Here is a 474,624-nt window from a genome sequence, read left to right as displayed (position 1 = left end):
GATCCTTAGCTGTGGGGGAGTGAGGGGTAAAGCCTGGGATAAGCACAGAGGATCCTTAGCTGTGAGGCAGTGAGGGGTAAAGCCTGGGATAAGCACAGAGGATCCTTAGCTGTGGGGGAGTGAGGGGTAAAGCCTGGGATAAGCACAGAGGATCCTTAGCTGTGAGGGAGTGAGGGGTAAAGCCTGGGTTAAGCCCAGAGGATCCTTAGCTGTGGGGGAGTGAGGGGTAACACCTGGGATAAGCCCAGAGGATCCTTAGCTGTGAGGGGTAAAGCCTGGGATAAGCCCAGAGGATCCTTAGCTGTGGGGGAGTGAGGGGTAAAGCCTGGGATAAGCACAGAGGATCCTTAGCTGTGAGGGGTAAAGCCTGGGATAAGCACAGAGGATCCTTAGCTGTGAGGGGTAAAGCCTGGGATAAGCACAGAGGATCCTTAGCTGTGAGGGGTAAAGCCTGGGATAAGCACAGAGGATCCTTAGCTGTGAGGGAGTGAGAGGTAAAGCCTGGGATAAGCACAGAAGATCCTTAGCTGTGGGGGAGTGAGGGGTAAAGCCTGGGATAAGCACAGAGGATCCTTAGCTGTGGGGGAGTGAGGGGTAAAGCCTGGGATAAGCCCAGAGGATCCTTAGCTGTGAGGGGTAAAGCCTGGGATAAGCCCAGAGGATCCTTAGCTGTGGGGGAGTGAGAGGTAAAGCCTGGGATAAGCACAGAAGATCCTTAGCTGTGGGGGAGTGAGGGGTAAAGCCTGGGATAAGCACAGAGGATCCTTAGCTGTGGGGGAGTGAGAGGTAAAGCCTGGGATAAGCACAGAGGATCCTTAGCTGTGGGGGAGTGAGGGGTAAAGCCAGGGATAAGCACAGAGGATCCTTAGCTGTGGGGGAGTGAGGGGTAAAGCCTGGGATAAGCACAGAGGATCCTTAGCTGTGGGGGAGTGAGGGGTAAAGCCTGGGATAAGCACAGAGGATCCTTAGCTGTGGGGGGAGTGAGGGGTAAAGCCTGGGATAAGCACAGAGGATCCTTAGCTGTGGGGGAGTGAGGGGTAAAGCCTGGGATAAGCACAGAGGATCCTTAGCTGTGAGGGGTAAAGCCTGGGATAAGCACAGAGGATCCTTAGCTGTGAGGGGTAAAGCCTGGGATAAGCACAGAAGATCCTTAGCTGTGAGGGAGTGAGAGGTAAAGCCTGGGATAAGCACAGAAGATCCTTAGCTGTGGGGGAGTGAGGGGTAAAGCCTGGGATAAGCACAGAGGATCCTTAGCTGTGAGGGGTAAAGCCTGGGATAAGCACAGAAGATCCTTAGCTGTGAGGGAGTGAGAGGTAAAGCCTGGGATAAGCACAGAAGATCCTTAGCTGTGGGGGAGTGAGGGGTAAAGCCTGGGATAAGCACAGAGGATCCTTATCTGTGGGGGGAGTGAGAGGTAAAGCCTGGGATAAGCACAGAGGATCCTTAGCTGTGGGGGAGTGAGAGGTAAAGCCTGGGATAAGCACAGAGGATCCTTAGCTGTGGGGGAGTGAGGAGTAAAGCCAGGGATAAGCACAGAGGATCCTTAGCTGTGGGAGAGTGAGAGGTAAAGCCTGGGATAAGCACAGAGGATCCTTAGCTGTGAGGGAGTGAGGGGTAAAGCCTGGGATAAGCACAGAGGATCCTTAGCTGTGGGGGAGTGAGGGGTAAAGCCTGGGATAAGCACAGAGGATCCTTATCTGTGGGGGGAGTGAGAGGTAAAGCCAGGGATAAGCACAGAGCAGCCCTAGCTCTTTGAATGCCCAGTCTTCCAGTCTCACAAGGTCTTCCTGTAATTTCATAATCCACTAGAGATTTAACTACTCTGAATAATTTTGTATCATCTGCAAATTTGATAACCTCGTTCGTCATACCCCTTTTTGCAGATCATTTATAAATATATTGAAAAGCACAGGTCCAAGTACAGACCCCTGAGGCACTCCACTGTTTACCCTTTTCCACTGAGAATATTGACCATTTAATCCTACTCTCTGTTTCCTGTCTTTTAACCAGCTTGTAATCCATGAAAGGACATCGCCTTCTATCCCATGACTTTTTATTTTTTCTTTGAAGCCTCTCATGAGGGACTGAATCAAATGCCTTCTGAAAATCCAAATGCACCACATCTACCAGTTCACCTTTATCCACCCCTTCATAAAAATGTAGCAGATTTGTGAGGCAAGACCTCCCTCCCTTGCAGCACTTGCTCTTCCTCCCCTGGTGGGACAGTGTGAATTCACCAAAAAATCGTGCTCCAGTCCATAATATCTTTTGGTGTGCCTGGCCTTTTAAATGCTTGTGTCTGAGACATTGGGATACAGCAGACCCAAAAGAGGATTTTTTCTGTTTTATAGCACCTGTCAAGATCCTGAAAGGAGAGTAATTGACTGAGCCAGACTTGCATGGTCTGGCAGGCTGGGCCTTTGGGGACTGCATGTTGGATAAATGGGGCGTGCTGGCTCTCTGCATTGCAGCAGTTTCTAGCCTACCTCAGTGGAGACTGCAGTGCTACTTCTTGGTTAGCGCTCCCAGACCCCCTCTCCCAGCTGGGCTCAGATGTTCAGCACACTCCGTTCTGGGCCTCCCATAGACGAAAGCCCTTCATGCTGCCTGCTTTTTATTTATTCCTGCTCCTGCTGCTTCTCTTACTGCCATGCGCTGAGAGCCAGGCTGTTTCCTCTTGTTGGGGGTCTAGCTATCCTCGGGCTTCTCACCCCTGTAGGGGTCGGTCTTGGGCACATGCTGCTTTGACCTCCTCGCTGGTTGTTCCTTGCTCTGCTCCTCATCTCGCCTTCCCTTTCGTTTGTATTCCGGCACTGCCTCTTTCGGGCAACACAAGGTCAGCCAGGAAGCAGCCCGAGGGCCGTCTCTTGCCCACGGCCAGTGGGTTCGGGTGGTGCTGGTTTCTGTTTGGCAGTAGTGGGTGCATCTTCTGGTTCTTAATGAAAGGAACCCCATGTGAATTTGTTGCTGGGGAACACGAGTCCATTTAGGACTTCTGGATGAATAGGGGTTGCATAACCAAGCTTGGACCACAAACTACCTTATCTCCTGAAGCTGGACATATAGCAGCTGTTTCATATTAATGTATGCAGGGCATTGCTAGACAAGGCAGATTGCATGGGTCAGTGCATCGTCCTCCAGGGAGCAATGCACAGTACTGTAACTCGCTCTTCTAAGGGTTTTCTTTTTTACTTTTAATAAGCAAAACAAACGATTAATTCTGTCATCTTGTCCTTCTTGTCACATTGCCTTGCCACAGTATTAGTTAGTCAGTCAGTATATACAGCTGTTTGGAAAGAGTTTAAGCACATGCATCATCTTCCGTCCACTAACTGTGCAGACATAAACTTCTCTTAGGGGACAGGTTCCCTCTTCAGCGCCTAAAGTACAGTGCATGGCTGAGACCACCTCCTTACTAAGCCTGCCCTGGTCTCCATAACATTATTGCAGTGCAGGAGATGCAGGTTAGTGTCCTGGGAATGTCACAAGAGGGCTTCCCTTCCAGACCTCAGCCAGCAGGGGGCAGGCATGGCCCGGGAAACCCATCTGAAGATGGAAGGAGGATATTTCTCCGGTCTCCAGCTGCTGCCCTTTTTAAAAGTTTCTTCCCATTTAAGCGGCCAAGAAACAAAGCCTGGGAAGTGTAAAGTCTTTTTGTCTGCATAGATTGCAAGATGCTGCTTGGAATGTTTTCTCAGTCCTGTACCCATGCGGTGAATACAAACCATCAATCCCAGCATAGCCCCAGACACGCCCCTGAATTATTTGCCACCACCGTAGTAAACACCATGCGTCTTTTCACCTATATACTGAGACGTGTGGTCCAGGTTAGACAATAGTATAAGGGTGAATAAAGTTCATTAATGCACTTTAAGTTATGTGCAGTAAATTAAATCAGAAAAGAGATGTTCTTAATGCATAAACTAGGCCCACACCGCCAAGCTCAGGATTACTAAATAGGAACTTCAGTTCAGGTACTTCCTTCTATCTTAACTGCTTGACCCCACCGAGTATTTTATTTCTTAATACAATTAATGAAATAGAAAACTCCATTTCCTTTTTAACAGGAAAAAAAACAAACAGAGAAGATCCTCCCTCCGAGTTTTTCAGCCCTTCATACAAAGGGAAGAATAAAATGCAGAGCGAATCTATGAATAATGCTGAAACTCCTCCTCTGTGCTGGACTTTCCTGAGGATCGTGGCAGAAGAGGCTCTGAGCTCTTACACGCTGTTATCTCTCTGAACTGCATGCAGGTGGCATCCTTGCCCGGCACAGCGCCCTGCATTGTCCAGAGCTGAGAAGCTTTTGCACCATTCAGTCTTTTTTCATCCATGGAATGGAGAGCAGGGGTCAGCAGCAGCTTCTCCTTTCACTCAAGTTCCCTCAGGGTTTCTCTTCATTTTTTCCCCTTCGCTTGCTTTAGAAAGTTCTTCAGAATTTTCTTTTCCTTTAACAAAAATTGTTTTTCTAAATAGTTTTAAATTAATAGGAGTTTGTTTGTTTGTTTTTTTAAACCATGGCCCTAGAGCCAAGGCTTCAGGTTGCGACAGGTACGCGGTCTCTAATTTAAATGTCCCTCACAAGCCTAGAGGATGGGATTGCTCAGTGCGCTCTTGCAGGCCTCTCAGAACTGTTGGAACAGTGAAGGTTTGCCTGCAAAAACTTGTTCACGATCCTGGAGCTGTTCTCACGAACCTTGTTGAATCACAAGCCCTGCAAAGCATGGAGGCTGACCCGAGGGGCTGAGTAAAATAAAGCCGAGGAGTGCCAGCTCCCTAACCACGTCCTGTCCTCGGGAAGCGGGTAATAGCGAGGGAGAGCTGCAGCCTCTGTATAAGGCTCACTCATTTTCTCATCCCACTGGCTGTGTCTGCTGGTCCTGGGGATGAGGTTCAGGAGATTTGAGGATGTGAGGGAGCATGAGAAGCTGCAGACTGATCATGGCTCCTCCATCTCGGCTGTGCTGGACATTCCCAGCAATCGTTTCAAATGTCCCCCGAGGCACTTGCACGCCATTAACTCCGTGCATGGCAAGTCAGGGCAACATTATTTGCGGGAGTTACAGCTGCCGCCTTTCAGTCCAGGGGCAAGGGGGGAATCCTTTTCTCGTTCATCTGGGCTATGACTTGAGTAAGCGAGCAGTATGAAAATACCATCAGTTTTATTTTTGTTTCTTGCTAATTTAATTTTATTCTTTAAGGAGAACCACAAATAGTGCTTTGGACTGAACTAAACCAATGAGTGAGTCCACCTTGGGTAATAAAAGCAAAGGACAAAAGAGAATTTCCATTGAAACCTACCTACAGACCCTGCTGTTACCTCTCGGATTGGTTTTGCTGATGGGGTGGCGTCACTTGGAGAATATAGATTTCATCAGCTGGTCCGAGGACAAGTAGGATGTCCGTCCTCACCCATGGGTGACATCATCAGATGGAGCCCAGCCCGGAACTTTGATCTCAAAGGTTCTAGAACTCTCAAACATGCCCCACTGAGCGTGTGCAGCTGAGGTCATCACTCTGCCCCCTAAGCAGAGCCCCTCAGTCTCTCTTTTTCCACGGAGTTGTGTGATTGCGGGTGCTGTGTGTGTCGCGGTATTGAGCTTTCCTCTCTCCTCACAATTTTTGCAGAGTGATTTTTTTTCTAGAGCTGCAGCAGTTTTTTCATTTCCTTTACCTTATGATAATTTTATTTTCCCTTTTTCTTTTTCTCTCTTTTCCTCTGTCTGCCAGCCGCATGGTGGGCCTTTGTCATTGTGCAGCCTGGTAGAGTCTAATTCTAATCCTTTAAAAAATAATATTAATAATACTCTACCTGCAGTTTAGTTTCTGTGTCCTCTTCTTGTTCTATTTTTGTACCTTTGTCGGGCAGGACTGGCAGAGTGCAGTCCGTGTAGGCTGCTGAGCCTGGGGACTCACCTGAGCTCTACCTTTTAGTTAATATGTATTAGAACAACTCGGTAGATTTATATCAATCCCTGGTGGCTGATTTATAGTATGAATGTTACTTTTGTAAACCATTGTGATATTTATTTGGAATGTCGGTATATAAAATGTCTAAACAAAATACCTGGGCAGGAGTTTCACCAGTCGATCAGCAATCGAGCAGCATTGATGGAGGTTCAGATCAAGAACCACATCGTTCCTGTTTGGGTGGGAGAGCTCATCCTCCCCACATTCAAAGGAGCTAGTCTCCACGGTCAGGAGCCATGGATGACATAGCCTTCCTTCCTGCTTGACTTTGATGGCAGTGCATTCTCCTTGTGAGAGAGAGTGAGCAGGAGCCTGGGCAAGCAGCATTGCTGCTGCACCTTCAGTGCCATGCCCAGTATCAGTTGACCATGCACACTGGTGTCAGTGCACCGATGGCCTGGTCTGACAGGTTGATGTCAAGATGGTATCGGGGACCAGGACTGCCATTGAGCAACATGGTCACCCTTGACGCTATCGAGATGCTGGAGCACCATCAATGCCATTGAGGTGACTGCCCTCGACGCCATAAGGGCCATCAAGTGTAAGTGCCATCAAGCGCCATGCACGCTGTCAAGTGCACTGGCTGGGCATTTTGTGCCATAGGCATTGGCAGCAGGTGCCGTGGATGTATCAACCACCATGGGCTCTCAATGCACCGGAGGAATGGCATCAACCTTCGCATCATAAAGCGCCATGGACCTCGATGCAGCAGAGTAGCAGTACCGAACTCTAGTGAAGGCAGTCAGTACCATATCTGGAACCAAGACCACCACAGAGCACCATAGTCACTCTCAACGCCATTGACCCTGCTCTCGATGCCATTGAGGTTCATGGCCACCCCCTGCGTATGGTGGACCTCTGGGCTGCCATGGAGGCCACTGGGCGTGTTTGCCAGCAAAGCCATTCGCTGCTGCTCTTGACGATGTCAAGCATCATCAATGAGGCATCGGGATTGTTATTATGTGCCCTGTTCACCCTTGAGATCATCGATCACCAGGACTCTTGAGAGCCCTCGAGTACCACTGACGTCCTCGGGTGACTGGAGCTTCTGGTGTTAGATGATCTCTGTGCTTTCAAGCACTGGGGGGGGTCGCCATTAACCTGAGGCACCTTGGAGCAATGAGGCATCCAGGATGTCTTGTGCCCTCGAGGCTCCTTTTCGGTGTCCATATGGGGCACCAAGGTACATCGGGGTGTCCCATCACTGGTCTATGGCTGTCTGACACACAGATACTAATGATCTTGGGGGCCCTGAGCTGCTGGGATCATGGGGAATTGGAGGCCCTGCCAGGCTTCAAGCATCATCAGGACTGATGAGCGCTAGGATTGCTATTAAGGCTGCTATCAGCCATGGCTGCTGACAAGGGACGCCATCAAGGTCGCAGCATCAACGCCCTTAGGAGTATAGCTGAGCTGAGCTGAGCGGAGCCGTCAATGGCGCCGGTAGTCATCAGTTCCTTTGGGCACCAATCCAGCATGTCAGGGCCACAGAACCTTTGCCTTCAAAAGCCACTGGCATCATTGGTACCACCAGTTCGACACCTTTGGGCACCGGGGTCTCCATTCATGCTATTGGGCTGTCAACATCCGCAGGTGCCTGAGGTGCCGTTGATGGCACTGTATACTGACAAACTGCTCAAGCTGCAGCACAGTTAAACGCTGTCGAAGCCTTGGGTCTGGAATTGTTTGGCACTATTGATGCAAGCCATTGTTGAGCAGTACAGGCCCCAAGGGCGCAGTCACCATGGCACATATCAATGGATGTGGTCGGATACCGCAGGACACTGCCACAGAGCACCATGGGGGTACTGTCATTCACCATGGTCTTAGCTGCTCCGTTACATAACGGAAAGGGCAGTGAGCAATTCATGATACCATTTCGGATAGTAGAAAGACTAGGGGGCACTCCATGAAGTTAGCATGGGGCACATTTAAAACTAATCGGAGAAAGTTCTTTTTTACTCAACGCACAATTAAACTCTGGAATTTGTTGCCAGAGGATGTGGTTCGTGCAGTTAGTGTAGCTGTGTTTAAAAAAGGATTGGATAAGTTCTTGGAGGAGAAGTCCATTACCTGCTATTAAGTTCACTTAGAGAATAGCCACTGCCATTAGCAATGGTTACATGGAATAGACTTAGTTTTTGGGTACTTGCCAGGTTCTTATGGCCTGGATTGGCCACTGTTGGAAACAGGATGCTGGGCTTGATGGATCCTTGGTCTGACCCAGTATGGCATTTTCTTATGTTCTTAAGGGCTGTGTTCAGCCTCTTGGAGCGTTATCAGGTACTGGAGGTGCCATGGAGGCAATGCCACAGAGCGCCAACTATGACCACGTCATAATCTGAGCCCCAGTGGTACCGGGGACACTGCCATCACACTGTTCCTATTGCCTGCATAAGGCGTTAATGTCACAGTGGGGTGCAGCATGCGTAGTCGGTTACAGTAGGGGTCATCTACTTCTCTAAGCGCCTCAGGCAGAATTCTTTGTCGGCACAGTACACAACCATGCCAGGATTCTGCCATCGTGGCGTCAAGGTGTCGGCTTCCTCATCTGTTCTGCAGCATGAGAACATTGGTGAGGATAATGCCATCATGCACTCTGATTGCTTTTTGGAGCACAGCCACCAATTCTAGCATGTGGTGCTTTGTCTTTGCTGTGCCCTGGGATTCTACCCACAAGTACGACGAGTTGATTCGTAGGTGTGCTGCCATCCTTGGGTTTGTGATACCACTTTATGAGTATTGGTCATTGTGCTTTTAAAATGGAGGGCACTATTTCTCCAGTTTCCCTCAGGGCGAGCACAACAGGTTGAGCGCCATAGCAACTGAACTGACCTTCGACTACGTTCTGGTTGAACCCCTATGGGAGTGGTTACAAGGAGGGTACTGTCAAGACTCTTCTCCTCCCTCAGAAGAGGAGTTTGTCTTTCAACCCCTCCCATTTTAGGCATCCCCTTTGTGGGGAATCCCCTGGGGCTCTGTCCCTTGCAGGTCTGTCGCCAATATGGATCTGTGTATCTCCTGGTAGGCCAAGACCGGCAGACGGGGGACGGCAGCGGCAGTCGTTGGACTGTTTTTGCTGGGATCCCTCCATTGATTACTGTAGTGTCCTGTCCCATCTGAGAGTGGCTGCAGGTACAGGTGACAGATTTGGTTGCTTATGAACCTCAGTGGTCAATGACTGTAATCCAACTCTTACCTTGAGAGTTGGAAGGTTTTTTGGGATCAGGAGGCCCCAATTCCCATTGCTTTCCTGTCCTTTCAGGAAGGGGAGACAACCCTTATGGGTTCCCTCTCGGATGCTTGGTTGTCTACCCCTACAATGGGTGGCCCTCGTTCTCCGTTTCCTGGAAAAGGGATTTCACTGCTTCTGACTAGCAGTCGCTCTCTGTCCCCCATGGGATCTGATAGGAGGTTGGACGATAGTGCCCTTCTTGGGTCATCCTAAGGCACAGCAGGTCTATTTTGCAAGGGAGCTATTCCAGATTTGGTCTCCCTGTCATACTTGGGAGGTCTCCTCTTCCGGGTAACTCCCTGGTGAAGATTAGGGGTTTCTCCCGTCTGGGGGTCAACTTTAATACCTGCCGAGCTCAATGTGTGTTTTTCGTGAATGACCACTCTTGCCAGTCATTCTCACCTGCAAAACCCTAACTCGCTGAAGAGGGTTCTGGTCCATTTAAATGGCAAGTATGCCTTTCAGCCTCTCGCCATATCCATGGCTGAGAGAGCTGGGGGACGAGGGATGCCACAACAGTGGTGCTACTCTTTTGTTGTGGTGGCTTGCAAACTGTACTTCTCATTTTAGGGATAACCCTGTCTGCAGGCAGGAGAGTCCTGGCTCATGCAATAGTTGTGCTCTCTTGGGGGAAGTATATGTACTCATGGCTGAGGTATGGATACCTAGGCCAGGTTGGTGGGCAGTCTTTTCCAAGATCACACTGACCCTGACCTGGTACCCTTGGGTTTCCAGGCCGGTAAAGAAATCCTGGTTTGCAGAGGTTTGCGCTTAGAGCATTCCTGTTTCTTGGTGGAGTGTTTCTGGATTTCTTCCCTGGGGAGTTTGCTCTGTTTCCGCTGTTCCATGCAGTATGTTATTCAGTTGGGGTTCAGATATACAGCCCAGCAGCTTTTTCTTACCCTTGCAGCCCAGCAGTCTGTCTCCTTGTGCTCTTTGCTCCTCCCAACTTCCAGTTGGAATGTCAGGGAGAGGGGAAGAAAAGCTGGCGCGTTTGTGGTATATCTTAGTGTATAGCAACAGGGAACGCTATGCCACTTGTTTTTTCGCCAGTTTCTGGCCAGTACTGCCTTTAGCTTTTCATACTTCACTGAGTTGTCCAAAGTGCCTTCCTGCTCATCCTGTAGACAGGATGGATAGGCCTGCACCCTTGATTGGGTGCAGTGTGGGTGACCTTCAATCCTAGTTGAATTCCCTGCTCAAGGATTTGGGCTAGCAATGCCATTTCAGGGATTACTGTCATCCCCTGACACTCCTGATGCTGTCCTGCATGGTCAGCTGTGTCTGGTGCTTTGGCTCGTAGGTTCTGTCACAGACCCTGCCATTGTTGCTGATTCTTCTTCCAAGCGTTGCTTGGGTTTTTCTGCCCATGGTGCCTGTTAATCAAACATGGGGCACACTTCTGCAAATGCATTCTGTCCTTCAGGCGCCAGTGGACCGCAGCTTCTTTCTGGAGGGCTCTCAGGTCCCAGTTGGTTTTTCATTTGTCTTGTGATACTAAAGGAAACTGTGTGAGCTTCATCCAAAAGTACTTCTCTTGTTTGCTTCTCTAGACCTTATCCTGTATCCAGGAGGTTCTAGACCTACTGTGGTCAGGATTTACTGATCCGAAACCCTGCTTTTGTAATGTTTTCTGTGTTGCGGAGTATGTTTCGTGCTGGAACTCACATCACTCCCCTGCCTTAGGCACTTCTGGCTACCCATTGGGATTTTGTGTCTCTGTTCTGTGGTTTTCTTTTTGCAGAACCCACCTAAACCCCTTTGTGGGTCAGCTGCCTCACAGGCAAAAGGGAGAGAAGTGATGCTTTCAGCACGGTACACTTTCCCGTTTTGTCCTGTTCAGACAGTCTATGTGTGAGGACTGCTATCCTGCCTGTCCTCGGAGCAGGATGTTAGTCCTCACGAAACCCACCCACATCACCTGGGAGTTGGTTTCTCTATGTATTAGCTTTATCATGGAGTGGGGGACTCTGTCTAGGGGGCCAGGGTGATGACTACAGCTGCACATGCTCAATAGGGCATGTTTGAAGGTTCTAGAATCTTTGAGATCAAAGTTCCGGGCCGGGCTGCAGCTGATGATGTCACCCATGCGTGAGGACTGACATCCTGCTGTCCTCTAACACCTGTAACAGGTAAGCAATTCTGCTATCCTTACCTCTGACACAGTTCTAATTGAGGGAGGAAAGTGTTATGCAAGAAATAAATTGAAACAAGAGAGAGGCAAAAGAACAGTTTCTTCTCTAGATGAAAGTTCATCAGAAGCTGGCAAGGGAAAGGGTTTAGAATATTATTAAATAGAAAAGGGGGTCAACTGATGAGATGAGGAAGGAAGCAGGGTGGCTTTGTTGCTCTCGCTACTTCTTTATGAATCCTGTTTTAGCGCTTTTAAGCAAACTATTCAAAGAAGGTTAAAGCTATTACCAAGCATTTGATCTTTTCTTCCTTGTGAGTCGATCAGGCTTCTAAGCCAAGATGCATGATGAGTAACAAAGTGCCGACTTTGGATGATGAAATTTGTGGCAAAATCTCAGTGCCAGGTAATAAGGTGGTGACGATTCAAGCTTTAGTGGGCAAGCTAGCAGATAAAATCCCTGCTAGTTGGGCTTCCAGACTTGAAGATGTTTCTAAAAACATGGGGCAGCTTGTGCCACCTGCACGAGAGCAAGCTCGAGCCATGTGGGTGAGCTGGAAGACAAATAGATATACAACAACCAGAAAACTGAGCTCCTGCTCAATCAAGAAGAATACATTTCTTTATTACTTTTTTTAGAAGACCAGAATTGATGATATTGGGCCAGAGTGATTAGAGTCCCAGAGAAATCTGAAGGTCAGAATCTGCAGGGTTTACATTGCAACTGGAAGTGCGTCTAAAATCGATGCCATCAAGCTTGACCATGTTCATGGCCTGTGGAAGGCCTTGGGTTCTGTAATTAGAATCCACCATTTTCAAGAGCGAGGGTGGGTATGGAATACTGCCCGGAAAGTTCCCTCATGCACTACCTGAGAGTTATAGTAAGACCCAGAACCCTTTACGGTTTCTCTTTATATTTAATAATTTTGGATGGTTTCTCAGTTTGCTTGCACTTTCCTGCCATTGGCTTTGTTAATGTTTTGTGAGCAAGAAGGTGGCATGTAGATGGATTGGTTCCCAAAACACCAGCAGGCTCTGGGGAAAGGAAAACGAGGCATAAAAGCATGCATTTATCTTGTATAATGCAGCCATCAGGGGCCTTATTCAGAAAGGGCTTTTCATGCCTGTGGAAGCGATCTTTCTGAATAAGGGCTTTAATGCATCCCTCCTCTCTTCACCAGTATAAGATGCTGGTAAATTACTGCTTCAAAACTGGAGAGCCCAAAAGTTGCTTCCTCTGGCAGTCGGGACGACAGTAAGTGCATATTATTAAAGCTCCTCGTTCCTTGCATGTTCTTTGTGTGCAGCAGGGAGAGGGGGAGGACTGAGTATTCAGCGCGAGGCTTTTCATGCTCTGTTTAGGCTCCTCGCATGTGAAAGTGAGCAAATAACAGGTGTTCAAGCCGCTGTCATCCCCTTCTGACTCAGGAAGAGCCCTTATTTGCCTGAAGTGTGCTTTTATCCAGAACCAGTTTTACAGCTTTACGGTACTTCACGTTCAAGAGAATTTTCTCTGGTTAAGACACGTCCTGTCTGCATTAGCAGAATGCCAAGAATAACAATTCATTATAACATTTCAGTAAGAAGCTCTGCTTCAGCTTCCTTGTCCATTTAATAGCTAAGAAGCAGTTTTACTTTCTTAAACTTTGCAACTCTACCTGTGGCCAGATTCACTCGGAAACTTACTACTGAGGGGTTCCTTTATGAAAACCTAGTGCCGGCAGGGAGGGTCTAGCATCTGAAGAGATGAATAAACCACTATTGAACCTATAGCCTCTTGTATATTCACAAGCCAAGTTGAGTTTGCCGTGGATTGCTCTGTGACCTGATTTAAAATATTTTAAAGTCAAGGCAGGGCAACCACTAATAACATTCAAGTGAAGTATAATATTGACCGTGCGGAGCTGGCTACAGCCTACCATCCATTCAGCGTGATGCGTGCAATTAAACGCTTTCATAATTCTGAGAGCCGGGTTAGCCTGTGCCCTGCTGTTGGTCTTCTGTTTCCCAAGCCTGCCGGGGCTAGGGATGCAGGCGACCAGTCATTGCGCGATGGTGGCACCTGGTGGCCAGGCTTTTGGGCCTATGATTGTAGGATTCTAGAAAGAGCTACGTTAGTTGGGAGGATGAGCTAAAAATCCCTGGGTCGTTGTGAATAAAGGCTTAGCTTGCTGTCACCTAGCAGAAGCCACGTTCAATTAAGCTGGAAGCCTACAGGAGCAGACGGATGCTGAGTTAGAAAATTAAGTTATTAGAACCAATTTTAATGAGTCTTTGTTATTAGAAACATGATGGCAGAAAGGCCGCATGGCCCATCCAGACTGCCCAACCGTCCAATTAATTTGTGCACCCTCATCTCATGGCCCTCATTCTAGATCCTCCTTTCCATTGAAAGAGGCTCACCTCCTATGCATGGAAACCTTTGAGATATTTGAATGTCTCTATCATATCTCCCCTGTCTCGCCTTTCCTCTTGGGTCTATATGTTTAGATCTTTAAGTCCTTCCCCATATGCTTTAGAACGGAGACCACTGACCATTTTAGTAGCCTCCCTCTGGAGCGACTCCATCCTGTTTATATCCTTTTGAAGGTGCGGTCTTCAGAACTGTACACAGTATCTAAGTGAGGTCTCACCAGGGACCTATACAGGGGCAACATCACCTCCCTTTTTCTACTGACCCTTCCTCTCCTTATGCAGCCAAGCAGCTTTCTGACGTTTGTCATCACTTTATCCACCTATTTGGCCACCTTAAGCTCATCAGATGCAATTACCCCCAGATCCTGCTCTTTCTTAACACTGGGATGGCTGCCAGAGAGGGGATCACCAACCTGGGAAAGCCCAGCGGGCACTGGGAAAGCTCAGCCTCTGCTTCGCCTTCCTTCTCCCTTTCATCTTTCCAACCTTCTGCCTTCCATCAAACTTTTGATTTCTTTTGTTTTTTTGGGTCTGGCACTTTCCTCTTCCTCCTTGTCCTTCCAGCTCAATCTGAACCAGGCCTGGGCTCTAGCACCAGGACCCTTCATTTCCAAGCACCTGGAGATGGTTTTTTCCCCCCTATTTTATATCTTCCACTCCCCCCCAGCTTACCCAGTTTAGACATTTGCATAATGCTCCTGGGCCAAGGGCCATACACCAGGGCACCTTTCAGACCCCTGCAATTATAGGCCCTGAATCTGAACCTCCTGGTGTCTCCCCTCCCCCGAGGGCGTGAACACTTTCTCTTCACAGCACCCCCTGCCCCAACCACCATGAGGAGTGGAAGACCCTACTCGGAGATTGAGCCAGAGACCTTCCTCATAGTAGTGCGCAACGTTTGCTACCTGAGCCACCAGGCTCACCCACCTTTCATTTGTAACATAGCATCATAGTAGCGGTCGCACCCTTACGGTTTCCAGCACACTGGAGTGACATGCCCCCAATCTGCCAGAGTCAGGGGCAGGGGCAGATGAAATTCTTCCGAGACCGGGTTCCATCGGGAGAGCAACGCTGACTTTAAGGGCCGCATATGAGCGAACGCCCAAGGTACCAATTCCAGTGTTGACGTCATGGACCCCAACACCTGCAAATAGTCCCAGACAATGGGCATCTGCTTGGATAACAATCTGCGAATGCGTGCTTGCAATGTGAACATTCGGTCTTGTGTAAGAGAAACCGTTCCCTGACGCATGTCGAACAACGCTCCCAAAAACTCCAGGGACTGCGACGGCGTCAACTGACTCTTGGAGACATTGACTATCCAACCGAGCATGTCCAATAATTGGAGAACCCGCTGGATCGCTGCTCGGCAGAGCGTCTCCGACTTGGCACGGATTAGCCAATCGTCCAAATACGGGTGCACCAACAGACCTTCCCTCCGGAGGTGTGCTGCCACTACCACCATAATCTTGGTGAACGTTCGAGGCACTGTGGCCAGACCGAACGGGAGCGCCTGGAATTGAAAATGCTGCCCCAGCACTGCAAACCGAAGGAACTGTTGATGCTCTGCCCGAATGCAGATGTGGAGATACGCCTCCGTGAGGTCCAGGGAGGCCAGAAACTCCCCCGGACGCGATCACCGACCGTAAAGTTTCCATGCGAAACCGAGGAACCCGCAGACATTTGTTGACCCCCTTCAGGTCCAGGATGGGCTGAAACGTTCCTTCCTTCTTTGGCACTACGAAGTAAATGGAATACCGGCCCCTGCGAAGTTCATTGACCAGAACGGGAACAATCACGCCAAGCTCCCTGAGACGATCTAGTGTGGCCCGTATCGCCCGTTGCTTCGCTGAGAACCCGCAAGGGGATACCAGAAAAAACGGAAACGGCCGGTGTAGAAAATCTAACTTGTAACCGTGTCTTATCACATCTAGGACCCACTGGTCCGATGTGATCCTGGTCCATTCCTCGTAAAAACGGCCGAGACGCCCCCCAATTCTGGGAACGGAGGAATGGACCGGCCGCCCATCATTGTGCAGGTTTGCCCCCCTGCACAGGCTGACCGGCGCCCGAACGACCGAAACGGCGCCCGCGAAAGGACTGCGAATAAGATTGTTGACGCTGTGCACTGTGATGAAAAGAAGAAATGGATCCCCGGGAGCCTCGAGGCCGGCGACTACCGTGAAAACGCGACCTGGAAGGGCCAGCCCCCTGAAACCACGGCTTGTCCTTCGGTAAATGGTGGACCTTATTCTCCCCTAGGGATTCAATCAAATCTTCCAATTCTTTACCAAACAACAGTCTCCCCTTGAAGGGCAAGGAACCTAGCCGTGCTTTAGAAGTCACGTCCGCCGACCAATGTTGTAACCACAACAGCCTCCGCGCGGCCACTGCCGAAACCATCGTCCTTGCCGAAGTGCGAAGAAGATCATAGAAGGCATCCACACTATAAGCGATCACCGCCTCCAAGCGACTCGCTTGGCGTGCTTCTTCCGGCGACAGAGACTCATTGGCCAAGAGCTGCTGTGCCCAGCGGAGACCTGCCTGAAGGGAAAAATTACTACAAATCGCCGCACGAATTCCCAATGCAGAGACTTCGAAGATCTTTTTCAGCTGCACCTCCAGCTTCCTGTTTTGCAAATCCTTAAGAGCAGTACCTCCGGTGACCGGAATGGTGGTTTTCTTTGTGACCGTCACTACTGCCGAGTCTATCTTCGGCATGCGCAGCATGTCCAGGGCGTCCTCCGGTAAGGGATAGAGTTTATCCATCGCCTTCGCCACCTTCAGCCCCAAACCCGGAGTGTCCCATTCCTTAAACAGCAAATCCGAGGCAGAAAAATGCATAGGGAAGGCTGAAGGAGGCCCCAGGAGACCCAAAACGACCGGATCCGTTACTCCGAGCCGAGACTCCTTCTGTGGCACCTGGATCCCTAATTCCCCCCAGAATTTCGGGGATAAGAGGTCCCAGCTCCTCCTTCCGAAACAAACGGATCACCTTTGGGTCATCCCCCTCGGTAGCATGGGCCCCTCGGGAACCCGAGGCCCCTTGGTCTCCGTCTCTATCAACCCCCCTCGGGGGCTGGGACGGAAGCTCTGTATCCCCGGACGGGTCCTTGGCTCATCCGTGTCCGTGGTCGATTCCAGCTCCCCCCTGGGAACCGAGGACCGGAGTGTTCGAGCCCTACTCTGGCCCTCCGACCCCGGACCTGGCTTGGACCTTTTCTCCGCCCGAGGCCCCGAATCCGGAGTGGAGGTCTCCCATGCCCTCTTCTTGGCCTGTCTACGGGCCTTGAAGGCCTTATGCATAAGCAGAACAAACACGGACCCAAAGGACGAGTCCAAGGCCTCTTCTTCCTCCCCCTCAGAGGGATGTGGAGAGAAAGCCCCCATAGCAGAAGCTCGACTATCCCCCTTGGGACCCCCTCCGCTGCGGGGATGACCTCGGCGGAGGGTCGTCCTCCCCCTCACACGCCGGCAACGCACCTGCCGCGGCTTCCCTCGGACGTAAAATGGCCACCGTTCCCACCAAAAACGCCGGTGAAGAAAACAAAATGGCGCCCGGACCCGGCATCCCCGAAGCCAACCCCGCACTAATCGCCGGCCTGCCAACCTCGGGACCGGTGCGTACCTGCCTGCTGCCCCGGGACCCTGCCGGCGTCGCGGACCCCCCCCCTCCCCGCCGGAAACGCATGACGAACACAGGCTGTCCCTTGACAGCCGCGTGGCCGCGGACCCGCAGGCCTGAAATGCAGCTCTCCGAGGCATCGCGGCCCCGACGAGAAAAAAAGGGTAGGCACAGTACAAAAAAGAAAAGATCTCCCCGGCGATGGCGGTCCTCTACCTCCCCCCTCACAGGAACAGGACAGGAGAGACGAGGCACAGACAAAAGAAGAAACACGGGCAGTACTTTTTTTTTTTTTTTAACATACAGACACAGTTACCGGTAGATCAGGTCCAGGTCCAGCTGGGGGGAGGGAACCGGGCACCCCGATGTCACCCCCAGCCCTGATAGACGCTGACAGTGGAGCTCCCCCACGTAACAGCAGCCTCAACCAGAGGGGACGGTCCCCTCAGGACCTCACTACCCTCTGGGAGGCAGGCTCGGTGACCAGCAGGCAAGCCCCTGCGGTCCGAACCCCAATCCCTCGGCTTCCTACTCTCAAACTGCTTCCTTTTTTTTTTTTACACACTAACTAACTACCACCTAAATCTAGGCCTCAGCACAGACTGTAGGTGTTGCACCCTCTCCACCTGCTAGGAGACAGAAGACGACTGCCGGACTGCAGGTGGCACCAGCCTAGATATAGGCGGAGTTTTTGTTTGTAAACTTCTGTCTCCATCTGCTAGAGGAACGAAAATTATCAAAGGTAAGAACCTAATTTTCTTTTAATGCCTTTCTGACGCCGGTTATGCCATTTGCCTCTGTTGCATCCTGTGGCTCCGAGTTCCCACAGAATTAACTCTTGTGTCACGTGAGGCAAATACTTCCTTCTGTTTCCTTATGCCTAATTGTTCATTTCATCAGTGCCTCCTGGTTTTTGCATTAGGAGACTTTAAGGTCTGTGAATACCATTTCGTCCCACAGTCACTTTTCCAAACTGAAGAGCTAGGGTTCGAATCTCTTTCTCCGTGGAAGTTGTTCCATGCCCCTAATTACACTGGTATAGGAATTGTTAGAAGACGTCTGCTGCCACGATAAATGTGCCACTTATTATTGATGATGATGTGCTGAATTCAAATAGATCAATTAAACCAGCAGATTGGCTCGTTTCCATGATATTTAAGTGTTTACATTTTACATCTGTTTACTGCAGAGAGAGAGTTCGTAGATGGTAGAGGTTTAATCTTAAACTGTAAACTTAGGCCTTTTTGTATATTTATGATTGCATATTATTTCACCTTGTCCTGTTTAACACTTTCAAAATTAAATCATCAAAAGGATTATAGCAATAAAATGTACTAAGAAACCAAAGGCCCAAGCGATGTTCCATTTAATGAATACAAGAGGCAAGCCAAGAAGAGCCGAGCGTATACTATTCTGTATATGCAGGGTATGTTCGTGCAGTAGTTGTAGTCCTTATTCAGTGGCTGCTCGGCTCTTCTTGGCTTCCCTCTTGTATTTATTAAATGGAACATCGCTGTTCCCTGTCCAGCAATAGTCTGCAAGCATTGATGGGCTCCATTTGCCCTGATACTGTTTTTCCATTGCTGCCGTGCTCATCCATCACTGCTCCACGGTTTTTGGTGAGAAAAAAAATCTAGAGCGTGTAAAAAAAATGTATCTTTAGTGACGTTGCAGTCAAGGCCTTTTGTGCGCCTCAAGGAGGTTCTCCATCAACCTCCTTATAGGTGTCTGCCTTGTTGAGAACATTTGTTACCCTTAACTGGAAGGCTTTCCTCGCCGTCTTTTCCTTGCCACGCAAGCCCAGTCCTAGCTTTATACATAGAGTCAGTTTAAGATGTTTGTTAGTCATTTCTGGTTTAATTTGAGATCCTTTCCCTTCTTAACTCACTTATCTTCTGCAGTTTCCAAGCCAAAGGTCGTGTATTCTGACCCAGCAGCTGATCTCAAAAACTAAAGCCAATCAGCAATTTTAAGCATTATTTTCATTCTCAGCGACCCAGATTAGAACATAAGAACATAAGAAAATGCCATACTGGGTCAGACCAAGGGTCCATCAAGCCCATCATCCTGTTTCCAACAGTGGCCAATCCAGGCCATAAGAACCTGGCAAGTACCCAAAAACTAAGTCTATTCCATGTGACCATTGCTAATGGAAGTGGCTATTCTTTAAGTGAACTTAATAGCAGGTAATGGACTTCTCCTCCAAGAACTTATCCAATCCTTTTTTAAACACAGCTATACTAACTGCACTAACCACATCCTCTGGCAACAAATTCCAGAGTTTAATTGTGCGTTGAGTAAAAAAGAACTTTCTCTGATTAGTTTTAAATGTGCCCCATGCTAACTTCATGGAGTGCCCCCTAGTCTTTCTACTATCCGAAAGAGTAAATAACCGATTCACATCTACCCGTTCTAGACCTCTCATGATTTTAAACACCTCTATCATATCCCCCCTCAGTCGTCTCTTCTCCAAGCTGAAAAGTCCTAACCTCTTTAGTCTTTCCTCATAGGGGAGTTGTTCCATTCCCCTTATCATTTTGGTAGCCCTTCTCTGTACCTTCTCCATCGCAATTATATCTTTTTTGAGATGCGGCGACCAGAATTGTACACAGTATTCAAGGTGCGGTCTCACCATGGAGCGATACAGAGGCATTATGACATTTTCCGTTTTATTCATCATTCCTTTTCTAATAATTCCCAACATTCTGTTTGCTTTTTTGACTGCCGCAGCACACTGAACCGACGATTTCAATGTGTTATCCACTATGACACCTAGATCTCTTTCTTGGGTTGTAGCACCTAATGTGGAACCCAACATTGTGTAATTATAGCATGGGTTATTTTTCCCTATATGCATCACCTTGCACTTATCCACATTAAATTTCATCTGCCATTTGGATGCCCAATTTTCCAGTCTCACAAGGTCTTCCTGCAATTTATCACAATCTGCTTGTGATTTAACTACTCTGAACAATTTTGTGTCATCTGCAAATTTGATTATTTCACTCGTCGTATTTCTTTCCAGATGATTTATAAATATATTGAACAGTAAGGGTCCCAATACAGATCCCTGAGGCACTCCACTGTCCACTCCCTTCCATTGAGAAAATTGCCCATTTAATCCTACTCTCTGTTTCCTGTCTTTTAACCAGTTTGCAATCCACGAAAGGACATCGCCACCTATCCCATGACTTTTTACTTTTCCTAGAAGCCTCTCATGAGGAACTTTGTCAAACGCCTTCTGAAAATCCAAGTATACTATATCTACCGGTTCACCTTTATCCACATGTTTATTAACTCCTTCAAAAAAGTGAAGCAGATTTGTGAGGCAAGACTTGCCTTGGGTAAAGCCATGCTGACTTTGTTCCATTAAACCATGCCTTTATATATGTTCTGTGATTTTGATGTTTAGAACACTTTCCACTATTTTTCCTGGCACTGAAGTCAGGCTAACCGGTCTGTAGTTTCCCGGATCGCCCCTGGAGCCCGGGATTTAGTCAAGTTTGACTACGTTCATGTTGGAAGCATTTTGGCTGTAGACCAGTGTAGCCAGTGTTGTCCTCCTGCACACAATATTCACCATATGGTCACATTATGGAGCTCTTGGTATGATATTGGGTAATTTTAACAGAAAAAAAGGAAGTGAAATGTTATTGACAAGGAAATGTTGCATGGCCTATACTGCCTGTGAAAGCACACGAGTTTGCTGCCTGCCAAAAGTTGCGCAGGGCCATGCTAGTCCCACTTGGATATGTAAAAATAAGGGTGTCAACGAGCAAGCTGTAGGTGAGACCTTTCTATTGGACACGCTGGGGCACTTTTATAACTCTTTACAGCTTAGACAGAGAAATTACAAGGGTGGTTTCAATTTAGACAGCTGTAGTTTATTCTACACTGACCTGAAATAAGGCGCAGGACTCTCTAAAGCTCGTCGCAAATGAATCATGTTAGTCCCTAAAAGGGGGACTGCATACAATTTGTTTGTTTGATTTTTATTTCTAATATTGCTTGCCAAAAAGTTTAGCATCTCCTGGTGACTTTACCCTTAGCTCACTATGAGGCTTTTAAGTTGGAAAATAAGTGAGTGAGATAATCATACTTTTCTTCTAGATGAAGGAACGGAATTCCACGCTTCTGGAATATTTTTGGTTTGTTTGTTTGTGGGGTTTTTTAATTGTATGTTTGAGTTTAGTAGCAGGATGCAGATGCATTTAAGGCTCTTTGCCAAAGGCATGAAAGGGGAGGAAACCCTGTCCTGTGAGGCAGCTGCTTATTTCCCAGCCTACTGCTCCTGTCCAGCTGTTGGTCAAGTTGGAATAAGGCAGTAGAGGAGGACCGGAAGGCTCATCTGCATACTGCTCCCAGCATCCCCCGGGAGAGGAGTCCAGAGGTCACCGCAAGTAATCCAGGGATTGACTTCCACAGCCCCAGCTTCCAGAGGCCCTGCACAGTTTGCAGTAGAGGAGGACCGGAAGGCTCATCTGCATACTGCTCCCAGCATCCCCCGGGAGAGGAGTCCAGAGGTCACCGCAAGCGATCCAGGGATTGACTTCCACAGCCCCAGCTTCCAGAGGCCCTGCACAGTTTGCAGTAGAGGAGGACCGGAAGGCTCATCTCCCTACTGCTCCCAGCATCCCCCGGGAGAGGAGACCAGATGTCACCGCAAGCGACCCAGGGATTGACTTCCACAGCCCCAGCTTCCAGAGGCCCTGCACAGTTTGCAGTAGAGGAGGACCGGAAGGCTCATCTGCATACTGCTCCCAGCAACCCCCAGGAGAGGAGTCCAGAGGTCACCGCAAGCGATCCAGGGATTGACTTACACAGCCCCAGCTTCCAGAGGCCCCACACGGTTTGCAGTAGAGGAGGACCGGAAGGCTCATCTGCATACTGCTCCCAGCATCCCCCGGGAGAGGAGTCCAGAGGTCACCGCAATCGATCCAGGAATTGACTTCCACAGCCCCAGCTTCCAGAGGCCCTGCACCCTTTGCAGTAGAGGAGAACCGGAAGCACACGCCTAATAACACACGAATCTCAAACCCTTCAATTTACTGAGTGAAGATTAATTTAACGGTGGTTAAAAGGGATTGGGAAGTATAGCTTTCAGAAATTTTTGGACTTATAAAAGTTTGGTGAAAGGTGAAATTGAGGGATATATTCTTTAGAGTTTGTGTGTGTCTGAGGTAATAATCAAGCCAGAGATAGTTAATTCTAGTGTCTGTCTTTCCCACCCACTCAACCCTTGATTTTTAGGCACGAGACACTTTCTCATTAAAAATTAATCAGGGTCTTATCTAAATCATACTATTGTACCAGCCCTTATTGAAAGTTTAATCATCCCCTTGTAGGATACTAGCTGATTAATTAGTAAATTCACCTGTAAATTTAAAGTACTCTCATTCCAACTCCTTTAGTATCCTAAACTTAACTAAGAACTCAATAAAACTAAGATGAAGGCAGCAGTCCAGCAGCAAGAGGGGGACTTTCCAGTCTTTTACATTGAGTGTCACATGTATGATTTGTTACCCACCGGTGAGAGATTGTATGTGTGCACTCGGTGCAAAGAGCTCCTGGCTCTCAGGGAACAAGTCCGATCTCTGGAGGCTAGAGTAGCAGACTTGGAGGAGCTGAAGCAGACAGAGAGGTACATTGATGAGACCTTCAGGGACATAATAGCCAAATCCCAAATCCAGTCTGGCAGCTCCAGTGCTGCCTTGGATCAGAAAGGTCTCCCAGTAGGAGAACATCACCCTGGTATAGCAGGAAGTGATCCTGTAGCAAGGACCTGCTCTCCAAGTGATGTATTGTCCTCTCACACTGAGGACAATTCTCCAAGGGCTACTGCCCAGGAGGGAAGGGTTAGGCCGGCCATCATAGCTGGTGATTCGATTATTAGAAATGTAGATAGCAGGGTGGCTGGTAGACGTGAGGACCACCTGGTAACTTGCCTGCCTGGTGTGAAGGTGGCAGACCTCTCGCGTCACCTAGATAGGATTATAGACAGTGCTGGGGAGGAGCCGGCTGTCGTGGTACATGTGGGCACCAATGACATAGGTTCTGGAAGCCAAATTTAGGATTTTAGGTAGAAAGCTAAAATCCAGATCCTCCAGGGTGGCATTCTCTGAAATGCTTCCTGTTCCACGTGCAGGTCCCCAGAGGCAGGCAGAGCTCCAGAGTTTCAATGCGTGGATGAGATGATGGTGCAGGGAAGAGGGATTCAGCTTTGTAAGGAACTGGGGAAACGTTTGGGGAAAGGGGAGACTTTTCCGAAAGGATGTGCTCCACCTTAACCAGAATGGAACCAAGCTGCTGGCACTAACTTTCAAAAAGGAGATAGAGCAGCTTTTAAACTAGAACAAGGGGGAAAGCTGACAGTCACTCAGCAGTGCATGGTTCGGAGAAATGTATCCTTGAAGGATACTAATGAAACAGGAGAGTTAGGGCATCCCAACAGAGAGGTTCCATTAAGAGCAAACATAGTCCATATGCCTATATGTAAAAAATCACAGAAGCTAATGATTTCCAAATTATCCCTAACAACTGAAAAGCAGATTGTTAATACAAACAAAAAACTCACTTTGAAATGTCTGTATCCCAATGCCAGAAGTCTAAGAAGTAAGATAGGAGAGTTAGAGTGTATAGCAGCAAACGATGAGATTGACATAATTGGCATCACAGAGACTTGGTGGAAGGAGGATAACCAATGGGACAGTGCTATATCAGGGTACAAATTATATCGCAATCGGGCCGATACAGTACAGTGCGCTCCATCGGATATAGCCATTGGACGTGCATTTTCCCTTACCCCTTATTCAGTAAGGGGCCGAAAACGCGTGTCCAATCTGCCGAACCTAATAGGGCCCTCAACATGCAAATGCATGTTGAGGGCCCTATTAGGTATTCCCGCGTGATTCAGAAAACAAAATGTGCAGCCAAGCCGCACATTTTGCTTTCAGAAATTAGCGCCTACCCAAAGGTAGGCGCTAATTTCTTTGGGCACTGGGAAAGTGCACAGAAAAGCAGTAAAAACTGCTTTTCTGTGCACCCTCTGACTTAATATCATGGCGATATTAAGTCGGAGGTCCCAAAGGGTAAAAAATAAATAAATAAAATTTGAAGTCGGCCCACGGCTGTCGGGTCGAAAACTGGATGCTCAATTTTTCCGGCGTCCGGTTTCCGAGTCCGTGGCTGTCAGCGGGCTCGAGAACCGACGCTGGCAAAATTGAGCGTTGGCTGTCAAACCTGCTGACAGCCGCCGCTCTGGGCCAAAAGGAGGCGCTAGGGACGCGCTAGTGTCCCTAGTGCCTCCTTTTGCCTGTTTCTACCGCCGGGCCTCATTTAAATACTGAATCGCATGCACAGGCGAGTGGATTGTGTGCGCGCCAGGAGAGCCCGCTGTCCCGCGGACTTTACTGAATTGGCCTGAATGATAGGGAGGATCAACTAGTCCGGGAGGGTATAGAGTCCAACAGGATAAAGATCATACAAGAGACTAAATGCTCAGTAGAATCTATATGAGTAGAAATCCCATGTGTGTTGGGTAAGAGTATAGTGATAGGAGTATACTACCGTCCACCTGGGCAAAATGGTCAGACAGATGATGAAATGCTAAGAGAAATCAGGGAAGCAAACCAATTTGGCAGTGCAGTACTAATAGGAGATTTCAATTACCCCAATATTGACTGGGTAAATGTAACATCAGGACTTGCTAGAGACATAAAGTTCCTGGATGTAATAAATGATTGCTTCATAGAGCAATTGGTTCAGGAACCAACAAGAGAGGGAGCTATTTTAGATTTAATTCTTAGTGGAACGCAAGATTTGGTGAGAGAAGTAACGGTGGTGGGGCCACTTGGCAACAGTAATCATAACATGATCAGATTTAAACTAATAACTGGAAGGGGGACAATAAGTAAATCTGCAGCTCTAACACTAAACTTTCAAAAGGGAAACTTTGATAAAATGAGGAAAATAGTTAGAAAAAAACTGAAAGGTGCAGCTGCAAAGGTTAAAAGTGTTCAACAGGCATGGACATTGATTAAAAATACAATCCTAGAGGTGCAGTCCAAATGTATTCCACACATTAAGAAAGGTGGAAGAAAAGCAAAACAATTACTGTCATGGTTAAAAGGTGAGGTGAAAGAGGCTATTTTAGCCAAAAAAAATCCTTCAAAAATTGGAAGAAGGATCCATCTGAAGAAAATAGGATAAAACATAAGCATTGTCAAGTTAAGTGTAAAACACTGATAAGACAGGCGAAGAGAGAATTTGAAATGAAGTTGGCCATAGAGGCAAAAACTCATAATAAAATTTTTAAAAAATATATCCGAAGTAAGAAACCTGTGAGGGAGTCGGTTGGACCATTTAGATGACTGAGGGGTTAAAGGGGCTCTTAGGGAAGACAAGGCCATTGCAGAAAAACTAAATGAATTCTTTGCTTCCGTGTTTACTAATGAGGATGTTGGGGAGATACCAGTTCCGGAGATGGTTTTCAGGGGTGATGAGTCAGACGAACTGAATGAAATCACTGTGAACCTGGAAGATGTAGTAGGCCATATTGACAAACTAAAGAGTAGCAAATCATCTGGACCAGATGGTATGCATCCTAGGGTACTGAAGGAACTCAAAAATGAAATTTCTGATCTATTAGTTAGAATTTGTAACCTATAATTAAAATCATCCATTGTACCTGAAGACTGGAGGGTGGCCACTGTAATTCCAATATTTAAAAAAGGCTCCAGGGGCGATCCGGGTAACTATAGACCAGTGAGCCTGACTTCAGTGCCAGGAAAAATAGTAGAAACTATTCTCAAGATCAAAATCGTAGAGCATATAGAAAGACATGGTTTAATGGAACACAGTCAACATGGATTTACCCAAGGGAAGTCTTGCCTAACAAATCTGCTTCATTTTTTTGAAGGAGTTAATAAACATGTGGATAAAGGTGAACCGGTAGATGTAGTGTATTTGGATTTTCAGGAGGCGTTTGACTCAGTCCCTCATGAGAGGCTTCTAAGAAAACTAAAAAGTCATGGGATAGGAGGCGATGTCCTTTCGTGGATTGCAAACTGGTTAAAAGACAGGAAACAGAGAGTAGGATTAAATGGACAATTTTCTTAGTGGAAAAGGGTAAACAGTGGAGTGCCTCAAGGATCTGTACTTGGACCGGTGCTTTTCAATATATATATAAATAATCTGGAAAGGAATACGACGAGTGAGGTTATCAAATTTGCAGATGATACAAAATTATTAGTAGTTAAATCACAAGCGGATTGTGATACATTACAGGAAGACCTTGCAAGACTGGAAAATTGGGCATCCAAATGGCAGGTGAAATTTAATGTGGACAAGCGTAAGGTGTTGCATATAGGCAAAAATAACCCTTGCTGTAGTTTACGATGTTAGGTTCCATATTAGGAGCTACCAACCAGGAAAAAGATCTAGGCATCATAGTGGATAATACTTTAAAATCGTCGGCTCAGTGTGCTGCAGCAGTCAAAAAAGCAAATAGAATGTTAGGAATTATTAGGAAGGGAATGATTAATAGAACGGAAAATGTCATAATGCCTCTATATCGCTCCTGGTGAGCCTGCACCTTGAATACTGTGTACAATTCTGGTCGCCGCGTCTCAAAAAAGATATAGTTGCGATGGAGAAGGTACAGAGAAGGGCAACCAAAATGATAAAGAGGATGGAACAGCTCCCCTATGAGGAAAGGCTGAAGAGGTTAGGGCTGTTCATCTTGGAGAAGAGATGGCTGAGGGGGGATATGATAGAGGTCTTTAAGATCATGAGAGGTCTTGAACGAGTAGATGTGACTCGGTTATTTACACTTTCGAATAATAGAAGGACATGGGGGGCATTCCATGAAGTTAGCAAGTAGCACATTTAAGACTAATCGGAGAAAATTCTTTTTCACTCAACGCACAATAAAGCTCTGGAATCTGTTGCCAGAGGATGTGGTTAGTGCAGTTAGTGTAGCTGGGTTCAAAAAAGGATTGGATAAGTTCTTGGAGGAGAAGTCCATTAACTGCTATTAATCAAGTTTACTTAGGGAATAGCCACTGCTATTAATTGCATCAGTAGCATGGGATCTTCTTAGTGTTTGGGTAATTGCCAGGTTCTTGTGGCCTGATTTGACCTCTGTTGGAAGCAGGATGCTGGGCTTGATGGACCCTTGGTCTGACCCAGCATGGCAATTTCTTATGTTCTTTGGGAGGGCTACGGGGTTTCTCTTGTGACCGGGGGGGTAACACAATTGTTGTATCCTCAATGTATACTATGCACACTGCTTTGGTTAGGCCAGTTGGTTTATAAAGGCGATTTATAAATAAATACATAATTAAAATAAAAAAATGAAATTACTCCCACCACTAATCACACATAGCAGGGGTGGCATGATGATTATTGTGGCTCTCCGCTCTTCTTCTCTTGGCCCCTCAGGGTGAGTCAGGAACACCTCTCGCTGTCTAAGAACATTGAGCTGTGTTGTGTTTTCATGTGTGGCAGTACCTCAGTTCCCTGTGACCACAATCTCGTCCCAAATCATTTGCAGTAGATAAGGAATACTGTGCGGTTTAGCATATTTTAGGTGTAGTATGCTGGACTGGCCAGGATCCAGCACCACGGCAGTAGATAAGATGGAGGTTCATACCCCAACAGTGAGTCTGCTCTGCTTCATGTCATACAAGCGCCCTCCTCACTGCTACTAATGCTCTCCTCTCGCACATGACCTTTCAAAGACCGCCCAGCAGCGCGGGGCCTGTAATCTGGTTGGTGGTTAATAGCGTCTGTCATAGTTTAGTGCCTGCCAAAAGGAGTTCCTGACTCACCCTGAGGGGCCAAGAGAGGAAGAGCGGAGAGCCACAATAATCATCATGCCACCCCTGCCATTTTTGATTAGTGGTGGGAGTAATTTCATTTTTTTATTTTAATTAATGTATTTATTTATAAATTGCTTTTATAAACCAACTGGCCTAACCAAAGCAGTGTGCATAGTATACATTGAAGATAAAACAATTCTATGACCCCCCCGGTCACAAGGCAAACCCCATAGCCCTCCTTATTCCAAGCTGACCAACAGCTGGACAGTACGCTTGCTGGAGGAGTAGGCTGGGAAATAATAAACCACCTCCTAGGACAGGGTTTCCTCCCCTTTCACACCTTTGGCAAAGAGCCTTAAATGTATCTGCATCCTGTGGCTAAACTCAAACAAGCTCAATCTTTGGTTAATAAGAGTACGCCAAAAAACCAAACTGATTTTATCTGTAAAACTCATTAATTGATGCATCGGAAAGTGCACCTCATCTCTTCTCATTTCCTTCTGCAACAACCACTTCCGCCCTGGCAATATTTGTTGTTCAAGCCCTGTTCATTTCTAATTAAGGCAGAGAGTTTGTTTCAGAAAGGTATGAAAGGCCTCTTATTAGATGTGAAAACTCATTAGCATTGAGGAATGAGTGGTGCCAGTCTGGGAGGGGGTGCAGAGAGTTGTGACTCATATGAGGGTGCAGAGCCTGCAAACTCATTTACACCTGTGGGACTCCTGGTGATTAGGGATAGACAAATGACTCATCTTTGTTATCATCAGTTTGACAAATCTGAAGCTATATCTTACATTCAGAAGCAAAGGTTTGCTCCATGCATGACCTAGTTTAGATTGGGAATTCCTCTCTGCCTCTCTCTCTCACACCGCTTTTCTCTTCTTACTTTCCCTTCTTCTCTCATATTTAGGACGGCGAAACACTTTGATAAGACCTGAGTCGAGAGAGAGGGTTAACCTGTACCATTTTCATCATCTTTCTATCAAACGTCATCACCGCCCCTTTTCTTGACGCATCGAACAACATCCACGTCGGAAGAACGTCTTCCTCCATCAGCCCTACATAGGGATTCGGCTGAATTTTTCCGAGGAAAACAGTTTTGCTAAAAGAGTCTGAATTTTAAGCATTCACCTGTCCTGACTAATTCTGAAGGCTCAGGAGTGGCGGGGAGGTTCTGCAGCAGTCAGAAAAGTAGGAGGCTGCCGCATGGAACATTTAGGACGTCGCGTCCTTAAAGGCAGGCGCTCTCTTCATGCAAGCCTAACTTTAAAAAAAAAAAATGTGACTTCACTTTTAGAACAACTTCGTTCTAACTCTGGATTCGAAGACTGCGATGACAGAATGGGTTTGTCTGGCAGGCCACGTGCACAATATTTACTGAAAGTGCAGGTGCGCACACAGGCGCCCACATAGCCGGGTCTTTCTGGCAGGTTAGGCAGAGGAACTAGGAGGCCAGACGTTCGAGCTATGGTCATATTTGTCATGATCGTTTTTGAGATGATTACAAAGGGGAGGGATGCTGGGTGTGAACTTCATGGGGAATGTTATATTCTCATCCACTCAAAATGGTGGGGTATGGAGGAGGAAGATGACAAAAACTGCCCTGGATAAGGAGTGAGATCCTACAAGTGGCCACACTTCATGACAGGTGCGTAGGCTGTATGGACAGGAAATAAACAGGCAAGCTGGATTAGCGGAGTGGTCTCTCTGTCATCCTCACTAGGAGGCTATGTAAGCCTAATAGGCCTCTTGATTTGAGAGCCAATTAATATCCCTCACTTTGTTTTCCTACCACCTGCCTGCTTAATTTTGTGCGAAAAGGTCCTGATCCAACAGGGTACTGCAATGTTTCCCACCTGATCTTGCTCTTAAAGGACTGCAGCGTTCCATTTATTTGCGTTGCTTTTGCTATTAAAATGTTTCGCAGAGATGTGAATCGGATGCCGGAATCGTTTCCGGTTTCGTTTTCATGGAACCACGGGAAATTTCGTTTCCCATGCTTCTGACCGTTTGTTGTTTTTTTTTCGGCTGTCCCGATCCAGTGGGGGTCCCGGGAGCGATCTCCTGCTCTCGGGCCATCGGCTGCCAGGAAACAAAATGGCGCCAGTGGCCCTTTGCCCTTACCGTGTGACAGGGGCTATCGGTGCCATTGGCCGGCCCCTGTCATGTGGTAGGAGCAATGAGAGAGGACTACGGACAAGTGTAGGAGAAAAATGGTAAAACGGATTAATGCAGATTCTGTAAAACAGAACCGGGAAATGGTTACGCATTTTATGGCTGGGTGTGATGTGCTGATGGTAGAAGGCCTTTTGAAGAAAGGTATAATAAGGCTGCGGGGAGCTGCGTGAACACTATAATGTCACTGCAGCAGAAGAACACTGGGATTGCAACAAAAAGAATTATAAAGACTGAAGAAATTGTGATCCTATTGTGTATTCCTACTTCAGCTGATGATAAGCTTGATGCAAGAAAGCAGGATAGAGAAGTAAAAAAGCAGCACTGCTGATAGACGTGTCAATACCAAGCAACTATCCTGTGGGTCATATGAAGAGAGAGAAGATCCTCAAGTACCGAGAGATGCTGTCAGAGAACAAAAAATGATGGCCCCTTCGTACACCCCTGAGAAACAGTGGAACCAATTACAACAACACTACACATCTACCAACTTTCAACATGGACAAGCAAAATGAACTACCAGATGAATATCCAATTGCCATCTGCATAAACAAAGGTAAATATGAGAATAATTACTTAAAGAACAATACTAGAGAGAGAACAAAAAAGACAATAACATCCTCATGCAATAATTTGATACAGGTAAAAAAGAACCCTATTTCTATTTCCAAAACTTCTGCAATAAACAAACTGATCATGCTAACATTCATCTTAGTAAATGCACATTCAGTTGCAAAGAAATTCCCAATCATTACGGATTTACTGTATGACAAATAATGGAATCATGGTTAAAAAAAACAGACATAGTTCTAAAAAATCAAATGGCACACAAAAATTGTGAAGTATTTTCAGTCCCCAGAATAAATAATCGCAGAGGAGGTCTCCTACTAATTATTGAAAAAACCTTTAAATGCAAACCTATCCAAATAACACCCCCCCCCAAAATCATGAAATTGCCATTTTTGATACCAACAATTTACAAATATGCCTTATCTACTGCCCACCAAGCCTCCTAGAATTAAATATATCACCGCTAATTGAGTTCCTTACCACGCACTTAAACATCTCTAAACCAACCATAGTGCTAGGAGATTTTAATCTTCACATGGATGCTCACCCTTTATCCAACGCATGCCAAACACTATTAGACGCTATGACAGCATTAGGCTTCTCACTAATAACCAACAAACCAACACATAAAGCTGGACACTCACTGGATCTCACCTTTATTAACCACAGCTGCTTAGAACACTGTAAAACTGAATACACACAAATTCCATGGTCTGACCACTTCCTTATTCATTCCGATGTAAAATTCCTTAAACCTCAAATCAAACGAAATCATAAACCCATAGAATTTAAATACAGACCACCTTTTAATACCGAAAAACTAAACGACAAACTAGAAGAAAAACTAACTGATATTGACTACAATAACTGTAGTTCTGCCGCAGAAACATGGTTAGAAACAACCAAAAAAATAGCTGACGAAATAAACCCCATCAAATCAATACAGGAAAAAGAAGCAAGACAAAAAAACTCCTGGCACAATGTAAAAGTAAAAGATGCAAAAAGGATCCTCAGATCAATGGAAAAAAGATGGAGAAAACACAAAACTACCGATAACCTAACCAAATACAGAAAACAGCTAGCTCTTTACAAACATTTAATACTCAATGCTAAGAGAGAATATTTCAGCAATAAAATAGAAAAGTTTGCGAACAATCCAAGAACACTATTCTCAATAGTTTCGAACTAACCAGTGACAAGCAAGAATCACCACAAAACCTACCAGAAGCAAATTGTAATGAGATTGCCAAATTTTTCAGTGACAAAATTACTAAATTAAGAGACAAACTTTCAAACGCTGCCAACCAAGAAATCAAAATGCAAAAAAGAGATGTCAACCAATGGACATCATTCACTGAGATATCTGAAATGGAAGTGGAACAAATGCTAAAAAATTTAAACCCCGCCCCACACAAAATTGACGCAATACCAACTATTGAACTTAAGAAATCAGCTAACACAGTCACCGATACACTGACTAAAATCATAAACCTATCCCTTGAAGAAGGAACAATGCCAGATATACTGAAAGGAGCAATGATAAAACCAATCATTAAGAAAAAAAAAACAGTGATCCCCTTATCCTGAACAACTACAGGCCAGTATCAAACCTTCCCTTATTAGCCAAACTAATTGAGAAAACAGTACAGAAACAGCTAGCTGAACACCTAGATGACAATAACATACTGTATCCATCACAACACGGATTTCGAAAACACTACAGCACTGAGACATTGCTCCTCTCTCTAACCGATAACATTCTAAGAGGCTTTGATAGCGGTAAACACTATATTCTAATAATGCTCGACCTATCGGCAGCCTTCGACAGAGTTAACCACAAAATACTACTAAATAGACTAGAAGAAATCGGACTACAAGGCAAAACATTAAACTGGTTCAGCTCATATCTAAAAAACAGGTTTTTCCAAGTTCAGATCAATAACACATTATCAGAAAAAATCAACCTCAAAACAGGGGTTCCGCAGGGATCAGCACTGTCTGCGACCCTTTTTAACATATACATGCTGCCATTATGCCACTTACTGGCAGGACTAGGAATTATACATTACATTTTTGCTGATGATATCCAACTAATTCTACCTATAGATGACACAATAGAGAAAACATTAAATCTAGCTAACATGTACCTAAGCATTATAAAACAACTACTGACACAAATGGAACTTGTTATTAATATTGATAAAACAGAATTTCTACACCTAGAACGGAAAAATACTGAAATCAGCCAAACCTCAATAATCCTCAAAGACAACCAGAAAATTGAACTAGCTGGAAAAGTACGTAACCTTGGAATAATAATGGACCCTGAAATCAATCTAAAACAGCACATATCGGGAGGAAGTGACGTCATCCATGCAGATGGCAGCCTGAACCCGCGGCTCCTCCGCTCCGAAACGGCATCTAACAGCATCGAGCACTCCAACAGTCCTAACTCGGGGCCAAACAGCATACGGGGCACCCCAGCACTCAGCTAATGTCGAGTCGGAAGAAACCGCTCGATTTTAAGAAGTATTCATATTATAAATTAGCGCTGGCTGAAGAATCGCTGGGAGCCAACATGGCGGCCGGCAGCGTGGACGCGGCGGAATCGCCGGGGGAGATAGCGGAGGACCAGCTGGACACCTCGGACCTGCCTACCAGGGCGGACATGAAACGGTGGTTCGCGGATCTAAAACAAGAATTGGCTGCAAACACTGCTGACCTACGGGCCTCAATTGAAGATATTAAAGGGGACTTGGCCGAGAACGGGAGGCGCCTGTTCGAGGTGGAGACCAGGGCTGAGGCAAACAGCGAGGAAGTGAAGGTAAACCGCGAGAATCTTACCCTTATTCAATCTGAAGTGGACCGTTTGCAAGAAAAGGTTGAGGACCTAGAGAATAGGTCACGGCGGAACAACCTCCGTTTTTGGGGGGTGCCTGAAATCGCTGAGTATACCGACTGTGCGGCTGTGGTGCAACAAATATGTGCTATGCTCCTGACTGCTGGGGATACGGCCCAGTCCCTATCTGAGGCAGCAGAGGTCCAGCTTGTTCGGGTGCACCGGGTTATGGGCCCGAGGGTCAACAACCTCCCCAAGGATATTATTGCCTGCTTTCAGACTATGTGATAAAGGAGAAAATTGCAGGTATTGCCCGGCGACAGAACAAGTGGCAATGGCAAGGCCACGAGGTTATGATTTTCATAGACCTTTCACCGGTGACCATTAAGAAAAGGCGGGATTTTAAACCAGTTACAGAGCTTTTGAGAAGGGAAGAAATCCGCTACAGATGGCTGTTTCCCTTTGGACTGTCTTTCTCAGTGAAAGGGGAAGCGCACCGAGTGAAAACCCCGATGGAGGCTTCGCAGGTGCTACAGGCAGCTGGATACGGAGCGCTTGCGGAGCTGCCCGCGGCCCCTAAGCCGCCCACGCGCAAGGAAGATCCACCAAGGTGGCAAAGGGTCAACCGCGGAGATAAGAGGCTCCGGAGACAGCCGGACAAAGAACCACAGGGCTGAGTTCCTTTTCCTCTTGTTTTTTTCTGGGTCCTGGTTTATTGTTGCTCTGAGTTTGAACAGTGCAGCTAAACTTTCCTAGCGATGCGCTGGGAAGGCGCGGAGTATGCTGGGACTCACAAGCCCTGCTTGGTTGCAGGCCTTTTGGACTGTTCATTTTCAGTTACACTTTGTGCTGTCATACTCTATATATTTGACAGGTTGATATCTATTGGTTTGTTTGGTAATTGGATATTCTATTAGCGGGAGTGCTTGAATGTTTATTCTAGAACGCATATCAGGATTATAGCTGTCGGAGGGGGAAGGCTGTTGCTGGAATGATTGTGTCCTCCCATATTTACAGGGTATGGGCCTCTACGGAGGACCATACCGCTCGGGGGGTGGGGGCGCGGGGAGGGGGAATAGAGGTGGGTTTGTACTATGTTTCCTTAAAAGTCAGGGGGAATGCCAGATGTTTGTTTTGGGGACAGGCTGGGAGCTTGCTACTGTTTAGCTTTCGTATGACTCAATTAAGATAGCTAATATAATTTTGTCATGACGACCATACATATCCGAACATTAAATGTTAAGGGACTCAATACCCCCTTAAAACGCCAGTCCCTTTTTTCGGATTTGGCCCAGCATCACACGATGATAGCGTTCCTACAAGAAACGCATTTGAAAAAGCGATATGAACGCTTACTTCGTAATGGCGCTTATCCGGGACAATATTGGGCGGCACGACCGCTAGCCCACAAATACCTGGGGGTGGGTATCCTTATCCATAAAGATTTGCACTATGAACTTCTTGGGTGCTACCCAGACCCGGAGGGTCGCTATGTTTTAGTTAATGTGGCCATTGCTGGCGTCAAATATTCTTTACTCAGTGTTTACGCTCCAAATGAGGCTCAGGACATCTTCCTGGCTCGCCTGTCGCAGTTTATTGATCAGAGCGCAGAGGGCCACCTCCTTATAGGAGGGGATTTTAATTTAACCTCCAACCCCAGGCTAGATAATTCTAATAGCCGTACTGCCAATAAGCGAAGGGAGCGCAAGGGCTTCCATAGCTTTTTAAGGCGCTATAGTTTGATTGATGCATGGCGGGTCTGGCATCCCAAGCAGAGACAGTATACCTTTTACTCTAGGGCCCATAAAACGTATTCCAGAATTGATTACCTCCTAGTCGACAAGGGATGCTCTAACCAGGCTACTCAACCTGCCATTGGGGCTATCACCTGGTCAGACCATAGTCCGGTGTCTTTACAGCTAGCTGTTTCGGCCTCCGATTCCGGACAACGATATTGGAAGCTCAATGATAGCTTATTGGAGGATGAGGGCTTCTGCGCTCTTCTGTATTCTGATCTTCAGGAATATTTGCTAATTAATGATAGCCCAGATATTGCCCCGACCACGCTATGGGACTGTCTCAAGGCCGTGATAAGGGGTAAACTTATAGCTAGGGGAGCCTCCCTCAAGAGACAAAAGCAGAAGGATAAACTGGAGACTATACAACGGCTGCAGAGGCTGGGGCTTCAGCACGCCAAAACTGGGGAAGCTCGCATTCTGCTTCAGATGGACCAATTGCGTATGCATCTGGTGACCCTAGAGGCGGCGCAGATAGCCTATCAAATGGTCCAAGTAAAACAGCTTTTTTACGAAGGGGGGAATAAGGCGGGGAGACACCTGGCTCGTAAGCTGAAGGCTAGGCAAGTCCAGTGCAACATAGTAAAGGTAAAGGATGAAAGAGGGGATATTCTTAACTCTACTACAGCTATTAGGCAGCGATTTACACGTTTCTACTCTGAATTGTACGCCTCCAATTCTAACATTAGCCCGGAAGCGGTAGCGGAATATTTACAGTCTACTCCGCTTCCACAGGTATCCCCAGAGGACCAAAAGTTTTTAAACCGCGACATTACGGCAGCAGAGGTACTGTGGGCGATCCAATCCCTGAAAGCGGGCAAGTCCCCGGGCATGGACGGGTTCACTGCAGTCTTCTACAAAAAATTTGCTAATATCTTGGTAGCCCCCCTAGTAAAATTATTTAACTCGCTCCAAACCCAGGGCTCCTTGTCTAGGGCGGCTAACTTAGCTGGGGTGACATTGATAGGTAAGCCTGGGCGTGACCCTACGGTCTGTGGTTCTTATCGTCCCATCTCCTTAATAAACCTGGATTTGAAACTCTTAGCGAAAATCCTCGCTCAACGACTCAACACCTTCTTGCCTGCTTTGGTTCATTCCGAACAGGCTGGGTTTATTCCAGGACGGATGGCATCTGATAATGTCCTTAAGGCTATTGATGCTATGTGGTGGGCTAGAACTCAGAATATCCCCATGGCCTTGTTGGCCATTGATGCCAAAAAGGCCTTTGATTATGTGCACTGGCCTTTTTTATTCCAAACCCTGCAAAAGTATAATTTAGGGGACACATTTTTAAGGTGGATCCGCAAATTATATGAGGGGCCGACAGCCTGCTTAAAAATTAATGGAGGTTACTCTTCCCCATTCGCTGTTCAACGGGGCACCCGGCAAGGTTGTCCCTTATCCCCCCTACTTTTTGCCCTCTTTTTGGAGCCCTTTACCTATCGAATCCGGCATAATCATAACATAGTGGGGGTTCGGGCCGGAGAGTACTCCTCCAAACTGTCCCTCTTTGCGGACGATATACTGTTTACCATTACGGACCCCTTGCTCTCCTTACAGACTATCACGAGGGAACTACAGGCTTTTAGTGCGGTTTCCGGTTTCACCGTCAATTGGGAAAAGTCTGAACTTTTCAATGTCACCCTAGCCCCAGAGATGGTAACACAGATCACTCATCACTTCCCATTTCGATGGGCTCGGCATCAGTTAAAATATTTGGGAGTCAATCTGGGATTGGGATCCGACTTGTTTCAATTAAATTATCCACCATTACTGACTAAAATATATAAAGACTTGGAAGAATGGGACCGCTATCATATCTCCTGGCTGGGAAGACTGGCGGTTCTAAAAATGAACATTTTACCTCGCTTACTGTATTTGTTTCAAACTTTGCCACTGGTAATCCCTGCCAAACTTCTAGCTAAGTGGCAAAGAGGCTGAATAAATATCTCTGGAAGGGGAGGAAACCCAGGATAGCTAGGGAGACTCTGTATCTCCCGCGACGGCAGGGAGGTATGGGTATGCCCAATCTCGCCAAGTATCTAGGAGCTGCTCAGCTTAAAGCGGCGGTGGACTGGCATTGTGTTCAGCGTAGTAAGCCGTGGGCACAACTGGAACAGGCGATACTTGGGTCTTTGCCCATTGGGGCCCTGTTATGGCAGACGAGGTCTTCCTGGCGCCCAGTGGTGCAGTTGCCGGGCTCCATCGAGGCAACCCTAACTACCTGGTATCAGTGGAGGAAGGCACTGGTGGGAACGCAAACTGTTTTTCATAGTACCCACTTGTTCCACCACACCGCTTTTCGGCCGGCGGGGCACCCTCGGGTCTTTTCCCAGTGGATTAAGCAGGGTATTACTCAGTTTGCCCATATTTGGGAGCCAGGGGGGCTGATCCCATTTGCCTTACTCAGGGATCGGTACCAATTGCCCAGGGGGGATCAATTCAAATATTTGCAAGTCAGACATTATTTTCAAAGGCAACAGGTGGCAGGCGAACTGATAAAAGGCATACCCACATTTGAAAATATGTGCCGCCAGGCGGATCGGGTTGATAAACATATTTCTAACCTTTATAGTTTACTGTGTGGTAAATTTAACCTATTGTCGCCCCATATCAGAGCCTGGCAACGGGATCTGCAATGTGATTGGGGGGCGGAGGACTGGTTGAGGGTGTTCCAGGGGTTGCGGAAAGGCTTAATATCAGCTCTGCATGTTGAGAATGGTTACAAACTGTTCTTTAGGTGGTATATCACTCCTATCCATTTACAACACATTGCTCCGGCCTCTGACGGTCTAAAACAGCACATATCACTAAAAGTAAAGGAAGGCTATGCAAAACTCATGGTACTCAGAAAACTAAAACCACTACTAACTCAAAATGATTTCCGAACAATTCTACAGGCACTAATTTTCTCCAGCACGGATTACTGTAATGCCCTGCTGCTAGGACTACCAAATACTACGTTAAGACCACTTCAAATACTTCAGAACACAGCAGCTAGAATACTAACCGGAAAAAGGAGGAGGGACCACATAACCGAAACCCTAGCGGAACTACATTGGTTACCGATTGAACACAGAATTAAATACAAAACCCTATGTACCATCCATAAACTAATTCATGATGAGAAATCAGACTGGCTAAACACAGCATTACGGGTACACGTCCCACACAGAACATAAGAACATAAGAAAATGCCATACTGGGTCAGACCAAGGGTCCATCAAGCCCAGCATCCTGTTTCCAACAGTGGCCAATCCAGGCCATAAGAACCTGGCAAGTACCCAAAAACTAAGTCTATTCCATGTAACCATTGCTAATGGCAGTGGCTATTCTCTAAGTGAACTTAATAGCAGGTAATGGACTTCTCCTCCAAGAACTTATCCAATCCCTTTTTAAACACAGCTATACTAACTGCACGAACCACATTCTCTGGCAACAAATTCCAGAGTTTAATTGTGCGTTGAGTAAAAAAGAACTTTCTCCAATTAGTTTTAAATGTGCCCCATGCTAACTTCATGGAGTGTCCCCTAGTCTTTCTACTATCCGAAAGAGTAAATAACCGATTCACATCTACCCGTTCTAGACCTCTCATGATTTTAAACACCTCTATCATATCCCCCCTCAGCCGTCTCTTCTCCAAACTGAAAAGTCCTAACCTCTTTAGTCTTTCCTCATAGGGGAGCTGTTCCATTCCCCTTATCATTTTGGTTGCCCTTCTCTGTACCTTCTCCATCGCAATTATATCTTTTTTGAGATGCGGCGACCAGAATTGTACACAGTATTCAAGGTGCGGTCTCACCATGGAGCGATACAGAGGCATTATGACATTTTCCGTTTTATTCATCATTCCTTTTCTAATAATTCCCAACATTCTGTTTGCTTTTTTGACTGCCGCAGCACACTGAACCGACGATTTCAATGTGTTATCCACTATGACACCTAGATCTCTTTCTTGGGTTGTAGCACTCCTAACCATCCCTTCAGTTAAAACAGCAAGACTAACCCAAGTGAGGGAAAGGGTCTTATCTTTAGCAGGACCCACAATTTGGAACACAATGCCTCCAGAGATCAGATTACAAAGTGATCTCAAGGCATTTAAGAAAAGTTTAAAAACATGGCTTTTTAAACAGGCATTTTACAAGGAGACGGGAGAATAGAAATTATTCAGGAATAAGCAGATAAGCACCGACACACAGTACTTAGGACAATACAGTAGAGTAGTCTATGAACCCCACATCACAACTAGCATATTGATAACACTGGGGCGGATTTTCAGAGCCCTGCTCGCGTAAATCCGCCCAAAACCGGGCGGATTTACGCGAGCAGGGCCCTGCGCGCCGGGAAGCCTATTTTACATAGGCCTCCCGGCGCGCGCAGAGCCCCGGGACTCGCGTAAGTCCCGGGGTTCTCGGAGGGGGGCGTGTCGGGGGGCGGGGCCGGAGCGCGCGGCGTTGCAGGGGCGTGTCGGCAGCGTTTTGGGGGCGGGTACGGGGGCGTGGCTACGGCCCGGGGGCGTGGCCGCGCCCTCCATACCCGCCCCCAGGTCGCGGCCCGGCGCGCAGGAGGCCCGCTGGCGCGCGGGGATTTACGCCTCCTTCCGGGAGGCGTAAATCCCCCGACAAAGGTAGGATGGGGGTTTAGACAGGGCCGGGCGGGTGGGTTAGGTAGGGGAAGGGAGGGGAAGGTGAGGGGAGGGCAAAGGAAAGTTCCCTTCTAGGCCGCTCCGATTTCGGAGCGGCCTAGGAGGGAACGGGGGTAGGCAGCGCGGCTCGGCGCGCGCAGGCTATACGAAATCGATAGCCTTGCGCGCGCCGATCCAGGATTTTAGCCGATACGCGCGACTACGCGCGTATCTACTAAAATCCAGCGTACTTTTGTTTGCGCCTGGAGCGCAAACAAAAGTAGGCTGTTCGCGCTCGTCTGAAAATCTACCCCACTATGTATGATAAATTTACCCGTAAAAGTACTTTCAGTACACTCTGTCATGACCCACTTCTCTAAAAATTATTTTGTCTAATGATATATTGTTAACTGAACCTTTGATGGCACCTGTTAGAATGTACTATTTTTACCTTTTACCTACATTAAATATGTGCCTACATGTAAACCGTTGCGATGGTATATAACTTAGCGACGGTATAGAAAAGATTTTAAAATAAATAAATACAGAAATAGTCCCAATTTTATTGGATGCCACAGGCCTGATTAAAAAGGACTTCCAAGCACAGCTTGATATGTTGTCTATACCTATAACGCCATGTGAACTCCAGAAGGAAGTTCTCTTGGGCACAGTGTAAGTAAGACGGTAACTTTTAAACAGCCATGCTGGTGCACATGTATTGTGTGTAAGCCGGCTCATGCCAGTGGAGGTTAGCATTTTATAATATATGCGTGTATGTTATATAATCAGCTGTAACTAATAGATTATATGTCAGTTTCTCTTAAAATTACTTATAATAGTAGGATAGTCGGTACCGAATTGAAACTATGTAATATTCGTACAAGTGATTTGTTGTCTCTTTGGGCATCTCTGCTCTTTGTCAAGCCGCAGTTGGGATCATCTTTAATCATAGGTCATGAATTCACTTGTATGTAAGACACTTTTTGTTCATTTTTGTTTTACTAGTTTTTTCTTAATTTTCATTTAAATAAAATATTCCTTGAGTAAATTAACTCAAGCATACTTCCCTTTCGGGGATGAACGGAGCACAGTCCATGGAGGGCGCTACCCTTCCAACGATATCAGAGTGCAGTTCGACGCGCACGTTTCGCGTCCAATGCTGCTTCAGGAACTCCTCTGACTGTGTATTATTTCCGCATTTGCAAGCCAAAATATCTTCGGTTACGCTTTAATTTAACATCGCGAACGTATACATTGCATCGTCGGAGTCGTTTTTATAATTTATTCATATAATCAGCTGTACCATGTGGTCAGTTTTATATAGATGCACATACATGAACATAAATGCCACGTCTACCATGTAAGAGGGGGGAAATTTTACAAGGGGTGCACACTGCGACTACTTACCCTTTTCCCAGTTCACCCAGTGTAGGGATCACCCTAGTTTTTAAGGCTCCCTTCTCCCCTGTTATAGACCTGACTCTTAAAATCCCACTGCCTAGCCCTTATCTTTTTTTACTTACATGCCAGCTGTAGCAGAAGTAAAGATAGGCAGTAGGGACGCCTGGCGCGCATTTACGCATGCGTCTCTTGGTCTCCCCCCGCGACACGCCCAGACCATGCCCGCTCTCCTTTCTGTTAACTTTTTGATTTGTGGTCGTGTGTACTCTTAAAATCCGCATGGCGCGCACCCGCTGTGAGACATCTCCCAGCTTTGACGCACATAGGGATTTCAAAATGTACCCATAAGAAGGGCAATTGAGGTAAATTGGAGAGACTGAGATTATTTATTTCTCTATTTGAAAAATGTATATACCGAGCGGCTCAGAATAAATCGTAACGTTATTCCCACCATGCCCTGATTTACAAGTGAGTTTCATTCCTGCCATGATATGCATAACAGCTAACCCATTTGGAAACATTATTCCAAGTACAAAGTGCTTCTCACCCAGGCTGTGCTGCGGTGTTTAAACTTCATGTTTACCAGGTGCATTTAAGTGCTTCTGATGAATCACTCTTATGCTCAACATTATGCATTTCTTAGAAGATTTAAGCCACGGTTGGATGCGAGTGACTTTCGGTTGTTTTTCAAGTGCTTATTTTGACAAAGCATGGAATACTGTAATCCTGTATTTATGGGGGTCTTCCAGCATTAAGGGTATTGCAGGTGACTGAAAACACAGCAGCTAGGGTTCTGATGGGGGGAGCTTACTGTGCCACCCTCATCCGCTAATCGCAGCATTGGCTCACAGGGGGCGTGGCGCATCAAGTTTAAGATCGCAATGTTAATTCATAAATCGTTAGGCCAAGACTCCTACGCGTGCCTTGAGATGGGCCCACGCGGTTTCCCTTTTTCGTAGTCTCGAGATCGTGCTTTTTCAGTGGCTGGTTCACTATTCTGGAACACACTCTTCGAGCACCTCTAAACCATGACCTACACCCAAACTTTCAAAAGGTTGCTAAAGGCCGTTTTGTTTAAAGAGGCTTTTGGTTTATTACTGACCGACGTGTGCTGTTGAGGCGGTCCTGGTGCCATGCTCTTAAGACGGAAATGCTGGGTTTGCTGTTTCCATTGTATGGTCTTGAGGTTGCCTCTCCTCGTTTGGCTTGTATTAGGTCCATGTCCCGCTTCGTTACACAATCCAGACCCGCAGCCGTAGGTCACTAAAGGACATGGGGAAGCGATAGAAGATTTGTTAATTAAGAATTAAAACTATCAGTGGTGGAACCAAGCAGCTCATTCCAACATTCATGTATCTGTTAATTAACATTGGAAAACATAGCCAGTACTTCCCCTATTATAAGGTTGTGCAATTGTAGCTTTGCAGTCTAAGCCAGAGGGTGGGAAATGTTGCCAACGTTCTCAGTAGTGTGCGTCATGGTTTGAAACCCTCTTTAGGATGGAATTGTGCCACTCAGTAACTAAGGGATCTGCATTCTACGCATTCTTACCATAGACCCTCTAGCGCATCAGGCTCTTAAATGCACCCTTAATAAGAGCGATGCTGCATTTTCAAAATTCAGATTCATTGGTGTCCATCGCGGTAGTCATTTCAGGGCAGTGTAATAATGGTTAAATGTTCCAACCCAGGGCACCAAAGTCAGAGATCCTGACCACGTGCAGCTTCTGCCTGATGCTAAAGCTGGAAATGTTTCTTTCATTGCTTGGCATGTGGCACCTGGCAGCATGATGTGGCTATGTGAATTCAGTGCTGGTCTGAGTCACTATGACCCTTTCTAAAGTTTGCTTTGGCAGCGTTGACCGAGCGCTCGGGCTCCCTATAGCCTCCACCGCATTGCCCTCCTCCATCTTCTCTCATTCTCTTCCCTCCTTCCTCCCAGCTCAAGGTCCCTAGCATTATTTCTGAGCGCGCATAAATCACAAAGCTGAAGTTCCAGGTCCTGCAATAAAACCGCTTCTCCATAAAGAGCAGACATCTGTGAGCCAGTGCCAGTCTTAGCGGTGCAGATGAGCTGCACATAAAAATAAAACACAAAGCTGCCTGGAACTGCCGTCAGAACGCAGATGTGGAAAGGGCTGCTGCAGCCTTCTGTCAGCTGTTGCACGGCTCTGAGTCTGTCTTGCAGACAAAATGTGCCCTAGCTGGGCAGCAGCTGAGAAATATATCTTCTGAAGAACCTTTTGTGGCTTTTAATGTGCATTTTTCAGGCCTGCCTCTTGACCTGATGGCTTTCATACCGATGTCGCGGACATTTCCAAGTTTTGTTATCTGACCTGATATTAGACCCACTGAATACTCCATGCGTTCTTCGTCACCACCATTATGATGCTGAAAAATGTTGGGGTTTTTTTCTTTTTTAACAGCACACCTATATAAATCTGGGCTTCCCCCATGAAAATGTTGCTCTGGAAGTTAGCCTGGAGAACGATTATACAGAGCAATCCTAGAATCACAGAACACGGTGGCAGATGCACCCCAGAAGGATCCATCTACAGTGACGGACCAACACCGGTAGAGGGGACAGGACAAGTGGCAATGAGGGGAGGAAGGAAGCTAGATATTTATTTGTTTATGGATTTATTTAGAGCTGCATATAGTGCAATCCGAAAAATGTGTTCGGAGTGGATTACAATAAAACAATCACAAATTAACACAATGTAATGAAGGTAAAACACAAAAATAATTAAAAGTTTAAATAAGCATAACATTTTTACATTCTTACAGGAACAGTCAAACTTATGGAGACATCCAGAACTGAATCACTCTGCCTCCCAAACGCTCCTATAAAAAAACCCACTCTCTTCAGGGCCTCTCTGAACATCTTTAAGTCCTTGCTGCTGCCGAAGCTCAGCCGGAGGTTTATTCCATTCAGTGGCAGAAAGCTTTACCTCGGGTTTGCGCCCATCTGTACATGTTTACCGGAGGGATGGCCAATAAGCAAGAATTCTCTGACCTCAACGCTCGCCCTGGGATCTACAAATCAATGGAAGGTTGATGGCCATGACCGTGATAGTCTACACCTCTTCCACTTCCCAGACTTAGATTGTGAGCACTCTGGGGCCAGGGAAATACCAATGTGGCTTGAATGTAACCTGCTTTGAAGTGCCTGAAAAAGCAGAGTACAAATAAAATAAACAGAACACACTGAAGTCTATAAGCAGGGCACAAGCACTAGGGGGAATAAGGAGATCCAGGGGGAGCCCAAACAAGGCTGCAGTCCTTTTACAAGGAGGAAGAGAAGTGAGGCTAAATTGTAGGTCATGACTGAGGTCATTGATAGAAAGTTATGTACTATCTATATGGGATGCTCAAGTTGTGTGATTTCCTGGATCCAATCAAAGGAGAACAAGCAACAGTCTGAAAAGTTGAGTTGCTGGTCGGTCCAGGGCCCTTGGGGAAGCTGCAGTGGTGGACTCCCGCGTTCACCACCAACCCCCTGCCCTTGAGCTGCTGACAACTTGGGTTCCATCCAACCACTTGTCAGAAGCTGTGAGCCTACGCCTCATCTCACGGCAGTAGATTTTGGCTACCCTACACTACTTCCTGCTGCTAATCCTCCCCAGTATTATTCCTTACCACAATTAGCTATGAACATCAAGTCCAATGAGCCCATTCTCTCTACATTCTTCACCTCTCTGGCCATCCTGTCTTCTGCCCTGTCCACTGCTCTTCAACCTCAGCATTTCCTTCCTGCCATCCAGACTCTATCTCCTCCTCATCACTGTCATCACATCTCCCCTTCTCTATATCCTCCTCCTCCTCCTCCTTTCAGCTGGTGATCTCAATCCCAAACCTGGCCCTCCAAGGTTACTCTCTCCCCATTTGTGCACATTAAACAATTATCCCTATCCCTCTTCTATGCTCCCTGTGGAATGCCCACTCTATTTTCAACAAGTTTGACTATGTTCATGACCTCTTTATCTCTCTCTTTCATATTCTCCATCTTCTTGCTTTGACTGAGACTGCCTCAGTTGTTGACTTCTGTCATGGAATTTACCTTTTCTTCCATACTCCTCACTCAGTTGGCTATGGTGACGGTGTTGGGCTGCTAGTCTCCCCCTCCTGCAGGCTTCAACCTCTTCTTCTACGTCAGTCCTACTCCTTTTCTTCCTTCAAGGTCCACTCCATCCACATATTCATCCCACTGTCTCCCCAGATAGTTGTAATTTATTGGCCCCCACAATAAGTCCCTTCCTTCCTGTCTCACTGACTTTGACTCTTGCCTTTCCTTCTTCCTTGAGCGTATTCCCCTACTCTCTTTCTTGGAAACTTAAACCTCCACACTGATGACCCCTATGACTTGTATGCCTCAAAGCTCCTTGCTTTAATCTTATTTGACCAACTACCTCTACCACTCCTACTCATCAGCATGGCAAATAACTTGACCTAATCCAGTCCTCCAATTGCTCCCCCTCCCCCCTCCGGTCTTGTCCAATCACCACTAACACATAAAGGAATCTTTAAACTATTGACTCTTATTTATTTATTTATTATTATTTTTTTAACTTTTTCTATACCGACGTTCCTGTATAAAATACATATCACATCGGTTTACAATGTAACTGCAAAATTCGCTCAGGGGCGATACAAGGAACAGGGATACAATTAACTGTGACGAGGGGATAATAAAATCTTTACAAGTAACATCAGAAATTGACTCTTGCATCCTCTCCACCTCTGCCTCATCTCTCCTTTCCTTCACTGTAGTGTAAGGCTAGTGACGAGGCAGTTTCTTCTTATGACACCATTTTCTCCTCTGTTTTTGGACACTCTTGCTCCTCTACCTTCCTACCATGTAAGATGTACCAAACCGCAGCCTTGGTTTACCTACAGAATTTTCTCCCTCTTTTTCAGTGCTCACTCTGCAGAGAGTCTCTGGCTAAAATCCTGTGTCCATGAAGACGTCATACATTTCAGATTCATGCATACCCCCTTCCAGTCTGCTATTTCACTTGTCAAGCAAGATTTATATGTCCATCTTCTCTGGATTAGCTACCAGGATTATCTGGCAAATTACAGACCAATCTCTTTATCCTTTATGACAAAAATATTTGAGCATGTAGTGATATAGCAGCTGACCAACCTTCTTGATGATCACCAAGTGTTGGACTCTGCACAATGTGGTTTTGATACTGTTGATCAGCACCTGCTCCTTGATACTTTCTTCACTTGGATTGCAGGATTTTGTTCTGTCTTAATTCTTTTTTCAGAACTGTTCCATCCTGGTTCTTTTCTTACCTCTCTCATTGTACTTTTAGTGTGTCCTGTGGTGGATCCTCTTCCACCACTATCCCACCATCAATTGGTGTGCCTTAGGGCTCTGTCTTTAGACCTCTTCTAATCTCTCTCTATACTTGTTCCCTTGGTGCTCTGATCTCCTCCCATGGCTTTCAGAACCATCTTTATGCTGATGACTCCCAGATCTGCTCCTCTACACTAGAAATTTCACTATGGATTCAGTTCTAGATGTCAGCTGCCTTGTTTAACATTATCACCTGGATGTGGCACTTCCATCTTAGACTGAACATGACCATCCTATCCTCCCAAACTCACCTCCCTCCTCCCTCCTTTTTCTATTTATGTGGATAACAATTTCATCTTACCAGTCTCCTCACCTCATTCCTTGGTGTCATCTTTAACTCCTCTTTTTCTGTTTCTCTACACCATCTGAACTTTTGCTAAAACATATTGTTTCTTTTTTGGCAACATCACCAAAAACCATCCTGTCATTTAAAAAAAACCAAAAAAAAAACCCCAAAACTATCAAACCCCCCTATTCACACTCATCACCTTCTGCTTAGACTAAGGCTCCTCACAGGATTCTTAATGAAACATCTCTCTCCACTACAATCCTTCCAAAATCAGACGTGCAATTTCTCTTTCACCAATGTTGCTACAGCTTCTTCTCAAGCGACTACATTAGCTACCTATCTGCTTCTGGTTACAGTTCAAACTTCTCTTACGCTGTAGCTCCTCTCTCTCTCTACCCCTCCAGGTGAACTCTGCTATCAGGCAAGTCACTTTTATCTGTGCCCTTCTCCCAGACTCACTGCTTTCCCCCTGGCTGCACCACAGGCCTGCAATAGACTTCCTGCTCCCTCTCTGGCCTTATTCAAATGCGGTCTAAAATCTCTCTTTTCTGAGACTGCTTTTAAATCTTAACCCCTGATCCTCTTGCTCAGAGCCTTGCTGTTTTTAACCATTTTCTTAATAAATTAATTTCTTGATGTCTCTCCTGTCCTGTATGTTTGGCTTGACTGGATTGTAACCTCTATGGAGCAGGGCCTGTCTCGTAGGTGTGCCAGTACAGTGCTGTATATAAGTAGTAGTAGTAATAATAATACTAACACGTAGAGTGTTCATGTGCACTTACTTCTAGGACGTGTAGTTTGAGAGCCAGAGGGCACCGATTCCCAATTGCATTGCAAGTCCCAGAGTCCCTTGTCCATAGAGATGGGAGGGGAAGCATCATACAACCAGAGATGGTCAGTGGACGTTTGCAGTGTAGCTGGCAGGATTTGCACACCCAGACGTGACTAAGGAGTTAGGTGTGGTGGTCTTCACATGAGAAGAGCTGAAACAGGGATAGGGAGAAAGGACACCTCTCTCGCACACACACAGGCCACAATATCTTGCTCTAAATGCAAACTAAGCAGGGAGTAAAAGAAAGGGAACTAAAAGAAGTTAAGGGATACCAATCAATCCTCCGCCTTTTCAAAACAGACGAGACCTTTCTGCAGCCCTGAAGCAGGTGCACAAAAGCAAGAGGGGAATGATTTTTTTTTTTGTCAGAATAATTTTTATTGGCAAAACACATCCAACCAGCCAAGGAAAACCATAAGGTAATAACAATCAACCCCTCACAAGTAGGGAAATACAGCAAAGAAGCGAGACAAACCGTAAGCACAATAGCCGTCCAGGCCAGTAGATGCGCCCCAGCCTTTTCTTAAGTCTAAATATACCCCCTCACCCCCTCCCCCATCCACCCAACCCATGCACACTACATTCATACCGGGCCACCCTTCCCCCTTCCCAACCCCTTCCCCCCAGAGACCATATTAGCAATCCAATCAGTAGTGTACCCACTCTCCCGCAGGCCGACCTGGACTGAGGTCGGCAACAATGAAACACACTGAGTCCAACAGTCCCCATACAGTTTATCAGTCGTACGGTGGCCTTTCAAAAAATCCAAACGTTCCATCTGCAATACCAAGGCCATGCGCTGAAACCACTCTGCTGAAGTGGGGGCCATCACAGGTGTCGCCCATCCAGACAATATGGTGCGGCATGCCAGCATAGCCGCAATTCGTCCAAAGCGGTCCTTGGATCGGCTGACAATAGCAGTACAGGCCTGAGGACTGGAAAGAAGAAACCTCCCCGTTGTGGGCGGCGGTGCTCCAGTGCACTGGGAAATCACGCCCAGCACCGTGGCCCAGAAGGAGTGAAGAGTGGGGCACGAATACAGTCGATGTACCAAAGTGCCCTCCTCCTGGCCACATTTAATACAGAGAGGAGAGTCAATACTCCCCATCTTAAAGCGTCGCACATCATCACAGTAGATCCGCTGAAGGATACGAAACTGCACCTCCCGCAGTCCAATATCAGGTAGTTGGCGATGCACCGCTTCAAAACATTTCGCCAAGTATTGCTCAGTAATGGGTTCTCCAAAAGTAGCAGTCCATTTATCCGCCAACACAGCAAGACGCGGGTTTGAGCGCCATGATCTGCCAAGTTTAGCCCACTTCGCGATGGTATTAGTTAGGTAGGCCGTGTCAAAAACCTGGTTAGCATAGGAGCACTCCAGGCCCACCCGGTCTGACGTCCAGTGGAAAGAGTTTAAGTAGTGCCTGGTTTGCAGATACGCAAAAAATTGGTGAGTCTGTAATCGATAAGTGCGAGCCAAGGTAGCAAAGTCCAGCAGTATATGAGTATCTGTGTCATAAAAGTGAAATGCAAACATCACCCCCTTTGACACCCACTCATGAAACAAAGCCCCACAGTCCCGTCCCGGCAAAAAGCCCACATTACCAGTCAGGGGCACTAGGAGGGAAATCACCCCCTCCAATCCCCGCTGCCCCCGTAACCATCGCCATGCCGCAATGCATGGAGACAGCAAAACCCTAGGGTATGTAAGCCCACGCCGCTCCCCAGCACTGGATTGGATAAGACTCAGGGGCGACCAAGGGGCTGCCATGCCGGAGATCAGCCCCCTCACGCAGAATTTATAGTCCCCCGTAAGCCACTCCCCTATGAAGCGCAGCTGGCAGGCCGCATTGTACAAGCGGAAGTCAGGCAGGCCACATCCCCCTTGATCCCGAGAATAAGTCATAGCCTGATAACTAAGACGGGCTCTCCGTCCCTGCCATATAAAGTGCTGGAGGGCCGCGTACAACCGTTTTAAGTCCCTATCCCGTATCCAACAAGGAACCATGGACAAGACATACAAGATCTTGGGAGCAATGATCATTTTAATAAGAGCGCAGCGACCAAAATGAGACAGGGGAAGCGAGGCCCAAGCCTCCAGCTGTGAGCTGATCCGCTCCAATAGGCTAGTGACATTCAATTCGTATAAGTGCCGTAGGTCCCTCGGAATCCAAATACCTAAGTATTTCAGTTTAGCTGGCGCCCATCTAAGTGGAAAAGTGCCCACCCAAGAAGATTGCAGCTGAGGATTCAAGGCCAGCGCCTCCGACTTCCCAAAGTTAATACATAGACCCGCCACCTCTCGAAATTGGTCAAAAAGATTAATAATAACGGGAACGCTTGCTTGCGGTTTGCCAACAAAAAGCAAAATATCATCCGCAAAAAGAGCAGTACGAAGGGACTGTTGGCCCACCCGCAATCCCCGTATCTGTGGCTCCTCCCTCAACCTAATAGCCAGTGGTTCCAGCGCTAAAACAAAAAGTAAGGGAGAAAGGGGGCAACCCTGACGGACTCCACAGTGTAAGTCAAACGGCGGGGTCACTGTCCCATTCAATAAAATACTAGCACTAGGGTTACTATATAGCACCTCCGCCCACTTCACAAAAGCCCCCTCAAAGCCATACTGCCGTAACACCCAAAAAAGAAAATCCCAAGACAATGAATCGAAGGCCTTCTCTGCGTCAAGACTCAAAATAGCCGCGTCCGCACCAGCAGAATAACTAAGAGAGGCCAGCAGGCGGCGCACGTTCCGAACCCCATGTCTGCCCCGAACAAACCCAGTTTGATCGTCATGAACGAGTGTGGGAAGAAGACCACTAAGTCTAGCAGCCAAAATAGCCGCAAATAACTTAACATCCGTATTTATCAGAGAGATAGGTCTGTAAGCCCCCACCTCCTCCGGGTCCTTTCCCGGCTTGGGAAGAACCACAATAACCGAGTGATTAAGCGCAGGAGAGAGGCCCCCCTCCTCCAACAATGTATTATAGAATGCCCCCAGTGGGGAAAGCAAATGAAATTTTAAAATTTTATAGAACTCGGAGCCGAGTCCGTCCGACCCCGCAGCCTTGCCCAACCGGAGAGCATGAATGGCCCGATGCACCTCTTGATCAGTAATGGGAATGTTGAGAGCTGCCAACTGAGCTGGAGTCACCCTCGGCCATTCAATCGATTGGAATAAATCCTCCCGAACCAGCGGATCGCTACGTCGTTCCGCATACAGTTGGCGATAATATTCAAGAAACCGAGCCTCAATATCTCCAGGGGACGTTCGACGTTCGCCCCGACTATCTTTAATACTAACTATGACCTGCCGCTGACCCCGAGGGCGAACCAAGTGAGCCAAGAGTCGACCGGCCCTATTACCATATTTATAAAGTTGATATTGAAAATATTTAAGCGATTTGGACGCCCGTTGATGGAGCAAGGAATTCAGCGTAGCTCGCGCCTGGTCAACCTGTCCCTTACCTGCCGGGGTCATATCAACCACGTGTCTCTGTTGGGCACTTTTAAGAACCTGCGTGAGGCGGATTATTTCAGCATTCCGTTGACGATTCGTCTTAGCCACATACGCAATGATTTCCCCGCGCATCACCGCTTTCCCAGCCTCCCACAAGGTCGCCGCAGAAATATCTGGGGTAGAATTATGTTGTACATACTCCTTCCAGCACCCCTGTAAGTACTCACGAAACTGCTCATCGTGGTACAAGTCCGGGCGCATACGCCACGAAAACGGGGACCGCTCTCCCCGTACCACTCCGCAACAGGACGGACACCGGGGCATGATCGGAGACCGATCGAACGCCTATAGACGCCTCCTCCACCCTGGCAAACCACTTCTCAGACACCAGCAAATAGTCCAAACGGGAGTAGGCCTGATGGGGATGAGAATAGAATGTAAAATCAAGTTCACCAGGGTGAAGAACCCTCCACACATCTAGCAGTTGAAGTTCATCACATAAAAAGCGAACTCCCAAAGAACGGTCCCGAGCGGCGTCTGACCTGGGCGGTTTTCGATCCAAAAGATTGTCCGCTACTACATTAAGGTCTCCCCCAACCACCAACACATAATCCAGAAATTCTGTGAGCAAGCCCGCCAGGGATGAAAAGAAATCCTGAGAAAAAACATTGGGCCCGTACACATTACAAAAAACTATCTTTTGGTGACCTAGGACCCCAGCTGCAATCACATACCGACCCTCTGTATCATGACAAGTTCTAGTGAGGCGGAAGGGCAGGTTTTTATGAAAGAGGATAGCCACTCCCCTCTTGCGAGAGGTGTAAGAAGAATATAGGCATTGACCCACCCACTCCCGCTTAAGTTTACGATGTTCCGCATCGTCCAAGTGTGTCTCCTGGAGAAAAACAACTTGGGAATGCATGCGACTAAACATAGCTAATAGTTTTTTCCGCTTAACTGGGGAGTGTATCCCATCTACATTCATGGTAGTTACTCTAACCTTCGCCATGGCGCACGGTTCCCCGCACAAAGTGTATGGGAGCCCAACCAGTGGGCTCTAGAAGCGTACTCCACCTTCCCTCATGGCCCCCCAGCCTAGACCACAAGGGGATAGAAAAAACAACAGGAGAGTTGTAGCACCACGGTCCCTGGACCCAACCCCCCCATCCCCCAACTATCCCAGCCCTCCCAGCCTTCCCCCCACACATTACCTCCCCCTGGCCCCACAAGCACCCCCACACACACACCCCCACACATACCCAGAACCGCTCAAGGAGGTACAGAGGCATCTCACCCACCGATCGTTCCAGTAGGTCAAGCATACCCCCCTCCGTCCCGCTCCCACCCCGCGAACCCCCATCCAACATAATTAGTGAAACATGGTCCATACAACAGAACATACACCTTAACAGCAAACCAATATAACCAGAGACAGGAATCAAATAACATCCGTGGGCTCTCAAGCCTTATTAGCAAAAAGAAAGAAAAAAAAAAAAAAAAAAAAAATAAGATTGCTTTATGTCCTTCGTAAGAAACCACCAGACTGTCAACCGGCAAAGTGGAGCCAAGGATAAAAGTCACACCATCCTGACAAAGCAACCAACGAATCTTCACCCCCCCCCCCCTCCATGGAGGGGGGGGTCGGTCAGCTCACAAAACCACTATGGTGATAAGAGAGAAGAAATCTTGAGTCCTGTGGGCGTCTTAGCTTGTTTAGTCCCCAGCTGCCCCAGGTAGACTAGCAAGGAATCCATCAGCTTCCTCCTTGGTATTAAAGAAGAGGACTTTGTTGTTGTGATACACACGGAGCTTAGCAGGGTACAGCAAACCAAATTTGATACCCCTCCTGTAGAGCTCCGAGCAAGCTGGCGTCATCAGTTTCCTTTTAGCAGCAGTAGAGGCGGAAAAATCATTAAATACTAAAATCTTGTGATTGTTGTATTCCACAAGATCCTTTTGCTTAAAGGCTCGCAAGAGTTTAGTCTTGTGCTCCCAATTCAAGATCCGCGCCATCACCGGTCGGGGTCTGGGCGCCCCATCGCGCATGGGCCCAACCCGGTGGACCCTCTCACATTTTAGCTCCCCGGGGGACAAGGCCAAACCTATGCGGGCAGGGAGCCAATGCTCAATCCAGTCCAGAAGCTCAGTGTCCTTTACTGCCTCAGGTAGCCCCACTATCTTAAGGTTATTGCGGCGCCCACGATCCTCCAAATCCTCAACCTTGTCTAGCAGCTCTTTTTGCTGCGATCGTAGCTCAGCCACGTGGCGCTCGGCCGCCGCCATCCGATCCCCATGATCAGAAAGCACTTGTTCCGCCTCATCTAGGCGCTTAGACTGACCCTCCACAGCCGCCTTAAGATCCTCCATCGTGGATTGTATGCGGATAAGCCGGGCATCCAGAGCCGCAGTCACACTCTGGGAAATCTGCAACAACGCGTCCTCCGACACCGCTTCTAAAACTTTCGCGCCCGCTGGAGAAGATGGGGCCGCCGCCATTTTGGAGCAGCAAGGTCGTCGCACCGCAGTCTTGCGAAGGTTCCTCTGCCGCATCCCCCACACCTCCCACGCAGATCGGAACCGCCGTAGCCCGGCCCCCGAAAGTTGGCAAGTAAATTGGGGAGCGTTTTGCCGCGATTTTACGGGGGTTTGCCGCAGAGGCAGGGAGCGGGACTCCGGAGCTCGAAAGCCGTGCTGCCGGCGCTTCTACGTCATCGCCGGAAGTCCCAGGGGGGAATGATTTTAACATGGTGACCGTGTCTGTGGCAACTTTCAACAGATAATCGGGTAATGTCCCCATCTGCACCAATGAATTCAGAAAAAGGCTTACAAAAAGCCAGGCCAGAGCAGTACTGCTTTACTATTTGACTCATGCTTGTGGCCTAAGCTAATAAGAGAGTTTCTCCCTCTAAATTTGTTCTATCCAGTGTCCTGACTTTTGAAGAAATGTCCAAGTTCACAAAGTCAGTTCTTCATGCGAATCAGTTTCCTGAATTTTTTTTCTCAAATTTCAGGCTTGCAGTGTAGAACAGATCTCAAGAGACTGACTTCCTACCAAGCAAGGAAATAAAAACAGGTGCTGAATGCTAGCAAATAGGGAAGGGCATTCACCAAATGTGAAAAGGTAGTATAAACCATGAACTAAATTGTCCTGAATGCGAAAAGAGCACAAAACGTAAAAATAGCTACTACCAGAGGAAGGAAGTACAGGGCTTGAGGGACCCGGCAATTTCTTAGGTTCTTCTTCTCACTCTTGGGTCAACTTGGAGTGGGCAGCACGGGTCAAAAGCAATAACAGAAGGAAAAGGCTGGGAAGACGTACTGGAGGGCTTGCTGGATGCTGCTAAAGGTTTAGTATTCTAAGGAGATAATAATCTGACGGGTGAGCCACACACTGTCACGGACCAGGCTCCGCCAGACGGCAGCTGAGGGGTTACAGGCTGTGGTTGGGGCAGAGATAAGGAGTGGGCTGATGGCGAGAGCAACAAGTCGACAAGCTAAAGGCAAGGTAAGGGCAGGACTGGAGCTGATGCAGGAAACAGGCAAGAAGAGAACAGGGACAGGCATCAGGAGCAAAGCCACCACCTAGGCAGAGGCATCCAGAAGGGCCTGTTGCCAAGGCACTGGATCACTGCACTGCACTCTCTTATATTCAGGGATAGTGGTGATGCCATCAGCCGGCGCCCATCACTCTCCATCTCCCATTAGTGTGTGTGTGAGAGAGAGATGAAGCATGTCTGTGTGAGAGAGACAGAGGAAGTGTGAGTGTGTGTAAGAGACATGGAGGAAGCATGTCTGTGTGAGAGAGACAGGAAGTGTGTGTGTGTGTGAGAGAGACAGGAAGTGTGTGTGTGTGTGAGAGAGACAGAGGAAGTGTGTGTGTGAGAGAGAGAGACAGAGGAAGCATGTGTGTGAGAGAGAGACAGAGGAAGTGTGTGTGTGAAAGAGACAGATGGAGGAAGTATGTGTGTGTGAGAGAGACAGGAAGCATGTGTGTGAGAGAGAGACAGGAAGTGTGTGTGTGTGTGAGAGAGAGACAGGAAGTGTGTGTGTGTGAGAGAGACAGAGGAAGCGTGTGTGTGAGAGAGAGACAGGAAGTGTGTCTGTGTGAGAGAGATGGAGGAAGCATGTGTGTGTGAGAGACAGGAAGTGTGTGTGTGTGAGAGAAAGGGAGGAAGTATGTGTGTGAGAGAGACGGAGGAAGTATGTGTATGAGAGAGAGACAGAGGAAGTATGTGTGTGAGAGAGACGGAGGAAGTGTGTCTGTGTGAGAGATATGGAGGAAGTGTGTGTGTGTGAGAGATCTAGGAAGTGTGTGTGTGAGAGAGATGGTGGAAGCGTTTGTGTGAGAGACGGAGGAAGCGTGTTTCTGTGAGAGAGACAAAGGAAGCGTGTTTCTGTGAGAGACATGGAGAAAGCGTGTGAGAGAGAGAGATACAGGAAGCGTGTGTGAGAGAGATGGAGGAAGCATGTGTGAGAGAGACAGAGGAAGTGTGTGTGAGAGAGACAGAGGAAGTGTGTGTGAGAGAGAGAGATGGAGGAAGTATGTGTGAGAGAGATGGAGGAAGTGTGTCTGTGTGAGAGAGATGGAGGAAGTGTGTCTGTGAGAGAGACGGAGGAAGCGTGTTTCTGGAGAGGCAAAGGAAGCGTGTTTCTGTGAGAGAGAGAGACAGGAAGCGTGTGTGTGAGAGAGAGACAGGAAGCGTGTGTGTGAGAGACAGGAAGCGTGTGTGTGTGTGAGAGAGACAGAGGAAGTGTGTGTGTGAGAGAGAGACGGAGGAAGTATGTGTGTGAGAGAGAGGAAGCGTGTCTGTGTGAGAGAGACAGGAAGTGTGTGTGTGAGAGAGAGAGACAGAGGAAGCGTGTGTGAGAGAGATGGAAGCGTGTGTGTGAGAGACAGAGGTGTGTGAGAGAGAGAGATGGAGGAAGTATGTGTGTGAGACGGAGGAAGTGTGTCTGTGTGAGAGAGATGGAGGAAGCGTGTCTGTGTGAGAGAGACGGAGGAAGCGTGTTTCTGTGAGAGAGACATGGAGAAAGCGTGTGTGAGAGAGAGAGACAGGAAGCGAGTGTGTGAGAGAGAGACAGGAAGCGAGTGTGTGAGAGAGAGACAGGAAGTGTGTGTGAGAGAGATGGAGGAAGCATGTGTGAGAGAGACGGAGGAAGCATGTGTGAGAAAGACAGAGGAAGTGTGTGTGTGAGAAAGACAGAGGAAGTGTGTGTGTGTGAGAGAGATGGAGGAAGTGTGTCTGTGTGAGAGAGACGGAGGAAGCGTGTTTCTGTGAGAGAGACATGGAGAAAGCGTGTGTGAGAGAGAGAGACAGGAAGCGTGTGTGTGAGAGAGAGACAGGAAGCGTGTGTGTGTGTGAGAGAGACGGAGGAAGCGTGTGTGAGAGAGATGGAGGAAGCGTGTGTGTGAGAGAGACAGAGGAAGTGTGTGTGAGAGAGAGAGATGGAGGAAGTATGTGTGTGTGAGAGAGAGGAAGCGTGTCTGTGTGAGAGAGACAGGAAGTGTGTGTGTGAGAGAGACAGGAAGTGTGTGTGTGAGAGAGAGAGGAAGCGTGTGAGAGAGAGATGGAGGAAGCGTGTCTGTGTGAGAGAGACGGAGGAAGCGTGTTTCTGTGAGAGAGACAAAGGAAGCGTGTTTCTGTGAGAGAGACAGGAAGCGTGTGTGTGAGAGACAGAGGAAGCGTGTGTGTGAGAGAGAGAGACGGAGGAAGCATGTGTGTGAGAGAGAGGAAGCGTGTCTGTGTGAGAGAGACAGGAAGTGTGTGTGAGAGAGAGAGACAGAGGAAGCGTGTGTGAGTGAGAGACGGAGGAAGCGTGTGTGTGAGAGACAGAGGAAGTGTGTGTGAGAGAGAGAGATGGAGGAAGTGTCTGTGTGAGAGAGTCGGAGGAAGCGTGTCTGTGTGAGAGAGTCGGAGGAAGCGTTTCTGTGAGAGAGACGGAGGAAGTGTGTGTGTGTGTGAGAGAGAGACGGGGGAAGCGTGTCTGTGTGAGAGAGAACATAAGAACATAAGAAAATGCCAAACTGGGTCAGACCAAGGGTCCATCAAGCCCAGCATCCTGTTTCCAACAGTGGCCAATCCAGGCCATAAGAACCTGGCAATTACCCAAAAACTAAGTCTATTCCATGTAACCATTGCTAATGGCAGTGGCTATTCTCTAAGTGTACTTAATAGCAGGTAATGGTCTTCTCCTCCAAGAACTTATCCAATCCTTTTTTAAACACAGCTACACTAACTGCACTAACCACATCCTCTGGCAACAAATTCCAGAGTTTAATTGTGCGTTGAGTGAAAAAGAACTTTCTCCGATTAGTTTTAAATGTGCCCCATGCTAACTTCATGGAGTGCCCCCTAGTCTTTTACTATCCGAAAGAGTAAATAACCGATTCACATCTACCCGTTCTAGACCTCTCATGATTTTAAACACCTCTATCATATCCCCCCTCAGCTGTCTCTTCTCCAAGCTGAAAAGTCCTAACCTCTTTAGTCTTTCCTCATAGGGGAGTTGTTCCATTCCCCTTATCATTTTGGTAGCCCTTCTCTGTACCTTCTCCATCACAATTATATCTTTTTTGAGATGCGGCGACCAGAATTGTACACAGTATTCAAGGTGCGGTCTCACCTCAGATGGAGGGAAGCATTTGTGTGAGAGAGACGGAGGAAGCATGTTTCTGTGAGGGAGACGGAGAAAGCGTGTTTCTGTGAGAGAGACAGAGGAAGTGTGTGTATGAGAGAGAGACGGAGGAAGTGTGTATGTGTGAGAGAGAGACGGAGGAAGCATGCCTGTGTGAGAGAGACAGAGGAAGTGTGTGTGTGTGTGTGTGTGTGTGTGTGAGAGAGACGGAGGAAGCATGCCTGTGTGAGAGAGACAGAGGAAGTGTGTGTGTGTGTGTGTGTGTGTGTGAGAGAGACGGAGGAAGTGTTTGTGTGAAGGGACAGAGGAAGTGTGTCTGTGTGAGAGAGACAGAGGAAGCGTGTCTGTGAGTGAGAGACGGAGGAAGCGTGTCTGTGAGAGAGAGAGACGGAGGAAGCGTGTGGGTGAGAGATATGGGGGAAGCGTGTCTATGTGAGAGAGACGGAGGAAGTGTGTGAGATAGAGAGACGGAGGAAGCGAATCTGTGTGAGAGAGACGGAGGAAGCATGTCTGGGTGAGAGAGACGGAGGAAGCTTGTGTGTGTGAGAAAGACAGAGGAAGCATGTCTGTGTGAGAGAGACATAGAGGAAGTGTGTGTGTGTGTGAGAGAGAGAGACAAAGGAAGTGTGTGTGTGTGAGAGAGAGACGGAGGAAGCATGTCTGTGTGAGAGAGACAGAGGAAGTGGTTATGTGTGAGAAAGACAGAGGAAGCATGTCTGTGTGCGAGAGACATAGAGGAAGTGTGTGTGTGTGTGAGAGGTACAATCCTAAGATTGTTGTATACTGGGGGCATGCATGTACACACACACACACACACACACAATATGCTCCCCCTCTCTCATACACAAACATAAGTGCTTGGTGAGAGACAGAGGGTGCATGTGTGTGTATGAGAGACACACACACACTTTTCTCTGTACCTGTCTCACAATCAGACATGCTTCTTCCATCTCTCCCTCACACACACAAATGCTTCCTCTGTGCCTCTCTTACATGCTAACACACACACACTTCCTCTATTTCTCTCTCTCTCACATGCACGCATGCAGACAAAAACTGAACTGGAAACCACAAGTTAGATTCTGAATACAGTGCAACAATGGAAAAGCAGAAAATCATATTCCTCAAAAGAACAGAGCGGGAGATTTCTAAAATCCTTATTAGTTTTAATTATTGGGTGGTGTTTGCTGTGTCTGCTGTATTGAAATATTTTGTCGATGTTTAGGAAATTTTAAAATTATATATTGAGGGAGTGGGGTGCCAAAGACGTATCCGCTCCAGGTGCCAAATACTCTAGGTCCGCGCCTAGAGCAAAGCAAGGTTGAGCAGCCTGGCCTGGGCTCTGTCGCTTGAATGAAGACCCAGGCCCTGAGAATACAAAAGAAATCATTCGGTCTTAATGACTTTTATTTCAGAAGGGGACGTTCACTGGTCTCTTGTTACGCAAACCTTTTCTATGTGAAATATCTCCAGCAAACAAATGGAGGTTCTAGCACACAAGAATAACACCAACAGATAAAGAGCATCCGTAATTAATATTTAAGTTCCCCGCACACCTATGGCTCTGCAGCGTTAGGCTGGACGCTCACTTCCCTCCCTGTAAATTCGCATATACGAGGCAGTTTGATTTAGGAGGAGATTAGGCAGTGAGCTCGTTAAGTCGGATAGGGGGACAGGCCCTGCATGAGTTCTCGTTTCTCGTTTTGTTTTTAGAGGCAGCTAATGGTTCGGTGGCCCGTGCTCCTGAGATTCAGTTCCCCTGCCAAGATGCTGCTGAAGCAGTGCTCATGACCTCCGCAGAGCAGCCAACGTGAATGCTGCACTGGAAGTAGCTCTCAAGCGAGCTGCATCCTGCTCTCTGAGCGCAGGGGGTCCTAGGAGGCCAGGGCAGTTATGTGGTTGTAAGTCCCTCATTATCTACATTGCCTTAGCTTAAGCCCTAGGCTCAGATTAGGTAGGAAGTGGCAGTCTGTAGACCCCCTCCTGTGTGACCGTCTGGCTTGGTCAGCAGCCTGTACAAAAACAGGAAGACCGCAAGGAGCAGTGGAGTTTTCAGAAGCAGGAAAGTGGTGTAGTGGCCCCCACAAGCTTGCTCCAGGAGTTTCTGAGAAGAGCTTTCTTTTAGGAAGGTTTCCTGCCTCAGCCTGTAGAAGTTCAGGCTGAGGCGGGACAGCAGTAACGTGACAGAGAAGCGGTTTGGGACTTTGGAGAAGTGTTGTTCCTGTTGGTTTGGGAGGGATATTTTGCCACTACTCCCTGCCTTGAGAAGGAGAGAAGATTTTGGATTTGGGTTTTCTAACACCAGGGTTCCGGAGCTGACGTCAGAGGAAGAGGCCGGAGATCCCAGCTCCCATTAGCAGCCCACGTTCTACCACTGAAGGTGCTGCCCACTGCTTGCCCCCCTAAGGGACACTGACTCAGCCGGAGAAGAGACGCACTTTTGCACTCTTTAATTTATGTGAGAAGAGAATCTTTGTTGCTAACTGGACTTGAAGCATTTTTGGTTGCAGCAAGTCTATTTTGGAAAACCCTAACAGAGCGTCCAGCGTCTTCTCTAAGAGTCAGGACATCCCAAGAGAGAGGAAAAAGGCTGAGAGACCCTGTTTTTGGGCCCACCCCGGTGAATCTAGGGCCTGGGAGGTTAAATTCTTCTCACTGGAAAGAACCCTGGAATCCCAGGGCAAGTGGATGTTTCACCCCCAGGGGTAACCGTGTGCCCCTGCAATCAGGACGGCCACCGAAAAGGGGGTTATGTGGTCAATACGTAGGAAACAGTGGGAAATTACCTGTGGCTCCTGGGGAGGAGAGAGTGGCTATAACGGAGTCATTCAGTTACCACAGACGTATACATAATGCAGGAAAAGGTGAGGCTGGTTCAGTGAGAAGGAAGGCTTAGAGCAAGGGCTGACAGTTATGATGCTGAACGGAGGGGTAAATTCAGGAGTAAGATAAGAAACATTTCTTCACAGAAAGCATGGAACTGGGACAGAGGATCCCTAGCAATGGGGAAGTCAGGATAACACTGAAGACTGAGTGAGCAGGAAGGGGAAGTGAGAGGACTGGATGGGCCTCTCTGCTGCTGTGATTAGCGGAATGGAGTAAGGAGCAGCGAAAGACTGAAACGAATGGAATACATTTATTCCGCTATTGATGGGACATAGCCTTTGTTAGAGCTCCTATCATCTGTCAGAGCTCATTTCACCTCTGCATCAAAGCAATCGGCCTTTCTGACTGGCCAGTTTGGCTGATTTCAGTGCTTAACACTGAGACTTGCAGCTGAACAGAGAGTAGGAATCAGCTCCATGGAAGTTCATCAATCAAATTAGTTGTCATTCATCTTTTCCTGCTTTTCAAAGCTCTTCTGACCTCACTCTATCATCCTGGGCTTCACGTTTAGGTTAAAGCTAACTGGGACTGAGAAATGGTGCTGTGTGTGTCCACGCGGGGAGTGAAATATTTTGAAGAGACAGGGAAGAAAAGGTGCGTGCTCTTGTGTACTTTCAAAATGAATCAATGGGAAAATTGGCTTAGGTGCCTTTGGAACAAATGTAGCCAGAAATTGCATTAAGATCAGAGAGTGACCTTGGCCTGACCTCCTTCCTGCGGCAGGGCTGATGCACAAAGCTACCTGTCTGCATTCGCATCAATGTTTTCGGAGCTGTCCGATAATCGTGATGTGGCGTCTGAACTGCTGCCAGTCTCCATGTCCTGCACCCCTACCCTGCCCTTGTGCTGGGAACCTGTCCCACAGCTGCTGGCTGCCTCACGGCTCGGGTCCTTTCTTATTGATTTAAACTAAATCTCACCCTGATTTCAGGATGTCAGAGGATCGGTTCCAGAGCCGGCGATGCTGGTTTTTTCCAAGACCCTCCTGCCACGACTGGAAGGCAGAGAGAGCCAAAGCCTGAACCATCATCAAAGTCCTCACTGTCTGCTGCCGCCGATGCACGGTGCTACAGTCTCTTATCTTGAACCCTATGGATTACTGTAAGGCCCTCTAGCTTGGTCTCAGTGATAACGCTCTCCGTCCACTACAGTTAATTCAAAATAGCACCGCACGCAACTTACCTGGTGCTTCTCAGAACGACCACATTACCCCCAACATTACGTTCTTTACGCTGACTTCCTGTTTGCTGCAGAATACAAGGTAAAGTTCTTTCCTTCATACATAATGGGGGAGATTTTCAAAGGGTTGCGTGCGTAAGATACGCGCGCAACCTCCGAAAGCCTACCCCTGTGTGTGCCCGGGACGCGCGTATCTCCCGGGGCTTGCAAAAAGGGGCGGGGTGTGGGCGGACCGGGGGGCGGGGCCTGAGCTTCCAGGCACAGCGGCCATTTGCTGCTGTGCCCGGGATCGCGGGTCGGCCGGCACACGTAACTTCTTCAACAAAGGTAAAGGGGGGGGGGGTCTAGGAAGGGCTGGGGGGGCAGGTTAGGTAGGGGAAGGGAGGGGAAGATGCGGGGGGGGGGGAGGGGAGGCCGCTCCAATTTCAGAGCGGCCTCGGAGGGAACGGAGACGGGCTGTTCGGCGCGTGCAAGATGCACAATTGTGCAATCCCTTGCGCACGCCGACCCTGGATTTTAGAACATGCGCACGGCTGCTCGCGCATGTTATAAAATCGGGCGTAGATTTGTTCGCACCAGGTTGAGCGAACAAATCTGCGCCCGCGTGCAGGTTTTAAAATCTGCCGCAATGTTTATTCTACCTGCCAATGCCCACTACTTCTCATCTAGCAACCTAGCGGGCACTCACGCTCCTTACATAAAAACCTCTTAGCAGTACCCACTGCTTGTCTTGCCAGGCTCGAAATCACCAGAACACGCGCATTTTCAGTCGCTGGCCCCCTCACTCTGGAACTCCATCCCAGATTATTTAAGGCAGATAACATCCCACAAGGATTTCTAAAAGGATCTAAAGACATCAGATCAGTCTCCATCTCCCATTAGGTCTCCTTGTTAACCACAGTGTCCATCGGCACAGATTTATACTTTCATCACTGCCATCAGGTTCTTAAGGCACAAGACCACGATGGAACATCTCATCTCCTTTTATACTTGCTTATTGTTTTATAGTGTGTCAGAAGAACATAAGAAATTGCCATGCTGGGTCAGACCAAGGGTCCATCAAGCCCAGAATCCTGTGTCCAACAGTGGCCAAGCCAGGCCACAAGAACCTGGCAATTACCCGAACACCAAGAAGATCCCCTGCTACTGATGCAATTAATAGCAGTGGCTATTCCCTAACAGGCCGATACAGTACAGTGCGCTCCACCGGAGCACACTCTTAACCGGCATTTGGATGCGCGTTTTCGATGCGCTAGCTTTACCCCTTATTCAGTAAGGGGTAATAGCGCGTCGAAAACACGCATCCATCCCCCCCTGAGACTAATAGCGCCCGCAACATGCAAATGCATGTTGATGGCCCTATTAGTCATTCCCGCACGATACAGAAAGTAAAATGTGCAGCCAAGCTGGCGTCTGGTTTTGAACCCGTGGCTGTCAGCGGGTTTGAGAACCGATGCCGGCAAAATTGAGCATCGGCTGTCAAACTCGCTGACAGCCACCGCTCCTGTCAAAAAAGAGGCGCTAGGGACACTAGCGTGTCCCTAGCGCCTCTTTTTTCCGCAGGCCCTAATTTTAAATAAATTAACTTACTGAATCATGCGCACAGGAGAGTGGCCTGGGCGCTCGCCCACTCTCCCGCGATTTTTACTGTATCGGCCCTTAAGTTCACTTGTTAATAGCCGTTAATGGACTTCTCCTCCAAGAACTTATCCAAACCTTTTTTGAACCCAGCTACACTAACTGCACTAACCACATCCTCTGGCAACAAATTCCAGAGCTTTATTATGCGTTGAGTGAAAATGAATTTTCTTCGATTAGTCTTAAATGTGCTACTTGCTAACTTGTTACTTTAATTATGTATATTATCAGTTGTAAACCGTTCTGACCGACGTGCGTAATAAAGGTGGTATATAAACACGTTTAAATAAATAAATAAATAAACGTTTCAAGCTGGAAGGCAGAGCAGGCAGGAGCACTTCTCGGCGGGCTCCCCAGTCCCTGTGCCAATGGAGGGGTGCCGCAGAGTGCAAGGGTCACCGTAAGGACATGCGGGCATCCTGCTGAAGATGGGGAAAAAGAGGGAGGCTCCCAAGTCGGCGGGTGGGAGGAGAGCCTAGAGGGGAGGGAGGAAATGACAGTAAATTCTATTTATTTAAACATTAATCTGGCTTCCCTCCACCAAAATAAACTCTATTTACCCAGAAAAATAAAGTCACTTTTTCCCACTGATTTTTATCCATTTTTGTTCTTGTTGTAATGAACCCTATACTAACATGAACTCTTCACATTTATTAAAAAAATAAATAAATAAAAGAGTGTGAAACTCCCAATCAGAGAGCTGAGCTTGCCCTCATCCATACGCATTGACTGTGTATGCATTATACATAGTAACATAGTAATGATGGCAGAAAAAGAACATCTGGTACATCCAGTTTGCCCAGCAAATTTCTTGTGGTAGTAACTGCCGCTCCATGCAGGTTACCCCCATGTTTCTGTTAAGGGCAGTAACTGCCGCTCCATGCAGGTTACCCCCATGTTTCTGTTAAGGATAGTAACTGCCGCTCCCTGCAGGTTACCCCCATGTTTCTGTTAAGGGCAGTAACTGCCGCTCCATGCAGGTTACCCCCATGTTTCTGTTAAGGATAGTAATGCCGCTCCCTGCAGGTTACCCCATATTTTTGTTAAGGGTAGTAACTGTCGCTCCGTGCAGGTTACCCCCATGTTTCTGTTAAGGGTAGTAACTGCCGCTCCATGCAGGTTACCCCCATGTTTCTGTTAAGGATAGTGATGCCGCTCCCTGCAGGTTACCCCCATGTTTCTGTTAAGGGTAGTAACTGCCGCTCCATGCAGGTTACCCCCATGTTTCTGTTAAGGGTAGTGATGCCGCTCCCTGCAGGTTACCCCCATGTTTCTGTTAAGGGTAGTAACTGCCGCTCCATGCAGGTTACCCCCATGTTTCTGTTAAGGATAGTGATGCCGCTCCCTGCAGGTTACCCCCATGTTTCTGTTAAGGGTAGTAACTGCCGCTCCATGCAGGTTACCCCCATGTTTCTGCTAAGGGTAGTAACTGCTGCTCCCTGCAGGTTACCCCCATGTTTCTGTTAAGGGTAGTAACTGCTGCTCCGTGCAGGTTACCCCCATGTTTCTGTTAAGGATAGTGATGCCGCTCCCTGCAGGTTACCCCCATGTTTCTGTTAAGGGTAGTAACTGCTGCTCCCTGCAGGTTACCCCCATGTTTCTGTTAAGGGTAGTAACTGCCGCTCCATGCAGGTTACCCCCATGTTTCTGTTAAGGGTAGTGATGCCGCTCCCTGCAGGTTACCCCCATGTTTCTGTTAAGGGTAGTAACTGCCGCTCCATGCAGGTTACCCCCATGTTTCTGTTAAGGATAGTGATGCCGCTCCCTGCAGGTTACCCCCATGTTTCTGTTAAGGGTAGTAACTGCCGCTCCATGCAGGTTACCCCCATGTTTCTGTTAAGGGTAGTAACTGCTGCTCCCTGCAGGTTACCCCCATGTTTCTGTTAAGTGTAGTAACTGCCGCTCCATGCAGGTTACCCCCATGTTTCTGTTAAGGGTAGTGATGCCGCTCTCTGCAGGTTACCCCCATGTTTCTGTTAAGGGTAGTAACTGCCGCTCCATGCAGGTTACCCCCATGTTTCTGTTAAGGATAGTGATGCCGCTCCCTGCAGGTTACCCCCATGTTTCTGTTAAGGGTAGTAACTGCCGCTCCATGCAGGTTATCCCCATGTTTCTGTTAAGGGTAGTAACTGCTGCTCCCTGCAGGTTACCCCCATGTTTCTGTTAAGGGTAGTAACTGCCGCTCCATGCAGGTTACCCCCATGTTTCTGTTAAGGATAGTGATGCCGCTCCCTGCAGGTTACCCCCATGTTTCTGTTAAGGGTAGTAACTGCCGCTCCATGCAGGTTACCCCCATGTTTCTGTTAAGGGTAGTAACTGCTGCTCCCTGCAGGTTACCCCCATGTTTCTGTTAAGGGTAGTAACTGCTGCTCCGTGCAGGTTACCCCCATGTTTCTGTTAAGGATAGTGATGCCGCTCCCTGCAGGTTACCCCCATGTTTCTGTTAAGGGTAGTAACTGCTGCTCCCTGCAGGTTACCCCCATGTTTCTGTTAAGGGTAGTAACTGCCGCTCCATGCAGGTTACCCCCATGTTTCTGTTAAGGGTAGTGATGCCGCTCCCTGCAGGTTACCCCCATGTTTCTGTTAAGGGTAGTAACTGCCGCTCCATGCAGGTTACCCCCATGTTTCTGTTAAGGATAGTGATGCCGCTCCCTGCAGGTTACCCCCATGTTTCTGTTAAGGGTAGTAACTGCCGCTCCATGCAGGTTACCCCCATGTTTCTGTTAAGGGTAGTAACTGCTGCTCCCTGCAGGTTACCCCCCATGTTTCTGTTAAGTGTAGTAACTGCCGCTCCATGCAGGTTACCCCCATGTTTCTGTTAAGGGTAGTGATGCCGCTCTCTGCAGGTTACCCCCATGTTTCTGTTAAGGGTAGTAACTGCCGCTCTGTGCAGGTTACCCCCATGTTTCTGTTAAGGATAGTGATGCCGCTCCCTGCAGGTTATCCCCATGTTTCTGTTAAGGGTAGTAACTGCTGCTCCCTGCAGGTTACCCCCATGTTTCTGTTAAGGGTAGTAACTGCCGCTCCATGCAGGTTACCCCCATGTTTCTGTTAAGGATAGTGATGCCGCTCCCTGCAGGTTACCCCCATGTTTCTGTTAAGGGTAGTAACTGCCGCTCCGTGCAGGTTACCCCCATGTTTCTGTTAAGGGCAGTAACTACTGCTCTGTGCAGGTTACTCCCATGTTTCTGTTAAGGGCAGTAACTACTGCTCTGTGCAGGTTACCCCCATGTTTCTGTTAAGGGTAGTAACTGCCGCTCCGTGCAGGTTACCCCCATGTTTCTGTTAAGGGTAGTAACTGCCGCTCCGTGCAGGTTACCCCCATGTTTCTGTTAAGGGCAGTAACTACTGCTCTGTGCAGGTTACTCCCATATTTCTACTAATGGTAGTAACTGTCGATCTGTGCAGGTACTCCCATGTGTCTGTTAAGGGAGGTAACTGCTGCTCCATGCAGGTTACCCCCATGTGTCTGTTAAGGGTAGTAACTGCCGCTCCGTGCAGGTTACCCCCATGTTTCTGTTAAGGGTAGTAACTGCCGCTCCGTGCAGGTTACCCCCATGTTTCTGTTAAGGGAGGTAACTACTGCTCCGTGCAGGTTACCCCCATGTTTCTGTTAAGGGTAGTAACTGCCGCTCCGTGCAGGTTACCCCCATGTGTCTGTTAAGGGAGGTAACTACTGCTCCGTGCAGGTTACCCCCATGTTTCTGTTAAGGGTAGTAACTGCCGCTCCGTGCAGGTTACCCCCATGTTTCTGTTAAGGGCAGTAACTACTGCTCTGTGCAGGTTACTCCCATATTTCTACTAATGGTAGTAACTGTCGATCTGTGCAGGTTACTCCCATGTGTCTGTTAAGGGAGGTAACTGCTGCTCCATGCAGGTTACCCCCATGTGTCTGTTAAGGGTAGTAACTGCCGCTCCGTGCAGGTTACCCCCATGTTTCTGTTAAGGGTAGTAACTGCCGCTCCGTGCAGGTTACCCCCATGTTTCTGTTAAGGGAGGTAACTACTGCTCCGTGCAGGTTACCCCCATGTTTCTGTTAAGGGTAGTAACTGCCGCTCCGTGCAGGTTACCCCCATGTGTCTGTTAAGGGAGGTAACTACTGCTCCGTGCAGGTTACCCCCATGTTTCTGTTAAGGGTAGTAACTGCCGCTCCGTGCAGGTTACCCCCATGTTTCTGTTAAGGGCAGTAACTACTGCTCTGTGCAGGTTACTCCCATATTTCTACTAATGGTAGTAACTGTCGATCTGTGCAGGTTACTCCCATGTGTCTGTTAAGGGAGGTAACTGCTGCTCCATGCAGGTTACCCCATGTTTTTGTGGTCCCAATGCCTGGACCTCAGCCTGCCCAGGCCTGACACTGTGGTTTGGCCTAGACGCCGGTTCCTAATGCCAGGGCTTTGTCTCGTCTCAGGCCTGATGCCGGGGCCTGGCCTGGGACTGGGGCCCGATGCCTGGGCCTCGGCCTAAGTTAGCTCCTGACCCAGAGCCCAGGCCTCGGAGCAACTCCAAAGACGTCCTCTCGTTTCTGTTTTTCTTGTTCAACTGATGCTGTTTGCTGGGGTTACGCAATCCCAGTGGATGGCGTCGGTTGAAGAAGAAAAGTTGCAGAACACGCAGCTTAAAAATCCTGACCTGGTGGAGAAAGGATAAGCATCAATCACTTCAGATCCTAAACTCTTGATATGTTGATTGAACTCCGGTATATAAAAGTTATAAATAAATAAACGAGGTAGGATCAGTCTGAGGCGGCATTCTAACATGTTGTGTGTGTTGAATTTCTTGAAACTTGCAGATAAACCTCTAATAATTAAGCAACCACTCTCTTCATTCCTTACAAGTATAGACAACTGAACTGGTAGGAACAGTGCAAAAGCCCCCCCCCCCTTGTTAATGATTATTTGAGAGACCCTCATAATCCAAAAGGACCGCTGAACTTCATATGTTTTCAATCTGCGGTCAATATTGTTCTAATCATTGGTCTTACATTTTTTTTTTTTTTAATTTTCAGTGCAATAAAACTGCTTATCTCATAACTGTGATTCTATGGCTTCCCATTGGCCATGTAATAAATCGTGTTAAAGGTCAGCAGTCCTTTTGCATTACGAGGGTCTCTGAAATAATGATTATTGTGCATTAATCATTAATAAGAAGGGGCTACGGTCTATACCTGAAACCCAAGGAAGAACGTAGTTGCTTTGCATCTGTCGACTCCGGTGAAAATGTGCCATGAGGACAGCTGGTAAGGCCCCATGGTGTAGTAATGGGCCTCATTGATAGGGCAGTTGGAACGAGAGTGGTCAAAGGATAAATAAATGGCTAATAGCGCCCGGTGCAAAATTCAAGGGAAGATTTTATAAGGCGGCAAGAAAAGAGGCAGAAACATTTTTCTTTTTTTTAGCGAGAAAGGCGCACAATCACATAGTCGTGCAGGAGAACGTTTTATAATTGCTCAGGAGTTAACCTCGGCTCCTGGCAGCACAGGGTCCGGCTAATTTGAAATGTGAGGATTTTGCTTACATTTTGAATAGAAAATGCTAATAGTTTGCTGACCATTTCCCCCCATCGCTGCAATACATCGAGTCAATTACAGAAGGAGGGGGATGGGGTTATGTGTGTGTGTGGGGGGGGGGGGGGGGGCAGTTAGATGAATGTTGGCTTAGCCCCTGACTCAACCTCTGAGATTGGCTGCTTGTAAACCGACCGTAGGAGCGGAGATGGAGGAGATTCTGATGAATACTAAACCCAGTACAAGTCAGCATGACCCGATGGCATAAAAAAATTGCACCTGAACGGCAAGCAATTTGCCAAAGCATTTGAAAGAGGCTGTCTTGTACCATTGCCAGCTGGCGGTCAGCCTGCACATTCACAGTTTTTGTTTCATTCGGGGCAGCAGGGTCTAAAAGTGTTAACCTCTGACTGGGAAGCAGGACTACCGGGGAGTTTGTGCCTCGTGTTTTCAGCCAGCTTTGCTCAGTCTGTGGGCATCTGCAGCTAAACTGGCCAGACCTGCAGAATTATCCTAATTTTACCTGTCTTTATTTCTTTGGCCCAGTTCATGCACAGTGAGACTCTGTTTTATTTCTTTTACAATGTTAATAAAGTTTGGAGTTGAAAAAAGCAGCCTCCTCTGCCTGCAAGTTAAGACCGAGTTAAATTATCTGTTTAAAGCTGCGTATAGGAAACGCATAATGGAAACAGAACAGAAAAAAAAGTGGGTTACATCCTGCTATTATTCAGCATTACTGGCCTAGATCAAATCTCCCATTTTGGAGTAAATTGATTGAAAGAGTGCTTTATAATCAGCTGAGGCAGAGATCTTATGCTGTTGTCAGTCAGATTTGTGTCCGGGATATGTGTTAGAATCAGTCGATAGCGTCAAAGAGCATAAGACAGAGGTAACGATTCTCTGTCGTTCCCGCTCAGTCTCTCTGCTACTTTTGACATTCTCAACCATAAACTACTCCTGGGCTATTAATAGATGGTCAGCCTGGAAGGGACAGCACAGGGGTGGTTTTGACCATTCTTGGGAAGTTGGAAGCAACATGGTCTGGGATAGTCAATGTTCTTGCTATTGCCCTATGCACTGGGGGGGCGCTGCAGCGTTCGGTGTTTATCACCGGTCCTTGATAATCTACAATATAAATGGGCTCTGACCGACGGCCCGCAAATGCGCAGTAGAGCGCGGCTCTGCCCGACGTGCCGCGCGGGCGAGAGAGAGAGCACGTCGGGCGGAGCGGCGCGGCGCCGGGAGGAAATGGAGCCGTGTGAGGCGCGTGCACTAGAGAGAGAGAGACCCGCAGAGCACGTCGGTCAGAGCTCAAGGTGCAGTACAGAGCGGCTCTGACGGACGTGCCGCGGATGCGCGGGTGACAGAGCACGTCGGCCTCACCGTGAACGGAAACAAACACAAACATGGACTGACCAGCAGCAGAAGGGCTGTATCCCAGGCCCTACCAGCTGCACAAAGATGATGTCAGAGACCAAGGTCGGAAGGGACTAGAAGAAGGAGGAGAATAGTAAGAGGAAAGGGGAGGGCCACAGTAGGAGGAGGAGTGGGAGAATAAGGAAGAGAAGGGTGCTGGGCAGGTGAGGAGCAGTGAGGGAAAGGGGAGTGTAATGGAAGAATGAGGGGAGAGGGGACTGCAGGGGCAGACCAGTGGGTGATAGAATGGGAAGGGGCTGCAGGAGAGGAGCTGTGGAAGAAAGGAGGAACATTGGGAGAATGAGAGATGAGGAGGAGCAGTGGGAAGGTGGGAGCGGGTTGGGGAGATGGGGCAGCAGAAGAGTAAGAGGGGAGGGGAGCTGGAGGAGGGAGCATTGGGTGCAAGGGGAGGGCAATGGGAGAGAGGGTGGAGGGGGAAAGAGTACACATCCTGACACCTCCACACACAACGCTTCGCTGGCATTTGGAACAAACATCTCGTCCGTTTTAACGGGCTTAACGGCTTGAATCCTCTATTGCACCACTTGCAGCACTTATTCAGAGTCATGGGCTGAATTATCAGCTTTATGCAGGGGCTGTCCAGATTTTGCCACAGCTGGAGGGCAATCAAGGGCTTGGTCTATTAACATTGAATGACCGCTTGCAAACCGTAGGTAACTGACTTTTCTGGAATAGGCCAAAGTTAAACCCAGCAAAGTTGGAGGCCCTATAAGTAAGTTGGCATTATCGAGTATTGTCTGACCCTCTACCCATTATGAGAATTAGTAACCCTTTACAAGAGATGGTTACTGGCTGGCTTGGGGGTGAAACTGGACACTAAATGTCTATGCCAGGCCAAATATCTGCGGTAGTACAAGGGGCATTTATACCCTTACACAAATTAGGCATCTTGGGTGGGAGAAAGAGATGAAAGAACTATCGCCCGTGTGTTGAGTTGCATTATTGTAATGCATTGTATGAGGTATTGCCTGGCTGAAGTCTCTCCAATATTTCCAAATTTTGCAGAACACTGCAGCAGGGTTATAGGCTGGTAAAACCCAACGGGACCTTATCGAACCCCATCCTGCATGAACTGCCCTGGCACCCGATTGTCAGTAGGAACAGGTGTAAGGTTTTGATCCTGGTCTGTAGAGGACGACCTTTTCTGAGGCAGAGATACCTGGCTGATCGCCAACTAGGATGCTGAGATCTTCGCCGCAGGGGCTATTTGGATCTCCATTGCTGCAAACAAGATTAACTTGCTGTGCTCCATAAAATATAGAATTTGGTTTCACAGGACCTTCGGGAGAGGGGTGGGTGGGAGCAATTACTTGACATTTAGGAAAAGCTGAAAGCATCCATCTAAGTTAATAGAGCCAGGAGGTAGATTAGGTAATGTGGAGTGAAATTATGGATTGATCAGCAGAGGTGATGGAATTATTAAGTGGACTGATGATGGATGGGGTGTGGGATGATAGAGAATGGTGGATGTTTTTTATTTATATCAGGATGCTTCTACCTAATATTTCCATTGGGTTTGTATCTTTTTATGAATGTAAAATGTGTGTTTTGTCTGCTGCTTTAAGGCCTAAGGTTATCACTAGGATCCCCACAAGCTGTGGCCTTGTAGAAGGTCTAGGCATTTACCTAAGGAGAGAGGATTGCACTCCTGTGGAAGGCTGCAGCAATGGTTGGGTCTTGTGTCCATGTTAGAGAAGCCCCTAGAGGAATCGTGGATTTTTGCATTGAAATCTAAGGGCTTTTCCCAGTTCTCTTTCTCTGTAGAGAAACCTTAGGCCCACCTCAGTGGAATAAGGATTTATAGTGATTTGAAAGGTTATTTTTTTTCAGAAGAAGAGTCTTCATCTTGAAACCGTATTTGAAAGGAAATTGTTACGTTTGGCAGCTCGCAGGAGGGTCCCGCGAGATGCCACACTCACTCCAACGCCTTGTCACAGCCTGGACACCACCCACCATCGCCTGCCACCATGAGCGGCCTTCAGTGCTGTTGTACTGCACCACCTCCTTTTCTTCCTAGGTGCGCACACGTGCCTGACTTGCCGGCACTCAGAGGGCCCACGGCAGGACAAGCTCGCGGTGGAGATGACACCAGCAAGCTTGTTTTACTTAAGGACTTCCTGGACTTCCCTACCTTGCCTCAGCGAAAGGTCCTGCTACTTCTAGTAGTGCGAGTTGCACCCGTCATCATCTCTCCAACCTACCCTGCCTCGTCGTATCTACTCTCCTCGCCTGCCTGTCAGTCTTCCCTGTCTTCGCCTTGTCTTCCTTCAGACTTACCACTGGTTCTGATCCCAGGCCCGGACTCAGACTACTCTAATTGCCGCCTGCCTCTGACCCGTTGCCTGGCCCTGGACCTTTGCCTCAAGAGACCATCGCATAAGAGCTGCTGGCCTCTGGAAACCAAGGGCTCAACCTGTGGGGAAAAGGACTGGTATAGGTGAAATCCCAGACCAGCAGCCTCCGCTGAGGGCCTATGGGGTTCACCAACCTCATCTCAGCCACAAGGGTTCACAACACTTACAGAAGTGTTTCCTTCCTCCATTTTTTGTTTTGTTTCCAACTTGTTCTCTCTTGGAGAAAGAGAGAGAGAGTGTGTGCCCATGGCAGTACTGTTGATGAAGGAGAGAAGGAAGAGGAGGAGCCGTGGCACCCTCAAGGTCTTATTCGCAGCAGGTAAGTGTCCCATATACAGAGGATACAGAGAGAAATAGAAGAAAGGATCAGATCAGAGCATCAGGTACTGAACAGGGAGCGATTACCTATGTATCGTGTCCTGGGAATCCCTAATTTCAAGAGGGACCCTAGTAACAAAGAAGAGGGATTACACAGCTGATGTTTGAAGGATTTATTTATGGACCATGGATTTACCAAAACAGATTATCTGCACTGAACAAGTTCCTTAGTAACAACTGTTTGCTGGAACACCATTCCCGTGTCCTTCTGGTTCTTGTGCACTTGGAAATAGACACGCAGAATGCCCAGGGTCTTGGAGGGCTACCCCCCCCCCCCCCCCAATGGAGAATCCACTATATGGGTTATCTATTTTATCTAGAACATACCTGTAGAACATACTTCACTGTGCAGAACAAAATATACATTCATAATACAATACATTAATACATGTTCAAATAATAAACAAAACAATAATATAAAAATACAATACAAATAAAATGAAACATCTAATTCACATAAAATATTTAGTGCCTAAATGCTTCCTTAAAATACAGAGCCTTTACCTGTTTCCTAACAATTTTAATATCCTTTTCTGCTCAGAGTTCTGCTGGTAAACCATTCCACAAGGTTGGAGCAATACAGGCAAATGCTCTAGTTCTTGTAACAGTAAGATTAGAAGTTTGCAAAGAGGACAGAGACAAGAAATTAGCATTAAAAGACTCAATGGGCAACAGAAGAGTGGACATTTTTTGGGCAAACACTTAGCTCTGGTACTGAGTGTGACTGAGTCACCCGTGTCGTGATTTATATGAACAAGAAATAAAATAAATAAGTAATAATGAAGAGCATGCACCAGTGCTAGCTGGGGAGTCACAAAGTAGGTGGTGCGGCAAGCACTACACGCGCCCTCTCCCCTCATCGCCCTCGCTTTGAGTGGTACAATTTTGGAAAAACGAGCTATAAAGAAGTGGGAAATAAATCCCTCTCCAAGGCCCCCACTCTCCCTCCCTCGATTCCTCCCTCCCTCCCCTCCATTCCCTTTTTGAGTTTCTTCCCGTTGAAGTTACTTTGGTGGTGGCGCTCACACCATCGAGCCACCGGTGGAGTGTGCGGAGCGTGGATTTCGGAAGGGGGTGCTGCTGTGGCCTTGAAGGATCAATGCTCCTCCGATTTAGTGTCAGGGGGAGGCCGTCATCGTAGCTATGTTGCTCTCTCTGCTTTCACCACCCCTTTTCCTCCTCTGTCGCGCTGATGCTCATCATTAGGAGGAACGCTCCTTACTTCACATCCAAAGGTGCCTCTCTCCCATGCAGCTCTATTTTTGTATTCGTTTATTAATAGCTGAAATGCTGAGTCATGAAACTAATGATTCTTGGAAGACAGTTCTACAGAAATTATGTGCCATGTAATTTCAGCTTCCCCATCTCCTGCGTTATGTCTTTGGCTGTCCCCTGTTTTGATGACTCTCGTGTCACGGCTTTGGGCCGTGGCACGCTGAGAGCCACAGGCGAGAGGGACACAGGAGGAGCCACGGGAGACAGCGCAGAAGCCTCATCGGTAAGACACGATGTTGGGGACCCGCCTCGTCGATTTCACCACCCCCTGGATCAGAAATATGAGTCTGTGTGCAAGGAATAAATTTTAGGGGCGTTATGCAGTAAATGATGACAAAATGAACGAGACAGAGACATTTCCTTCCTGTGCACGTATAATTTTAGTTGAGGTGAAATGCTTGCTCTAGGGAATTTAGATAGATATTTTCTGATTTAAATCTAAGAACTATAGTGGGGGTGGCAAGCTCTGCTCTTCTATCTTCAGGACTCATTGTATATATGCACATCTGGAAGTTTAGCTCAAGAAGGCTTACAGAACAAAGGATATTCATGTACAAGAAGTTCCTGCCCCATAGAACTCACAGTCTAAATGGGAACGTGAGTAGGGATAGTGCTTCCATTAGGCAAACTAGGCGGTTACCTAGAACACCAAAATTTGGGGGGAAGCAAAATCCAGAGGGGTGCTCTGTGAAAGCCAATACTACCAAAGCAGAGAGCGCTTGCGCCGGAGCCACTGCTGCCAGTTGGAGGGAGCGCTGTGCTGGAGCTGCTGCTGCCAGTAGGAGGGAACGCTGTGCTGGAGCCACTGCCACTGGGAGGAGGGAGCGCTGTGCTGGAGCCACTGCTGCCAGTTGGAGGGAGCGCTGTGCTAGAGCCACTGCCGCTGGTAGGAGGGAGCGCTTGCGCCGGAGTCACTGCAACCAATAGGAGGGAGCGCTGTGCTGGAGCCACTGCCACTGGGAGGAGGGAGCACTGTGCTGGAGCCACTGCTGCCAGTTGGAGGGAGCGCTGTGCTGGAGCTGCTGCTGCCAGTAGGAGGGAACGCTGTGCTGGAGCCACTGCCACTGGGAGGAGGGAGCACTGTGCTGGAGCCACTGCTGCCAGTTGGAGGGAGCGCTGTGCTGGAGCCACTGCCGCTGGTAAGAGGGAGCGCTTGCGCCGGAGTCACTGCAACCAATAGGAGGGAGCACTGTGCTGGAGCCACCGCTGCCAGTTGGAGGGAGCGCTGTGCTGGAGCCACTGCCGCCAGTAAGAGGGAGTGCTTGTGCCGGAGTCACTGCAACCTATAGGAGGGAGCACTGTGCTGGAGCCACTGCTGCCGGTTGGAGGGAGCACTGTGCTGGAGCCACTGCAACCAGTAGGAGGGAGCACTGTTCTGGAGCCACTGCTGCCAATTGGAGGGAGCACTGTGCTGGAGCCGCTGCTGCCAGTAGGAGGGAGCATTGTGCTGGAGCCACTGCCACTGGGAGGAGGGAACACTATGCTGGAGCCACTGCTGCCAGTTGGAGGGAGCGTGTGCTGGAGCCACTGCTGCCGGTAAGAGGGAGCACTTGCGCTAGAGTCACTGCAACCAATAGGAGGGAGCACTGTTCTGGAGCCACTGCTGCCAGTTGGAGGGAGCGCTGTGCTGGAGCCACTGCCACTGGGAGGAGGGAGTGCTGTGCTGGGGGGTCACTGCCACTGGGAGGATCGAGCGCTGTGCTGGAGTCCCTGTCGCTGGTAGGAGGGAGCGCTGTGCTGGAGCCACTGCTGCCGGTAGGAGGGAGCGCTGTGCTGGAGCCACTGCCACTGGGAGGAGGGAGTGCTGTGCTGGGGGGTCACTGCCACTGGGAGGAGCGAGCGCTGTGCTGGAGTCCCTGTCGCTGGTAGGAGGGAGCGCTGTGCTGGTGTCACTGCCACTGGGAGGAGGGAGCGCTGTTCTGGTGTCACTGTCACTGGTAGGAGGGAGCGCTGTGCTGGTGTCACTAGGAGGAGGGAGCGCTGTGCTGGAGTCCCTGTCGCTGGGAGGAGGGAGCGCTGTGCTGGTGTCACTGGGAGGAGGGAGCGCTGTGCTGGAGTCTCTGGGAGGAGGGAGCACTGTGCTGGTGTCACTGGGAGGAGGGAGCGCTGTGCTGGAGTCTCTGGGAGGAGGGATCGCTGTGCTGGAGTCCCTGTCGCTGGGAGGAGGGAGCACTGTGCTGGAGTCTCTGGGAGGAGGGAGCGCTGTGCTGGAGTCCCTGTCGCTGGGAGGAGGGAGCGCTGTGCTGGTGTCACTGGGAGGAGGGAGCACTGTGCTGGAGTCTCTGGGAGGAGGGAGCGCTGTGCTGGAGTCCCTGTCGCTGGGAGGAGGGAGCGCTGTGCTGGTGTCACTGGGAGGAGGGAGCGCTGTGCTGGAGTCTCTGGGAGGAGGGAGCGCTGTGCTGGAGTCCCTGTCGCTGGGAGGAGGGAGCGCTGTGCTGGAGTCTCTGGGAGGAGGGAGCGCTGTGCTGGAGTCTCTGGGAGGAGGGAGCGCTGTGCTGGTGTCACTGGTAGGAGGGAGCACTGTGCTGGAGTCTCTGGGAGGAGGGAGCGCTGTGCTGGAGTCCCTGTCGCTGGGAGGAGGGAGCACTGTGCTGGAGTCTCTGGGAGGAGGGAGCGCTGTGCTGGTGTCACTAGGAGGAGGGAGCGCTGTGCTGGAGTCCCTGTCGCTGGGAGGAGGGAGCACTGTGCTGGTGTCACTGGGAGGAGGGAGCGCTGTGCTGGAGTCTCTGGGAGGAGGGAGCGCTGTGCTGGAGTCCCTGTCGCTGGGAGGAGGGAGCGCTGTGCTGGAGTCTCTGGGAGGAGGGAGCGCTGTGCTGGAGTCCCTGTCGCTGGGAGGAGGGAGCGCTGTGCTGGAGTCTCTGGGAGGAGGGAGCGCTGTGCTGGAGTCCCTGTCGCTGGGAGGAGGGAGCGCTGTGCTGGAGTCTCTGGGAGGAGGGAGCGCTGTGCTGGTGTCACTGGGAGGAGGGAGCGCTGTATGTAGTTGCCGCCAATAGGTTAGCCTGGGGAGAAGGGTGAATGACTGAAGGTTCCTCTATGGCACCAGATACTCTTACACCAGCCCTGTATCTGAGGCAAGAGTAGATAAATGAACTCAGGTCATAAGGAGGAGGTGAGACCTGCGCCCTGGCTGAGTCGCTTTAATCTCTAGGCCATGTCTCTCCGTAAGCTGCCTGCTTCTCTCTGCATTCACTGAATTACCTCTGACTTCACAGAGGGCTTTTTTGCAGTATTGTGTTTCTTAATAATTGTTTCTGCTTACAGAAGTGCTTCACAGCCTGGGCAGTTAGTTCTGGGTGGGTTTCTACCAACAAGAGGAGCCACACCCAAGGGCCTCTGGCTGCTGCCTTACCAGAGGACCTGAGGAGGGACAGAAACGAATGAGGGCACCAGCAGGGGAGGCACAAACTCGCTTTAGCTCTGGAATGAATTGTGCTCCTGGGGCTCCCTGGCGTGGTTACCTCGAGCTGAGTCTGGAAGGAGCCGCGGGTGTTTGGCTGAGGAGTTGGGATGGAGGGGTAGGGTGGGGAGTTGTTATATTACTAGCAGGCAGGATGTTTTGTGGGGTTTTAAACTGGTTACACTTTTCTTTCTTGCTGTGCTTCACATCGCTTCGGGTGGTTTCATAGAAGTGGCGGAATAAAGAGGGTTTCTCTCACTCCTGGTGCGTGCCTGGGGGTTGGCAATTCCTTTTAGCTTCTGTTGCACGACCTTGATAAGCCTCTGCCGCGGGCTCTTGTGAAACACGCTCACACTATTCCAGGGAGGGAGGGCCCTCTTACCGTGCCCTGCCCTGGGAGTCAGCAGAGGGGGGAAAGGTCGGCAGGGGCGTGAGCAGAGCTGCATTAAAAGGAGTTAGCTGCCCTGTCCAGGGGCAGACAGCCGCCTGGGGGTCAGCCTGTGCTGCTGGATCTGCTGTGATGCCCTGCCCATGCATCAGAAGTGCCCTCCATCCTGACTCTGAGGGCAGCCGCTCCATTCCTACGCTCACTGCCAGACGTCTGTAGGGCCAATAGTCCTTAACGGCCTCCAGAAACGTGGTCTGGCCTTCTCCAAATTCTCTGGCAACACACGTCATAGCTTAATTGTCAGCCGACTGAAAAAGAAACCCCACTTTCTTAAATTTGTTTTAAATCTGCTACTAGTTAGTTTCACTGAGTATCCTCTAGCCCTTGTACTATTTGAAAGAGGAAATATCCATTCTCTATTGAATAATTCTATAAACATCTCCTATCTCTTCCCCAGTCGTTTCTTCTCCCTAAGGGAGCTCTTCCATCTCCTTTCTCATTTTTTTTTTTTGCCCTTTACTTTTCCTTTTCTAGGTTTGCTATGGTCAATTTTTGTGATGAGGGACCAGAGCTGCACCCAATAGTCCAGATGCAGTTGCACCATAAGTCTGTACAGACGATGTTCTCAGCCTTATTTGCTATTTCCTTCCGAATAATTCCTAACATTCTATCAAATTTGATTGCATTATTACTTAGCGACCCCTTCCATCGTGTCGTGCGTTCCACTGGGAACCGGAACTAAAGTAGCTGCCCCTCTTGTTGGTTCTAGGACTATCTGTTCCATGAAGCATTCATTTAAGGCATCTAAAAACTTAACTTATTTAGCATGTAAACCGGCGTGATGTATCCCACGAATGTCGGTTATATAAAAGTTCATAAATAAATAAATAAAAATAAAATTAACCCAATCAATACTGGGGTAATTGAAATTTATTTGCCTTTCTGCTGGCATGTGGCAGTTTTTTCTTCATTCTGGCCAGGTGAACGTGAACGGTGATGGACCTTTTTGTCTGACCCAGTATGGCAAATCTTAAGTTCTTATGTACCATGGTAACTGCTAATGATGAGGTCACAGAAAAAGTTGTCCTCTCTCTCTCTCTCTCTCTCCTATTAGGAGGAGTAAAACCCATGTGTTTGGAGTTATGTAGTAGGATTCAAGGAAAGGAAATTATTGGAAAAGTTTAACATTTCTCCAAAAAAAAAATCCAAAGCTGAAAAAACTTTTTAGCTTTATAGTTTTGTTAAACAGAAAGTACTGGAGTCATAATATAAAATACAATGAACTCAGACTGAGAATTAAATCCAAAAATATCGTACTGTTGCTTTTGGCCATATGCTTGGCTGTGATTTCGAGAGATTCAGAAAACTAAGCTGTCTGGTCAGTCTTTGGATGGAAGTCCATTAATGGCTATTAATCAGGTTGACTTAGGGAATAGCCACTGCTATTAATTGCATCAGTAGCATGGGATCTTCTTAGTGTTTGGATAATTGCCAGGTTCTTATGGCCTGGATTGGCCACTGTTGGAAACAGGATGCTGGGCTTGATGGACCCTTGGTCTGACCCAGCATGGCAATTTCTTATGTTCTTACCCATCACACATGGAATTTCTATCCATAAAGATGCCACAGCACAGTTCATGTCCTGCAGGACTTTTATCATGCATGACTCTGTGCCTTCCATTATATAGTACCACCCTTCCACCAATTTGATTTGCCCTGTCCCATTGATATAACCTAGACCTTGGTATCAGAGTATCCCATTAGTTATCCGCCTTCCAGCATGTCTCTGAAATGCCTATAATGTTTATTTCCTTGTATACTGCCATACATTCAAACTCTCCAATCTAACTATTCAGACATCTAGCATTCATATATAGATATTTTATAGTATGTTTTTTTATTTGTACTTTTATTTCTCTTTGTATTCACAACCTGCTTATTAGCAGATGATACAGGAAGTAGAGTCATTCACACCTGTGTGCTCTTTATCTACATCCACTTGGGTTAGTTCAGCCTTAACCACAACCTCTCTACTGGGATATTCTAATTTCCCTGTTTTGTATCCATGAAGAAAACACCTCCCTCCGACCCATGCATTCAGTGCCTGTTGGCTTTCCTCCATGGTCTAGTTTTAAAGCTGCCTCTGTCTCCTTTTTTAATTGTTAGCACCAACGGCCTGCTTCCATTTTGGTTAAGGTGAAGCCTATCCTGCCAGAACAGGCTCCCCCTTCCCCAGAATGTTTCCCAGTTCCTAACAAATCTAAAAACCTCTTTCCTGCACCATCGTCTCATCCATGCTTTGAAACTCTGCAGCTCTGCCTGCCCCTGGGGTCCTGTGTGTGGAACATGAAGTATTTCTGAGATTGCAACCCTGAAGGTTCTGGATTTTAGTTTTCTACCTAAGATCCAAAATTAAGCCTCCAGAACCTCCCTCCTGCACCTTCCTGTGACATTGATACTCACATGCACCATCACAGCCGGCTCTTTCCCAACACTCTCTAAAACCTTATCTGGGGGGGATCAGGGATGACCAGAGAGGGAAGGAGGAGGAGGATCAAGAATGACCAGGGAGAAGGAAGAGTGGGAGTATGTTGGGAGAAGGATTAGGATGAGGGGGGAGGGAGGAGGAAGGAGAAAGATCATGGATGACCAGGGAGGAGAGGAACAAGGGGGCAATACCAGGAGGAGGATCGGGAGGGGGGGGGGGTAACCAGGAAGGAGGAGAAGGAAGGTCAAGACTGACAGGGAAGAGGAGGAGGAGAATCAGGGCTTGTGGTTAAGAAAGATTGGGAGTGATCAGAAAGGAGGAGGAAGAGGATGGAGGGATGTAGGGAGGAGGAGAAGAAGGTTTGGGGTTGCCAGGGAGGAGGATTGGGGTGACCAAGAAGGAAGAAAAGGTGGAGAGTCAAGGCTGACCAGGGAAAAGGATTAGGGTTGCGTGGTTGAGGAGGATCAGGGGTGAATGGGAGGGAGAAGATGAGGATCATTGGTGTGCAGGGAAGAGGACTGGGTGAGACTGAGGAGGGCGAGGAGGAGGATCAAGAGTGACAGGGAAGGAGAAGGAGTATCGGGTGTGCTGGAAAGAGGAGGAGAAGGAGGATCGGGGTGTAGGGAAGAGGTTTGGTAGTGACTGGGGTAGAGAAGGAGGAGGTTCAAGGATGTGCAGAGAGGAGAAGGAGGAGGATTGGGAGTGACCAGGAAGGAGGAGGATTAGGGGGAAAGGGGGGAAAGGGTACGCAGAGAAGGACTGGAGTGAACAGCGTATTGGGTGTGTACTGGGAGGAGGAGGAGAAGCAGGATTGGGATGTGCATGGAAAAGAATCAGGAAGGAGGAGGAAGAGGATCAGTGCAGGCAGGGGAGGAGAAGGAGGGTGGGAGAAGATATGGCTGAGGAGGACTGGGGTGATTGAAGAGGAAGATGTGGAGGTGCTGGGAGAAGGAGAAAGACAGGATGTGACTGAGGAGAAGAATCAGGACTGACCAAGAAAGGAGGGTTCGGTTTAGTGGGTGCCAGGAGAGGGATTGGCAATGCCTGAGGAGGAGGAGGAAAGCGAGGAGCCAGGGTGACAAAGAAAAAGGAAGAAGAGGTTAGGGTGTGCAGAGAGAAGGACTGGGGTGATCAGGAAGGAAGAGGAAGGATTGGGTGACTGGGGAGGAGGAGAATCAAATGTGTGCAGGGGATGGAGACGAGGAGGATCATCGGGGGTGAATCGGGATGTGTTGGGAGGGAAAGGATCGAGGGTGACCATGGAGGAGGGAAAGGATCAGGTATAACCGGGGAGGCAGATAGGAGGTGAGAGAGTAGGAGGATGGGGGTGACCGCGGAGGACGAGTTGAATCGGCGGTGTGCCAGGAGGAGGAGGAGGAGCGGGGGTGACCATGAAGGAGGAATAGGAGGAGGATCAGGGTTGTGTCGGGAGGAGAAAGATCGATGGTGACCATGGTGGAGGAGGTTCAGGGTGACCTAGAAGAAGACGTTCAGGGGTGACTGTGGAGGAAGAAGAGGAGGAGGCACGGGGTGACCATGGAGGAGAAGGAACTTTGGTGACATGGAGGAGGAGGATGGGTGAAAGTGGGGAGGATGGAGGATAAAAGAGTAGGAGGAACGGGGGGTGGGTGACCATAGAGGAGGATCAGGGGTTGCATGGAGAAGGAGGAGCAGGGATATACCAGATCGAGGATGAAGGAGGATGGTTGGGGATGACCGTGGAGGAGGAGGATTGGGAGTGTGCCGAATCGGAGTGGCTGTGGAGGAGGAGAATCAGGGATAACCGAGGAGGAGAATTGGAGGTTGCCGGGAGGAGGAGGAAAGGAAGTGTGCCGGATTGGGGGAGACCGTGGAGGAGGAGGATCGGGAGTAACCATGCAGGAGGAGAGAAAGGTCGGGGGTGTGCAGGGAGAGGAGGATTGGGGATGACCATGGAGGAGAAGGTTTGGTGGATGCCGTGGAGGAGGAGAAAGATCAAGGATGACCATGGAGGAGGAGGATCGGGGGTATGCTGGAAGGAGGAGAATTGGGGATGACTGTGGAAGAGGGGGAGCAGGGTTGTGCTGGGAGGAGGAGGATCGGGGATGACCGTGAAGGAGGAGGATCGGGGATGACCGTGGAAGAGGTGGATCGGAGGTGTGCCCGGAGAAGGAGGATCGGGGATGACCATGGAGGAGGAGCAGGATCGGGGATGTGCTGGGAGGAGAATGATTGGAGATGATTGTGAAGGAGTTTTCCGGGAGGAGAAGGATCGGGGATGTGCCGGGAGGAAGAGGATCGGGGATGACTGTGGAGGAGGAGCAGGATCGGGGGGGTGTGCCGGGAAGAGAAGGATCGGGGATGACTGTGGAGGAGGAGGAGGATCGGGGGTGTGCTGGGAGGAGAATGATCGGAGATGATTGTGGAGGAGTTTGCCGGGAGGAGGAGGATGATCGGGGGTGTGTCGGGAGGAGGAGGATCGGGGATGACCATGGAGGAGGAGGATCGGGGGTGTGCCGGGAGGATAACGATCAGAGATGATTGTGGAGGAGTTTGCCGGGAGGAGGAGGAGGATTGGGGATAAGCGTGGAGGAGAAGCAGGATCGGGGGGTGTGCCGGGAGGAGGAGGATCGGCGATGAGCGTAGAGGAGGAGGAGGATCGGGGGTGTGCCAGGAGAAAGAGGAAGATCGGAGATGATTGTGGAGGAGTTTGCCGGGAGGAGGAGGATCGGGGATGAGCGTGGAGGAGGAGCAGGATCGGGGGGTGTGCAGGGAGGAGGAGGATCGGCGATGAGCGTAGAGGAGGAGGAGGATCGGAGATGATTGTGGAGGAGTTTGCCGGGAGGGGGAGGATCGGCGATGAGCGTGGAGGAGGAGGATCGGGGGCGTGTCCGGAGGAGGAGCTGCGGCTCCGGGACAGGCGGCGCGGGGCGGGGGATCGCGGTGCTCCGGGGAGTGACGGTGCCCGCATCACTGCAGACTGCGGCGGGAGCGGGGGAAGGAGACGGTGCCGGGGGCATGCGGAGAGCCTGAGGGGCTGGGATCCGCCACGCGTGGCCATGGCGCGGGAGAACGGGCAGAGCGGCTCCTCCTGGAAGAAGCAGGCGGACGACATCAAGAAGATCTTCCAGTTCAAGGAGATCCTGGGCACGTAAGTGGAGCCGGCGCTGCCTCCCCCGCCCGCCTCCTGGCACTTTCTGAGGTTGAAGGGATGGGGTGGGGTGGGCTAGGGGGAGCAGACCGGCCGGATCCTCCGCTTCATTCTCTCGGTGACCTTTGCAGGGGGACTGAAGCCGCCGTTTAACCTTTGCGATCAAGTTCTGGAGCCCTTCCGAGCCCCTTGGCCGGAGCGCGGGTCACATGAGCAGCCTCACATGGCTCTTTGGGCAGAGGGCAGCGGGTCACTGAGACAGAGCCTCGCCCCCAGCCCTGGCTCCGCGTGCGGGCGCTGCGGGCCAGGTTCCGCAGTCTGCTGCTGCGCCGGGGAGCAGGCTCCGCGCCCTCCTACCTGAGCTCCGCCAGCAGGACAGGTTCTGCCAGCTTCTTCCCTTGTACTGCACCCTCCTGGGGACCACACGCGGGCACCCCATGCCCTCCCCTCCCACCACCACCCAGTGAGCCAAGCAGCTCCCATCACCAGCATAGCTGTCACCCAAACATCTGGCCTCCTGGGTCCCTGTCCACAGCAGGAGCGCAGAGCCCGGTGATTGCCACTAACCTTTCATCTCTCTCCACGTGTGCGCATTGCCCGCGCATCCTGCCTGCCTCTCCAGACAGGGCTTCCAGCTGCTGCTTATCCAGTGAAACCGATAAGAAGGGCAATGATTTGGAAGGCTTTTGCCATGAAGTTTGCTGTCCTGTGCCCGTGCGGCCCTTCCCCACCAGCGGCTGGGGCATGCCAGGGTGCCCCTGATGGGGAAGGAGGTCTCCTTCTGCCTCCTCCCCAGATTTCCCCTGTAAACTGCATCACTTACAATCCAAATCGGAGCAGCGCTTCATTGAGCTATTGTTGGATAAAACACAATTGTGCGGCAGTCAAGGGGTCATTTTGCATCCGAGTTAACTTTCACGGGCAAACATCTGTATGTGTTCCGAGCTGGGTGCTTTAATGAAGTGGACTGGAGCGCTGCCTTTCCATGCCAGAACCGGGCTAACAGTGCAAACCGGTGGCCTGGCGTGAAATGAGCTCGCCGCTGGGGGGCTGGGAGGCTCTGCCGGGGGCGCACATCTGTAGCAGCTCGGGATCCTGCCCCTGCCTGTGCTTCTCGGGAGGGGGGGGGGGTCTCACACGGGGGCCAGGCGCTTTCACCCCGCTCTCAGGGGCTGTTCCGAACAGCGTCCCGTTTGCCTCCCACCCTTCACACCTCGGTTCCCTAATCTAGACTTTCCATTTCCCATTAATGCCTCCTGAAGCTCCTTCTCTTTGAAACCCTGTTTGTTCTCTCGGTACAGCTTCCCGAGAAGATTAAGTGCCTCGGGCCACAAAGATAAAGCGTTTTCCTCTGGTAGGTAAAAAGGGAAGAAGTCTTTGTTGTTGTTGTTAAAGGAGAGTGGAGCAGCCTGGAGTTCAGCGGGTCCTACCAGGTTCCTAGCCAGCCCTCCCCTGCTTCCTGCGCCTCCAGCACGGGGCTGCTTAGTGCGCGCTCCGTGAATGCGCGGTGCTGAGGGCTCCTGGCGAGCAGAGCTGGCGCACTCTTATAAAGAGGCGTTGTTAAAACGGCACCGAGGGAGATTTAGCATCAGAGCTGCACTGGCTTGTCAGCAGCTAATAGTTTCTTGCTCGGTGAAAAGGCAAAGCAAAGGCGTTTATAGCGGTTAACATCAAGATTTTAAAGGAAGAGGCTGCGTTTGGAAGGGGGAGATGGCTCCCCGTCGCAGGATGTGACTGTAGGATTGCTTTACCTGTCGACTAGCACAGGATTACTTATTGGGGGGCTAATCGGAAACCAGTTTTCTTTAGCTGATGTGAATGTATGATATGGGCGCTGAAACTGGGCCCGGACCACCAGCTTTTCAGGATATCCCTACTGAATATGCATGAGATAGATTTGCACCCATGGAACTTAAGGACCTGATTTATTCATGTTGTCTTTTTTCTATTGTGCTGAACATCAGGGGGGTTTCACCTTGCATTAGACCCACATACAGGTCCCTTCACCAAAGAGCTTACGGTCTTCAGTGGGTATCTGAGGCAACGTCATAAAGTGAATTGCCCAAGGTCATTGGGGGAGGCAGGATTTGGACGCTGATCTTTTAGTGCATTTTAACAGGGGGATAGATGCCCCAAGAGCCCGAGCTGCCCAGCAGTGCCGGGAAAAGCCCTGGCCTCCAGTCCCTTCAGCCAGCGCTCCAGATGGCCTCAAGGCAGACGTTTAGAGTTTAAAGACCTCCAGAGCCAGCTCACCTCAGACAATGCTTTATACTTTCAATTTCCATGTATTTTAATGAGGAAGCTGAGCTCTGTTAACTTTCTCTGCTGCTGACTGATCTGGTTCCTTAGTTTAATCTTCCCATTCCTTATTAACTTTAACCAGTGCTGCACAAAACAAAGCTTCCATTGGCAGTTTAGGACAAAGCAAGATGACTTTTGTGTAATTCCTGGTGTGATATTAGTGCTTAACAATTTCAAATTCCTCCTTATCTGCTACTCACACCCTCAGAAATCTGAGTAAACCGTAGTGTTGATGAGCTGTCCCCTAAGAGACATGCGGAGTGTGAGCCCTCTGTGATAGGCAATTACCTACAGTACCTTCAAGTGCCTGAAAGAAAACCAGAATATAAATAATAATAAATGATGACAGTAAGGCATGAATACAGTACAGACATCTGAGAGCAAATATTCATAAGAGCCCCATGTGGTTCTGATACACATAAAGCATGAATACAGCACAGACAGCGCCCCATGCAGGTGTGACATCGACACACGTAAACCATGAATACAGCACAGACATCCGAGAGCAAATATTCATATGAGCCTCATGTGGGCATCACGCTGATACACATAAAGCATGAATACAGCACGGACAGCGCCCCATGCAGGTGTGACATCGACACACGTAAACCATGAATACAGCACAGACATCCAAGAGCAAATATTCATATGAGCCCCATGTGGGCATCACGCTGATACACATAAAGCATGAATACAGCACGGACAGCGCCCCATGCAGGTGTGACATCGACACACGTAAACCATGAATACAGCACAGACAGCTGAAGAGCAAATCTTTATCAGAGCCTCATGCATCGTGCAAGAATGCACCCGAGAGGGTCTGCGCTGCAGAATCTCCCCACATGCACCCCCCAGGCTCTTGTGCATCCTCTGGGAATCATTCTGCAGAAGCACTTGGTATTTGCATGGTAGCTTTCCTTTCCCATCAGCACTACACGTGCCACGCCTTCCTCTCTGGAAGACACATTTAGAAGGGGGGACAGATCACTGGTAAGAACTCTCAGGCCACACACTCCAGACTGAGGACACACACTCCAGACCGAGGACACACACTCCAGACTGAGGACACACACTCCAGACCGAGGACACACACTCCAGACTGAGGACACACACTCCAGACTGGACTGAGGACACACACTCCAGACTGAGGACACACAATCCAGACTGAGGACACACACTCCAGACCGAGGACACACACTCCAGACCGAGGACACACACTCCAGACCGAGGACAGCCGCTGGTGCAGCGCGGCTCCAGGAGAAACCCAGAATCCTTACAGCTTGCGAGGTAAAGAGTCCCAGCCCCGGAAAAATTCAAAAGAAGGCTGCCTGCATCTGTTCCATCCTGTGAGCTCCAGAAGGAGGCGCTCTAATGACCACTCTAGTGAGCGTATTAAGCCTGGCATGAGCAGTACATTTCAGCGGCTCACTCCTGCCATGATGCGCGCGAATCGAACCCCTTTAGGAGACGCTGCCCCGACAGAAATTGATTTCTGATGCTCCGCACTGCAGGGGGAGGCTGCTGAAGTCCTCCCTGCCAGCTGACACCCACCTCCCCCCCCCCTGACATCTGTGCTGGACAAAGTGAGGCTCTCTCCGCTGAGGGAGGGCCTGCAGGAGAAGCTGTACCCTTTTTTTCTTCCGATGTGGCTCCCCTCAGCCTGACTTTCAGGTGAGATTTGGTGAAACAGGAGAAACCCTTTTGGCTGGGTTTGTGGTGTACATGTGACAGCTGGGCCGGTCAGCTGGAACAGGCTCTTACAATCACTAACAGGAGGAGAGAATGAGGAGTGTGCAACTCTGGGTGCAGCTGCTGAGCAGTTCCTGCTCCAGGAACACAGCGTGGAAATCGTCTGTAGAGGTAGGGCAGGCCCACACAGCAGCTTTGTTCGGCACACCTAAACTTTTAAAACCATTAATAGGGAGCACGTCTTCACGGCTTCCTCTTCTATCACCACTGCCTGAAGACTCATGGGCCCTAGGCCTGTGCTGTGGGCCGGTCAGCACCCCAGGCGCCCGGTTCCTCTAGGTACTGCCAGTCCATGGCTGTGGATCACCGGGTTAGTCCCGGATCCCCATGCTGCCCCTTGGAAGGGAGCGCTAAAGAAGCTTGCATCGCGCTCGCCCTCCTTCTGCCACCTGAGAGCCGCGTCTTCGGGTCGAAACCTTCAGAGAGGGCTGTGTCTTGCCCTACCACCTTTCTCCGAATTCGGCACGACCCCCGGGGAATGGACAGGCGGGGGCGTGAGTTTCCGGATTATCCTGACCGACTTTTCTTGCAGCTTCAGGGAAAGCACCTTTTGGGGGGGGGGGGGGGGTGGAATTTCACAGGGGTCTGGAGGTGAACGAGTGGCCAGGGGAAGCAGAGGGAAAGTTAACAAGGTGAGGAAGAAGGGGGAAATAAATGTAAAAAGGTGACCCGGGACTTTCCCCATTCATGGTCTTTATCTGCGCTCGGGCTCTGAGTTTCTGCAGAAGGCTGTGGGCTCTGCCTGCCGCCACCAGTTCTGTGTGTGCAGAGGGTTGACTCATAAATTAGCCGGAACGTTTCAAAAAGTGAGATCAGTCGGGTGCTTGCACAGTACATGAAAGGCTACCCTTTTCTCTTTTAAGCAAATTGCCTTTTCTTTGTGATGTCCTGTCTTTTAAAAGACACCGTGTCCTTGTACTTATCGTAGTTGGGGGTATGCCACGGGAAACAGTGAAAAAAAAAAGAAAAATATGAACTGATTAATTGTGGCAGTAAGGACTGGGATTTCATCCATCAGGATACAATAGAGGGCATTGTACAAGTGCCAGGTGCCAGCCCCCTCCTTGCCCAGCTGTGCAGCTCTCTGCCCCAGCTACGGAAGTCCGCCTAGGCGAACGCACGCTCACGTCTGGCATGCACGGTAAATGTTAAGATTAGGAATGCCTCGTGGGCCAGGCAGAAGGGCTGCCCACGTGGGCTCCCCGGCTCCCCGAACGGAGCCTGCGGGAATAAGAGTGCGACTCCCAGTCGGCCCCGCTGAGTTCCACGGAGCCTGCGGGAATAAGAGTGTGACTCCCAGTCGGCCCCGCTGAGTTCCACGGAGCCTGCGGGAATAAGAGTGCGACTCCCAGTCGGCCCCGCTGAGTTCCACGGAGCCTGCGGGGAATAAGAGTGCGACTCCCAGTCGGCCCCGCTGAGTTCCACGGAGCCTGCGGGAATAAGAGTGCGACTCCCAGTCGGCCCCGCTGAGTTCCACGGAGCCTGCGGGAATAAGAGTGCGACTCCCAGTCGGCCCCGCTGAGTTCCACGGAGCCTGCGGGAATAAGAGTGCGACTCCCAGTCGGCCCCGCTGAGTTCCACGGAGCCTGCGGGAATAAGAGTGCGACTCCCAGTCGGCCCCGCTGAGTTCCACGGAGCCTGCGGGAATAAGAGTGCGACTCCCAGTCGGCCCCGCTGAGTTCCACGGAGCCTGCGGGAATAATAGTGCGACTCCCAGTCGGCCCCGCTGAGTTCCACGGAGCCCGTGGGCCCTTCCAACGATCCATGTGAGTTGCACTCCCCCTAGCCAGGAGGAGCGGGTGTGCCTGCCCTGACGTGGAAGGCTTGTCCACGCTTCAGTGGCTCGCCATTTAAAAACGTACAGGGGACTCACGTGCCAGCTGCTGAATCTTTTTAATGTTTCCCCTGCATGCTCCTCTTTCTTCTGAGCCCAGCGTTCATTGCTCAAACATATTACAGTTTGAAATCCATTTCTGGTGATACCTGGGCAAATTTTCACAAAGCACAGGAAACGGACGCCTCTAATGCATGGTTTCTATTGATGACTGCGGCGGTGGTTAATATGAATATTAATAAATACAGCGCTTTACACGTATGAGACAGTCCCTGCCCTTACAATCCAGTCAAGACTAACATACATGGCAGATGTAGGAATAGTGGACCTTGTGCCGTGGCGTGGTTGACGCAGCCTTTCTAGGTGAACCTGCTAGGCCCACGCTGTCAGCTGGCAAACGTCCCGTGAACAGGGACGGGCCTGGAGCTTCACTTATACCAGCCCTGTGTTCCCCGAAGGGTTGAGTCTTTGGGTTCCAGGGTCCAGCAGGACTCAGGCGAGAGTCCCACAGGGCATAGAGAGTAAGAGAATCCAGGGCCGGGCCAAGGTCAGGACGGGCAGCGACCCGGGCAATTACCAGGAGAGGACCAGGGTCAGGGCAGGCAGCGAGCAAGGCACAGACGAGATCCGTAGCAAAGGTCAGTGGCAGGTGGCAGGCAAGAGAGTAGTCTAGGTCCGTAGAGGAGAGGGACCGGGACAAAGGCAGGCTGGACGAGGCAAGGAAGGATCAGGGACAAAGGCAGGCTGGACGAGGCAAGGAAGGATCAGGGACAAAGGCAGGCTGGACGAGGCAAGGAAGGATCAGGGACAAAGGCAGGCTGGACGAGGCAAGGAAGGATCAGGGACAAAGGCAGGCTGGACGAGGCAAGGAAGGATCAGGGACAAAGGCAGGAGCGGCACGCACTGCAGTCAAGTAGTGGGGACCTGTTGCTGAGGCAGCCTGGCTTCCCACCGCCGGGTCTTCGTAAGGTGTCACGCTGCGCATGAGCCCGCACCTAGGGAAGCCCGGGATGGGCGACGCTAGCGGCGTTCCCGCTGCACCGGAGGCTGCTGGGTGAACGCCGCCGGCCGCGGAACGACCCCGCGACCGGCAAACGTTACAGCAAATAAGGAGTTTACAGGAAATGTGTGTATTATTGAGAAGTGCTTTAGATTTAAAATTGCCCCATCCCTCGGCCCTCGACTTGCTCTCTTGGGGCAATGAATGTGTTTTTTGCTCATGTGAACCTTCTGAAACGATCTGTTTGGAGCCAGGCGTTCCTGGGATTATCATAAAAGACTGTCAGGTGGGAACCCCATGCTAGAAAAGGCCATCCCTGTAATTCTGGGTTATTGGGCTAGGCGAAGGCTTGGAATGGATGAACGTCACTCATGCACCTTGGCTGGAGGTTGGCGTGTCGCCGCCAGCATTCGTGTCTGCATACAGTAAGAGCAGTGGGCAGGGGAGTGTACATGCTGGGCCATCCCTGTAATTCTGGGTTATTGGGCTAGGTGAAGGCTTGGAATGGATGAACGTCACTCACGCGCCTTGGCTGGAGGTTGGCGTGTCGCCGCCAGCACCCGTGTCTGGATACAGTAAGAGCAGCGGGCAGGGGAGTGTACATGCTGGGCCATCCCTGTAATTCTGGGTTATTGGGCTAGGTGAAGGCTTGGAATGGATGAACGTCACTCATGCACCTTGGCTGGAGGTTGGCGTGTCGCCGCCAGCATTCGTGTCTGCATACAGTAAGAGCAGTGGGCAGGGGAGTGTACATGCTGGGCCATCCCTGTAATTCTGGGTTATTGGGCTAGGTGAAGGCTTGGAATGGATGAACGTCACTCATGCACCTTGGCTGGAGGTTGGCGTGTCGCCGCCAGCACCCGTGTCTGGATACAGTAAGAGCAGCGGGCAGGGGAGTGTACATGCTGGGCCATCCCTGTAATTCTGGGTTATTGGGCTAGGCGAAGGCTTGGAATGGATGAACGTCACTCATGCACCTTGGCTGGAGGTTGGCGTGTCGCCGCCAGCATTCGTGTCTGCATACAGTAAGAGCAGTGGGCAGGGGAGTGTACATGCTGGGCCATCCCTGTAATTCTGGGTTATTGGGCTAGGTGAAGGCTTGGAATGGATGAACGTCACTCACGCGCCTTGGCTGGAGGTTGGCGTGTCGCCGCCAGCAACCCGTGTCTGGATACAGTAAGAGCAGCGGGCAGGGGAGTGTACATGCTGGGCCATCCCTGTAATTCTGTGTTATTGGACTTGGCGATGGTTTGGAACGGATGAAGGTCACTCACGCACCTTGGCTGGAGGTTGGCGTGTCGCCGCCAGCACCCGTGTCTGGATACAGTAAGAGCAGCGGGCAGGGGAGTGTACATGCTGGGCCATCCCTGTAATTCTGGGTTATTGGGCTAGGTGAAGGCTTGGAATGGATGAACGTCACTCATGCACCTTGGCTGGAGGTTGGCGTGTCGCCGCCAGCACCCATGTCTGGATACAGTAAGAGCAGCGGGCAGGGGAGTGTACATGCTGGGCCATCCCTGTAATTCTGGGTTATTGGGCTAGGTGAAGGCTTGGAATGGATGAACGTCACTCATGCACCTTGGCTGGAGGTTGGCGTGTCGCCGCCAGCATTCGTGTCTGCATACAGTAAGAGCAGTGGGCAGGGGAGTGTACATGCTGGGCCATCCCTGTAATTCTGGGTTATTGGGCTAGGTGAAGGCTTGGAATGGATGAACGTCACTCACGCGCCTTGGCTGGAGGTTGGCGTGTCGCCGCCAGCACCCGTGTCTGGATACAGTAAGAGCAGCGGGCAGGGGAGTGTACATGCTGGGCCATCCCTGTAATTCTGGGTTATTGGGCTAGGTGAAGGCTTGGAATGGATGAACGTCACTCATGCACCTTGGCTGGAGGTTGGCGTGTCGCCGCCAGCATTCGTGTCTGCATACAGTAAGAGCAGTGGGCAGGGGAGTGTACATGCTGGGCCATCCCTGTAATTCTGGGTTATTGGGCTAGGTGAAGGCTTGGAATGGATGAACGTCACTCATGCACCTTGGCTGGAGGTTGGCGTGTCGCCGCCAGCACCCGTGTCTGGATACAGTAAGAGCAGCGGGCAGGGGAGTGTACATGCTGGGCCATCCCTGTAATTCTGGGTTATTGGGCTAGGTGAAGGCTTGGAATGGATGAACGTCACTCATGCACCTTGGCTGGAGGTTGGCGTGTCGCCGCCAGCACCCATGTCTGGATACAGTAAGAGCAGCGGGCAGGGGAGTGTACATGCTGGGCCATCCCTGTAATTCTGGGTTATTGGGCTAGGCGAAGGCTTGGAATGGATGAACGTCACTCATGCACCTTGGCTGGAGGTTGGCGTGTCGCCGCCAGCATTCGTGTCTGCATACAGTAAGAGCAGTGGGCAGGGGAGTGTACATGCTGGGCCATCCCTGTAATTCTGGGTTATTGGGCTAGGTGAAGGCTTGGAATGGATGAACGTCACTCACGCGCCTTGGCTGGAGGTTGGCGTGTCGCCGCCAGCACCCGTGTCTGGATACAGTAAGAGCAGCGGGCAGGGGAGTGTACATGCTGGGCCATCCCTGTAATTCTGTGTTATTGGACTTGGCGATGGTTTGGAACGGATGAAGGTCACTCACGCACCTTGGCTGGAGGTTGGCGTGTCACTGTTGGAACGGATGAAGGTCACTCACGCACCTTGGCTGGAGGTTGGCGTGTCACCGCCAGCACCCGTGTCTGGATACAGTAAGAGCAGTGGGCAGGGGAGTGTACATGCTGGGCCATCCCTGTAATTCTGGGTTATTGGACTTGGCGATGGTTTGGAACGGATGAAGGTCACTCACGCACCTTGGCTGGAGGTTGGCGTGTCACCGCCAGCACCCGTGTCTGGATACAGTAAGAGCAGCGGGCAGGGGAGTGTACATGCAGGGAGCAGGTTTTAATTATTGCTACCCCGGGATACTCTTCCCAAGCAGGCGGGCCGGCTCTGTTCCCCGGTAGAAGCAAGATGGAAGAAAGACGCATTTCCAGTAAGGCTGGATAAAACCGGGTGGTGCTCCCTGAGTGGATGAAAGGAAGGACGGGGAGATTCTCTACCCCTAGTTCCAGGGAAATGCCAGGTCACTGATGGAAAAAAAAAAAAGACTTTGCCCTCTGTCTGTCCTCACAGAGCAAACAAATGCAGCGGGGCCTTATCATGGCCAGAGAGCTGTGGAAAGCAAACAGACAGTGAAGGCGAAAGCACGTTATTCCCACCCCATACGTCAATCTGTCGCACTTATCCGCTCAGGATGCTTTGTTACTGAGATGGACGGACTGTAAGAAACTATAAAGAAATGAATAAATCTGTCTGTAAATAAAGCAGGTTGAACTGAGAAATCAGGGACATAGCATCCTGCAGTTATACCTCGGTCTATCTGTAGGAACTGAGCGTGAGGTTTCTAATGGGGAAGCCTCTGGACCGAGTGAGGGATGGTGTTAGCTGGGATTACGGGTAATGGCTGATGGCACCGTTCCTTCCCGGGGGCTTCAAGATTTCTACTAAGGACCAAGGCATGGATGAAACGCTGAATATGAACTGTAAGGTCCATTTAGCTGCTCAGTTGACTTCCGCTTGTGGCATCACAGACCTGAGTTCATCTCTGGCTTTCCCTTGTCGTATCTTTGCAAGCCAAGGAGCCTCTGGGCTTCTCCCAGGCCTTATTGCATTCCTGCCACTCCGTCCATCCATTAGCCTTTACTGTGAGGAAGCGTTTTCCGTAGTTGCTCCCATCAGAGCCTCGTTCTATGACCTGTGCTTCTAGAACTTCCTGTAGAAAAGGGTTTCTCTCTTTTGCATTATTTACTGTATTTTTCAGTGGCCCTGACATACCCCCCCTCCATATTTAGGTCCGTTGGTCTCATCTCAGGAGGTTATTTTGGTTGCCATTCTCTGGCTTATCCACCTTTGTACATAAGCCTTCAGAACTGGACACCATGCGGTCCACGCTGAGTGTTGTGTCAAGCGGGACGTTACCTAGGTAAAATTTTCAAGTTATGTAGCTCTAGCCAGGATATTTAGCAGGACCTCAGCAGGGAAGTCTGCCACTGAGTATATCCGGCTAAAGTTACTCCAGTGATCCACACGACCAGACTTACCCGGCTAACTTTCCTCAGTATCTGAGCACTCCAGAGCATCCCCCCTGTCCTGCCTCTGGTTACCCAGCTACATTTTTCCCAGGTCATCACTATGCTGGTCGGAGGGATGGAAATTGTAAAACTCAGGGTTTGTTCAGGAAACTCCAAAAATGACCCAGACAAACCCTTCTGAATATGGACTTCAGTATTTTCAGTGAGGACTCACAGCTCAGCATCCCTCTGGCTCTGGCCACCTCCCTGTCACGGTCATCAGATATGATCCCCCTGAGGTCTTTCTCCTGCTTGGTGCACATCAGCATCTCCCGTCCCCTCCCATTGTGTACCACTCAACCTAAAGGAGGTGTACAGCCAGGTGCCTAGCACTCCTCACGGCTCTACCAGTTGGAAGGTCACCGTGTTCAGAAATGGAGTTCTGTGCTTTTTATTTTCGTTTTCTTTGGAAAGGGAAAGAAGACTTATGAGCTTGTTCTGTGTGATAAGTATGCTGTTAAAACAAACAAAAAACTCACTTTGAAATGTCTGTATGCCAATGCCAGAAGTCTAAGAAGTAAGATGGGAGAGTTAGAGTGTATAGCAGCAAATGATGAGATTGACATAATTGGCATCACAGAGACCTGGTGGAAGGAGGATAACCAATGGGACAGTGCTATATCAGGGTACAAATTATATCGCAATGATAGGGAGGAGCAACTTGGCGGGGGTTTGACACTTTATGTCCGGGAGGGTATAGAGTCCAACAGGATAAAGATCATACAAGAGACTAAATGCTCAGTAGAATCTATATTTAACAGTTTTTTTTGTTTTTTTTTGGGTAGAAATCCCATGTGTGTTGGGTAAGAGTATAGTGACAGGAGTATACTACCGTCCACCTGGACAAAATGGTCAGACAGATGATGAAATGCTAAGAGGAATCAGGGAAGCAAACCAATTTGCCAGTACAGTAATAATGGGAGACATCAATTACCCCAGTACTGACTGGGTAAATGTAACATCAAGACATGTTAGAGACATAAAATTCCTGGATGGAATAAATGACTGCTTTATTTATTTTATTTATTTATTTACAGTTTTTTTATATACCGACATTTGTTTAATTATTTATTTATTTATCATATTTTTCTATACCAGTGTATGGACCAAACCTTCATATCGGTTTACAACTTCGACATAAAAATACATTATATCATACAAAATTAAAAATGTACATACATCATTAATTAAAAATTACATCCCTTACTACAAAACTAAAGCATATATCCTAAAATTACTGTACTTGAAACCTGCTTCAAAATTATGCATTGCTGTATCTGTCAGTTGCTTTTTCTCAGCTGTCACTTTCGTTAAAGGCCTGTTTGAACAGCCATGTTTTAAGCAGTTTTATAAATTCTAGCTGCCTTGGAGCAATTGGTTCAGAAACCGATGAGAGAGGGAGATATTTTAGATCTAATTCTTAGTGGAGCACAGGATTTGGTGAGAGAGGTAACAGTGGTGGGGCCGCTTGGCAATAGTGACCATAACATGATCAAATTTGATATAATGACTGGAAGGGGAGACTAGAAAATTGGGCACCCAAATGGCAGATGAAATTTAATGTGGACAAGTGCAAGTGCATATAGGGAAAAATAACCATTGCTGTAGTTACACGATGTTAGGATCCATATTAGGAGCTACAACCCAGAAAAAAAATCTAGGCATCATAGCGGATAATACTTTAAAATCGTCGGCTCAGTGTGCTGCGGCAGTCAAAAAAGCAAACAATGTTAGGAATTATTAGGAAGGGAATGGTTAATAAAATGGAAAATGTCATAATGCCTCTGTATCGCTCCATGGTGAGACCGCACCTGGAATACTGTGTACAATTCTGGTCGCCGCATCTCAAAAAAGATATAGTTATATATATAGTTACTATATTTTATATATATATTTGGCATTGCTTATATTTTTATTTATTGATACGTTAAACAGTTAAACTGTCTTTATAAAATATTATATTGCTTTATTTATTTCCAGTTAAACTATTATTACTTTATTTAGCACTATGTTAAATTGTCAATCAGTTATACTGTTCCATATGTTCCTCGGTTCCATGTAAAGCTCCGCTCTCTGTTGAGCAGTTCTTCGTTTTATGTAAACCGGATTGATTTGTAGTCCATACAAGAACTTCGGTATATAAAAATTAAAATAAATAAAATAATAAATAAATAGTTGCGATGGAGAAGGTACAGAGAAGGGCAACCAAAATGATAAAGGGGATGGAACAGCTTCCCTATGAGGAAAGACTAAAGAGGTTAGGGCTGTTCAGCTTGGAGAAGAGACGGCTGAGGGGGGATATGATAGAGATGTTTAAAATCATGAGAGGTCTAGAATGGGTAAATGTGAATCAGTTATTTACTCTTTAGGATAATAGAAGGACTCGGGGGCACTCCATGAAGTTAGCAAGTGGCACATTTAAAACTAATTGGAGAAAATTCTTTTTCACTCAACACACAATTAAACTCTGGAATTTGTTGCCAGAGGATGTGGTTAGTGCAGTTGGTGTAGCTGGGTTTAAAAAAAAGGATTGGATAAGTTCTTGGAGGAGAAGTCCATTACCTGCTATTAATCAAGTTGACTTAGAAAATAGCCACTGCTATTACTAGCAACAGTAACATGGAATAGACTTAGTTTTTGGGTAATTGCCAGGTTCTTATGGCCTGGATTGGCCACTGTTGGAAACAGGATGCTGGGCTTGATGGACCCTTGGTCTGACCCAGTATGGCAACCTCTTATGTTCTTATGGTAAATCCATGGCTCTAGCACTAATGTTTACAAAGGGAAACTTTGATAAAATGATGGAAAATAGTAGAAAAAACGGAAAGGTGCAGCTGCAAAGGTTAAGAGTGTACAACAGGAGTGGACATTGTTTAAAAATACCATCTTAGAAGCGCAGTCCAGGTGTATTCCACACATAAAGAAAGATGGAAGGAAGGAAAACCGATTACCATCATGAAGCTAACAGTGTTCATAAGATCTCCGTGGTGCAGCTAGACACGGAGTCCTCCGGCGTTGCAATCACTCACACGCAATTGTATGAGCAACTGGAGTCTGGCCAGTGTAACCCCAATATATAAAAACGGTTTCAGGGGTGATCCGGGAAACTATAATCTGGTGAGCCCGCCGGGAAAATAGGGGAAACTGTTCTAAAGATCAAAATCACAGAGGAATATTCAAGTATCCCCCGATGAAGGATTTAAGGATTTGAAACGCGGCCACGTTGGGGATTTTTTACAGCGTTTTTCTTCCGTGACAGTGCAAGTATTTTTCCCAGTGGGGCTGTGCAAGTATTTTTAAAGAAATATATTTTGATTGCAGCAATCTGATTTTGTATGCTCTATGGTGTTTTTTTATATAAATAGATAAAGATATATATATATAATTTGTTTTTGAAATTTAATAAAACATTGACTGCTTGAATTTATGGGTGGTTGGTTGGGTTTTTATGATTACAACTAAATGCCACCTGGTACCTGGTTGGAACTGATGATTGGCTGAATATGAAATCCCACCTCCCACTTTCAAAATATAATTTTTCATGCAGTTAATATTGATAAAATTGTGTGAAGAATATTTTTTTTTTGGGAATGTTGTTTGGTTTGTTGTGATTTGTTTACATTCCATTTGTGGATTTTGTTTTGGTTTGTCAAGTTAAATGTAAGACATTGATAAGACAGGCTGAGAAAGAATTTGAAATAAAATTGGTCGTAGTGGCAAAAACTCATAAATAAAACTTTAAAAAATATATCTAAAGCAGGAAACCTGTGAGGGAATCTGTTGGCCCATTAGATGATTGAGGGGTTAAAGGGGCATTTAGGGAGATAAAGCCATCACGGAAAGCCTAAATGATTTCTTTGCTTCCGTGTTTACTAACGAGGATGCTGGAGACATACCTGTTCTGGAGACAGTTTTCAAGGATCATGATTTGGATGATCTGAATCAAACCATGGTGTACCTGGAAGATGTAGTAGGCCAGATTGACAAACTAAAGAGTAGCAAACCACCTGGATCAGATGGTATATACCCCAGAGTTCTGCTACATCTTAAAAATGAAATTTCAGCCCTATTAGAAAAAATGCGTAACCTATCATTAAAATCGTTCATTGTACCTGAAGATTTGGAGGGTGGCCAATGTAATCCCAATATATAAAAACAGTTCCAGTGGTGATCTAGGAAACTATAAACCAGTGCCAGGAAAAATAGTGGAAACTATTTTAAAGTTCAAAATCACAGAGCATATAGAAAGACATGGTTTAATGGAACAAAGTCAGCATGGATGTACCCAAGGGAAGTCTTGCCTCACAAATCTATTACATTTTTTTAAAAAGGTTAATAATCATGTGGATGTAGGTGAGCCAGTAGATGTAGTGTATTTGGATTTTCAGAAGGCGTTTGACAAATTTCCTCATGCGAGGCTTCTAAGAAAACTAAAAAATCATGGGATAGAAGGCGATGTCCTTTCATGGATTACAAACTGGTTAAAAGACAGGAAATAGAGAGTAGGATTAAATGGTCAATTTTCTCAGTGGAAAAGGGTAAACAGTGGAGTGCCTCAGGGATCTGTGCTTGGATCGGTGCTTTTCAAATATATTTATAAATGATCTGGAAAGGAATTTGAAGAGTGAGGTTATCAAATTTGCATATGATACAAAATTATTTGTAGTTAAATCACAAGTGGATTGTGTTAAATTGCAGGAGCTGGAAGATTAGGCTTCCAAATGGCAGATGAAATTTAATGTGGATAAGTGCAAGGTGTTGCATATAGGGAAAAATAACACTTGCTGTAGTTACACGATGTTAGGTTCCATATTAGGAGCTACCACCCAGAAAAGAGATCTAGGCATCATAGTGGATAAATACATTGATATTGTCGGCTCAGTGTGCTGCAGCAGTCAAAAAAGCAAACAGAATGTTGGGAATTATTAGGAAGGGAATGGTGAATAAAACGGAAAATGTCATAATGCCTCTGTATCACTCCATGGTGAGACCGCACCTTGAATACTGTGTGCAATTCTGGTCGCCGCATCTCAAAAAAGATATAGCTGCGATGGAGAAGGTACAGAGAAGGGCAACCAAAATGAAAAAGGGGATGGAACAGCTCCCCTATGAGGAAAGGCTGAAGAGATTAGGGCTGTTCAGCTTGGAGAAGAGACGGCTAAGGGGGGATATGATAAAATCATGAGAGGACTAGAACAGGTAAATGTGAATTTTTTATTTTCTCTTTAAGATAATAGAAGGACTAGGGGACAATGTATGAAGTTAGCAAGTAGCTCATTTAAAACAAATCGGAGAAAATTCTTTTTTACTCATTATTATTTTATTATTATTATTATTATTATTATTATTAATAATAAAAACTTTATATACTGCCTGTAAATTGTATTAACCAAGTGGGGGTTCAATAAAACATAAAAGGAGCTAAAATCAAACTATAATAAAACAAAGGGAGTACATTATAAATAATTAAAAGAAAATCATAACAATTCATAATACAGGAAAACAATTTAAAAAAATTAAATGTAAAGTTCAATTAATAATCATAATGATATACATAAACTAAAAAATAACTGAGGCCACTTAGTTGTTACAAAATATTATCAAATGCCTGGTTAAAAAACAGAGTTTTTACTGCCTTTCTAAACTTTATATAGCTTGCTCCTGAGTGAATATCAAATGGTAATGTATTCCACAACAAAGGAGCTTGGTAGCTAAAGGGCGAATCCCTAGCTGACTCAAGACAAATTACAGATGGCAGAGGAAGAGTGATAACAGACCCTGCTGAGAAGTACATAGGGAACATACCAAGGTATAAGGAACTGAGGGCCTCATTTTCCAATATCGCATTGGTATCACATGCAATACCAAAAAGGGGTGTAGCTTATGCTAATAAGCATGTGTATCACAAATTACACTATCAGCTATGCAAAAGGCTGTTATCACAAATTGCACTATTAGCCCAATTTGGGCTACATTGCCAGTATATTGCAGTTCACGATGTCTCCGACAGACCTGTTTCAGTATGAGAGAGAGAGCTACAGGAGGCCCACCTAGTAACTCGAGGTGAGGTTTAAGTATTAGTGTAGGGGGTTAGGGGCCACTTTCACATTCAACGTGAGACGTACAAACAGAACAGTGGTCTCTTGTGAAGATTTGATGACCTTCGGAGTGAGGAATCTCACCCAGAGATGAGATTTGTTCAATGTTCTCTCAAGCTAGCTTGATAGACTCTCTATCTGGGTAACAACAAGCTAGGTGGAGAGAACATTGCCCAAATCTCATCTTTGGGTGAGATTCCTCGCGCCGTAGGTCATCAAATCTTCACAAGAGACCACTGTTCTGCTCGTACGTCTCACGTTGAATGTGAAAGTGGCCCCTAACCCCCTACACTAATACCTAAACCTCACCTCCAGTTACTAGGCGGGCCTCCCTTAGGATACAAATACCTGTCTAGGGAGCAAGCCAGCCAGCGTCAAAGGCCTCTCAGCTTGTCCAGGCCAACCTCATGATCCTGGCCAAGCTGCTGGCCTTCTGCTGGGGGAGAACAGGCTGCACCCTTTTCACCTTGGCAGGACCCTGTGCAGCCGTGCTGGGTGCCAGGCCCTCAGCCTCTTAATGATGCAGGCAGTGCATGCGATACTTTTCTGCTTCGTGGCTGATTGTGAAGGAGGCGGTTCAGATGCGCCATTAATGGATTTCTTTGCCGGAGAGCCCTTCCCATCGGCAGCGTGGAAACAGATTCATGTGCATTTAATGCAGGGGATACAATCTGCTGCTCTCAGAACAGGCACCCACCGTGTAGGTGATTATCCGAGCAAGAAAATCCGAAAGTTCAAACTCAGCATTCCTGATGCAGCATTAATTCATTGCCTTCAGCTTTCATCCTTTATCTGCTGTAGATTAGTGATCAGAGGGATGAGAAACCAACCGAATCCTCCTTTCTCCAGGGGGACCCCCCCTTCCCCTGCTCCTCCCTTCAGAAGGGGCCTCCCTCCTCCCCAGCGCTCCCCTGGCTTGGAGCAGACAGAGCGGCCTGAACTCTCTTCACCCGACCCTCCGCTTTCTCTCCCGTGCACCCCTGACCCGGCATCTTCTGCTCAGGCTGCAGCCCTCGGTCACGTGGGGCAAACAGGCCTGAATCGGGGGGGACCCGCGGAGGGAGATGTCTGCAGCTGAGCAGCCAGGAAAGGTCTCCTTTCCGATTATTTATGCAAGTATTTCTTTTCCGTAGCAGTCGCCTCGCCAAGCGCAGCAGCCCTCGGCGATGCACCGAGTGAGCGTTCACAGGATGCCTCCGTTTCCGCAGCCAGCTCCTCGCTTCTCTGGGAGCACCGTGCACAGACCCTGCTGCATTCCCAGCTCAGATATGGGAACAGGTCCGAGCCTTCTCAGAAATTTGAGAAGTGGATTTAGCTGTTCTAAAGCCTTCCTGCTGGCACACTTTTGTCTGTCTCTCCGTTTTCCCCTCGCTGGTCTGCAGGGGTGCATTTCCTTAGTGAGCCAGAGCCTAAGCTGGAACCCTTCCCTGGTGCTCTGACACAAGGAAGGCCCGGTCCCCTCCTTCCCAGGGGCCTGAGCATGCCACCTCCGCGACTCGCTGGCCCTCTCCCTGGATGTGAACAGTGCATGGGCCCAGCTGGCCTTCCCTTCTTCCCTTCCTGGACAGTACAGACTTTCAGAGTCATGGTTACTCCTTCTGCCTGTTTTATAGGTTGTCGACTAATACCATCCCATTAATGGCTTCTTTAAATATCAGATCAAGTCATGTTGTTTCATTTGCCGTTTTGTTACAGTTGATATAGATTATTGATTAACGGGGGTGGAACAGCTCCCCTATGAGGAAAGGCTAAAGAGGTTAGGACTCTTCAGCTTGGAGAAGAGACGGCTGAGGGGGGATATGATAGAGGTCTATAAAATAATGTATAGTGTGGGATAGATAAACAGGGAACAATTATTTACCCTTTCAATTTTACTAGGATTAGAGCACAATCCATGAAGCTAACAGGTAGCACATTTAAAACAAATCGGAGATTTTATTTTTTTTACTCAGTGCATTTGTAATCTGTGAAATTGTTGCCAGAGGATGTGGTGCAAGCAGTTAGCATAGCTGGGTTTAAAACAGCTTTAAACAAGTTCTGGAAGAAGTGTCCATAAACCATTATTGGCCATGTAGACCTGGGAAAGCCACTTTTTACCTCTGATTATGAGCAGGAAGGTCCGGATCTATTCTTTGGGATCCTGCCAGGCATTTGTGACCTGGATTGGCCACCGTCGGAGCCAGGATGCTGGGCCCGATGGAGCTTAGGTCTGACCTAGTGTGGCATTTCTTATGTTCTTATCATTATTATTCCATTTATTTACCCAGAAGCTTTCCTCTGCTGACTGTTGGGCACCTGGGTTTTTTCCACTCCCCTCCCACTCCCCTCCCACTCCCCTCCCTTCGCAGCCAGGGTCCTCAGCTGATAGATAATCTCTCTTCTTTGCCCCGTATGGGTAGATTTTTTTCATGGAAAAGAACGTGTGTAGGTCTATGCCCGTTATCATCGAATCCACCCCAAACCTGCCCCTGGGAAATTCTCCCCTAGGTGTGGCTGGAAGTACCTCCTGCCTACCTGTAGGCAGACTGAGGGTGGGTAATCGTCAGTCAGCCGGATAAATTGCTGTTTACCAGCGTAAATGGCTTTGACCCTTCAGCTCTCGGCACGTTTGTCGGTAAAGGTGATCTCACCCTGTGCGCTCTGCAGAGATCCCCCAGCACGTGCAGTTACTAATGTTCCCAGCAGCAAGCACACGTTTTCCAAATGCAACCAGAGCGTGTTTGAGGAGGTAAGCTCTCGGTGGGGCTTCCCGGTGCCAGCGTGATGCTATCCTGCGGCGGGGGCATGCTGAGAGCGCCATATCAGTATTAGATTAGTATTGTACAATCCCGAAATGAATTGGTTTAATGACACCATCCGATTTCACCAATCTAATAAACCCACTAGACACATTCATCTCGCCACCATGCCCACCACCTCGCCTAAACTCTACAAATTAACCTCCACGAGAGCCCGTGCGTTATCGATCGCCGGGCCAATCCTCTGGAACACAATGCCAGTCGAACTTCGCCAAGAAGAATGCTCTAAAACATTCAAGCGTAAGCTTAAGACCTGGCTCTTTACCAAAGCATACACATAAATTCTCCTTGCTCTCATCTATGTTCCCTTCATCTCTGTTCCCCCTTCGACCTGGCTTACCATTAAAGCATACACCTACCTCCCCTCTCTCCCTTTTATGTCACCCTACCCCCTCTCCTACCCCTTTTCTCCCCTCCCTCCTCCTCACCTTCACCCCTTACCCTGCACATATGTTAAATTATGTTAATCCCTATTATTGTACATATTGTATATACTTGCAATTTTTGCCTACAATAATTTTCATCTACCTTTATTCTTCTGTCACTTTCCCCTTCAATAACTCCTCTGTCACTTTTCCCTACAATAATTTATTAATCTAACTTTATTCTGCTGTCACTTTCCCCCCCCTTTTTTTTTTTTTTTTTCTTCTTTTACCCATTTGTAAACATGTTATTTTAATTTTAGTTTAATTCTTTATTTCCCCCACCTTTCCCTTTACTTTCTAGTTATTAAGTTTCAATATGTTTTTAATTGTATTTTGTTAAACTTGTTCAATGTAAAGCGCCGTTACAGGCACTAGTTTTATGTTACGCTGTGAACCGATGTGATATCTTTGATGAATGTCGGTATATAAAACCTTTTAAATAAATAAATAAAATAAATAAATAAAATAAATAGATGTTGTTAAATCAGGGGCTGTAAAGGCAAAACAGTTACTTCTCCTGCAAGGTGAGCGGCATGGCTTAGTAACCTGCACTGTGGTCTTGAATTAGCATTCTGCAAAAGCGTGCAGATGTTATCTGTTCAGGAACTCAAGCTGCAGTGTATCAAACTTCAATGAAAATATATAAATCTGTTTCCCTTCGAGTGACTGAATGCAAGCATATCGATTTTCAGCTGATGCCCCTAAGCAGAACTCTGACAGGATACACATGACCTGGCTGAAGTAAGACTGGGATCTCCTCCCAGCTCAGCCAGGGGAGCCCACAAGGTTGCAGAGCTTCAAGTCCTGAGCTCGCCAGTTGGAAGCAGAGGCTCCGGCGCTGCAGGGTGCACCATCAGGGTGGAGCCCTGCCAGTGAGGTTCTGTGTGGGTGCGTTCCGGGTGCATCATCCCGTTCATCTCACCGGGACGCCACGACTCTGTAGGTTCTGAGAGCTTTAACTGGACCACGTCAAGAATTATTCAAAGATGATGTCGGTCATGAGTGTTTGAGAATAATTGGGCACCATCTGAAGAGGGTCCCGACGGGTCCCGGGAACTCGCAATATTGTCTTCTCGGAATAGTTCTACTGTTGGTTCAAAATAAAATATACAAAGGCCTGCAAAAAAAAAAAAAAAGTCCTGGGACTTTCCAGTGGGAACGAAGCTTTCACTGCATGTTCCTCAATACTGGGGCACGTATTCAAAAGTCATTTTGGGGGATAATGGAAAAGTTATCTGTCTAAATGACTTAGGCACATCTTGAAAAGGCTTATCCAGCTACATTCTAACTGCATAACGAATTATCTGCCTTGAGTTTAGCCGGGTAAGTCGGGGGCGTTCTTGAGACGGGAGGAGCGGAGTTAGGCTGAGTCCGATATTTGGAGTTATTCGTTATAACTCTAACTTGTGCAAGGTACATTCAGCAGCGGCTGTGCCGCTAAGTATCCCAGTGAAGGTAGCCGGATAACTTAAGAAGCCACTCAGTGGCTGAGTATTCACCGCACCGTGCAGAAAGCTTTGTTAGGGGATATAATAGATTTATTAACTTGATTTACAAACTGCTCCAGGCACAGCAAGAAAGAAATCGTTAGATAACGCTCGGTAATGCTTCATATCCTTTAAATGGCCACGTGATTTCCTAGTAGGATAAAAAGAAACCAGGGACTACGGGCATGCTCTCTGAGCACACGGGGGTCTCATTTAGTCAGGGCCTTAGAAGATCCAGATGTTGGGGTTTGCAGGGATCCCATCAGGGCGATGCCTGACTCCAGGCTGCAGCAACAGGGCTGGAAGGTAGCTGAGGGCAGGGTAACACTTTCTAAGCCTCACTGCTGCTTTTCTTGCTTCTTTTTTTTGGGGTGAGGGGGGGGGGATCGGGGGAGGAGGGGGTAGCCTGGCAGCTTCCTTCTGCTCCTTTGTACCTCCAGCTCAGTCGGAAACAGGACCGGGATCTGGTACCACGAGCCTTCCTTCACAGCGCCAGGGCTCCTTCTAAAAACGTTTCGGTCACGGGTCCTAAATCCGCAGTGACTCGGACGCCCTCCTGCCAGGGGGCTGTGAGCGCTGCCTCCGCGGCATCTTCAGCCCTGGCCGACCCGGGTGCATTTCTAAATTTAAAGCCGCCTCTTACCCCTGTCACTGCTTTAAGCGGCTCCTCCTACAGAACCACGGAAACGACCACGGCTACATTTTTTTCAGCCCTATCCGCCATCACTGATTGAAAGTAAAGAAACTGCCTTGCTGACCGTGTGGATAGGAATGAAGCCGGGCGTTCTGGGACCGGCCCCGGATTTGTCAGCGGGCAACGCGTTCTGCCTCTGCCTGGGGCGAGATCTGCTGCTGCCGACTCTCATTCAGCACAGAGGAGCTGGTGGTGGTGGTGGTGGTGGCAGGGGGTGGGGAGGGCTTACAATCATCAAAAGCCGCCTTGGGATGGCAGAATCCATCCCTGTAAGGGACACTGCCTACAAAATGGATTTTACCCCTCCAAGGTCATCAAAGGTCATCGAAATGTGCTCGGTGCTTTCCCTGTCTCCGAGGTGTCTCTGCCCCAGACTGGCTTCTCCTCTGTTTCCAGCACCGTTTGCACCCTGTTCAGCAGCTGCCACCAGTAGCCCCTTCCCCTCCCCCCCCTCATTCAGGCAGCTCGATGGAACTGAGCAGCGTTCTCCTTCCCTTTCGCACCCTGGCGAGAGCTCGGAGGACTCGGGCTGATCTGCGGTCAGCCAGCCCGGACGGGCTGCAGGTCAGAGGCACGGGTGAGGATGCCCCGGCACGCCTGCGAGCCATCTTATTCCTTTCAAAAAAAAAAAAAATAGAGGTTTTCTTAACGTAGGGGGAAGCCATTGAAATTGGCAGTTTTTTAATGTGGGAAGTAGTTTTCATCGGAGCTGCGAGGCGCTGGTTGGTTTGTGGTTCTGCTTCCCTTTTGAAATGTCCCTCTGTGTGAAGAATTGCGTAATAAAAAGCCTGAAGGTCAGGCCGCAGGCTCTCTTGTAGTTGTCTTCATGTTCCCCTTCTCCTTTCCCTGGGACAGAGGGTAGCTCTGTGTACACACGAACGTCGTTACTGGAAATGTTGGGTAATAATACAAGTTTCAATCCTGTCTGCACTGCACCCTGGACGTGCATGAGTCTGCACGCGGAGATTTATGCCACAATCTTGTAAACTGTGCGGTGGGAGCCTATTTCAGTAGATGCATTGCGATGAAGCAGGAGCTTCACACACATTAAAGCAGCCTGGGGATAGAAGACAAAGCCTCCAGAAGGAAGAGGGAGTTTTGAAGGGAGGTCCAAGGGAGAACAAGGGGGAAAGAAGAAGTAAAGCAGAGTTGACTAGGGGATTGGAAAGCCGGAGGAAAGAGGAAGCACAGGGCTGCTGGGAAATGTAGTTTTGAGATTCTTGGCAGAGAATTAATTAGGATCAAGCTAGCAGCTAGGGAAAGATGTGCTGCTAATTGCAAGACAGAGCTGAGACTAATTAGACACTGCAGATGATCAACTTGGCTCCTAAAGCCAGAGAACACTACCTTGCAGTCAGATAGGGAGGCGGAGAGGCAGGAGAAAGGGCTCAGCCAGCCCCAGATGCAGAGATGCCCACAGCCTGTGCTTAGGGATTTTTTTGGATCTGCAACAAGGTTCAGCTGGAAAGTAGATTTTATTTGGTCCTAGGAAATTGGGCTGGCTTACAGCTGTTTACCCAAAGTATCTTACTGAAGAAATCCTGGAGTCTTAGGAAAGGAAGTGAAAGTTACAAGTGTCAAGTGAACGGTGATGTCTGGAATAAGGTTGCTTTACTGCGAGTGACTGGATCTCCAGAGAACTGTCAGCGGGTCGTGCGGCACCTAAGCAGCGAATTTTGACATGCGTACGTGTGTAATGCAGGAACACAAATACTTTCGCGTATATTTTGCACACGCAATAATTGTAACAGTTCACACGTAATAACCCAGAATTAAACACGGAGGAAGATATTTCCATGAGTGTACTCCACTTTTGAAAATACTGGAATCACCAGTTCACCCAGACCCTCTAACACTGTACTGCAAGTCTCCACCAGTCCACCCGCCCAAAAGCTGCAGACAAAAGACAAGTGTGAATTCACTTGCCCGAGTCCGTTACCGGGTGTAAGAGAGTATGGGAATGTATGCGGGAATCCTGCTTACGGAATAGCAGTTTGCGCATGTAATTCTAAACTCTGCCCCAGGTCGCCCCCCCCCCCCTGCCACTCCCTTTGCCCTGTTAACATTTATGCGTGACACTGCAGGTATGCACGCCCTCTCAAGGTTTATAAAACACCATGCACATGCATGCTAAGCTTACAGAACTCCTATCTATGTTTGTAGCAATGTTGCTCTCAGGTGGCATGAGACAGGCTCTTCAGGATTCTTGTCCATGGTGGGGGGAGGGGGGATGGGGAGATGGGTTTCAGGATCCAGCTGACAGGAAGGCTGCACTTCAACTCTCAGCTTCCCCAAAGCAGTCAGCACGCAGGCTTGTCGTTCCCTGGGTCTTAGTCTTCACTTCAAGTAAAAAAGCAAAGGATCACAAACTTCAGGCAAGACAAAAATCATCAGACAATCCACCAAAATCAACAGACACAGTCTCCAGCCCGATTCACTTCTTAAATCTGTTCCCAGTCTGAGACCTGGCGAACTCTGCTGACTCAGAGCAGTGGTGCCGAGGTCTTCCAATCCCAGATGTCAAGCTGAAAGGAGAATTACCTGGCTAACCCTCTGATACTTGTGGGTCAGCTCCGGGATCCTGGTTGTGTACCACTACCGGATTATCACAACCTCTCTAGATGCATCCCCAAAGATCCTATACCCTGGAATCTGTCTCTGATAACCAGGCGAGAAACAGCAGTTACAGGAATCAGGTTAATCAATCTCTCCTGTGGGACAAGATTTTTCTGCTCTATATCATCACCATCATGGTTTATTTATGACACACTTTTCCTGCCAGGGAGTTCAAAGTGACTTACAGAAAGAATGCAGTTGTAATATAAAAGGGTAATCATGGAGCTGGATGCAAGCTAAGTATAGGCAGCATTTGGCAGAGTAGTTTTCAGGGGTGGGGTAACAGAGCCAAGGTCAAAGTAGTGCCCTGTCATGGTTGTTCCTAGGATAGGGGCCTTACTCCTTTCTATTCCAGAGGCCTCGTCATATCCCCTGAAAGGCATGGAGCGAACATAACGTCATCATCAGGGGTGCCCGAAGCTAGAGCGATAGCATCTCTGATTTAGAACTTGGACTTCCAGCCTGAGACCAGGAGGACCTTACAGCCATATAAAACGCAAGGTCTTTACTCAGAGACGCAACCATGTGTGCGCCATGGGGAAGGAGAGATAGGGGAGCTGTGATAGACATTCAGACTAAGGCTCCCTTCTCCCCCACTTGCGTTTTAGTTGCGGGGCTTGCCGCAGCCTGCCTCGGGTAGAATGGGGCTGGCGGGAGGGGGGGGACGACGACTCCAAGATGGCCGCTGACTGAGGAACGCCGCTTGAGAGCTCTCGGTTCGTTTGCCTCTTTGTTTTAAGATGCCCCACACAAAAAGGAAGGCAAAATTGAGAGGGGAGTTTGTCAAACTCCCCCTCTGTAGAGCTTTCCCAGCCACGCATCGAGGGTATTTTGCTACGAATCCAACAACGATGCCGGGTGCCTCGGTCGCTGGGGGGCCGGTGGAGGAGCGATCACTGTCCCCTCTGACCTCAAATATATCTTTGAGCCCTGGCATGCCAAGCAGGCCTGCACCACCATACCAGGACCCAATGGGCGCCTCGGCTGCTGCGACGGTCTTCCCGGGGGTTCAATGGGGAGACATGAAGGCGGCACAGGCTGGAGACACCCCCACAGAGACCGGTGGGGTGTGAACTAACAATGAGGTTTCACCCAGGAGGAAAGGATCCCTTGAGGGTCATAGGCTCGTTGAAGTGGTGGGCCCATCATCAGGAAAAGGTATGGAGAGTGGGGCAGGTACAGCTAAAGGAATAGGTGGTGTTTATCCAAAAGCTACTGCCATGTCTCTTGAAATCATTAGAGACTTCTATTGCCTCTTTATCTCAACTTACTCTGGATACAAAAAAATCAGGTATTAATAAATACTAACATGATGTCCTCTTACAATATTAAAGTTGGAAATATAGAACAGCGTTTTAAGCGCTTCTGAAAAAATGACAACATAATCTGGTTCAAGCTGATTTAGTTAACAGTAAAAAGTTGGAAAATATAGAAAATTCCTTAAGATCTCATCACCGAAGAATATTACATTTCCTCTGATAAACATGATATCGCCATTGGAATTCTTCAAAACATATGCTCTTCAAGCGTTGAAGATACCAGATACCGCGCTATGCCAGTGAATACAAAGGTTCACTATCTACCGCAAGCCCCTGCAAGAGCGGAGGACGCATCAAGACATCATTGGACATCTCGGAGACTTTGGAAATGTCTCAAGAGGCTGAGATCATTAGAAGAAGACCGCTCTGAATTTCCTTCGCTTTTCTTATGGATCGGAACATTATCCTGAGACTCTTTCTTTCGCAATAGACGGTCTCTATTTTACGGTCAAAAGATCTGGGTTTACCCTGATCTTACAAAAATCTGCTCATTCTCGAAGGAAGAATTTTCTTTCTATGCGCCCGGAAGTTTTTCATAAAGAGGTTCAATTTGTTCTTTGTTGCCCTTATAAGTGCTGTATTAAGTATCCAAATGTGAGTTAGACCTTTTCTGAGCCCTTGCAACTTAGAGCGTTCTTGGATCCAGACACCTAGTTTGTTGTGAACCTTGTTCAGCTCCCTTTAATTTCCTCATGGACGTTAGATTATAAATAATCGCTCAAATTTCGGAGTCCCCCCTCTCTTTTCTTTTATTCTTTCTCAGTGCAAGTTTTGTATACTGGTATGGTATTGAATATTTCATTACATTTGTAATAATTGCCATGCACTGATATTTCCCTACAAGATTTTCTTCTTGTCTTTATTTGAAACACTGAAAATAAAAGAAAAAATAGAAAAGAATGGGGCTGGCGGATAACCATTCAGCTGGGCGGGAACGTTGTTTCAAACACCTCAAAAGTGTAAATAACGCACAAGAAGAAAAGGTTTTCCGTGGAACTGGAGTTGTATTGCAAGGGGGTCACAGTATGGGGCTGAGGGGGGTGGCGATCTGTGGAAGGTTGTTGTTCATTCCTTTCATTTTTGTAGCCCACCTCCCCATAAAGTGTGAGAACAGCACAAACATAACCAATATAGTAACACAAAGCAGACTCTAATGAGCAGTAACAATGAGTAAAACAAATTGTAATGATATCATCAGGAGTTTTCCGGGGATGCAGGAGCTGAAGAAAGCTTGGGAGAAGCACGGAGGATTAGTGAGGACGTGGTGTGATGAGACCGGAGATTGGCTGGATTGGCGAGGGGATGGGCAGTCATTGACTGCTGTCATATTCCCTGTTTCCGGGTTAGTCAGAATAGTTGTAAGTCTCGTCCTCTGTTGGGCCTCTCAGTATCCTGTCAAGTTGAAGGCGCAAGGTCCGTGTTAACATCCTCGTCTAAATCTCCCTGTAGGGATGAATGCAGCGGAAGCAAGCCCACCCGCGATATATAATCAGGTAAGGAAGTAACGTGCAGAGAAAATTAGAGGAGTCCTTACAGATTTATAATTTTTATGTCTTTATTGACAAGAGACTCCTCAATCTCAGACTGATAATCTGGTACAATGGGCTGAGCAATAACAAAAATTTGTACCAGTTTATCAGTCTGAGATTGAGGAGTCTCTTTTGAATAAAGACATAAAAATTATAAATCTGTAAGGACTACTCTAATTTTCTCTGCACTCTACGTCCATACAGGAACAGATGCTGTCCCCTAGTGCAGAGTCTTACAGTTTGCCAGATCTCTTATTGGAGCAACCTAAGAATATTCTAAAGCTACGGTCGCCCATGAGCTCTCCAGGCCACAGGCCTTCCAGATGGCGAGAGAATAATTCAAAAGTATAAGAGCCTCCAGAGTCTGACAGTCGCTTGTTGTGAATTTTGGTGCTTCACCATGTCGTCGGCTGTTTATTAGAAATATCTGGAGAAATTACCGCAGGTTTCCATCCCATGCAGCGCATCAAAATGTTTCCCACAGGTCCCAGTAGTCAAGTTAAAGAAGAAAATTTCATGCTGATCTTCATGCATGCTTTATTTTACTTGTTTTTTGTCATCTTCATGTGAAATAGTTTAATCTGATTGACTTTAAAGAGGGCAAAGTCAACCTTTCTATTGAACTTTCCCTGAAGCTTTCACCCTATCTGAGTCTAAAAAGATATTTCGGCAGTCAAAACAGGAATCTAAAGTAGCATTAACTTCTTTTCCTCCCAAAATATGTGATCGCCTTGCATAATTTGGCCATGATTATACAAAAGTCTGGAAGCAGTAGACGAACACTAATAGGCAGCCAGTTTTAGGCAGCAGAGCTTGCTCATTATATTAAAGCTTTAGTGAAGAAAGGGATTGAAACAATGAGTTTATAGCATTTGTAGCAGATTAAATCTCTCATCCTTACAACCGGAGCCCTCAGACAAAGTGGAGCTATTGTAAAATAAAGAATACATCCATGATCTTGGCAATTTAAGAGTAACAGTTGGCAATGGCAGACTAGTATGGTTTTAAATACTGTTTTGTGCCTATAAAGGGCTGATAGTAAGATTTGTGCTTTGATGAATTGATGGCTGACGAGAATGTAGCAGGAAGACATATTGAAGGCATTCGGCATTAATTCCAGCAGAGGCACATGCGTGTTATGGGCTGTCTCTGACTCCAGCGGATAAGCTCATAGGATGCCTCTTCCAAGTTAATGTTTACACAGGAAAGTGATTCAACACTTGAACTTTCACTTAATGAAGGCAATTCACTTATAATTAAAGTTGTGGTACATTATTAGTAATAGATAAGAGATCAAAACATGATTATTTCGTAGAGGAAGCAAGTGTGTTAATAGCTATTTGGCAATTCTATTACATCCTATTCATTTGCATGCAGTTAATGGATTAGGACAGAGAGCCGTAACAGTGGCCTGTCTAGTGTTTATTAATGACACATACACTGCTCCTGCTAATATTGTGACATTCCAGTATTTTGTGCACATTTCGTGGATAGTCTGACCAGGCGAGATTCTTCTTGGAGGAGTTGAACACAATTTACATCAACTACTCCCACATCCCAATCTTCTCTTTTACCTGCCCTCTCAAACCTTTGCCCACCACTGCCATCCATATCTTTTCCATGCATGCCCAGAATCTGACAAATTACTGGTCACCATCTTAACTGGTAAGCCACTTCAGTGCTTGTCATCGCCCTTCCCAGGTCTTCTTTCCACGTTTTCTAATAATCCACGCAACCACCAAAACTAGCGATGCCATCGTCCAAAACATCTGGTCTCCCCATGCTCACTGAAGTTTGGGCTCTAACCCTGATGCCTCCGTGCAGGGTACCCCAGTGCTTTCATGGAAGTGCAGCCGTTAAGAGTCCTGCAGATTGTGAAAAGAATTATCCAAGGACATTGCTTGAAATGTGAGATGGCGAGGACAATATCCAAAGCCATTGCTCAGGTAAATAGTGATTTCTGTGCTTAAATGGACCATGAAAATTCTCTTCCTTCAATTTGGCTACTACAATTGTGTCCCTAGCGCCTCCTTATTAGCGCGGGCCCTAATTTAAATACTGAATCACGCACCCAGGAGAGGTGCCTGGGCGTGCGGCTAGAGAGCGTGCCCTCGCCTCAGAGCGCCGGCTCTCCCGCAGAGCTTATTGAATCGGCCTGTTTGTAATCACGTGTGTCCATTCTTCTCATGCCACAATCCAGGAAAATTCAAGAAATTGTCATTTGGAGATCCAAGATGGCGTCTTAGAGGAAAGACGCGTTGTGTGGAGCTTCGAACGCTGTATTTCTGGTTTTTTCTTGACAAATACCAAGTGGAAGTGAAGGTTAAGGGAAGGTTCTTCAGCTCCTTCTCTACCCGCTCCGATACAACAGCGTATCGATGGCTTCTTCACGCCAGCAGAAGTTAAATCACCGGGTGAAGTGTGCGCTGTAGTGGTAGGAGGAGAGCATTCTCCTGCGCTCATGGACAGTCTAATCCGCTTGAGCTCTGGTGCTCCAGTAACTCCTTCCCCTCCTCCTTACACTGCGAATTTGGGACCAGGCTACTTATCATGACGGTTGGGATCGCCATTGGATACTGCAGCAGCTGAGGCCAGCTCCATTTTGCACAGCGCGAACGCCGAAGAAGGACCTTCTGCAGGCGTTCTGCTACCGTCAATGTGTCAGCAGAGTCCGGCGGTGGGGGCGGGTCATCAGGATTTCCCTCCTTTTGCTTCCACACCTGCAGGAAGGGAAGAACCGGCTGGTTTTCATGGCGGCATGACTTCTAACAACCGGGAAGATTCGGTCAGCACCATCTCCACACCTGTTCTGCTTAAACCAGCAGAAATCACTTTGGATTGAGTTTGGAGTGCCATTGTGTCTTTAGAAAAACCGATTACCACCTTGGTTTCAGTTACTACGGATATATATTATCGTACACAGGCCTTAGACCCTCTGGTCTCCTCTCACAATTCAAAGTTAGAAGAGTTAGATCAAAAGACTAAACAGCTTCAACTGGTTCAGAGTAATTTAGTTCAAGGAGACATAGTTAAAACTAAAAAAAACCGGAGAATTTGGAAAATGCTCTGAAACATTTAAATCTGAGAGTTTTGAATTTCCCTAGAATAAATCTGATTTCCCCCAGAAGACCAGTTTAAGAAATATCTTACGGATGTTTTGAAAATTGCCCCTGAAACGTTGCCTGCTATTTCTAAGACGTATTTTACTTCTGTTGGGAAGAAAGAAGATGCTGGTCAGGTTAATCAAGCCCTCGCTGCAGGGCCTTCAGATATCTCCGCACGTTTGGAATCTTCCGGAGACGAGCAGGTCATGGAGCGTGGAACTTTATTTGTTAGTTTCATTTTTCCTTCTGACCGTGATACGATTCTTAGATTATTTCTTCGTGAAGGAGAGTTTGTGCCCTTCGGCCAAAAGATTTGGATGTACCCGGACAGTGCTAGATCTACTCAACAACGCAGAAAACATTTTTTTTAGCTTTGAGTCAAGAAGTTAGGCAAATAGGGGCACAGATGATAATTCGTTATCCCTGTAAATGCATCTTGAATTTTAATATTGTAAGATATGGTTTCTTTGAACCCTCTCAGCTGAAAGTATTTTTGGACTCTCATATGACTGTAGATGCTGCTTGCTGATGAAGTTACCAGACCATTGAGGAACAGTCTGTTGGTTTTTTCTTTCCTGTTATTTTTTGCTTTTTACCATTGCCTGTCAATTAATCTGCTCAATAGAGCATATTACCTGGTACTAACTTTGTTAGTTTTCTTTATTGATCTTGATAATGTAATTTTTGCTTTGTTACTTTTGACCCTTGTTTCAGTGACAAGTGTATTGCTGTCTAAATATTTTGGAAATTTAATAAAATACAAATAAAAAAAAAAAAAGAAATTGGTTTTTTTTTTTTTCTAGTTGAATGAGCATAAAAAAAAGGGTTGAAAAGGTTAAGGATTGCAGCTGCCCTGTCGATAATGCCTGCTTCATCACTGAGCAATACCTCTAACTCTAAAAGCACCTTAGCAAAAGAGGTTTTTTTTTTGTCCCTGCTTTTATTGTGACTGCACAAGTAAGACGTGAATCCTTGGGGCGTAAAAGCTGCACGCTTCAAGCCATGGCTCTGCTGTGAGTGCTTCCCGCTGCCCGGGCCTTCAGGCTAACCCAGCTCTTAAAAGCAATCAAACAGTTCCCCCTCTGCCACGGATCCGTGTCCCTCAGCAGTGAGGCCTCTCCTCGAGCCGTCCCTGCAAAGAAGCCACTACTAAGAGTTCTGAGGGGCAGGGATTGCCTCCGGGCGCTCTGGGTACATGCAGGCCCTCCTGTCACCAATTTAAGCTCCCAGCTCGCCCCACAGTGCTGAAGCACTTCTGCAGCAGATTTTCAAATACATTTAGGGAAATTTTCTTCCTGGCGGTACCTTCCAGCCCTTTCATTTTGGCGATGCACGAGGCATACAGCAGGGAAAGATAAAAAAAAAAATAAATTATTATTCATGGCAAATTTATCCATCGCGGATTTTCTTACAGCGCTGACTAATGGCGTTATGGAAAGGAATACGGTGCTGGGAAGTTCTCTCTGAGGACGGGTAAGGAAAAAAGTTAGCAAAAGACTTTAAGCTGAGACCTTTTTTTATTGATCTAGCTTAGTACGGTTCTTGATTAGCCTTTGGGCATTAAATGTCCATCATCAGGACCAAAGACAGAGGATAACTTTCAAATGTATTTGCGTTACTGGATTTGCGTGCGTAAGTGGCCGCACAGAGGTTTATCCTGGTGTTTTATAAAGCGTGCAGCGAGTTCGGCTTTGAAAGTACGCATGCATGTTGCAGAAGATGCGAATGTCTGAAGTGCACCGGAAGTGCTTACTTTATTTTATAAACACACGCACGTACATTTTATGCACAAAGCCCACTCCCCCGTGTACGTGTAAAAGCCTGATTTGTGCGTGGAGGCAGGAGTATATAGAAATATGGCTGCGCCCTTGGAATCACCAGCTTGCCAGTATCTCCACCAGTTCACCCCAGTCCTTCTCCAGTTCATCTTGGCCCTCTGGCACTTCCCCTCAGACCGCCCACCCCAAAACAGCAGACAACAGCGAAGTCCACTTTCACAAGCCCAAATCAGTTCGCAGATGTAAAAGTGCTCATGCATTCGCGTAGATCTCTTAGAAAATATTCATTACCGCACGCACCTCTCGGCCTCTCTCATAGACCCGCTCCTTGTTTTGCACAGGTAAATAAATGTCCCTGCTTTTGACGATTATAAAACAGCACAGACGCGAATGCCAGCTACTCACGTGCCAATGTCCCGTGTGCAGTCTCTTTGAGAATTTACTCAGAAATGAGCAGGTTGAGGCAAAGGATGATGCGACATACAGGCAGGTGAAAACAAATCCATCTTACCTTGTGGTCTCAGGCAACCTATGTCCTTAAGCCAGGGACCCCCACAGCCAGTCGGGTTTTCAGGTCGTCCGTGCAGACTCCATATATGTAGCAATGGGGTCCCCAGGGGGCAGGGTTAGAAAGCCTTTTCCTGAGATTCCCATTCTGTTATTATTATTTAAACATTTATATTCTGCCCTGTGCATTCATAGTTCTAAGATGGATGACAACAAAAAAAATAAGCATCCATTAAATCTAACATAATAAACAAATCATACAGGAAGTCTCTTAAAACAGGCCAGAGAGCCACCCCTTATCCATTTCTGGCAGAGTTTCTGACTTCAAACACTTTCATGTGAAGCGCTGGGGGTGACAGCATAGTAACAGTAATTTAAGGATGTTGCCTAATCTTCTATTCTTATGGTGTGATGGCACCTCTGTGTACTCTTGCTACAGCCGGGGATCCACGTCAGGACTCAGTGTGGGAAGGGAAGCAGACATGCACACTGAGGAACAGAGAGTGTGCAGCTCATGTGGTGCCACCACTGCAAAGTACCTGATGGCAGGTTCTCCCAGCACAGAATACAATGAGACGAGTTTGGCAAAATCAGAGAAGTGATGCACACCTCTGGTCTAGCTGGCGCTTATATAATTATCTCCTGTATGTATCCTGGAGCTTCTGCAGGAGATCTTTTGAGGCCTGGTACTTGGTATTGTTAGAATGAGGTTGAAATGCTGAGCTGAAGAGAGAATCATACAAGAGCTGAGAGCATCCTTTGTTTGGTTTGCAATATCCTGTGCAGTTTGAAGCTCCCAAGAGTGGTCCTGCTGTTTTAAGTATGAACAATACAAACAATGCGGGAACCCTCTTGGTGAATAATAATAACAAATTAAATATACAGTAAATTCACCTAATAGCAATGACTGAGACAACAAGAGTACTTCATAACAATGTGTGGTATGACCTCGTATTATTCAGGATGCCGACTGCACTCATGATTTGGAGTGACTGAAGTCCCATTTCCACACATCAGACTTATAAGTATTAAGCCAGAAGGACAGTGAGAAAGTGCCAGGCCTAGATCTTGACTCTGGGCCGTTCTCACCTTCTTTAAAGTTCTGCCGAGGATCCGGCTATTGTTTTGAAGTTACTGCTTCGGTTAAACTTAAGGAAGAGGAGAGGTTGTTGCTTAATGGCTGTCTCTGTAGGGAATCAAGGGGAAGGTGCAAAAACCCAGAGCCCATTCGTCAGTCCTTCCCGACCTGCAAACCCGGTTACCAGCTGAAGTCTCTGGGCCCACACATTTCCTCATGGTCCAGCCATGCTCTCATAAGCACCAGTAGCCACTTCCAGCCAAACGTTTTCCATTTTCTTCAGACATTGCTTAGTGTTGGAGCCCAGTCCCTCTCTGTGAGGCCTGCCGGCCGGGTCCAGGCTTTTAGGACAGGATGATTCCATCTCGGTTTTTATCTCTCTGCTTGCAGGGACTTGCAGTTCCTGCTTTTTTTCTTAGGGACTGCATCAACTAGTCCTGAAACCAGCTGGCAGCCCTAGTCCAGCTTCTGAAAATCTCCCAATAGTTCCCCAAGCCGAAGAAAGAATTTATTTATTTATTTATTTATTTATTTAGGCATTTTTATATACCGGGTTACGTTGGGAACATCACCCCGGTTTACAGGTAACTTAATACAGCAAGAGGCTTTACAATGAAAAGGTATCATAATGTAGCAACAGGATAAAATACAACTGTAATAATTAACTATGTAGAATGGGTATATATTACAGGCACGGGGGGATGGCGAAAAGTATTATAAAACATAACTGGGTTGCAATGGCCTGGAGGGGATATGTACAGGATGATAAAACATGTTCAGGAAAATTCAATGACCTGAAGGAGGGGATGTACAAACGGGGAGGAAGAGATTATGGGTTTTCGAGAAATTGCGAAGTGGTATTTACAGAGGGGCGGAGAGGAAAAAAGGGTGGATGTGGAGTGAGTCGGTTCAGGTGAACGCCTGTTTAAAGAGCCAGGTCTTGAGGTTCTGTTTGAATTTTTTTGGGCACAGTTCCTGGCGAAGACTGGGAGGCTTCCAGTCTTTAAGTCTACCAAAGAACTGGCCTCTCCATCGCTGGTTGGAGATTGGATGATAGTTGGCCTGAAGGTGTTCTCCTGAAGGTGATGAACTCTCTTGCTCTGAAACGTGGAAGGTTAACTCCTTTTTTGTTTTGGGTTTTTTTTGGAGGGGGGCGCATGGCTTAGGTAGAAGATGACTTGGGAGGATTATCCTTTGACGTCATTAAGCTTTTGAACCATTGGAATTACAGCAAGTCAATCAATTATAGCAAGTCATCAATCGGGATTAGATCCTCGTTATATCCGTGTACTATACATGGATTATTTCTGATATCAGTAAGCTTTTGAGCCATCAGAATTACAGCAAGCTATTTGACTATAGCAAGTCATCAAGTGGGATAAGATCCCGGTCATATTTGCTTACTGTATATGGATCATCTTTACAGGAGAAGTTTATATTTTTAAAATTGCTGACATTGAGTACCCCGAGGTTAGAAATCTCACAGAGACATTGATGACTGTTTGCCATTATATTATATAATTGGAAACTCAGAGCTCTAAATGATGAAACATTCTGTTTGGTTTTAGGACAGAAGTATTCCTCTTTGTGGTGGGATGGATACATGTATGAATGGTGGGCTGGGAGAGTTTAGGGAGTAGGATTCAGTGTTTTTTAGTGGATGTGTGTGCATGATGTAAGGTGTATATGGTTAAAGCTATGTATTCTAGCACAGGATGTGAAGGTTTATATTATATTTTAGAATGAAAATTTGTGTAAAGGCATATTAGGTTTTTTACCTTGTATTTTTCTTCTTATTAAGATTTTTTGCTATGTAATAAACTTTATTAAAGTGATAAGTTTTGAGCTACTGGGAGAGGCTGTTCTTTTGGGGTTTGTTGTCATTAGGTAGATGTCCTGCAAAATCCATGTGAGGACCTATCGATATTTTGGAACGGTGTAATTAAAAATGTTTTTCAAATGTGTAGCCCCCAGTTTGGACAATCTTTCAGTGGCCCCCTTTTTGTTATGAATATATATATATATATTTTTACAAAACGTGGAGTTCCTTTTTTGAGACTGGGTCTCAAAAACTGAGTCCTGTGCTCCAGATGTAGGCAAGGGCCTCGTACAGGAGGAGAAAGTAGGCACTGCCGCCACCTGTTCACTGCCTGCCAGCACACATCCAGCTTTTGACTGCATCCGGGCTGTCTGCACACCTCCCCAGGTTATTATTGACTAATTTGTCCAGGTCCTGGTTAGGATTTAGCATGTATTGACCCATTCAAAGGCTACCATGCTTGCCTTCTCTTGGAGCTGTGGCATCCTGCCTATTTGCCTTCCGTACGTGATATTCCTCTGCTGATGCAGTGAATCCTACGGCGAACGACCCATGTCACAGGATGCCATCGTTTGGGAAAAAAAAAAAACAACGGGCATGCTGGTTTTCATTCCTTCGAAAAAGAATTGGATAATCTACCAAAGATTCTGAAAGATAGCACTTAATGAAAAATTCTGCTGTGCACAAGGAGATCATCCCTCAGGTTGAGAAGCGGAATTGAGAACGCGGGAGCCTGCCTTAACCCCCCATTTCCTCAGCTTTAAAATCGGTGCTCTAAATCTTCGCACAGTCAAAAAGATGTGATGGGAAAATAAATTAAAAACAGCTTCACCGCAGGTCGGAGAGGAAATCCTGCGAGTTTTTGTTATCAGCGTTCTAATAATTGCTTACTTTTGTGTTCTGCTCATTTTTCATGTCTTCAAACGCTGTCCCCCTGTAGGGTGCCTTAGGGCTGTGTTGATAATCCTTAACACAGGAAGGCAGCTGAACTCGCCAGATCACAGGATATACTTCAGCTGCAGGGATCGAGGATTATACAACACAACAGGAAGAAAAGCAGGCGACCTGAAGCCAGTTTGAGGGACTATTTCTTGCGTCGAGGCCAGTGATAAATAATTTCCAGTGGCCAGGCATGCAGAAGATCTCACTAAAGTGAACATGTTTCCTCTAAGCACACCTGCACTTTCTTGGGGCCCACTTGGATGTAATGACAGATCTGCCAACATGGCCAACTTTCAGGATGCTGCGGCAATGGAGCGTTACTAACCGAAAAGTCTCTCAAAGATCAGACAGAGGTTCATAGATCATTTCCTTTATATGTGTGTGTAACTGAAGCAGACATAGGAGAGAGAGGCCAGGTATCAGGGTTCAGTATAAGGAGAGTGTGTGTAACTGAAGCAGACATAGGAGAGAGAGGCCAGGTATCAGGGTTCAGTATAAGGAGAGTGTGTGTAACTGAAGCAGACATAGGAGAGAGAGGCCAGGTATCAGGGTTCAGTATAAGGAGAGTGTGTGTAACTGAAGCAGACATAGGAGAGAGAGGCCAGGTATCAGGGTTCAGTATAAGGAGAGTGTGTGTAACTGAAGCAGACATTTTTTATTTATTTTTATTTAAGGTTTTTTTATACCGGCATTCATGAAAGCGTTCACATCATGTCGGTTTACATGAAAACAGGGGAGTGAAGAATACAACCAATAACATAAAAAAAAAACGTGATGAAGAGATGCAGTTACAATTAACAGGGGCTAATAAACTGGGAGGAGGAAGTGAAGAGAAAAGATAAGGTTAATTATAAATAATAGTACAGTATATATACACAGTCCGAATATACAGCTGCTGAGAGGAGTCTTTAATGGTGTGGCGTATTAAGTGGACATAGGAGAGAGAGGCCAGGTATCAGGGTTCAGTATAAGGAGAGTGTGTGTAACTGAAGCAGACATAAGTGAGAGAGGCAACGTATCAGGGTTCAGTATAAGGAGAGTGTGTGTAACTAAAACAGACATAAGAGAGAGAGGCCAGGTAACAGGGATCAGTACAGAGAGAGTGTGTGTAACGGAAGCAGACATAGGAGAGAGAGAGGACAGGCTCCAGGGTTCAGTACAGACAGAGTGTGTGTAACTGAAGCAGACATAGGAGAGAGAGAGGCCAGGCTCCAGGGATCAGTACAGAGAGAGTGTGTGTAACTGAAGCAGACATAGGAGAGAGAGAGGCCAGGCTCCAGGGATCAGTACAGAGAGCGAGTGTGTAACTGAAGCAGACATAGGAGAGAGAGGACAGGCTCCAGGGTTCAGTACAGAGAGAGTGTGAGTAACTGAAGCAGACATAGGAGAGAGAGGCCAGGCTCCAGAGATCAGTACAGAGAGAGAGTGTGTAACTGAAGCAGACATAGGAGAGAGAGGCCAGGCTCCAGAGATCAGTACAGAGAGAGTGTGTGTAACTGAAGCAGACATAGGAGAGAGAGGCCAGACTCCAGGGATCAGTACAGAGAGAGTGTGTGTAACTGAAGCAGACATAGGAGAGAGAGGCCAGGCTCCAGGGATCTGTACAGAGAGAGTGTGTGTAACTGAAGCAGACATAGGAGAGAGAGGCCAGGTTCCAGGGATCAGTACAGAGAGAGTGTGTGTAACTAAAGCAGTCATAGGAGAGAGAGAGGCCAGGCTCCAGAGATCAGTACAGAGAGAGTGTGTGTAACTGAAGCAGACATAGGAGAGAGAGGACAGGCTCCAGGGATCAGTACAGAGAGAGTGTGTAACTGAAGCAGACATAGGAGAGAGAGGACAGGCTCCAGGGTTCAGTACAGAGAGAGTGTGTGTAACTGAAGCAGACATAGGAGAGAGAGGCCAGGCTCCAGGGATCAGTACAGAGAGAGTGTGTGTGTAACTGAAGCAGACATAGGAGAGAGAGGCTTTTCTTTTGGACTTGGGGTTCTTGTTATACGTGGCTTGCTAGGTGAATATTTCATTTTCAAAGATTGTTTTTGGATTTATAAGACATTGTTCGGACTGAAGACATTATAGTAGCAGGACTCAGTATTTACTTGTTAGTTATTCTTGATTTCTTCTCATCGTTAAGTTTTCTCTGTAAATAAATGTTTGCAATATTAAGAAGTTGATCCTCCTGCATAACTGAAGTCCAGATTGGGTAAAAAAATACAGCCTGTGGTGCATGGAGATAAGATGGCAAACAGTTTTGGTTTTGTTTATGATTTGCAGTCAGTTATATATGTTGAATATGGCCAGTTAAGGGAAAGGTATCGGGTACACATTCCCGGGTACCTTTGGGCTTGCTCTGAGGGTGGATATATTTACTCGGCTAAGTTTAGGCCCTGCCCCTGAAATGCCAGTATTATCCAGATAAGTTTTAGTCAGATAATGACTTACCCTGCTAAAACTCATCTGGACAGTGGGGTGGGGATAAGTGGACATAGTTAAACCCCCAGGTTTGACCAGCTAAGTCCCAAACTTATCGGGGCAAACCATTGTAAATATTGTCCTCATAATATCATTTTCTTGTGAATATATATATATATATATATGTTGTGTATGTTCTGTGAATGTGTGCATACAGATATATAAAACTAGAGATTACACGATAATGTGTTACATGGGAACAGACAGCGGAACCTCTTCGTGGATATTAATACTCTAAAAATTCTCATAATTTAGTGGCCCTTAATGAAGAAAGCTAAAGCTGTATAAAATGTGTACACATATTACAGCCCGACTTATTTTTAAGATATTGTGTTTATAAAATATGTGGACCAGATAAACATCATATAAAAACATTTTTGTGAACAAATATCTCCGAACAGATATTCCATGGGGTCTGAAGGTACATTTTGCTCTCTCTATTTACCACCACAGAGCTTATTTCACTTTGTCATATGCAAGTGTAAAATGCTCTTCCCAGAGTTTCAGACAGCGTCAGCGGTGCAACCTTCTTTTATCTCTACTGCTGCTTATATCTGAAGAAGGGACTTTATGTGTCTTGCAAGCTCGTCTTTGGATAACTCTTGTTTGGCATTGTAGCCTGTAAAGAACTCAAACATATTTGCATAGATATAAAATAGAAACTACAGATGGAGTTAAAAGGAAAACACTTGAAACTGCATTTCAGAAAACTTAAATAAAGACAATACTGTATTTATATTGAACTCTTGACTAATCAACAGTATAAAGTTAGCCAAGTAGTAGTCAAAATGGAAGCATCCTCAAATTTCCTTTCCAAATGCTATCAAACTATAAAGTCATATTTGTTTCCTAGTGGAAGATTCTTGTTCCTGCAGTAGGAATGGCTGTATTGTCCTTAGTGTTAAATTCTGTTCAGTACAATCCAATGTCCATCACTAATCCCTCCCAATATTTTCCATTGATGACCTCCTGGGCATATTTGCCTTGCATGTTACGGTATTCCTTGTGGCAATTATTACACTGACCAGTAGTCAAAGAGTGCAAGATAGTTGGAACGCCGACTTTCCACAGGTGCCATGTCTCCTGGGCTAGGGATGGGAGAAGAGTTGGGTTTTGAGCTGAGTTGCACCAGGGACAAGATGGAAGATAATTGACGTTCTTTGGCATGGGATGTTTGAATTCAGTCAACTTTAGACATCACTGACTGTTCATATTTCATTTTTCAGCCACCTGCTGAATTTATTCAATAAACGTACAAAACAAATTTGAAAAAAATCCCCAAACAAAATTTTGGAAGTGCATTCCAAGGGCCATGAACAGATGATCACCTGCCTGCAATCTGAGTCACAGCCTCAGTTTTTAATATAAACTTTGAGTGTCCCCAGCCTCCATTACTCTTGGTAAATATGATTCTCAGTCGTTTTCATTTTGCAAGAGTCCAAGAAATGCAATTAGTATGCAAAAATGTTAGAATCCGAGCTTGAACATGACCTGAAGTTGAATTAATTAGCACATAAAAAAAAGCAGCACTGAAACGAAACTGAACCAAAGAGATCTTCAGCTGTTGTCATGTGTACCCTTTCTTGTCTTTGCCTCAGCTCTATCCCCCTTTCTCCATTCCTTTCTTTTTTTGTCTCATTGTCCTGTCTTCTCTTAGTTTTGTGTTCCTGCCCCCCTGTTGTGATTTTTCCAGCTCCCTGTACAGTTCTCCCAGCCCATCACACTTAAAAACTTGTGAATGGTTTCCAAAAGCGCTAGAAGTGATTGGTGCACTTGGCATTCCCTCAGAGGCACTGGATGAGATTGGTGACTCCTGCCAGTCCTCCTACATTTCTTTCTCACTACACCAGGCTGCTACATCTCTTATTTGTAATTGGGGGGGGGGGGTATAATTCTGTAACAGCCCACAGAAGAAAATCATCCAACATGACCAGTTTTCAAAGTGATCTCACATGCTTCTCAAAATCATCCAACATGACCAGTTCTCAAAATGATCTCACATGCATGTGTTTGCTTTGAAAATGATCCCATCAGAGCTACCCGCACACAGTAACCCCCTGCTGAACGTGTGTGTGCAGAACATTTCCAGGAGATTTTCCATGCATGCTTTATGAAAATCCCAGAGTGTACACCTGAGTCTGAACCCCTCCCTGGAGGTGCCCACAGAGCATCTGCAGTCAGTCTGGGGAACCTTACGCATTTACGGGACACCTGCATACGGGGGCTGACAATTTTATTATGAGCCATTCCTGTGGAAATATCTTTGAAAATATGCTAAAACCCTGCTGTACGTTTCAGATATTGTCCTGTGATTCATTGCCCCATTTTCCTCCGTCAGGAGAGATGCAGCGTGACAATCCCACAGCCACCTGTAAAGTGGTGGGGGTTTCCGTGAGAAGGGAAATCATTTTCTCTTGGTGACTCACCCCTGACTCAGCAGCTGAAATGCTGTCAGCAGCAGGAGCAGAAGGGCAGAGAGACCTCCCTGTGTCCTGAGCTGCCTTGGAAGTGGGGGGTGAAGATGCTTTAGGGGGGGCCACACGGTGGGTGCGGATTCGGAGTTTGCATTCATCCGGTGACCTGGGTGGAAAGTTAATGTGTTGGGTGACGATTTGACAGCGGTGGGCCTCTCTGTAGAAGCGCGCATTGGGTGACGCAGGAAGAGGAATGCATTAGCCCACCAGAAATAAAATCACTTAAAACCATGGAAGGGTCGTCTTGAAAGTTTGCAGCTCTCCTAGGTTTTCCTCTGAAGCATTTTATTGCTTCTGCTGGTTTAGGATCTTCCTTGAAGAGGGGATCTTACACCCTCTTTAAATATGTTGTAACCTAATAGAAGTAATATCTCCTCCAGCACTTTCATGCTTTGCCTGTAGTTTTGGCCTTTTGGACGTGTGAGCGGAAGGGCCGGTGGGATCCTCGAGGCTCTGGGCTGTGCCGTCTGAGCAGGAGGGAGTGGGGAAGGAGGGGATTCTCTGCCCCCATGGCTCTGGCTTTCTGCATGTCTGCATTGAATATTGTTCAGATGCACTGGCTAATTTGCATAGCTCAGTAACCCTGAAACCCAGACCTGTTTATGGCCGGCAAAGACCAGAGTTGAGCCACCCTCCTCTCAATTTATGTAATGCCTTGGGGTGCAGAGCCTTGTTTTTCTGCTGCTTTGGTGATCTCGGTCTTTCTCTTCTTAAAATAAAAGGTTGACTCGAGGACATTTCATGGAGAACTAAGAGGAGGTGTCTGTTAAGTGAGGTCACTGGAGCAGAGCCTCCTGTTGTGAAAGGTACAAGAAGTAATGCACCTGTGAGCTGCCTGAAAAGTCAAGCTCTGGGTTTGCAAGATTTTACAGGCTGCACTCATTAGCCCACATGCGATCTGCCTTACAAGAACTATCCCAGAATGGGAAGCACTGGTACAAAATAATGCATTATCTGTAGCACTTTCTTTACGGTGGACTCTTTCCTCTTATGGTTTCCTTTTTTAAAAACTTTGTTCTTATCTCAGCTTTTTGCTTTTTCTTATTTTGTCCTTCTCATGTTCTTGTCAGAGGTCGGCGGCGAGGCCTGCAGCAGAATTCCCAGATTTGCAGGATCCTGACAGGGGTCTGGGAACTGGGCTGAGGCCAGCAGCTCACGTCACGTGGGCCACCCTATCCTCCCCATGTTCATTTCACCTACAAAATGTGTCTAATCAGCCTGTTGGGGGACTTAGCATGGAGGGCGAGGAAAGCAGAGAGCAGTCTGGGGCGACGGCATTAAACGTGCTCAAGATCTGGAAATCTCGGGGAGCGCAATGAGCTCCTTGTTCAGTCACTTGCCGGATTGCAGACTTAGACCTAGATTTATTATTGTGCTGTAAATTTCGCATGAATAGCCCCCGCGATAAAAAAAAGGGGCATGATTAGGGTAATTTCTGAGATACCAAAACGCGCGTTACAGAGAGAGAGTGAGACTCTTTATAAGGCTCTCATATAAGTAAACTTTTTATACCACTGTAAGAGGGGCAACTAGTAACTAAAAAAATGTTAAAATTTGCATACGCATCTCGCAACGCGTTATTTATCGCCGGCGTTAGGGCCTTAACGCCCGCAATAAGGCGTTAACCCGATTTGATAAATGACCCTGTATGCCAGATAACCGTATTCAGTGATTTAGTGCTGCGGTTATACTATTGAATATAGGCAGCCATGTTAATAACAGAAACTTTAGATTGCTAACTTTGGCATAGCTCTACAGCATCCAGCTAACCTAACTCCTCCCAGAAATGCCTCTGGCACACCCCTACCTAATCCGGCTAAAGTTTAACTGGACAAGTGCCCACAATATTCAAAAGCCATGTGAGTTAACTGGCTAAATGCCTCTGAATAGGGAATGGGTGAACCTTTGTGAAGAAGACAGCATCTGCTGATGACCCACCTGTCGTTTTTATTCATTTGTATGTTTCTGATGTTTTTATGATTTTCTGATTGTGCGTTTTATGGTTTGAGTTTATTTTAGTGTACTTGTTTTATTAATTATGAATGTTTGTAACGTGATCCGTCATGACCATATGGAATGTGCGGATATATACAGAAATAACGACTCTATAGACAATTCCCTCGAGCAATCCCGTTCCCTTTATTTTGAAATATAAAAAAACTATGCCACAAAACACAAGGGATGATAATTACACCCCCTCCCTCACATAAACCATGAGCAGCAAAATGCAGCCTTGTCAGCAGGACCCCACTCAGTGCATAAACCAGAAAGAGTAGCAAGCGCTTTGCCCGCCGTGCCCATGAAGACGTTAATGTTGTAAAACCACAAACAAGAATGCCTGAATCCAATAACCTCCAGTTGGGAATGCTTCAAAGCTGGAACTGAAGGGCATTTATAGAGCTTAAACAGTCTCAGCTTTTGTGAGAAGTCCACCACAACGTCTGGGTTGGAAAAGGCACTTTGGCGAGAGTCTGCAAGCTCAAAGAAAGGCATCCATACAGCCTAATGAAGTTGGGATTTGTGTCTGAGGTCCAATGCTCCTTTTTCCCATAACTACAAAGTGCCATATTTTACTGGAGTATTGTGTGATCAGATAACTTCCAGAGACCAGTGAGCCACTATCTCCCTATCGACATGAAACGCTTGATCATGGACTTGAACATCCTTGGCTTGTTTATCATTTATAGAGATTCCTTAGAATTTTTGGTTTCGGTTTTCTGGCAGAGAAAGAAATGGAGGATGTTGGACCGTTTTTCCACTTTTGCCGACATGTCAGAACTTTTTCTCGAAGTCAGAATTTTGAATGGGGGAAGTAAGCTCGCACCTGCGAGGTAAGATAAACAGCCAGAAGCACCGCTCTGTTCACTGTGCACCAGGGCCGGTGCAACCCACTGTGCAAGTCATGGACTTGCACAGGATGGCGGCCTCAAGGGGGGCGGTGACCTGAGGGCCACAGTCAGCCCCAAGATGAAGACAATGTGGCTGACGCCACCACCACCGGGCCCTACCAGGAGGCCAAGAATAGGAAGAGGCTGCTGCCACTGCTGCGTGGTGGTTCCCAACCCGCCGCGCGGCTGAGTGGAAGAAGCTGCATTGCACCCAGTGCTCCCAACCTGCAGCACGGCTGAGAGCGAGGAACTGCAGGGCTGCCCCATCCTACCAAGCAGCCAGAAGAAAAAAAGGCTGCAAAGTGATTTCCAATCTTCCCTGTGGCAAGTGAAGAAGAGGAGGACCCATGGTTGCAATGAGAGTCCTTGGTGACCTGTGTGTGTGAGAGAGAGGGAGCTGATATGTCTGTGTATGAGCAGGAGGAGTCTGAGTATATTTGTGTGTGTGTCTGAGCATATGTGTGTGAAAGGAAGCATGCACGTGTGTGTGACAGGGAGCATGTGTGTGTGAAAGGGTGTGTGTGCATGTGTGTCTGAGCATGTGTTTGCATGTGTCTGAGTATATGTGTGTGAAAGGAAGCATGCACGTGTGTGTGACAGGGAGCATGTGTGTGTGAAAGGGTGTGTGTGTATGTGCATGTGTGTCTGAGCATGTGTTTGCATGTGTCTGAGTATATGTATGTGAAAGGAAGCATGCACGTGTGTGTGATAGGAAACATGTGTGTGTGTGTATGTGTGTCTGCGCATGTGTTTGCATGTGTCTGAGTATTTGTGTGTGAAAGGAAGCATGCACGTGTGTGTGATAGGAAACATGTGTGTGTGTGTATGTGTGTCTGCGCATGTGTTTGCATGTGTCTGAGTATTTGTGTGTGAAAGGAAGCATGCACGTGTGTGTGATAGAGAGCATGTGTTTGTGAAAGATAACATTGAGAACGGTGAAGAGACCAAGCTCAAGGATTGATGGAGTAAGAGGTCTAAATGGTTCTTTTTGAGCAATAAATTCTGCAGTTTATATCAGGAAAGGTTGTGGTATCCAAGCATAAGGTGTTCTCTGAATGGGTGGGAATCCAGGCTTGCCACTTCTCTTCGTGTGTATGTCTGAGCATGTGTGTGTGTGTGTGTGTGTGTGTATGTATGTCTGAGCATGCATGTGTCTGAGGATATGTACGTGAAAGAGAGATCATGTGTGTGTATGTAAGAGGGAGCATGTGCGTATGTGAAAGGGAGCGTGTGCATAAGAGAGAATGTATGTTTGTATGTTTGTGTGTGTGTATGTACAGATATATCTATATTTATGAGAGAGGGAAGAGAAAGCTTGTACATCCCTCTCCCACTAATCTGCGACGTTCCCAGGGTGACTGAAAATAAAAAATTCCCAGATATAGAGAGCATGAATCCTCATCCTTATTAGTTATTAGTTTTAATTTTTGGATATTATTTGATGTTTAGAAATATTTTATTGGTATTTGGGCAATTTAAAACAAATTTTATATGAGTTTTTAATTACTGGATCTTCCATTCATCCGCTGTTTTGAAAAACTCTTTTTATTAATATGTTTATACTATTATGATTTATGTACTTATTATATTTCTTGATTTTATTGTTTAATGGCTGAGGATTGGTGATGGTTCTGTTTTTCCATTGTTGCATTGCATACAGAGTCTGACTTCTTGTGGTTATTTATATCTTATGGTTTCTTTTTTCTGTATTTGCTGAGGGTCTGCCTGTGTTCTGCATGTGTGACCATGGTGAGGTATTCTGCTAGCATTTAGGGATCTACAGCAGCTTGGTTTGTTCTGTTTTCCTAATAGGAGGTGTATTGGTGTTTTAGGGTCTTGTGTAATATTTGCAGTGCTGCCTTCCCATTGATAGGGTTCTTATTTTTTAAGTGCTGGCAGTTGGCACTGTTTTGGTATGGGAGGCTTATTAGATTTAATTGTAATTGTAATTTAATTGCTTATTATATTTAATTGTAATTATATTTAATTGTTGAATCAGTCCTCAGAAAACTCAGACCCGCCTGTCACCCCTCAGACACTATACCCACCAAATCCCTACTCTCCATCCCAAACACTATTGCCAAACCTATTGCAGACATTATTAACTCCTCCCTCTCTTCAGGCTCCGTCCCAGATGTCCTCAAACAAGCAATTGTTAAACCTCTCCTCAAAAAACCCTCGCTAGACCCTAAAGACCCCTTCAACTTCCGCCCAATGTCTAACCTTCCCTTTATCTCTAAGATCATGGAAAAGATAGTGAATATCCAACTCACAGAGTACCTTGAACACAATAAAATACTGCATCCTGCCCAATTTGGTTTCCATAAATACCTCAACACCGAAACACTCCTACACTCCCTCTCGGATCACATACTCAGAGGCATGGATCAGGGTAACTGCTACCTTCTTGCACTACTCGACATCTCAGCTGCCTTTGACACCATCAATCACAATCACCTCCTCACCCGGCTGGCTGAAATAGGCATTTCAGGCCTAGCTCTGCTATGGTTTAAATCTTACCTATCCAATAGGAAGTTCGCCGTCAAAATAGGAAATGCCGAATCCACACTCTACTCTGTCCCAAGGCGTCCCACAAGGTTCCTCCCTCTCCTCCACCTTATTCAATATTTACCTCACCTCCCTCTGTCAGCTTCTAACAGACCTTGGCCTCAAATTCTTCCTCTATGCTGATGACGTTCAAATCATCATCCCCATTCATAACTCTTTAACTGATACCCTGGCATATTGGAACACATGTCTCGCTTCCATAAATGACTTCCTAACAAACATCCACCTTGCACTAAACACATCCAAAACGGAACTGCTCCTTTTGTCCCAACACCAACCCCCCAAACCCCTGATCTCCAATGACCCAGCCTTCAACACCATATCTTCCCAACCCTGTGTAAGAGACCTTGGGGTAGTACTAGACCAACAACTGAATCTAAAAAAATATATCAGTTCCATCCTCAAAGAGGGCTTTTTCAAGCTCAATGTCCTAAAGAAACTTAGACCCCTCCTCCACTATCACGACTTCCGGACTGTTATCCAAGCTACCCTATCCTATCGACTACTGTAATGCCCTCTTCCACCATTAAACCCTTACAAATGTTCCAAAATGCTGTTGCCAGGGTCATCACAAATACACGGAAATCCGATCACATTACTCCCATACTCAAAGACCTCCACTGGCTCCCCATAACATCCCGCATTCTCTTTAAAACTCTATCCATAATTCACAAATCCATCTACTCCTACAACTCCAACTGGCATGATGAGCCCTTTTGCCTCACATGCTCGGATCGACCCACCAGGTCTGTCAACAAAGGAACTCTAACAGTACTCCCCCTTAAAAGAGCCCACCTCTCCACCACAAGGGATCGCGCAATCTCCATCGCAGGCCCCAAACAATGGAACTCCCTCCCGACTGTACTTAGACTTGAACCATGCTACTCTAAATTCAGAAAGAAACTAAAGACCTGGCTCTTCCGACAAGCCTACCCAGAATAGTCCGCATTCATAGACCTCCCCACCTTAATACATGCCCACATACACTTCTAATAAAGTCCTCATCATTAAGATTAGAAATCACCCTGTAATCTTTATAGGACCCCTGTATTCAATTTCTTTCTTATGCCCTTGTATATAAGTTCACCTTTGCATATAGCTTTATTATTTAACGTTTACTGCTACTGTTTTTTGCACTTTCTGTACTACTGTATCTGTGTAATTATTTATACTCCCCTCCCCTGTTCATTGTACTTTCAATTGTAATGTAAACCGGTATGATGTTTGCATACTAATGCCGGCAAACAAAAACCATAAATAAATAAATAATTTACTCATGGCTTTCTGAGGGTCAAGCCCACACCCAACACCTGTTACAGTAGTTCTAAAATGCTTAATTTAAAGCTCTTCCTTGCTTTCATTCTTTTGATTAATCCCGTATAAAGATCCGTGAAGTTTCGAGCGCTATACCATCCGTAATTGCAGCTCCTCACCTCCACTTTCTATTTGCTGTTACAGTAGTCCTAACGCCATATGGGTTCTAAGTATCTTTTCTTGTAGGGTTTTCTGGTTGGCACCATAGCAGTGCATGTAAATATAACGTACATGTGATATTCTTTCTCTCTCAGAAGACTGTGCTTTGAATATTCTTTTTCATGTAAAATGTTATTATGAATGCATATTTTTAACTCTGTGTGTGTGGAGAGGGTGGGGGTGGGATGCAAGGGTATAAGGTTCACCTAGGGCACCTAATACTCTTGCCCTGGACATGGTTTCCAGGGGAGGGGGTGGAGATCCAGAGGTGGGGGGGGGGGGAAGTTTTAAAGTTTAGGTTACTGGTGGACGCAATAATTGTTCGCACAGTTAGCACTGGCCCTGCTGTGCATTTATCTCAGTCTCTTCTAAATTAGAAAAATCTCCACTTTCCTGGGGGAGAGGGGCTGGAAATTATGTTATTGGTTGCAGAATAATGTAGAACTGTGGGCTCTTTTGAAAGCAGGAACCTCAATGTTACTAAATTCTACAATTTTAAAACTCTCAAAGTAGTGCAAGGGATGAGAACCTGTTTAATGCTGCTTTGCACGCTGATGGCCTGTCTGGTCTTTCAGGTCAGGGTTTTATCTTGAATATGTGCAGTTTTGAGCCAGACCTGGTTCTCCATGGCTCTTCCTACTATTAATAGGTAATCTCTGTGTCTCCCTTGCAGCTTTGTTTGCCCTATACCCAACCAGGATACTAATGGATAGAGACAGTTGCTGTGAACGTTAATGGGCTGCCTGGTGAAATCTGTCATTCGCTTGCACGCTCGTTAAGAAATGTCCAGAGCTTTGAGCTTGTTCTACAATTTCTAGCATCTGTCTTGTACTTGTTGCTGTGGGATCTACGCCACTGATTATGTAATGGAGGTAACACCCAATCTCATTGGCCTCTCACAGCTACTTTTAATGTACCTAAATCCACACTGAGGTTAATTTGCAAAGAGTTCATATTTCAGTCACGCATGCCGTAAAGCTAGTAGCCAAGTTGGAACATGCTCGCTGGATTCTGATGGATGGGTTTTCCGACCGCAGGAGTTCATTTGGTTTCTGCCTGGGCTGTGGAGCGAAGCAGACAATTTGTCCTTCTCATGCGTGGAATAATTTTCCCACATTCTGACTGGTGGAGCTGATTGCGTAGGGTTTGGTCATGAATAGGAAGAAAGACGCAGGCGGTTTCTTAGGAAAGTGTTTGACCAAACCACAGCAGATGTGTGGGAGTTCAGAGCCGGCTTATGTCTGTTAAACGTGGGCGTCGTCCTGACGTCTGATAATGCCACGGAGCCATTGTTGGCCTTCCCTGTACTGGAGAACTGGTGCACTTTAATTCACCCCCATTTTCTCCTCTTCTTTCCGTGTCTTGAAAACTTTCATTCAGTTTTCTTTTTTTTTTTTTTCTGTCCTGTTGCACTTTTTTATTCTCTCTGGAATTCTCCCTTTCCTCGTGGAATTTCTTCCATCCACGTTTTCTGTTCTTTTTAGCATTTTCCTGTTTGGTTCCACGCCATGTTGTGCCTCGCCTCTGACCTCTTGCTGCAGTAGTTTCTGCTTTCTTCTGCTTCTTTTTTTTTTTTAGGGCCTATTTTTCTCTCTCCATACCTCTCTCATCCTACTCCAATCTCTTCTTTGTTCTTTCTTCTCCTTTCTCCCTCTCATGCCTTCTCTCAAATTTATCCCCATCTTCTGGTTTTTTTTTTTTCGTGTATCACTATTGGCGCCCATAGGATGGTCTTCATGCCTCTAACCGGGAATCCTTTCTCTGTGGCCCATTACAGTACTTCCTTCCTTGGCCCCTGCAGCATGGCACATCAGGGCAGAGGTAAGACCACTTCTGAGCATCGCTGCAGATTATTAATAGTATCCGTGTTTCCAGCTCTGCTCAGAAAAGGTCAGGAAGAACTCAGGGGGAAGATAAGAATCCTTACGGGATATCTTTACAAGGTGTTACAAAGTGAAGCAGAAGGGCAGGAAATTAAAACAGAATGTACAACTGTGGAGCTGGGAGTGTCAGTCAATAAAAAATAATTGCATTTGGGTTCGTTCTGATGTTCACCTTTAATGACCTGGGCTAGAACTTTGCCTCAGGTTCTCTGGCCCTGCCTAATAGTTGCTGCCTACACAGGAGATAGTGACCTCTTCACCTTATATGGATTTCAATTGGTTTGCAGTCTTTAAAGGTTGCCCCTTCAGTGTTTGGTTTACTACATACCTGATACATTTGAGCACTGTTTTTAAACTCTTTTAGATTTGCAGTGTTATGGTTCATTGAGCGTCAGTGGGTGTGACAAGCATTTCCCACAGTTGAGTTGTCATAGCTCACAGTGACAAAATGACTTTAGAACTCAGCTCCTCTTAGGAAGCAAAGGTTAAAAAAAACAAGCCTCGATTTAACAAATGACTAAAAAAAAACACAATTGGCACAGTCTCATCAATGGGTCTCTTTATAACCAGGAGGTAAAGGAGTTTGGAAAATCATCCCATGGTGCACCATAGCAGAATCTGTCCCAGTCGCTGTACTTCTATCAGCCTGCTAGAGGAATGGCACCAAGTTTTTAAAAATATATATACACAGTATGATCTAATTTAGTTAGAGCAGCACTCCTCTGGATATCATTTCCCTTCTCTTTTTCATAGTAAGAGAATGAGCTTCCTTTTTCTATAAGTCCCTGCATTCCTCCCTTCTCCTCCTCCAACCCCACTGCTTTCATGGCATTAGGAATCGGGTGAAATTCTAACCCGTGAGTCTTTCATCAGATTTATTGTTGCCAAAACATTTAGATCTTCTGTCAAAAGAAATATTGAAATCACTAGAGCATCGGTAATGAAATATTTTGATACAACATTTCTTCCTCAAAAGGCAAAGTCAGTCAGACTACTTTGATCACCTCATCTGAAGCGATGATCAGGGAAACTGACGGGGCCAAGCAGGAGGTGGATGTGAAATGTCGGAGATGGAGAGCCAACTGGGTAATTGGGAGAAGATGGAGCATTCGATGTAAAGCCACCAGATAGAATGGAGGAATATAATATTTGGTCTCCTGGGGATGACAATGTTGGTGGGAAGAAAGGTATATAGAGAGCAGAAAAGTTACCCACAATCCAATGAAATAAGATAAAACAAGAACTAACCCTTAACGTATTTAACGGAGTCATCAACTGGCAACTTGTTGACAAAAACCCAAAATGATGATCCTGTTTAATATAGAAATGAAACATAGAAACGACGGCAGAAGAAGACCAAACGGCCCATCCAGTCTGCCCAGCAAGCTTCACACTTTTTTTTTCTCATACTTATCTGTTTCTCTTGGCTCTTAGTAACCTTTTGGTTCTATTTCCCTTCCACCCCCACCATTAATGTAGAGAGCAGTGTTGGAACTGCATCTAAGTGAAATATCTAGCTTAATTAGTTAGGGGTAGTAACCGCCACAATAAGCAAGCTACACCCATGCTTATTTGTTTAACCAGACTATGTAATTCAGTCCTTGTTGGTTGTTGTCTGTATATAGATCCACTTTTCTTCATTCCCCCTGCCGTTGAAGCTTTAATAAGTGTCACAAAAGTGCTCAAGAAAACATTCAAAATATAAAACATTGAAATTAAAGTATTTGTCCTTTGATGCTGTACTGCATAGGAGGCTTGGAAATAAACTGAATCTAGGACCCAAAGTAGTGGACTGGATTAAAAACTGGTAGAAGGATAGACAACAGAGCATTGTAGCAAATGGAGTTCATTGTGAAGAAAGATGAGACAGCAATCTAAGAAAACTTAAAGAGAGGTCAAGGATTTGGCAACTGGGTTTCAATACGAAAACACGTCGGTTATGCCTCTGGGATGCAAAGTCCAAGGGAATGTTCCACGATGAGGGGTGAAATACTGATCTCCACTAAGCAGAAAGGAGAACATGGGGTGATTGCATCAGATGATATCAAGGTAATAAAATAGTGCAACAAGGTGGGAGCCAGAGCAGGAAGGAGGCCAGGATGCAGGGAGACCCAGTAAAAATTCACCTATTTACAATGACTGAGACATCAAAAACACTTCATGTAAATGTATAATATGACCTCAGACTGTGCGAGACGCTGACTGCACCCATAGATTGGAGTGACTGAAGTCTTGTTAAGTTACATCAAGTTTGTAATCATATAGTAGGTCATAATAGGTCATAGTACATAGTACATAGTAAGTCATAAATATGAAGTGTTTTCTCTATTTAATTTTCTTGAGATATGCAAATAAAAACTTATCTCAGAAGCAGCAGCTTCAGTTTCTCCTCTGCAACCCCCTGACACTGTATCAGTGTTTCGATATTTTGGTGCACCATATTTGACATTTCTCGGTATCCCGACAGGGAGAAGCATAACTAGTAGAAAGAGGAAGTGATAACGCTGTGGGTGAGATCTCGCCTAGCGTATCGTATCCAGGTTTGGAAGCCATACCTTTGGAAAGATATAGATTGTGGAGGTGATCCAGAGATAGGTTACCAAAACTGTGTGGGATCTGTACCAGAAGCCCCATGACTTAAGACTTAGAGATCTTAATATGTATACCCTAAAGGAGAAGCGAGACAAGGCAGATATGAGAGAGACATTCAAATACCTGAAAAGTATAAATAATGCACAAGAAGAAAGCTTGTTTCAGAACCAGTAAAGCTGCAGGAAATATTAAGATCTTTCAAATCCCCCTTTGCTCCATTCATACAGGATCCATTTGCTTGCTAAAAAAATGCAGAGGACCTGCTGGTAATATGACTGACAGTTCTGATTAATGTTTCTACGAGTGTGGCTTTCTTTCCATCTAACTTATCTCCACCCTCTTCAATATATACTTACTCCCTCTCTGCCACCTCCTCTCTAAACTTGGACTAAAATTCTTCCTGTACGCTGACGACGTACAAATACTTATTCCAATTCAAAAATCCATCAGCGAAACCCTACAATACTGGGAAACATGCTTGACATCCATTAATTCTCTCCTCTCCAATCTCCATCTCGCACTTAACACCTCGAAAACCGAAATCCTCATCCTAGCTAACCAACCCCTCAACTCAATCCACCAAATGATCCTCAACGCCTCACAATCTCACACACTATCGCCTAGTGTCAGAGACTTAGGAGTAACCCTTGACAATCAACTCTGCTTCAAATCTCACATTAAATCCCTTCTAAAAGGGGGCTTCTACAAACTACAAATCCTCAAAAAACTGAAGCCCCTTCTCCACGCCCATGACTTCCGCACGGTTATGCAAACCACCATACTTACCAAACTCGACTATTGCAACTCCCTCCTCTTAGGACTCCCATCCTCTACCATGAAACCACTCCAAATCCTCCAAAATGCCATGGCAAGAATTTTAACAAACACTAGAAAAACTGACCACATCACTCCCATACTCCAAGACCTCCATTGGCTCCCCATCACCTTCCGTTCCCAATATAAAACACTTACCATTCTCCACAACACGCTACACAACAACAATTCACCCTGGCTTGAAGACATGCCACAATTCGTCAAGCTAACCGTCCCACTAGAAACTCCCTTGCGGGTACTCTCCAAACCCCCTCACTTAAAATTGGGGCACCTCACCGCCACTAGGAATAGAGCCTTCTCCATTGCGGGCCCCACCCTCTGGAACTCCCTACCCGTCAATCTCCGCTTAGAACCGTCCCTGAGCCATTTCAAAAAAGGAATCAAGACATGGCTCTTTAAACAAGCATACCCTAATTCCACCCAATCCTAACAGATTTCTCCTTGATTCACCTCTATCCCACCCTACCCTATATCCTCTTACCTTATTCTCTTCAATCCTCCCCACCCCCCCTGCCCCCTCCCCCCCTCCCCCCCCACCCCGCAACCATCACTGTATATCAAGTACACATGCCATGTTGCACTGTAAATAAGTTCCATATGCTAAATGTATCAAATGCACATGCCATGTAACATTGTATATTAGTTCTTTTGCATATCTAATCCGAATCGAATGCAAATAGTTGTATCGCTGCCTTTTAACTTTACTCTCTTATACTTGTATATTCACCCAGTTACCCCCTACCCTGTTCTTTGTAATTTCCTTTCCTTCTCAGTTCTTTGTAAACCGACATGATGTGTCCTACGAATGCCGGTATAAAAAAGTTTTTAAATAAATAAATAAATAAATAAATTAGCAATTGATTTAGCCAGTGCCAAAGAGTTATCAAGCTATAGTCCAAGCTATCTTGCACTGGTAAAATAAATGAGACAGTTGTCGTAGCAGAACAGTTGAGGGATCATCTTGCATTCATCTCCTTGGTGAGAACCCCATCAGTCAGGATTACGTGTGGGACATGAACAGAAACCATCCTATTGACATTGACTGTTGAAATGTTGCATACCTTGAATAGAGGAGATTCATCGCTCCCGGTCCCGCTGGATTTCGCAAAAGCATTTAGTACCAGATGGTGTGAATCCTTTTTTTACAGGGGCAATACCAAAATTACTCTTTGGAAGACCCCTGTCCAAGCCTTAGCTTTTAAGATGTAAAATCTTTTACTGTTTATGTGCGATATTAAGTAAATAAAGTGAATAAAACAAGGATGTAGGGTCCTTCAGGGATTTGCGCTGTTGTCCATTTTGCTTAGGGCTTAGTTTGCTCCTTTAGATGAAAATGAGCCATAGATGCGGAATGAATTATTTAGCTTACGCAAATGATTTACAAATCTGCCTGCCACTGGGACAAAAGCCAGTTGAGTCTATTGAAAAATTAAATCCAGGCCTTTCTGCCATTTCATTATGGATTTATTTAATTTTAAAATATGTTAACAGTTCCCCGGTACAGGACCGGCGGGAAAGGCGGAGGAAGTGTGTGGAGCGGCGGAGTTGTACATGAGGGCGGAGGTTTTGAACGTAGTTAAGGACGGAGGCAGTGCGGGTGAGGAACGGAGCTGGGTAGGATTTTCTTGTGCGTTTCTGATGCATTCTGTGTGGGCGTAGCGGATGAGGCGGTGTTGATGGCAAGCGTGTGAAAGAGAGAGCGCGAGAACACATGTTGACGTCACGTGATCACCGCGTGGGGTGGCAGCAGATCCTTCCATTGGCAAAGTACAATATTAAAGCATTCATAAGCTCAAATCCTAGAAAACCTGAAGTCATTGGGTACGGAAGCCATCTCTTCTGCTCCCATCACAGGGCCTCGGTTTGCCCCCTCATCATAAAGAATGAAGTCTGTAATCTGGATTCCTCTCTAAGTTTCAAGGAACAGTAAAACTACAAATTATTAAATAAATAAACAGCCTTAGCTAAATTATAGCTTGTTGGCTGTCTCTGTCCATTCCTTGAGTGTGCTGAATTAAAAGTGATTATATGCTCCTTAGCTGCTGTGAAATTTAGATTATTGTAAGTCATTATACCTGGGCCTTCCCGATAAACCAAACAGCCACGATTTATGCAAAAGCGGGCAGCCAGGGTAGTCTCTGTAGATTTCTTGTAGATGCCAACGTATTTTTCCAATTCTCTGGAAACTGTATGCGCTCTCAATTCAATCTCGCCTACAGTTTAAGACTTTCTCACGCCTGTTTCAGGAGCTCAGAGGATTGGATTCTTCCTATTTTAGGAAAAATAGATTGCTCTATTCCCAGTCGTGTCCTGAGGTCTGCTCATCAAGCATTTCGGGTAAACCCCTCCCCCCACACTGAGAAATTTGAAAACACGCCCTCACATGGATAGGTTCAGGTTTGTAGGACACCCTTCCTAGAGAGCTACGTCTAGATTTGGAATATTTGTTCTTCAGATGTCATTTCAAAGCTTGGCTATTTAATTCTCATTTTCTGGTGGTGCGGAAGTTCAGTCTTGTGGAGGAATAGGAATCTAGCTGTGAACTATTCATTTGGTGGCAGGTTTTCACTGCTAGACAGAAATTATGGGCATGTGAAAAAAACAATTGTTTTAAATGTTGCTGAATGCTTAAAGTTTGCTCTTCTATACGTGGAGAGGGAGTTTATTCTTATTATAGGGATCGATTATTACAGGGCCTCAAGAGTCGCAAACAAGCCTGGTTTTCAGGATATCCACAATGAATTTGCATGAGATAGATTTGTATATAATAGAAGCAGTGCATGCATATTCATTGTGGTTATTCTGAAAACCTGGCCTGTTTGTGGCTCTTGAGGACCAAAGGTGGCCACCTCTGGATCATACTTAATTGATTTCAAACCCAATAAGTGTAAGAATGAGTATTACAAATATGTATAGATCTCACTCTTAAATGAATGTGAAAGAAATTGAAGGAACAAACAAGCAGTTTTAAACCAAGTATAAAATGACCATCATATCGTACTAGGGTAGCACACCACTTTCCCCAAATGTACTGAAGTTATAATCATCGGTCAGTTTGCCATGACTTGGATCCTTCTTGGCGAATATTTTTTAAGTGAAAAAAAATTTTTCTTTGCATATAAAAAATTGGTTGCACTTATCCTCTTATGAATTGCAACAAAATATTGAAGTTGCACTTATCGTTGAAACGTCCGGGAGAAAAACACCGCAGTGCATTATACCCTCTTGACTTGGCGTCAACTCAACATTTGCAATATTTCAGAACAGCTCCTTCTTCAGGGGTACTTCCTGAGACATCTATATATCCTGGGTTTTGGTTCTAAGTATACAGGAATTTTTATGTGACGACTGCCGTTAACTTCTTTAACTATGGCATAATCTGTTTATAATGTTCAATATATGCGCTCTAGCTCCCTTCTTGGTTAACTGGAGATGATTTTTCTGTCTCTAGTGGCTGCCTTGTGAGGGCAGGTATATTTTTGTTTTATTATACAAGTAATAGCGTATATTTAATTTCATTTTATTATACTGATGTATAATGTTTTAACAGTGTATACTGTTGGATGTGTTTATTTATTTATTTATACAGGCTGATTATCCACTCCTTCCCACAAATGGTTCAATGCGGATTTATCATGCTATCTTCTGTAATTTGAACGCTACAATACCTGCATTGTACTGTTGCAACAAGCTACCATGAAACTGCAGCTAATAAGAAAGGAACTGAGATTGAAAGAAAGGTCTGGAATAAGGGGTCATGACGTAATGTTTCTAGGAGTTGCATCTGGAAATGTTTTTTTTAAAGAAAAGCATGATGGATGCATGGAACACCCTCCTGGAGCAGGTGGTGGAGGATAAAACAATGATGCCCTTCAGGAGGGCAGGGCATAAGCACAGAGGATCCTTTTGTTGCAAAAAGTGAAGCAGGACCTAGCTGCATGTGTTTGGCTGTTTTAAAACTGCTCTAGTCCTGGGGTTGCCAGAAAGAATGGCAGCCTGGGTAATATGTCTTTTTTTAACATCTAGCTACTTCCTCTCGCTAAATTACTTACAACTTTCAGGATACTTTATCAGCTTTCTGCCAGCGATGTACAATTTATATTTTATTTTCATTCTACTGATTCGCTTGTCTTTTTTTTCTCTTTTGATCCAATGTATACAAGGATGGCCAAGAATAAACTGGCTCTTAATTCAAGCAATTCCAGCTCCTCCTGGCTTGACTAAAACTGGGAGTAGTCACTAATATTCTTGATTCCAGTCTGTCCATGAAGGCTCGTGTGAGAGCTAGGACTGCCCTTTACCGATTAGAACTGGTTCAAGTGGTTGAACCTATTTTGTTTCTACTGGGGCTCTTGGAAGAGTGGCTCGGTCCTTGCTGCGTTCTCCTACAGATTGTTGCAGCTCTGTCTGTCTGGGTCGTCCATCATCGGGTACTTCAGTGGGTTCAGCAGGGCTGCTGCTCGCTTGCAAACAGGAAGGCAAAGATTTGAGGTTATTATTCTTAGTCCCCAGGCTTTGCACTGGTGACACGTTTCATAGCGGGTCCATGTTAAGATCGTCTCGCTGACTGTTAAAGCATTACATCGGGGGGGGGGGGGGGTGTCGATGAGGGGGGCTCCTGTGCATTTAAAATCTGCAGTTCTCTCTCTGCGCTCTGGCCTTACTAGGCTCAATACCCAAAACAAGTCAGATAAGTAAATTAGCCAGATAAGACTTAGCTTGTTATATCTGATTTACTGCTTTTTGTTACATAAATCAAAGAGACTTATCCAGCTCACTTACAAGGGATATTCGGCTATGCTGCTGAATAATCCCGAAAAAAATCGATAGTTAGCTGGATAAGTTTTCTCTGGCTAACGTTAGACTTGCTATTGAGCAGCTCGAACTTATCCAGTCAGTATTTGGACTTGTCCATTTAAGCTGACCAAGTTTAACCGGAAACGTAACTGCTGCAGGAACTGCCCATTTGCATCCATCACTTAAGCCGATAACTGCTGAACGGAGCCGGATAGGACACCATTTACCTGGCTTAAGCGGCGCCGAATATCGGCCTGCCTGCTCCTTTACCAGAGTCAGAACTTTCTCTGCAATTTGCTCCCTTTTTCTTTGCGTTCTCAGGGTTGTTGTTTAAGCTTTGGAAAGAAAGAAAAAGCCCTAGTCACGTCGGCTGAGGGTTTATTGAGGTTGTAATTCTCTCCTTTCCAGTTGGTGGTGCTTTTTTTCTCTTTTTTTTTTTGCCTGCTTTTAATTGGGTTTTTTTTTTTTTATTGATTATTTTTGTGGTTATTGTATTATTTCTGTTGCCCTCCACCGAGAACTAATTGACGGAGCGGCAGGTTATGGATGTTTTTAAATAAATAAGTATGAAACACATTACAAGTCCGGGCAGAAATGCAGGCGGTCTGCAAGGGCAGCGACCTCTGGAAGTCCTGGTGGAAAAGCAAGTGCTGGGCACAGCCTGCAGGGCTCCCCCCTTGTACCCTGACCTCTCGCACAGGTTTGTGAGCAGCAATGCCCTTGTGAATGGCTTCATCGAGCTCTCGTGTGCCTGCCTTGCCGTGTAATTCTTCACAGATTCTCTTGCCTGTCGCTTTTGACTTTTAAATGCCTTGCGCTGTTGTTGGTGAAACTGAGTTCTCGGTTCGAGAAAGTGCCCCCGTGTATGGGGGCTAAGTAAATGCATCACCTTGCTTGGCACCGTACAGCTCTAGGGCTGAGCTAGCTGCAAAGCTTGCTGAAGATAATCTTGTTGGAGCAGATGGTTAGCGCTGCAGTTTGTAAGGAAATCGAACTTTCCTTCGTATTGTGACGTGGCTGGATTCATTCTGGTTTGAGTACGTTTTCGTAGGACACGTGCATGCACGTGCATTACCCATAGCCTGAAAGCAAACCCATTCGGTGCCGTTTCCTCTGTGCATTAAATGGAAGCTGTTCCAGCGCTGGTATTGCCAACTCCTGCTTCAGGTTCCCCTTTATGAAGAATCAGACCCGGTCCATGTGCTCTGCAGCTGACACACAGCAAGCCATGGCTTCCGCGGGCTGGGGGGAAAGGCCACTCCACTACTGTTCACTCCTTTTCAGTTCAATGTAAGCCGGCATGATGTGCCTTATGAATGTCGGCAAAGAAAAGCCTATAAATAAATAAATAAATACTGGAGTGAGCCCTGCTGGGCCAGGGGTGACACTGAGGGACTGTAGTCTCAATGGGCCAAACAGCCACAACAAAATGTAATCACAAACATTGCATTAAAGAAGCACATTTTCATGAACCCTCTATGGCACCTTGATCCAATGTGGCAGACAGCAAGTGTCACTCAGGGAGAAGAATAGAGGGCCATCAACAGCTCCTAGATGCCTGACTTTTAAGGCTTCTTGGTAATGAAATGCAGAAGTAATGAAACCTCACCTGTGTGTGTGTGAGAGAGAGAGAGAGTGTGTGTGTGTGTATATTTGGTGGTGGAAGGGAGAGGACCTCAAGGTGTAGCACCTCGCCTTTGTGTGTGTGTGTGTGAGAGAGTGTGTGTGTATGTGTGTGTCTATTTGGTGGTGGAGGGGAGAGGATCTCACTTTTGTGTGTGTGTGTGTGTATTTGGTAGGGGAGTGCAAGGTGTAGCACCTCACCTTTGTGTGTATGTATGTGTGTGTGTGAGAGAGAGTGTGTGTGTGTGTGTCTATTTGGTGGTGGAAGGGAGAGGACCTCAAGGTGTAGCACCTCGCCTTTGTGTGTGTGTGTGTGAGAGAGTGTGTGTGTATGTATGTGTGTGTCTATTTGGTGGTGGAGGGGAGAGGATCTCACTTTTGTGTGTGTGTATTTGGTAGGGGAGTGCAGGGTGTAGCACCTCGCCTTTGCACAGCCCTCCTCAGTGCTTTGTGACTGCAGATGCAGCTTGTCTGTGAGGTAGGTTGCTCAGATGGGAAAAAAAAGCTGCGTGCATCCTATTTTTAGGGCTGAAGCAATGTTAATAAATTGGCCCCGATGTGCTAAAGGGTTTTCCCCATGTTGTGATTATGAGAAAAATGCTTCACACATCTGGCCCAAAGTGTTAGAAATGTGAAGAGCACAATGCGTGGTTTCAGAGAGCACCAGAGGAGAAATCTATTGGTGATGTGTGAAACAGGAAGAAACAGTCTTGGAGATGTAAAATATAATTAATTGGTGTCCCTAGCTTCCTGCTCAGCAGGGTCGTTTTCTCTGCTAAATAAATTCTGTGAGAAATCTAAGGTTTCCTGATAACCCACGGGTCCCCCAGCTAGAGAGCCCGTGGGCGGGTAAGTGCAGGATCCGTGCCACACATCTCTGGCAGGCTTCTCTCAGCCCTTGCGCACAAGGCTCTGCGTTTAAGTGGAAATCCCATGCTAATGATGGCATTAGCTATTGCTCCCCGACGCAGAGAGGGACATTGGCTTAACTCGGGTTTTCTCAGCGCTGGAAACTTAACTCCTCGTCCGATGTTAGTCTACGGGTGGAAGCTGGAGCTCTGGTGCCGGGACGTGTAGCGAGTATTTTATGTGCGGAAAGCAGGGTTAATGCACTCAGAGCCCGTTTTCCATGCATAAAATATGATTTCGGTGCAGACAGCATTTTTGTGTGCATAACATATTTTATACGTGGAAAACATGACTTGTGAACATAAAGTACTGAGCAAGGCTACTAAGAGCCCTAATGCCCCTGTAACTGGGACATAGCCCTATGTGCCCCCAGATTATAGAATTGTGTCCCCGGTTGAAGATGATGTCAGTGAGGGTGGCGTTGTTGCTTGTGCTGGCCCTGAATGCGTTGGTACCGTTCTCCGGCATCATCCTGCGTGTTTTCCTGAGCTTCCTTACTGCTCATCAGAGGACCAGGCCAATGTAATATCGGCACACATTAAACAGGTGCTCCCGAGTGAGCGCCCGCTCTCCTAACACGCAGCGATCCACCTCTCCCGGGCGCCCGATTTAATATTTAAATTGGCTGCCACGGTAAAAGGGAGGTGCTAGGGAGAACTGTGCGTCCTTAGCGCCTCCTCAGCGACGGGCGCCCGGGAGAGCATTGCTTTTCCTAACCTGACTGCTGGCTCACTTATTATTTATTTTTTTTTAGGCTTCTCCTTTTTCGGTTCCTTCGACTTAATATCGCCACGATATTAAGCCAGAGGAAGTACAGAAAAAGCGGTATTTTCAGCTTTTCTGTAATGTTTTTGGGCTCCTGAAGAATTAATGCCTGCTCCAGGGGCAGGTGATAATTTTCAAGAGTAAAACTGTGCCTGTCAGTGCACATTTTTTTTTTTTTTGGCATCAGGGGGAAAGAGCTAATAGCCTCATGAACATGAATTTACATGTGATGAGTGCTAGTAGCTACGCGCTCAGTTGGACACATGTTTTGGATACACTGACCCCCGTTTTGCATCGGGGGTTATGGATGCGTATCTAATCATACGTTGAGCCGTGTGCTGTGGCCAGCGCTCGGTATTGCGTTGGCCTGAAGGGGAATAACCTTTGAAGGTGAGAGGGCAAATTGATGCCTTGGTGACCAAATAAGTGGGGGGCCTACCCTCCAAAAGCAAAAGAGTTGATAACCCCTGCAAAAACCAAAGAAAACATTGGGGAGATACATTTAGGATGAATCCCAAGCACGGAGGAAGTTGTGTCCAGTGGAGAACGTCTTTATGTGGCATCGGACGTGTCCCGTGCTCTTCGAGTAGCAAGATAGGTTTTGCATGTTCAGATTAAAACACCCGAGTGGTATCACTCTAGTGAGGCTCCCGGGAATCTCTAACATTGTAGCAACAATCCCTGACATGCTATGAATTCCTGTCGGTCCCAAAAGTTTCATACTTTTATAGAGGAAGCTGGAGCCCTTACTGGAGCAGTAGTAAATGGCTAGACTTCGTTTTTGCCTTGCAAAGAAGATGGGGTGGGGGAGATGTAAAAAAAACAAACAAATTTGAGGTTACTTCTGCCCACCCTAGGATTTCCCACTCTCCTCTGCCCCCTGACAAAAGAATATTGAAGGACATTTGCTCTGCTAGATGAGCCTGGCTGAAGATTGCTAATAACGTGCACAGTCCTCCACAGCATGACCTGGATGGTGAGGCTGTGTTCCCAGGAGGAGGGAGAGCAAACTGCATGCATAGATTTGATTTTCAGACCTACGTGGTGCCCTGCACTAAATGTTTGCCTTTTGTCCAAACAAAAAAAAACAGGTGAAGACTTCGGGGGTGTTTGATCCACGGACCTTGTAGGTGATTTTCCAATGGAAACGAGCTGCGTAGTCACAGGGTCTGCGGATAAAAAGGGGCTGTGGACCCTGCTGCGAGGTGGGCGTTAGCCGGGAAACTGCCGCGCCTCTCAGACCAAGCTGGGGCGATGAGTTCCCCGAAGCGCCACTGTTATCTACGGGAGACTGAGTGAAGAAAATCATCCCTCGGGTGCCCCCAATGGCTTACATCGTGTTGCGTTTTCTCAAGCCAAAATCTGTCAGGCCTTTGGTTAAGTGAGCTGTATTGTTGTCGAAGTCTCATAGGAAATCTTTATTTAATGAGGGAAGATCTGCAGTGCACCTTTGGAGGCAGGTCTCTGTGGACCTCTGTGTGCTTTGACGTTCTCCGACTCACTTTGGGCTTTCAGCACCTGGCAAATTTTAAAAATGCCTCTTGTAGTCAGTTCCCGTGTGCAATAGGTCTTGTTTCATAGGCGGTTTAAATCATGGTTCTGGTGTTGGGGTGCGTGCACGGATTGGGTCTCGGGTAGCTGGCTGAGGCTTTGGTGTGGTACAATCCCGCCCGCACTTTGAGGCTGTCTGGCTCTCTGTGGGGTGGGCATGGCTGACGGTCACTCGTAAAAACCGCGCTTAGTTGCTGCGCATCTGGAATCGGATACCCTGGGAGATTCGTCGTGAGGCTGGTTTTTTTAAGGTTTAGGAAACTGGTGAAGTCTTGGCTGTCGTCAGCTGCATTTGGTGAGTTGTGAACAGCATGAGGAGGCCTGTGCTTACGCTGGGCTGAAGCTGTTTTGTTTTTAATTAAATTGGGACGATGGGTGTATTAGGCATGTCAGAGTTTTGATGATTTACCCTGGAGGGGTTAATTATCTTTGACTGAACCAAGCTTTACATTATTAGATGGCTGTTACTATTTGATTGTCTGTACGTTTGATTGTAATCGGCAGTGATGCTTCTGGGAACAGCAGAGTAATAAATTCATAAACAGATAAGCACAGAAAAGGATGAAGATTTTTAAATAAATAGGGGCATGGAGTTTCTCTGAAAAATGCACTGACTGGCTCCAGAACACCTTAGAAACCTGGGCAGGTTCCTTTTTCGCTCGTGGTGTGGCGTGGTCCATTTTTAGAGACCCAGGAGGTCGCCGTGCCCGTCGAGTCCCAGAGCCTCGAACGCCCGCAGGACCAGACGTTTCAATCTTGCGCATGCATCAAGACACGCTGAAGGACAAACACTCAGCAAAGTGCCCCGCAGTCAACCGGTAATCTCCCCCTCCTCCGCCTGCGCAGCAGTGGATTAATGTCATGAAATGCACATCACTCTTCCAGGGCCTGCAGGTGGCTTCGGGTTTGCTGGGCCATCTGGGAATCTGATCGACGTTATAGAACATGACAAAGAAGGATGCCGGTTAAGCTCAGATGATTTACTGTAGAAAGTAAAGTAATATTAGAGAGGCAAAGGTGTAGGTGACACAAACTATTAAAACCGTGTGATCTGCCAGAGGCCATGGAATGGAAAGAAATGATTAGCCTGTGTCCAGTCAAACACCGATTGCCTGTCGATGAATCCGGGACTTGGGACTCAACTGGGGCCTCCCTGGGCCCTCTGACCCTCAAGCCTAGGGCCTGGACCTTCCCAGCTCTTCCCGCTCCCCCCATTAAAAGGGGAGCTCCCAACCTGGCCCCAACTTTCTCCCGTCCTGCGGCCCTCGTGAAATCTTTCTCAGTCCTGCCCCGGCTCTAGCGGCGTTAGAAATGGTGCCATCCACCTGAAATATGGCACCAACACTGTGCTCCAAGCGGGCAGCGCCGTTCCTCAAGCTGCATGACTCCTACCCGTCAGGATTTTACCAGGACCTGGGAAGGGAGTATCAGGGGGCTCCTCGGTGAGGGTGGGAGGAACCCAGGGGAGGTGCCAGCTGGGTTCCATTTGTGGCAAGAGTGGGGGTTGGAGGGGTCCGGGGCAGGCCCAGGTCCCAGGTTCAATTGTGGAAGGTGGGGGATGGGCCGCTTCCAGGGTCAGGGGAGGCCTTTTTTTTTTTGGTTCAATACAGAACTGAAAAAAACATTAAACAATTAGGAAAGGACCGGAGAATAAAACAGAGAATATCATAATGCCTCTGTATCATTCCATGGTGCGACCTCATCTTGAGTATTGGGTGCAGTTCTGGTCACCACATCTCAAGAAAGATATAGCAGAATTAGAAAAGGTAGAGAGAGGGGGCGACCAAGATGATAAAGGGGATGGAACAGCTCCCATATGAAGAAAGGCTAAAGAGGTTAGGACTCTTCAGCCTGGAGAAGAGACAGCTGAAGGGGGATATGATAGTGGACTATAAAATAATGAGTGGAGTGGAATGGGTAAATGTAAATCAGTTATTTAAGCTTTCAAAGAGTACAAAGACCAGGGGACCACAATGAAGTTACCAGGTGATACATTTAAAACTAATAAAAGAAAATATTTTTTTGTACTCAACACATAATTAAGCTCTGGAATATTTTGCCAGAGGATGTGATGAAAGCTGTTAGTGTAGCTGAGTTTAAAAAAGGTTTGGACAAGTTCCTGGAAGAAAAATCCATAAACAATTATTAAGGTGGACTTGGGGATCTTCACTGATTATCTCCGGCATAAGCAGCTTGGAATCTTATCTACCCCTTGGGATCTTCCCGGGTACTTGTGACCTGCATTGGCCACTGTTGGAAACAGGATACTGGGCTTGATGAGCCTTTGGTCTGACCCAGTATGGCACGTCTCATGTTCTTAAGTTGAAAAACAATAAAAATAAAAGCCCCTGAAACACAAAGACAAATTGAAGTGACATATTTGGGGTGCACATCCCTATCGGATATCAGCAAAAGCCGATAGCAAATGCTGGGTTTGCCATATATCAGCCAAAACAATAAACGCTTGTCCTGACTGCTTTTCCTGTGCCCCCCACGCTGCCCTCAGATCCTTCCCCCCCCCCGGCTGATGCAGGTCCAGTGGGACGTGGTGCCGGTTCTCAAGCGCTGCTGGCAGCGGGCCGTAAGCAGAATGGAAGTCGTTCCCATTTTTTGTGGCTCCCGGCAGCTCGAGCGCAATTCCCAGAGCTGTTTTGGTGAGAGGAAGCCGGGCCTCACTGTTTCTGCCGCCTTTCGGCGGGGCGCGTTCCGCATGGGATTGGAGGATGTCGTGCGCAGGTTGGGTTTTTTGTTGTTGTTTTTTTTTTTTTTAATCTGCGCGCGTCCTTTTGGAAGGAGAATTCACCCCCCAAGGGGCCCGACGGGGCAGCGCGAGCCATCGGGCCCAGACGCAAGGGCTCGCGGCTCTGAGGGGGGGGGGTAAGAGCAAGGAGGAGCCGGAAGAAAGTGACCCGCGAGCGCAGCCGCTCGCGCCCCCTGCTACTGATCCGCGGCCTTCTTCAGCATTTTTTTTTTTCAATTGGAAATTAGTTTTTCTTGTTTTTTTCCTGTACTAGAAATCTCTGTTAATCAGTAAGAAACCGTGAACGCCTGAGTGTTTTAGGCTCGTGTAGGCCTAGTGAGACAGCTGCATGCAGGTGAGTGGTGTTTATGACAGCGCCCCCTGCAGGAAATCCTTCAGTGTCTGTGTGAAATTATTTTTTTTCTCCCCGGGTCTCCGGTTGGATCAGAAACGGTTTCCCCTAGGCTCATGAGCCCGCTTTAACCTTACTTTGCCTAACCTCGGTCTCTTGTAGCCCCGCCGTGGCAGGCACAGCCCTTCGCTCTCCTCCTCCTGAACCCTGAGGTGGTCGCCATTGAGTGAATGCTGCGCCCCTCAGCTCGCCATGGGGCCGGGGGTGTAAACTCTGCCTCGGCGGCGTCCTCGGCTCCAGCCGGCCCAAGGAGCAGACGTCGGGCTCTGGGAAGTGGCTCTGCGGCTCGGGGTAGCACACGGCGGCGTCACTGGGCCGTTGGACCGAACCGACGTCAGTCACCGCTTCCCGCCCTGCGGATCTGGGCGCTCGCGCCTCACGTTTCCTGCTGATCCTTGAGGAGCTTGTTAACCAGATAAAATTATTATCTACTTTGCCATCCTAAATGTCCTGCTGCTATTCTTGGATAACAGGGGATGTTGTGTGGTGTGGTTTTGTTTTTTTTTTATTATTGAACATTGCTCTCTGTGAAGTTCAAGGAACTGACGGCTCCGGGAGTTGCATGGAGCCTGTCAAAATGCAAGCCAGCGCCGTTCACCCCCCCACGGCCTCCAAAGCCAGCCTGAGCTGCAGGAGCTCCTCGCCCGGCACTGCCCACTCATTCCCTGCCCAGGGACTGCAGCAGCGGATACATTTTTTCAAGGTTGCACCGACCAGAAGTGATGTGATTCGGTTGTCGGGCTTTATGGACCAGGAAGAGAGAGGTTTCTCAGCCCTCTCTAATGAATAAGCTTGTGCAGCACTGCGGGCATGCGTCTGGGAGGTCGCTCCCTTGCCGAGTTGCGTTTTGGACTTTTTCCCATGGGTGTTCAGTGGGTGAATCTGGACAGCATGATTTCATTAATCATAGAAACCTTTCCAGCTCTACTTTTTTTCAAAAAGAAAACCCACAAAAATCAACCCTTAAACATGAGAAAGAGAGAGAGGACTGATACATGGCTGCGTGAATATCATGACTGAGCCCCCAGTATGTGTGCGGGGAGGTCACTGGACAAAACAGGGCCCCTTTGCAGACTCAGACTGGCTCGCTGCTCCAAGCAGTCGCCTCATTTGTTCACCCCTTGCATCCCCCCCTTTGCCTGCGCTTCTACAGCTCACCCTGACTAAAAAAGAAAAGTCAGGCTACAGTGTTGTCTGAGGTGGGCTGTGCGTTGCTTGAAGGATATCAGTGGCAGAAGACATTAGGCTACATCAATGAAAGAGAAGGTGTTGTGCACCTCTTTCTACAGACAAGCATTACTGATAGCTCAGCCTTCCAGTTTATTAGAGTGTGTAACCTTTTATTTTTTTTTCCTATAGGGAAACTGACCTTATACAAATCTTTGAATCTATGCGTCTGTCCCCGCCATCCTAATATCTTTTCGACTGTTCCTCTAATTGCATTCAAATTTCCTCCACAGACAGCAGAGCACCCTTGATGCACACATTTCAAATGACCGGCACACATTTCCGAGGCTTAGAAACACATCTGCTTTTTATTTCATATAAGGAACAAGCAAGTTCAGGTCAGGTCAGCTGAAATATCAAGGAGGTCAAAGCACGTTGTGACATCCCTGAGCATTTCTAAAGCTCCACTACTACCGTATGCAGTAAGGCCTGCAGACACCAGCTGACACCATTTCTCACCTCTTACAGTAATGATGTCCTTATTACACAGAAATTCACATGATGAATGTGAACCATAAGCAAATGTCTATAGCAAAGAACATGCCATACTGGGTCAGACCAAGGGTCCATCAAGCCCAGCATCCTGTTTCCAACAGTGGCCAATCCAGGCCATAAGAACCTGGCAATTACCCAAAAACTAAGTCTATTCCATGTTACTGTTGCTAGTAATAGTACCCAAACATTAGATAGATCACAGGCTACTATTGCTTATTAATTACCGTCATAGCAGTTTAGGGATTTATCCTCCAGGAACTTATCCAAACCTTTTTTAAACCCAGTTACATTAATTGCTATAACCACATCCTCTGGCAATGAATCCCAGAGCTTGACTATGCGCTGAGTGGAAAAAAAACAGCTTTACTGCAATCGCCGCCTCACCCTGCCTCCAAAGTCAAACATCGGATCGGGCAGGGAGAAGCCAAACCCCTGCCTGATCCACTCATTGGCAACTCCGGGCAGCAGGAGTCGCGTTTATTCCGAGACTGGCCCTGCGGCAGCAGGAGATGATATCGGGATAAACACGTCTCTTCCTGCCACCCACCCCACAACCGGCGACCTAAGCGGAGGAGGACGCGGTGGCTGAGAAAAAGGCCTAGGCCCTATGGGTGTGAGTGGGTGACTGCCTATGTGTTGTGTGAATATATATATGCCTGTGTGTGGGTGGGTGACTGCTTGTGTGTGTTGGAGGGGGATGAGAGCCTGGGTGTGTTGGAGGGGGGGTTGTGTGAGAGCCTGGGTGTGGGTGTGTATGTGTAACTATTTGAGTGTGGGTGGGTGAATGAATGGTGCCTACCTGGGGTGTGTCTTTGTGAGAATGGGTGCCTGCGTGTGTGTGTGTGTGTGAATGAATGGGAGCTTGCTGGGGGGGGGGGGTGTATGTGAGGGAGCCAGTGAGAGTGAAAGTGTGTATGGGTGTGTGTATGATAGAATCCAGGGGAGTAAGAGCCTGTTTGGGGGGGGGGGGGGGGGGGGGGGGGGGGGGAGAGGGTCGTAGAGCCTGAGAGTGTCAGTGTCTGAGAGAGAGAGGTTGTGGGTGTGTATATGTGACAGTGTATGTGTGAGACAAAATGGACATGCAAGTATGTGTGAGAGAGAGAGGATACAGTTTGGTGTCCCTCCACAATCCACAACAATTTTAGGGTGACTGGAAATCAAAAGATATCAGGTATGGAGAGTGGGGAATTTTTTTATTCTTATTAGATTTAGCTGATGAATGTTATTTGATGTGTCTTGTTTCGAAATATTTTATTGGGGTTTTTTTTGTTTTTTAGAACATTTAAAAAGCATTTTTGATGTCCTATTCATCAGCCATTTTGAAACATTTATTCTTTCTATTAGTATAGTTTTACTGTTATGATTAATGTTATATTTCTTGATTTTATAATGGTTTTATAGGAATGATGGTGTTTCTATTTTTCCATTGTTGCACTGCATACAGATCTGGCTTCTTGCAGTTTCCATTTCAAGTTTTATCTGCACATTTCTGTATATTTTATTCTATATTTGGTGTCGATCCATCTGTGTTCTACATATGTAATCGAAGGGATGTATTCTGCTGGCACGTAGTTTCTGTGTAGGGATACAGCAGCCTGGCTTATTTTGTTTTCCTAATAGGGGGTGTATTGGTGTTTTAGAACCTGGTGTCATATTTGTAGTGTTGTCTTTTCAAAGGTAGGGTTGATACTGCTTGAGTGCTGGCATTTAATGCTGATTTGGTATGGGAGGTTTATTTATTTATTTAAAATATTTCTAGGCGTTTAAAAAAAAAAAAATGCGCGTGCATCCATGTGTGTACACTAGCCGGCGCGTGCACATGGATGCGCGGTGCACACATGTTATAAAATCGGGGGTGGCACGCGCAAGGGGGGGCACACTTTAGCAAAATTTGCGCGGTGACGCATCATCGGCCTTCCCCAGTTCCCTCCCAGTCCACTCCAATTAAGGAGTGGACTGGGAGGGAACTTCCCTGCCCCCTATCCTAGGCACCCCAATTTTTTAAAATTTATCTTTTGCTCCTCCAAAGGAGCAGTAGCAAGTTGCGCGTGCCGGCACCCTAGCGGCATGCGATCCCCTGGCACAGTGGCAAATTGCCGCTGTACCGGCCGCCTCCAACCCCGCCCCCCCGGACCTGCCCTTTGCCGAGGCCCAGGGGTTACACGTGTGGCCGGGCTCCTTTAAAAATGCGCACGGTGCGCGCAAGTCCCAGCCACATGCATAACCCCTGTTTTTTATGTGCGCGGGCCATTTAAAACCGGGCCGATATTGTACTAAGCATATTACAATGTAAACATAAAATACATCACAATAGGTTTTTTAAATTAATATTTTATTAGGATTTCATCAATTTTTACATCAATAAAATACATGAAATAAGGATTCCACAAGTATCAAGAAAAACAACCAACATAATTATGGATTGTCATTCCAAAACCTTTTCTCTAGCCCTCATTAAAAATGGAGAGTGCTACTAAGCAAAGAAAAAACAAATATCAGTTTCATACAGTTTCTATTCTTTTCCATCTATTCCTCAGCAATCCTCTAGATCACTCAGCTTTCAATTCTTTATCAAGAAGAAAGGTTTCTAAATGTGTAGGATCATAGAAGATAAACTTATTTCCATTTAAAGTAATGCAACACTTGCATGGAAATTTAAGTATAAACAATGCACCTAACGACAAAACCCTGTCTTTTAATGCTAGAAATTGTTTTCTTTTCATCTGGGTGGGTCCAGCCACATCTGGAAAAACCTGGATTTTAATTCCACAGAAGAGAAAATCCTTTTTTTAAAGTATTTTTGTAAAATTAAGTTTTTATCAATCTCATTATTGAAAGTTACTAAGAGGGTAGCTCTTGTACGAGTGTCATCCATTGAAGCCTCTAAAAAAGAAGTCAAATTCGGGCTACCTCCCTGTATCATATCTAGTCCAACCTCAGGACCCAAAGGACTAATTTTAGATCTAGGAACATAAAATATCTTATTTTTATTTAGAGCTTTTCTATACCGGCATTCATGATACAATCATAACATGCCGGTTTACAGGTAACGGGGTGTAATAACCATAAACATTTAACAAGTGGAAAGGAACAAAAGTTACAATAAAACAGGGTTGCTGAAACTGGGGGATGAAGGGAACAAGAGTAGGAGAAACATTACAGTAATTTTACAGTAACAAATTATTTACATAGTGCTGAAAGGTCTTTTAATAGTTTTCTTAGTAGTTGTTGTTGCGGTGAATCAGTTAGACTCGGGAAATGCTTGTTTAAATAACCAAGTCTTAAGCCTTTTTCTAAAAGTTAGTAAACATGGTTCCAGTCTGATATCAGGGGGTAAGGTATTCCATAGATATGGTCCCGCTGTAGAAAAGGCCCGATCTCTGAATGCTAGGTGGTGAGTGGATTTAGATGGGGGAACAAGCAGGGAACCTCTGTAGGCTTCTCTGATGGGTCTGGATGAAGTGTGAAGTCTGAGGGGGATTTGGAGGTAAAGAGGAGCTTGGGAGTGGATGGTTTTATGGATGAAGGTGAAGAACTTGGGTAGAATTCTGAAGTGAATTGTTAGCCAGTGTAGATTTTTGAGAATAGGGGAGATGTGGTCTCTTCTTCTGGAGTTTGTGAGGATTCTGGCTGCTGCGTTCTGGAGCATCTGAAGAGGTTTGGATGAGGAAGGGAGACCTAGCAAGATAGAGTTGCAATAATCTATCTTGGAGAATATTACGGCTTGTAGGACTGTTCTGAAATCTTGAAAGCGAAGGAGTGGTTTAATTCTTTTTAGAACCTGTAGCTTATAGAAGCAGTTCTTGATTGTGTTGTTAATGAACGTTTTTAAATGCAGGCAGTTGTCTATTACTACTCCTAGGTTTCTTGCTTGGGTAGCTATGGTGTTAGCTGGTGCACTTTGTTTTCCGGAGAGATGAGGAGGAATTCAGTCTTAGCTGGTTTAAGTCTGCGAGGAGTTGGTTGATCTCTTGGAGGCAGTTCTCCCAGTGTTTAAGTGTTTTAGTGATAGATTCTTTGATGGGGATCAAGATTTGCACGTCGTTGGCGTATAGGAAATGTTTTAGTTGAAGGTTAGTTAACAGCTGGCATAGAGTAAGGAGGTAGATGTTGAAAAGAGTTGGGGACAGGGAGGAGCCTCGAGGAACTAGTGAGGAATTGATGCGAGGGGATTCTTTATTGTTGATTTTGACTTTGTAACCTCTGTTACAAAGGAATGATTTGAACCATGTGAAGGCAGTGCCAGTTATTCCAATGTCCGATAGACGGTTGAGGAGGATAGAGTGATTAACGGTGTCGAAAGCCGCCGATAGGTCAAGGAGAATTAGTAAAAAAGATTGGCCTTTGTCCAAGCCCATGATGAGATGGTCTGTTAGCGATAGGAGTAAGGATTCAGTACTTAATGCCTTGCGGAACCCGTACTGGGTGGGGTACAGTATATTATGATCTTCGAGGTAATCCGAGATTTGTGAATTGACTAGTTTTTCCATAATCTTGGCTATGAATGGAAGGTTGGAGATAGGGCGGAAGTTGTTTAGATTGTTAGGGTCCAAATCCGGTTTCTTTAGGAGAGGTTTAAGAGAAGCAAGTTTTAGGGCGTCTGGGAAAATTCCCTTTGTTAAAGAACAGTTTATGATATCCGCCAGTGATTTGGAGATGGTTTCTGGTATTAGCAGGAGATGTTTTGATGGGATTTGGTCGCGGGGATGGGAGGAAGGTTTCATCTTCTTTAGAAGAGATTGAATCTCTAGGGCGGTGGTAGGTCAGAACGATTCCAGAGCGATTCTTTTGTTTAGGAGATGGTAGGAGCTAGTGGGAGAGGTGGGGCTGGGGAGCAAGAGGGTTAAGAGATTGGAGATTTTGTTTTGGAAGAACAGAGCCAGTTCATCGACTTTGGATTGTGCTTGGACGAAAGGGATAGAGGGTGTGTTAGGTAGAGTTAGTTCTGATACGAGGAGAAAAGGGCTTTTGCATCGTAGATGAGGTCATGAATCTTGTGGGCATAAAAATCCCTTTTCGACCTTAACGTAGAGTTCCTGTAGTGGTGGAGGGCGGATTTGTACGCGGATAGTGTGCTAGAGCAAGGTGTTTTGCGCCATTTGTTTTCTTTCTGTCTGAGGTTTTGGGTAATTGCCAGGTTCTTGTGGCCTGGTTTTGGCCTCTGTTGGAAACAGGATGCTGGGCTTGATGGACTCTTGGTCTGACCCAGCATGGCAATTTCTTATGTTCTTATGTTTGAGTTTTCGAAGGTCATTGGTGAACTATGGTTGACTCATTGGGGCTTTAGGGTTGAGTTTTTTTGTTGACAGAGGACATAATTTGTTTGCTATTTGCTCTGTGATATTGCTCCATGATGATATGGCTGAGTTGGGATCTGAAAGGTTTATGTCCATTATCCATAGGTTATCTGAAAGGTTTATGTCATTATCTGAAAGGTTTATGTCAATTATCCATAAAAATATTCACCATCAAACTCCATTAGATCTTTCACACCCTCTCAAATTGCATTTGACGACCAGACCCTTAAGAGATGCCTACAAGGGATCCTTACATGTTCCCCCAATAAAAACAGTTCACCACTCAAACATCAGAGACAGGACATTCTCTATCTCAGGACCTTCCATCTGGAATGCCATGCCTCCGGACCTCAGGCAGGAAACCTGTCTACTATCTTTCAAAAAGAAACTAAAGACATGGCTATTCTGCCGAGCCTTCCCAGATACTAGCTCTACAGTCTGATTTAGAATTCCTCATATCACTTATGTAAATAATCAAATGCTAATCTTGCTCACAACTTATCATGAGGTTTGGCCTCTGCCTCCATCCCATACTCCATTGTATATAGTAATTTATTGTATATAATAATTTATCTTTCGTTCTCCCCCTCTTTTTTTTTTTTTCCTTCTCCCAGTTAAGGCAACCTTGTTATAATGTAACTTTTATGCTCTTTCTAAATGTCTCTTGTTGAATTGTTGGTTATAGTTCTGCTTAGTTCGATGTAAACCCAGTTGATTTGATCTGTATAAAGAAAGTTGGTATATAAAAGCCTTAAATAAATAAATAAAATAAATGTGCGGGAGTTCTTTAGCCAAGTGGTTGCTGAGGTCGTCGGTGGAGCAGGCTCTTCTGTAGAGAAACGAAGATTGCAGGGGGTGTGTGTTGTAAGTTTCTGTTATTGAGAAGGTAGCAGAGATTACTGAGTGGTCTGACCAGGGGACCGGTGTGCATACAGGGGGGGATGAGTATGTGATGCCTGAGTTTATGAAAATGAGGTCCAGGGTGTGGCCAGCTTTATGGGTGGGCTTATTGATGATCTGCTGGAAGCCCATGGCTGAAAGTGTGGAGAGCAGGGCCTCGCAGTTGGTTGTGAGTGTGGTGTTGTCAACATGGAGGTTGAAATCTCCTAGGATCAAGGCAGGGGAGTCCAGATTCATGTGTTTTGCAATTATTTCTACAATGGGGGAGGCATCTGCGTCGAGAAGTCCTGGTGGAGCGTAAACTAAGAGGATTTGGAGTTGGTCTGTTTTGAAGAGGCCAATTTCTAGTTTTGAATCAGATTTAGCTGGGAGTTGGGTGACTCAGCTCTTTTCTGGCTGCTAGAAGGATGCCCCTGCCCCTTTTCTTTAGTCGAGGAAGGGAAAAGAAGTCGTAGAGCTGCGTGGGGAGTTGATTTATGAGTGCTGTGTCTGTTTTAAGCCATGTTTCTGTTATGGCACATATGTCCGGTTTAGCGTCTAGGAGATGGTCATTGAGGATTAGAGATTTCTTAGTGATGGATTGTGCGTAGAATAGTGCGAGACCTAGGAGTTGAGTAAGAGGTGAATTCATTATTGGAATGAGGGTTTTAGTGGTGCGTGGTCGGTATTGCATTGTTGCTTTTCCTGTGTTGAGGAAACTGTGGTGAAGAATGGGAATTGGGAATCCTGATAACATTATGATCTAGTTGTGCAGGAAAGGATGGTTTGAGGGCTGGATGAATGCTGGAAGAGGGTAGCGAGTGGCAGTGCTAGGGAGAGGCTGCCTACCGATGGGGGGCCTCTGATCTGAGTTCCGTGGCTCACAAAGGGGCGCACTAAGGGGCAGGCCCCTTAGGTCGGCTCCTTCGGGTGTGCGACGCCAGGCGCGCGGCGCCACTGAGGGAGCCCAAATTTAAAGGTCTGAATGGGCCGGCCTCCCAGGCGTCCGTGTGGACGCAGCTCCTGCCCCTTGATTGGAGGTTAGGGAGCTCAGAGAGGGTTCGTGGGCGGCTCTGCGCGTCAGTGCGTTCTTTCTCCTAGTTTTTTGGTGTCTTACTTTTGGAGGAGGAGGACCCCTCCCCTCGCGATCTCCCGGCGCCTCTCTCTCTCAGATCGGTGCAGGTGTTCTCCCGGCGTCTCTCTCCTCTGCTGTATCTTGGCTTCCTGTCTCTACTTGTAGAAATTTGTAAAACCTCACCCAGGAGTTAAGCGCGTGGCCGGGCTCCTTTAAAAAATGCGCATGGTGCTCGCAAGGCCCAGCCACACGCATAACCCCTGTTTTTTATGTGCGCGGGCCATTTAAAACCGGGCCGATTATTGTACTAAGCATATTACAATGTAAACATAAAATACATCACAATAGGTTTAATATTGTTCAGTTTGCTCATGGCATTCTGAGGGCCAAGCCCACATCAAATGTATTTTACAATTGACCTAACAACAAATGTCTTTTTCGCGGAGTTTTCTGGTTGGCACCAGTGCAGAGCATGTAAAAATAAGATACCTGTTGCTGTGATATTTTTACCATGGAAGACTGTGACTGTCTTTTTTTCATGTACAATCTATTGTTATAATTGTGTGTGGTGAGGATTAGTGTGTAAAGTTGGCCTAGTGCGCCCGATATCCTTGCACCGACCTGGAGAGAGTGCGCCACACACACACACACTATTCACCCATTTCCCACTTCTCCAGGGGGGCAAATGCTGCGGGAACATGGGAGGCAGGTTGTGGGGTTCCTGGGAGTGTAGTAGCAGGTTTGCCGGCTAACAAGAGATATCATCAGGGACGCACTGTCTGCCATTTCTGACCCTTCCCTTCCCCCTTCTGTAGCATTTCCAATCACCGGAAGGGACAGACTCCAAGGGGGGGGACACTCTGCCCTCCGTGACCCTCTCCCTGATTTGACCTGTGCTTTGCCTGTGGGGCAGGGGTGGGCAGAGGGAGCGCCGTCTCATCCCTCGCCTCAGGCGGCAGCTTGCCTTGAGCAGTGAGAAAGAGAGTGAGATGAGCTGTGAGAGACGGGCGGGGGGGGGGGGGAGAGGCAGGGAGATCCCAGCAGGAAGAAAACAAAAGTGGTGAGGGGAGAAATTGACCACAAATCGCTCCCCCCCCCCCGCCCCACTCTGTTGGCCGGCCTGCCAATACCTTACACGCTGATGTTGTGGTTTTCTTTGGCCCGCTGCCTAAAAGCACTGCTGACCCATGAGCTTTAAGCTTTTACCACAGAGGAGGAATTTAAACGAGCAGCAGTATTCCATGAGACATTGTGGCTCTTTTCTTAGTCTGCTGTAATGCAATGTGGCTAGAAATAAGGATTTTTGTCGGGTTGCCCCGTACGTTAATCAGGGTGGCACTGCTTGGTTTGGTTTGAAAGTGCTGCTGATTTTTCAAAATGTATAATGTACACACACGGCTGAAAAAAAATCCCCAGACCCCAGTTGCTCCAGCACCTGAAATGTGATGCCCGGTGCTGCAGACGACTGGAATAAGGGAAGGAAGTAACAAGTAATAAGAAACAAATAAAAGAGAACAGAATCGTCTGTGGGAGGCTCATGTTACCCAATCCCACGTTAACTGTTGGTTTCCAGGTCAGGTTTTACTAGGGTAACTGCGGCAGCTGGAGGTCCCGTTTTTTGGATCTCCGATCGTACCGCCCGCAGCCGGAATAATCACTGGACATTCCCTGCCTTCCTATTTCAAGAATCCACGTTTCGGGAGTATTTGGTTAAAAAATGGAGGAGGCGGGAATTCCCCAAAAAATAACCCAAGAACATACAAACAACCCTGCAGTGCTCTGGGAAATCGCCAAGGCAGTTATGTAAGGTGAAATTGTAGAGTTCATGGTTTCGTGGCGGAAGGATCTTGCTAGCAAAGTGCGTGAGTTCAAAGAGGCAGGAATGCTTCATGCTAAGTCTCCGACAGCATTAGCCAAGGCTAACTTATCTTATTATTTTATTTATTTATAAAATCTTATAATTCCGCAGTTTCCAAAATATCTTGTTCAGTGCGGATAACAACATTACAAACATAATATTTGGCAAATATAAAACTTTACATACATAAAACAATAAAAATATGAAACGATGATTATAATCAATCAGCCAAAGCTTCCTTAAATAATTTAGCCTTAATCTGCCATCTGAATGGTTTTGCAAGTAGCTCTTAATACTCAGCACATCAAAGCGCAACAAAATCTATATTTTGTTATAAGTACAATCTGTTAAAATTTGGAAATAAGTCTGGGAAGAGACTACCATTGTTGATAAAAAAAAAAAAAAAAGAAAAAAAAAAAAGGTAACGTTCTAAATTCAGTGCAGCAATGAAGGATGCATGAGGGAACTTGGTTAACTCTAAGGAACTCTGGAGAAGAGATGGCTGAGGGGGATATGATAGAGGTGTTTAAAATCATGAGAGGTCTAGAACGGGTAGATGTGAATCGGTTATTTACTCTTTCGGATAATAGAAAGACTAGGGGGGCACTCCATGAAGTTAGCATGGGGCACATTTAAAACCAATCTGAGAAAGTTCTTTTTTACTCAACGCACAATTAAACTCTGGAATTTGTTGCCAGAGGAAGTGGTTAGTGCAGTTAGTATAGCTGTGTTTAAAAAAGGATTGGATAAGTTCTTGGAGGAGAAGTCCATTACCTGCTATTAAGTTCACTTAGAGAATAGCCACTGCCATTAGCAATGGTTACATGGAATAGACTTAGTTTTTGGGTACTTGCCAGTCTTATGGCCTGGATTGGCCACTGTTGGAAACAGGATGCTGGCTTGATGGACCTTTGGTCTGACCCAATATGGCATGTTCTTAACATATTAATACATTTTCTAATGATTTTTTTCAAGAATCCTTATGCAAAAGGACCCAATAATCTTGATGCTAGAAATCAGTTCTTCCATAATTTTGAATTGCCTAAAATCAGTGAGGTTCAGCTGTGTACTTTAAATCCCCAATCACATTGCTGGAAATTCAAGCAGGAATACAGCAGGCTAAATTATGCAGAGCACCTGGTCCTGATGGGTATGGTACTGAATTTTATGAGTTGCTATAGGTCCATATTACCTTCATTGGGTGCTATGTTTGAATAGGCAAGTGAAAAGGAGGTTTCCAACATGAGACCCACAAAGCACTGATAACTTTTAATTCCTATGAAAGGGATAGATATCTTGCAACCAGAATGGTACAGAACGATCTCACTCCTAAATGTTGATCTTAAACTTCATTCAAATATCATGGCAGATATACTCCCTGATATGATTTCAGAAGCACAGGTTGGGGGTGGGAGACAAAGACGCACTCTCTCTCTCTAACTTGTGGAAGATTTTGGCTTCTCTTCTGCATGTTAAAGCTCCTAATTCTCCATCTTTCATGGCCAGCTGTGAGGCAGAAAAAGCCTTTGAGCATGTGGATTGGGACTCTCTTGTATTTAGTTTTGGACAATTTGGTTTTAAGGGTAATTATCCGAAGGTCGTGAGACTTTTATACTCAGATCCTAAAGCCATGGTGTTGCTCAACTGTTCTAAAACAGAGGAACCCCTCAGGGATGTCCCCTCTCTCTCGCCCTTATTATTGACCCATTCATTGGAATCATCTCAATCTCGTAAACGCAAGAAAGCCTTCCTGACAATTGCTTTCTCTAAGAGCTAGGAGTGAGAGGGTTAACTTTCCATAAGGCTGTTTCATATTAATAATACTTGGGCTTTTTTTTCTCTTGGTGATATCTTAATTAAGCCTTTCTATATGTTTTCTCGGAAGCTCTGAATTTGCTTATAATATTTTGCCATTTCCTCCCCTAGATGTTTTCTTTGAATTTTTTACCTTTGTCTAGTATTTGGAATACGGGAAAGAGGGTTAGGAGGAGGGTAAGTGTAATGGGGTTGCTTGGATCTTTTTTTTATGATGGGATAAAATTGAGAAATAATTGATTTATACAGTAGCATGTGGGTTACAAAGGAAAAATGTACACTGGATGTTCTTTCTTCATGTTTGCTTCATTTCAGTAAAAGGTTTAAACCTCGATGATGAAAGAAAAATAAAAAAAAAACCATGCAAGAAAAAAATAAATAAGGGAAAAGAAGAATTTTGCCCTGGATCCTAGAAATTACTTCAAAATGTTTTTCAGAGCCCTGAATGCAAGCACAGTGTGCAGAGTAAGTGAAAGCTGAGTGGGGACCTGCAGCATTGCCCACTGCAGTATTGTAAGGGTTAAGAGGAAAGCCGGGCATTGCACAGCAAGTCTATGACTTCTCCTGGGGACCTGGTGCTAACTCCAGGGTTTGAGACCTTGCACTAGGTCAGGTCAGGTTGTGCTTGTATCTGCAGGATTAGTGAATAATTGAAAAGGCAGAAGATTGGCTTTTCAGTCAACAAGGCCACGACTGACCCCGTGGGCTGGCACGGCTGTCGTGCAGCCATGGAAGAATTCAGATGAAATAGGTTGTTTAGCTTCTGAAGAGCTGCGGTGTGCGGAAAGCTCAGCTCGCATTAAACTTGCCGGCCTTGTTCTAGGTTTAGCTAAAGAGATGGGGGGAGGGTGTCAAACTTTGGAGAGGTAAAGAAGTGGAATGGATCGTGTTGGCTGAGTTTTTAAACAAAAGGATAAAAGAAGAGGAAATCGCCTTTGAGCAGAAACCACAACGAGGGAGGTTTCTGCCACTATACCACAGTGGGCACTGAACCTTTCCGTGCCACTGTCTTCCTCATGCCCGCCTCCCACTCACTTTCCTTCTGCCTGCCCGAGCCTTTCTCCTCTCACCTAGGCATACAGCTTTATTATGTGCTTGCTTCTTACATTCTTTTTTACAGGTCGGCCATGTCTTACAAATTGGTCCTTTTTAATGCATCGCCATTTACAGCATAAGGCAGAGAAGGAGCAGATTGATTTGCAGTAGCAGGATGTGCAAACGTTGCTCTGGCGCTCGGTCCATTAGCGCAGACTTTGCTTCCCTGCCTACCCCTGCTCTGAAGAAGCATTTTTGGTGGATGCTAAGGAGAAGCGGAAGCAGAAGGGGCAGCAGGGTAAGAGTTTCAGAAATGTATCTCATTTGGAATTTAAATGGCAAAAGGAACCTGGGGTAGGTACGAGTTAAATACGTGCACTGGGGGGGCTTGAGGTGACCCCGTGCCACCTGTGCTCCCGCCGCGAGGGCATGTCGCAGACGAACGCCGCCGGGTTTCGCTTCTTCCTCCACCTCTCCCTCCCTGCGCCGCGATCTCTGCTCTTTGCTGCATTCGGCTTTGCGCTTGGCCTGACCTTTGCAGCAGAGCGGGAGCCCGTCCGAGTGGAATTTAGCTGAGGCCAGCCAGATGGAGCTGGATTTCTGCTTCCAGGCAGACGGGAACCGGTCCAAGAACCACTGGCGCTCCTTGCGCTTGTGTTTAGCCCTCTGTGGATAGCAGATTCCTGAGGCTGAGCAAAATCGCAGGCTTTCTGCCGGCACCACTAAGGGAGGAAGAAGAATCTTGTACCTAAGCAGGTTTTATTGCTAGGACTTTTTATGTACTTATTTCATTGGTGCCAATTATGTAATAAGGAAGAAGTGATTCAGAAGTCAGAAGGCACAGTGACTCTGTTTATAGCAGAGCTGTGGGCTCGGTGGCAGTCCTAGAACAGTTTTCACATGAGTAACCATTCAGTAAAGTTACGCTTGGCGGGGGAAATTGGGATTCTGCGATTTGTCACAGTGGCCAGTGACCTTAAGAAGCAGTAGCAGCTCAGATAGCCAGAAACAGCTATGTTCCAGGTCAGCTGTAATCTTTTTAGAGAAAACAGCGCTGGTTTATGGCATTGAGATGGATATAAAGAGCCAACCAATGCTTTTCTCACTGATCGCTCCTGAGGGATGAGTTCCATAGCTATCTCGCGTCTCTCTCCACCTCTTCCTCCCTGTCCAGGTAGCCTCCTTCTTCTGAGCAGAATATTTGTTTTACGTTTGGGTCATGGAATTGCAGTTTTGCATATCCCCAGTTCTGGCCAGTTCTCCCTCATGTTACGTCCACCTAAATATTCTGACTGGTGCTTAGGTTTTCTAAATATTTTTCACAAGTTTCATGCTAGGAAGTCTTGGAGGAAGACAGGGAGGGGCTTTCTGATTTGCCTCAATGTTAATGCGTAGCATTTACCCCTGGAGTAACGAGACCTGACCCATGGGCTGATGTGAGATCAATAGTGGCAAGGGACCTAGACCTGTCGAAGAAGCTTTGGACACGAAGAGGTTCTCCCTTGGTCTTACAAGGGTTCGTATTGATGGCTGCAGCTGGAGTTTTACCGTGGGAAAGGCAATACGAGCTACGGCTGTTTCTGTTCTGTCACCGGTGCCTGACACTTCGGTTCTATCTCTTCTCGGGAAGATGCGTTCCATGCGTTCCATGCGTTCCATGCGTTCCATGCGTTCCACCCGGAAAATCGACGGCATCTGCACGCCACCTTTGGGGAGGAATGACCCTCCCTTTGGCCAGGGCCCGAAGGGATCGCTTATCCAATACCGTCCAGGTCGTCCCTCAGGCCTCTGCCTTTGTTTTCTAGTCCTGACTAGTTTCTCTACCTGCACGTTTTAACCCCAATCTTAATTACTTTGCGACTGCACCAGTCTGTATGAACCCTGGACCTTCCCTGGCAGCTGCGTGATAGAGAGCTTCCTTCCAGTTGCTTTCCCTCACTCTCTATCAGAATACAAGTTTTAGCTAACAGGTAGCCACTGAGTATTCCTTACATATTATTAAAGTTAGGGGCTCGCTTTCAAAAGGATTTGCATGCCTAAAACTGGATTTTACACGCGTAAGTGGGCTTTTGAAAATTGCTACGACATATGCCATTGAATTGTCGACATGTTTTACGGGCATAAGTGCACTTTAAGCACATAAATGGGATTCTGAAAATTGCTATTGATAGATGCTACGTCCATGGTGCAAATCCTATTGAAAATGGCCCCAGTGTTTATGATAATCATGTGAGTAGGTCGGACGTCCTGTCTAGGAAGAGCTCGCCAGAAAACTCTGTGCGCAGGGAGATCTCCTGGCTCATGGTGATTCCATGAATGCTGAGAGGAGAGGGGATTTTTTCACTCAAGTCTCCTTTCTGAGTGGCCCGGACACTGCAGGGGAGGGCCCGCCTGAGCGAGCACTGGGCTGGGAGGCCGTAGAACCCTTGGGAAACAGGAGCTCTACCCCTGAGCCTGAACTAGGCTGTGGTGGGACCATAGGAAAATCATTTTGTTTCCATTTGCCTGGGTTTGCCAGCCTGCGAGTCCGTGATAAGAAGAGTAAATATTATTCTGTCTGCCCCTGTGCAGTGTGCCAGGCAGCGCGCCTAGCTGGGTGCCAGATTGCGTCTACATCCTGCGGTTGCCAAAGCGTGTTCATTTCTGTGATGATGAATGGGAGTTTGTTACTCTATTTGAATATTACTTCAGAGGAAATTCAAATACGGTGCCTGATAGATAGTGCCTGGACAGGATGTGCAAATATGATCCTATAGAAAATCCAGTATGCAGAATCTTTTATTTTCTGAAAAACAAAACAGACTGCTCTTGTTTTCTTCTTCTCTCTTCTCCCCCCCCCCCCCCCACTGCCAAAATGTTATTATGGTTGAACTTCTCCTACATAGAAATGACTGCAGAAAGAGACCAATTGGCCCATCCAGGCTGCCCAGCAAGCTCCCACACTTATTTTCCCATACTTATGTTACACCAACCACCAGTTTCAGGGCCCTTGTTGGTGACTGTTTGATTCAAGTTTCCTGCCATCCCCTGCCATTGATGCAGAGAGTAATGTTGGAGTTGCATCAAAGGTGAGCATAAGGCTTAATGGTTAAGGGTAGTAACCACTGCATCAAGCAAGTTACCCCGATGCTTGTTTACCCAGACGGCACAGATCATTGCCTTGTTGGATGTTGTCTGAATGTAAATCCTGTTTTCCACATTTACCCCTGCCGTTAAAGCAGAGAGCAATGCTATATATATGCATTCAAAGTGATGTATCAGGCTTAATTGGTTTAGGGTAGTAACCGCCTTAATAAGAAAGCTACCCCCACACTTATGTGTTTACCCCGATTGTGAAGTTCAGTCGTTGTTGGTTGTTGTCTGAATGCAAATCCTCTTTTCCACATTTCCCCTTGCTGTTGGAAGCAGAGAGAAATGTTGGAATTACATTAACCTTGCGAAGGCTTATTGAGTAAGGGTAGTAATCACCAGATAGTAGCCTCCACTCCAGTAATCCACCCCCATGACTCTTCTCTTCATTCCCATCCTCTAGCCTTTATGGATCCACAGTGTTTATCCCATGCCCTTTTGAAATTCTTCACCACCTCCTCCGGAAGGGCATTCCAGGCATCCACCACCCTTTCCGTGAAGAAATACTTCCTGACATTGGTTCGGAGTCTTCCTCACTGGAGCTTCAAGTCGTGACCCCTAGTTCCACTGATTTTTTTCCAACAGAAAAGGTTTGTTGATGACCATGGATCATTAAAACCTTTCAAGTATCTGAAAGTCTGTATCATATCACCCTGCCCCTCCTCTCCTCCAAGGTATACATATCAACACGGCTTTAGAAAGCGCTTCAGTACTGAAACTCTACTACTCTCCATCACCAACCTTGTCATCAGAGGCTTTGACAAAGGTCACTCATTCATTCTAGCCCTATTAGACATCTTCGCAGCCTTCGACACTATTAACCACTCTATATTACTCAACAGGCTAGCTGACATTGGCATCTCTGGAACCCCATTTCGCTGGTTCAAATCATACATAAGTGACAGACAATTCAAGGTAAAAATAGAAAACCACGAATCGGAGCCAATCGATATCACAAGGGGTGTACCCCAAGGCTCCTCCTTATCATCCACTCTCTTTAACATATACCTCCTCCCCCTCTGCCAGCTACTCTCAAATCTCGACCTCCCACACTTTGTCTACGCAGATGACGTGCAGGTTCTTATACCTATCACCGACTCCATCTCCAACGCCCTAAAAAGATGGGATAGTGCCCTCTCATCCATCAACTGTCTACTCACACAACTCAACCTAGCCCTAAATCCCAACAAAACTGAACTTATGATCATTTCATCTCAACCCATCAATCCTTTACCCACCCCCTCAGCCAACTCTCCCCTTGCTCCCCCAGTCCTCTCGCAAACTGTAAGAGACCTAGGCGTCACACTTGACCCTCAATTCAGCCTACAGAAATTTATCTCCTCCACCATCAAAGACTGTTACTATAAATTACACACCCTCAAAAAAACTTAAACCTATCCTGCACCTCAACGACTTTAGAACAGCCCTACAAGCCCTAATATTATCTAAAATAGACTACTCAAACGCTCTACTCCTAGGTCTCCCAAAGAACAGCCTTGCCCCCCTGCAGCTGCTTCAAAATGCAGCTGCACGAGTATTAACAGGCACCCGCAGAAAAGAACATATCACACCCATTCTCAAACAACTTCACTGGCTCCCCATCACAGCCAGAATTCAATTCAAAACCCTTACCCTTGTCCACAAAGCCATCCACAATCCTGACATGCTCTGGTTCCCAGACAGTTTACACATCCGTTCCTCTTCCAGACCTACCAGAACGCCCTACACCGCAAATATTCACACACCCTCTCCCAAACTCTTCCATCTTACAGCCACCAAACAACGTGCAATATCCCTAGCTGGTCCCGCTCTATGGAACGCTATGCCCACCCACCTACGCCTTGAGACGTGCTCTAAGAAATTCAGACAGAACCTCAAGACTTGGTTGTTCACACGAGCCTACGCATGAGCCGCAATTCTTTTCACTCCTATTCTCCTGCACCCCTCCCCTCGCCCTCCAGGTCTTTGACTGAAATCCCCCCTTCTTAACTCACTCCCCCTAGTATATTATTGTACATAATCTATACTTGCATTTAACTATGTTTTTGCATTTAACTATTTGTACAGCATAACCTTGGTTTCCCTTATCCCTCTATCCCCCTTCCCCCCTCTCCCCCCCACTAGTTCTTTATCAGTTTCATTGTAAAGCCCTGTTGGCCACACTTTGTTCTATGGAAACCGATGTGATGTTTTCTTAACGAATGTCGGTATACAAAAAAACTTTAAATAAAAATAAATAAAATAAAAAATATTTAGGTTCTTCAATCTCTCCTCATAAGTCATTTGATGAAGACCTTCCACCTTTTTGGTCGCCCTTTTCTGGACTGCCTCCATCCTGTCTCTGTCCCTTCGGAGATACGGTCTCCAGAACTGAACACAGTACTCCAGGTGAGGCCTCACCAAGGACCTGTACAAGGGAATAATTACTTCCCTTTTCTTACTAGATATTCCTCTCTCTATGCAGCCCAGCATTCTTCTGGCTTTAGCTATCGCCTTGTCACATTGCTTCGCCAACTTTAGATCATTAGACACTATCACCCCAAGGTCTCTCTCCTGCTCTGTGCACATCAGCCCTTCACCCCCCATCAAATACAGTTCTTTCGGTTTTCCACACTCCATATGCATGACTCTGCACTTCTTGACATTGAATCTCAGCTGCCATATCTTCGACCACTCTTCCAGCTTCCTTAAATCCCGTCTCATTCTCTCCACTCCTTCCAAAGTGTCCACTCTGTTGCAGATCTTAGTATCATCCGCAAAAAGACAAACCTTACCTTCTATCTCATCCGCAATGTTGCTCACAAAGATATTGAACAGGACCGGTCCCAACACCGATCTTCGCGGCACTCCACTCAACATCGCTCTCTCTTCAGAGTAGGTTCCATTTACCATCATATATTGTCTTCTGTGCATCAACCAGTTTGCAATCCAGGCCACCACCTCGGCACTCATTCCTAAGCTTCTCATTTTATTCACCAGTCTCCTGTGCGGGACGTAACAAAAGCTTTGCTGAAATCCAAGTAGATGACATCGAGTGCTCTTCCTCTCTCTAATTCCTTAGTCACCCAATCAAAAAAGTCAATCAGATTTGTCTGACAGGACCTTCCCCTGGTGAATCCATGCTGCCTCTGGTCCAGCAGTTCTTCTGACTGTAGTACATTCCTGGTATTTTAGAGAAGGATTTTAGGAATAGGGTGCATCACCCTGAAGTTGGACTACAAAAGACAAAAAAATGCAATAGTGACTTCAGACTATAAGTAAAAGCTTTAAATTGTGACATGCAGGAAGGAAGATATTCGTTTGAATGTGATTTCATTATAGTGTGGATTACTGTGCTCCTGTCCAACAAGCCAGAAATAAAAAATGCTCCATCTATCCAAGGTGGGAATCTGAGCAGAGACCACCTTCGGCTCTGAACGTCATCCATGCAAATCCTTCCAAGTCTTGCTTAGGAAGCAGCCTCATTGTCTCAGCGCGGATCACCCTCATGTGGATTCTGAGTCTGTGCGGAGATGCCCTCCTGGCTAAAAAAAACATCCCCTGTATCCATTACTCTACTGCTGAGGATCTGGCAGAGGGAGCAGAGGTTAACAAGGCAGATCCATCCCCCTGTGCCCACCACTGACAGCCCCCATTCACCACATCCACTGAGTCAAAATCAGCTTTCTCAAAACTTATTTTTGTCTCTCGTAGAGCCAAAATATATTTTTTAACCTGGGGGGGGGGGAGTTACATTCAATTACTGTCTCTACCTTCGGTGCCTGTATAGAAGTTGCTTATTTACATTCTTCTTTGTGCATTAAAATGAGTTACCATGGGCTTTCCTCGGAGGTGGTGAACAGCTCTTCCATAAATAGGACTGCGGTACTAATCTTGCTCCGGATTCCACACCGCCACCCCTTAGGGGTACAAATGATTGTAAATGTGGCCATGGTTCAGTTTGTGGGTATGGGGTGTGCCTGCCTCTTAATTCTGCTCACTTATCTTCTCTCTGTCTTCCACGGTTTCCCTCCTCCGTCGTGTCTGAAATGAAGTCGTATTCGCCCTGCCCTCTGTGTGTTGCCCGAAGAAGGAGAGCTGGTAAAGGAGCTTTTCATGTGTTAGTGCACTGGGATAGAGCTCGTTGCGTTGAGAAGCTTCATCATCTAGAAGTCTGTATTACTGAGCTTTTGGGTCTCAAGTGTTCTTATAGAGTAGCACCAATTTTCTGTTTCTGGTTGTGAATTTTTATGAAAGAAAGGGTTTTCTAATATTTCTTTTTACCATTTTCTCAGTTTAAATTAATTTGTATTGTTTTGGGAGAGGCATAACCAGGAGAAAAACAAAAAGGTGACAATGCCTTTTTTTTTTTACAAGTTTTTGATGAGGTCTCTCACGGAGAGTACTCTTTCAGTTCTGGAGGCCGTACCCTAGGAAGGACCTAGAGGGGCTGAAAATGGTCCAGAGAAAGGCAGCCATGATGGGGCACGCTTTGTAGCAAAGGCCCTGAAGGAGCTCGATGTGTACATCCTAGAAGAGAGGCAGTGACGTGGGAACAGTATTCACATACCCGAAGGGGAGCCATGCACAGGAAGCAAAGCTTTTTCCGTGGAAAGGAAATTGTTAAAACTTGGGGTCACGGCATGAAGCTGCAAGGGGTTAGGGAGTGTGTTTTTCAGGGAGAGGGTGCTGGATGCCTGGGACGATGGTCCGGAAGGGGGATAAACGTGGGATGGGAAAGAGCACTGGGCAACCAGCAGAGAGCGGCAGGACGACTTGCTTTGTGCTTCCGGGAACGCTTGTGCTTATTGATTTAATGATTTAATTTGGGGTAACCCACACAGGGCGGCGGTCACAACCTGAAACACCTTGCTGAGCAGACAGGCTGCTGCCATTCTTTACTGTGCTCCATGTATTTGCTGTTTTTCTGAGATTTTACCATTATTGATTGTGTTATTGAGGGCATTTTGAGAGCAATTTTGAAAGCTGATGTAGGCGAGCAAAATGTTTTTTAAAAAAAAATCGCCCGTCCTCGGTGAGGGTAAAAGTGCAGGCGGCATTGCAGCACATGTGGACCTTCCCCCCAGCGCTGTCAGGAGCTGCCTGCGAGGGGGCATGTTTAGGTCGGGGGAGGGGAGTGACGCATGCAGTTTGCTTTTGCAAGACTGCATGCATTGTGAAACTTTAACCCTCACCCAAAGAAACCAGGCACAAATAGTGCGGGTCCTGTGCACCTGCGGCGATAACGTGACTGCTGAAGGAAACCGCATGAACATAAGAACATAAGAACATAAGAAAATGCCATACTGGGTCAGACCAAGGGTCCATCAAGCCCAGCATCCTGTTTCCAACAGTGGCCAATCCAGGCCATAAGAACCTGGCAAGTACCCAAAAACTAAGTCTATTCCATGTAACCATTGCTAATGGCAGTGGCTATTCTCTAAGTGAACTTAATAGCAGGTAATGGACTTCTCCTCCAAGAACTTATCCAATCCTTTTTTAAACACAGCTATACTAACTGCACGAACCACATTCTCTGGCAACAAATTCCAGAGTTTAATTGTGCGTTGAGTAAAAAAGAACTTTCTCCGATTAGTTTTAAATGTGCCCCATGCTAACTTCATGGAGTGTCCCCTAGTCCTTCTACTATCCGAAAGAGTAAATAACCGATTCACATCTACCCGTTCTAGACCTCTCATGATTTTAAACACCTCTATCATATCCCCCCTCAGTCGTCTCTTCTCCAAGCTGAAAAGTCCTAACCTCTTTAGTCTTTCCTCATAGGGGAGTTGTTCCATTCCCCTTATCATTTTGGTAGCCCTTCTCTGTACCTTCTCCATCGCAATTATATCTTTTTTGAGATGCGGCGACCAGAATTGTACACAGTATTCAAGGTGCGGTCTCACCATGGAGTGATACAGAGGCATTATGACATTTTCCGTTTTATTCATCATTCCTTTTCTAATAATTCCCAACATTCTGTTTGCTTTTTTGACTGCCGCAGCACACTGAACCGACGATTTCAATGTGTTATCCACTATGACACCTAGATCTCTTTCTTGGGTTGTAGCACCTAATATGGAACCCAACATCGTGTAATTATAGCATGGGTTATTTTTCCCTATATGCATCACCTTGCACTTATCCACATTAAATTTCATCTGCCATTTGGATGCCCAATTTTCCAGTCTCACAAGGTCTTCCTGCAATTTATCACAATCTGCTTGTGATTTAACTACTCTGCACAATTTTGTGTCATCTGCAAATTTGATTATCTCACTCGTCGTATTTCTTTCCAGATCATTTATAAATATATTGAACAGTAAGGGTCCCAACACAGAACCCTGAGGTACTCCACTGTCCACTCCCTTCCACTGAGAAAATTGCCCATTTAATCCTACTCTCTGTTTCCTGTCTTTTAGCCAGTTTGCAATCCACGAAAGGACATCGCCACCTATCCCATGACTTTTTACTTTTCCTAGAAGCCTCTCATGAGGAACTTTGTCAAACGCCTTCTGAAAATCCAAGTATACTATATCTACCGGTTCACCTTTATCCACATGTTTATTAACTCCTTCAAAAAAGTGAAGCAGATTTGTGAGGCAAGACTTGCCCTGGGTAAAGCCATGCTGACTTTGTTCCATTAAACCATGTCTTTCTATATGTTCTGTGATTTTGATGTTTATAACACTTTCCACTATTTTTCCTGGCACTGAAGTCAGGCTAACCGGTCTGTAGTTTCCCGGATCGCCCCTGGAGCCCTTTTTAAATATTGGGGTTACATTTGCTATCCTCCAGTCTTCAGGTACAATGGATGATTTTAATGATAAGTTACAAATTTTTACTAATAGGTCTGAAATTTCATTTTTTAGTTCCTTCAGAACTCTGGGGTGTATACCATCCGGTCCAGGTGATTTACTACTCTTCAGTTTGTCAATCAGGCCTACCACATCTTCTAGGTTCACCGTGATTTGATTCAGTCCATCTGAATCATTACCCATGAAAACCTTCTCCATTACGGGTACCTCCCCAACATCCTCTTCAGTAAACACCGAAGCAAAGAAATCATTTAATCTTTCCGCGATGGCCTTATCTTCTCTAAGTGCCCCTTTAACCCCTCGATCATCTAACGGTCCAACTGACTCCCTCACAGGCTTTCTGCTTCGGATATATTTAAAAAAGTTTTTACTGTGAGTTTTTGCCTCTACAGCCAACTTCTTTTCAAATTCTCTCTTAGCCTGTCTTATCAATGTCTTACATTTAACTTGCCAATGTTTATGCTTTATCCTATTTTCTTCTGTTGGATCCTTCTTCCAATTTTTGAATGAAGATCTTTTGGCTAAAATAGCTTCTTTCACCTCCCCTTTTAACCATGCCGGTAATCGTTTTGCCTTCTTTCCACCTTTCTTAATGTGTGGAATACATCTGGACTGTGCTTCTAGAATGGTATTTTTTAACAATGACCACGCCTCTTGGACATTTTTTACTTTTGTAGCTGCTCCTTTCAGTTTTTTTCTAACAATTTTTCTCATTTTATCAAAGTTTCCCTTTTGAAAGTTTAGCACGAGAGCCTTGGATTTGCACACTGTTCCTTTTCCAGTCATTAAATCAAATTTGATCATATTATGATCACTATTGCCAAGTGGCCCCACCACCGTTACCTCTCTCACCAAGTCCTGTGCTCCACTGAGAATTAGATCTAAAATTGCTCCCTCTCTTGTCGGTTCCTGAACCAATTGCTCCATAAAGCTATCATTTATTCCATCCAGGAACGTTATCTCTCTAGCGTGACCCGATGATACATTTACCCAGTCTATATTGGGGTAATTGAAGTCTCCCATTATTACTGCACTACCAATTTGGTTAGCTTCCCTAATTTCTCTTAGCATTTCACTGTCCATCTCACCATCTTGACCAGGTGGACGGTAGTATACCCCTATCACTGTAGTCTTCCCTGATACACAAGGGATTTCTACCCATAAAGATTCAATTTTGTATTTAGTCTCATGCAGGATGTTTATCCTGTTGGACTCTATGCCATCCCGGACATAAAGCGCCACACCTCCTCCCGACTGCTCCTCTCTGTCATTGCGATATAATTTGTACCCCGGTATAGCACTGTCCCATTGGTTGTCCTCTTTCCACCATGTCTCTGAGATGCCAATTAAGTCTATGTCATCATTTACTGCTATACATTCTAGTTCTCCCATCTTACTTCTTAGACTTCTGGCATTAGCATACAAACATTTCAAAGTTTGTTTTTTGATTGTATTTTTATTCTGCTTTTTAATTGATAGGGATAAGTTACAATTTTTTAGCTCAGGTGAGTTTTTAGTTACAGGCACTTGGACTACTTTTCTAATTATTGGAACCTCACTGTCGGGATGCCCTAATTCTAATGCATCATTAGTATCCTTTAAAGATACATCGCTCCGAACCATGCGCTGCTGAGCGACTGTCGGCTTTCCCCTTTGTTCTAGTTTAAAAGCTGCTCTATCTCCTTTTTAAAGGTTTGCGCCAGCAGTCTGGTTCCACCCTGGTTAAGGTGGAGCCCATCCCTTCGGAAGAGACTCCCCCTTCCCCAAAAGGTTCCCCAGTTCCTAACAAAACTGAATCCCTCTTCCTTGCACCATCGTCTCATCCACGCATTGAGACTCCGGAGCTCTGCCTGCCTCTGGTGACCTGCGCGTGGAACAGGGAGCATTTCAGAGAATGCTACCCTGGAGGTTCTGGATTTAATCTTTCTACCTAAGAGCCTAAATTTGGCTTCCAGAACCTCCCTCCCACATTTTCCTATGTCGTTGGTGCCCACGTGTACCACGACAGCCGGCTCCTCCCCAGCACTGTCTAAAATCCTATCTAGGTAAGTTCCTGCGGTATTTGCGCCGATGCAGGCATCTGGATTATTCCCCCCCCCCCCCCCCCCCCCCCCCCCCGTGTGCCGTGATAAACCGAGTTCTAAACTTTTGAATAAGTAGAGAGTGCCTGGGGTGAAAATAATCTGGGATTGCGCTGACCCCATGGCGCCACGACTGGCACGGGTTCTCTTGTGTTTCTGTATCACCGTAATAACTTGCTGTGCGTGGACGCCAACCTCCAAGTACCATGGGCTGGATCACGTCAGAATGGGATGCCCCCTCCCCGAATCTTGTAAAATCTGTGCCTCGTAACGCGCAGGTTATCTGGCTGAATGCCGACTTTTGAATATTAAAGGCCCTTATCTGGCTGAATTTTAACCGATAGGCCCTGCTGCCTTTATGCATTATTTGAGGGGCTTTGAGGGGGGGAGCTTGACTGCCAGGGCCTTTATGTATTTCACTGCGTTTGGAGGGTTGGGGGATCAGCACTTAACCAGCCGTATCCTTCGAATAAAGCTGGTTAAGGGAAAAATCACCCCATGCCGCGGTTTTCTGCTGACTCTTGGCTCTTATGAAGCAGTCTCCTGATAGGGTGAAGGCAGGAAAAAGCCCGTCCGGTCTGGCCAGTTATTCCGTTCATTCGTGCTGCTAAGGCCATGTCCCAGCTGTCAGCCGGGCCTCTCCCCTTACCTAGGATCGTTTTTCTCCGCCAGGAAAGTGGTGTCCACCAGAAAGCTCTGCAATTAGAGAGATAATAAACTATTATCTCCTCCTGCAGGTATTTATCATTCTTCACCATGGGGAGCATTATTAACTGAGCCAAATTTCAGTCCAACTCCGCTGAATTTATTTGTTTGAAAAATTTATAGGCTGCACAATCCATAGTCCTAGGTGGCTTACAATAATTTATTGCTTTAAGTGCCTTGAACTCTGCCTTGAGCATCCATCTCCCAGCCTTACCTCACTAATAATAATAATACTAATAACCTTTTATGTTGATCTTAGAGTTGCTCTGGGCTGTTGAGGTCCAGGGGCGCACGCCAGAGGTGGCTGCAATTGGGCCCGGGCAGGGAGTGAAGACGGTGAGCAGCATTCAGGGTGCAACCCTCGGGCAGGCCAGGGCTGCCTGCGTATTATGCACAGAGAGAGGGAATCCGTTTCCTTTCCTAGGAATAGTCAGACCATGAACGTATTTTCTTTCCCTGGTTACCAGGAGCGTCCTGACAAGAGAAATCAGCTGCGCCGAGACACCGTCAGCATCCTGGTAAATGTCCTTGCTACGGGATAGAAAGCTTCTTGCAGTGACTGGGAAGCTTTTCCCTGAGAGGCTTCAGGCCTCAGACTGCTTCCTAAAGCGATCCCTGGGAAAATATCCCGGCATCCACCCGTTGACCTCTAGTGTACAGCACTAAAAAAATATCCTAACCATTGGAGCTCGGTGCCTTATAACAAAGCAAAGCGACTTTTAACGAACTAAACATTTTTATGTGTAAGGCAGGTTTAGGACATTTCTTGCTTGCATTATTGGGGAACAAATGGCAAAGTGTTTATTCTTGTACCGCTCTTAATTAAGGAGCAGAACCTAATGTTTCTTGGCAAGACAAGGAGCAGCCTTGTGCAGCCTCTCTTTTTTTCATCCCTCTCTGTCCTTGGCCCCAAGCGGTTCAGAGCCCTCCAGTTCATCCCTGGGCGGGGGTTTTCCTGGATGTGCATGGGGGGATGGAGTAGGACCGAGCGTTCGGCAGAGCTGTGCTCCCCCTGCCTCAGCCTTAGCATTTGGGCATCTTATGAACTTTTATGTCATATTGTGTTCTGTACTTTTTCGGAAGAGTGAAGTAAGGGCTTTCATTTCAGCTCCCCGACGAGTGAGTCACCTGGAAAATACCTCGCGCCTCAGCCAGTCACCGCTTTAAAAGGCTACCTTGATATTCACCAGAACCACTTGCAAAGGGGGCCTCACTTAGGTCCCGTCACTGAGATCTCTGCCCCTCCCAGCAGAGGCCATATTGCGGCTGCCTGTGGCCCTCTCCTTCCCCAGGAGTGATAACAGGAGAGATAACCAAGAATATTCTAGTCAGAGGGTTTGGAGCTGAGAGAGAGAGAGCAGGAGTTTGGCCTGTGGGGAAGGGGGAAAAGCTAAGAGAAGGAATAGCGGCCTGAAGCACTGTGAAAGGGCCTTGGGGGAAGGACCCTCTTGCTATTTTTGGGAGTTGGGCAGACTCATTGGGCCCTGTGTTCCCTGTCCTCCAGCATCACAGTCTCTGTTTCTCTGCCGTGCTGCTCCTTTGCATGCTACAACCCTATCAATTACCATTTTTTTAATGACCCGGCAGGTTCCTCCTGCTGCTTTGGGCTTCTGGCTCCATCAGAACCAGGTCTGGGATCTGGCGCCATGAGGCTTCATTCACAACCCCCCTGTTTTTGTATTCCCTTCCCGCTCCCTGACAACGTACCCAGTCTGCTCATTGCAGTGACGGTCCCGGTCCGGGTACCGTGCACCAGGGCTCCTTCTGCAGCCCCGCAAACATGGCCCCTGAATCTGACCACTAGATGTCACCCTTGATCAATGACCATGACTCCTTCCCCCCCCCCCCAATTCCCAAGGCTCGTGACGTCCACACCAGCTGGCCTGGAGATTAAACCAGAGACTTGTTGTTTGTCACCAGCCCAGCCCTCAGCCCACCCAATTTCTAATTCGGTTGCCTCAGGCTTGCAGCTTTGTGCAGGGCACCCTAGGAAATGATACGAAATACCTTTGTCAAAAGCCAGAGAACTGCTCTGTCCCCCTGTGCCTCCACACCGCTCTCTCGCTCTCTTTGCAACGACCTCAAAGGTTGATTTGACACAATTTCTTTGTCTTAAAACCTCTTCATTTCAACATCATTCAGAGCTAATCTGTGTCACTTCCAGGCACCTTAACTTTCTCTTCATTTAAATCATTAGATTCGCAGGTTCTGCTGTACCAGCAGCTGCTTTCTAGATGTAAGTCTGCAGATTTATTAATATATTTTTTTGAAAGTGATACTGAAATTGCCTGCTGGATGAAGCAAATTATTTATTAGCGCACGTGTACTGACTAAATGAAATCTGTACTCATCATCCTTCCATCTAGAGATCAGAAGTCTGCTTTAAGTGATTGTCTTAATTGGTGAGCTTCATTGTGCCTGTCAGATTGTCCAGGAAGAACCTTCAGACATTGTCCATCATCGTTAATCTATAATTTAATTCTGTAACCTTCATTCCAGTGTGGTTTATGATCATAGTACCCCAGAGATACTGCTCTCTCTTTTCTCCCTATATCTGTATATACATATATATTATACACACACACATCCATCATTCTGGGCCCCTGCAGCAGGTCGGAAGATGACAACCCCTGCTAAGGAAATGGTGTGAAACAACACAAAGTTCCTCTGCAAGTTGGGGGAGCCAAATTCTCAGAGGCAACAATCTTAGTTTTACCCTTTCTTTTCCCCATAAAGAAAGAGCTGGGGCATATAAGAAATACATTTTCCCCTGGGCAGCAAAACGGCAATTGATGGAGCTCAGTGGATGTCAGCCATCTTGGATCCTCTCCCGTTCATTTGAAAGGTTAAGTTCTCCTTCCAGAGGAGCCGCCAGATCTTGGAGCGCCAGTCCCATAATTTGGGGGGGGGAAGACACACATTTCCACTTTTGGCAGCCAGCAACATGTAATAAGAAAACCCTCTTCTGGGAACCAATGACGATTCAGTCCTAGGGCTATAGTCCAACATCAGGAAAGTGAAGTCTTGGGGCAGACTGGAACCAGTTAAAAAAACCTGGGTAGACTGTCAGTCCCACCCTTATCCTCACATCTCCCACCAACAGGAGTTTCAGGCCAGATTCTGTGTAAAAGAGCTGGTCGAAGATAAGACTTCCAATGGCTTTCAAGGTGAGATGTACATACAGACAGCGGGCACTGCTGAAACCAATTGCTCAACCCCCCTTGGTCTCTTTGCCACTTAGCCTGCTGCCTGAACGTGGAAGGACACCCCTTAACTAATAACGTTTTACTTAACCCGGAGAACTTAGCCAACCAGCCCCCTGAATTCCTAAGGAAACTCCTCTTCACAAGTCCGCAGAGAGTGATCAAGCTGTGAATATAGAAACGAGGCAATGTTGCTCCCTGCAAATGGATGCAAAACTCCTCCTGAGATTTAAATTTATCATCTTCAGTCAAATCCACAACTCTAGGCACTCCCTTATGGAAGCCAATTAAAGGAACCGGGCACCTCCAGACCTGGTGTAAACAGCTCTTAATGGCATAATACCCAGTTGGAGTTGTGTTGATGCACGTTCTCTGACTGAGTCAGTTCACAGGAGAGGCCCTCTCTTTCTTCATTCCGCTCGCTCGTTCTTTTTGATCCACCTGAAATGAAACTTGCTCCCATCCCTCACTCTTATTATGACCTTCATGGCATCTCAGACAATCTGACTGGAGGACTTCCCCAGTGTCATCAATCCCCAAGTATTCCAGTCTAGGCTTTTCCATTTCTCTGCAGAAAGCCTCAGGCAATTATTGGGGAAAAAACAGAGCAAGGTCTTAATTTAGGCCTAGAAACCGATGCTTTAAGGAGGTGAATGTGACTAGGGGCTTGATCTGACCACACCACGGGATCAGTTGTACACGCCACAGCTGTCCAACGCAAAAACCTATTAGTCACAAAGAAATCAATCTGAGTAAGAATGATGTAGCCGTGAAAAGCAGCATTCTGGATAGAGTTCCTGCCAAATACCTACCAGAGAATAATCACCCGCAGCATCCACAGGACCCCCCAGTCCACATCCACTTCTCACAAACTCAAATAAGGGGTCAACCCCCCCAGCCAGCAAAGCAGCATCCGAAAAATCCCCCGGTGTTTGCCAGCGCTTCAGAGACATTTGTTAGGGACGTGAATATTTGCACTGCCGATCCTACATTCCCTGCAATTCTATTCCTGTGGCCGCTGAGCGAGGAGGCGAAATCCTCCAGTCCTCAGCCCTGACAGGATATGCGGGCCTGTTCCGTTCGGTGTCTGCTCGTCTTCGCTCGAGTTGCATGCTGATGATGAATGTAGTTTTACATTTCAGAAATAAATGGATTCCCTGCCCTCACTTCAGTTTCCATTTCATTCCTCTGTTACTTTTCTGAAGTAATGAGAACCTATCAATTGTGCCCATGAGAGGAAGCAGCAAGGCGTGGTGGGCCCGGTGCACTTCAGGCATCACAGCAAGCGATCAGAGTTCCTCTTTTGGCTGTAGCCCTAAAAACACATGAAGCAAAGGTTATGTAAAGTAATGGGCAAGTGAACATATGAACATTTTTGTTGTGCTATGAGCAGGGAAGGGTGTGATAGATCGAGCTAGGAGGGGGTATATGACCATGGGAGTGTCTCATCTCTCTGTTTTTATTCAGTGAGTTCACTTTCTTTGTGTGCAATATCTGCTCCAAATGCTGTGCTGGCAGGTGACGTAAGGGCTGCTGTTACTCACTTACAGTCACTCGATGTTTTTTTTTTAAGCAGTCTGCAGCCCCATAATTTTTGGTTCAGTTTATTTTTTTCATTTCTAACGGGTGAGGGATTCGTTTTTATTCAGTTTGTTTAATTTTATTTTTGGTTCAGTTTATTTGCCAACCCGCCCCCCCCCCCCCAAAAAAAAAAGAAAAAAAAAAAACTAAACAAGATAAAAACAGCAAAATTTAAAAAAAACCCCAAAACGATTTAAAAAAAAAAAAAAAAAAAAAAAGCCACCAGCAGCCCTGGCTGGGCCTTCCTGGGCCAAAAAAATTGCCCAGGCCTGGCGCTGAGGCCAAGACCCAGGCCAGGCTCAGTGCCAGGGCTCTCCCCCTCTGTAAAATCGCAGGAAGCAGGGAGCTCCCACTTGCCCCCTTCCCAAATACTCTGTAAATGGGCTAGTCGTTCCTACCCGAGCCCTGACGCTTTATAAAAGGTGGCCCTTCCTCCAGTGCGGCAGACGCCATGTAGATGACTGCCATTTTGACATAGGCTTCGGCGCCTGGGCCTTGTGCATTTTTGCAGGAAGCCGTGTTGCCTAAGCCTCAGGAATGTTCGTAGGAGGCTGTTTTCGATGGATTGAACCAAAAATGGCCTCATTCGTTCCATTTTTGGCGTTCTAATGCACATCTCTAGTTTTTTGTCTGCCTCAGAAGGCTAAAGTTTACCTTTAACAGAAGGCTTGGGGGTAGCCTGTATGGGGTGGCACTCGCTACTGCCAATATTCCCTCAAATTTCTGTACAACCTTTTATAAGCCAACTTCAGATATGTGCACTAAGAGCCAGTATAATGCAAAGAATTTTTAGATTTCTTGTGTGCGCTGTGTTTTGCTGCGTGCGCGGGGCTCATGACCTGTGTATGCGCATATGCGCGCAGCTTAGAGGGAACAGTGGCTACTACACTTAAAAATTAAAATTAAATTAAATAAAAAAACAAACAAACTCCAAACTTGCTGGCCTGAGTAGACCTTTTTGGTCTTTATCTGCTGTCATGCACTATGTTACTATGTTAAATCTCAAAGGCCCAGGCAAGGTAAGTGAAGATGTCACATGGTGCTAGCCAAGCCTTCAGGGACATTAAAGAGTGGGACCTGTGTCTGGGAAGGTCTTCATTTTCATGGTAGGGGCTGGAACACCTTCAGCATCCTAGAGGAATGGGTAGCCATTTTACGCCTGCTTTTCAAAGGAACATGCCTTTGTAGCACCATTAAGAGGCAAACTCTGATGAGTACGGTGGCTTACGATGGCAGGTTGGCACTGCTGTTTTTCCAGATCTTTCTGAAATGGGCTGAGTAATATTTTGTTTACAAGAAACATAGAAACATGATAGCAGAAAAGATTGTATGGCCCATCCAGTCTGTCCACCCGTCCATTTAATTTAGCATTATAATTCTCATCCCTTCCTTAGCTGAACACCCTACACTCCATACAGACTGCTGCCTTACCAGTCCCGAGACAGCAGGAGAAGCAAGCCCAACTTAGGGGCCACCAGAAAGGGCAGCGTAAGCAGAAGCAGCCACAGGGGCACAGCCAAAAGCCACAGTAGAATTTTTGAACATAGTCCAGCCACAGCTATCCTCAAATGTGGAGGGTAGGTTATCCCATTTCTACAGTGGCTGGGATTCCATCACATCGAACCATTCGGTATTGAATCTGGTTCGCAAGGGGTACAGAACAAACTTCAGAAGAAACCCTTCACTTCCCCACCTCATCCCATCATTTCGGGATCGTGCTCAGAATTTGCTTCTACAACAGGAGGTACATTTGCTGCTTCACCAACAAGCAATTCAGGTCTACTTCCACACCAGTGCAACAAAGGATTTTATTCCCAATACTTTATCCTGAAGAAGAGTGGAAGTCTCCGTCCCATACTGGACCTCCGTGCCCTCAACAAGTGCATTCAGAAGGAGAAATTCAAAATGACATCTCTCAAAACCATTCTTCCATTCCTCTAACCCAACAAATAAATGTGCTCCTTGGTTCTTAAAAATGCTTATTCTCACATCCCAATGCACAAATCTTCTAGGTGCTACCTGTGTTTTCACATTAATGCTGAACACTACCAATACAAGGTCCTCCCTTTTGGCCTTTCATCAGTCCCAGGAATGTTCACAAAATGCCTAGTAGTAGCTGTGGCCCACCTAAGAAGGAACGGTATAAAGGTCTTCCTGTATCTGGATGATTGGCTTCTCATTTCCTCCAAATCTAAAATTCTGCAGTCACATGTACTCCAGACAATAAACTGTCTGGAAAGCCTGGGGTTCATAATAAATACGAGGAATCCAACCTCCAGCTGACACAAGTGCTTCAGTTCATAGGAGCAAAGATAAATACAATACTCTGCAGAGCTTTCCTTCCCACCAAGAGGATCCAAACATTTTGCACGCTATCTCTCCAGTTATCGCAACGTCGTTCCGCACACTTGCCTTCATATGCTTCATCTGCAGTGGAGGCTCAAAGTCCAATGGTCCCAGTGCAGCCAATCAATGTCTGTAAAGATAACAATGAGTCAATCCATGAGGGTAGACATAAAATAGTGGCTGTCCCCATCGGTTTTAGAAATGGGACCATTTCGCACCCCAGTTCATCAACTCATTCTAACTGCAGATGTATCCAGAAGAGGGTAGGGAACTCATCTGTTAGATCTGAAAATGCAGGGCCTATGGTCTTCAATAGAGAGGACCTTCCAGATCAACCTTCTCGAGTTAACAGCAACAAAGAATGCAATTTACACCGTTTTTGCCTCCGCTTCAAGAAAAAAAAGAGTGACGATACACAAGGACAACCAAATAGCCATGTTTTATATAAACAAGGAAGGAGAGTCTGGTTCCAGGATACTGTGCAAAGAAGCGGTGCAGATTCTGGAGTGGGCAGAAAACATACTTTACACAGCTACGAGCAACTTACCTTCCTGCAGTAGTGAACACGGAAGCCGACAGACTCAGCAGGATTCTTCATGCTCATGAGTGGTCTCTTCATCAGGAGGTGGCGAACAATCTTTTCAGGACATGGGGCACTCCTTGCATGGACCTGTTTGCTTCAGAAAGCCACACAAAGCTGCCAAAGCTGTGCTCCGTGTACCTGAGTCCACACAGATTCTCACAGGATGCGTTCCTCGTTCCCTGGGTGGAAAACCTCTTTTATACGTGTCCCCCTATACCACTGATATGTCGAGCAATCCAGAAATGTATCACAGAAGAAGCAGATCTCATCTTCATAGCTCCAGCTTGGGCCAGGCAACCGTTGTACACCTATCTAGCCCAACTTTCTGTTCAACCAATTTCTCTGTGCAACGGTGCAGACCTACTGCCTCAGAAGGAGGGTCCTCTGCTACACCCCATGCAGTCCTCCCTACATCTGACAGCTTGGAGATTGAGAGGGACGTATTATACCTCTTCCCTTTCTCATCAGGTATACGGGACATTCTAGTGTCCACCGAGAAATCGTCCACAAGGAAGAGTTATACTTTCAAATGGCAATGATACCTTCATTGGTGCCAGTCATGGGAGATAGACCTGTCTCCTGTCCCCCTGAAATGCTATTAAAGTATCTACATTTGCTCTTTACAAAGGGACTGGCAATGTCATTTATCAGAGTAGACCTCAGCGTTATAGCTGCATATCATTTATCAAGGGATGGACTGTCCATTTCAAACCATCCGTTGATGTTACATTTCATGAAGGGAGTACTAAAACTTTGCCCACCAGACTCAAAACCTTCTATCCGTTGGGATATCATCTTGGTGTTGGAAATACTCATGCTTCCTGCCTTTTTAACCCTTAGAGACTGACTTTATGAAGTTTCTAACATGGAAAGTTCTATTCCTGGTTGCAATAACCTCGGCAAGACGAATCAGTGAACTCCAAGCACTAGTTCATTAGCCTCCTTATTTGCAATTTTACCATGACAAAGTCACCTTATGGACACATCCATCTTTCTTACCAAAAATCGTTTCACCCTTTCACCTGAACCAAACGATTACCTATGTTTTACCCACGATCTCATGAAAATGACAGGGAAAGATTACTTCATACATTAGATTGTAAAAGAGCTTGCAATATTACAAGAAAACCCAAATAAATAACAGGGCCTCCCAGCTTTTTGTTTCTTTCAATCCAAATATGCCAGGGGTACCGGTAGCAAAAAGAACATTAGCTAACTGGATAACTCAATGCATTCACTTCTGCTACTCATCCCGATCTTCGAGACTCTGATCCAGAGTCAACACTCGTCAGCTTCTATTGCACATCTTGGACATTTGCAAATGTCCTCTCTCCATATCTTCACATCTCATTATTGTCTAGACCAGCAAGTGGCTTCCGATGCCTCAGTGGGATCAGCAGTGTTGCATTATGCCACTAGGGCTGTTCACGGGATCTGTGGCTTGTGCACACAGAACATAAGAACTAACCACATCAAATGTTTGTGTCATTCCTCCAAATACTGAATCAGAGGTTTATGCATGATAACAACCCTAAGCTGGGGACTCCTAGACAGCATGACTAATTCAGCCTGCTTATCCATGGGGAAAAAAAACAAGTTTGCTAACCTTAAACTGTGTTTTCCTTAGAGATACCAGGGTAAATTAGCTATGCGATCCCACCCTCCTCCCTGGACAGCCTTTGTCTTTGCTGTACTTCGCTGACTATCTTATCAACTAAGGAGATGGAGCAATCATGCGGGAAGGGCCGTGGTGTATCTGCACAGAGCAAAACTCTACATTCCTTGAGAGAAGCTCCAGGCAGGTCCTCCCAGACAGCATGGCTAATTCATCCTGCTATCTACAGAAAACACCGTTTACAGTAAGCAAACTTACTTTTTCGGCTCCTGTTCAGTTCAAAATCTTGCTTTTTGAGAAAACATTACACTTCTCACCCACTGCCCATTTCCAAACATTCTGACAGTTTGTCAAATTATCTTTGCCTGGGACTGAAGTGTCTTCAGCTGTGCTTATTAAGTAGCAATGAAAGGAAATGAAGTGTCTGTCTTTTGTAATTCCATATCTATGTAAAGATTTTGGAGTCTGCTCATTCTGGCTGCCATCTCCTTCCTTTTCTGCTGGTTTTTTTCACACCCTCTGGGGCACAACAGCCCAAGTCTGTCTCAGCCTGTCCCATTTGACCTGTCCCTGTGTGGTCATTCTAATCTGGGGACAAAATATACAAAAGAGCACAAAATAAGATCCCTTGAAGAACCTGGTGCTGTTTGATGGTTTGACTGCTCTGAGTACAATGCTGCATGTCTACACAAGGGTGGCCCCAGTTTATAGCAAACAAGCTGAGAGCCAAACAAGCTCTATTAATACATAAGATTGGTCATGGCAGAATCTGTCTGCATGAGGTTTGCTTTGTGAGACCAGACTTTGGTGCATATCAGTTAGAGCTTCTTAGGGTAGGCCAGCTCTAAATATCCTGATGTCTTGTTTTCTAGGTTTGCTTGCCCACAGTGGCGCTTTATAGTGTGACCCACCAGCAAGTGCTATAGGACCAAGTAGTATGGTTGTTGGAGAGCCAGGGGTCTGCAGCAGAGACTGCAGACACTAAAGCAGTTGGTGGTCATCCTGGTAAGAGCCAGAAGCTGGGTCCACAGTTTAAGGTTAGTTCACTTAGAGCAGGGGTCAGGAACCTATGGTTCGGGAGCCAGATATGGCTCTTTTGATGGTTGCATCTGGCTCGCAGACAAATCTTTAATAAAAAAGTAAAAATCTAACAAAATCCCCCACCCTCCTGAGCCCCCCAAGACCTGCCAAAAGTTCCTGGTGGTCCAGCGGGGGTCCGGGAGCGATCTCCTGGACTTGGGCTGTCGGCTGCCAGTAGTCAAAATGGCGCCGACGGCCCTTTGCCCTCGCTATGTCACTGGGGTCGACCAATGGCGGCGGTAGCCCCTGTGACATAGTAAGGGCAAAGGGCCGTCGGCTGCCAGTAATCAAAATGGCGTCAACGGCGCTTTGCCCTTACTATGTCACAGGGGCTACCGCCGCCATTGGTCGACCCCAGTGACATAGCGAGGGCAAAGGGCCGTCGGCGCCATTTTGACTACTGGCAGCCGACAGCCCAAGTCCAGGAAATCGCTCCCGGACCCCTGCTGGACCACCAGGGACTTTTGGCAGGTCTTGGGGGGGGTCAGGAGGGTGGGGGTTGTTGAAAATTAATTTTGGAGGTCTTGGGGGGCGTCAGGAGGGTGGGGGGTTGTAGTAAATTAATTTTGGAGGTCTGGGGGGGGGGGCGTCAGGAGGGTGGGGGGTTTTGTTAGATTTTTACTTTTTATTAAAGATTTGTCTGTGAGCCCTGGACCCCCGCTGGATCACCAGGGACTTTTGGCAGGTCTTGGGGGGGGGGTTTAGGAGGATGGGGGGGTTTGTAGTAAATTAATTTGGCAGGTCTTGGGGATGTCAGAGTAGGGGGGTTGTAGTAAATTAATTTGGTAGGTCTTGGGGGGCGTCAGGAGGGTGGGGGTTGTAGTTAGTATGGCTCTCACGGAATTACATTTTAAAATATGTGGCGTTCATGGCTCTCTCAGCCAAAAAGGTTCCCGACCCCTGACTTAGAGAATAGCCACTGCCATTAGCAATGGTAACATGGAATAGACTTAGTTTTTGGGTACTTGCCAGGTTCTTATGGCCTGGATTGGCCACTGTTGGAAACAGGATGCTGGGCTTGATGGACCCTTGGTCTGACCCAGTATGGCATTTTCTTATGTGGCATTTGGAGCTTGGAGAGCAGTGTTCAGGTAGTCAAGCTCATGCAGCAGGTATCTGGGAGACGTCCTTGACTATGGCAGTGTAGGCAGGGGCAATGGGGCAGGCTGGCTGGGTCAGATGGGCCTTATTTGATGACATCTACTAGGTTACTAGATTACTATACAATGTTTTTCATGCTTACTGGTCTGAATTTCAGAACCATGGAGCAAACTTAGTGTCGGGGAAGTAAACCCTGCAGAACTACGTACAATCTGTTTCCTCCTGCTCCTCTGTGCTACTCCCAACTTTCTTTCATCCACTCACTGGAGCCATGCAGCACAGCAGGTGCTGTCATAACTGGGAGACCTGGCAGAATCACAGGTGCTCGCATAGCCGGGTTTGTCCGGTAGGCTACGCAGGGGACTTGGCAGGTCAGATGTTTGGGAGATAGCCACAGTGGTCTTGCTGGCTACTTAGATTATTACCTAGCCCTGTGCGAAGTCTGGGGGGAACTAAGCGGGGATCTTGTGTGTACATCTTCTCAACATGAGGGAGAATCAAGGTAGAAGACCAAAGGAAGATGTATCCTTAGCAGTGTGGACAGGATAAACGGGCAGACTGGATGGCTTGGATGGTCTTTATTTGCTGTGCGTTGGAGCCGTGCAGTCTCATGGTCCGTAAATGTGGCCAGTAGGTGTTGCCGTTGCACGATGACTGTCTCCCTCCTTTCCAGGGGGGGCCATAAACACTGCCTGTGCAGCATTACCTCCCCTGTCCGATGTGGGGAGTGGAAACCCCAAATCAGGAATCGAACCCAGGTCCCTCCACATGGCTTGTGCACTGCATGGCCACTGAGCCAGCCCAGTGGCATGTAAATTGACAATTTACCGCGGCATACTGCACAGCAGTCTGTGGTGTGCTATGTTAAACTGCATTAGCCAGGAGTTATCGCTCCTATATGGTTCAATAGTATCTGGTTGTGTTACATCCTGCTTTATAAATAGCATCCTACCATGGCAACCCTGACACAAAAATATCATGACAAGTTTGCCTGTAACTTGTTGCTATCTGTGTGTCTCTAAATCTTCTCTTCTCCCTGCGACCCCTTTCTTGCATCCCTCATCTCTTTCCGAGTCAGATTCAAGCTCCTCATGCTGCAGGTCAATGCCCTGAGCTCCACCGCCCTCCCACCCCCTCTGCGGCCTCCTGTTCCCTGTGCTCTGCCCACCCCTCAGGCCCTTCCTTGCTTCTCCGCCTCTGTTCCATCTCCGCTGCTGCACCTTAGCCCTGCAAGTGATGAGTCCTTTACCAATCCCACGTGTGTGTTTTATGTGCCACCGCTGTCGTTCCTTTAATCGGGGGGGGGGGGGGGGGGGGGGGGGCGGCCAATCGGACATTTGTCTTACAGGATCCAGAGGGAATATTCCGGAGATATATCTGCTTATGTTTGGGAGCCTGTGCACTGAAGCTTAGCACGCACACTAAGCCTGTTTAGCAGCCACGTTTAGTGTGTTTTAAACTCTAGCTCTAGTGTGCTTGCTAAATTGGTCTCATATGATGATAGCATGAATGCACTAAAATTAGCAAGTGTGCGCATGTAAATGAAGGAACATCTGATGCAAGTTAGGTTTTAGTGAGCTAAAGCCTAAAATGTAACACCCACTGCGGAGCAGGGGTTCACCTTTTAGCTCAGGCTCAGCTAACAGCATGCATAGTGGGTTACAGGTGTGGAGGCGATGGGGGCTGCTGGAGGAGAGTGGGCTGGGAAGAGGTGGAGAAGAAGGAGGAGAGAGATAGAGGAAGAGACCCGAGAGGGCTCCTGGACAAGAAGGCAAACAGGAAAAGCTAAGGAGAGAATAGGCAGCTGCAGCCTTACGTCTTTTCATCCAGTCTAGGGACGAGCTTCCGTTTTCACATGAGATGGCAACACCAGTGACACAACCTGTTTTGTTTTGCGTCATTTGAAAATGACATAAAAAGAGATGTTAAAACGAAATTAAAACTAAATGTCATTGTTTTCGTTTTTAATGCATGCACTAAATCCTAAACAAAACAAAATAAAAAAGAGAAGAAACCAAATTTTGGGGGCTGCACGCTCCTTCCCAGGATCCCCCTATAGGGTCTGACAGAAGAAGACATCCTCCCTATGTCCCCAGAACACTTCCTTACTGCTTCCTTCAACTCCACTCACAGATGAGAGATAGGACTCCCCTACTTTTACCCAAGAAAATACAGGCTGAGTGAAACTGAGGACAGGCGTTTACAGGCATCTGTGCGAAACGCCTCACTGGCTCGGGCATATGGCATGTCAGGGGACTGGAGCCAAGTGAAAAATGTACACTGCTTTTTTCTCTCTCTTTTCTTGAAACCTTTTTTGTGTGGCAGAGATCCCAGTTCAAAGCTCTCCTCATTAGGTTTCCCACTCTGTGCTGGAAGTTGCCGCACTCCTTCTTTGACAGGTGGACCCCATTTCTGCTCACCAATCCTAGAAGCATCATCATCCCATGGTACAGGAAGCTGAAACGCTCTTGTCGTCACATTCACTCATCTCCAGAATGTGAGCTTCCCTGCCTGGACCTTCATCCTTGACTTGCCCTGTTCACCTTATCTACTTTACTCCTCCACCCACAGCCATGAAGTTACTTTTGATATGAGTTTTAGTACCTAACAGTATTATTTGTGGCAACATGTATGAGCAGCATCAGATAGCAGTCGATATGCTTCAGGATTTTCAGCAATCTCTCTCTGTAATGTCTTGGATTTTGGCACCTGGCTGACAACACATTTCCCGGGACATCATGTCTGGCCACAGACGGATGCTTCCGGGCTCCTCATAAGCGAGTCACCAACCACCACTACCCTTTCACCTCCTAGTGCACTAGGTGCAGTGGTTATCCCCCCCCCCCAAATCCTGGGATGGTTTCTTTTCCTCCGCGTCCAGGGTTGCGTACTGGTTCTTCAGCTCCAGGGAAATTGGAGTCCTGGTGTAGGCTCTAGTAGCTTTAGTAATCTGGGTACACTTGTCATCTATTGGTCCAGTTTCACCTGCACCTCTGCTTGAGTTTTCCATCTTTTGACGCCTCGATAAGCATTTCATCAATATATAGTACTCATTCGCCTGGATGCTTCTCAGGCTCACCATCTTCTTTCTGAGCCATCCGCAGACATCTTTCACACTCGGCCAGTTCCTTACTGTGGATCAGGATATCTGTTTGGACAGAAGTGGTAACAGCGAGGGCAGCTGTGATGATACGATCTTTCTTGGCCATCCTTCAGCTGTAGCAAGCTTTTGGTACCCGTTGAAAGAAATGAGAGAGGCCCTCCGAAGTCCCTGCCATTTCCTCAGCTGTCCTGCAAGTAAAGTTAGCTAACTTCTGCTTCCCTGCTTGTGGTCCTGCTTGGAAGTATGAAGTATCAAATCTTATTCTTTCAAACTACAAAATATACTTATATGTCTATGAGGTATGTAGTTTTGTGTTACTCCCTTTGTAGACTCTTGTTGTTGAGGGAAAAAAAAGTAAACCGCAGCAAATATAATTACCATCGCGAAGACTAAATAGGATGCTATCAATCAAGTTCAAAAGAAATTTACTTAAATTGTTCTATTTGCAGAAGACACGAAATGACCTAAATCACTTGCTTTCCCTCCCTTTCCTGGTACAAAGCAGTACTGAGGACTAGTAATTTATCCTAATCTATGAGCTTAATCTGTTTACCTGATCCCTGAAATACCTACTATTTCCTATAATTTTGATTAGGGTTAATTTTCCACTTATTTATAAGGTCAGTAATAGGTACAGTTATTCACAATTTTCCAAAACCCTCTTTTAGTTTATAAACTATATTTTTGTATCTATTAATTGTGTATTCTGTACAGTCTCCGTTACCTGAGCTACTAAAGATCAGACCACCTGATTTTCAGAAGGATTTACCATGGGATTACTCCCCCTGAACTTTATGCGTTCTGATTTTGCATATGACTAATAAATTATTTCCTTGTGTTTCTAGTTATTCTGTTTAGTCCAACCCTCTAATTAGTGGGTTAGAAGGGAAGGTAGGAGTGGCTGGGAGGACAGAGGGAATCTTTTACTTTCTGAACCTAAGCAGTAATAATACCCAGAAACAAAAACGAAGCAAAATATCTCTCTTTTTCAAAAATAAAAGGAACAAATTCAATTAAGAACAAAATATCCCCTTTCAAAAGAAGATATCAGCAGTTGAATTAAAGCCAGAAAAATTACCTCTGTAAAATACGGGGGTTATGCGTGTGGCCAGGCCTTGTGCACGCTGTGCGCATTTTAGAAGGGGCCCGGCCACGCACGTAAGTAACCCTTGTTACGCGCGCAAGAGTTGGGCCGAAGAAAAGGGGCGGGGTGGGGGGGGGCAGGGCTGGAGGCACCAGTACAGTGACCAATTGCTGTTGTGCCGGGGAAGCGCGTACATGGACGTGCGCGCGTACGTTTAAAAATCCACCCCTATTTGCGTACATGGTCTTTGAAGATTGGCTTGTTAAATGGCTAAAAGTACACGCATATATTTAAGTGGTGTTTAAAAATGCCATAAAAGGCTCACTTTAGTGGCACACCTACTAAGCATGTACATTTGTTTTCAAATGAAATATATGCATCTAGTTTCCGACTACATCCCCCGAAACGCCTGGATGCCTTTGTCAGTATTGTGGTACCCCTGCAGTGTAATTCAGCAGGTCTGCTTGACATGACTAGGCCCAGTGCTTTTCTGGATAATATTGTATCACACTCATTATTATGAATATTTATTATTTCAGCCCTTGTTTCTGTGTGCTCTGGCAGTGTACCTGCGCTGTTAGGCTTCAGCCTTTCAGCCCGCTCAGCACTTCCCTCAGATGCCCAAATTGAGGGGGATATTCATCCAGAAACCTCAGGTTTTATCTGAAGATTTTCTAAAGTTTAGGACCCTAAAATTTAGGCCTGAAATATCTTTGCTTAGCTTTAGCCTCCTTAGTTAGATGCCTACTGCAGAAAACTAATACTTAAGTGTAACCCAGTGGTTCTCAACCCTATCCTGGGGACCCCCCCCCCCCCCCAGCCAGTCGGGTTTTCATGATACCCACAATGAATATGCATGAGAGAAAATTTGCATGTTATGGAGGCAGTGTATGCAAATTTTCTCTCATGCATATTCATTGTGGGTATCATGAAAACCCGACTGGCTGGGGGGGGGTCCCCAGGACAGGGTTGAGAACCACTGGTGTAACCGTTTCCCCCTTCCTGACCACCCCCAAAACCACCCACGTTTTAGGGCCTAAATTTGCCCCTGTAAGTTTTAAAAGGGGTTGATTTAAGTGCCTAACTCCTTACGTTAGTTAGACGCCTAAACCCTTTGAAACTTTGCATCGTAACTCAGAGGTGGTCAGCTCCAGTCCTCAAGAGGCAAAAAAAACCCAGGCCTGGTTTTCAGGATATCCACAATGCATATGCATGAGATAGACGCGAATGCTCTGCCTCCATTATATGCAGATCTGTCTCATGCATATGCATTGTGGATATCCTGAAAACCTAGTCGGTTTGTGGCTCCTGGGGGCTGGAGTTGGCCACCCCTGATATATTACGCACATATAGGTCCCTCCTAGAACTTTGAAAATGTATCACCTTTGCTCAACAAAACTTTGATTCTTGGATGAATGAAACCTCATCAGCATGGGATGAGCAGTGCTACTGGTTTAGTGCAGTGGTGAGGAAGCTCTGCTCCTCGTGGGCCGCAACCAGCTTTTCTGGATATCCCTAACGAGTAATCCCTACTTAATATGAATGAGATAGATCTGCATGCAGGTGGCCTCAACTGTACAGAAATCTATCTCATGCATATTAAACACTAGCCTAAACTTGCAATTTTTAAATTCTGCAGACTTCACTATGGATTTCTTTAAGGACGGTCTCTGGCATGTATATAAATGTCTTGTTTTGGGTTTGTTTTTTTTTGTTATATTTTACATTTTGTAGGCACAAGCATTTTAATGAGACTTAACTTGGTGGGCAAGCAGCAGAGCAAACCTGGTTTGTTTTTTTTTTAATCTTTCAGAAAAAAGTGTAATTTGCCAGGAGCTGGTAAACCGACAGATTATTTATTTCAGTCAAGCTTTCAGCCTGATTACGCTGCAGTGGGATGTGCATCATCATCATTTTACCATAAATGTTTAAAGCAGAATTATATTACTCTGAACACACTTCAGAAAAAACGTCCACAAAGACCTTGAGAATTGTTATTTCGTTACACCCCATAATAAAGCAAGGCGTGCTTATCTGCACACATGCAGCCCTGCTGCAACAATACATTTAGAGAATTCTGTTTCAAGACATTTATGTTTCACAGATCCCTAACCCGCGAGGTACACCTTGGGGGTCTCCTTAAACTTGATTTAGGGACCTCTTTGCAATAGATACGTACCTGTTTTTACCCCCAGGGACTGTCAGCAATGATGAAATTAAGGAGGGCATTTTTCCCCACAGTTATTTAGGACTCTCTGGCTGGATGTATATCTGGAGAACACCACTCACATTTCCTTTAGAGGAAACAAGTTAATTAGGTTCTCCCTAACTGGATTTCCAAAATGACAAATGCTTTCAAGAGCTAAAGTGAGAAAATTGAAGATGATTAACTTATGAAACAGTTTTTGCAAGATAAATGTTGTTTTTAAATACGACAAGGGGGTAAGAAAGTGCAGCTGGAAAACCAATGTGATTCATTACCGAACGGGTGGCCTGCAGACTCTGCCTGAATCAATCAGAGCTCAGCAGGGACCCAATGCATCTATTTGTCTCCGTCAGGGGAGGTAATTGCACAGAAATGCAGCAGCAGCGTTTCTGTAAAAGATTACAAAAAAGTGAGATGTTTGCTTGTAGCCAGAATTATGCCACTGCTTGTCAGCACCGTGAACCGAATGAGGGCAAAAGGTGCGAGATGTGGAAGACGAGGGCACTGACACCGCACAGATCCAGAGGAGTGGCAGAAAACTGAAAGGAGTAACTAGGGGGAGATGGAACCGCATAGACCCGAGCTGGCCCAAGTGACTCTTGTGCAGCATGGGGAGGAGCGTAGGGATGTGGGGGTCATTTCTAAAACATCATGAAAGCATCCCTGATATTTGGTTTACCGTTTTCGGTTTCCCATCCAAACCGACAGAAAAATAAAATAAATGAAATATCGTTTTCTGTTTTAGGTACAGCCTTGCAATGAGTACGCTAAAAAGCATTCCAGCGTGCCCTGTACACAAAACTAAGGAAGAACGCGCGTTTCAAAACTGAAACGAATGCTACGAAAACGCAAACGACACAAATACGAAAACAAAAACGAGATCAACAATGTGGAAACCGAAACAAAATGACATATTGACACAAAACAATATGTTTTCTCTTGCACACCCCCACGAAACAGTAAAACGGGAGAAATATATGCAGATCACCGACTGTTTGTGAAGCTCCAGTGTTTCGCAGGTCCCAGAGAGAAACCCATTAAGTATTGCACCTGAAATTCAGCTTATGGCTGCAATTTGTACAGCTCTCTTCTATTTTGGTGCTCACCTCCCGAACAGGGAGGGTGGCCCATAGGTACTTTTGTTGCTTTCACTCCCCCATCTCCTGTAAGAGGCTGTTGCAGGGTAGAAGAGGGCTGGGCTGTGCTGAATGAGATTCATACATTTTAGCCAATCTGCCGCCCTAGGCACAGACGTAATGGGTGCTTATTGACAAATCCAGGGCTACCCCGAACTAGAACCATTCCCAGAGAATCCACCACATAGATGCTTGTGGAGTTGTCATCATATTAATCAGGATTTAGGTGACATCTTTCAGGTTAACGTTTGGGCCACGGTAATCCACCGGCTCCGGTAAGCAGCCACTCCCTCACAGTGCCACTCCCTCTATCCTGAGGAGCAGGGCCGGCGCGTCCATTAGGCAAACTAGGCAGTCGCCTATGGCACCAACCCTTAAGAGGCACTGAAGAGCAGCCTTGTAGTGCCACGAGCGGAGCCTATCCTGCTCGCAGCAAAGAGGAGCAGAGATTTGTCGGGCTGCGAGCAGCAGCCCTGCTGAGGTGATGTTCCCCTCTCCTGACGTTACCCGGGGCCCAGCCTCCTGAGGATGCTGGAACAGAATAAGTGTGGCTTTTTTTTTTTTTCTTTTCACTTTTTCTAAACTTTCCAGAATTCGGAGACAGCGCTAATGATAACAAGCGAGCTGCAGCCTGCTGCCCACATGCACGCACAAACACACACACACACCCTTGGCCTATTCTTACCACAGTACAGGAGTGTCTGCCCCGTCCTCATCCATGTACCTCTAGCGCTGCACAGTTAAATCTATTCCTTCTCTGTCTCTTTGGTATCACATTCTCAGATCACCCGAGCCATTGCAGAATTTTCCCTTTGGCATGGCATGGAAATTAGTTAAACCTTGCTTACTAGCTTACTTTCCTTTCGGCTCTTACTGTACTGACAGATCCACACTACCTAAACCCTTTATTGTGTATAATCTTATACTCCAGGCATTGAGAAGGGAGTATCGGGGGACTCACATAATGGTGTCATGAGCCCGACACGCTAGGGCACACAGCAAATAAACTTCCTTTAAGGTCCAAAGCTTGCGGTATTTACACCTGTATGGTTTTATTTTTCTTGAGACTGTGATAAGATGTGATGTGATGTGGAGAGAGTACTGATGATGGATTCTGGGCAATTAGTTTAGTTTAATAAGATTGATATAGCGCTTTTCAAATATATCAGTTACAACATATAAAGATTAATAATAAACATATCACAAAATTGCAGCATGTGAAGATAAGAAAACATGAAATCAAATAATACATAATCAATTATAATTAAAAACAAGCAGCATAACTAAATCATGTAAAAATCAGCAGTGAGCAACCCCAGAGGAGTGAAAAGCCTGTTTAAAAAGCCACGCTTTTGTGATCATATGAAATGTAGGATAGTTAGTTTCTATCTGGCCTTTGGAATTGTTTAAATCATTTGTTTTATTGCTGTGTTATTGTAATTGCTGTTTTTTTTATGTTCATATGATTGCAATCTGCGCTGACCGGAATCGTTTTGGAAGAGGCAGAATCTAAAGCTCTGAAAATAAGTAATATATATATAAATAACGAATTCCACAATGAATGGTGCTGGATAGGGAAAACGCTGACCATCTTGTTGATTCCAATCTAATCTGAAATGGAATCGCCAGTAAATCCTGTTGAGATGAGGCAGCGAATGAACGAGTGGATGCAAAATATGGAGACTGCTCTCTGGGAAGAGGTTTTGAAACCATACGGAGCTGGACTGCACTATGAAGCTGTCCTCTGTCTATGAGCTCGGTATTTCTGTTTCTGTTTTTCCTTTGGCTTTATTCCTCTCGAAGAAGCCATCAGCTGAGACAAGGCCGTGTTTGTTAATTGACGCCTTCAATATACTGGGATTTCGTGGCTTTTATTTGTGGATTGCATTTGAAATAAGTCTGAAGCACCAGTTTCTGAATGAAAGAACTCTTGAGATTCAAAATATATATATATTTTTTTTGGGGGGGGGGGGGGGCCGTCCTTTTCCCACGCTCTGCGTCTCTGGATTTTGACTGTGTAGGTCCAAGCATGACTCTGTTGACCTGTACGCTTGCTGGCACGTGCTCCGAATGCGGGGAAAGGATCCCTGGCTGTAATCTGGGGTGGAGAGAATAACATCCACCAGCAGAGTCGGCCCGGGATTTAGGGGTGGAAGGCTGGGATTACCTCTTCCGCCTGCTAACTAGGAACGCAAGTACAAGGTTACCGAGCCCTGAGTAGAGTGAATGTAACTTACCACTCCCCGTTTCAGAACCAAGTTAGATTAAGGGGGCAGAAGAGAGCAAGGTCAGAGAGCACGCTAGTGGTGGTACTGGTGCGGCCCCATCACGGTCTTCCGAGCCTGCTTAAGTGTATAAATTTGGGCTGACGGTGTGGTTCACGTGAAACGAGACGGGGGCCGTGCACCTCGCTACCGACTTGTGACGGGGAAGGGAGAGGTCGGATTCTGCAACCACCCCCCGCGAGGAGCCCCCACTCTGAGACCCACCGGGATGCCAAGGATGTCGCGATCATAGCAAGACACACCCTACAGGATCCCACTGCGGCGTGCTTTGAGCGTCATAAATCAACGAGGAGAGGCTCTCCAGGAACTCAGAAGGGCTTTGTTTTGGCAGAAGTTGTTTTCTCGCACGTTTTCACTAATGGTGCGGCGTGGCCAGGCTCGAAGGTGGCAGAGCTGACTGGGCTGCCTTTTCCAGAAAGCCTCTCCTCCAGCTGCGCTCTGTTCGGTCCCACTTCAGGGCGGCTTGTGCCTGCCTTGGTGTAACCGTGGAAGATTATAAAAAGGAACCAGCTAACACAGGGCCGCCAGGCCGCAGATTACCGCGTTTCCTGATGCATCGATGCTCTAGGCCGGTCGAGTGACACGGTTACAGGCTAAACATAGAAAGTGATTAGTGTTGCTAAAGCATAGTTTGGACATTTAGAGGGTGTTCTTTGTGGGGTTGTTTTTTTTTTATTTTTTAAGTGACTCATTTTTGGATTTGGCAGATCTCTCTCAATGCCTCTGGCCTGTCTAATATAAAACCAGGGCAGACGAACAAGAGAAGAGCTTTAATTAGCAGCAGATGTGAAACAGCAGGGCAGAGAGGGGAGAGACAGTGTAGGAGGCCTGTACTACTGGAGAGTGGTCATAGATGGGGGGCAGGAGTGGGATGCCAGTTGGTAGCTCCTCTCCCGGGGTGGGGGGGGCCGTGATCGGGGTGAAAGTGCAAAAACCGGATGCAGCCGTGTGAGTGCAAGGGGTGAGCAGAGTGCGCGTGGGCTGAAACAGGAGAGGACACGCAGCTGTATGAACTCGACCAGACTGGGCAGAGTGGAAGAGGGAGGGGTGTCAGTAATACTGCTATAGAAAGGAGTGCTGTGATCAATGGAAAATGCATCTGCTGTTAGAGCCGTGGATTAGAGTCAAAGAGCCAAGAAATGAGAACAAGGAGGGTAAAGGAGAGGAGAAGCTGTGTCTGTGTCTGCCAGGTCGAGGCCCTGGTGAGCAGAGTTCCACTCCTGCCTCTGCTGTAGCCTTGGGAAAAGCGCGTTTCCCTCCTTTGAGCCTCAGGGCTCTGTTTAGATCCGAGGTGCATATAACCCTGGTCCCGAGGACCCTTTGGTGTTGTGGGTGGCCATCCTGTGCAAATGAACCTGGCTCTCAGACTGAATGTTTACAAATGCGCCCTGATCAAACAGAGACACCAGATCTGATGTTAGATAAAGAGCCCGCAAGACACACCTAGTCCTGTCCCACTGTAATACTGCACGGGCAGCCCAACCGGATACTCATTGTGCAGGTAACTAACATGCACTTACGGATCCATAGGAACTTAGTAATATTGTAAATGATGGCAGAAAAAGACACGCATAGCCCATCCAACCTGCCCAGTAAGGATTTCTAGAGTTGTAACTGCTGTTCCGAACGTTACCCCAAATCTTTCTTACCATTCTAGGGATCCTTTCTGCTTATCTCATGCCTTTTCTCCATCACCTTCGCTAGGGAGGCATTCTCAGGGAACCACCACCCTTTCAGAGGAACGTTGGTCCTGAGTCTATTCCCGTTGGAGCTTCGTATCATGTTCCCTAGGTCCAGAACTCACTTTCCATTGATATGACCTACAGATAATTGGAGATAACTATACAGTATAGATACCGCAGTCAGGTACATTAGGTATAGTAATGCATATATATATGCAGCCGGCCCCAGTCTTGTGCTGCGAACACCATTCAGGGGTGCTATGGGTCTGGGTCCGAATCTGGATGGGGAGGCAGAGAATTTTAACTTCTAGGCGCAGTCACTAAAATAAAGCGAGAACGCCAAAAGTGGTGTTCAAAATGAAAACGTTACTACAACTTCTAAAAACAGCATCCAGTCCAATATCCCCCCCCCCCCCAAAAAAAAACCCCCTCAAAATCAGCATCAACCCATAGTTACACTGAAAAAATGGCTTCATTGTCCATGTTCCTTGCACCATTATCCAGAGCAAAAATCCCAACCTGTGGGTCAAAAACTTTAATTTGTAATTTGTTCAAATGTCTCCAATACAAGAATCCAAAATACAAATCTCTTGACCCTTGCTTTTCTGGTCACTAGGGCAAAAGGACACCTGATCCAGGCCTTTGGGATACCCCGGGAGATGCCCTTCCCTCTGGATTGATCAATCTTTGTAAAAATCTTCTTCAAATCTCTGAGTCCTGCTCCCATGACCCCAAAAACCTCAAAATCCTCTCAAAGTCCAAAAACTCCCCAAATGAATGGTTTTAAGATCCTGAGGGGATCTCCAGCGCCTCTCCTCCAACTCTACTTCTCCAACCTTCTTGCTTGAGATGCTGAGGACTCTCTGTCTCCAACCCTCTGCAGGACTCTCCTTCCATCTGGCTCTTACAGCCACGCCTAAACCTCTAGAGAACTGAGCACGCTCCAAGGGATTATATACCTCCAGAAGACTATTCCCTAATGCCTAATGATAGAAAATTACCAGGGATAGTATTAGTGACAAGCAAAGCCCCTGACATATATAAAGGGATAAGAAGTATGGTAAGAAAAAATCCAGTAGTGGGTGAACCTTGGGGATCTCATGGTAGGTGGTGAAGCGACGAGTCTCTGCTGTGGAGTCTAGGGGAAGGCCGCCTAAACAGCTAAGCTTCAAAGTTTTTCTAAGAGATGAGTTAACAAATCTCCAGGTGTAGCACTTAGAGGTATTTTGTTCCTTATTCTAAGGGCAGAGGAGCTGAATGTGTGAAGCCTTGTGCATGTTATTCAGGCTGACACCAGTGGAGGGAAAGCTGTTGGGAAGATTGAAGTTCCCTCATGGGAATGTAGGAGAACAGCAGTTTGGGAAGGATATTCGGGGACAGCTGATTGCTTTATCTTTAAATAAATGAAAGTGTTTTAAATTTTACCCTGCTTTCACCCAGGATCTAGTGTGGCTCATGTAAAATTGGCTTCACATGGTCAGTTCTTTGCAGAAGCTGGAGGCACTTGAGATTCTGTTGTGAGATGCCGTGCAATCGGACGTTACAGTAGTGCATGCAGCTGGTGATCAGTGGGTGCATGATGGAGGCTAGGCCACACTTTTTCGAAGGAGTTGTGCAGTTGACAAATCTGGCACAGGTGGATAAGGAAGTCTTTACCATGGCTGAGATGTGGTTTTCTATTGTGAGAATGTGGTTGACTTGCGCCCCCAGGCTGTGTACGGAGTCTTTAGGATGTGGTGCGGTTCCTGACAAGTTGGTAAAGTAGATAGAGGACACTCTTGTCGGTTTAACCAAAGAGGTTCAGGCTTGCATTTGTGTTGATTAAGCCACTGCTGAGAGAAAAAGGTTGAAATTAGCAATGGCTGCGGCCTGGACTGACCCTGTTTTGACACAGAGATGGCTGGCGGCAAATAGGTGACATTTGATGTTCAAAATGAGGCCACAGATGGAACAGATATAGATGTGATTGAAGCTGGGGAAGGCCCAGATCCCTGGGGCACTCGACAGGTGAGATTCCTAGATGATTCGTTGGCCCATGAGACTGTGACTGGTTGGGCAGGAATGGTTTGACCCATTTGAGCACTGAGCCCTCCATATCGATGTCTCCCAAGCATTGTAGCAGGAGCAGGTGGTCAACAGTATCAAAAGACATGGCCAGATCTAGTAGGACCAGAAGGGAATCACCGCTGTGGTGGTCATGACGTTGTGTGTGCATCTTTCTAAGTTTCATACGTGCAAAATACTTCTCCATTATGTAACACGGGTTCTCTCAGTGACGTAAAACATAAATCCAACATGTTTTTCCTGCTGCTTGCTCTGCCACACCCCAGCTGCATTCTTCAGATTTGGTATCTGACGTTAAAGGAAACCACTTCATTTTTTACACTCCTTACTGAAGATGAAAACATCAGGTACTCAACTCGTCCACCCGAGCGACCATTATTTGAAATCCATGAAAAAAAAACATCTGTAACTGTTTGACCTGATAAATCTCTTATGTGCACGCTCAAGAAGCTTTGCAAATTGCGCCCTGCTTAAACATCCCAAACGGAGCTCTTTCTGTCTGTGATCCACTGGCCTAAGCTCAGAGGTGTAACAGAATGTTAAAACCTGTCCCGTAGGTAGTTTTCCCTTTACAATCATGCAGAACGTGGCTTCAGCTTGTCCGAATGCCCTCGGTATGACAGAGGTCTCACCAGACCCCCCTGCCCTTTGTGTGGTAAGAAGGAGCACCACTCCATGTTGGGAGGAGGAGTAGTGCTAGAAACCCCCCTGCTCCCACGTGAGTAGGGAGAGATTTAGAGGATATTATGCTAATTAATTAGCAATAGTAATTTGTGATTTATCTAATGTTTGGGTACTTGCCAGGTTCTTGTGGCCTGGTTTGGCCTCTGTTGCAGATAGGATGCTGGGCTTGATGGACCCTTGGTCTGACCCAGAATGGCAATTTCTTATGTTCTAGCCCTGGTGTCCTACAGCCCTCTCCCACTGAGAGGGTACTGAGAGGTTTAAGAGCAGAAGAAGACTTCCAGGAAGGGCGTGCCTGGAGAGAAAGAGAAAGAAGAAGGTCTTGCAGAGTTTGGGGGGCCAGTCTGTTGGCTTGGGAAGAGCCCCTCCCGCCTGGAGAAGTCACCAGAGTTAAAGACGAATCCATCCGTCATCAGTCTGAGACTCCCAAGTTGAGAGAGAAAGAGGAAAGGAATTTGGAATAAGGATTACAGTTATCAAACAGCTGTTGGGGAGGGTCTGGGAAGGAAGAGGGTGCCTCCCCTGAAGAGCTGACCTGTTTGAGGGAGAGTTGGAAAGAGATCATGTTTTTTGGGAGGGGAGGTTGTATTTTTTGGACTTTGTTATGGTACTGGTGCACTGCTCCAGTGCACTGGTTTTGGGTTCTGTGTTTTGCCGTCAGTTTTTCAGTAAAGACTTTATTTTGAATAGCACATTGAGAGAGAAGAGTGATTTTTTTTTTTTCCCCAGCCGTAAAAAGATTGACTGTTGTGCAGAGGAGACCCCGAGAATGAGTAAAAACCCTAAGGGCCTGGAAAACTTGAGTTTACCCCCCCCCCCCCCCCTTGTGCAGGAACCCCAAAACTGCCATGGGGCCATGCGTGATTCGTGCCCCCCCCCCCATCATGTACCCCCCTGCATTTTAGCCATAAAAATCCAGGCATGCACCGGAGTAAACTCTGATGAGACTGATGCGTGCGTGGCTCGTCGGCTTGGCAGACTCCCGTGGGCACCAGAGGGGCATTCCTTCGTGTTCCGGACACTCCCAGTCCTCGGGGATCTCGTCTCTCGCGCTCTCGCTTCTGCGCTCCCAACAATTTGCTGATCGCATCGACAGTCAGCTGTGTGTTTGAGTCTCTCCCCCAGCTTCTTGCCTTGTTGAAGGTTGCGTACAGGCTGGGAACTGTCAGGACATTTCTGGTGCCCTTGGTGGGTGTGGGTGTGTGTGTGTGCAATTAGTTAATGGCTGACCCAGCCCTGTGCTGGTGAAGTCTCTTGCTTACGGTGCCTCTCCTGACAGCGAGAGAGAATTTATTTGGCACGGGCTGTGCCAGCTCCATCTTCTTCTCAAGGTCAGGCTTGGTCTGCATTACACAGCACAGTTCTGAGCGTAGACTGGTAACCACCGGGCCTGCCGCTGCTGGTTTCTTCACCTAACTCTCCAAGCAGCTGGGACACGAGCCACCGAAGGCAGCAGAGTGTTGTTTTTACTGCATATGGAGTGTCACGCTGTAGCTCATTTACGTGGAGAACTTAGAAGCTGAGTTCAGGCCACGTTCTTTCCCCAGGCTTTATTGTAAGTGACAGTAAATCAGCAGTGTACACAACTCGGGCCTGGTTTTATGTTTTCTTTTGAAAAATCACATTATTATAGCAGGTGGTTTGCGCTTGAAAGAGTTTTTTGTCACGGCATATCATTCCTGCGACGCAGCGCAAGTTGTTGCATGCACCTGGCCAGCGTGCAGAACTGGTCTGTGACTTAACAATAATTGTCGTCGTGTATCAGATCCCATCAGTCTGGGCAGTGCAGAATCATTCATGCGGCTACAGCAAATGCCCGGCCAAAGATTTTACATGTTCAGAAACGCAGGGTGTGTGTGTGTGTGAATAACTTAGCCAGGGGTCGCCCGGCAGCGGTTGACGGGAAAAGGAATGTTGAAACAGGGCTGTCTGGTGTCCAGGCTGTGCGTCCCGTCCACTGCACAGCGCTGCCATGTGCGGCGTCGTCCCTCCTGTTTGCTGCTTCTGAGTAGTCTCTGCTTTAATCACCTGCCAGTGCAGGGAGTGTGATTATTTGCTGTTCAGCAGAGAAGGCGAGTTATCAGAGCTCTGCAGAGCTTTGAGACAAAGGGGGGACCCTGAGATAAGGGAGATGAAATACAGCCCTCCCTGTATTCTAGACCATACAGGATGACCTATTGATTTCTTCTTTTTTTTTCTTTTTAATATGTTTCTGAAAACTAATTTATTCCGGCCACCAGGTTTCTGAGCCTTCTTTGCTTTAAGGAGAGCCAGGCCTTAAAAATCGTGGCATGGTGATGGGGGAGGCCATTCCTCCTCTCTTTCCTGGACATAAGATGCACCGAGTGTGGGAACCGGGAAGCTCTCCTGCTTCCTCCTGACTGGATCAGGAGGCTTCTTCTGCCGCCGCGCTCTGGACCTGAAGGTCATCGGTGCCAAGACTCTCCCCTCCCCCCCTCCGTCCTATGCGCTTTTACACACTCGGCCTTTTTCCAGCGCTCGCTCTGCATTGTGCAGATCACCAGGATCCCACTCAATCCGCTGGGGGCAATTATCAGTAACCTGCAAAGAACGTGAGGACTTTTGCACCCGCAGACAGCCTTCCTCGCAGCTGATTTTCAGAAGGAGATAGCGCGAGCGACTTCCCTTTCAAAATTGCTACAAGGCAGGCAGGCACATTACTTTCCACTTGCTTTATCCGTGGGCAGCAGAGTCAGGGCAAAACATCGTGCGTGCAATGTTGGTTAGCCCCCACCAAATGAACACGCCCCAGGGAGTGTGGAGTGTGTGCAGTTTTAGCTGCTGTGATGGACACTTTTCAACCAGGGGAAATTAGTTGGGTAACGACGTAAGCACCTAAATTTGTCTGAAATTAGGGAGCTACCTTAGATATCTAAATTTAGGTGCTCAGCTTTTTTTGAATTTCAGTCTCTTGGTTACCTGGCTACGTCCCATTAAAAATTCTCCTCCTTTTATATAAACATGCAACCCGATGAGGTCCTGTTCCCAGGCACATAAACTCATGCGTTAACTGGCTTGGTATTGCAACACTATGGGGATAATTTTCAAAAGGATTTGCATGTGGAAATGTAACTACTATTGTAGCAATTTTCAAAAGCCATTTATGCTCGGAAAGTGCTTTTGAAAATCAGAATAATCTAATTGTATCTTTTTTTGTTTATTTGGATTTCTGTCTATTGCGTGTTATGCTTATTTTATTATGCCTGGTTTAATGTTAGTACATTTTATGTGTTGCAGTGATTTTTTTTGGTACTGTTTTCCGCTTTGGGCGAAAAGCAGAGTGGATTATCTTGCAAGCCACGGCATCAGCAGAGCCGCCAAGTGATCGGGTCTTTGCTGGGAAACTGGGGGGTCAGCCCTGGCTTTTTTTAAACCTCCCCCTCCCGATGCACTGTGGTGCCTGCGGTGCGGGATGGGACCTGGAGAACGGGCAAGAAACTCTCTCCTTCTCAGAGCTGGGCCGCTTGGTAACTTAGCTTTAAGGAGGGGACTAAGAACTTTGTTAATCCTGGTGCTGTTTTCGAAGCCTTCTTTTCTCGGCTCCTTAGGGCCCATTCCTCGGTGTGTAGCAGGTGTCAAGCGTCATAAGGTAAGAAAGGGAGGCAGGGTAATTATCTTTCCATTCTGAACAATAAATATTCTTATAAGCAGATTTAAAAGGTGTGGCTTCTGTACGTGCGCGACGCAGTTTCGTTTTCACGAGTTATGTGTTCCATCTCTTTTACCATTCTTTAATTCTTTTTGATTTCTAAAAACTGGAAAGTAAACGGTGATGTTATATCCAGAAACACGCTGAGCATCGTGGTGCAACAGGAGGGTGTTTTTAACGTGGTTAGTGGCAAAGTGGAACCCAGCTGAATGTATCCATTGCTACCCTCAGACTGGAGAACGGATCAGAGACGGACCCTCTCTGCGGCGTGCACCCTCATCTGATTAATGTGCGGTGGCTGCGACCAGTGCCGAAACCGTTAAACCAGAGAGATTAGAGTTCAACCTGTCCTATGGAATATTTATTTTTTATTTAAAACACTTGTTCCTTGTGAGGGACATATGTAAAACAAATAATATATACAGTACATGCACAGACACAGGTCATAACATACATAAAAGTATAGCAAATCCATAAAAATAAGAAGGAAGTAAAAGTCCTCGTTTCAGCATTTATTCAGATCCAAAAGCCTGAGGCAAAAAGAAAGCTTTTACCTTCTTTTTTAAAAGTTAAATAATCCTCCTTTCACAGCAGGGCATGGGGAAGTGAATTCCAATAAGTAGGACCCTAGTTCTACTCAATTGGGTGTAACTAACTGACGGTATTTGAAGCTTCGTCTGATTCTCGGGACGAAGGCTTCTGGAGGGAACAGAAATACGAATTAAACAGCCCCCAGTTTTGCACTGCATGAAAAACGTCGCATCACCAGTTTGAATGTGGCTCTCCTTAGAACAGAATAATCCAGGATTCGTGGCCGGGTGGTGCGTTGGGGGCTCCCTGGCTCTGCACCACAGGAAGGCTATGGAAGTCCATCCTTTATTTGCAGAGTTTTTTCCTCCCCGTGGCCCTTTCATATTGCATGTTGAGTGGCAGAATTTAAGCACATTGGGGAATAGACCCACAGGGGCCGATATAATAAGATGCGCTGAAGCTGCCGCGGGTCTGTGCACGCTGCACACTTGTACTCGCGCTTTCCCGTGCAAAGCCCTATACGGGGATGTAATAAGGGTTTTGTGCGCGTGAAAAAAAGCGAGTACGAGCGCACTTAGCCGACCCGTGGTTTTTTTTTTCTGCGTGAATGCATGCTAATAATATGCAAAGGAGGCGATGACCTAATCATGGGCAATGCAGGGAGCCACGCTAATGCCAGAGTGGGTTTTTTTTACCGCCACGGTCAGGATATGGGTTACATGGCAGCGCCGACTCGGGGGGGCCGTTTTATTCCATTGCTTGCATTGGTGCGGTGTGTTTGTGTGTCCGTGCAGCTCTGCTGTGATTTATGATGGAGGTTTCTGATTGTGTCCGGCTGTTCCTGATGATGTGGTGTATCCTGCGGCTTCAGAAGTGTTGGCCGGTGACAGAGGTCGTGGCATGTGGTTGTGATTATCACCCATGAATATATTTGTCATGTTTTCTGCAGCACAGTGTTATTCGAAATATTAAAAATACATTTCCGGGCCATACTTTCACTGAACAGGGAGACCCCTTTGCTCACTCACTTTTATACGCGGATTATCGGTGCGGCTTTTTGGTGCGGGTGCGGACGCTTATGACATAGAGCCTTACCGCGCTTAGGCGCGCCCGTTTCATCATGCGTGCACGGATTTCTACATGTAAATAATTTGCATGATTTTTTTTTTTTTTTTACACCCCGTGGAAGCACCGGCCTTAGCCGGGCGCAGCGATCAAAACCCAGGCTCATAACTAGCGCCTGTTTTGCTACAGGTCTTGTTACATCATTCCCCCCCCCCCCCCCCCCCGTAAGATACTTGGGTCACAGAGGGAGGGAGACCCTTGAGAGGGCAGCAGATAGGCACAGAAGGGCAGATCAGGCGGCCTTTGGTGAGCAGCTTTACTTTTGAATGCACCGTATCTTTAGCAGCTGGGCAGGAGCCGAGGGGTTAAAGCTTGTTGATTAATGGTGTTGTGCACTGCTGTGGGATATTGTTTAATTAGTAAGGAGAATGACAGGGCTGGTAAAAGTACTACACATTGCTTCATTCACTTAATTCCCCTGTTTTAATTGTGTTTGATTTTGTGAATGTTAAATTACTGTGCGGCAGCGGAGCAGCTGCATGGACAAAGCAGAGAGCGGCTCGGACATGGGCATGGGGGCCAGGAATTCTGCACGCACTATTCTGACCGGTCAGTAGCCTGCCTGGCTTTTTTTTTTTCTCTCTCTCCTGGTGGACTGGAAAGTAGGAATCTTGGGATGCAACCATTCATTTATTTACTGTTAGTTTTTTCTCTTTTCTGTGCCCAGAACCCAAGGGCTCAACCTGTGTGGGGGGAGGGGGCTGGCCGGGCAGCAGACGGACCCAGCCCCTGCCCCTGCCCCGTGGTCCTCCCCTGCTGCTGAGAGGGTATTTCCTGACCCCCACCCCTCGTGACAACAGGAAAACTCCTCTTTTCTCATACCTTTATATACAGCCATGAGAATAAATGTGCATTTTATAACAAAGCTATTTTTTCCCCCAGAATTAACACAGTGAAACTTTTATTTTATATTCATTTTATTTTTAATGAACTCTGCTTTATTAGAGGACTAAAATCCAGTTAAATGAATAATCCTTTTTATTTTTGTTTTGGGTTTTTTTGCAAGGCAAATAGCAGCAACCTCGCAGTTCATCCCAGGGCTCTGTGTCACGCCAAAGGCACCCGTTGATCATGTGTAGGTGGTTTGCTGCGAATAGCAGGGGAGTGGACAGAAGGTACACTTTGTTGATGGAAGCAGGCTTCTAAACGTTAGAGTTGTCATTTCGCTCTGTACCGCGACAGCTGCGTCTGAACAGTGAAGGAAAAAGAGTAGAGGGGAGGACGGCATGGTGCCCTATTTAAACCTTTCGGGTTGTCAAGTATCCCATGAGCAGCGGGGATTTATGTGCCGGATAAGGCAAAATTAGCGAGTCCGCCAATCTGAGTGATGGAGCACCGCTGACCCAAGACAGGAGACTATAAATTGAGCATTTTAAAAAGAGTAAGTAGAGGTTGTCAATGGTACCCAGGGCTTCGTCATTGGCTTCCTACTGACCATCTGGATAGGCAAAGAATAAGGGGGCAGAGCCAACGTGGAGTTAGCAAAGGGAAGTCTTGCCTTACAAATCTGTTAAGAGTCTTTTGAAGGGCTTAACAAATACGTTGAGGACAAGGGTGAATCAGTTGATATCTGGATTTAACAAAATCCCCTAGGAGAGACTCAACAAGAAATTAAAAACGTCTTGGGACAGGAGGTAATGTCCTGTTGCGGATTGATAACTGGCTAAAGGATAGGAAACAGAGTAGGACTGAATGGTCAGAGGAAAGTCAATAGCCTGGACCGGGTGCTTCTTTAGTCAGGAAAGTGGGATAGAAAGCGGTAATTATTATAATTATCATATAGCCACAGTTACGCCGGTTCTGTACAGGTGATTGTGCTGCACAGCAGGCAGGGAGGAAGAGAGCGATTCAATGCTCTGGTGCTGCTAAACCCTGCACCGGGGAACGTTAACCCTTGCTGTCTGTCTGGACCATAACCTTCTGCTGTCGGTCCTCCAACAGACAAGTGCCAAGAGATGCAAACAGGGAAGAATAATCCAAACATATGGTGCAGGACGCTGGTTTCCGTGTTAGGCACCACCACTCGGGAACAGGGGCTTGGAATCATCGTGGACAATGCTTTGAAATCCTTGGCCCAGTGCGTGGTGGTGGTAGTTAAAAAAAAAAAAAAAAAAAAAAGCAAATAGGCATTATTAGGAAAAGAACGGAGAATAAAACAGAGAATATCACAATGCCTCTGTATCACTCCATGGTGCAACCTCATCTTGAGTATTGTGTGCAGTTCTGGTCACCACATCTCAAGAAAGATATAGCAGAATTAGGAAAGGTACAGAAAAGGGCGACCAAGATGATAAAGGGGATGGAACAATTCCCCTATGAAGAAAGGCTAAAGAGGTTAGGACTCTTCAGCCTGGAGCAAGGATATGATACACAATGATGTCTTCAAAACCTTGAGTGGTGTCCAATGGGCAAACAGGGAACACTTACTTACCCTTTCAAATAGGACTAGGGGACGTGCCAGGAATTAGAGACGGGTGTTCTTTCACTCAGGACACAGTTTTAGTCTGTTGACTTTGTTGCCAGAGGGTGTGGTGTGAGTGGAGCAGTAGCCTGGTGCCAGAGCAGCAGGCGGCAAACCAAGGAAGCCTGGGATCAAATTCCCCCCCCCCCCCCCCCCCCACTACTGCCGCTCCTTGTGACCTTGGGCAAAGTCACTTCACTCTCCATCGCCCTCAGGTACAAACTTAGGGGGTGGATCATGAAAGATTTTCTCCCATTTCTGTCTACGGAAAAATGCTTGGTAAAAGAGAGCCTTTAAATTGCAAACACCTACAGTATCTCAGCCTGGACTACTGATGAGGAGGCGTGAGCTAAGCCTAAAAGATAAATAAATTCATTAGGATTCTGGCCAGGGTGTGCAGTTTATGACTGAAGAATACAGGAGCAGTGACCCGGGAACTTCCAGCGCACTGAGTGCATTCACCTCCTCGATGCAGGGGACGTGTGCCAGGTGAATGCGAGGAATCGGGCAGGCTTGGACCGGCCTCCGTTTGTTGGTCCCTGCTTACATTGGCCCTTTGCCTTCCTGTGCCCGGTTGAGTAGGGGCATTGTTTCCGGAGGGCAGAAGGCAGTGGGAAGAATGGGATGTGCCAGGAAACCTGGACCTGTTAGTGAGATCGTCCGCACCAGCAACCACTGCGTGTGTGCTTTGGAAGTGGTGATAGTGGAAAATGGAGGTCTCCGTGCCAGTCCTAGAGGAGCCTCAGCCAGTCTGTTTTTCAGGATTTCAACACTGAATATGCATGGGATAGCTAAGTTATTGGTACTATTTGTGGTGCTCTCCAAAACTAATTTTTGTCACTTCGTAAGAGTAGATATGCCAGGAATCTGGCTTCGTGGCAGTCCATTTGAACTCAGTCTGTGTGCTATAAACAGCTTTTTGGCCTGGATGCAGTAATTCCATCGTTTAAGTCGGTGGTTCCTAGACTCCACTCCTTGTATCCTTAATTAGATCTGGTTTTCAGAGTTACCAAAATGTGTAAATGACCCTAGTTCTCAGACCACATGTTTGCAAATATGTCTGATGAATATTCATTTCAGGTAATTTGAACATAAGAAGTTGCCATACTGGGTCAAACTGAGGGTCCATCAAGCCCAGCATCCTGTTTCCAACAATGGACAGTCCAGGTTACAAGTACCTGGCAAGTACCCAAACATTAAATAGATCCCATGCTACTGATGCTGATAATAAGCAGTGGCTATTCCCTGAGTCAACTTGATTAATAGCAGTTTATGGACTTCTCCTCCAGGAACTTATCCAAACCTTTCTTAATCCCATCTACACTGATTGCCTTAAGCACATCCTTTGGCAATGAATTCCAGAGCTTAATTGTACATTGAGTGAAAAATAATCTCCGATTTGTTTTAATTGTGCTACCTGCTAACCTCATGGAGTGCCCCCTATTCATTGTATTATCTGAAAGAGTAAATAACAGATTCACATTCATTTATTTATTTAAAACACTTTTATTCTGCCTATAGTGGCAGTGCCATACTAAGCAGATTACAGAAAACACATACAGCATTATTATAAAATAAACAAACAATTAACAATAAAAATTACATAAAAACCTCTCTGAATAAAATTCTCTTAACAGTTTTACGAAATAGTTTGAAATCCGTGAGCTCCCTTAACTCCAAGGTAAATTATTCCACAAAACAGCACTCCCAAAAGAGCGAGCCTGTGACCTTGTGTCATGTAAACGAACATCCTTAGCTGAAGGCAAATCTAAAAGTTTCTTATCCGCTGAATGCAGTGTTCTTTTTGGAACATTGTCCTTAAACAGATTTACTAAAATAGTTGGCGCCATATTGTGACTTGATTTAAACATAAGGTTTAATATCTTAAACTCGACCCGTTGTTCAACTGGCAACCAATGAAGTTAACGTAAGAATGGTGTCGCATGGACATATCTGGAGACATCTACCCGTTCTAGACCTCTCATGATCTTAAAGACCTCTATCATATCCCCCCTCAGCCGTCTCTTCTCCAAGCTGGAAAAGTCCTAACCTCTTTAGTCTTTCCTCATAGGGGAGCTGTTCCATTCCCCTTATCATTTTGGTAGCCCTTCTCTGTACCTTCTCCATCGCAATTATATCTTTTTTGAGATGCGGCGACCAGAATTGTACACAGTATTCAAGGTGTGGTCTCACCATGGAGTGATACAGAGGCATTAATTATGACATTTTCCGTTTTATTCACCATTCCCTTTCTAATAATTCCCAACATTCTGTTTGCTTTTTTGACTGCTGCAGCACACTGAGCCGACAATTTCAATGTGTTATCCACTGTGACACCTAGATCTCTTTCTTGGTTAGTAGTACCTAATATGGAACCTAACATTGAGTAACTATGGCATGGGTTATTTTTCCCTATATGCAACACCTTGCACTTATCCACATTAAATTTCATCTACCATTTGAAACCCACGCCTGGTTAGGATTCTCAAGGTCAGAGTCAGGGAAACACTGTTTGAAGCACATTTTTGCGCTGGCTGTTCTCTTCCCATGCTTCCTGAGTAATGCACTCCAGAGCAGACCTCCCCGCAGCAGGATACCACATGCATGGTAAGAGGAGAATCACTGCCACTTGCCTGCTTTAGAGTGCAGAATTACAGTGAGACTCCTCGCCTGTTGCTTTACTGGGGTGGGGGTGGGGGGTAGCGGGACCCAGAGTAAGCACCTCCAGCAGACTTTCTAAAAAGGGCTGGTTTATCAGAAAGGCCAGTCTCCAGTGCCAAAGGCAGACGCCGAACTGTTTGTGTTTAATCCATTCAGATCTGCACATTTAATGATTCCCCCTTGCAGTCACTCTTGGAAGAATTATGTTTTGGGTTTTAAGAGAAAGGAATATCTCCTCTGGCTCTTTTGGCTGAGCTTCATTTTTCTTCCGTGGCTCTGGACGAAGGCCACCCCCATCGAAGCTGTGCCATGCAAGCCCCGGGATGCAGCTACCATTTCCCATCACATACCTGTAACCAGTTAGATATCAGAGCTGTTTTCATTTGCCTGGGGGGCACCGTGCGCAAGAACACCTCGCACTTGTAGAAGGAAGCTTAATGCAGCATGGCAATCCATTAGTAGAAATTTCCTGTAGCACGTCACTTCTGCTCCTTCTCCTTAGCTTTTATTGTCTTGCTCCTTCATTTTTAGATTCTTTTTTCCCCCCCTGGCCAGGCAGAGCCTGCCAAAAACTCTTAACAGGAGACAACTCGCTGGTCCAAAATAGCAATGGAACTACAACCATGTAAGAACAATAAGCAGGATGTTCTGTAACTGGGAACACCGCAAAATAACAGAGGCAGACCTGCCAGTACTGCAAAATACTGAAAATCGCCGTGTGGCCCACCTCTCAGAACAAAGAGAGAATAACAAGAGTCCTTTCACGTCAGAACTCCATAAAAATCAGTAATTGTTGTCAAAAGTTACAATCCGTCAGCGACTGGAGATAGGACACTCTTACCGCTGCAGTGGCGGCTCTATAACGAGGCAGGGAGAGGCAGCTGCTTCAGGCGGCAGAATTATGGGACGGCAAAAAAAAAAACCGGTTACCAGCGCAGACATCCACATATTTAAGGGCCTATGTAATAAGCTGCATAAAGCCTGTCAGATTTTTCTGTGGGTAATTATGTTTGGTTTTCCACGCTAATTGTACACGTGTAAGGTAATAACACGTTTAGAGTGGAAAAACCCTATGCACATACCCGCACGAAAACCCGCATGTAAATAGCATATAAAAGAGGTAATTATCTATTCACGGGCTATGCAGGGAGCCGCCCTAGCAGGGAGATTAGTTAGTGCAGAGTTTTATTTTTTAAGTGGGGTTTTTTAGCACCTGGGTCAGGGCAGGGGTTAAGTGAAGGCGCTGCAACGCCATAAACACATCAGAAGTTGCCATATTGGGTCAGACCGAGGGTCATCAAGCCCAGCATCCTGTTTCCAACAATGGCCAAAACAGGTTACAAGTACCTGGCAAGTACCCAAACACCAAGAAGATCCCATGCTACTGATGCCAGTAATAGCAGCAGCTATTCTTTAAGTCAACTTAATTAATTGCAGTTTATGGACTTCTCCTTCAAGAACTTATCCAAACCTTTTTTGAACCCAGCTACGCTAACTGCACTAACCACATCCTCTGGCAACAAATTCCAGAGTTTAATTGTGCGTTGAGTGAAAAAGAACTTTCCAAGATTAGTCTTAAATGTGCTACTTGCTAACTTCATGGAATGCCCCCTAGTCCTTCTATTATTCGAAAGTGTAAATAACCGATTCACATCTACTCGCTCAAGACCTCTCATGATCTTAAACACCTCTATCATATCCCCCCTCAGCCGTCTCTTCTCCAAGCTGAACAGCCCTAACCTATTCAGCCTTTCCTCATAGGGGAGCTGTTCCATCCCCTTTATCATTTTGGTTGCCCTTCTCTATACCTTCACCATCGCAACTATATCTTTCTTGAGATGCGGCGACCAGAATTGTACATAGTATTCAAGGTGCGGTGTCACCATGGAGCGATACAGAGGCATTATGACATTTTCCGTTCTATTAACCATTCCCTTTCTAATAATTCCTTCCATTCTGTTTGCTTTTTTGACTGCTGCAGCACACTGAGCCAATGATTTTAAAGTATTATCCATTATGATGCCTAGATCTTTTTCCTGGGTGGTAGCTCCTAATATGGAACCTAACATCGTATAACTATGGCAAAGGTTATTTTTCCCTATATGCATCACCTTGCACTTGTCCACATTAAATTTCATCTCCCATTTGGATGCCCAATCTTCCAGTCTTGCAAGGTCCTCCTGTAATGTATCACAATCCGCTTGTGATTTAACTACTCTGAATAATTTTGTATCATCCGCAAATTTGATAACCTCACTCGTCGTATTCCTTTCCAGATCATTTATAAATATATTGAAAAGCACCGGTCCAAGTACAGACCCCTGAGGTACTCCACTGTTTACCCTTTTCCACTGAGAAAATTGACCATTTAATCCTACTCTCTGTTTCTTGTCTTTTAACCAGTTTGTAATCCATGAAAGGACATCGCCTCCTATCCCATTACCTTTTAGTTTCTTTAGAATCCTCTCATGAGGGACTTTGTCAAACACCTTCTGACAATCCAAATACACTATGGGATAGATTTTAAAAGGAGCACGCGTGGCATACATGTGTGCGTGCTACCCAGTACGCGCACATATACGCCCGATTTTATAACTTGCGTGAGCAAATTATAAAATCCAGGATTGGCGCGCAGTTGTTATTCCACAGTTAATGGCCGCTTTGTCAGAGGCCTCTGGCCCCGCCCTGCCCCTGGACAGCCCACACCCTGCCCCCCTCCCTACGCCTTTTTGCTAGCCCCAGGACTTACACATGTCCTAGGGCTTTTTGCGCGTCACCGGGCCCTTTTAAAATAGGCCCGGCGCACGTAACCTTTTGAAAATTCGGCCCTATATCTATCGGCTCACCTTTATCCACATGTTTATTAACCACTTCAAAAAAATGAAGCAGATTTGTTAGGCAAGACTTCCCTTGGGTAAATCCATGTTGACTGTGTTCCATTAAACCATGTCTTTCTATATGCTCTGTGATTTTGATCTTTAGCATAGTTTCTACTATTTTTCCCGGCACTGAAGTCAGGCTCACTGGTCTATAGTTTCCTGGATCACTCCTGGAGCCTTTTATAAATATTGGGATTACATTGGCCACTCTCCAGTCTTCAGGTACAATGGATGATTTTAATGATAGGTTACAAATTTTAACTGTTATGGTTTTGAGGTGTTGGAGTGGATTCTTGGGTACTGCTGAGATGTCCACTCCCACAGGGAGGAGCCCTGTGAGGAACCGCAGTACTAGGCAAGACTCTATACACGAAGACACAGAGAATTTGTATTTATTATACAGCTTGATGGTACTGTCCGGGGAGCGGACAGCAATGAGGTAACCCAGTAGAAGTAGTCCAGGGGTCCTCCGCAGAGATCAGTCCCACACTCGAGTAGATGATAGGCAACGCAGTGTAGCCGAGGAAGGTCCCGGATGAAGACTCCCAGTGCTGAAGGTAAGACAGACTGACAGGGTTAGTACTCACTGAAGTAGATAGCTGTGTTGATGGAGATCCTGGAAGGCAGAAGTAGTTCAGTAGTAGGCACCAGAGTAGGGAGAGCAGGCCCTCGAGGAGCGAGTACCCGATATCCCAGATACGTACCTGAAAGAGAGCATAAGGGCCCCGGAGGAGCAGGTACCCAGGTTAGCGATGAATTACCCCGCAGGGCAGAGAGAGAGAGCTTCCTGTGGTAGCTAAGAAGCGGCAGAGGAGCTTAGACCGGAGGCGAATCCAGTCCTTGCTAACTCAGTTTGTTAGCAAACGAAGGGCAGCTAAATACCAGGATGTGATGTTGTCACTCGGAGGGGATGCCCCTGAGGTTCCCGCCATGACGTGGATAAAGACGTGGGGGGCGTGTGTGCACGCACCCTAGGAGGCCCTCAGGAAAATCATGGCGAACACCGTCTCCCTTGCCGTTCCGGGGATGCCAGAGAGAAGCGGCATGAAGACGCGGCAGCAGCCATTTTCCCAAGGCTTGAGGAGAGAGAGGGAAGAAAGGTGAGGCACAGAGGTCAAAGCCATCTGAGACTGATGGACACAACATTAACGAATAAATCTGAAATTTAATTTTGAGTTCCTTCAGAACCCTGGAGTGCATACCTTCCCATCTAGGTGAATTGCTACTCTTTAGTTTGTCAATCTGGCCTTCTAAATCTTCCACGTTCTCAGTAATTTGGTTCAGTTTATCTGACTCATCACCCTTGAAAACCATTTCTGGAACCGGTATCTCCCCAACATCCTTATTAGTAAACACAGAAGCAAAGAATCAATTTAGTCTTTCTGCAATGATTTTATCTTCCCTGAGAGTCCCTTTAATCCCTCGGTCATCTAATGGTCCAACTGACTCTCTTACAGGATTCCTGCTTCGGATATATTTTAAAAAGTTGTTATTACGAGTTTTTGCCTCTATGGCCAACTTCATTTCAAATTCTCTCTTAGCCTGCCTTATCAGTGCTTTACACTTGACAATGCTTATGCTTTTTCCTGTTTTCTTCAGATGGATCCTTCTTCCAATTTTTGAAGGACCTTTTTTTGGCTAAATAGCCTCTTTCACCTCTCCTTTTAACCATGCCAGTAATCGTTTTGCCTTCCTCCCACCTTTCTTTATGCATGGAATACATTTGGACTGCGCTTCTAAGATGGTATTTTTAAACAATGTCCACACCTATTGTATACTTTTAACCTTTGCAGTTGCACCTTTCAGCTTCTTTCTAACTATTGGGTACTTGCCAGGTACTTGCAGCCTGGATTGGCCTCTGTTGGAAACAGGATGCTGGGCTTGATGGACCCTTGGTCTGACCCAGTATGGCATGTTGTTATGTTCTTATGTTCTCATTTTATCAAAGTTACCCTTTTGAAAATTTAGTATTAGAGCTGTAGATTTACATATTGTCCCCCTTCCAGCTCAAATTTGATCATGTGATCACTATAGCCAAGTGGCCCCACCACCGTTACCTCTACACTAAATCCTGCATTTCACTAAGAATTCAATCTAAAATAGCTCCCTCTCTCGTCTGTTCCATAAAGTTCCGTAAAGCTGTCATTTATTCCATCCAGGATCTTTACATCTCTAGCATGTCCTGATATTACATTTACCCAGTCAATATTGGGTGGTGTTAGCGCTTATCTGTAGCTCCCAGAGATTGCTGGTCCGTCCATCTCTGCTCCTGCTCTCTTTAGAATTATGGATTTATATTTCTTCAGGAATGTATAACTAGAAATGTGCAGATAAAAACTGAACTGGAAACAGCAAGAAGCCAAACTCTGTATGCAGTGCAACAATGGAAAAACAAAAACATTAACTTGAGGGTCACTTTATTCTGTATTTGGTGAGAGTCTGTCTGTTTTCTGCGTGTGTGACCCAGGTAAGGGTGTTCTGCAAGCTTGTAGTTTCTGTGTGGGGATCTAGAGCAGCTTGGCTTGTTCTGTTTTCTAATAGGAGGTGTATTGGTGTTTAGGGCCTGGTGTAACATTTGTAGTGTTGCCTTTTCATAGTTAGGGTTGTTACTATTTGAGTTTGTTCCATAATGCAGGTGTAACTTTTACGGATTAGTTTTTGTGCATTATTACAGATCCTGGGACTGTTAGGTGCTAAATTTCTCTTCCCATTTCTCCCGGTTCGCACTGCATGCAGAGTGGCTTTTTTTGGGTTTCCATTCCAATTTCTGTCTCCATATTTATAATTTGTAGTTTTTCTGTACTTGGTGAAGGTCAGTTCTGGGTGTGTGACCGAGGTGAGGTATTTAACTAGCATGCAGGCATTTGTATCAATCTTATCTGTTGTGCTTTCTCAGTAGGACATGCATTGGTGGTGAACTGCTGTCTTTTCATAAGGAGGGCTATTGTGCCTGGTAGTAAAGGGAGTTTGTTTTGCTTTTACTGGGATGTCATCAGAACCAGAATATCTTTTTTGTATGGCGAGTTGTGCAGGGTAATGCCCTAGATCTGCTCTGCACTCATTTCTGGGAGTTGAGGGGATTCCCGTGGATGCAGAGTGCATGTTTACATTTAGCCCCGTGACAGTCACGTGTTCAGTGTGTCACGCAGTGTGTCACGCAGTGTGTCGGGACACACCTGACAGTCTGTCAGGTGTGTCCCGACAGAAAAAAGGTAGAGAAGCACTGGACTAGGGAAAGCCATTACTATCTCTGGGGGCGAGAAACAAGAAATGGATCTACTTTTGGGGGTCTGCTGGGTACTTGTGACCCAGACTGGCCACTGTCGGAGACATTGCTGGGCTCAGTGCTGTGGCCCTTTTGTTCTGAGCCAGCCTGGCACATTTTATGTTCTTATCTGTAGCGTGACAGTGTTCAGAAACAGAGCATGCAGAAAGCTTTTACTGATTATGAGCTGAGCTATTTGTGTTTTCTCTGGTCTTAAGAAGTAAAGACAAGTGCTTATGGAAATCACTTCCTTTGTGTGGAAACAGGTGGAAAAGCCATGTATATTGAATCCCATTGTTTATTCTGTTCAGACCATGCCTGAATTGTATTTTGTTTAAAAAGATGTCGGAGGGACATTGGAGCTGCTGCAGGCTGTTCTAATCTGTGTGTGATTGTCAAAGTCCCTCTATGGTGTCATCGATTACGGTGACATCAGTCGTGTCGGATTGCCCAGAGACGTTGCGTCGCTGTATTCCAGTTCTGGAATTCTAAAAGTTGTACATATGGGCTCTGGAAGATTGATTTAAGGTTTTTATGATTAAGCGTGGACATATTTGATACAATGCAGTGATCTTATTAATTCAAAACCTTAAAAATGATGTATTATCACTCAGAATTCGGTGGGAATGTGTTTTTTTACTTCTTATGCCTTATTGGAAGATGTGCTATCGTTTAAAATAATATGCAGACCTGAGAGAGAGTTTCTGGAAGACTTAAAACAACCAGAAGCAGCTGCACAGAAAACCGCCTGACAACTAATTAGGAGAACCTAGCAACCAGGGGTCGGTAAGGAGAACACAAGATGGGAACCACACAAAGAGCCAGCAAGCTTATTAAAATCGGAGATTCTGTTTAACCTGTGAGAAGACAAGGCCAAATCCAGAAGTCTCTATGCCGCCTTGACTATAGTGGCTCAAAAGAAAACTAGCTTCGTAAGGATGTGTATTGACTATCTGACTCTAAACCAGAAGACTATGGTGAACCAGGATATTTTGTCTCGGACAAATGTTGCCTTCAACAGTTAGACTGAGAGCAAGCAGTTTTCTGTGTTTGTAAAGGGAAAAAAAGAGCCAGACCTGGCCTTGAACCAGCATCTGCTGGTTAAAGGATTTGTGCTCTTCCCAAGAGCCACAGGGTAGGTCTGGATACATGCAGCCCAGTAAGCTGAGAAGGCCTGCATGCCTGCTTTCAGCCCAGCCCTACAACCCTGCCTCTGACGACTTGGATTGGTTCTTGAAGGGCTCATACGATAACTTGAGGGCTATGAGCTGTGTTGTGGATCCAGAATGAGGAAGGTAGTTAATCATGAGTATCTGTGAATGAACCTTGAAGAACCTTGATGGAACAGCTCCCCTATGAGGAAAGGCTGAAGAGGTTAGGGCTGTTCAGCTTGGAGAAGAGACGGCTGAGGGGGGATATGATAGAGGTCTTTAAAATCATGAGAGGTCTAGAATGGGTAAATGTGAATCCGTTATTTACTCTTTCAGATAATAAAAGGACTAGGGGGCACTCCATGAAGTCAGCATGTAGCACATTTAAAACTAATTGGAGAAAGTTCTTTTTCACTCAACGCACAATTAAACTCTGGAATTTGTTGCCAGAGGATGTGGTTAGTGCAGTCAAGTCCAATTAAATCTAATGAAGAACCACTGCCACCAGTAATGCTGCATCTCATAATATTCTCATTTTGGCAGTCTTCCCCCTTTACAAACATGTGTTGTAAACACATGTTTGTAAAGGGGGAAGACACATGTCTTAACAAAAACGTGTTGTCAGAAAGTAAAGGGTTTGTAGCCACTGTCGTGAAGACCCAAATAGGATAGGGTGATGGATGGGGGCTGGGGGCTAACACAATGCCTCCCCCCCCCCCCCCCCCCCCCCCCCCCCCCCCCCCCCGACATTAACCTTGGGCTCCTCCATAACTCAGTTCTGTCTACACCCCTGGTGACAGGGAGTGCCACCTTAAATGTCCTGCTAAATATTCAGGTTGTATACTCTTAATTGCCTTAAATCCAAGGAGGAGGGCTTTAAAGACCAGCCACAATCTCACTGGAACCAGTGCAGTGCAAACAGCAAGGGAGTTTGCTGTGTCCCATCTATGGCAACCAAGACCCATCTCCCTGCTGCATTTTTTGTGATCCGGAGCCTCTGTAATGATCTCTTTGGGAGTCCAAGATAAACAACTGACTGCAACAGGGTTCTCGGCTTGTAAAAACAGGATGGCAGAAGATCCAACCACACCAACTAATTCAGTTTTACAGTCCCTACCAATCCCTCAGGGATCCCCTGTGCTTGTCCTGTACTTTTTAAAATTCAGATACTGTCCTTGTCTCAACCACCTTCATAAGGCAGCTATGCCATGCATTCACTACCCTCTTTGTAAAGAAATATTTCCTAAGATTACTCCTATCATATCTCCCTTTCCTCTAGGGTGTACATTAACTCGCCATTCTGAAGACAAGGTCCGAGTTATTTGCCCGTTTTTACATTAAGAAAAGCCTTTCTAGTAGCACCCGAACTCTGCGCTCCTGGGGGAAGTGAAGGGTCTAGAATAACTCCCAGACTTTTAACCTGCTGCACTGGCACTAGAGAGGCTCCTGCCACTTACCTACCACTGTTGCATAGATGTCAAATGTGGGCATAGCCAAAATTACCCACCCAAATCCAACCCCCTGTTACCTAATTTTAACTTTGCATTTTTCTGTACAATCAACATCGGAAAAGCACCTTTCGTCATTGTGAATAAGCCTCAACCATAGACGGTCCCGTTGGAAGCAGGACCTGAGTTAATCCCAATGAAGTCTTCATCTGACCTTCAAAATCTTGAATCATCTAATTATGCTCCTTAATAAAGACATCTTGTTCCACGACCTTGCTTTCCAAGCGTTGCAGGGAAGCTTGAGCACCTTCCAATTTCAGGACTGTTCTATGGATTCCCAAGGATAGATTTTCGTGGCAAAGATCCCCGAGCAGTGGTGTCGTGACAGATAGTCTCCACATTATTTATTTTATTTATTTATTTATTTATTTAATTTTATATACCGGCAACCGTTTGCACATCGTGCCGGTTTACAGATAACTTACAACAATGGATATATAGGCAAAGCCTTTACAAGGAACAGTGTCTAACATGCGCTCAGAAACAGAGCAAGTAACTAGCAAACTTGTGGAGGGAGGGGTAGGGGTGGTCGAGACGGGGGAGGGGGGCGGGGGGAGGGTGAGCACAAGTACAAAAGGAGTAATATGTACAAGGGTCGAGAGATTATTGATATATACATAGGTTATATTATTGACAAATACATAGGTTATATACAAAATTGTATAAGCATGTAGTAAATCAGTATTTGAGGTGAGAAGATGGGTACGGTAGAGCTATGTGTCGTATGTTATGTGCTAGAGGTTAGGTGTGGGGTTTGTAAGTCCTTATAGGGTGTGGGAGTAGGTCCAGTGGAGGGGGTGTTAGTACGGGAAGGTGGTAGGGTTAAGGTGTTAGTAGGTAAAGATGATGATTGGGGTAAGCATTAAAGAACAGCCCAGCCCTAGCTCGCTCACACTGAAAAATACTGTGGATGGACTCTTGCGATCCACAACCAATGCTGCTCCCGTGCTGCGGTCTCTCTGGGTCCAGCAGCTGTTGATTGCAGCTCCAGGAAGCCTGCTGGCAGTTGGGGCAAGGTCAGAGCATACAAAGGTCCTTCCGACCACTCTAGAACAAGGGTTTGCAACTCTGGTCCTTGATGGTTACCAATCAGTTGGATAACTCTAACGAAAATGCATGAAATATATTTACAAACAGCTGAGGCAGTGTGCATACAAATCTATCTCATACATATTCATTAGGGATATTCTGAAAACTTGACCAGATGGTGGCTGTCAAGGTCTGAGGTTACCCCCACCGTGCTCTAGAATCATGAGAAACTGTTGTCATCGTGGCATAGCTCTCTACAAGGGAGTCTAGTGTTGGCATCGCTGCCTTCACCATTGGAACCACAAATCTATCTGCAGGCCTAACTGGATCAGTGACCATAGGAACCAGTACAGCATGAACACTCTCTCTTTGTGCTTGGGCACTGAACGATATAACAAAGTCAGTTTTCACAAAAAATTAACAAGGGTGCCTCCTGATTGTGACTGCCATCTCGATGCCATCTTGCCTTGGTTGTCTTTGATGGCACGACTGGCTGCTTCTAATGAGCTAGCAGGCACAGGGGGACCACGTGTAGCTTGTTATCAGCTCCTCTCTTCCCCCTCCGGTTTCCGTGTGCTCTTGTGATGTGCCTATGACAGATCCCTGACTCGGTGAACTGCTTATCTTATGTGTTTCCAAATGAAGGGTTGCCGCACTGTAAGGAATGACATCCTGTATACATGATTAAGCAAAGAAAAAGTGCTTTTTATGCATTAAAAAATGTGGGATAGCTTTGGTTTGGCTGCTAAGTACAGCAGTGGTCATAAGTACAAGGCCAGGGGGTTACTGAACGCTGCAGGTAAGGTAAGAGCACCATCCCCTTCTGCATGGCACAGCCACTGAGAATTTGGAAGGAGCTCCGAGCTCAGGCAGCTGAGAACTTCCTGTGCCTATTCTCTCAGTCTCAGCTCAAAATATATTTATTTAAATAAATAAGATCAGCGTGCCTTTCAGATAATTGGCTTTGCTTCCTCTGGTTCGCAGTGACCGTAGCCTGAGCTCGTCACAGGGGCAGTCAGTACCAGAGCGGGCCATGACGTCATCAACAGGACTGCAGCACCACCAGTGGTGCCATCTAAAGGGTCTCACAAAAAAAAACGGTGGGACGCAGGCACGTGTGGTGTAGCAGACTCATAGGAGCTTGAACTGCACGAAGTGGAGGGAGAGCAAAGGGTGTGACTTGAGAAGAAGGGTTACCTCAGAGATCCCCCAACTATGGTCCTCTGAGCACCCCCAGGCTGCCACACAGGATGCACTGTGGAAGTGGTTGCTTCATCAGCCCGGGCTGGCAAAGGAGGAGGAGGAGAGCAGGACAGTGAGATCGTCCGGGAGAGAGAGAGAGGGGAGAGGCTGGAAGGACGTGGGGAAGGAGATGCTCCTGTGCAGTCTCTCTCATCAGCCAGGCCGTCCATCTCATTGGAGGATCCCCCTGCCCATCCCAGGCTCTTGCAACATCGGAGGTGCAGGCCGGAGACATCACTGTAGGAGGAAGGAGACAGGAGGGTAGTAAAGGTAATGTGATGGGGATCCGGCCGCAGAGACCCCCTACCCCCACTCAACAAACTCCAAGGGGGACCCGTCCTCCTCTCTGGGCATCCGGATGATATAAAATGCTCAGGCAAGCCCGGGGTCTCCTGAGTTAGTTACAAGGCTGTAGGAATCGCAGAGCTGAACTTTGACCAGACTGTAATGGAGATAATTTGGTTGGAGATTGTGGACATTCAACAGAATGGAGACGATGTATTTCTAAGAAGAATGAGGAGGGGTGCCCGTACCAATAATATCCTCCTCCTCCTCCCAACAAACCAGTAGTACAATCCTTTTACTGTTTGTGCAAACGCAGAACCTGCACGGGTTTCACCAAGATAACGAGTCTAGCACATAATAGCAGGCTTGACAGTCGGTATTATGCTGACTTTTGTGCCTGATTTTTTTTTTTCTCTGCTTCAGGGAAGAGCACACAGCTGACAGAAGACTCCAGAATAGCGTGTGCCGCGCAGTAATACCCTTAATGCAACATTTAAATCAGCCGAGGAAATGCCCGGCCATTTGTGTCACAAACTCGCAGCACTTGACACATCAGACATTTCCCCTCAGCTCCGGTTGCTTACTTATAATTTTAGATTTTTTTAAAAAGCATCCCGAGGGTATCCATGATATTTAACAAATCTGATCTGAGACTGATTCATTCATCGGAGGTGTTGGGTTTCCAACAAGCCTGGAATAGGCCAATCCCCCTCCAGACTCCTGGGGAGCAAGTAATACTGTGTGACTTCCCCTGGGAAAATAAATTGCAGGTATATATATATTTTTTTTGGTCTGTCTTTCCTGAGCCGCACAGTTGTTTCCATGGTGTTTCTAGCGAAGCGGTTGCTTAGATAGGAGGTCGTTACTGACAGTCTGTCTTGAGGAAGTTCTAGCTTTCTAACTCTCATGGAGCAATTAATCGAGTGCCTCTTGCAGTCCAGGCTTCTTTTATTGTATTTTGAAAGAAAGTTTATTGAAATTTAAATCAATAAAATAACCATGAAACATTTCAGCAAAACAATCGAGCAATAGATCAAAACATGACATAATAATGACCTTAACGCCTGCTTCCCACCTTCCCCAGCAGCATGCCGGAAGAAAAGTTGATTGATCTTCCGGAGCCGGTTAACATTGCTGGACTGTAACCAGGCCTTGATAAGTAGGGCTTGCTCTGCTGAGGAGTAGCTGCCGCCGCACTACATCAGCGTCGGGATCTGAAAGGCGCCGCACTGCTGCTCCTGATGGTAACGCAGATGGCACGTAGACAGAAAGTTCAGCCGCCTTCAGCTTTACTGCCCGGAAGGTCCTGGTGGGAAAATCACCTGCCTGACCCTATGATCTCCATATTAATTCCATGTTTTGCTTGACCTCCCTCATGGCATCCACTGTCTTGGATTTTGTCCCCAAAATCGCACCATCTCGATTTATTCATAGCGCTCTGAATGCATGAAGCACTGTACACGATAATTCACATGGTTACAGAGTGCGTCTGCCGATGAGCATATAATCACAATAATTTGATTATTTATATTCCGTCTTTTGTGGCCTTTCAGAGCAGATTACATTCAGATGCTGCAGGTTTTTCCCTGTCTCCAGAGGGATGAGTTTATAACCTGAGTTTGAGCATACGGAGATCAAACCTTGTTTCTTCCACTGCTGCTCCTTCTGATCTTGGGCAAGTCACTTCACCCTCAGGTACGGGTTTAGATTGTAAGCCCTCTGGGGAAGGAACCTACCTACTGGGCCTGACTGTAACTCGCCTTAAGCTTAAGATTTTTGGAAAGGTGGGCAATCCAGTTTGAGATCCAGATCCAAATGATTTTGCCCATGTTGAAAGGGGAGCGTACCGGGCCAGCAGAACTAGAGCGCTGCCGTCATGTTTGCAGTTCTTCTGAACTCCATCCACTATTGCACGCAGTCACCCTATGCAAAAGAGACAATTTTTAAACTTCCTATCTAGGTATAAAAATGCCTGTAGACCTTGCCCCGTATTTTCAAAGGGAAGGCACCTGTGTACTTTAGCTCTTAAAATTGCTGTGTGTATATAGTGCTGGAGGACTTTAAATCTACTTTCTTTGAGAGTAAAATTTCAGTGGAAAATGCCTCGTGAAGATTTGAAAATAAATCCATGGGTGTTGCTCCCCTGCCCCCCCCCCCCCCCAAGGGGGAATTCCTCTCCTGATTGTGGCTGCTTGTGGAGGGGCAGGTGTCAGAGGCTCACTTTACCTGGGTAAATCGATGTTTACCAGTGCACGGAGACATCCTCAAAACGCCTACAGAATGCGAGGAAAGCCCCAGAGCATTAACACATGGGATCGGCAGTGGGATTCAGTGAAATTCTCCAGCATCGCTCGATGCTGGGAGCTACGAGTTGGGTTAGTCTGACCCCCTGTGGTGGGTAAACTAGATTTATAAATAAATTGTGTGCTCTTGGTATGGATCCTAAAGTGACTGAGAGGGAGGTGACAAAGGGTCGTGGTAAACGGAGTTTTCTCTGACAAGGGGGGTGGCCAGGCCTGGGACTGGTTCTTTTCGACATCTGTGTGAGCGACATTGTCGGGAAAGGTTTATCTTTTTGCCGATGATACCAAAATCTACAACAGGGTAGACAGCCAGGAAGGTGTGGAAAACATGAGAATGATCCTGGTGAAGTCAGAGGAATAGTTTAGGGTCTCTGGCAGCTAAGATTTAATGCTAAAAAGTGCAGAGTACCGGCATTTCGGCTTCAGAGGTGCAGTATTGGAGGAGGAATTCTTCTAAGCACGAAAGAAGAGCAGGATCTGGGGGTGATTTGTATCTGATGATTTTAAGGTGGATAAGCATCGGCGTAAGCCAGAAAGATGTGATACGGGAATACGCCAGTCACTAACATTATCCCTATGTGACTTTCTATCTAGGGGCAGCGGGAGGGCTTTTGATATTTTTTATTCCTCCCATTGCATAACCCCACCTTTTGGGGGGACAGGTTTTTGGGGATATAAAGACCGATGGAGCATGCCCAGTTCTTCAGTAGGCAGAGGGCGATGAGCAAGGTCGGTGAGAGGAAGCGTGAGGAGCTGAAATCCTCCCCTTGGTTTCAAGAGAGAGAAACGGAGAGCTAGAGATTGTCACAAGATCTCAAGGCAAGGTGGTGGAGAGCTGGAGATTGTCACAAGATCTCAAAGCAAGGTGGTGGAGAGCTGGAGATTGTCACAAGATCTCAAAGGCAAGGTGGTGGAGAGATGGAGATTGTCACAAGCTCTCAAAGCAAGGTGGTGGAGAGCTGGAGATTGTCACAAGATCTCAAGGCAAGGTGGTGGAGAGCTGGAGATTGTCACAAGCTCTCAAAGCAAGGTGGTGGAGAGCTGGAGATTGTCACAAGATCTCAAGACAAGGTGGTGGAGAGCTGGAGATTGTCACAAGATCTCAAAGGCAAGGTGGTGGAGAGCTGGAGATTGTCACAAGATCTCAAAGGCAAGGTGGTGGAGAGATGGAGATTGTCACAAGCTCTCAAAGCAAGGTGGTGGAGAGCTGGAGATTGTCACAAGATCTCAAGGCAAGGTGGTGGAGAGCTGGAGATTGTCACAAGCTCTCAAAGCAAGGTGGTGGAGAGCTGGAGATTGTCACAAGATCTCAAGACAAGGTGGTGGAGAGCTGGAGATTGTCACAAGATCTCAAAGGCAAGGTGGTGGAGAGCTGGAGATTGTCACAAGATCTCAAGGCAAGGTGGTGGAGAGCTGGAGATTGTCACAAGATCTCAAAGGCAAGGTGGTGGAGAGCTGGAGATTGTCACAAGATCTCAAGGCAAGGCGGTGGAGAGCTGGAGATTGCCCTGTATCTCACGGAAGGCAATTCAAGCACTTGGCAAAGAGGTTTTCAGGACAAGATTTTTTGAGAAGACTTTTTGTGGGTTTGGATTGATGAGTGCCTGAAGGAAGGGCAAACCCCTGGTATCCCTAAGGGCTGGGACAGTGATCTTTTGATCCATTCGACCAGTTAACAGACTGGGTGAAGAGGAGGATGTCAACCTTTGGGTCACTAACTCAAAGGATTTGTATTTGATAGCTGAATTACAGCTGAAGAGTCTGACTTTTTTTGAAGCTGTTTTCTTGGATATTTCACTTGGGGATAATTTTTCCAGCCGAGTTCCTGCCAGAACTGGAACTGCACTCGAATTATCCCACTCTCAATCAGGATGAAGTTGCAAGAGTAGGAAGGGAAGCGACCAGAAAGATGGACAGAGAAGCCATTTGTTTTTTTATTGATCATTGGATGAATGCTGATTCTTATCTTTGTAGTCCTGACTTGGATCCTTTTCTTAAGATTACAGTAAAGACAATCTTTTATCTGAACACCAACTAAGGACCGCATGGTTTTCTTTGAGGGCTCCCTGTGTGGACTTACTAGGGGGATGGGTGGGCCCTTTTGTGATTCCTGATTTCTCCCTGTTTTGCCTCTTTTGGCTTCCCTGCTCTTATTTTTTCACTAATTTGGCACCTCCTGGAATAATTTGATGGAGAAGTGTGAAGTGGTCACGGAGATAGTGATCGACAGCGGCTCCAAAAGAGAAATCTTCTTCTCCATCCGGACCTGAACCCAGACCTACAGCGCCCCCAATTGGGAATAAAATACCAAAACTGGGGATCTGCTACAGATTTTATTTATTTATTTATTTATTTAAGGCTTTTATATACCGAGTTTCTTGATACAGATCAAATCAACTCGGTTTACATCGAACGAAGCAGAAACAATAACCAACCATATAACAAGACAATTTGAAGGAGCATAAAAGTTACATTCTAACAAGGTTGCCTTAACTGGGAGAAGGAAAAAAAGAAGGGGAGAACGAAGATAAATTACTATATACAATAAATTACTATTTACAATGGAGAATGGGAGGGAGGCATGATAATTTTAAATCAGACTGTTGAGCTATTAGTAGGGAAGGCTTGGCAGAATAGCCATGTCTTCAGTTTCTTTTTAAAAGTTAGTAGACAGGTTTTCTGTCTGAGGTCCGGGGGTATAGCGTTCCAGATGGAGGGTCCTGCGGTAGAAAATGTCCTGTCTCTGATGTTAGCGTGTTGTACAAATTTGAGTGGAGGAACATGTAATGATCCCTTGTAGGCATCTCTTAAGGGTCTGGTCCTTAAGAGATGCCTACTAGGCTGCATAGGGAGAGGAATGGGAGGTGATCCTGCCCCGGCATAGGTCCCTGGTGAGACCTCACTTGGATACTGTGTCCAGTTCTGGAGATTGCACCTTCATAAGGATGCAAACAGGATGTAGAACAAGGGCTCATGAGATGAGGGTGAAAGGGGGAGCACTCAGGAGTAATCTTAGGAAATATTTCTGTACAGAGCAGGTGGTGGATGCAGTGGAGGAGGTGGTGGCCGTGGCGACAAGGATAGGATCTGAATTCAAGAAAGCCTGGGATGAATACGGGGGATCTTGGAGGGAGTGGTAGGGACTGTAAAGCTGACTAGTTGACGTGGATGGGGTGGCTAGATAGGCCCTACTGGTCTTTTTCTGTGTTTAGTGATACATTGTTTAAGTATTATTTCTGTCTTTTTATCACAGAAAATACACTGTAAGTTCTTGGAAAGCCTATGTATTTATAGAAGGAATGTACGCTGCCTACTCCCCCTCACAAAAAATTTAAACAGTTCAACCATTCTCTTCTCGTTTTCCTGCCTGTCTGGCACATTTCTTTCAATCGCGTTATATGTGACAGGTAGCATTAGTCAGACAGATGGTTCCTGTTACTTCTCTGGCACTTAGTACCGCACCAAATTGGTGTAAATTTCACTTATTTTTGATGTTGCAAATTTTCTCTAAAGCTCATCTTCCGTGTAGGTCACTCTGGCCCTGGAGAGCCAGAAGCGGGCCAGGTTTTCGGGATATCCGCGATGAATATGCATGAGAGAGATTTGCATGCAGCAACACCTGGTGCTAGCCTGGAGAATTCTGGTTCTGTTTCGGATTTGCCTGCCCTTGCCATAGGTGTTAGAGAAACGGGCACTATCACAGCTTGAGCGGTGCTTGACAAAGGGCAATTTACTTGGAGCAGGGCAGTTAGGCTGAAGGTTTATTGGTTTTACTATTTGAGCGAGTTTTGCTCAGTCTGGACAAGGGTCTTTCGCTTTCGCTGGTTCTGTTAGACGTAGCCGCAGCTTTTGATTCAGCTGATCATCCAGTGTTGTTGAATCAGCTGCGTGCTATAGGTCTAAAAGATACGTTTTTTTTCCCTGGTTTGCCTTTTTCGTTGTCAGAACGGACTCAGCAGTTTGTAATGGATCGGAATTGCCCCTCCTGGCCAGTGGTCACGTCAGGAGCTGTCGAGCATGCTTTTCAATGTTTGTTTACAACCGATTGGGGCATTATTTCGTTCTCTAGTCTAGGGGTATCATATTGCATCTATGCAGATGATTTGCAATTCATTTTACCGTACTCTTCGGACCATGCATTAAAGCAATTTAGCTATAGTTGAATCAGCATAGATTAGTGTTAAATGTGAAAGGGACTTCAGTTTTTCACATTAGTTGCAAACATGTGGGTGAGTTCCATGAGATAAAATTTGGTGATATAATGATACCAATTGTCTCAGAGGCAAGACATTTGGGAATCCTTTATATTCGCATATGACCTTAAAACCGCACGTCAAGTCTGCTGCAAGGGCCGCATTTGCTAAATTGCAAATGATTCGCCCTTTGAGATACTTGTCATCATCTTTGGATTTCCACTCTGTGGTTCATGCCCTGGTGCTCTCAAAGACAGATTATTGGTCTGCCATAAAACTCTTCTGCAAAGTGGGGCAGCCCAGGGTTGTTTCAGGCGCCAGATATAATGATCATATTTCACCTGTACTGGGCGCATCAGAATTCAAGTTGTTAACGCTGGTCTTGAAGGCCCTTCACCAGGTTAACTTTCCAATCGCAGACTCCATTGAATGGTAGGTCCCAGCTAGTTCTCTGAGCTCTGATGGACTAAATTTAATTAATGTACCTCCTCTTAACGAGCTGCAAATTACAACAAACCAGGCTGAGCGCTTTCTCCCAAATAGGGCCTGTGCATTGGTAAAAATTACCTCCAACAGTTAGAGCTTTTGAGGATTATACATTTTTAGAAAGCTGCTTTTGTAAAAGTGTCTATGATACCGATTGTTGATTTTACGTTATGTTAAGAAGTGTGATAATTCTGCTTTGTTTTATTTATGACTGTTCACTTTATTATCCACATTGATCAAAATGTTATTGGGATTTGCAGAATATGAGTACTTTAAATAAATAAATAGAAATGTAATGGAAGCAGTACATGCAAATCTATCAAATGTGTATACATTGTGGATAACCTGAAAACCTGGCCTATTTGTGACTCTCAAGGACTGGAGTTGGCCACCCCTGGTAGTTATGCACAAAGGCTCATAGTGCTGCAGGAAGCAGAGATGACCACCTCCAGTCTTCCAGAGCCACAAACAGGCCTGCTTTTTCAGGATATTCACAATGAATATGCATGAGATCGATTTGCATGCACCGCCTCCTTAAATCTAGGAGCAGAGTTTTGGATTTACTCTCTCAATGTAAAATGTTTTTGCCTTTACTGGTTTCTGCTCTAGAGAGCAAAAAAAAAAAAAAAAAAGACAGAAAAGGTCAGGAGAACAGGCACAAGCAGGAAAGCATTCACTCCCTACAATTCTCACCCTTTGTACCACTGGATGTCACTGTTGACACCATCAAGACTTAAAGGTAAACCTTTATATATACACTCTACTGTTTAAGAACATAAGAACATAAGAAAATGCCATACTGGGTCAGTCCATCAAGCCCAGCATCCTGTTTCCAACAGTGGCCAATCCAGGCCATAAGAACCTGGCAAGTACCCAAAAACTAAGTCTATTCCATGTAACCATTGCTAATGGCAGTGGCTATTCTCTAAGTGAACTTAATAGCAGGTAATGGACTTCTCCTCCAAGAACTTATCCAATCCTTTTTTAAACACAGCTATACTAACTGCACGAACCACATTCTCTGGCAACAAATTCCAGAGTTTAATTGTGCGTTGAGTAAAAAAGAACTTTCTCCGATTAGTTTTAAATGTGCCCCATGCTAACTTCATGGAGTGTCCCCTAGTCCTTCTACTATCCGAAAGAATAAATAACCGATTCACATCTACCCGTTCTAGACCTCTCATGATTTTAAACACCTCTATCATATCCCCCCTCAGTCGTCTCTTCTCCAAGCTGAAAAGTCCTAACCTCTTTAGTCTTTCCTCATAGGGGAGTTGTTCCATTCCCCTTATCATTTTGGTAGCCCTTCTCTGTACCTTCTCCATCGCAATTATATCTTTTTTGAGATGCGGCGACCAGAATTGTACACAGTATTCAAGGTGCGGTCTCACCATGGAGCGATACAGAGGCATTATGACATTTTCCGTTTTATTCATCATTCCTTTTCTAATAATTCCCAACATTCTGTTTGCTTTTTTTGACTGCCGCAGCACACTGAACCGACGATTTCAATGTGTTATCCACTATGACACCTAGATCTCTTTCTTGGGTTGTAGCACCTAATATGGAACCCAACATCGTGTAATTATAGCATGGGTTATTTTTCCCTATATGCATCACCTTGCACTTATCCACATTAAATTTCATCTGCCATTTGGATGCCCAATTTTCCAGTCTCACAAGGTCTTCCTGCAATTTATCACAATCTGCTTGTGATTTAACTACTCTGCACAATTTTGTGTCATCTGCAAATTTGATTATCTCACTCGTCGTATTTCTTTCCAGATCATTTATAAATATATTGAACAGTAAGGGTCCCAACACAGAACCCTGAGGTACTCCACTGTCCACTCCCTTCCACTGAGAAAATTGCCCATTTAATCCTACTCTCTGTTTCCTGTCTTTTAGCCAGTTTGCAATCCACGAAAGGACATCGCCACCTATCCCATGACTTTTTACTTTTCCTAGAAGCCTCTCATGAGGAACTTTGTCAAACGCCTTCTGAAAATCCAAGTATACTATATCTACCGGTTCACCTTTATCCACATGTTTATTAACTCCTTCAAAAAAGTGAAGCAGATTTGTGAGGCAAGACTTGCCCTGGGTAAAGCCATGCTGACTTTGTTCCATTAAACCATGTCTTTCTATACAGAACAAAGAATCTTCACGAATGGACGCATCCATAGGTGTCCCCCAGGGCTCCTCACTGTCACCTACACTCTTTAACATTTATCTTTTACCTATCTGCCAACTCCTCTCCAACCTTAACCTCAAACATTTCCTCTACGCCGACGACATCCAGATCGTGATACCCATTAAAGAATCTTACACAAAAACATTGGTTCACTGGGAAAACTGTCTCTTCGAAATTAAACATCTCCTGGCTAACCTAAACCTAGTTTTAAACTCCTCTAAAACAGAACTGCTTCTCATCTCCCCAGATAATAATGCCATCTCTAATCCTCCAACTATCCCAACTACTACACAGGTGAGAGATCTAGGAGTATTAATTGATAACCGGATGAACCTTAAAGCTTACATCAACAGAACCACCAAGGACTGTTTCCACAAACTCCAAGTTCTGAAAAGAATTAGACCACTCTTCCACACCCAGGACTTCAGAACCATTCTACAAGCTATCATTTTTTCTAAGATCGATTACTGTAACTCTATCCTTCTGGGCCTACCTTCCTCCTATACTAGACCCCTCCAGATGTTACAAAACGCTGCGGCAAGATTACTGACAAACTCCAGGAGGAGGGACCATATATCTCCAATCCTAAAAGATCTCCACTGGTTGCCTGTTCACTTTAGAATCCTCTACAAATCTCTTTCCATAATATACAAAACCATCCATCAACACACCCCACTCGACTTACAAGTCCCATTCCAAATTTATAACTCATCCAGACCAACAAGAGACACACTCAGAGGATCTCTTCAAGTGCCCCCAGCCAAAACTACCAAACACATTACCTTGAGAGATCGGGCCTTTTCAACAGCCGGCCCCCTTCTATGGAACTCCATCCCACCGGACCTTAGACAGGAGCCCAGCCTCCCAACCTTCAGGAAGAGACTTAAGACCTGGCTGTTTAAAAAAGCTTTCCCGGACACCGATTAATTCTATTCAGCCAGATTCTACCACTTCCACATGTAAAAATGTTATTACTAATGTAAATACCTATACCTAATGTTATTCTCTTTCTTTTCTTCTCTCCTCCCAGTTCTATTACCTTGTTATTTGTAACTGCTTCCTTCTACACAAATAGGTTATTGAATTGTTTACTGTACACCCCTGTTATATGTAAACCGGCATGATGTGTTTGCAACATGAATGCCGGTATATAAAAATTTTAAATAAATAAAATAAATAAATATATGTTCTGTGATTTTGATGTTTAGAACACTTTCCACTATTTTTCCTGGCACTGAAGTCAGGCTAACCGGTCTGTAGTTTCCCGGATCGCCCCTGGAGCCCTTTTTAAATATTGGGGTTACATTTGCTACCCTCCAGTCTTCAGGTACAATGGATGATTTTAATGATAAGTTACAAATTTTTACTAATAGGTCTGAAATTTCATTTTTTAGTTCCTTCAGAACTCTGGGGTTTATACCATCCGGTCCAGGTGATTTACTACTCTTCAGTTTGTCAATCAGGCCTACCACATCTTCTAGGTTCACCGTGATTTGATTCAGTCCATCTGAATCATTACTCATGAAAACCTTCTCCATTACGGGTACCTCCCCAACATCCTCTTCAGTAAACACCGAAGCAAAGAAATCATTTAATCTTTCCGCGATGGCCTTATCTTCTCTAAGTGCCCCTTTAACCCCTCGATCATCTAACGGTCCAACTGACTCCCTCACAGGCTTTCTGCTTCGGATATATTTAAAAAAGTTTTTACTGTGAGTTTTTGCCTCTACAGCCAACTTCTTTTCAAATTCTCTCTTAGCCTGTCTTATCAATGTCTTACATTTAACTTGCCAATGTTTATGCTTTATCCTATTTTCTTCTGTTGGATCCTTCTTCCAATTTTTGAATGAAGATCTTTTGGCTAAAATAGCTTCTTTCACCTCCCCTTTTAACCATGCCGGTAATCGTTTTGCCTTCTTTCCACCTTTCTTAATGTGTGGAATACATCTGGACTGTGCTTCTAGAATGGTATTTTTTAACAATGACCACGCCTCTTGGACATTTTTTACTTTTGTAGCTGCTCCTTTCAGTTTTTTTCTAACAATTTTTCTCATTTTATCAAAGTTTCCCTTTTGAAAGTTTAGCACGAGAGCCTTGGATTTGCACACTGTTCCTTTTCCAGTCATTAAATCAAATTTGATCATATTATGATCACTATTGCCAAGTGGCCCCACCACCGTTAGCTCTCTCACCAAGTCCTGTGCTCCACTGAGAATTAGATCTAAAATTGCTCCCTCTCTCGTCGGTTCCTGAACCAATTGCTCCATAAAGCTATCATTTATTCCATCCAGGAACGTTATCTCTCTAGCGTGACCCGATGATACATTTACCCAGTCTATATTGGGGTAATTGAAGTCTCCCATTATTACTGCACTACCAATTTGGTTAGCTTCCCTAATTTCTCTTAGCATTTCACTGTCCATCTCACCATCTTGACCAGGTGGACGGTAGTATACCCCTATCACTGTAGTCTTCCCTGATACACAAGGGATTTCTACCCATAAAGATTCAATTTTGTATTTAGTCTCATGCAGGATGTTTATCCTGTTGGACTCTATGCCATCCCGGACATAAAGCGCCACACCTCCTTCTACCCATAGAGTCCGTTGTTCTCTATGGGTAGAAGCTAAGGAGAGGTGAAGTGATTCAAATAAAATTGGAAGATGGGGGGATGCCACCTTCCTTACTCCAAGCTGTTCAGCTTGGAGAAGAGACGGCTGAGGGGGGATATGATAGAGGTGTTTAAAATCATGAGAGGTCTAGAACGGGTAGATGTGAATCGGTTATTTACTCTTTCGGATAATAGAAAGACTAGGGGGCACTCCATGAAGTTAGCATGGGGCACATTTAAAACTAATCGGAGAAAGTTCTTTTTTACTAAATGCACAATTAAACTCTGGAATTTGTTGCCAGAGGATGTGGTTAGTGCAGTTAGTGTAGCTGGGTTCAAAAAAGGTTTGGATAAGTTCTTGGAGGAGAACTTATCCAAACCTTATGTTCTTATCCCTTCCTGGGACATAAGAGCATGCCATGCTGGGTCAGACCAAGGGTCTATCAAGCCCAGCATCCTGTTTCCAACAGTGGCCAATCCAGGCCACAAGAACCTGGCAATTACCCAAACACTAAGAAGATCCCATGCTACTGATGCCAGCAGTGGCTATTCCTAAGTAAACTTGATTAATACCAGTTAATGGACTTCTCTTCCAAGAACTTATCCAAACCTTTTTTAAACCCAGCTACACTAACTGCACTAACCACATCCTCTGGCAACAAATTCCAGAGTTTAATTGTGCGTTGAGTGAAAAAGAATTTTCTCCGATTAGTTTTAAATGTGCCCCATGCTAACTTCATGGAGTGCCCCCTAGTCTTTCTACTATCCGAAAGAGTAAATAACTGATTCACATCTACCCGTTCTAGACCTCTCATGATTTTAAACACCTCTATCATATCCCCCCTCAGCCGTCTCTTCTCCAAGCTGAACAGCCCTAACCTCTTCAGCCTTTCCTCATAGGGGAGCTGTTCCATCCTCTTTATCATTTTGGTTGCCCTTCTCTGTACCTTTTCCATCGCAACTATATTTTTTTTGAGATGCGGCGACCAGAATTGTACACAGTATTCCAAGATGCAGACTCACCATGGAGCGATACAGAGGCATTATGACATTTTCCGTTTTATTAACCATTCCCTTCCTAATAGTTCCTAACATTCTGTTTGCTTTTTTGACTTCTGCACACACTGAACCGACGATTTCAATGTGTTATCCCACTATGACACCTAGATCTCTTTCTTGGGTTGTAGCACCTAATATGGAACCCAACATTGTGTAACTACAGCAAGGGTTATTTTTCCCTATATGCATCACCTTGCACTTATCCACATTAAATTTCCTCTGCCATTTGGATGCCCAATTTTGCAGTCTCATAAGGTCCTCCTGCAATTTATCACAATCCGCTTGTGTTTTAACTACTCTGAATAATTTTGTATCATCCACAAATTTGATTATCTCACTCGTCGTAATTCTTTCCAGATCATTTATAAATATATTGAACAGTAAGGGTCCCAATACGGATCCCTGAGGCACTCCACTGCCCACCCCCCTCCACTGAGAAAATTGCCCATTTAATCCTACTCTCTGTTTCCTGTCTTTTAGCCAGTTTGCAATCCACGAAAGGACATCGCCACCTATCCCATGACTTTTTACTTTTCCTAGAAGCCTCTCATGAGGAACTTTGTCAAACGCCTTCTGAAAATCCAAGTACACTACATCTACCGGTTCACCTTTATCCACATGTTTATTAACTCCTTCAAAAAAGTGAAGCAGATTTGTGAGGCAAGACTTGCCTTGGGTAAAGCCATGCTGACTTTGTTCCATTAAACCATGTCTTTCTATATGTTCTGTGATTTTGATGTTTAGAACACTTTCCACTATTTTTCCCGGCACTGAAGTCAGGCTCACAGGTCTGTAGGTTCCCAGATTGCCCCTGGAGCCCTTTTTCAATATTGGGGTTACATTAGCCACCCTCCAGTCTTCAGGCTTCAAGGGGATCTGAGCCGCGGGCAGTTTGGAGGACACCTGTGCCCGATCTGTAGGACCTGGGACCTTTAAATTGAGACGTGTAGTGGTGCACCTAAGCCATGCCATAAGGGGCTGTGCCCCTTATGCTGTTTTTTTTTCCCAGCTAATAACACTATGGGGGAAAAAAGGAAAGGAAAGACATTGGCGATTGTTCCTCCTCCCACCTTAATCCATGCGTGTCAATAAAGCTAATTCACTACTGCAAGATCTGAGTACTGAATTAGCAGGGTTCCCTTGACCTCCTCCATCTGAACCCCAGGCTTCATCAGCTGTGTGGCTGGTTTGAACACTTCCCCTTAGGCCTCAGAGTGGTTTGGTTCCTCAGGATGTTCGGGGGGACTCGAGGGTGAGGGCTAATCCTGGTACTATACAAACTGTGAGGACTGGATATTTGGCTACATTAGGAGCTGAGCTTACGGGCTCTACGGTTAGTGGGAGCCATCCTATTCCGGATCCTCTTCAGTTCATTCTGCTTAAGGAGGGATCCATGTTAAGCACTCGGGATGAGCCAGCAGAGATGTCTCTCAGAGACGTGTGGATAATGGTATCTAGAACTGATAACTCTTTGTCACATAAACTTTGTCTTTAGACTGAAGGAGCAACCCTGAAGTTTACAGAACTGGAAAGGAGATCTTCTAGATTGCAATCCGATGTTAAGTTGCAGGCTGGAGTTATTGCTAACTTGCAATCTACTTCTATTGTAGGCATTAACGATAACTTAATTATTCATCAGAAATGGAAGATTATGGAGAACAGATTGCACTAAAAAAATGTACGTGTACTGAATTTTACTATAACTCGTCTCGTTTCGGGGGTCGAGTTATTTAAGAAATATGTAAATGAGGTTCTTCAATTTTCTGTCCATAAGAAACTTTTGTTATCTAATTCTTGCTATCTGCCTGCTAAGAAAAGGGGTGGAACTATGGAAGAAGAGTCAGTATCCGGTCCTAATGTATCATCTTTGCTTCAATCAGATGATATAAATACAAGAAGCTACTTTTGTAGTTACATTTGTACTAGATTCAGATAAAGATATTTTCTTCCCTCAGTATTTTAAGTATAAGGAGAGTTTTTTTTTTGTGGTCAAAAGATCCAGATTTTTCCAGATGAATCTAAGGAAACTCAGTTAAGAAGAAAGCAATTTTTACAATGAAACCTCAATATCAACCTTAGCAGCATCATTTTACCTAAAGTTCCCCTGCAAGTGAATTTATTTCCTTCCAGCAAGTTCATTTTCCTAGATCCTGCACATTCGGAAACTTTCCTAACTGATAAGACTTAAATTTAAATGTAAGTTAAAGAATGGGTATGGGTAATCCCAGGCTGGAATTTTATTTTAAATATAAATGCCTTTATAATGCATCCCCTCCTATAATGTAGGCTTGTTCATGAATATTTCTTCACTATTATATGGGTGATATTTAGTCGATGATTATGATTTTCTTGTTTTATATCATCTTATGTTATAAAATTTAATGAAATGTTTATAAAAAAAAAATTGGAAGATGGATCATTTGGGATCAGTGTCATATTTGGGGTCATTATCTCCTCAAATGCAAAATTTGTCTACCCAATTACCAATCTCAGTGGGATAGTTATCCATTTTGGAAATGAACATGGATGGTAATCAGAAGTGGCTTGCTGTGGAGGATACCAAGATTAATAAAATGGACGAGAGACAGGATTTTCTAATCATTAAGATAATTTCGGTCTCCGCAGTAAAACAGCGTGCCTGAAAGATGTTCTTAGATGCCACACAGTAAGGTTTATTCATTTTCACAAGTTGTCTCCAGCTATGCTGATTGGTTTATTTCAGAAATACTGTACCCCTGTGAGGTGTCATCCGTCGTTCCCCCCCCCCCCCCCCCCCGTCTCCAGATCTTATCTCTTTCCTCACATTAATAAACAATGAGGAGCACAGGTCCAGCGTCAGGGACCCCAGTTTTCCTTTGATTTTCTAAATTTGACTCAGGATTTGGAGGAAGAAGACAAGAGCCCCGTTCCTTCTTGATTCATTTTTAATTTCATCTTTGATCCAGAGTCGGACTACATTCTCCAACATTTTTTTTTAACTATCATGGGACCCAGTTTCTGAACTGTAAATCAGGCCTTTCCTGATGGAGCTAGGACTTCTCAAAAGTGTAAATAACTTTTGTTGTTAAGGTCTAGAGTCTTCCAAATTGGGGGCCTTCTTTGGCTTAATTTCTTCTGCACGTGCCTTATAATCAGTCGATTACATATTTTGTGAGCCTTCTTATTCGGCTTCCTTCATGAGGACTTGTGAGGCCCTGCTGGGCAGTTCTTGCCTCCCGCCAGCAGAGGGCCTCAGTGGACCTCTTGGACGATCTCTTGTCCCTCCAGCTCTGTGGCCCACACTTTTTTTTGCTGGCAGCCATCTTGTTTCGGTTTGCACACAGGTGTATTCCAGGCTTACAGTCTGTGCTTTGTCAGAGCTTGGACTTATGTTTGATCTTAGACCTGGTTCTGCGTTCTACATTCCCGTGTTTTCCTAGATTGCTTCATTTATCCTGCGCTCCTGATTGGTCCTAGTTGATTCATGTGTCCAGTCCTCCTGCAGAGGCCCTGCCCTGCTTCTGTGGACCCTTTTGATTTGGGTTCTTCCTTGCTTAGTGTGTGCCTTTTGTTCCTGTTCAAGTCCTGCCAGCTGTCAGCACCTGATGGATCAACCGGGAGGGAAGGTGGCTGTCGCAGGTAGCCCCTGCCCCATCTGTGCGCATTACCCACGCTTGGCTTTGAGATCACACTTCCACCAGATTGCACCATCACAGTCCCAAGACTGTATAGGGGTCAGTTGCTACTTCATCACCTGCTATGCCCTCTTCCCCCTCTATATGGTGGACTGATATGCATTGAGTAGTTTTACATTATTTTTTTATTTTATGTACTTCAGTGCTGTTACGCACAAGATGTATTTCTTGGTTGTAAATACTTTTAAAATACAGTAAATATCTCTGCATTTTGACTCCAGTTAGATTATAAATCATAGAGCATGCTTATGTAGTAATGCTTGTAAGTTAATGTCTTAATCTAAAAATTGTTTCCTTTTTCTTAGATCGCTCCATAGACATAGTCAGTTTTACTAGTTAATATTTCAGATAATTATTATTATTGCTTTATACCAGGATATTATCTTTTCAAGTATATCTCGGTGTATTTGCAAATATTCAACTCAAACTCAAATGCACAAAAAATACAATAAATAAAAATAAAAAAAAAATAATTAAACATGTGAATTTTCAGAAGATTGCATGAGAGCTGCCTGTCAGTTCTCCTTCCCTCTAGCTGTTGAAATGCACAAAGCTTGTCTTCCTTTTGTGTTTATAATGGCTGTGTACTCTCGTTAGCAGTTTCAAATATCATATCTCATTGCTGTTAATAAATAAAAAAGCAATAACAGATGCACGGGGCTGCTAAATTTATCATGAAGCAATTAGAAAGCTGGAAACAGAGACTCTGACGGCAGATAAGGACCCTGGGGTCCATCTAGTCTGCCCAAATCACTTCCTGTTGCATGTCATAGACCCTTTTATTGTTCTTTGTGCTTGTGAATCCCTGGGTCATAGTGAGAGTTGGCTCCACCCACAGGGAGGAGCCCTGTGGGGACTCACTACGATAGGCTCTAGCCTCAATAGACAGACAACAGTAATAGATTTTATTAAGCAGGAATGTTGGTATCCCACTGGTGGTCATATACTCAGCCTGGAGTGAAGTGGTGCGAAGCTGGTCCTCTTGGTAATGGTCCGCAGAGCGGGGTATGCCAGGGCAGCTCCTCTGGAGTGGAGATGTTTCTAGATGTGATCCGGTAGTGGCCCGCAGCGTGGGTTATGCTGTGAATCAGTTGGAGAAGAGAGAGAAGCACTCATAGCAGAGGAGCAGAGAAGAAAGACGAGGGCACTCAATTGGTAGAGATGAGGCAGGCAACAGAGAGCGCTCAGTAGTGGCCTGAGGAACAGGGTACACCGGAGGTCTTGTCACCAAGGTAGTAGATGAATGTACTCGCAGACAGAAGTAGTAGATACCTGCAGACTAGATGGCCTTCCGAGGAGCGGATAGCCAGCGCACAATAGGCCCCCTTAAGTCCAATATCAGTAGACAGAAATGAGTACTGTGAAGCGCAGAGAAGATCTCCATAGGAGTGGAATCAGGCAAGATGGAAGTCCTTGCTAACTTGCTGGATGTCTTGGCGGGTGACGTCACAGCTGGGAATGCCCCAGAGGTTCCCATCTTGATGGGAACAAGAAGCAGGCTGATACACGCGCCCTAGGTAACTCCATCATCAAGATGGTGTCCGGGATCACCGGGGAGAGCGGCGTTTGCAGGCTAAGGCCGAAAGACTCTTTGAAATCACTGGAGCAGACAAAAGAGAAGTGAGCAACAGAGGTCGCAGCCGTCTGCGACCGGGCGTAACAGACCCTTGTTGATTTTGGACTTTTCCTTCTCTTGTTCCCGGCCAATGATTAGATCGATTTTCAGAGAGGAAACTAAATGGCTGGTCCCAGGGCTTTGCCTGTGCAAGCTTGTGCTCTACTGCTCCAGGCCAGTGGAATTCATCGTGTTATTGGTTGGGTACCCTCTGTTCCTGAAGGGAAGGCTGGGGCATCCAAAATCTGCTAATATACTAGCCTCTAGCACCTCCTCCAGTAGGCCATTTTCCACTAGGATTCTTAGAAGACTGACATCGAATCCAACATACAGGGCCCCTTCTATGTCTTAGTACCACGTTTTTCTAAAACTTCACACAAATAACAAAGCCATCAAAGGCAATGTGAAAAACATCTGGCCTGCCCATGCTCATTGAGGTTTGGGTTTTTGTCTTAGTCACTCCATGCAGGTTGTCCCATTTCCTCCTTGGGAGCCTACAGCAGCCATAGCACTGCCGTTAGGGTCATAACCTCTGCTTCGTGCTTCATGCAGGTGACCCCCCCTAGGCTAGCCCCATGGCCAATGGTCGTGCTTCTGCTCTCTCTTCACTTTCTTTTTTAAGTGAGGATCCTCTGGGTGGGTTTCATCCCCATAACCTTTTGAAGTCCATCACTGCTGTAGCTTCCATCACCGGTGCTAGGAGAGTATTCCCTATATCCACCACTCTTTTCATGAAAAAATATTTCCTGATACTGTTCCTGAGTTTACCCCCTTAGAGCTTCATATAAGTTCAACAATAGATATTAGACAACATGCCAAGTACCTTTATACAGTACGGTAAGATCCTTCAGGTATTAAGTTCACTTTTTACTATTTCACGTCGGGTCATGCATGCCAGAGGAAAGTTTTACTGTGCTCTCCTTAGTTTATCCCTTCAATCCTTTATAAATTGTTTTTTTCCAGGAGAGTAATAATAGCGTCGTGTTTGCAGGGACTTCCTCGTGGACAGGAAATGGGGGTCTGAGGAGGTGAAAGGAAGGTGCTTTTACAGATTTTGGCACAACGGCGTTTTTTATTATCCAGGTTAGGGTTTTGTGCCAGGAATGCTTTTAATAAGAAAGTCACAGCTGAAAGTGAAGGAAAGTTAAATCCTGGTAAGTACAAATTTTGAAAGGTGCTGGACTTTGTCTGTGTTTTCGTGTGAACTCTACAAAGAAATGATGACATTACTCTTGAGGATGTACAGCACGGAAGCAGCATTGACTTACTGGGAAATGTTATTTCTGAGGATGGACCCAAAAAACAAAGCGGAAGCCGATACAGTTGGCTGTATTACAGTGAAGACAATGAGAATCGGACGGTCAAAAGAAGCCCTTTATTAAAATGCCCGACTCTGGCCGAGTTTCGCTCTTTACATAGAGCTGCCTCAGGGGCAACTAGAAATAAATAAATATATAAACATAAAAATTTGACACAACACGATTAAATAATTAAAAACAATGAAATTTATAAATTACATGTATAGGTGTACAAACTCAAGACTTATAATAAAATCAAACATATAAATGTGTTTAGACATCAAAAATGGTGTATGACACTATTATGCAAATAAAATAAAACGAACAGCATACATGTATGAGAATGCCTTTCACATTTCACATTTTTATGTATGCTGTTCGTTTTATTTTATTTGCATAATAGTGCCATTTGCATAATAGTGTCATTATTTAATTGTGTTGTGCCAAATTTTTATGTTTATATATTTATTGATTTCTGAGGATGTATAGCACGGAAGCAGCATTTACCTCCTGGGAAATGTTATTTCTGAGGATGTACAGCACGGAAGCAGCATTTACTTACTGGGAAATGTTATTTCTGAGGATGTACAGCACGGAAGCAGCATTTACTTACTGGGAAATGTTATTTCTGAGGATGTACAGCACGGAAGTAGCATTTACTTACTGGGAAATGTTATTTCTGAGGATGTACAGCACGGAAGCAGCATTTACCTCCTGGGAAATGTTATTTCTGAGGATGTACAGCACGGAAGCAGCATTTACCTCCTGGGAAATGTTATTTCTGAGGATGTACAGCACGGAAGCAGCATTTACCTCCTGGGAAATGTTATTTCTGAGGATGTACAGCACGGAAGCAACATTTACTTACTGGGAAATGTAATTTCTGAGGATGTACAGCACGGAAGCAGCATTTACTTACTGGGAAATGTAATTTCTGAGGATGTACAGCACGGAAGCAGCATTTACTTACTGGGAAATGTTATTTCTTTTCTTTGTTGACCAGCAGCTTCCTTCTGCTCCCTTTGAGTTTCCAGCCCAGCTGTAAGTGGCTTTAGCTGGGGCTCTGATGATTGTCCTTATCTTTAATCCTTTGCCCCAGGGCCAGTGCAAGGGCAGTTGGTGCCCTAAGCAACCTTTTGGGCTTGCACGTCCCCAGACTTAGCTGCTGGTGGCAGCCCTACATCCTTTGGATGCCGCCGGCAGCCAGGGGGCCTCTTCTGTCTCTTCTGCCGTCAGCAGGATTGGCTTCATCCAGCATTGGCAGGATTTTACCAGCCTCCTCCATTCTTGCACTCTAGGTAGACCCCTAATTTATCTAATGTAAGTGCCAGCCGTGTTTGGCCTTCCTTTTTAGCTCAGCCATTACAGTGACAGTCGTCTGGCTGAGAGGCCCAGACCCCAGTTCCCTCCCAGATGTGGTACAAATGCAGTCTTGGGCTCCCTAGTAGGCGTCACTGTTCTGCAATAGCGGCCTGGCTCCCCGAGGCTGTGAACACGGCTTCAGTGGCATCCCCAGCCCCCTGCTGGGCCGATGAGCACAAAGCGAGGCTCAGGAACTGGATCTGGGTCTCCTGTATTGCTGCTCAGGCATCGGATCACCGTTAAAGTAGGAAAATATGTGCTGTTTTCAGCTTTAGTGTTGTGAGAGAGCGAGATGCTGAGATGAAGGGGCGGCTTTGATTACTCTCCGAATTGGGACTAAGTCCACAGGTACTTTATAACGCACAAAGTTTGCACCAACCTTCATGGTGAAAGTACTTGCGTACACTTTAATCTTGAAACTGGCGCCTGCGGACATTGGCAGCTGCCTTATTCTGTGGGTGCTTTTTTTTTTCATGGAAAATAGCGCATGTAAATCTACGCAGGTAATTTCACTCCCCCGACCTAACTGCGCTGCTGAGAGTGCCTCCTCTCGGCACGGCTGGAGGAACGTGTGGTCTCTTATGCGCAGAGAAGGAGGGTCGTTTTCAGAAGTCCGATTAAGCCAAACCTTGTACATTTTTTGCCTGCTGCAGATGGGTGAGAGGGAAAACCTGCTTTGATTCCTGACTCGGGCATATGGTCGCCGGGAGTCACTTAGGACTGGGCACACGAAGGTGCCAGGAGCTCCAAATGCCCGTTGGTTAGCAAAGCAGCAGCACTGGCTGTGGCTCCAGAGAATTGGGGTAACGGGGAGCTGGAGGAATGCAGGTACGCACAGGAAGAGGCATAACCAGAAGAAAACGGGGAGGTAATGAGGCTGTACAGGTCAGCTGGGGACACCTCGCCTGGAGGCTGTACCTCCAAAAGGACAGAGGGGGAGAGCAGAGGTGCTCCAGAGAAGGGCTACAGTAATGGGGTAAGGTTCTGTGAGATGAGCCTTAATGATCTAACTATATCCTGATTATTTTTAAATCTATTCTGCTCTGTGTGACTGGTCAGCCACTTCAAAGCATTCATCTACTGTAGACATTTCTTTTTGCCTGCAGACAGTCTAAGGTCCCCGTTTTCCCATAGGCAAAATGTGGGAGAAGGCCTCTGAGTTTGTACCGGAGGCATTGCAGGGTGAAGTGACTTGCACAAGGTCACAAGGACTGTCGGCAAGGTTCAAACCCTGGTTGCCCTCATGCATTGACCACAAGGCAGCTCCTCCTCTCCTAGAGGCAAGGCAGAACAGGACTATTTATGTATTTATTTAGTACGGTTTCTCTACCGTCATTTGGAGCAATGCCTTCACAACGGTTCACAGGAGGCACATAATATAAAATAATAAAATGCAGTGCGGTGGGTGCTCGCACGAGGACTAATGAGGAGTGGTGCTAATTATCCCAAGTTTAATGACTGTGATATTTGCTCTTTGTCAGGGGTCTGATGTAAACAGCACAGGAACGACTTGCGCACTGGAAGGAAAACTTAAAAAGTGTTTGAGAGACAGAGAGCCGAAGTCCTGGCTGTTCATTCTCAGTAATTATGTTAAAAAGCTGTAATGTAATTACTGATTCTCTTTAATCAGATAAAACCAGAAGTCATTATTGGAACCCGGCTGTGATTCCCCCATAATATGGATCAAAGTAAATTGCAAGATTACCAGAGCTGTTGTTAATTAGTTATTGGTTGTTTTTTCTCTGGAAGGGCTACTCAGTGCCGCAATAATGAACTTGATACACTCAGGCATTGGCTGAATAACGGGTTGGCTCAGATCCCACCTGTAGCTCCATTATCGCTGTTAATATCACTTTTTTACAGCAGTGGCTAAATCCTGTTTGGCAAAACCCAGGTGCACGTGTTTGACATTTTGGCCCTGTGGTTGATTACCTCCTTCAGACAGAGCACTAACGCACTCCTCGCATCGAAGGCTAGCTTTCAGGGTTGCCAGATTTTCTGGTCCTGTGTTTAAAACAGTTGCACTAGTTAGCAATTTTATAGTGTACTACCAGACTCATGCAGCACGATGCAGTGATGCTAAGTCCCTACCCCAATGAGCTTACAATCTAAGGGAGTACTTGGGGCAATGGGGAGGGCGTGCCCAAAGACACAAGCAGCAGCCGTGGGACTGAACCCAGGTTTTTCTGGTTCCTAGCCAGCCCCTGGGCTGTAATCGCTAGGCCACGCCTTCTGCTTAATGCGTTGTGGGTCCTGCGGGCTAAAAGCGACACCTACATCCAAATGGTTTCCAGCCCTGTGAGCTCTCACAAACCGATTAGTGCAGTTCGTTATATTCAGGACTCCCTGAACCTCTTCTGAACAACTGGGATGGGACTGGACAATTTCCGCTTTCTAGTCTTCGATGGTTGCGATCTGCCGGCGAATCAGATTTAAGCAATCTCGTGTTGGTTTTTAGATGCCAGCACCAAACCGTCCCTCGTCGGTTTATATGCCAGCAGGAGCCCTGGGATCTGGAGGGGGGCCACCCGACCGCTCTCCGCGGCCCCCTCCCCGTGGGCAGTTGCTTGCTAGGCCCATACCTAAAGTTTAGGAAGGAAGCTGAAGCTTCTGTGTCCGAACGAGCTTTCCCCGTGGTCGTTGCTCAGTTCTGTCTCTCATTAGGAGCTCTGGTTTTCAAGTTTTGGATGTTTATGCTGGTACGGTCTTTTTTTTTTTTTCTTCTATCCGTGCTATCTGTTAGGCTCGCTCTCAGTGGGGCGCAGCCTTTCGGACCCCCCCACACCGTTCCCTGCTGCTGGAGTCGGGCGAGTAAGTCTCAAGGTGACGTCCATTGGAAACCTCGCTTGCATTTAGTGCATTTCTAAAATCTTGCAATCTATAAAAAGACCTTTTTGTGAGATGCTTTAAAGACGGCGACCTTTTATTTCTCTTAAAGCAATCGTAGTAGCTCCTACGCCCCCCCCCCCCCAGCTGTATTAACAAGTTTTGGAGAGTTTTTATCGGTTTCATTCTGCTCGCTGGAATAGTTCGGCTAAAATGAAGCTCTGGTTAACAATGGCCGTGCCTGATCAAAGCTCAGATTTTGAAGTCAGAATATGAAAAAGGAGAACGGCAGCTAGTTAAACGGGTGCGAACAGAATGCTGCCCAAAGCCAAATTAATATTTTCCAGCCGTGCCAAAATAAGAGAGGTGAACATTTCTCAACACGCCTGCTTGGATGGAAGTCAATTTGTAATTTCAGGGCACCCAGAACAAATCCATTAATTATTTTCTTGCATTACGGCTGTTGCACAGCTTAGCCTGGCAGTGCTGTTTTACTGTCTGAGGACTTTTTCTGCCTGTATAGATCAGAGCCAGTGATCTGTAGCTTTTTCTCCTGTAGAGCTGGCCAGAAGTGAAGGGCTCAGTTCATAAGAAGAGGTACTCTCTGCCTCAGCTAATCCTTCTGACGTACTTTACCCTTGGGATACATCAGCCTTAACTTCACCCTCCTACCCCTGCCAACTTTTCTATCCTTAAGATATGTCAGCCTTGACTTCATCTCTATCCCTGCCAGCTTCTCCACCCCTGGGATACATCAGCCTTGACTTCATCCACTGTGTACCCCTGCCAACTTCTCTATCCTTGGGATATGTCAGCCTCGACTTCATCTACTCTTAACCCCAGCTAACTTCCGCATCCTTGGGATACATCAGCCTTGACTTCACCTTCCTACCCTGCCAGCTTCTCTACCCTTGGGATATGTCTGCCTTGACTTCACCCACTCTCTATCCCTGCCAGCTTCTCCACCCCTGGGATACATCGGCCTTGACTTCATCCACTATGTACCCCAGCCAATTTCTCTATCCTTAGGATATGTCAGACTTAATTTCATCTACTCTTAACCCCAGCTAACTTCCACATCCTTGAGATACATCAGCCTTGACTTCACCCTCCTACCCCTGCCAGCTTCTCCACACCTTGGGATACATCAGCCTTGACAGTGGTGGCTCATGAGGCAAAAAACAGGTGGTACAACAAGCACTGTTGTCATTGTCCCCCCCCCCCCCCCCACCTTCCCCGTCATCTGGCTTGTCAACCCCCCTCTATCCACCCCCATCACCCAGAGCTGCTCTCCGCCCTTCCTCCTTCATAACCTCTCCTATAGATCCGGACCATGGCAAACAAGCTGCCACTGTATCCTACTCTCTTCTTCCTCCTTGGCTAAAAGTCTCAGTGTCCTTGTTAATCCCTCTTTATCTCTCATGTCACATGTATCTGCTCTCTGCTCATCCCTCAGCTTCCAGCTACTTAATATCAGGCAAATGGGCCCTTATCGCTCCTTTTGACTCTTATCATCTTCTCATGCGCACATTCCTTCTGCTGCTCCTCAGTTATCGCAGGGCACAGCTGGCTCTTCTCCAACATTTCTTCACCCCCCCTTTGTTTGCATTTCTCATGCTCCTGCTCCTCCCTGGATCCCTAGCAAGCGCCGCAGGTATCGATGGGCTATAACCCCCCCCTCTTATCCATCGTCCCTCATCCCACGCTACCTCCCTTCTCACTCGCTCTGCACCGTCCTCACCCCAGGAGGGCTCCTTCCCACTCCTCCCCCACCACGCCCAGGGTCCTTCCCATTCTCTCCACCAGTGGCTGAACCGCGGGGGAGACGGGGATGTCAGGGCAGTGTGGGGGAAAATAAAGCGCGCAGAGGTGAGACTGCGGCCTCCGCACGTGACTTTCCAGTCCTCCCAAAACGCCCCTCTGGGAACGTGCATTGTGCACCACCACACGTATTGTTAACCATGGGGAGGGAGGGCAGTTTTCTGATAGGGGTCTGCGTCTCTGTTCACCCACCTGCGTGGCTTTGGGAGTTGTTCTCAGAGAGTGCAGCGCTAGGCTATGTTTTGTCTAGTGCTCTCCATGCCCAGGCTCTGCTGATCTTTACAGCCGGCCAAACCGAAGACAGAGTACAAGCACTAAGTTATGACAGGGGGGCAATAACCGAAGCCACACCCACATAAATCGCAGGCTGATTGCCCTCCCCCTCATTACCCTCTGGGGTCATAGCGTTTGTACTTTTTCCGACGGGCGGAGGTCGGGGAAGGAAATTACGGGCAGAGATGACCTAATGAAGCGCCGTGGATGCTTTCTGCTTCCATAAATAATTAATAAACACTTCTGCTCATTATCAGCAGGATGTGTGCCTGCTCCTGCAGCAGTGCCGCCCTTGAGTGGCCTTGCAAAGCAAGAGCAGTGAGGTCTGTGGTCTCCTCTAGGTGCTCCAGGGCAGCTTTCTGCCTTTCAGCACTGCCTGTTTCATGGTATTTTGGTTCGAGTGCTGCCCTGCAGAAGGCTCCTGAAATTACTGTAAATGAATGCCTGACTAGGGAGCAAACAGGGGAAACCTTCCTTAAGGCCTGATGTAATGAGCTGTGCTCAGCAGAGTGCACGTTTGAACCCGCAGTTATGTGCACTATTTCTGTGTGCAGCCTTTACTGCCAATGCAACACGGAGTTTTGTGCACAATTGTGCATACAGCAGTGTGCGTACAGGTCAAGCCCTTGCCTGGAAACCCCCTTTCTAATGATGGATTAGCTATTACCTCCCCGTGCAGAGAGCTGCGCTGGCCTCATGTGTTCATAGCACAGGAAATGTAACTCCTCGTCTGGGATGCAGTAACGTTTCCAGAGCTTAACATTAGTCTACGGGCAGAAGCTGGGATTTTAGCAGGAACTTATGCACAGAAAACATGCCCTGAAGGCATCCTTTTAGTGTGCGGGAATCATATTGTATGTGCAGAAAGCATGCTTGGTGAGCCCAAATGTTTTCTGCGCATAAAAGACTCTTATTTGCACAAAAGTGCTTGTTTTCTGCACACATAAATCATGAACCCGAGAGACTCCTTTTCCCACCAGAGTTAAAGTATGCGTTCGGCCTATGCAAAACTCCGACCACACGTTTTTAACTCGTCTGCGTGCTTTTTGACTCCCAATGTATTAGCGAACCATTGGCTTACTGCTCTGGGAGGTTTTTTGGGTTTTTTTTTTTACCATGCGGGTTAAAAATCTGATTGCCCAATTTTACCACACTCCTCCTTTCACCAGGCCTGGGTGAATTTTAAATCTTTCTCTGCGTTAATAAGAGGGCGCCAGACAAAAGGAGCTGAAAACATTTGATTGGCTGATGCCCATAAAGAGAAATGCACTCGTGGTCTGCATCTTGGCAAAACACAGAAAAATGTTTGGAGCAAAAGATGCATTCCTTTCCTGTTGCTTTCGGTGTGGTGCAGGCTTCTGCGTGTGGCACTACTGGGGATCGTGCCCTTTTCTTGGACTGGGGATAATGCTGATTTGATTGCACTTTAAAAAAAAAAAATTATAGATACAAATGATGAGATGAGATGAGATTGAAGGACCTAAATATGTATTCCCTAGAGGAGAGGAGAGCCACGGTGTGGGGATCTGATACAGACAGGCCTTTAAATACCTGCACAAGGATCAAACCTTTTCCAATGGAAAGGAAGCTGTACAGCTAGGGTCATAATATGAAGCCTCAGCAAAGCATACTCGGGAACGACGCCAGGAAATACACTTTCACAGGGAAGGTGGGGGGATGCTTGGAAACGCCCTCCCGGAGGAGGAGGTGCAGATGGAAACAGAATTCAGAAGGGCATGGGACAAGGACGGAGGTTCTTTAGTGGCTGCAGCATGCAAATGAAAAAAAACTGGGGGAAACCTGCAAGGGGCGGCAGGTCCAACCCTGAGAACTGTGCCGGGCAGACCGGAGGGAGCTTTCTGGTCTCTACTTTCTGCTCAAACCTTGATCGAATGTGACCAGTACCTGGGCCAGATGTGCTGGCCCCATTTTGTCCATGTGCCTCTGGCCCTGTGTTTGGGGAAAGGCGCCCTTTTGTTTCTCAGTCTGATATCTGGTCGGGCTCCCCGCTGCCTCCCTGCTTTCCGAGCTGGCGGACCCAGTCCTGGCTCTAACCTGGCTGCGTGCACACTGGCGCAAAAGCGTCGGGACCAGCCGGGCGACGGGCTGGGTGGGGGCGCCGAGAGTCCCCTGTGGAGCTTCAAGCTGGGTACAATGAACTGGAGAAGGCGGTGAGGTCCGGCCTGCAGTTCTTGCCTGTGGTTTTTAGTTGTGAAAACTTAACTGAGCTCCTTATGATAATCAAGTACTGAAGCCAAAATATTAGAGGTGATTAAAGGGGGCAATCGTCAGAGCAAAGCTTTGTAAAATGTGGAAGAAAGAGATGTTCCCTGTTTGCCTGCCTCGACAAAGAGACTCCATTAATCTTTAACGCGGCGTGTTTGCTGAGCGTTTGATGGAAGCCCGACTCCCAGCATCAGAGAACAGGCAGATGAAAGGCAGGAGATTGTTCAGGCAGCCTGAAGTTATTGACCTTGATGGCGGGCGGTTTGGTATCCAGCGGGCGGCCCTGCAGAGGCTTCTGTGCCTCCGTCAGCAGCAGGAGATCCTGGCAGTGACGATCAGGGCCGTTTCAAGAGGCCCCTTCTGGACCAGATAAATCGCCCCCTGCGCCTCTGGAATGCTCTCACCCTGCGCTGGGTCTGATTGCAACCTCTGTCGGCAGAGGGAGCCCGTTCCTCGGAGATCTCCTGTCCAAACAGGGGGGGCACCCGTGCCAGACTTAACCCAGCGACTCCATCCGAGCCAGGGTCGCCTGCCCCTGGTCCTTAAGCGTTTCTCTAGCAGCACTGGTGCCGCGTTAGTCCAGCTGAAAACTGGACTTTTCCCGGGTGGAGGTGATTCCTTTTCACTGGGCCAGCTTGAGATGAATCCGAGGGTAAAGATGCGTGGGAACTCTGCAGGCCGTTCTCGGCCCATCTCCAGGTGCCAGTGTCGAAGAGATAACAGGTGCAGTGGGAAGAGCAGAATTAGCATCTGCCATGTTTATGAGAGGGGAGGGTTCTTGTATTATCTTTTTATCTCACTTTCAGCGTGCTTTCTTCTCCGCTCCCTCTCTGCCCTGCCATCCCGGCGGCCGGAAGGTTCAGTTCATTCCTCTCTGGGCCTGTGCTTTGTACCGGTGCAGAGAGGGCTGCAGATGGGAGCTCTGCAGTCCATGTAAGGGCAGTTATTCCTGTCCACACTGCTAAGGATGTATCCCAGCTGCCAGCCACAGTGCCACCATCTGCAAAATCCCCCTTATCCAGGGAGCATCTGCTAACTTGGATGGAAAAGCAACCGAGACCCCCAGTTCCTTGCCTCCAGCACCCACATTTCCCAGGCCAGGCCTCAAAGTGCTGTAGTAACCTTAAAGCAGCCACCAGGATCAGCGCAATCCTTAAGTGAACTACTGGACTCTGAGGCTGCCGGGCTGCTCTGCCAGACGGAGCTAGCTATCGGGCCAATACAGTAAAGTGTGCTCCAGTGGAGCGCACTGTTAGCCCGCGTTTGGCTGCGCGTTTTCAACTTGCTATTTTTACCCCTTATACAGTAAGGGGTAATAGCGCGTCGAAAACACGCGGCCAACCCCCCTGAAACTAATAGCGCCCGCAACATGCAAATGCATGTTGCGGGCGCTATTAGTTATTCCCGCGCGATTCAGTAAGTAAAATGTGCAGCCAAGCCGCACATTTTACTTTCAGAAATTAACGCCTGCCCAAAGGTAGGCGTTAATTTCTGCCGGCGCCGGGGAAGTGCACAGAAAAGCAGAAAAAACTGCTTTTCTCTACATCCTCTGACTTAATATCATGGTGATATTAAGTCAGAGGTCCCAAAAGTAAAAAAAAAATTAAAAATAAAAACTGCCCGCAGCCCACGGGTTGGAAGGCAGACGCTCAATTTTGCCGGCGTCCGTTTTCCGAACCCATGGCTGTCGATGGGTTCGAGAACCGACTCCAGTAAAATTAAGCATCGGATGTCAAACCCGCTGACAGCCGCCGCTTCTGTCAAAAAGGAGGCGCTAGGGACGCGCTATTCAGCTTGGAGAAGAGACGGCTGAGGGGGAATATGATAGAGGTCTTTAAGATCATGAGAGGTCTAGAATGGGTAGATGGGAATCGGTTATTTACTCTTTCGGATAGTAGAAAGACTAGGGGGCACTCCATGAAGTTAGCATGGGGAACATTTAAAACTAATTGGAGAAAGTTCTTTTTCACTTCACGCACAATTAAACTCTGGAATTTGTTGCCAGAGAATGTGGTTAGTGCAGTTAGTATAGCTGTGTTTAAAAAAGGATTGGATAAGTTCTTGGAGGAGAAGTCCATTACCTGCTATTAAGTTCACTTAGAGAATAGCCACTGCCATTAGCAATGGTAACATGGAGTAGACTTAGTTTTTGGGTACTTGCCAGGTTCTTATGGCCTGGATTGGCCTCTGTTGGAAACAGGATGCTGGGCTTGATGGACCCTTGGTCTGACCCAGTATGGCATTTTCTTATGTTCTTATGGACTTTCCTTCAGGAACTTGTCCGATCCTCTTGAATCCCAGTATGTTAGTGGCCTTGACCCCCATCCTCTGGCAACAGATTCCATAGCTCAATTGCGCATGGAGTGAAAAAATGACTTCTTATGATTTATTTTACATCTGCCGGTTGTTAGTTTCCCGGGGTGTCCCCTGGTCCTGGTGGTGTTTGAAAGGGTACATAACCGTTCTCTATTTACCCATTCCAGCCCACACATGATTCCGTAATTTTCAATCATCTTGGTCCTCTCTTTTCCAAGCTAAAGAGCCTTAATCTGTTTATCCTTTCTCCCTAGGGGAGTTCTTCCATCCCCTTCGTCATTTCTGTCACTCTTTTATGTCCATTTTTCTTGAGATGGGGAGACCAGAACTGCACACAGTGCTCCAGGTGAGGTCACACCATGCATCTAGACACGGGCACTATGGGATTCTCTGTTTGTCCTCTGTTCCTTCCCAAATAATTCCTGACATTGTATTTGCCTTTCTTTCAAGGTATTATCCACAAGGACTCGGAGGTCCTTTTCCTGGGTGGGGGCTCCTGACATGGAGCCCTGCATTGTGCACCTGTAATTGGGATTGTCGTTCCCTCCCTGCGTTACTCCGCAGTTGTCCACATTAAATCGCATCTGCCATTTAGAAGCCCGGTCTCCTAATCTCACAAACTCCTTCTGTGGTTCCTCGCAATCCACTGCTGATTTAATGACTCAAATCAATTCTGTGCGTCTGCAAATCTGCTCAACTCACTCGTCACTCCTTTCTCCAGATCATTTATGAATATGCTAAATAGCACAGGTCCCATCTAGTGCACTGCACCAACAACCTTTCTACCTTTGGAAAACTGCCCATTGAGTCCTACCCTCTGTGTCCTGTTTTTATCCAGTTACCAATCCACAATGGGACTGGGACACTGCCTCGGATCCCACGACTCTGTGATTCCCTGAGCAGTCTCTCGTGAGCGACTTTGTCACACGTCTTCTGAAAATCCAAATACAATATGTTCCCTGGCTCCCCTTTGCTGGCGTGTCCTCTACTAAACAGCTAAGGCAGGACTTCCCTTTGAGAAACTCAGGTCAGCTCCTCCCATTAAAGCAGGTCTATTGATGTGGGCAGCAATTTTGGTTTTAAGAAGAGCTTTGACCATTTTACAAGACATCAACTCACCAGTCTGTAGCTTCCTCGGATTGCCCTGCGAGCCACGCGCTGCTGAGCGACTGTCGGCTTTCCCCCATGTTCCAGTTTAAAATCTGCTCTGTCTCCTTTTTAAAGGTTAGCGCCAGCAGCGGTGTGGTTTGATATCGCAAATAGGATACAGAGAAGTTACACGAAGGCCTAGGTTTTGAATTTTAAAAATGTGGGCTTTTGTCGAAATGGGGACGTACCTGGAGGTAGAACTGGAAGACTGGGAGAGAATGGGAGAGGTGGAACAAGAGTGGGCCAAGTTAAAAGGAGCAATAACAAAGGCAACAAATCTGTGTGTTAGGAAAGTAAACAAAAGCAAGAGAAATAAAGAAGAGAGTACATGAGGGTAACTGGAGGTAACTTGCTGGAGTTGCAGTTGCGACCCATAATAAATACGCCTTGATACTGTTAATGCAGCACCATCATTGCTCTCTGCTTCAATGGCAGGGGGAAAAGGAGAAATGGATTCATTCAGCAACCAGCAAGGGCCCCGAATTTTATGGTTTGGGGAACAAATAAACACGGGGGTAACTTGCTGGGGCGGCTTTTACTACCCTTAATCACTAAGCCTGATACTTTTGATGCGGCTCCATCGTTGCTCTCTGCTTCCACGGCGGGGGTTGGGGAGGGTTGGATTCGGACAGCGTTCGAGGGCCCTGAGTCTTGTGGTCCGGGAGACTGGTGGGCATGGGGGTGGCCTGCGCAGTGCAGCGGATGCTGGCGTGGGCTTGCTGGGCAGACTGGGTGGATCATTTGGTCCTTTCCTGCCCTCATTTCTATGTTTCTGTGGTTCCACCCAGATTAAATTGGAGCCCAACCTGTCAAAACAGGCTCCCTCCTTCCCCATAATGTTCCCCGATTCTTCATAAACCTGAAACCCTCTTCCCTGCACCGTCGTCCCATCCACGCATTGAGACTCCGGAGCTCGGCCTGCTTTGCCGCTGGCGTCCTGCGCATGGAATGGGAAGCATTTCTGAGAATGCAGCCCTGCAGGTTCTGGATTTCAGTTTCCTATCAAAGAGCCTTAAACGTATCCTCCAGAACCTCCCTCCTGCACCTTCCAGTGTCACTGGTACCCACACATACAATGACAGCACCTTCTAAAATCTTATCTAGGTAGCGCGTGAGGTCCACCACCTTCGCACCAGGCAGGCAGGTTACCAAGCGGTCCTCACGTCCACCAGCCTCCCTGCTATTTCTAATAATTGAATCACCCACCACAACAGCCGTCCTAACCCTTCCTTCCTGTGCCACGGACCCCCTGGAGACCCATTCTTGGTGCGAGAGGAGAAAGCATCACCTGAAGGGCAGGTGACCTTGCCCCTGCAAAGCAATAATTGCACCCCACAGCTGTGCGCCTTTATAACTTATCTTCCTGTTATTGCAGCATAAAGCTTGTAGAATAAAAAAAACCTCCTAAATAATGCAGGGATTTTATTCCCATACAAGCTTTCATAAATATGGTAATATTGGATATCTGTGGCAGAGCGAAAAGAAAATGTTGGGCTGTATTCAGAAAGTACTTGTTGTGGAAGTCTCTGTTTAGTGGACCCTTGGGCCGACCTGCTGGAGACTGGGAAGGATGGTCAATGTCTTTAATGAAAAGCAGGCCGGGAGGCAGATGTTCAGGCAGGACGTAGATGCTCTTCACCCTGGAAGCTGGTACTCCCCCGGGAGGAGCCCGTAGGAGCCCAACCGCTGGGACTTAGGCGAGTAGTGGATCAGGACAGGTAACTGGAACCAGACTAGAACAGTAGAGACACTGTAACTGGGTTCGGGTTCTGGAACCAGGCAGGAACTGTAGCAAGAGTCGGGTACTGCAGGCAGGAACTGTAGCAGGACTCGGGTACTGGAACCAGGCAGGAACTGTAGCAGGACTCGGGTACTGGGACCAGGCGGGAACTGTAGCAGGACTCGGGTACTGGGACCAGGCGGGAACTGTAGCAGGACTCGGGTACTGGAACCAGGCAGGAACTGTAGCAGGACTCGGGTACTGGGACCAGGCAGGAACTGTAGCAGGACTCGGGTACTGGGACCAGGCGGGAACTGTAGCAGGCAGGCAAGAACGGAGCGATGAAACAGGGCGAGTCGCTCCGGGGCACAACGCAACAGGGAACCAGGAGGCTAACCCATGCAAGGCAAAGGCTGGATGGCCGCAGCCGGCTTATCAAGGCCGCGGCGTCTGACGTCAGGATTTGGGCAGAGTCAGCTCTGGCGGGAAACGGCCTAGAAAAGCGCCCAAGTGGCACACGCCTAGGAGCAGGGCGTCCATGGGAGAGCTTGCGGCGGCGCAGGCCCAGCGGGGATGCCGCCACACAGGCCGCAAACTAGCCCTCTGGAAGCGGGAGCCTGTGGAAGCGGGAGCAGGACCGGGAGCCTGTGGGAAAAGGTCTTTGTTGGGAAAAGGCTCCCGGAGAATGAACGTGCGTGCGTGGACCTTCAGACGGCCTGAAACGCTGCTGGAGGAATTTGATGTCTGTTGGTTGGTGTGAATGATCCCCGTGCTCTTTCCTTCTTTTTCTGTTTTCTTTCTTTCTTTTCTTTTGCTCGGTTTCAGATTCTCTCAGTGATCACACCGTGCAAAAAGTTATGCTCAGGATATTTTCATGCTAAAAAAAAATAAAAATGTCTGCAGTTTACTACTTTGTTTCATTGCAAAGAAACGCCAAGAAAGGAGAACCCGGACGCCTAGCCAAGTAACGCAGGTGTTCTCCCCTCCGGTTTTTTTTTTTGTAGCTGTAGTTGCGCTGTTTTGTTTTTTTTCAAACCCTTTGGGTCTTACCCGGGGTGCCAGTTGGGCAGCGCCCGTCCCGCCCCCTCGCAGGGCTGCATTCTGACGCCGCTGTGTTCTGCTTTCCGCAGGGGCGCCTTTTCAGAGGTGGTTCTGGCAGAGCAGAAGTCCAGCGGGAAACTCTTTGCGGTGAAGTGCGTCCCGAAGAAGGCGCTGAAGGGGAAGGAGAGCAGCATTGAAAACGAAATCGCCGTTCTGAGGAGGTGAGTGCTCGCTGCCGGGATGGCGGGGGAAAACCCCGTCTCCTGTTATCAGGGCGCGTCCGCATTGCCAAGGGGGGAAAGTGTATTTAATGAACTCGGAAGCCAGTGCTAGTCTTTGCTAAACAAACCTCGAGATGTTTATCCGGCTAAAAAGTTAAGCCGGCGAGCTTGGAGGCGGGGCGGGAGCACGCCGAGGCAGAGCCGGATAAACACGGAAGAGTCGCCGGATACTTTATCTGGATAACTTGGCCAGCCGTCACTAAACTTTACGCTTCCTGTTGAACTGACCCTTTGCGCACCTTGGCGGCAGGGAGCCTTTTAAGAAAGTGCTCCACGGTGGTAATCCTGAAATTTAGCTGGAAATTGCCCTGTGGAGCAGGGCCGCTGGGGTTCGGTTGCTGTTCGCCGTCGTCTCGTTTTCCTCTGGCACCGCAGGAAGCGGGCCGGCTGTAACCGTGACCGGCAAACAGGCAACCTACCCCGCAGCTGCACAATAACAATAAGGATTTCAGATCAGGTTTCCACCTTTCTTTATGCGATTGCTCAGTAATAACAATTTCTAAAAGGTTTGCTAAGATGCTCTTTGTTGTTGAGGTGGGGCATGGATACTGCCAGTATAAATGACTCTGGACCTTCTGCAGGTCACTTACACTCTGAAATAAAGTTATAAAATCAGCATTTCTTAAAGCACATAAGGCTGAGCTCTATATTTTCATATCCTTGGGCCTCATGGTATGAACCAGAGAACCCCTGTATGTCAAACCCAAAGTGGTAGTGGCCCAAGGAGGTTTCTGAGCATGCGCTAGAGCAGGGGTGGGGAAACTATGGCCTGCGGGCCAAATCAGGACCGACGTTCACTTTAATCCGGCCCGCCAAACATTTTAAAATTATTATTAGTTGCGGCCCATGATGTTTGCCAAGTCCCGATATCATCAGCAAAGGCTCATGCAGGCCCTTTGAATGACGTCCTGAATTGCGCGACGCCGGGTCCTGGCCATTGCTGATGACGTCGGCAACCAGAGGAGGGGGAGGAGGGAACCACGCGGCCAAACACTTTTCTCTCCATGAGGTTGGGTGCTTTAAGACTTACAGAAAGCCAGTCGTATCTTTATTCAGGATTCCTCATGGCGCAGGCGCTCACCTGCCTACCTACCTTCAATGGCAGGGGGGATGAAGAAAAGTGGATTTATATTCAGGCAACAATCAACAAGGATCTATATTCAGGCAACAATCAACAAGTCTGGATAAACAGATAAGCATGGGTGTAGCTTGCTTATTGCAGTGGTTAATACCCCTAACTAATTAAGCAATTTCACTTGGATGCAGTTCCAACACTGCTCTCTACATTAATGGCGGGGATGGAAGGGAAATAGAATAAAAAAGGTTACTAAGAGCCAAGAGTAACAGATAAGTTTGTGAGAGCAAAAAAAAAAAATGCGAAAGCTTGCTGGGCAGACTGGATGGGCCGTTTGGTTGTCTTCTGCCATCATTTCTATGTTTCTGTGTTTCTATATGTTTACCTTTTCCCCATGTAAGGGTTAGAATTGGCTCTTACATTTGCTAGAAGAGGCAATGGCAATACTTATAGGGGGAAAGGACAGGAGAGACCTGGTGCGTTGGCGGGGTTTCCACCACCCCCCGCCCCCCCCCCCCCTCGCCAGTGAGAGAGGCCCCGTTGTGGTGAGTAATAGGGCATTGAGGGAAGGAAAGAAAAGTGGTGAGGATGGTGGTGTGGCACTTTATGTCCGGGAGGGTATAGAGTCTAACAGGATAAAGATCATACAAGAGACTAAATGCTCAGTAGAATCTATATGGGTAGAAATCCCATGTGTGTTGGGTAAGAGTATAGTGATAGGAGTATACTACCGTCCGCCTGGACAAAATGGTCAGACAGATGATGAAATGCTAAGAGAAATCAGGGAAGCAAACCAATTTGGCAGTGCAGTACTAATAGGAGATTTCAATTACCCCAATATTGACTGGGTAAATGTAACATCAGGACTTGCTAGAGACATAAAGTTCCTGGATGTAATAAATGATTGCTTCATAGAGCAATTGGTTCAGGAACCAACAAAAGAGGGAGCTATTTTAGATTTAATTCTTAGTGGAACGCAGGATTTGGTGAGAGAGGTAACTGTGGTGGGGCCACTTGGCAACAGTGATCATAACATGATCAAATTTAAACTAATAACTGGAAGGGGGACAATAAGTAAATCTGCAGCTCTAACACTAAATTTTAAAAAGGGAAACTTTGATAAAATGAGGAAAATAGTTGGAAAAAAACTGAAAGGTGCAGCTGCAAAGGTTAAAAGTGTTCAACAGGCTTGGACATTGTTTAAAAATACAATCCTAGAAGCGCAGTCCAAATGTATTCCACACATTAAGAAAGGTGGAAAGAAGGCAAAACAATTACCGTCATGATTAAAAGGTGAGGTGAAAGAGGCTATTTTAGCCAAAAAAACATCCTTCAAAAATTGGAAGAAGGATCCATCTGAAGAAAATAGGATAAAATATAAGCATTGTCAAGTTAAGTGTAAAACATTGATAAGACAGGCGAAGAGAGAATTTGAAATGAAGTTGGCCATAGAGGCAAACATTCATAATAAAAACTTTTTAAAATATATCCGAAGAAAAAACCTGTGAGGGAGTCTGTTGGACCATTAGATGACCGAGGGGTTAAAGGGGCTCTTAGGGAAGATAAGGCCATTTCAGAAAGACTAAATGAATTCTTTGCTTCCGTGTTTACTAATGAGGATGTTGGGGAGATACCAGTTCCGGAGATGGTTTTCAGGGGTGATGAGTCAGAGGAACTGAACCAAATCACTGTGAACCTGGAAGATGTAGTAGGCCAGATTGACAAACTAAAGAGTAGCAAATTACCTGGACCGGATGAAATGCATCCTAGGGTACTGAAGGAACTAAAAAAATGAAATTTCTGATCTATTAGTTAAAATTTGTAACCTATCATTAAAATCATCCATTGTACCTGTAGACTGGAGGGTGGCCAATGTAACCCCAATATTTAAAAAAGGCTCCAGGGGCGATCCGGGTAACTATAGACCAGTGAGCCTGACTTCAGTGCCGGGAAAAATAGTGGAAACTATTCTCAAGATCAAAATCGTAGAGTATATAGAAAGACATGGTTTAATGGGACACAGTCAACATGGATTTACCCAAGGGAAGTCTTGCTTAACAAATCTGCTTCATTTTTTTGAAGGGGTTAATAAACGTGGATAAAGGTGAACCGGTAGATGTAGTGTATTTGGATTTTCAGAAAGCGTTTGACAAAGTCCCTCATGAGAGGCTTCTAAGAAAACTAAAAGTCATGGGATTGAAGGCACTGTCCTTTCGTGGATTACAAACTGGTTAAAAGACAGGAAATAGAGAGTAGGATTAAATGGTCAATTTTCAATATTTATAAATGATCTGGAAAGGAATACGACGAGTGAGGTTATCAAATCTGTAGATGATACAAAATTATTCAGAGTAGTTAAATCACAAGTGGATTGTGATAAATTGCAGGAGGACCTTGTGAGACTGGAAGATTGGGCATCCATAGGGCAAATGAAATATAATGTGGATAAGTGCCAAGGTGCCTGGTACTTGTAGCCTGGGTTGGCCACTGTTGGAAACAGGATGCTGGGCATGATGGACCCTTGGTCTGACCCAGCATGGCAAGTTCTTATGTTCTTATGGTGAGTGAGTGAAAAGGAAGGGGCATGAATGAGTGGAAAGAGGAGGTGAGTGACTGAGAGGAAGGTGGTGAGTGTCAGGGAAGGGGAATGAGTGATTGGGTGGGAGAGAGGGGCTAGTGACTGAGTGAGAAGAGGGTGAGATTGAGAAATACAAGAGTAGGAGTGGGGGTGAGTGACTGGGAGGGAGTGATTGCATAGGAGGGTGAGTGACAGAGAGGAATGAATGGGAGTGAGTGAATGGGAGGGAGTGACTGAGGGGTGAGTGGGAATGAGAGGTCAGTGACAGAGGGAAGGGTAATGAAGCAAGGGGGGAAGGTGTGAATAGAACTAAGTGGGAGGGTGAGTGTCAGAGGGAAGGGAAGAGGGCGAGAAGTACAGTGACTAAGAGAGAAGGAGGGTGAATGACTGAAGGGGAGTGAGAGGGAAAGGAAAGGGAGGGAGGAAGTAGAGGAGGGGAGTGAGAAGAGAGGGTAGAAGGGTGTGTGAGTGTGCGTGACTGAACGTGTCCCCTCCTCTCCTTCCCCCTACAATCTCAGGGTGACTGGAAATGGAGGGGGGGGGGGTTATTTTATGCTTATTAGTTTTAATTAGCGGCTGTTTGATATCTCTGCTGTTTTTAAATGTTTGTTTGATTTTGGGGAAATGTATAAAGGGCTTTTTATCTTTATTCTTAATTATTAGGTGGAGATCTATGTGTCCTCTGTTCTGAAATATCTTTGTGTCAGTCTGCTTTCCTCACTGTTAGGACTGATTTATATTTCTGGGTTTTATGAGGAAGGGGGATATTTCTGTTTTTGCATTATTGCTCTGCATATGACTCGGGCTTTTAGGGGTTTGCACTCCACTTTTGTGCCTGCACCTGACTATTTATACTTTATGGGCTGCAGGTGAGGTCTGCTAGCTGGGAAGACGCCTCTTACCTGTAGGGTTGGAGGTTTCTCTGATTTTGGTAGATTGAAGGGGCTCCTTGGGTGCTACAAATGATGGTGCTTAGGCCCTACCGGATACTGAAAAGCCTGCAGCTAGTGTTGGGGCTTAGATTGCTGTGTCGAGGCCCCACTCCGCCCTTCAGCCCTCGTTGCGCTGGATAACTTGTAATGTGCTCCCCACTCCTGCGCTAGAGAGAGAGGCGCTGGGTGTCGGTGCATCAGTAGCTGCAGAGAGGAGAGGTGAGAGCCAGAGAGACGGGTGGGAGGAGGAAACGCCAGCCTCCTGGAGAGGAGGAGCAGGAATCTCCCCCCCCCCCCCCCCATCCGCGAGGAGCGGTCACAGAGAGGATCCTCCCCTAGTGCCCACCAGAGGGAAGGATCCTAGGGTGCAGGTCGGAGGAGGCCTGCCTTTTACATTCCCTGGTGTCCTTTGCCCGAGAAGAAATATGGTGACGGATGAAGCAAAGCCTGGGATCTCTGCTGAACAGGCTGGAGCCGGGGAAGCCAGGGCTCAAATCCACGCACGCTCCTTGTGGCCTTGGGCAGGTCACTCCGTTGCCCCAGGCACAAACTTGGGGGGCCATTTACAAAGCTGCGATATTTTCTCCAGAGAGGAAAACACCACCAGGGTTGACTAAACTGCAGTATTTGTCACTGCCGCCAAAAAAAAAAAAATGGCAGCTTTGCTGACCCCAAAATAATATGAGATACCGACCCTTTTGTCCCGGGCCACCATCATGCTAAAGGGCCCGAGTATCCCGGAAGAAGCCCCCCCCAACATGTGCAAGCCCCCACAGAGATCTTGTGAGACCCCCCCTCATCCCAACCCACCCTCCACCTTTAGAGGCAGCCGCGAGGTATAAAGAAAAGTCAAAGCCACATAATGATGGCCGCTTCCTTCCCTACCCTACCCTACCCGTTTAAAAAATGACACCTCCCTGGCCCCCAAAACCCTTCTGGCCTCCAGAACGCCTGTGACCCATACCTGGCAATCCATGGTGGCCAGTGGGGCTCGGGGCACCTCTAGGCTCCGAGCCATTGGTCGTCTGAAGCAAAATGGCGCCTGCTGGCCACTTATCTACTTGTGGCCCAAACCTCTACAGATGCTCCAGAACGCAGCGGCTAGAATCTTAACCAACACCAACCGGGGAGCTCACATCGCTCCCGTCCTCCGGAACCTGCAATGGCTGCCAATAAAATACAGAATCTTGCACAAGTCCCTCACCACAATCCACAAAATCAGCTACAACTAGACCTTGAAATCCCACTCAAACTATACTCCTCCTCATGACCCATCAGAGAAGCGTATGAGGGAACCCTTCAAGTCCCCCCCAACTAAAGCCACGCGTCTATCAGCTACCAAAGAACGAGCATTCTCCACAGCGGGTCCGGCCATTTGGAATAACCTGCCCACGGACCTCAGACTGGAACCCTGCCCTCTAACCTTTCGAAAAAAAACGTAAGACTTGGCTTTTCCTTCAAGCCTTCCCTTAACCGTCAATATACTACCTATTCGGACTCCGCTTACCTGACTAGAATCCCCGCCTAATTTCGGCGCTGTGTTTCTTATTTAGTTCCGCTGTCCTTTGTTTCTGGCTACCCTAGCCCCCAAGTTCTATTTCCTTGTTCTTTGTAACTTTGCCTCCTTGTTAAATGGTTTATTAAGTTAATCCCCACGTTCCATGTAAACCGATCTGATATGAATCTATTCATGAAGGTCGGGATAGAAAAGTATTAAATAAATAAATCTTGAGATATTTTGGCGCCCTTCTACCTGAACTATAACCGGCTGTAATGAGGGCTTATTCCCCCCAATTATATAACCAGGAACAATGCAAGAATGCCAGCAGTCGTAGGGAGCTTTATCCATCTTATTTTACAGAAGCATCATTCTAGGAGTCCTCTCAGTCCCTGTCAGCTGTAATAGTGGGGTGCAGTAAATTTAGGGGGTCACACAGCTCCCCAGGCATCACAGGAGCCACCAGAGACCCCGGGGGGGGGGGGCCCCCTGGTTCAGTCACGGACACGCACCCCGCTCTTCCTGGTCTCACCGGTCAGTGGGATCCTCCGTGGAGTCCGAGAATGGTGGTCAAAGAAAAAAAATGTAATTAAAAGTTTAAAAATTAGAAACCAGACCAGTGTGGAAAAGATTAAAAATATCATCAGAAAAATCATGATAAAAAAATCCATCGTCTCTGTGTCCATCTCCTATTGTTCTTCTCCCAACTAAACCAGTGTCCAACTCTAGAATTCCTTCCCCTTAGAGGGTGGGATAAACCTCTCCAGTTCCAGCATGAAACAAGGGCTGGAAAGTGCGGCTGCCGTGCTTATCCACATAACAAATAAAAACAAAAGCTACCTATCAGGTGATCTCCTTTCATTGGACTAACTTCATACATTTCTTGAACGTAAACGCTCTTTGCAATTTCTGAACTAGTCAAGAAATGAATGAAGTTAATCCAACCAAAAGCTGTCAACTGATTATATATACATTTTTGTTTTTGCTCACCTTTATTTCTGTGCAGAGTAGAACCTGATTTTTTTTTTTTACATTTAGAGAGAGAGAATTAAAGCTTTCTTTTGTCCTTTGAACTACATTTTGTCATCTAGAATGTGCTTTATCGCATTATGTGTGGCTGACTGACCTTGTTTTGCTGTAGGGTCTGTGTTTCACATCGTCATGTTTTATGGTCTCATCTCGATTTGTTTTGTAGTTGACGGAACCGCAGCATTTTAACTACATGAAGGGGCCATCACAGGCTGATGCAATATCAGCGCGTGGAAAACGGGTGCTTATCATGAATGGCCCGCTCTCCTAACGCGCGACGATGCCCCCCCGATTTAATACTTAAATGGGCTGCCGCGGTAAAAAAGGAGGCGCTAGGGGAAATTGTGCACTCCTAGAGCCTCTTCGGCAGCGGCGCCCGAGAGAGGTGGCTGTCAGCGCGGGTTAGGAAAACGGGTGCTCGTTAATTGAGCGTCCCTTTACCTAACCTGAGCACGGCACACTTTTTTTTTTTTTTTTTTTTTAAGCTTTTTCCTTTTTCGGTTCCTCCGTCTTAATCTCGCCATGATATTAAGTCGAAGGAACCACAGAAAAACAGCACTTTCTGCTTTTCTGTAAACTTTTTTTTGGGCTCGTCAAGAATTATCACCTGCTCCGGTAACTTTCAGTTACTGAGCACCCCCCCCCCGGACCTGCGATCTGGGCAAACTCTCTCACGGGTCTCCACTTCCGAGTGGGCGCTCGCCCTTCACGCGTCGCAGCAGCTGGAGGGGGCCACGCGCTGAGCGATGGTGGGAGGGGCGCAGGCTCGGTGAGCCCCCAGGCCGTGAGCCGCGGGAGCCCCATCCAGTGCTGCGGTGAGAGGCGCACGTTAGCGTGGCAGAGCCCGGCAGCCTGCCGCCTCCGGTGAAGTTACGGCGCCAGGTCTGCCCGCTCCCCGCCCCGCGCGCCTCCTGCGGCCGGCCTCTCCGTACTTCCATCCCACACGTTCCCCTTCTTCACGGTATTTCACCGGCAGGGCCCGGGGGCCACGGTCACACCCCTTTCCTCCATACGGCGGGGGAGGGGGTCATGCCGTCCCCCGACTCCGCCAGCAAAGCCCTCGGCTCAGAAGCCCATTTCTGCTTCCCCTTGCCGTGACGCCGTTTTGCTTTTTTTGTGTCCTGCCTCTTGGGTTGCGTCTCTCGGTTGGGTGACAGCCTCGTCTAGAAACGCAGGTTAACAATAACATGGTGACAGCCGGGAAACGCGGAAACCCGGCAGAGTGGCCTCTGAGCCGTTCAACCAGAAATACAAACACTGAGGTTGCACAGAGCAAGAAATATGCTCCTTGGTTGGGCCCATCAGGCATTATTATCACTAAATGATGTTTACCCTGTAGACAAAAGCGGCTTTTTTGACGTCTGAGTAATAGTACCTACGCATGATAATTTAGCAATTGATAGAAAGTGCCATCTGCTGCAGGTTAGCCTGTTACGTAATTGCATGCACAGAAACCTTTTGATGTGGCTTTACCTGCTGGAAAGCTCCTTCTGTTTTCATGCATTGACAGACCAGCCTTCCTCCGTTTCCCTAGGTCCAGTCCTGGCCAGCTGTGGGCCTCCTTTCCATTCTTGCACAAGTGACCTCTTCCCGGTCTCCAGGGTAAATTAATTTTACTCATACTGCTTGGGAAAATCTACGGCCAAAAGATATTTGTCTGGCTTGTCCCATAAAAATAATTGTAATCTTCTGTTTAAAAAAGAAAAAAAGTGTCCATGTCAAACGCTGCCGCATTAACCTGCTGCGAGGCATAGTTAGCAGACTATAATAAACATCGCTTTGCCCCCTGGTGAAGCGCTTTATGTCTGCCGCTGGATTTTGGCAGCCCTCGCATTTTAAATAATTAAAATACCAAATGTTTCTGAAAGCCAGGCACACCTCTGTCTCTGTCTGTGCTTGCTACTGAGGGCAGGCAGGGTGAACGCGATGTCTCGGGCAGGTGCTTTACATGTTTTTCTGTCAACGCTGCCAGGCCTCGTACTGGTTACTGGTGCCACCCACTGCTCATGGACGCACGGAGAGCCAGTCACAGCTCCCGCGGCAGTGCTTAGTCTTGGATTCCTGCCCGGTTTCTTGTACAGCAGCATTTCCTGACCTGTGGGCCGGTACGTGAGAGGGCGTCACATTGTGTTCCTAGGTGGAGATCTATTTTGAAAAACGGGGAGGATGGCTTCCGAGCCTGCGTGCACGCCCACACACACGATATGCGCAGGTTATAATATGCGGGCGCACACAGGCGCGCGCGTGTACAAAACGCTCGCTGCACAAGTTCAGAGATTACCGGATAAGCAGTGGCACTTCTCTGGATTAAGTTCCAATTTATCTGGCAAAGCCCCTAAAAAGTGCTACTTACAGGGACGAGTCAGAACGTGTACGGATAAGTGCTGCTACTTATCGGGAGAAGTCGGAATTTGTCCATGTAAATAGTGGCAAAGACGCTACTTATCCGGATAAGTTGGAATTTAGCCGGATAAGTGTCTGCAAATGATAGACAAGAGAGATGTGAGTAGATTTTACATACGTTAGTTAGACGCGTTTAGCCCCGTAAGTCGGCTTTAACACGTGCAAGTCGAGCGATTTTATAACCTGCGTGCAGCAATGAACTAGCCAGTTTTACCAATTAGTCTACCAGTTCGCCCAGTCCATCTGCAGCTCCTGGAGACCCTCCTGGCTCTTCAGCCTCAAGTCCCTCCATTTCACCCAGACTCCTCACCCTGTCATTTTTTCACTTTTAAGATGTTAACGATCACGTGCGCCTGATATCGAGCAGGAATAAATATATGCAAGTAAGGTGCCACATTTGCAAGCGTAAACTCATAAAATAGCAACTTCCTCACGTAAACGTTGGCCCCTCCCCAGAACGCCCCTGGCCCGTCGCTTTTTCAGTCGCGGAACCTGATTTACGTGCGTGTTTTCGAAGTTTCTAAAGTAGCACGTACTTGCATATTTGCTATATTTTACCCGCGACGCTTTTGAAAATTCACTTTCAGTATAAAAGTAGAGAGTTGAAGGTGTTTTACACCCATTGGAGTATAACAGATGTAAAAATCATAGCTTTGTGGTGTGGAGCTATCTGACGTCCCACAAGTCTTTGACTGGATTCCAGGAGCTGATCGCTTTTTCTGAGTGGGTTTCAAGCAGGAGAGGTTTGCTAGCCGCTGTTAAACTCGGTAACATAAATCAAAGGTGGCAGACAGCGAGCAAAGTGATCCATCCAGTCTGCTCAGAAGAGAGTCATCTAATTTATGTGTTTATTCATACAGTGTGCACATGCTGTCAGATCATCCTGGCAAGAAACTTAAAACCTGGCTTTTTCCAACAGCTTCTTCTGAAGATTGACTAATTTAATGGCAGCCATTAACTTAATGAGCTTTTGTTCTCTCTTCCAACGAGGTAGCAAAGATCTGTGACGGGAGTTTTTAAAATGTGGATGTATATTTTATACTTGATGTATTTGCTTATTATTCGCGTTGGTTGGAATGGGATTGTGATGCGCTGTGCGCTGGGGTGGTAGGCGTATGATAAAATGACTCTGAATATGTAAATAAACTATTAGGCAGGTGTCACTGGTATCTAAACCTCCTTCCTGTGGAGCTGAATGGGCACCCCTGAGCTGCCTTGATGCTGTTAGAAACCATCCGGGGATCCCCAAGGAAGAGATTTAGGGTTGTGTGGCTTACCTTCAGATCCTGAAAAGACTCGCATAAAGGGTGCCCCCATCAAAGCAACGCACCCCCTGGCAGAACGGGTGCAGCACATGGGGGAGCCCCCTGAGCCGACGGCACCGGCAGCAGCAGGGCCTGGGTGGGCCGCCTGCACGATAGGAGCCTGCAGGCCTGTCCCACCCAGGGCCGACATGAGTTGCTGGAGCCCTTGCGTCCGGTCACCCCATGGCTCAGATGAGCAGAAGCACATCCAAACGGCCCTAAACTCTGCTAACAGGAAGAAACACGGGAGCTTGTAGAAGAATTAGTGCCTTTAAGTGGGACTGTTTTACATGCACATTTCAAGTTAAGAACATAGGAAGCGCCGTAAGATGCTGGGTCAGACCAGAGGCCCATCGAGCCCAGCTTCCTGTCTCCAGCGGTGTCCAGGCCGGGTCGCAAGTATCCAGAAGATCCCAAAGAGAAGGTCACTCCCAGGGATGTGCAGTGGGTCCACATCACTTAATGGGAATCGGTAGAGTTTTCATCCAGGACCTTGCCCAAGCCCCTTCTAAAATCCAGCTGTGCTAGATACCTTGAGCACATCCCCTCCGGCAATAAACTCCACAGCTTGATTGCGTCTTGAGTGAAAAAATACTTTCTCTGATTTGCTTTAGATGTGCCTCCCCCTAATCGAAGCACTATGGGAACAGCTAAATAACCAGCCCCCTGTTTACCGGTTCCAGCCCCCTCTCTCCTACCCCCTCTCCGTCTTCTGCCCTCCAAGCTGTGTGACCTTTCTGTGTAAGGGGAGGCCGTTCCGTTCTCATCGTCATGTTTGTGGCCCCTCTCTGCACCTTTGCGAGCTCCACGTTTATCTTTTTTTGAAATGGGACAGTGCTGAAGGTGCGATCGCACCCTGGGGTGACACAGAGGCGTTATGATAGTCTCTGCTTTATTTCCCACTCCTTTACTGATCATTCCCAGCATTCTCTGTTATTGTTTTATGTCTGGTGCTTGTGGTGAATTTCGGTTGTGAATGTTCGCGTGGGATCTGCTCCAAACGACTGGTGCAATAAACAGAGAAATACAATATTGGCTTTTTTTGACCGTCGTCACACACTGAACCAAGGATCTTGATGCATTGTCCTAGAAAAACTTTCCTCAGTGGTGACAACGAATTCAGAACCCAGCATTGCGTCCCTCGTATTTGGGATTAATTTTCCATGTGCTCATCACTTTGCACTTGTCCACATTTAATTTTCATCTTCCACTTAGCTGCCCAGTTCCCCAGTCTCACAAGGTCCTCCTGCAGTTCTTCACAGTCCGCTTGGAAACAGGATGCTGGGCTTGATGGACCCTTGGTCTGACCCAGTATGGCTTGTTCTTATGTTCTTAAGTAACAACTCTGAATAACTTTGTGTGATCTGCGTATTTGATCTCTTCACTTTTCAGATCATTTATGTTAAAGAGCACTGCTTCCCGGTACAGATCCCACTATTTATTTTTCTCTATGTGGAAAACTATTTATTCTACTCTCTGTTTCCTGTCTTTTAACTAGTTACTATTCCATAACAGGAAAATGTCTCCTATCTCATGAGGGGTCTCTCATGTGAAAATCACCCTTATTTATAACACTTTGATACGGTATATGGAGAGGCTAGAGGTGATCCCGAGAAAGCCCTGTGATATGAGACTGAAGGAACTTGATCTGTGTACCCTAGAAGAGAGGGATAAGATGCAGACATTTAAACACCTGACAGGCATTAATGCTCAGGAATCCAGGCTTTTTCAGTGGAAAGGAAGCTGTAGAACTAGGGTGACGCACTATGAAGCTCCAAGGAGGTGCAGTCAGGAACAGTGTCTTCCTAGAGGGGGTGATGGGTGCCTGGAACGTCTCCTAGAGGAGGTGGTGGTGGTAAACAAAGACAGTGACGGACTTTGACAGGTATCACAGCTGTGCTAAGGTATCTGTTTAAAATCTTTTCTATTCTGCTCATATTGAAAAATTCAAGCTGAGCAGATTACAGAAATAAAAACACACGGAATTAAAATCCTAAATAATAAAGCTAAATATAAAACACACACAAGCTCTCTTTAAAAACAGCAAAACATATCAAATAGCAAATTATGCAGGCTGACATAGGCCCAAAGTTTACTGACTCACGAGGAAGCGCTGCTTGTGGGGAAAAATACCAGATCATTAGAGGTCCTTAAGAAATCGGGCAATGCCTTCCACCAATCGGGGCCCTTAGGAAAAAACGCTCCATTTCTTGTGACCATAAGTTTGGAAGAATTAGCGGATGGGATTTTTAAAACCTTCTTAGCTTGGGAGCGCAATGTGCACCTGGCATTGTGCAATGTTATCAGGCCCGCAAAATGAGAAGGCCCATTCATACATAAAACTTTAAAAACCAACACTTACATTTTAAATGTCACTCTCTGCTTTACTGGTAACCAATGACGCTCATGCAGTAACGGAGCTACATGGTCACATCTACGTCCGTCCACGACAAGGCGGGCTGCTGAGTTTAATAAAATCTGTGAAGCCCTGGATGAAGTGCAGGAGAAGGGTCTCTTTCGGAGACGGACAACAGAGGGACAATTAGCAGGCACAGCTGAGGGAGAGGGAAACAGAAGCAGATAGTCCCCGGAGCCATGCCCAGCCGGCCAGCTTCTCAGGAGATCCTCAATGAATATGCACGGGATCCATCTGCATGCCTACCTATTGCGGGCAACCCGAAAGCCTGACCAGGTCAGTGAGCCTGTGCCTACTGGGGGTAAACTTGATGGAGACGTTCCCTTAAAAAAAAAGTCTGAAGTCCAAGCAAGAGCCATCAACGGCAGCTTTTCTTGCATGACGAGCAGAATGCATGAGGGAGAGCGTATGCTGGCGTTATTAAGGGGCGCACATAATCGTTGGCTCTCTGCTGCTGACTCGGCATGCGATGACTCGTTCTTGGAATTGTTTGTGTAAGGAAATCGTTGCGGAGCTGTGACTTTTCCAGGGCATCCAGGTGGAAGCCTGCCACCCAAGGAAGCCGCCCCGAATGCTTTCCTCACAGCTTTGCTTCCCAGAATTATAGTTCATGGACGCGGACCTCTTGGTTTTCCTCCTTCTGCTTCTAGTCTTCCTGATGTGTTTCACGTGAACTTGGTAGACTTTCTGTTGCATCTCTTGCCTCTCGGGGTCCCAGCTGAGAGCCACCTGCTCGTTCATCACGGGCCTGTTTTCTAACGTTGTCTATATAATTAATAATTATGTTTTCCCGAGTGCTGTCTAGATGGCTTGTAATTTGTAATTTATGACTTGATGCACAGAATTTGGCCATGCCAACTGTTGGCAAGAAACGTTGCAGGGGATTGCCTTGTACTGCAGTTGTGAAAGTTACTAGACAATTTTGGCAGGGGAGCTTATCATTTTAATGCCAGTTAATTGCCTTCAGGATTACACTTCTAATGATTTTAAAACAACATAGCCGTAATCTCTAAATAAAACTCAGAAGACGGCGTATTGGAATGTGTTAGGTCTCACCAGCTGAACCCTCTGGAAATCTACCTCCCCCAAAACATACATGGGCTGACCAGTGAAAAACTGTGCTCTTTAAGCAGCCCATGACAACAGTTTTAATTATATTTCTTGTCACATTAAGTTGGTTCCGGGACAGTTTTTGGTGCTACAATTAGAACGAACCCTAGGGAAACAAAAGTCATCCTCAAATGTGCTAAAAGGTCAGTTCAGTGACACACACACACACACACACACATATATATACACACACACACACACATATATACACACCCACAAACACATACATATATATATATATATATATATATATATACACACACAATATATATATATATATATATACACACACACACATATATATACATACACACATACATTTATTTATTTATTTATTTATTTATTTTGAATTCTTATATACCGACATTCCTGTAAAGTATACAGATCATACCGGTTTACAGTGTAACATAACTGTTGCGAGTGGTGATTACATAGAACATAAAGCGTTAGAACAACGAACATTTTTTACATAAAATATTAGAGCATCAGAACAAAGGGAATATTGGGAGAATGCAAGGAACAGATGGAAACCATATAAACTGAATGCGAGGTAACTATAAGATGTTAATGCCGTAATATTGTACAAGACTTAGGCCTTGAGGCTAGGATTCAGGGGAGTAAGGGGGGAGTAAAAGGGAGGTAGAATTGAAGGGCGGGGTAGGTCGGGCGGAAAGGATCAAAAAGGTGGGATTGAGTGGGAGTAAGAAACAGAGGAAAAAGGGGCTCCCCGATGAGGCCTCGGGGGCTGTGTCATGGAGTGTGAACAGTTTATCCTCATGCCTTAGTCCATGTCCTTCGAGAAGTGTCGGAGTGAGCTTGAGTTTCTGGGAAGGCTTGCATGAAGAGCCACGTCTTTAGATCTTTCTTGAAGGTTTGGTGACTAGGTTCTTGTCTGGTGGAAGAGTATTCCATAGAGTAGGCCCTGCTGTAGAACATGCTCGTTTTCTTAGCAAAGATTTGGCCGGGGGGGGGGGGGGGGGGGGGGGGGGCATGCATACAGGGAGCCTTTATATGCTCTCCTGACTGGTCTGTCTGACGTGTGTGGACGGAATTGAATACTGAGCTTGAGAGGGGCGATGTTGTGGATGTCCTTGTGGATCTTCATGAGGACTTTGAAGGAAATCCTAAATTTGACGGGTAGCCAGTGAAGTGACTGAAGTATGGGAGAGAGATGGTCTCTTTTATTTGAGTTTGTGAGTATCCTGGCAGCTGCATTTTGGACCATCTGTAGGGGTTTGATAGTTATTGCAGGGAGACCTAGCAAGAGGGAATTGCAGTAGTCTAATTTAGAAAGGATAATAGATTGAAGCACTAGACGGAAGTCTCGAAAATGCAGGAGAAGTTTTAGTTTTTTGAGAACTTGTAATTTAAAAAAGCATTCTTTGGTGGTATTATGGACAAAAGATTTAAAATTGAATTTGTTGTCGAGCCGAACCCCTAAATCTCTGACAGAAGGGGAGAGGTTGATAGCTGTTTTAGCGAATTGAGAAGCGCTTGGGGAGTTGAGGAGAACTTGGTTTTCATCTGGTGAAATGATGAGTAACTTGGTCTTGTTTGTATTGAGGATCAGGTTGAGGCTAGCAAGGAGATTAAGGATCGATTGCAAACAGCTATTCCAGTAAGACCAAGTTTTTTGCAGGGAGTCTGTGATTGGGAGAAGAATTTGGACGTCCTCAGCATTTAGGTAATACGTTAATTTTAGATTGGAAAGTAGTTGGCAGAGTGGGAGCATGTAAATATTAAAGAGGGTGGGAGAAAGAGATGATCCTTGTGGGACTCCCAGGTTTGATTTGATGGGGTGTGATTCCTTGTTGTTGATCTTGACCTTGTAGAATCTATTGTCTAGGAACGATTTAAACCAGCTGAATGCCACTCCTTGAATACCAATGTCTGATAGACACTCTAGAAGAATGGAATGATTCACGGTGTCAAACGCCGCGGATAGGTCGAGTAGTGCAAGGAGGTAAGACTGTTTGGTTTTCTTTCCAAGTTTAGGAGGATGGAGTCCGATAGCGAGGTTAGAAGGGCTTCAGTACTTTGATTTTTTCGGAATCCAAATTGATATGGGGAAAGAATATTGTTCTCCTTCAGGTATTCTGAAAGTTGTTTGTTTATATACACACACACACATATACACATATACACATACACACATATATACACATACACACATATATACATATAAGTCCATTAATTCCCTATTACTAGGACTCCCCGCCACCACCATCAAACCCCTCCAAATTCTACAAAACTCCATGGCTAGAATCATAACAGGCACACAAAAAAGGGAACACATCACCCCCATACTAAAAGACCTACATTGGTTACCCATCTCCTTCCGCTCACAATACAAAACCCTCACCATCCTTCACAATTCCCTACACAAACATAATCACACCTGGCTAGACGAAATGCCTCGGTACCGTTCCTCCGACCGACCCACAAGAACAACCCATGCAGGTACTCTGCACACCCCATCTCTAAAGACAGCACATTCCACGCACACCAGAGAGAGAGCCTTCTCCGTCGCTGGCCCCACCCTCTGGAACTCCCTCCCCACCCTCCCCACCCTCCTACGCCAAGAGACATCCCTGCAAATTTTCAAGAAAGGAGTCAAAACATGGCTATTCCGACAGGCCTATCCCGACACAAACCAAATTTAATTTCTCCCCAGCCCCCTCTGTTCGAACTCTCCACCCCTTCCTTTGTTTCCCTCGCTTCCCCCCGCACCACCCATGGATACCCTAGAAGAAACAATATCCCCCCCTACTGCTTAATTTATCCCTTTTTGATCATGATCGGTTAATGTGTCCTTTTGTAAGAAATAGTATTTGGTTCTAAGGTTACATTGTTATGGTTTTACTTTTATTTTATTCTTTGTACATTGTTTTACTGTTTTATTGTATCGCCCACCTGAGTTATTTGTAAACCGGCATGATGTGCTGCACGAATGTCGGTAAATAAAAGTTAATAAATAAATAAATAAATAAATACACATACACACATACATATATATACACATACACACAATTCTACAGAGAGAGATTCCAAGATAAAGCTTAGCTAGCATGTTAGCAAGGGAACGAGGCACCGTGAGGACAGCTTCAGTGCACCTTTCACTTCACTTCCTGTCTGCTGTTTCAGTGTGGCCCTCAGAACATTCAAGCCAGACTAAAGCGGGGCCCTCTCTCGGTAACAAGGGAGAAAAGGATCTAAATTTCTCTAAATCATGAGAAAACGAATATTATGGCAGGGTATGATAGAGAGGCTCAACTGTGTTCTACTGATTTTTTACCTTTTTAATATTAGGGCTGTTCAGCTTGGAGAAGAGACGGCTGAGGAGGGATATGATAGAGGTCTTTAAGATCATGAGAGGTCTTGAACGAGTAGATGTGACTCGGTTATTTACACTTTCGAATAATAGAAGGACTAGGGGGCATTCTATGAAGATAACAAGTAGCACATTTAAGACTAATCGGAGAAAATTCTTTTTCACTCAACGCACAATAAAGCTCTGGAATTTGTTGCCAGAGGATGTGGTTAGTGCAGTTAGTGTAGCTGGGTTCAAAAAAGGTTTGGATAAGTTCTTGAAGGAGAAGTCCATTAACTGCTATTAATCAAGTTTACTTAGGGAATGGCCACTGCTATTAATTGCATCAGTAGCATGGGATCTTCTTAGTGTTTGGGTAATTGCCAGGTTCTTATGGCCTGGATTGGCCACTGTTGGAAGCAGGATGCTGGGCTTGATGGACCCTTGGTCTGACCCAGCATGGCAATTTCTTATGTTCTTAATACAATAATACAAATTTTACTTGATTTGTAGATTTTCTCTCACTGCCCCCTCAGCTAAATCCTCTGTGCTTATCCCAGGCTTTACCCCTCACTCTCCCACAGCTAAGGATCCTCTGTGCTTAACCCAGGCTTTACCCCTCACTCTCCCACAGCTAAGGATCCTCTGTGCTTATCCCAGGCTTTACCCCTCACTCCCCCACAGCTAAGGATCCTCTGTGCTTATCCCAGGCTTTACCCCTCACTCCCTCACAGCTAAGGATCCTCTGTGCTTATCTCAGGCTTTACCCCTCACTCCCTCACAGCTAAGGATCCCCTGTGCTTATCCCAGGCTTTACCCCTCACTCCCCCACAGCTAAGGATCCTCTGTGCTTATCTCAGGCTTTACCCCTCACTCCCTCACAGCTAAGGATCCTCTGTGCTTATCCCAGGCTTTACCCCTCACTCCCCCACAGCTAAGGATCCTCTGTGCTTATCTCAGGCTTTACCCCTCACTCCCTCACAGCTAAGGATCCTCTGTGCTTATCCCAGGCCTTACCTCTCACTCCCTCACAGCTAAGGATCCTCTGTGCTTATCCCAGGCTTTACCCCACACTCCCTCACAGCTAAGGATCCTCTGTGCTTATCCCAAGCTTTACCTCTCACTCCCTCACAGCTAAGGATCCTCTGTGCTTATCCCAGGCTTTACCTCTCATTCCCCCACAGCTAAGGATCCTCTGTGCATATCCCAAGCTTTATCCCTCACAGCTAAGGATCCTCTGTGCTTATCCCAGGCTTTACCTCTCACTCCCCCACAGCTAAGGATCCTCTGTGCTTATCCCAGGCTTTACCTCTCATTCCCCCTCAGCTAAGGATCCTATGTGCTTATCCCAGGCCTTACCTCTCACTCCCTCACAGCTAAGGATCCTCTGTGCTTATCCCAGGCTTTACCTCTCATTCCCCCACAGCTAAGGATCCTCTGTGCTTATCCCAGGCCTTACCTCTCACAACCTCACAGCTAAGGATCCTCTGTACTTATCCCAGGCTTTATCCCTCACTCTCCCACAGCTAAGGATCCTCAGTGCTTATCCCAGGCTTTACCCCTCACTCCCCTACAGCTAAGGATCCTCTGTGCTTATCCCATGCTTTACCCCTCACTCCCTCACAGCTAAGGATCCTCTGTGCTTATCCCAGGCTTTACCTCTCACTCCCTCACAGCTAAGGATCCTCTGTGCTTATCCCAGGCTTTACCCCTCACTCCCCCACAGCTAAGGATACTCTGTGCTTATCCCAGGCTTTACCCCTCACTCCCCCACAGCTAAGGATCCTCTGTGCTTATCCCAGGCTTTACCTCTCACTCCCCCACAGCTAAGGATCCTCTGTGCTTATCCCAGGCTTTACCCCTCACTCCCCCACAGCTAAGGATCCTCTGTGCTTATCCCAGGCTTTACCCCTCACTCCCTCACAGCTAAGGATCCTCTGTGCTTATCCCAGGCTTTACCCCTCACTCCCCCACAGCTAAGGATTCTCTGTGCTTATCCCAGGCTTTACCCCTCACTCCCCCACAGCTAAGGATCCTCTGTGCGTATTTCAGGCTTTACCCCTCACTCCCCCACAGCTAAGGATCCTCTGTGCTTATCCCAGGCTTTACCCCTCACTCCCTCACAGCTAAGGATCCTCTGTGCTTATCCCAGGCTTTACCTCTCACTCCCTCACAGCTAAGGATCCTCTGTGCTTATCCCAGGCTTTACCCCTCACTCCCTCACAGCTAAGGATCCTCTGTGCTTATCCCAGGCTTTACCCCTCACTCCCTCACAGCTAAGGATCCTCTGTGCTTATCCCAGGCTTTCCCCCTCACTCCCCCACAGCTAAGGATCCTCTGTGCTTATCCCAGGCTTTACCTCTCACTCCCCCACAGCTAAGGATCCTCTGTGCTTATCCCAGGCTTTACCCCTCACTCCCCCACAGCTAAGGATCCTCTGTGCTTATCCCAGGCTTTACCTCTCACTCCCCCACAGCTAAGGATCCTCTGTGCTTATCCCAGGCTTTCCCCCTCACTCCCCCACAGCTAAGGATTCTCTGTGCTTATCCCAGGCTTTACCCCTCACTCCCCCACAGCTAAGGATCCTCTGTGCGTATCTCAGGCTTTTTTTAATTCGGTTTTGGGTTTTGTCTCCACAGTCTTTTTCATGCACTCACCACTTTTTTATAGGGAAAAAAAATCTTGCTTGTGAAATCTATGCTGCTGTGAGTGTAGTGTGTGCACAGTTTCATGTCACCTCTGTCTTACTCTTTTGGGATCCAGCTGTGAGCTAAATTCATTATACATTTGTAATTAAGGTGATAATGCAGCATAAATGAATTTGTTCCTGCAAGAGAAATTTCACTCTATAGGCTGTTGGGTTTGACACTGAAATGTACTGGTCGGGAACTGGATAAGGAGAAACGGACTGGTCCGTGGATGTTTTGGGGCAGTAACAGAAGGTTTTATAACTCCAGGCTCCAGGGCCAAGGTTGTGTTCAGGTGCTGGTAGGAGGCCGTCTGACATCTTGAAGGCTTCTGTCCCCTCCAAGTGTGATGGGATAAAGTGGAGGATACTGGTGCTGGTACAGAAGGGACCGGCTGCTTGAGACCCCGTCCGTGGTTCATGTTGCAGATGGAAAGAAAAACTCGCCCATCACTTTGAGCTCGGAGGATTTCCAATGTCCTTAAAATCTAAAATAATCCATTACAACTCCCCCTGCCCAGAAAAGAAGCCGTGCATGACTACACAGGAAAGAACAGTTCCAGATTTGGCTTGGCGGCCGCAGGATCCCTCTGTTTGTAGCTCAGAATCTGTTCTTTTCGGCTTATTATTTTTGAGCTGTTTTGGCAGCTCCCGGGCAGCAGACGGGCTGCAGCAGGAGGTCCGATTTATTGACGTCATCCCCATGATGTGTTCCGCAGGAAGGCATCCCTTGAGGAATTACATTGTCAACGTATCAAGGCTGACGCTGGATCCGATTGGTCGGCGAGGGAGCTCGCGGTCTGCTTTGTCCGTGGCGCCGTCTGCAGACTGCTTAGGCCCAGTGTGTGAGATGGCAACTGGGACTTTTTTTTTTTTTTGCAAAACTCTTCGACCCCCCCCCCCCCTCCCCGCCGCTGGGAACCTGCAGGGGAATCACTTATTGAGTTAGAGAAAGCAATATTAAATTGTTTGTAGCCTGCAGGATGGATCTGTGAATTGCCTGGGTTATGAGTCGGGTGGTAGCAGAAAGCTTTGTCAGTAGGCACGCGAGCACGAGCCCTCCTGTTCCTCACAACAGGACCTGCTGGCGCTTACCCACTCCCAGGGATATTAGCTTGGAAAGTACACGTGAGATAAGTTTCCACTTGCTTGGCTCCATTGTTTATGGAACTCATTATCGCTTTAGTGCGACTGGAGAAAGATTATCAAAAATTTAGAAAAGCATTAAAGGCTCATCTTGTCCTGAAAGCTTATGATTAATTGTCTCTGCTCTTCTTACTGGCACCGGTTATACAGTTTTATTAATAATATGGATGGATATTGTTTTGTTTTATTGCCTTATTTATCTTCTTTTATTACTGGCTTTTATTGCTGTTCTTTTTTTTTTTGTTCTAATGTTTCATTTTGATTAGAATAACTCTGTTAGTTTTAAAAGTTTTATTGTACATCACTCCAATTTACTCGAGTAATAAGTTGCGACTAATCAAGAGAGAAACTAAACTAGTTATAGTTGAGGGTGACGTGGCCTGTCTGTGGTCTCAGACACATACACAGACTGTGGCGCCGGGCGCCAGGCCCAGCTGGTTTCTTGACCCTCGTAGCCTGGCTCAGACTTGCTAGCTTCCACCTCCTCTCCTCCCAGATTCGTTGTTTTCAGTGAGAGCTGAGCAGAGTTTATTTCTCCATGTGAGGATGCTTTGGGATCGATACCGCTTGGCTCTAGTTCTTACCCTTGTTTCCATGGGATAGGGGAGGTAGCAGTAGGGAAAGGGGAGGCACCGTTCTGAACAGCTCCTCCCTAGAGGTTGCAGGAATGGACGGCCCCTAGAATAATAATGTCACGTTTGGTGGTTCGTGGGACAGCCCTGCGAGCCACTGCACCCTCCCCCCCCCCCTCCGACACTGAGAAACTTTGCAGCAGGACACTGCCGAGCCGCGTGGCAGGACAACGCCATCACCCGCCACTCCCGGCTGTTCTCCTGTGTGCGTGACGCCTACACTTTTAAAGGGCCCACAGCAGGAAGAGCTGCTGCGCCCACTGATGACCTCAGCTAGCCTCAGCCCTATTTAAGGCTCCTGGGACATTTCCACCTTGTCTCAGCAACAGGTTCCCTGGTGTGCCATTGAGTTCCAGTGCGTATTGCTATTTGTGTGATGTATTTTGCACGTTTCCGTGCCTCCATTGCGTCCTGTCTTGTCTTGTCTGTTTGGTTCTCTGTTCCCTTGGCTTAACTTCCTGGATTCTGAGCCTGGCCTGGGCCCAGACCTCCCTTGATTGTTGCCTGGACCTGACCCCTTGCTTTGGATCTGACCTTGCTCGGTCTGCTGTCTGCCCCAACCTCTGGCCTGCTCTCCGTTACTGCTGTCCGCTGCCTGCCCTGACCTCTGGCCTTTTCTCCGTTACTGCTGTCTGCCGCCTGCCCCAGCCTACGCTCAGCCTTGTTCTTTCGCTTTTGGACTGCCCTAAGGACCCACCTAAGACCTGCCGGCCGCCAGAACCCAAGGGCTCGACCCGTGGGGAAGGTGTCTGGTATAGACAAAGCTCCAATCAGTCCCGTCAAAGGGCACCTCTGCCGGCTGTCAGTGTGGGCCTAGTGGGCTTGCTCACTAGGCAGCACCAACCGCACCATAGCATTCAGGGTCCATTCTTGCAACGAGCGACACAGATTAAAAGCAGGTTACGGCACCATAAGTGTGGGCAGTGTAGCTTTGCATCTGAAGTTAGTGGAAGCAGGAATTCTTTTTTCCTTGGTTGTTTTTGGGCCGATTTGGGGACCAGGCATCTCAGTCTGGAATTCCTGAAGGGGTTGGAGAGCTTTCACCTTTCCATTCACTCCCTGTCTGGCCTGGTTTGGCCTCTGTTGGACACAGGATGCTGGGCTTGATGGACCCTTGGTCTGACCCAGCATGGCAATTTCTTATGTTCTTAAAGTATTTAAGGTTTTGGAGGTTTTTGTGAGATCCCTGATTTTGGGTCTGAGAGAAGATTAAGGGGAAGTCTTTTTCCTGGGGGGGGAGGGGGGAGGGAAGGATAGGGAAGGCTCTGCCCCTCCCTCCATTCCTCAGATTTGAGGGTGGTGACCCGCTGCAATCAATTCCTGGGTTTGGACGCAGTGAAAGCAGAGTTTGGTTTTGAGAGGATCTGGGAGGAAGGTTTTTGCTGCCACCCTTCCTGCCCCCAAGGTGGGGACGTCTGGAGAGTTGTGGGGTTCCACGCTGCCCTTCTCCTAATGAAAATCCTGTTGATACGTTTGAAGAGGAGAACGGTGAGTAAGATCTGATGACACATTCTGAGGGACCCCCATCTTGGGATTGTTGGGACACTGTGCAAAGACTTTTGAGTTTCACATTTTTTCCAGCAACATTTGGAAAGGGTTTTTCTGCCTAAACAGGGATCCTTACTCTTCCAAGGGCTGGAAGATGAGCGTTTCCATTGCCCCTGTCAGTGAGAGACCCTTGCACAGACAGAGAAAAGAGCGAGACCTGTGAATTCCCTCTCCTGCTAAGGACTGCCCTGAGGAGCACCAGCTACCCATGCAGTACCTTGGACGGTAAAGATGACTTTTTCACTCTCGGTTTGAGCCTCCAGAGTTGTTCGTTGGTACTCGCATCCCTGGACAGACGGCTCTGCCGGGTCTGAGATACAGGTTTCACCCCAGGGCCTCGGAGGAGAGATTCCTCCCCTCCCCCCCCCCCCCCCCCCATCCCGGAAAAGAACCCTGCCCTGGGGTCCAGGAGAGCTGCCTGAGAGTTTGTGGCTCCCAGGACCCCCTCGTGCCCCTGCCCTCGCGCCAGCCGCAAGCAAGGGGGTTAGTTACACCCATCGTTGATCACTGATAAAAGAAAAAAGTTCTGCTCGTGTCCTGTTAATCTTGAAGGGGTCCCAAAATAAGATTCTTCTCCCTGTGTGACTTGGATCACACGTGCGGTGCGATGCCGGGCATCCGTGTGTTACGTGAAAAGGCAAAGCCTTCTGGGGAAAGTTATTTACTGTTTGGAAATGATCAATCGGTGTCTCTGCCACTGCGTGGCTTTCCCTGCAAGTTCATCATTCCCAGCTAGAGGTTATAATTCTGGGTTTAAAGAGAAGGCGATCACCTTATCGTTTTTCCAAACCGTGCGTCGGAACACGAGAGCCTTGGCGTAGGCGAGACGACGGCCCGTGTTTACTCTCTAGGGTTATCAGATTTTTCCCTTTCAAGTTGGATTATTTAAGAAATTGCAGACCTTCTTCACCTTGCGGTTGTCCTAGCTGCAAGGAGGCGGACGAGGCTCATTTGTCATCTTCCCAGACCCTGCCGTTCTGGTTTTTTTTAATTAGAAACTTTTGCTGCTGAAATGAGAAATGCTTGATGGTGTTGTCAATAAAAAAAAAAAAAAGCTGTTAGATGTGACTATGGATGCAGCTCTCAGGCCTGCTGGGTTGTTGGGTCGGATTTTCAAGGTGGGTCAGAGCCGCTGAGAGGCTTGGCAGGGTCCCTGATATATTTTCAGAGACAGACGTTGTGAGACAGAGAACATCGCCTGTGCTAGGCAGGTTCATCTGGAAGCGTTGCAGTGAAGCTTTTGAGAGCCTTTTGCTCATTCTGCTTTTGGCCTTCAGAGCTTAAGGTTTCTGTCTGAGGCATCTTTAGTGGCTTTGGGCCAGCAAATCCTTCCACTCCAGCCAGGGAAATAGCAGCAGGATTGGTGCTATTGGGTTCCCCCCTCCAGCTCTCGCTGCCTGAACGCTCACTCTTTGTTACGTGTAGCAGGTTCCCCGTTTTGGTGCTTTATCCTCGACATAGGGGGTACTCTGGGCCCAGGTCCAAGTCTAGACAGGGAGGAAAAAAAAAAATCTTTCCAGGACCCTGGCGCTTAAAATCTCAGCCTCCGCTACAACTCACACGCTTGGTAAAATAAAAAATCTCCAGGAGGTGCCAAACTATCCAGAGAAGGAGCAAGGAATCCAAAACCAACAAGAGGGGTGAATGGGTAATCACTCAAACCACTGTCCACCCGTTCAGTCTTTGCACTGGGATCAGTAGGAAAAAGACAATTAAAAGTCCAGAAGTGGTATTCAAACCAAAGTCTTTACTGCAACTTAAAGAAAAGTATCCAGGCCAAAATTACAGATGGTTTCCTCGACCATTGTAGATGTTCTCACTGCTTGCATCTTCATCCCATGGAAAATATATCAGCACCAGTGAGGGTGGCATAACTAAACTGTAGTTCCAGTTCAGGCCTAAACTGGGCAGATTTATTTCTTTAAAATATTTGTTACCCACCTTCCTTTGTTCAGAGCAGGGTTCAAGGAAAACGTTCATCGTGTCAGGGCATGCACATCACTAAAACATTCCCGTTCTCAACGCAGATGAACAGGACAATGTAAAAAGAGCAGTGCAGCTCATAAAGCCTTTAAACAAAGTCCGGAAAAGCGAGATGCGTAGGCTCTTTGATGGAACACAGCTCCGCAGGCAGAGAGTTCCACAGGTGAGAAAGTCCTCTCACGTATCTCGTCGAGGCGGGCGTGTTTATAAGATGGGATGTCGATGACCGGAGAGATCTGGTAGGTGCATAAAGTTTTATGGTGCCAGTAATCCAGGGGGAGGCTGTGTTGTTAAGAGGTTATGGATGCCGGTGGCTGATTGGAAGCCAATGAAGAGAGAATAGTCCAGGCGTGATAGGTTCACAGATGGGAGTGTTAAGTGAGTAGGCATGCTGCCGAATTCTGGATTATCTGGAGTGGATGTATAACGGAAAAAGTATCCCCATGCACAAGAGTACCCCCCACCCGTCTGAAAATGTGCTTACCACGTACACAGGCTGCTGATGCACGTATGTGCCGATGCTATATGCACGACCCCCATGAAACTCTTTGACATTTCACTCCTTCACGTGCAAACTGAGTGGTCTTCAGCCACCACTGAAAGCGTTTAAGACTGGTTTTGAAACCACTTCCGAAGTGCTATGGGAATGCTAAACGAGGGCTGTACTGTAATTCGGTTGGCAGAATATTCCAAAGCCTTCTCATCCAGCCTCTAATCATAATGGTTCCCCTGATTTCAAAGATCACGTCATGAATAATTTCATCTTCCACCATTGCCCTTTGGTTCTTTCTGATCCAGTTACTTGTGTAGTCCCTAACACGAGTATCTGTGAGGCCTTATTAAATGCCGAATGTATGAAGTGAGTTTTATAATTTGTGTGTGTGTGTTGGCTGTAAGTACACCGTTTTGGATGATCTATTTGACTGAGAAATCAATAACGAAGAATTTAAAATAAAATAAATAAAATGCCTAACTCTCCCCCTTAACCTTCTCACTCCCATCCACTTACGGCTTCCCTAACCCATATCATTTGCAAGAATAAGGAGCTCTGAATTTAAAACCACGGTGCCTCTCAAAATGGTTGCTTAATTCACATTGCAGCGACTGCTCTTCACCAGCGTCTCACATTTTGACAGTCTTGATAGATCAGCAGATCGCTTTTGGTAGTTTCTGATTTTCTTGTCTTGCTTCCAATCTAGATCTCATTTAGGAAGCCACCGTGCCCAAACGCCAGTGTTTTCCTTCCATTAGGTGCTACCTCGCCGGGCCATTTCAAATCCTGGCAGGAGCACTGCAGGGCTCTGCTCTTCAATTCGGGCCTTCGTTTGGTCGCTTCATTTAAGGTGTCGAAATTCGAGGGCGTGGTGGTACATGATGGGGGGTGAGATACTGATATGCGCTGACCAGGAGAGACACCTTGGGGCAATTGTGTCTGAGGGTCTCGAGGCAGCGAAACAGTGTGATAAGGTGATGGCCAGATCCAGAGCCAGAGAGATGCTGGGGTGCATGGGGAGGAGCATTAAAACGGAAGTGAGAATGCCTCTTTTCAGGTTGCTGCGAGACTTCATCTAGAATGTCCCAGTCTGGAGACCCTACCTTTTAGATGGATACGGAAAGGATAAATGCGGTCCAGAGAAAGGTGACGTGTCCACACCAAACGCCCTGTGAAACGAGACCTACGGAGCTAAACACGTGTACCCCAGAGGAAAGGAGATTCAGGAAGGATTTAATGCAGACATTGAAATACCCCAGAGGCATAAGTGAGGCACAAGAGGTCGCAGTATGAAGCCCCAAGAGGGTAGAATCAGGAGCAACGTCAGAAAATGTTTCTTCATGGATGGGGGGTGGTGGATGACTGGAACGGGCTTTCCAGTGGATGTGGTGGAGACAAAACCCATAATGGAATTCAAGCAAGCCTGGGATAAGCACAAGTGTGAAGACGTAGTGGAAAGCCAGAGATGAATGGGAGCCTATGGCTTTGCACCCAGAAGGAAATCTGAGAGTGGATGGTCCTTACGGTCTTTATCTTTTGCTATGGACCATGTTTCTCTAACACTCCCAGCTCCGATGGTTTGTGGAACAAGCACCTGTGCCAGGAATCAAGCCCAAATTTTGCACATGGCAGAGCAGAGCAGGACTGGCCTCGCCCGTAGCATTTTGATGCATTTGGTGTCACATTACCAGAGTTATATATCTTCTTGCGTTTCTGTTGTGCACGGCTGTGTTTAAATATGAGCGGCACTGTCCAAGTCTTCTTGCTTTCATGCTTCCTTACCCTTCCCCCACCACCGCTTCAGAAAACAGATATTAATTTTGCAATTGGCCTGTGGGACTCCTTCTGTGGATTTAACCCTCGGCTTCCAGACGTCAGCCAGTGCCCAGAGAAAGAAAGCATAAAATCATCTAGGAAAAATATTTCTTTTGTTTTTATTTTGTAAATCTCCTTTCATCCAGCAGAAAAGATGAAATAGGTAATGATATAGATTGTAAACAGGAAGTAGTAAGGATTTTACTGTCAAGGTAATAGGGCTGTCTGCAGTGTCTGAGGTGACAAGAGGGTTTCCTGTTATAAACTCTTTGCTACGGTCGCTGACAGCATTCATCAAATTGGACTGAAGGGCCCAGAAGCGCACTTAGCCTGCCCTTGCTTCCTGGTTGCGGCTGTAACGCTGTTCGGTCTTGGTCTAGGTTGACGGGCTGAGCACTTAGGCTGACGGGCCTGTGACTTCTCGCCTTGGGGTTTATCTCAAGAGAGAGTGGCGTGGGCTCGCTCTGTAATCTCAGCGGCTGTGAAACCCGTTAGCAACGCACTTGCCCAATCAGACTAAACATTTGCCGATTTCATGACTGAATGCAGCACATTAATAACGCACAGTCCAGCTGAAGCGGATCTGCTGTAAAACCCAGTCCCTGAGGGCAGGTAAGGGCCCACTGGCCCATCCAGTCTTCTTCTCTGCTTTCCTACCAGTTTTAGATAGGTGAGATTATAGGGCCAGCTAATGAGGTATAAGAAACATCTCCTAGTCAGGGATGCCGCTGAAGATCGCCTAACAAGTTTTAACCCCATCACCCCCAAAACGACTGGAAGTTGTGAGAGCTGCGAACTTTTTACACTCCTGCACCCCAAGCTTTGACGGTAGCCATGGAAGAGTGCTGCGAGCCCCTCAGAAATCCGTGGTAGGAGCGTGTGTGCGTGTGTGCGTGTGTGTGAGAGACATGAAGAGAATAAATAGCAGCGGGAGAACGTCCCCCCTCTCCCTCAGGGTCTCCTACACTCGTTGGCAGAGTGGAAACGTCGGTGGCGGCCTCACATGCTGCTGGAGAAGGCTGTGCATGGCTCAGGTTACTGGCACCCGTAAGCCACACTGGCAGATGTGGTATTTATACGCTCAGCTGGGCCGCTGTTTTCATGAAAGTGATTTGCAGATAAATCCACGTTTCATCCTTGCTTCATAGCTGTTGTAATTTTCGTTATTTATAAATTGTATTGAGATGTACTGTTATTGTATATGTTCAGATTGCAGTACGGGCTGAATTCTGAGCTGTTGAAAGCTGCTGTGGGTATTCATTTTGACTAGAAAGGCCGGGTGGATTGATAGATGCTGTTGTTTTTTTAATCAGAAAAAAAGGCCATTGGCAAGCAAAAAACGATGGGGCTGTGTCAGCTGCTGAAGCCCCCTCTCTCCGTGATCTGGCTCGCGAGCTGGAGCATCCGCAGCGACGCACAGGCAGATGCAAGACGAGGACAGAGGAAAGAGAGAGAGAGCCACTCGACAAAGCTCACAGCTTTGAGCAGGATGCATCCGTGCAGGGCCAGGCGCCCTAGGCGAATCTTCAGTCTTGCACCCTGGCTCTCACGCAGCAGCTCTGGCACGGCATCACTCTCTCTCTCTCTCACCTCACTCAGCATCCGCCTCTCCTCCCTTTGCCCCCCTGTTCACAGTGCCCAGCATCAGTACGCTCTGTCCCCCTGTCCTCTACACCCCTTACCATCCTCCCCTTCACTCCCCGCTCAGCAGCAACATCCCAATCTCTTTGCCCCCCCTCTCCTCTCTACCCCTTCTTCTATCCAACACCCTCTCACTCTCTCCGTCTGCTCAGCATCCACTCTCCACAGCTCCCCACCCACCCAGCTTCCTCTCTTTCTCTCTCCACCTCGCATATCTACCCAGCATTCATGACCTTCCCTCTGGTGGATATAGGCGGCGCCGGGAGGTTCCTGGGATTTTTGGCTCCCTAGATGACTGTCTCGTTTGTCTAATAGAAGAACTGGCCCTGCATCCATGCGCCCTCTCGCCTGCTTCCCTTCCCGCTTCCTGGTGGCAGCTTCTGACCCCATCACTTCACGCTCCAGCATCCCACCCTGTTGATGGCCACTGCTCATTTTGCTGCTGTGGCTTGTCCGTGGCACATACTGGGCTTCTCTGCTCTGCTGTACTCGTGCTCCTTCCCCTGCCTTCCCTCCTGTGACCCTGATGCACGTGTCGCCTTGTTGCCGTGGCCCAGCTGTGCACGCCTCTGCTTGTTGCCAGGACTCGATCGTATCTGTGGCTCCGTGCCTCCTGCTTGTTGCCGTCTCCTGAGCGGGCTCACCTCTCCTTGTTTTTGCAGTTGTGGTCCGGTGGCACGCAGCGCTCGCCGTGTTTCTGTGGTCTTGGCACAGTTGTTGGAAGCCAAGTCCCTCACTTGCTCCACTGCAGAAAAGCAGAAGCTCGGTGCCCTCTGCAGGAGATTCCCGAGAGAGATGGGGGATGTGCCATTTTTAGTTCTAAAATACTCCTCTTCCTCAAATTGTCTTAATTTCAGCACTCGCTGTGCCCATTATTTTAAAATCTGTAAATATTAAACCGGCACCATAAATTAGGAGACGCTTTCGGAGAGCAAGAAGTAGAGAGATAGTGGATGCCCTTGGAGGGGCTCTGCTCACACATATGGTAACAGAACCCACGAGGGAGGGTGAAATACCCTACCTAGTGATCACTAATGGGGATAATGTCTCTAATGTTCGAGTGGGTGCCCATCTGAGCACCAGTGAGCATCAGACGGTAGGGTTTGATATCACAAATAAGATTCAGAGAAGTTTATTTATTTATTTATTAGCTTTTATATATCGACATTCGTGGGTACATCATGCCGGTTTACAATATAACTGAAAGGAGGAAAATACAAAAAACCAGGGTGGGGGGAGGAGAGCAGCTAGGAAGAGAGAAGGGGTGAGAGAAGAGTGGGAAAAAAGAGGAAGAGGAGAATAGGAACAGTACTTGATGGAAAAACAGCCAAAGAACATAATATGTAACATTGCAAATTATACACTCAAAAAGGGACTGTGGATAACCTTATACACTGTGGATAACCTTATACACTCCAAAAAGGGACTGTGGATAACCTTATACACTATATATAAATTATACACTCCAAAAAGCACTATATACAACAATATACATTATCTTTAACTAGTACATACAGAAGACACTATATATGACATTACAAATCATACGTTCAGAAAGGCAACTATATATAGTCTAACAGGATTGCTATAGGGAAAGGTAGGGTTTAAGGACAGGGGAAGGGGGGTATAAAAGGGGGTATATAAGGAGATAAGAGAGACAAATCAGAGTACAATTAAAGGAATAAAGGAGAAGGCAATAAGTAGGGCAATGACAGGGCTCTTTCTCTGAAGGAGTAGAGGGAGCAGGGAGACTACGTAGGATCCGGATCAGGGGAGGCCATTTTAAAGAGCCATGTTTTAACCCCTGTTTTGAATTTCCGAATGCATGTTCTAATCGGAGCTCAAGTGGCAGAGGGAGGGGCCTGCAATGGATAGGGCTCTTCCTCTGGTGGAAGTGTGGTGAGCACATTTAAGGGAAGGGGGGTGGAGGGTTCCTGAGAGAGCGGTTCTAGTAGGGCAACTGGAGGAGCGGAAGTTGATCAAATGCCCCAGTTTTGAATTTCACAAATACGGACTTTGTCAAAATGAGGATGTTCGTGGAGGAAGACCTGTAAGCCTGGGAGAAAACGGTGAGGTGGAACAACAGTGGCCAAACTAAAGGAAGACATTACAAAGCCAAGAAATCTAAAGTAAGAGGAATAAGAAACCGATCTGGTTCTCAAAGGAGGTGACTGAAAAAATAAAGGCAAAAAGAACAGCGTTCAGGAAGTATAAAGATCCCCAAAAAAGGAAGAATATCTGGTGAAACCGAGGGAGATGAAGAAAGAAATCAGGAAAGTAAAACATCAAGTGGAAGAAAGGACGGCCAAAGAGGTAAAGTGAGGAGACAAAACCTTTTTCAGATACATCAGAGAAAGAAGTGAGGCCCGAAGTGGTAAAGGGAAATTGAAAGGTGTTGGAGAGCAATGTGTGGGGAAAGATGACAAAATAGCAGAAATAGTAAACAAACACTTCAGTTCAATATTCACCAAAGAAGACCCTGCAGAAGGATTGTTCTTAATTAGCAAGATCATGGATGGAAGTGGAGTAGGTGCAAGCTTGTTTACAGAAGAGAATGTATGGGAAGAGACAAAGCCATGGGGCCTGATGAGGTTCATCCCAGGATACTGAGGGAGCTCAGAGATGTGCTGGCAGGTCCACTGTGTGACCTGTTCAATAGATCCCTAGAAAAAGGAGTGGTGCCGAGTGATTGGAGAAGAGCGGTGGTGGTCCCGCTTCACAAGAGTGGGAGCAGAGAGGAGGCTGGAAACTACAGGCAGGTTAGCCTCACCTCGGTGGTGGGAAAAGTAATGGAGACTCTGCTGAAGGAAAGGAGAGGGAACTATCTACAGTCAGGAGGATTGCTGGACCCCAGGCAGCATGGATTCACCAGGGGAAGATCCTGTCAGATAAATCTGATTGACTTTTTTGATTGGGTGACTAGAAAACTGGATTGAGGAAGAGCACTCGATGTGATTTACTTGGATTTCAGCAAAGCTTTTGATACGGGCCCGCATAGGAGGCTCAAGAATAACATGAGAAGCTTCAGAATGGGCGCCAAACTGGTGGAGTGGATTACTAACTGTTTGACTGATAGGAGCCAGTGTATAAAGGTAAATGGAACCTGATCTGATGAGAGAACATTGCTAAGTAGAATACCACAAGGATCGGTTTTGGGCGACATTGCAGAGGAGTTAGAAGGTAAGGTTTGCCTTTTTGCGGATGATGCTAAGATCTGCAACAGAATGGACAAGCCAGAAGGAGTAGAGGAAATCAAAATTGATTTAAGAAAACTTGAAGAGTGGTCAAAGATTTGGCAGCTGGGATTCAAAGCTAAGAAGTGAAGAGTCATGGCAGTAGAGGAGGACCGGAAGGCTCATCTGCATACTGCTCCCAGCATCCCCCGGGAGAGGAGTCCAGAAGTCACCGCAAGTGATCCAGGGATTGGCGTCCATAGCCCAGCTTCCAGAGGCCCAGCATTCCTTTGCAGTAGAGAAGGACCGGAAGGCTCATCTGCATACTGCTCCCAGCATCCCCCGGGAGAGGAGTCCAGAAGTCACCGCAAGTGATCCAGGGATTGGTGTCCATAGCCCAGCTTCCAGAGGCCCAGCATTCCTTTGCAGTAGAGGAGGACCGGAAGGCTCATCTGCATACTGCTCCCAGCATCCCCCGGGAGAGGAGTCCAGAAGTCACCGCAAGTGATCCAGGGATTGGCGTCCATAGCCCAGCTTCCAGAGGCCCAGCATTCCTTTGCAGTAGAGGAGGACCGGAAGGCTCATCTGCATACTGCTCCCAGCATCCCCCGGGAGAGGAGTCCAGAAGTCACCGCAAGTGATCCAGGGATTGGCGTCCATAGCCCAGCTTCCAGAGGCCCAGCATTCCTTTGCAGTAGAGGAGGACCGGAAGCGCGCATTAACTGAGTGAAGATTAACTGTGGTTAAAGAGGATTGGTGAGTATAGCTTTCAGAAATTTTTGGGCTTATAAAAGTTGGTGAAAGGTGAAATTAAGGGATATATTCTTTAGAGTTTGTGTGTGTCTGAGGTAATAAGCAAGCCAGAGATAGTTAATTCCAGTATCTGTCTTTCCCACCCACTCAACCCTTGATTTTTAGGCACGAGACAGTTTTTCATCAAAAATCAATCAGGGTCTTATCTAGATCATACTATTGTACCAGCCCTTACTGAAAGTTTAATCATCCCCTTGTAGGAAACTAGCTGATTAATTAGTAAATTCACCTGTAAATTTAAACTACTCTCATTCCAACTCCCTTAGTATCTTAAACTTAACTAGGAACTCAATAAAACTAAGATGAAGGCAGCAGTCCAGCAACAAGAGGGAGGCTTTCCAGTCTTTTGCATTGAGTGTCACATGTATGATTTTTTACCTGCCGGTGAGAGATTGTATGTGTGCACCCGGTGCAAAGAGCTCCTGGCTCTCAGGGAACGAGTCCGATCTCTGGAGGCTAGAGTAGCAGACTTGGAGGAGCTGAGGGAGACAGAGAGGTACATTGACGAGACCTTCAGGGACATAGAGGTCAAGTCCCAAATCCAGTCTGGCAGCCCTAGTGCTGCCTTGGATCAGAAAGGTCTCCCAGTAGGAGAACATCACCCTGGTGTAGCAGGAAGTGATCCTGTAGCAAGGACCTGCTCTCCAGGTGATGTATTGTCCTCTCGCACCGAGGACAAGTCTCCCAGGGCTACTGCCCAGGAGGGAAGGGTTAGGCCTGCCATCATAGTTGGCGATTCAATTATTAGAAATGTAGATAGCAGGGTGGCTGGTGGACGTGAGGACCGCCTGGTAACTTGCCTGCCTGGTGCGAAGGTGGCAGACCTCACGCGCTACCTAGATAGGATTATAGACAGTGCTGGGGAGGAGCCGGCTGTCGTGGTACATGTGGGCACCAACGACATAGGAAAGTGTGGGAGAGAGGTTCTGGAAGCCAAATTTAGGATATTAGGTAGGAAGCTAAAATCCAGAACCTCCAGGGTGGCATTCTCTGAAATGCTTCCTGTTCCACGTGCAGGACCCCAGAGGCAGGCAGAGCTCCAGAGTTTCAATGCGTGGATGAGACGATGGTGTAGGGAAGAGGGATTCAGCTTTGTAAGGAACTGGGGAAACTTTTGGGGAAAGGGGAGACTTTTCCAAAAGGATGGGCTCCACCTTAACCAGAGTGGAACCAAGCTGCTGGCACTAACTTTCAAAAAGGAGATAGAGCAGCTTTTAAACTAGAACAAAGGGGAAAGCCGACAGTCACTCAGCAGTGCATGGTTCGGAGAAATGTATCCTTGAAGGATACTAATGAAACAGGAGAGTTAGGGCATCCCAACAGAGAGGTTCCATTAAAAGCAAATATAGTCCATATGCCTATATGTAAAAAATCACCAAAACTAATGATTTCCGAATTATCCCAAACAACTGAAAAGCAGGTTGTTAAAACAAAAAAAAAACACACTTTGAAATGTCTATATGCCAATGCCAGAAGTCTAAGAAGTAAGATGGGAGAGTTAGAGTGTATAGCAGCAAATGATGAGATTGACATAATTGGCATCACAGAAACTTGGTGGAAGGAGGATAACCAATGGGACAGTGCTATATCAGGGTACAAATTATATCGCAATGATAGGGAGGATCAACTTGGTGGGGGTGTGGCACTTTATGTCCGGGAGGGTATAGAGTCCAACAGGCTAAAGATCATACAAGAGACTAAATGCTCAGTAGAATCTATATGGGTAGAAATCCCATGTGTGTTGGGTAAGAGTATAGTGATAGGAGTATACTACCGTCCACCTGGACAAAATGGTCAGACAGATGATGAAATGCTAAGAGAAATCAGGGAAGCAAACCAATTTGGCAGTGCAATAATAATGGGAGATTTCAATTACCCCAATATTGACTGGGTAAATGTAACATCAGGACTTGCTAGAGATATAAAGTTCCTGGATGTAATAGATGATTGTTTCATGGAGCAATTGGTTCAGGAACCAACAAGAGAGGGAGCTATTTTAGATTTAATTCTTAGTGGAACACAGGATTTGGTGAGAGAGGTAACGGTGGTGGGGCCACTTGGCAACAGTGATCATAACATGATCAAATTTAAACTAATAACTGGTAGGGGGACAATAAGTAAATCTGCAGCTCTAACACTAAACTTTCAAAAGGGAAACTTTGATAAAATGAGGAAAATAGTCAGAAAAAAACTGAAAGGTGCAGCTGCAAAGGTTAAAAGTGTTCAACAGGCTTGGACATTGTTTAAAAATACAATCCTAGAGGCGCAGTCCATATGTATTCCACGCATTAAGAAAGGTGGAAGGAAGGCAAAACGATTACCGTCATGGTTAAAAGGTGAGGTGAAAGAGGCTATTTTAGCCAAAAAATCATCCTTCAAAAATTGGAAGAAAGATCCATCTGAAGAAAATAGGATAAAACATAAGCATTGTCAAGTTAAGTGTAAAACATTGATAAAACAAGCGAAGAGAGAATTTGAAATGAAGTTGGCCATAGAGGCAAAAACTCATAATAAAAACTTTTTTAAATATATCCAAAGCAAGAAACCTGTGAGGGAGTCGGTTGGACCATTAGATGACCGAGGGGTTAAAGGGGCTCTTAGGGAAGATAAGGCCATTGCAGAAAGACTAAATGAATTCTTTGCTTCCGTGTTTACTAGTGAGGATGTTGGGGAGATACCAGTTCCGGAGTTGGTTTTCAGGGGTGATGAGTCAGTCGAACTGAACGAAATCACTGTCAACCTGGAAGATGTAGTAGGCCAGATTGACAAACTAAAGAGTAGCAAGTCACCTGGACCGGATGGTATGCATCCCAGGGTACTAAAGGAACTCAAAAATGAAATTTCTGACCTATTAGTTAAAATTTGTAACCTATCATTAAAATCATCCATTGTACCTGAAGACTGGAGGGTGGCCAATGTAACCCCAATATTTAAAAAAGGCTCCAGGGGTGATCCGGGTAACTATAGACCAGTGAGCCTAACTTCAGTGCCGGGAAAAATAGTGGAAACTATCCTCAAGATCAAAATTGTAGAGCATATAGAAAGACATGATTTAATGGGACACAGTCAACATGGATTTACCCAAGGGAAGTCTTGCCTAACAAACCTGCTTCATTTTTTTGAAGGGGTTAATAAACATGTGGATAAAGGTGAACCGGTAGATGTAGTGTATTTGGATTTTCAGAAGGCGTTTGACAAAGTCCCTCATGAGAGGCTTCTACGAAAACTAAAAAGTCATGGGATAGGAGGCGATGTCCTTTCGTGGATTACAAACTGGTTAAAAGACAGGAAACAGAGAGTAGGACTAAATGGTCAATTTTCTCAGTGGAAAAGGGTAAACAGTGGAGTGCCTCAGGGATCTGTACTTGGACCGGTGCTTTTCAATATATATATCAATGATCTGGAAAGGAATACGATGAGTGACGTTATCAAATTTGCAGATGATACAAAATTATTCAGAGTAGTTAAATCACAAGCAGACTGTGATACATTACAGGAGGACCTTGCAAGACTGGAAGATTGGGCATCCAAATGGCAGATGAAATTTAATGTGGACAAGTGCAAGGTGTTGCATATAGGGAAAAATAACCCTAGCTGTAGTTACACGATGTTAGGTTCCATATTAGGAGCTACCACCCAAGAAAGAGATCTAGGCGTCATAGTAGATAATACATTGAAATCGTCAGCTCAGTGTGCTGCAGCAGTCAAAAAAGCAAATAAAATGTTAGGAATTATTAGGAAGGGAATGGTTAATAAAACGGAAAATGTCATAATGCCTCTATATCGCTCCATGGTGAGACCACACCTTGAATACTGTGTACAATTCTGGTCGCCGTATCTCAAAAAAGATATAGTTGCAATGGAGAAGGTACAGAGAAGGGCAACCAAAATGATAAAGGGGATGGAACAGCTCCCCTATGAGGAAAGGCTGAAGAGGTTAGGGCTGTTCAGCTTGGAGAAGAGACGGCTGAGGGGGGATATCATAGAGGTCTTTAAGATCATGAGAGGTCTTGAACGAGTAGATGTGACTCGGTTATTTACACTTTCGAATAATAGAAGGACTAGGGGGCATTCCATGAAGTTAGCAAGTAGCACATTTAAGACTAATCGGAGAAAATTCTTTTTCACTCAACGCACAATAAATCTCTGGAATTTGTTGCCAGAGGATGTGGTTAGTGCAGTTAGTGTAGCTGGGTTCAAAAAAGGTTTGGATAAGTTCTTGGAAGAGAAGTCCATTAACTGCTATTAATCAAGTTTACTTAGGGAATAGTCACTGCTATTAATTGCATCAGTAGCATGGGATCTTCTAGGTGTTTGGGTAATTGCCAGGTTCTTGTGGCCTGGTTTGGCCTCTGTTGGAAACAGGATGCTGGGCTTGATGGACCCTTGGTCTGACCCAGCATGGCAATTTCTTATGTTCTTATGTTCTTATGTTCTTATGCATTTGGGGTGCAGTAATCTAAAAGAGCTTTATGTGATGGGTGGTGAAAGACTAAATCACATGGACTGGGAGAGGGACCTTGGAGTGAAAGTGTCTGATGATCTGAAGGCGGTGAAGCAATGTGACAAGGCGATAGCTAAAGCCACAAAAATGCTGGGCTGCATAAGGCATGGGGTAACCTGCACTGAGCGGCAGTTACTACCCTTAACAGTAACATGGGAGTAACCTGCACTGAACGGCAGTTACTACCCTTAACAGAAGGCATGGGGGTAACCTGCACTGAGCGGCAGTTACTACCCTTAACAGAAGGCATGGGGGTAACCTGCACAGAGCGGTAGTTACTACCCTTAACAGAAGGCATGGGGGTAACCTGTACTGAGCGGCAGTTACTACCCTTAACAGAAGGCATGGGGGTAACCTGCATGGAGCGGCAGTTACTACCCTTAACAGAAACATGGGGGTAACCTGCATGGAGCGGCAGTTACTACCCTTAACAGAAGGCATGGGGGTAACTTGCACGGAGCGGCAGTTACTACCCTTAACAGAAACATGGGGGTAACCTGCATGGAGTGGCAGTTACTATTAACAGAACACATGGGGTAACCGGCAGGGAGTGGCAGTTATTACCCTTAACAGAAACATGGGAGTAACAGGCAGGGAGCAGCAGTTACTATCATAAGCAAATTGCTGAGCAGATTAGATGGACCATCTGGCCTTTATCTGCCATCATTACTATGTTACTATGTTAAGGACATATTTCTAGTTTCTCTTGAAATTAAGTAGATAGGATTAATAAATCTGTAAAGGCTTTGCTCTAATTAGGCTATTCCAGAAAAAAAAAAACTGCAATAGGCAGCAAGACCCATTAGTGGTGTGTAAGAATCAGAGATTGCGTGAGTCATGCATGACACGTGGTTAGGCAGCTGTCAGGTCACACAGGCTGTCAGTGGTGCAGGAGCCTGAAACCTGGGGGTTCTGGAAACATCCATCCTCTGGCCTCCGTGTCCAACACTGATTAACCAGGACTGATTGGGTCACGCAAACAAATATTTGGACAAGCTGCTGGGTTTAAAGGTCTCCCTGTGCCCGGGCAATCTTTGGCTGTGCTGCTGACACTGTCAGCCATGGTGACAATTAGTGGCCAGTCGTGGCGGTGTTTCTGATGGGAGTCCAGGGAGGGACAGCTTGCTTTTACCGTATCACATCGGGGTTCGGGGGGTGGAGTGGGAGGGAGGGAGGGAGTGCTGCTGGTATCAGATTAATATTCAGGAGGTGGAAGGGAGAGGAGTCCAGTTTCCAAGGGTGGGGGGTGGGATGGGTTGCTGCTTGTGGCCTGTACTAGACCATTGCAGACAGCAAGCCACAGGGCTTCTTTCCGTGCAACACCAGGGCCTTCCAGACAGCACCGCCAGGCATCTCGTGCACTGATGACTGACACCTTATGCGGCAACAAACACCTTTTCTACTATATCTTGTCCAGCTGCAGCCTTATTAAGCCTGCTTACACAGATAGTCCCCAGGCACATCGCAGCCCTCGGCTAATCTTGCACCTGCACAATCAGGCCACTGCTTCTCCTGGCCCTCTACCAGCTTGACAGACTTTGCCTGCCTGTGACCTGTGCAAGAGAGAAATTATTCTCTCTAAGGAGCTCCTTGATCAGCCTCTCTTATATTCCACTGTCAGTGTCCTCTGTGCTGAGCATCTCCCTGCTGATTGGCTTCCTGGAACTACAATTCCCAGAATGCTGGTTCTTAAAGTAACCTCGCTTTACACTGTCCTCTGTATCTGCAGTGAGCTACTCCCTGCACAGCTCTGAACTCCCCCTGCATGTTTCAGATACCATCATTATGGGAGAGGGGGAAGGACAAGCGTAGCCATGCACCCCCTTGATGCGTGATCAAGAGGCCAATATTTAGCTGGGCCCGGATCAACGTATGCTGCTGCAGGTGCACCACTGAATTTACCCAGCTGTGGCTAACCTCAGGACTGTTTCCACGAGACCCTCTGAACACTGCCGGATCATCCCGCTAATTACATAAATGGATAAACCGGAGATGTTCAGCACGTGGGAACTTTCTAATGCCGTCCTTTGATTGGCTAAGTCCTGAACTTATTGATTATTGGCGTCCCAATTGATGAGCCTGGTTTCCCCCCGGACCTGTTCCCCCACGCCTTCCCCATCAGAACGGCCACCCAGCAGGGGAATCGTGTTCTCCTCCTCAGCTAGCTGGCCGCATACCTTGCAAAGGTGTCCTGCTCTTCACGATACGCAAGGGCAATGCGCTTTTCCCCCCTCTTTACGTGGGATGAGCGCAATGGTCCTGGGATTCCCCTCAGGGAGAGCGGCGCTCACGGCGGGCAGAGCAGATAGAGTCTGAACGTTTTACCTGCGCTTGGAGCTGGCCATTTCCAAAAGCACTGACCCGGCTGGATTGGCCTGATTGGCCGTTCTCCTTTTCCGGTGTGGCTGAATGGATGCGCATATTGCAAAGTGCGCACAGCTTTTGGGCTTGTTCGGGTCGGAATGGGGGGAAACCACCACCGCGCAGTTTTGGCCTTCTCGGCCGCTTGCATAAAAGAGAAGGGGGAAACGCCTTGCGTGGTTTAACGTGTGGAATTCAAGCCAGTGTTCAAAGGCAGTGTCCACGTGGTTTTTGTTGAAAGTTTGGGGTAAAGTGCATGCATTAAACCGCTGATCCACTTTGCAGCTACGCAGTCTGTTTGGTGCTGGACCCCTCATTGTCCTCCTGTAGTGAGGAGTCTGCGGCTTGCTTTCTTCACCCTTCCTTGCGCTTACCTGCAATCTGGAAAAACGGGAATGCAGGGAAGCCGTTGTCATAAGCACGCTTGGAAAGAGCAATGGCCATGCTCTCTGCAGAAGGTGGGGATGACTGACTGCCTCCTCCTCATCTTGCATCAGCTCTGTCCAGATAATGGCGCGCTGCCCTGTGGCTTGCTCAGACGTGTCCCGGCCTGAGGTCCCGGCTGCAGTGAATCTCCAGGTCCCTGCCTGTGGAGCCAGAGCGGCCTTGTAGGAAACTGTGTTTATGGCAGGGGACTGAACGCACTGTAGGCATTCGACTCGCCGGCAGTCTTTTGCCCTTACTCCTTCCCTGCCCTCAGGGAAAGGATTCTATCTACTGTGGCAGGGCTTCCCAAACCTGTCCCGCAGCCAGTCGGGTTTTCAGGACATCCAGGATGAATACACATGAGATACATTTGCGTATACCGAGCCGCCAAAGCATGCAAATGTATCGCCTGTGTGTTCATTGTGGATACTCTAAAAATCTGACTGGTGCAAGCCCTGGTCGGTGGCAGCTTTGCAGTTGTACAAGGCTCTCTCACAGTCAAATAGATGTCCCCAGGCAAAAACAGTGAAATTCGCTGTCGTGGATGGGGTTAGATGCAGGAATAGGGATCTGAGAAGGGGGATTACATCCGATCCCTTGACTGCATTGTAGCTGGGTTAAAAAAAAAGTTTGGATAAGTTCTTGGAGGAGAAGTCCGTTAACGGCTATTAATCAAGTTTACTTAGGGAATAGCCACTGCTATTAATTGCATCAGTAGCATGGGATCTTCTTGGTGTTTGGGTACTTGCCAGGTTCTTATGGCCTGGATTGGCCTCTGTTGGAAACAGGATGCTGGGCTTGATGGACCCTTGGTCTGACCCAGCATGGCAATTTCTTATGTTCTTTTGTCCGTTTGTTTTTCCTGCAGCAGAGTGGACTGACCTCCGCTAACTTTCACCAGCACTGATAAATGCCGATGGAAAGGGAAATAAAACTCAGAATGACCGGAATAAATTTGGCTTCCTGGAATAAGGCCAGCCTGGCTGTTCTGGTGTGTTTGGGAGCAGATAAAGATAGCTGTGGGTAACTGCATGGTTTGAGTTAAGCGGCTGGGAGAAGGGTGGAAGGTGGATGTTGTACTTGGTGGGAGACTGATAAATTCATTTTGGGAATAAGAGAGCTTATTATCGCCGTGCTGCTGGTGACACAGCTGGTGTTTAATGTTTGCTATCTCCGGTACACACACTCATGTCTAGCAGATTGCCTCCTTCCTGCGTTATACAATTCTTTATAAATATTGAAAAATTTCAGAAGAAGGCAATACTAAAGGGCTTCAGTTTTGAAGAACAGCTAGCTAAAATTCGACATCTGCGACAGAAGGAGATACTGCAAGACTCGTGTCACAGGGCGCATCTATTGCAGAGCAGAACTCAGGATTGCTTTAACTGCATGATGGCAATCCTTGTGCTCTTTAGGACCTGTGACCTTACGATTCTGGCATCTCCTGTCATTGAACTGATCAGCAAACAGATTCGTTTCAATGCCTTCTACGAATGCAGTGTATAACAGTGAGATCCTGCAAGTGAATTCTTACATGAAGTTGTACTGCCCTGTGTCTCCTCTAAGATGCATTCAAATATCGAAGAAAAACTAGTGCTAAACTCTCCAAAAAGCCAGACAAAGCTTGCAAAACACATGCAAATCTCAATCACGCCTGATCGTCTGGAAGGTGTGCGTGAAAGTGTTAGAAACTGACAACATAGATTTTAAGTGGAATTGCATGAGATATCTAAGACTTGATTTGACCTAGATACATAAACTGTATTAACATATGTTTGCTTGTACATGGTACAGGGAAGTACAGGAACAGGGATTGAGTTTTGTAAGGAATTGGGGAGCCTTTTGGGGAAGGGGGAGTCTCTTCCGAAGGGATGGGCTCCACCTTAACCAGGGTGGAACCAGACTGCTGGCGCTAACCTTTAAAAAGGAGATAGAGCAGCTTTTAAACTAGAACAAAGGGGAAAGCCGACAGTCGCTCAGCAGCGCATGGTTCGGAGAGAGGTATCTTCAAAGGATACTAATGATGCATTAGAATTAGGGCATCCCGACAGTGAGGGTCCAATAATTAGAAAAGTAGTCCAAGTACCTGTAACTAAAAACTCAGCTGAGCTAAAAGATTCCAATTTATCCCTGTCAACGGAAAAGCAGGCTGTTAATACAAATAAAAACCATATTTTGAAATGTCTGTATGCCAATGCCAGAAGTTTAAGGAGTAATAGGAGAGAGACTGTACAGCAGGTAGATATAATTGGCATCTCAGAGACATGTTGGAAGGAGGATAACCAATGGGACAGTGCTATACCGGGGTACAAATTATATCGCAATGATAGGGAGGATCAACTTGGTGGTGGGGTAGCGCTTTATCTCCGGGATGGCAGAGCTTTTAGCATGCTTATGGCCAATATGGCCTAGACCATAGGCACAGCTGCCTGAAAGGCGCCATAGTGCTGTTGGTGATGTCACCCTAAGGAGGAGCAACACTGCAGCCCTGCCTGAATCGCCGACGGGGCCTGGGGAAGAGGAGCAATGCCGTGGCCCTGCCGGAATCACTGGTGGGGCCTTAGGAGGAGGAGGATTGGCACGACCCACTCTGCAGGAAGGAGCTCAAAACAGAGCTGGGTTGACCCCCAAGAAGAAGTCCTGCTGGCTGCAAGGAATGAAGAAGTAGACTGCTGCTGCTATTTCAGTAGGGGTAGGGGGGAAGTTAAGAGTGTATGTGTGTGTGTGAGAGAGAGCATGTGTGTGCATGTCTGACAGTGTAGGAGAATGAGAGCATGTGTGTGCGTGCGTATGTGTGAAAGAGTGTGAGTGAGAGAGAGCATATGTGTGTGAGAGAACAGAAAACTTGTGTGCGACAAACCTCCTGCTAAGCCATGACAATCTCAGGGCATCTGGAAATCAAAGGTTCCCAGGTATGGAAAGCAGGGGATTTTTAAAAATCCTTATGTGTTTTAATTATTGGGTGTTATTTGATGTATCTGTTTTGAAATATTTTATTGGTGTTCGGAAAATTATATGAGTTTTTAATTATTGGTTGTTACTCTATTTGTTAGCTGTTTTGAATTATACTCTTTATTCATGTGGTTTTACTATTATTGATGAAATTTATATTTCTTGATTTTATTGTTTTATGAGGAATGTTTTGTTTTGTTTTCCAGTGTTGCACTGCATACAGAGTCTAGCTTCTTGCGATTTCCAGTTCAGTTTTTGTCTGCACGTTTGCATTTATATTTTATGGTCTCTTTATTCTGTATTTGGAGAAGGTTTGCCTGTGTTCTGCATGTGCGACCGAGGTGATGATTTCTGCTAGTGTATAGTTTCTGTGTAGAGATCTGTAGCAGCTTGGCTTGTTATGTTTTCTTAATAGGAGGTGTATTGGTGTTTTAGGGCCTATTGTGATGTCTGCATTATTACCTTTTCATAGGTAGGGTTGTTGCTGTTTGAGGGCTAGCAGTTAGTGCTGTTTTGATATATATAAATTTTATTGTATTGTAATTCTGTTTTCTTGTGACTTTCAGAGGGCCAATCCCATGCCCATGGTGTGTTACAGGTGACCTAATACCATATGGATTCCAAGTGTCTGTTTTGCTTTTTTGCAGGGTTTTCTGGTTGGCACTACAGCAGTGCATGTAAATATAATATACATATTATAAGTGATTTTTTAACTCAGAAGACTGTACTTTAAATCTCCTTTTTCATGTAAAATATTTTATTATAAATGTACAATTTTTAATTGTGTGAGGGAGGATATGACAAGGTAGTATGGGGGTGCAAGGCTGTTTGCCTAGGATGCCTAACTCCTTTGTACCATCCTTGGGCATTGCTGTACAAACGTTTGACAGAGTCTCCTAATTCATAGTGTCATGTTTTGTGTAATGGGTGAGGGTGCAGCTTTTTACTTGGCCATAGGTGCCAAATTTCTTGGCTACGGCTCTGTGGGAGCCCAAGAGGATAAAGGATCCTGCAAGAGACTAAATGCAAAGAAGAATCTTTGTGGGTAGAAATCCCTTGTGTGTTGTGGAAGAGTATAGTGATGGGAGTATACTACCGTCCACCTGGCCATGATGGTGAGATGGACAGTTAAATGCTAAGAGAAATTAGGGAAGCTATCCAAACTGGAAGTGCAGTAATAATGGGAGATTTCAACTACCACAATACACTGGTGCAGGATAAGTATTTAACCACCATTAAATTCTGTGGTGTGTTTTAATTGAAGTTTCAAACGTCAAGAATATCAGTATTCATACAGGCAACTCCATGGATTCAGAAGCAGAATTTTAAACCGGTCCCCCGACACGGTCCCGTGTTTCGCTAGGCTGCGTCGGGGGGGACCATGGGTACATTTAAATCTAAGGTGTAAAGACAAATAGAAGGTAAATCAGTAAAATGGTGAAATAGGCTACAATAGTAACATCCATTTAACAACTGTACATACCTCTGAAATAATACCCGGAGCGCGCAGGCCCTCACAGGTGTAAGCCATTTAAACATAGGAAAAGGCGCGAACGTGGCAACTCTCGCGAGAGCTGTCAAAACCAGCAGGTCTCGATGGATCCATCCCTAATAAAACAAGTGCCACTCAATTTCTCTGTTGAGGCCCTGAGGGACAACTGTATTAAGCGTAAAGATCCATCTCTGCTCCCTCCGACCCAGAATCTCGGGGAAGTCACCACCCCGAAGGGGGCGACGTACCACCTCGATAACTGTGAAGGAGAGATCAGAGACGGTGTGACCACATTCAATCCAGTGCGAAACCAAAGGCTCATCTACTCTATGGAGGCGAATATTCGAACAGTGTTCAATCATACGAGTCTTCAGCATGCGCGTCGTTTTGCCCACATAGAGTAGAGAGCAAGGGCATTTTACAATGTATATTACACCTCTAGTGAGGCAGTCTGATGCCGAGCGGAATTTAAAGACACGCCCAGTACTGGGATGTGCAAACACAGAGGTTGATGTCGTGTGGCTGCACATGGTGCAGTGACCACACGGACCATGTATTCCAAAACTGTCAGGCATGTCATCAGAGGAGGCTGTGTGAACCAGACGATCCCGCAAATTTGTACCGCGCCTAAAAGTGAAGCGTAGCGAGCTGTCTAAGAGGTCAGTGAGGGCCAATGCTGACCAGTGTCGCCTAATCATCATGGCAATGGCTCTCCCCTTGATAGAAAACGGTAAAATGCAATTGTTAGTCTCATCTTCTGTACGGGTGGCCTGTAGAAACAACCAGTCCCGGTTGGAGTATAGAGCCCTTTTAAAAGCTTTTTTATTTATTATTTATTTATTTATTTAAGGGTTTTTATATACCACAGTACGTAAAGAAATACATCACCGCGGTTTACATTTAACAATAACTTAGCAACAAGCTTTACAATTGACATTATTAATAGGTATTAAATAAAATAACATAAATTCCATATAACAGTATTGACGGAAAACAGGCTGTACAGACTGTTTTGACAACTCTCTGGGGATAGCCCCGCTCCAAAAACCGATCAATCATCATATGTGCTTGTGCTAGAAATTCTGAACGGGTGGAGCAAAGGCGGCGTAGGCGTAAAAACTGTCCAGAAGGGATATTGTCACGTAAAGCACGGGGATGGCAGCTCTGATACTGTAACAGGGTATTACGATCAGTCTCTTTACGGTATAAGGTGGTGTCAAACCCATCTGCCCCCGCTGTAATGGTGATGTCCAGAAACGCTATTGCCGGGGATGAATACAAAAATTAAATTGAATGTGTAAACTGACAGAATTAAGCCAATCCAAAAAGCAGTAAAATTGAATATCCGTACCCGTCCAAATAAGCAGAACATCGTCTATGTAGCGACGCCAAACATAAATGAACTGAGACCATTCTGAAGGGTAAACAAACTGACACTCGAAATGGTCCATAAACAAACAGGCCAGACTGGGGGCCATGGTGGCCCCCATAGCTGTGCCCTTAATTTTCTGAAAATAAACATTCTGAAACTGAAAAAAATTGTTTGTAAGTGCTATTTCTGCCAACTGAGTCAAAAATGTGGTAGTCACGCGATGAGGACGGGGTCGTTTATCTAAAGTGTGTGAGATAACCTGTAAAGCCTCATTTTGGGGTATATTGGAGTACAGGGAGACCACATCCAGCATGACAAGAAAAAATGAATCAGAAGGAAAAATCAACTCAGACAGAAAAGAAATCAAATGTGTGGAGTCCCTCACATAGGATTGAATCTGTGGCACAAAAGGCTTCAAAAAACAATCCACAAACTGGGACAGCGGTTCTAGGAGAGAGCCAATGCCCGAGACGATGGGGCGACCTGGAGGATGTATGAGAGTTTTATGTATTTTGGGTAATGTATAAAACTGTGGCATAACGGGAGAGGGTGTGGTCAAAAACTTTTGCTCCTTAGTCGTAATCATATGGCGATCAGCTGCGTCCTGAACAATTTGTTTAATATTATTCTTCAATGTCTCTGTAGGGTCAGTCAGTAGCGGTTTATAGAAAGTTTGGTCACTCAGTTGCCGAAGTGCCTCATAATCGTAGTCAGTACGGTCTTGAACAACAATTCCGCCCCCTTTGTCCGCGGGTTTAATCGTGATGGAACGGTCCCTCGATAGAGTCGCTAGTGCGAGTGACTCAGCTCTAGTCAAGTTGAAGCGGACAAATTGTGTATGTGAAAAGATGTTATGCACATCCATACTAACTAAGCGTTCAAATGCCCCCAGCGTGACATCAATGGGGCCAGGGGGGATCCATCGAGACCTGGGCCGAACCACTGACATATCTGCGGAAGGGGCAGTGTCCTTAAAGAATAGTTTAAGCCTCAATAAACGAAAAAAGCGATGAAGGTGTATGAACACATCAGAAATATCACCCTTAATCGTGGGGACAAAAGAGAGCCCCTTCCGTAAAACACTCAATTCGCTATCAGAAAGTACTCGGGAAGATAGGTTGAAGACCGTTTCTTCAGTCACTGCCACGGATCCGCTTGCGCACGCGTTGTACGTGCCGGTCTCTGTATGCGCTGCGTTGACCCGGTGCCCCTCTGCCGCGTGCTGCGGGTGTTCCGCTGATTGTGGCCTGAATCTAAAAAAGATGCAGCGATTGACGAATAACGAGAAGAAGCAAATTGTCCAGAAGAAGATGTATCCACAGCTGACGCCACTGCTTGTTCCTGGGCGGGAAAAATAGGTGCAAGGGTACCTTCTTGAGGTGGTGGTCCCCGATTCCGACGGGGGCCACCCCGATGCCGTTGTGCCATGGAATCCTCTGCTGAGGAATCGCCAGAGGAGGAAGAGTCTTCGGCGAAAGTAACCTTCTTGGATGGTTTTTGATTCATCCATTTATAGACATAGCCTGTCTGATAGTCGTGTCTCTCTGAAATTTGCCGAATTTCACCGCCTTTAAATCTGTGCGAAACTTTGACAGATTGTCTTGAAACTCGGTCAGTTGCTGCTCAAATGATTCCACTGCAGTAGAGGTTTTAATAGTGTCCAGTTTCTGTGTTACCTCTGTCTTAAGTTGGTCAATAAGCTCTTTATTGGTTTCGATAATCAGAACCATCAAATCCAAAGAGCATTTGTTTAGTATTTTGTTCCAGTAAAATAAATTTAAAGGAACCGGCTCAGGAATCGGTAATATAGCACTTGGTAAAAGAGACACATCTTCAGAAAATGATTTATCCATCTCTACTGCTCTCCCATTCATTATTTATTTATTTATTTTATTTATTTGAGGTTCTTTATATACCGACATTCGTTTAGTAACATCATGTCGGTGTACATTCAACAAAACTTTAGCAGCAGCGCTGGAACAGATAGAAAATAGCGGCAGTGCTTTACAATTAATATTCAACTTAGAAAGGACATTAGGAGATTATAACAAGGAAAGATTGGATCAGGGAATGCAAACAGGGAAGGGGAGGGAGAGGGAAAATAAAGGAAGAATTAAGAAGAATATATTAACGTTAATACATATGATAAATACATTAAATACATTAGTTATAATAGATTACTAGGCATCAACTTTATAGAGATATTAGAGAGGAGTAAATTATGTAACTCGAAGGATAATGCATAATTACAAATTTACATAAGTTTGGTCTCAGGGAGAAGCAAGGGGGGAGTAGCTGGAAGTGAAGGTGGTTGCTTTATGTGAAGGCTTTTAAGAATAACCATGTTTTAAGTTTCTGCTTGAATTTTTTTTGGGCATAGTTCCTGACGAAGGTCAGGTGGCAAACTGTTCCAGCAGGAGGGGCCAGCTAAGGCAAAGGCACGTTTTCTGGTTGTGTCGAGTCTGGTAGTTTTGTGAGGGGGTAATTGGAGTGTAGCTGCGTGTTGCGGTCTGGGGGTTCTGGAGTGTTTACGGAACTGTATTGCGTTATTGAGCCAGTTCATGTTCTCAGTGTATAGGGTCTTATGTATTAGAGATAGGACTTTGAAGGTGATTCTTTGAGCAACTGGTAGCCAATGCAATTCCTTAAGTATGGGAGTGATATGATCTGACCTTCTAGTATTGGTGAGGATACGGGCCGCAGCATTTTGTAACATTTGCAGCGGTAGGATGGTGGAATTGGGGAGGCCTAACAGAAGGGCGTTACAGTAGTCGAGTTTAGCAAATAGAAGGGATTGCAGCACTGTGCGGAAATCACATTGGTATAGGAGGGGTTTAAGTTTCTTAAGGGTATGCAGTTTGAAGTATCCATCTTTTATAGTATTATTGATATGTTTTTTAAAATTAAGATGGCTGTCAATAGTGACGCCTAGGTTTTTGACATGTTCAGTAGAGATGGCTAAAGGGAGAGGTGAGAGTGTGGAGGATTCTTTGTTGTTGCCTTTGTTGGGGGAGATTATCATGAGTTCGGTTTTGTCAGGATTGATGGCTAAGTTGATGCTGGTGAGGAGTGCGCTTATATCTGATAGGGCAGTTTCCCATTTTCTGAGGGCATTGGTCAGGGAGTCAGTAATTGGGATGACAATTTGTACATCATCAGCATAGATGAAGTACAAGAGCCCAAGTTCAGAAAGGAGGTGACAGAGGGGGAGGATGTATATATTAAAAAGGGTAGAAGATAGGGTAGAACCCTGGGGTACTCCATGGTTTATGTTGTATAGTTGAGATTCTTTGTCCCCGAAGAAGACTTTGTATTGTCTATCTTGAAGGTAGGATTCAAACCAGCGCAGTGGGGTGTTAGCTATACCTATTTCACTGAGACGGGAAATGAGGATATTGTGGTTTATGGTGTCAAATGCTGCCGATATGTCAAGCATGGCTATGAGGTAGGAGTGCCCTTTGTCAAGCCCAGTGAGGATGGCGTTGGTGAGTGAGATAAGAAGGGTTTCGGTGCTAAGATGCTTACGAAAGCCAAATTGAGTGGGAGCGAGAAAATTATGCTTTTCCAGGTAATCTGTGAGTTGTGTGTTTACAATTTTTTCAAGGATTTTTGCTAGGAAGGGTAGATTGGAAATGGGCCGGTAATTAGAGAGGTCAGAGGGCTCAGCTTTGGGTTTCTTTAGTATGGGTTTAATGATGGCTTGTTTCATTGGTGTGGGAACTTCTCCATGGGTAAGGGAGCAATTGATAATATTAGCAATGTGTGGAGCAATTATTTCAGGGATAGATATGAGGAGCTTTGTAGGAATAGTGTCACTAGGATGTGTGGCTGGCTTCATTTTTTTTATGGTGTTTTCAATTTCTAATGAGCCGGTGAGATCAAAGGAATTGAAAGTGGCATGCCGTATATTGGGGATGGGTTTGGCAGGAAGATTGTTGTTAGGAAATCGGGTCATGATTTTCGCGATTTTCTCATGAAAGAATTTGGCAAGTTCTTCACTTCTCTTTTCAGCGTCTTTGTCTATGTGGTGTGTAGTATTGGGTTTTGTCAATTGGGCTACATATGTAAATAGCGCATTTGCGTTAAATTGCAAATCATGAATTCTTTTGGCATAGTATTCCTTTTTTGCATTGTGAGTTTGTTCACGGTATTTGTTTAAGATTGTTTTGTAAGCATTACGTCGTGAGAGAGAGGGGTCATTACGCCAATCTCTTTCTAGTTTCCTAAGGGTGCATTATATATATTCCTAAGGGTGCATTATATCACAAGGGGCCGGATTTTTAAACTTACACGCGCAGGGTACATTTGTGAGTGCTACCCGGCGCGCACAAATGTGCGCCCGATTTTATAACATACGCGCGCAGCCGCACACATGTTATAAAATCCGGGGTCGGCGCACACAAAGGGGGTGCACACTAGTGCACCTTGCGCGCGCCAAGCCCTAGGGGAGCCCCGATGGCTTTCCCCGTTCCCTCCAGCCCCCCCTCAACTTCCCATCGCTTCCCATAAGTATCCCGCCCCCCAGTCCTACCTAAATCCCCCCTACCTTTATTTTGTAAGTTACACCTGCCTCTGGCAGGCTAAATTGCGTGCGCCAGCTCGCTGCCGGTGCGCGATCCCCCAGCACAGCCACTGTACCAGAGGCCACGTTCCCACCCCCGCTCCGCCCCCTTCCCGCCCCTTTCACAAAGCCCCAGGACATATGTGCGTCCCGGGGCTTTGCGCGCATCGCCGAGCTTATGCAAAATAGGCTCGGCACACGTAACCCTTTTAAAATCCGCCCAAAGGTGTAGATCTAGAGTCCAAGTCCCCTTGAGCTTCCAAAGTGGTCATATTATTAAAATGCGAAGAAAAATTTAAAGAAATATTGAGATTTGTAACATACCAGGTGAGGATTGGGGTTTAGGAGGAGGAGAACGCGCTTCTGAGGATAAAGATATCCCTGCTAATTCAGTACTCGAGGCCTGCAGTGGTGAATTAGCCTTAATTATGTGCTCATCCATTGGCCCATGGAGCAAAACAGGGGTAGAAACTGATGTTGAAGTTTTCCTTTTCCTTTTTCTTCTCATAACTAGTTCAAAGGTTAGGGAGAAAAAACAGCATAAGGGGCGCATGCCTTTGGCGTGTGGCTTCAGCACGCCGAGATTTCGAGTCCTCGGGGGTCCTCAGTCGGGCAAGGTGTCCAAGAGAATGCCCACAGATGGTATCGGAAGCCTCCAGTCCCAGCAGGGACGGCAGGAAGGCAAGGTCCCCCATGGAAACTATTCTAAAGAACAAATTCATGGAACATATAGAAAGACATGGTTTAATGGGACACAGCCAACATGGATTTACCCAAGGAAAGTCTTGCCTTACAAATCTGCTACATTTTTTTGAAGGGTGTTAATAACTTTGTGGATAAAGGTGAATCGGTAGATGTGGTGTATTTGGATTTTCAGAAGGCGTTCAACAAAGTCCTGCAGGAGAGGCTTCTAAGAAAGCTAAAAAGTCATGTGAGAGGAAGCTATGACCTTTTGTGGATTACAAACTGGTTAAACGACAGGAAACAGAGAGTGAAATTAAATGGACAATTTTCTCAGTGGAAAAGGGTAAACAGTGGAGTGCCTCAGGGATCTGTACTTGGACCGGTGCTTTTCAATATATTTATAAATGATCTGGAAAGAAATATGACGAGTGAGGTTATCAAATTTGCAGATGACACAAAATTATTCAGAGTAGTTAAATCACAAGCGAATTGTGATAAATTGCAGGAGGACCTTGTGAGACTGGAAGATTGGGCATCCAAATGGCAGATACAATTTAACATGGACAAGTGCAAGGTAATGTATATAGGGAAAAATAACCCTTGCTGTAGTTACACAATGTTAGATTCCATGTTTGGAGCTATCACCCAGAAAAAAGATCTAGGCATCAAGGTGGATAACACATTGAAATCGTTGGCTCAGTGTGCTGCAGCAGTCAAAAAAGCAAACAGAATGTTGAGAATTATTAGAAAGGGACTGGTGAATAAAACAGAAAATGTCATAATGCCTCTGTATCGCTCCATGGTGAGACCGCACCTTGAATACTGTGTACAATTCTGATTGCCGCATCTCAAAAAAGATATAATTGCGATGGAAAAGGTACAGAGAAGGGCGACCAAAATGATAAAGAGGATGGAACAGCTCCCCTATGAGGAAAGACTAAAGAGGTTAGGACTCTTCAGCCTGGAGAAGAGACGACTGAGGGGGGATATGATAGAGGTGTTTAAAATCATGAGAGGACTAGAACAGGTAAATGTGAATCAGATGAGTGAATCACAAGAGTGGGAACAGAGAGGAGGCTGGTAACTACAGACTGGTTAGCCTCACTTCGGTGGTGGGAAAAGTAATGGAGTCACTGTTGAAAGAGAGAATAGTGAACTATCTACAGTCGGGAGAATTGCTGGACCAGAGGCAGCATGGATTCACCAGGGGAAGATCCTGTCAGACAAATCTGTTTGACATTTTTGACTGGGTAACCAAGGAATTGGATCAAGGAAGAGCGCTCGATGTCATCTACTTGGATTTCAGCAAAGCTTTTGATACGGTCCCACACAGGAGACTGGTGAATAAAATGAGAAGCTTAGGAGTGAGTGCCGAGGTGGTGACCTGGATTGCAAACTGGTTGACAGACAGAAGACAATGTGTGATGGTAAATGGAGCTCTCTCTGAAGAGAGGGAGGTTTTAAGTGGTGTACCACAAGGATCGGTGTTGGGACCGGTCCTGTTCAATATATTTGTGAGCGACATTGCGGACGGGATAGAAGGTAAGGTTTGTCTTTTTGCAACAGAGTGGACACGCCGGAAGGAGTGGAGAGAATGAGACGGGATTTAAGGAAGCTGGAAGAGTGGTCGAAGATATGGCAGCTGAGATTCAATGCCAAGAAGTGCAGAGTCATGCATATGGGGAGTGGAAATCCGAATGAACTGTATTCGATGGGGGAGAAGGGCTGATGTGCACGGAGCAGGAGAGAGACCTTGGGGTGATAGTGTCTAACGATATGAAGTCTGCGAAACAATGCAACAAGGCGATAGCAAAAGCCAGAAGAATGCTGGGCTGCATAGAGAGAGGAATATCGAGTAAGAAAAGGGAAGTGATTATCCCCTTGTACAGGTCCTTGGTGAGGCCTCACCTGGAGTACTGTATTCAGTTCTGGAAACCGTATCTACAAAGAGACAAGGACAAGATGGAGGCGGTACAGAGAAGGGCGACCAGGAAGGTGGAGGGTCTTCATCGGATGACATACGAGGAGAGATTGAACAATCTAAATATGTACTCCCTGGAGGAAAGGAGGAGCAGGGGTGATATGATTCAGACTTTCAGATACTTGAAAAACTTTAATGATCCAAAGACAACGACAAACCTTTTCCGTCAGAAAAAAATCAGCAGGACCAGAGGTCACGAGCTGAGGCTCCAGGGAGGAAGACTAAGAACCAATGTCGGGAAGTATTTCTTCACGGAAAGGGTGGTGGATACCTGGAATGCCCTTCCGGAGGAAGTGGTAAAGTCTAAAACTGTGAACGACTTCAAAGGGGCGTGGGATAAACACTGTGGATCCATCTAGTCTAGAGGGCGTGAATAAAGAGGAGGCATTCAAACACTGCACGGAGCGGCAGTAGCCACAGAGGCTTTCAAACACTGCACGGAGCGGCAGTAGCCACAGAGGCATTCACGGAGCGGGATGCCAGTGGCCAGTAGTTGGTGTTCCACCTTCACGGAGCGGAAGGATGGAGGGCTGCTATCTCCAAAAAAAACCCAAAAAACAAAAAAAACAAACAAAAAAATAAAAACAGGGGTGGGTAAGAGTATGGGGTAAGGGGGTGGCCTGCTTGTTACAGCAGTTGCTACCCCTAATTGAACTGGACGTCCCCTAATTGAGCTGGACGTTCACTTGGATGCAGATACGGCGCTGCTCTCTAAATTGGTGGTGGGGTGGAGGGGAATTAGGGCTGGAGGGTACTGGAAGCCAATAGTAACAGGTGGGAGAGAAGAAAAGGGGAAAAAATGGATAAAGTGCGTAGCTTGCTGGGCAAACTAGATGGGCCGTTTGGTCTTCTTCTGCCGTCATTTCTATGTTTCTATGTTTTACTCTTTCAGATAATAGAAGGACTAGGGGACACTCCATGACGTTAGCGTGTGGCACATTTAAAACAAACTGTAGAAAATTCTTTTTCACACAACGCACAATTAAGTCCTGGAATTCTTTGCCAGAGGATGTGGTTATGGCAGTTAGTATCTGGGTTTAAAAAAGGTTTGGACAAGTTCCAGGAGGAGAATACCATACATTGCTATTAGTCAAGCGGACTTAGGGAATAGCCACTGCTTGTTGCTGGCATTATGGGATCTATTTAATTTTTGGGTACTTGCCAGGTACTTGTAACCTGTTGGAAACAGGCTGCTGGGCTTGATGGACCTTCTGTCTGATCCAGTATGGCAGCTTCTTATGTTCTTATATACTATGCTAGACCTTAGCTATGGAAACGGTCTCTGTTAGGCTTGCAATCTAATTACCAGGCAGAGAGAATGCTAATGTAGGAATTAATGAAAATGCTAGGAGTGTGGCCAGATGTCCGGATGCTTCCTCAGAATTATGGCTTGCAGATTCTTTTATTTTGTGTCCGCCCGAAGCTTATTCTTGTAGCAGCAGATCTGGCAAACATTGTATTCAGCAACTGAAAGGGTTGAATTCAGAAATAGATCCATGGAGAGAGAGAAGTAGGCTAATGTGTCTGTAACTACCGTTGATGCATGGCACTGCCAAGCAGTGTGCTCCTGATTACCCTGGGCCCAGACTGTGATTTCAGCATTTACCCTTCCCTTCCAGTGAAAAGACTTCTTGTTGACAGTAAGCTAGTGGGCTTACTCGCACTGGTAGAGTTTAATTGCCCTGGCAGCAAAAACCCTTGGAATATTTACTAAACCTGTTTCCATTAACATTGATTTATTGCATTTTACCTTGCACAATCATGTTTACTGTACAGTGACTTACCGTGTGCCAAGCGCAGTCACAACGCCAGTTTGCGGTGATATTTGATTGGAAAACTTGTGAAAATGTTCTTGTGGTATTTTCGGTAGCCTAGAAACTTGAATCATTCCTGGTGCAGTGCCAGAGACCCCGGCTGATCTCTGGGTTTTCCTTCACTTCTTGGTGCCTAAGGATCCTCTGCACTTATCCCAGGCGTCCCTCAGTTCCAGGGATGTGCTGGAATTTGTTTTCATTTTGGTTAACTGTTTTCATATATTTATTTATTTCATTGCTTTTTTTTTTTTTCTTTGTTATTTTGTTTTTATTAATTTCAGAAAAATGCACCTGGAAAATCGTTTTAATCAGGCCGGTGGCACCCAGTGCTGTTGGGTCTGTCCCTGTAGTTTTCTGCCACATTTTCGTGGTCTCTGATTGCATCATTTGGTACCTGAGGTTCTTCTCCGCGCAGGAGTCGCTTGGTACCCACCCTTGCACTTTTCCGCTTTACCACGATATCCGGTTTTCCTGCATCAGGTTTCCTTGTCTGAGCTCGCTGCAGTGATTCTGCCGTGGCCACCAGACGTTAAAAAGAAGAGCGCAGGAATATTACTGAGAGCCACCCAGGTACCCCAGTGATCTTCATCAGCAAGCAAAGAGGGGGGGGGGCCAGAGGGAAGATAAAAACATTTGACTTTGGTGCTGATAATATGGGAATAAGGAAAAATCAGAATCTGGAAAGTGAATAACACGCCCCAAAATATCTCAGAGCAGACAGAGGCTGCAGGAGGGAGAGAAACTATTTGATCTTTGTTTTATCAACCCCAGAATGGGTTGCAGACAAAGGAGTAGATTTTCAAAGGGTTGCACGCGTAAGATACGCGCGCAACCCCCGAAAACCTACCCCTGCCTCTCACTGCGCGCGCCGAGCCTATCTTGCATAGGCTCGGCAGCACGCGCAAGCCCCGGGACGTGCGTAAGTCCCGGGGCTTGAAAAAAATGGACGTTCCGGGGGCGGGACTGAGGCCTCCGGAACAGCCACCGGGCCGGGGGATGGAGAGTCGGCGCGCGCAAGTTACATCTGCTCGGAGGCAGGCGTAACTTCATCGATAAAGGTTAGGAGGGGGATTTAGGTAGGGCTGGGGGGGTGGGTTAGATAGGGGAAGGTGGGGTGAGGCGGAGGGAACTGAGGCAAGCTGCTCGGCGCGCGCAGGCACAATTGTGCATCCCCCTGTGTGCGCCGACCCTGGATTTTATAACATTCGCACGCGGAAGCGCGCGCGAATGTTATAAAATTGGGCATAGATTTGTTTGCGCCGGGTTGCGCGCACAAATCTGCGCCCACGCGTACCTTTAAAGATTTGCCCCTGAGGTTATAGCGTGCTCCCAAGGCGCGTCCACCTAGCCGGTTCACCTGTCCTGGCGCACGTTTTCACTCTTTTGCCCAGCGAACACTAATCTGACTGTGCCGTTGTGTTTCTGAGCCCAGCTGTGGAAGATGTGCTGAATCTGATCTCAGTATTAAAGGGCGCCATGTAAGAGAAGCCAGAGGTAACCGTGTTCACGGTGCTTGGGTGGATTACGGCTTTGCGCTGGGCCTCTTCCATCAGCGTGGCAGAGCGTGGGCAGGTTGGACTGGAAACTCAAGGAAGGATGATGCCATTAATCGCTGTAACTTTACAGCGCAGCACGTGATGTAAGCCGTCCCTTCATGGCTGATGATGGGGTGCCGTCACCAGGCTTGATTTTCCTCCATGTTTTGAGAGCAGCGTGCTAGGACAGGCCCCCGCCCAGGCTGAGAGGCAGTATTTGCTCAGGTTGTGCTCACAGGCAGTAGAAGCCTCTCTCTCTCCCGCAGGGTCAGCGTTTTCCACTGGGCATCGGCACTCCCTGTCTGCCATGGGTAGGTTCACTGTAAACCGAGGTGATGTTTGAAACGTGCCGCGGTATATAAAAAACCTTTAAATAAATAAATAAATAAATAAATATCCCTGGCAGTTCCGTAAGAGGCATTCAGACTGCGAGCTGTGTGAAATAAGTGTTACAGAGAGAGATCTGCTCTAGGCTGATAACCTTCACGGCATGTTTCAGGCTGACTTCTTGAGAGAGAGGTTTGCTATCCTGTTTCAAGCCATTTACATTTCATAACACTGACCTTTAAAAAAAAAATAAAATTGTATTACATTTACAAAAGCAAAGCTAATCCCAGCCAGCACGGCATTTGCAGATTCTGTGAATCCTGGAGATTCTGTCATCAAGACTTCCCCATTCTTGATCTGTTGGAAAAATTAAAAGGACTATCATATGATTCCAGTTATTCACTGGTTTTCTGCTGCATTCAGACACATGAAGTCGGATTTTTACTTTTGCTACTGAAAATGAAGTGAGAACAGATTACAAAATTCTTTTGTTAAATGAAAAAAAAAATCTGTCTTGTCAATGAAAGCTTCAGGAACCTTTTACGATGCTATCTGGAAGCGTTCTTGTGATCTGGATCACTACAGCACCTTCTCTGTCGGTTCTGTAAAACATAGGTTTCTATATTTCTCTGTTTCTTTGTCAGTTCTGTTCATTCCAGGTCCAGCATGGCTCCTGGAACTCATCCCTAATGATGGTTTAAGTAATTGTAATATGGTTCCGTGATTTCATTGTTCGAAAAGCACCCTCGAGTAGGTTTTATCGATGCCGGCTTCAGCTGCTCAGATTTCTCTTACTCTGTAGCTAAATATCAGATGTTTTCCAAGATGTTTCTTTTATATTCCAGTACCTGTTTGGCAAATGAGTGAGGCAAAAGCAACCCACCTCTTTGCATATTATGCATATATTTAGCGTGTTTGCATGACAGAATGCTATGTGTCTGTCTGTTGAGACAGGGCTTTAATGCAAACATATACAGAGACCACGTTTAAAGGCATAGTCCCCTTTCAGGTCCTCTTTATTCTGCCAAATAGGCTCTCAGTCAAGTACTAAGTGGTCCCATCTGGGCTTTCTGCCGGCACTTAAGCTTTTGCTCATGTGCCACAAGCCTTAGGTTCTCATGGCCTCAAGGGCGTCATCGTCATGAGAAGACGCCACCAATGGCGATCTACCTGATAAGGACAATGGTGCCCCGCAAGGCTTGAGGCCTCTGAGTTTCCTCCTTCAGACAGCACAGATCTGCTGGTGGGTCACTCACTGGGTCAGCACCAGTGCTTCAGGGCTTCATGCAAATTCATTGTTTGTTGCAGTAATTATTTAGCATTGCTGAAGCAATAATTACAAAGAAAGCATTTATTATGAGCAGTTAATTAGCTTGCTGTTTAATGAGATGGATCTCCTCTTCAAAATTAACACTTTAACAAACATGACGCCTCAGCCCTCAATAGCTATGGAAACGGTCTCTGTTAGGCTTGTAATCTAATTACCAGGCAGAGAGAATGCAAATGTAGGAATTAATGGAAATGCTAGGAGTGTGGCCAGATGTCCGGATGCTTCCTCAGAATTATGGCTTGCAGATTCTTTTATTTTGTGTCCGCCCGAAGCTTACTCTTGTAGCAGCAGATCTGGCAAACATTGTATTCAGCAACTGAAAGGGTTCTTAATTAAAAAAGCTTTTTCAATCACAGTTTAGTGGAAATAAATCCATCCTTATTTAAATTAGCACGCAAGGTCTTCACCCCTCTGCAGAGTGATTTTCCAAAGCTTTTAGAAATAATTTGCACATTTCGAGCTGTGCAGACATAAAAGATGGGTTTCATGGTTACAGGCATTTTTGCTCCCATCGCGTGGATTCGTCAGCGTACCTTACCCTTCAGACTGAGTCTGGAAGGCACTCAAACCATAAGCTGGTCTAACCGCCTTGACCAATTTGTTAATTAAAACTAAAAAAAAAAACCAGGTTATTTAAGGTGCAAAAGAAAAGTTTTGACTCGCTGCAAAAGCCTGGAGTTTGAAGCAGGTTTCGGTTCTGAATGCCTTCTTATTATTGCATTCATTGTTTACCCAGTGGTTTAATCAGACATGCGGCAAGCCCGGACTTGGTGCAGTGTGAAAATATCACAAACAGAAGCTCGGATCAGAGGGACCCAGACACCTCCAGAAGGGCCAGAAGCTGTGACTTCACCCAAATAAAATGCGGGGAACCCCCTCCCCCTGTTGTTTTATTTCTCTATTCCCACATCTCATTTTTAGGTGGAACTGTGGTCATTTGGACCAATAGGAATTTTCTTCCCCAGATGCAGAAACCAGAAGGGGTACGGGTGCCAAATCTAGCTGAGACCATGGGTGCTTAAAAGATTTCTAGGCATTTGCCAATAAGTTGTCTCAACCGATTGGAAAGCTCTTTCTGTCTTGTCCTTTTATAATTTCTAATGAATATTGCAGGCTGACAGTTCTGACAGGTTACTAACGCCTCTAGCTGCACGACTTCCCGGTCAGGATCTCATTTGGCTGTCGGTTATGGTCAAACATTCAGGAGTGCTCTGACCGTTCTCCTGCTCAAGCATAGGAGGAAGACAGAGTAAGCCTTAAAGGGATGAAAATACAAACTCAACCAGCATTAACGCTGTCTGGGAGATGACAAGTAGGAGTGGAGGATTGTCAATAAAAGAAAAGGGATGCGAGCGGGAGATGGCCTGGATGTATCTTAGAAAGCTCAAAGTCTCCGGCGCGGAGGCCACCATACCAGTGGTTGCACTCACAGTCTAGATGGAACGGACCAGAATGTACTTTTTGGCAGTGACCCACAGGGTTAAAAGGTCTGAACAGGACCCTCCATCGCCACAGAAAAGAAACTGAACTGAAACCTTCCTTGGAGGAGCTGAAATCCCCAAAGGCATTAATGAGAGAGGATCAAGATGCGTCTAAAGATCTGAAACTGGAGGTGGCTTCCCTTAGAGCACAATTCTCTTCATTTCTAGGGAGAGTACAGGAAATGGAAGAGAGAACTTCCCTGCAGAAAGAAACCCTAACACTGCTCCAGGACAAAATCAAAATTATCGCTGAAACCAAGAGGGACTTTGAAGATGCACAGAACAGCAATGGGAGAAACAATCTGAGAATTTGGGGGATTTCAGAGACAATGGAAGCTGAAATATTCGGAGGCAGTTTTTTTTCCAAAGCAGTCTCTGAGATCATGGAGTGCCTTCCCAAAGCACAGGTATCAAAAAATACTTGAGATCAACTGTGGTAATTTGTAGCTCCGGATACCCTAACAGTCAAAGTAAAGGCATGAAAAATGTGATTCCCTTGGGTCTAAAAGTCCTCGCACAGACCAGGAAGAAGTTGCTGGTGGTGTGAGAGCAAAGCCCAGGTAGTTCCAATCAGCGAGGATGAAAGTCACTGTGAATAAGACCAAATATTGGAGGATCCTAAAGGATTGCAACGTTATATTGATTCTTTTTCAGTAAATGAAATGGAGACTCAGTCAGGCCGATGCAATCCCAAACACGCGATTGGATGCGTGTTTCGGACAGGGGTCCATAACCCCCGATGCAAAACGGGGATTAGCACGTCCAAAACGTGTATCCAACCAAGCTAATAGCGCTCATCACCTGTAAATTCATGCTGATGAGCGCTATAGCTATTTCCGCCTGATGGCAAAAAAAAAAAAAAAAGTGCGCCTGACACACACATTTTTACCCTCAACAATTAATGCCTGCACCGGAGGAGCCCAGTCTACAGAAAAGCAGAAAATACCGCTTTTCTGTAGTTCCTCCGACTTAATATATTAAGTCGGAGGAACCAAAAAAGGAGAACCCTTAAAAACGACTCACTAAATAAAAAAAAAGCGTGCTGGTGGTCAGGATAGGAAAATGGACGTTTAATTAACGAGCGTTCATTTTCCTAACCCACTGACAGCCACCTCTCCTGGGCGCCCGCTGCGGAGGAGGCAGTGCTAGGGGCACACAATGTCCCCCCTATGCATCCTATTTACCGCGGCAGCCCATTTTAATATCGGGTGCCCGGGAGAGGTGCGTCGGTGCGCGTTAGGAGAGCGGGCGCGGCCTGAGGGACTTGTAGGTGAGACAGTAAATTTTACGCACTGTGCTCCTGGCTAGGAGACCGCGTGCTGATTTTTTTTTGATGTGTACGATTCTGGCAGCGAAGAACTGAGAGATTTAGGCAGAGTCACTATGAGCTGGCTCGTGTTAAGTTTGTAAAATTGGAGAATTTCAGGACTGCACTGCAGCAGTGGCACCCGGGACCCCCATTACAGCCCTTCTCCTTGTCCCACAGCTTTGACTTCTCTTCCCCACTTTGCTTGCCCCCCCCCCCGGCACCTTCAGACTGGAGAAAGGCCCTGGCTTAGCTCTCGCCACTGGCTCGGCTCTTCCTCTTTCCCCCTCCAGGACCACACGATACTCGCCGCAGTGGTGGTCTCTGCTGCTAATCACGACTCTGATTTAGGCCAGGTTTGCCGGCTCTTCAGTCCCTGCAGAGGGCCAGTCCGTATCTTTCTCCTTTGATGCAGCTCCGTGGCAGGTGTAGCCACGGATCCAGGGAAGGCGTTCTGATTTCTCCGTTACCTCCTCCTCTGTAACCACAGGCCAGATCCACAACGCTGGGCCAGTTCCCTCCCCCTTTCAGTCCTGGCACCGCTAAATCTCCTTCCAAGTGTTAGTTTTTCCCCTATGAATTGTGAATAAACTGTAGGATTATTGAAGGCGGCTGACGAGCTGAAATGCTAACATGCAGGTCAAAGGTCGCATGATTTACAAGCACCCTAGCTTCATTAGAATATGCATGAGAGAGAATTATAATGCTGTCCTATTAAGCGAATGTTGTGTTAATGCTACCGGTTGGGAAACTGTTGTGACAGCAAATAAACGTTGTCCTTGGTTTAGAAATTAGAGGTGTGAACCCTTTACAATGTCTGGTATTATTACGTCACCTCTGAGAGAACTGTATGGGAACTTGTTCTCTCCATAAGATATATCTTATTATATTACAGGTTTGTGGTCAATAAAAGGACTTTTCTCCTCATGCTGCTGGCCTTAAGTGTTTATTAAATCACGACACAAGCTCAACAGCTTGTTTTTGAGAGTATATGCCATCTTCACTCCAGAAATGCTCACTCGTGCGCTTAGCATCAACCCGAGGTGCTACAGGTCTGGTTCCGGGTCCAATTCCAGATAGGGGGAAGATATCATCCTGGGCCGCTAGCATGCTCAGTCACTACGATAGTCAAAGGCTCACACGCCAGGTCAGTGATCGCCACCACATGCAAGAGTCTCCAAATTAAGAACAAGGAAGCCAAAATTAGTAGAATGGGTAAAAAGAAAAACATCACACCCATGGCCATCCATTCAACCAGTGCTCTGGCAAAAGAAAAGGAAAACTCAACAGAATCCAAAGTGGCATTCAAGGAATCCAGTTCACTCCGACTTAAATAGAAGTATCCAGGCCAAAATCACAAAGAAATAAAACAACAGTAAAAAAAATATTAGTACAATGAAAACAACGGTCATGTCCATCTTAGATCTCCTCACCACTCTCTCCCTTCTCTTGCACCTTCATCCATAGCAAAAATACCCTCCCTGATGAAGGTAGGATAGCAAGAGCGCAGCTCCAGCATACGCTGGTCAAGTGGAGAAAAGCATAAAAGTTCTCAACAGGGTTTCAGCAAGTCAAAGACGTCAACTGTAATCCAAAAGCCTCAGAAGTCTCCTCAAGTCTCTTGATTCTCTTCTTAAACCAAATTTTCATCTCACCCAGGTGGTCAACAGTGTTGCGGTCTCGGTCGCCACGGTGGCGCCCGAGCCCTTACCTCCTCTCCGGGTCCCGGGGCCTTGCCGCGATCCGCGGACTTGGGACCCCGGGCGCAGCTCCCTCCTTGTGCTCCGACCCCGCGCGGGCCTGCAGGGCCTTCAGGCGCCGGCTCTCTCTTCGCCGCCGGCGTCCTCCCGCGGCTAGCCCCGCCCCCTAGGCACGCGCGCGCGGCTGAGCCCTGTTCTTAAAGGGCCCAGCGCGGGAAAGCACGGCTCCTCCTTTCCTGACGTCAGACGCTGCAGGGCTATTTAAGCCCTGCAGTTACTAGCCTTCCTTGCCTTGCAACGAGGTTCCTTCACCCGAAGAGCTAGTTGCCGTCGTTCCTGTTCCTCCTGTTTGTCTTCAGCCTGCCTTGACTCCGGTCCGTGACTTCGACTCCTGTTTGTCTTCAGCCTGCCTTGACTCCGGTCCGTGACTTCGACTCCTGTTTGTCTTCAGCCTGCCTTGACTCCGGTCCGTGACTTCGACTCCTGTTTGTCTTCAGCCTGCCTTGACTCCGGTCCGTGACTCCAACGCCTGCTTGCCTTCAGCCTGCCTCGACTCCGGTTCGTGACCCCGACTCCTGCTTGCTCGCCGCCTGCCAAGACTCCGGGTCGTATTCCACTCCTTCGGTTTCTTCGTCCTCGCCTAAGTCCCAGCGGTCGGGGTCCCTATGGGCTCCTCCTGGGGGGACCTCGGACTTCCAGGGCGAAGACTCCTAAGTCCTAGCGACCCGGGCTCCTACAGCTCCTCTGGAGGAGTCACGGGTTTCCAGGTGAAGCTCCAATTGCCCAGTGGGAGTTCTGCCTACCGACTGTTCCCTTGGGTCGGTCGGCCTAAGGATCCACTTCCGGATTTCCTCCATCACAACAAACAGGTAGCCTTTGGCGCAGCCTTTTGGGATACTGGGGGGTACCTTTCCCTCTGGACTGCTTTTCTGTACACCCTCCGACTTAATATTTTTTTAAAGTGCTGGCAGGTCAGGGTAGGAAAATGGACACTCGGTTTTATGAGCGGTCGTTTTCCTAACCCATGGCTGACGGTGGTTTGGAAAACGGACACTCGTAAAATTGAGTGTCGGTTTGCCGAACCCACTGACAGCCAACGTCTCCTGGGCTTCTGCTGCTAAGGAGGAGCCAGGGATGCGCTCGAGTCCCTAGTGTCTCCCTTTTAGTGCAACCCCTCATTTAAATGCAGGATCGCGCGCCCAGGAGCGGTGTCTGGGCATGCGTTGGGAGAGCGGACGCTCAACATGGGGGCTGGCTTTTCCTGAAGCAGAAAGGCACCGAGGGAGCACGGGTTCATCCCCTCGAATGCTTGTCGAGCTGCCGAGACTTGTAGCTAGCATCAAGCATCTGCTACGTGCACCTGCTTCCAGATGCAAATCACCGATTTCCCCACTACATGTAGAAACTTAGTCAGTAAAACTTTGTTGGCATTTTGTGTAACACCTTTTAGTGCCAAAATGAAATGGCAAACTGCTGCTACTTTTAAATTGTGGACCCTATCTCTTGTAAAGCCGCAGGTGAGCCGTTTGCTCCTCTGCTGCTATCCTAATGTACTGTAAACCGCCTTGAGTGAATTTCATAGTAAAATAAGGCAGGTAATAAAGGACTGGATATTCCTCCCCTGGGCTTTCGTAGCAGGCTGAATCCGTGGGAGCTGGAAAAGAGGCGGCTGGCGCGTTCGCTCACGATACCAGGGTCTTCCCACTTCCCGTGCCAGGGGCCCCCCAGGAGTGCAGAGCAAGGTTTGGATTGCAGAGGAGCACCAGCGCTGCATGGAGAAACGGGGTGCAGTCGTTCGGGGGGCAGAGGCTTGGGAAACGGACAGTTTCATGGGTACAGCGTGCTGGTTAAAATGAGAGAATGGGATACACTGAAGGATGGATGTTTACCTGGAGGAGCAGGAACAGTGTGCAAATAGCTGACACAGGGGAGGTGATGAACGGGAAGCAGTAGTGGCAGAGGATTCCATTCAATAATCGGCGGTAGATCACTGCTTTTTCGCCTGTGGGACCTGATGTTCCAAAGGGAAAAAGCTTCGCACAAAGGCCTTAACGCCAGGAGGAAGCAGGACCTTGCATGAGACATGCAGGACATGGGAAGAAAAGATTGGCCTTCTGAATGCCATCCCTGGGGCCAAATGTTAATTCCAGGGTCATTTTACAGACTTTAGCTTGTTCGGGAAAGGATCAGCTGACGAACTTGCAAAGGATTAGCTGTGTTGGTCGTTGATACAAAAGCAGTGTTGAATGGACTTTCTTCTCAATCATTTGGGCTAAAATCTGATTTAAATATGGGTGCATGGACATCAAGATCTTTGAGGTCGATATTCAAAAGCTTTTGTGCGCATAGCTTTGTAGTTACGCGCACAAAAGCTGATTTTTGAATATTCCTCCTCGCCAGCTGCATTATAAAGTTACACACGTAGGTCTGGCTGAAAATACAGCAGTCCTAAATTTACCTGGATAAAGTTAGGCGTATAATTTTTATCTGAGTCTGTTCAGCAGAATTCTCCATGTAAGGGTCCTGCTGAAGGTCCCAGACAAGCTTAATGCTTCCAGCGCTGTCTGCCCGCTGTGATGCTGAGCATTGATCTTTGGACATCTGTGGGACAGTGACGCCTGTGTCTGAATGTCAACGGGATTCAGGAAGATTTTGAATTGTGTTAAGAAGAAGAAGCCTGGTGTTGTGGTATTCTCTCTTAGAAGGAATCTGAAAGTTGAGGGCTGGATGGGGGGGCATATGCCTCGTCTCCGGCAGTGGGGAATAACAATGGAGTTTTGTACAAAAAAAAAGTCCTCGGCCCTTACACTGATTTCTCAAACCGCAGGTACTGAAGGGAAGGGAGATCACAGGCATCACATCTCTGGATGCAGAAAAAAAATACTTGTTCTAGTTACATACACTTTGTTAATGGATTCCCCGGGTTTCTTTCAAGTTTTGCAAATCCTATATCCTTATTAGGGGATGTATTTATTATTACGGGAGGGTCTTCAACTCATCACCACATCTGGTATTAGATTGGCAGTGTTAATGTAAAGGAGATGAACTCAGTGCTGAGAGAGGGCTTTTAGACTCATGGAGAATCTTGCATCCTATAGACAGAGACTGCAGGGTTTCCGGGGGGATATTTATTCACGTTTTTCTCCTTTCTTTATCAAAGATATGCTAGAATGAACTTTTTCCTGATATCCAGATTGCTTGTGCCGTCAGTAGTTCAGGCAGAAGTGTATAATCCAAGATCTGATCATGCTGGGATCTCTTCAACTTTAAACTGGGAGGATAGTTCCTTCCCAGAAACACAGATTCGGTTACAAACACGAAGCCACTGCGGCTGAAAAGTATAATAGAGATGATTTCAGAAGCTCTTGATACTTGCACATCATTACATATCTCAGGTGCTAAATTGCAGTCTTTTGTTGTATCCTGTAGATAGAATAGGTTGTGCAACACAGTAACAGTAACCTCCCAGGTGAACAAATGTTTTATGGAAATAGTATAAAAAATTCTTATGAATTCAGTAAAAATATTTGGAGAGCTGAAAAGGAAGTGCCACCTATCACCAAACACAATGCTGACTAAATTTGTTTAATTTGTACTGAGGCGACCCACTCTGGAACAAATCGCGTTTTTCTGTTCGTAAAAGCCATTCGTTGCAGTTAACCATTTTTATTTTTGTGTTTTTCATTTTTTAGGATCAAACACGAAAACATCGTGGCCCTGGAAGATATCTACGAGAGTCCCAACCATCTGTATCTCGTCATGCAGCTGTGAGTAGTTCATTCTGCGCATTGTAAACTTGTAATAAGCGGTGACTTGACCGCCAGAATGTGATCCAGCTGATACCAGACTTTTTTGTCCTGTGGGCTATGTTTCCGGTGGGGAAGTTGTGAAAAACCTGTCTTAGTGCATGGTGTAGACTTGATATCCATTGCTTCATTGAGTATAAAATGGTAGATATTTTAATATGAAGCAATCCACCTTAACTTGCTTCCTGCTGTACAGTCATTTTAACAAGAATAAATCATTGCCTGGCAGCTCTGTATACGTAGCGGCAAAGTTCGTAAGAAAGTCCACGCTGCGATTTATTTATTTATTTGTTTGACGAGTTTTATACACCATCATTCAGTTTCGCCATCACAACGGTTTTACAAAGTTTCGATGATTAACAGAGTTTTCAAAAGGTACATATGGTTGCTAGTATAAAAAGATATCAATTTATAAACTCTTTACACATTTCAGTTCATTGTTATAATATCATCTTGTGTTGAGTTCACTAGGTTTTTAGCGTAGGAGTTCATCGAGTCATTGGGTGATTTAGTAGCTTTGGTAAACATCCATGTTTTTAGCTCTTTTTCAAAAAGTTTTTAAGTTTTCTTGTGTTCTGAGTTCGATTGGGAGGGTGTTCCAGAGTTTAGGGCTTCCTAGAGAAATTGCTCTATTTTGCGTTGAAGTGAGTTGTTTATAGCGAGTAGGTGGAATCTTTATAAGACCTTTATTTGCTGATCTGAGGTTTCTGTTTGGAGTACGCAGTTTTGATGAACTGGGGCTTCGGTTAGTGAGGGCTCATCTTGGTTTACTGCCAGCTTAGTGGCCGTTAATTGGACAAAGGATCAGCTCCTGCTTAGCGAATCAGCTGAATCCAGAACAGTACGTAAGGCATCTTCCTGGTGCCACGGAGCAGCATCCATTCCTATGCGAGGCGGTCCGAAGGAACGAGAGGGCACCGGGGAGAAAGAGTGGCACAAGGAGCTCTGCTCCCTTCACCCTTGGGAAGGGGCGTCCATTCCATGGCTTCATTGCGCAGCGGGCCTGCACGTTACAAACAGTACAGGAGACCAGTACAGCAAATAACCCTGTCCCGGGGCCTATTTCAGGTAGGCAGCACTGCAGCAGGTAACCCAGCAGTGAGACAATAGGTTGTGCTATCCTACAAATACCGATGCAGATAAACATCTGGGGATGGAAGAAAGGGGGAAGTGACAGGAGGTATACAAAAACACCCCCGAGGGAGATTGAACCTTCTCCTCTCTCATGCGCTACTATAAATCTCATGGTCCCAACCCTTCCCAGCATCTTGTTGATAAAAGAATAGAATATCAAAAGGCGTTTAATCTGACATTCTGCTCAGCTGCACAGATTTCACGGCACGAATGATCAGTTTAATGACTGCATCTCCAGAAATGCCTGGGATTTTGTTGTTTAGCATTGGAGTAATGAGCTGAATTGATGGGATAACTTTTAAATGCAGATTTTTGAAGCTTTCAGAACTATTGAAGTGTGCAGTGATTGTGTTTAATTACTCTCTGTTCTTTAGATTACATAATGAGGGTTATGTAACACTGGGCACTGTTCTAAACTCTGCTTTAACAAAGGCCCTTATCTACAAGGCAGGATTTCAAGTTTAAATTGATAAACTTTCGTGAATCATCCATAATAAGTCAGAATACCAGAAACAAAATATATTTTAAAACATAAACCTAAGATGCTACCTTTGCTCCTTTTTCTGTTTTCTGGATCATTTTTTCAATTCTGGAGTTTTTGATATAATTTTGTTTGCTAATGCAGATGTAATAAGTTATGAATCTGTAGTAAAATACCTAGAAAGATACCCGTGTTTATACTGGACTCATGGAGGTACTGCCACTGGAACTAAGGCGTTAGCTGCCTCAGTCCGTCAGCATGAATATTTCCTCCCACACAACTGCTAACTGTAGTCACCTAGTGAAGCCAGGCAGCTATAACTAGCCCCTCAAAAAGTGGGCCCGGCCGCGTGGCAGGCCCACGGCCGGGCCCACTTACCCCCGATTGCTAGCTCCAGCTCCCAGTTCCTCCTCCCTCGCGGCTGTGGGCAGCCCACCTGTGCACCTGAGCCACCTCCATTGTCCCCGGCTCTTCTGAGGACTCTTCAGCTCGGCGGCGGGTCTCCCCCCTCATGACGCCGCCGCTGCTCCGGAAACGCCTCCCGAAACCAAGGCCCTCCGCTCTCTCAAGCAAGTCACCGACGGTACAGGATGGAAACGCGCTGCAGGGCAATTTAGCACTGATTTCACTAACATCATTGCAATTTTGTGCCTTGTGCAGAACCCTGTGGAATACAAATGATCTGCTTTTTTTTTTTTTTTTAACTAAGAAACCCACTGCTGAATTTCCAGTGTTGGCGTCATCGCATTAGACCACAAAGCTCTTGGTAACGAGCGGGCTGCGGAGCGGGAAGCCAACACGAAACGCAGGCATTTCATCTTTCTTTTAACTGAATCCTTTTTTTGGGCGGGAATGCGGCATTGAATTTCAGAGAAGGAACGCGTTGGTGTACCTTGAGAAAAGTAGCTTCAGTGTTATTTCTTCTTTTCCTCGAGAAACCTTGCTATCCGTATGCATGCGGGCAGGCACATTAAGGATTCAGACCACTTTTACAAGGGAAACTTTGCAAGGTATTTATTTATATGGCTCATTTAGAAGGAGACGTCCAGCATAGAGCTTTTATTATGCTACTAATAATAAATACCTAATTAGCAACTGTTTATAGCGCGCTGGCCATCGTTCAACAATTTATTTATTTAAAAATTCTAATCGACTGAAAGCGGCTTACAAAATCAGTTCAAATCACACATAATTACAACATAAAAATGCAGGCATAGTATAAAAAAATAATGACAAAAATAACATACACAAAAACAGAAACATTGACAGCAAACAGGAGCCGGGTCTTCGGGACAGCGAACAATGGTTGAAAATAGGCTCGGCGCGCGCACAGGGTCCCGGCCGTGCGTGAAAAAGGCCGGATTTTACACGCGCAGCCTTTTTAAAATCTACCCTTAAGTTAAAAACGTAACTAAATTCTCATGAAGCCTCTCATCAGATCATAATTGCTCCAGTCGAAGTGGAACCGAAATACAAGCCTTCAGATTGAAAAAGTGAGCCGTAACCTGTAATCCCGTAGGTTCCTCACCCGAGGCAGCAAAGCATTCCACAGAGTTGGTCCCATCACAGAAGAATACGATCGTGAGTTTCTTGTAACTGGACCAATTTAAAGGCAGATGTCCTGTCTCCACAGGTGATTTTCTATTTCTTCACTGTTGCCCTGCTTTCACAGTGACCTTTTTCTACAGCAGCCTTTTTTGTTTCTGTTTATTAATCCCGAGTTGGTGCTTTTTGTTCTGCGAAGTTTCCCTGTTCGCTGTTATGCTGCCAGCTGGTGCTGAGCCTGCATGTCGATCACCATTTCAGCTATGTTCAGTGCAGCGGGTTCTAAAGGGTTAACCTCTGACCTGGCAGCAGGGGTTTCTGCGTGTTTTATTTTCCCTCCTGTTTTTCAGTCACCTTTTTGTCAGTTCCGGTCGGCACCTGTCCGATTCAGCTGGGGATCTAGCCAGCCCTGCAAAATTATCTTCTTTTTACCTGTCTTTTATTTCTGTGGCCCAGACTACGCTGGTCGCGCGTTATCTCCAGTTTACGCACAATAAGACTCTGTTTTGCCTGTTATTAAAGTTTTGGAGTAGAAGAAGCAGCCTCCGCGTAAAGCTAACTGTTTAAGCTGGGCGTAGGAAATGGATAGCAGAGTCAGAATACAAGGAACAAGAAGGAAAATAACTTATCACCTGAACAGAGACATCTAGCAGGAGAATGCCGATGCAAAAGATTAGCCAACTACCCGGGTTCACCATTGTGAGCAGCCTTTAACTACGATTGTTACAATCTTAAATTGAATTCTCCGAGCAGCAGGCAGCCAATGCAGTTTTTTGAGAAGAGGAGTAATAAGATCACAGACTTGATTTGCAAGACCACCGAAAACGTACAGTCAGTAAACGTCCCTAAATCTTGTACTGTTTCAAGAACAGGGCAGATCCGGCCATCAGTTCCAACTGATGTAGAACTGGGAGAAAACCAGCCCGCGATTAAACCAACAAACCTGAGTCTTGTTGAGGTTTGACTGCATCCATACACACGAGGTTAACCTAGCAGCTGCTCTCTGGGCTGTCCCAGTCCCCCAGGGCACTCCACCCTCCAGCCAGCCTGGTAGGGTGGCCCTCGCTGGCAGCCCGCTCCTTGCTATGTCTGGGGGAGTGTCAGAGGCCTGAGCCGGAAGCCACCTGCAGGCCACTAGCGAAACACAGAGGCCAGTGACCCCAATCAAAAGGAAAGAGCAGGAGACAAATATGAGAAAGGTATAATGAACACTACTGTAAAAGAAATTAGCATCAATAAACCAAAATAAGTCTCCATCAAACGAAATAAATAGAAAGATGCCTGAAGAGCCGAGGAAGCTCCTTTGAAATTTCCACTTGGTGCCCTCTTACTGAAAGAGATTTGCCTGTTGGGGCCCTCGTCCTTTCAGCTAGCAGAGGGGTCGCGCAGCTTTTCACCCCTGTGCCCGAGGCTGAATACTGACATCCCCTTACTGCAGGCGTGGTCAGAGCAGGATCACGTCAGGATTTTTATTTGTAAGGTTTATTGACTGTTGTATTTATTGCTACGCATTTATTTAATGCATATAATTTTATTAACATTTATTTTACTACATGTTAACGTTGTATTTATTAAATTTTATGGATGGTTATTTTAGTTTATTGGTGCCCATTTCTTTTACAGTAGTGTTCATTATTCCTTTTTTGTATTTGTCTCTGTAGTGTGCCACTCTCCTGCTCTTTTTCTGCCCTCGCCTGCTACGTTGCTGGGCCCAGCAGGAGGAGGGCAGAACTGGGACGCTCTGCGATTTATTGGTTTCATTTTCACAGTCCAAACACACAAAGGCTCATGCAGGCTTTAGAAGTGGGGAGGGTTTGTTCTGAAAGGGCCTCCGGCGGGGAAAGCAGTGCGTTACCCATAGAAAGTAGGGTGACAGATTTGTGTGTAAAATTACGCGCCCACGTCTTGTATGCGCATAGGAGAGCCGTGTTCCTGGGGATGGAGTCTGGGTGCAGACTTTTCGTGTCAAATTTTTTTAATTTTAAAAAGTGTGCATGTAAGTTTCCCAAAACCTTGGTGTGGACGTTTTAGCAGGGGAGACTTCTGCCAGAGTCGTTTTCAAAGTGGATTTGTGTGCGCGAGTCTGCTTTGCAAATTGATGTTTAACAGGTGCAATGTTACAAAATGACCCCCCTAGGACACACAGCTGATGTGGGAAGCTCAGGGAAGTTCCATGGCTCTGGGTCTGATTTTATTTCTGATAGCATGTCCGTCCTTTCTCAATGCGTTTGCATCCTTTTATTTATTTAAGTATTCCCCTGCTATCACATGACACATCATGTGTAGTTCCTATGGAGTATTTCTGTACACATGCATTAACCACGAAGAAGCCTGGAGCGGCCCCGCACTTCTGTCGCGGGGCAGTGTCTCCAAACGGGTTTCCTTTGTGCATGCCCATCCGTAAGTCAGGGTGTGCTGGGAACGATCCGCCTCTCAGATTTACTGCTGGGGCTCACCTAAATACTTACACTGTGCCAAAGAGAGCCTCCTTCTACAGTTCACTCAATGCACAGTTAAACTCTGGAATTCATTGCTGGAGGATGTGGTGAAGGCAGTTAGCATAGCTGACTTTAGAGAGGTTTGGACAAGTTCCTGGAGGAGAAGTCCATAAACAGTTATTAACCAAGTTAGGCTTGGGGAAAGCCACTGCTTGTCCCTGGGTGTTAGCAGCATGGGATCTATTTACTATGGGATTCTACGAGGTACTTGTGGCTTGCATTGGCCACTGTTTGAAACAGGTTGCGGTACTTGATGGACCCTTAGTCTGACCCGGTATGGAAGTTCTTAATGTTCGTATGTTTAGAGAGTGTAATATGTACAGGCAACACATCAAGGTATGCATGGAAGTTCTTTTTATTCAGGACAATGCAGTTAGGACTATTTCTGTATCTTTCAGCCACGTTTATTCATAGAAACATAGAAATGACGGCAAAAGAAGACCAACGGCCCATCCAGTCTGCCCAGCAAGCTTTCGCACTTTTTTTTCCCTCATACTTATCTGTTACTCTTGGCCCTTAATAACCTTTTGGTTCTGTTTCCGTTCCACCCCCACCATTAATGTAGAGAGCAGTGTTGGAACTGCATCTAAGTGAAATATCTAGCTTAATTAGGTAGGGATAGTAACCGCTGCTATAAGCAAGCTACACCCATGCTTGTTGGTTGTTGTCTGTATATAGATCCACTTTTCTTCATCCCCCCTGCCATAGAAGCAAAGAGCTATGCTGGATATGCATTGAAAGTGAAGTATATGGTAAAGGTTACTGAATGATCAGGCAGAAGTTTGGAGAAGCATATCAAAGCAAGACATTTCAAGTGACCTTCTTACCCTGAGCGAGCCCATGGCACAGATGGTTATCAGCAGCCTAGCAGGAGCCATCTTATTCTGCTGAGTATCATCTATATATGACACACCATGAGTGAGTCAAGGATTTTAAAGAGAGGGTGCAGATGGTGTGGCGATTTATTTATTTATTTGCATTTCTGATATACTGTCAAATTCCAGAAATAAATCATTGCAATTTGCAAAATAACATTCATAAACAAAACTAGATAACATTGATAAAACAAACATACACCACATAATAAAATCAATAAAGTAAAATAAAACAAAATCAGTTAAAGATTCCCTTCCTATTCCTTCTCCCTCTCATCTTCAAGGATAGACGACCTCCAGTGCCTGTGGACACCAAGTCTCTTGGGTTTTCAGGAGACCTCTAATGAATATGCATAAGATAAATCTGAATATAATTGAAGGGGGGGGTGCATGCAAAGCTACAGGCCCTGGAGTTTGCCTGCTCATTTTCCCTTCTGCTCTTTGTCTCTCCCTTCTCCTCTGTCCAATTTCCTCTCCACCTACTCTCTCTCATGTCTCTTTATCTGGCCCATGTTCTTCTTCATCTTTCTGTCTTATCTCCTAGCCCCTTATATTCATCTCTTATCTCTCCTCTTAAATTCCTTTATATCTGCTCCTCCTTTCCCTCCCCCCACCAAGCTTCCTCTTCAGCCATATGCACAGGTTCCTCTCCATCTCTTCCTCCTTCACCAGAGTCCTCTTCATCTCCCACTGCCCGTGGATTCCTCTCTCTCCTTTCTCCTCTCCACCTTTGCCTGCCTTTTTCTTCATCACTCCCCGCCTCTCACTTTCTTGCGGTGGTAGATCAGCAGGGCGGGGACACGGTAAGTGCGTATGCCCTCTCCTCTCGGAGTTCCCTTTAGCCGTGGCGCGTGCTCCCTTCGTATTCAGGTAAGCGTGGGAGGGCGGAGGGGGGAGGGAGCAGACACAGCGACTGGCAGTGCGCGCTGTGTCCCCCAGTCCCGCCCTCACTGATGCTGATCTTGACTGCCTGGTAAACCTGCTAACGTTTTGGTATGGCCTTTACCGTGGCTTGTCCTGCTCTGCAGGGATGCGTCGGTGACCATCCTGGTCGATGCGTGAGCTGCACACAGGGAAAAGATGAGAGCTGCTGTTTTATCACGCGCGCTCTCTCACAACACAGGTGGGATGGGGGGGGGTCTTATCTTGTGTGCCTATGGGAGGAGCCCAGTGATTCACCAGTCCCGCTAACACAACCACTCGAAACATTTTTGCTTTTACAAATTCAGAACTAAAACTTTTGGGTTTTTTTTTTGCTCTGCTTGCTTACATAACAAATAGAGACAAAAGGCGCTGTTAGCAGAAGGCGAAATGAGATGGAATGGTTATGGAATAAAATCTTAATTGACATCCAGACTGAAAAGGCTCCCGGTGCGTCTTTACAGCTAAAATGGCAAAACTTCCCTGGTGTGAGCGTGACAGACTGCTTAAGATGTGAAATCCAAAACAATGTCTTTCCTTCTTTCTGCAGTATTGAGCGGCTGGCACCTAAATCAGTGGTTGTCACTTCTGGCTCTCTGGATCACATGCCGTGCTGCATATGTTGTACTTTCCCTGGCGCGCTCTCTCGAAATCAGGCTGACAGAATCCTCAAACTGTTCCTGGCCAAAGCAGTGACACAAGCTTGTATCAGGCGTCCGACTGATTTCCAGCCCCTTAAACAATGGCTTTAATCCGGACTCGAAGGCGACGTCCGCAGTTCTGTGCGGGGCAGCGCACAGGGGAGTTGGGATTTCTTTTAAAGCAAGCACCGAAACTGAAGGTCAGCACGTGAAGGTGAAAGTCTCTTATTGCACTAACCCAGGACATTCACGGCCGGCTTTCAAGAGTTATCCTCCCTTCCTCAGGTTTTCCATTTCACCGAAGACGGTGTCCCGTGAAGACCACTGTGAGAATACAGCAATCCATGCTATTTCAGAAAGCTGAAAATAAAAACAAAACGAAGGAAATCTTTACAGAGAAAAATCTGTTTCTTGCAAATACATCCTCCCTATGTATAGCGCTATTTTTCATGGCTCTCCAGGTGGGAAATAGATAATCAGATGACTTACTCTGGTCTTGTATATGAATTATGAAGACTCTAGGGCAAGGTTATTTCACAAAAAATCTTTTTATTAGAGGACTTGGGTTTCTGTCAAGTGACTTGAGGATTTCCATTCAGGGAGGACAAGGATAGGGTCAGGAGGAGTGCACTTGATGGTCCAACAAATACTTGCAGGTGAAGGCAGGTCAGGACTTCTGGCCTAGGCACGGATCAGGAGTCAAGGCTAGTCAAGCAGCATTTCCACAGGCAAGGCCTCAAAAGACTGCACCAGCAAGGGTGCACTAAGCAAGGTCTCCTTCGATACAGCTTCCAGTCTGGGGACACACCCAAAGATGGTCCAATCGAGAGCTTCCAGGGGCATGGACCACCCCTGCCACGTAGAGCAGGTAAATACTACCAAGGTGTTCTTGTGCCTAATCCTGAAGACCTGTGTCCGAAGCGCTAAGGACTGCTGATATGATATGAGACGTACCATTCTTTTGGTGATATTTCTGGGCTATTCTGAGTTGGCATGCAAGGTTGATTTAGAGTGACAGCAATATATTGTCCTCATATGTTCAATTATAACTACAATTAGTCTCAAATTTCAACATAAGAACATAAGAAATTGCCATGCTGGGTCAGCCCAAGGGTCCATCAAGCCCAGCATCCTGTTTCCAAAAGAGGCCAAACCAAGCCACAAGAACCTGGAAATTACCCAAATACTAAGAAGATCCCATGCTAGTGATGTAATTAATAATTAACAATCCACCATTAAGGGAACTCCTTGATGTGTGATGATGTGTGGTGGCTACATTTCACTTGAATCGTTTGAACCTACTATCGCCTGGAGATTCAAATTCTAATAAAGAAAATGAAACCCTCTACCCATCCCTACGACCAAATCCCAACAAAACTACTCCTACTGGTACCTGACACCATCTCCAAACCTCTGGCCGATATCATAAACTGCTCTCTTATCACAAGGAATCTTCCCAGACACCTTAAAACTCGCCTCTCTTAAACCTCTACTCAAAATACCAAACTTAGATCCAAAGGAACCCAACAATTTCCGCCCTATCTCCAACCTACCTTTTGTAGCCAAGATCATGGAAAAATTAGTCAACTCTCAACTTTTAGATTATCTAGAAGAACACAAAATACTGCACCCTTCCCAATACGGATTCCGTAAGGCACTAAGCACAGAAACCCTCCTCATCTCTCTAACAGACCACATCATCATGGGATTGGACAAAGGACAATCCTTCTTACTAATTCTTCTTGACCTCTCGGCGGCTTTCGACACCGTAAACCATTCCATCCTCCTCGACAGACTATCTGACATCAGAATAACAGGAACTGCCTTCAGATGGTTCAAATCATTCCTCAGCAACAGAGGCTATAAAGTCAGAATCAACAATAAAGAGTCCCATCGCATCAATTCCTCACTAGGAGTTCCTCGGGGTTCCTCCTTGTCCCCCACTCTCTTCAATATATACCTCCTTCCCCTGTGCCAGCTGCTAACTAACCTAAAATTAAAACACTTCCTTTACGCCGACGATGTGCAAATCCTGATCCCCATAACAGAATCTATCACAAAAACACTCAAGTACTGGGAAAATTGCCTCCGAGAGATCAACCTCGTACTTACTAACCTAAACTTGATACTCAATTCAGCTGAGACTGAACTCATTTCCCCGGACGACAGCAATACCCTTCAAAGGTCACTCACTAACACCTTTGTCACCCAAGCTAGAGACCTGGGAGTATTAATCAACAACCGTCTGAATTTAAAAACATTCATCAACCACACAACCAAGGACTGTTTCTATAAATTACAGGTACTAAAAAGAATTAAACCACTTCTACACTTTCAAGATTTCCAAGCCATTTATTCTCCAAGATAGACTATTGCAATTCCATTTTGCTAGGTCTCCCCGCCTCTTCCATCAAACCTCTTCAGATGCTTCAAAATGCGGCGGCCAGAATCCTAACACACGCTTGCAGAAGAGACCACATCACACCCATCCTCAGAAATCTACACTGGCTACCAATAAGCTTCCGAATTCTACACAAGTCCCTCACCATCATCCACAACCAAGCCCCTCTTAACCTTCAATTCCCACTCAGACTACACACCTCATCTAGACCTATCAGAGAAGCCTACAGAGGATCCCTGCACGCCCCATCAACCAAATCCACCCATCATCTAACCACCAGAGAACGGGCTTTCTCTACAGCCAGACCAACCATATGGAATGCTATTCCCCCCTGAACTCAGACAAGAACCTTGCCTGCTGACATTTAGAAAAAGGCTTAAAGACTTGGTTATTTAAACAAGCCTTTCCCTAAATTCACCGATCAGCCATAGCTATCATTACTGAACATTCAGTGCACTGTAAATAATTATGGTCATTGAGTTACCTTCTGCTTTGTCTTCTTCTTCCACCAGTTCCATTACCCCTGTTTCAATGTAACTATTATTTTGCTTCGCTATGTTAATGTTTAAGGTTGTTATAGCCTGGTTCCCTGTAAACCGGCATATGATATGATTGTATCATGAATGCCGGTATAAAAAAAATCACTAAATAAATACATTTAAAAAATACATTTAAGGCAACCACTTTGTAATTGTCTCAATAGGTAGCTCCCGTGTTTATTCTTCACTTTATTAATGCAAATTTTTTAACTTTTTTTCTATTTTCTTGCTTGTGCTTAGTGAATATCCTCACCCTGGCGGATAACCCGACCCTCTCTAAGCTTTGTCGCTTTTTTGTGGGTACTTAATCGGTTTCCTTTGCTCCAAACGGGTTCCTGCCGCTTCTGTGGGGTCAGGCGGCTCTGAAAATCCAAATACACATCTACCTGTTCAGTAAAATCTAGGGTATAGCTAAGGAAAATGAGCTAGGTTTTTCATTGTGAAATTAATAGTATCTGTTCAAAGTATTACAGGTACAAGGCTGAAAAGCTGATGAAAAGAACATTCTGCATCCTCTTCTGCGGCAGAATGACAATTTTGCAGATCTTTTTACACCTTTTAAAGGTTTTCTGAATAGCAGCAAAGGCAAATAATCAGGCAGACGAGGTGTATTTGTTAAATATGAGGCCATGGAGAGGGCAGCTGAGTTTAGAATCTAGGCAGAGCTGAAACTGAGGTAGATCCAAGCAGACTGAAGGGAAAATAAGTGATCGTGCTGGGTGGAAAATCTCCAGCGCCGGGTGGCTGGACAGCTCGCTGTGCAGGTCCTTCGGCTGCCCGAGTCGAAGATCCTCGTCCAACTTTTTTTTCCAAGTAATGACTGCAAGGTTCCTTAAAACAGGTTTATCTGAGCATGCCTGGTGGATGGGCTGCATATTTCCTGTTGGTTCCCACAGGCTGTCTCATGCGCAGCAAACGCATATTTTGCCCAGCAGAAAGTGTTGCTTCAGATCTGAGCCCAGCACTGGGAGCCCTCTTGGTAAGATGGCCTGACAGAAGGCCAAGAAGCTTCCAGTAAGTTAGTTTGTTTTAACTGCAATTCCAGTTCCTTCCAGTCCGTTGGCGGGAGGGGAGTTCTGAGATGCATTGTTCATAACTATGCCAAGCGTTTATGGTCTGTAAACCCTTGCATTGGAAAACAAGCGCTTTCCAGGAAATAGCAGTATTCCTTAAAATCTCCCAATCGCCAGCAGTTCCTTGTATCAAAATGTCATAATTATGTTTGGGCAGGGAGCGTTTTCAGGAGTTTCTAAGCACAGGAATGAGGTGGATTCTGATATTCGTGCTGTTTGGCAAGATTTTACCAGCTGCAGTACTGGTGGCGCCTGTGTATGACGGGCAGAAGGCTCCCGCCGGGGAGTCAAACTCTGCCATTCAGAGGACGGGAGATCCTCTCAGTCACAGGGGAGGAAAGAGAGAGGTTCAGTAGGAAAGACAAGACCAGGAACAGGCTAAGATGTAATCTGAAGGCAGGACAAAGCAGGGACCTGAGCATGTTGGCTGGGCGAGGTTAACATCAGCTCCGAGCCAAGCCCCGTGGAGCTCCTTATCCTTCGATGCTTCTCGGTCGAAAGCTTCGGTACTGGCATCAGGAAGCTCCCCTGAAGAATTTCCTAACTGCGGAAAACGGTGGACCCGTGCCGAAGAACCAGAGGCCACGCAGGAGGACGTGCGGAGGCGGGACGCAATGCGATTTTGCCATCAAAAGCTTGGTTTCTAGCTGGGGAGTTCATCAAACTAAGACAGGAATGTGAGCTTCCTCTTCTAGATGTACCGTTTCATAGTGATGTACTGCCACAGTTACTCACATATTTTATTTACTCACTCTGCTACTCTATTACATTACATTAATAGGCTGAAATGTAAATATTGCTCTATTCAATCTCTCCCTTCTTCCAGCTCCAAGTTATTTTCCCTGTTTTATTGTAACTTTCTCACATCCTTTATCTGATTCACTGTATCTAAAGTTCAAGGTTCTTGTTGAGAACATTGTTTACGTTACGTTATGCTTTACACACTCTGTTAATTGTAAACCGGGTTGATGTGATGCATGTCATGAAACTCGGTATAACAAAAACAATAAATAAATAAATAAATAAAATAAATAGATCCGTTTGCTGTAAGACGCTCCCCCAGAGAATGCTGGGCTTAATGAACCTGACACTAACGAGCACGTGGCACTTACACTGCATCTGTATCCGGGGTGCCTGATAAATATCTCAGTATTAGCAAAGGTTAGCGAAGCAATTTAATGGGTTCTGGCTATGTGTTTGGGAAATTCTGCTCTATTTGTACTGGAACCTATTATTAATAAGCTTGTTTTGGAAAATGATTACTATTTCTTTTATACTCTGTTACGGACGGATTTTGTGCAGACCTCAAGAATCACTTAACTCCTGTAATGTCCTTAGGTGAGGGCCAGTATCAGCGGTGACATCATTATGAAGTAAAACAGCTCGTCGCCAACATTCGAGCAGCTTGGCAATGCCAGGAAGGTGCCGCCCTGACCTCCTCCCACCAGGGGGCGTATTTTCCAGTGGAGTGCAGAAAACCTGGCCCCGGGCAAGTCTGTCCTGCTCAGCCCTGGCGCGCCAGTGGGGAAAATGGCGGCAGCACATTCCGTCCACGCACCTGCTCCTTAAAAGTTAAAAAGTAGCCTCCAGAAAAGTAACATCCATCTTCCTCCACAAATATTCAGAAAGCATCCCCGAGTCTCACCGAGCACAGCTTCTCCACAACAGCGTCAACTAGTGCGGGAACTGGAAACCTTCACTAACCAAAGCTTTCATCAGCAAAACACATCTCCCCCCCCCCCCCCCCCGCTCCCGTATATATATCTAAAATGCCTTTTAAATACTGCACCTTTGGTCACAGCGCCTTTCTATGCAGAATTTTATTTTCTTGGCGTCCTGCCTAATTGAGTTTTTTTTCATTAGGTGTTAACACATGCTCCCTTGTTAATGTAATTAAAAATTCAGAGCGCAAGTCGGCATTGCATTGGCTTAATTACAGCCTGAATTTGCTCCAGTGAACTGCAACAAAACAAGCCACTGCACTGGAATGCATGCAACATGCCTGCCACTCATGTACGCGGCCTGCGGATGAGGTTTGGGCTACAGGGTTCACAGCAGAAGTCCCTGGGGCCGCTGTCGTCCGGATCACTCTTCTCCTTCGCTCGCACCATCCGCAGCACTGCGGTAAAGCCACCAAGGGGGATAAAGTTCAGCCGGTGGGGAGGAGGACAAGCCTCTGGGGGCCCTAAGCTCTTGGGGATAGGTACCTTCTACAGTCTCTTACAGCCAAACAGTCTCTCTCCCGCGATCTCTTCAGCTCAGCAGGAAAAAAGTAGTTAAGGACCTGGAGTGCTGTTCAAGAAAAAAAATAGTTTACTGCAACTTATAACCAGGTGAAATCATGAGCAGGAAACCTCCAGGTTGGTAGCCGCAAGCACTGCAGTCCCTCCCCACAGGCTCAGCCTCAGTGTCCACGGCTCCGAAGCTCTCCTCTCACAGTTAGAGGCAGAGAGATGGTGGCAGAAAAACAAACGCCCTCTTTCAAACAAGAAGACACGAAACTCAGTTCTTACTTCTTCTCCGTCGAGGTCACCACGGCTCCCCCACTCTTACTGGATGGAGAGCAAAGTAGCAGCCCAGGCAACTGCAGACCCCACCTGGACTGGCAGCAGGGCAAACCGCGCCCGATCCTTTACCCTCAGGCATGGGGGGGGGGGGTCAGAAACGAACCAGCTCTCTCTCAAGTCAAAAACTCCTCTCCTTGTTTACCCCACTGGTGCAGGCAGGGGGGGGCCTTATCCATTTCCAAACTCCCCCGTGCTCAACCCCTGACGCAGAGGGAGGATCCAAAAACGCAAAAAACTCTCCCAGCAGATGGAAAAAGGCAGAAATATTTAGTAAGGAGCGAAGCCTTCCTTACAGCAGGATAGTCCTCAGCCTCTTCCAGGATCTATGAAATGAATTTGCCAAAATGAAATAAACATTAAATTAGAAAAACCAAAACACCTCCTAACCAGCGAAAGTGGCTTCCACTCACTGGGTCATTTTCAAAAGCGGCTCCAGTCAAACTTGTTTTATCGCTGCGTTGCTTTACAACTATCAAAAAGAGAAAACCTCAAATGTGGAAAATAAGAAATATCAATGAAAAGAATCCCACAAAACTGTGATCACTAAAAGGCAGAAATGTATCTCTGTAATGACCCTCATATCCCGGCTAACCTTTCAGTCACCTTTATAGCCAGCAGTTAGGTATAATCATTGGTCAATATGGACGATTACTTGTTGTTTTTTTACGCCATACTGGGTCAGACCAAGGGTCCATCAAGCCCAGCATCCTGTTTCCAGCAGTGGCCAATCCAAGTCACAAGTATCTGGCAAGTACCAAACATTAGATAGATCACAAGCTCCTATTGCTTATTAATTACCGTCACAGCAATTTATGGATTTTTCCTCTAAGAACTTATCTCCAAACCTTTTTTAAACCCAATTACACTAACTGCTGAAACCACATCTTCTGGCAATGAATTCCAGAGCTTAACTATGAGCTGAATGAAAAAGAATTTTCTCCGATTTGTTTTAAATGAGCTACTTGCTAACTTCATGGAGTGCCCCCCCCCCCCCCCCCGGGTCCTTCTGTTATCTGAGACAGTACATTTACATCAACCTGCTCAAGTCCTTTCATGATTTTCTAGGCCTCTAGTTTGCAGACCTTTTAGTTTTACATTTGCAAATAAAAGTCTCAATTTTTGAAAGATACATCATAAAAAAAAACATTTCAATAAGAATACAAACCCCCGACACTTTCAGGGTTTCAAAATCTACTCCAGGATCTGCATCAGAGGCTGTGGGATAATGTAGACGTAGCGTTTCATTTCAGAAGCGCTGAACGCATGCAGTTCCTCAGGATCAGTGCAGGAGCAGAGTGCTGTACTGCTTGGGCTAGGAACAACTGGGGGAGCTGCAGAAGGGGGAAGGGCTTAGCAGAGAGGGAATGGGTTTTGTTGCATGCTGTTTGCTGCAACAAAATATTCCAAATTTTTGTTGTGGTTTTTTTTTTGTTTGGATTAGAAATTTGTTTTAAACAAATGCACAACCCTAGCTGTGAGCATGAATGAAAATCCTTCTGCTGTAAGGTAACTCTGGAAGTAAACAGATTAACTGGGCAGTACCTGATAAGAGGGGGAAGTATGTAACAGAAATGAAAGAACAGGATCCATTCCTTGGGAAAAGCCACAAGCTTTAGAATCGTCGTCTGCCTGGCGTATCTGAGGTGTGAGTAAGATGTACAGGTGATTTTTCTGTTGGATTGAGAGCTCTGATCCCAAAGCTCTCCGATTTCAGAAAGGCTGGGAGAAGCAGCCTGCTTTAAAACCCTTCATGAGAGAGCTTATCCTTATGCGAATTGTGAAATGCAATCCACCGGTTCAGCACAGAGAAGTAGGAACTGTGCCTGTCGAGCAATTTGTAAATAAGTTCTCTCGTGAATGACGACCAGGTTGCTTGCAGTCATTTCATCTCTGGACTAATACAAATCAGAGCTGTCACAGGGAGGGCTTTATTTATTTAGACATTTTCTATACCGTCGTTCCATGTATAGATCGCAGCGGTTTACAAGGTGACGTTCATAGTTATACATTCAGCAGACAAACAAAAACAAAGCTGTTGGTTACAGTGTTGGTGTACATATGTAGGTATTAGTTTCCATCTATCTAATGATGATTTCAGTGCCATAGGGGACTAAGCTAGTACATAATATGGCCAGGAGAATGGGTAATTACAAATAATATGATAGTTTTACATCTTAGTCTGTGGGCTCTTTGAGAATCCTTCATGGTACAGGTGTTACTTTTGGCCTCCTTGTCTCCGTACATTCTTGAGTTTTTAAGTTAAATGATATGCGTTAAGGAACAGCTCGCTCACTCTTGCTTCTGGATGCTTTCACGCGGGATCCAATACTCTTTTCCGATTGACGTCTTACTTAAAGCACCCCTAACACCATTCAGGACTTTCCCCCTGATCTCCAGCTGCATAACTTCACGGTGCAGTCCTGGGGCCCTTTTGGAATTCAGAGGACCTGACTACAGAAGAGGAAGATTTCGTGGTACAACAGAAGCCATCTAGAGTGGGCTGAACAAGGGCTAATAAAATCACACAACCTTGTGACTACAAGCTAAACAAAGACAAGACCTGGAGCTGTGTGCTCAGGCTGAATCTTGAATTATTGGCTTGTTATCTTATTCCCAGGGGTGACGGGGCTTCAGGTCTTGCACACTAGTTAGGGTTTGCTATGGAAACCTATCATGGAAGCAAGTTGTAATTGCGCTTTTTCAGGTACAAGGCTTAGGGCTGTGTTACTGAGATTAAACCCAATGTTTGGGACCGCACAATAATATCTTAGGCCTCTTCCACTGTATCTTTCAAAAAAATCACGTCAAAATTGAGGTGTGGGGAGAGTGCATGCATGCGTGTGTATGTGCCGGGGTGAGGAGGAAAGATAACATAAGAACATGCCATACTGGTCAGACCAAGGGTCCATCAAGCCCAGTATCCTGTTTCCAACAGTAGCCAATCCAGATCACAAGTACCTGGCAGGATCCCAAGGGATAGATATATTCTAAGCTGCTTATCCCAAGAATAAGCAGGGGATTTCTGCAATTCTACCTTAATAATTGTTAATGGACCTTTCCTCCCGAAACTTGTCAAACATTTTTAAACACAGCTATACTGATAGCTTTCACCACATCCTCTGGAACTTCTCCTGCCCAGCTATAGATCCTTCTCTGAAGCAATCCATGTCCAATGGCTTCACTCCTAAAATGTTTCTTAACCCTCTGTTGCTGTCCTTGGTCATTTTGTCTGAGCTCAAGTCTTTTGCAGAATATGGGAGGATGCAAACGGGCAGACTGAGTGTGAGTGTCCGAGTATAGCGGTATGGATTCAACATGATTATCCCTAAGCCCAGTGGTACCCTCTGAGCGTGACCATCTCTGCTCATTTGAATTTTGACCTGAAGAAGAGAATATTAGCTCCTGAAAGCTACTCAAGAAATGGATTAAGTTAGTCCAGTAAAAAGGGTTCACTTTATAGTTATGTTTTTTTTGTTTTATTTATGAAACCTGTTATTTCTGTGCATTCCTGAGTATAGCAGTATCCTTTGAGCTCAAGTATCCCTGACTATAGCAGCATTCTTTCAGTCAGGTATCCCTGCATATTGAGCTTGATTATCCTTGAGTATAGTAGTATCCTTTGAGGTCGGGTATCCCTGAGTATAGCAGTATCCATTGAGCTCAAGCATCTCTGATTATAGCAGTATCCTCTGAGCTTGAGTATCCTTGGGTATAGCAGTATCCTTTGAAATCGAGTATCCTTGGGTATAGCAGTGTCCTTTGAGCTCAAGCATCCCTGAGTATAGCAGTATCCTTTGAGTCTGAGTATCCTGCTTATAGCAGTCTCTTTGCATGTGTGTCATCCCTGAGTATAGCAGTATCCTTTGAAATCAAGTATCCCTGAGTATAGCAGAATCCTTTGAGTCTGAGTATCCTGCGTATAGCAGTCTCCTTGCATGTGTGTCATCCGTGAGAATAGCAGTATCCTTTGAAATCGAGTATCCTTGGGTATAGCAGTATCCTTTGAGCTCAAGCATCCCTGAGTATAGCAGTATCCTTTGAGTCTGAGTATCCTGCGTATAGCAGTCTCCTTGCATGTGTGTCATCCCTGAGTATAGCAGTATCCTTTGAAATCAAGTATCCCTGAGTATAGCAGTATCCTTTGAGTCTGAGTATCCTGCGTATAGCAGTCTCCTTGCATGTGTGTCATCCCTGAGAATAGCAGTATGCTTTGAAATCAAGTATCCCTGAGTATAGCAGTATCCTTTGAGCCTGAGTATCCTGCGTATAGCAGTCTCCTTGCATGTGTGTCATCCCTGAGTATAGCAGTATCCTTTGAAATCAAGTATCCCTGAGTATAGCAGTATCCTTTGAGTCTGAGTATCCTGCGTATAGCAGTCTCCTTGCATGTGTGTCATCCCTGAGTATAGCAGTATCCTTTGAAATCAAGTATCCCTGAGTATAGCAGTATCCTTTGAGTCTGAGTATCCTGCGTATAGCACTATCCTTTGAGCTTGAGTATCCTGAGTATAGCAGTCTCCTTGCATGTGTGTCATCCCTGAGTATAGCAGTATCCTTTGAAATCAAGTATCCCTGAGTATAGCAGTATCCTTTGAGTCTGAGTATCCTGCGTATAGCAGTCTCCTTGCATGTGTGTCATCCCTGAGTATAGCAGTATCCTTTGAAATCAAGTATCCCTGAGTATAGCAGTATCCTTTGAGTCTGAGTATCCTGCGTATAGCAGTCTCCTTGCATGTGTGTCATCCCTGAGAATAGCAGTATGCTTTGAAATCAAGTATCCCTGAGTATAGCAGTATCCTTTGAGCCTGAGTATCCTGAGTATAGCAGTCTCCTTGCATGTGTGTCATCCCTGAGTATAGCAGTATGCTTTGAAATCAAGTATCCCTGAGTATAGCAGTATCCTTTGAGCCTGAGTATCCTGAGTATAGCAGTCTCCTTGCATGTGTGTCATCCCTGAGTATAGCAGTATGCTTTGAAATCAAGTATCCCTGAGTATAGCAGTATCCTTTGAGCCTGAGTATCCTGCGTATAGCACTATCCTTTGAGCTTGAGTATCCTGAGTATAGCAGTCTCCTTGCATGTGTGTCATCCCTGAGTATAGCAATATTCTTTGAAATCAAGTATCCTTGGGTATAGCAGTATCCTTTGAGCCTGAGTATACCTGAGTATAGCAGTCTCCTTGCACATAAGGACAGTGTCATCCCTGAGAGCAGCAGTCTGCTAAGCAAACACACTTGACATGTGGTAGGGTGGAGAGATGAACTTGACAAAGTAAGAAACTGGAGCCTGGATGCTCCGTAGCATGATCTCCGTCATCTTTATTCTTTCTCAGATCTTCCATAGGATGCCATGCCTCGTAGCCGGGCATGGTTGCACGTGTTGTACCGTCGCTTGATACACCAGGGGATGACTAGCAGCAGTTCCCATTGTGGCTAACATTTGTGTTTGAGCCTGAAAGAAAGGGGGTGAACTGTAAATAATGTGATCAGAATGTGGACGTAAATCAGTTGTGATAGATTGAGATTTGTTTTTTTTCATTTTGTTAATGTGCGTATGAATGACTCGTCTTTCATGCATAACAGCTGAGTTTTTGGGAAGTGACCCCAAAGAATTCTGGAGGCTGCGAGAGGGCTTCAATGTGGCTGAAAATATCTTAGGGAGCCCGGAACGCCACTGCTTTAAAATTCCCAGGTCGCACCCACTCGGCATTTTTAGTTGGAATCCTTTTTTTTTTGCTTCCATCGCAGCGGCCGTTCCTGGGAGATGGATTTGAATGCTCGGGCAGTGTTCTCCTCGGACAGCGCCCTCAGCAGGGAGAGGCGGTACGTTTTATCTATTTATTTACTCAAAAGCTGACCTTTGCACCTCGGCGGGTAACGATGCAACATTCACAATTTGAAATCATAAGACAACAAAGTGAAAACAAAAAGTCAGACAACAAACGTAGAAATGTTCAGCATGGACTCCACACCCGTACTGCCCTGTCAAGTTCCTCGGGTTATTGGAACAATACTTCCGCTCTCGCTCAGTGACCTGTGTGCGGCGGGAAACAAATCGCTCTTCCGAGTTTCCCTTGTTTTTTAGAAATTCTGGAAGTTTGTTCCAAAGAGCAGGACCGATGACCCCGGAACCTCCGTCCCCATGAATGCTTCCGACGGAAGGGTCTGTGCGAAGGCACAGGAAGAAGATGTCTGGCGGAGGATCGTACAGAACGAGCCGGGTGATCTCCAGTTGGTTCAGGGAGGCTTTGAGGCAGCTTTAAAGTCCAGTGGAATGATTTTAAATTTAATACGCCAGCAGACCGGGAGCCAGTGGAGCATCTTCAATGCTGGTGTAATATGAAAATGTAAAAAATATCCTGTATTCAGCTATAGGGCCTTTAAGGTTGATTTAGACAAACCCACGTACAGTGAATTACATGCGTCTAGTGATGCAAGGATTAAAGCTTGCACATCTACCCGTAAATCCAGAGTACTTAGCAAAGACTGGATTTGAGTCTATCTGGATTTCCCCCCCCATCTGGGCCTGCTGCCTCTCATCTGCAGAGAGCATGGCATGATGCAACTGACGAGCACAGGGACAGGAAGCACCTGCAGTAGCTGGGGCTCTCTCCTGGGCAGAGTTTTGGGAGGTTGCATGTACCCAGGGTGGGTAGCCAGCATGAACGTCTGCTTGGCCTGGGAAACGCCTCGGTTTGGATGGATTCTGAGCAGGTGGAGATGGTATCGGAGAACTGCGTGTCTAGTGCGTGGCTGACACGTGGTTCCATGCCCAGTAAACGTGGCTCCACAACTGCTTATTATATTGAGTCTTTTTTTCTCTTTCTTCTTAATTAACTTCAGATCTAAATCTGTGCCAACATTCAAGTGTATTTAACGCTTTTTTTTTTTTTTTTGCGAGCGATGTGAAATTGATATTCCCTTATTTTTACAGCACTTCTCTTTACAAAACTGAGAAGACTATGAAAACCTCTGTACATTAATTAACGCAGCGTGGCTTTTTTTTTAATCTCTTCTAGGTGGTTTCTCGACCAACCTGGGAAGCATGCGTTGTGCTGTGCTGTCCTGGGGTGGGGGGTGGTGACAGGAGAAAAATCACTTGGGGGTGTTTTTTTTTTTTAGTGATATTATCCCGGTGCCTGCGCTGAACAGGTGAGATCGCCATTCGCCGCTGGCCATAAACGTTACAGCTTCAGGGAGTTTCTCACTAGTCTTTCGGAAAGCTTTTGGGTTCTAAAAGAGGACTGCATGAAGATTCGCTCTCTCCCCCCCCCCCCCCTCAAAGAGTTTGATTGAAGATTCGCCGCTCCCTGCCAGATTACTCCACCTGAGGATCGACCACCCCGATGCTAACTGCGGGGTGCGCACAGTCTTCATGTGATCCCTAAGACATGCCCCAAAGCCCAGAGAGGCCTCATTTACCTGTGCATGCTAGTTTATAAATATTGAAATTATGCGCATATTTTCGGTTTCATGTGCGTATTTATCTGCACAGAAAAGGGATGGCATAGGGCAGGGGTCGGGAACTTTTTTGGCTGAGAGAGCCATGAACGCCACATATTTTAAAATGTAATTCCGTGAGAGCCATACTAACTACAACCCCCACCCTCCTGACTCCCCTAAGACCTACCAAATTAATTTACTACAACCCCCTACTCTCCTGATGCCCCCCAAGACCTGCCAAATTAATTTACTACAACCCCCCAAGACCTGCCAAAAGTCCCTGGTGGTCCAGCGGGGGTCCAGGGCTCGCAGACAAATCTTTAATAAAAAAGTAAAAATCTAACAAAACCCCCACCCTCCTGACGCCCCCAAGACCTCCAAAATTAATTTACTACAACCCCCCACCCTCCTGACCCCCCAAGACCTGCAAAATGTCCCTGGTGGTCCAACGGGGGTCCAGGAGCGATCTCCTGGACTTGGGCTGTCGGCTGCCAGTAGTCAAAATGGCGCCGACAGCCCTTTGCCCTCACTATGTCACTGGGGTCGACCAATGGCGGCGGTAGCCCCTGTGACATAGTAAGGGCAAAGGGCCTTCGGCTGCCAGTAATCAAAATGGTGTCGACGGCCCTTTGCCCTTACTATGTCACAGGGGCTACCGCCGCCATTGGTCGACCCCAGTGACATAGTGAGGGCAAAGGGCTGTCGGCGCCATTTTGACTACTGGCAGCCGACAGCCCAAGTCCAGGAGATCGCTCCCGGACCGCTCCTAGACCTCCGCTGGACCACCAGGGACTTTTGGCAGGTCTTGGGTGGGGGGGGGGGTGTTTGTAGTAAATTAATTTTGGAGGTCTTGGGGGGCGTCAGGAGGGTGGGTGGTTTTGTTAGATTTTTACTGTTTTATTAAAGATTTGTCTGCGAGCCAGATGCAGCCATCAAAAGAGCCACAGGTTCCTGACCCCTGGTCTAGGGGCATTCTGGGCTGGCGACAAGAGTTACACATGGAACTTGCTCTTTTATAAGAGATATTCGCATCTCGGTTACCTAATGTATGGCACAGTTTTATACTGTGCCATACGTTAGGTAACCATACGTTATACAGTTCAACTGCGCTAGTTAATGAGCAGGTATAAAACCTGCTCATTAACTAGCGCAGTTGAGATGAAGACTTCTCTATGTCTGCAGTTTTTGAGTGAGAGGTCAGTGGTGGGGGTGCTAGAGGACCTAGGTGAACTGGAGATGGACTGGGGGTGACTTCAGAATCGCACGCGTGCGTTGTAAAGTACCCGGTTCTACTCGCACGTGTTCTATTGTTTTACACGCCTGAAACGTACGGGATATATAGAATAGGAAGAATAAGTGATTTCATTGCAGTGTAACTATGTGCACGCTCTGAAACATACAGCGTATTTTAAAAACTGCGCACCTCCCGCTACGCTAGGATAAATCTCCACACGTCCACTTACGGGCGCAATATGCAGTTAACGAGAATAAGATGGAAAGTTATCCTCCCCGTGCAGTGATTTGCCCAGCTCTGGGAAATGTGAGAGGAGAACGTGCATAGCATCTGAGGACGTCTCTGAGAATAACAGGAGCCGACTGGTCATAGATATATCTGAGCGTAGCATAGTCCAATGAGCGTGAGTATCCCCGAGTACGGCAGCATCCCTGAGAGAAGGGGTACCCTGTGAACAGATCTCTGGGTAACAGTATCACTGTATCTCAGAATAGCATTAGCCACTGAATGTGAGGAACACCACCGTTTGGCATTTATCTAGCATCTTAAACCAGGGCACCGTACAACAAATTGCGCACAGATTTAAGTGCCAGCCCTAGAAGACCTTGCAATAGTGAGTGTGTACCCGAGGCAACGGGAACTGAAACAACCTACCCAAATTCACAAGGAATGTAAGTGCAAGAAGCAGGGATCTCTGGGGGTTTTAAAGTACTTCTCTAACCTCCTAGACCCCGTCCCTCTCAGAGTAGCAGGGTCTGTAAAGGAGAAGAGTATTTATTAGCAGTCAGTAGGGCAGTGTTTTTCAAAATATTTAAATTCTAGCTGTTATGGGAAATTCATAAGGAATGCAAAAGGAGGATATTAAGTGTAAATAGAAATGTATTATCCATCGGCTGAGCAGTGTTTCTCTCAGAGTAGCAGCTTACAGTATGGAAGAAGAGTATTTATTACTCACCGGGTGGGGCAGTAATTCTTATAGGAGAAGAGTATTTATTACCTATCAGGTGGGGCAGTGTTTTCTCTCAGGCTTGCATGGCACTGTACCGGAAAAAAGTATTACGCATTGGGTGAGCAGTGTTTGTCTCAGAGTAGGAGGGTATTGTATGGGAGAAGAGTATTTCTTACCCATCGGCTGGGCAGTGTTTCTCTGAGTAGGAAGGTATTGTATGGGAGAAGAGTATTTCTTACCCATCGGCTGGGCAGTGTTTCTCTCAGAGTAAGAAGTTATTGTATGGGAGAAGAGTATTTCTTACCCATTGGATGGGCAGTCTTTCTCTCAGAGTAGGAGGGTATTGTATGGGAGAAGAGTATTTCTTACCCATTGGGTGGGCAGTCTTTCTCTCAGAGTAGGAGGGTATTGTATGGGAGAAGAATATTTCTTACCCATCGGCTGGGCAGTGTTTCTCTCAGAGTAAGAAGTTATTGTATGGGAGAAGAGTATTTCTTACCCATCGGCTGGGCAGTCTTTCTCTCAGAGTAGGAGGATATTGTATGGGAGAAGAGTATTTCTTACCCATTGGGTGGGCAGTGTTTCTTTCAGAGTATGAGGGTATTGTATGGGAGAAGAGTATTTCTTACCCATTGGGTGGGCAGTGTTTCTCTCACAGTAGGAGGGTACTGCATGGGAGAAGAGTATTTCTTACCCATTGGGTGGGCAGTGTTTCTCTCAGAGTAGGAGGGTATTGCATGGGAGAAGAGTATTTCTTACCCATCGGCTGGGCAGTGTTTCTCTCAGAGTAGGAGGGTATTGCATGGGAGAAGAGTATTTCTTACCCATTGGATGGGCAGTCTTTCTCTCAGAGTAGGAGGGTATTGTATGGGAGAAGAGTATTTCTTACCCATTGGGTGGGCAGTCTTTCTCTCAGAGTAGGAGGGTATTGCATGGGAGAAGAGTATTTCTTACCCATCGGCTGGGCAGTGTTTCTCTCAGAGTAGGAGGGTATTGCATGGGAGAAGAGTATTTCTTACCCATTGGATGGGCAGTCTTTCTCTCAGAGTAGGAGGGTATTGTATGGGAGAAGAGTATTTCTTACCCATCGGCTGGGCAGTCTTTCTCTCAGAGTAGGAGGGTATTGTATGGGAGAAGAGTATTTCTTACCCATTGGTGGGCAGTGTTTCTCTTAGGGTAGCAGGTTATTGCACGGGAGAAGAGTATTTATTACTCTTTGGTGGGCAGTGTTTCTCTCAGGGTGGCAGGTTATTGCACAGGAGAAGAGTATTTATTCCTCTTTGGTGGGTAGTTTCAGGTTAGCAGTACACACTGTGGTGCTTTCCCTACTGCATATTATGCACCAGACCCAAGTCTCTTGTTGGAGATTGTTTCTGTGAAAAGCCGCTATTAGACCTGATGTGATGTATGCGTTTCTTTAAGTAATTGGGCACATAAATGGCTGGGCACACAATTGTCATTTTCTGCAGGATTGTACAATGAGGTACAATTTCTTAAACAGTTCCACATTGCTTGTGTATAGTTATGTACTTAATTACCCGTGACTGCAAGCAATGAGACTCATTCTGCGCTCATGTGTTTCTCATAATGTCATATCCTCTTGCAGGTCAGATGCTACGTGACTTGCATCCCTAACCTCTGAGAAATCCTGGTGAATTGGGTCGTTGAAGATGAAGGTGTTTTAGTGATGTAGGGGACCCTCCACACCGTCTTTTGTTTAATGTTGCTTGCTGAATCTGCTTAGCAGTAGTCTTGAAACGATAAAAGTAAAACTGCTGATTGCCCTCATTCTGAGGAAGAGGCATGCTTATCCCTTGCATTAGCTGGTTTTGGACTGAACCAGCACCTTCCTGAGGAGTTCCCTTGCCCTGCAGCCTGAGGCTGTGGATGGTCTCGAGGTTCGTCGCTGTCCTGATTGGATAGTTTGGCCCTGCAGTGCTTGCTGCTGACTCTGGGTCTAGCTGCAGGTTTTGGTCATTTCACATCCTTATCCCCATCTCAAGGTCCTATGCTGCTTGAGGTGGCAGAATTTAGCAGTTTTCTAGATCATTCTGTTGGCAGTCGAAAGAAAATTATCAAGATTGAAGAAAAAGGCAAAGTGGAAATCTGCAGTTTCCTAATGCACGTGCCCAAACATTTCTACCTCCCGATGCAGTAATTTTAGGGCATACTAATTCATCAGGAGTTAAAAATGCGCACAAACCAAAAGCATGCGTAGAGGAAGCACTTAGTGCGCATAAAAACAGGATTTACTGTATGAACATAAATCCCCAGTACCAGAGCTCCTGTTTCTGGCTGTAGCGCTGGAGATGTTACTGCACCTCGGACCAGGTTCTCAGAAAACCCCAGGTAAACCAGCGCACCTGTCTCCATTGGGAGGAGATTAGCTAATTCCTTCCTCAACATTAAATTTACATTTGAGGGTGCTAACCCATGCACACATTGCTGCTATTTTATGCATAAAACTCCTTGCTTCATTGGGAGTGAAGTTTGTGCATTTATCTACGGGTTAAACTGTGCACTCCGCCTGGACCATGTGGTTACAGCAGCCTCCAAATCAGTGAAGAGTTGTAACTTGCACTCGGCTGCAGCTGGACCCACTGCAGACTGGTGCAAAGGCTCCCCCTATTGGTATTAAACAGAACTGCGGCTGTTTAACATCTGAAAATTAAATGCACGGAGGCATTGGTTAGAGCCAACCACTGATTTATCAGCCTGGCTAGGACTCCCAGCTAGTTCCAGGCTATCAGGGGCAGGTTGAGCTGCTCCTGCTTTCACAGTTTCTCTCAGGCTTGGCGCAGCACATCCTGCGTGAAATGGGGAGCCATACCAGTGTGGCGTCCTTCCTCTGAAGATGGGGGAGGGGGGGGATTCTCTTCCTGACCTGCGTTCACCGCCCTCGCTGGGTGTCCAGGCCTCGATTTGAACCTTTTCCCAAGCTGCACACTTCTGGCACTGTGTGGAGCTCCCGTGCATGCAGAAGAGCCAGAATCCAGCCCAGGCCGAGCTCTGTGATCCTCGGCAGCCCCCCCCTCCCCCCCTCTCATACTTGACCCGGGGATAGAGACGTAGAATCTGACAAGGGGTAGGGACCGTAAGAGCCAGGACAGGGCTCTGCCTGATTCCTTCCTGCTGAGCTACCACAGACCTCAGTTGCTTTCTGACTTTTCCTTGGCTTCTTTGCACCTCTAGGGATCTTCTGTGCTTAGCCCAGGCTCTCTTACTGGTTTTTCTCCCCACAACCACCACCACATTTCCTTCTGTTACGCCTGAGCCTATCCACTTTTGAATTGAAGTATTTGTAGTTAGGTTGCGTTTCCTCTGAATGCCACAGCAATGTCCAGCAGCAGATGGCAGATCAGCTTCTCATCCCTTGAGACAATCCTACTATTACTACTACTTAACATTTCTATAGCGCTACAGGACATGCGCAAGGCCGTGCAAACACTCAGAAAAGGCAGTCCCTGCGCCATAGAGCTTACAGTCTAATAAGACAAACATACAGGACGAGAGACTTGGTTAAAAGAAAGTTAGTCAAGACTAAAAGCAGACAATCGGGCCTAAGATTTAAAAGGCGGGTCTTCAGATGGGATTTAAACATGGTGAGGGAGGGGGCAGGACGCACCAGCTCAGGAAGACTCTTCCCAAGCACACGACGCAGCCAGGAGGAAAGCACGGAGGCGGGAGCCTGAAGTCCCCTCCCCAGTCTCCGGCCCATTCCCCTGATCCCGGTACTGGAACCGCTTCACCGGCATCATGATCAGGGGCGGTTCCAATGGAGATTTCGGATCCTGATGGATTTCGGCAGCGTGCACCCGGGTGCTTCTGGGTGCACGCTGCCAGCACCTGCAGCCAGCACCTGCAGCATTGGGAAAAAGAAGACCACCACGTACTTGCAGTTGGTTGAAATTACAACCTCTCCTTCGTGGTTATCGTGGCAATTTCCATGCTCGCTCCTGCTTTGCTGGAAGATTATAAAAATGACACCGGGCAGAGAGACAAATTTGCTAACTATAGCTTTGCAAAAATCAAAGGGTAAAAGAAAATGTCATTACAGCAGCAAAAAAAAAATAAAATTGGGAAGCCTGTTCTGCAGCCAAGACAGAGAGCAGAGCTGGGGGTGTCTCACTTTTAGAAGGTTTTGCTTTGCATTAAAAACGGAGAACTCTTGTGAGGTCAGGTCTCAGCCTCTCCCCAGCGCTCGGACAGAAGCGTTTCCCCTCTGCTCCCAGAATAAAGCCCTGCAGTGTGGTGCGTCCAGCAGGGCCAAGGGAAAATCACCATCCATAGTTATTGAACTTCTGAAATCCGCAGGAAAACATCGTTGCCAAGTCACGTTTTGGGTTTTTTTTCCCATTCATTAAGAAGCTGCCTGGTATAGAACCGAGTGCGGTCTGATCGATCACTAGTGCAGGTTAAACCCTGGCGCCAGCACGGCAGATAGAGCGCTATGGGGGCGGGGCCGACCAAGAAGGCCGTCCCCTCGAGCACCAACCATTGGGGGGCGCCAAAGAGCAGCCACGTGGATGCCCCACCTTGACCCCCTGCAAAGGTGCCCTCCGGCCCTCACCGAGAGTCTCGACACGCACCGGGCCAGCTCACGCTCCGTGGGCTCTCCGCCACGGACGCCCCTGCACTGAAGGACAACGAGAGCCGTGCACGCCCTTCTCCCCCCCCCGCAAGCACTGACAGCTCGCCAGCCATGCGGTAACCTGGTTCCTCACCTGCGGTGGCTTCCTCAGGCCGGCTCGCGGCTTTCTCTGCGCGGGGGGGAGCGCGCGAGCCCGTCTCGTGGGAGGCATAGGAGGCGCCGTGTGCGGTCCCAGGACCCTACGTCATGCCCCCGAGACCGGGGAACAGCGGAGCGAGGGGGGAGGGGGCTGGCGCAAGGCAGACCTTTCACCCAGGGCGCCGAATCCCCTTGCCGCCAGCCCCGCATGGGGGTCTGTGTTGAGCGGACAAGTCCACGTTGTCCAAACTCTCGCCTAGGACGGTGAAGGGAGCCCTCTCGTGCGTGCTTACGTTCTGGCAGTGGGAGTGCATCGTGGCCTAGGAAAGCCGGTTACCTGCCGGTCTGGCGCTCGCTCCCTCACTTTACTCGGGGTCCTGGCTTCTCGGACCCGTGCCGGATGCATGGGACGGCCTCGCGGGGCACGTGCTGCGGTAAGCACGGAGGATGCCCCGGCTGCACCAGAAATGGAGCTGGGCAGAACTGGACGGGCCTCACGGGCCGTATCCACCCGCATGGTTTGTGTGGCTATGTTAGGGTGCACGGGCTTCCGAGGCCACCTGCAGACGGGACACAAGTGGCATCAGATGCTGGGATCTGCGCGGTCTCTCCAGTAAGCGGTATCGCAGGCCACGCAGCGCTCGTTTTCTCTAGAGACTCGGAGGAGGCAGATTTAGGAACCAGGGCGCTCCCCCTGAGCTGGCAGGAGCGGGCGTGGGACACAGAAACCAGTTCATCCAGTCACTCCTGACCGGCCCAAAGCCGGTGAGGAAAGCCTTGGAAATAATTATCCACCCCTGCCTCCTGCAGAATGAGAGACGGTGGTGGTCGTGAAATACTTGGCCCTGTCCTGAGCACTTTCTATCCCTTTGCTCGTGAATTCCACCCTTTCCTTCGCTGTTCTGCGTTGTTTGCCCTTCCCCGCGACCTCCCATGCAGTCCCTGGTGGCGCCGCACAGCCCTGCAGCCCAGCGCATGCAGTAAGACTCGGGCACCCTGCAGGCGGATATTAATCACAAGACGATCGAGCCACCAGATGGCTCTCCGGTGTTTTAGAAACCTCCGCTTGGGGGAAATGGATTGGTTTTCCTTGAACAGTTATGTTCCCTGAAGCTGAGCCCCTTCTGCTGAAGGCCAAGCAAAATCTGTGGATTCTGAGGTGTAAGTGGAAGGTCTAATTGTATCTGCCCGGAGCAGGCACTTATTTGGGTAAATTGCTAGATAGAATCTTGCACTCTGCTTCTTTATCTGGGTTGTAGTATTTTCAGTATTTGCTGCTGCTTTCAGCCAGGCAGGCAACCACTGATCTCCTTGACAGTCCCAGAGCAATTGCAGGGAAACTTATCAGCTAGGGCCACCCTTGGGTGCTCCCCTGATCATGACATCAATCTATGAAACCAGATGTCTGGGTGTCAGGGGTTGCACTTGTGGATTTCTCTTCTGGGGACACACTGGGAGGTACTTCTGCGGATACCATGTCAGTCACAGATCAACTTGGGATTTGGATTGTAGCAAAATGACCAGATATATTCACAGGAAAGGTAAAACTCTAGTTTACTGAGAAACCATTGCAAACTCACAGAGGGAAATAAACTGTATACTACAGTCACTGATTGCAAATAAATATCTTCATTATTCATTGTGGATATCTCGATGATCAGACCTGTTTCCATTCTTTCTGCACCACCTTCTTGGCAGGAATGTACCTGAAGCGTCATCTAAGCCAAAGCCTTGAATAGAAGGAGAGAGGTTGAAGGAGCTGGTAAATACCATGCAGAGAGGGGAGAATTCCTAAAATCAGGAACAGACAATCCGCAGGAGATTCCATAGAGATCATTCTGGATCCAGTGCCAGATTTAGGAATACATTTTCCTAAACTATATCCACACAGCCTCAGATTATGAAGAGCCTGTAAAATACAAAAAAAAAAAAAAAGACTACATTTCAAGGTTTACAGTTTTTAGGTTCTGCTATAGGGCTTCTCGTGATTAGCTTGGGGGTCTCGATCCAACCCTGCCTGGATCCAGAGCTTTTGAACACCGGTAGCAAGTTTAGGACAACAGACTAGAGAAGGCAGACAGAAAATCTGCAGATGATGGCAAGTCGGGAGGACTTTCAAGCTCCTTGGAGGAGAGGATGAAAATTCAAAATGATCTTGACATCTTTTTTGTTTCTTTAAACTTTGTTCAGAGAATTGAGAGGTAACCCAGACGTTACACGGAGGATGGAAAGAGCTAGAAAACGCGTATAGGAAACTCAATCCGGCAGCAAAAGTAACCCCAGCAAAATGGAACATATTTCACACATTTTTATCTGTACCTTTGAAATGGGGACCTAAGCTATTTCGGGTATCAAAAAGCTTTTTAGCGGTGGCGTTTATGAGTTCTCTGAATTGCAGAACTTGCTGGCAACTTTGAAATCTGAAGAAAGGAAGGTCACGGGGATGCAGCTCCTTCTCACAGTCGCTAATTACCTGCCGGAAGGAAACATTTAATTCATAGGTGTCAGAGTGGGGTGGGCCACGGGAGCCACGTCCCAACCAAAATCTGGCCCTGCCCGTAGAATCGCTCTGGGCCGCACCGGCAGCGTCCTTTACCTCCGCAGCTCTGGGCTTGACTCGCAGAGGACTCTGCACAGCCCCGGGATTCAAAGCAGCAGTCAGTCCAGGGCAGCAGAGGAGGAGGAGGAGGATGCAGCCCCAGGCACCACTCTCCTCTTCCTGCCACTGATCAGCACGAGAGGGGGGGCATAGGACAGGCGAGGAGGGAGGGCGAGAGAGGCCTTCTGTCAATCGGCAGTAATTTCTCAGACATGAAGTACAGCTGCATTGTCCTATACTAAAACCCAGTTTTCGTCTGTCACGCTCCCAGAAATGGAGCATAGTGCCCCCACCCCTCGAGTCACTGCTCGGTGGCGTGGTTTGTTAGCGTCGACCGCAGACAGCCCCTGAGAAACATGATGGAGGTGGCCCGAGGAGCCTGGCGGCAGATCCTCTTCAGTCCTCTCGCCTGCTGTCTCCCTCTGCCAGGATGGGGGGATACTGAAGACACCAGTCGCTCGGTGATGGCAGCAGGAGGTTGCAGGGGGGGGAGTGAGCAGCCCAGAGGCAGCGTCAGCCCCCCCGAGGCTGTCAAGGTGTGTTTGAACTCTTCAGTCCGGTCGGTCGTTGTTGGTAGGTGAGAAGAATTTTTCTTGCTGGCCCGGAGTGACGAGGTGAACCTTTTACCTTTCCTGTCCTCACCGTGTGTGCTATGCCTGCCAAAGAACTACCCTGGAGCCACTGACCGAGTGTCCAGAAATTAAAGTCTTTACTGAAGGTCAGGCAGGTGCAATAGGGCACCATAAACCCAACCCACTTTAATTACACTGCACGGGTCTCTGGTACCAGGGACACGGAAACATCCACCCTCCAGAATTTGGCTAAGAGCAGGTCCCAGGTGGGCAAGGTGTCCTTGGTTGGGCAGGAAAACCCCTTCCAAAATTGGGAAAAGTCCTCAAAAAAAAAAAAAAAGGGGGTGGCCATTCCAGCAGCCTCTTAAAGGGGCCGATGCAATACAGTGCGCTCAGCCGAGAGCACCGTATAACCCACGCTCAGACGTGGGTTAAATAGGCACTGATCCACCCCCTAATGCAATAGGGGGATCAGCACCTATTTAACTCGCACCCGACGCTATTATAACTCGTTCACTCCGCATTCCAAAAAAAAAATGCATCTGATACGCACATTTAGCTCTCGGTTATTAACGCCTGCCTGGAGCGCTAATAGCTGAGCGCATGTAAAAGAAGTACAGAAAATACAGAAGTACAGAAAAGTACAGAAAATTGTAAAATTTAAAAAAAAAAAAAAAAGACCTCGGCAGAGGTTACCGGCGTCGGTTCTCCGTAACCGGCAGCCGCCACGGGTTCATGTTAGCGAGGAGGCGCTGGGGGGCGTGCAAGCGACCCTAGCGCCTCCTTGCTAATGCGACCCCCTAATTACAATATAGGATGGCGCCCCCCCCCCCGCGGACGCCATGCGCACGTTAAGAAAGCGGGCGCTGACTTTTCGGCGCCCGCTTTCCGTGCTTTTTTTTTTTTTGCATCGGCCCCCAAGGAAGGTCTGAACAGAATGGAGCCGCCCCCTCCTTACTAACCCATATCTCGCTAAAGCAAGGGGTAAGCAGGGCCACACACTGGCAGTGAGCCCGGGGCGGCCATCCCATAATCATTTTATATTGACGTTATGCATAGAATTACGGCAGTGGTCTTCCTCGGACAGGGGAGGGAAGATCCTACTTTTGAGTGTAATGTTCTGAGGTTTATTCATCCCATTGTGGTGTTGGGTACTTGTAATAGTCCCAGTTCGGCAGATCCCTGGGCCACACACACAGATGATTGTTTGGAAATAGTCAGGCCGGTCTTCTTTTTTTAATGTTCAAACTTTAGAGAAAAAGATTTTCAGGCTGGCTCGGGGGATTTTCACAGCCTCCATCCTGAAGAAGTTTAGTTCTGTGCAGGATTTTTTTTTTTTTTTTTTTGCACCCTTCCAAATTTCACAAAATTGAGGCCTGTACAAATTAGGAAACAAAAGCAGTAAGGTCTGTACATTGCGTGACTCGGAGCTGGACCTGAGACATGAAGCAGGCCGTTGCGGAGCCTGGGGGATTACATGAAGCTGTGATCTGGGGGGTACGCTGGAAATGCCAGGCTCTCTTTGGTATCCTATGCGTTGTTTCGCTGAGTTAAGCTGCAGGGAGCCAGCTGTTCAGCCCCTAACCTCAGTGCTATGACTCCTCTGTGCTTCCAGGAATGCACTCCCTGGAGTGGCGGTAACAAACCTAAGCAGAGGTGGTAGCCCTGCCTTGAGGTGCTGGCTTGGGCTGAAGGTGGAGGGGCCTGAAATGGCCCCCTTACTGAGAAACGTTGGCAGGTTCTGGGCATGCTGGGCACGCTGGTGGGAGAAGGTTTGAGAGATGGGTAGATAACTTCGGTGGGGGGGGGGGGGGAGTTGGAATTGCGTTGCATAAGGGATTTTGTGTGTGCATTTGCCTAAACTGAGTGAGAATCTCTGCTGGGCAGACCGGCTGGGTCATCATTTACCGTTTCCTGTGCTCCTGCGTCGTTTCCGCTGCTGTGCGGGTCTGAGTGGGAAGGAGCAGATGGAGCTGTAACTTTTGCTTGGAAAATAAACGGCAGGAGCCAGGCTGGTCCTAGAGAAAACTGCATACTGAGCGGGCTGAGATACCCTTTATCGGACCAGTCTGTGTGTGAGCTTTCAGGACCACCTGGGGTCCCATCTTCTGATGCAGTAAACAAACCCTTACAGTAAATTTGTTAATATTATTCTGTTTTCACTCCTGCGGGTCCTCTATTTTCACCTTTCAATGTATTTCATCTTGGTGTAGAGGGCTTTCCGTGGAAACAGTTTAACCACGCACCGTGTCAGTCATGTGACAGCGTCTGAGCCAATCTTTTTCAGCGGTGCGCCTAACCGTGAATTCCTGCACAAGACGTCTGATTTTTCACCCACGAGGCGCCCATGCAAACTGTGTTTGTATATCGGGTTGTTATATGATTAAATCAGTTTACCTTTTCCAAAACCGTGGCACAAAATTCTGCGCGTAGCATTTGAAAATTAAAGTCAGGAGCGTGCGTAGCGGAACGCTTCCTTTTTTTATTTTTATGCGCTGTGTCTTCCAGCACTGCACATCCTCTTCCGGGCACTCAGCCTCGCTGCGCACCCAGGTCCCAGCTGAGCTTTTGAACATTTATCCCGGCGCGCGTAGAAAACCTTTTTTTTTTTTTTTTTTAATCAGAAGGTCTGTGTTGGAGATAATGAAAAACTAATAACAGCTGAGCCTGGAAAAGATGTAATCCACTGAAGAATGAAAGTTCCCACCTGCACCCGGCAGCCGAGGTGCAGGGAGCGGAAGGTGTTCCCGCCGCATTACCAAGACGAGTCCGTGAAATCTGCTTTCTGAGACGTGGGCGCGCATGTTATCATTCACACCTGTTCTGCTGTGCGTGGAAGAGGGTGATGAAATGAAACGCTCAGACTGGGTGCGTATGCTGGTGTGTTTCGTCAGATGGCGGCACGTGCGCAATAGTAAACCATGCGTTAGCGAGTGCAGCCTCTGCCCGGTTGTGGCGGGCTCAGCCAGCTAATTCTTGTTTCACAACGCAACACTTTAATCTGCTAATGCACAGCACCACCAACCGTGCTGTCGAGGATCAATATTTTCCTCCTCGAGACGGAAGACTGTTAAGAGTCTGAAAGGTCATTGGGTAGTGATGGGAGTAGGTGTTTAGAAGCCAAGCATTTCCCTGCTTATTTTTTTATGCACTTTAGAATATTTGGTAGATATTTCCCTTCCATTATCACCCCCCCACCTCTCTCTCATATCCATGTCCATTACGTCCTCTTCCCCTCTTCTCCTGTGCTCCCCTGCCAGGGTAGAGGAGGAAAGCAGAGCAGGAAATCCAGGGCAGGCACAGGGAGTCGGGTGAATGCTGGGGGCAGCGGTGTTTTTCTGATATTTATCCAATAAATACTATGCTTTTATTTTTTTGGCCATGGCAGTGTTTTATCGGTATTTTTTAAAATCTAAGGACAGAAGTCCTAGATAATGAGCTAGTGACTCAGGTCCTTGCTTCGGGAACCCTATAATAATCATTCCTCTTGACACTAGTTGCCAGTCTCTGGAAAGTGGATGAATTTTATGAGGAAGGAAACTAAAATTATCCCCTAGAGCTGGTTTCACTATAGTATGGGGTGTCAAAGATTTCCTTTTCTAAGCTTTGTCAACTGAAACTTTAAGATAGAAAAGAATCTGTAGGCTTTGTTTATTGAAGAACGAATGATGCAGTTACGGAAAGGCATTACTGGAAGACTGTATAGTAAATCTAAATATATAAAGAAATAAATGTAGGGTCTTCCTTATTTGGGGGTTCAGTGATATGGAGGCTGATATTCAACACTAATTAACCGGATAAGAAGGGACTTATCCACCTAAGTGGCAGCGGCTGAAAATCAGGTCCCTTTCAGTGGCCGCCACTTAGCCAGATAAGTACTTATCTGGTTATCTGGTTAACATAGCCGGATAAGTACTGATATTCAGACTTATCTAGTTGTGTTAGCCAGATAAGTTAGACCTGCTCAATAGGACATCTAAAGTTAGCAGGACAAGACTTATCCAGCAAACTAGCGATTTCATCGGGTATATTCAGACATATAGCCATTCTGCTGAATATGGTTTGTAATTTAGTTGGGTAAGCCTTATCTGGCTAACTCTGAGCCCATGAGTGTTAAAGATGCATAATACTGTACTAAAGAGAATTATACAAATCGTTCATTGGATTCACTAATGTGAAGCACAAAATGGGAGAACCCTTCATGGGGCCCACACCATATGGCACCACTAGGACTCCAAATCCTGACTCACCTTTACAAAGTTTGAGTTTGGGGTGTGGACTGGACTTGCTGCTCTAATTCATCTCATCATAGTAACATAGTAGGTGATGATAGTTAAGGACCAGTTGACCCATCCAGTCTGCCCAGTTGCTACCCTTCTGCTTTTCTACCATTTTGGACAGACGAACACATAAATTCTCAAACTTAAACTAACATCAATTCCTCCCCCCGATATGCCTGCTACCCAAACCTCTCAACCCTGCTTCTACCAACGGCCTCTATATCCATCCCTCGCATTTTAAATTCTGTTACCGTGATGGCCTCCTCCACCTCTACTGGTTGACTGCTGGTAAGAGATGTTACCATTGGTTACTTCAGGTTGAGTTTGGGTTGAGGTACTGATCTCAAGGCTACCTCTGACAGTGTGACTGAATCAAGCAAACAGCATTGGTTGTTGGGTTTGGGCACACTAAATTGAGGCCTGGGGAACTTTTATAGGGTCCCTTGTGGTTTTTATAGCATAGTTGTAGGTTTTGTGCTTCAGGAGTTACAGGGGTTGCTGGGTTTAAAGGTGGGTGGGGATTAAAGGTTTTTAATGATGATCATCCGTAGGGTTGGAGCGGCTGGTTGGTTTGGGAGCTGGGGGGGGGTTTATGATTGTGCTGATTTTTTTATGTTTGATGTTATGAAAGGCAGAGTATTAAATAGCAAAATGCTTAAATAATGACCAGGACTGTATAATTGCATTTTTCTCATGCGGTTTATCGTAAAGATTATGGTACATGTGTTTTCATTTGTCTAATTAACTTCCTGGAAATTGCCTTCATGGTGAAGCAATGGTTTCCTCTACAGACTTCTTAGGGGCTCTGATTCAGCTCAGCTGGTACTAGGTCAATCACTAAAGACACACAAGATATGTCTTTTGAAAGTTTTTCCTCTGTGGTGCATGGCTAGCCCTTGGTTACAGGCATGTTTTGATTAAGAGCTGCACAGCTCTTTACAGAGCATTATTCATAATGAATGAACAAAGCATGTATGGATAGTACGGTAACTCCTTTTGAAATGAATGAAGAATTACTTGCTTTCACCCTGTGTGGAGGGTACTAAATCAGGTGGATAGGGCCTGATGACAGATTGTACGCACAAGGCCAGGAGCACTGCTGCCCAACGTCCGTGCTCCAGACCCTCAACCAGGCCTGTGTGTCAAGGGGGACCAAATTATGCAAAGTAACCCTGCTCACCATGGACCAAATTCGTGCAGATGAAGCTGGCCAATATTCACTGCAGATAGTCTGAAAATCAGAGGGGTTAGTGGCTCTCGCAGATCGGGGTAGTGACTTCCTGCATTAAAAATGCCTCAGTGGGCTGAGAATGCTAAAGGTTTAAAAATATAAGCAAGAACCTGCCAGATGGAAATCACTGCCAGCGTTACATCATATTGCTCAAATTAATATCGAGCTGGCTCTGTCCATCGATAATGTGATTAAAATCTGCAGTGTTACGCCAGAACGTAGGGAAGATGTCGCGAGGGCTGATGTACTAAGGCTTTTTCCTGCATTCTGTTTGTGTAGTAAATCAGTCCCTCTATCTGAGAGAAAAATGGGTGCTTAGAATAGCTATCACTTGACTGGGGAGCCAACGAGACGCACCGCTGCCTTTACGCCTGTCGTACGGCTCCTGCATGTGCTGCACAGTCGCTGCTCCGTACAGTCCTTGCGCTGGCTGACGGAGGGCGGCTTTCGTTTTTTCCTATAGGGGAAAGCCAAGCTTGAACGCGCGTGTGTCTAAAGTGATAAATGGTATCTAGGAGATCTCGAATGGTCGCTGTCTGCAGCGTCTCTGAAAGTAAAAGGTCATTTTTGCAGACTTTAATCCAACTGAGAGCACCTAGAACCTGCTGTTGGGTGGGTTACAGGTTAAACTTTTTTCCTTGCTTGGGTCTCGCCCTCCACTGGCCTTTTACGTAGAGAGCTCATATGGGTGCCACTTAAATATCACGTTTTGTTATGGTAGCAGCAGTACTATTATTGCTAGTCGGAGAAGTGTAACTCAGTCTAATACTTGTATACTTACCATTTTTATGGCACCGTTGGCGTATGCAGCACAATACAGAGCTGATACATATTCGGAAATGATAAATCCTTGCCAGAGGTGAAGCCAGAACTGAATTCTTTATTTTTTTTTGAGTGGGGAAGCACTGGAGAGGCACTGTGGGCAGTCCCCCATGCCACTCCTCCCCCCCCAAATTATGCATGTGCAGAGGGGAAGCACGCAGTCAACAAACGCAAACAATCCAATCAAAATGGCTTTTATATAGAAAGAGAAGACAAGACTATTATGGATTTTTTTCATTAGATAGAAATGGCCTACTTTGGAGGCTGTGACAATTTTTATTGGGCCAACGACAAAAAAAAAAATGTTCCCAGACATTTTTGTACAGGAATGGATCCGTTCCTCATGTATCTCACTGGGCTTGAAGAAGAAACCCCGGTCTCTGAAATCTCATATAAAACATCTGTGTGCACCATTTTTGTCTTTCCAGCAGATGAGACTGCAACCTATGAAATGTCCACCAGTGCGTCGGCAAACGTTCCTCAGCGCTGCATACGACGTGTGGTGCTATAGAAATGTTAAGTAGTAGTCATCTCATTACGATGACATAATACTGTCCTGTAATTTCTGAATTCCACATTCCTGAGAGGGTTACATATAGCAGCAATGAAGCATGGATTGGCTTAGCCACTGACTAATAATTACTCAGAATATGGCAAAACCAAAGGAAGGATCACCGATTTCCCACTCGGCTCTTCGTCTTCTCGCAAGAAACGGGAAGATCAAAGATGACGTTCTTATCGTTGTTCACCAGTTTGTAGGACTTCAGTAATAAACCCACATGCGACATGGCCGGCATGAAACTGAAGCACCCAGGGCTCCTTCTTTTTCTTAACCTCGGCGAGTCACCGCCATGTAAGTCCATGGCTAACCAGCCACGCCAGCGAACATAATATCTAAGCGCTGTGCATAAATGTGAAAATAGAAGTGTTCAAACTCTCTCACTGGGATTTTACACTCACAAGCTTGGCACCAGTCTTCAAAGCACTGAGAGGAGAGGATCATCTTGCTGGTGGCTGAAAAGGATCAGTAAGTACTGCTTGGGGAGATTTTCAAAACGTTAAAGTATTGGGGAGAAGTAAACTATTAGGGTATATTATATAGTGTGTTAGTGTGTCTGTACTGAATAGCTAGTCAGAGGGCAGGCTAAAAACAGAAGTTTGAGTGTTTGTATAAATTGGTAGTCAGAAAGGCAGGCAAAAAACCAGGAGTTTGTGTGTTTGTATTTTTTAACCCTCCCACCCACCTCTAGCTCATCCTTTAATTTATAGGCAGGTGACACTTTCATACTAAAAAATAAATAAATAAAAAGTATTCAGCCTTTTAACTTAGATTCTGAAATTCCCCACACCTTATCAAAAGTTTAAACATTCTCTTGTAGGTTACTACCAGATATATAGTGAATACGCTAATACATTTAAAGGACACTAATTGTACACTCCTATAACAACTTAAAATTTAAATAGGACGTGAACAAATTTAAGATGAAGGGAGCAGTCCAGCAGCAAGAATGGGGGCCTCCTAATCTTTTGCATTGAGTGTCACATGTATGATTTTTTACATGATGTTCATGCGATGCAAAGAGCTCCTGTCTCTCAGAGAACGAGTCTGATCTCTGGAGGCTAGAGTGGCAGACCTGGAGGAGCTGAGGCAGACAGAGAGGTATATAGATGAGACCTTCAGGGACATAGTAGTCCAGTCCCAACTTCAGACTGGCAGCCCTGGTGCTGCCTTGGAGGAAGAAGGTCTCATGATGGGAGAGCACCAACTTCGTGCAGCAGGAAATGATCTTGTAGCAAGGACCTGCTCTCCAGGTGATGCATTGTCCTCTCACACTGAGGATATCTCCCCAAGGCCTACTGCCCAGGAGGGAAGGGTTAGGTCGGCCGTCATAGTTGGTGATTCGATTATTAGGAATGTAGACTTCTGGGTGGCTGGTGGGAGTGAGGATCGCCTGGTAACATGCCTACCTGGTGCGAAGATGGCGGACCTCATGCGTCACCTAGATAGGGTTTTAGACAGTGCTGGGGAGGAGCCGGCTGTCGTGGTACATGTGGGCACCAATGACAGGAAAATGTGGGCAAGAGGTTCTGGAAGCCAAATTTAGGCTTTTAGGTGGAAAACTTTAAATCCAGAACCTCCAGGGTGGCATTCTCTGAAATGCTCCCTGTTCCACGCGCAGGTCCCCAGAGGCAGGCAGAGCTCCGGAGTCTCAGTGCGTGGATGAGACGATGGTGCAAGGAAGAGGGATTCAGTTTTGTTGGGAAGGGGGGAGTCTCTTCGGAAGGGATGGACTCCTCCTTAACCAGGGTAGAACCAGACTGCTGGCGCTAACCTTTAAAAAGGAGAGAGAGCAGCTTTTAAACTAGAACAAAGGGGAAAGCCGACAGTCACTCAGCAGCACATGGTTCGGAGGGAGGTATCTTTAAAGGATACTAATGATGCATTAGAATTAGGGCATCCCGACAGTGAGGTTCCAGTAATAATAAAAGTAGTCCAAGTGCCTGTAACTAAAAACTCACCTGAGCTAAAAGATTCCAGTTTATCCCTGTCAACTGAAAAGCAGGCTGTTAATACAAACAAAAACACACTTTGAAATGTCTGTATGCCAATGCCAGAAGTCTAAGAAGTAAGATGGGAGAATTAGAATGTATAACAGTGAATGATGACATAGACTTAATTGGCATCTCAGAGACATGGTGGAAGGAGGATAACCAATGGGATAGTGCTATACCAGGGTACAAATTATATCGCAATGACAGAGGGTGGCGCTTTATGTCAGGGATGGCATAGAGTCCAACAGGATAAACATCCTGCATGAGCCTAAATGCACAATCGAATCTTTAGGGGTAGAAATCCCATGTGTGTTGGGTAAGAGTGTAACAATGGGAGTATACTATCGCCCACCTAGCCAAAATGATGAGACAGACAGTGAAATGCTAAGAGAAATTAGGGAAGCTAACCAAATTGGTAGTGCAGTAATAATGGGAGATTTCAATTACCTCATTAATACAAAAGGGCAAGTATATAATCAATTTCAAACAAAACCAAATACGTACATTCAGAAGAATTTTTTAATTTGAACAACTTAGAAATGATTTTATTTGAACATCTAATTTTATGCTAACAATCAAAAGACAAAAATATATTTTTTATGAATACAGAATTCTTATAACAAAATGTAAAAAATACCACACAGATATAAACATACAAAATAGAACATAAAGATAGAGAATATTCTACCATATCACACATCCACATCCATACAAAAATAATAAAATCAAAGAATAAAATCTGAATAAGTACAATTCTATATTAGTCACTAAAGTATCTTAAGTTCATGAACCCTTCTCAAAAACAGCAATCGGGACTTCAATCAAACTTCTTAATGCATAAGGCAATCAGGTCTTTGATCCAAACCATAGAACTTTATACAGGAAATAAACCCCAAATTTCTGTTCTAAGCATAGATCTTCAGAGAATAATTACCTCAATATTGGCTGGGTAAATGTAACATCAGGACATGCTAGAGAGAGATAAAGTTCCTGGATGTAATAAATGACAGTTTTATGGAGCAATTGGTTCAGAAACTGACAAGAGAGGGAGCAATTTTAGATCTAATTCTCAGCGGAGTGCAGAATTTGGTGAGAGAGGTAATGGTGGTGAGACTGCTTATCAATAGTGATCATAATATGATCAAATTTGAAATAATGACTGGCAGGAGGAAAGTAAATCCATGGCTCTAGCACTAAATTTTCAAAAGGGAAACTTTGATAAAATGAGAAAAATAGAAAAAATACCTGAAAGATGCAACAACAAAGGTAAAAAATGTGCAACAGATGTGGACATTGTTAAAAAGGTGGAAGGAAGGTCAACGATTGCCAGCATGGCTAAAAAGTGAGGTGAAAGAGGCTATTTTAGCTAAAAGATCTTCATTCAAAAATTGGAAGAAGGATCCGTCAGAAGAAAATAGGATAAAGCATAAGCATTGGCAAATTAAATGTAAGACATTGATAAGACAGGCTAAGCGAGAATTTGAAAAGAAGTTGACTATAGAGGCAAAAACTCACAATAAAAACTTTAAAAAATGTATCCGAAGCAGAAAGCCTGCGAGGGAATCAGTTGGACCATTAGATGATCAAGGGATTAAAGGGGCACTTAGGGAAGATAAGGCCACGCGGCGTTTACTGACAAGGATGTTGGGGAGAAACCTGTTCTGGAGACAGTTTTCAAGGGTAATGTTTCAGATGAACTGAACCAAATCAAGGTGAACCTGGAAGATGTGGTAGGCCAGATTGACAAACTGAAGAGTAGTAAATTACCTGGACCTGATGGTATACACCGTAGGGTTCTGAAAGAACTAAAAAATGAAATTTCAGACCTATTTCAATTAATTTGTATCCTATCATTAAAATCATCCGTTGTACCCGAAGATTGGAAGATGGCCAATGTAACTGCAATTTTTAAAAAGGCTCCAGGGGTGATCCGGGAAACTATAGACCAGTGAGCTTTACTTCAGTGCTGGGAAAAATCATGGAAACTATTATAATAAAATCACAAAACATTTAGATAGACATGGTTTAATGGGACACAGCCAGCACAGATTTACCCAAGGGAAGTCTTGCCTCAAAAATCTACATTTTTTTTTGAAGGGGTGAATAAACATGTGGACAAAGGTGAACTGGTAGATATGGTGTATTTGGATTTTCAGAAGGTGTTCAACAAAGTCGCGCATGAGAGACTTCTAAGAAAACTAAAAAGTCATGGGATAGGAGACGATGTCCTTTTGTGGTTAAAAGACAGGAAACAGAGAGTAGGATTCAATGGTCAGTTTTCACAGTGGAAAAAGGTAAACAGTGGAGTGCCTCAGGGATCTGTACTTGGACTGGTGCTTTTTAATATATTTATAAATGATCTGGAAAGGAATACAATGAGTGAGGTGATCAAATTTGTGGATGACACAAAATTATGCAGACTAGTTAAATCTCAAGCAGATTGTGATAAATTGCAGGAGGACCTTGCAAGACTGGAAGATTGGGCATCCAAATGGCAGATGAAATTTAATGTGGACAAGTGCATATAGGGAAAAATAATCCTTGCTGTAGTTACACGATGTTAGGTTCCATATTAGGTGCTACCACCCAAGAAAAAGATCTAGGCATCATAGTGGATAACACATTGAAATCGTCTATTCAGTGTGCTGTGGCAGTCAAAAAAGCAATGTCGTAATGCCTCTGATCGCTCCGTGGTGAGACCGCATCCTAGAGGAAAAATTCATAAACTGCTATGATGGTAATTAATGAGCAATAGTAGCTTGTGATCTATCTAATGTTTGGGTACTTGCCAGGTACTTGTGACTTGGCTTGGTCACTGTTGGCTTGATGGACCCTTGGTCTGACCCAGTATGGCATATCTTATGTTCTTAAATGTCGGCGTCCAGAATAAACTCGGTCGCTTGTTCCAGCTTTTTCTGTGGGTAGACTTTTGCTGGAAACGTATTCACAGAGAGTGGGAAATGCAACATGCGTTAGGGAATCTCTGAATGTGGCAGATGCACCGAGCGTGAGCAGTTTTCAGATGGCCGATTTTACCCACCTAAATTGCCTTGAAAGTTGCCCTGAAAAGAGGGGGCTAAGCTTACTCTGCTCATCCTCAGCGCACAGCGTCGAGGCGCACTCCTGTGTCAGTTAGCTCCACAATTCTTCAATGTCCTTTTTGTTGTAAGAGTATAAGGGGCACCAAAGGTCCATCGAACCCAGCATCCTGTCTCTGATCATGGCCAGTCCGGGTCACAAGTACCCAGCAACTCCCGAGGAAGAGATCGATTTCTTGCTGCTCATTCCCTAGGGATAAGCGCCAGCTTCCCCAAGTCTACCTGGCTAATGACTGTTTATGGACTTTTCCTTCACAAACCTGTCCAGTCCTCTTTTGAACCCCACTGTTGTTAGCTGCCTTGACTATGTCTTGATTGTGCATTGAGCAGAAAAATACTTTCTCTGATTTGTTTAAAATGTGCTGCCTGCTAGCTTCACTGTCTACCCCATAGTCTTGGTACTATTTGAAAAGATAATAGTTCCCTATTTACCTTTCCACTCCATCCATGATTTTATAGACCTCTGTCATGTTCCCTCTCACTTGTCTCTTCTCAAGCAGAAGAGTCCTAACCTGTTTAGCCTTGCCATTAAATTGCATTTCAGAAAGCCGAATTTTGCTTTGCTCTACAAGCTGCAGGTGGCATTCATCTGCGTGTACTGCAAAGCCCCTTGTCATGCATGGATTTGGCAGATGAGGCAGGGCCGTTCCACACTTTGTTAGCTGATCAACAGCTGGGAGGACTGAAATATGGATGAGTGTGATATCATAAAAGGGTTACAAAGCTTCTGCTCCGATGCGTCATATGTAACAGTAATCCTGAGAAAACAAATGGTCGTCCCATTAGTGCCCCTGACTGGTTCTAAGCGTTTGTCAGATTGGTCTATAATTCATTGTACTGGGTGATGATGCAATAAGATGCAAATAAAATTTCAATTTAAAGATAAAGCTTATACATTTTTTAATACAGTTAACCAGTTCTCGAGTGGCCAAGATAGATAGGTCATGGATGTCAGTTTTGCCTCCATCTGGATCAGTTTATAACATGAAAAGAGCCAAGCAGGGGAGACCCTTTGCACACGCATAGCTCTCAGCATGCATAGGTTATAAAGTAAAGATCTTCGGCCATCCTGTTGCTGCCAGTCTGTTCTTTAATTGTCTCCGTAGTCTTGTTTTTAGTTAAGAAAAAAAGCCAACTTTGTGTATCACCTTGGAATGCCATGGGATGAGATTTAAACACCCCCCCCCCCCCCCCCCCCCCGGTTTGGGTTCAGGTCTTTACTCATTAACTGGATGGCTATGTAGTTCTGGTAGCTGTAGGGCTCCTGATGAAGGCTCACGTACTGAACGGTTTTGATTCGTAAAGGCACAAATAAAATGATCATAAGCCTACCGAGATTTCAGCCTTTGATAAATTGGATAATTTGTGAGCCAGGAATATTATCCAGACTGGTTTCATTCTGTGCACTGGAACAGTTCTTTCCTCTGCCGTTCCCATGAAAAGAATGTGCCATGGAATGTTTAGACAGATGGCAGAGGAGAACGTGGGCCCAACATGCTGCCCCTCTCCTCGTCCTCTTCCTGCCACCATCTTGTTCTTTACTTAAGATTCCGCTGTTCAGGCACTTCAAAGCGGATTACATTCAGGTACTTAGCGCAGAAGGAGGGGAGGAATTGGTTGGGAGAGGGTGAGAGAGATTTACTGCCGCTGGTCAGCCTCAGTATCCACAATCCCCGCTCGGCCTCCCTGGTCTCCGGCGATTTGATGGGCACCAGGCTGGTTTTCACGGCCCTTTCTGCGGTCGCGTTATTGGGGGAGACCAGGGGCCCTGTCTGTTGGCGACATTAGTCACAGGAGGGTGTGTTTCAGAAAACCGCTAATACCTTGGATGTTGAAGCATGAGATACAGTCGTTTATTAATAGACAGCAGTACATTATACTGTAAAACAAACTGCATTCATAAGAGAGCAAAGAAATAACTCACATATCTGTTGAGTGATTGAGCTTTTCCCCTGCATATATCCCATCCAGCCGAACGATATGAACCTTTTTAGAAGAGAAGAGCTGGAATGATGTTTGATTTGTAGTATATCTCATATCCCAAAGGACACCCAACCAGCAGTGAGAAAATGAGAAGTAAGGATCCAGAGCAGAAGGCTGATGCTACACCAAGAGAGAAATGAGCAAAAGCAATGAAGAATCTGCTCCAAGGTCAAGCCTCTGGTTTGGAGACTGCAAGTCTAAGCGCCAGCAATGCTCAGGACTCCAGAACAGTGCTCCAACAGCAATCTTGACTGAATCATGGCTTCCTCGGTAATTGTGTGGCTCCGTGGTACATCCTTATCTTGTCCCATTTCATTTCACGGTCCCTCTAATTCTTCCCTGGGAACCCCTTTTTCTTCCCTGCGGGACCTTTAAGGCTGATTCTGGTTACTGGACTTAGGTTCTTCCTAATCTTCTGCTTGATCTTGGTGTTTCCTCCGCTCTCCTCTCAGGTTAGTACCGCCACTCTTGTCTCTTCCCCTTCAGTTATCCATCCCAGTACGGTACTGGATGGGGATCCATTTCTTCTTCCAGAGTTGTACGTGTTGGGCTACTGAGTGTTTCTGCCCGAGTGAGACAGGGGTGATTGTCAAGGCTCCAAAACCTCAGAAACCTCCAGTTACAACAATAAAACTCCTGACTTCCAAAAATAAAATACTGCCATTTACATTTATTAAAATTTGTTACTCACTTAACACTAGGAAGGGCTAAGTGATATATCATAAAACAAGCATACTTAAAATATTCAAGGCTAAAATTACGTAATTAAAATGCATAAAATAACGATTCAACTCTTAATATAAAACAAATGTTCTGGTGCAAGAAACTCCTGGATTATAAGACACCTATGGATGTGGATCGTTTCTAGATGAAGAACATAATAAAAGGTATTACACATAGGCCAGCTTAAATAAGAAGGTTTTTAATAATCCTCTGAATGTTTTCAGACAGTCTCGTACGAGAAAGCGTTCCAGAGAGCCGGGGCTGCAATGGAGAAAGCGCGCTCTCGGGTCACATGAAGACCTGCTGATATCTAAAAGACCTCTCCGTGAGGATCGCAGATGTCTGGGAGGTTGGCACATCTGGGTCTGTCTCGCAAGGGGCAAGGCCCTAGAGGAACTGATATTAGATGCTCTCTCTCCCGATGAGAAGAGTGGAGCAAAACTTCCCTCCGCCAACCAAAAATCACAACAAGAGAAAATATACTTCCCCAGCCACAGTGGGTGAACTGGTAGCAATTATTTCAGCCAAGGCTTTGGCTCCTCATCAAGGCTCTAGGCCTGCAGATTGTCTGCGGTGGGCATAGGAGGTAAAAGACTCCTGCACTCTCAGTCCACACAGACACTAGAGGCCGCTCTGTGATATAGAAATAGGAATAAACCATTGCAACAGCCTTTACCAGTATCTGACATATTCCGCTCGACATTAGTATCGTATACCTACTGATTGTACATCATTTTAAGGCGATTATTGTAATATCCCTTAACACCCCCTATGTATTTACAGCTTATCCCCCCTCCATCCTCTCATAGTTTCGACCTTTCCCTCTCCCTTCATACTCCCCCTTTATCTCCCCCTTCCTACCTCATAACTTCTTTCATTTAGTATCTCCCCTCCCCGGTTCAAAATCAATTTTATTGTAAAGCCTTTATGCTGCATTTTTGTTCTATGGAAACCCATGCGATGTTGTTAACATATGTCGGTATAAAAAAAATGTTAAATAAAATAAAAATTGATGGGTGTGCTGTAGCAAAGATAGTACATTCAATCTACACTACACTATGGGGCCCTGCTCGCGTAAATCCGCCCAAAACCGGGCGGATTTACGCGAGCAGGGCCCTGCGCGCCGGGAAGCCTATTTTACATAGGCCTCCCGGCGCGCGCAGAGCCCCGGGACTCGCGTAAGTCCCGGGGTTCTCGGAGGGGGGCGTGTCGGGGGGCGGGCCCGGTCGTCGCGGCGTTCCGGGGGCGTGTCGGCAGCGTTTTGGGGGCGGGTACGGGGGCGTGGCGACGGCCCGGGGGCGTGGCCGCGCCCTCCGTACCCGCCCCCAGGTCGCGGCCCGGCGCGCAGGAGTCCCGCTCGCGCGCGGGGATTTACGCCTCCCGAAGGGAGGCGTAAATCCCCCGACAAAGGTAGGATGGGGGTTTAGACAGGGCCGGGCGGGTGGGTTAGGTAGGGGAAGGGAGGGGAAGGTGAGGGGAGGGCAAAGGAAAGTTCCCTTCTAGGCCGCTCCGATTTCGGAGCGGCCTAGGAGGGAACGGGGGTAGGCTGCGCGGCTCGGCGCGCGCAGGCTATACGAAATCGATAGCCTTGCGCGCGCCGATCCAGGATTTTAGCCGATACGCGCGACTACGCGCGTATCTACTAAAATCCAGCGTACTTTTGTTTGCGCCTGGAGCGCAAACAAAAGTAGGCTATTCGCGCTCGTCTGAAAATCTACCCCTACGTGACTCTGCTACTAGGCTACACTCCTCAGTAAGATATCCCCTTATGTCCGGGAGGGTATAGAGTCCAACAAGATAAAGATCATACAAGAGACTAAATGCTCAGTGTGTGTTGGGTAAGAGTATAGTGATAGGAGTATACTACCGTCCACCTGGACAAAATGGTCAGACAGATGATGAAATGCTAAGAGGAATCAGGGAAGCAAACCAATTTGGCAGTGCAATAATAATGGGAGATTTCAGTTACCCCAATATTGAATGGATAAATGTAACATCAGGACTTATTTATTTATTTATTTATTTTATTTGCTAGAGATATAAAGTTCCTGGATGTAATAAATGACTGTTTCATGGAGCAATTGGTTCAGGAACCAACAAGAGAGGGAGCTATTATAGATTTAATTCTTGGTGGGACGCAGGATTTGGTGAGAGAGGTAATGGTGGTGGGGCCACTTGGCAACAGTGATCATAACATGATCAAATTTAAACTAATAACTGGAAGGGGGACAATAAGTAAATCTACAGCTCTAACACTAAACTTTCAAAAGAGAAACTTTGATAAAATGAGGAAAATAGTTAGAAAAAAACTGAAAGGTGCAGCTGCAAAGGTTAAAAGGCCAAATTTTTATTCCCCCACACGCGTAAAATACGGGGGTTATGCGCGTGGCTGGGTCTGGTGCGTGCAGCGCACATTTTAGACAAGACCCAGTCGCGCGCTAAACCCCTGTTACGCGCACAAGAGCAGCCGTTGAACCTCCGCGCGTTCCTGCGCGGCCCAGCCTCTGCCAAGCGCTGCCCGCTCCCCCCGCTCTGCCCTCTGTGAATCCAGGTGCAGGATCAATTGCTTCTGCCTGGACTGGACGCTGCCGCTCTCCTTCCAGGTTCCGGCTGAGGCAGGCACCAATTCTGCGCGCGGGGGGGGGGGGGTAGGTGGAGGAATTCCCCAGGACTATCCATCGGAGGCCCGCGGGTCCTTTGTCGTTTTGGCGGCAGGGTGAGGCGGCTGCTAGAGGAGTTTGGGGGGGGGGGGGGGCAGTTTTTGCTGCTTCCAAATTTTGCCGCCTGAAGCCTCACCCTGCCTCGTTATAGAAGCTCCCCTGGCTTCCTCCTGCAGCTCGGTGCATACAGCACAGGCCATTCCCCTTCATTCGCCCCTGCATTTTAATAACACAACCATTTTAATAATATAAAGTTCGTATGCTGTGGAGTATCTCCCTTTTACATGGGTAACAATGGAATTACTTGCCTAAGTCAGTCATATCCGGGTGAGGGGATTTCGACTTTTGGCCACATGGAAAAGAGGTGAGTAGTGGAAGGCATTGTGGATGCAAGTTTGAAACTGCACAGGTACCAAGGGCTGCATTAACTTCCAGGTGCATCCTTCCCACTACTCCTTGCTCATTCACTGGAATGGGTTAAGTCCCCTTTGGCAGGGTCAGTACATGCCAGGATCCAAAAGGTTCAACGGCGCTAGTGTTAGACTCCGGGATTTCAGGAATGGGCCAAACAGAGATAGGTTCCCCTTCAACAGATTCTCCGCTACTCGCCACAGGGTATAGAGCCTCAGTGTCCACAAGAGATCGCAGGCTTCCATGGCAGTAACAGAGACCTCAGTCTGATACAAAAGGCCTTTACAAGCTGCACTGCAGCAGATGACAATGCGGGCAAAGTCTTCTAACCTTGCAGTATGGTACAAGTTTGATGAAACTTGGAGCAGTAAGGGCATCAGGGGTTAGTAGAGTGCTCCACCTGTTTCCTGCCCTCCAGCATAAATCACTGCAGTAGTGCAGTGAAAGAGCACTTGGTTTTAACCAGGCCTTTGCTCATTTTATTCTGGCAAACTCCAATCACGCTCTTGACCGGCCTGCATGAGTTTTTCATGTTCAGCGGTGACATCATGACGAAAGCTGATGCATGATCACGATGGCTCCAGTTTGCACCCCCTCGCACCAGGTGCCTCTCCGGCAGGAAAGTTTCACGGGTTTCACTTCTGCTTGGAGAAGACGGCTCTTGAACTCTACGGTTGCAATTTTCAGTCAACGAACATGTTGACATGCACTCCAAAACACCTTCAGGCCCCACATTGGGTACCATTTTAGTGTAAGCCCTGTTCCGCCAGCTGGTGGGGCGTAGGGGCTCAATTGGGACTGTTGGCGCCAAGTTGTGACCCATTGCTTCTTGGTTCTTTCCTGACGGAGGGGATGTTAAGAACATAAGAAATTGCCATGCTGGGTCAGACCAGCTGATGCAATTAATAGCAGTGGCTATTCCCTAAGTAAACTTGATTAATAGCAGTTAATGGACTTCTCCTCCAAGAACTTATCCAATCCTTTTTTGAACCCAGCTACACTAATTGCACTAAACACATCCAGAGCTTTATTGTGCGTTGAGTGAAAAAGAATTTTCTCCGATTAGTCTTAAATGTGCTACTTGCTAACTTCATGGAGTGCCCCCTAGTCCTTCTATTATTCGAAAGTGAAAATAACCGATTCACATCTACTCGTTCCAGACCTCTCATGATCTTAAAGACCTCTATCATATCCCCCCTCAGCCGTCTCTTCTCCAAGCTGAACAGCCCTAACCTCTTCAGCCTTTCCTCATAGGGAAACTGTTCCATCCCCTTTATCATTTTGGTTACCCTTCTCTGTACCTTCTCCATCGCAACTATATCTTTTTTATTCAAATGTGACACGCGTTCTTGTCTTTCCTTTTTTCGCTGCTGTAAACCAACCATGAATTTCTTGCCCAAATTTTCAGCAATGAGGACGATTAGCTCACTGCTCTGTTATGCCCGAATGCGTGTCACAAGACGATAAGATAAGTAAAGTTTATCCAAGATATTATGGAATTATAAAGAAAATATAAAGAAAATTATAAAGCAATGGTGAGAGATGCACATAATAATTGAAAAATTTGAATAATGGACTGACCAATGATTAAACATAAGGCAGAGTGATAATGGCTGTATAACACCACACAATGATGCCTAGTATGATGGTCAAACAGCTAATAACAGCAGCATCTTAAAAAAAAAGGTGTTAAACAGGAATTGGGGTCACAATTAAGTTATTGTATATGGTTTGACCTGACCATTCTAATTTGGTCGCTCTAAGTTTAGATATAGTGACCTGTAGAGCGCTGCCATTTCAGGCACTTGTGACCCCAGCTGAAGGTTTTGTCACCCCCATTTGGGTTCCCAACAGTAAGCTGGGGAAGTCTTTAAGATTTCCTGGAGGTCTTCTGCATTAGTCCTATAAAAAAAGGAAAAACCAGACAGGTGCACCACTGTTGAAAAATTAAATCTTTTTACTGAAAACTTGATTGCAGATGTAAAATGACAATGTAGTGCACATCAATACAGACAGGCCCGGCGCAACTGGGTGTGCAATTGCACAGGGCGGCACACCCGGGGGTGCAGCATCAGGAGCAAGGAGAGGCCCTTGCTATCGCCAGTGGACCCAAACCCACCGCAATGCACAAAATGAGATTACAGGAAGTTCTAGCACCGTGAATGTGTTGAATTACCACGGGGCCAGTATGCAGGAGGAGGTGCAGAATGTCTGCTCTCCACAACGAAGAAGATTCAAGCTAGCAGCAGTAGCAGAGGAGGAAGAATGACCTGTGGACCATGCCTGCCTGGTCTGCATATGTGTGTTGAGTGAATGGGAGGCTGCCTGAGATGGGTGTGTGTGTGTGTGTGAATGGGAGCTTGCCTGGGGTGTGTGGATGTGAATGAGAGCTTGTCTGGGTTGTGTGTGTGTGTGAGTGAATGGGAGGCTGCCTGGGATGTGTGTGAGTGTCTATGTGTATGAATGGGAAGCTGCCTGGGATGAGTGGGTGTGTATGAATGGGAGGCTGCCTGGCATGGGTGTGTGTGTGTGAATGAGAGGCTGCCTGTATGTGTGTGTGTGTGTGTGTGCGCATGCATGCATGAGAGCTTTCCTAGAATAGGCAGGGTATGTGTGTGTGAGAATAAGAGCCTGCCTGGGATGTGTATATGTGTGTGTGCGTGCATGCATGCATGGGAGCTTTCCTGGGATAGGCAGGGTATGTGTGTGTGAGAATGAGAGCCTGCCTGGGATGTGTATATGTGTGTGTGCACATGCATGCATGGGAGCTTTCCTGGGATAGGCAGGGCATGTGTGTGTGAGAATGAGAGCCTGCCTGGGATGTGTATATGTGTGTGTGTGCGCATGCATGCATGGGAGCTTTCCTAGAGTAGGCAGGGTATGTGTGTGTGAGAATGAGAGCCTGCCTGGGATGTGTATATGTGTGTGTGCACATGCATGCATGGGAGCTTTCCTGGGATAGGCAGGGCATGTGTGTGTGAGAATGAGAGCCTGCCTGGGATGTGTATATGTGTGTGTGCGCGCATGCATGCATGAGAGCTTTCCTAGAATAGGCAGGGCATGTGTGTGTGAGAATAAGAGCCTGCCTGGGATGTGTATATGTGTGTGTGCGCATGCATGCATGAGAGCTTTCCTGGGATAGGCAGGGTATGTGTGTGTGAGAATGAGAGCCTGCCTGGGATGTGTATATGTGTGTGTGCACATGCATGCATGGGAGCTTTCCTGGGATAGGCAGGGCATGTGTGTGTGAGAATGAGAGCCTGCCTGGGATGTGTATATGTGTGTGTGTGCGCATGCATGCATGAGAGCTTTCCTAGAATAGGCAGGGCATGTGTGTGTGAGAATAAGAGCCTGCCTGGGATGTGTATATGTGTGTGTGCGCATGCATGCATGAGAGCTTTCCTGGGATAGGCAGGGTATGTGTGTGTGAGAATGAGAGCCTGCCTGGGATGTGTATATGTGTGTGTGCACATGCATGCATGGGAGCTTTCCTGGGATAGGCAGGGCATGTGTGTGTGAGAATGAGAGCCTGCCTGGGATGTGTATATGTGTGTGTGTGCGCATGCATGCATGAGAGCTTTCCTAGAATAGGCAGGGTATGTGTGTGTGAGAATAAGAGCCTGCCTGGGATGTGTATATGTGTGTGTGCGCATGCATGCATGGGAGCTTTCCTGGGATAGGCAGGGCATGTGTGTGTGAGAATGAGAGCCTGCCTGGGATGTGTATATGTGTGTGTGCGCATGCATGCATGGGAGCTTTCCTGGGATAGGCAGGGTATGTGTGTGTGAGAATGAGAGCCTGCCTGGGATGTGTATGTATGTGTATGTGCGCATGCATGCATGGGAGCTTTCCTGGGATAGGCAGGGTATGTGTGTGTGAGAATGAGAGCCTGCCTGGGATGTGTATATGTGTGTGTGCGCATGCATGCATGAGAGCTTTCCTAGAATAGGCAGGGTATGTGTGTGTGAGAATAAGAGCCTGCCTGGGATGTGTATATGTGTGTGTGCGCATGCATGCATGAGAGCTTTCCTGGGATAGGCAGGGTATGTGTGTGTGAGAATGGGAGCCTGCCTGGTATTTAGGTGGATATGAATGGGAGCTTGCCTGGGGTGTGTGGATATGAATGGGAGATTGTCTGAGTTGGGAGTGTGAGAAAGAATGGGGGCTGCTGGCAGATCCCAACCAAAGAAGAGCTGGAGATGCCTGTGGTTTTGTCTAAGAGGAAGTGTGTGTGTGTGTGTGTGTGTGTAGGTAAAAATATAAGAAAGGGAGGAGAAAGTTTGTGCACCCCATTCCCACTACTCCATCACAATCCCAGGGTGACTGGAAATCAAAAGTTCCCAGGTATGGAGAGCATGAATTTTTAAAATCCTTTTTATTTTTCAGGTGTTATTTGCTGGGTCTGCTGTTTTGAAATATTTTATTGGTGTTTGGGGCATTTAAAAAAAATTCTATGTGAGTTTTTAATTTGGATGTTTGGTCATCTGTTTGGATTATTATTATTAGCATGTCTTTACTATTTTGATTATGTATTTATTTTGATTTTTAATTTTATTGTTTGATGTTTGAGGAATGGTGATGGTTCTGGTTTTTATTGTTCCACTGCACAGAGTGTCTGGCTTCTTGCGGTTTCCATTTCAGGTTTTGTCACGTTTGTATTTCTGCTTTATGATTGCTCTATTCTGCGTTTGGTGACAGTAGGTTTATGTCCTGCATGTGTGACTGAGGTGAGATATTCTCCTAATAGGAAGTGTATTAATGTTTTAGACCCAACACATGATGCAATAAGCCTAAAGCAATACGGGTTCCAAGTGTCCTTTTTGCAGGGATTTCTGGTTGGCTCACAGCAGTGCATGTAAATATAATGTAAATGGCACTTTTACCTCAGAATATGGTACTTTGATATTTTTCATGTACAATTTTATTTTAAATGCATAACTCTTATCTGTGTGTGTGGGACGGGCCGAAGGGGGGCTTCATGGATGACTATAAGGTTCACCGGGGGAGGGGGCGGTGGTGTCGGCCCTGAATACGGAAAATAAATCAAAGAAACAGTCATGGGAAGCTCCTCGTCACAGGGGGCCCCCCTGGGCACCACACCTGTGCATCCCCCGGTGCCACCTGCAGACTGGACGCGACCCCTCAGCAGGACACTGGCATCAGGCCTGACGCCTTCTTCTAGGCAGCCGCTCACTGGGGCCTTCTCCCTCAGGGCAGACTCCCCTCTCACTCCCCACAAAGAAAATCCTCTTTCTCCAAAACACCGAATAAATCCCTTTCAGACACACGAGCAGTACAAGACTGGGACACCCCCTCCCCCGGATCCTCTCAGGAGAGGAGACAGCAGGGCAGCCCAAGAGCCCACACGAAACATTTTTATCTCTGTAACCACAACACAGTGACACAGTAATGAGGGCATAAAAAGAACAAATAGTTCATTAATTCTGCCCAGCAAGTTCCTCGTGGTAGTAACTGCCGCTCCATGCAGGTTATCCCCATGTTTCGGTTAAGGGTAGTAACTGCCGCTCCGTGCAGGTTACCCCCATGTTTCGGTTAAGGGTAGTAACTGCTGCTCCATGCAGGTTATCCCCATGTTTCTGTTAAGGGTAGTAACTGCCACTCTGTGCAGGTTACCCCCATGTTTCTGTTAAGGGTAGTAACTGCCGCTCCGTGCAGGTTACCCCCCTGTTTCTGTTAAGGGTAGTAACTGCCGCTCCGTGCAGCTTACCCCCATGTTTCGGTTAAGGGTAGTAACTGCTGCTCCATGCAGGTTATCCCCATGTTTCTGTTAAGGGTAGTAACTGCCACTCTGTGCAGGTTACCCCCATGTTTCTGTTAAGGGTAGTAACTGCCGCTCCGTGCAGGTTACCCCCATGTTTCTTTTAAGGGTAGTAACTGCCACTCTGTGCAGGTTACCCCCATGTTTCTGTTAAGGGTAGTAACTACTACTCTGTGCAGGTTACCCCCATGTTTCTGTTAAGGGTAGTAACTGCTGCTCCGTGCAGGTTACCCCCATGTTTCTGTTAAGGGTAGTAACTACTACTCTGTGCAGGTTACCCCCATGTTTCTGTTAAGGGTAGTAACTACTACTCTGTGCAGGTTGCCCCCATGTTTCTGTTAAGGGTAGTAACTGCTGCTCCGTGCAGGTTACCCCCATGTTTCTGTTAAGGGTAGTAACTGCTGCTCCGTGCAGGTTACCCCCATGTTTCTGTTAAGGGTAGTTTTTGTCTTATCTCCTCTGGAAGGTTATTCCAGGCATCCACCACGCTCTCCGTGAAGAAATATTTCCTGACGTTGGTTCTGAGTCATTCCCCCATGGAGTTTCATTTCGTAACCCCTAGTTCTACTTATTTCATTCCAATGGAAAAGGTTTAAATTTTCTGCATCATTAAAACCTTTCCATTATCTGAAGGTCTGAATCACATCTCCTGTGCACCTCCTCTCCTCCAGGCTATGCATATTCAGATCCTTCAGCCTCTTCTCTTAGGACTTCCGATACAGACCCCCACCACCACCACCACCTTTTTGGTCGCCCTTCTCTGGACCGCCTCCATCTTGCCTCTGTCTTTTTTGAGATTCGGTCTCCAGAACTGAACGCAGTACTCCAGGTGAGGCCTCATCAAGGACCTGTACAAGGGCATTATCACCTCCTTTTTCTTCCTGGTTATTCCTCTCTCTATGCAGCCCAGCATTCGTCTGGCTTTAGCTATCACCTTCACCATCTTCAGATCCCCAGACACTCTCACCCCAAGGTCCCTCTCCCAGTCCATGCACAACAGCCTTTCACCCTCATCACATGCAGCTCTTTTGCATTACTACACCCCAGATCCTGACTCTGCACTTCTTGGCATTGAATCCCAGCTGCCAAGTGTTCAGCCACTCTTCAAGCTTTCTTAAATCTCTTTTCATTCTCTCTACTCCTTCAGGCGTGTCCACTCTGTTGCAGATCTTAGTATCATCTGCAAATAGACGAACTTTACCTTCTATCCCTTCCGCCAGGTCGCTCACATAGATATTGAACAGAACCGGTCCCAAAACCGATCCCTGTAGCTCTCCACTTAACACCATTTTCTTCAGAGCAGGCTCCATTTACCATCACACACCATCTTCTATCCATCAACCAGGCCATCACCTTGGCACTCACTCCCAAGCTTCTCATTTTATTCTCAAGTCTCCTATGTGGGACCGTATCAAAAGCTTTGCTGAAATCCAAGTAAATCACATCGAGTGCTCTTCCTTGATCCAATTCTCTAATCACCCAATCAAAAAAAGTCAATCAGATTTGTCTGACAGGACCGTCCCCTGGTGAATCCATGCTGCCTGGGGTCCAGCAATCCTCCTGACTGTAGAGTCTCCATTACTTTTCCTTCAGCAGAGTCTCCATTACTTTTCCCACCACCGAGGTGAGGCTAACCTGCCTGTAGTTTCCAGCCTCCTCTCTGCTCCCACTCTTGTGAAGCGGGACCACCACCGCTCTTCTCCAATCACTCGGCACCGCTCCCATTTCCAGGGATATATTGAACCCACCAGCACATCTCTGAGCTCCCTCAGTATCCTGGGATGTACCTCATCCGGCCCCATGGTCTTCTCCACTTTCAGTTTTCCTAGCTCTTCCCATACATCCTGTTTTGTAAACAGAGTTTCTTCTACCCCATTCCCATCTACAATCTTGGCAAGCAGCAACGCTCCTGCTGTGCTTTTTAATTTAAAAAACAAAAAAGTTAAGGGCTGATATCGCCTGGGTCTGGTGACTCACAGGTGCCTCTTCAGTGGCACATACACTTCTCCTGGGCCTTGTGGCCAAATAAGTTGAATTTTATTTTAAGTTAGCTATAATATAGATTTATGCTTCTGCATTATCCGTGTTCTGCATGGTTTGAAATCTCTCTATTTTAGAATCCAAACTAGTCTGTATTTAAGTGACTGTGTTTGTTAAATAAAGAAGGGCTGGTATCTCAAATCAGTCATCTGAAAGAAAAGCAGAAAGAGCAGCCCAGCAATGGAGAAAAGGTGGAAAGCTCTGACCACAAATGCTTGCAGCCTGGGCAACAAAATCCCGGAGCTAACAGTGGAAGCGGACGGTGAACATCGTCTGCAATAAAAAAGTTTACCAAGGACACAGAGGACAACATAGACAGTGTATTTCTTATGAATAATAGCCTTTATTTCTTACTTCTTATTTATTATATATATATATCTCTTATGCATAAGGAAGTCGGGTCTCGTAGGCCTGATAGCGTCGCTGTCACAGAGACCTGGTTCACCGACTCTCAGGATCGGGGTTACGGCCATCCCGGGCCACGACTTGTCCAGGAAGGACAGAGAGAACAGGAAACGGGGAAGGAGGTGCTCTTTATGTCAAAAGCAAAATCCAAGCAACTGAAATGCAAGGGACATGGGGTAGGGAGGAAGCATTATGGGCCGTCCTAAAAAAAAAAAAGAAGATGGTGCTTCCATTTACATGGGTGTGATGTACAGGCCTCCGGCTCAGGAGCTGCACAGAGGTCTAGTCGAAGACATCCAAAAAGGTGGGAAAGAAGGGAGACGCGTTGCTGGTCGGAGATTTTAATCTGCCGGTTGTGGCTTGAAGGACCCCCTGCAAGACGTAGAGAGAGAGAGTGGGTGCCTTCAAGGGCTGCTGTAGTATTGTACGATTTGTCTCGTTTCTATCTGTGCTTTTATGTACGTTTCGATGTTACCCACTCAGAATTGTGGATGGAGCAAAATATACATATTTCAAATAAACAAATAACGGCGTCCATCTGACCAGCAGGCTAATCATTTCTCCTGTACAACTGACAATTGTTTTTTCACTTCTGCTGCAATGGGTAATGTTTTCCTTCTGCCGTCTCTTTCAGAGTATCCGGAGGAGAACTTTTCGACCGGATAGTTGAGAAGGGATTTTACACAGAGAAGGATGCCAGCACACTGATCCGGCAGGTCTTGGATGCTGTGTACTACTTGCACAAGATGGGTATTGTGCACAGAGATTTGAAGGTGAGCTCCTCGCAGCCAATCTTGTGGTATCCAACTGCTCCTTTCTGAAAAACACACTACCAAGGACATTAAAAAGTTCAACAAAAGCAGGAGGATGTTATTCCCATCTCTCATCGGGTTCTCTAATATAATAATTGCTCACAAGGCCAATGCTGGAGAGAGCGGTTGTGAAGATTCCCTACTGATATACTGTTTCAATATCTTCCTGGCAAACTAATGTACACTATAAATTGTGTGACTTGATTATAGTCCCTGAGGAACTTGGCAATTTATTCTTTTCAGCTACTTCATCCTGGCTGCAATATAGAGTGACTGAGTCCCATAGCAGAGCCTCTTAATTCAGATAATAAAATAACAGCATTCTTTATAGATACAAGAAAGGGCTTGAATTAGCACAAGTCTGAAACTTGTGAGCAGTAGCGCCAATAGTCAAAGCTTCATCCCTGGCTGCTGTCCATCCGCGCATCTTTCGTATACATTCCTAATTCATCCTTGGCTGCTGTCCATCCGCGCATCTTTCGTATACATTCCTAATTCATCCCTGGCTGCTGTCCATCCGCGCATCTTTCGTATACATTCCTAATTCATCCCTGGCTGCTGTCCATCCGCGCATCTTTCGTATACATTCCTAATTCATCCCTGGCTGCTGTCCATCCGCGCATCTTTCGCATACATTCCTAATTCATCCCTGCTGCTGTCCATCCGCGCATCTTTCGTATACATTCCTAATTCATCCCTGGCTGCTGTCCATTCGCGCATCTTTCGTATACATTCCTAATTCATCCCTGGCTGCTGTCCATCCGCGCATCTTTCGCATACATTCCTAATTCATCCCTGGCTGCTGTCCATCCGCGCATCTTTCGCATACATTCCTAATTCATCCCTGGCTGCTGTCCATTCGCGCATCTTTCGTATACATTCCTAATTCATCCCTGGCTGCTGTCCATTCGCGCATCTTTCGTATACATTCCTAATTCATCCCTGGCTGCTGTCCATCCGCGCATCTTTCGTATACATTCCTAATTCATCCCTGGCTGCTGTCCATCCGCGCATCTTTCGTATACATTCCTAATTCATCCCTGGCTGCTGTCCATTTGCGCATCTTTCGTATACATTCCTAATTCATCCCTGGCTGCTGTCCATTTGCGCATCTTTCGTATACATTCCTAATTCAGTCATCTTAAAAACATCTCTCTCAAGTGGAGAGTATATCTCACATTTACATAGCTCATGCTTGGATCAGAAGGAGCTGGGAATTCGAGTTTCAAACTGATTTTATTTGTGAAATGTAAATATCCGTGAGGGGAACAAGTTTGTAGGTGTACATGATTTGCCAGAGAAGGGGAGGGAGGGGGGTGGGAGAGAGGAACAATTTTGTTAACAAATAGTTGGGATGCTGTTCTTAAGAGTTTGCAGTGTTAGTGCCCATCCATTTCTTCATTTCCGTTTAAGACTGATCTTTCTAAAAGAATCGTTTACATATCATAAATGTTTCACTCTTACTGGATGTCTTGTCCTCCCATGTGAAATAACATCTCTTGCTGATGTTTTTTTTTCTTTCCAGCCTGAGAATCTGTTGTATTACAGCCAGGAGGAAGAATCGAAAATAATGATTAGTGACTTTGGATTATCGAAAATGGAAGGGAAAGGGGATGTGATGTCCACGGCGTGTGGAACCCCAGGATATGTGGGTGAGTGGTTTGGAGCCACAGAGAACGTCCTGCAGAAGTTCCAGCCTGCAGGCATATCCATTCTTCTTTTTCTCTCTCTCTTAACTTGCATGTTATGTTTCCTGAGCTGTGGTATTCGCAAGCAGGCCCGAGCACCTCACAGTTCAGAAGGTTACCCATGTTGCAGAGAAGTGTGCATGAAGCGCCACCAATAGACCCAGGACTTGGTGTGCTTGCATTTCATTAGGTTACCCTCCCAGTGTAGAACAGCGAACACTGTAGCATGGACAGCCTCACACAGAAACGTCTTCCTATGCCAGCTGAGCACTCTGAAAATAAAGATTATCTGACATTTCCCTCTAGCTCTGGCCGGGCGCAGGATACCCCTTTGGTAGTCTTTGATCATCTGTCTTCTTTCTTGTCTTCTGACAATTGCTCTTTGTTTAGCTGGCAAGTTGTATCCTCTGTAGGAACGGGAAGGAGAGTTTACTGCACAACACCCTAATGCTCATGACTCTTCGTAGCACTGGGACGTAGCGCACAGACGTGGGGGTGCACCTACCTTTGTATGCTGTTTCCTTTCTTTTCTTACTGCCCTTATTGTATTTTCCTCATGGTTCCATCTGCAAAATCTCGTAGAAGTCTGGTGCAAGCTTAACTTGTTGTTATCAAGGCCTTCAACAGCATGGCATGACGGTCTCTCCTGGTAGAAGGGGGGGCACAGAGCATGAAAAAAATCCAATTCTGCCATCCTAGTTATGCTTTTGCAATGCAAAACTAATAACATCCACTTTTGAAGGCTGTAATAACCCACCAGCGCTCATTGTGAGAAAGAGTTTGAAGCCAGGATTCAGGAGGTGGCTTGCAGTGTTGGCAGTGAGATTCATCTTGTCTTCAAGCCACTGCTAAAACTTGGAAATTTGCAAGGAAGGATATCATTGCAGCAAATGAAACGTCAGGGGACAGCAGTTAGAAAGGGTCACACTGGGGGGGTCACACATGGGGGTCGTGACCCTTGGGTAAAATTAAAGTTGTTTGAAAGTGGAAATAACTGAATCGTATTAGAAAATGACATCAGATAAAGACCAGATTGGCCGATCCAGTCTGCTCTTGGATAGATGAACATAAAAATCCCCTTATGCAACCCAGCACCAGTTCCCCACCCCCCCACTGTCTTTTTCCTGACCTCTTAACCCCTTTCCTGTCACTGCCCTCCGGGTCTGTCCCGAGCGTGCCTGGAACCTGTTTAAAGGTGCAGGCCTTCACCGTCTCTGCATGGCGATGTATTCCTGTCACTGCCCTCCGGGTCTGTCCCGAGCGTGCCTGGAACCTGTTTAAAGGTGCAGGCCTTCACCGTCTCTGCATGGCGATGTATTCCTGGCACTGCCCTCCGGGTCTGTCCCGAGCGTGCCTGGAACCTGTTTAAAGGTGCAGGCCTTCACCGTCTCTGCATGGCGATGTATTCCTGTCACTGCCCTCTGGGTCTGTCCCGAGCGTGCCTGGAACCTGTTTAAAGGTGCAGGCCTTCACCGTCTCTGCATGGCGATGTATTCCTGTCACTGCCCTCCGGGTCTGTCCCGAGCGTGCCCGGAACCTGTTTAAAGGTGCAGGCCTTCACTGTCTCTGCATGGCGATGTATTCCTGGCACTGCCCTCCGGGTCTGTCCCGAGCGTGCCTGGAACCTGTTTAAAGGTGCAGGCCTTCACTGTCTCTGCATGGCGATGTATTCCTGGCACTTCCCTCTCCTCTCCTCTCCTCTCCTGTTTCCCAGCAGCCACGTCCTTTCCATTGGGCCAGGCTGTATTTCCAGCAAAAGTCTGATATGGCTTGCAGGATTGGGAGTTGATTGTTGCTCTGTTTATTCATTTGTTTGTTTAGACATTTCATATACCGTGGTTCCATGTATAGATCACAGCGGTTTGCAAAGTGGGCATTCATAGTTATAACAATTATTGGTTAGAGATGTAGTATTCCTATACAGGCATTAATATCGCTCTAGAGAGTTTTCTATTACATATCAATAACTGGCCTAGTACGTAAGGCAAGGAGTGCGGGGATTTCAAATGATAAGATCATTTTCCACTTCATTTATTTGTCCCCCCCCTCCCTCCTGTCAAAATGCTGATCATGATAACATTAACTGCAGTCCATGGGGGGAGACTGAAGTGATGAACGAGTGCCCGGGGTTAATTGGAAGCGACTAAGGGACCCTTCTCCTGTTTAATAGGTAACCTGAGTATTATTGCTGTGAGTGGCCTTGTTTGACTCCCTGGGCATTCAAGCGCATCAAATTCTAATCTGATCCAAAATCTATTAGTTTCAGTCAGCCCGGCGCCGGCCTGTATGCGTTTCTTCCAGCCTGGTTCACTGACAGTGATAGCTGTGCTACTTTTCAGGAAGAAAGATGAAATCACATCGGTATGGTGCAGTAATTCAGGAATTGATAATATAATATGATCATGCTTTGATTGAAGTCGATGGTATTAAAGAGAATAGGGAAAGCACTACCTGGGAACGAGGTCCGCACTAGGGTTTCAGTTAGAATTTAACCACTGGAGGTTAAATTCTAATTGAAGAACAGAGGGCAGTAACGATTGACCCAACAATTCTAATGATGACCAAGAAAATGTCGAGCTGTCAATATCACAGATCTTACATACCGTATTTTTTGCTCTATATGACGCACCTGACCATAAGACGCACCTAGGATTCAGAGGGGGAAAATAAAAAAAAAAAAAATTTGTGCTAAACCGGCTCTGCGTCTGGGCGTCTTATGGAGCAAATTAGGGGAGTGCATAGCTTTTTTTTTTTCTCCCCATTTTGTTTTCGGGTCTGGGAAGGGCCATTTCGGTCCACTCCCCAGATCAGAAAACTTTTCTTTCTCTGGGAACCCCTCCCCCCCCAAAAAAAACCCCCATCCCAACCCTTTAAATTAACAACCCCCACCTTCCTGACCCACCTCCAAAACCTGCCGACTTAATTTACTACAACCCCCCACCCTCCTGACCCCCCCCAAGACCTGCCGACTTAATTTACTACAACCCCCCCACCCTCCTGACCCCCCCCAAGACCTGCCAAATGTCCCTGGTGGTCCAGCGGGGGTCCAGGAGCGGTCCGGGAACGATCTCCTCGGCTTCGGCTGTCAGCTGCCAGTAAACAAAATGGCGCCGACGGCCCTTTGCCCTCTCCATGTCACTGAGACCGACCAATAGCAGCGGTCGGTCCCAGTGACATAGTGAGGGCAAAGGGCCGTCGGCGCCATTTTGATTACTGGCAGCCAACGGCCCTTTGCCCTTACTATCTCACAGGGACTACCGCTGCCATTGGTCGGTCCCAGTGACATAGTGAGGGCAAAGGACCATCGGTGCCATTTTGATTACTGACAGCCGAAGCCGAGGAGATTGCTCCCGGACCGCTCCTGGACCCCCGCTGGACCACCAGGGACGTTTGTCAGGTCTTGGGGGAGTCAGGAGGGGGGGGGGGGTTGTTAGATTTTTAGTTTTTTTTTTTTATTCGCTCCATAAGACGCACATACATTTTCCCCCCCACTTTTGGGGGAAAAAAAGTGCGTCTTATGGAGCGAAAAATATGGTATGTAGAAACATCTGTGCTTAAGGAGGGCCATTTCCAAACTGTGCACAGAAGTGCAAAATCCATGGGCACATTTTCTTTGGAAATTGCCTAAGAACGAATATGCCCACAAACATGCAGCGGCCATTCGTGCAAGTTGTTTTTTCTGGGTCAATTCGTATGTAACTGCCATTCGTGCAGGTACTGTTTTTGGGTCAATTCGAGTGCATATATTTGCAAATACAAACTCCTCCCCCCACTCCAAATGCCTCCCCTCTCCACCCGCAGGTAAAATGACATGTGTAGTGGCACAAGACGTGTAACCTTAACCCACTTATAGGATGGATACATTTCAGAGGCCCCCGTTTACACGCAGAAATGGTTTCTGAAAAAAAAACAAACCCTGAGTGATACATGACTGGAAGTTGTTCCTTCTTAAATGGGATCTTGAATTCTAATTCGGTGATGGAACAGGGCTTCTTGGTGGCTATAAAACCCCCCCCCACAAAAACCAAACCTGAAAGTAGATGTACCCAGTCACAAACCTTCTCCACTACTCTATAAAAACACAGCTCTTTTGGGCCACCAGCTTTGCCTTATCCCTTCGCGAAGTCGGAGGCCCTGATGAATGCTCCCGTTGGACCTTTAGTCTGAGGAAGGCATAACGAGCGACAGTAATGCGTCCATCCATACTCCTGTCCTGGGAGATGTTCGTCTCCAAAGCCTCATCCAGGCCAGTGATTACACTTAATGTGTTTAGGGTGATGGAGCTGCTGCTGCGGCTTCGTCCTCGAACGTGCAGTGGAGAATACGAGTTTCTGTGGGGATCTGCAATTATAATTTTGCCGACGCTTCAATATTTGTTGCTCCCAAGAGAAGGCTGTAGAGAGTTCAACGTGGAGTAGATTAAAAAAAAAAAAAATGTTGCTCCGAGTCATGAGCACAGCTAAATAAATTGTTTGTTTTAAAATTCATACAGAGAATGAAGTCTCCCCTGAATGCTTATTATGAAAGGAAACGCATTTGCTCTTCCCTCAGGAAATACATAATCCGGTTTTAGAAATGCTGGGAAGATAGCGTTAATATCCATATGCTAGGTTACTGTGCGGTAATAACAGGATACATTACTGTACAGGAGGGCCTCACAACCTTCAAATGTTCAAACCTTTCTGCTTACCTTCAATTATTTACCTTCATAACTGAACCATCATCTGCTTTCCAAAACAGCAGCGCAGCAGAAAAAAAAAAAAAAAAAAAGCCCAGGGAATATTAGTGAGCGATCCATCCAGTTTAATGTTGTACATTGACTGTCAACCAGAATCCTTCTATTGGATTAAACTCAGAGAGGTCAATATTTAAAGCCATTTAGCAGGATAACTCATAGGTTATCCTGCTGTGAAGGAGTATACAGGAGAAAACCCCAAAACACCTTAAAGGACCAGATCCAGATCCTTAAGCCTAAGACAGCAGGGAAGGAGTATAGCCAGCTAGGCCCAGGCGGGAACAGGAGGCCCAGAGGAAGCCTGGAGAAAGAAAGCACAGCTGACCTGTAAGCTGTAATACTATCTTTGTGTTGTTGGATTGCGAAGAATAGCAGAGATGCTTTTGTTTGTTTTCTTGTCGCTATTAAAGAAGCTTATTCAAGATTTCCGCCAGAGTCCAGCCTGAATCTGTCCTCTTGTTACTCTAAGTCCACTCACGGTGCCACGTATGGGGTCAGTTGGGAGTTTTCTGCCCTAAAGCCTTGCACACGCAGAGAAACTTTGCAGATAAAAAGGGAATTTTTTTTTCCCTCCCAGTCAAACAAAAGTTTAAAATGAAGACCTGGATGTGTTCTTGAGGAATTTTGAAAGAACTGACTGTTAGTGTTCGTGGTAGTTGTGGGTGGATCCTTGGGCCGGTGGCAGATGACCACGCCCCCAGGGGAAGATCCCGAGAGGGACCACCGGTCAGGCTCAGAGTATGGAGACAGACACACACTAGTTCTTTTATTAAACAGTATCCTGAACCACCAGAGGTGGCAGTAGTGAGCTGGAAGTGCCCGGCTGGGCTCTAGTCCCTCAGATACTGGAACAGCGATCCCTGGAGGCAGAGCTGTAGAGAAACTGAATAGAGTGAGTAGGCAGGGTATGCAGAGTTCATGTACCGAACCTGATGGTAACACTCACACAATAGTCTCTTAGAAGCTGCCCAGGAGCTGGAATGAAGTAGGCCCTCGAGGAGCGAGTACCTGGTTCCAGGGAACGCTCTGAGAGAGAGATGGTAACTCACTGGTGTTGTAGGCAGCGATAACTTCCTGGCAGAAGTGGTATTCAGTAGCAAGTCAGGGAACGTGGGCCCTCGAGGAACGAGTACCGGTTCCAGACTGCGATCTGAAAAGCTAAGAGAAAGCAAGGCCCCCAAGGAGCGGGTACCCCTGGTAAGTCCGAGGAGGCAGAGTAGCAAGGTGTGCGGAGAGCAAATCCCATCTGCTGATTCCTGGAGGAAAGCTCTTGCTAACTCGATTCGTTAGCGATTTCAGAGACCTTAAATATCCGGTGAGGATGATGTCACCTCAGGGGGACGCCCCTGAGGTTCGCGCCACTTCTGGTACTTGAGTCGGGGCCACGCCGCACGCGCGCCCTTAGGCTGCTGGCAAACATTGCAGAATGCAGCATCCAGCCGGTCCGGGGATGCCGGAGGGGAACAGCAAGATGACGCCGCGACAGCCAAACTTCCAACAGGCAAAGAGGGAGTTGCCAAAGAGGTAAGGTGGGCGTATTGGAGATGTCGGGCAGTGATGGTCGCAACAGAGCCCCCCTCCAAAGGGCGATTTCCTCTTCGGGTACCAGGCTTGAGTTTTGAGGGATGCGCGAGGTGGAACTGACGAAGCATCTCCTTGTCCAGAATATTGGTCTGAGGCTCCCAAGAGTATTCTTCGGGGCCGAAACCTTCCCACTTTAGAAGGTATTCAAAAGTATTGCCTCTTTTACGAACATCCAGGACCTCTTCGACTTTGAATTCTAAGTCGCCTTCTGCATTGATGACAGGTGGATCTTGAGGTTTGGAAGAAAATTCACTGAGTATGAGTGGTTTCAGAAGTGAAACGTGGAAAGCGTTATGAATATCAGCAGCAGTGGATTGAGCTGCTGGGACGTCACTGAGCTTCAGTGGAAGTGGCGGTGTTGGATAGCCCACTTCAAATGATGACACAGTAGTGGATCTTTCAGCTTGATGAGGGGACTCCTCCAGTCTTCCACTAGACGTCTGAGAATGAAATTGCCTCCTGCCCCTGAGTCCACCAGGGCAAGAGTCTGAACTGTGACCGGTCCGTAGGTCAAGGAGACTGGAAGAGAAGGTGGAGGAGAGGGCGCAGTATGGCCTAAGGACAGTCCTCCTGCAGGACTTAGGCCCGTCCGTTTTCCGGACGAATGGAGCATGTAGAGACATTATGGCCAGGCTGACCATAGTACATGCAAAGGCCATGCTTTTTCAGAGGTCTTCTTTCTTTGGAAGTTAAACGTCCATGACCAAGTTGCATCGGTTCATCTTTATCAGCAGCAGTGATTACTGGAACCAAACGAGGTGCAGATGCAGTACTAGCCTGTTTCAACCCAGGTAACGCCCTAGGCCGGAGTTCCTTCACCTTGTCCCGGAGTCGTTGATCAATCCGGGTAGCTAAGACTAATAATTCGTCCAGCGAGTCAGGTGTTTGGCGAGCGGCCAGCTCGTCCTTCAAATGGTTATCCAGGCCTCTGCAGAAGAGGGTCTTGAGACATCTGGGGTCCCAGTGGAGTTCTGCCGCAAGAGTTATGAACTCGATGGCAAATTCAGCCAATGATCCGTTGCCTTATTTCAATTCCACCAAAGCAGAACCAGCTACAGCAGTTCAAGCAGGGTCAGTGAAAACGGATTTAAACAAGTCCATAAATCCTTCTATGTCCTGCAAAATGGAGTCCTTGTGCTCCTTGTGGCCCTACCATCCAGGTATGAAAGGATGTAGGTAGTCTTGGAAAGAGCTGTAGGAAATAAAGATGGCTGTAAGGCAAATTGCATGCAGCACTGGTTTAAGAAGCCCCGGGTCTTCTGAATTTCACCGGAAAAGCGGATAGGAGCCGCCAGTGATACAGCAGTTTTTAAAGTTACCTCCTGTAACTGACCTTCATGTTTGGAAGCTGTGCCTTGAACCTTCTGTGTGTGTGTAGCTGATGAAACGCTGAAGTAAGTTTCTCCAAGGTGTCTTGCTGCTCCAAAATGCGCTGGGTCAGGCCCGGTATGGCCTGCAAGGCATTGAGTTGTGCTGGATCCATGGAGTTACCAATCTGTTAGTGTTCATGGTAGTTGTGGGTGGGCCGGTGGGCAGAGAACCACGCCCCGGGGAAAGATCCCGAGAGGGACCACTGGTCAGGCTCAGAGTATTTTATTTATTTATTTATTTTTAATTTTTATATACCGGAATTCCTGTATACAATACAAATCAGTCCGGTTTACATGGAACGAAAAGATAGCCCTGGTCTGGGAAGTCAGATCAGGGTTTTTTTTTACAAAGAACAAAGAACATTGAACAATAACATATAATACATTCATAATACAAAGAACATTGAACAATAACAATAAATCCTTAAATATTTTTGTAATTTAATTAAAATTAGGCCAATGGCATGTTGAACTTAAATTAAATGTAAGGTAAATTGAAATTTAATTTTGCATAAAATTGCATATTATTAACTGTAACACAGAATATTCCCAAGTTCAATCAGGATGCGGCGCTTAGTTACATTCTGGAGATTGGAACGCTTGCCTGAAGAGCCAGGTTTTTAACTTTTTTTTGAACTCTGGTAGACTGGGTTCGAGGCGTAGGTCAGGGGGGGAGAGCGTTCCAATGGTGTGGTCCTGCAGTTGAGAGTGCTCTTTTTCTTAGTAATGATGTTGCTGGAGGGGCGAATAATGTGCCTCTGTAAGCGCTTCTGATGGGTCTGGAGGATAGGTGTGGACGAAGTTGAGTTTGGAGTGATATAGGTGCGATGTTGTGTATTGATTTATGAATAATGGTGAGGGTTTTAAAAAGGATTCTCTGTTTGATGGGTAGCCAGTGGAGGTTGCTCAGAATGGGGGAAATATGTTCTCTTTTATTGGTGTTTGTTAGGATTCTGGCAGCGGCGTTTTGTACCATCTGTAGAGGCTTGATACTGTTAGCGGGGAGACCAAGTAGAATTGCGTTACAGTAGTCGAGTTTTGAAAAAATAATGAATTGAAGGACGAGGCGAAAGTCATTGAAGTGAAGGAGTGGTTTTAACTTTTTGAGGACTTGTAGTTTATAGAAACAGTCCTTGGTGGTGGTGTTTATAAAATTTTTTAAGTTAAGTTGATTGTCAAGCCATGCTCCTAGATCCCTGACTTTTGAGGAGAGATAAATGTTTAATGAGGAGGGTTGCGAAAGGCTGGGTGAGTAGATACGTGGGTCTTGTGAGATAAGTATCATCTCTGTTTTGCTGGAGTTTAAAATCAAGTTTAGGTTGGAGAGGAGTTGTTTAATTGGTTGTAAACAATCCTCCCAGAAGGAGAAGGTTTTTTGAATAGATTCTGTGATGGGTATGAGGATCTGGATATCGTCTGCATAGAGGTAGTGCGTAAGCTTGAGATTTGATAGCAAATGGCAGAGGGGGAGGAGGTAAATGTTGAACAGGGTGGGTGAGAGAGATGAACCTTGTGGTACACCTTGGTCTGATAGGATGGGTTCAGATTCCTTATTGTTTATTCTGACCTTGTAGAACCTGTTTGATAGAAACGATTTAAACCAACTGTGGGCAGTGCCTTTAATTCCTATGTTTGATAGTTGGTCTAAGAGTTGTGAGTGGTTACCGTGTCGAAAGCTGAGGATAAATCTAGAAGAACCAGTAGGTATGATTGTTTTTTCTCCAGATTCAGAAGTAAGGTATCCGTGAGAGAAAGCAGTAGGGATTCTGTGCTTAATGATTTCCGAAAACCATATTGTGCAGGAGAGAGAATGTTGTGCTCCTCGAGATATTCGGAAAGTTGTTTATTGACTGCTTTTTCCATCAGTTTGGAAATCAATGGTAAGTTCGCAATGGGTCTGAAGTTTGCTGGGTCAGTGGGAGATGCGTTAGGTTTTTTTCAGTAGTGGTTTAAGAATTGCTAGTTTTAACTGATTGGGTACCGTACCTTGGGCTAAGGAGGTATTAATAATTTCAGCAATGGGTTTTGCTACGGTGTTTGGGATGGAGGTGAGCATGTTGGTAGGTAGAGGGTCTGAGGGATGTGCAGCTGGTTTGATTTTTTTGAGTATGTTTTCGATCTCCGTGGCGGATGTAGGTTCGAATGCCTCTAGACTGGCATTCTGAGAGATTTGGTATGTACTCAGAGGTGTTAGTGGAGCATTGTGGGTTGTAAGAGGTAGAGTTAGGTTGGAGATTTTTGTCTTAAAATAGGTGGCCAATTCATTGGCCTTGTTGAGTGCTTGTTGGTCTGGAATGGAAGGGGGGGTTGGTTTGGTAAGAGATGAGACGTAAGAAAATAGAGCTTTTGAGTCGAAGATGAAATTGTGAATTCTTTTTGCGTAGAAGTCCTTCTTTGTTTTGTGTATGGCATTTCTGTAGGTGTTGAGGGTGTTTTTGTAGTCCAGTCTTGCTGTATGTGAGGGGTTGTTTCTCCAGCTTTGTTCTTTATTTCGTAGTTTTTGTTTCAGGGATTTGAGTTCCGGAGTGAACCACGGTTTTCTGTTGTCTCGTGCTGGTTGTATTATTTTGGAGGAGATTGGACAGAGTTGATCTGCTATTTTGTTCGTGAGTTTGATCCATGAGGTAGTGGCTGTGTTGGCGTCTGAGAGGTCTAGTTGGCTGAGTTCTTTGGAGCATTGTTCGTTAAGTAGTTCAAGTGAGCATGGTTTCCTAAACTGTATAGTGGTATTGTTGATGTTTGGAGGTGGTGTGTTTTTCATTTTGAGGGTTTGTGTTGATGATCTGGTGATCTGACCAGGGGACTGGTGTACAGGAGGGATTAGAATAGGTGGATAAGCTGTCGTTGATAAAGATGAGGTCTAATGTGTGACTTGCCTTGTGTGTGGGACCGCTGATTATTTGTGTGAATCCTAGGTGACTGAGGGAGGTTAGAAATGTTTCGCAGTTTGAGGATTATGGGGTGGAGTCAACGTGTAAGTTGAAGTCTCCTAGGATGATGGTCGGTTTGTCTGAGTTGAGGTGTTTGGCTATCAGCTCTATTAGAGGAGAGGATGGAGACAGACACACACTAGTTCTGTTATTAGACAGTATATGGAACCACCAGAGGTGGCAGTAGTGAGCTGGAAGTGCCCGGCTGGGCTGTAGTCCCTCAGATACTGGAACAGCGATCCTGGATAACTGAGCTGTAGAGAAACTGAAGATAGTGAGTAGGCAGGGTATGCAGAGTTCAGGAACAGAACCTTGATGGTAACTCTCACACAATAGTCTCTTGAGGCAGCCCAGGAGCTGGAATGAAGTAGGCCCTGGAGGAGCAAGTACCTGGTTCCAGGGAAAGCTCTGAGAGAGAGATGGTAACTCACTGGTGTTGTAGGCAGCGATGATTTCCTGGCAGAAGTTATATTCAGTAGCAAGTCAGGGAACGTGGGCCCTCGAGGAGCGAGTACCGGTTCCAGACTGCGATCTGAAAAGCAAAAGAGAAAGCGAGACCCCCGAGGAGCAGGTACCCCTGGTAAGTCCGAGGAGGCAGAGTAGCAAGGTATGCGGAGAGCGAATCCCATCTGCTGATTCCTGGAGGAAAGCCTTTGCTAACTTGATTCGTTAGCAATTTCAGAGACCTTAAATATCAAGTGAGGATGACGTCACCTCAGGGGGACGCCCCTGAGGTTTGCGCCACTGCTGGTACTTGAGTCGGAGCCACGCCATGTGCGCCCTTAGGCTGCTGGGAAACATGGCAGAGTGCAGCGTCCAGCCGGTCCTGGGACGCTGGAGGGGAACGGCACGATGACGCCGCAGCAGCCAAACTTCCAACAGGCAAAGAGGGAGTCGCCAAAGAGGTAAGGAGGGCGTAGTGGAGACGTCGGGCAGCGACGGTCGCAACACTGACCACCTGGTGCTTGGCCAGAAGTGAGCTGGACCGTGTACCTAGCAAATCTACTCGCTAGCTGGAATCAAGCGGCCAATTCCGATGGGAGAGTCAACTATTCCACAGTCAAATCCGCAATCCTGGAAAGAATGGGTTATACAGGAGACCAAGTGGCAGCAGTTCAGTAGTGGTAATTTGCAGCCTGGAGTAACCCCCAATTAGCCTCTTTCACCATCTAAATGATGCTGGATGGAAATGGTTACAACCAGAGGTTAAGACAGGCCTCGAGGTAGGCAATCAGGTCCTTCTGGAGCTGCTCTTGGATGGACTAGACCAACCTATGTGGAACTGGGTGTGTCGACACCCAGGGTTCACCATGGAAAAAGCCTGAGAAGTAGCAGACACCTTCCATCAGGCTCAGCTGAGGCCAGACCTTGTGCGGAGCCTGGAAAGACAAACCCGCACAGCTTTCCTATCACGGCGCAAACAAGTAGCGAGACTATGGATGTCTTCCCTTTCTGCTGGCTTTGTGCCCGAATGGTAAGGAGGAGAACTAGGAACCCTTTGTAGGAAGCGAGGAAGTAAAAGGAGAACGGAGCCTACAGGCTTCCTCCTACTGTAAGACAGAAGACCCTGCTGGCCAGGACTGTCTATGGCCGGAGGACATAGAATGGGAGCACAAGGAAGAGTGCCGTCAACTGAAGGAGACGAGGGACTGTTGGTCTCGAAGCAGAGCATTGGTGTTCCTATGGTAGAGGGATACAGTGCCCTGGGATTGCAATGCTGCCGTTCCCGTAGCGGAGGGATGCAGCTCTCTTGCAGGCAGTGTTAATGTTCCCCTGCTGTAGTGGAGGGATGCAGCTCTCTGGCAGGCAGTGTTAATGTTCCCCTGCTGCAGTGGAGGGATGCAGCTCTCTGGCAGGCAGTGTTAATGTTCCCCTGCTGCAGTGGAGGGATGCAGCTCTCTGGCAGGCAGTGTTAATGTTCCCCTGCTGCAGTGGAGGGATGCAGCTCTCTGGCAGGCAGTGTTAATGTTCCCCTGGCTGTAGCGGAGGGATGCAGCTCTCTTGCAGGCAGTGTTAATGTTCCCCTGCTGTAGTGGAGGGATGCAGCTCTCTGGCAGGCAGTGTTAATGTTCCCCTGCTGTAGTGGAGGGATGCAGCTCTCTGGCAGGCAGTGTTAATGTTCCCCTGCTGCAGTGGAGGGATGCAGCTCTCTGGCAGGCAGTGTTAATGTTCCCCTGCTGCAGTGGAGGGATGCAGCTCTCTGGCAGGCAGTGTTAATGTTCCCTGCTGCAGTGGAGGGATGCAGCTCTCTGGCAGGCAGTATGTTCCCCTGCTGCAGTGGAGGGATGCAGCTCTCTGGCAGGCAGTGTTAATGTTCCCCTGCTGTAGTGGAGGGATGCAGCTCTCTGGCAGGCAGTGTTAATGTTCCCCTGGCTGTAGCGGAGGGATGCAGCTCTCTTGCAGGCAGTGTTAATGTTCCCCTGGCTGTAGCGGAGGGATGCAGCTCTCTGGCAGGCAGTGTTAATGTTCCCCTGCTGTAGTGGAGGGACGCAGCTCTCTGGCAGGCAGTGTTAATGTTCCCCTGGCTGTAGTGGAGGGATGCAGCTCTCTGGCAGGCAGTGTTAATGTTCCCCTGCTGCAGTGGAGGGATGCAGCTCTGTGACACTGCAGCGCTGGCATTCCCAGGCTGGGGGGGGATTCTGTTTCTTCACGTTGCAGCACCAGTTTTCTCCAAGTGGAGCTGGTCCAGGACTGGGAATTCTGGGGAAGCAGCACTCACAGCCTTTGATTCTGGGAACTGGGTTGCCAGTTAGTGCCAGTTGTGGTGGGCACTTGGAACTGAGCTGGCATGACCAGTGTTTTCCATGTGGACCAGTGGACGGTAATGTCGTTTAATCTAACTTGTGTGGAGAGATTTGTAGAGATCCTGTTCCTGTGCTGAGCCCATGAGCCGTCCTCTCTCTCACCTTCATGCTCAGGAAAGTATACCTCACTATTCATCCCTAAAGGTAGTTTGGCAAATTCCCCCCACAGGGGAGAAGGGAAGTTAATTTTTTTGTTATCATTCAACAGCAAACACACCCTTTATTTCCTTATTATTTTGTGAAATATGAGGCAGCATTTGCAGGATTACGTTTTGAACCCTAATTGATTTAATCAAGCTGTCTTGCAGACCTGGTTTCCAAACTGGAAAGCTCAGTAGAGAAATCGAATAAGAGCTAAGATAACAGATTTGATCATTTCCCATGATGTCTGCTGGCCTGCCTTAATTAAATTATTTTACTGAGTTCATCCTGGGTCAGTAACCCCAAACAATCATTCTTGGAGCAGTGCTAATCTTCCAGCTGTGTTATTGCAGCAGGACAGAAGATTAGAAAGTCTGTGTCCTGTTTGGCAGGGAATCTCATGTTACCCTCTCAGAGAAAGGGGTGTGTGTGTGTGTGTGTGTAAGGGTAACAGTGCATCTGCAAGCTAAGCAGACAGCAGGGAACGCAGCAGGGAGGTGAGTGCCGGCTCCGCACCTGGGAGAGGTAGTGATAGCCTTGATACCTGGCGCTGGTCCGCTCGCAGTCACAGCCCATCTCATTTCTATCCCAAGCCCTGGTGGCGAGTAAATGCGAGCCCAAGCTCCATTCGTTTGAAACTCAGATTAAAAAGGGCACCGCCGTGGGCCAGTGCAGTGGCTCAGAGGCTGTGGCTTTCTTTCCCAGCTCAGGTTTTCCGATTCCCGGATTGGCATGGTCTGGGGGGTGCAGTGGAGGAGGCATTCACAAACTCTGAGGGGGGTGGCTGGATTTAGGGCTGAGGACTGTTGATTCGGTGACAGAACTAATGCAAATTAGGAGGGCAATAGAACTGGGGAAGTAATCCCTGGGTGGTTACGAATGAAGGCTCAAGGCGCCAGATCCACCGCCCCACAACATATTCTAGTGGCTCAAATGCACCAGCATGCGAAATTTGGTAAACGCCACTTCCTCAGGAGAAAAATCTAGTTTCAACTCAATCGGTTATGAGAAATTTTTCATAGAATTGCCAAGCTGCTTTTCTGATTTACTTTTTCTTAATGAAGAGGTTTGAGCCTTGGAGCTAAGAGGAGGGAATACTCCAGGGACTTGTCCTACAGCCTTGAGCGAGTTATTCATCTCTCAGTGTCTAAAGTTATCCAAATCCAGAACAAAGAATCTTCACGCCATGGCTCAACCGTAGGAGTCCCACAAGGCTCCTCTCTATCCCCGACACTCTTTAACATCTACCTTCTACCACTTTGCCAACTCCTCACCAACCTCAACCTAAAACACTTTCTCTACACAGACGATATCCAGATCCTGATCCCCATCAAAGGCTCATACTCGAAAATCCCCATCAAAGGCTCATACTCGAAAACCCTTGACTACTGGGAATCCTGCCACCAAGAAATCAAACGTCTCCTCAATAGCTTAAATCTAGTACTAAACTCCTCCAAGACCGAAATACTACTCATTTCTCCAGAGAACAGCAATCTCACCGCTTCTCATCCAACCAACCCACCAACCACTCAAGTGAGAGATTTAGGAGTGATAATTGACAACAGGCTGAACTTCAAAGCCTCCATCAACAGAACGACCAAAGACTGTTTCCACAAACTCCAAGTTTTAAAAAGGATAAGACCTCTCTTCCATGCCCAAGATTTCAGAACGATCCTCCAAGCAATTATTTTCTCAAAGTTAGATTACTGTAACGCTATCCTACTTGGTCTCCCTTCCTCCTACACCAAACCGCTCCAAATGGTACAAAACACAGCAGCCCGTTTACTAACAAACACCAGGAAAAGAGACCATATCTCCCCAACTCTAAAAGACCTTCATTGGTTACCAATTCACTTCAGAATCATCTACAAATCCATCTCCTTGATATACAAAATCATCCATCAACACACCACAATTGACCTACAATTTCCTCTCCGCTTACACAACTCCACAAGACCTACCAGAGATGCATACAGAGGATCCCTCCATGTACCCCCTACTAAAACCACTCGTCACATTACCTTAAGAGATCGAGCCCTCTCCACAGCTGGCCCACCGTTATGGAACTCCATCCCTCCCGATCTCAGACAGGAGCCTTGCCTCCTAACCTTTAGAAAAAGACTCAAGACTTGGCTGTTTATGCAAGCTTTCCCGGACTTAAATTAATGCATCTCGCCATCAACATATTCAACAAAGCAGCTGTACCTCATCTCCTTGTATATAATTTAGTCTCTGCTAAACTATCTTTATTTCCTCTGATCCCAGTTCAATAGTCCTTGTTAATTGTAACTGCTTTCTTCGACACGTTATTTCTGTTTTGATGTATTTATTGCACCCCTTTTTATTTGTAAACCAGCATGATGTGATCGCTTCATGAATGCCGGTATATAAAAACCTTAAATAAATAAATAAATAAATAAAATAAACTAGACCCACTCACAGTTTCCTTTCTACCTGAAACTTAAAAAAAAAATTTTCTTCATTGCAGCTTCTGAGTCACACCCTTTCACAAGCTACCATGCTCTGTGCACCCCTACACTCTATACTTTGTTTTAGAGCCATAAGCCCCCTATGTTCTATACTACATTTAGAACCAAGGGCCTCTTCACAAATCTTTGTACTCCACACAGACACTTGTGTCTCTCTTCTGCAAATGATTAGCTTCTAAATTGCTTCTGGCAGGCCACACATACACCAAACCTTTCCTTGGAGGCTATGTTTTCCTCTTTACTAGGTTTAAAGAATAAATCCCACTTCTACCACCATATTTGGGAACGAGCAGTGATTCCCACATGCCTGGAGACAAACTAGCCTGATTTCAGCCTTGCTTAAAACAGTATATCTTTATAACAGCTTCACACCTGCACAACAGTAGACTGTCTCCCTTCAGAACAGTGTACTCTCTTTATTTATAGTTCAGTATTGCTTCCTTCAGTACTCATAGTTCAGCTTCATCTCAGCTCATTGTTTGGATAGTGTTACATTACAAGAGCTGCCTTCCTCCTGGAGACCTGAGCCTGGTCTGGTTATCCCCACCTGGATCCAAGCACTTATTCCCCTATCCCCTTAGTCCCCTTATGCCCTCTGAGCCCCATCTGCCCCGCAGGATGCCACCCATAGAGCAAACTCTCCTTAAGGGATTTAAGATGGACCAGGCATTTAGTCTGGTCCTGCACAGGTATAGATAGGGGATTACTGGGGCATTGCCTCATACACCCTTGGTAAGTTTCAAAGAAAAAGAAAGTGTCTACTTCTTGCTTTCAAAACAGGGGCAAAGTCTGTGGGTAAAATGTTCCCACGGATTTTATCCCAAAATGCACAGTTTGAAAATTGCCCCACGAGAGACCAGTTATGAAACTCTCTGCAGTGTCTCCATGTTTGCAGAGCTTCCCTTTGAAAATCTGGTAGCGGACTGGCTCAAGGGGTGAAGCAGGGGATGCATTTCAAAATGAAACCTCTGAACTTACTTTGCCCTTCTCCCATGCCCTGGCACCAATCCTTTTCTCCATGAACTATTTTCAAATGGGTTTTCCCTGTAGATAAACATCAGTTTACTCATGGAGATTCCCTTTGAAAATTCCTCGTTTAGGAATAATCTTTCACTTTAAAAATCATCCCAGCAAAATTGCACAGATACAATTGAATCTGCAAACATATCTTTCAAATATAAAGAGAATAAGGTGGTTACTGTAAACTGGCTATGTATAAACAAAAATGCTCATAGAGACCTGTAGACACCTGTTTTAGTCCACTGTTTGGTCTGTCTCAGGGGAAACTTATCAACCAGCAGATACAGACAAATGAGAAACCCTTAGTCATGAATAACTGCAGTCCCCTGTATCTTCCTGTTAAGAGCTGCAGGTGTTGATCATATAGTGGCAGGCCTCATCAGTCTTCCTTCTTAGTAAATCTTGAAGTGTAAGATTTTGCCAAGCAAACTTGATTAATTTCTTTGGTGAGGTGATCAGGGCATGCAGTTTATTCTGTCTGCCTGCATTTTAGTAAAATTTCTGACACTGTTCCACATAGAAGACTGGTGAGCAAGCTACCCAGTCTGGGTGATGGAAGAAAAAGAATAAACTAGGAAAGAAGCTAGTTGAGCAACAAGACTCGTAGAATGGGTAGTCAATAAGGTCTACTCTGCTGAAGGGCAAGTGACCAGTGGAGTGCCACAGAGATCGGTGATAGGCCCAGTGCTCTTCACTGTCTTTATAAGTGACATTCTGGAAGTGTGCCTGTTTGCAGATGATATGAAAATCTGCAACAGAGTAGACATGCTGAGGAGAAGGGGAATAGATAAGATGAAAGATGTCTTTAAAAACTTGGAACAATAGTCAAGGATTTGGCAATTATGCTTTAATTTAACAAAAAGCAAAATCATGCATTCGGGATACAGAAATCCAAGAGTCAAAATACATTGTGGAGGTGAAGAAAAAGCACTCGTAAAACAGGAAAAGTCCTGGGAGTCATCATCTCTGATGATCTCAATGTAGCCAGTCAGTGTGACAAAGCAGTTGGGAGAACTAATAGTATATGTGGATGCTCTCTCGGCTGAAAGGTCCTCTAGTGATAGCTCACCTTGAGCACTGAAGGACACATCTACGAAAGGACATTGATAAGGTGGAGGCAGTTCTAAGGAAGGCCAGCATATAGAGAGACCAAAGGAGCTACAGATGTACTCTAGAAGAAAGAAGGAACATTCAGATGTCTATCATGCTTCAGTAGAGAACCAGTAGTTAGCATTTTGCACAGAACAAAAAATTCAAGGATTAGGGGTCATCAGATAAAACCGAAAGGAGGAAGGCTCAGAAGAAATGTGTGAAAATAGGTTTCAGTTGAGAAGGGTGGTGGACACTTGGAACTCCCAAGCAGAGGCGGTGGGAGCAAACACAATTCAAGCACATAGGAGGCACAGAAAAAGGGATCTTAGTGGTAGGGGAAGGGAGAGAGCGCGAGAGAAGAGCCATAGATTAAGACCTGTGGGAGCACAGTAGACGGGTACAAATAAGTAAGTGGTTCTTATCTTCTGACCAAGGCCGGTGGAAGCACTAGGCCTGGGCCTAGGGCGCCGAGCATTAGGGGGTGCCGAGCAGTGGTATACCGAGGGGAGGTCAGGGGGAGCCAATGTGGCCGCCGGTGGAACTCATCCCACTGGCAGCTGAGCAGTGAACTACCACTGTGCTGTGCTGTGCTGTGTGCCGGACACACACAGCAGGAAGATCGGCAGGGCCGTGGTGGAGCTCATGTCACCACAGCCCGAAGAAAAAGGTCGCGTCCAAACCTGCAGGTGCTCTTCCTCCTTCCTGCCCGCGCAGCCACGGAAGAAAGGTTGCCGGAGCCGTGCGGGCAGGAAGGAGGAGGAGCATCAGCTGCGTGCAGAAGAGGAGCAGCATTTATAGTCATTCGTGAATCTCAAGTCACAGCGGGCTGAGAAAAGGAGGAGGCCCGGTAGCAGGACCGCCGCCGCGGATCCCACATTGCAGGCGGCCCGAGAAGATTAGGGCCACTGCAGAGCCCATCCTGTGGCGACCCGTGAAGAGGAGGCCCAGAGGCAAGAGAGAGGCTGAGGGCCTGTAGATTGTGTGTATGAGATGAGTTGAGAGATTGTGTGTGTGTATGAGATTAGTTGAGAGATTGTGTGTGGGAGTAAGGACCTGAATGTTTGCAGAGACAGCATGTGAGAGCCTCTGTGTGTGAGAGAGAGACAGCATGTGACAGTGAGAGCCTGTGCTTGAGCAAGACAGCATGTGGGAGTGAGAGAGAGCCTGTGTGTGTGTGAGATTCAGACAGCATGTGCCAGTGAGAGACTGTGTGTATGAGAGAGAGCATGTGAGAGTGAGAGCCTGTGTGTGTGTGTGTGAGAGAGAGAAAGCATGTGAGAATGAGAACCTGACTTTGTGTTTGAGGGAAGAAGATAGATGGAGAGAAAAGAAATAGAAAAAAAAGACAATATAAAAGGAATTGGCAAAAAAAATAAGAAAGGGAAGGTGGAAAAAAAAAAAAGCTGCAACTAACCAATTAGAAAACTAAGATCAGACAGCAAAGGTAAAAAAACAAAATAATAATTTTTACTGATTGGCACATGTAATCTTTGGGAATGTGCAAGAATAGCACTTTCTCTATGTGGATCTCACAATGTACGAGATCAGCATAGAGGAACTGGAAGCCCACGGGGCCTGCACAGAGGAGGCAGCAGAATGGGCTTCAGTGTCAGTAGCAGCAATCAGCGCTTCCCCAATAGCCATGCGGCAGCAGTGACAGTGGCAGCAGAGGAATGAGAGAGGCTCTGAGGTTGCTGGCAAAAGAAAGAGGGGGTCTCTGCCTTTAGTGTGTGCATGTGTATGAATGGGAGTCTGCCTGGGGGTGTATGTGTGTGAATGCGTGGGGTGCCTGCCTGAGGGTGTGTCTGTGTATGAGAATGAATGGGTGTCTTCCTGGGGTTTGTATGTGTGAGAATAGGTGCCTGCCTGTGTGTGTGAATGAATTGGTGCCTGCCTGGGGGTCTGTGTGTGTGAGAATGAATGTGTGCATGCCTGGGGTATGGGGAGGGAGTGGTGTGAAAATGCATATGAGCCTGCCTGGGGATCAGTGTGTGTGTGTGTGAGAGAATGACTGGGAGCTTGCCTGGGTGTGTGTGTTTGTGTGAGAATGATTGAAAGCTTGCCTGGGTGTGTGTGTTTGTGTATATGTGAGGGAGCCAGTGAGAGTGAGAGCATGAGTGTGTATGAGAAAATCCAGGGGAGTAAGAGTTTGTGTGTGGAGGGGATAGAGAGTGTCTTAGAGCCTGAGAGTGAGTCAGTGTCAGTGAGAGCGAGAGGTTATGGTGGGTATAAGAGCATGAATGTATATGTATGTGACAGTGTATGTGTGAGAGAGAGAGGATAATCTCCTAATCCTCGACAATATTTATTTATTTATTTAACATTTTTTATATACCGAGGTTCTAGAGATAAAATCACTAAGCACTTCGGTTTACAGACAACAGATGAAATGACTGAAGAGAGTCTTACAAAGAACAGGAGATAAGAACTGGGATATAAATAATAAATTCGTAATGACTTAAAATCCTTGAGTAACAGAGTTAGTATAAATTGGTAGTCAATACATGTAACAGGCGATTAAATGAGACAAGAATATTATGAGTTTAAGTCTATGGTTGTGCAACAGGTATGTAGGAATGATTACGTCTGTATTAGGCATAGGCTAGGGTGAAGAGCCAAGTCTTGAGTCTTTTTTTGAAAGTAATTGGACAATGCTCAAGTCTAAGTTCTGAAGGGAGAGAGTTCCAATGATTCGGGCCGACTGTGGAGAAGGCTCTTTTATTTGAGAATGCTTTGATTGGAGGTGTTTTAAGAGAGCCTTTTTGGGCAGCTCTCATTGGACGGGAAGATGAAAATAATTGTAAAGGGAATCTGAGGTCGAGGGGGGAGGATTTATAGATGGATTTGTGTATGATAGAACAAGATTTATAGAGAATTATATATTTTATAGGGAGCCAGTGGAGATACTTTAAAATTGGCGTGATGTGGTCCCTTTTTTTTGCTTTTGTAAGAATCCTGGCTGTGGCATTTTGTAGAATTTGTAGAGGTTTAAGGGAAATCGATGGGAGACCAATTAAAAGGGCATTGCAATAGTCAATTTTAGAAAATATGATCGCTTGCAGAACTGATCTGAAATCATGGGGGTGAAGAAGGGGTCTGAGACGTTTTAAAACTTGAAGTTTGAAAAAGCAATCCTTCACTGTGTTATTGATGAAGTTTTTGAAATTGAGTTGGTTATCCATGATCACTCCTAAGTTTCTAACCATGGGAGAAAATGTAGGTGATTGAATTGGGTGAGATATAGAATGTTGATAGTTGCCATCTTAGGTGATGAGTAGAAATTCTGTTTTGTTGGAATTGAGAATTAGGCAGAGGTCCTTAAGGAGATTGGAGATGGAAGTAAAACATGTATTCCAAAAATGAAGAGTTTCTTGCAGGGATTTGGTAATTGGAATGAGTATTTGGACATCATCCGCGTAAAGGTAGTAGGTTAGCTTCAGATTAGATAATAAGTGACAAAGGGGGAGCAGGTAAATGTTAAATAAGGTTGGCGATAAGGAGGATCCTTGAGGGACTCCTAGAGTGGAGCGGATGGGCTGTGATTCATTATTGTTAATTTTGACTTTATAAAACCTGTCTTGGAGGAAGGATTTAAACCAATTCAAAGCGGTGTGTTTGATTCCAATCTCTGTTAGTCGGTCGAGGAGAATTTCATGGTTTAAAGTGTCGAATGCAGCTGATAAATCAAGGAGGATAAGAAGGCATGGATGTCTTTTTTCCCTATTAAAAAGAATGTTATCAGTTAAGGAGATTAATAATGATTCAGTGCTTCGGTTTTTACGGAATCCAAATTGTGAAGGGGCGAGGATGTTGTTGTCATTTAAGAATTCAGAAAGTTGAAAATTTACAATTCTTTCCAGGATTTTGGCAATAAAAGGGAGATTTGCTATTGGACGGAAGTTTGCTAAATTTTCTGGAGATAAATTTGGTTTTTTTAAGAGAGGTTTCAGAATGGCGAGTTTGAGTGGGGTAGGCACTAGACCCTGCATTAAGGAGGTGTTGATGATTTGAGCTATTGGTTTAGCGATAACTTTGGAGCATGCTATGAGAAGGTTAACAGGTATTGAGACAATATCAGGGTGACTGGAAATCAAGAGCTCCCACAGAAGGAGACAGCAGGGGCTTTTTAAAATCCTTATTAGTTTTAATTATTGGGTGTTATTTGATATATGTGCTGTTTTGAAATATTTTATTGGTGTTTGGGAAATTGTAAAAGTATATGATTTTAATTAATAGAAATTCTATTTATCAGTAGTTTTAAAATATTCTTTTATTAGTATGGTTTTACTATTATAACTGATGCTTTATGTTTCTTGATTTTATTTGTTTTATGAGGAATGGTGGTTCTGTTTTTCCATTGTTAATACACAGAGTCTGGCTTCTTGGGGTTTCCATTTCAGTTTTTTCTAATTTGTGCTCCTTTATTCTGTATTTGGTGAGGGTCTGTCTCTGCTCTGTGTGTGTGACCATGATGAGAAATTCGCTAGCATAGGGATCTATAGCAATCGGGTTTGTTTTGTTTCCTCAGTAGGTGGTGTATTGGTATTCTAGGACCCAGTATAATATTTACCCTTGCTTTTTCACAGGTAGGGTTATTGTTGTTTGAGTCCTTGGTGTTATTACTGTTATGTTATGATGGGATTGCAGTATAGATTTTGAGTGGTTTTTTTTTGCGGGGTTTTGTGTTAGTTCACAATGTGCCTGGCAGTGGAAGGTGTTTGTGCTGCTGTTACTGTGAGGTGACACCAGAATTTGAAAATATCTTTTAGTATGATGAGCTGTAAGGGAAACATCCAAGCTCCATTGTTTGGGGGAATTTCAGTGGATGCACAGAGTTACAGAACTGGAGGTGCAGGATTTATGTTGACATTCTGTCCCTTCCTATAAATTCCAGACTTCACTCTCATAGCCATATAGAATTAGTTGAATGAGGCTATCAAATAATTATATAGTGTGAAACTGGCCAGCTTTTTAAAATTACGCAGAAGACCCTTTGGACTTTTTTATTAACACTTTTTTTTATAACCAATTTTAAAGCAGGATCCAAGCTATAGAGGTGGGTGAGATGAAGAAATGTCATTTTGGATCCCCCCCCCCCCCAAAAAAAAAAATTCTTCTGTCTAGAGACGCCACTGATTTTCTGTGACCTTAAGCAATAGTACAAGAAGGATTACGGGGGGATGCTGGAGAGGTACACACATGCATTGGCCCCCAGGCGCCGGAGACCCTTGGTGCTCCACTGGGCGCAAGCGGTGGCAAAGAGGAGTGGAGATTTGGCAGGCCGCGAGCAGTGCCCAACCTGCTCGCGACCCAAAAAACAACACAGTTGGCGGGCGTGATCGAGAATGAGGTAGGGGTCAGGGCCGAGACCGGGGGGGGGGGGGTGAGAGGTGCAAGGGAGAAGGCTCGCCTAGGGCGCCAAATCCCCTTGCACCGGCCCTGCTTCTGTGTTGCTGTGTACGCACACATCCTCCGCAGGACGGGGCAGAGGGGATCCACAGAAGCAGCTCCTAAATCTTTCTGAGCTTCCAAGGTCACACAAGAGGCAGATCAGAGCCCGGATTATTTTACACTGACAAACCAGTTGACCTGTAGGTGGTCTTCTTTCCTGCTCCCTCGTGCTGTCCTTCTGTTCTTTTTATTCCCTTTTGATTGTGTTTTATGCAGAAGATGAGTCAGAGGGAAAACAACTGAGGCTCCTTATATATTATATATAGCCTCATAATTTGGAACTCGACTCTTGCATATATTCACATCCTTTGACCATAACTAACCCAACTCGTGGCACAAATGTAAAGTCAGAGACAGTGCAGGAAGCAGAGCCCTCAAACAAATCCATTATAAGTAGCACAGCATGCAGAAAGCAAGGAAAAGCCCTGAAAAAAAATCTGACTAGAGTGTGTTTTTCCAGATGTGACCGTTAATCTGATCATTTGAACGTACACGGTCGGAGTCTGCCGAAGCTCACAGAGGGTTGGTCAGCTGCTTTTCCTTGTGCACTCTGAAAACATTTGTGGCATAACTATTAGAGCCCTCTCCTTATACTAAGGAGATATTCAATGTAAATTGTAAATTGTTAATTATTATTCTCTTGTTATGACTTACTTGTTCTCTATCCTTCTTACTGCTTATTGGTTACCCCCTCGCCCAGTTACTCTCCCTGTTGAAATGTACTTTCCAAGCTTGCAGTTATTATGTGAACCGGTATGATATCCCCACAAATACCGGTTTATAAAAGTTTCTAAATAATAATAATAATTAGAGCATAAATCAGCGTGCCCATTAGCAGTGCCGGCAGCTGAGAGACTTCCCAGTCCCTGCTGCCCGTGGTTCGTCTCCTGCTGAGGCCTTCTCTTTGCAAGCATCCAGCTGCCACGTTGGCACGACCCCGTTACACATAGGTGGTCATGTGGTCATGCAGTCGTGCAGTAAAGGTCAGGCACCTCGTTTTATTTCAAGGGTGCCAAACGTTGCCTGGCTTGACAGAGTTTGTTGTGTTTATTGCATGGATGTCACCTCTTCTGGCACACGAAACTCAGTCAGTCCTTCGTGATACCGAGTCCCTTGCTGTTCGAACCGGGCAGCTGTGTCTCGGTGGTCTTCTTTACCACGTGTTAATCAATACAAGATACTCTCACAAGAGCGTTTTGTTGTGGTTGAACCTGCTCTTCCTGGCGTGGTTAAAGAGTTTCATGTGTCCGGGAAACCAATATAATTTCTGGTCTTATCACGGAGTTACAATATCTCATTTTTTTGCTTTTACAGCTCCTGAAGTGCTGGCTCAGAAGCCCTACAGCAAAGCTGTGGACTGCTGGTCCATAGGTGTCATCGCATACATTTTGTAAGTATTTTTTTCTAATGATGGACCTTTCTCCACAGTCAAAGATGTGATATAAAGTGCAAACAAATCCAGGCTTCATAGTTAATGTGACTTAATACCTTCCTGTAGCATTGATTATCCACTGTGCAAATGATGCATTACATTCCCTGTGTTATTAATGTTGTTTCATTTGTGTAAAATGCTCAGAGGATGGCAGAATTAATAGAAGAGAGCACACTTGCATTCAAGCTTAAACATTTACATTAACAGTACAGGAGGACACCACCCCAGTGGAAGACAAGCTTATGGCGGATCCCCCGTGCACATGAAAAGGGGAAGGTGCAGGGCCAGCTCTAGGATCTACCCACCTCCTCCAACTGCTCCCCACCCCTGGTCCTTGGTGTGGATTTGGAAGAGGAGGTGGATGCAAGTTCTCTCTACAAGTGCATGGTGGGGACAGGGATCCCCTGTCCTCCAGCATCTTCTCTCCTGCCTCTTAACCCCCTCCATCCCAAGCATCCACTCCCCTGACTTTTAACCACCCCCAACCCCAGCCACCTCTCTCCCTCCTCCCAGCCCCCCCCGCTAGCATTTTCCTCTCATCTCCCACCACTGCTGCCTCTGCCCCCATCTCCCCTGTTCCCCTTGCCTCCTCCTGTTTAGCAGCTTCCACCGCTGCTCTCCATCACTGCCAGCCCCTCTTGCACGCCAATCTCGTGCATCTTGAGATCGGCGTAGAGAAAGGCCTAGTCAGCGAGCGCTGAACATGCTCGCAGGACTAGCAGTGACGGGGAGGAGCGGCATGGGCTGCTGCTGCTCCTCCCAGCTGGGGATGGCCCTGGGTCTCGGTGACTTAGGTGCGCCATGCATCTGCTTCAGGAACCCTCCTCAGCTGCACCCGTGTGCCGATTCTGTGCCCCAGCCGACCGCCCTGCTTCACCCTACCCTAAAGCCAGCTCTGGCAGGGTGCCATGTAATTAAAAAGGCGTGCGTAGATCAGAAACGGATCCATAAGTTATGACTGTAATGCCAAACCCAGTTATACTGCATGTCGCACGACTGAAAGTAACCTTGACGCCACCCTCAGGAAGTAGAAACGGCAAACAGCATGTGCATATACCCACATTTGTTTAAGGCTTTATATGTGAAGGCCGTGTTAAGTAGGACATGCACTCTTACGCAGAGAGACTTCCTTATCTATTACCAGGGCTACGCAGGCCAATTGGCCAACCCTTAGAAAATGCCAGAAGGTTACTGAAGTGGTGCACAACTCTTTTCTGAAGAGATGGTGCCGTCATTAAGCGGCACAGTTGATCTGTGCAAATCCATCTACAGATCTACCCAAATTCTGTGCCAGATCGGTGAATCTATTGCAGATCTCTGTGGGCTTTTCTGACATCAAACATTTCTGACAGAGGAAATCTGTGGATTTCCTCACACTTGAGCCAAGTTCGGTTTCAGATCGATCTGCGTTGTGCATCCCGACCAGTAACGCATCATGAAATGACACCCAGAGGAAGCAAACAGAAAACATGCATGACGGGTAATATTTAGCTGGCAATCCTTTCAGTGGTTTGGAACATTATTACAGTAGCAGTCAAGAATATTTCACAAGGAAAACAGTTTAACTAAATACTTCTAACACTTGCCAAGTGTCTGGTTTTGGATTTCTGTGGGATGTGAAAGTCGTTTAGAAGTACGTTCTGTCAAAAATCCATGGATTTTCCTTAAAATCTGAAAAAGATTCCCAGAACTGGCATCAGGTATGCTGAGGACACCTTCCACCAATTACCTCCCCCTTATATATAAAGGAGAACAGCAGCTTCGAGCACTCTTATTGGTGAGAGGTTGTGGAAGGGAGCACAGGTAGCTTGGAGCACTTTTATTGGTCAGAGGTTGTGGAAGGGAGCACAGGTAGCTTGGAGCACTTTTATTGGTCAGAGGTTGTGGAAGGGAGCACAGGTAGCTTAGAGCACTTTTATTGGTCAGAGGTTGTGGAAGGGAGCACAGGTAACCTGGAGCACTTTTATTGGTCAGAGGTTGTGGAAGGGAGCACAGGTAGCTTGTAGCACTTTTATTGGTGAGAGGTTGTGGAAGGGAGCACAGGGAGCTTGTAGCACTTTTATTGGTCAGAGGTTGTGGAAGGGAGCACAGGTAGCTTGGAGCACTTTTATGGTCAGAGGTTGTGGAAGGGAGCACAGGTAGCTTGGAGCACTTTTATTGGTCAGAGGTTGTGGAAGGGAGCACAGGTAACCTGGAGCACTTTTATTGGTCAGAGGTTGTGGAAGGGAGCACAGGTAACCTAGAGCACTTTTATTGGTCAGAGGTTGTGGAAGGGAGCACAGGGAGCTTGGATCACTTTTATTGGTCAGAGGTTGTGGAAGGGAGCACAGACAGCTGGGAATGTTCTATTGCTCAGAAGTTATAAAAGAGAATGTAGGAAGTTTGGAGAGTTATTTTTATTGGACAGAGGTTATGGGATGGAAAGATCTGGAACTTTAGAGTCTGTGTAAGAGGAGCATTGATAGCATGAAGAATTTTTTTTTGTATTGTCTGGATTTGTGGAAGGGAGAATAAGTAGATGAGAGGGCTTTTCTGTTGGTCAGAGGAAGGGAGGATAGGTAGATGTGAGGGTCTTCTGTTCGTCAGAGGAAGGGAGGATAGGTAGGTGAGAGGGTCTACTGTTGGTCAGAGGAAGGGAGGATAGGTAGATGAGAGGGTCTACTGTTGGTCAGAGGAAGGGAGGATAGGTAGATGAGAGGGTCTTCTGTTGGTCAGAGGAAGGGAGGATAGGTAGATGAGAGGGTCTTTTGTTGGTCAGAGGTTGTGGAAGGGAGCACAGACAGTTTTGTTTAGCTTATTTTCTTAATCATTTTTCTGGCATAGCCCTTCTCAAGACAAACTGAAAATGGGAGGGGGTCGTATAAGGTGGGTGATAAATTTGAAAAGCTAATCTCATCTCCTTTGGGATGGGCAATCTTTGCAGCTCCTCTCTTGAGGAGTGCAAGGTATGCAAAAGTAGATTAGACAAATAGAGGAAATACTCCAGTGTAATGCTTTAAAGATTAAACATAAAATCTTGAAGCGAATCTGACAAATGATTGGTGACCATTGTGAAGATCTTGTAATAATGGGGTCACATTGTCAAACTTCCTCTTACCAAAGAGAAGTTTTGCCGCCATTATTGTGTACCATTTGGATTTTTCTAATGAGATATGTATGTTATCCTTGGTATAATACATTACAGTAATCGAGCTGACTCAAAACGAGTTAGTTAGTCTTGCTTTTTAAGTCATGCAAATCTAAGAAAGGCCAAAGATGCCGAATAAAACACAAGAAGAAATAAGAGCGTTGTACTAGGTTGGAGATTCGCTGGGAAAGATTTGGTTCTGAATCAATCATTATTCCGGGGATCAGTACTATGTCTTGAAGCCAGTTGTAGAAGGAGGAGAGAGACTGGGGTTATCACTCTTCCGAGTAACCCACATTGCTTTAGATTTTGTTTTGGGTTTAGCTTGGAATGGAGAAGGCAGATGGCCACTTCTGTTAGGCAGTCATTGAGTTTTCTAGTTGTTCTGGACACTCTGAGTCTAGGTGTCTAGGTAAGCAAAGATTATCATTGGCATAGAAATAACAACTAAAATCTAGACTTTGCATTAGGGTAGGTAAAGGTAGCAAGTCCAAGTTAGTAGGGGATAATCTTGCTCGTATATGTGAGAGAATGGATCCCCAGCTTCTGTTACTAAGGATAGAATCCAGGCAGCTGGCAGCTCTTGCAATGAATGAACACATTTCTGCTTTCCCAGTCACCATCTACAGAGGAAACAGAACTCAAACACCAGATTTTCCTTTTTGGATCTGACTCTTTCCTCCTGCTCCTTTGGGATTCCAGCTCGATCAGAACCAGGCTGGGATTTGGTGCCGGGAGCCTTCATTCACATCTGCCTGGGATTTTTTTCTTCTCTCTCATATCTCTTCCCAGTCACTGCACTGACGGTCCTTGTCCAGAGGCCATGCACCGGGTGTCCTCCTAGACCCGGGACCCTAAATCAGGCCACTAGGTGTCGCCATTGTATGATGATGGGGCCTCCCTCCTGGCTGACCCAGTTAGTAAACACAGCCAGAGCCAGGAATTGGATCCAAGTACCCAAAATACTGTTGCGTATCCCCGCTGCAGTAGGTCCACGACCGGCTCAACTCACCCCCAATGCCCGGGTCCCGGACCTGGCCCTTCCTCTCTTGCATCGGTAGCCAGTCGCCTACGCACTCGCACTCCTGCTACGCTCCCAGGTTCTGTGGCCTCTTCAGGTCCCACGTACGTCGAGGGGAGAAGCCTCCACCACGTAGTTCCAGTTTGTCTTTGTCTGCCTTAGGCGCATACGCGTGCGCCTTCCCTGACTTTAAAGGGGCCGCGGTGGGAAACCTTCCCGCGACCCCGGATGATGACGTCTCCAGGCCCTGCTACTTAAGGCAGGCTCCGCCATCTGGTCTTTGCTTTGGCAACAGGTCTCCACGCTTCCTGTTGTGTGCTTAGTTGTTGCTCGTTCCTGTTCCTGTTCCTGACCTCATTTCAGTCCTGCGTTCCTGTTCCAGTCTTTGTACTTCAGTTCCATCTTCCCGTTTCCTGATTACCCTTTGGACGGATTCTCTGGCTTTGACCCTTGCTTATTCCTGACCATGCCATGTCCTGGCTCTGACTTCAGCTCGTACCTGACCTTGTCTCCAGCCGCCTGCCCTGACTCCAGCTTGAACCTGACTTTGCCTCCAGCTGACTACTTGGACTTGGCCTTTATTAGGCTTTCGCCTACTTACAAGCCCAGACTTAACGTGTTCCTGACTCCTAGCCTGCTTCAGCCTGTCCAGGCTTCTGGATCCAGGCCCTGTCTTGATCCCAGCTCCATTGGACCCTATGTCCCCGCTGCTTCCTGGCTCCCTGCCTTGAGCACCCTCCACGGGATCAGCCACACTGAGGCCTGCCTAAGACCAGCCGGCCCCAGTACCCAAGGGCTCAACCTGCGGGGAATGAGGGCTGGGATTGGCGAAGCTCCAGTTGTCCTCCGCTTCCTGTTCGGCTCCGCCTCCCGATGGTGGGGACCTGTGGGGGCTCCCCCACGGGTAGCGTCAACTCCACCTCAGGCTAAGGGTCCACCTCCGCAATGAGTTCTGTTTAGCCAAAATGTGAACCCCTCAGAGTTTAAATGGGCTCTAAAAATACCAAAAGAAAATTCATCCAGGCCTTACAATATTGTAGACAATTTACATCAAGAAATGCTGCGGCAGCTTTCATAGCATTGAAAATAATCTCTGCTAGTCTTTCCCCTCTCCCCAAGTGACTGCAGAGGGGCTACAGACACAACAGCTGTTGTGCTCTTGTTTTATGAGTGGCTGCCTTTGCTGGGACCTCTGGCAGATTTATCTTTCAGTTGTCAGTTTCCACTGACTAGCACAGTCCTCCTAATGCGACCTCTGCAGTATTTATTGCCGCGTACGGTAAATACTCAGAAGGCCTCGATGGCCTTAATCTACTCTGAGCACGAGGCAGTGTGCCGCGGTCTTAAACTGAAGCAGAACACTCATCTCTTAATTAATAATTAATTAATTAATAATTAATTAATTAATCTCTTAATTAATAGCCTGTTGCTATTAATTGTTTTACTGTTTATTTTATACTGTTACATGTAAAGCCTGTTGCTAAATTAATGTTTCACTGTAAACCGAGGTGATGTATTGCTATACGTACCGCGGTATAGAAGAACCTATAAATAAACAAATAAATAAATAAATCTCCTCTTGCGTTTCGGGCAGCTCCCATTATGAAGACACCTGGTTTATAGGCGTGTGCTGTATGTTCTGCCAAAGCTCTCCTGGGACTTATAAATGGATTTCTGGGTTAATAGATTTCTATGCCTTGGTGAACAGACGCCGGCTGCTCTGGGTTCTGGCTTGATGAGCGTTCCCTGCTTTTTTTTTTTTTTTACCGTGCTGAATACGTTTCATTGCATTGACAGTGACCTTTAGGATAGGAGGGTCATGGGCTGGTGCATTAGAACGGGTTTCTCTTCAGATTCCTAAGCCCAGTGCTGATTTTGCCGCCTCGGCATTATTGCACCCTGTATGTCATTGGCCCATCTTGTGTGACCGTGAAGACCAGCTGCTGGCCTTTTTGACCTTGTGATCCGCTCCCGTCCTGCAGGAGTGGAGTGACTTTGTTCTTGGATCCCTTCCCATCTTTGCTCAGGGTTGCTGTAAGCTGGCCCCTTGCCAGTAGGCTGCGGTTTCACACATCTGCACTGATATTTTCAAATGTCCCTTGTCGTATAATTATCCTGCGTGCCGCTGTGCCACTTTCGATTTTGCCTGCGGGACAATACCATGTGTGGGACCCGCTTCCAGTGCAGAGTTGCTCCTCCCCTCTCCCCCTTTCTGCTTTATTTCAATGCCTTAATTCAGGCAGTGCTCAGGACTTGTGCCACCAGCAAAGAGGTCGGCCTTTTAGTTCACAGAGTACAAACCTTTCCAGCTCGTTTGGGCCTAATTCAGCATGTGCTTAGTTGTGAAACTGAGATTATCCCCCACGTGCCGAGGTCCTCAGAACAGTGCAGGAAATGGACGTGGACATTAACCTCTTTGAATTCCTTACACTAGCACGGCCAGTAGGTGTCGCTGGTGCAGGATGGCTGAGACTCCCTCTTTCCCGGAGGGTTGTGAACGCATCCCTGGCTCCAGCCAGCCTGAGCAGCGGATGCTGATCTCAGAAAGCAAGTCTGTGCCTCCTGCTAGCACCGCACTTCGTGACTGGATTAAGGGTGATATTTTAGTCATAGGACTAGCGTTTCCCCTGACCTGCGTTCTGAGTCACTGCTGGTTTGAAGAAGGCACCCTCTCATCTCTGTCCTCTTGCTGTGCTCTTCAAACATCTGCAGATTCCTGACTCTGAAGCAGCCTGGGGGGGGGGGGGGGGAGGGAGATTTTAAAAGCAGGAATCACATTATACACGGAAGGCATCATACAGGAAGCAGAGCCTGAAAGCTGTGCATAAGATTGTTAGTGATTCAAGGGCCGTACTCTGATATTTTCTTACAGAAACTAGCTTTGCAGAATACAAGTGTATTGCATGCATGCACAGGGATTTCACTGTTTATTTATTTTCAAATACTTGTAACGTGCACATCCAAGAATCTTGCTGTCAGCGGGGTACAACACACAAATGATACAAAAATCAATTCCTAATAAATAATACATAAAATATACAACTTTCAGTAATCCAAGCCACCTGTCAGATTGAAGCTGTAAGAGATTCTGTCTGTATAAACCTGTTCAAACGCAGTCGTTTTTATTTCTTTGGAAAAGTCGGGGAGCAGTCTAAAAGGCGGACGTCCGCAGGAAGAGTGCCCCACAAATCGGGTGCAGCTGCCGAAACAATCCTCAGCTGGGTCTCCATTAACAGCTGGAGTCCCCACTATTCCGGTCCCCTGGGGAGGGCAGAATAGATGGGTAGAGGGGGCAGAGTTAGGGGAAAACTTCAAAGCCCAGCCTCAGATCTCACCGGAGGAATGGGGGCTTGCGGTAATAACCTGGGCTGCTGCGTCCTGCGCCGGGTGCAGGACAATCTGTACGTCTTTAGGGAGGCAAAACCAGAGAGAAGTGCAGAAGTCCAGTAGGGCTATCACACACCTGAAATCGGAGGCATGCTGCATTGGTTGAAGCGCTGTTAAGTTTTCTAACTTAAAAAAATGCAATCTTGATAGAAGCTTTCCTTTGTGCCTTCACAAACAGATGAGCAGCCTTTTTTCTTTAAAGATACTCTAATTTCCCTGACCAGTTCTCACCTTTCCTAGACATCCCCTTAACAATAGGTCGCCTTAGAAATCAACCTCATCTGCATTCGAGAACAAACCTACAGCCCCCCTGCACTGCATGATTTCTCAAGTATAGGAAGACATCCCCTTCTACTGTGTTCTGAGTGCCACGGGAGCCAGAGTGCCCACAAAGTACAGAGACGAAGAATGCACCAAGAAAACTGACTCAATATTAAACATTGAATATAATAAGGGACCAACACCACAAGACGAGACCATTCTACCAGCTTTACCCCTCCCTGTCCCACAGCTAAGTATCCTCTGTGCTTATCCCAGGCTTTACCCCTCACTTCTCCACAGCTAAGGATCCTCTGTGCTTATCCCAGGCTTTACCTCTCACTCCCTCACAGCTAAGGATCCTCTGTGCTTATCCCAGGCTTTTACCCCTCACTTCTCCACAGCTAAGGATCCTCTGTGCTTATCCCAGGCTTTACCTCTCACTCCCTCACAGCTAAGGTTCCTCTGTGCTTATCCCAGGCTTTACCCCTCACTCCCCCACAGCTAAGGATCCTCTGTGCTTATCCCAGGCTTTACCCCTCACTCCCCCACAGCTAAGGATCCTCTGTGCTTATCCCAGGCTTTACCCCTCACTCCCTCACAGCTAAGGATCCTCTGTGCTTATCCCAGGCTTTACCTCTCACTCCCCTCACAGATAAGGATCCTCTGTGCTTATCCCAGGCTTTACCCCTCACTCCCCTCACAGCTAAGGATCCTCTGTGCTTATCCCAGGCTTTACCCCTCACTCCCCTCACAGCTAAGGATCCTCTGTGCTTATCCCAGGCTTTATCCCTCACTCCCTCACAGATAAGGATCCTCTGTGTTATCCCAGGCTTTACCCCTCACTCCCTCCCACAGCTAAGGATCCTCTGTGTTTATCCCAGGCTTTACCCCTCACTCCCTCACAGCTAAGGATCCTCTGTGCTTATCCCAGGCTTTACCTCTCACTCCCTCACAGCTAAGGATCCTCTGTGCTTATCCCAGGCTTTTACCCCTCACTTCTCCACAGCTAAGGATCCTCTGTGCTTATCCCAGGCTTTACCTCTCACTCCCTCACAGCTAAGGTTCCTCTGTGCTTATCCCAGGCTTTACCCCTCACTCCCCCACAGCTAAGGATCCTCTGTGCTTATCCCAGGCTTTACCCCTCACTCCCCCACAGCTAAGGATCCCCTGTGCTTATCCCAGGCTTTCCCCCCTCACTCCCTCACAGCTAAGGATCCTCTGTGCTTATCCCAGGCTTTACCTCTCACTCCCCTCACAGATAAGGATCCTCTGTGCTTATCCCAGGCTTTACCCCTCACTCCCCTCACAGCTAAGGATCCTCTGTGCTTATCCCAGGCTTTACCCCTCACTCCCCTCACAGCTAAGGATCCTCTGTGCTTATCCCAGGCTTTATCCCTCACTCCCTCACAGATAAGGATCCTCTGTGTTATCCCAGGCTTTACCCCTCACTCCCTCCCACAGCTAAGGATCCTCTGTGTTTATCCCAGGCTTTACCCCTCACTCCCCCACAGCTAAGGATCCTCTGTGCTTATCCCAGGCTTTACCCCTCACTCCCCCACAGCTAAGGATCCTCTGTGCTTATCCCAGGCTTTACCCCTCACTCCCTCCCACAGCTAAGGATCCTCTGTGCTTATCCCAGGGCTTTACCCCTCACTCCCCCACAGCTAAGGATCCTCTGTGCTTATCCCAGGCTTTACCTCTCACTCCCCCACAGCTAAGGATCCTCTGTGCTTATCCAGGCTTTATGCCTCACTCTCCCATAGCTAAGGATCCTCTGCGCTTATCCCAGGCTTTACCCCTCACTCCCCCACAGCTAAGGATCCTCTGTGCTTATCCCAGGCTTTACCCCTCACTCCCTCCCACAGCTAAGGATCCTCTGTGCTTATCCCAGGCTTTACCCCTCACTCCCCCACAGCTAAGGATCCTCTGTGCTTATCCCAGGCTTTACCTCTCACTCCCTCACAGCTAAGGATCCTCTGTGCTTATCCCAGGCTTTACCTCTCACTCCCTCACAGCTAAGGATCCTCTGTGCTTATCCCAGGCTTTACCCCTCACTCCCCCACAGCTAAGGATCCTCTGTGCTTATCCCAGGCTTTACCTTTCACTCCCTCACAGCTAAGGATCTTCAGTGTCTGTCCCAGGCTTTCTTGAACTCTGTTACTGTTTTTGTCTCAACCACCTCCCCTGGTTTACTGTTCCACGAATCCATCATCCTTTCTGTAAACCCAAACCCCCAGGTATAATTTGGATAATTCAAATCTGCTCATGATGAATATTCTAATTATTGAAAAACCTTCGTAATTATTTTTAGCTGTTTACATAATTATGGTGTGATGATTCCATTGTTTTATTTTAAATCTGTTCCATGCTCCTTGCTGTCCCTTGGGATCCACTTGAAAACAAGACATTTACTTTAATTTGACTTCCCCACTCTAGTAATTAAAATGCATTTAACTAACCAACAAAATAAATAAATAAATATCCATGCTTCCCGTCTAGTGTGGCTTAGGGAATTGCAATCCAAGAATAAAGTAATTAAGGGCGCGATACGATCTTGAAAAGAAAGCCGAGTACAGTGCGGGGCTTCATGTGTGTTGTATTAAAAGAGAGAGCTGATCAGTCGGACCACAAGTCTCTGCTAGCGCGGGCCTGCTGTGTAAGGTGCGGACACGAACAGCTTGGAGGTCCTTTAGAGGAACCTGCGTAAGGGCAAGGTCCTGGAAACATGGCTGTTCACCAAAGCCTACCAAGACACCCTAGGTAGGGAATAGCCACTGCTATTAATTGCATCAGTAGCATGGGATCTTCTTGGTGATTGGGTAATTGCCAGGTTCTTGTGGCCTGGTTTGGCCTCTGTTGGAAACAGGATCCTGGGCTTGATGGACCCTTGGTCTGACCCAGCATGGCAATTTCTTATGTCCTTTTTGTCTCTTTGGGATCCGTACATGGAACGTGGTCTATATGAGTAGAGTGGCTGCTTTACGCAAAGGCTCACTCGCCTCCTTGTTGTCTCTTTGGGATCCGTACATGGAACGTGGTCTATATGAGTAGAGTGGCTGCTTTACGCAAAGCCTCACTAGCCTCCTTGTTGTCTCTTTGGGATCCGTACATGGAACGTGGTCTATATGAGTAGAGTGGCTGCTTTACGCAAAGCCTCACTATCCTCCTTGTTGTCTCTTTGGGATCCGTACATGGAACGTGGTCTATATGAGTAGAGTGGCTGCTTTATGCAAAAGTTCACTAGCTTCCTTTTTGTCTCTTTGGGAGCCGTACATGGAACGTGGTCTATATGAGTAGAGTGGCTGCTTTACGCAAAGCCTCACTATCCTCCTTGTTGTCTCTTTGGGATCCGTACATGGAACGTGGTCTATATGAGTAGAGTGGCTGCTTTACGCAAAGCCTCACTAGCTTCCTTTTTGTCTCTTTGGGATCCTTACATGGAACGTGGTCTCTATGAGTAGAGTGGCGCTTTATGCCGTACATTGAATGTCGTCTATATGAGTAGAGTGGCTGCTTTACGCAAAGCCTCACTAGCTTCCTTTTTGTCTCTTTGGGAGCCATACATGGAACATGGTCTATATGAGTAGAGTGGCTGCTTTATGCAAAGGCTCACTAGCTTCTTTTTTGTCTCTTTGGGAGCTGTACATGGAACTTGGTCTATATGAGTAGAGTGGCTGCTTTATGCAAAGGCTCACTAGCTTCCTTTTTGTCTCTTTGGGAGCCGTAAATGGAACGTGGTCTATATGAGTAGAGTGGCTGCTTTACGCAAAGCCTCACTAGCTTCCTTTTTGTCTCTTTGGGAGCCATACATGGATTGATATAGAAATACTAATTGAATATTGTGCTCTGTGCATTGACTTTTTGGTCTCCAAACTGCATAATGTTGCGTTCCTAATCATAAGGGGAAGGCTTGGGTGGTGTGGAGGGGATGGGCGGGGGTGGAGGGGTGAGATGTTGTGGGAGAAAAAGGAAAGCCGGTGAGCTGTACTTTGTGCTGTACTTGACTCTGTATTGCTGAGGATGTTAACAGTGGGTTCAATAAAATGTAACTTGAAGAAGACGTCTTGGAGAATACGGAAGCTGAGCATCGTTTTACTCACTTCCAGATCAAAAGCACAAAAGGTTTAATGTTATCTGTTGTGGATCGTTTGTGTTGTGACAGAAAACAAAGAGGTAGGCGATCTATAATGGCTGTTAGGTAAACAAAAAAAAATAGATGCCTTGATCTTTTCCAAATTTTTATTAAAGTAGAGACGTGTTCAAAAGAATGTCCGACTCAGGCCGAGTTTCGCAGCTCAACAGCCGCTGCCTCAGGGGCTTAGACAATCAAAATCTCAGCTGAATTATAGTGGTGACTGTAAACCACCGCTGCAAGATAACTTACACACCGCTGTCATGTGTTCAGTCTCCACTCGGCCTGAGTCGGGCATTCTTTTGAACACGTCTCTACTTTAATAAATATTTGGAAAAGATCAAGACATCTATTTTTTTTTGTTTACCTCATTTGTGTTGATACAGATAACTCCCCCCCCCCCCCTCGGTGTCCCCCTCTTTCTCCTCTTCCCCACTCTCCCACTTTCTTTCCTTTTCCTCTTCCTCTCTCTTGCTCTTTCCCTCTTTCTCTGTTTTCTTTTTCATTCTTATTCTTCTTCCTTTCTCTCCTTTTCCTCTTTCTTTCTGTTCTCTCTTCTTTCACCTGCTCTTTCAGTCTTTTCCTTTTCTTTCTCTATTTCTTACTCCTCTTCCTCTCTTTACTACTCTATCACTCTTTCCTTTTCCTCTTCCTATTTCTCTCACTCTTTCCTTTTCTTTTTCCTTTTCCCCTCTCTCCTTCTGCTCTCTATTTGTTTCCTTTTCCTCTTCCTCTCTCTTTCCTTTCCCTCTCTCCTGCTCTCTCCTTCTGTCTCTCTCTTTGCTTTCCTTTCCTTTCCCCCCTCTCTCTATCTCCTTCTGTCTCTCTTTGTTTCCCTTTCCTTTTCCTCTCTCTCTTTTCCCTCTTGCCCCTCTCTCTCTCTCTCTCCTTTTCCTCTCTCTCTTTCCTTTCCCTCTCTCCTGCTCTCTCCTTCCTTTCCTCTCCCTCTCTCTTCCCAGTACATTTTCTTTCCTTGTCCAATTATGGTATTCAGAAAGTTTCTGCCAGATTCCAGTCGCATTGTCTTGAGACCCACATGGACGAGTTCATGAGTTCCAGGTGGCTAAGCTTCTAATGCCTGAGATTCCTATATAAGGAGAGAATTAGGTTAGTGAAAGCCAATTACATTGTTGAATTGGACGAGAGCCCCGGACTATGGCATGTTACTCTGGTGGGAGTGATGTCACTTGGAATGGTCTTTGCTAGAGTTTTACAACACATTGCCCAAAAATTTGCTTTCTTTTCTAACTGTTGCCTGGTTAGCACCATCTTTTGTTTCTGATGGGGAGTGCAACAAAAAATCGGCGTCAACACATTGCCTTTCACCGAGGCATCTGCTCAGGCAGGGCAGCATGGCAGAAGAGTGACCAGACAACTTGTACTTTCTCAAGAAAAGTAGGGCTACAAGTTTGGGGCCAGAGCTGTACCAGCTCAGCCAGTCCCCGATAACCTGGAGCTCGCTGGTAACTCAGGAAGGCCCAGAGGAGGACTGCTGCCCATGGGCACTCACCGACAGTCTCCCGAAGAGGCAGAGAATGACGTAAACGTTGCTCCCTAAAGAAGACACTTTCCAAAACCTTTGCACTGGGACAAAGTCCCCGGGCACTATTAATCCACGGGATTTGCATTGTTTTTCCAAGAGAAGGTTTGCTCGCATGTTATCCCTTAAAAACACGCCACAGGTGAAAAGTGTCCAGGAAAATTCGTGATTGTTCAGCCTACAGGTGCATTTTTTTTCACGGAAAATAAGACATGCAATCCATGTGCGATATTTTCCTCCCACTATCCTAGATGTGCTCCCCCCCCCCCCCCCCAGGAACACATCCGCTCAACGGCAGTACTAAAAAAAAGTCTGCCCTTTGTGGAAGAACAAAGATTTCCAGACACGTGGTGGGAAGCCGCTTATCTCAGCTAAAATACTTTTCACTCACATAAATCACTTTGAATGTCGCCTTCCCCAAAAACTTTCAGAAAAGTGAGTGGCAGAAATGGAAGCGAGTTCACGAGGGCTACAGAGCCGGGGATTAAATCCAGGAGTCCTTCCTGGCTCGCCGCCTCCTTGCTGCTCTGGAGCACATCCTGTAGCACCACTACCCTCCAAACAAACACACATGGATCTGCATTTCATTACGGCTTTGTATTGCAGTTTAGCGTATTAGAGACTTCGAGCTATGCTTTGAGGTATAACGTCACGCTTTTTCTGATGCCGCATTTCCAGAAATAAATACATGATACTACATTCTACTATCAATCTCAAAGGATTTCCCAAAATAAAATACAATTCCTACTGTTCTCCTCATTTCTTTTCATTTGCAAATGTCCTTCCCTTATACACAAGGATGACGGTTTCATACCATTTGAATCTGTTAAGGCAATTACAACTGCACTGCTGAAAGAAAATTCTATAGAAGCAGGAAAACAAGACACCCACCACCCGGCACCCCACCAAAATTATAGCAAAGTCCTATCTGGCTTACTGAGTGGGCAAAAGATACTTATCCCAGCTCTTCTGAAGAGAGAATTTCATCATAAACAATTGTAGAAAAGGCATATCGGAGTTCCATCTCCAAACCTGAACATGTCTTGTGATATTGACAATGCCTAGAATGTAACTCGGGGGTCAACCTGGTAATTATATGTATATATGATATTGACAATGCCTAGAATGTAACTCAGGGGTCAACCTGGTAATTATATGTATATATATGGAATGAGACATGGATATCATTATGAAATTGATTAAAAAAAGGAACGTTGAGTTTTGGTGGTGTTATGTTTGCCAGCTCACGGGACGACCCTGCGAGCCAGCACGCTCACCAGACCCTACCAGGATCTTCTTCAAGGCTGAAATCACAATCATGGTCTGCGTGGCAGAACGTCAATGGACTCTTAAAGTGCCTGAGCGCTGATGCCTGGACACTTAAAGGGCCCATGGCAGGAAAACCCCCACAGTGCCCTTAGATGAAGTCATCAGCCTCCTACTATTTAAAGCCGCCTCAGATGCCCTTATGATGCCTCAGGTCCCTTGCTCTAGCTTTGCCTCGTCTTCAACTCAATCTTGCCTTGTCTTCAGTATCAGCATTGTCTCGCCTCCAGCTTCAGCCTTGCCTTGCCTTCAGCCGCGTCCCCAGCCTCAGCCTCATCCTCAGCCGCGTCCCCAGCCTTGTCTTCAGCCTCAGCCTGGTCCTCGCATCTGACCTTAGTTACAGACTCCAACTTTTCCTTGCCAGTCACCTGCCCTGACTCCTGGACCATTCTGGACTTTGCTTTAGCCTGGCTCATGCAGAGATTAGTTCGCCTGCTGTCAACAGAGACCTTGGGGTTCTGCCCACGAGGTTGCGTCAAAAATGCCACGGCAAAAGGGGCTCACGGTCACACCATTTGCAACAGGTGGGCATCAAGTACACATCCTCCATGATTTAGCTCAAGCAGCACAAGTCAAGCATAAATAGTTTGCCTTACTAAGAAAAGATTTTCTATTCAGCCAAGCTTGAAGTAGCTCTAGATCTTACATCGAAACATAGAATATGTCATCAGGTAAAAGCCACTTAGTCCACCATGTCCAACCTATGTTTTCTTTGATTACAGTCAGGCCAAGAATTTGTGAGTCAATAATAACATAGTAATAAAGTAAATGACAGTGTCGCGCAGTGCGAGTCCTTGGGCTGTGGTGTAGTTGGTGCTACCCAGCACATGAGCATTGCTGAGTTCATACCAACAGCAGGCCGACATGCTGCTGGCTGGGACTGGGGAGAGGCTTCACCTATACCAGCCTCTTTCCCTGCAGGTTGAGCCCTTGGGTTTGAAAGCTGGCAGGACTTAGGCGAAAGTCCACAGCAAGGAGAGGGGTCTAAGGGTCAAGGCAAGCGGTGGTCGGGCAGAGTCCGTAACCAAGCTGAGGGTCAAGGCAGTCCAAGGCAAAGTCGGTATCAAGGCAATGGTCAAGACAATGAGAGATCAGTCTGAGGAGGCAAAGAGAAGAGAAGACAAGACAGGGAAGGGCAGGAGCAAGACAAGGAACTGGAACAATGCAAGAAAATTCAACAAGGCAGGAATAAGGCAAGGAACTGGAACAAGGCTGGAGCAAGACAGGGAAATGGAACAAGACTGGAGTGAGGAAAGGAAGGATATAGAGCAGTACAGCGGCTCCTCCTATGAGCCGCTGTACTTACCTCCACTGCTGGAACCCCCTGGAGCTGCCCCGACGTGGGCCTCCTTCACCCAGTGTGGCAGCAGGCTGCACCACGCCGCCACCGCATGCCACTCGGCACCTGCAGCAGGATGCCGCCAACTCTGGGCACTGGCCTCATTAGGACATGTGCACGCCAATCATGCAGTATTTAAACAGCCATTGACAGGAATCAGGGAGAGACACCTCTTGATGACATCAGCCCCTCTGCACTATAAAAGGCTGCATCAGATGCCCATCCAATGCTTCAGCAATAGGTCAACTTCCTTGAAGTAGTACATTGCCTCAGCGTATTCCTGTTCCTGGTCTGTGTTCCTGAGTTCCTGGTTCCTGTGCTGGCAGTCTGGTCTGTGTCCCTAAGTTCTCATCTTCGTGGTCAGTCTTCATTTCCTGGTTGTCTTCGTGGTCAGCCCTCAGCGTCTCCGCTCCTGCTTGTGCTGTTCCTCGCCTCCCTTTCCTCAGTGTCTCTGCTTCTCATTACCCTTCGGATGGATTTCTGGTGTTGACCTTGGCCTGAACTCCGACTCTGATTGCTCTCTGCCTGCCATTGACCACTGCCTAGACCCAGACTCTGATTGTACTCCGCCCACCACTGATCACTACCAGACTCTGACTTCGCCTATATTTCCTGTGCTAGACCCTGGCCTGCCATTCTATCAACTCAGCGGATCCTCACCTCATCAGCAGAGGCCCATGCCTAAGACCTGCTGGCCCCGGCACTCAAGGGCTCAACCTAAGGGGAATGAGGGCTGGAATAGGTGAAGCTCCAGTTGGGCCTCTGGCACCACCAGCTGATAATGGGGATCTGCGGGGCTCCTCCCTGCAGGTGGTACCAAATCTACCTCAGTCCAAGGGTCCACACTCGTAACACTGTAGAAGCTCTTTGACATTGTTGGCAGGTTCCCACGTATTCTCCTCCGGACCATAACCTTTCCACAAGATTGAGAGTGGAGTCTTCCCTATATCTTTTTAACGGCCAGAGTTTCTTGTACTTCATATTCTCTGTCTGGGTCAATAGGTACGACAGTTCGGGGGTGCCTGCCGTGTTTTCCATGAGAGAACCAGGGGCTTCAATAGGAACACATGGAAAGAGATGTGTGTCTGTAATGTTGTAAGTTACTGAAGCTAGTATGTGTTGGAACCCATTTGGTGGAGTTTTGGGAAGGATCCAATGAAGCAGGGGGCAACTTCACAGCGGAAATCCTTAAGTGAAGATTCCGGATGCTTAACCAAACCTTACCCCCTAGTTTTAACTGAAGTGCTGGATGGTGCTGTTGCTATGCAAACTTTTTCTCTCCTGTTGGCAAACCACAGAGGCTGAAGGGCCTGCATAAGCACTCCTCACTGAAAGGCCTACATTAACACTGTTCGCTGAGTTTGCATAAACATTCTCAGCATTTTGCCTATCTCGTTCTGAACAGACACAAAGTCTGCATGTCTTAAGCACAGCATAAACAACTTTTACTTTTGACACAGATAGCTTGACATAGAAACCGGCACAGCATGAGAGATTGTAGCCATAGCTACGTAGGCATGCACGCAGGCAACATGTTGTATTAGCACGTAGGATGTATTAGCCAATCATATACTGTATAGTAGTTGCTGTGGAATTCTGTAACTCGATATAATAAAAACAACATCCTCAGTCTGGGATCATCAGAGAATCATCAGAGGATGCTTGCTTCCCTAAGACTCCTATCTGGCGTGACTCTTCTTTCCCTGCGCCGCTACATGGTGCTTCTTGTCAGCCACCTTCTTGTATCACTTTGCAGTTTGGAGAAGGAGCTGGCAAGTCCTTTTCCAAAGTTCCTTGAAACTATGGACAGTATTTTCCGCCTTTGGGCAAGAGGCAGCTACTGGTATCAGAACCAAGATTTTAGGATGTTGCCCATACACAACGGAGGAAGACGAAGATCCAGCTGCTTCTCCCATGTGGTTGTTGTGGCAAAATTATACCCAAGGTAACACTGATACCCAATCATCTTGTTTGTCTCTGATATAGGCTCTTAGAAAAGCCTTCAGGATTTGGCTGATGTGCTCCATTTGTCCATTTCATTGGGGATAATAAACGGAGGAAACGTCAAGGATATTGTGAAATTTCCGGCACAGATTATTTCAAAATTTGGATATGTTTTGAGTTTCTCGGTCACTGACAATGTGCTGGGGCAATCTGTGCTGGGAAAACACATAGTGGAAGAAGCGTTGTCCCAATTCAGAAGCCATAGGTAGGCTTGGAAGAGGAGACAAAGTGTGCCATCTATGAAAAACAGTCCATGGTGCCCCAGACCACTACACACTGTTTGGAGGGCAGGAGGTTCATTATAAAAACCATAGATATGTGTGTCCATGGTTTTTCCAGGATGGTTAGCGGTTGTAGGAGGCCTCATGGGCGTGTCTGAAAAGGTTTATTGGCAGCACAGATGGGACAGCATTCGACATAGAACCGAACATCCCATGAAAGTTGAGGCCATTAATAGTGGCTGGGAAAGGAACTCCAATGACTTGCGGAAGCCAGGATGCCTGATTATCTGGAGTCGTGTGTCCAATGGAGGGCTTTCTCCCGAAGGCAGTTGGGCACCACGTTTTTCCCAGGTAGTTAGTACTTGGATGGAGGTGATAGGATTTTGGACAGATCAACTGTGTGCTGTGGAATCTCTTGAGCATCTAGAGGCTTGAAAGAGCAGGAGTGTGTGTCAGCACATTGATTTTTCTTGGCTGGGTGGTAGGTCAGCTGGAAATCCAAACAATTGAAAACAAGCAAGCACCTCACCTGCTGGGGATGTATCTTTTGTTCCTGTTGTAGACACAGAATTTCTTATGGTTTGTATAGATGGTGATGGGATGAACAACCCCCTCCAAGAGGTGCCTCTATTCTTCCAGGGTGAGTTGTATTGCTAAGAGCTCTCAATCTCCAATCGTATAATTCTTCTCTGTGAAAATATACTATTTTGAGAAGAAAAAACATAGGGTCATTTTATCCTTGTCACTGTGTTGAGAAAGTACGTGCTGACCCCAATGGATGAGGTGTCTACATCCATGAAGAAGGGTTTCCAGAGTTCTAGATGTTGAAGCCAAGAAGCCATAAGGAAGGCCAACATGAGCTTGTGGAACGCTTGGACTGCATCTTCTGGTGAGTTTCGGGTGTCAGAGCCCTTCTTAGTTAGAGCGGTGAGTGGTGCCACTAGGGCAGAGTAATTATTGATGGACTGACTGTAGTAGCTAGCGAAACCCAAAAATCACTGGAGGGCCTTGAGACCCAATGGTTGAGGCCAATTCTGAATTTCCGCTAGCTTATTGAGATCCATGCTGAGTCCTTGGCTAGAAACAATGGAGCCCAATTATGGTAACTCCATGTGCTCGAAGGAGCATTTCTCCAGTTTGGCATACAGTTTGTTCTGCCTTAGTTATTGCAGAACAGTCTTGACGTGTTCTCTGTGCTGGGCAAGAGAGTGGGAATAAATAAGTATCCTGGGACTGTAATGCCATTCTGGCGCACCGCCAGGATTTTCACGCCCATGGCCCTTTAAGAGTCTGAGAAGCAGATGCACCAGTGAGGCCTATCATGCGTTGGCCACAGGACAGATGCCATGGCTAGCGCAGCGTTACATACAGCATCACAAGACCAAATTCTTTCACTTTGGATAGATGAGCAGACAAATTCCCACATGCAGCACAACACCAACTCCCCAAGCACCATGACCTTTTCTTGAACTTGCCCATAGCTCAGAATCGTTAAAGTAGTGGCCTCCACCCTCTCCACTGGTAGCCCCTTTCAGCCTTTGCCTTCTTCCTCTACGACTAGCAGAGCATGGAGAAGCAGTTTTGGATTTGGGATTGGAGGACTCATCCTTAGGATTGGTGTGTTGAACTTGTAGATTTTGTTTTTATGTATTTTATGTGTTGTGGGTTTTTTTTTAAACAATTGTTTACCACTTTGATTGGTTTTTAGACCAGAAGGCAGCATATAACAATTTTGGAATAAATAGAAGAAAATCTGTTCTCTTTGCTCCCAGTGTTTCTCATTGCATAGTCTCGCTTTTTCTGGTGGAATAATTTTACTGTGATGCTTGTATTTATTTATAATATTATGAAGTGAAGAGCTTATTGTTATGATATTGGACCAGATATTCTTGTTGGAGTCTATGATTGATATAGAATTAGATTTTATTGTCTGCTGTAATATCATTATTAATTTGTCCAGTGTTCCTTTTTAGTAATTGTAACTCCCACCCTAGGGCAGTGGTTCCCAATTTTTTTATATTGGGATACACCTGGCCCAGGGCTCATTTCCATGTGCTCTCTACCCCTACCTCACTGACATCATCATCATCACCTTCCCTCTCCCCCTCAACCACCACCACCATCACCGTCTCCTCCCTTCCCTCTCCCCCAATTTCCAGCATCATAATCTCCTTCTCTTCTATCTCCCCTGGAATCATCACCTTCCCCCCTCTGCCTCATCATCATCCCCTTTCCTCTCCCTCCACCTCCACCCCCACCCACTCCCCTGGCACCATCACAATCACCCCTGCCACTTCCCCTGACATCATTAACATCTTCCCTTTCTCTCCGTCCCCTGGTATCATCATCATCCCCTTTCCTCTCCCTCTTCCCCTTTCCCCCACCATCATCATCTTCCATCTTCCATCTTCCTCCACCTCTCACCCACATCCCCCTGGCATCATCATCCCAGATAAGTAGCCAGCTAAGTAGGGGGGGGGGGCCATTAAACATGGCCTAATATTCAGACAGCACCACTTAGCCAGCTGTGTCGGAAGTGAATATCAAGCTCTGAATGTTGGATGCTTTTTGCTGTATATTGATAGCTTCCCCCTGTATTTCGGGCTCACATACTTTTATGTTTTTCAGGCTCTGTGGATATCCTCCTTTTTATGATGAGAATGACTCCAAACTTTTTGAGCAGATTCTCAAGGCAGAATATGAATTTGACTCTCCGTACTGGGACGATATATCTGACTCAGGTACGTTATGTTCAGTTTTCAGCGGTTTTGATATTCTTGCTCCGTGTTATGTACCGGAGCCCTGTCTGTCACATTAGGACTTCCTTGGATTGTGCCTTTGAAGCAGTAGTTCAGACTTTGCTCACAAGAAGTGAACCCGGCTGATTGTTCGACACCACCGCTCGTGCACCGGCAGGATAGAGGAGCTGTAACCGGCCTACAGAGCTTTAAATCTGAAAGCAGAGTTAGCAAGGCTAACCTGGCGAGGCTTCCACCGTTCCTGAATCCTTTCCTCAAGCCTCTTAGAAACCCGTCTGCTACTGAAAGTAAAACCCAGGACCAGCCTTTGGATAATTCATTCACTGAATAACCTGCACCATCCTAGAGTCGATCTTCAGTGACTGCATCTCTAGGTTCTTAGCTTTTGTTTGCCTCCTCTAATATTAACAAATTAGAACCCTACTGGTGTATTATATATTATATATGCACGCACAGATGTAGTTTTATACAGTATGGGGCGGATTTTCAAAGCCCTAGGCGCGCCGGGCCTATTTTCAAAAGGACCAGTGACGCACATAAAGCCCCGGGCCGTGCGTATGCCCCGCCCCTGTCCCGCGAATGGGCGGGGCACACGGTCCATGGCGGGGCGGTCTGGAGGCATGGCTGGGAGGCGTGGCCAAGGACTCTGGCACAGCAGCCCTTTGCCGCTATGCCAGGAGATCGCGCTCCAGCACTTGGCCGGCGCGCGCAAGTTACGTCTGCCTCTGGCAGGCATAACTTCCACAACAAAGGTACGGGGGGGGGGGGTTTGAGCTGGGGGGTGGGACAGCTAGGGGAAGGTGGGGGGGGAGGGAACGGGGAAAGACAGCTGGTGTCCCTGAGGGCTCGGCCCGCGCAATAGTGTGTACCCCCTTGCGCGCGCCGACCCCTGATTTTATAACATGCGCGCGGCTGCACGCGCATGTTATAAAATGGGGCGAACATTTGTGCGCGTAACTTTTAAAATCTGCCCCTATATGTAGTAGCATAATACATGATGACAGATAAAGACCAGCTGACCCAGTTAGTCCTGTCCGCCCTGCTAAGGATATAGCCCAGCTGCCAGCCGTACGGCATGACCACTTGTAGGATATCTCTCCTTGTCCAGGGCGGTTCTTTGTATATTGACCCACACAGGAGTGTGCATTCAGCGCCGTGCGCTGGGGTAAACTGGCAGTTACTTGGGCAAATCGGCTTGGAAGATTTCTTCTGGGCCTTCCTTGCATTGCTTAAGATGTTGCTATGGGGTTCTGTGATAACGACAGCGTGCTTACCAGTGAAAATTCATGGTTCCCCTTAGCTGGCACTGTGGGTAACACAAGCCACGGGGAGGACACGGTTCTCTTTAGCTGGCACAGTGACAGCACCTGAGCTACCGGATCAATCTTCTTCCCAGGGCAAATCATGGGGAAGAGATGTCAGCGTCTCGGTTCCTGCGCACCACTGGGGGCAGAGATCCACATTCAGGCCGTTCACTGAGGTTAAGTCGATACCGCGCTGCTCTGCTGCTGATGGGAAGCCGAGCCTTCGAGTGTTATACACGTAGAGCTGAAAGGGGGCGAGAGGCCTTCGTAGAGCAAAAGTGGGGAGCAGAATTTATTTACAGTGAGGATAAGTCCATATCGTAATCAAGATTTCACTTCTGAGATTGGAACCATTCCCAGATCCTTCCACAGGAAGCCGGGGCGCTAAACTAACCAAATTGCCTTTTAGTCAAATGATTGCCGATGAAGCATATTCCACAGGCTTTCTCTTCTGTTTTTTTTTTTTCTCTTTAACAGCTAAAGATTTTATTCAGCATTTGATGGAGAAGGATCCGAATAAAAGATACACGTGTGAGCAGGCTTCCCGGCACCCATGGTGAGCAGGGGGACCTGGGATTGGGAAGCCCGCGGCGTTTCGATCCCTGTGCCGCCAGCTCGTGGGGTTTTCGGGCTCTCTCCGTCCCTTCTCCTGCTTCAGAACAGGGCTGGGTCTTGTCCTTGGCTCTGCCTGGTCCTGGAGAGCTGGGGTAGGGCTCAAAGATGAGGCCGCTCGTCGTCAGTCCACTGACCGCACGCCTAACGAAGGCTGCGACCCAGGCCGACAGGAAGTGTCCTCCACTCCTGACTGTTGAAATCTGATTTGCATTCAGTCTGCGAGACTTTGAAAAATGAGCTTTACCTGAACAAAAAGAAATAGCCTTGCACCATATGTTCACAGATTGCTTATGTTCTTATGTTATGTTCTTATTCATTTCTTTCAATATTGTTTTATTCTCATCTTGACGGGCAAAGTGTGCACAGAACCAATAGCCACAAAAGTAACTTTTATCTGCCTGGAGCAGAAGATTGATTGGGAGGAAATTAGGATTTTAAAACATATGGAAAGGTTTTATATAAGCATTTGAGGTAAATCTTATGAAAGGGTAAAAATAAACAGAACTGTAATTTCACACTTCCAGCACTCCCTGTGACTTACCCCCACAAAGAGACCCCCCCTAACCCCACGCACCCTCATCAGCACTCCCTGTGACTTACCCCCACAAAGAGACCCCCCTAACCCCACGCACCCTCATCAGCACTCCCTGTGACTTACCCCCACAAAAAGACCCCCCTAACCCCACACACCCTCATCAGCACTCCCTGTGACTTACCCCCACAAAGAGACCCCCTAACCCCATGCACCCTCATCAGCACTCCCTGTGACTTACCCCCACAATGAGACCCCGTTACACAACACACCCTCATCAGTACTCCCTGTGACTTACCCCCACAGTGAAACCCCCATAACCCAACACACCCTCATCAGCACTCCCTGTGACTTACCCCCATAGTGAGACCCCCCTAAACCCCATGCACCCTCATCAGCATTCCCTGTGACTTATCCCCATAGTGAGACCCCCATAACCCAACACACCCTCATCAGCACTCCCTGTGACTTACCCCCATAGTGAGACCCCTATAACCCAACACACCCTCATCACCACTCCCTGTGACTTACCCCCACAATGAGACCCCGTTACACAACACACCCTCATCAGCACTCCCTGTGACTTACCCCCACAGTGAAACCCCCATAACCCAACACACTCTCATCAGCACTCCCTGTGACTTACCCCATAGTGAAACCCCCCTAAACCCCATGCACTCTCATCAGCATTCCCTGTGACTTACCCCCATAGTGAGACCCCCATAACCCAACACACCCTCATCAGCACTCCCTGTGACTTACCCCCACAATGAGATCCCGTTACACAACACACCATCATCAGCACTCCCTGTGACTTACCCCCACAATGAGACCCCGTTACACAACACACCCTCATCAGCACTCCCTGTGACTTAACCCATAGTGAGACCCCCCTAAACCCCATGCACTCTCATCAGCATTCCCTGTGACTTACCCCCACAATGAGACCCCCATAACCCAACACACCCTCATCAGCACTCCCTGTGACTTATGCCCAAATTGAGAGCCCGTAACCCCATGCACATTCATTAGCGCTCCCTGTAACTTATCCCCACAAAAAGACACCCTAATCCCCATGCACCGTCATCAGCACTCCCTGTGAATTACCCCCACAGCGAGACCCTGTAACCCCACGCACCTTCATCAGCACTCAATGTGACTTATCCTCACAGAGAGACTCCATAATCCACACTCCATCAGCACTCCCTGTGCCTTACCCCATAGTGAGACCCCATAACCTAACATACCATCAGCACTCCCTTTGATTTGCCCCCATCTTTGAGACCTCATAATTCTACGCACCGTCATCAGCACTTCCTGTGACTCACCCCATAGTGAGACCCTGTAACCCTGCACACATTATCACCACTCCCTGTGACTCACCCCATAGTGAGACCCTGTAACCCTGCACACATTATCACCACTCCCTGTGACTCACCCCATAGTGAGACCCTGTAACCCTGCACACATTATCACCACTCCCTGTGACTTACCCCATAGTCAGACCTCCCATTCCCCCCCACAGACCACTACTGGGCTCTCCCTGTAAATTACTCCTGCACTGAGACCTCCCAACCCACACACTCACACACTGCCCTCTAGCACTGCCTGTCACTTACCTGCACACTGAGGCGTCCGAATCCCATGCCCTCTAGCACTCCCTGTGATTTTCTTCCACAATGAGACCACCTAAACTCACACATACAACGTCACCATCCGGGATTCCCTGTCATTTGCCCCACCATGCCACCCCCTAAACCCATGCACTGCAAGCCGCACTCTCTCGGACTTCCTAACCCTCCATGCATATCACCGTCCTGCACTCCTTGTGACATTACTACGCAGACTTCCTTACCTTCCCTCGCAGTCCCCACTGTCCTGATCTCCCTGTGACTGACTTCCACAATAAAACATCTGCCCCTGGGGAGGGGAGGGCAAGTCAGTCATTGTGCAACATAAACCATCCTTATATTTTTAGAGAGCCTATCCACCTTCAGCTCAATCAGGTATGATAGGTCCCTGCTCATAAGAGTTTACAATGGGAGATGAAAAAAACGTCCTCAAAGTCGCAGGGAATGTCAGTTGTAAAAGCTGGGTTTGAACCCTTATTTTCATGTTCTGCAGCCACTATTGTAACCAACAAGCCAAGGGCAGGCAACTCAAATCTATCTCGTGCATATTCATTGCAAACCCATTTGTGGCACTGCAGGACCGGTGTTGCACTAGAGTGACTGCGGCATGAAAGAAGGGGCTAAAACATGGGGAAAGCTCCTGGCTGGAGCCCAGCTCTGAGTGCCCTGGAAGCTTGGGGGAGGAGAAGGAAAGCGCTGAGCAGAAACCTGATCCATCCTAGCAACGTGTTTCCCTGGTTTAATGTAAGACATTCTCATGTCATGGTTATTGTTGGAATGTAAACCGACGTGATTGGTAACTCTGTTACCTGAATATCGGTATCTAAAAATGCTAAATAAATAAATAAATAAAATGGCTTCATGCGAGAGCCATTCGGATTGCCCTCCGTGAACTGCATACTTCGCATCATTGTGGCCTGGCAGTACTCTCCTGCTCCTTTCTTGGGCTTGGAAATGGTCCTGCTAGGGCCAGAGAGCCTTGAGCTTTCATTCACCTCTTCCCTGGGATCAGGACTTCTTCCAGAAATCTTCAAGCGTGGGTCCCCAAACCCCGCCACTAGGGGTCACCATTGCATGAGAGGAGTCCTGACACCCCCACCCCCCAGGACCTGTGATCATGGCCAACCCAGAAAGATCTGAGGCGGGAATGGAAGCGGCTGCCTTCTGCATGGCGCTTACGGCATGGCCACCGAGCCACCTGGCACGCTTTCAATGAGCCTCCCAGGAGAAATCAAGAGCCGAAGCTCGTGCTTAGCCGACATTTTATAATATCAGACAACGGTGCCTTGGCAGGTAGCAGGCGGCAGACTCGAAGGCCCTGCCTTTTCCAGGCTTTTCTCTCATTTATGGGCCGATGCAATATCAGTGCACGTTAAAGGGGACACATGAACGATCGCCCGCTCCCTTAACACGCACTGATCCACCTCTCCGGGGCGCCCAATGCTAAATGCAAATGGGCTGCAGCGGTAAGAAGGAGGCGCCCGGGGAAACTGCACGCCCCTAGCGCCTCCTCAGCAGCGGGCGTCCGGGAGTGCTGGCGGTCAGCCACTTAGGAAAACGGATGCTCGGTTTTAGAGCGTCTGTTTTCCTTACCTGACCGCCAGCACGCTTGGTTTTGGTTTGGTTTTTTTGGGACATTTCTCATTTTTTAGTTCCTCTAACTTAGTATCGCCGCCATGTATTAAGTCGAAGGATGTACAGAAAAGCAGTATTTTCTGCTTTTCTGTACTCTTTTTGGTCTCCTCGAGACTTAACGACAGCTCCAGAGCTGGCATTCATTTTTGAGAGTAAATTATGTGCACCAGAGACGCACATTTTTTGCTTTTTTTGCATAGAAGGGGAATCGATAAAAGCCTCACAAACACGCATTTGCCTATGATGAGCGCTATTACCTACGCGCACGATAGGACGCGCGACTTGGACGCGCTAACCCCCGTTTTGCATCAGGGGATACGGGCGTGCATCCGAAACGCGCATCCAGTCGCAGGTTAAACCGCACGCTGCAGCCAGCGTATGGTACAGCATCGGCCTGCTGGTGCAGAGAAACACATTACTTTAGAGAAGCAGTGCCACAGTTTGCTTGATGTAATTGCAGACTATAGCGCTCCTAACTTTGGAGATGCGCGCGCCCCAGTCTCTTCCCCGAGGGACCTTCCCTGCTTCCCTTTGAGGTGTGCGATGGCTTCATGGGGAGCCATAGCTCATTTCTCACTGCTGCGTCTTTCCTGGCCTGAGGTATTGGTTGTAATCATGCTGACTGGGCCCCACAAGGGTTCACTTAAGACACAAATGACATGTGAGCGAGTGAAAAAGACAGGCTGGGCTCCGGATAATCGTCCTGAAGTGGAACATAACGACACAGCTGAAAGTCACTTTGTGCTGGGACGTGAGCAAAGCTTTCAGCCACTGTCACAGAGCTTGCCACAAGCTGTAATTTTGTTCTGTGAAAGCCCCAGCTGGCAGCTTCTTAAGAAACCCTTTTCAGTCTGGAATTGCAGGTTGACATTTGATAATGTTCTTTGCTTAGGGTGTTTGACTGAAATGTAGGATGTGAGAATTGCACTTAAGGATAGTGATAGTACGTTGAACATCCCCTATCCCCAGGATGCCCTGTCTGACTGTAGAGCTTCCTAACATCCTGACACGATCAATCCGCAAGATGCTGCAGGCACACAGAAGCTTTGTATGCATTACCGTTCACCATATGATATTATATGGTGGTGTGTAATGCAGGAAATCGGAAGCTTTGTATGCGTTACCGTTCACCATATGATATTATATGGTGGTGTGTAATGCAGGAAATCGGAAGCTTTGTATGCATTACCGTTCACCATATGATATTATATGGCAGTGTCTGTAAGCAGGAAATCGGAAGCTTTATATGTGTTACCGTTCATCATATGATATTATATGGTGGTGTGTAATGCAGGAAATCGGAAGCTTTGTACGTGTTACCATTCACCATATGATATTGTATGGCGGTGTGTACATGCAGGAAAACAGAAGCTTTGTATGCATTAGGGATGTGAATCGTTTTTTGACGATTTAAAATATCGTCCGATATATTTTAAATCGTCAAAAATCATTAGAGCCGCGATACAATAACAATTCCCCCGATTTATCGTTAAAAAATCGTAAATCGGGGGAGGGCGGGAAAACCGGCACACTAAAACAACCCTAAAACCCACCCCGACCCTTTAAAATAAATCCCCCACCCTCCCGAACCCCCCCAAAATGCCTTAAATTACCTGGGGTCCAGAGGAAGGGTCCCGGTGTGATCTTTTACTCTCGGACCTCCGTGCGTTGTAGAAATTTTGCGCAAAATGGCGCCGGCCGTATGGCAACACGATTCGACTGCAGGAGGTCGTTCCGGACCCCCGCTGGACTTTTGGCAAGTCTTGTGGGGGTCAGGAGGCCCCCCCAAGCTGGCCAAAAGTCCCTGGGGGTCCAGCGGGGTCCGGAAGCGATCTCCTACGCTCCTGACGTCGGGGGACAAAAAAACAAAATGGCGCTAGCGCTACCTTTGACCTGTCATATGACAGGTCAAAGGTAGCGCCGGCGCCATTTCTACAACGCACAGAGGTCCGAGAGTAAAAGATCACACCGGGACCCTTCCTCTGGACCCGAGGTAATTTAAGGCATTTTGGGGGGGTTCGGGAGGGTGGGGGATTTATTTTAAAGGGTCGGGGTGGGTTTTAGGGATGTTTTAGTGTGCCGGTTTTCGATTTACACGATATTTTAAAAACCCAAACTGCGACGATCCGATTCCCTCCCCCTCCCAGCCGAAATCGATCGTTAAGACGATCGATCACACGAGTCACATCTCTAGTATGCATTACCATTCACCATATGATATTATATGGCAGTGTGTATATGCAGGAAATCGGAAGGTTTGTATGCTTTACTCTTCACCATATGATATTGTATGGCGGTGTGTATATGCAGGAACTCGGAAGCTTTGTATCTATTACCATTCACCATATGATACTGTATGGCGGTGTGTACATGCAGGAAATCGGAAGCTTTGTATCTATTACCATTCACCATATGATACTGTATGGCGGTGTGTACATGCAGGAAATCGGAAGCTTTGTATGCGTTACTCTTCACCATATGATATTGTATGGCGGTGTATATATGCAGGAAAACAGAAGCTTTGTATGCATTACTCTTCACCATATGATATTGTATGGCGGTGTATATATGCAGGAAGTCGGAAGCTTTGTACGCGTTACTCATCACCATATGATATTATACGGCGGTGTGTATATGCAGGAAATTGGAATCTTTGTATCTATTACCATTCACCACATGATACTGTATGGCGGTGTGTATATGCAGGAAATCAGAAGCTTTGTACGTGTTACTCTTCACCATATGATATTATATGGTGGTGTGTATATGCAGGAAATCGGAAGCTTTGTATGCGTTACTCTTCACCATATGATATTGTATGGCGGTGTATATATGCAGGAAAACGGAAGCTTTGTACGCATTACTGTTCACCATATGATATCGTACGGCAGCATATTATTTATTTATGTTTTTGTTTTATATACTGTCGTTCCAAAAGAAGATCACAACGGTTTACAGAACTTGCATTCATATGCATGGTCAATGATCATGTGCTTTGTGTTAGTGTTTACCTTTCTGATTCAACATCACAGCATATACAGATTTTAGTTCATAGTTAGACATTTTCAAGATACTGTAGAGGTTCCTATCTAATTTTGTTACAAATAATTCATTCTAGGTCCACATCTCAGTGACAACAGATGCTAATCATACTAGTAATACTTTTCAGTCCTTCATTATATAATGTAAGTTCGAGCAGCACTATCTTGATAACAGTGCAGTTGCTGGGTTTATTGCAGCTTACGTTATATTAGTTCATATTGAACGAAATCACTGAACGAAATTACTGTGAACCTGGAAGATGTAGTAGGCCAGATTGACAAACTGCATACTGGACCGGATGGTATGCATCCTAGGGTACTGAAGGAACTAAAAAATGAAATTTCTGATCTATTAGTTAAAATTTGTAACCTATCATTAAAATCATCCATTGTACCTGAAGACTAGAGGGTGGCCAATGTAACACCAATATTTAAAAAAGGCTCCAGGGGCGATCCAGGTAACTATAGATCAGTGAGCTTAACTTCAGTGCCAGGAAAAATAGTGGAAACTATTCTCAAGATCAAAATCGTAGAGCATATAGAAAGACATGATTTAATGGAAAACAGTCAACATGGATTTACCCAAGGGAAGTCTTGCCTAACAAATCTGCTTCATTTTTTTTTTTTTTTTTTTTTGATTTATAGTTTTTATTGCTGATATTAACAGGTGATAACATGGAAAACAGATACAAACAAATCAGCATATTTTTCCATTATACAACAATAGGTAATACACCATAAGATAAGAAATTCCAGAATGATCCCAGTTGCCCCCCCCCCTCCCGCATGCCATGTGGTGTCAACAAAACTCTAAGCAGTCAAGAAACCATAACTCCAAACTCCACATACACTGTCAATATGGTAGGAAACAATATGGTTGAGCCTAGAACTGAAGAGTCAGTCTATGATTAACTCGTAAAAGTCAAAGATCGCCACGATATGTAAGGGCCCCAAACTTGGTTAAACTTAGGAAGACGGTGGTACTTCAACGCCGTGAGCCGGTAAAGGGTGCAGGCTCTATCTAGGCGTTGTAAAAGCTCTTCTGAGGTGGGCGGATGAGCCCGTTTCCAATGGTAAGCAATCTCCATTTTAGTAGCAGTGCAGACTTGACGCATGAAAGTCTGAGCCGGAGGTGACAGAGAATCCTCCGGAAAAAAGAGGAGCGCTTTCGCCACGTTCATGGTATAAGAGACATTAAAGAGGTCAGACAATAGCTTGGAGACATAGGACCACAGAGGTTGAATAAATTCACAGTCCCACCACATGTGTAGATATGTTCCAACGTGGTGACAATTACGCCAGCAATGAGGGTCCACTCTGGGGTAACATCGATGCAGCCGAGCTTGGGTCAGGTGCCATCGGTAGAGCGTCTTATAGTTGGCTTCGACAATCCGGGTGGATATGTTACCACGGGAGACTGCTGAAAAGATGGACGCCCAATCGTCTTCAGTTATGGAGGTCTGTAGATCCGCTTCCCATGCGAGCATGTACGCATGTTTGCTAAACGGTTGAGAGATCAGTAACTGGTATAATTTTGATATGAGACCCCCTATTGCCTTGGGAGAGTCACAGTATCCCTCGAACAAAGATCGGGTGGGGGCTAACAGTCCTCGTCGCTGAATGTGTAGCAAAAAATGGCGAAGTTGCATGTAGGATAGGAATTCCATTGAAGACAGCCGATAAGTCTCTTGTAGGCGTGGGAACAGGAGCGGGTTTCCGTGGCACCAAACATGCTGAATACGATGGATACCCCCGCCTTTCCACTGAGCATAAGCTGTGGCAGGAAGACCAGCTGAAAAATGATTATTGTGAAATAGTGAAGTAAGGGAATAATAGTCGTAAAGTCCCACAAGTTTATTCTTCCATTGTTTCCACACATTATAGGTTTGCCTTGTACAAGGCGGCAGCTTCATATTCGAACGCCATGTTTTGGCTGGTTGCCAGAGAAGGGAAGCCAAAGGCACCGGCGCAATCCACTCTTGTTCGAGTGCAACCCACGGTTTTACAGAGACCGAGCAATGCCAGTCAATAATGGGCCGAAGTTGCGCCGCTGCATTGCTTCATTTTTTTGAAGGGGTTAATAAACATGTGGATAAAGGTGAACTGGTAGATGTAGTGTATTTGGATTTTCAGAAGGCGTTTGACAAATTTCCTCATGAGAGGGTTCTAGGAAAAGTAAAAAGTCATGGGATAGGTGGTGATGTCCTTTCGTGGATTGCAAACTGATTAAAAGACAGGAAACAGAGAGTAGGATTAAATGGGCAATTTTCTCAGTGGAAGGGAGTGGATAGTGGAGTGCCTCAGGGATCTGTACTTGGACCAGTGCTTTTCAATATATTTATAAATGATCTGAAAAGGTTATCAAATTTGCAGATACAAAATTATTCAGAATAGTTAAATCACAAGCGGATTGTGATACATTACAGGAGGACCTTGCAAGACTGGAAGATTGGGCATCCAAATGGCAGATGAAATTTAATGTGGACAAGTGCAAGGTGTTGCATATAGGGAAAAATAACCCTTGCTGTAGTTACACGATGTTAGGTTCCATATTAGGAGCTCCCACCCAGGAAAAAAATCTAGGCATCATAGTGGATAATACTTTAAAATCGTTGGCTCAGTGTGCTGCAGCAGTCAAAAAAACAGACAGAATGGTAGGAATTATTAGGAAGGGAATGGTTAATAAAACGGAAAATGTCATAATGCCTCTATATCGCTCCATGGTGAGACGCACCTTGAATTCTGTGTACAATTCTGGTCGCCGCATCTCAAAAAAGATATAGTTGCGATGGAGAAGGTACAGGGAAGGGCAACCAAAATGATAAAGGGGATGGAACAGCTCCCCTATGAGGAAAGGCTGAAGAGGTTAGGACTTTTCAGATTGGAGAAGAGACGGCTGAGGGGGGATATGATAGAGATGTTTAAAATCATGATAGGTGTAGAATGGGTAGATGTGACTCAGTTATTTACTCTTTCGAATAATAGAAGGACTAGGGGGCATTCCATGAAGTTAGCAAGTAGCACATTTAAGACTAATCGGAGAAAATTATTTTTCACTCAACACACAATAAAGCTCTGGAATTTGTTGCCAGAGGATGTGGTTAATGCAGTTAGTGTAGCTGGGTTCAAAAAAGGTTTGGATAAGTTCTTGGAGGAGAAGTCCATTAACGGCTATTAATCAAGTTTACTTGGGGAATAGCCACTGCTATTAATTGCATCAGTAGCATGGGATCTTCTTAGTGTTTGGGTAATTGCCAGCTTCTTGTGGCCTGGTTTGGCCTCTGTTGGAAACAGGTTGCTGGCCTTGATGGACCCTTTGTCTGACCTAGCATGGTAATTTCTTATGTTCTTATTTAATATCTGTTCCATAGAAACATAGAAATGACGGCAGAAAAAGACCAATCGGCCCATCTAGTCTGCCCAGCAAGCTCCCACACCTATTTCCCCATACATATCTGTTACACCAACCACCAGCTTCAGGGCTCTTGTTGGTAACTGTTTGATTCAAATTTCCTGCCATCCCCTGTCATTGATGCAGAGAATAATGTTGGAGTTGCATCAAAGGTGAGCATAAGGCTTATTTTTAAGGGTTGTAACTGCCGCTTCAAGCACGCTACCCCGATGCTTGTTCACCCAGACTGCACAGATCGATGCCTTGTTGGATGATGTCTGAATGTAAATCCTGTTTTCCTCACTTCCCCCTACCATTGAAGCAGATAGCAATGCTGTATATGCTTTCAAAGTAATGTATCAGGCTTAATTGGTTTAGGGTATAACCACCGTAATAAGCAGCTACCCCCACGATTGTTTACCCAGATTGTGAAGTTTAGTCCTTGTTGGTTGTTGCCTGAATGTAAATCCTATTTTCCACTTTTCCCCCTGCCGTAGAAGCAGAGAACAGCACTGTATATGTATTCAAAGTAATGTATCAGGCTTAATTGGTTTAGGGTATAACCACCGTAATAAGCAGCTACCCCCACGATTGTTTACCCAGATTGTGAAGTTTAGTCCTTGTTGGTTGTTGCCTGAATGTAAATCCTGTTTTCCACTTTTCCCCCTGCCGTAGAAGCAGAGAACAGCACTGTATATGTATTCAAAGTGATGTATCAGGCTTAATTGGTTTAGGGTAGTAACCGCCATAATAAGAAAGCTACCCCCATGCTTATTTGTTTACCCAGATTGTGAAGTTCAATCCTTGTTGGTTGTTATCTGAATGCAAATCCTCTTTTCCACATTTCCCTTTGCCGTTGAAGCAGAGAGCAATGTTGGGGTTGCATTAACCGTGCAAGGGATTTTTTTGAGTAAGGGTAGTAATCACATAGAAACATAGAAATGACGGCAGAAGAAGACCAAACGGCCCATCCAGTCTGCCCAGCAAGTTTCACACTTTTTTTTCTTCATACTTATCTGTTTCTCTTGGCTCTTAGTAATCTTTTGGTTCTATTTCCCTTCCATCCCCACCATTAATGTAGAGAACAGTGTTGGAGCTACATCTAAGTGACATATCAAGCTTAATTAGTTAGGGGTAGTAACCGCCGCAATAAGCAAGCTACACCCATGCTTATTTGTTTACCCAGACTATGTAATTCAATCCTTGTCGGTTGTCTATATAGAGATCCACTTTTCTTCATTCCCCCTGCCGTTGAAGCAGAGAGTTATGCTGGATATGCATTGAAAGTGAATTATCAGTCTTTCTCCCCTGCCGTTGAAGCAGAGAACTATGCTGGATATGCTTGAAGACTTTCTCCCCTGCTGTTGAAGCAGAGAGCTATGCTGGATATGCTTGAAGACTTTCTCCCCTGCCGTTGAAGCAGAGGGCTATGCTGTTGGTTGTTAACATTTCAGCAAGCCACCCCCATGGCTCTACTCTTCATTCCTATCCTCTAGTCTTTATGGATCCACGGTGTTTATCCCACGCCGCTTTGAAATCTTTCAGCGTTTTCCTCCGGAAGGGCATTCCAGGCATCCACCACCCTCTCCGTGAAGAAATACTTCCTGACATCGGTTCTGAGCCTTCCTCCCTGGAGCTTCAAATCGTGACCCCTAGTTCTACTGATTTTTTTCCATTGTAAAAGGTTTGTAGTTGACCATGAATAATTAAAACCTGTATCTGTATCATATCACCCGTGCTCCTCCTCTCCTCCAGGGTGTACATATTTAGGTTCTTTAATCTCTCCTCCTTTCGTTTACTAATCAGAAGCAATGGTGGGATCCAGGAATGCCCCTGCTTACTGTGCTGCCATCCTGCTGACTTCCTGTGCCTACTGAACTGCAGTGCTGGCTGCTGCAGCTTGGGCCTTGACTACTGCACCAGCCCGCTGGGAAGCTTCCCAGTATCCTGCTGCATTGGTCCAGCCTCGTGCGAAGGTGGATTTTTAGCAGCCTGCACCACCCAGGTGACACACGTGCAATTTAGTCATTTAAAACATTTTTCTCATGTAATATGACCGTACTAAATATGATTGCAGATGAAACTATTTTGCAAATCACAAAATCGTTTGAATTGTAATTGATGGAAATAGCCCCTTGGCCTCCCTGCTTTGGTTATCTGTGAGGTGCAGATTTGTATTCTCTGTGGTCAGCAAGGCCTCTGGACGCAGGCACTGAAGTGCCATGCCAGATCCAAGGGAGACTGGCCAGATGTGCAAGGCATTATTCAAAAGCGCTTCTGTTTGAGAATAATATCTTCAGCCCCTTTTACTGGGGCATCTGTACCAAAAACATGGCGACTCTGTAAAGACAGATAGATATGAAATTAAGAAATACAAACGAATCCTAATTAATAGGGGGTTTATATTGGCTTTATAAGCTCCAAGAAGACAAACCTCATCAGCCCTTTGATCTAGAAGACTATTTCCTGTTTATTTTTACTTTGTAGTAGGGATTTGGTCATTACCAGCCCTCCTGGCCAAATTTATTCATGCAGTGTACATTATTGTCTCTTAGAAGCATTTCAAGATCCCAGGGTCAAGGGTAAATGCAGCACAAGAAATAAACATTCAGGAACGCTCCTCAGCCTTGAATCTACAGCAAGCACGGGCAAGGTGTCGGCTCAGGATATGCCATTTGTAAATTTCATGTTCAGTTCCATGTGCGATGGAACTGATTCTAACATCGCCCCAGGAGCTAGCCTAGGGTAGAAGGAGGTGGAATCCGCCTCTTATCAGTGCAAGATGTTCTCCCGTATAATTCAGCATGAGTCCATCCCACTGGAAACCGAACCAGGGGAGAAGAAAATCCGAAAGGAATAGACTGCCAAGAATCTCATTATAAAATAGGACTCCTGACAAGTCATCTGGAAACCATTTCATTGTTTATACCATACCAGTCTATTTCTGTTCAGTTTGGATTCATTTATAATAATAAGCTATGATCAGAATTGTTCAGTAATATGTTTTGGTAGAAAAAATAAAAATGACAAATAATGTAAACATTCAGGAAAGAGTATTCCATCAGCATTTCTTTACACCTGAACAGCGTTGCACTGGGAGTATGGACAATGGAGGCAGGTGACCAGTTAAGGGTAAAGGCATGCCTAGGGACAGACTCGTCCATGAGGCAGAAGTGTGGTTGCATGAATGGCGTTACTGACGAGGCCATTGGATTCTTGGATCCTAGTCTGATACTCAGAGAGGGTACTTGCCAGGTTCTTTGGGTACTTGCCAGGTTCTTATGGCCTGGATTGGCCACTGTTGGAAACAGGATGCTGGGCTTGATGGACCCTTGGTCTGACCCAGCATGGCAGCCTCTTATGTTCTTATGTCTGGGAGGAGAGCTTTAAATTAGGCTCACCAGGGGATGGTAACAAACATCCACAGGTAAGTAGGATACAGTGGGGTCAGTTTTCAAAAGTAAGAAATTAGCCAGCTAAATTCACGGCTGAGTGGCTAGAAGTAGAAGTAATTTCTCTTTGAAAACTGAACACAGTAAAAAAAAAAAAAAAAAAAAAAAGTTAAATACAGGCAGCAAAAGGTGGCCTATTGTAATAGAGCAGATACTAAAGAGTAACAAATCACTGGGACTGAATGGTATACAGCCCAGAGTTCTGAAAGAATTCAAAAATGAAATTGCAGACCTATTGCTAGCCAGAGATGATATTAGCCACCCTCCAGTCCTCAGCTATAGTGCCTGAGGCTTGGAAGGTGGCCAATGTAACGTCCATTTTTAAAAAGGGCTCCAGAGGTGATCTGGGAAACTACAGTTCAATGCCAGGCAAAATGGTAGCAGCTGTTTTGAAGAAGAAAATTACTGGTCATCTAAGCAGCAACAATGGGACTGAACCAAAATGAATTTTGCAAAGGGAAGCATTGCCTTATAAATGTATTAGACTTTTTTGAAGGGGTTAAAAAAACACGTGGACAAGAGTGGTTTGGTTGATCTAGTGTATCTGGATTTTCAGAAGGCGTTAGACAAAGTCTTTATGAAAGATTAATCAGGAAATAAAACAGTCCTAGGATAGGAGGCAGTGTCCTACTGTGGATTGATAACTGCCTAGAGGAAAGGGAACAGAGTAGAATTGAATAGTCATTTCCTTCAATGGAGAAAAACAAATAGTGGCGTGCCCCAGGGATCTGTACTGGGATCACTGCTTTTTAATATATTTATTAATGATGTGGAAAAGGGAGTGATGAGTGAGATGATAAATTCGCAGAGGATTGTGAGGAACTGAAAGAGGACCTTGCAAGCTTGGGGGATTGGTCATCTAAATGACTGATGAAATGTAATGTGGACAAGTGCAAAATGATGCATATAGCAGTGTTTGCCATCCGTCTCCTGGAGGCACGCCTAACCAGTCAGGTCTTCAGGATATCTATAGTAAATATGCATGAGATAGATTTGCATACATTGGAGTCACGGAGTATGCAAATCTACTGAATGCATATTCACTGTAGCAATTCTGAAAACCCAACTGGCAAGGAGAGGGTTGAGAAACACTGGCATATAAGGAAGTATAATCCAAACTATACGTACATGATGCTGGGCTCCTTAGTGGACATCACCACCAAGGAAAAGAATCTTGCAATCTTTGTGGACAAGACTTTGAAATCCTCAGTCCAATGCATGGCGACGGTCAAAAAATCTAATAGAACGTTAGGTATAATAAAGGAGAAGACATCATAACACTTCTGTAGCAATCCATGGTGTAGCTGCACCTTGAATACTGTGTGCAGCCCTGGTCGTCCCATCTCAAATAAAATGTAGAGCAGGGGTGGCCAACTCCGGTCCTGGAGAGCCACAAATAGGCCGGGTTTTCAGGACATCCACAGTGCATGCAAATCTACCTCATGCATATTCATTGCGGATCTCCTGAAAACCCGGCCTGTTGTGGTCCGGAATTGGGCACCCCTGATATAGAGGAACTAGAAAAGGTTCAGAGAAGGGCGACCAAAATAATAAATAAGATGGAATGGCTTCCTGTGTGGTTAGTGCTGTTCAGCCTGGAGAAGAGACAGCTGAGAGGAGATATGAGTGGGGTGGAGCAGGTAACTAGGGGACAGTTACTCACTCTTTCAGATAGGACTAGGGGATTCTCCGTGAAGCTGGTAGGAAGCATGTTTATAAAAAACTGGAAAAGTATTTTTTTCACTGAGTGCACAAACTGTGGAATTTGTTGCCCGAGGATGTGGTGAAAGCTGTTAGTATAGCTGGGTTTAAAATGGTTTGGTCCAAGTTCCTGGAGGAAAGGTCCATAAACCCCTATTAGCCGTGTAGCCTTGGAAAAGCCACTGCTTATCCTGGTCATGAGTAAGAAGGCTTAGATGTATTCTTTGTGTCCGGGTTTGGCCACTGTCACAGACCGGGGATGCTAGACTTGATGGACCTTTGGTCTGACCCAGCATGGTGTGGCTTATGTTCTGCTGATAACTGTCCCTTATACAATAAGGGCAATGCATGAATAATGCCTATTAAAAGGGGTATGATTTTTATTCGGTGGTCAGCTGAGCAGTGTCCAGCAGCAGAATCGATGTTTTCATGGCTCGAGATAAAAGAACTCGGTACGGAGAGGTTTCTAGAAAGGATCCATGATGCTGGAATCATTAGGGTAGGTCAGATGCTTACATCCTCACAAAGGTGCGTTAAGTGGGAAACTGCAAAAATGTGCATGATTAATGAATAGCCCCCCCCCCCAGTGAAAACAGCGGGGGGGGCCTGGGATAAATATCATTAACGCACCTTTGAAAACAGGGATGTCTGACAGTGCGCCTGCTCCTTTAGCATTTCCCATTGCAGCCACTGTTTTGTTTATCCTCATTTTTTCAAGTCCTGTTTGATTAGCAGAAGTCTTGCACGGGAGCATCGTCTGGTCATTTTGTTTATGTTAGAAATAATCCTGCACAAGACAAGAGACGCATTTTCACGGCAGGGAGCTGCTATTTCAGCTGCCCCTGCTGGGAATGAATCATAATGGAGCGGAGCCCGCAGCTCTGGCCAGATTCCTCAGCTTTTCCTGTCTTGTTAGTCTCTCTCTTCTTTAAATGTCCTAATCTGTTATTTTTAAATGACAGGCACACAGCCTTTATTGTGGCAGTGCTCCCTGTTTCTAAAAAAACCTCCGTCTCAGAACCAAGTCTTCTGAAACAACAAACAGCAGCATCCATGTAGAGTAACTTATCTCAGTGTCCTGCTCTAAGATTTGCAGAGGGAAGGTGTGGCTACATAGGGGCTGCTTTCCAAAATGCAAACTCTTACGTTACCTAAGTTATATTTCATGTTTGAAGAGATATTCATTTTAATTTTGTTTAATTTCAAACTCAATTGTCTAAAACTCTGTTTCCAAGTCATTCGTACAGCTTTTTCCTATGTGGGTCCCAGGATCTGGGATATGGTGCTGGAAGAGATTGTGGCCTTCAGCAAAAAAAACCATGAAAACCTTGTTGTTTTTCTGCTACATGAGTAATCAGCTCAATAGCTCAGCCACCCCTATGTTTTTAACAGCGTGGTCTTGTTGGTTGTGTATGGTACATGGCAGCCTGCTTTTTATTTTCAACTATGACGGGTTATTCCGAGTATATGGTACTGTTTGTTGTTCGCTGTCCTTTGATTGTTCAGTGTGTTACTTTTATTGGTGTTTGTATAATACTGTGGTCATTGGATTTATGTGGTTGTAACTTGATTTTTATCCTTTGTACTTTGCTTCGAAAATTTGTCAGTGGCAGAAGTGAACAAGAAATCCGAATAAAATAAATTGTGTTTAACCAAGGTGGGAGACTTGATACTATGGTAAGGTTACTAATTGCCTTAGCATTGGATTGCGGTGAGAAACTGACCAGGCAGCTTCTGGGGCTGGGCTACTCAGCTGCCTCTCCTTGTTTCTTCTGAGCTTCTTGCTCAGTCAGTCATTCTGTCATTTTTCCCATGCTTGGACTAGAGACCATGTATGCTTGCCAGTAGATCTTTCAAAATGGGTGAGCCAGCCACCTCCTGAAGTTAACTAGCTAGACCCAGCATTTGACAAGCTAACTACGCTGAGCAGCTAAGATAACCACCTCACTTCACCAGGAAGCCTTCTCTAGCCACTCGAAAAGTGAGCAGTCCCGGGGAATGATGTTGAGTCCGAGAGAGGAGATTAGCCAACCAAGCATAAGTGCAGCTATTGCAGGCTTAAATCTAGCCCGCTAAGCGGCCGATGCAATATCAAGCGCAAAAAGAACGTGCATCCAAACTGGGTGCACATTTTCTCAACACACACACATCCCCCTTTCCTGAGCACCCCATACAATAAGCAAATGAGCTGGCACACTAAAAAGAGCATGCTAGGGATAAACTGTGTGTCCCTAGTGTGTCCATGGCAACGGGTGTCCATTTTCCTAACCTGACCGCTGTCAAGATTTCTTTTTTTTTTTTTTTTTAATGCTGCTTCCTGTGGTTCCTTCTGCTTAGTAGGAGGGAACCTAAGTCTTGACGCACATCTAGACTTAACAGCAGCTCTGGACTGCCGTTAATTCTTGCGTGCACAAACGTGCGTGTCAGGCGCACAGTGATTTTTTTTTTGCATCGGGGGCAACAGCTAATAGCCTCAGTTAGATGGAATTTACATGTGATGAGCGCTGTTAGCTACGAGCATGTTCGGACATGCGTTTTGGATGCGCCAACTCCCCTTTTGCATCGGGTGTTAGCTTAGCGCGTCCAAGCACGGGCTAACCTGTGCACTAGCCTAAGTGCACAGTATTGCATCGGCCCCTAAGTTTGCAGCTGAAAATCAGTTTAAGATTGCCAGTGAAACTTAGCTGGCTCTTTGAATAGCAGTGCCATAGGGATCATGCAATCAGTAGGAAAAGAGAAGAATGAACTGTGCTGGCACTGTGCTGTTGCAGTGGAAAATCCTCTGGTATCCAGCCATCACGGCATAGTGTGTTTCGGTATTAGAGCAGAGGATATGAAGGTTCATCCAAAGGCAAGAGTCATCCTAGACTTCGGAAAAACTAATTTTGTTAAGATGGGGGAATATCTCAAGGAGATGTTAGCTGGATAGAAAAATCTAGGGGAAGTAGAAGGGCAGCGGGCAAAACCAAAAGGAGATGATATAAGGGCAAGTGACCATTTTGTTATGAAAGTAAATAAAGGAAAAAGAGGCCGATTCGGTTTTCTAAAGAAGCAGCTGAAAAGGTAAGGGAGGAAAGGTTAGAATTCATAAACTACAAGAGATCGCAGAAAGAGGAAGACAGGCGACAATATCTGGAGACACCAAGAGAAGCTGGGAAAGCAGTCAGGAGTGCAAACATTTTAAAATGGAAGAAAAAATAGCAAAAACAGTAAAACCAGGGGCGGACGGGGACATATTTTAGTGATATCTTAGTGATAGGAGAATGTGCAAAAGTGGCATTGTGAGACTCAAAGGGAATATTAAGTTGGAGGCCCCAAAACTTTAAAAAAAGTAAAAAATGAAAAATGGGCCCGCAGCTCGCGGGTTGAAAACCGGATGCTCAATTTTGCCGACGTCTGGTTTCCGAATCCATGGCTGTCAGCGGGTTTGAGAACCAACAGCCGCCGCTCCTGTCCAAAAAGAGGCACTAGGGACGTGCTAGTGTCCCTAGCGCCTCTTTTTGCCGTGGACCCTAATTTAAATAAATTAATTTACTGTATCGCGCGCACAGGAGAGAGGCCACTTGCCCGCTCTCCCGCGATTTTTACTGTATCGGCCTGTGTGATTGCTGAATGAGTTTCTCTGCTCTCTGCTCCTTGAAACGTGCCCCACCTCTGAGCAAGATGGAGGAGAGCAGACCTCGCAGCTGCACTTGAGGAGAGGCCGCAGTGCCGGCAGGTCCCCTCTGTCCAGTGGTGTGGGAGAGACTGAGACCTACAGTGGCGCTTAGGAGCCAGGAGTGCCGGCAGGGAGAGGACAGACACCCACAGCGGTGATGGAGAAGTTGGGGGTGCCGGCGGAACCCCCAACCCCCAGCGGCGGAGGAGAGAGCGAAATCCACGAAGGCGGTGGAGAGAGAGACCCACGGTGGCAATGGAGATACCAAAGTGCCAGTGGGGAGCCCATTATCCCCCCGCCGGCAGACGAGACAGAGATCCACAGCTGCCGAAGAGAAAAGGCAGAGGGAGGGTGAGAGCCCAGATGTCCCCCGAACTTGGACAGGCTGTAGTACCGGTTACAGTTTATTATTGCATAAGTGCTGGAATCACACAAAAATTGTCTGTTGTGGCCTTTGGCACATTTTGTTGGTTTTGGTTGTTCATGATCCTTAATGTCCCTTTCCGAAACAAGGGCCTGGCTCTCCAGCAGTGAGAGCCAAGAGCTGCTGATGTCTGAGCCCCCTCGTTGAAGTCATCTCTTTCCCACTGACTCAGAAGTAGAGTAGTCGCTTTGTCTCCTGGGGGTATTTTTCTTAGCCGTTCTCACTGTCTTTTCTTCAGCTTCCCAGCATGTCAGGACTTGGAAGGACATGATATAAGAACTTGCTCTCTGTCTTCCTTCTCTGAACTCAGGCGCAACACTCCTGGGAGACTATGCCACGTACCAAGGACTCTGATCAGATTTCAGACGGGGAAGCCTTGTGCTGGCGTCACCCGTTGACTTCATGACTGACATTTCTTGAGTCCTTTGGGGTTGTTGTGTTAGAACTGCATGTGCTATACTATTTATACTTTCTGGATTAGCTATTTGGTGTAAATCCTTTCCTGACTATGAGTTTACATTGCTCTTGATAGAAAAGGATGTACATTTTATTGGGACACGGTGGCGGAGGGCAGGGAAGGAAATCCCCACTGCTGACCCTCAGTCTCCATAGCAAGGCTTTCTGGCCTACCCACAGTACAATTCAGCTTGGCCTAACCCGCACTAGGCCCAGGTCTGAGCCGTGGTTCTCTAGGTCGAATAGAAGAATCAGGAAACCCGGATCAGAGCTTCCTGACTGCTGCAGTAAGACCCGGAGAGCCACAAGTCGTTCCTGGGCCTAATCCAAGTTACCGGAAGCAGAACGGTATTGTGGGCAGAGCAGGCAGCCTCGCTGAAGTCACTGCCAAAGACCTTCAACTCCCTGGAAGGTGTTAAAACCTATCTTCAGGTACCCAAGGAAAATGAAGGTTATAACTTAGTAATCTCCCAGGAGGAAACATGATGGTCTTGTAAGTGCTTGTTTGCTTTTTTTTTATTGATATGGCAGTTTCTCTCTGGACAAAGCAGGCTGAAATCAGCCATAACGTGTGGGTGACTTCATCTGACCCAGCTCTCATAGCTCAGAAGTGCTACTGAGCATGCACAGGAGTTCCCCTGCACAGCCACTGCCTCGTGAGCCCCTCCGTTGGTCTTCATCCGAGCTAGCATACACACCGATTCACTGTCTCTCTCTCTCTCTCTCTCTCTTGAATTTTGGTGAATTTTCACGTCTTTCCTCTTTTTTGTAACATTCTTCTTCATGCCTCTAACTTGGCAGCCCATGGAACAGAACTTTTCAGTTCTCCTAAAAATGTCTCTTTGCAAATGTATTTAATGCCTGGGGGTGTCGGCTCCATATGTCCACAGAGAGGCCGACTGACCCTCGCTCCAGCCTTAATGAGACACACCTTGCCTCTTGAAAACCTTAGTGACTCTTAATTTCTGGAGGAGACGGTGAAAACGCTGTCCATGAATCTCAGGGTATAGGACGATCCTAGGGTGGATGTTTTCAGGCTGCTACAGTTCATTCTGCCCCTGACAAGGACCATTCCTGCCCCAGTCCATGGTCTTTTCAGGGTTCTCCAGCTGAGAACGTAGCAGAATCCCATGTCTTGCTTACCAGTGCTGCTCAAAATTGATCTTATAGTTAATCAGTTTTGCACACCACTGGTAAAATGAAGCGAGGTCCCACTCCTGAACCTAAAGCAGGTGAAATGCTCTAGGGCAGTGGTTCTCAAGTCCTGGGAGGTGTCACAGGACTTGAGAACCACTGTTCTCTCCTCATCAGCCCCCCCGTGTTTGACTTCTCCTTTATCAGGTCTGATGAGAGGATGCTTTCACTTCCTTCTCCTCTGTCCCCCTTCACCATCAGAGCGAGACATTGACAGCTCCTGCTCTTCTGGGCCCAATGGGACACCCGCTCTATCTTCCCCAGCTGGGCTTGGGAGTGATGCTGCGGGTGATCTCTTCACCCTGTGTGGGTGGGGGAAAGGAGACTGGGGATGCTGGGCAGGGAGAGGTGGAAGAGAGAGAGAAAATGTTGCTGAGCAAGAAGGGGTGGGAAAAAAAGGGGTCAGGGGAAGCTGGGCAGGGAGAGTTGAGCAGGGAGAGAGGGAGCACAGGGAAGAGCCTGTGGGGAGGGTCAGAAATGGTGACCAGGGATGTGAGCATGAAGGAATGAGTGAAAGGGAGTGATTGAGAGAAGTGATGGAGGCATGGAGGGGGAGTGACGGGGTGAGAGAGCCATAATATGTCAGTCTGGGGAATGTGCATTTCTTCTCTCTTTGTACTTTGCTTAGTGTAGGAGGAAATGTATTTCTGTTTCTAGCTCTGCATGCAGAGGGACTTTTTGAGGTTTCCATTCCAGTTTTTGTCTCCACATTTGTAATTTGTGGTCTTTTATTCTGTATTTGGTGAAGGTCGGTTCTGTGTGCGTGACCAAGGTGAGGTACGTTACTAGCATGTAGGCATTTGTGTCAGTCTTATTTGTGTGCATTGGTAACGCACTGTTGCCTTTCTGTTTGAATCCTTGCAGTACCGCTGTTATGGTATGGCAGGTTTGCTACACAAATGCTGAGTGGTTTTTCCCCTCAGGTTTTGTATTTTACAATGCGCCTGGTAGTAGAGGGAGTCTGTGTTGCTTTTACTGAGATGACAGCAGACAATGTGCAGATTCTGATTCCGATAACAGAATCCATCACAAAATCACTCGCGCACTGGAACAACTGCCTTAAATCGATCACCAGCCTCCTCAACAGTCTTAATTTGGTCCTTAACGCATCTAAGACCGAACTCCTCCTCATCTCCCCCCACCAAGACAACCCAATCTCACAGACCATCCCCCATACACAGCTCACGCACACACATGTAAGAGATCTCAGGGTACTACTTGACAATCGCCTAAACCTAAAGAAAATGATCAACACCATTACCAAAGATTGTTTCTATAGACTTCAGGTCCTAAAAAAACTCAAACCGCTTCTATTCTTCCACGACTTCAGGACAGTTCTGCAAGCCTTGCTATTTGCTAAAATAGACTACTGCAGCGCTCTCCTCTTGGGTCTCCCCAGCTCTACCACCAAGCCTCTACAGTTGATACAGAACGCCGCGGCAAGAATCCTGACCAACACCAACCGCGGAGAACACATATCACCCATCCTCCGTAACTTACACTGGCTCCCAGTGAACTACAGAATCCTTCACAAATCACTCACCTTAATTCACAAATCCATCTACAATCACCTGCATTTGGACCTTGAATTCCCCCTCAAACTCCACATATCCAACAGACCAACCAGAGAAGTATATAAAGGAACCCTACAGGCCCCACCTACAAAAGCCACTCGCCTCACCTCGACCAAAGATCGATCCTTCTCGACAGCAGGCCCAGCTATCTGGAACAACTTCCCCTCCGACCTTAGACTGGAACCCTGCCTCTTAACATTCAGGAAAAAACTGAAGACCTGGCTTGTCCGCCAAGCCTTCTCAGATCCCCCTGATACCCACTAGATGACCGAAATTCACTTCATGAACTATGGATCTCCATACTACATTCAAGTTCTTGATAAGAGCCTCTCCTGACTCTTCAATTGTTTTCTACTCTTTGTTTACTGCGTTCTTAGGCCTTTCTGTCTTTCCAGCAGACCTTGCTTCCAAGTTTGCTTTCCTTGTTAAATGTAACTTTGCTCTTCCTTCTTCAAAGTATGGTTTGTGTTACAGTTCCCCAATTCGATGTAAACCGATCTGATATGGTCTCTTAACCATGAAGGTCGGTATAGAAAAGTGTTAAATAAATAAATCAGAATATCTTTTTAGTACGGCGAGTTCTGCAGGGAAATATCCTAACTCTGCTCTGCATCCACTGTTTGGGGTTCCTGTGGCTGCAGAATGTATGGTTCATTTAGCCCTGAATCAGTCATGTGCTCAGTGTCTCACATGTGAGCCTCATCTGTCAGGTGTGTCGCGTCAGGAAAAAGGTTGAGAACCTCTCCTCTAGGGAGCTTTCTAACGCACTGCCTGGAAAAGATCAGAAGTGTCTGGATTCGTTCAGCTCTCAAGCTCTGCACTTGTCTTATGGCAAATCCACGTTACTCCTTAAATATTTTTTTTCTGACTATCAGTGTTCAGTGTTTAGTTGTGTATTGAGGAGCATCCCACCCACTGGAGTGTGACCTAGCAATGCAAGGTTCAACCTTTCGACCCTTCCAAGGGCATTCACTAAGTGCCTAGAAGTCGGAGCAGCGCAGCCGCAGAGACAGAGGGTTTGTGTGTTTCTGGACCTGGACAACTGGTTAGTGGTGGGCCCCTCTCTGGCAGGCATTCTGGAGGCCCTGCTCACGGCAAGTCGTGTTCTTCAATCACTGGGACTTCCTTATCAATTTTTGAAAGTCAAATTTGATTATATACTGGAAATTCCAATTCATAGGAACCTAGATTGACTCACTTCAGAAAAACGACTTCTGCAAGATGAGAGGTCTGGAACTTTTAATGGGCCTCACAAGGTCCCTTCAGCAATGAGACCACACATCAGCAAGAGTGATTCGTTTCTTCCTGGCTCACATTGCGGCAGTAGTTCATGTACTTCCTCTGACCCACCTTTACGTGCGTGGCCTGCAATGGGCCCTCAAGAATCAGTTGGATATCTCATCAGTTATCTGTATCTCCGAGATGCAAGCATCTCTGCAGTAGTAGATGCACCCAGAAGTCTCACCCTAGGACTCCCACTGCTTCCACCAGAGGGTCAGGAGCACACACTTGACACTTTGTAGACTCAAGAAATGTCGTCAGGAGCAGAAATGCTTCTATACCAACCTTTTGGAGCTGCAGGCTATCCAGAATGTGTTAAGACTTCCCTCTCTCTCCTGCTCTCAGATAAGAGAATCTTGATCCAAACAGAAAATCAGGTGGTTATGTTTTATATAAACAAAGTGGGATGGGCTCATATGAAGAGATTCTGAGAATTTGGTGGGGGGGCCTGTCGTCACAGTTCCTATTTCCCGGACATCCAGAATACACTGACAAACTGGCTCACCACAGTCTTCAGGCCTCACAAGTGGTCCCTAGATCACGGGATTCCAGATGATCTGTTCTTCTATTAGGGAACTCCGGTAAATGACTTGCTTGTGTCCGAGAATAACTGAAAGGTTAGACAATTCTGTTCCATGAGACCAAGCAACTGCAGATGAGCTCCGATGCTTTTGCACAACTGGAGTATCATTGTATTCTACGCTTACCTTCCTATTTCTCTCATTGCCAGGATTATCCAGAAGATCCTTTGGGACAGAGCGATGATCATTCTTATACCCTTGGCTTGGCCTCATCGAGTGTGGTATCCTTACCTCCTCTCTGCTGATCCAGCCTCCAATCCAACTGACTCTTATCATGCAGGAGGATGCAAAACTTCTGTCCTTGGCCCTCATGGTGTGGATGTTGAGCACAAGGTTGTATCCTTCCCAGGGAAGAGGAGGACATTATCGTCTCATCTAAGAAACATTTCAGCAGAAGATCTTATAGTTTCAACGGCAAGAGGTTCTCTAAATGGTGTGAGTCTGGTCTTCTGGCACCTTCGCTTGTAGCCTGAAAGAACTTCTCGAATATCTTTTCTTCCTATCGTCATCTGATCTCAACAAGTCTTTGAAGGTGCTTCAGTGCCATCGCAGCCTATCCCCAGAGGCTGAAACTCCTAAGTCTCTCTACCCTTTAGTAGCAAAGCTCATGTAGGGACTATGGCACACCAAGCCTCCAGCCTGTAAACCACCAGTATCACGGGACCTCAGCCATGAAATCTTCTGAACCTCTTGAGTCAGTGGATCGGAAGTTTCTCACCTGGAAGGTGCTGTTGCTTGTAGCCATCATCTTGGCACCCAAAGGGGGTCAGTTTTAAGTGCTGCTCGCGCTAAGATGCCCATACATGCACGTATCTGAGCTGCACGCGAGAAGTGCGTATTTATAAAGCCACTAATTATGCAAATATGTGCGTGTGTATGAGCAAAACAAAATGGCCGGAAAAGGGGCAGAGTTGTAGGTGGGGCATTAGCTTTCTGGAGTGGGACCAACAGTTACATACATAACTCTGTCGTTTAAAACCGGCTGCTGCAGCTCACAGCAGTTTGTTAGCCGCGTCTGTTTACATCTGCCCCTGATGAGGTGTAAGGTCTGCAGAAATCAACTGGATAAGGGGTGTGGGCCAACTGGGGGGAGGGCAGGATGAAGAACCAGACTGGGCAAACTAGTGGACTAATGGGTAAAACTGGGGATGGTTGTTAAATCCGCTTCCCTGTGCAAGTCCTTAAGGAGGATACATACTGTACCTTTGCTCGAGTAACTGCTTAAAATCAGGAGCACACGTATGCGCAGAGGTGTATTTTAAATTTTACGCGTGTATGTGTGTGTACGTTTGCTCGCGCGCTTGCTGTAAAGTTACCCTCCCTGCGAGCAAGTTGCAGGCCCTGGCCTTGCATTCGCCGTACCTTCAGTTTTTTGCACTCCAATTTCAGCGCGTTGTGGGAAGCTATAATGCAATGTCAGCAGCAGGAAGGACGTTTGCGCACTGCACAGTCAGTAAATGAATATTGCAGAAACACAGGACAGATCCTCGGGATGATGTGCTATTCCTCTATAGGAAACTACACCTTCTTATTATTTCTTTAGCAATGTATGCAGCCTTCCACCTGTTCCCTTGTACTGCTTTTCAGAATATTGCACGACCGGTTCTCTTTCTCAGTGTCTGCTTTGTTACAGGTCAGTGAGGGGGGGTGCAACAGATTCAGATGCCATGTGAACACTTGTGCTGTGACCCCTGAAACTGGACTGAGACCACTGTCTCATTGCACTTAGGCCACCTTCGGTGGGACTTGATCATTCTCCTGAGCTATGCAGTGCCCACTGCTTACAAGAAACCACTGCCTTTTTAGGATGAACGCTGTTTGCTTATAGCGACTGTAAATGGTTCCAATGTGCGCTGTAAGAGAGGTATTACCTTTATAAAATGATCGGGGGCATAGTTTCTTAAAAGAAAAGCTACGGCTGATTTCAAGCCCAAATCAAAACAATGTCTGAAACACTCCCTCGCTGCGAAGCCAAAACTAGCGATCGTTAAACATGCAGAACATGCGATGCAAAATAGCATGAACTTGGTGTGTTTCCCATTTCAGGATTGCTGGGGATACAGCTCTGTGCAAAAATATCCATGAGTCGGTCAGCGCTCAAATCCGAAAAAACTTTGCAAAAAGCAAGTGGAGGGTAAGCTGCATTTGTTGTAATTATTATTTTATTGTTTGGTATCACTTTGATCTCCTCAGATAATCTCATGCTGTGCCTTGGCTAGGATGGATGCAAGACACAGTTGCATAACTCTTACATGACCCGATATGTTTGATGTAGTCATTTGAACATTTAAAGGTGATGTTGGTATACAATTAGTATACAGATATAATTACATATAGAAATCAGCAATAAATGGCGTTATTATATACATTATCTCAAGAGTCTTTAAATTTGTGCCAGAGAGAGTGAAAGTGTGTTGCACAGTTGTAGACACACGTTGTCTGCCCTCTGGCACTCCAGTTGGGCTTTAATCACAAGGGTACGTGATCTATGCGTTGATCATAGAATAGGATATGGGTCCAACCTTTCCATCATAGAACGTCCTGTAAAAAATTGGTGATAGTGGTGGGAATAGAACCCGCATCCCTGAAGAGGGTGGAGGCACACATTGCCCGCCCTTCTGCTCTCCAGTTTGTTACAGGAAGTTTTATGGTGGAAAGGTTGGGCACTTATCCTAATATATAATCAATGTATAGATCACATACCCTTGTGGTTAAAGCCCAGTTGGAGTGCAGGAGAGCAGACAACGTGTGTCTACAACCGTGCAACACACTTTACCTCTGGCACCTTTCACTCTCTCTGGCTCAGATTTAGAGACTCTTAGAGAATGTATATAATGTAATTTTTTGCTGATTTATATAGGCAAATATGTACTTTATTATGTATTCAATTGTTTAGTTTTCAATTCCTCAGATTGCATGATATGCAAGTAGTGCTTTCTAGCTTCCCAGTTTCCTCCTGAAGTGAAGCTGAATTTATTAGTCATAGCTAACTCTGCTATGAAAGCTTCCTGACATAGCCATTGCTAAGGGTTAGCAGATCTTCCTAACAACTTACTTATTTTATTTGCTATACCTTTCTCTCTTTTAGTTTTTAATGTAACAGCCAATTCATTTATATCTTAAAGTCACCAAAATTTTTGTTATTGATCATGTTGTATATTGCATTTTTATTCTAACTTTGCTTTAAATTTGGCTTTGTTTTATATTTCATTTTTATTTAAGTTATATTTTAATTTTAAATTTGATTCTGTTTTTTATAGTCATATTACTGTAAACCGCTTTGGTCAATTTTTACATAGGTAAAACGGTATATAAATATGTTAAAATAAATAAGTGTCTTGTAACATAGCCAGGAGTTCAGGTTGCCTCTGCATGTCTCCTTGAAGGTCTGAGGCTCTCCTCTGCATGGTCTGGTCCCTCTCCTTCTGGTCACATCTGTGGCTGGACTGACTGCATCTGCTTTGGGCTGGAGCTGGCCGTCTGCTTGTACGCTCAAGGGGTCCGGTCATGTGCACTGGTCGTCTGCTTCGGGCTGATTGGACGCATTGATCATTTGTCCTGATCGCTTGCCTTGGGGCTGACGCCTTGCCAAAATTCTGCTCTGAGCCTCAGGCCTTTTTAGTGCTTTTCTCAAATAATAAGCAGCAAGATTGCATGTTTCTCGGTTCATTGCTTACATCTGAATATGAATCCGCACCCTTTAAATGTCAAGGCGTCGAGGTTATTTGGGTCACAAGAGATCAAAATGGTCCTATACAATATCACATGTTGTTTACCCCTTCTTCCCATGTGGTAAGGCAGTGCTAAAAGACTCTGGATATGAGGCCTTCCCTGACTGGATGTTCCTCTATATGATATGTCTTCTGTGATGCTTCTTATTAAACACAGTTCTATAGCTCTCACCAGCCGATCAATACTTGGCAATTATTGCAACTTTAGGCTCCTTTTAATCATGGTCTCAGTCCTCAGATAATTGCGGAGCTCCACGGGGCTGAATGTTTGCTTTCTAGGTCAAGGTCCAGTTTCCTCTGCAGCTGAATCTGTCTTTCTCTTACAGCTCTGAATTTTAAGTGTTGCAAAATGTTCCTTCTAGCAGAAGGTGCTAAATGCTGGAAAAGTCTCTAGGCCTGCCTTATGTAGTTTGGTTAATGTATATATTTAAATGGCCATTTTATGCATAGTATGCCCATTGCAGAAATGTAATCTGTTTTGAGTTTCAAATGTCCATTATTCCATGCATTCTGAGAGGCTTTTGTGATAGGTCAGAATAGAAATGTCCATATGAGAGGCTTCTAGCAGAAAAACAGGACATTCTTCAGGAGTTTATCCTAACTTCCTATACACTAATCTAGATGTAATTTCTCCACCCCCAAGCCAATCATAACAGTTGCAGATAGTGATATTCCAAAGGTTACTTTCCCTGTGGTGCATACACTGAGGCCCTCTGCAGAACGTCATTATTGAAGGAATGGGGACGTGATACTGTTTGAAAAACTCCTCTCTACACGCATGCTTTAGGAAAAAAATGTAAATGGAGAGCTCCTGGGGCAGGCGTCTTCTCACTCTGCTCTTCTTAACTGTCTGTGCAGTTAGTTTGTCAGTCTCCTTCTACTTTGCTTATTCCAGCTGTGATGTTATAGGGAAGGAAATAATGTCATACTGTTGTGTGCTGTTCCGCAGGTTCTTTGCAAACTTCAATATCTGTTATTGGACCCATGTAAGGATTATTCAAAGTTGGGGATGTGCAGGAGTTCTCTAGATCAGAGAGGGCACTTCTTCAGAGTTTAAGATGTGATCTGAAAAGCTGCTGTCCAGCCCCATCATTGGAATCCACTTTACTCCTGGGCCAATATGAGCACAGATCAGTTAAAGGGAGTAGGGCCTCCTGATATTCACACTTGGATGATTACCAAGCTCAGGGGGTCATTTATCAAAATGCAAAAACACCTGAGATAGCTTGCATTACAGGGCAGTAAAGTGTTAGCACATTTCACAATGTCTCCTGAAAGGCCTGCTTTAGTAGGTTTGATGGGGAGAGAGAGAAAGAGACTCTGAGAGAGAGACTGAGAGACTGATAATTTCCCTTTCTAGATGGGTATATCCATACCTATGGGAGGCCCACCAAGTGAGGGTTAGGTATTAGTGTGGGGGGTTAAGGGTCACGTTGACATTCAATGTGAGACGTACGAACAGAACAGTGGTTTCTTGTGAAGATTTGATGACCTACGGCGTGAGGAATCTCACCCAAAGATGAGATTTGTCCAATGTTCTCTCCACCTAGCTTGATGTTACCCAGGTAGAGAGTCCATCAAGCTAGGTTGAGAGAACCTTGTACAAATCTCATCTTGGAGTGAGTTTCCTCTCTCCGAAGGTCATCAAATCTTCACAAGAGACCACTGTTCTGTTCATACGTCTCACATTGAATGTCAAAGTGGCCCCTTAACCCCCTACACTAATACCTAAACCTCACCTCCAGTTGCTAGGTGGGCCTCCCATAGGGATCAAAATAGGAGAGGACAGTATGGCTAGTCTCTCTCTCTCTCTCTCTCGTTCTCTCTCTTATATGAAAAATGATCCGACCCTTCTCTCTACTCTTCAGGGAAGGAGCAATCACTAAAGTGATCCTTTATGGGGCAATATCATCCCTTTTATGGTGTCTCTAGTTCTATTAGCCTTGGGCAAATTGAGGTAATGATGCGCAATTTTATTTTTTTTTCACAGCAAGCATTTAATGCCACTGCCGTTGTCAGACATATGAGAAAGTTGCACCTCGGAAGCAGTCAGGACAGCGGCAGCGTGTCAGGTGGCCTGAGTCCTGCCAGCCCGCTTCCAGACGGAACGCCGCGCAAAGACTGTGAGTACAGGGCGGATGAAGAAGCCCGTCCAAGGCGACGTGTAGTCTTAGATAACAGGACAAGGCCGCCTCCTCCTCCACCCTCCCCCTTTCATTCCTCGTTTCCCCCTGCCCCTCATGCTCCTCTTCTCCCCGTACCTGGCTGTCATTGTGTGTTTCACTCAGAAGAAGCTTCAGGAGACTCCTTACATTTTCCTGCAGATCTTTATTTTTGGCTTCCCTGCCTACAAGTCTGTAATTGTAAGACTCTAAGGTGTTTTTTAAATTCCGAAGAAGAAAACCCTCACATAGGCTGTTTGGCTGCAAAGGAATGTAGCTTGCCAGAGGCCGGATTGAGGTTTTTTTTTTGAATGGGAAGAATTTGGGATTTTCTAACCTGGTGGAGGAGATCGCTCATTTCATGTTGTATGGATGAGCACTTACGTGGTTTTTTTTGGGTTTTTTTTGTTTCATTTTGGGCTTTTGTTCATTTTTTTATTATTATTTTATGATGTGGTTATTTTGTTTCATTTATATGAAAACAAAATATATGAAAACAAAATAACAGTACAAATCAAAAGAGGACGCCGCATCTCAGAACTGAAAAAATGCAAGGCACCCGAGCCTGCCCCCTTTCCTCCCTACTCTTACCCCAGTGTGAGTCTTCAAAAGCCACAGAGGGCACCCGTGCTGCCCATGCACTCCTGCCCCGCCGGGTCGATATTGCAAAATGGCACCGGCCCGCTCTGCAGCGTCCCCACAGCGAAACGGTGCCGGGCTGGGGGCCATCCAGTGCCATTTTGAAAGAGTAGCCCAGTGGGACAGGAGTGGCCGAGGGTCACGTCTGCCCCGTTTGAGCTTTCAAGACCAGAGACGGAGAGAGAGATTCGCTTGGGGGATTTTTTTTATTTTTAGGGATGGGCACAAGGTGTGATGGGAGGCCTGGACTGAAGCTGGGGAGCTGGGTCCGTCTTAGTGAGAAAAACGATCGGAAACCCAAGTTTTCTTGGTTTTTCTTTCATTTCATTTTCCCAATGAAACCAAACAGGACGTTTTCTTACCGTTTCCTGCGTTGTTTCCACCCAAAGGTGCGTCGCTAGCATGTTAGCTGCTTTGCAGGAGGTGGAAGAAAAGCTAAGCTGTTATTCCCTGTGCTATCACCATCAAACGTTCCCCTCTCTTACAATCAGAACCTCTGGTTTGCCTTTGACCCTAGGATGGCAGCAAACTGATTATTCCCACCCCACGCCCCACCACTGCCACCAAAGAATCTGTCCACGACCCATCCCTACAGGGAGAGGCACTGACGAGAGGTGAGAGAGAGGAAACTGGAGGGGAAGGGCTGCTTCTACTAACCTGCCCCCTTCCAGCCAGAGGAGGTCTCACTCTCTCTCGTACTCTCCTGCCCCCTTTCAGCCAGAGGAGGTCTCACTCTCTCTCATACTCTCCTGCCCCCTTCCAGCCAGAGGTCGTCTCACTCTCTCTCGTACTCTCCTGCCCCCTTCCAGCCAGAGGTCGTCTCACTCTCTCTCTCGTACTCTCCTGCCCCTTTCCAGCCAGAGGAGGTCTCACTCTCTCTCGTACTCTCCTGCCCCCTTCCAGCCAGAGGTCGTCTCACTCTCTCTCGTACTGTCCTGCCCCCTTCCAGCCAGAGGTCGTCTCACTCTCTCTCGTACTGTCCTGCCCCCTTCCAGCCAGAGGTCGTCTCACTCTCTCTCGTACTGTCCTGCCCCCTTCCAGCCAGAGAAGGTCTCACTCTCTCTCGTACTGTCCTGCCCCCTTCCAGCCAGAGGTCGTCTCACTCTCTCTCGTACTGTCCTGCCCCCTTCCAGCCAGAGGTCGTCTCACTCTCTCTCGTACTGTCCTGCCCCCTTCCAGCCAGAGGTCGTCTCACTCTCACTCTCTCTCGTACTGTCCTGCCCCCTTCCAGCCAGAGGTCGTCTCATTCTCTCTCGTACTGTCCTGCCCCCTTCCAGCCAGAGGTCGTCTCACTCTCACTCTCTCTCGTACTGTCCTGCCCCCTTCCAGCCAGAGGTCGTCTCACTCTCTCTCGTACTGTCCTGCCCCCTTCCAGCCAGAGGTCGTCTCACTCTCTCTTGTACTGTCCTGCCCCCTTCCAGCCAAAGGAGGTCTCACTCTCTCTTGTACTCTCCTGCCCCATTCTAGCCAGAGAAGGTCTCACTCTCTCTTGTACTCTCCTGAACCCTTCCAGCCAGAGGAAGTCTCACTCTCTCTTGTACTCTCCTGCCCCCTTCCAGCCAGAGGAGGTCTCACTCTCTCTTGTACCCTCCTGCCCCCTTCCAGCCAGAGGAGGTCTCACTCTCTCTCGTACTCTCCTGCCCCCTTCCAGCCAGAGGAGGTCTCACTCTCTTGTACTTTTCTGCTTCTAGATAATTAGGGAGCCTGATGGAAATTTTAGAGCTATCAAAAAGTTGATAGATTTATAGCTAAATTGTCCAAAAATATCTAAATTAGGACCCTGTCTCATTCAGAGCTCTAAAATCTCCATCGGGTTCAAAAAGTCACCAGCTCTAGTCTAGCTACGAGATGGCTGAATTGGCACCGCTGCTCAGCAGGGTCAGCAGAGCTTGTGTTCATTCTTTCTTGTGGTTACATCTCAAGCCACTTAAAATGTTGTTTTCTTTTTGTTCCCCTTCCACCCAGGTTTGTCCCCCTCCAGCCCCTGTAGCTTTTTGTCTGCCCTTTCTGCCTCGTCCTCGGGAGCGGAGCAGAGGCCTAGGCCGGCCTCCGTGGCGACGGTGCAGACGGGGGGCAAGTGAGCGGCGGAGGCGGGGAGAGAGCGGCGGACGCCTGCATGCTGCACCCACGGGCGGACGAGAAGAAGGAAGATTCTTTTTTTTTTTGTTTTTTAATGGCCATATTTTATACTGCAGTGGGGGTGGGGCGGGCAAAAGCTGCGTTTTATTCTAAGGACTTCTGTGCCGCACAAGCGAGAGGACTGAAGGGTATCTGGTGCTGTGGATAGGAGTCTGAACCTCTGCACCTATGGGACAATGGTTTCACCTTTACTCTCCTAACCGGTTTACCCCCTTTTCAGCCTGGGTACCCTATGTATCGTACATTTTCAGTAATTAAGGTCGCAACTGGATTATTTAAATATTAATTATTTTTTTTTTTTCTATCTGGAAGGCGGTTCCTGTCTGAAATGAGCTCCCTTGGCCTTTCCCTCTGCTGCGTTACTTTGCTTTTATCAGCAGAAATTTTCATTAACATTAAGCAAATGTTGCAGAAAGGCTGTATATTTTTGTTACTTCTGTGCTGTAAACTAAGATTACGATGCTGTGCAGGGTCAACTGTGCACTTATTGGTGGATGATCACTTTCACTGGCCCCTCCGCACCTTTCTCTACACAAATTAGAGCAAACTAATTAAAACAGACGAGTTCAGCAGGTGTGTCATTTAGGAACGTGCAAGGCGATGTGGACTTGAAAAAACAGGACATGAGATATAATCACGCCTCGTGTCCCGCACTGCAGGGCACTCCTCGTGTCTCACAATGCAAGGGCACGCCTAATGTCCTTTAGTGCAGAGCATGCCTCTTGTGTCACAGTGCAAGGCAACGCCTATTGTGTCACAGTGCAAGGCAACGCCTATTGTGTCACAGTGCAAGGCAACGCCTATTATCCCACAGTGCAAGGTACTCCTCGTGTCCCACCATTCAAGGGCATATCTCGTGTCTCACAATGCAAGGGCACGTCTGGTGTCCTATAGTGCAAGGGTACCCCTCGTGTCTCACAATGCAAGGCACGCCTAATGTCCTATAGTGCAGAGCATGCCTCGTGTGTCACAATGCAAGGCCACGCCTATTATCCCACAGTGCAAGGTACTCCTCGTGTCCCACCGTTCAAAGACACATCTCGTGTCTCACAATGCAAGGGCACGCCTGGTGTCCTATACTGCAGGATACTCCTCGTGTCTCACAATGCAAGGGCACGCCTAATGTCCTATAGTGCAGAGCATGCCTCGTGTGTCACAGTGCAAGGCAACGCCTATTGTGTCACAGTGCAAGGCAATGCCTATTGTGTCACAGTGCAAGGCAACGCCTATTATCCCACAGTGCAAGGTACTCCTCGTGTCCCACCATTCAAGGGCATATCTCGTGTCTCACAATGCAAGGGCACGTCTGGTGTCCTATACTGCAGGATACTCCTCGTGTCTCACAGTGCAAGGGCACCCCTAATGTCCTATAGTGCAGAGCATGCCTCGTGTGTCACAGTGCAAGGCAACGCCTATTATCCCACAGTGCAGGGTACTCCTTGTGTCCCACTGTTCAAGGGCACATCTCGTGTCTCACAATGCAAGGGCACGCCTGGTGTCCTATAGTGCAGAGCATGCCTCGTGTGTCACAGTGCAAGAGCACGTCTGGTGTCCTATAGTGCAGGGTACTCCTCGTGTCTCACAATGCAAGAGCACACCTAATGTCCTATAGTGCAGAGCATGCCTCGTGTGTCACAGTGCAAGGGCACCCCTAATGTCCTATAGTGCAGAGCATGCCTCGTGTGTCACAGTGCAAGGCAACGCCTATTATCCCACAGTGCAAGGTACTCCTCGTGTCCCACCGTTCAAGGGCATATCTCGTGTCTCACAATTCAAGGGCACGCCTGGTGTCCTATAGTGCAGAGCATGCCTAATGACCCACAGTATAGTGATACACTCTTCCTAGAAGCGAGCTGAACATCCACCATGCAGGCACCATGCACTATCTCAGAAGTCTTACTGAGTCATTGCAGTACACTGTTGGCCGCTTATAGGAGCGTTTACTCATGCAGTGAAATAAGCAGAGATGTCAGTGTGCAATAGATTGTTACTTTTCTAAGCAGCATGGGTTGCTGCTGATGCTTGGAGAATCCATTTGGTAAGAGCCACGGTGGGGCGGGACAGGCTGACATTGCTGTTCCACCGCCCTGCCACAGAATGGAAGTATGGGAGGGAGCCCTGCGCATGTTGAAACCAGCACAGAGCCCACCTGTGATCCCGGCTAACGAGCCACACTGCGTCACAAGGTTAATTAGTGTAAGAGAAGCCGGGAGTCAGCAGAAGGACGGCATGAAGATCCCAGCTCACAGCTCCTAGGAAGATTCCTCTGCCGAATCGATTGCCCGGCAAGAGTTTCGCAGCAGCCCTACGCTGTTCAGCCTTCGGGTGACTCGGATTGGATTCCTGGAATGGGCTTCTTCCCCTGGGGCCAGCCAGGCTTTGGGGAGGGGGATTCTCAGTCATTGCTCAGTGGTGACACCTACTGGCCTGATGTGTACCTGGTTCTGGAGGCCAGGGAAGAGCCACGGAGGGGCTCTAAGATCGGGGGGGGGGGGGAGGGAAGCCTTGGGACGTTCCCAGTGAAGGCCAGTTCCAGAGGGGCTTGAAGCCCAAAAGAGCAGGAGGCTGGTAGGCTAAAAAGAATCCATCTGCTTCTGCTGCCTGTGTGGTCCATATGAGAGCCAAGAACCCTTTTCATTTAGTCACTAAACAGAAGCCTTATTTTTATATTCTAATCTTTTTAATCAAAAGTCATTCTGTGCATCTACCATGAATAAAAACAAAAAATAACATTCCATGCTGGACTTTGGGCAGTCTTGCCAGATGTAACCATTGCACTATAACAGTAAAATATGTGAGACAAAAAACGTCATATTTATCTATATATAAAACGCTCGTGCCGGTCAGTGAGTTGTCAGTCACACTGTTATGTCTGTCTGTGGCCACCAGGTGGCACCCAGAACAGCGGATGGTGCAATGTGCAACGACAGTATGCTCTGTCTGCAAAGCACTGTCTCTCACACACACATACACACACACACACACACACACAGGCTGTTATTGACCCGACAACCCAAGCGATGCTAAGTAATATTTGCTAATATGCTCTGTCTGTGAAGCCCTGTTTCTCACGCTCCCACACACAGGGACAGGCTGGCATAAGAACACACGCATATGCAAGCTCAAACTCGCACAAGAATGCAGACAAGCTTGCATTCATATGCAGAAGTGCACGCAAGCTTGTGCAAGCATGCAAAAGCAAGCACAGGCGTGCACACAGGCTCACACGTGCATACACACACATGGGCAGGCAAACACACATATACTCAGGCACAGCCACCTGTACCCAGGCACAGGCCCCCACATGGTCAGGTGGAGGCCATCCATACACAGGCACAGACCCCCACGTGCACGCACACACACACATGCTGTTATAAGCCAGACTCCCTGAGCAACTCCCTGAGCAACGGTTTACTAGCGTATATATCAACTATACTTTATAACACTCGTATTATTCAATTTTATGAAAGACCAAGTGACCGCCTTGCTATCCTTGCAAAAGCCTTCTTTCATATTTCATTTTGTACCAGGTAATTGATTTCATTATGGAGGAGTAGAACGAGGAGCGTTCTTTTCTTGTTCTTTCAGAAACATAGTTATTACTTGGGAAAAACGTGAGGAGCAGGAGCCTCCCCACGGGCTGTGCGGGGGCAGAAGCTGCTTTTTCCTCAGAATTGCCCCTGCAGTCCTCGGCTTGGAGTTTGGCGTTGGCTTCTCTTGGTGCCGGCTGAGTCCTGGATGGTCTCTTGTATTGCCCGCCCTGTGTTTGGTGGGATTTTGCCCAAAAGATGCGCCGCTTCTCTGCGCCAGCTAAAGCAAGATACCATAGCGAGAATGCAAAGAGGAACAAGGTCGCGGCTCAGAGAGACGCAGAGCATCCCACAGGAATCCCCTGCGGTTCTCCCGACGCCATCGGTAGCTGAGTTTTGTCGTGACGTATTCGGGTTTTGCTCGTCATGGGGGTGACTTGCCCGGTACAGGACTAGAAGAGGCATCCCTAAATGTCTTAACCGCTGCAAAAGCCCTCTCCTGTGAATCCAAGCCATCTATTGCCCTTTCATTTCATGGGCTCTTCCTGACTTAGCTGAAGCCAAGGAGAGAGCAGAGTCCTCTGCCAGAGCGAGGCGGGGAGGCGCGAGGCCTGGGATTCAATGAATCGGCCACGATGCGCACGGCTCCTGCCCCAGGATGACAGGATCTGGATTTTCGATTGGATTCAGCCCGTTTGTTTAACTCGTACCTGAAGCAATGGAGAGTTAAGTGACTTGCTGGGGGCAGCAGAATAAGGGCGCTTGCCATGATGTGCCCTCTCCCTGCACGCACGGCCATGATTAGCAGGGAACTGCGAGTGTCCGGTCCAAGGGTCTGGACATGCCTGTGCTGTGCTGGACACAGACAGACTGAGAGAGTTTAACCAGAGATTTGATGCATCTGTCTGTGCTAAGTTAGAGATACTGAGGTGGAAAGATACAGGATCGTGTAAAATAAATGTACAGATCCTTCCGGGGCACTGAGGACATCTCCCAGGCGAGTTTCCCGTGCGCTGTGCCACGGACTTCCCAGATATGAAAGCTGGCTTATAGCTTACTCGTTTGAGATATTGTTGTGCAGTGAAAACAATCCAGGCAAATGCTCGTTTCTCGGAAAGTATTATAGGCCCGGCAGCCGTCTGTGCGCCTGGGGGGGGGGGGGGGAAGGAGGTCTTCGGCTGTTTTAAGAAGGGTGATAGTAAAACCTCTCTCTCTCTTCAGTGCTTCTTTTCATGTTTTCTCTCCCAGCCTGGATTTGGGGTTTGGAGCTGTTTCTTAGTTTGTCTTGGGGCCCATAAAATACAAGCAGTCCTGACGCTGGGGATCCAGCTCTGTGGTTTCCCCAAAACAGGGTCGGCTAAGGTGTCCGATTGGACCTGACTCAGAAGGCAAAGGAGTGCGTCACTCTGCAGGAGAGGAAAGAAAAGAGCGTTTCCTCTCTGAGACCATCTAAGTGCCCCCCAGCCTGGACCTCCCGCCAGCCCCTCAGACCGCCCGTCACTGGCCTGCGCCTCATCCAACCGCAGTTACCAAACTTTTATTTACTCTTCTGGGGGTACCGGCAGTAAAACCAACCATGGATGTAAGCTGCAGAAACCTTAACAAAGAAAACCATTAGAGCTCCAGGACAACACAGGAGAAGACGCTTCCAGCCTGAGCCCATGCTCCCTCCAGCTGGCAGGAAATTGTTCCTGTACGGAGCCGAGTCTATAATTCCCCCTCAGGCACAGCCGCCTAGGAGCAGCTTTTACGTGGTAAAGGAGGGGAACATCCCCAGAGCCTGGGACTCCTCTCCAGAGCCTCAGTGATGTCCCTTGCAACGCTGCTTCCCTCTCAGAAACTCAGACTTCTGTACACCAGAGCTGTACTCCTGCCAGAGGTCTTCTCGCCTCTAGCACACTGCATACAATAAAGGTTCTCCCTGCGCCGCAGAACCAGCCGCCCCGGCCGACTAATAGCAGAGGTGAAGTAAAATAAGAAATGCAGACCAGGCCTGCATTACTAATTCAGGTACAATAAGTCCCAGCCCCACAGAGCTTCCA

The 474,624-nt window shown here is 46.6% G+C and overlaps 1 protein-coding gene across 3 annotated transcripts; it reads left to right on the top strand.

The window, feature by feature from the left end:
* The first annotated feature begins 84,011 nt into the window (after window positions 1-84,011).
* Window positions 84,012-469,533, top strand: CAMK1D (calcium/calmodulin dependent protein kinase ID). 3 transcript variants are annotated; one of them, XM_029615125.1, is made up of 11 exons: window positions 84,012-84,235; window positions 259,653-259,784; window positions 326,948-327,022; window positions 385,881-386,019; window positions 387,584-387,710; window positions 412,677-412,752; window positions 433,781-433,893; window positions 435,693-435,771; window positions 462,428-462,515; window positions 466,103-466,235; window positions 468,879-469,533. In XM_029615125.1, exons 1-11 carry the CDS (start codon window positions 84,144-84,146, stop codon window positions 468,992-468,994), a joined length of 1,170 nt encoding a protein of 389 aa, XP_029470985.1. In that variant the 5' UTR covers window positions 84,012-84,143; the 3' UTR covers window positions 468,995-469,533. The 3 variants fall into 3 exon arrangements, with proteins under 3 accessions (XP_029470985.1, XP_029470983.1, XP_029470986.1); XM_029615123.1 differs by lacking the exon at window positions 84,012-84,235 and adding an exon at window positions 150,804-151,027; XM_029615126.1 differs by lacking the exons at window positions 84,012-84,235; window positions 259,653-259,784; window positions 326,948-327,022 and adding exons at window positions 355,911-356,068; window positions 373,292-373,498.
* Window positions 469,534-474,624: the final 5,091 nt, after the last annotated feature.

Source organism: Rhinatrema bivittatum, chromosome 9 (genome assembly GCF_901001135.1).
Source record: "Rhinatrema bivittatum chromosome 9, aRhiBiv1.1, whole genome shotgun sequence".
In the NCBI taxonomy this organism is placed as follows: Eukaryota; Metazoa; Chordata; class Amphibia; order Gymnophiona; family Rhinatrematidae; genus Rhinatrema; species Rhinatrema bivittatum.
This window is presented reverse-complemented; position numbering and strand designations above follow the sequence as displayed.

Excerpts from the sequence above, each read along its gene's own strand:
- CAMK1D (XM_029615123.1), top strand. The coding sequence starts at position 150,819 with ATGCAGGTCCAGTGGGACGTGGTGCCGGTTCTCAAGCGCTGCTGGCAG. Across the intron at positions 151,028-259,652 it reads TTGGAGGATGTCGTGCGCAG|GGGCGCCTTTTCAGAGGTGG; the intron begins GTTGGGTTTTTT and ends TGCTTTCCGCAG. Across the intron at positions 386,020-387,583 it reads TTGTGCACAGAGATTTGAAG|CCTGAGAATCTGTTGTATTA; the intron begins GTGAGCTCCTCG and ends TTTTCTTTCCAG.